The sequence below is a fragment of the Mauremys mutica genome, chromosome 2, assembly GCF_020497125.1.
Source record: "Mauremys mutica isolate MM-2020 ecotype Southern chromosome 2, ASM2049712v1, whole genome shotgun sequence".
NCBI classification, from domain to species: domain Eukaryota; kingdom Metazoa; phylum Chordata; order Testudines; family Geoemydidae; genus Mauremys; species Mauremys mutica.
In genome coordinates, this window is record NC_059073.1 from 247,933,741 (window position 1) to 248,510,456 (window position 576,716).

Sequence of the window (576,716 nt, forward strand, 5' to 3'; positions counted from 1 at the left end):
GCCAAGAATGCAAATGCTTTTTGGAGACTGCGGGGACTGTGGGATACCTGGAGTCCTCAGTCCCGCCTCCCTCCCTCCATGAGCGTCCATTTGATTCTTTGGCTTTCCATTATGCTTGTCACGCAGCACTGTGCTGAGTCCCTGCTGTGGCCTCTGTCTATCATTGCCTGGAGATTTTTTCAAATGCTTTGGCATTTCATCTTCTGTAATGGAGCTCTGATAGAACAGATTTGTCTCCCCATACAGCGATCAGATCCAGTATCTCCCGTACGGTCCATGCTGGAGCTCTTTTTGGATTTGGGACTGCATCACCACCCGTGCTCATCAGAGCTCCATACTGGGCAAACAGGAAATGAAATTCAAAAGTTCGCAGGGCTTTTCCTGTCAACCTGGCCAGTGCATCTGAGTTCAGATTGCTTTCCAGAGCAGTCACAATGGTGCACTGTGGGATACCGTCCGGAGGCCAATACCGTCGAATTGTGGCCACACTAACCCTAATCCGACATGGCAATACCGAGTTCAGCACTACTCCCCTCGTCGGGGAGGAGTACAGAAATCGGTTTAAAGAGCCCTTTATATCGATATAAAGGGCTTCGTTGTGTGGATGGGTGCAGGGTTAATTCGGTTTAACGCTGCTAAATTCGGTTTAAACGCGTAGTGTAGACCAGGCCTAACTCTGGGGTGGGAGGTGGCTACACTTATATCAAAGGTATAATGAAAACCATATGTCATATATCAATTTCTGCATACAGTATACACATATAGCATAATTATGGGTTGAAAAAAGCCCCACATTTAATCAAAAAAAATATAATTGCAAAATAGTGGTATTAAAGTTGTTTTTTAATATGAAACAGGAAGAGCCACTTGCTCTAATCCTTATTGAGGAATGCCACTGCTCTCTACTGAGGGAAGCTCAGAAATGGGGTCTATGACACTACACCCTAATTAAGACTTTTATTTAACTAAGATTACATTATGGTACCTCCTTAACTGGGCCCAATCCAGATGGGGATGTATTTGGTCACTTGGCAGCTCCGCTCAGTAGTTCACTTCAAAGACAATGTCTACAACTATCACAGCAATGTACCTCCTCTGGTGTTATACCTCCCACCATGAAAAATTTCACTGATGGCCTGGTGCTCTAACAAGGGATCAGTACATCAGTATAAAAGTAATGTTTGAGGTGAACACACCACGGTGTGGCCAGAAGGAAGGTACCAATGGGATCCGTTGTCATCTTCATCATTGGTAACCTACCTGGTTAGCCTAGTATATATAGAGAGTGACATATATCGGGAGTGGCCAGTATGGCAGTGACCAAATATCAATATATTTTTATGGTCAATTGGAGTGTAAGGTCACATTAAATTTTGTTACACACCACAGGCATTTATACCCACATCTTGATTGGGCAGGTGGTGCTTCCATCAGTCATCTAGTGTATGTATGGCACAGGCTTTAAACATATAGTAAGGCCCTAATTTATGTGATTGGGTTCATTAGCAATCACCCTATCAAGTGGGAGCCTGTAGCCCTGTGGGCCAGCTTACCTGTATTATATTCATTGCTTTGTTATTCTGTTTTATTATATTTAGTTGTAATGCAAGGAACCTACAGGCTTTTATCTTGTAAGATTTGGCTTTAGCAGATGGCATGAGGCTTGAGGCCTATAAACCTTTGGCACAGAGAAATTTAAGTAACTCATAAGTTATAGGGAACTGAAAGTAGCATGCAAGAGGGGGAATTTTGTCCAGAATACCAACATCAGCCACCCACAGAACATAGCTGACACCAGCATCTGGAAGGTTCCAGACAGAACGTCCGACCGCAAAGGCACCTTGACAACAAATTGACATGTATGCTAATAGGGTAACATCCTACATATACTAACCTATAGAAAACGGACACCTTAAGGGGAGGAAATACAAATAAGGACATCTATTGAATATGCATTGGACATGGCAGCGTCAGCGTAACCTACTATAAAAGTAACATCCAAGGGGCAGCAGAGGTAGAGAGATGTAGACCTTGGGATGGGTCAGAATGATGGGAAGATGAGCACAATGGCGGTGATGAGAAAGATAATGGTTGAGTATGTAAGATAATGGTTAAGTAGGTTAAGAAAGACAAGGGTGTGAGTATGGCCATCCAAATGTGCTTTCTGTACTATCTCTATCTGCCTTGTTGAGTTTAAATGTGTGTATAACTTTGCTAAATTATTAATAAATCATATATTTGTATAAATACACCTCTACCTCGATATAACGCTGTCCTCGGGAGCCAAAAAATCTTACTGCATTATAGCTGAAACCGCATTATATTGAACTTGCTTTGATCCACTGGAGTACGCAGCCTCCCCACCCAGAGCACTGCTTTCCGAATTCATGTTATATCGGGTCGCGTTATATTGAGGTAGAGGTGTATATATAAAGAGTTTCTATGGTGTGAGTGTTGAACCTGTGCACATCGGGGTTCCCAAATTATATGAAAATTTTACAATAATCTTACTGGGCCTGACCTTGGGACAAGAATCTGTTAATCCTCAAGTTACAATTATATATACCCAACTTTGGGTCAGCCTACAAAGGTGATCAGGAACAGTCAACGTGGATTCACCAAGGGCAAGTCATGCCTGACCAACCTGATTGCCTTCTATGATGAGATAACTGACTCTGTGGATATGGGGAAAGCAGTGGACGTGATATATCTTGACTTTAGCAAAGTTTTTGATACGGTCTCCCACAGTATTCTGGCCAGCAAGTTAAAAAAAGTATGGATTGGATTAATGGACTATAAGGCAGATAGAAAATTGGCTAGATTGTCGGGATCAAAGGGTAGTGATCAATGGCTCCATGTCTAGTTGGCAGTGGGTATCAAGTGGAGTACCCCAAGGGTTGGTCCTGGGGCCGGTTTTGTTCAACATCGTTATTAATGATCTGGATGATGGGATGGATTGCACCCTCAGCAAGTTTGCAGATGACACTAAGCTGCAGGGAGGGGTAGATACGCTGGAGGGTAGGGATAGGGTCCAGAGTGACCTAGACAAATTGGAGGATTGGGCCAAAAGAAATCCGATGAGTTCAACAATGACAAGTGCAGAGTCCTTCCAAGAATGAAGAATCCCAAACCTACAGGCTGGAGACCGACTGGTTAAGCATCAGTTCTGCAGAAAAGGACCTGGGGATTACAGTGGATGAGAAGCTGGATATGAGTCAGCAGTGTGTCCTTGTTGCCAAGATGGCTAATGGCATATTAGGCTGCATTAGTATGAGCATTGCCAGCATATCGAAGGAAGTGATTATTCCCCTCTATTCGGCACTGGTGAGGCCACATCTGGAGTATTGCATGCAGTTTTGGCCCCGCAACTACAGAAAGGATGTAGACAAATTGGAGAGTCCAGCGAAGGGCAATGAAAATTATCAGGGGGCTGGGGCACATGACTTACGAGGAGAGGCTGAGGAACTGGGCTTGTTTAGTCTGCAAAAGAGAAAAGTGAGGGAGGATTTGATAGCAGCCTTCAACTACCTGAAGGGGTGGGGGGGTTCCAAAGAGGATGAAGCTAGGCGGTTCTCAGTGGTGGCAGATCACAGAACAAAGAGCAATGGTCTCAAGTTGCAGTGGGGGAGGTCTAGGTTGGATATTAAGAAAAAATATGTCACTAGGAGGGTGGCGAAACACTGGAATGGGTTACCTAGGGAGGTGGTGGAATCTTCTTCCTTAGAGGTTTTTAAGATCAGGCTTGACAAGGCCCTGGCTGGGATGATTTAGTTGGGGATTGGTCCTGCTTTGAGCAGGGGGTTGGACTAGATGACCTCCTGAGGTCTCTTTCAAACTTAATATTCTATGATTCTATGAAAAGCTTAGTAGCTTACTTACTGTATATACTCATTCATAAGCCAATTTTTTTTAGTAAAAAAGGGAAGCACCAGAGACGGGGGTCGGCTTATGAATGGGTATAGAGAGGGAGAGGTGGGACACAGCCCCTCCCCCCAAAAGAGGGAGCAAGGAGAGACAGCACAGCCAGCAGAGCCAGAAGGGAAGAGATGGGGCCAGAGTCTCTCCACTTCTGGCCACGCTGCTCTCCCCCCAGCCTCCGAAGCAGCTGCAGCTCCAGGGCTGTCAGGCTGCAGCCGTGCAGCTTGGCCCCGTCCCCCAGAGCAGGCTGCAGCCATGCCACCTGGCCCGCTGGAGCACGCTGCGGCCATGCCGCCCAGCCCACTGGAACATGTTGCAGCCGCTCCGCCTGGTTTGGCCCGCTGGAGCAGGCTGCGGCCGTGCTGCCCAGCCTGCTGGAGCAGCTCCAGCCAGGTCAGAGACATCCTCCTCTGGCCCTCCCCAGATAAGGTGGGAAGGGATGGGATGGGGAGAGTGTGGGGGTCCTGGGCTAGGGATGGGGTCATGTGGGGGTGGTCACAGAGGTTACTCCACTGGCCCCCAGCTTCTCCCCCACAAAAAAAATTCCCCACCAGTTGCTGTCCCGGCCTGTCAGGGTAAGCCGCTGGCATGCCGGGACACTTTGTTTACATAGGTTTACCTCCATGCCTGCTGACACTCGAGGTAAACGAACCATCTCGGCTGCTAGCAGCTTATCCTGATGGCCCGGGAGCCAAAGTTTGGGGAACCCTGAATTATAGGGTTGTCTTATGAATGGGTCATAAAAATTTTCCATTTTTACTTATCCATCTTGCTGGGGTCGGCTTATAAACAAACCGGCTTATGATCGAGTATATATGGTAGATTGTAAGCTGTCGGGGCAGGGCACTTGTTTTTTCTGTGTCTGTTCAGCACCCAGCACAATGGGCTCCTAGTGCACGATTAAGCAGTCAAAAGCTTATTGAATCTTTTGTTGTTTTATAAACATGCTTGTTTACATGGGTATATACACTTATAAAAAAAGATAAATATCTAGTAAGCTGGATGCTACAAACCATTTTATAGTTCCATGAGAAATTATCTTTGAATTCCTCATTTTTATAACAACTTAATCAAGCTCATGATTAAAGCGGTAAAATAATAGTACCAAACTGAACGTACCTTTTGGTCTTTCACCAATCAACATTAGAGATATCTTTTGCTCATCAGCCATACCATCTGATCTGCCACTACTAAGCCAACAAAGTCTGCCACTGAAAAAGAGTTAATTACCTCACAAAACTGGCTAATTCCTGGGGTGTGGATCAGTAGAAGAAACTGTACAACCATCATCTCTAGAATTTCAGTTGTTGCAGCTGCCTTAGGGTAAAGGATGTTTCCTTATTTTAATCACTGCACATTTTAAATGAAGTTTAACTCTTACTCATTTTAATTATCAATTCATGCCCAATTATTATTATTTATTATTTGCATCTTGGTCATTGCCAGAAGCTGAGGGCGGTCCAAAGTAAGAGACCTAGTCAAAGAGCTTGCAATCAAATGAGGATATTATGTTTTAAAAGAAGCCCTCTGGATGGAGTTATAAAGGATAAAATGGTAATTACAGACCTGCGTATTAACTGGCTGCATAGGGAAGCAGCACAACCCAATTCCATGTTTTGCTCTTTATAAGCCAGAAGTTCTCAGTCTGTTCCTAGTTCTGCCACTGACTTGCTGTTCATCATGGGCACATGATCCCTGGAGGTAGAAAACTTGAGAGAGGAAGGTTGTAGCAGCGTGTGATGACTGTCAGCTCCCCTCCATCAAGAGCCCACAAGACAGCAGCACAGCCTGAAAAGTGTGGGGCAGTGGGGGAAGTAGGGCATGGCCAGGATGCCAGTGGGACTTCTATTGAACACCTGGTGAAAACTAAAGCTGCCCTCCTCTGGTAGAACCCTGAGGAAGGGCAGTGATGGAAACACATCCTGCCCTTCCTCTGGCAGTGACTCGCTAACCCATCCCCACAGAGTGCAGCAGACTTTGCTGGCAGAGGGCTAAATCATGCCTTTGCCATGAAACCCCAAGCAAAGGGCAGCATGCTGTGCTCTGTGTAGAGAGGTGTGGGAAGCAGACTGGCTTTCAAAGTCATACTCTGCTTCGTGGATTCCCCCTTTTTTTCATGTGAAAAGTTCTCAAAATAATTCCTAGAGTCTATCTTTTAGGAAAACATCCAATCTTGATTTAGTAATTGCTAATGATGGAGAATCAATGACCACTAGTAAATTGTTCCAATGGGTAATTAAAATCACTGTTAAAATGGACACCTTATTTCCAGCCTGAATTTGTCTATCTTCAATTTCCAGTCATTGGATCATGTTATACCTTTCACAGCTGGACTGAAGAGCCCATTATTAAATATTTTTGTTCCCTATGTAAGTACTTATAGACTTTAATCAAGTAACCCACTAGCCTTCTCTTTGAAAGCTAAATAGATGGAGCTCCTTGAGTCTATCACTATAAGGCCTGTTTTCTGATCCTTTAATCGATCTCATGGTTCTTCTCTGAACCCTCTCCAATTTATAAACATCCTTCTTAGTATGTGGACACCAGAACTGGGCACAGTATTCCAGTAGCAGTCAGATCAGTGCCAATACTGAGATAATATAGCCTCTTTATTCCTACTTGAGATTGCCTTGTTTATGCATCCAAGAATTGCATTAGCCCTTTTGGCCACATGTCACATTGGGATCTCATGTTCAGCTAATTATTCATCATGACTCTGAAATCTTTTTCAGAGTCACCACTTTCCAGAATTAAGTCCCCCATCATGTAAGTATGGCCTACACTCTTTGTCCCTAGATGTATACATTTACATTTGGCCGTATTAACAGGCATATTGTTTGTGCCTAGCTTACCATGTGATCCAGGTGCCACAGGATTCTTTGCTGCTTTATGTGATCCAGATCACTCTATATCAGTGATCTGTCCTCTTTGTTATCTAGACAGTTGACGGCTGGGAATCAATCTTAGTGAGCATTCCTGTTTAAGAATCCAAAGTTTAATAAATGAATTGTATATATCTAAAAGTCTGAGCCATGGGATATATTTTTGGAATGACATATCAGATATATGGCTTTTTCCCATTTTTACTGTAGTGTTTTGTGAATCCAGGGACTATTTTGCATCTGTCACTTGTGATATTATGAAGTTTGTTGTTTTTTTTTTTTAATCTTATACAATGTTTTTACTGATACATGATGTTCTAATTATTTTCTTAATACTCTTCTATCTGATTTTGTTTTGTACTAGTAAAATGATACCAGGGCCGGCTCCAGAGCCCAGCGGGGCAAGCACCCGCCTGGGGCGGCCCTTTCCCGGGGGGGCGGCAGGCTGGGCCGGCGGACCTGCCGCAGTCATGCCTGCGGGAGGTCCACCGGAGCCCCGGGAGCAGCGGACCTGCCGCAGGCATGACTGCGGAGGGGACGCTCGGCCGGCGGCTCCAGTGGACCTCCCGCAGGCATGACTGCGGACGGTTCGCTGGTCCCGCGGCTCGGCTGGACCTCCCGCAGGCATGCCTGCGGCAGCTCAACCAGAGCCGCCGGACCTGCGAACCGCCCGCAGCTGCGGGAGGTCCAGCCGAGCCGCGCGACCAGTGGACCCTCTGCAGTCATGCCCGCGGGAGGTCCGCTGCTCCCGCGGCTCGGGGGCGCCTCCCGGGCATGACTGCTTGGGGCGGCCAAATTTGTAGAGCCGCCCCTGAATGATACATTATAAAAACCTTTCTAAATAATTATTTCTTGTGTTGTAAATGTACAATATGATCAGGAATTATTAGTAATAAACCTGTCCCCCAAGGATAAGGTGATTGAAAATAAATGAAGTACATTGTACTGATTTTCACTACACATTTTTCAGGGGATGAATGTCCCTAACCATGGAATTGTTAATCACAAATTAACAATTTCCATCCCACCATCAACCTCAGCCTAGACCAATCCACACAAGCGGTCCATTTCCTAGACACTACTGTGCTAATAAACGATGGTCACATAAATACCACCCTATACCAGAAACCCACTGACCGCTATACTTACTTACATGCCTCCAGCTTCCATCCCGGTCACACCACACGATCCATTGTCTACAGCCAAGCTCTAAGATACAACCGTATTTGCTCCAATCCCTCAGACAGAGATAAACACCTACAAGATCTCTATCAAGCATTCTTAAAACTACAATACCCACCTGCTGAAGTGAAAAAACAGATTGACAGAGCCAGAAGGGTACCCAGAAGCCACCTACTTCAGAACAGGCCTAAAAAAGAAAATAACAGAACGCCACTAGCCATCACCTACAGCCCCCAACTAAAACCTCTCCAGCACATCATCAAAGATTTACAACCTATCCTTAAAGATGATCCCTCACTCTCACAGATCTTGGGAGACAGGCCAGTCCTCATTTATAGACAGCCTCCCAACCTGAAGCAAATACTCACCAGCAACCGCACACCATACAACATAAACACTAACCCAGGAACCTATCCTTGCAACAAAGCCCGATGCCAGCTTTGTCCACATATCCATTCAAGTGACACCATCATAGGACCTAATCACATCAGACACGCCATCAGGGGCTCGTATACCTGCACATCTACCAACGTGATATATGCCATCATGTGCCAGCAATGCCCCTCTGCCATGTACATTGGCCAAACCGGACAGTCTCTACGCAAAAGAATAAATGGACACAAATCTGACATCAGGAATCATAACATTCAAAAACCAGTGGGAGAACACTTCAACCTCTCTAACCACTCAGTGACAGACTTGAATTTTGCAACAAAAAAACTTCAAAAACAGACTCCAAAGAGAAACTGCTGAACTTGAATTAATATGCAAACTAGATACAATTAACTGTGGCCTAAACAGAGACTGGGAATGGTTGGGTCATTACACTAATTGAATCTATTTCCCTATGTTAAGTTCTCCTCACACCTTCTATGGGCCATCTTAATTATCACTTCAAAAAGTTTTTTTTTCCTCCTGCTGACGATAGCTCATCTCAATTGATTAGACTCTTCCTGTTGGTATGCATACTTCCACCTTTTCATGTTCTCTGTATGTATAAATATCTCCTGTCTGTGTGTTCCATTCTATGCATCCGAAGAAGTGAGCTGCAGCTCATGAAAGCTCATGCTAAAATAAATGTGTTAGTCTTTAAGGTGCCACAAGTACTCCTGTTCTTTTTGCGGATACAGACTAACATGGCTGCTACTCTGAAACCATTCTATATAAAGTTATAAGATCCCTCTGTATGGTGTTACCAAGGCATATTCCAAGTCTGGAAAGCCGCCAAACCAGTTCTTACAAGACAAAGGGCAAGCTGATGCCTCACCCAGTGTAAACAAGGTCAAATGGGCCATCTTCTGCTAAATGGCTATTCATTGGCAGGAAAAGGGACATGGGCAAAAAATCTACATCTTAAAAAGAAACAGTTTGGGCTTCCTGTCCACAAAAACTTTTTGTCTCCTGAACCTCAGCTGGAGATGCTTCTCAATTAAGGGAATCAACTATCAGAAGGGAAGGCAGACATCCCAAATCATTCTTCCCTTTCTCTCTGCCCATGGCACCTGAAGAACAAAGGAAGCAGCACTGGACTGGGGAAGGGATCCTGACTGAAAGAAGTTCTGCCAGTAGGACTGCTGAACGTGGTGAAAGAGACCTTGCTTTGAATTCACTCTAGTTTGTTAAGTTAGGCATTAGTTGCATTTTACTTTTATTATTCTTGTAACCAGTTCTGACTCTTATGACTCATTATTTATATTCACTTAAAATCTATCCTTTGTAGTTAATAAACTTGTTTATTGTTTTATCTAAACCAGTGTGTTTAAATTGAAGTGTTTGAGAAACTCCATTTACGATAACAGGATTTGTACATATCATTTTCTATTAATACAATGACAGACTTTATATGCGCTTGCATTGTCCAGGAGAAAGTTGGGCAGTACAAGACACACATTTCTGGGGAAAGTCTGAAATTGGGAGTTTGCTGGTGTCTCTCTGCAGTGTAATTCAAGAGTGGCTGACTACAGCACTCAGAAAATATAACTGGGAGTATTTTACATGCTGGAGGCTGTGTGAGAGCAGACCAGGTGTGGTTGCTCTCACAGCAAAGCAATGTAAAAGGCACCCCAGCTTAGAGAGCTGAGGGGACACCGCTATTCATTGGTCCAGATTGTTCCCTGGTATGTCACACATACCTGTTAGGTAAAAAGCAAGTCCTACTCACCTCTCCAGCACCCGAGTTAGTGCGGAGTTGGTATAAGGCTCAGAGATCTGTCAGAGACCAGACAACAATTCGTTGATCAACGGGCTCACACCATCCTTAGCTTAAGAGCCAAGCTTTGGAGTAAGTGTGGCAAGTTTATTAGGGGTAAGCATCAATGTTTATACACAGAAGTAAACAAAGTGATTAACAGATCATAATGGTCATGCATAATCAATCAAGATTCTACAGGACAAAACAGGTTAAAATGTAAATTGGAGAAGACAAAAGAGGGGATGGCTACTTATGGCTACTTATTGGGAGCGGAGGGGTCATGAGTAGTTCGCAGGTCAGAGTTTTTTGATTAAAAGTTTCAGACAGAGACATGAAGTCTGAGTTAAGTTTCAGTTCATAAAAAGTTCAGACTCAACATTCCTCCATTTGTAGCTTTGGGATAACTATTTACCAAATGCTACACCCTATTTTAAGGAGCCAAGGGCCGCTTGGCAATTTCAGCCTGGGCCAACTCGAAGAGAGTAAGGCCTTTGGCTGAAGTAGGAAAAGAATAAACTGACCCACAGGGTTTCTTAAAAGCTGACTCTGAAGGCTTGTGAGGGATCTACATATGGGATAAGTGGGATGCGCAAGGCTTGAAGCCAAGATTTTTACTAAAGGCGGTGCCATTAAAATACATGTTGCATTTACTTGTTCCCACAAAAGTTGACCCCTTTTCTTTAACAAAACACAGTGATCCTGTCTGATTGGTCACCCTGAGATATCTGTTAATTGGCACTCCTGTTTTGTCCCATGTAAGATTGTGTTGGACTGGATCTTTTACTCTAGCTGGTGGCATCCAAGTCATATTAGCAGTAGTCAGGGGAATGGGTGTGAAGGGGAGTCCCTGTTCTGCATTTACTGGAAATTGAGTACATACCCAGCAATTACTTCTATTTCCTAAAATACGAGTTTTAACCTCGTGGGAATATCTAATAAAAGCATTATCTTCATAAGCAGAAAATAAACTAAAAAGGCATGATAAAAAACATACAGAAACATACAGTTGTCAGAATAAAAGGTCCTCTCATTTTTTTGAGTCAATTTAAGTCTGATGTCTGAAAGAGGTAAGCTGGTCCACTGGTTAGAGGCAGTATCCTCAGTGGTGGCAAGAGCTGCTGGTTCGTCACTGTGGTCCACTACGGCTGGCTTGACGTGGGAGTGGTGAATCCAGGATTTGCGTCCTTCCAGGAACACTGCAGTCTGGGTTGTTAAAAGAACCTGGTGGGGTCCAGTAAACCTCGGCTGGAGGGCGTCGCCACGAACGAACTTTTTGGCCCAGACGAAGTCCCCTGGTTGGAACGGGTGGATCGCTTTCCAAAGGGTACGGAGGCGAGCCTGTAGGGAGAGAAACTGGCACGCGGTCATATGATCCCCTCCCAATAGTGAAACATCAGCACGTGGTAGCGCCCCGCCTTTGAAAGGGGGGTGTCCATAGAGCAGTTCAAAGGGGGATAATCCCAATACACGGGTTGGGCGAGTGCGAAGGTGAAACAGGACCAAGGGAAGTACCTGAGGCCACTTTAACCCTGTTTCCTGACAGTATTTAGCCAATGTAAGCTTAAGCTCCCTATTGTCAGAGGGCAAACCAAAACAAGAAGGTGCTTTTTCCCAAAAGCCTTTGGCATATGTGCAAAGTCAATTTGAAGATGTTGAAATGGAGCAGCAGGCGGAGGTTTTTTACCCTTAATTTTGTTAAGAGGCGGAGCAGGTTCATTACGCTGACGTGCTGCATGCTTTCACTATTGACAGGCAGTAGGGTTGAATGCCTGGAGCATACCAAAAGCGAGCGATGGTGTCCACAAGGGCGTGCGTGCCGTAGTGACCCCCCTTATCATGGTGCCAGCGAACTGCCACGGGGTATGTGGAGCGAGGGAGGCAGGCTCGGCCATCCGGCATAAGCCAGGTCCCTTTGACCAGAGTGGCTCCGAGGCTTTCCCACGACTGTAGTTCAGCAGCGGGTACCAGTACAGGGTAAAAGCATACTTGCTATCAGTAAAAATGGTAACGGTCTTACCAGCGGCCAACTGGCAAGCTCGGGCCAGGGCATAGAGTTCGGCGGCTTGGGCTCCCCAGTTGCCTGGCAGTGAGGCGGCCTCTTGAATGTCCCATTCAGAGGTGACTGCATAACCGGTGAAACGCTTGCCATCAACATAGAAGGAGCTTCCGTCCGAGAAGAGGATGCAATCAGGGTTGTCCAGTGGCACGTCAAACAGGTTGTTCCTTATCTGTAAGATGCTATGAACTACTTCCACACAGTCGTGCTGATCCTGGAGGACTGGCAGGTCAGGAAGCAAGGTAGCTGGATTAAGGGGCCCACACCGTTCAAAAATTAGGTTAGTGTCTTCTAGGAGTTCGGCCTCTAGCTGCTGCTGACGATGGGCCGAAAAGACTTGGGTCGTGCCCTTACGCAGAAGGGCTGACAAGGCATGAGAGGTCCAGACCGTGGTAAAATGACCCAGGGTCAGGCTCTTTGCCTTTGTGATCAGCAGGGCAGCTGCTGCCAGAGTCCGGGTGCAGGATGGGGTTCCCTGAGCGACAGGGTCGATCTGCTGGGAGTAAAAAGCAAGCGGGAAATGGTGGGGCCCGCTCAGCTGGGTAAGGACGCCACTAGCAATTCCGCCCCTCTCGTGGACAAAAAGGTGAAAGGGTTTGCTGTAATTGGGGGGGCGGAGAGACATGGAGGAGGCCACACTGTCCTTGAGTAACTGAAAGGCTTGGATCGTGTCTGGGGACCACTGCAAAGGGTCAGGAGCAAGGTTAGCAGTGAGTCGGTGGAGCGGTTTGCTCAACTCCCCGCAGGACGGCAACCAAGGGCGACAGAAGCCAATTAATCCTAAGAAACCTCGAAGTTGTTTCTTGGTGTTTGGCAGAGGGCAGTTTTGGATAGTCTTTATGCGGGCTGGGTCCATTTGTCTCCCCTCTGGGGTTAACAGGAAACCCAGATATCGAACCTTTTGTGAGACCCACTGAATCTTGTTAGGGTCTACCTTGTGGCCTCTGGTGTGTAGGTATAATAAAAGTGCCTTACCATCGATGCGGAGGGCGGCTTCTTTGCGGTTACCTAGTAGGATGTCATCTACGTATAGGACTAACGTGGATCCCTGCGGACTGGTGAAGCCTTCCAAGTCGTGGCGTAGGCATTGGCTGAAAATCGTGGGGCTGTCTCTGTAGCCTTGAGGAAGTCGTTGCCAGACATAACTTTGTCCCTCCCAGGTGAAACCAAAGAGATATTGAGAGTCTGGGTGCACAGGAATGCTGAAAAAGGCTGATTTTAAGTCAATAACAGTGAACCACTCAGCATCCCAGGGGATTTGGCTGATGATAGTAGCTGGATCAGGAACTACTGCATGAAGAGGGACCACATAGTTATTAATAACCCGTAGATCCTGTACAAAGCGCCAACGAATAGGGTCTCCGTCCTTTTTAGGAGGCTTTTTGACAGGCAGTATAGGGGTATTACAGGGAGTGCGCTGAGGGCGGACTAGCTTTTGTGCAATGAATCCCTCGACAATGGGGCGGATGCCTTCCCGGGCTTCCAGCGACAGGGGGTATTGGGGGACTGACGGGGGGGCTAAGGAGGGTTTCACTTGAATCCTTACTGGCTCTGCTGAAAGGAGCAGGCCAACGTCAGTGTCAGAAATTCCCCAGAGGGTTGAAGGCAAGTCAGTGAGGTCAGGGGAGAGAGAGGGGGGGGTTTCCCAATTACCCTGAGCTGGGGCCGAATCTCCTAACACTGTCATCAATAATCCTACCCCTTCAGGAGTGCAGGTTAAAGTAGCCTCAAGCTTACAGAGTAAATCCCGGCCCATCAAAGGGATCGGACAAGCTGGGGAAAAAAGAAAACGGTGAGAAAAACATTTATCAGCATAAATAACATTTAGAGGCAAAGTGAGTCCCAGAGACTGTGGATTGCCTTCCACCCCAGTTGCAGTTTTAACCTCAGAGGATAGCCAGGGAGAGGGGGCATGATTTAAAAGAGAGAAAGTAGCTCCAGTATCAATGAGGAAACAGACAGGCAGTCCCTGGACTGAAAGGGTTAGACGAGGCTCTTTGCTGGGAGGGGAGAAAGTGAGGAAAGAGCCGGCTAAAGACATTAAGGAAATAAGACCATCACATTGTTTGCCTTCGCCCCCGGGGTACCGTCATTGAGAAGGCTGAGTTCGCTGCAGCTGTTGTTGTTGCCCGTAGTTGATCCAGGCCTGAGGAACGGGCTGGGCTGGTGGTGCAGGAGTGTATTCGTCCCTGGTGTAAGTATCTGCGGATGCGACCGGACCCTCTGGGCGTCCCCAGGGGCATTCACGTTTAAAGTGACCGGGCTGTCCGCACTGAAAACAATTTCCTGATGGCTGGGGTTGCCAGGACCCTCTCCCCCGAGCACCCTGAGATCCCCTGCCACGGCCACGGCTTCTGCCTCGAATACCACCGCGAAAAGCTAAAGCCATCAACTTATATTCTTCCTTTTTCTCTTTCTTTTTACTACTTTCCCTTTCTTTCTCCCATGCAAAACTCCTTCCGAGGTGTGCCCCTCCAATTCCTCCTTATCCCTCTGCAGAGATTCCAATTTGGAGTCCTGCAGATTCCCCTCTGCGCTCTGGAGAGAGTCCCCTTGTGGAGGAATAGGGGCAGGTGCAGTGGGGACCAACTGACGAGTTAAAACACGCCGTGGTTTACACCCTTCATTGAAATAACATGGAGGGGGTTCACTCTCGGAAGAATACCTGACTGCCATAATTTTTAAAGATTTCCACAGCTCTGCTGCTGTGTCCCAACAAAACCAGTAACATAACTGTCCCGGATGGTCTTTTTCGATCTGGCTCCTTACTCCTCTTAAGGCAGCCTGTTCGAAAGAGCCATACGAAGGCCACCTCATCTCCGGGTCGGCCAATACCGCGGTATACCCAGTCCAATTCCTTACACACAGTGTGTACAACTTCCTCCTAGACATTCCTGTCTGTACTGGGAGTTTCCCTTCATTCCATAACTTATTTACAATCCCCAGCGGACTCTCAAGAGGCACGCTAGTCCCTTGACCCATGGTGTCTGACAGGAGCCCTCCAACTGGCGTTTATCCTGCTGTCCAGTACACAACCCCTCAATATTGAATTGGCTGGGAGAAATCTCCCGTGGCGCCTGCCAATTCGTATATGAGTGGTCTGACCACTGGACAGAGGCACCGCACCAGAAGGAATCCCGGACGAGCCCCCAAATTGTTAGGTAAAAAGCAAGTCCTACTCACCTCTCCAGCACCCGAGTTAGTGCGGAGTTGGTATAAGGCTCAGAGATCTGTCAGAGACCAGACAACAATTCGTTGATCAACGGGCTCACACCATCCTTAGCTTAAGAGCCAAGCTTTGGAGTAAGTGTGGCAAGTTTATTAGGGGTAAGCATCAATGTTTATACACAGAAGTAAACAAAGTGATTAACAGATCATAATGGTCATGCATAATCAATCAAGATTCTACAGGACAAAACAGGTTAAAATGTAAATTGGAGAAGACAAAAGAGGGGATGGCTACTTATGGCTACTTATTGGGAGGGGAGGGGTCATGAGTAGTTCGCAGGTCAGAGTTTTTTGATTAAAAGTTTCAGACAGAGACATGAAGTCTGAGTTAAGTTTCAGTTCATAAAAAGTTCAGACTCAACATACCCATCCCTTTCACTTATGAGCAGTTCTGTACTTCACCGTTTTTGTTGTTGTTGTTGCTTTTCTTTAAACATCCACTTCCAGAAATTGCTTTTATTAACTAATGTCCCAATCCTGCAAACATCTATACACTTTACTTCATGTCTCATGGTGATACAGTTACACCCATGTATTTGCAGGATTGGGACCTACAAGACTTGATCATGACTAATGAGGGAGTAAAATGTGCTGGGTTTATATGTGATGCAGTGTGCAGTACCTGGTACAATCCCTGCTTGACACACTATGGTTGGGATGGGGCACAGCAATGCTGTCTGGGGCATTTCCCCCTCCTGCTCACATAGTGGGGGACATAGTGGATCAGTTGAGATTCCCTTCTGTGTTGCTACCCATGAAATCAGTACACACTGCAGGGGTGTAAAGGGAGGATCTCGTGCACCTTTTGCCTGCAGTAGCTGGGCCATATTTTGGCCATAAACCCACACTTACTTAAGGGAATCATCTGAGTTTTTGGAGCTAGTGACTAAATAACTGAAAAAGATTCTAATATGATTTTATTTTTAATCTGTTTGATTGAGATACCACTACAGAGTGATTCATGTCTTTAGTATTCCTAGGTACTATAGATACATGCTTATCAGAATTGTTTGGAATATTAAATCCTATTAATCTGTTGATCAAAACATATATATGTAACCCTTCTGCCAGGTGGAGTCAGCACCAACAAGGGCCAAAAGCAATGTCTCGGGGTTTCTCTTAACAGCACAGAATAGAACTAGCTTGAGCCCCCACCCAGAAATCTCAGAAAACTGAACATCACCCCTGGGTAGTGGTACCTCTAAGAAGCCATACTTCCCTCATTTGCAAGCACTTAGGCAGTGTATAACAAAATAAAACTTATATTAAAAGGGGAAAAGGGGACCCAACATTAACACCACAGCCACAATTCAAAAGTATGTGACTACAGGCAAATATCCACCCCACAGTGCATTGGGCAGTGCCCTTTGCCTCAGTTTCTTGCCTTAAGACCAAAGCAGATTGTGAAGAACTTCAAAAAGATCTCACAAAACTAAGTGATTGGGCAACAAAATGGCAAATGAAATTTAATGTGGATAAATGTAAAGAAATGCACATTGGAAAAAATAACCCCAACTATACATACAATATGATGGGGGCTAATTTAGCTACAACGAGTAAGGAAAAAGATCTCGGAGTCATCGTGGATGGTTCTCTGAAGATGTCCATGCAGTGTGCAGAGGCAGTCAAAAAAGGAAACAGGATATTAGGAATCATTAAAAAAGGGATAGAGAATAAGACTGAGAATATATTATTGGCCTTATAGAAATCCATGGCACGCCCACATCTCGAATACTGCATACAGATGTGGTCTCCTCACCTCAAAAAAGATATTCTAGCACTAGAAAAGGTTAAGAAAAGGACAACTAAAATGATTAGGGGTTTGGAGAGGGTCCCATATGAGGAAAGATTAAAGAGGCTAGAACTCTTCAGCTTGGAAAAGAGGAGACTAAGGGGGGATATGATAGAGGTATATAAAATCATGAGTGATGTTGAGAAAGTGGATAAGGAAAAGTTATTTACTTATTCCCATAATAGAAGAACTAGGGGTCACCAAATGAAATTAATAGGCAGCAGGTTTAAAACAAATAAAAGGAAGTTCTTCTTCACGCAGCGCACAGTCAACTTGTGGAACTCCTTACCTGAGGAGGTTGTGAAGGCTAGGACTATAACAATGTTTAAAAGAGAACTGGATAAATTCATGGTGGCTAAGACCATAAATGGCTATTAGCCAGGATGGGTAAAGAATGGTGTCCCTAGCCTCTGTTCGGCAGAGGATGGAGATGGGTGGCAGGAGAGAGATCACTTGATCATTGCCTGTTAGGTTCACTCCCTCTGGGGCACCTGGCATTGGCCACTGTCGGTAGACAGATACTGGGCTAGATGGACCTTTGGTCTGACCCGGTATGGCCATTCTTATGTTCTTATGTTCTTGCGATGTGAAAATCTGACTAACAGATGTCCCTTAACATGCCGATGCCATCTCCCTCTGCTGCATGCCACTCACAGTTGGCTGTCCTTGGTTAGCAAAGACCCAAAGTTCAGAGGTGTGTTCATCTCCCATCTCTAGGGGTACATTGAGAAATGCCTCTGCTGCTCCCACCTCTCCAGCTTGCTCACTGCTGCCACCGTCTCTCTGCCGCCATTGGCCACCATTCTTTGCTGCTGCTGGATCACTTGATGATTACCTGTTCTGTTCATTCCCTCTGGGTCACCTGGCATTGGCCACTGTCGGAAGACAGGATACTGGGCTAGTATGACCCAGGATGGCTGTTCTTATATTCTTAACAAAATGTCTCAGATCACAATCTGAAGCAAAGATAATTTTGCTGAATTGCATAATGTTCCAGTAATCAAGATAATTTTGGAACTGATCTATTCTCAATTGACATTAGTAATAAGAGATGTAAGGACTATGCAAGTCTTATATATTTTCTTTTTTAAACATGTGTCCTTTCCATCCACTTCTCTGAATCACGGTATTCTAGTTGTAGTCTTCATCTTTTTATCAAATAACTTCTGAAGGATGCTACATATTGTATATAGATTATTGATTTAATATAGATTATTGATTTAATAACAGACTACTTCAACCTTCATCAGCATGTGTCATTGCCCAAACAGGCAAACACAGTGGGTTCTACCAACCCAGGCATTACAAGAGATAGATTATATTCTGTGACATGAACATCAATCCAGAGTAATTCACTGGAGTCAGAAGACTTACTTAGGATTTACAGTGGAGAAAATGAGATCAGAAACTGGTTTGACAATCATTTGAGTTCGAGTAAGAGATACAATTTGAATTATTTAAATAAATAATACAGTGCCATTTGTAAGCAAGAAATGTTTCTTGTTTGAGGTTCTTCCTACTATCTGGTCTGAGTCTGTTTCCCTTTAAGTCAATAGGAGAATTTCCATTGACTTTTGTGGGAGTTGGAATGGACACTATGACTCTGCACTCTAGCAAAGTAGTTTCAATGCATGGCATAAACACCTTCATTTGCAGAAGTTAGAGTAAATAGGCTCCACTAGAGACATGACTGAATGAACAAAGGTGCAACTTAGTAACTGAGTTGCTCAGCAGTTTCAAAGAAGCTGGCCATATGGTAGGTGACACTGTACCTCAGGGACACTGATGGAGTGATGTGTTCTTTGTCACAGGATTTTAAAATCACTGATGTCCCTTTCTAATTAGGGTGACCATCTGCTCTTCATTTGATGGAATATTCCATTTTAAAATATAGATTAGTGTGGAAAATTCATATGGTCAAGAAGAGAAGAACAAACATTTCTGTTAGGCAAAACATGTATAAGCTTTACAGAAAAATGGGTCAACAGTGTTCCTTTATTGCTCAGTGCTTCATTAATAGCTCTGTGTGGATTTTTATTACAGAAATAGAACAATCAAATAATAACGATATCACTTTGTTCTTTTGATGCTTTTCATCTGAGAATTTCAAAATGCATTACAAAGATTGGCAAATACAATTCCAGCCCTCTCATTTTTATATCAGCTTGTGAGGAAACAGATGTTGTCAGTAGCCTGCTAAGAGTCCCAAATTATAAAAAATATGTTTTTGTTTTAGGCATATTGTGGGGGTGGGAGAGGGAAGGGGGGAGGTTGATGGAAATTGGAATGAAACAGGCAGCATATATTAGAAGGCCTGAGAAAATATCTTTAGGTAGATTCTGACTAAATTAAATTTCATGTCTCAGCTGTATGCACCTAGAAGTCACTAACATGTAGCCTTGCACATATTCAGACATCTGGGGCAGTTTCAGATAAGCTATTGATTGTTTGTTACTTCTAGCCATGTTACAATCCAAAATGAAGGATTTTAAGGAAATATTTACTAAGCAAAGGAAAACATTCACAAATTATTGTTAAAATGTTAAAAACATCAAGTGCAATTCCTGTATATTTATTTTGGATCACATCTGGCAAAATGCATCACTGACTTGTCCAGTTCAGATAACTTAAAGGGACAATATAAATTTAAATATTAGTTCAGAAACTCAGATGGTGTAAACTAGCAAAGCTCTGTTGAAGTTAATGGTGCTACCGTTTACAATTGATGAGGACTATTTTAAAATAGTGTCTATTAAAACTGGTCAGATTGATTTGAATTTTGGTGAAAATTTTTCTCAACATCTTGAATTTTGAGGGGGGGAAATGGAAACAATAGATTTACAACTTCTCCCCAGTTTTTCAACCAACTACAAAGCCTGTCAAAATTTTTCAAATAGCAAAATGTTGATATTGTGAAACTTCAAAATTGTAAATGTTAACAGAAGAAATACAGTCCAGCTCTAATATCTATTTAGCATCTCTGCCCTAGGATAGCTGTTCTCTATACTTCACATATTTTTATTTTGTTCTAACTTGTAGCTTTGGGAGCTGCAAATCTCAGGCCAATGGATTTACACAGGGATGAATGTTGATAGTTACATAGTGTTTTGAACACTCTTGTAAACAGCCTGGGAGAACTGCTGCTTTCTGAAGTTTTCTGGTGCTTTTCCACAAAAAGACAAGCACCTCTGTTTCTAGAAAAGCCATGGAGCACAAAGAGACATTCAGACCAGAAACACCTCTTCCCTCTGTGATTGGAAGGAGGGGTAGCTGGGCAGGTGCCATTCTATAGTGAGGTTGCTATTTCAAGGAGCATCCCTACAAAATGTTATTGCCACAGTGACATGAGGGACTTAGTCTTTCTGTTAAAACGCTGGAGTGGGAATCAGGTGGTCTTGGTTCAATTCCTAGGTCTGCAATAGTCTTCCTGAGTGACCTTTGCTAAACCACTTGATCTTGGTGTGCCTAGGTTCCCTACATGTAAAAACTCTGTATGGAACCAAGAATAAAAATGTCTGAGTCCCACACGCATGCAGAGTGGCACATCAAAGGGTAATGCAAAGGGATGGAGGGGAATGCATCTGCTTTCCGACAGCTGATTTGCCATAGATGCTGAAATGAAGAGATTACAGGAGAATCTCAGCTTCCATTTTTTTAAAAGTAAATTTCTAGCCCTCATGGTTTCAGAAAAAAGCTGGCAAACATGGAGTGAACCAAATTGCCACCTAATCCGCGGGACCGGTGGACCTCCCGCAGGCAAGCCGTCGAAGGCTGCCTGACTGCCGCCCTGGCAGGGACCGGCAGGGCGCCCCCGCAGCTTGCTGCCCCAGGCACGTGCTTGGAGCACTGGTGCCTGGAGCTGCCACTGGACATAAGGCAGCTTACATCAACCTATTCCACACTAAAATGTAGCGCCTGCCGATGTAACTTGCCCACTACACCCACTTAACTCCACCTCGGTGAGAGGCGCAGCGCTTAGGTCAATGTAGTTAGGGCGAGGTGGTGTCAGTGTAGACACAGTGTTGCTTACACGGACTGCTGCTGCCTTTCAGAAGCCGTCCCATAATGCCCCACACTGACAGTTAAATGGGTGCCAGCACGCCTGGCGAGGACGCACATCGCCAACACCAGGAGCATAGTGTGCACGTGTAAAATCGATTCAATTACTGCAGTGGCTTGTACGTCGACCTAACCCAGGTGGAATTAATTCTGTAGCACAGACTTGCCCCAAGTTCCTGTGTGAATCTAGCCCAGGGTCTTTCTCCTGCGGCTGGTGTTCGCTAGGCTGGAGCCAGAAGTGTCCCCTGCCCCTTCTCTCCTGCTCGGGGAGTTTGTGTCTCTCCCGTTGCCAGCCCCGGCCAGGCTCCCGGGGCGCAGGGCGAGGCGGGGCGAGCGCGTGGCGGGAGGCGGAGTCCCTGCCCGCATTAGCGGCCCGGCCCGAGGCTCTCGCAGCCGGGACGGGACAATCAGCGGCCGGGGGCGGAGCTCGGAGCCCTCGCTCGAAGGCGGGCGCGCCCGGCCTGGTTCGTGAGGGGACACAGCCCGGCCTCCAGCGCAGCGCCATGGGGAAAGTGCTGCTGCTCGCCCTGGCCGGGATCCTGGCCGCCCTCCTCGGGGAGAGGCTAGTGGAGTTTCGGTAAGTGGCTCCAGCCCCGCCTCAGGGAGCTGGCCCGAGCCGGGGCACGTCGGGAGCGTGGTCCCCTGGGGAGACTGGCGAGCTCTGGGGAGCCCCGGGGTCTGCCCGGCGAGCTCGTGCTTTCCTTCCCTCGCGGGGGCGGGGTGTTTCAACAGCCCAGCGGTCGCCGCTTGAAATGGAACGGCCCCGGCTGGGGAAGCGAATTAGAAGTCACTCCGGTCTAGTGGGAGCTCATTGGTCCCGCACGTCCTTATCGCCCAGAGTTCTTGCCCTTCTGCACGGGGCTTGCAGAGCAGCAGTGCCACGAAGAGAAGGCTCGATTGTGCATTCCTCCCGTGCCCTCATCGGCTGGCAAAGCTTGCCCGCGGGCTTCAGGCTGAATGCAAAGCGGCGCAGGACGGAAGAGCCTGGCTTTGTGGAGCCTGGATCGCTGAGCAACCGAGATTACATCACAGTTTTAAAAAGTGGCTGTCTGTCTTCCCAGGGGATTGCAGTTCATCTCGTTGTCTAGCATGGCATGCAGCCTGCCCGTATAGAAATGCCACTGAATTTGTCGGAGGAAGGGAGAGGTTAATGTAAACTACCCTGTTATCCTCCAGATGCAATCGGAGCACTTGCTTTGTTTGCTTTTGCATTGGTCGTCGTCAGCCAGGCTTGAAACTAACTTCAGAAATATTCGCCCCAGATAAATCAGATTTACAGTAGGGTGATGTCGTAGCTGGATATGTCAAATCCTTTGCTAACCCGAGCTAATGGGGTCCGTGAAGTATGAACCTTAAGGGAATAGCTTTGTTTACTTCCTCTTCCAACAGAGGTCATAATGACTGAGGGTATGTTGACACACCGTCAAGATGGTAAATACAATTTCATCAATCAGTCATTTAAAAAAAATGTGTGTTGCGAAATAACTTAGATTGCAAAAATAAGGAACTTTTTTTTTTTAGCCAGAACTTGTGAATAAACAGCCACTAGCAAACCAGTTTGTGTACTATCTGGAACTGGAACCAATATACTTCCAGTAAGGGAACACGGCAATTTCAACTTTCAGAGGAGTTGTTTTGAGTAGTGAGATGAATACTAAACGAATCAAAGCTATTAAACCCTAGAAGTAGAGAATTCATATAGCAAAGGCTAGTAATACAATATTACAGAAGTAGCTTCTCTGGAAACATAACCATGTAACTTTAGTAGCTTTAGGCTAGAAAAGTGAATGTGAAATTACTTTGTTAGGTGACAGTGGAGTCATTACCCTGGTAATAATGAGTGATGTAAAAATATTTGCAAGAAATCAAAGGAACAACATATAAATGATTTAAATTTTAGATCTAACATTGTAGCTAATTACACAGAAACTTTTTACTACTTACTTTTGTACAGAGTAGAGTGCAGTACAAGTGTATTAAGAGAAGTATTGTGTTTTGAACGAAATTCAGTTCAGTGCTGGTTCTACCACTAGTCTGAGCACTAATTGGGAAATTTATTGGCAACAAAAAACTGCTGCTGTTATGCCTCACATTATAGGGATCTTGATAAAGTACTAGCATTCCCAGTTTATTTTTTGGGTGAGCTGTTTCAGAGCATAGTAAGTAGCAGGCCCCTGTCAAAAGCTGAATAAGCAGGATTGAAATAATATTGAAAACGGGTAAAATAAAGTTATATGCTAGAAACAGATCAAACTAAAAGCACTTTGTGAATATTCTATTTTTATTACTTTTTTTCTGATGTGTGCATGTGCTGCATTATAAGCCTGCTGTATTGCAACCTTGCTAATACAGCAGTACTGCCTGGTGACTGGAAATGTACAACTTCAGATAAGAGTTGAGTGCTGTCTAGTTTCCTCTAATATGTACTGGAAGGAGGAGATTGGAAAGTGAGATTTTTTTTCTTGATATCTCTCCACACCCATTTCCCACTCCAAAAGAAAATGAAAATTAAGAAGTTCTCTATAGCTTTGCTTCTGTTCACATTAATCCCTCGAGTTCTGGCACATTGTGGTCTGGTGATATGATAGTGAAAAGGGTCCTATCAATCTCTGTCTTTTTTCAAACACTTTTAACATAATTTCTAATATTCCTGGAGGTGAAAAGTGATTAATTTTGTATTAAATTGGTTTATGCGTCATTCTGTATTGCTAATATCTACAGCAATGGAGGCAGCTTATTCACATCCTATCTCTGCTGTGGGGTCTGAGGATAGTAAGAATTCACACTATTCATGGACTTTTGCCTCCACTCCTTAAAAGAACAATTCTTGATGTAGCTGAACTGCTGTATTTTCAGATGTGTGATTGTTAAAGGCATTGACACTCTACTTATTTTCCTCTTGTTCTTATTATGTTTTAGTTTAAAAAATTCATAATAATAAATAAGGTCCTGATCCAATGTCCATGGAAATAAATGCTAAAGCTTCCATTGACTTCTGGCAGATGATAACTTTCTCCTGAATGCTTGATGCAGAGTGTACTTCAAAAGCTTCTATTGCTTTGTATTTTTGTTGTTGTTTTTAAACCATTTTTGTATTCCTCAGATGTAGAAGAAATAGGTCTCAAGCAAGAAACTCTTTAAAAGCAGGAGAAACACTGTGCTGGTCACATGAGGATGTTCAGTGTCACATTTTTTGTGTTGCAGTGGTGGGGTAGGGGTTGGCTGGGAGTGTGTACAAACGTTATTTTTTTGAGACGTTTCCAAGTGAATTTCCTAAAGAGATGAGGATCAGTTTCTCAGTTATAAATTTTGAGATGTTGGTAGAAATGATAATATCCTTGAAGCCCAGGTGGCAAACTTCATGTGCCAGGCCATGTCAACACTAAAGTTTTGCCAGCATTTTTTCTAGTATACAGCTGTTGACATTAGTGTCGCAAGAACATGTGAAAGCTTTGCTGCCTTTGCTGATGCCATGTATCCTCCGTGCGAGAGATTGCGTCAGCAAAACCCACAGTGCAGGAAGGATATGCATCCACCACACCATCGTTTGTCTCATTTTCTTGTGGGGTGTTTTTGCAGTGCGTTGTGGGATACCAGCATTCTCAGGGAATTGTGGCAACTTGGGGTAACGTTGCCACAATTCTCTTTGTTCCATCACATAATCTTTTTTTCACACTGTTATTAAAATACCATCTGGTCTTCTCTTTGCTTTTCAATTTCTCTGCTATCTCGCTGGGAGAAGCATAGATGCTGAAGAGATCAGCGGAATTTTCATTGTTTTAGAGACTGAGTGAGTAATTCTTCTGTATTCTGAACTTCAACTAGCACCACTAGTAGTCCTACAGCAGCAAAAATGAGAATGACAGTCCCAGTTGCTTTAGGCATTCACTGACCAGTTACAAACAGTGGAGAAGTGCATCTGTACCTGTGAAATGAGAACCAAGTGGTGGGATTGGATAATGATGTAAATCTGGATGATCAGCAGTGGCCAGAGCACTTTTGGACACAGAAGGCCATGTTCCTGGAGGTGAGTGCCACGCTTCCCCAGTCCTCCAGTTCAGGGATACTAGAATGGGTGCTGCATTGAGAATGGAGACATGAGTGGTGATTGTGCTCTGGAGGCTTGCAATTCTGGGCTGCTATTAGTTAGTAGTCAATCACCTTGGTGTTGGAAAATCTATGGTATGGGGTGGGGGAAAATCCATTAAGTATATCCTGCTGCACAGGATTGTGCCTCTGGGCAATGTGCAGGAAATAATAGAGGAATTTGATGGAATGGGCTTCCCAAACAGGGGAGACGGGGCAATATATGGGACACACTTCCTGATTTTGCGCCTCCCACCAGCTTTCTTCTGAGTACATAAACAGAAAGGGGTACTTTTCTGTGTTCATGCAAGCATTGGTGGATCACGGGTGGACATTTCATTGGTGGATGCCTATCCTTCCTGCACTGTGGGTTTTGCTGACGCAATCTCTTGCACGGAGGATATATGGCATCAGCAAAGGCAGCAAAGCTTTCACATGTTCTAGCGACACTAATGTCAACAGCTGTATACTAGAAAAAATGCTGGCAAAACTTTAGTGTTGACATGGCCTGGCACATGAAGTTTGCCACCTGGGCTTCAAGGATATTATCATATCAATTAGCATTAACATTGGCTGATCAGGGAAGGAGCTTGACGCTCACATCTTCAAAAATACTGGACTATTTTTGAAAGTCACAATCAGGGACACTTTTCTCAGACTGGCGCATACATGTTGGTGGGGGTGAAATGCCAACAGTGATTCTCGGGGATCTCCCCTAGCCTTTGTTTCCTTGGCTGACGAAGCCCTGGATGGCAGCAAGGAAAGATTTAACTCCCACCTGAGCAGGTGCAGGATGACTGTTGAATGTGCGTTTGATTGAAAGGATGCTGGAAATGCCTCATGACTAGGTGTCACCGTTCTGGGCAACTGCACCTGTATTCCCCCTCCATGGTCTATCAAGGGCTACCACTCTAGGTAGGCTCCCAACTTATCAGCCATCTCCCCCCTGGGGCAGAGACTCGCATCTCTCACTTTCCTGACCAAGGTTTTTCCAGGCAGCTCTCTGCCTACGCTTTGATATTCCCAGCAAGCCAGGCTGCCTGAAAGGCCTGCTTCTGAGCTTTGCTTTCTCTCCAGAAGCTATAAGCAGTGTAGTTGCCAGCAGTTATAAGTTACCACACAGCCCTCTCTAACCATGTATGTTTATTCTGTAATGGTTTCACTTTAAGAGAAAACAATAGAAGTTACACACATGCTAATAAGTTTACTAGAGATCACCTCCCAACTCCAAGGAGGGCTCTGGTAAGAGTCAATTCTTCAAACCCCATTAAGGAGTTTTTCTGTGGCTACAAGTTCATAACAGCCTCAACTCAGAACTGGCCCACCCATGCATGGATTAGTCTTTAGTCTTTCCCTTCTACAGCTTGTGCCTTTGATCTTGAGACTCTGAGAACAGATTATCAGCAGACAATGGTCCTTTCCTCAGGGCATAGCTTCAAAAGATTGAGTTTTTGCGTAACTGGAAGTAGGGAATTTGTATTCACCTCCCTCTAGAGATTTCTCAGACAAACACTTGACACTGTTTGTCCCAAAATTCATTCTTATCTGGCCCATCCCATCTATCCCTAGAGAGATGACATGCAATCCCAGCCCACAGTAATACATCATCTTTGCATTTAATACAACAGATTCCAAAGACACTTACCCTTGAAAAACCTTATTAAGTTTATTACAGGAAATTGCCACATCTATCACTCTGTGCTTGTGTATGAATGTTAAATGATATGTAAACACTTGCTATGAGTCTGGAAATAGTGGTGCTGACTTGGGCAGTCACATGTTTTGCTTTGTAAGAAACAGTAAATAAAGCATGACTTTCACAAAACTCAGTTTTACTGTGCAGTTCTCAGTTGTCACTGGCACTGGGCAATATGGACAGGCATTGCTGCAGGCGATGCCGGTGCCTTGAGAGTGTAGGGGATGGATAGTCCCTGGAACGTAGAATTGTTCATGCAATACAATGGCTGCTGGGGTGGAAGTCGTTGGGCATTTCGCTCCATTATGTTTTGTAACAGCTGCGTCTGCGTGTAGAGCTGCATGATGTTTTTGTGCACATCTTGAGGCATCTCTTGGTCCTTCTCAATGCACCTCTAGGTCCTTCCTCCAGCATAAAGGGAATCCAGGGATTTACTTGAATCTCTATTCTCTCATGCATGGGGCTCTGAGTAATGGAGGAGCTCAGAGAACATGTCCTCCCTGGTCCTTTTTTCTTTCCTTCCTGGGCAAGGTCAGTCTTTCAGCAGGAGTCGAGGCTGCGCCTCTCAAGGATGCCCAAGCCAAGGCCACTGATAAATCTAACAACGTCTGTCTTGTTATTTAAAGACAGTACAGAAAGGAAAAGCAATGTGAAAAAAGCGTAGGGAGTTTTGAGACAAAGATTTACATAAAAATATGCAGAGGGTCGGGTTTGGTTCAGGACTGCTCAGCAGCTCCCAGCATAGTGAGTGCATAAGAGTGCTGTTCAAAGCCTGCCGCTGGGGGCGCAAGGACTGTTGAGTGTCCTGGGCAATAAGTGTAGGGATAGTGCAGTAAATATTGCTAACTTGATTACAGGCAGTGGTGATCATGGGTGATATCACTCCTAAGGCTGGCAAGGGCCCCCAGGGTAGACAGCTGCTCAAGGAGGCTTAAAGTCGCCGTAGCCCATATGCTGCCAGTTGGTGATGGTTCACAGAAGGTGTCCTAGTGTGACAGAAAGAACAAGACCACGCTTCCTAGAAATGGCCAGGAAACGAGTAAAGAGCATCTGCTCGAAAATACTTGGCGAGATTGTTCCAGAGACACAAGGTAAATTCATGCCCGTATCGTCCAAACCCCCCATGAGAGGAGAAGGTTCTTGCCATTGCCTACCTCTGCAAGCCAAAGCAAAATCACCCTCCCTGAGCCACCAGCACCATCTCTACCACTTCCTACCTCTGAATCAAAGCACAGCATACACGTTTTGAACAAAGACTCTAGGACTGGAAAACCAAAGCACTGCCATTCGCAATGTTTACATAAAAATCATGTACAGTAGAATCTGAGTTACAAACACCAGAGTTATGAACTGACCAGTGAACCACACACCTCTTTGGAACCAGAAGTACGCAATCAAGCAGCAGCAGAGACACACACACATGCGCGAATACAGCACTGTGTTAAATGCAAACTACTGGGGGGAAAAAGGGGAAAGTTTTTTTAAAAAAAAGATTTGATAAGGTAAGGAAATCGTTTCTGTGCTTATTTCATGTAAATTAAGATGGTTAAAAGCAGCATTTTTCTTCTGCCTAGTAAAGTTTCAAAGCTGTATTAAGTCAATGTTCAGTTGTAAACTTTTGAAAGAACAACCAAAACGTTTTGTTGAGAGTTACAAACATTTCAGTGTTACGAACAAACTCCATTCCCAAAGTTTGTAACTCTGAGGTTCTACCATAGTCTGCCTGACTAATTACTGAAGTGCTTGCAAGGTTTTTGACATTTTCTGATGCTCTGGTATCGCTTCAGAATATATCTGTTTAGGTTTGCATTTAATGGATTTATGGTGATGGATATTTTATCTTGCTACCAAAAGCTGCTGGCTACTAAATGGCTGCGATAGTTTCTTATTTTGCTGCCGGCACATTTTAAAAATAAACTGGCTCTGGCTACTTCAAAAGGGAATTCTTTTATTCTCTGACTGTGCACATTCGGCTGCCATTTTGAAAGGGAGTGGAGGTGATTTGGGGCCCACGAAGAAAGTAAAGAGAGAAAATTATGCTTTAATATAGTTCCCTGAGTTCCCTTACCTGTCCTTAATGGATTCTGTGTCTGGGTGGGGTCCATTAGTCTCCTGAAGAGCTGGCTCTCTGCGGGGTCTGTATCCTCCTCATCTCCCTTCCCAACACTCTTGTCATTGCTGCACTACTGGGGCTCCTTCCTCTGGGTCTCATGATGTGTCCACTCTTACTTACAGATTGCTGATGGGGTCCCTGCCAGAATTGCATAGAAGCAGCAAGTATTAGGGGCTAGCCCCAGCTCTTCTGTTGGCCTCCCTTCCCCATGACCCGGCATTTCTGCTCATCACCTTTTTCTACCCCAGCTTCAGCATCTTCTCTGTAATGGCGGAATAGACCTCTATATTCCTGCGGTTATTCCGCAGCTGGGCTTGCACCACACCTCCCCACAGGGCAAGGAAATCTAGGCCTTCTTTTCTAGACAAGACAGCAGTGCAAAGCTTACCTGTAGCTTTACATGGAGCCAGACCCCTATGCTTATAGAGGTAAGCTAGTAGGAGGAACACAGCGGGTAGTTTAAAGGACGTCAGGCTTCTGGTCACTGTGACCCCTGAACAACTGATTTTAGAATTGTGACCAGAGCGGTCATTCTCGGCGAGTCCTTGTGGGACTGTGGCTGAAGGAAAAGGTAATGCAGCAAAGAAATGTCTCAGATTCACTAGCTATTTGCAACGGTTTTCTTGAGCAGAAGGACAATGCGAAAATAGATTGTGGGGTATTATTGTACTGTATACAGCTCCCAGTAACTAGCTACATACCAAAGCCAGGCCTACACTACACAGTTATGCTGGTAACACTTGCCTTATTTTATCACATCTGTATGTGCACCCATGGGCAATTTTGAGTCCTACTGCTAACATCCTGATTCTCTGTCAGCCAAGTTAAACCACATCCCCAAATAGCATAAGGCCTCTATTGGCACGGTACCAGTGTCTTCATGGATGGAATAACAAGCCTACATATCAATTTCTTTGTTAAATTGACAAACTCATATAAGTTTACAGCGTCCGGCAGGCATAACTGGACACTGCAAGATGGAGGTTCCTAGGGTTGGGTCTGGGACCGGAGATATTGGCTAGTGTCATTCAATTGCACAACCCCAGGAGCAGGTTACATGCCAGAGGCTGTGCGTGAACAGCCCAGGAGTGGGGGTTCTCACAGCAGAGCAGGGTAAGGCTGGCTCCCAGAGTCAAGGACTGGAGTGACCTAGCAGATCACTGGTCCGGATAACACCAGGGGAATGTCACACCAGCCCACGCCCCAGAGCCTGCACCCACAGCTGGAGCCGTCACCCCCTGTGCCAGCACAGTGAAAATGAGTGAGGGTGGGGGAGAGCAAGAGACGGAGGGAGGGAGCATGGTGTGAGTGGAGGGCGGGGCCTTGTGGCGGGGGGTGGGGCAAGAGTGTTCAGTGTTTGGCAATCAGAAAGTTGGCAATGTTAATGCTAACTCAACTATGTGGCTGTCTTCTAGTGTCTTGAAATGATCCTGCAGTTAAATATATGCCTTGAGGTAGAAGTGCATTGCAGGCAGCTGTTGCTATAGCTCAGTGGTTTGAGCATTGGCCTGCTAAACCCAGTGTTGTGAGTTCAGTCCTTGAGGGGCAGTTTGGGGCAAAAACCTGCCTGGGGATTGGCCCTGCTTTGAGCAGAGGTTTGGACTATATGACCTCCTGAAGTCCCTTCCAACCCTGATATTCTATGGTCTTTGATTCTTGAAATTCCTGACTCTTGGTCACCTACATTCTCAGCTTTAATTGGAGGGGGGAAGGAGACAGAAATGTTAGTGCAATAATTTTCTTTAAAAAGAGAAACATTCTGAAACATTTATTTGACACTGTGCTCCTACTCCAAGACATTTGAATGTGGGGGTTGGAAACACACCCCTTGAAACACACCAGTCCCAGTAGGGTGCATTTCATTCAGTGTCAATCTGTTTCTTACAACGGGAGGTGGGGGTGGGGGAGAAATGAGAGATGAAGCTTTCTCACCACTAATATCCACCTGCCACCTGCTGACCAACGTTCTGAAACTAGTTTTAGGGAGATTTGTGGTGGGACAGGAGCATGTGACACTCACCTCCCTGAAGCTGCTGACTGTGCATGGTGGCCACAGCACCTTCTTGGAGGCCATCAACATCCCCCTCCTGCAGGAGAACATGAGTGAGACAGCTTGATTGGCCAGGGCATATCCGCAGCTGCGGGCTGCTTAGGGTTGCCAGTGGTCTGGTTTTTGACCAGGACGCCCAGGTGAAAAGGGACCCTGGCAGCTCCGGTCAACACTGCTGACTGGGCTCTTAAAAGTCCTTTTGGCAGCGCAGCAGGGCTGGCAGGCTCCCTGCCTGCCTGGCTCCAAGCAGCTCCTGGAAGTGGCAGCATGTTCGGCTCCTAGGCGCAGGGGTGGCCACGGGGGCTCTGCACACTGCTCCTGCCCTGAGCGCTGGCTCCGCAGGTCCCATGGCCAGGAAATGTGGCCAGTGGGAGCTGTAGGGGTGGTGCCTACGGGCGTGAGCAGCGCGCAGAACCCCCTCCCCGTCTGCTTAGGAGCTGGACATGCTGGCCACTTCGGGAGCCTTCTGAGGTGAGCGCTGCCCAGAGCCCGAATCCCCTCCCATGCTCCAACCTCCTACCCCAGGTCGGAACCCCCTCCTGCACCATGAACCCCTCATTTCTGCCTCCACCCCCTGTTGGAGCCCTCACCCTCTCCCACATTCCAACCCCTTGGCCCAGCCCGGTGAAAGTGAGGTGAGGGTGGGGGAGAGTGAGCGATAGAGAGAGAGGGGATGGAGTGAGTGGAGGCGGGGCCTCAGGGAAGGGGCGGAGCAGAAGTGGGGCCTCAGAAGGGGTGGGGCAGAGGGCGAGGCAAGGATGTTCAGTTTTGTGCGATTAGAAAGCTGACAACCCTACGGCTGCTGCTGGGGGCGGGGACTAGCTGCATGGGCTGCGCACACACACTGACGCCTAACAAATAGAACATGGAGTATATCTGTCCCTCCGCTTCCCCCTCCCAGCCTAAAGTAATAGACACCTGGAAAGGGTTTGGAGTGGCTGGAGCCGAGCAGGAGAGGCAGTATTGCTGTTGCAGGAGATAACATTATTAAATCAGGAGTTGGGAGGTTTTTTGCTTGTAAATGGGAATCTCCCTGGCGTACCAGGAGACTGGGTCAGTCTGTTCTACAGATACCGTGTTATTTCTTATCACTTGGCCTTTCGTCTGACATCTGGCCCACAGTGTCTGATGCTATAAGTATTGGGGAGGGGTAAGAGTAGCGGGAAGGGGGAGGTCAGAGACCACAGGAGGAAACAAAACAGTCGTAGACCAAACATGCTGTACCAAGAACAGTACCTCCTGTCATTCACCAACAGGGAGTGCTGCCCCTAAAAATACTTCGGCATTGGAAAACAATAGGAGTGATAGGGTAGGATGGAATTAACGGACCCCCAAAATAGTAATTGGACTGGGGGGAAAGAAGGTGACCCTTCTTTCTGAAATAGTGACTTAGTGCGTTAGGCCCTATGTGGGACCCTGGTATCTAGAGTATTGTAATTTAGGCATAAAGTGTAACTTTACAAAACCCATCTAGCTAGAGTTGCTTAACTTCTGGACATCAAAGTTTACAACAATTATTTTTAAAGTTATATTTGCTCAGTCTATACAGTGTTCCCAATGCTTTCCGTTTTATGCCACAATAATGGATGACTTTCTAAAGTCCCAGCTCCTGGAGTCATTGAGTTATGTGAGAATTTCAGATAACGGTACTTTTTAATGAAAGTGTCTAGCCATCATCATTTCAGAGAGAAGCTTGAAAACATGATGTGGGCGTACTCTAAAAGCTAACAAATAGGAGATTAACAAAAGCTCCAGAATTATTATTTATAAATATCCCATGATTGTGGGTGATTTTTTTTTTTTGAAATCTGACTCATGATTTTTGAATGTTTGGATCTGGCAGTTATACAGATTAATATATGAAGATCACTCTGATGCTTATTTTATATTTTAGCATTAGCATTTTACTGAGAAATGGCTGGTTCTATAGCTAAAGTAAAGGTAAGTGGGGACCTTTTGAGCATTAGCCTGTTGATAAATTGTATAGGCAATTGCTTGTCCACGCTTTGGTACATTATGAAATATATTCAAGAGACCATGTAACCAATGTCAGTCAGGTTTATTAATATGGTACAGAAAAAAAGTTCTGTACGATACCAGTCTCCAAAGAGCAGTCTCCTGCAGCGATGTTATATTCACCTTATGCAGAAAGTGTGCTCCCCAAGGTACACATTTCAGCTGGTATTATTTGTATGATTTTACAAGTTGCACATCCCTTTATACGTTACTAAAACCCAAACCATCAGTTTGTCCCAGTTCCCATGTTCCTTCCTTATCTTTGTTTTAGATACTCACATTCCAGTTACTGGTCCGTGAAGGTACCTCCCTAGCTTGTACTAAGACTTAGAATGAATGTATCTTGATTTTGACAAGTTTCCTATGTCCTTGTGCCAAATGCCTGCTTCAATAAGTGCAAGGCGTTATGGGATACTTAGCATAAGTGAAAAGGATTATGGTATAGATCAGTTTAAGCTGTATCAATGTTACAATATTTGTACTTACTGCATACTTGTGTATATGGTGCAGATAATACATAATATTATGAAATCTATTTATATGCTAGCCAGGATATATCAGTCAACACCGTTTCAGTTTGTAAAACTCTCTTTGATCTGTTACACTAAACTTCATTATTTCCTCTTGCAGACGTAAACTGAATGGCTCCAGAGAGCTGGAACCAGTGGAACTTCCCAACTGCCACCTTATTAAAGGAATTGGTATGTATGTGATAGGGCTAAGTACTTTGTATTGGGAGCTTTGCTTTGAAGTCAGCCACTAAAACCAGGTTTTAAAAAGCTGACTCTGGAAACAAAAATAATTGTGGCCTATAAATACTCCTTTTGCTATTGTGAATTTCCTGAACTCCAGTGGGGAAGAAAAGAGTTGGCAGACAGAAAATTCTGTTGTGAACAGCTGGATGTTCAGAATCGAAGGAAAGTTTCAGTTAGTACTGGGATGGGAGGCTGTATAAGTACATTGTCATTGTTGTTTGTCTTTTCATAACCTTTGTCACAGTACCATGAAGATGGAGAGATCAGCTAAAGTTCTGTTGCATATTTGAAATGCACACGGTGAGGTGTGGCCATGCTAGTGGGACACGCCTTCAGATGCCTATCTGCTGGTAATACATTTCCCACAGGAGCTTCTGCAAGTGTGAAGGTTTTCAGAGACAGCAACAGGCACAGAGTTAACTGGTGTGCTGATAAAAACAAGCTGGCAAAATGCTGGGCGGAGTTGGTAGTTTTAAGATCAGAGTCCAGTCAAAGAGGATGTGGAGAAATAGAAAAGGTGTTTAGTATATGAGACACATACAGCAGCACACTCCCCTTTCTCACGTTATGGTATCCCAAAGTTCAATGTATTGCATAATTTAACCTGAATATGCAAGTGAGCTATAACACTTGAAAGACAGAATGTCCATGCTTGTGACTAGCCACGTTAGGAAAAGGGGATTGCCATTACTTTCTCTGTAGGACATGCCTGAAAATACTAAGCACTGAAGCTATTTTTGTGCGTGTTTATTTGTGCAGACCTTAGCACTGTCCCATACAAATTAATTTTAATATGTGACCTGTTTATGAAGAAAACGAAAATGTAAATTTCTTCATCTCCTTTTCTTTATAGAAACAAATACAATATTTATGTGTAACTTAGCATGTCTGTATATCTTGGGGGATCAGCAGAACTTACGTTTGAAAGCATTTCATTCTTCTGAGTTGAGCCCATATTTGTTAGAGGAAGAGGCAGAATATTCATTTCCCTTGATAATATTTCATGTAAAAGGTATTCTTGAGTGATCCCTGTAAACTGATGTGTTCGCTACCATTTGGGAAAAGGAAATGGTTCTTTACCAAACCGTTTGCAAAATGTCAAGTATCAAGGGGTAGCTGTGTTAGTCTGTATCCACAAAAACAACAAGGAGTCCGATGGCACCGGACTCCTTGTTGCGTTTGCAAAATGCTCATTTTGTTCAGGAAAATAGAACTCTAAATGGCAAAAACAATTTGATTAACTTATGAACAAGATAATTAACTGTCCCTCACACACATCTTGGAGCCTGATATTTATATGAAGATTAGCTGAATGTTGACGCCCCTCTTTTGCTCAAAGACTGTGGTTGAGAAATACACAATGTTACAGCTATCCTCCTTACTCCTCTGTCATAACGTTCCCAATCCTAGCTGAGCATTTTGCTCAGGTGCATTCCTGTCATCTGCTGGTCCTCAGAGCAAAGTCAAAGCAAGGGAACAGACTCAGTGGCTCCAGCATATCAGTGGGTGACTGTTAATAGTAGCAGTATTCTTATAGCACCTACGAGCCAGAGTCATGGACCAGGACCCCGTTGTGGTAGACGTTGTATAAACAGAGAACAAACTAATAATGTCAAGAAGTTGCTGCAAGTTAAAAAGTCAGCATGTTGATATGAAATTGAAAATGTCACTCCAAAATTCACTTCACCAGATTGGGGTCCCAAATAATAGTCGAATGGCAGCACCAAGATAGTAGAGGTTGCATCACAACTTATGTTTAAAGATTGACCTTTCTAAGTCCTCTAAAATCAACATGCTTAGTTGGATTCCTTTGAAATGTGGTTTGTCTCAGGAGGGGGCAGCGCAGGGTTAGTGACCCAAAATTGGGCTAGGAGTTGTGGAGATATAAGTCCCCCAAAATATCCATTTTAAAAATAGTTTCTAGGTGGGTTCTTCTTGCACAGAGCCGGAGGTCAAACTATTGTTGTTACGTGGGTCAAAAAGGTCGCAATTTTTCAAGTTTTACTCAAGGTAGTGCACGGTGCCCACTGAATCTTTGGGGGACTGAAATTGGGAACAGTGTTTAAGAACATGTTCACTTCTTTACTTGCGTAGACAGCAGTCTGGAAGTATTACTAATTCCTACCAACAACATATTTCTCCTATTTAAAAATAACTCTAGGAAATTCAACGGCAAAAAATTACATTACCGCAGAGTTGAGGTTGGTTGGTGTGTGTGTCATCCCATTGTGAATGTTTAGTTGAGCAAAACTCACACTTCTGAAAAGCAGGAAATGAGCAGTTAAGGTTGCCTATGCAGTTTTAACTTTGCCCCTTTCAGCAGTGCCCCAATACACCCTGTTAACATACATACCTTTTACTCTGCCAACCATTTTCTTTTCCTTTTGTCCTTTAATAATGTTAGATGGCATTTCTGTGGGTGAGCGTGAATGGGCTGTAAAAAGAGGTGAAGAGCTTCTACATTTCAGCAGTAGTGAGGCCGGCAGAGTAAAGGTTTTGTGTTAATGGGGCATATTGGGACATTGCTGAAAGAGGGCAGAGTTAAGGTGGCATGGGCATGGGCAACCTAAACTCCGAGTTTCCTAGTTTTCAGACGTTTGAGTTTAGTTCAACTCAGCTTTCTGCAAGGAAATGACATACCACCAACCCCCTCAACTCTACATTAACATAGTTTTGCCATGGAATTCATAAAGGAAGCCAGGACATTGAAACACTTCTACCTATCTGAATAAAATTACTCACTCGTGTGTTTTTGTTGAACTCAGCCATGTAAGGTTGCGCATGTGTTTGCAGGATCTGTCCCACTGTAATTACATAAGAATATTTGCATGTGTATGTCAGTGTTTTTTCTTAAAATCCCCCAATCAAATGTTGTAATATCTGTATTAATCTGCAAAACTGGACTCTTGAGTGGGCATGTGATTAATTGACTATCTTGGCGCTGAATAAAGTAATCTTAAACTACTCATTTTGTACATGGGAGAATGGAGCAGCTCTTCCAGTCTATTGTCATTATGTTAAAAACCATTCACCAGTGCTAGTTTTCAAGTTACTGCAGGCTTGGTTTTGCTATCTAGGTCACTTTTGTTTGTTTTTCCACATAGAATTTCCCACTTCATGTTTTTAGACTCTTGTTCACTTTGCTTTCGAAGGCCAACTTAAAAAAAAAGTCAGAAACTAATCTTGGTGGGAGGATGGGGGGAGAAGGTTATTCTCTTAAAAAAAGCAAATGTCTTTCAAGTTGGCATAACTGCACACCTGAATTGCAAACTTCAGTCCATGGTGATCTTTTTAATAGTTAGAAATCTACATCCTGGGTGGGAAAAGGGTACATTCCACTTGTGTTTACAGTTGGGCAAAATCAGGAATTGTTATATAACTGACCCCTCCAATTTGTTTTGCTTTTATTTGACCCCTTCTTGGTGAATCCTTTTTTATTATTCACAAGAATGTTTGCAGAAAGAAGTTTCATGAAACACTCAAGTGAGTATTCACGTTGGAAGTGCTCTCATGACTACCCCAAATTCTCTTTTTGATTTCCCTCCTGTTCAAGAAAGTGCATCAGTCAATTAGTGAGCTGAAACTGTGTCATAAGTGGGCCAATTGTGCAGTATGAATATCAAATACTTGTAACTGACAGTTTGTGAATAACCCATAGGCTAACAAAGCTTAGTTTAAGCAATTCATTGAACAAGTGCAAATAGTGAACACATTGGTAAAAAATCGTGAGTTATTTGTGTGTATCACAAAGAGAAGAGTACATTTGAATAAGTGATCATCTGAGAATTGTTTACCTAGCTCTATTCATATTACTGCCTCTTAATTAAGAATTAATTGAAATAATTCTCTTAGGAGTTTCTCCTCATGAATCCTATTGCTTTGTCTAACTTGTGTACATTATCCTCAGAAACATGATGGAATTGCATTTCATATCCTCAGGCAGGTGAATTTGAAGTTTCATTTAATGTAGTATGGTGCAAGTACAAAATAATTCCATATCCTGACAGAAGAAGGAAAAAAGGACCTTTGTAGTAAATATTTCTAGGGTACTCATCACTGCAGGAAGTGACTGTGACAGTCTGGTCAGGGTTCAGGGGTGCAATCCAGGACCAGTGGGGGGTTGTCACTACTTACCCATAACTCTGGGAGCCTCACAATGCTCTGTTGCTGTAGCTCCCAACCTGGGCCACTTACAACAAGCCTAGAAGCATGTGGGTCACACCCTGAGCCTCTGTGTGCTTACATAGCCCTGGTTCAGCAGTTCCGATCCCAACAGCCTGTCTACAACCTCACTTTGGCTTCCACCAGCCTGGGTTACAACGAGCCGGATGATTCCAACACATTCCCAGTCCTGAATTTCCCCAAAATTGTGTGGCCTAAACCAGTATTTTTTAAAGTTTGTGTCGCCACCCAGTACTGGGTCGCAGTGTGTAAGTCACTGGGTCGCCTTGTTCAGCACCCAGGGACTCTAGCGGCTCTGGTCAGCACTGCCGATTGGGATCAGAGCCTGCACCCCCAGCCCAGAGCCCTGACCCTCTTCTGAACCTCTACCCCAGCCCTGAGCCCCCCCCAAACCTGGAGTGCCTCCTGCACCCAAACCCATCATCCCAGACCCCAGCCCAGAGCCTGCACCCCCAGACCTGACCTCTTTCCACACCCCAACCCCCTTCCCCAGCCCTGAGCCACCCCCAAAGCCGGAGCCCCTCCTGCACCCCAAACCCCTAATCCCCGACCCCAGCCCTGAGCACCCCCAAACCTGGAGCCCCTCATCCCCAGCTCCATTGGGTCGCAGGTATCAACAATTTTCTTCAACTGGGTCCCCAGAAAAAAAGTTTGAAAACCACTGCCCTAAAGTGTCTAGCCTTCTCCTGGACAGCTTTGAGAAATGTTTGTTGCACCTGTAAAGAGACAAACTGCATCACAGATTATTATCTAAACAGCGCACAGAGTTAGTTCATCATGAAAATAAATAAATGTATTAACAATAGGACTTAAGTGTTGCTAAGTAAAAGGAACAAAGTTAGAAAGTGTTACAAGCAAATAAAAGTGAAAACACCTCTAAAAGTACATGTCAAATGTAACAAGCTGCAGGCTTTGTTCAAAATGGTTTCTCTCACCAATCAATCATCTCCCAACTTGCCTCTTCTTCCGTCAGTACACTAAGAACGGCCATACTGGATCAGGCAAATGGTCCATCTTGCCCAATATCCTGTCTTCTAACAGTGGCCAGTGTCAGATGCTTCAGAGGGAATGAACAGAACAGGTAATCATCAAGTGATCCATCCCCTGTTGCCTATTCCCAGCTTCTGGCAAAGAGAGGCTAGGGACACTTCAGAGCATGGTTTTGCATCCCTGCCCATCCTGGCTAATAGCCGTTGATTGACCAATCCTTCATAAACTTACCTAGTTCTTTTTTGAACTCTGTTATAGTCTTGGCCTTCACAGCATCCTCTGGCAAAGAGTTCCACAGGTTGATTGTGCGTTGTGTGAAGAAATACTTACTTCCTTTTGGTTGTTTTAAATCTGCTGCCTCTTCATTTCATTTGGGGGCCCCTAGTTCTTGTGTCATGAGAATGAGTAATTAACATTTCCTAAGAACATAAGAATGGCCATACTGGGTCAGACCAAAGGTCCATCCAGCCCAGTATCCTGTCTTCCAACAGTGGCCAATGGCAGGTGCCCCAGAGGGAGTGAACCTAACAGGTAATGATCAAGTGATCTCTCTCCTGCAGTCCATCACCACCCTCTGACAAACAGAGGCTAGGGACACCATTCCTTACCCATCCTGGCTAGTAGCCATTAATGGACTTAACCTCTGTGAATTTATCCAGTTCTCTTTTAAACCCTGTTATAGTCCTAGCCTTCACAACCTCCTCAGGCAAGGAGTTCCACAAGTTAGTTAGTTACTTTCTCTATACCAGTCATGATTTTATAGACCTCTATCATATTCCTCCTTAGTCATCTCTTTTCTCAGCTGAAAAGTCCCAGTCTTTTCAATCTCTACTCATATGGAAGCTGTTCCGTACCCCTAATAATTTTTGTTTCCCTTTTCTGTACCTTTTCTAGTTCCAGTGTATCTTTTTTGAGATGGGGCAATCACATCTACATGCAGTATTCAACATGTGGGCATACCATGGATTTATCTAGAGGCAATATGATATTTTCTGTCTTATTATCTAACCCTTTCCTAATGATTCCCAACATTGTTAGCTTTTTTGACTGCTGCTGCACATTGAGTGGATGTTTTCAGAGAACTATCCACAATGACTCCAATATCTCTTTCTTGAGTGGTAACAGTTAATTTAGACTCCATCATTTTATATGTACAGTTGGGATTATGTTTTCCAATGTGCAATACTTTGCATTTATGAACATTTAGTTTCATCTGCCATTTTGTTGCCCAGTCACCCAGTTTTGTGAGATTCCTTTGTGACCCTTCACAGTCTGCTTTGGATTTAACTATCTTGAGTATCTGCAAATCTGGCCACCTCACTGTTTACCCCTTTTTCTAGATCATTTATGAATATGTTGAACTGTACTGGTCTCAGTACAGATCCCTGGCGGACACCACTATTTACCTTTCTCCATTCTGAAAACTGACCATTTGTTCCTACCCTTTGTTTACTCTCTTTTAACCAGTTACTGATCCATGAGAGGGCCTTCCCTCTTTTCCCATGATAGTTTACTTTGCTTAAGGGACCTTGTCAAAGGCTTTCTGAAAATCTAAGTACACTATATCCACTCGATCACCCTTGTCCACATGCTTGTTGACCCCCTCCAAGAATTCTAATAGATTGGTGAGGCATGATTTCCCCTTACAAAAACCGTGTAGACTCATCCCCAACAATAGTTCGTGGATTATTGTGTGTCTGATAATTCTGTTCTTGACTATAGTTTCAATCAATTTGCCTGGTACTGAAGTTAGGTTTACCAGCTTTTAATTGCCAGGATCGCCTCTGGAGTCTTCTTGTGGTGTTTTTTTTTTTAATTGTGTCACATTAGCTATCCTTCAGTCACCTGGTACAGAAGCTGATTTGAGTGATAGGTTACATACCACAGTTAGTTGTTTTGCAATTTCACATTTGAGTTCCTTCAGAACTCTTGTGTGAATACCATCTGGTCCTGGTGACTTCTTGTTGTTTACTTTATCAGTTTGTTCCAAAACCTCCTCTAATGACACTTCAGTCTGGGGCAGTTCCTCAGATTTGTCATCTAAAAAGAATGGCTCAGGTTTGGGAATCTCCCTCACATCCTCAACCGTGAAGACAGATGCAAAAAATTCATTTAGTTTCTCTGCAATGGCCTTATCTTCCCTGAGTTCTCCTTTAGGAGCTCAATTGTCCAGCGGCCGTACTGGTTGTTCAGCAGGCTTCCTGCTTCTGATGTACTTACAGATTTTTTAGCTGTTACTTTTTGAGTCTTGGGCTAGCTGTTCAAATTCTTTTTTGGCCTTCCTAATTATATTTTTACATTTTTTTTTTGCAATTTTTCTACAAAAGCACAAGGTGCTGTCTTCCTTTGTTGTCCCAGGTGGAAGACCTTTTCCTAGACAGATTGCTTACCTATATTCAGTTCCACAGACTTCAAACCCCATCCCCTTGGGTTGAAGGACGCCTTTTTCTCAGCTTTCAAGGGCTCTGTTCCCTTGTCGGTCTAGTGATGGTTGTCTAAAATGGCTTTCTGTCCTTGCTTCTATCTCCCAAAGTTCAGTGACCTTGTTTCAGGAGGCAGGAAGCCCTCCTGTGTGCTCAGCTTGCTGTGCCCAGTGGGAAGCTGACCTCACACTGTTCTTCCCTTCCTGTGGGCTTCCGATCTCCCGGTATGTTAAATGGGGCTTCCATTGTTTTGATTTGACCATGTTTTAATCTACGTAGGAGATTGGATGGGAACACTTCTTTCCTTTGTTCAGCCACACACATTCAAACATAATATCAGTGAGTATTCATAATTCCTCTTATAGTGTTAATACATGCCATTTACAAGTATATTAATCACCAGTGTGTTACAGGCATTCATAAAATCTTACATGATACACTAACATTGTATTCAGTCAGTTGATTAATTTGCTTAAGTGAGGTTTAGACCCCCTGTCTCTCTAGTTCAGAAAAGATTATTTTCCTTGCTGGGGTGTGGCGACACTGTCTCTTTTCCCAACTTGCTAGCTTGATAGCTTTGTTTATCTGACTTATGTAAATACATTCTCATTGTCCATGAGGACAGATCTACACTACAGACCTATATCGATTATAACTAGGTCACTCGGGGTGTGAAAAATCCATATCCCTGAGCGACATAGTTATACTGATCTAACATCCCGTATAAACAGCACTAAGTCTACAGGAGAGCTCTCCCATCGGCATAGTAGCGTCTTCACTAAAGCGCTAGAGCGGCACCTGTGTGACGCTGTACATGGAGATAGGCCCTCAAAGTACTTTGGAAGTAACTGCCTGATGAAGAAACCACATTCCTTTGTTTAGGGTGGGATAACTCCTGTCTGACTGGCAAACGCATTTTAAGAATTATGACTTCAGTTGTCCATAACTTGCGTCAGTTGCTTGCACCTACATTACACTATGGTATGAATAACGAGTGAGTTCTGAGCTTTCCAGTGACATGTTGAATGACCGTTTTTAGATCAGATTATAACAATAGTGAGTTGGGTTACACTGGGCTGGTCAGGGCAGCCCAAACTCACTGCTAGATATCTGGGTTTCCCTTACCCTCTGCCCTGGGACTGTTCTTAATGTGACAGTGACAAATACAGTAATAAATTGATAAAATAAACTTAATTTAGATTCAACAATGTAAAAGATGCACCAGCATACAAGTCTCTAACAAACTTCCAATGGCCTAAAACAGCATTAAAAAGAATATATAAATTTAACTCCAGACAGCTCCTTGCTCCCCCCATCCAGGATTGCACCCTCCAACGTCACCCCAGTGCCTATCAAATCTCATATTGAGATTATAGTTCATGCTGGGCAGCAAATGATTTTCCTATCCCACAAAAATGTTTGAGATTTCAAAATCTTCCCCCCACCCTGAAATATTGGGATGGAATGTCAAAATCTCAACAAAATTTTGCAAACTGGTGGAGAAAAAAAGTTAGTTCTGGTCAACTGTAATGTTTTGTTCTGATTCTGACCATTAAAATTTTTTTTTTTACTATAATTTAGGTAAAATTTTGAAACCAAAAGTAATCTCGGACTGGGAAAATTGAACTGTTTATTTTGAAATGAAACTGACGACTTTAAAATAAAAGAAATTGCTGAAATAGGCTGTTTCTTCTGAGAGACAAGGCGAGTGAGGTAATAGCTTTTATTTCTATTGATGAGAGAGACAAGCTTTCGAGCTTACGCAGAGCTCTTCTTCAGGTCTGGGAAACATACTCAGAGTGTCACAGCTATATACAAGATGGAACAGATCGTTAAGCATAAAGAGTCAATGAACAGTTTTGGTTTTGAGGATCTGGCATTGTCTGATGAAACATTTAGTTGAAAAATTCCCGACCAACTTTAATTACAGTAGTAGACTACACTCACATTTTCTCCTTTCTGGGTCTGTCTGTTTGTATTTACTGTGGCTTTTAAATATGAGTTTAGGACTGACACTGTCTACTTATTGCTTCCAAAACAAAGCTTCCATGTATGCTTTAATCATGGCTTGAGATAGTGAAGTCCTAAGCGAGAGAGACGCATCTTGCTGTATGTCTCCATCTCCACAATTGTCTTATCTGTGAAGATAACATCATCAATTGTCTGTCTAGCATTAATCCATCTTTTGGCTTGATGCTTGCATTTCTTTTTCTTCACATCTTGAATGGTCAGGCAGTGGTCAGAGGACTAAATGGAAGACTCATGATGACTGTACACCAAGGGTCGGCAACCTTTGTGAAGTGCTGTGTCAAGTCTTCATTTATTCACTCTAAGGCCTGGTCTACACTAGGATCTTAAATCGAATTTAGCAGCGTTAATTCGAACTAATCGCTCAACCGTCCACACCAGGAAGCCATTTAATTCGAACTAGGGGGCTCCTTAGTTCGAATTTGGTACTCCACCCCGACAGGTGGAGTAACGCTAAATTCGCACTTGCTAGCTCGAATTAGGCTAGGTGTGGATGCAAATCGAACTTAGTAGCTCCGGGAGCTATCCCACAGTGCACCACTCTGTTGACGCTCTGGACAGCAGTCCGAGCTTGGATGTTCTGAGCAGCCACACAGGAAATGACCCGGGAAAATTTGAAATCCTTTTCCTGTCTGGACAGTTAGAATCTCATTTCTTGCTTTGACATCGGGGCGAGCTCCGCAGCACCTGCAACGATGCAGAGCTCTCCAGCAGAGGAGTCATCCCAATGCAAGAATAGAAAGAGATCCCCAGCATGGACAGACCGGGAAGTCCAGGATCTGATCGCTGTGTGGGGCGAGGAGTCTGTGCTGTCGGAGCTGCGCTCCAACAAGCGTAATGCAAAGACCTTCGAGAAGGTCTCCCAAGCCATGACACAGAAAGGATACAGCCGGGATGCGATGCAGTGCCGCGTGAAAGTCAAGGACCTGAGGCAAGGCTATCAAAAAGTCAGAGCGGCAAACGGACGCTCCGGAGCACAGCCCCAGACATGCCGCTTCTACGAGGCACTGCATGCCATTCTCGGTGGGTCTGCCACCACTGTCCCACCAGTGACCGTGGACTCAGTGGATGGCATAGTGAGCCAGGACAGTTCCTACTCGATGTTCGCCAATGGGCAAGACGACGAAGGGTCCGTGGAGGAAGGCGCAGGCGACAGCGAACACAATGCCGCTTTCCCTGACAGCCAGGATCTGTTCCTCACCCTCACAGAGATCCCCTACCAACCCTCACCGGCCGTGAACCCGGACTCAGAGTCAGGGGAAGGATCAGGCGGTAAGTCGTATAAACAAGAAAATATTTATTTGCTCGAAAACATGTATACCAAAAATATAAATTCTATCTATAAATACTATATCTAAAAGTTTGTAAAGGGAAACTAAACGAACAGTAGGTCTACACAGATTGGGATGGAACAATAGTCCTCCATGGACAATTCCACAAATGCTTCAAACAGTTCCTCAAATACCCTCCGCAGGAGGTTTCGAGGAAGAGGTGCCTTATTTGGTCCTCCGGTGAAGCTCACTCTTCCACGCCACGACATCCTCAGATACAGGGGAACCATCGCCTCTACCAGCATGGCCGCGTAGGGTCCCGGTCGGTGAAGTGCTTCCCTTAACATCCTTTCTTTCTGCACTCGAGAGACACGCCTCAGGGTAATCTCGTTACTGAAGTGCTGCATCTAATTAGGGCAATTAGCGAATAGTTACTGTTCTTAATGGTTTACTTATACTTTGCATAACAAAGCCCCGCGCTTAGCAGCCACGTGCTGTAGGCCACACAGGAAAAGCATACATTGATCTTTCCCCTGCAGTGTCGGGAGTGGCTGCAAAAGGGTCATAGTATCTGATTTCCAGATTGCCTTTAGCACGACGGCACAGCTATCCGTTAACTGATAAGCATAATGTACTGTAAGGCTTACCAGGACTCTCTGCTAGAGGGATTCTGCTATCTCTCCCGACTTCTCCGCTCTCCTGTGCAATGGCGCAGCCAATCAGAGCGTAGGCCAAAATGTTGTGCTTCTCTGGAGACCACGTGACACTTGTTGTCCGGTACGGTCTTCTTCATAGAAATTGACTTGACGGTGTTCACTGTTCGCCAAAATGTATCTGTACAAGGAAATCACTAACTTTCCCCATCACACAGCTTCGGCTCCTTCCCGGACTGCCCCGGCATCCCCCTCGCAGAGACTGGCAATGATTAGACGGCGAAAGAAGAAGACTAGGGACGACATGTTCGCTGAACTGATGGCCTGCTCCCGAGCAGAGGCTGCAGCGCAGAAACACTGGAGGGAGACCCTATGTGAGCAGCATCGCACACTCATGGAACGTGAGGATAGGTGGCGGCAGGAAGACCAGCAGACCACCCAAATGCTGCTTGGTCTCATGAAGGAACAAACGGACACGCTTCGTCACCTTGTTGATGTCCTGCAGGACCGCAGGCTGGAGGACAGGGCCCCCCTGCAGTGTCTCTGCAATCGCCCTCCCCAGCCAAGAAGTCCTGGCCCCCCCTCACCCAAAAGTACAAGACGGAGGGGTGGTAGAGGCCGTGAGAACTGTCACTGAACCAGAGCAGAGCGGCCGTGTACCCCGCACTTCTCACGTTAGAAATTTGTAGAAGTGCTTCCCTTATAGGCTCAGCCAGTCCCAAATCCAAGGTTCATCCCCCCACTGTTTATTAGATTAATAAAAGATGTTTGCTGTTAATCACTGTTTCCGTCATGTCTTTCCTGTCAGAGGATTTTTCGGTGTATGGGGTGGACAGGGGTTTCATACTTGCACGGTATAGCCTACAGTACCAGGGTACAGACTTGGGGAAAGGATCAACTGCGGGGCACACACACACTGCAGTCAGTAGGCACCAGGGTCATTCTGTGTTGTGTATGCTGCCCCTGATCATTTCGTAATGTGTATGCTTGTCCAGGGTCCTAGTGCCTGCCACGCCATTACTGTGAAGGCAGGCTGCCCTTACGATGCACTTGCAACGGATCCACGAGCCTATCCGCTGCCCTGAGCCCCAACAAGAGCCCTCATCCACGGACAGATAGTCACCCTTCTCCCACACCCGTCACCCCTTCCCACGCAGAAACCCGCAGCCCACTGCCGTCATCCAAACCCCTATGCAAAGAAGGCACCACTCGCCCCTTCCTGCAAACCCTCCCCTTCATGCAGAACCACTGTCATCCGTCCCCCACCCCAGAGACCTATGTAGGAGCAGGAGGATGTCAGTCCTCTATGGAGGAAGCGGTCTGTACGTCAGTGCACACCGTGCCCAGCACAGTATGCGTCCATGTCTCAACACCAGAACAGAAATGCAAAGTAAAAGACAGATTTATTAATAATGAGTGTAACAATTAATTTGCTTAAAAACGTGCTTTGGAAGTGGGGGAAACTTGGAGAACGCGGCATGTAGCCGCAGATCCAAATCGACACAAACTGACACAGGCCCAGGGTCAGTTTCTCTTGAAAGCAAGTGGAGAGTCATAGGTTACCCTGGTCTCCGAGGAAACTTGCTTTCAAAGCCTCCCGGATACAGAGCGCTTCCCGCTGGGATATTCTCTCGGCACGGGTGTCTGGCTGAGCGTAAACTGCAGCCAGGCGATTTGCCTCAACCTCCCATCCGGACAAAAAGGCCTCGCCCTTGCTCTCACACAGATTGTGCAGCACACAGCATGCAGCAATAACTACGGGGATATTCTTTTCGCTGATGTCCGAGCGAGTGAGTAAGCTCCGCCATCTCCCCTTGAGACGTCCGAAAGCACACTCCACCACCATTCTGCACTTGCTCAGCCGGTAGTTGAAGAGTTCCTTCTCTCTGTCCAGGGCGCCTGTATAGGGCTTCATGAGCCAGGGCATTAGCGGGTAGGCTGGGTCCCCGAGGATCACTGTAGGCATCTGCACATCCCCAACCGTTATTTTGTGGTCCGGGAAGAAAGTACCTGCCTGGAGGAGTCTAAAGAGACCAGAGCTCCTGAACACACGCGCGTCATGAACCTTGCCCGCCCACCCGACGTTGATGTTGGTAAAACGTCCCCTATGGTCCACCAGTCCTTGCAGCACCATGGAAAAGTAGCCCTTTCGGTTAATGTAATCGCTGGCCTGGTGGGCCGGTGCCAGGATAGGGATGTGAGTCCCATCTATAGCCCCACCGCAGTTTGGGAATCCCATCGCGGCGAAGCCGTCTATGACAACCTGGACGTTTCCCAGGGTCACCACCTTTGAGAGCAGTTGCTCAACGATTGCGTGGGCTACTTGCATCACAGCAACCCCCACGGTAGATTTGCCCACGCCAAAGTGGTTCGCTACTGACCGGTAGCTGTCTGGCGTGGCAAGTTTCCAGAGGGCTATGGCCACTCGCTTCTGCACACTCAGGGCTGCTCGCATCCGGGTGTCCTGGCGCTTCAGGGCAGGGGACAGCAAGTCACACAGTTCAAGGAAAGTGCCCTTACGCATCCTGAAGTTTCGCAGCCACTCTGTGTCATCCCAGACCTGCAGCACTATGCGGTCCCACCAGTCCGTGCTTGTTTCCCGGGCCCAGAATCTCCGTTCCACAGCATGAACTTGACCCATTGCCACCATGATCTCCACTGCCCGGTGTACCCTGCTTTCTGAGAGGTCTGCGCCACTCTCCTCACCGCGCTGCCGGAGCCTCCTCGCCCGATTTCTCAGCAGCTGACTGTTGCAGAGGTGGACGATAAGGTGCGAGGAGTTGACAACAGCCATAAGTGCAGCGATGATCGCAGCGGGCTCCATGCTCGCAGTGCTGTGGCGTCCGCGCTGTCACTGACCAGAAAAGTGCGCGAACAGATTTCCCGCCGGCGCTTTCAGGGAGGGAGGGCGTTTGTGAGTGACGGTTGAATGATGACAGTTACCCAAAACCACCCTCGACACATTTTTCCCCCAGCAGGCATTGGGGGCTCTACCCAGCATTCCAATGGGCAGCAGGGACTGCGGGAACTGTGGGATAGCTTCCCACAGTGCACCGCTTCCAAAGTCGACGCTGGCCCCGTGAATGTGGACTCAGAAATTCGAATTAGTGTATTTAGTATGGATACACAAATTCGACTTCATAAGGTCGAATCCACAAATTCGAACTAAGTTGATTCGAAATAGTCTTGTAGTGTAGACAAGGCCTAATTTATGGTTTCGCGTGCCGGTAATACATTTTAACGTTTTTAGAAGGTCTCTTTCTATAAGTCTATAATATATAACTAAACTATTGTTGTATGTAAAGTAAACAAGGTTTTCAAAATGTTTAAGAAGCTTCACTTAAAATTAAATTAAAATGCTGATCTTACGCCGCCAGCCTGCTCAACTCGCTGCCAGCCTGGGGTTCTGTTCACCTTGGCCGGCAGTGGGCTGAGCGGGGCCTGCGGCCGGGACCCCAGACCTGGGGGCAGTTCAGGGGTCAGGCAGAGGGCTGGGGGTGTGGGGGGGGGGGTTCAGGGCAGAAGGCTGGGTGTGTGTGGGGGTTCAGGGGTCAGGGCAGAGGGATGGGGGCTGTGGGGGTGCAGGGCAGACGGCTGGGTGTGTGGGGAGGTTTGGGACAGTGGGGTGTGGGGCAGAAGGCTGGGTATGGGGAGGTTCAGGGGTCAGGGCAGAGGGCTGGAGGGTGTGGGGGGGTTCAGGGCAGAAGGCTGGGTGTGTGGAGAGGTTCAGGGGTCAGGGCAGAGGACAGTGGGGGTGTGGGGCAGAAGGCTATGTGTGTGGGGGGGTCAGGACAGAGGGCTGGGGGTATGGGGGGTGCAGGGCAGAAGGCTGTGGGGGGGTGCAGGGGTCAAGGAAGAGGGCTGAGGGTGCGGGGGTTGCAGGGCAGAAGGCTGGGTGTGGGGGGGGTTCAGGGGTCAGGGAAGAGGGCTGGGGGGATGCAGGGCAGAAGGCTGAGTGTGTGTGGGGGGTCAGGGCAGAGGGCTGGGGTGCTCGGCTCGTAGGGGTGCTCCCAGCCCCCTGCCCTGAGCAGCTCAGGGCAGGGGGCTGGAAGGGATATGCCCTGTTCCAACCCCTTCCCCAAGGCCCCGTCCCTACCTCTCTCTGCGTCCTCTACGGCAGGGGTCCCCAACCCCCGGGCCGCGGACCGGTACCGGTCCATGGCCTGTTAGGAACCGGGCCGCGAACCGAGCGCACAGCAGGACATGAGCGGTGAGTGCACAGCAGGACATGAGCGGCTAGGACATGAGCGGTGAGTGAGCTAGCAAAGCTTCATCTGTGTTTAGAGCTGCTCCCCGTCGCTCGCATTACTGCCTGAGCTCCGCCTTCTGTCAGATGTTAGATTCTCATAGGAGCGCGAACCCTACTGTAAACTGCGCATGCGATGGAGGGAGTTTTGCACTCCTTATGAGAATCTAATGCCTGATGATCTGAGGTGGAGCTGAGGCCATGATGCTAGCGTTGGGGAGCGGCTGCAAAAACAGATTACATTAGCAGAGGTTTCACTGCACAGAGACCATAATAAATCAATCGCTTGCAGACTAATATCAGAACCCTATCAGTGAGTGGCAAGTGACAATTAAGCTGCATCTGGTGGCAGGCTTTATAGTGGCAAGTGAGTTGATGTACTTCAATTGTACAGCTGCATCTGGTGGCAGGCTTTAAGTCAGAATCCGACACTTGTATTAGTCCGCACGTGGCCCGCCCATTATTTTATTTACCACTTCCGTCCGTGCCTCTTTCCCGCACAGTTTTGATAAGCCCACAAACTAACCCTGGCCAAAATGAGTAAAAAACAAACATCGCTGCAAAGCTTCTTTGAAAAGGGGGAAAGACCCAATGATGAGACAGCAGAAGACTCTAAGACGGCCAACAAAAAGAAAGCTGCATTTAAAAGAAAATACCAAGAGTCCTACTTAAATTACGGGTTCATTGCAACAGGTGACTCACATTCTCCACGCCCGCTTTGTATAATATGTGGCGACCGGCTATCCAACGAAGCCATGAAACCTTCAAAACTGCTTCGCCACATGGAGACCAAGCACCCTGCATTAAAAGACAAGCCTTTGGAGTTTTTCAAAAGAAAAAAATGTGAACACGAAGAACAGAAGCAATTACTGAAGGCCACCACTTCGTCAAATGTGTCTGCACTGAAAGCATCATTCTTAGTGGCTAACCGCATTGCTAAAGCTAAGAAGCCCTTTACTATTGGTGAAGAGTTGATCCTACCTGCTGCTAAGGACATTTGTCGTGAACTTTTAGGAGAGACTGTAGTTCAAAAGGTGGCACATGTTCCTCTTTCGGCTAGCACCATAACTAGACGAATTGATGAAATAGCAGAGGATATTGAGGCACAATTGTTAGAGAGGGTGAATGAGTCACCGTGGTACGCAATCCAGGTTGACGAGTCTACCGATGTTGACAACAAGGCAACAATGCTTGTTTTTGTGCGATATATTTTTCAGGAGGATGTGCATGAGGATATGTTATGTGCACTTTTGTTGCCAACCAACACCACAGCTGCAGAACTATTCAAGTCTTTGAATGATTACATGTCAGGAAAACTGAATTGGTCATTTTGTGTCTCCATATGCACGGATGGAGCAGCTGCCATGACTGGACGGCTTTCTGGTTTCACTACTCGGGTCAAGGAGGTCGCTTCTGAATGTGAGTCTACGCACTGTGTCGTCCATAGAGAAATGCTAGCTAGCCGAAAAATGTCATCTGAACTTAACAAAGTTTTGCAGGATGTGATAATTTTAATCAACCACATTAAAGTACATGCCCTTAACTCGCGTCTGTTCGCGCAGCTCTGTGAGGAAATGGACGCAGAGCACACACGTCTTCTCTTATACACAGAAGTGAGATGGCTTTCTAAAGGTAGATCACTGACCAGAGATTTTGAGTTACAAGAGCCGCTCTGGAGATTTCTTTTAGAAAAACAGTCACCATGGGCAGCACATTTCAGTGACACAGAATGGGTCATAAAACTTGCTTACTTGTGTGACATATTCAACCTGCTCAACGAACTCAATCTGTCACTTCAGGGGAGAACGACAACTGTGTTCAAGTTGGCAGATAAAGTGGCTGCATTCAAAGCCAAACTAGAATTATGGGGGCGACAAGTGAACATTGGGATTTTTGACATGTTTCAAACATTAGCAGAGATTTTGAAAGAGACTGAGCCAGGGCCTTCTTTTTCCCAGCTGGTGCATGATCACCTATCTCAGCTTTCAAAAGAGTTTGAGCATTGCTTCCCAACCACAAAAGACCCCCGAACTGGGAAGGAATGGATCCGCGACCCATTTGTGAATAAGCCAGGTGAATCGACTTTATCCGTGCTAGAAGAGGATCAACTGCTTGAGATCACAAATGACGGTGGCCTTAAAAGTATGTTTGAGATGACTTCAAATCTCCATACGTTCTGGATTAAAGTCAAGGCGGAATATCCTGAGATTTCCACAAAAGCACTGAAAAGCTGACTTCCATTTTCAACATCCTATCTTTGTGAAGCAGGGTTTTCTGCAGTGACAGCAACCAAAACGAGATTACGGAGTAGACTGGACATAAGCAACACACTTCGGGTGTCACTGTCTCCCATCACCCCCAGATGGGACCGTCTAGTTGCAGGAAAACAAGCTCAGGGCTCCCACTAATTCTGCATTATGGTCAGTTGTATAATTATTTCATTATATATTACAATAATAATAGAAATAAAAGTACAAAAATAAATGTAATGCGCTTGAATCGTCCCAAAACCATCCCACAGGTCTGCGGAAATTTTTTTTCTACAAAACCGGTCCCTGGTGCCAAAAAGGTTGGGGACCGCTGCTCTACGGAGCTTATGCACGCTGCCACTCTTCCCCCTCCCCCTTGCAAGGGCGATCAGCTGATCAGCGCAGGGAAGGAGAGGGGGAGGGACAGGAAAGCACAATGCTGGGGGAAGAAGTGGGGGAGGGGGAAGCTTGGCTGCTGCAAGACCAAGCTTCTGTCTTCTGCCCCCGCAGGGGAGAGCAGTGGGTGGGGGGCTGGGGGCCGGGACCGCAGCAGCGCGCTACTCAAAATCGGCTTGCGTGCCGTGTTTGGCACGTGTGCTGTAGGTTGCCGACCCCTGCTGTACACAGTTAACATACATGTACGGTGTCCCAAAATTTGCAGAATTAGTTTTGTGGTTTATCTAGCTTCTGCATCATGCCATCCATGGGATTTCTGGGTGGGTTTTATAATTGCTTGTTTATGGTGATATCAAACCTACCTTGGCTATGTAAATGCATTTTAGGTATTGTCTGCTAATTAACTTCCTCCATTATTTTTATAATTTCATCTTGTATTTCAATACATTGAGATCATAGTAAGACGGATGCTTTAGGTTAGTTTTCCACAACCAGTCTTTACTGTAGCTATGAAATTGAATATGCACTTGAAATATGGTTTGTGGGTGGTATCACACTCTAATTGCAATGTACATTTATGAGTGGATCTCTTCACGGGTCTTTCAGTGTAGTGGTGACTGCAGGTGCATGCAAAGGCTGGACCTATTGATGGGGTCTGCTCATTCTATAGACCAGCACAGTGATTTGATTGGCGCTGCGCTATCTCCGTGTATGCCCCAGTGATGGCTCCTAAAAACTGTGATCTCATATAGTGGGATTGATGCTTAGCAACTCTTGTTGGGAATCACTCTGAGGTCTTGCATGTGAATGTCATTTGTAGCTAGTGACAGCAATGCAGTAGGAATGCCAACTTCCTAATCACACAAAACCGAACACCTCGGCCCCATCCGTGCCCCACCCCTTCTCTGAGGCCCCGCCCCTGCTCGCTCCAGCCCACCTCCCTCCGTTGCTTGCTCTTCTCCACCCTCACTCACTTTCGCCAGGCTGGGGCAGGGGGTTGGGGTGCGGAAGGGGGTGTGGGCTCCTGCTGGGAGTGTGGGCTCTAGGGTGGGGCTGGGGATGAGGGGGTTGGGGTGTGGGAGGGGACTCCAGGCTGGGGCAGGGAGTTAGGGTACGGGAGAGGGGGTTGAGGGCTCTATCTGAGGATGGGGCTGGGGATGAGGGGTTTGGCGTACAGGAGGGGGCTTGGGGAAGGGGTTTGGGGTGCGGGGTCCTGGTGGTGCTTATTGCAGCTCCGAGGAAGTGGCCACCAGGTCCCTGAGGCCTCTAGCTGCAAGGGCGGCCAGGTGACTCTGTGTGGTGCACGCTGCCTTCATGCCCCACAGACGCTGCTCCCCACAGTTCCCATTGGTTGCAGTTTCCGGCCAATGGTAGCTGCGGAGCCGGCACGGGGGGGGGCAGCATGCAGAGCCTCGCAATGCCTGGCCACCCCAGCACCTAGGGGCCACAGGACCTGGTGGCCACTTCTGGGAGCAGCACGGAGCCAGGGCAGGTAGGGAGCCTGCCTTAGCACTGGGACCCCGCTGCACTGCCGACTGGACTTTTAACGGCCTGGTCGGTGGTGCTGACTGGAACCGCCAGGGTCCCTTTTCTACCGGGCGTTCCAGACACCTGGCAACCCTATTCAGGGTCATGGAAACAGCACACAGTATGGTGAGTATATGGGGGCACTTTTCAATCCCACTGGCTGTTAGGAGCTGGTGGCCCAGGTAACTTTTGGGATAGTATAGTAAACACTGCTCAACTTCTTATTACAGGAAGTAGGAGTCCTGGCAAATATATCGCTCATACAGGTTCCAAAGGCCCAGAAAAGGCAGCCACTTGAGATGGCTCATGGGTACCTGGGCCCATATACCACCAGCCCCATGTCCTCCCAGAGCTCATTGTGGCGTGTCCTACCATGGCAGAAGCAAAAAGGTAGTCCGGCTAGAAATGTGTGAGCAAAGCTCAAACACTTCCTGCTTGAAAAGTTCAGTGAAATTGTGCCAGAGAACAGGAAAGATGTCTGGGTCAAGACAAACTTGCATCACTGCAAGTAGAGGCAGGTCATGACTGCTGGCTAGCTTTGTGAGCCTGTCCAAGACAAGCCCCCTGAACCAGCCACAAAATGTTCTATCTCTTTCCTGAATCTGACCATAGCAAGTAATTTGTTTTGGACTCAAATATTGTTAGTGCGTTGTTTTTTTTCTGCCAAATCATGTAGTGTGAATGCTCAGATTCTGGCTTGCTTGCAAGCATTCTTTTGAAGGCTCAATGTGTTTAATTTGAATTTTCAAGTGTTGGTTCATGTAGCTTTCAATCACTGGAAGTATTTCGTTTTTTTTGTTCTGAATGCATTGAATATTAGTTGCATTTTGTAATTTTATTTGAATTATTTTGCCTGCAGAGGAATGTGCTTCGAATGCACCTAAGGTATATACAAGAGTATATATCCTGTTTTCTTTCTATTGATTTTTTTTTCTGTTGTACTGACATTGCATGCTCTTAAAATAAACAGGCTACTTTAAAACAGAATTCCTTTGCTCCCTGACCATGTGCAGTCAGCTGCCATTTTGGGAAGGGGAGGGCAGGAAAGGAAACGGGGACAACATTTCTCAAGCTATGGGGGAAACAAGTGCATTAATAAGGGCAGTAGATCACATCAATTAGAGCCCCTGTCCCTTTCCTCAGTGGGTTTTCTCTGGGTTCAGCTTGGTCTTGAAGAGGTCCTGGTTGTCTGTTGGTTCTGAATCCTCCATGGGCCCCATCCTCAACAAGCTCTTCCTCACTGTGCAAATCTAGGGTGCCTTATTCTGGGTGTCATGAGGTGTCTGCTGTCACTCACAGGTGGGATCCCCGCTCAGTATAGCATCTAGCTCTGCATAGTTGAGACAGGTCTGGGGGACAGAACCATATTTCTTTGCTGCCTGAGCAGCAGAGTTCAAAATTCCACCAGATCTGTCACTGTTGTGGAGACAGTGGCATTGTAGGCTTGTTTCTGGAGGAATGTTTGTGCTGATACACATAATATAGCGTCCACACAGACATTGTCCCAGTAGAAGAATACCAGTAGAGACTTCTGTCACTCAGGGAAGTGGTTTAACTTCACTGACAGAAGTTTGGGTATTGTCAGGACTCCAGTTTGAGTATAGATGCATGCAAGGTTGTGCCAACAGGAGGCAAGTTTTGTTGGTAAATATTCATAGTGTAGACAACTTCCTCAGTTGGCTGTACTCCAAAACTGACATCCCTCCTGCTGGGCTCTTGAACCTCCCAGGAAAGTTGTTCCATGCTGCAGGACAAACACTTAGCATCCGTGAGTCATTTCCACATTGTGGTGCATTTAGAATGATTTAAAAAAAAAGATAATTGATTATTTAAATTATTCAGTAAATGCAGTAATGTCAGTGAGGGTGCTGTAATGTCAGTGACTTTGAGGTGGTCCCAGGCAAACACAAGGGAGGAAATTGAATGATCTTAGTAGACACAATCCCCACAAAGAAAGTGTATGGAACAAAATAAAATATTGTGTATAACGGCATGGAAAGACTACATGAACTGGAAATAGGAACCCATTCAATTATGTATCACTGGGCAATTGCTTTCTGTTTCTTTAAATTTTTGCCTGCAGTTTCAGTTAGTATGCTGTTCTCCAGTCTCCTGTCCTAAATGATTGTGTAATGCTGCTATGGGCTGCTAAGCAATTACCACATTTCTTCCAAGCCGGAGGTGGCTGTATTTCAGCATCAGGCAAAGTAATTGCTGCACAGTCTGCAATGTGATTCCTGTAGAGATTTCTTTACAGATCCCAACCCTGCAGTGAGTTCTGTATGACCAGACCCCTGAATCTGCACAGAGCCCCACTAGGGTTGCCAACTTTCTACTCGCACAAAACCGAACACCCGCCCCCTGCCCTCCTCCTCTGAGGCCCCACCCCACCCCTGCCTTGCCCCTTCTCTGAGGCCCTGCCCACTGCTCACTCCATCCTCCCTCCCCCTGTTGCTTGCTCTCCTCACCCTCACTCACTCACTCATTTTCACTGGGCTGGGGTTGGGGGGCTGGGGTGGGTGAAGGGTGGGCTCTGGCTGGGGGGGTGGGCTCTGGTGTAGGGCCAGGGATGAGGGATTTGGAGTGCGGGAGGGGACTCTGGGCTGGGGCAGGGGCTTTGGGTGAAGGAGGGTGCTCTGGGCTGGGACCGAGGGGTTTGGAGGGTGGGAGGGCGATCAGGGCTGGAGTAGGAGGTTGGGGTACAGGAGGGGGTGAGGGGTGCAGGCTCTGGACAGCACTTATGTCATTTGGCTCCCAAAAGCAGTGGCATGTCCCCCCTCCGGCTCCTACGTGGAGGCGTGGCCAGGCAGCCCTATGCGCCGTCCCCTCTGCAGGCACCGCCCCCACAGCTTCCATTGGCCGCAGTTCCCGGTTAGTAGGAACTGTGGAGCGGTGCTTGGGTTGGGGGCAGCGTGTGGAGCCCCTTGGATGCCTAAGTCGAGGAGCCATAGTGGGGACATGCTGCTGTTTCCAGGAGCTGTGCAGAGCCACGCCAGGCAGGGAGCCTGCCTTAGCCCTGCTTGTGCCACTGACCGGACTTTGAATGGCCCGGCCAGCGGTGCTGACCAGAGCCACCAGGGTCCATTTTTGACCGGGCATTGCAGTCTAAAACTGGACACCTGGCAACCCTAGAGTGCAGTGTAACCAATTAACACACAGAACTGCAACAGAATGTCACACATACAGGTGTAAAGTTGGACATCTCAATTAATGTAGCACACCTATGGTGTTTGGTTAACCACCTGAAATCCCACTGAAGATTCAAAGTGTGAATGAGATCATGAAGAATATCTCAGTGGAGACTGCAAAACAAGAGAGCTGCATAAATTGCAGCAGGTTGGAAATGCAAAAGCTACGTAGTCCCATGACCCAAATGGAGTTCTTATCACAAAATATGGAATCCTGCCAATTCAGCAGCTTTTGTATTGTTAACCCAGAAGCTGGACAACCAGCTTCTTTGGGAAGCCATGGGAGCGATGATTTTCCTGTATTCAAGTGCCACATACATGTGACTGTTACAAAAGCTGCCACAACAAGGTGATCTATGAGAGAAAGCCAAAAAAGCTATTGGCTGTTTCCAAGAACCTTATTCAAGCAGGCATTGCTATGTTTTAAGGGGCAGTTTGCATGAATAAAACTAACTGGAACAAAAATTTGTGACTTTGTGTCAGCTCTGACATCAAACTAAACTTTGACCTATTCTTAACAAAAGTTTACTTGTAACATTGCATTCAGACATTTGGAGTATGTATTTTGCTGTTGACTGCAGACGGAAGAGCATTTTTTTAAATGCTTTAATACTGTAATAAAAGAATAAAATGAGTTTTATATTCTCAAATGTCCAGTATCAATGTCTGTGCGTTTTGTGTTCATACAGTTGTTGGGTGTTGATTCTGATGATTTTATCCTGTACATCAGGAACAGGACAATGCCTCCCGAACAGTGCCTTATAATGTATTCTATGAGAGATAGGCTATGGCTACATTAGCGCTTCAAAGCGCTGCCGCGGCAGCGCTCCCGCGGCAGCGCTTTGAAGCGCTAAGTGTAGTCAAAGCCCCAGCGCTGGGAGAAAGCTCTCCCAGCGCTGTCCGTACTCCAGCTCCCTGTGGGGAATAACGGACAGCGCTGGGAGCCGCGCTCCCAGCGCTGGGGCTTTGACTACACTGGCGCTTTGTAGCGCCGCAATTTGCAGCGCTGCAGAGGGTGTTTTTTCACACCCTGCTGCAGCGCTGCAAATTTGCAAGTGTAGCCATACCCTTAGATTATACACTACTCAGAGTTTCTCACAGTGAAGCTAAAGCATGGCGTGTGGTGAACTGCTCCCAGGTTTGCAACGAGAAGGGGAGATAATGAGTTGTGTTCACCTCAGGAGGGAATAGGTGTGGCTGAGTAGTTCTTCCGTGAGTGTCTGTCTGAGGATTGAACAGTGGTTAGAGCTGCACCAGAGAGGGAATTCTAGGGTTGTTTAGTTTTCCCTGGGAGGGAAGGTGTCCTGCATGTATCATTACTACTCTTAATAGGTATAGTTGCTTAATGATCCTAACTGTGAATCATGAACAGCAGGCAGTAATGGCGACTAAGGTATAATGGTAGCAGACTGCCCTAGCCACGAATGCTGTCTGTATCCTGACCCTACAAAAGGAAAAAGCAAAGCGATACTTCACCGAAGTATAGTACCATGTAATATTGATTGAGAAGGATCAAGTGCCCAATCTGTGCTGCTGTAGAGACACGTGCAAAGCTTTATGGCGAAAATGTAGGAAATGCCAAGTTGAGATCTCTAGGTGCTATAATAGCACAAATCATAAAGCCACCTGGTGCATGCACACAGAGCATCAGGTTTCAGAGTGGTAGCCATGTTAGTCTGTATCAGCAAAAACAATGAGGCATCCTTGTGGCACCTCAGAGACTAACAAATGTATTTGGGCATAAGCTTTCGTGGGCCAAAACCTGCTTCATCAGATGCATGCAGTGGAAAATACAGTAGGCAGGTACAAGTACACAGCACATGAAAAGATGGGAGTTGCCTTACCAAGTGGGGGGTCAGTGCTAACGAGGCCAATTCAATCAGGGTGGATGTGGCCTATTTCCAACAGTAGACAAGAACAGAGTTGACTGACAGGAGTGTTTCTTCCCTTCCCTCTCCCCTCCTTTATGCCTCTCTTGTTGTGTAAGGAGCATGTGACAGTGTTAAGAGCAGGATAGAAACAGTAGTGCGAATAGAACATATTGTGAACTTCACCCAGTGTGTATTTGTGTGAGTGTGTGCACATGTGTATATGCACATTGGGCTGGATCCAGTGGGCTGGGGCAGCTCCTTTGTATTGCTGATGTAGTGTAAAGCCAGTTTAATCAGCCTTTATGTAGGTGTGATACTGTGGTAAGAGGCCTGACATGGCCTCTTATGCACTGGAGCTGATGTTACAGGAGAAAACAGGGCATGGCAAGAGGTGTGTCTAACTAGGTTGCGTTAGCGACATTTTTGGACCCTGGTAGCTGTTGTAGCCTGGTGTAAATTTAGAGAAGCCTGAGGGGTGCTTTACCTTCTGACAAGAGGATCTGCCTACATAGTGAAGCTGTAGGATTGGGAGTGCAAAGATTAACTTCAAGTCCCCTTTACAGCACACCCCTGTTACGTGCTTTCTGCAGCTGGCTGTAGGTGAGGTTCTAATCTAATAAAGATGTGTGGTTTTCCTTTAGCATGTAGAGGATGGCTTCCTTCTATCAGTAAGTAAAGTCCATTCTTGGTCTAATCATGATTGGTGCATATCTTTGTCATCTATGCCCTTTTCCCCACCCTCCATGCTCTCTACAAACTTTATTTAATGAGTGGTAGAGGATTCCCCAAGCTCATAAATAGGATTGCCAAAATTTCATTACGATGTTGTCCTAAAAATATTAAGAATGGGGGTCTATATTGAAAAATAATTCAGTTACAGTCCTGTACCCTATTATCAGGGCCAGCTTTAGGCCTATTCCACCAATTCCCCCGAATCGGGCCCCGCGCCTAAGAGGGCCCCGCACCCAGTGAGAATCCCTTCCCTGGCTAGAAGCACCTTTTTAATGTTTACTCACCTGGCGGCGCTCTGGGTCTTCAGCACTTCGGCGGCGGGTCCTTCACTTGCTCTGGGTCTTCGGCGGCAGGTCCTTCAGTGCCTCTGATGACCTGGAGTGAGTGAAGGACCCGCCGCTGAAGTGCCGCCAAAGACTTGGAGCACTGCCCGGTGAGTACAAGCCCCGCGTGGGTTTTTTACGTGTTTTTTTTTTTTTTTTTAGTCATCCCTACCGGGGCCCCATCGAAACTGTTCAAATTGGGCCCCGCACCTCCTAAAGCCGGCCCTGCCTATTATATATGAAATATAAACATTACTCTGCCTGAACAGCTACAAAAAAGTATTAATACATTTTCCTCTTTCATGGGCGCATCGGTAGGAGAGTAACGAGTTTTTTCAGCTCATGCTGGTGCTCTATAGTGAGAAATACTCATAGCTGTCAGATTCCTCCTGTTTTATGTAACCTGATTTATAAAAGTATTCCTTGCTGTACCCTTGCAGTGAAATTCTGTATTTTGCTATAGAGAACATCTTACTTTTAAAATGCTGTGTTCTTAAATCTTGCCTCAGTTGGTGAAATGCAATAAAAGTAAATAAAATGCTATGTCGCCCACGGGCACCGCGTTGGGGACCCCTGACTTAGAGAAAGCACTGGTGCAATTTTTGTGAGGCCTGGAGTGGGTTTTATTTGCTGAATGCCTTATCCTTCAGGGATCAGACTAGATTATCACAATTGTCCCTTCTGGCTTTGTAATCTATGAATCTGTCATGGCTATCTGGGACATTTAGCATGTACTTAAACATGGACCTTACAGACATCATAACTATTTAATCTTGATTAAGACTAAAAATACTAAAAGTCCTTTCCTGCCATAGGTACAATTTGAGGACCTTTGTCTTTCACTTTGCAGTTAGAGCTGGTTAGATACCCAGAGTAAAAATTATTTGATCAATTAACAAGTTCTATTAAAAAGTGCATATATTCTACACCTCTTGGATAACATCATGAAGTTCTACTGCAACTTTCAAAGATTTCTCTGTCTTATTGACTCTGCTTAGTGCTATAAACCCCTATTATTGATGCAAACATTGACAGCTATGACATAACAATGGAGCATTATCTGGCTTTTGTTGGCTGTAGCGAAGCAGACCAATCCTCTAATGTAGCATTCACCACTGTTCATTCACCATATTTAACTGAAAACATGTTTCCCCTCCATGTGAGTGTGATAGGGTTTTGGTGGTTTGTTTCTGACCCTTGGCATTCTTTCATGCTGTGTAGAGATAGGTTTCAGAGTAGCAGCCGTGTTAGTCTGTATCCGCAAAAAGAATAGGAGTACTTGTGGCACCTTAGAGACTAACAAATTTATTTGAGCGTAAGCTTCTGTGGGCTACAGCTCACTTCAGTCTCTAAGTTGCCACAATTACTCCTGTTCTTTTTGTAGAGATAGGGTTTGTAATACGGAAAATCCTACAATGAAGTTCTGCAATGAAAGATAAATGGGAATAAGCTTCAGTGAGCTCTACTTCAAACACTGGAGAAACACCTTCAGCAAGGAAATTAAAAACACACCTCAATTCTCTTGCTAACAGTTAGTAAATAAAGCATCTTTTAAAGGCTTTTCCTGCTTCCCCCTCCGCCCCAGCTTTCCTACTCCTCATCTTTTTCTTGTGGTGTGACTTCCTTATGCCAAGTGAAGCTTCACCAGTGGTAGATGGGGATCTTAACTATCATGCCACCTAACTGTTCAGAGCAATAGCAACAATGAAAAACTTTCTGGAAAAAGGTCAAAGTAGACACAGGCCTGTAGGAGTGGGATAATCGATCTACATTTTAATAATTTCTTCTGTAAAAGAACTACTCCCTCTTGTGCACACATAGTGGATGAGGGAGGTTGTTTAGCAAGACCTGATCCAACAAATATTTGAATGGTACCCTCAGCTTTTCTTCTCTAACTAGAAGGTAGTTGAGAAATGATTGGCCAATATTTGATTTGTTGTGCAATCTCTTTAAGGTAGTAATGAACACTTTAGTGTGTAGATTTTCTCTAGTTTATCCGCTTCATAAACCTGTAATTTAATTTTCCGTTCCCAAACTTGGGAGAACTCCTTTGATTTTAGTGGAGATGAAATGCTCACAGCTCATGATACACTTGTTCACAAACCAGCATATTCTGCCAGCACAGTCTGTCTATGGTACTTGTATGGCCCCCACCACTGTAGTATTGGAGCACCTCACAACACCCCTGTGAGGTAAGGAAATGCCATTATCCCCATTTTTACAGCTGGGCAACTGAGCCACAGAGAGTAAGTGGCTTGGCCAGGATCACAGGTTGGTTGTGCCACAGCAGGAATGGAAAAGCCCTAGGTGTACTTTCTTGTCTGCTTTCTTGATGAGTCTGCAGAGGTTTTCCTCTTTAAGAAGGAAATACTTTCTGCAGGATCTTTAAGTTGTCACTTTAAAAACGTGTTAGAAATCTGTTTTGTGCTGGTCTCCTGAAAAATGGGAAAGGGTTCTGAGAGGAGCTATGAGAATGTGTGGTCTGGAAAAATACCCTTTACAATGAGACTAAAATAGTTCAGTTTCTTTAGTATATTGAAGAGAAGGCTGAGGAATGACTTAATCAAGGTCTTAAACTATCTACACAGGGAGAAGATCACTGACACTGGAGGATTCGTTATTCTAGCAGGCATAGATGTTATAATATCCAGTGGCTGGAAGTTGAAGCTGGCAAAGTAAAAATTGAAAATGAGACAAATTTTTAACAGTGAGGGCAGTTAACCACTGGAGCAGCTTGCGATGTGGTTGATGCTCCATCACTTGGAGTCTGAACATCAAGATTGGATGTCTGTCTTAATGAGATGTTCCAGGCCAACCACAAGTTATTGGGCTATTGGAACCGCTGGGTGAAATTCTATGGGCTCTGTTATGTAGGAGGTTGGACTAGATTATTGTGATGATTCTGGCCTTAAAATCTATGGTCTGCACTTGCAGTTAAACAGTGTTCATTGCTGGTTCCGCTGCTGATCTTATTGTCAGAAATGGATACATTTTCTAGTGTGGACTAGGGTTCAGGGTCAGAGGGGACTAGGTAGCTAGGGCAGAAGGGCACCTGGGGGGTCAACCTTTCAAACACAAAATTCAGTGGTGGATGGAGGAAGCACATGTCTGAGTTGTCAGACAAGCCTAGATCCTAGAGAGGGGGTAAACCTGAACACTAACTTGGAATTCGTGCACTGTTGTTATTTTCAATAGCTACTGAAGCTTCTGCTAATTCTTTAAACAAATGGTACGAGTAGCACAGTAGCTAAAAACGGTATCTATTTACTATCTCTTGAAAGTGGAATTATGTGAGAGAGAGCAAAGAATTGAGTAGTAAACACTTTCTGAATAAACCACTTCTCTGTCTGTCTTTGCAGAAAGAGGGGCAGAAGATATTTACATCCTTCCTGATGGTCTGGCTTTCATTAGTTCTGTAAGTATCTGAGCTCCCACCTCCCCACCCATGCAGGTGCTTGAGTACTAATTTATTATGCAAATTACAGGCTGAACATTTTCTGTGCTCACTGCTTCCTGGGAATAATGCAGACTTAAGTTAGCTCAAACTGCATTTCCTCCTACTTGGGCAAGTTCATTTCTTAACCTTGCAGTGTTGTTGTGGCTATTGTTAGACAACCTTTACCATTGGCACATGTGACTTTCCATGCTGCTGATGTATTGCCAACCCAAAGTGTTCAACATTTGAGTCAGCCTCCCCAAATCAGGAGATTGGCTTAAAAATCATGATTTTTTTTCTTAAATTAACTTTTGGATTCTTTTTGCTTACCTCCTGGTTATTGAGCCCTTAGGGTTCACATATTCAATCTTTTCTCCACAGCCATGAGGGCTAGGAACTGTGTTTTGCTACATGAATGCTGAGAGTCTCATTCATGTGATTCCAGCTACTATCACTATTAGAAAAACAACCAATATTGCAATACGTGTGATAGCATCTGTGTCGCCAACTTTTGCGATTTTGCCTAGAGGAACTGTACTGGGTAGTCTCCTTACCCACTCAGGTGCGCTTAACTGTGGCACTGCAGCTTTGTTTGCCCATATTTTGAAAACTTTTTGACCAGATAGCTTGGAGCAGTTCAGAGATTCCCTGTATGACCTTGCACAGTGGTGGTGTTACAAAGCTGCAGTCATCTGAGCTGTCTGAAAGCAATGATGCTGTGTCCTGAAGAAATGTTAAAGTGGGGGAACGTGGGACTGAGAGTTAGGAGCCAAAAGGGGTAGAGATGGGATGGATATAGGCCCTTAGAAGTCACTTGAGGTGGGAGAAGAATGGGGAGCAGGAGGCAGGAAAGCTGTGGTGAGAGGTGCTTGTTTTGAAAGGACCAGCACAGAGTGGCTGGGTGCATATTGCAAGTGGGGAATCTGCACTGTGGGAGTCAGCAGTGGGTATGCAGCATTGTCTTGGGATAACCAACCAGCACAGGGAAGGTAGATGCCTTTGGGGGGGGGCTAGCATCACAAGAAACAGGGGTGCTCAGACTGGCTCTGGGCAGAGCAGTAGTGGCTGGTGGCTATAGAGGGGAATTACCAGCACTGAATGAGAGTGCTGGAGCAGCACTGTGGATGCTGTGGCAGTTTGTGAGGTGGGGTGTTTAGAAAAACAGTGGGGAAGGGATGTCTCTGGGATGCAGCAAAATGAGGGAGCTTCTTTGTGGAAGAGTGTTGTAGCAACAGATGGATGTGGAGAGGCAGTAGCACTGTGAGACTATTCAGTGGTGATGGGGGCATCAGCAGTATATGGTGCAGAGGATGCACAAATGTGTCGGGGTGGGTGTGTTGCAACATGAGGAGGATGCAGGCAGAATAGTGAGAGTTAAGGAGAGATCAATTGATTAGGGAGAACGTGAAACAAAAAAAAAACAGGAAAGAGACAGATTAGTACGGTTGTTGCTATATCATGAGATATATCCACAAACCAAAACAGAGTTAGTCCCGGCAGCGTTGTTAGGATCCTCTTAACTTTCTTGTTGTGTTTACTTAATCTTAAAGGGTTTAAAATATCCAGGGTTAAAAAGCTTTGCTCCAGACAAGCCAGGTGAAATATTTCTGATGGATTTGAACGATGAAAACCCAAGAGCAGTAGAACTGAGAATCAGCCGCGGGTTTGATCTGGCATCATTTAACCCTCATGGGATCAGCGTGTACATAGACAAAGGTAAGAAGACTGTTAAATGAAGACAAGAAATCTTAACCTAGAGATTTATATTTATTATTTATTATAGTTAAAACCCTTTGCTATCTCTGTTACACTCCATGTTGCACCATCGGTAACCTGATACATGGGTGGGGAAAAAAAGTGTGATGCTCCAGCAGATATTTGTATATTAAAACAAAAGAGCTGGCTGTTTGAGGTTGTACATGGGTTTATATAATCTGACACACTCTATCTTCAAGATAGAAAAATGCCCCGTATATTGAATATAACTATGGAGAATGTGTATTTTTATGCATATTATGTGTGACTCAGTTTACTCACTCACTTTTATATTGTTGCTTACGCCTGCTTGGTCTCAAGGGATTAACTTTTTTCCAGAGAGCCTCATCAGGAGTGAAGGAATAAGCATTGAATTGAGTGGGCGGGGTCACATATTTATGCCTGGGTTGGCATGAATGAATTATAAACAAGTGGATAGAGCTACCTTGGAGCTCCAATGGAGAACAGCACCAGACCATTAACTTTTAATGACACCTGGTGTCTTGGAATATGGGTGTGTGATTACCTATCTGACCACAAACTGAACACTGGGAAGGGCAGCACACATGAAAACACCTTCACTGGAACTTGAAAAAAAGAACATAAGTGTTAAGGGGCTCGTAGAAGGAACTTGTCCTCCCCTTTGGAGAAGAGTATTCCAGTCTGGGACTGTTGGGCAGCTGCAGGCATGCTGTCTGTCTTCCAGGCCAGGGCAAAGAGGGACTCTCTTAACCAAGGAAGGAAAAGCTGCCAGGTTAGGGGAGAGTTGTGTGTTTTAGCCTTTTCTTTACCATTTTAACACGATGTCCCCGCACACTGGGTTCCTGCGGACTAATAAATGATGGCTTGTTTTGGAAAGGTTGTCTTCTGTCACTGCAAACACACTGGTTGTATAGTTCCCCAGAGGGGAAGTCTCCAACAGGCATTCAAGATCATTTGGACCTGTTGGAGGAGCAGGGCCAGCTTTAGGAAGTGCGGGGCCTGATTTGAATAGTTTTGACGGGGCCCCGGCAGGGATGACTCACCCGGGGGCGCTCCGGGTCTTTGGCGGCACTTTGGCGGCGGGTCCTTCACTCGCTCCAAGTCTTTGGTGGCACTGAAGGACTCGGAGTGAGTGAAAGACCCGCCGCCGAAGACCCGGAGCGCCGCCAGGTGAGTAAAAATTAAAAAGGCGCCTAAGTTAGACGCTCTTCTTTAGGGCGCGGGGCCCGATTCAGGGGAATCGGCCTAAAGCCGGCCCTGTGGACGAGCTCCGGTGGGAAACAGGTGCTGAAGCCAAGGACCCAGTCTTTGAGCTGTGGGGCTCCCTCTTGAGCAGAGGGTAGACCCATAAGGTATCACTAAGGTCACACTCCCAGAAAGACAGCAAAAGAGTTGGAGGCACAGCACGCCCTGTAACATCGCCGCCGTAACCAATTGCAGTATTTGAACGCTTTACAGCATGGGTGTTTAGTAAGGGGAGTAGGAGAATACAACTCATTGTATGGAAATATAATGCCTCCATCACTGTTCAGATACTGCAGTTCTGGTGCTATGAGCCTTAACTGAAACTTTGTTGTCTGGCATTTAGAGCCTGTGCACAATGAGCATTTCTCTTCTAGCTCACTGCACAGTAGTGGCCAAAAAGGGAGACTGGCTTGTGACTGAAATGAAGCTCTGGTTCTGCAGATTTTTGGTTCTGAATGACTGATAGAGACACACCATCCTCTAAAGGCTCTTTCTGTCAGTAGAAGGCCCTTCAGTCTATTGGCATCCTCCTCTACCACCTCACAAGGGTGTTGAGTGTAAATACATCAAAAGGTGTTTATATACTACAGCAGTGGAGGTAGATACATACCAGACACAGACATTTAAGCTGCTGTGTCATTTTTGTGAAACTCAACAATTTTTCCACATTCTTTCTTTAGATGACTCAGTGTATCTCTTCGTTGTGAATCATCCAGAATTCAAGAGCACAGTTGAGGTGTTTAAATTTGTAGAAGATGAAAATTCTCTTGTACACCTGAAAACTATCCGACACGAACTTCTGTCAAGGTACTCAATCCAAACCACAGCACCTGTTTCCATTTGGCTAATGGCTGTTTTAAAGCTTAATTTATATTCAAGGCAATGTAAACCTTAGAGGATCTTTCCATTTGATGTTTTCCCATTGCTTTCATCAGTACCTCACAGCTATATACTGCCAAGCTACTACACTTCTCGCCTGTCTCCTTTGTAAGTTAAGGCCTGGACCACAAAGGGACGTGGGTGCCTAAAAGCCCAGATTTAGGTGCCTGTGTCACAGTTTTAGGCACCACGGCAATCCATAACCCCTGCCTAAAGGCACAGGCACTTAAATTCACTTGGCACCTACATTTTTGCTGTAAAAGTCCCCTAAGCACCTAAGTTTCTGCACCTGGGCATGTGTACTGTTGCCTCAGGCATGCATTTGGATGCCTAAGCCACTCTGGCTGGGGGAAGATAGGTGGGGGAATGCCTATCGTGCCTGCAAGAGCCATTCCAGTAGGTGTGCTCAGGATACCTGTAAGTCTATACAAAACAAATGGGGGGCGGAAGAGAAGACAAACATCCCTTATAGCCATAGGCGTGTGCAGCACATTTCATTAGGGTGTGCACCCAGGGAATTTTATTTATATATTTTTTTAAAGGCGAACATCATAAAGGTTGGGGTGTGGGAGGGGGTGCCGTGTGCAGGAGAGGGCTCAGGGCAAGGGGTTGGGGTGCAGGCGGGGTGCGGGGTGCGGCAGGGGGCTCAGGGCAGGGAGTTGGGGTGCAGGAGGAGTGCGGGGTGCAGGCAGGGGGCTCAGGGCAGGGGGTTCGGGTGCAGGAGGGGTGTGGCAGGGGGCTCAGGACAGAGAGTTGGGGTGCAGGAGGGGTGCGGCAGGGGGCTCGGGACAGGGAGTTGCGGTGCAGGAGGGGTATGGGGTGCAGGCAGGGGGCTCAGGGCAGGGAGTTGGGGGGCGAGGTGCAGGAGGAGTGCAAGGTGCAGGCAAGGGGCTCAGGGCAGGGAGTTGGGGGGCAGGGTGCAGGAGGGGTTCGGGGTCTGGCCCAGCGCCGCTTACCTGCAGCGGCACGCCCCCTGCCTGCGTGCCCTGGCCCCACGCCGCTCACCACATCCCTGCGCAGCCCCTGGGGGCAGGCACAGGGCTCCGTGCACTGCCCTTGCCACACCTCTAGGTACCTCCCCCAAAGCTCCCATTGGCTGCTGTTCCCCGTTCCTGACCAATGGGAGCTGCAGGGGGTGGTGCCAGGATCAACGCACAGAGCCCCCTGCCCGCCGCAGGGATGTGGTGCCATTCCGGATGCTTCTGAGAGCGGCGCAGGGCCTGCAGCACCACGGGGGGCAGATCCCACGGCCCAGATCCAAAGCCCTGAGGGGCCGGATGTGGCCCACGGGCATTAGGGTGTGCCTGGGCACACCCCGTGCGCACGCCTATGCTTATAGCCTATTAGCCCAGTGGTTAGGGTTCCCACCTGAGATGTAGGAGATCCTCGTTCAATTCTTCCCACTACCTGATATGAGAGGATTTGAACAGGGGTCTCCCACCTCTCCAGTGAGTGCCCTAGCCGCTGGACAGCGTGATTTTTCACTCTGCCTCTGACCCTATCAGTATTTAATTAAAGTGGAACTGCTTCAACAAGAGAGATTGAGAGAGACCCACGTCGAAACGTCTCATAGTTCAGCGGCTAGGGCCCTCACCTCAGAGCTTTAACGCTTGTAGTGAAGACATACCCTAACTCACGTTTTGTGTATTTCAGTGATTTTCAAGGCACATATAAGCTAGGTGTTGCAATGCTGAGCACTACAATGCTAAGTCCCTTTGTGGATCTGGTCCTACATGACTTCATTCCATATTTGGGAGTAGAATGATACAAACCCTCCCAAACACTGAACCAACCCTGACCAGTGCGCTCAGGATGATAATGTCACACTGTCTGGACTGGATCATGAATGTGGGGTCCAGCCACAGGGCAAACAGTCAGGAAATAGGGCATAAGCACCACACTGGTTGTATGTTCTGTAATTAGATTTCACCAACCAAGTAACAAGTGTGAACTCCACAAGGGCTATAACAGCCTTACCATGGAGTCACAGACAGTGCCCTTGGGCTATCTTGCCGACCAGGCAAGCCTGCTTCAGTGATGGATGGTTCCTTCGACCAAAAATCACAACAATAATCAGATTGCTCCCATTCCCAGGGGACCAGTCATTTACCCTAAGTCAGTTGTACCCCACATCTCTCACCAAAGGAAACTCTTGTAGCCAGTCCTGTAATAAACTAACTAAAGATTTCTTAATTAGGAAAAGGAAATAAACAAGGTTAAAGCAGGTAATATATACGCAGAAATGAGTTAGTCTTAGATGACAGAAGGTAATAGAAACTTCTATAATAAGCAAACTCCATATGTCCTTTAGGGCTAACTCAGGCAACACAGCTGGGGGGGTCTTCTGCTTGTGCTTAGTGATTCTTGCCCCTTTAGAGTCCAAGCAGCAAAAAGAACCCTGTTTCTCCTTGTCAGGGATTTTTATCCCCTTCTCCCCAGAGTCCAAGCCGCTGGGAGGGAGGGGAAGAGAGAGAGGGTGAGGAGTGCAATTAACAGTCTTTGTTCTTTGATGTCTCACAATGGCTCATTTGGTTTCAAAGGCGGCCTGTAGGAAGCCAGCCTTTGCATTAGAGATGGCTTCTCTCCTGTTTGAGTTACACAGTTATAGATGTTTACAGTGCAAACACTCAATATAACTTTATACCCTGGGCTACAGATGTTATAAGTGAGATCAGTAGATGGACATCCAACAAGCATTTCATCAGGTCTAAACGTATTCTTAACAACTTAAGATCTAGGTCAGGGACTCTCAAACTGTGGGTCGCAAACCCATTTTAATGGGGTTGCCAGGGCTGGCATTAGACTTGCTGGGGTCTAGGGCTGAAGGTGAAGCCCAAACCCCACCACCTGGGGCCAAAGCCAAAGGGCTTCAGCCCTTGGTGGCAGGACTCAGGTTACAGGGCCCCCACTGGGGCTGAAGCCTTTGGACTTTAGCTTCCCCGCCCTGAGTGGTGGGGCTTGGGCTTTGGCTTTGCTGCCTCCACCCCCGCCCCCCGAGCTGGTGGGGCTCGGGTAGGTTCAGACTTTGATTCTACACTCCTGGAGTCGTGTAGTAATTTTTGTTGTCAGAAGGAGGTTGCGGTGCAATGAAGTTTGAAAACCCTATATCTAGGTTAACAATGCTAACACACAGGTGAGCCAGACTGGTTTCTACCTATGCATTTGTCAGTGTTCAGTGAGGCCTAGGAGCCTTGGCATGAGCTGGTATCCGGGTTACCAGTGCCTCAGATACCCCTTTAAGTTTGTTCAAAGGTGCATATGGCACCTCTCTCTCTTCTCTATTGTAATCCAGTTTCATACATAATTATAATTTTCACTATATGAACATGCCTCCAGATATTCTATTTAGAATCCTACATTATCAAACAGAAAACTTACCATAATTTCTTGTTGTGGTTTAGGAAATCTCTTTCATCTTCTCCTCCAGTCCATAGAATCATAGACTTTAAGGTCAGAAGGGACCATTATGATCATCTAGTCTGACCTCCTGCACAATGCAGGCCACAGAATCTCACCCACCCATTCCTGTATCAAACCTGTGTCTGAGCCATTGAAGTCCTCAAATCATGGTTTAAAGACTTCAAGATGCAGAGAAACTTCCAGCAATACAAGAACAATCATCCACAATGTTTCTTTAAAGAGAACTCTTAATCCTTGCCAAATTTAAATATAATCCCATAAAACTTTTCAGAACACTAATTCTCAAACCTTGGTATTTGTTCTCTCTATCTTCTCATTTCAGTGTGAATGATATTGTGGCTCTGGGACCTGATCATTTCTATGCTACTAATGACCACTATTTCTCTGACTCCATCTTGATGTTCTTGGAGTTGTTTTTGGGCTTGAGCTGGACAAATGTTGTCTACTACAGTCCGACAGAAGTTAAAGAGGTAGCCTCTGGGTTTTACTCAGCCAATGGAATTAACATTTCACCAGACAAAAAGTAAGTCTCTTTTATGTTTGATGGAACAAATGATGAAAAGAAACTCAGACAATATTCCTGACTTTTACATGCAAATATTTGCATGTGCAGATTGTGTGGTTAGACATCTAAATTGACTTGCGGGTGTATATTTGGTTAGTTGATTGGTAAATTACGGTTGTAATAAGTAATCTGAAGTGATTATATAACAGAAGATAAACTGTATGTTCCTCTGTTTTTTTAATTCAACTATTGAGGGTAATTTAGCCAATAATATCAAAAATTACTTTTTACACAAACTGATACTTACAATTTTTAAATGCTAGCATTGCTTGCAAGAATTAATTGATAAAATTCCTTCTAAAATTGTAATAAGGGCAACTGTTCATTTAACTTGTACAGACTACCATGTACTGGGAGCCTGTTTCAGAGTGTTAACCATTTATACAATTTGTGACTGGTATTTTTACAAAATATGTATTTATGACACTATTGATCAGAGTCAATACATTGTTGTTACATTAAAACACCTTGGAACACCATTAGTACTTCAGCCATTTATCTTGAGTTCAGTGTGTGATGGACAGCTTGGAATTTTTATAAATATTTCAAAATATCAGTTTAAACCAGGGATTAGCAACCTTTGGCACGCAGCCCATCAGGGAAAGCTGCTGGCGGGCCGGGATGGTTTGTTTACCTGCTGAGTCCGCAGGTTCGGCCGATTGCAGCTCCCAGTGGCTGTGGTTCACCGTTCCAGGCCAATGGGGGCTGTGGGAAGCAGTAGCCACTACATCTCTGGGCCTGCACCGCTTCCCGCAACCCCCATTGGCCTGGAACCCATGATTGGCCAAACCTACGGATGCTGCAGGTAAACAAACTGTCCCAGCCCGCCAGCGGATTTCCCTGATGGGCCGTGTGCCAGAGGTTGGCAATCCCTGGTTTAAAGCATCTGAAAATCAAGGCTTGCACATAAAGAATCAATTTACTTTTATCTCTGTGTAGATACCTTGTTAATTGACTCTTTCGTTTGAAGGTATGTTTATATTGCTGACCTGATGGCTCATCATGTCCATGTTATGGAAAAACATGCTAACTGGAGTCTAACTCAGTTGAAGGTAAGCGGTTTGCCACTTACAACAAGAGCCTAATCTATGTTTGAAATTTAGTGTGTGCCCTTTAGGGAGCCTAGATCTCTTTCAGTCATAGCCTGATTATGGGTAGAAAATGTGTTCATATACATGCAAACCAAAGTGCTGGGGGGCTGTGGTTGGCTCTTGTGGTACTGAGAGGAGAAGTGTTCCTGTGGAATTTCATGTGAGCAATTATTATTGTTCACTTCATCCTAATACCAGCAACCTTAAAATGAACCTTGAGTTTGGCACCAATCAAGTTCTCCTTTGGGGCGCTATCGACCTGTTGATGCAGTTAGTGTTCATTAATGCAGCCTGCAAGCAGAAAGCAGCTTTCAGAGCAGCAAGTAGTATCTGACTGGGAAACAGAGGGCAATTTACAGAACATAAATATTCCAATTCTCCTGCCTTGGGATTTGGCAATCTCCCTTTTTATGTCAATGAGAGTTACTTCACTACTGCCTAGAGATAACTGGGCCCATAGCATACCAGGCTGGTGTTATGAGATGGTGGCAACACATATGGTATGCTAGGGTAATCATGGCTTGTGGTTGCTGTGGCCTGTAGAACATGCTGTAGCACATTTCACACATCTGTATTAACTGAGGGGCTCCTGTGGTCAGTATTTCTGTAAATCACTCCAGATTGGTTACTGTTCCCTATTTAATAATAGGATCCAGGAGTTAACACACAAATTGGGTAAAATTCCAGATGATGAAATAATTCATTCTGCAGGCATTTAACAGTGACAATTCCAGATAGGAATTCAGATATTCTGATTTGGGGACTAATTCACCCTAGCTATTTCTAATGCCAGCTTTTTAACGTCTCTTCAGCCAATCATGTGTCTTTCCCTCCCCACACCTACACAAAGGATCATAGAAACATAGGGCTGGAAGGGACCTTAACAGATCATCTAGTCCACCCTGCTGAGGCAGGATTAACCCTTTAACTCTTCCATATTTTCAATTCCTTTCCTTTCCAGGGATTTCTTACTCAGACCCCAGATTCTGGAATTGGTTCTGCTGCATCCTGGTCCCCAGCAAAAATCCAGCGCAACCTCAGGGCTGCTCTGAAATACCAAGACTGTCAACACTCCTCCAGGGCCATTCCAGTAGCTGGGGATCAGCAGATGTAGAGATGTTCTATTCACACTCCATATACCAGGTGGAGAGTTGATGACTTAGTACCCGCTGCTATAGGCTTTCCCCCTAGGCTGGGGAAATTATCAAGGGGCTGATTACACCAGCTTTAAGGCTGCTTTATGCCACTGGAGCAGCACAACCCAGCCAAAGGGGAGCAAGGATCGAGCCCACTATGCAGATGATCTATTTTTAATATTGAATATTTGTACATGATGCCACTGGTATGCATGTCATTGTACGTAGATATTCAAAGACATTACCACTGCCCTGAGCAATTTATAAGGAAGAGGCCTTTGTTTGGATAGTTACATGGAAATGGGAACAGCTGCAGTTACACTGGATAAGATTATTTATGAATAAAATGGTTGTGGAAAGGATATAAACCCCTCTGGGCAGGTTTTTCCATGATTTCCCAATTTCAACTTCTTACACTTGGGTTTCACACTGAAGCATTGGGTGCCTGGCCACTGTTGGTGGCAGGATATTGGACAAGATGAACCATGGGTATGATCCAGTGTGGCAGCTGATAGCATCCCAGCAGATAACTTTCCCAAGGACAGCGTTCCTTTCCACATGATCTGGGTCTTCTCCTTGCTGACCCCAAGAGTCAGTCTCCCCTTTTCTTTTTTAATTCAGGTTGTCAGTCCTAGCTCGGAGGGACACTGCCAACTTTCATGCCTGTAATGCAGCATGCACACCTATATAAAAACATAAGGTTTGAAGGTGACTAGGGCTAATAATATGACCCTTCCTGCAGCTCTAGAAGCTGGAATGAGTTGCTGAAGCAAGTATGTAAGTATTTATAATGTGCCCATCACCCTCATATCTGGGCAGTACAGCAGACGGTGCATGTTGACAAAAGGTGTAGTGAGGGGAAAACTCTTATGGTGCTTTCAGTCCAAATTTTTGTAAGGCAAATATGCTGATTATAAATGAATAAAGAGAGGCCATAAATGAAGTTAGTGACTTTGACGTGTGTGTCACTGTGTTGTGTTCTCCCATGTTTGATAGGTGCTGGAATTGGACACGCTAGTCGATAATTTATTTGTTGAGCCTTACACTGGGGATATTTGGGGAGGATGTCATCCCAATGGCATGAAGCTACTCTTCTATGATCCTGAGAATCTTCCTGGTTCTGAGGTTAGTTTGACAGATTCTATTGGAAGGTTAGACCTTGTCTATACTGTAAAACTGTATTGCTTTAACTAGAACAATATAACTAAAGTGGTACAACTGCACCTCCCTCCCCTGAGTGTGGATGCAGTTATACAAGTATGAAAGTGTTTATACTGCTACAGATTATTCCATTATGGGAAGGAGAATAAGCTATTCTGGTGTAAGGTACCTTACTGGTATGACTATGCCCACACTAGAATAATTATTTCCATTAAAACAAACAAATTTACTCCCTCCCTCCATATTCCTAACCAAAATAGCTATACTAGTACAAAATCTGTGTGTAGACGAGACATTGGTGCGTCTTCTAAAACAAAATAGAAGAACAATGCAGGGCTTTAAAGGAATACTTCAGTCTGGTTTCTATGGAATAGTACTTGTATCTTATATTGATGACATAAGGTAGTAATGCTATCAGTCAGAAAAATCAGCTATTGATGCTAATTTCTGTAGCATTCAATGGCGCTGAATGGTGGGTGTAGGTAATGTAACACATCTGTATTAATGCTAATTGTTCAGAGCTGAAGGGGAGAAAAAAATCAGTTCTGTCATATGGAATCTTTAGCCATAATCCACAATAACCAGTGCTTTGAGGTTATGTGAATGCAAGTATTTTTTGTTAACATTCCTGAGTAAAACTAAATGCATCGGAATCAGGAAATAAGTTAAGCAGAAAGGCCCCTTTGGAAATTTCAGCTGGAGTTAAGCAACTGACTTCCAATGGGAGTCATGGGTGTAACTCATTTAGGTCCCTTAGAAAATCCCAGCTGAAGTACCCGATTTACCACTGTGTTACTCTGGTCCTAGGCTTGAGTAACTGCACTGATATCTGAGGAGCTATGCTAACATTAACTGGAGCAGCACAGAGAATAATTGGGCTCAGATAGTTCTTGTGTGGAGTGGGCACTACTTCAGCAGGTCACCTGAGAGAGCGTGTGGAGATGGTGCTCCCTCTGGAGTGTAGACTCGCCAAAGCTGTGATCCTCACCTCTGCCTTCCCAGGAACAGACAAGCAACATGCCATGCCTTGACTTGCTAAAAAAAGCTATGAACTCCATATTGATACCTCTTTAAATCTGTGTCATCTTGGTGTCTATCAGATAGTGGTAAAACTGACCAGATGCATGGCAGCTTACAGGACAGAGCAGAAAGTCTGATCTGACCAATGCCCCTGCACTGTCATGGCTACACTCCCACTTTCCCAACAAGTTATGTTCCACATGCTGCACAGTTGCAACCTCTCAGCCACCCTGACTGAAACAATCCCTCCAGCTGCTTGGACCTTGATCCTGAACCTGAGCTGACTTCACCCTGGATTCTGTGAACCACAAAGCAGGAGATGCTTCTTCAGGCAGGGTAATGGAAGGGCAGGACATATGTACAGTGAAGAAGACTGGGAAGGTGTGGGCTGTGGTCAGGAATAGTGCAAAGTAGATGGGGCTGGAAAAAGCCACAGCCTGCTTTGCTTTTTGACCTGCAAGATGGCAACTGCCAAGAGAGAGCAGCTCACAGCCATGGGAAAGGTGATACATGGCTGGGTAAGGTGGGATTTCCAAAAGGACTAAACTGAGGTAGGGCACTCAAGTTCCATGGACTGACTAGTGCTCCTAGGTCACTTCAGTGCTTTTGGAAAATCCCACCCCTTAGCTAACATTTCATATCAAAAGGAATTACCTGTGAACAACCTTTTCAGACTCCATTTCCCTCCTAACTAGTGGCTAGACTCCAAATTTACTTGAAGAGAATGAACTCCGAGTACTTGACTATTGTGAGCCTTGCCAGATAACATCTCTTAAAATGCCTCAGTGACCACCAGAAAAAAATCTCCATCTGATAGTTCAATCAATTCCAGGCTGCTTTCTCTGCAGCTGCAGTCTAATTAAATGTTGACGAATTACATGTTTGGTGCTAGCTCAGTTTAATTGTATTCGTAAAAGAAATATTGCCTGAGAATAGAAATAAGGACAAATTTAGCCTTGTTCTTTCTCATTTACTCTTTAGATTTTATAATGGCCCTTAGTGAGCTACTTTCTGCAATCCTTGCTTTACGTGATTTAACTGAGAGTATTCAGTTAAAATACCAATGGGAGTACTTGCACAGTATGATGCTACTTAGTGTGAATAAGAGTGGCTTTTTTGTATGCACTCTTGCTGCCATCATCAAGAAACTCTGAGCTCAGGGATCTGTTGACACTGAAATTGTAACTTTCATAGCAGTGGAACTTTCCACCTTCAAGTATTCTGCTACCTTAGACAATCATTGGAACATTGTGTCGGTTTTGGTGTCCACACTTCAAAAAGGATATTGACAAATTGGAAGGGGTTCAGAAAAGTGCACCAAGAATTAACCAAGGTCTGAAGAGAGACCAAAGAAGTCCCATCTATTTAGCTTAACAAAGAGAAGGTTAAGAGGTGACTTGATCACAGTCTAAAAGTACCTACGGAGGGAGAAGACTTCTGAATTAGGTTTTTTTTAAATCTAGAAGACGAAGGTATTGAGCAATCTAATGGCTGAAAGCTGAAGCTAGATAAATACAGACTAGAAATAATGTGCAAATTTTTAATAGTGAGGGTAAGTAGCTGTTGGAACAACTTACCTTGGGATGTGGTGGATTCTCTGTCACTTTAAATCAAGACTGGATAGCTTTCTGAATAGTATGCTCCAGTTGTAGGCTTAATGCAGGAATCATTTGGTGAAATTCTATGACCTGTGTTATGCGAGGGCACAGATCTTAAGGCCAGAAAGGACCATTATGATGATCTAGCCTATGAATTTAACTATTTAGCTTAAATTAATATACTATTTAAAAGGTCTTGTCTCTGCTGAACTCTTATCAGCTTCTATAAAAGTAGTACAACTTCTGTATTGACTGCACGTAATGCTTCCCTCTTCAGGTAATCCGGATCCAGAACATTCTTTCTGCAAAACCTACAGTGACCCAGGTGTATGCTGAGAATGGCTCAGTGCTTCAGGGAAGTTCAGTTGCTGCAGTGTATTCTGGGAAACTGCTCATAGGCACCGTGTTCCACAGAGCTCTTTACTGTGAACTATAGTTCACTCTGGATAGACTTTGTTGGGGGGAGGGTTCAGTTGCTTCTAAATTGCTAATTCCAAGCTACATTGCAATAAGAGTTATGACAATGTATCCCTAGCCTTCCTCGCCTCAAGGAACTAACGTCAGTTCTATTCAGTGGTGAATGGAAATGGATTTAAAGGTAAAAGAATGTGTGCGAGTGTGTGGGGATTAATGTGGAAGATCCCAGGCCAATAACAAACTGTGGATGTCAATTACAAATTCAACATTAAAAGAAAATGGCTGAAAATTAGTTGGTTCTTGGGTTGCCAACTGTGATCAGACTTCTGGGAGAGTTGAGTTGATGATCTGCCTACTGTGTAAAATAATGGAGGCAGTGTTGAATAAACACGTGGTTTGGATCAGTGACCCAAATACTTTGGCGGGGAGGAGGGGCTCCTTTTCACCCCTCCATCATTTTTCCCTAGGCTGTCAGAAATTATTTGAAACCCATGGGTTGCCTTCTCATGAACCTGTTCTCGGACATACTCTTGCCTGCATACAAGAATATTAGGTGCATGATTTAAATAACCCTTCAAAGAATGAGTTCAAAAATCTCTGCTTTCTGAAGAGGTCTGAAATTCCTTAACCAAACAGTGCCTTGGAGCCTGTAGTCTCCACGTACAGCCAGAGGAGCAGTGGTGAAAGCTGCACCACAGCGAAGGCCTTTAGCGCAGAGAGTGCAGTTCATACACTATGTGTTTAATTTCCATGCTGTGTGAAACTGCCACACTCATGGCAAAGGATTCTACCAGACAAACGATTGTAACGCCGTTTGCTAGAATGACACAGTCCACACTGTGTAATCATTGTATTGGTGAGGCTCGTATGATCTTTGTCTGCTAAAGCATTCTGCCACTGTTTCTCTGGCAAGAAGACAGGCAGTATAGTCTTGGAGAGTGAACTCAGGACTTAGAATCAGGGACAGCTGCATTCTAATCATACTTCTCCCATAGCAGAGCTGTGTTGCTGGGGACAGGTTACTTAACCACTCTCTCACCCTTTCTTCAGCTGTAGACTGGGGAGAGAGATGCCAAGGGCACAGAACAGTTATGAGGAATGATAGAAAATGTGAAAGCAGCATCACCTCAGTGCTAGCTCCCTGCAATGGGGGGGGACGCTGTACTGGATCGGGTAGAACACTGCTACAGGAGCAAGTATCGAGGCAACCTAACCTGAAGCTCTGGCTGTCGTACTCATCCTGTGGCTTAAACTCTAACTGTTCACTGCACTGGGAAGCAACTACCAGGAGCTCTGACTTGGGTCCTTTTTAATGATCCTCTATATAAAAAATCCACATACAATAGAAGGGTAGAATTCTAGCTGATGGTTAAAAAAGGCCCCGTGCATTATCAACCTAGGAATAGAGAACTGCTATTGGTTCCCTTTCCTATTGCTACCCCTGCCTCCATGTTCCGGTTAGACTCTGCTTGCTCCAAATCCTCTCTGTGCTGTCTGAGCCACCTTTCCAAACACGTCTGGCTCTAGCATCAGTGCTGCTAGTGGGGAGAGAGCACTGTGCTAAGTGAGCAACTCAGGTGTGGATGCTACCAGTGAGTTACAAGGTGATAACATGGTCAATTTCCTGTACCATGGTGGCTAGGTTGTTGTGACTGCGATCTAAGAATCTGCAATACTAGATAACTCTCTAATCGCAGCAGTTTGGCAGCAGCAACTGCAGTTGGATAGAGAATGTGTTGTTTTTACAGAAACAGAGAAGGGCCTGGTGGGGTCTGGCTCAAGGGGAATACAAAGCAACTGTATGGCCCCCTCACTGGCTGCTCTAGGGGTCATGCCAGCATGTGCAGAATCAGTCCTGCACCCCCCCTCCACTGATGAGCCCCACTCTAGTGGGGGTGGGGAGAGGCATGGCCAAGGCATTCCTGTGACCTGGCTACTTGCTCGCTGCTGTAACAGCCCCAGAGCTCATAGGGACCAGAGCACAGGTTAGGGCTGCCCCATCTGAACTGGAAGCTAACTAGAAGCCACGTGTGATTGCCTGCCAGTGTGGGGGCTAAGTCATGGCAGTGAAGAGCCTGGGTCTGGAACAGAGGGAGGTGCCTTGCATGTGGTGCGAACTGCACCTGCTCTGAGGAACTCTGCATCAGTACCAGCATGAAGCTAACCCCCGAATCCTAGAGAACGCACTGTATGCTCATTTGCCTTTATTTTAGGGGGAGCAAACTGGCTCGCCCAGCAGCTTCTCTCCCTGCAGCATTTGTTTAATATGAACAGTAGGGAAAGCACAGCTTCCTCCTCCCCCACTTTTTCCAAAGGACAAACTGGGCCCTTTTGGGGGAAGTACTAATAGAAAGTCACGTGTCTTCAAATATACTTAGTTCTGGAATATGCTCTAGTCTTGTGGTTAATTACTGTGTAAACAAAATTCTTATAAGGAAAAACATCACCTGACATAACATTTTGATCTTTACAATATCATGTTTCTGATGATTAATATAAATACAGATTTTTTTTAATCTGAAATTGTGGCATCATAATACTCAGTGGATCATTATAAACAATGTTTAGCTTTACTACTCCCTGTGCTTTTCCTAATTCATTAATTGATGTACAGTGTCAAAAATTTATTTGATTGTAAACCTGGTAAACCATGAATGTTCTCATCTTTATGAAAAGATATTACACCACAGAATTTTTATACAAAATGTGACCCATTTTACCTCTTATCCTTTAGATTAAATCTTCTTCAAATGTAAAATTATTTGGAATTGTTTTGTCCATTATCCCAATTTTTGGTTCTGGGAAAAATAAAGCCTGTATTGATCCTGGTTTTTATTTTAATTGTTGTTGTCTCTCTTCTTCATGGCTTTTATATTGAGCCCATAGCTGTGGTATATATGTTCTGCTGTCAGTCATGAACTAAGATGTAACAATGGAATGGGGAAAAATTAAATGACTAGCTACAGGCATTTTTTATATATATAATGTAGTAGTACCTCACATCACATCAAAAATCAGGCAAACACATTATCTTATGCTTACAATACTCTTTGTGTTGTCAGCACTGGGGCCCTGGGCTGCGCTGGCCATCTCATCTGGTCTGTCTTTTGTACAGGCACAAGACACGTGTCTGTCTGAACCCTGTAGGGTCCCAGTCACTAACAGTTTGCCCTGCTGTGAGGAGCACAGGGTGACCTGTAGCTCCTAAGTTTTCTAAGTTAGTGCTGTGTCCAACTGCCAGTGATTATCTTCAATATAGGCCCTGTTAGTGCTGTCTCAAAAAAGTTAGTATAGAATGACCTTTAAACCTCGCTTAATTATGCGGCAGAAAAACTGACGTTAAACACAACTCTACATGTAAAGTGATTTCTAGCAGAAATCTCTAGTCACAGGACCAAATGACTCAGCCACATTTCAAGCCTGACCTACCAATGGTTCAAGTCTGTTTTTTCTGCATGGCGTTTTTCCAGTTTCACTACTTGGCTGTGGCCTGGGCACACAGTCCTCTTATTTGCCTTCTACCCACATGCATTTGCTGTAAAGAACAACTAGAGCACATGAAACAACTTATGCAAAGCTACGGCTGCAATTTCACATACAGCTACTAAAATAAATGGAAGAGGAGGCAGACCAGGCTGTGCTTGTAGACAGTAAAACTCTTCTACACGACAACTCCTCCCTTGGGAGACTGAGGTCAGAAATTCCAAGTGATGGCTTTCTTTGATCCTCTTTTAAAGCCCCCCTACAGTCCAAGTGGTAGATTGTGGAACATACACTTTTCAACATAGCATAAGGTACCACTCACCAAACAGGACCAGCAGGAAATACTGATGAAAACTACACTGTGAGGCACCTATCTTCTACACAGTAGATAGGAGGCAGGCCATTGCTGGACTATGGAGTAAACTGCATAGAACCAGTTTGCGGTGAGGAGTGGCAGGGAGGATGGACAGATGCAACTGTGTTGAGAGTGTGAGTGGCGGGATGGGGGCAGGGTTGGAAGAGCGAGTTATACAATCTACCAATAAACAAGTACACCATTAGTACCTTATTGTTTAAAGGGTTAAAATGATCCTTTCACCCTCTTGCAGGTGGTGACCATGTTGTTGAAACATGACACTTGGTGACACCAGCTATTGGGAAACTTAGAGCCTGAACTCAGAACCTTTTCCACTGAGATTCAATGGTGACTATTTTGGTCTAGATACTGCCAGGAGTAACTCCACTGCAGTGATGGCCGTTACTTCAGCTATATACAGTTATTAAATGTGTGCTGAGCAGAACAGCACCATCAGGTGGTTTGAGAAATGCCCATTACAATTTTCAGTTTGGTGACGAGTGAATTGACATGATACTGTACATGCCTTACCAAAAGAGATACAGCTCTCTTTAAAAAGTTCTGCCATGGCTAGCCCCAATGATTTATGTTGCACTGAACTGCTAGCTAGTGGCCTATTTTCTAGGTCCACGTAGGAAGATCATATATCAGCACGTGTGTTACATTTCAACACTGCATTAAGAAAAATCAGCCATATAAGCCATGGTAGTATGGTTTTTAACAGAATTGTGATGCACTGAGAATGTCTTTACAATTTATGATTTCTGGTTGATTTTGTGAAGTTGTATTATGAAAAACGACTATATCATGAATAACTATGTGTATGTTGTTCTACCTTTGTCGACAGTCCTGTAGCTGGTACACACCCGACAGGGACAATGGAAAATACTTAAGGCTCCTACTAACAGTACTTAGACCTTGATATGCTAAAAAACAGCTGCATCCTTACAAACAAAGGCAGGTAGGTGACCAAGAGTTGTTTAAATAAGGGAACCCACTGGAACAGGGGGTGCCCATCAGGAAGCATCAGGCAAGAGAGAGCAAGGTCACACAAGCTGGGTAAGGGGCTTTGCAGGAGGGGAGAGCTCCCATCATGTACACCCTGCTTGCCTTCGTGGACACTGATGATCCCTAAGTACTCCCAAGAGAAGACTGAGCCAGGTGGACTTAGGAGCTCCATTTCTAAGGGGTAACAGTCAGCCTCAGGGCCCAGGAAATGTTGTGGAGAAGCCAAGGGAGAAACCACTGTTGCAGCCTGCCAAGGCTCCAAAGGTTTAAACCACCTATGGGGCATCCAAAGCACAGAGGCTTGGATTCCCTTCCCAGATGCCCAAGTGGGTGGCCCGAAAGGGGCACTCACTAGGACCTGCAATAAGAATCATGGAGTGTAATAAGATCCAACCTGAATCCTACACCATTTGTCCTGATCTTCCGGCTAACAAATGAGTTTAAAATGAACTTTAGACTTGCTGGGAAAAGAAGGGAAGAACAATTATGTGAAAGCCACCAAAAGCATAACTAAGTGCTCGCCTACAAGGAGAAATAGCCCAGAATAGCTAGCTTGCCATGTGGACACTTATTCTGCACTAAGAGTGCCTTTTTGTAGCTTAATCTTCTTTGGAATAGCTATTGTGCTTTAAAGTCACATCCCATCTTATTCTGCAATAGACAGACCCTAACACATGGCAGTAGTTGTCCAATCTGAGTAACAGTTTATTAATTCTGGAATGAATAACAGAGGCGCGAAGACTAAATAAAAATTCTTGTACCAAGTTTCAGTAGTTCTCTTTTTATTGCATTCGTTGTCTAACAATAATACTCATTGGCAAGAAATGTATTTACACTAACAAATTAATTTTAATCAAAGGTGATTGGGTTTTTTTTTTAACTCTGTAAGAAAACAAAGGGCCACCATGATGTTTTGCTTTGAATGCCTCCAAATAACCAAATGTAAAGGAATGTTGTTTTTGGAAACTCAACAATCCAGAGAAGTACATATTAACCAAGCACAAGAGAACAAGCTCAGACAGGGCACTACTGTCTCTTCCATGCAGATGATTAGACACCAAGATGTACAAATGAAAAGTCCAGGATTACATGCAATTCATACACATTTGACCTTAAAAAAATTCTGAAACACAACCATCTCCCTCGCTAAGATAAAAAGAAATAATAAAAAGCCAGTTTTTTACAGTGGCACACAGTGCATTTCTGTTTTTTAGCTGCCCAGTCTTTTAGCAATATGTATAACACCTGTTAGTTACCAGTGATTTATAAGTGCAACATCACTGAAAAATACAAAAGCAGTAGTTATGACAATAAATGCGTCAGGGAAAGCAAATATATTTTGGGGAGGTTCACTGTGCACTATGTCATCTCCATTTGAGGAGGCTTATTTGTTCCTTATTGTCTTTCGTGCCATGTGATTCTTGTTTCTTCTGGACACTCCATCAATATTGTGAGTCTTCCCGCATTTACACCGCTGTCTGCTCCCACTGTGGTCAATGGCAAAACTCACACTGAAAACAATAGCAGGATTAGGCCCCTTTTTTTGCTCAGTTTGGGGCTGATCCTGTAAAATGCTGAGCACCTTCCTCCAAAGCCAAACAGTGCTGAAAGCCCTTAACACCGCACAGGATTAAGCTGGATAAATTAGGAGATTTGTGCCTAATAAAGAGTCCCAACTTCCGAAAGAAACAAGCAGCACAAAGAGCTAAAGGCAAAACCTCCCAACAAGACATACACGTCCTTTTAGTCATTATTTACTGGCTATAAGAAAAGTCCCAGTCCCACTGCCAGGTAGCGAAAGAAGGCCTGTCTCAGGACCAGGAGGGAATCAGAGGGCTCAGTTTCATGACTGTGATATCACAGCTTTCAAATAGGACAGTTTTAAAATGTGCGAAAATGCAATAAAACATATACAGAGCTTTGATGAAAAGGACTGTGCAACATGCACCCGACGTATAGCTAATTGTGTGGTGACTGGATGAGTCACTTCTGACATCACAATCCTGCCCCATAATCAACTGCTCAAAGCTCTCCAATAGACATCTAAGCTAAGTTTACAAAATGTACAAAAAGTTTTTCTTCTTGTAATACTAATTCTATCCTGCCAAAAGAACACAAGGACAACATGCAGAGAAATGTACAGAGGAACAGTCTGTATATGGTTTTAATAAATTTTTTTGTTTAAAATCTTGTGATCCAGCAAGTATATAAAACATAACATGGAAACTGTGAGTGAGGCTAAAAACACATCGGAGTTATTATACAACTGGTACAAACTGCTAGAGCTTTGCTCTTATGATGTTATCAGAACCCTTGATGTGTGTCGTATGTGCATGTAGCCCTAAAACTCACAATTACCTACATATTAACTGCTACTAGTCTCTTCAATACAGTGTGTAAGTTTGTGTATGTTTACGTACACACAGAAATGCAAAAGTATTTGTTAAAAAGCAAACCATAAGCCCCATCACTTAATCATTTTCATTTCTAGAAATCATAATTTCTTTCATTATTCTGAATCATTGATAAAAAAAATGCTCTGTGAACTCTGCCCCTTTCATTTGAACTGTTAAAGACATCCAAGTTGCTCAAATATGTGCTGTCTTTTTCAACCAACTTTCTATTTTTCAGCTTTTGGGACCAAGTTACGGGTTTTCTGAGATTTGAAAGCTTACAAAACAAAAGCTATAAACCAGTTTGCCTGCTCTCTAGCTGAGGCACAGCACAGGACTAAGCAAGTGCTATTAAAAGGCTCAATCCTGCCCCCACTGAACTCAATGACAAAACTCCAGTGGGAACAGGATTAGGTCCCAAAACAACATTACTTTGCTTGTCTCCCTCTCAGACACAAAATTTTTCTACCCATTTGAAAACACTGCTAAGGAATTGACACATAAACCTTGTTTTTGAAAACGGTCCTTAAATCCCAGATCTGGCACCCTGTACAAATCACTCTTTAAGATACTTTTTAAAGAAACACGGCTATTGAAACACAAAACTTTCCTTCTGATTTTCAGTTCCATAGCACAGCATAGTAGACTAGAACAGTATATCCCAGCCCCACATACACAACATGATACTGCTGCCTATGCCTTCTTTGATTTCAACAGGAACACATCAGCAGATGAGCTTCTGTGGTGGGGCATCATTGCCTCTGGTTGCCTGTCACAACTGTGTGTGCTCTAAACAGCAATTGCTGATGAGTTAGAGATCACACAATTGCATGGATGGCAGCTGGTGCTTGTACGCACAGTGGACATGCTGAGACCTGAGGCTGCCAGATGATAAACATCCTGAATTCCCACTAACATCAATGGGAGTTGAGGACTGATGTGGCTTCTGGGAAATGCTGCTCTAGATCCTGTGAACATTCTTGCTTAGAAATGCAGCATTGTCTCAGCTCCATCATGGCACAATAAATGGTTACTGACACAAAAGCACCTACTCAAGCTGATATATAAACATAACCCAGCTCTGTACAGCTTTTGTTACTTTTTTGCTCCATTATTTAGTTTTACTCCATTAATTGTGATGGGCTTTATGTACATGAACATCATTAGCTCTGCTAAGGCAGGCAGATGAAATGCAGAAACCGGTGGACAATACTAATCGGCATTATGCAACATTAAATGGGCTGAGCTCCTCATTGCTTTGCACTTGGTGTAATCATTTACACGGGTACACAGTGGGAGTCCAACACCACCTAATCAGAATGACAGCTTTAGCACTCACTTGCCCAGATGCAAATGGCTCCACAAGGGACCAGGCAATGGGGAATGAGACCCATACATATTTGGCAGTTTGTACAGAACAAACCATGGCCTTTTGCTCCAGAATGGTTGCAATGCTACTGCTGGATTTCAGTCAAGACACTAGCTTTTCTGGGGCTAAGCTTATGAGAGCACCTTTGCATCTTCTATTTCCTACATCTTAAAAATCCCACTCTCTGCATCCTTCATTCACTCTTTCACAGTCTTTTCACAGCTAGAAGATGTGCATACGTACATAGACTAGGGCTGCCAAACCTATTGGCACTAGCAGATCCAGAACTCAGTTATCACATACAAAACAGGGTGAACGTTACCTAACCAGTTAGCTGTGAGTGCACCAGCACAGGAGAATAACTAACTGGGGTAGGGCTGGCATAGGCTGTATGGCTGGATTAGAGAGAATATGGCCAGAGTGTAGATGTGCTTCAGGGACACCAGGCTGCAGAATAGCCCTAGGAAGCTAACACACCTTACAGAATACCTGAGACTGCTTTAAATTACTCATTGGGACTGGTGACTGGATGTCCAGGGATCAGGAAGCCACAGAAGTAGCTTATTAGAGTCACATTTGTGGAAGATACCCTGCCAGCTAGGCTGGGAGCAGAAGATTCATCTATTCATTCAGTACAGGACATGTGTCCATTCTGTTCCTTCTTATGATAGCGGTAACACACTATTCTAAACTAGCATTGTTCTTAGGGGAAGCTTACAGTGAGGTGGTTAAAGGCATTCTGAGTTTTTAATTAGATATATAATGGGCAAATGCATATCATGTCTCAATATGGGAAAGAAAAATTGTGACAAACCTTTTATGGTTTTGTAGAAACCACTCAAACTGTATTGGTCACACCCCACTGTGATTGTGACATGACTGTGTGTGTGTCATACATCAATGACTATCTTTAATAAAAAGGAATCTTAAAAATATACCTTATCATAGAAGGAAGAGCAGAACTCAGATACTGCTTGGTCCACTTTGTTTTCATTAGTCACTTTGCATTTTATACTTTTATTTTTAACTGATTAAATCTATTTTTAAAGTTAGATTTTAAACTCAAATAATTACAAAAAGTTTAAATTCACCATTTAGCTCTAAAGTTTCTATAAAACAGTAAAAACAATAATTACTAGCACATAAATCAAATTAGCTATCTGCAGAATCAGAACCTGATTTACAACGAGGTTAACTAGACACTGCTCTAAACAGCAAGAATGAAAAATCAATGCATAACACACAGTAGTCTGCCTTGGGCTTTTAAGAAAACAAAGAACATAAATAGGAACACGCCCACAGTCTATTATGTACAACCACTTAAAACATTACCATCATGTAAACATAACTTAAGGAGAAAATAATTATCTAATGCATTAATCAACATTGTATTTAAAATAGTACATTTCCAGTTTCTTCCAGATAACTTTCTCTTACCTAAATATAACTTCATAAGCTCCTAAAATAACTGAGCATTAATTTCACCAGGTCGCCATGACACTGTAGTATAATTTGTCTCCTAGAAAGGAGATAGAAAGATTCAACTGAAGAGATGATTTCTCCCCACAATTATATTTCTCCACTAATGGCCTCTTTTTCTCTCTGGCAGCATTAGGAAACACCAAGACCTACCAGAAATATCAACGCTGTTTTAATAGAGTGTTCTTCACAGCAGTTTCATTACTTTATGTCTATAGATCAATGAAATATATACTAGAAACATGTAGAAAGTAGATTTGGAAACAAAAAGGAAGCCATTACTAAGTAGATTTGTCAGATTATTCGCACGGAATGAACTAAGTTACATCTATTTACAGAGCTTTCTACAGGTAAAAATACTATTATCATTCAAATGAAAATTTGACAAATGTTAGATAACATGAGCATAGCATCCCAGTAAAGACATTCCAGAACTCTGAGCTTCAGAAGAGCTAAAAAAAAAAAAGGTAAATGTCAAAATATACGATGGGGAAAAAATCCCTTTAAAAATCATTCAGCATGTGCAGTTAACTTTCAGTCTGCTGAAACTCCAAGTTTTTAATTTTGCATTAATAACTAACAAAACAAGAGTTAACTCCTGGCATGACGGACTACACAGAGATTAGTACTTATGTCAATACCTATGGAATGCATTGAAGGGAACGGATGTTGCTATAACCTATGAATGCTACTATACAGTAAGCATTGACTATAAAGCAATAATGTAATATCTTCGTCTTCCCATTATGTAAGCTTGTTCATTGTCGTCCTATTCATTTGGAGAAATAATGAAAATTTAAATAGAGGCTGCTGAGAGACTGTAATACCACACAGTGCCAGACTATACTGTTTGCTTCATTAATAGACATATCTCTATATGAGAAATCTCTGAAGTATGTAGCGCAACAGCCAATTTAAGCATTCCAAACATTCTGCAAAGTAAGCCTCAAGGCTGAATTTTTAGTGGGGGGTGTCCTCTGGACACTCTATTTAAAACAGGTAGTGCATGACAGCTTTGCATTTAGTAGCCTTCTTCCGTATTGTAGCCTATATTAGTTGGCCTTAATATTAGGAAATCTTGTTTTGATTTGAACAGCATTTTCTTTTCTTTTTTTTTTTTTTTTTAAAGTGCACTTCATTGAAAACTGAAAGCCTTTAGCAGGCTCCGATTTGGAGATCATTTCAGCAGACAGCAGTTGTGATTAGATCACAGCCCTGCAGGTCAGAGCACAAAGCTCGCTGCCCCCAGCGCTCAGTGGAGACGGAACCTGAAGCTGTGGTATTTTCCTTAAAAATACAACCCCCTCCAAACACCCATTTTTTTTCCAGAATCTGTTTAAAAAGGAAGCTTATAGCGTGTTACAGGAAAGTTTATCTGTATACCCCATGAGCACAATGACCAGTGTTCTCTACAGATCTAGCTGTTGTGCCAAGGTTAGAAAGTCAGCCTTGCTCAGATATTGGGAGGGTAAATGTTACCCTCAGAACCCCTTGTAAAGCAGCTTTACCTCCTTCTCGTATTAAATTACTGTACAGTTCACAAGCGTGTCAACCTCCCCTCTGTTGCCCAGAAAAGATAATGACTCTCCTGTCCTTAACTCCAGCATATAATTACAAATCACTGAACAACCGAGTTTGCAAAACAGTGGCATTTCAAGGTACTGATGCGAGCTGTAGCCTGTTCCAGCAGACAGAACTAAATATCAGAGTCAGTGAAAGAGTTGAGATTCCAGTTAGAAAGATGAGTCAATGGTAACAGATGTGGGAACAACTCCAGTTACCCAAAATCAAAAATCTCCACTGATCATTGCAATCTACCACAGGGATCCTGTTCAAAATGTGGTTGTGATGCAATGGACCACATCCCTCTTTGTCACACTGGTTACCAATGTGACCAAACACAAGCAGCCCAATACAAAATAGCAGTTTGAAAGGAAAACCCCTCAATGTTTCTCCAAAATAGGATACTTGGCCTGCAAATAACAACAATAACAAATAAAATAAAATAATGGTTTTGGATTGTTCAGCAGATCAAAAATAAGAGTGTGTATTGTAACTGCAGGAAAATGTAGCCAAACAATATAAACTTCCCTATTCATTCGATTTATAGCATCATATTTGTGTACATATTCCTGTGTAATGACCACAAGAAAATGGGAGGGGTACTGTAGACAACTTGAGTTTCTTTGCCTGAAGCATCTCCACATTAACTAACATAGTAGTAGTTCTGGCTCATCATTGCTCATTAGCGCCCTCTGTTGCATCTGATGAAGACTTGTCTAGTTTCTTTGACTTCCTTTGAAGCTGCTCTTGTTCTTTCTTCCTAAGCTTTTCCCTTTGCTTTTCCATTTTTTCTTGAGCTTTTCGAGCTCTCTCGATGGACACTTTCATTTCCTTTAGCTTTTTTTTAATGATTGCTCTGTCCTGGGAAGATGTCATACCAAGGGCCTAATATTAAAGAAAGAAAGAGAATTAAAGAATCCCATACAGTTTCATTTATATGGCCAAATTATGTAAATTAAATAATAACATAACTAAACTAGAAGACAGTGAAAACTTGAATTAAAGTCAGGTAGGAAACAGGAATTCAAGTTAATGCACTGAAAATAATACTTTGCCCTTCTATTGTATGTTGCCTTGCACATAAGGAAAGCAAAACATTTTATAGAATATTAATGATTCTGATCAACTGAGAAACACAGGCACACAGAGGTTAAGTGATTTGCCCAGCATCGGAGAAGTGTGTGGCAGAGCTAGGAACAGACCCCATATTTCCTGAGTCCCAGCCTTTGCTTTTGCCACGAGACCATTCTTTCCCCCATAAAAAATCCTGGAGATATAGAAAGGTTAAAACCCAAATTTTCAAATAGTTGGTAAATTTTGTGTGCCCAACTGAGACACTAAGGGCCTGAATTTCACATATGCTGAGCGCCTATGACGCCAGATTTTATTTATTTTATCAGCAATATGCTCATAATTTCATTGCAACAAATTAATGCACACTTTGTATATCAAAGCTTTTAAACTGTGTATCTAGTTCTAATATACTATCCATGGTCAACCCCTTCCCTGATATATATGAAAGACAAATGTGTGGTAGAAAGAGGCTGACAATGAAGCATATAAATGGACTGATGAAAAAAGGTAAAGCTGCATAAGACACTCTCTTCACCAGCAGTCCAATATTTAGGCTTGGAAGGATTTGATTTTTTTCAATCGGTAAATGTCAGTAAACGCTGATTTCACCATACACACACAAACTGGGGGAAAATATTTCCATTGGTAACAACAGAAATTAACAGACAAAAGTGAGAAAAACGCGGCTTGAGAACTTTTCAGAGGTTGATTTCAAAATATTCGAAGTAAATATCCTTAAATGTGCTGTTAACAATTTGTGTTTTAACAGTTATAAAGCTTTAACTTCTTGAATCTCAGTATAGACACTCTCATCAAATAATTACTATCTGACTCGCCCACCCATAAATTTCTTGCAACTGTGAGAATTGAAATCAATGCAAACTGGAAAAAAATGCTTGAGAATAAACAGATATTATTTGCTGAAAATTATAACAAAAGTTTGAATTCTGCCAAGGCTACAGATATTTTATCTCTACTTCTTCTGTGCTGATATTTAACATCCTACATGGCTCACATTTTTACAAAATGGAGTTGGATGAGAAATATGTGCATGCTAATACCACTTATGCATGCAATTATCTGAGCTGTGCATGCAGATGTGGGTACATTGTACACCCACATTTTTTGCAAAGCAAATGGGCCTCAATTTCTTTAAAAATGGGTCTAAATGATTCTAGTAATACTCTGGCCCTCTGTATCATGTCTATTATTATAGTCTGTCTTCATTCCATACACAGTCCTTTTTTGTACTCCTAAGGAATTCTCTTTTTCTCTAAGAATATCTCCAGTGACAATACACAACATTCAAAGTTTGTCCCCAAGATAGTCCATTACCTTAAGCTTACTCCCATCCAGCTGAAGGAGATGCTCTCCATTAATGTTTTGGGCGGTGAATTCAGAAACATACTGTTCAAAGTTGAGGCTCATTAACCAGTGGGAAACTTGCTGTATGCTCCATTCCTGGACAGCACGATTCTGACACTGACTGTGTTTAGGAGACTGTCCATCATCAAGGATCTGTGACAAAAATATGATGCATATAATTAAAAGGGCAAAACTGACTAGTAATGGCTTATTGCTGCACATACTTGCAACACTACAGTAGAGGTATTTGTATTATCTTCATTACAACACTTCAGTAGTGATACACCAATATATTACAACAGTATCTACCCAGATATCACATAGTGCAACAGAAATAGCTTGGTAATTTTAGTTTTCTGTATGCAGGCACAAGAAAGAGGAAGTCACAGACAATGACTGACTAGGGCTAGGCGGCACAACTCACAATGGGAAGATTCTCATCCCCTCTCCAGGTTTTAATCTTTTAACATGTCTTTGGACAGAATGTTTTTAAGGATATACTGGAATGTTGTGGTCTACCTTAAAGGAGCATTACAGTATGTTTGGAAAGTTTAAAATATGAAATTCAAAAAATTCCTTAAAAAAACCACTCCAAAATTCAAGATGATGATAATAAATAGCCAAAGTTATTGTCTATGGAAGACTATGAGACGACACATAGTCCCAGTACAGAACAGACAGTAAGCCATATCCTTGGCCCCTGAGTTGGCTGCTCTGTGCTGTGTGAAGGAAACAGCAGGAAAGCTGTGCTAAAGGAGACAGCTGGGGATTCCTGGGTGATGTGAAGCCGGCATAGCTCCTCCCCCCTGTGCCGCATGTGGGGTATGCTGGTGTTGAGCTGGAACACATGATGCTCTGATCAATCCTTGATCAGTGAAGCAGTTGCTATGGGACCGCTGCAGTTGGCGTAATTTAGAACAGTCTTTAGGCTGGTTTAAATTGCACTGGGGGCTGACTCAGCCCCCAGCAGGCCCCTGGATCAAGGATGGGGAAAGATGGCATAAACCCTAAACCCTAAGCTTTTGCCTACTCTGCACCAAGCATGAGCTCAGCACAGCGGAGGATCCAGTCCAGTGTACTTGTTCTGGAATCCAGCCCCGACAAAACACCTCAATAAACCACAAGGAATGTAATTTGCTATAAGCCCGAAAACTGCAGCAGGAAGGGTGAGGGTGACACCTGTGGGCTTGTGTTTGTGCTTTAACAGGGAGATTTGCTGCACAACAGAATAAGATCAAAAATGCAAATCTGCAAATGAGATGACAAATTGCCACGCCACGGTCACACAGTCCACCACAAAGAGCTCACTAGTATCTCACCTCATCATCAATCATATCCAGGCTCTGAGTGAGGGAGCAACAAAGAAATGGGAAAGAAAAGCATTATAGAAACAAAATACAGAACATGTAATAGCGTGCGAGAGAGTTCAGGCAAGGGCAGCACCGCGATTTGCAAACATCCGGTTATTGAAAAACAGAGTGCTGTTAAAACTATTTCCAAACCCAGAAAGGTTATGCTAAAAGCTTAACTACAACGCACACAATTTTCTAGTTAGGGCCTGTCCTGATCCTGCACCACTGGTCAATGGGAGCTTTGCCAATGACTACAACGGAAGCAGCAAAGACCCTCAATTTCTGGGGTATGAAGTGGAATAAGAATGTGTGTTCCTCCTCTCCCCTTGCTTATCATTCTTTTGCCTCACAAGTGGTTATGTCGTCTCCAGCAGGGAGGTCTGTGGGAGAGGTTCCTGGCAGTGCCAGTAATAACCCCAGATCTGTAGCAGTCAGCAGTGAATGGCTAAAGACTCATCCAAGCAGCATCCCCTACAACAAGGGCTGGGTAGGTATCCTCTGCAGCACTCACTGGACACACTGACTGATTCAGAAACTGCTATTTAGTATGCAGCAGAGAACAGAGAGACCATTATTTTATTTTATTTTTATAGGCCTGTTTATATTGGATATTGCAGAGACAGCAAAGTATTAGGAGAGAGGGCTTAAAAAGAAAAATGGAAGCATTTTCAAACTTATCATTTGGCGTACTGGATACAGAGTATTATCTACACTAAGATACATAGCACAATAAGAATTATGTGAAATAATAAGAAAGCAAAAATATTTAATAATGTAGGTTTTAGTGAAATGTACTGTCAAAAATAGAAAGATCATGTAGAATGAATGAGCCTAAATGAACAGATCTTTACAGTTTGCTATTCTCACATAGACCACTGCCCAGCAGTCTACTGTGGGCATAGAAAACATCTACTCTTAAACAGCAGCAATATTCCTACCATATTAAGTTGCGTCTATAGGACTTCTAGCCTCGTAGACTTAAATTTTGACAACTGTGGCGGTATGTAACAGTCAGCTCCTTTTAAACACATGCAGAGCAGGCATTAATATTAATCAGTAGTAATATATTAATAACAAACATAAGTGCCCTAAAATAATAGAAACAGATGTTTCAGAATTAAGCTCTCTAGAGCAAATTCTGGCATGTATCTCACATAAGAAAATATGGAGTTCACCATAACATTTACCGTGGATTACAGGTTCTGTGTTTATAAAAAGATAAAGATGCTCCTCTGCACCTCATCTGGGTTCACATGAGACCGAGACACGATCTGCTGCTCAGTGAGTCAGCAGTCCCCATCCTCCGCTAGTGTAAGTAACTGTAGCTCCGCAGAGGAGCTGGCCCAGTGCCGTTAGCAAGCTCGGTTTAGGACCCCATTTTCAAAACATAGCTTCTGTTTGTGACATGTAATTTTGGCACCCAATCCAATGGGCACAATTTTTGCACACTAGCACAAAAACAAAACAAGACAAACCTCTGGTCAAAAAACAGCACAGAATTTAGGTCAACTCTACTGTGCCTGCACAAACCAAGCACAAACTGAATGCAAGTGTGCATGATATAAAGTTTACATATTATAGACATGTGTAATAATGTGCAAAAACTGCACAGATGGGTGATTTTTTACTCATCACACACACGGAGGTTGGGTGGAGGCACCGCTGAAGTTTTGTCCTTAAAATTCAATCATAAATGGCTTCACCAGCTGGTCTGCCTATACCAGACCTCTACACCCGAGCTAGCCCACACTCCATATTCCCTCAAAGGCATCCCAGTTATATTTATTTTAACAAATGACATTAACAAACTGTGTATACTGGTCCCTTTGCATGTACTTAAATGTAAATATAGGAAAAATATACAGAAATGAAATGGTGGCAAAGGCATGGGATTTGGAGCAGAGCCCGGAGCTGGAATGCGGAGCAGCTCCGGAGCAGTGGAGCTGCAGGTTTTTGCCTAGAGCTAGAGCGGAGCCAGAGCACAGCTCCAATGCCCTGTTAGGAATCCAATCTTATTTTGTTATTTCCCTATTTTATTTCCTATATATACTGAAGTATGAAAAATACTGTAATAAAAGGCAAACCAGGAATCATATTATTCTTTTCCAATGAAGTTTTCTAGAAAAACTATCATCTGAATACTTATTAAGAAAAATCCTATTGGAGAAAGAAATTAACTCTTGCCCATTGTAAGAATGACAGAGACATACCTCATCTGATGATAATGCTAAGGAATGAGAGAAACCAGGGGTTTTCGGTTCTGCTCCTAAACCACTCAGATCAGCTGAGCTTGTGCTGCTGGGACTGAAGTCATCAGTGAATGTGAAATTCTGAGGACAAAAAGATGGGTCAAAGTCAACATAAGATCTTATACACACATCTTGTAGGAGACTTGCTTTTTCCCTCCAGGCTGGCATAGTTCAGGAGTGATTTCAATAATTTATTGAACCAATTATTATAAGGACGCCCAATCTTTATTACTGTTAATGATTTGTGAAATAATATGTGATATGTCTATTACTGTGGTATTAGAGAGACCAACACAGCTACAAAAACAGTGCAAACAACATATTACTGTGGTATGTACTTAAGAGACATTTTTGCCAGGTTAGTGTCTTAGTAACAAAGATGTCTGAGAGCAATTTCCAGGCTTCCACTTAGAGATGACACTCCCTGCCCCTTCTGAGGCTGCCAACTTCACTGCTTCTCATGGCTGATCAATAGCATTTGCAGTCTTCCAGAATGCCTGCCCTCCACACATTTGGGACAAACACAGCACATGCAGTTACACAATGGGTAGGAGAAAGGGTGGATTATGAGGGAGAAATGAAAGTCACTATTGAAAAGGCAAGAAAATCATCCTGTGAATCCATTTTGGATTGGGCCCTAAATAAACTCTTTGCCTAAACCTTTAGATAAGACAGAAGGTAAAGGAGACCTTCTGATGTTAGGTGCTGCTATTCACTGCAACAGTAACCACAAAATAGACATTTTCCTTAAAAATGAAATGACAAATATTATACTGTATAGCAAGGATGAGCAAAATATTACTCCATGATTCATATATATTCCTAGAAATTCATAAAAATCACCATTGGGGAACACAACAATTGGCAACAGATCTGCATTAGAGTTTGGAAAACAGTTCAATTTCAAAACAACAAAAATTAAGAAATTCCTGACGCGCCTGAGGGTCAATAAAAAACAAACAGATCCAGGCTCCACATCCTTGGTGTTAAAATCCAGAGACGAACGTGCAATAATGTAAAAAGTGTAAGTCAGTGCAAAGAAACAAACAACAAAAATACCCACACGTTTTTCAACTAGCTTGTTTAAAAAAATATGAAGAATATCAAGCCTTGACCTCCCCTTTTCTGCTGGAAGTCCCTCTGGAGAACTAGTGGGATAATGACATCACATGAAAGTTGGGTACACCCAACTATACTCTTTATCCCTTTGAAAATCCCCCTCCACACACACACACCCTGTGTCACTTTTATGTGCCCTATTTTTGCTTAATCCATAACAGGTAATTTCTCTCCGCATAATGGTAAGATTTTGTTTCCAGTCAGAGTTCTGCAATCTTGTAGGATCCTTTGTAGGCCCTAAGGAATGGTAAATGCCCTTGAAAACTTCGAAAATTGCTACTGCATATGTGAAAAATGAATGTCACTTGGAGTCTCACTCCTGAAAAGGAGGGTCAGAACCACTTCAGTTTCCTTTCCAGCCCAATATAAATAGTGATGTGCACAGGCTCTAACAAGGTATATTCTGCTAGAGAAATATTTCCCACAGATGAAAACAGATTAAACAACACAGGAAAGTTATGTACAATACATTTTAGGGCTATCATGCTGAAAGCTTTCGTGCACATAGAAAGGAATCACAGAAATATTTTAAATAATTCATGTTTTTAACTTCAAATATTTTCAGAAATGGAATTAAATCTGATATCCAACATGTGCAAAAGGCAGATTTGAAATTGTGGAAAAAAGGCAAATAACTAACAGTGAAGTTCGAAAGTGATCTCTTCCACCAACAAAAGCTGGTCCAATAGAAGCTATTACCTCACCCACCTTGTCTCTCTAATATCCTGGGACCGACAGGGTACAACAACACTGCAAACAGTGTACATTATTGACATTTCTTAGTTTGCAAACATCTCACTTTGAGAGGTTAAACGGCGTTAGATATTCCCTCCCCTTGACAATCAGTCCTGAAGAATGCAGTAAAATATCTGTAATTTAATACACAAATCTAGCATTTGTTCTGTGGATAAAAATGCTATTTTTCACTGGTGCCATTTGGTATGGTGCAGCACATCATACCTATCTTACTAGTAACATACATCGAAAGAGAGACGGAATAAAAAGGAATATACAATCTGGAATGGTAGTATTAAAAATGATGTGTTTTTACTGTACAATGAACACCATGCATTGTTTATTGCAGTATTACCACATTGGCTCTTTATTTCTCCTGAAGCATTGAGCTTCCCACATACTGGGAATACAGTAGTTTTTTGTTTTCTACCTTGGACTCTTTTTTAGCTGGACTTAGATTTTCAGAGGATGGTTCAGTTGAGCTGCTAGATGAAGGCAGGTTGCTGGAAGAATTGGATCCCCTGCCACTCTCTCCATACCATGTGAATGGTATGCTATAGGGGAGAGAGGAGGATCGCTCTGACATAGATGCATTGCTTGCTGAGCTCTCCAGCATCTCTCTAGTGGTCCTGTTTAAGAGAAAGGAGCCGGGATCTGTGTTAGGGTATAAAACTCAATAAACAAATTAATAATTATTTAAAATAACATAATTACAAAAAGAGTAATTACTTCTAAAAACATGGTTGAACACTAAAATAACTTGTAGGTATTGGCATTCTGAAAACATACCATTAGATAAAGGGAGAAAAGGGTAGTTTTTGAACTCAAGTTCTCTATAGGTAATATCACTATCCTGATATAAATTTTAAAGACTTTTCTATATTAAGTTTTTTTTAGGTAAGCCTAATCAAATGATGAGCTTGCCTTTTGCTAAAACAAAAATAGAATGAATGGAATGTCATCACTGAGGAAAAGCTAACAGTTATAAGAATAACAGGGTAAATTATTACCTATATTGTGTCCAAGTGTGTTAGGTGCTTTATGGACAAGCTATAAAGTCTTGGCCCCTGGCCCAAAGATTTTACATTCGAGAATCACTGAGGCTGCTGGGACCTAACTGAGGCCAGAATTTGGCTCATGAGTTTTGGCTATAATTTGAGATACCTTTTGAGCAGGATTTATGACAGCCTGTTTCAGAATTGAATGGTTCTATTGCTTTAAAATACATGTATTTAACTCTGCCCCCGGATCTCACTGCAAAAGTCTGTATTTAGTTGCACCAGCATAGGTGCTAGAACTTGGGGTGCAGGAGCACCCCCTGGCTTGAAGTGGTTTCCATCACAGAGAGGGCTTACAGTTTGGTTCAATAGCAATCAGCACTCCTACTATACAAATTGTTTCAGCACCCTTGGCCACCAATGTAAATCTGGCATAACTCCATTGGAATTAATGGAGTCCCCCTGAATTTTATAGTGGTGTCAGAGCAGGATTTTAGCCCTCTGTCTTTCTAATGCTTTTTATCTGTATATGGTGGGTATATTCGTAAGGCTGGGACACTTCAAAAGGCTCTTCTTTCATGCATACACATCGTTTTAGTTGGTTACCCTAACTTTAGAATAATACAATCTAGATCAAGAGGGCTTATTAGGGTTTCAGAGCAGGCACACGGAGCTAAGTATATTTTGTTGGGTGGAGACGTTTATTTGCTCTAATGAAATCTGGATGTAGTTATAATGATTGTACAAAACCTAGAGCCATATTTATTTTAAAATTTCAATTTCCAAATATCCCCATATATTAGCATGCTGCAGTATTTTTAAGAAGGGGAAGTAATACTTATCACTTCAAGCCTTCAAACTGATTTACAACCATTTACCTACTTATTAATCCTCAGCAGCTCTGTGAAGTAGGAAGTATTGCAACATTTTGCAGATAGAGAAACTGAGGTAATGAGAGGGTAAATGACCACCAAAGCAAGCTGGTGGTAGATGAGAACTGAACAGTGCCTAAGTGTTGTTTTTTCTGAGCGTACCATATCTCAAAGTACAGGCCATTAATACTAACTGAACTCTATTGCCAGCCCAGAGAAATGCTGGGCAAATGACCATGTACGTTTACAAAAACATGTAATGCAACTTCAGCTCGTAAAAAAAAGCAGCTTATTTAACTACAGTAAGCAGAAAATGATCAGCTGTTCTCCAGCTGGAGCAGACAAGCCTGATTGCTCTAGGCCAATGAGTAGCCACGTTTGGCATAAGGTCCACCCACAGCTGCAGAGCAGGAATCCCCCTCCCCAGTAAAGATGGCCATCCACACAGTGGAAGATCCATCAGACTCACTCCTGCTCCTCCCTTAAGCTTACCCCAGATCTTTCCTAAAATCTTGCTGTGCAGGGAAGAATAGAGGTGTTCTCTACATTGCTGGGCTTGATAACATGTAGGCTCATTCTGCTACATGGGCAGGAGAGCTCATGTTTCCCACCTGCATTGCAGAACTGAGGCAGTTCTGATTTATCTATGACCAGTGGTGGTCACAGAGGAGAGTACTATCAGTACAAATGCCAACAATGGCAAAATAGTGCATGAAGCATATATCTGACAAAATGATTAATTCTACATCAATCAGTCGCTCTAATGGGAACAAAGCATTATAATAGGATGTTGTCATGGGATCGGTCACTTGCGTTCAAAGAGCTTCTTCATCTTTGGATTCTAGGGAAAGCATCCTTCCCTAGAATCCAAAGATCTTGAGAAGCAAATTCTTTAGTATCAGAAGCAAAGGAAAGTACAAGCAGTCTTTAAAACGTTACACAGTGATAATAATGTTCCCGTTTACAGAGGCATAATGAGAGTTGTAAAAGCTCATGAATTTTGAGAGAGGCAATAACAATCTTTGCCTTCAACAACTGAATCCAAAAGCAGGCATATTCAGCAGTGAAAAATGAAAGGCTATTAGAAATGAATGATCAGGATTATATTTCACTATTTACTGATTCTCAGCCTGAATGCAGTTATTTTTTGTACATAATTCTACATTTGTAAGTTCAACTTTCATGATAAAGAGATTGCACTAAGGTATTTGTATTAGGTGAACTGAAAAAATATCTTTTCTTTTGTTTTTTTTACAGTGCAAATATTTGTAATAAAAAATAAATATAAAGTGAGCACTGTACACTCTGTATTCTGTGTTGTAATTGAAATCAATATATTTGAAAATGTAGAAAACATCCAAAAATATTTAAATAAACCGTATTATTTTGTTGTTTAACAGTACGATTAATCGTGATTCATTTTTTAATCGCTTGACAGCCCTAATATTTTATATAGGTATGTGTGTGTGAATTCTACTAATCTATGTGTGCCACTCCCATCGTTGTCAATGGGCGCATAGGCCTATCTTGGGCATTATGTGGCTCAATCTATTTTTAGAGTATGAGTACTTATTATTTTGCTGTTTGTTAAAATATTCTCCCATCAATGTCAGTTTCTCCTTAAAAACAACTGGCTATAACAGGGGTTCATGGAAGCTAATAAGAGCAGAATTTGGCCCCCGGGGTATAACTTTATTTTAGCAATACACACAGGAAAGGTGGACTATCAGTGGTTTCATCTCCTGGATAGCACAGTTTTGCCGAGGATTTTGGGATGAGACAGATAACATCTTTGTTGTTTTACCCATACCTGGTGCCACAGGCCACCCTAATGACTTCTCTCTCTTTCCATTTCTTGCCCTTGTGGGAACTCCTTCTCAAGGGAGCCCTATAACAAGATTAGAGACCATCAACAAATGTCATTTGAAACTTAGCTTTCCATTCCCTTCTAATAGTAATCTAGTTTTTAAATAAATAAATGCTTACCCAAGATCCACAAGCTTTCGCTTTATTTTTTCTGCCTGCCCCATAGTAGGGCTGGTTGCTCTTGATGATTGGGGACCTGTGTGACCACCTAGGATATCTTTATACATGAAAAAAATATACATTATTATTTTATCTGATAGTAAACAGTAACTCCAGAAGAGTTTGTGTACATGTGCATTTGTACATACATACACATTATATATCTATATAAATAGTGGGGCATGTCATTTAATTAGGTGCAGCTACAGAAATAACTTCCCTTCTTTGAGAAGAAGTGGTAAAAATGGTATAAGAAGTACCTCAATGAACTGCTTTGAAACTTGAGAGAAAGTACTGAGGGGAAAATGGGAGGTGGGGGGGACGACTTATTTGAACTGAGTTTTAATGTAATAATTTGTACTAAGGCAAGCCACACATAAGGCTAATAAGGAGAAATACGAAAAATGAGTCATTTTTAAACCCCTGGAGGATCTATCTAATCTCTATTTTTGCCAAGAACAAGCTTTTTTGGGAGTATACTTTACTGTCAAAGATGGCTGTTGAATATCAGTTCTGAAAGACTCCAGCAGCTTTGGAGAATTGGATAATTTTTATGACGGGAGTGCCAAGAGGTAATAAACTATTTTGTTTTCATGACTTGATCAAAGGAGACATTGTCATCTTGTAATCTAGTCAATTTGTAAAAATGAGTTTAAAATAGCTTCCATTTCTACACCTGCTCTGAGACCCTGTGGCAATCTCTGCCATTTTACAATCATATGTTTCCTCTCTCTGTCACTGTGATAACCCTAAAAAAACAAAAGGGGAAACAGATAACAGCCCCATACAGTCAAAACAGTAAAACTGACTATACAAAAGTGCTGAAAAATCCTTAAAGCAAACAAAATAAAACAGTTAAAAAATTTCAGACACAAATGTGGGTTTGACTGACCATGTTTAAGTGTTCCACAGGGAATGAAAGAAGATCAGTCATTCGTTTCCTTAGGTTTCTTCGTGTCTTTTACACTATAGTCTACCATCCTGATTCTGATCACATTTACATTGGTTCTACACTGGAACAACTCCATTGGCTTTCACTCCTGCTTTCACTGGGTAAATCAAGCCCTCAGAATTAAGAATAAATAAGCAAGCAAATGTAACCCATACCTGCTTGGTGTGGCAATCTGCTCCCTTCTAGTGGCAGCTAAACCAGCTCGACATTGATGAGACTGCTACAGCTTTGGCTAAGAGACATGTGTCTTTTAGCTCATGCAGTAGAGGCTCATGCGTTAAGATCCCAAGGTCCCAGGGTTTGATCCCGGCCAACGACGACCGGGGTCTGTTGACGTTATACAAGCAAAAAACAAAAACTATCACAAGCACAGCTTTGCCCTCTAAGTCCCCTAACCCTGCATGCTACCCATTCAAAGGGGCTTTTCAGAGGCACAGGGCTGCACTGGTATGAACAGCTTGCAGAATCACTAAGGGCTTCCTCAAAAATAGTTTGCTGCAGTGCAGCAACTAAGAAACAAATATTTTACACTAGAAATAACATTTTGGCATTTTTTGTTCATGAAATAAAAGCAATGCACAAGCGACCCATGAAGCATGATGTGGTAGGCCAAGAAATACAACACACTCTAAAAACAAGTTGTTTTCAGCAACCATGATTTATGTCTTATGTAAGGCATTCATGAAGATCTGACACCTGGCCTTATGCTGAAACAGAAAACAAGCATCAAATTTCCAAAAGGAGAGCCAAAGAATATACTCCTGGTGGAATTCTGTGCCACTGTGCATGTGCAGAATTCACGTCCCCTGAAGATTTTTGTCTCTGCAGAAAATAGATTCTGGACAGGTGCTGCAGTTACACCTTTTGCCCACCAGAGGCTGCTGTGGCACCAGATCAGAGGGCAGGAAGCTGTGGATAGGGAGAAGAAGAGGCTGCTTTCCTCACAGCACCCTGCCCACGAGACCAGGGGAGGGGAGGGGAGACAGGATATGGAGAGATGGACAGTGGGGGGGCACATGGGGGGTTCATAAGCAGGGTTGCCAACTTCCTAATCGCACAAAGCCGAACACCCTTACTCGCCTCTTCCCCGAGGCCCCAACCCTGTCCTGCCCCTTCTCCGTTCACTCCATCTCCCTCCCCCAATCACAGGCTCTCCCCTACCCTCACTCACTTTCACCAGGCTGGGGCAAGAGGTTGGAGTGTGGGTGAGGATCAGAGCTCCAGGATGGGGCTTGGGTGCAGGAGGGGGTGCAGGCTCTGGGGTGGGGCTGGAGATGAGGGGTTTGGGGTACAGGAGGGGGCTCTGGGCTGGGGCAGAGGGTTGGGGGGTGAGGGCTCTAGGAGGGAATTAGGGTATGGGAAAGGGTTCCGATTTTGGGGCAGGGGGTTGAGGGGCAGGGGAGGGTTTGGGGTGCAGGCTGCGGCCGGGTGGCGCTTACCTCAGGCGGCTCCCAGTCCACGGCACAGTGGGTCTATGGCAGGCTCCCTGCCTGCCCTGGCTCTGCGCAGCTCCCAGAAGTGGATGGCATGTCCCTACGGCCCCTAGGTGGAGGGGCCGGGGCCCTCTATGCGCTGTCCACAGGCACTGCCCCCACAGCTCCCATTGGCCACAGTTCCCAGCCAATAGGCACTGTGGACCCGGCGTTTGGGGGGTGGTGGTGCCACGCATGGAGCCCCCTGGCCGCCCCTGTACCTAGGGGCCACAGGGACGTGGTGGCTGCTTCTGGGAGCTGCACAGAGCCTGCCTTAGCCCCGCTGACCAGACTTGCAGTGGCCTGGTCAGCAGAGCTGCCAGGATCCCTTTTCGTTCCAGTCGAAAACTGGAAACATGGAAACCCTATTCAGAAGGGCTAGTGGGAGGGATGACAAACTGGGGGAGGGACACAGGAGCTAGTGGCGTGACAGCACTGAGCCAGGGGCTGTTAAGTGGGGGTGCAGGCCAAACGGGAATGGGGGTTCAGGGACACATGGAGATAAGGTGGCCGAGTGGGAGTATGGCCAACATGGGAAAAGAGGAGTGGCTGAATGGAGGTGCAGGGACATGGGGACGGAGGGGAGGAGTGGTATCTGAGTGAGGGTGCAGGGATATATGGGGATGGGGCAGGGATGTGCAGGGACACCCAGGGACAGGAGCAGATGTGCCTGACTGAATGGGAGAGGCTAGGAGTAAGCCAGGGTCTGCATGGGGGAGGGTCTCCTCCCCCCCAAAAAAAGTTCCATACTTCTCCCACCCACACCCAATAACCCTCCCAGTTCACTCCCAGGCTCCTTGCCAGCAATTATTTCCCTCTCTCTCAGTTCTTCCATTACCCCGACCCCCTGAAACCTTTCCACTGCTTCTGAGGGGTGTGGGAAATACAGTTCTGTATTGTAGTTTAAATGAATATGACTCAAAGTTCTGTATTAATACGCCTAGTAAGGAATCTATTTGTCAAAAAACATTTCCTGCATCTTTTTTGTTGTCTATATTGTTACAGACATACTTGCTAACAGGTATTTTGAAATAAATTACGAAAATAATTGAAACTAGCCTGATTATATTGTTATTTTGACAAATAAAATACGCAGAATTTTAAAATATTGGGAACGGAATTTTTAATTTTTTGGAGCAGAGTTCTCCCAGGAATAAAAGTGGTAGTACACAAAGTGGCAAAACACATGCAGAACTCTCTTGAGCAGCAATCCATCCTACAACAAAGGCTGATGAGACTACTATGCAATTTTTACCCCAGTGTACAGAAAGTATATTGTCTTAAGTTGTCTCTTTTGTCTTTATTGTGTATTCTTGTCATTTAACAGTTTTAAAACTTTTCAGATTCTCAGTGAAAAGATTGTGTTGTGTTTTCTTTAGCATTAGGAATTCCCAGACTACTCCCCTTATTTTATCACTGTTATTTAAAATCAGAATAAAATTGAACTGAATGAATCTACAATGTGTGTTGGGTTTGTGACAGGCACACAGGAAAGTGATAGAGTGAAAACACCAAAACACCAGCTACAAAACAAGATCAAATCCAGGTTGATATTCAGCATTCACTTTGGTTTGAAATTGTGTCCCGATTTTTAAATGTTTGTGCTATGTACAGAGAAGCCCAGTTTGTGCATTAGAATATCATCTATATCCATAACTCAAAGCAGAGAAACAAGCTGTGACAGAGGTTTTTTGTACATTTTCATTATTATAACAAAGAGCTTTGAGGATCTACCATGAAGAGAAGACAATGAAAAAAGAACAAGAGGAAGAAGAACAGAGCTGAAACAATTGGGGAGACGAACACTACAAAAGTGGTGAAACACATTTCATTTTTTTTTAAATAAAATGTTACTAACAACTGAAAAACAAACACGGCTCTTCTGGATTATATATGTTTTGGGGCCAGTCCTGTGAAACCTTATTTATTTCCATGGGACTCAATGAGACTATTTTGGTGAGTTAGGATCTGCAGATAAGGATTTACACTGGTAATAAATTAATTCTAGATTTTAGAAGGAACTGGTCTTTTGCTAATTTAGAGTATAAAAGAAATAGCCCCTTTTCACTCCATCACATTTGTGGAGCTTCCCTACCTGCCTCCGTTACCCTGACTTTCAATCTTGCTGCCTGGTCACCTTCTGAAAGTATTGCCCCCACAACAGATACAGTAAGGGCCTTGACACAGTTCTATCGATCTGGCACAATTTATTCTGTCAGTGCTTTCTGTGTATACTGAAAACGTGTCTCTTTCTGAGAAAATTAGATGTTTCAGAATAGTCTGCACTGGCACATTTTAACAACTTTCCACGTTATCCCTGCCAAAACTACCTGCCCTCCTCCTTGATAATAGGTTCATGAGGGCCTTGCATTCTGAAACTGTGAAATGGACAGCCTTCTGAATGGAGTACAGAAATGAACTGCCTACTTGTGCCATTGTCTGGCTGTCCCTAGCATCATGCAAGAGATATTATAAACTAACTAGTTTGCATATAAACAAATTGACTGAAAAGGATTAGATTGCATTCCATTATCTCCTAGTAAAATGTGCATGCCTGGATCATAATGCTGGAAGAACATAAGACTGGACACAATGGTCCATCTAGCCCAGTATTCTGTTTTCGGACAGTGGCTGATGCTAGATGCTTCAGAGGGAATGAACAGAATAGGGCAATTATCCAGTGATCCATCCACCGTTGTCCAGTCTCAGCATCTGGCAGTCAGAGGTTTAGGGACATCCAGAGAATGGGGTTGCATCCCTGACCATCTTGGCTAATAGACATTGATGGTCCTTTCCTCCATGAACTTATCTAACACTTTTTTGAACCCAGTTATATTTTTGTCCTTCACAACATCGCCTGGCAACAAGTTCCACAGGTTGACTGTGTGTTGTATGAAGAAATACTTCCTTTTGTTTTAAACCTACTGCCTATTAATTTAATCAGTTGGCCCCCTAGTACTTGTGTTACGTGAAGGGGCAAACAGCACTTCCTTATTCACTTCCTTGACACTATTCATGATTTTATAGGCCGCTATCATAACCTCCCTTAGTCGTCTCTTTTCCAAGCTGAACAGTTTGAGTCTTTTTAATCTCTCCTCCTATGGAATCATTCCATACCCCTAAACATTACCATTTTTAATACCTTTTCCAATTCTAATATATATTTTTTGAGATGGGGAGACCAGAACTGCACACAGTATTCAAGGTATGGGCATACCATGGATTTATATAGTGGTATTATAATATTTACTGTCTGATTATCTAACGCTTTCCTAACGGTTCCTAACATTCTGTTAGCTTTTTTGACCACCACTACACATTGAGCGGATGTTTTCAGAGAACTATCCACAATGATCCAAGATCTCTTTCTTGAGCGGTAACAGCTAATTTAGACCCCATCGTTTTGTATACATTGTTGGAATGATATTTTCCTATATGTATTACTTTTCATTTATCAATATTGAATTTCATCTGTCATTTTGTGTCCTAGCCACCCAGTTTTGTGAGATTGCTTTGTAGCTCTTTGCAGTCAGCTTTGGACTAAACTACCTTGAGTAATTTTGTATTGTTTGCAAACTTTGCCGCCTCACTGTTAACCTCTTTTTCCAGATCATTTACAAATATGTTGAACAGCACTGGTCCCAGAACAGATGCTTGGGGGACACCACTATTTACCTCTCTCCATTCTGAAAACTATTTATTCCTGTCCTTTGTTTCCTGTCTTTTAACCAGTTACTCATCCATGAGAGGACCTTCCCTCTTATCTCATATCTACTTACTTTGCTTAAGAGCTTTTGGTGAGGGATCTTGTCAAAGGCTTTCTGAAAGTTCAAGTATACTATGTTCACTGGATCACCTTTGTCCATATGTTTGCTGACCCCCTCAAAAAATTCTACGACATTGGTGAGGTATGATTTCCCTTTACAAAAGCCATGTTCACTCTTTCGTACTAAATCATGTTAATCTATGTGTCTGATAATTCTGTTTTTTACTATATTCCAACCAATTTGCCTGGTACTGAAATTAGGCTTACCAGCCTGTTATTGCCAGGACTGATTCTGGAATCGTTAAAAAAAATCCACGTTACATTAGCTCACCTCTAGTCATCTGGTGCAGAGGCGGATTTAAGTGGGTTACACACCACAGATAATAGTTCTCCAAATTCATATTTGTGTTCCTTCAGAACTTGTCACTAACTAGAATGCTACACAATATCCATACAGGTGTTTTATTAAACCAGTTATACACAAAAAATATATTTTTATAACATTAGATGAAAAACTATTAATATATTAGTTGTGTCTGACGAAGTGGGTACTCAGCCACAAAAGCTTATGCTCCAATACATCTGTTAGTCTATAAGGTGCCATAGGACTCTTTGTCGCTTTTTACAGATCCAGACTAACACGGCTACTAATATATTATTTGCTAATGATCAAACAATACTTTCATAGATTTAATAGATTTTAAGGCCAAAGGAAACCAATATGATAATTTAATCTGACCTTGTGAATAACATCCTGCACATTTTCAAATATCAAAAGACTACATGTTGGTCCAGGAAAATTAAGATTTCAATTTGTATATTTCCTTTATTGTTATAATTTGGGATGTTATTTCTCTGATAGCACAGTAGCAGAGAAATCTAAGCCAATTAAATAGTTATACATCTCTACCGCAATATAATGCGACCTGATATAACACAAATTCGGCTATATCGCAGTAAAGCAGTGCTCCGGGGGGGGGGGGGGGGGGGCTGCACACTCCGGCAGATCAAAGCAAGTTTGATATAATGTGGTTTCACCTATAACGCAGCAAGATTTTTTGGCTCCCGAGGACAGTGTTATATCGAGGTAGAGATGTACTACATTTTTCCTTGGTGGTAAAGGAGATATTTCTAAAAATACTGGGGCAAGTTTTCTGTGCTCATGATTCTATTTAAGTTATTGGAGATGTGCCGTTCACATCAGTGGTGTAATTGGCCCCTATGACTGAATGTCTCCTTGATAATCTGTTTTGATCATGTTGTTTGGCTTTTTAGTATTTTGTTTAATTTTTCTAATGTTTTAATCTTACTTTAACTGGGTATTGGTTGGCTGGTTTTTTAGTGCCTAGTAATTTTGAAGGGGGCTGCTTTGTAAACAAAAGCCCAGATTTTCAGCTACAGCCAAGCAGTACACAGTGTAATTCAGGGAAAGCAGTACTCTAACTCACATCCACAGCTAACAGCACCAAGGAGCTGATAGCGACGTCCAGGCCTAGCTCTTCCCAAAACCACACTTCCTACGCCAGCAGCAGTAGGGTAGGAGAAGTAACTTTACAGCACCAGAGGATCCGTCAGTAACCACATCTGCTGTCTTTAGAGTTGGGATGCTGATATTGCTGTAAAAAATGGTCACACCCCAAGAGAGAATCTAAGCTAGAACTATTCTAAAAAACTAAGGGTAGGTCTACACTTACCTGCCGGGTCGACGCGTAGAGTTCGACTTCTCGGAGTTCGAACTATCGCATCTAATCTAGACGCGACAGTTTGAACTCCGAACGCGCTCCCGTCGACTCTGGAACTCCACCACCGCGAACGGCGGTGGCGGAGTCGACGGGGGAGCCGCGGACTTCGATCCCGCGGCGTCTGGACGGGTGAGTAGTTCGAACTAAGGTAGTTCGAGTTCAGCTACGCTATTCCCGTAGCTGAACTTGCGTACCTTAGTTCGACGCCCCTCCCCCCCCCCCCCAGTGTAGACCAGGCCAAAGAAACTTTAAAATAATTTTGGAATGTAATCTCTCTCATTATGTTGTAACTGTTTAGAGCTATGGCTTTCCATAACACTTCAGACAAATACTTGAAAGGTGCCATGTTCATTAACCAGAGAATATAGAACTTTGCAATATTACAGGGTTAGTCATTAGCCACTTACATACACAGGAGTGTGCATGCACCCGTGACTACTCTCAGTCTTTAAAACAAAACCAGCTCAACCCACACCACAAACACAACAAGAGAATCTACTGTGTTTAGTTACTGGCCCATTTCCTGTACAATAAGAATTTTTAAGACTAGTTAATAATCAATTAAATGCTATTATAAAGCAGTCACTGGAACACTGGCTGACAAACACTTGAGGATATCGCTGTACTGGAGAACATATTAAATGCAAATGTTTCTGTCTGAAACTAACTTGTTCTACTTTGATTTTAACATACCGGTACTCATTGTACTCTGGTTACCCACAGAACACTGGGCTCTTCATATAATGTTCATAGTGGGAAAAGCATATCACCTCTGTATCAATTAAAATATAGATTAGTTCCAGGACCTACAATGGGGGAGGGGGCACTGAGTGGGCTTCAAATCCCCTTCTTACAATTAATGATATCATTAAACACATATAAAAAGACAATAGTGAGGAATGAAGGAGGGTTTACCATGCAAGGGTATATTCCACTAGATTTTGAGATCTAAAACCATCAGTTTCAGCCAAGTTCTCATCAAATGCAATTTTCACTGCGGTCATGCAGCACTTATGGTTTCACCAATGAACACATTTACACAGAACTACAGTTTTTTTTATCAGTCGACACATTGCACTCAAGCTTTGAATTTTACTCCAATGTATTAGCTATCCCACAGTTAGAGTACCATACACAGGGATATATAATAGGAATTTCTGGTGTCAAGGTCAGAATGATGATATTAGCGTTCACCTTTTCCAAACCCAGTATCTTGGTAAGAATCTGTTGGAGAGGGCCTTATTGTCTATCATATTATGATGGGGAAAAACTTGACTCCTAATAAAACAATGGCAAAATTTTTCAGCAGATCAACAAAACCAGAGTAAGTATTTATTTTTAGTTAATTTAATTCAGTGAGCGTCTTTTATGAAGATGTTAAAGGTCCCGACATAAGTCCTTATTGGACAGAATTCCCACTGACATTAATGCTAGTTTTGCTTCACTAATGATTAAGGAATGCCCAGATCTAAGTAAAGAGAGACATTATACGTTCAAATGCCTAAATCAGACACACTGGCACTACACTGAAGTTGGAAAAGGAGTAGTACTTTGTACTACACTGTAGTTTCAAACTGCAGCACAACCAAACTAATCTTTGAAACACCTGCGTGAGCTACATAAAAATGTACTGTATCATTATCCCTATTTTACATCTCAGGAAACCGAGTTAGAAAACTAATGATTTGGCTAAAGAGTCACAAGCAATAAGAAATATTGAGTTTAGAACAGAGGAGTTCCTGGTTTTTGGTCTCTTGCTTAACCCAGAAGACAACATAGCCTCTCATCTATTAACAAAACTACAACATCTATGCTATGCTCTTCTCCATATAACCTCCACCATGAAACACAGGTACCGATGTCCAACCCACAGATTTTGAGTTACTAACAGTTTTATTAAAGTGCCTCTCAGGATTTCAATATAAACACTGAAGAATGTTCTTAAGCACTAGTCCGGTATACTCTACTCAGGAAGTAGGTGGAGCTCACTGAAACATTTTGAATTTTGACAAATGTCTGAATTTTTTAAATTTCCAAATTAAAAAAACAACAAACATGGGATAAAAATTCCAAAATACTTCTGTGATTTCCCCCCTCCTTTTTTCAACCAGCTCAAGGGGAAAAAGAGGAAACAATTCTTGTCTTGACTTAATCTGTGTCCCTTCCACCTACCACCAAATGAAGAGAACTGCTATTTTCCGACTTCAAGGTGTCTACAGGGCCTGTTAGAGACTTAAGTGCTAATAAAACAAGAAGAGTGCACTGCATAAACGTAAGTGAGCAAAGTGACGCACTGACTCATTTGTAAAAAATAATTATACCTTCGTCTTGTAAAACATTCCTGTTGGTTGGGTGATGCAAAGGAGATGTTTCAGAACTGTGACTGGATTTTGAAGGAGAGGAAAGTGGAGTGTCTCCCCGAACATAATGGGAAAGCACACCTCCTTTGTGCTGCTGTCCTCCTTCTTGGTTTTCAGCTACGTTGTCAAATGAGAAGGCTGCACTGCTAGCCACTGGGGAGAGGGAGGAAGCACCAGAATCTGATGCTGGTGAGGATGCTCTCACACATATGGGCAGAGGTGATTTTGAAATGTGCATGAGACTACTGTAACTGTCTGAAGGCTGTGGGTATAAGAGATTATAAAGCAAGTTATGCCATTTAGCAACCAATCAGAGCAACATTTATTTTGAACATGCAATCCTTTCATTTAACAACAGTTTGTGGAGCCTTTATATTTTTAAGCAATGTTCTAGTAAGTCACACTGTTACCTTTTATATCACAGATAGGTGTTTCATACTAATAATTTGCTTACAGGTTCAAGAGTTAGGATCAGCAAAATCAAAGAGTAGATATTAAATTAACTGTCATTCACACAGAAAAATAAACAAATGCAGGATTTGAGTTCGCTTCTCCTCCCACATAAATTAAATGACCCGCTAAGCATAGTGCTCATTGTTAGTTCAAATGGGGAAAACAGTGAAGTGACCTTCATAACAACAGCATAATACATGAAAATAAGACAGGAATTCTGCTGTTCCTGTGACAAAAACAGATGTGCTGCCTCCAAGGCGACACGACTTGCACACTGTTCAGACTGTTATCCAGAATATGTTGGCCACAGATGAATACATTCTACCTACACTAAAATGAAAGGACGAAGATACAGGATGAAACAAATAACAAGAGTAATCTAGCACATCATCCTATGAATAAGAGAAAGGGAAGACCTTCTCACCTTTCGTTCAAGGCTGTCCTCTCCATCAGTTGAACTGATACTGTCATAGAGCCTTGTTCTAGTAGGTCTCTGCCGTTTGTTCCTTACTGAAAGCTGGGCTCGAGTTTTCAGTGCTTTGGAGTCCAGCCTCTCTGTTTCTGGGACTGCTTCATTGAAATCTACGGAAACAGGATTCAAAGATATTTAATAACATTCTTTGGATAAAATTAGCAATTTAACTCTTGTCAGATTACACACAGAGTCCTGATCTGCAAATGTATGTCCAAACGTGCATGCACTTTTACATGCCTTATTTGCAAGTGCAATCACTGAAACTGGCTGTACAAATTAACCATATGCATGTACAAAAAGCCAGGCACTTGCGTAAGCTATTAGCATATCTACAAATGCAATTTCAGTAACTGTGCATGGAAAATAGGCACAAAGTTGCACACACTGAAAAATTAGACCCAGTAAATCAGTGCAATATTTTGTAAAGTTATAACAATCAGTCATAACATAATATAACAGTCATAATACAAAACAATTAAACATCTCATGATGCCAAATACGTAAGTGATCCGTAAAGTGGTGTAAACTAGACCTACTTAGACTCCCTCATACCCACTCTATCCACATGCAAGGAAGTCCACATCATTGTAATTTACATAACTAAGAACAGGAAGAAGACGTATATTAAAGTAACCCTCACCCATCTTTAATGTACACCTTCTTCCAGCTCCTTGGCAAATAAATTACACCAATTTAGACTCACAGGGCCAAGTTATCTGTCCCTGGCCTGGTCCTTTTTAGCCCCCTGAGCACTGCAAAGGGCCGGAATTTGGCCACAGCTCATCTATTAATAATTTCTATGGCAAAGGGGAATTTTCAACTGGCATAGGAGCTTGGTTTGCCAATTGCTCACCCCAGCCACCTAAAGGTAGAGGAGCAGGATGATGACAGGGAGAAGCAGGCTGTATCTCTTCTCAACTATTTCAGCTCATAGCTTGCATATGATCATCGCTATTAGGGACCATTTCCAACTGATAGAATTTAGAGCAGCTTAGGGGCTGCTGTAACTTGAATCAGGGCCTCTGCAGCTTAAGAAAACCAGAACAGATGCTGTCCTGTGCCAAGCTGATCTTGGCTCAGGAAAGAAGCTGCTCCCTCATGTGTGGGTATAAACAGGCTAATGGTATCTGAGCATAAATGACATCTGTGTGAGTGTAAATGAGTCTAAGCTACATATAACTTATGAATTTGGCCCTTGTGTTTTTAAAAAAAACTCTAAGAAGGCATTTCTCCATGTTGCAAACCTTTCCAGGGATTCAGCCAATTGTGTGTGTGTGTATACACACAGTATATCTATGTATCTGTTCTATGAAATGAGGAATCTGATTGATCAGATTGTTTTTAAATTCCTGCTGGTATGCAATACAATTCTGAGAGTTGCAATTCATTAGTCAAATAAATAAAGGAAAGGAGGTGGCATGAGGAGGAATCCTGGTCTTTCTCTGGAGATTGAAGGAGTTTGGTTTCCAGGTTTATGTCTGACAATACAAAAATGGCTTATGCATTCCTATCCCCATCCGCTCTGTGAACAAAAGCATTTTCTTAATGGACCATTACCAACCTCAGCTGCTGCTTTATGCCTCCTTGCCCCCTTTAGAATTGCTCCTCTCATCATCACACTGGATCTTTCCCTGTCTTATTCAGAACTCTTTCAAACATCTGAAGCCTTCTAAAGCAAAAAAAAAAACAAAAACAAAAACCCAAGCCCCCCAACCAACCAACCAAAAAACCAAACCAAACCCACCAGCACTCTAGAACCAATGGTCCTAGCACAACGGGGATTTAGGGTTACTATAATACAAAAACAACCTCATCTTCACGTAAACCATGTGTCATTAGCTTCTCCTCAAATTACCGTTCTGTAGTAGGACTCTGGAGAAGGCAGTCTTCACTCTGATCATCCCTTTAGCACAACCTCCTTAGCCACTTACAGCTGTTTCTGACCTTTCCCACAGTAAAATGACTTCATACGGTCATCAAGCAAGTGAATGTGACAGCTTTGTGTGAAAACCTCAAGAGGTTCGAAATACAATTTCCATGCAAGAAAATGTCGAAGGCATTTCCTGAGCCTTGTCATGACAGCGCAAATAGGATGAAATTAATCAATCCATGAGGGCCTATGAAAGGCACTCTGCACCTTGGAAACATTGCTTTGGCCTCGTAGGATAGAGGCACAGATGAAAAGTTCATACCGGTGTTCCCATATGTGAGATGGAGGGGCATTTTGTGCCCATGCTGAAAAGCTGACAAAGGAGTTGCTGAAGGTGGGCCGTGAGAAGGACTCCTAGATCTGCCATTATGCTGACCAAGTGGCCCAAAACCCCCATGCAGGGTAGTACTTGTTGTCTGACCCCACAGAGAGGAACAGCTACCACAGAGGGCTGAATGCAGGTTGGGGAGGTGAACTCCGCCACCCTACCTACCTCTCTGTACAAAGCCTTAACACTTGGGATTTTTACAGGGAGGGGTGAATTTCACCAACAGTCCATATGAAGAGATTACAGACACATGATTATTAACATAGATAAAAAGAACTGGGTACCAGTACCCTCCCATCTCCCCCCTTCCCTTACACACATGTGCGTGCCTGCCTACCATGAAACTCTGTCAACCCAATTGTCAAATGGAAATAGAAGGCTTGCCCTTTTAGAACTTCTCTCTTCCCTCAACCATGGGCTGACCTACACCATAGCTGGAGCACATGCTCAAAAATAACATTTCACAAACAACAGAACAAGGAAACAGCTACATTTTCACAAAAGACAAACCTGGGCTCAAAGGTGATCTGCTCAAAAATGCCTTGTGAACAAAGGGCATTAGTCAGCTTAAACTTAAATACATGACTCTCTCAACAAATTGTGTTAACATAACTGCAGTATTTCTAGAAAGCTCTTTATCTTTCACTTGAAAGAGGCTTGAATATTTTGGCAAACTAAACATTTTGTGAAAGAGTAATAAGATGCAATCAATCTTTTAAAATTTGTTCTCTTATTGCATGCCAAGAAAGAAAATAAATTCCTTACAGTTTCAATTTTCCCTTTGCCTACTGATCTCTCAAACACAATCTGTATTAGAACCCACAAGCTTACTATACTTCTGTATGTACAATGCAAGAGTTGTGGTTTTGTCAATTACTGAGATGCCTTCTGGGTCAAGTTCCAAGTCTGCATAGCCAAGTTGGGGAACTTCCAAACTTGATCTGCTTATAAAGACAGACAATAACCACAGCATTCATAACACAGTAATTAAATGTATGTTTCTTGTACAACTAGATAGTAACCAGGTGGAAATCTTGGCTGGGATAAACTGGCTCCTATTCCAACCTCGGCCAATCAGAGATCAACAGAGGCCAAGTTGTGCAATTCCTGAACAAGACACAAATATTTTATATACACAGAACTCAGTATATTAGTCTTTATTGTGAAAAAAAAGAAAATTGAGCACCTGTATAGCTTGCAACTATTAAAGTATTGTGTGTGTATATGGACACGTGATGATTACCTATTCTGTTCATTCCCTCTGATGCATCTGGCATTGGCTAGTGTTGGAAGACAGGATAGTGGGCTAGATGGACCTTTGCAAATCCCGAGGTACTTAATTAATTTTTTCTACTCAGGCAGTCTCCTACTGAGATTGATAACAGTTTCTAATCTGACTAAGGACTTCAGGATTTGAGCTACAGTGAATTGCCTCAAAGCTTTTCAATAGATTTTCAGACTTCCCATACAGGGTTACATTACACTAACCTCCGGAAATACCAAAGTTATCAAGTGATCTCAAGTAGATTATCACCTCCTCATTTTCCTATGCTCTATTTGATTGAGCGGGAGAGATGTTATTGCTATCCCATGGGGAGGGGTAAAAAGCAATCCTTAGCACCAAGTCGCACTGAAGCTGTAACATTAAGCAAGGTCAGCCGTGTAACTCTTTGTGCATTTCTCTGAAATAAATCACATAGAGGGTTGGGTTCCTCCTCCTATTATAAGAAAACTTATAAAGCTAGTTGAAAATTTCACCTTCTACAAACACTGGAGTAATATGAAGCACTTACAGAGTCACATAGTCTTGGAAGTGATCATGATTTCCAGGGTATAAATGAAGGACATGACCCTGCAAACCCTGATTCATACAAGCAGTCCCATTGGCCTTGCCTACTCTAAAGAAATTTACTTTTGTATATGAACTTTTCTAACCCCCAGGAAAGCTTGTAAAACACCTCATACCAAAGTACTCCAACTATCTTTAGTTTGCTCTGAAAAACATTTTCATTAGACTCGCTTTCAAGTCTAAGGACCATTTCAACATGAACTGTTTTAGTGCTAGCATGGAGGGAAACAGCTCAACTAGCGCCTGCTGCAGTTCCTTAGCAGCTGGTTGTCTTTCAAAATCTCCCCAAATCCAGTGTTTCTGCAAGCTGTGTTAGGAAGGAGAGGTTACTTACCTGTACAGTAATTGGAGTTCTTCAAGCTGTTTTGTCCCTATGGATCCTCCACTTTATGTGTGTGCATGTCTATGTCCTTCTGATCAGAGATTTTTGCCAGCAATGTCCTCAGGAGAACACGTGTGCTCTATATCTCCATGTGCTCCAGACTGAGGGCATATAGGGAGAAGCAGATCACAGCCGCTCCAGTTCCTTCTCAACTCTGATGTCCAAGGATTCCAAAGCAAAGGGGAAAAGAGAGAGGGCAGCGGAGCACTCATAGAGACAAAACATCTCAAAGAACTCTAGTTGCTGTATAGGTAAGTAGTCTCTCCTTCTTTGCATTATTGTCCCTGTGGATCCTTCACTTCAAGTGAATCCCAAGCAGAGCCTCAATTATGGAGGACGGTGGTGAAGAGGCGGATTCAGTATATTCAGAGAATAGCCTTCCCCAAGGCTATATCTGCTCTGGAAGCATGAATGCATAGTGCCGAGAGAAGGTGTGCACAAATGACCAGGTAGCAGCTTTGGATGTGTCTGTGATGAGTATGCTCTTAAGTAGGGCTGTAGAGGGAGATGGTGCATGCATCCTGATACTGATTTAGATAGTCTTTGCCTAGAAACAGAGGCTCCCTTCAGTCTTTCTGCAAAGGCAACAAAAAAGCTAGAGGAGGTTCTAAGTGGTTTAATCCTGTCGAGATAGAAGGTAATGGCTCTTCTTACATCAAGAGTGTGGAGACTGGCTTATTCCCTGGAAGCATGAGGTTTGGGTAAATACTAATAATTGAATGTCTTGGTTGATGTGGAAGTCCAATGAGAACTTAGGTAGGAAGTGAAGATGGGGTCACTATATCACTTTGTCCTGGCAGAATATTATGTATGGCAGATCAGCCATAAGCATTCCATATTCCTCTATCCTGCTGACTGAAGTGATGGCTATGAGAAACGAGGTTTTGAAGGATAAATGGAGACGGGAACAACTCCCAGTGAGTACAAAGGGTGTTTTCCACAAGGCATCAAGAAGTAGAGTAAGGTCCCAAAGTAGGCAGGCTCTCTAACACTAAGGAAAAGATTGTTCCAGCCCTTGACGAGTGTCTCAGTGGTAGGATGAGCAATACCAAAAATACTGAAAATGCGTCCACTTCTGCAGGTAAGTCTTGTAGCAGGTTCCCTATTGTCCAACAGCACAGTCTGTAACTCAAGAAAACAGACTTTTTCCTAAGCCTCAGAGTATTGAGGAGCCAGACTTTGAGATGAAGTGAGGAGAGTCTGGAATGGGTTATGGTGCCCAATTCCTATGTCTGCTGTCAGAGAGAGATGAAAAGGTGACCGGAGAGACAGGTGAATCAGGTCCCTAAACCATACTTGGCTCAGCCAGGCCAGTGATATGAGAATGATTACTATCTTTTCTTGTCTTAATCTGATGAGGACCCTAAGAAGCAATGGTATTGGGGGATAGGCATATATCAGTGTTCAAGCCCAGGAACGAGGACAGCATTTGCTTTGAGCAGGGGGTTGGACTAGATGATCTCTTGTGGTCCCTTCCAACCCTAATAATTTATGATTCTATGACTTGTGACCATGTCCTCCTCTTGAACAGATGTGCCAGCATTTCATGATGGGTAGCATCACAAAGAGTTCTCTCCATGGAATGCCCCAGAAGAGAGAAATCTTTTGAACTACCAAAGCACTCAGCTACCATGTGTGGTCCAGGTAGAAATGTCTGCTCAAAGTGTCTGCTATGATGTTTTGCAGATCTAGTAGGTAAGCCAATGAGATGTTGACTTGGTCAGATATCAACCAATTCCAAAGTTTTATGGCTTCTGGATTTAAGGATTGGGATCTTCCTCTTCCTTGGCAGTATATACAGAATATGGCTGCTCTGTTGTCTGTCATTACCCTGACTGAATGACCTTTGATCTTGGGTAGGAAATGATGCCAAGTATACTGAAACTGCCCTGAGATCAAGCAGATTGATGTATAGTGATGACTCCTGGGGAATCCACTTGTCTTGCAATGTTAAGTCCTGGAAGTCAGCTCCCCAACTTAGCAGTTAGGCATCAGTAGCAACGATCTTTGTAAGGAGTTGACACAAGAATGGCGCTCCCACACAAACCTTGTGGGGGTCCTTCCACCAACTCAGAGAGTCAAAGACTCTCTGAGGGATGGATACTTGCATGGACAAACTGTGCTTGGTGGGAATATAAACAGTTCTAAGCCAGCTTTGGAGGCATCAAAAACGCTGACCGGCATGTGTCCTAAAAGTTGAAGAAAGACATTGTTCTGATTTGAGGGCTCTGCTGTTGTGTAGAGATGAAGTTGGACATCATGGGAAATCTGTCTGTGGGTAGGTATGCTCTCTAAGTTGTAGATTTCAGGGTGGCTTCAAATGAAGTTGATGCCCTGGACAGGTGTCCAGATTTTTTTGCACTGAGCCAAAGACCCAGAAAGTGGAAGAGAGCTAGGGCCTTGTTGGCTGCTAGCGAACGGTGTGGAAGGAATGACCCTTGAGGATCCAGTTATCCAGGTAGGGGAAATGACTATTCACACTTGTAGAAGATGAGCCACAATGACCAAGAAACCTTTGTGAAGACTCTCAGAGCAGTTGAAAGGCTGGAGAGAAGCACTCACTACAAACCATGAGTGTTACAATGACGAACCATAGAAAATGTCCGTGGAGCAAGATGCATAGCTATATGAGAGTGGGCACACTGGATGTTGAGGGCCACAAAATGCACAGACACGTGCAAACCTAAAGTGGAGCACCCCTACAGTCAAGAAGAGGAGGTTACTCACCTTGTGCAGTAACTGACGTTCTTCGAGATGAGTGTCCCTATGGGTACTCCACTTTAGGTGTTGGTGCGTCCCTGTGCCTTTGATCGGAGATTTCTGCAGCAGTACTCGTACCGGCCACGCATGCTCAGAGCCTGCCCCCCGCCCCCGTTCTGAGTATACCTCTAGTGAGCATGCGCGGCCAGTTCCCTCAGTTCCTTCTCTACAACGGAGGCTACCCCAACTCCGAAGTAGAGGGGAGGAGGGTGGGTAGTGGAGCACCCATCTCGAAGAACACTCATCTCGAAGAACGTCAGTTACTGCACAAGGTGAGTAACCTCCTCTTCTTCGAGAGAGATGTCCCTGTGGGTGCTCCACTTTAGGTGACTTCGAAGCAGTGTATCTCAAGGAGATAGGGACTTCGGATCTGGCAGGAATGCCATAGTTAATACTGCCCTGCCTAATCGAGTGTCAGAGAGAGGGCCCTGAGTAAGGGCATAGTGTTTGACAAATGTGTGCTCGGAGGACCAAGTGGCTGCTTTACAGATGTCAGTCAATGGCACTTTACGTAAGAAGGCTACAGAGGTAGATACAGATCTAGTGGAATGTGTTCTGATCAATGCTGGTGGTGTAACGTTTTTTATCTGATAGCAGAGTCGTATGCAATCGGAGATCCAGTTTGACAGTCTCTGGGGAGAGATAGGCATGCCTTTGGAGTGCTCCGCGATGGAGACAAAGAGCCTAGGAGAGTTTCTGAAGGGTTTGGTTCTGTCCAAATAGAAGGATAAGGCCCTGCACACATCAAGTGTGTGCATTGTGACTTTGAAGGAGTTTGCATGTGGTTTCGGAAAGAAAGTTGGTAGATGTATTGGTTCATTGATGTGAAATGAAGTGTGAACTTTTGGAAGGAATTTCGGGTGTAGGCGTAGAGTAACTTTGTCCTTGAAGAAGAGCGTATATGGTGGATCTGCCATAAGGGTTGCTATCTCTCCTACCCGTCTGGTGGAGGTAATCGCCACCAAAAAGGCCATTTTCATCGAGAGGTGCAAGAGGGAGCAGGTGGCTAAGGGCTCAAAGGGTTGATGAGTTAAACAGGACAATACTAGGTGAAGATCCCATGGAAGGGTAGGTGGCTTAATGTCTGGATATAAGGTTTGGAGTCCCTTCAGGAAACGCTTGGTGATGGGATGAGCAAAGACCGAGGTATTGTCAACTGTACCATGAAAGGTTGTGATGGCAGCTAAATGGACTCTGATGAAGCTGAAAGAAAGGCCGGATTGCTTAATGCTCAATAGGTAGTCGAGTATGCAGGGAAGAAGTGCCGAGGTAGGAGACAGTTGTTTAGTTGAACACCATTCTGTGAATCGTTTCCACTTTCGGAGATAGGTGGTATGGGTGGATTGTGTTCTGCTGTGTAGAAGCACCCTCTGAACTTGATCGGAACAGTCTAGTTCTCGTTGGGAGAACCATGCAGGTACCAGGCTTTGAGATGAAGCATGGATAGATTCGGGTGAAGAAGCCGGCCGTGTTGCTGTGATAAAAGGTTCGGGATGAGAGGCAGTGAGATCGGTGACATTCTGGTGAGGAAAGGGAACCACGGTTGTCTCGGCCATGAAGGTGCGATCAAGATCACCCTGGCAAGGTCCGTTCGTATCTTTGTGAGGACCCTGTTGAGCAATGGTATTGGGGGAAATGCACAAAGCAAGTCCCGGTGCCACAGGATCATGAATGCGTCTCCGAGGGAGTGTTTGCCCAGTCCCGCCCTGGAGCAAAAATTGAGGCATTTCGTGTTTTTCGCGGTTGCGAAGAGATCTATGGTTGGGTGACCCCAAGTGCAAAATATGTTGTAAATGATTCCCTCGTCTATCTCCCATTCTTGGTCTGAAGGAAAACGTCTGCTTAACTCGTCGGCAGTGGTGTTCATCACCCCTGGGAGATAAGCAGCTGATATGCGGATGTGGTTTGCAAGGCACCAATTCCAGAGTTTTATGGCCTCTGAGCAAAGAGAGTGGGAGCGAGCCCCTCTTTGTCTGTTTACGTAGAACATGCAGGCAATGTTGTCTGTCATTATGCGTACATGCTGATTCTTGATCAGTGGTAGGAAGTGGCGGCAGGCATTCCGTATAGCTCGAAGTTCTAGAACATTTATGTGCAGGGAGGTCTCGGAAGGAGACCATAGCCCGTGGACTGTTTGGTGAGAGATGTGGGCCCCCCAGCCAGTGAGAGGTGCATCGGTCGCCATTATCAGAGTTGGGGAAGTCTGGAGGACGGGGACTCCAGAACAGAGGTTGTAGGGGACTGTCCACCATAGGAGAGAGTCTTTGACTCGGTAGGGTATGGCCAGGTGTTTGTTTAGTGAGTGCACGTTTGGTTTGTAAACCGTGGCCAGCCAAGCTTGGAAGCACCTCATGTAGAGACGTGCATTCTGGACCACGAAGGTGCATGAGGCCATGTGCCCTAGTAGTTGGAGGCAGTCTCGGGCGTTGACCTGGGAGCTGTTGCGAAGTCTCGTAGCCAGTAGTTTTATGGTATTGAATCGGTCGGGTGGGAGAGATACCAGCCCGGTTGTGGAGTCGAGGCTCGCTCCTATAAACCCCAGGTGCTGGGTAGGACTTAATGTGGATTTGCTTCTGTTTATTTGAAGGCCCAGGGATTGGAAGCAATCGATGGTGAGTTGTGTGAAGCGGAGGGCCTCGTCGAATGTGGAGGCCTTCAGGAGGCAATTGTCGAGGTAAGGGAATATTATGACCCCTTTTTTCCTGAGGTAGACAGTGACTACCGCTAGGAGCTTGGAGAAAACTCGGGGGGCAGTGGAAAGGCCGAAGGGCAGAACTCTGTATTGGAAATGCATTGAGCCAACGGTAAAAGAAGGAAACGTCTGTGGGCCGGGTGGATAGTGACGTGAAAATAGGCATCTTGTAGGTCAAGGGCTGAAAACCAATCACCCTGCTCCAGGGCTGGAATTATGGTGGTGAGAGTAACCATCTTGAACTTTTGCTTTTTGATAAATTTGTTGAGGCCCCTGAGATCGAGGATCGGTCGCCATTCTCCAGTTTTCTTTTCTGCTAAGAAATAATGGGAGTAAAACCCTTTTCCCTTGTGGCATTCTGGCACGAGTTCGATAGCCCCCAGGTGAAGGAGATGTTGTACTTCTTGCTGGAGGTGTAGCTCGTGAGAGGGGTCCCTGAAGAGGGACGGGGAGGGTGGGTGGGTGGGAGGGAAGGAGAGGAAGGGGATAGAATACCCAGTTGTGATGACCTCTAGAACCCACTTGTCGGTGGTAATATTCTGCCATTGGTGCAAAAATGGCTGTAGGCGGTGTCCAAAGATAGTTGTAAGCTGTGCATACGCTGAAGTTGGGACGATGTTTACGAGACCCTCGACCAAAGGTTCAAACCTGCTTATTAGTTGGAGGAAGCTGGGGCATCCCGGAAGAATTGGGGCGACGCCTCTGGTATCTGGATCTCTGGTGTTGGTGTTGCTGTTGTTGATCCTGAGATCTTGGGAACTGCTGAGTATATGGGGGGTACCGTGGACAGTGGTAAGGTTGATATCTGTACTGTCGCCTTCTGGTTGTAGGGGTTTGGATGCCTAAGAATCGAAGAGTAGCCCTTGAGTCCTTCATTGAGTGAAGCACCTCATTCGTGGTGGAAGCAAAGAGTTTATCACCATCAAAAGGGAGATCCTCTATGGTGCTCTGAACCTCGCGGGGAAAGAGGGAAGAGGAGAGCCATGAACCTCGGCGCATGACCACCGCCGTAGCGGTGGACCTTGCTGCGGTATTGGCTGCATCCAGAGCTGCTTGAAGAGCCGTGCGTGATATGATTTGGCCCTCGGAAACTAAAGCTGTAAACTGTTGTTTTTTCTGGTCTGGAATGTGTTCAATAAAGTCCATCAACTTGTTATAGTTTCTATGGTCGTACTTTGCCAGAACTGCGGTATAATTGGCAATTCGAAATTGTAAGGTTGAAGAGGCATACACTTTGCGACCCAGCAGGTCTAAGCATTTGCCTTCCTTGTTGGCTGGGGTATGGCAGGAATACTGTTGTTTGTTCCTTTGATTGGCTGCGTCCACTACCAGTGAGTTTGGCGCAGGATGTGAGAAAAGGAATTCAGAGCCCTTAGAGGGAATGAAGTATTTACGGTCTGCTTGTTTGCAGGTAGGCTGGCTTGTGGCTGGAGCCTGCCAGATGGACTTAGCAGGTTCCAGAAGGGCTGGATTGATTGGTAATGCCAGTCCGGATGAAGAAGAGGGTTGCAGGATGTCCGTTAACTCATGTTGTTGGTCCGGTGGTACTTCTAGATTGATTCTAAGGTCGCTGGCAACCCTTTTAAAGAGGTCCTGGAATTTCGAAAAATCGTCTGAGGAAGTTAGAGCGGGGGAAGTAAAGCTTCTTCAGGCATTACTTCAGTTGGTACTGGGTCAGGAGCAGGAGTTAATTGATCCTGAGAATGGGAGGCTGCCGCCAAGTGAGTCATATCATCTGGACGTTCGCGTCTCGTCGAATTGGAATAGTGGGTGCGCTGCCGAGGGAAAGATGCCCATGGGGCCCAATACTGCCATGGTGGTGGGAAAGGCATAGGTGGAGCCATCCAGGGGTTAATGCACCAGGAGGCAGGGTCACGAGGATAGTCTGAAACAATTTTCCTGTGCCCGCGGTTGACAGGAATCCGAGGATGGAATTCTGATTGCATTGAAACATCACCCTGTAGTTCAGACTCCTCTTTCACTGGAGGAAGGCTGTTCGGATCCTGAATCATTGGTAAGGGAGAAGCAATCTTTAAGGAAGGGTGACTGCATCGTAGGTGACACTAAGAGGTCACTTGGCTGGGTAAACGGCAGCACTGAGGCAGCTGAAGGTGAAGGATGATAGAATTGCTGTGAGGGAACTGGGGCTTGCACCGGAGTTCTAAGTCTTGGCTCCGTGCCAAGTAGCGCTGTTAATGCCGGTGCTGGAGCCGATGCTGCACTATTAATAGCAGGCTGCAGTGCCTCAGGGGGGTCCTGGAATGTCGGCACCGCGTTCGTCGCGGTGCCGATAGGTGCCATAATCAAGGCAGGCAACTGAAAGCCTGTTGCCTCAGCACCGGAGCTTTGCGCTGCCGCCAAAAGCACAGGCAGGTTTAACGCGATGCCTGAGGAGCCCGGCTTGTTGAAAGTGCTCAGGCGGGGGAGCACCGGTAAGGAGACTGTGGATCTGACCGGAGAAGGTTTGTGTCTAAGGGCTTCTTTTGAACTTGACAGAAGGTGCCCTCATTTTGCTGTTTTCTTCTGCTTTTTAGCAGTGAGAGAGCTGTGTCGGTGAGCGGAAGCAGAGTCCGCGCCAGGGTCTGAGGCAGACCCTAAGGATTTTTGAAGCAAAATAAGTTTAAGTTTTAGCTCCCTGTCCTTTCTCGCTCTGGAGCTTCGTTTAGTGCAGTGAGCACATTTTTGGGGAATATGGGTCTCCCCCAAGCATTTTATGCACTGTGAATGTCCATCGGAGAGAGGGATAGCGTCTTTACAGGAGGAGCAGCGCTTAAAGCCTGTGGAGCCAGGCATGTCTGAAGCGGCTGAGAGAATTTTTTTTTTTTTAAACAGTAGAAAAAAGGGTAATACTAACTAACAACTAACTAACAAGAAACTGTCTAACTACAAGTTATTTTAGGATGAGGAAAGAAATTCTTTAAGGAGTCTGCTGAGCTCCGTCTCAAGCCGGGGACGGTAGATAAGGAACTGAGGGAACCGGCCGCGCATGCTCACTAGAGCTATACTCAGAGCGGGGGGGCAGGCTCTGAGCATGTGTGGCTGGTACGAGTACTGCTGCAGAAATCTCCGATCAAAGGCGCAGGGACGCACCGACACCTAAAGTGGAGCACACACAGGGACATCTCTCGAAGAAGAACTAGAAAAGCTATGCAACAGGTACCCAGAGAGAACTGCAAACCAAACAGTTTAGGACAGCAGACGGGGTGATGAGAGAAAAGTGAAAAACAAATCAGCATAGCTAGTTTAGACACACTGAACTGTTCACATTTATATCCTGCCAGCTCATTTATAAATAGTTCAGTTCTCTTGTTCAGTATACACTTCACTGACCATCAAAACAGAAAGTAAGATATCAGACTCTGTAATTTTTCTGGGATTTAAGGTCAAATTTAAGTATGCATCTTCTTTGACAGACGCATACTCTTCAAACTCCAGTGACTACTACACACACACGAAGGCAAAATAGAGGACAAATCTTGAGATCTTTATTCATGTTTACTCTTTCTTATTCAGGCAAAATTTCCACTAACATAATTGAGGGTTTTGTCAAAATTAGGGTGTGTAAGATCATGACCTGGAACCTACGGCTCAGGAAGAGTTTATCTATGACCAGCAAAGAAGATACTAAATATGTCACTGCCTAAACTGATTTAAAAATCACATTTAACATCATGTGAATTAATATGATACGTTAAGGTTTTGTTTTTCCACAACCTGATTTTCTAGTGAAGACAAGCCTCTGGAGTTTTTGCCTAAGAACTCAGTAAAAACTGAGCAAGTATCTCAGGATCTAGCCACATATTAAGAAGTACAGGATTATAATTCTGGCGATTAATCTGTATTTGTCACACTCATGGAATTATAGTTCTAAGTGCTAAAAACACAGAGTGTACCTCACCACGTGACTGTCACAAAGACTGCACAATACACTGCACATCACAGAATGCTGCTCTGGAGAAGCACTCACCAAAGACATCATCGGGATCTCCACCCTTAACAGCTCCTTCTGTGAATATGCACAGGGTGATTAGTTAATGAAACTAGACACAAGAGATGTGGTTTTCTTAAAAAGCTTACATATGAATGGCATTATTAAAAGTAGATCCTCCCTCAGAACATAAAGTTACCCTTAATACATGAGTATAGTCAGAAGAGAGACACGGATATGGAATTCATTGAGTGAAAAGAAATATAGAAGCCCACAAACACTTTTTATATATTTATTTAATTTACAATTGATTTTTTGTTTTTTATTGTCAAAACTGCAAACTCAGCCTGGAATCTGAAAATCATGCTGGGTTCTTTCTGCTTTTTTGCATTAGCACAAATAATATTCTGCAGTCAAAATTTAACTGTTTTGCAATAAAGATTGTACTTAGACTAACTCTGGGCACCTAAATCCACATCTATCCACCCAATAAGTTGTCTAACTATTCAGAAGTGGTGAGCACTACAGCTGATCATGAATTTTCTGCTGGAATGTTCTTTGTCTGTAAAATGCTTTTTTGCTTAGTATGGATAATTCTGCAGATGTGTCAATTTCAATGAAATGTCATTTAAAACAAAAAACCCAAAACATTTCAAAATAATGTTGAAAAGTTCCATTTCAGCATTTTCAGAATGGAACATGTCAATTTTGTTGTTTCAAAATGATTTTTTTGTTTAGAAATTCCTTTAACTTTATATTATAAAAAGCGAATTTTTAATGCTGTAGTTGGAACAAAACATTGCGATCAGTCCAAAACAAAACAAGTAAGTTTGTTTTACAGGAAAATTAAAATTCTTTGTTTTCGTTTTGTTCCAAATTCCCCTCCCCCCTTCAAAATGCAAATGTGGCATTTCCCATGAAAGGGAAAATTGGATTTCTGCTTAGCTCTACTAAGCAGCCATAGCTCCTATTCTTACCTACATAATTATTAAGCCCATAGATATGTGAGTGTTCAGCTCTTCTGAAAAGCATGCCAATTAATTGGGTGCCTAAATATGGAATCAGATGTCTAACTTTCTGTAACCAGTTTTGTTTGCAGTGCTGTAGCCATGTACCTTTCCAGTACCTGACAAAGAGCTCTGGGTAGCTCAAAAGCTTGTCTCTTTTACCAACAGAATTTGATCCAACCTCGGCAACCAAGTTGGAAAATTTTAGCTTTAGGGACTGGTACTAAGTTACCAGTGGTGGCAGGTGCTTTAGAACAGATTTCAGCTCTACATCTATGGCTGTATTGGCTCTGTAGTAATGACAGTTGTAGAGATTCATTTTTTGTCAGCAACATATGCAGCTGTGATGCAGACACACAGAGAGCAAGTATGATGAATACTTTTCAGAAGAGAACCTTTTTTACACAGCCAGTTTTCTCACCCAAACCACTTTTTAGACATATTTGTCAAGAGTTGCACTAAAAATATGACTGTAAATATCTGATGCAACATATATTGGGCTATCTGGGAGACATAAAAGTTCTTAAAAAACAACAAGGATTCCGGTGGCACCTTAAAGATTAACAGATTTATTTGGGCATAAGCTTTCGTGGATAAAAAGCCCACTTCTTCAAATGCACAAAAGCTTATGCCCAAATAAATCTGTTAGTCTTTAAGGTGCCACCGGACTCCTTGTTGTTTTTGGGGACACAGACTAACATGGCTACCCCCGATAATAAAAGTTCTTGTAATGATAAGTGCTGTTGTAAATTTCAGAGATTTCAGTGTTATAAATGCTTACTAGAAAGAAACATGCACAAACTCTGATTTATGGGAACAAATTCTGCAATGTAGCAGAACAGTTTTAGCAGGACAATATTGTTTTTCTTATATTAAACACAATAATTCAGATTGATTTGCTTGCAGAGAAATATTTAGTTTGTGTTCACACATGAAGCAATTGTTAAAATATCAATAAAATGTTCATAAGTCTGCCAAAAATCAACACGTCAGGTAACCTAATGCATTCTTCTATCCAAAGAGGATTTTTGTTTTAACTAGACTTCATTATTATTTAATATTCATATAGCAGCAGCTTCCTTCATTACACAAAAAGTTTCAGGTGCCCCTATGACTTTCGTAAAATCAAGATTTATCTGTATAATTAACCGTCAGTGGCTCTTAAATGACTATTTGATAAGGAACTTGCATTTCATTCACACATGGTTCAACCCAGCAAAAAGCTGAGCACCTACTGCAAGGATCCTGTGGGCATCAATAAAAATTGAGGGCACTCAGAATTTTGCAGGAACTGGTCCAGAATGCACTGCAACTGTTGGCTACTGTATGGTCTTGGGAAGCCAATACTAAGGGTTTTCATAGGATCATTTTTGTTTGGGTTGGTAATGACCTTTAGTGTGTCTTTAGCCCTTCTCACCTTCCTATCAGTCATTGCAGGATAGATTTAACTTCTTAAAGTCTGCATAATAGCATCATTAGCAAAGAGGCCTTGTCCATCTTCCCTGACAGCTTTCTCGACCACTTAACTATGCTTACGGTTAAAGTATTTTAATACTTAAATTTAACACACATTTCCTTTAATGCTGGTTAAGTCCCATTAATTTCTTGCTCAGTCCCTTGTTCATTGCTAAGAATTATTATTCCTTGTATTCTTACAACAGTTCTATGAGTTTGTAGAGAGTTATCGAGTCTACATCACCTCCAGACTGAATATGACCCATGTTTCTATATTTCCTCAGAGGTGTTAGCTGCAAGATTTTCTATCATTTCTGAACAGCCTTCACTTTTGTCTACTTATTTTTTTTATAAAGTGCTGCTCAAACATCGATGGAGAACTCAAACTGACTTCAATGGGCACTGAAATCCCAAATAAGGCCTAGTCAATATTCAGTAGAAAGGAGCAATTACCTCACTGGTTTCATTCTGGAGACTCTTGGTAATACTAGAGTGTGACACAATATTGGGCTTTCTGCTACTAATCTGTATTGTTTACTCATATAATTTATCATCTATTATAATTCTCATGCCATCCTTCTCTGTGGCACTAGTGCCTAGTCGGTCTCCTCCTATTCTATGTGCATTTGATTATTCCTTATTTATTGGGAAATGGGGATAAGTAACTTTATACTTTCCAGACACTTGTATCTTAATCATGTTGGGTTATAGAGGAGAAACCTGATAAATTGCAGGGAAGCTGTGACATTACAGCCATGAAATAAGATTTTTTTTAAGTGTGAAGAAAAGCATTGGACTATGACATATTAATCAATATGGAAATGATCAACAAAAACCTGTATGACAGTGGACTAAGTTACTTCCAATGCCACCTGCCCAGCACCCCAGGAATGAGCTATCTGTAACTACCTTAAAATAACTGTAAATTACAACAAATATTTTGTTCATTAGAGAAACAACATGGAGAAGGGCAAAGCTGGCATTTAGTGTATGACTAACAAAAACACATTTTTCTTATTAAAATCTTATGATGTTCTTTGAATATATAAAACACAAAACAGGAATACAGTTACTAAGGTCATATAAACACATTTTAGGGGTCTGATGACATCACAAACCATTTGAACTTCACTTCCATGGTTAAGATAATGTCCTGATATGTCAATGGAACTTTACAATTCTGATGCCTGTGTACTATCTTCCATTTGTGTACACACACACACACACACACACACACACACAGAGGTGAGTATATATACACTTATGTACATGCCTATTAGTATATAGTATAGATAAATATATTTAGTACCTGCATACAGACACATGCATATATACATATACACACAGCTCATTTGTTTATTCTTTGTACATACAAGAGATCCATTTATAAATAGACATTTTATTATATTTTTCTCATTTTGGCAATTTTGTTCCTGTTTGATCTTTAGTAGACTGGGTAATTAAAGACAGACATAGGACACAGGAAAAAACGACAGCCTTCCCCTACTTGGTTGACACAACACAAACACGGAATGAAACTTAAATGTTATAGGCAATCCCACTGAAAATTCACTGATGAATATTTAATGAATAAATAATGACCTCTGCTTGATTAACAGTCCTCCCTCACTTACACTTACTGATGAATATTCATTTTACAGCTGTTCTGTAGTGTTGCACTGCCACTAAATAATATTACATAAAGTGTTCACTATCAGATACTGCATTTTGGTGAAAATGACAGGATTATGATGATATTCATTTATTCTTTACTGTAAATTCTTAAGTCACAACTGTGATATTCATACACAGCAAACTGGATTAACAGGAGTTTAGGGCTGGTTCAAACAGACCTTGACTTAAGCCATCCAGGCAAGACACTTGCTCTACGTCTAGGCTCTCCACTGGATCTCCTCTGGAAACTTCTCCAAAAGACGTTTGCCTTTCAAAAATGTTGTTGTTATTGTTAACCTGGCTCCCATTTTGCTTCAACAGCCTGAAAACTTCAGCTTCCAAGTCTCTAATCTAAGAGAAATACATCCAATTATTAGCTAAAATGAATAACTATGCTTTTTTCAGACTATCAGACAGCATTGCCTTATTCTTCAGACACTTGAGTGAACATTACTCACGCGAGCTTGTAAGCCTTGAACCTCTGCAAGGTGCGCTTTCTCCAGTTCTTCTATTTTTTTTCGCTCAGCTTCCTGGCGTTTGATGAAGTCAAGTTCTCTTAAGGGAAAAAAAAATTTGCTGGTATCAAAGCAATCACAGATTCAAACACGAAATTAACAAATGTACTGGAACAATACACATTAATATACCCATTTGTTTAAAAGATAATCCTTAGCTAACAGGAGATTTGGTACAAATCCGATAATGGTAAACATGCAGCTGCAAGTAGGAGAAAACAACTGAACAGTTATTACCAACCCAAATGAATAAACTGTAATCATATTGTGGAAAACTAATTAAGGTAAAAATCCCACTTATTCAGACTGTCAACAACTGTGTTGAAACTGTCATAAACTAAATTAACCTTTTCATAATTTGTACTTATAAAGCATCATTAGTTCAAATTATGTTGCATTTTGCAGTTACAGTTGGGATGGAATCGCTCTGTTAGATATGAAAATGACTGTGTATCATCACTTAATTTACATCTCTAATGCATAAGGTACGAAACTAATTATCAAAAATTATAAGTAAATCTGTGAGGTAATTTAGGGTTTTGAGACAGTCAAAAATTATAGGTCAGATCCTCCACTGCTGTAACTCTGCGTAATACAACTGAGGCAAGTTCACACCAGCTGATGGTTTGGCCCTACTTCTAAGGTCTTGAAAAGCTGAGTCCATTAATGATCCAATGGCACCATTCACAAGAGGTGCCAGTTAGTTCTGGTAGACTAGCAAAATTCCACTGTGGCTAATGACATTTTGTCTACCTAAAATCCTCCTTGCTTTTTCAGTGGGACAGGGTATTCAATTCCTCTGCTAGGAGCTGTCTATTGTTGCTATACACTGTACTGTTAAAACAGCTGAGTTTCATTATAAAAATGAGTGATTTCAGTAGCAGATGATGCAATCCTCGTGTAAAATTTGTAAAATTCTTTGGAGAATGAAAAGTGTTGTATAAATGTAAGAAATTATTGCTCAGATGTCAGGAATGGGGGGCCAGGGGAAACTGCTTAGGTTCAGGGGTGGGCAAACTTTTTGGCCCAAGGGCCACATCTGGCTATGGAAATTGTATGGCAGGCCATGAATGCTCACAAAATTGGGGGTTAGGGTGAGAGAGGGGGTTAGGCCTCCGGCTTGGGGTGCGGACTCTAGGGTGGGGCCAGAAATGAGGAGATCAGGGCATTGGAGGGGGCTACGCTGGGGTTTGGGTTGGGGGGACATGGGGGTGAGGGCTCCAGGGTGCAGGAGGGGGATCAGGGCAGGGGTTTGGGGCACTGGAGGGAGTCAGGGGTGCAGGCTCCGGGTGGCGCTTACCTCAAGTAGCTCCCAGAAGCAGCGGCATGTCCCCACTCCGTCTCCTACACGAAGGGATGGCCAGGCGGCTCTGCGTGCTGTCCCACCTGCAGGTGCTGTCCCTGCAGCTCCCATCGGCCACGGTTCCCGGCCAATGGGAGCTGCGAGGTGGCGCTTGGGGCAGGGCCAGCGTGCAGAGCCCCCTGGCTGCCCCTACGCATAGGATCCAGAGGGGGGACATGTTGCTGCTTCCAGGAGCCGTGAGGAGCCATGGCACACATGGAGCAGGGCAAGCCCTGGCCCCCGCTCCCTGGTTGGAGTTCGAGGGCCAGATTAAAACATCTGAAGGGCCGGATGTGGCCTCTGGGCCTTAGTTTGCCCATCTCTGCTCTAGTTGGTTCAACTCAATTCAAACATTCTCAAGAGCCAGGAAGAAGAAAAACACAGTGTGAGAATGTCTCAACATGATTTGCTTCTTCATGTTGCATCAATACAAAACAATACTTAGTCAAACTGATGCAACATCATCATAACAAACTGCTGCAAATATGGCTCTCTAACATACCAAGGATGAATACTGCTAATTAATTAATTGTTAGTCATTTTAAAAATATGCACAATGATGACATTTTTCAGTAATAAAAAACCCAATGGTTTTGATGGCAGCAAAGTGAAAAATGTTGTTTACCTTATAGGCCTTTAACACTGGGTTTCATATTTCAAAAGAGATAATTATATGACATAAACATTCCCTATCTGGCCACTAATTCAATCTTTGGCCTGTAGCAGCCACTTACTTTTGCTGAAAGTCCTTGATCAATTTCTTTGCTTTGTTATATTTCTTCTCCAAAGCCTGATACTGGCTTTGAGTCTCTTTGAGGTGTTCATTCACAGTGTGACACAGGGTTTGGGCCTCAATCCAGTAGCTCTCTAGTTTCATCATCCTTTCCTTATTCTCCTCAATGTTCTGTTGGAGCTGGGTCTTCTCCCGTTCCCACCTCACTTTCTCATTCTCTGCAGCCTGTAGCTGGACACAGCAAATACAGTGGCTTGAGAGTAAAAAGCTGCATTAAAAATCAGTAATTCAAGATGCTTTGAAATACTGAGAGGCGCGAATAGCAGTGTATTAATGATTACAAAGGTTGTGCGTTACTAATGCAAAGAGCATTCCTGTACAATGAGAACATTATAATACATGTTTGACACAGAAGAATGAATAAATTTAAATTAATTTGAGTCTTTTGCTTCTGGCATCCATTGCAGCATCTATGCTCCTGTGGAATGTGGTACCATTTTTAAAATTCCAGCTTTCTAATGTTGGTGCATTCTGGTGGTGTGCCTGGGACATAGTGGAGCACTGGGAGTGTATTTTACCTCATGTATCTGAACCAGGTACATTAGAAAGCACTATGGACTAAGAAACTCAAGATGTTTTATTATTAGAATTACAAATTGTAACTTCTATATTTGATTTTACCACAAAGCTATTTAGAAAACAATGGAGGAAAAGCTAATTGTGTCTTATCTAGCTAACTGCCTTCTTTCTGAAATTAGAAAAACTCTTTTGAACTTGAAATTTATTGCATTAGTTTTCGTGCAATGATAATTTCTTAGTCATAATCAGTGTAATTTAGAAAGTTAAAAAGGGAGATTAGTATCTTAATACACTAAGGGTACGTCTACACTACAAGACTATTTCGAATCTACTTAACTCGAATTTGTGGAATCGACCTTATGAAGTCGAATTTGTGTATCCACACTAAGTACACTAATTCGACTGTCTGAGTCCACAGTAACGGGGCCAGCGTCGACTTTGGAAGCGGTGCACTGTGGGAAGCTATCCCACAGTTCCCGCAGTCCCCGCTGCCCATTGGAATGCTGGGTAGAGCCCCCAATGCCTGCTGGGGGAAAAAATGTGTCGAGGGTGGTTTTGGGTAACTGTCATCATTGAACCGTCAATCACGCCCTCCCTCCCTGAAAGCGCCGGCGGGAAATCTGTTCGCGCCCTTCTCTGGTCGGTTACAGCGCAGACGCCACAGCACTGCGAGCATGGAGCCCGCTGCGATCATCGCTGCACTTATGGCCGTTGTCAACTCCTCGCACCTTATCGTCCACCTCTTCCACAGTCAGCTGCTGAGAAATCGGGCGAGGAGGCTCCGTCAGCGCGGTGAGGACAGGAAGTCACAGAGTGGCGCAGACCTCTCACAAAGCAGGGTACGCCGCGCAGTGGAGATCATGGTGGCAATGGGTCAAGTTCATGGTGTGGAACGGCGATTCTGGGCCCGGGAAACAAGCACGGACTGGTGGGACCGCATAGTGCTGCAGGTCTGGGATGAATCACAGTGGCTGCGAAACTTCAGGATGCGTAAGGGCACTTTCCTTGAACTCTGTGACTTGCTGTCCCCTGCCCTGAAGCACCAGGACACCCGGATGCGAGCAGCCCTGACTGTGCAGAAGCGAGTGGCCATAGCCCTCTGGAAACTTGCAACGCCAGACAGCTACCGGTCAGTAGCGAACCACTTTGGCGTAGGCAAATCTACCGTAGGGCTTGCTGTGATTCAAGTAGCCCACGCAATCGTTGAGCAACTGCTCTCAAAGGTAGTGACTCTAGGAAACGTCCAGGTCGTCATAGATGGCTTCAGCGCGATGGGATTCCCAAACTGCGGTGGGGCTATAGATGGGACTCACATCCCTATCCTGGGACCGGCCCACCAGGCCAGCAAGTACATTAACCGAAAGGGCTACTTTTCTATGGTGCTGCAAGCACTGGTGGACCATAGGGGACGTTTTACCAACATCTACGTCGGGTGGCCGGGCAAGGTTCATGACGCGCGTGTGTTCAGGAACTCTGGTCTGTTTAAACGCCTCCAGGCAGGTAGTTTCTTCCCGGACCACAAAATAATGGTTGGGGATGTGCAGATGCCTACAGTGATCCTCGGGGACCCAGCCTACCCGCTAATGCCCTGGCTCATGAAGCCCTATACAGGCGCCTTGGACAGTGAGAAGGAACTCTTCAACTACCGGCTGAGCAAGCGCAGAATGGTGGTGGAGTGTGCTTTCGGACGTCTCAAGGGGAGATGGCGGAGCTTACTGACTCGCTTGGACCTCAGCGAAAAAAATATCCCCGTTGTTATTGCTGCTTGCTGTGTGCTCCACAATCTCTGTGAGAGCAAGGGGGAGACCTTTATGGCGGGATGGGAGGTTGAGGCAAATCGCCTGGCTGCTGATTACGCTCAGCCAGACAGCCGTGCCGATAGAAGATCCCAGCGGGAAGCGCTGTGCATCCGGGAGGCTTTGAAAGATAGGTTCCTCGGAGAGCAGGGTAACCTATGACTCTCCAGTTGATTTACAGAGAAGCTGAACCTGAGCCTGTTTCAGTGACTGTTGACTTCGATCTGCGGTTACATACCCCGTTCTCCAGGTTTCCCCCCTTCCAACCCACGTTTTTAAATAAATTTAATGGAACACTGATTATTAATAAAGTTTTCTTTAATTATGAATTCCTGTTCAAGGGTTGAAATATGGACGCAGACTGTGGTGGGTACGGTGTGCACTGATGTACAGACCGCTTCTACACTAGAGGAATGACAGGCTCCTGCTCCTACAGCGGTCTCTGGGGGGAGGACGGTTGCAGGTGGGTGTGCAGGAAGGGGTGGGTTTGCAGGAAGGGGTGAGGGGTGCCGTCTTTGGGACGGAGTTTGGATGCAGGCTCTGGGCTGGGGGTTGAGGCGTAGGAAGGGGTGAGGGGTGTGTGGGAAGGGTGAGTATGTATCCGTGGATGAGGGCTCTTGCTGGGGCTCAGGGCATCGGAGAGGCTCATGGCTAAGGTGGAAGGGCATGGTAAGGGCAGCCTGCCTTGCCATTTGTGGATGGCAGGCGCTAGGACCCTGGGGCAGCATACACCTCACAGACTGACCCGGGGCAGCATACACCTCACAGACTGACCCGGGGCAGCATACACCTCACAGACTGACCCTGGTGCCTAGTGACTGCAGTCTGTGTGTGTCCTGCTGTTGATCCTGCCCCCAAGTCTGTACCCTGGTAATGGAGGCTGTCCTATGCAATTAAAAAACCCCTCCCCCCCCCTTCACACAAAGTCTTCTGACAAGGAAAACGTGACGGAAACAGTGAATAACAACAAACTACTCTTAATATTCAACTACACAGTGGGGGGATGAAACTTGGATTTGGGACTGGGTGATCCAGGAAGGGAAGCACTTCTCAAAATTTATGGCATGAGAGCTGTTTGGTACATGAGCGCTCTGCTGGGGTGGAGTGACAGTTTTCACAGCCCCTAGCGCCCCTCCTTCTTGTGATTTTGGGTGAGGGGGGGACAGGACTTTGTGGCGGGGGAAGGCGGTTGCAGATACAGTTCAGGGGGGCTCTCTGCTCCTGCCTGCGGTCCTGCAGAACATCTACAAGGCGCCGGAGCGTGTCCGTTTGCTCCCTCATTAGCCCAAGCAGCGTTTGAGTCGCCTGCTGGTCTTCCTGCCGCCACCTGTCCTCCCGTTCGCTGTGTGAGTGCTGGTGCTGACATAGGGTCTCCCTCCACTGTCTCTGCTCGGCCGCCTCGGCTCTGGAGCAGGCCATCAGTTCCGAGAACATGTCGTCCCTAGTCTTTTTCTTTCGCCGCCAAATCTGCGCCAGCCTCTGTGAGGGGGATGCCGGGGCAGTTCGTGAAAGAGCCGCAGCTGTGTGATGGGAAAAAGGAAGTGATTTCCTTGAAAAGATACATGTTTGCGAACACTGAACACAGTCTAGTCAGTTTCTGTGAACAAGACCATACAGGGCACCTAGTCTCACGAGCTCTCAGGACAAGTTCGAGATTTCGGAATACGCTTTCATTGGCTGCGGTCTTGCACAGGAGATCGGACAAGCGGGGCGGTACAGCTGAATCCGTGTAGCAGCCAGGCCTGGTAAGCACTACACTATAGGCTGCTTAACAGTTAATGGATAGCTGTGCCCTCCCGCTGAAGGCAATCTGGAAAGCATAAAGTCTGACCCTGTTCCAGCCCCTCGCGGCTGTGCCCGGGAAAGATCACTGTATGCTTTTCCTCTGCGGCCTCCAACACGTGGCTGTTAAACGAAGGTCATTGCTATGCAAAGTAAAAGTCAAGCATTCACAATAGTAACAGTACACTAATTGCCCTAATTAGATGCAGCAGTCGCCGAACGAGATTACCCTGAGGCGGGTCACTCGGAGAGAGAGAGAGAGAGAGGATGCTGCTAGAATCCCTGCACAGACCAGGACCGTATGCTGCCATGCTGGTGGAGGCAATGATTCCGCTGTACATTAGGATGGCCTGGCGCGGAAGAGTGTGCTTCCACGGAGCACCAAATAAGGCACCTCTCCCCAGGAACCTCCTGCGGAGGCTTTTCGAGCTCCTGTACGAGAGCTTCGTGGAAGTGTCCCAGGAGGATTTCTGTTCCATCCCTATATGTGTGGACCTTCTTTTTATATAGTTTTATATGGAAAAGTTTTTATATAGTTTTTATATATTTTTTATTCCTGTTTTTTAAAAAATAAATGTTTCCATGTTTATAGCACTTACCGACTGATCCTTCCCCTGATTCTGAGTCCGGGTTAACGGCCGGGGAGGGTTGGTAGGGGAACTCTGTGAGGGTGATGAAGAGATCCTGGCTGTCGGGGAAAGCGGTATTGTAAGCGCTGTCGCCTGCGTCGTCCTCCACAAACCCTTCCTCATCTTCCCCATCGGCGAACATCGCCGAGGAACTGCCCGTCGACACTATCCCATACTCAGAGTCCACGGTCACTGGTGGGGCAGTGGTGGCAGACCCACCTAGAATGGCATGCAGTGCCTCGTAGAAGCGGCATGTCTGGGGCTGGGCTCCGGAGCGTCCGTTTGCCGCTCTGACTTTTTGGTAGCCTTGTCTCAGGTCCTTGATTTTCATGCGGCACTGCGTTGTATCCCGGCTGTATCCTCTGAGTGCCATGGCTTTGGAGACCTTCTCGTAGGTCTTTGCATTCCGTTTGTTGGAGCGCAGCTCCGAAAGCACAGACTCATCGCCCCACACAGCGATCAGATCCAGGACTTCCCGGTCTGTCCATGCTGGGGACCTCTTTCTATTCTGGGATTGGCCGGACTCCTCTGCTGGAGAGCTCTGCATCGTTGCAGGTGCTGCTGAGCTCGCCCCGATGTCCAAACAGGTCATCAGATTCAAAGTGCCCAGACAGGAAAAGGAATTCAAATTTTCCCGGGTCATTTCCTGTGTGGCTGGTCAGAGAATCCAAGCTTGGACTGCTGTCCAGAGTGTCAACAGAGTGGTGCACTGTGGGATAGCTCCTGGAGCTACTAAGTTCGATTTGCATCCACACATAGCCTAATTCGAGATAGCCATGTCGAATTTAGCGCTACTCCCCTCGTCGGGGTGGAGTACCGAATTCGAACTAAAGAGCCCTCTAGGTCGAATTAAACGGCTTCCTGGTGTGGACGGTTGAGCGGTTAATTCGAATTAACGCTGCTAAATTCGATTTAAAGTCCTAGTGTAGACCAGGCCTGAGAGATGTATTAGTTGAGCTAATATCAATTTTTAATTTGGAAGCTTTTTTTAATTAAAAAGACAAGTTCTAAACCCAATATTTCAACTAATTTTTAAAGCTGTTATAAGAATAGGAAAAATCTGGTTCTAGTTTATAAATCTTAAACTTAATTTATTTTATAAATTATCAAAGAGATGATATTGATAAAAAATGTCCATTATATTTATAGGGCTCTGTCTCGCAAGGGGCTGATCACACTGTCCACAATCCAGCCAAGCACTTAAGCATCTGATTAACTTTAAGGCTAAGCACATTGGTGGTCCCACTGAGTGAAATCTTAGACCCACTGAAGTGAATGAGAGTCTCTCTATTGGTCCAACAGTCAGGATTTTACCCAGTAAATTCAGAGTAGTTAATCCTTTTTCCATGTGATTTTGTATCTATGGAAGAAAAAGTGGTAGGTAAAATCTAGATATTATTTATTATTATTAAAACTAACTGCAGGCGTAAGTGCTTGGCTGGATCAGGGCCAGATTTCTCAGCACCTTGCAGATTAAAGTCCATACAATTTACAAAAAGCAAATAATGTTTTATGCACGGACTATTTACTTATCAACAGCAGTTAACTTGTACTGGCAAAGCTGTGCTGATATCATAAATGATGCACACACAAACAGAGTAACTTGTAGACTGGACATATTATTTTACTGGCAAAAAACCAACGAGTCCAGTGGCACTTTAAAGACTAACAGATTTATTTGGGCATAAGCTTTCATGGGTAAAAAACCATCCAGGCATCTGAAGAAGTGGGGTTTTTACCCACAAAAGCTTATACCCAAATAAATCTGTTAGTCTTTAAGGTGCCACCAGACTCCTCATTGTTTTTGTAGACACAGATTAACACAGCTACCCGTCTGTTACTTGTTTTACTGGCAGTTTAACCAAAAATAGCCATGGTTCTATTATAAAGGTCAGGGGAAAATGTGTGGCAAAGAAAAAGACAATGACTCCAATCCCACAACTGGATTTGCAGAGATGAATGCCTACATCCAGGACGCATTACAGGGAAAAGTCAATGGGGCTGTGCATGGGCACAAAGATGTACCCATGTGGGTGCAATTGCTGGATCAGAGTCTAAACTGGAAGGAGGGGAAGAAATTCTGGCTTTCTAAAATGAAAGAGAACAATGAGAGTTCACATAAAGTAAAATAAAATTACAATTGCCTTTTAACAGTAATCTTAGCAGATCTATTTGATAAACATTAAGCAAATTATATGATGGGTGTGGATGTTTATAAGAAAAAATCAGCTGAATCCTTTTTCAATTTTAAAAATTGCTCTTTTATCTTCCTTTTATTTTGTTCTGTAATGTACATAAAATGTTGTTATAAAACCTATTACTCAACAACTGAATCATTATCAAAAACTGAACTCCTCGTAAAGGTTGAATTGGTATTAAAAGACCAAATATCAGAAAACACATGTTCTGTATATTAATAAATTAAATCTAATTTCTAAGAGCCAATTGTGAGATAATTTTCTCCATGAAATCAACCAGCGTTTGCCTTTTATAACATGTTTTAAACTGCATGCAGTAGTTTCTCATGTATGCAAAAAGCAAATATTGTATCCAAAGAAATTAATAGTTAAAGGAAAGGAAAAAGCCAAAAGTCATAGGGGGAGAATAAAATAGTCTTCAGATCTCTACTGCTCAGAAAACTATTAAGAAGGCTACAATTAATGAATATAAATATAATTTACAGAATTGTTAAAGAAAATGAATTAGTACAGTATAAAAATAAAATCGGTCTTTTAGTCATTATGTTATCCTTCAAAATGCAGATTTAACAAAAACTAGATATTTTAGCAATTTCTCAATAGCTATGCTTTAGGTTTTACTGAAATGTCTACTGGAAGACTTACACCCAAACAAGCTTAATCTGAGTTTCATTCTTTCTTAGTAAGAACTTTTGTTTACATACAGATATGTGTCTTCCATCAGATAAAAGGGAAAAAAAATCAGCACGAATTAACTATGTATTGATCCTTACCTTTGTCTTCAGCTTTTGAATCTCAGCCTCTGTAACTGCATGTTTGATTTGCAACTAAAATTAAAAGCACAAAATAAACAAGTGAACTAAGAGACTAAGTGCTCCAATATTTTTAAAGCTTGTGCTGCCAGTTGAATACCTTATTACACAGCAGAAGGCCTAGAGAAGTGCTGCAGTGCAGTATATTGTAAATTAAAATGTCTAGCTTGCAAAATGACTCAGTCTGTGAAACCTAATTAAAGATAGAGTTCTGCCTAACCACTCATAATTTCAGATTAGGACACCCAATCTGTCTGGCAAAAAGAAACATCTTGCACTTAAAAAAAAAAGAGAGAGAGAGAGATGAAGATAGCTTTTATCTTGCTTGGTTTTGCTCTCCTCTGATTTGAATGTGAAAATGTCCCAGTGCACGCTGGAGTTCATAGAAAGTCCCATTGATTGGATTAAGCAGGCATGTCACAGAAATAAAATACAGAAACAGATGATTTAATAGCTCCAAATGACAGAGAAGCTTGCAGGGAGGATTCCATACATACAGGTACTGCATGCAAGGGGAGAGGAAAAAGTGGTGATTGTCTCATAGGTCTTGTTTCCATTGCAACAGTTAGCTTGAGTTACTCTGCTTGAGCTAGACTAATTTGAGTGAGGGCAGCCACACTGCAATACTACACTCGAGCTACACAAAGTGACTAGATTAGCATCTGATGAGCAGTGCTAATCTGAGCTATAACCTGTAGCTGAGTTCCCACTGCATTACTACCTTGAGCATCAGCAGCACTTGAGCATCAACCTATACCTGATGGACCATCTAGCTTTAGTTTAAAATGCCACTTAACTCAAACTAGATATTTCTATGTGCAGACTGGAGTCAGGTTAAGGTCAAAACTTGAATTACAGTTCAAGAAAACAGTGCAATGAAGACAAGCGCTCAGTCTATAGTTTATGCACATTGTAGTTTCACTGAACCATTTGTGACTGTGGGAGTCCTGTGGAGAGGGATTATTTATTTTAATATATATATATTTACATTTTCAAAAGAATGCCTATATTTACTGTGATACAGCATGGCCAGAAGGCAGCAGGAGAGTGTTACAAGGGAGCCTTATTCCCTGTAAGGGGAAGAAAGTTTGCTATAGATTAACTAGAACACCTGAAGCCAATTAGAGCACCTGAAGCCAATTAGAGTACCTGCAGTCAGTCACATGCTTCAGTCAGACAGTGTGGGAGTTGGAGCAGAAAGGATTGGTATTGGAGCAGAGAACAGTTTGAAGAATAAGCAGAGGAAAGTTTGGAGGAGTGCTGCAGTGGGCTAAGAAGTCCAAGACCCTAGGTAAGGGGCACCTGGCCTGTGCAGAGGGAGGGCAGGAAGCCCCCCTACAAGCTGAAGGGCAGGAGAGGGAAGTAGCCCAGGGGAAGGAACCGCCAGTTCAAGTGGTTCACCATTATCCTCAGGGCCCCTGGGCTGGGACCTGGAGTAGAGGGCGGGCCCAGGCCCCTCCCTCTCCACTCCCCTCCTCAAAGACACTAGTGGGGCAATTAATATTCCAATTCAGGGGCAAGAAATGGTGCCCTGAACCCACCCCCAAAGAAGAGAAAGTGCGAGACCCATCATAATAGTGCTGGCAATTTGCCACATTACCCAAATGCAACTTTACCCTAAGGTATCTTAACCTTTCTTATTAGGGTCCTACCAAATTCACGGCCATGAAAAATGCATCATGGACAGTGAAATCTGGTCTCCCCCGTGAAATCTGGTCTTTTGTGCGCTTTTACCCTATACTATACTGATCTCATAGGGAGAGAAGTGTTTCTCAAACTGGGAGTCCTGACCCAAAAGGGAGTTGAAGGGGGGTCATGGTATTGCCACCCTTACTTCTACACTGCCTTCAGAGCTGAGCAGCCAGAGAGCAGTAGCTGTTGGCTGGGTGCCCAGCTCTGAAGGCAGCGCCCCGCCAGCAGCAGCACAGAAATAAGGGTGTCAATACCATACCATGCCACCCTTATTTCTGGGCTGCTGCTGGCGGCAGCTCTGCCTTCAGAGTTGGGCTCCCAACCAGCAGCCGCTGCTTTCCAGCTGCCCGGCTCTGAAGGCAGAGCTGCCCCCAGCAGCAGCACAGAAGTAAGGGTAGCACAACTGCAACCCCTCCCCCGCAATACCTTGCAACCCCTCCCCCCAAGTCCTTTTTGGGTCAGGACCTCAACAATTACAACGCCATGAATGCCTGAAATCATGAAATTTACAATTTTTAAAATCCTATGAACGTGAAATTGACCAAATTGGCCAGCCTCTTTCTTTTGTATGAAAAACAGAGTGTGTCTGCTCCAAATGTGCAATGCATAATCTCTGCATAATGCTTAAATTTTCTGAGGATTTTCAAGTAAATTTTGTTAATTAATTTCCAAATTTAATCAAATCAAAACAAGGTTCAAAAGTATGTACATACTGAGAGTTTGGACACTATGTAATTATTTTAACAACAAAAAATTATGTTACTCAACACAACTGAAACTGTATGTTATTCACCACTACTGAAACCATGCTTAGCCATTGGACAACATAATTTACATTAGCCTCTTCCATTTTCTAACAGGATATGCAGGAGCCTTTTGGACCAGTTCAGGAGAGGTGCACAACACTGCCTTTCTGTCACATGCAGTAATGCTCCCTGCAGCTGAAAATAGGGACTAACACAGAGTATGGGCACTGGGTTTTCCTATCCCCAGGCCATTTGTGCTATGCTGGAGAAGATTAACTCTGGCAAAAGGAATGACTGCTCTCTTGGAGACCAGGATGTCTATAAAACAGGTCAAGCAGTTCAGGGCCAGAGCTCTTGAGCTGTCTGAATATATTTCAAAGTTAGGATCTGTGGCAAAAGCAACAGCTACGATGATCAATACCAGCATCTTCATGAAAGTGCCCAGATGGCTTAGGGGCTCCACTTTCACAACAAGGCACTGGCATGAAGATACTTTGCTTCATAAAAATAATAGCTGCTGCTTTGTTACAGATGTAACTCTACAAATACTGCCAGAGTATAAATCCCCACTCCTATCCCCCGCATTAGGCTCTAGCTTTGGCACATTACTAGAGATAAGTGACAATAGCGTTGGTGTGACTGTCCAGAACTGAGCAGAAAGAATAGTAGAAAGCAAATAAGGTCTGTATGTGGTGGTGGCGAGCTTGGTGAGCAGATGCTGGAAGGCAGACTTCTCTACTGGAGCAAAGATGAACTTCTGGAATATATGGAGGTTGTGATAATGGTCAGGTGTCTGTGTCTCCTGATGCAAGAGTAAAGGTATGTACAGTTAGGTGCCTTATTTTTCATTTCCTTATTTTGTGCTAAGTGTGTTATTGATAGATCAGCCTTAACTGACACACAATGTAGTGTTTTTGAATATTACTATAGATACTTCCTCCAACAAGAATTCCTCCTTTTTCAAGGCTAGGAGAGGAAAGTTTATGAGCCAGATCCTTGGATGGTATAAATCAGGATACCAGCTATGCAGATTTACACCAGCTGAGGATCTGGATCTATAATTTAAAAAAAGTTTTCCATTATTTGGTGACTCAAAACTTTTCCACACAATTAGATGACTCACCTTTATTTTATGATTAAAAAGGAAGAAAAAATATCCCAGGGAAGCTCTCCTGAGGGCTAAATGCTTACCCAATTGAGTTACAAAAAGCCAATACAGATGACTGTAAATTATATGCTGTCACCTGCCATTCCTGACTAGGTAAGACTAGCAGAGGGATCAGAATTTCTCTGCATGCACATTGGCCCCAGTTCTGCAATCAATGGAAGTTTCTTGCATAGAGGACTGCAGGAATGGGCCTAGGATGGAGAGGGAGGAAGCTGAGCTCTCGCCAATAGTACAGCTCTTTAATGTTCTTGCATATTCCATTTCCAATCTATGGCTTGGTGGCACGGCGGAAGACAGCATCCTGAGAAAGAGAGGATGAGTACAGGTGGCAAAGAGAATGCTTTTGTGCATACAGATATCTTTTCCACATCTTTTCTTTCATAAAATTACAACAAAGATTGGGAAGGCGTCAGATAAAACAGAAACAAGTGCCTTCCTAACTCCAATAGGAACATATAGCTTAGGCTAGTGGTTCACTTAATTCACTTCACCTGTGTAAAATCCAAGTAGTAAAACATTATATGGGGGAGATGTGGGGAGATGGGCTCAGGAGACAAACTCTATCTGTTAACTCTAGAGTGGGGTGCACAACCATCGTGCAGCTTCCAATGGCTGGACCAGCAGTCACAGCTGCTCCTTCACACTGGCACCAGTCCCCACATGGTGCTTAACCAGTGATCCTCACTGCCACAGTACCTCCAAAGAGCTTAAGTGGACCTTCCACCCTTCGATCACTAGATGTTGGAACTATATTGGGAAAGGAGGAATGTTTGGACTCTTCCTTATCTGGCCAGATAGGAGTGGAGGATTTGTAAGGGAGATGCTATGTTTAGTATCTACAAGATGCATCCATGATGTGTCCGACTTCTGAACTCCTTCACACCTGGGTCCCTACACTGCAAGACCTGGATCAGGCTGGTGATTGTGAGCGACTAGAAAAACAATTTCTCCTAAGGGTGAAGGAAGAACAGGAAAAATTAGAAGAGAGCCACCTCAAAAATATGTTGTTTGTACAAACACCAAACTTTACTTAGATCAGCTGTCTCACTACTTTGGGATAAGATGAGATGAAGGGGAGGATGGCTGTATTCGCCTATGTCCTTTCCAGAGGCAATGATGCAACGGAAGTTCATGATTTGATGCCGTGGGCCATCTGCTTGCAGCCCCCTCTCCATCCCTCCTACAAAAGCTCACAAGCAAGTGAACTATATTTAGACTATTATTAAAGAGACTTATATCAAACAAACAAACCCAAACTGTTGCATAAATTACAATCTGCTCAGATACAGATGGTTTTATCTGTTATTTTTATGCTTTCTCTTATTAAGTAAAAAATGAATACTGATCACTCAGGCAGATCATTGAATCAGCACATGGTACAGCAGATCCCACTGAGGTAGAAACAGAAGCAGAGACTTTTCTCACAAACATACCAATGTGTAGACTGGACATTTGGAATGTTTTTGTTTGGACAAAAGGAATTATGTTTTGCAATACAGATAGTAAATATATGTTTCTCTTTGACTGAAGGCAGAGATGTAATGGACATTTTAGTATATTTCTGTTGTAGCACTAAATAAGGGGCTAGGTAAATGGTTTGGCAAGCAAATCTGGATCTTAGATATATCATATGCATGTTCCTTGGGGGAACAGGGCATGCATGTTTCTTTCTATATTTTATACAATGCCATGTACATTATTGGAACATAAACATTATATCAGATTTTTATATATAGCACCATAAGTTTTTCTAGTGCTATACAGGATCGTTGTCAACAATGACACTTTATGTAAAGTATTTCATCCTCAAAAGTGCTTTATAAATATTAACTAATTTATCCTCACAATATAAATAGTAATGCCAATACTTTATCAAGAGACAAAAGGGTTTAAAGTGGTTTGTCTAAGACCACAGAGAGCCTGTTTGCATATCCAGTGTTACATTTTTGTATTGCAGGAAAGAAACTACCTAAAAAAGTCTCTCTTCAAGTTCATCCAAAGTTCAAAGCGTGCTTGGCTGTGTAACTCTGTTTTATTTTTGTCTACAAATATGCACAGGTTACATTAAAAAAATCCAAGAAAATATATGTATGTATTCCAGTTTCCTTACTAAAAGAAAAATGTGTAACAAAAGTATAAGGTTCCTAAATAAGAGACATGTCAAACTTATTTGAGCATATTTTTCATCTGCAACAGTTGAATTCAATTCAACTTATTAGGTCACACTGTTATGTTTGAAGATTATGTCCAAGCCACTATTTTTCAATACTGTCATATAGTTCCATGATACGAATAAAAAAGAATAGCTCCTCCCTACAGCCCCAGCAAACATCAGAGTGGGTGTGAATAACACCAGTAGCACATCTAATGTTGAATTAATTCAGGGCAAATGCCATTAAAAACATGAACTAACTCTAAGTCAACGAAACTTAGCTATATCCTGTTAAACGCAGACAGTGAACAAACAACAGGGCTGTGTTCATATTCTGCTTATAACTACGTGGGTTAGCAATCATAGATTCAGCTGTAATACAAGTAGGACTTACATGGTTACATTTCCTTCTCAAGCTCTCTTAAAGCCACCTGGATTTGCAGCTTCCCAACTCCCTGATTCTGATATCATCTACACTGGGGCTTTGAGTTAAGTAAAATAGTTCCAAAAATAGTTTTTAGCCAGTTTGGGCATATTCAAACACAGTGTAGCCCAGACTGGCTGGCCTAACTGTTTAACAGAGTTAATGGGAACTATGTTCAAGCACAGATTTAAGGGTAATTCGATAAAAGGCCCACAGAATGCCCACCACTGCTCTGCACTTTGGACAGCCTTTTACACAGTGAGAGCAAAATGGATGTAAACATTGACAGATCAGAATGGAAGTATTTTATAAGCACTGTGCGCTTATTTCAAACAGGTATCAATGACTACACAGGATGCAAGGTAGTGGAGAATCAGGCCACCGGTGTGGACAGAATTTAACACAGCAGCTCACCATTGTCTATAGCAGGGATCGGCAACCTTTGGCACGCGGCTCGCCAGGGTAGGCACCCTGGCTGGCAGGGCCGGTTTGTTTACCTGCTGCATCAGCAGGTTCAGCCGATCACGGCTCCCATTGGCTGCAGTTCGCTGCTCCAGGCCAATGGGGGCTGTGGGAAGCTGCGGGGGCCAAGGGATGTGCTGGCTGCGGCTTCCTGCAGCTCCCATTGGCCTGGAGCGGCGAACCGCGGCCAGTGGGAGCCACGATCAGCCGAACCTGCCGATGCGGCAGGTAAACAAACCATCCTGGCCCTCCAGGGTGCTCACCCTGGTGAGCCACATGCCAAAGGTTGCCGATCCCTGGTCTATAGTCTAGGATTTTAAAAATGGGGTCTTAAAACCAGCCATCACAATGAGGAGAGTCAATGTCAAAATGTGCCGAAAAACTCCTTCCAGAGAGAAACACTTATGAACAATAAGTATCTTAAGGCTGAAGAAGATACCAGCTGAGTGAGGAATGACACAGTGACTGGCTACCTTCTATGTCTAACTCCCAGTGCCAATCATATGTATTTATAGAAAATAAGAGAACTGGCTTTGGGAGGGCAGGAGAGACTGTTTCTTTTATATCTCCCCGCTGGCCCCATGAGGGTGCTGCCGCTCACCTCCCCCATGAGGCTCCGGCTGCTCTCACCCCTTCCATCTTCACCCTATTTAAAAAAGAAAAATTGACTTTATTGTCACGGTTCTTGGCCCAATTGCTCCAGCCACGTGGGAAGCACTAATTGCAACCGCACACGTCTTACATCCCCACTGACATCACACTTTGTGGAAGAGGAGGCACAAACCATACCGAGAACTCAGAACCTAAAATACACTGGCATTAGAGCCGATATGTCTGTCATGCTTTGTGAGTGATTCACTGACTGCAACTAACATCGCTGACCCAAGCCAGACTTAGTACTAGCAGGCGCCGTGCACGCCTCCTCCCCACCCAGCGCCATCAAAGCACCTCAACCCCAACCTGCAACGTGCCTGCTTCTCCAAAAAAGGAGCCTTTCTTAAACCAACTGCCAGACGTGTCGCACCGCAGTACACTTAAGAGTGGTTTTGTGCTGTAGGTAAAGAGAACTAAGAGAGTCCACTACATTCATTTTCACTGAAGGTTAGCTCATTTGTCTCTCAATGAACTCCAGATTCAAATCTTAAAGTAAACATTAGTTTAGAAAGACAATAAATCTGCCAGCAATGAACTAACTCACAGCTTCTTCTCCTAGCTGAAAAATTGCAAATAAAGTGCTGAGACATAAAAAGATTTTTTGCTGAAAATTTATCAAACTGTTCTAATAAGGAGCACTATTAATGATTCATGCTTTACAGAGCCTTTGTCAACACAACAGATATCTGGCAACAAATGTTAAAAACAACTGAGAAAATGGGCCTCACTTATTTCTAGCATGACTGCTTAAGCCATTTACAACTATTGATTATACAAATAAGCTGGAAATCAATTCTGTTATTCAAAGAGAAATCCAAATAATTGAAAAATGAGATTACTAGAACCCCAGAAATCTCACCGAGTTGTCCATCTTACCTCTTTGAATTTGTGAGCAAGCTTAGTGGTGTCCAGCTCGGTTGGGGAAAACATGTCGTCATTCTCAGGAAGATCAAACACTTCAATGGCCATGTCAGCTCCTGGAACGATAGGTCCCATGTCATCGTCTTCTTCATCCGTAGCATATTCTCCTGTCTTAATATTATGGAGTTAAAATATTTCAGTTATCCTCTTATTAGACATGGCTTGTTTGCACTGTAATTAAAAAGTTAAATCTATAACACCTGAACACTTCCATATGGCCACTGAGATTAGTAAGCGTGCACATACAGGATTCTGCATGCAACGAAGGTTATATTCTCTCAGATCTGGTACAAGCAGTTAGGAATCTCAGTGGTAAAAGTACAGCTCAATCCAGGGCCAGCTCTAGGTTTTTTGCTGCTCCAAGCAAAAAAAATTTTTGGCTGCCCCCCACCCCAGCCCTGGGCTCCCCCCCGCACTCCCCTGCTGCCCCAGCCCTGGGTTCTTCCCCCCCCAAACCCACACCCCCTGCCGCCCCAGCGCTGGGCTCCCACTTTCCCCCCTCACCAGTGCCCTTCCCTCCACCCCCCTGCCGCCCCAGCCTTGGGCTCTCCCCCCAACCTACACCCTCCTGCTGTCCCAGCCCTGTGTCACTGGTAACTCGCTCCCCGGACGGGTCATTCAGCAGGAATTTTGGATGTGCACAGAACACAGTCAGGATTGGTTCCCATATGGTTACAGAACTGCAGTAAGGTGGAACAATTTTCAGCTTGTGTGATTGGAGGATATCTGGATGCATATTATAAGACTGTCCTACATAAATGAGGAAAAGTTGAGGTGCCTTTATTATTCTTTTGTTCCGCTCTTTATTTCTATGGGAAATTTGCCAATGCAATATCACTGTCTTCCTTTTAAACAAAACAAAACAAAACAAAAAGGCAATGGCTGTTGAAAATAGTAATTCCAGTCCTAAAAACCACTGGGAAGCATTTCTTGCTCAATTTTATCCTACTTTTTCTACAGCAAGTTACAGTGGATCAGTATATTTGATTTGGGAGAAATGAAGTAACAGCTGCCCAAACTGAGTGTGAGCACTCCTGAATTTTGAGGGTGTTCAAATCTGGAAGGCAGGTGCTAGATTCCCTTTCTGAATATTGGCTACATCTGGAAAGGAAAAGTCAATTTCTGCTTCCATGGCTCAGAAGTGGAAATCCTCCTATATGCCTGGTACTGTATCTAAAGCTGCCCAGCTCCTCTAGCAGAGCCTCTCCTCTCTTACTTTTCATTTTAAATTATATGGGATCCACGTAACTCCCTTGCTAGGCTTCAGATAGAGAGGTTCACCATTTAGTCCACCCAATTCTTTCTTTGGGGGCTGCAAGGTGAGTCACACCAGTATCCCTAATGCAGTCTGGGGATGTCTTCTGAAGGGGACATCTGGGGCAAAGCCTTCTACTCCTCTTTTGGCACACTTGTTTCCCATTCACAGTGCCACCCCTTTCGACTTGCAGCATGGCTCAGCTACCTCTCTCCCTACCCCTCCCTTTCCTGTTGATAGCTGCCAAGGGATTGCTGGGAAATATAGTTATTTCCCTGCTCCAGGGCTGGTTCTATAGGCGGGGAGCTAGGCAAGGAACTACAGCTCCCAGGGTCCTCAGCTCCCATGCTGGATCCCCAGCTGCTCCATGGCTCCGCTTCTGCAGGGTTGTGAGAGGGGAGGAAGTGAGGGGAAGAAAAAAAAAAAGGATGGCCCAAATGCCGCCCCCTGCAAATGTGCCACCCCAAGCACCTGCTTGTTTTGCTGGTGCCTAGAACCGGCCCAGGCTCAATCAGGAAAACAAAAACATAGATACTGCAGCATTTTCAAAAAAGATCAGTCTGCCTTTAAAAAGCTGTAGTTTAGTGGCTCTCAATCTTTTTAGTTGCAAGACCCCCACCCCCTTCCATTTAACTAAGGTTTAGCTGGGAACCATTCTCATTTAGCAATATGGAAAGAACAGGGCCATGCTGACCCCTGGCATTTGTTTATAACACCACTGGAGATTGTGACCCTTAGGCTGACAAGCCACGGTGCATTTGAATATCCGGTGGTTTATTCATTATGTCTGAATTCATATAAGAAGCATAAGATCTGCATGGAAAAATACTTTTCTAAAAAAAATAATCAATGGGGGTGAAAAGCTGGCCCACTGTAGTCAATGGCCAAATTCCCATTAGCTTCAATGGGAACAGGATTTCACCCTGTATGAGCAACCTGATCTTGCTGGTTGTGAACAACAGCAGTGGGTGTTTCTTGGGTTGGTGAAATGTGGTTTGTGAAATAAGCGCTCTCGTACAGGATGGAGAGAATGTTTCTAGTTTTTCAGCAATCTTCAAACCATTTCACAACAAAGGGAAATACAATATAATGTTAACGGGAGAAGAAAAGGGCATATAATTGTTGCAAAACACTACCAAGAATTCTAAACTACGTAATATGGACAACTCCCCGTAAATTAGAATCTTAATTGACATCATGTAAAGGTTAATAATATCTGTGATGTGCTGTACGTACAATTATGCTGTTACGCCAGCTGGGACTGGCTGGTCAGAGAGCTAATCTGTTCTGTCCTATACTCCAGTGGGTGACAAAGGAGAGTGGTGTGTAAGATGTTATTCTGATCCTAGGCCATCCAGGTTTCCCCCACTCTGAAGGGCTCTTCAGGCAGCCAGTTAAAAAGGCATTCCAGCTGCTCTGCATTGCTAGACTGGAGGCCAGAATCAGGCTCTGAGAGTCAAGGTTCCCAAGTTCAATTACCATTTCTGTCACTGACTTGCTATGAAAACTTGGAAAAGTCATTTAACCTCCCACTGCACCTCAGCTTCCCCCATGTAAAAATGGGAATAATAATACTTACGCCACAGAAGTGTTGTGAGGTTTAATTAACGTCTGTAAAGTGCCGTCAGATCCTCAGGTGAAAGTGCACAGCATTTTTATCACCAATCTATTCTCATCAAGCTCGAAGTAATTGCTAGTCCCATTTTTTAACAACACATATTTTAAATACTGGGGGGAGATTTTCAAAGGCACAAACAGCATTTAAGCATCCAACTCTTACTGCCTTTCAATGGGACTTAGATACCTACCTGCCATTTGCACCTTTGCCAATCAACCCCATTATTTAAACAGTGCTAATAGCATGCTAGGTGTTTTATACACAAGTATAAACAATATTATTGGCAATGAATATATAATAAACATCACCACTTTTCATCTAAATAGCAAATCTCATAGGAAAGTTTAAGAGTTGTAGAAAAATTTCAATTTAAGACTACTACAGAGACGAGTAAAAAAAAATGAAAGTTGTAAAATATAGAATTTACTAGTATTCTTTCAGTAAAAAGAGGTATTAAAAAGAGAACTTATGTCATCCCCTTGGTAGGACCAATCCACACATATTAGTGTGGGTCAGTGAAATGTGAACATTACTCCTATGAGGCCTAATTCAGTATATCTGTCTGTGCATCTGTAATAGTGTTATACATATTATGTGTGTGTATGTATATCTATGCATATATATATACATATATATATATATACATACACACACACACACACACCATACAATATACATATATTTTACATACTTAGTATATTCTATACATATACATATTTTATATGTATTCAGTGCTGAAACAGGACCTTCAGAACAGTTACATATTCCTCCAGATTATTTTATTTATTTATCTTTCTTTTACTGCTTTCAGTGTTGTATCCTATATTCTTAGAGCTCACATGAGTAACACATTGAATTTAAGGAGACTACTAATATAAGCAAAATTACTCATATTCACATTTGCAGAATCAGGCTCGTAGATAGAACAGAACTTTACTTTCCACCAAATTCTGGCCTTTTCCATGTAACACCACATTTATTGTTTTCCTGTTTCTAATGATGCTGGAAATTAGCGTGGATTTATTGGTTTACTTTCTTGTTAGTGCACCAGTGTTATCAATGGAAACACCTGGCAAAGGAAACACATGGCACTTGCTCCAGCTCCCAAGTCTCTGGGCAGGGCTCCAACACAACTCTGGGATCAGTATTTGTTAGTGAAATTCTGTGGCAGATGCCAGTACAGTGAGTTTAAATGTTGTTTTAGTTAGGTCTTACTTTCAAACTTGCAATTTAAAAAATAGTATTTTTCATCTGTTGACTATAGGATGCTGAATTTAACTTTGTTTTTACATATACAGTCAGATTGTGAAGAATATTGTTAAATCAGATCATTCAACTTTTAAAGCAGGTGAATTTGGGGAGTCTAAAATACCCAAAGTCTCTTAAACCTAAGAAAACTACTATCCTTAGAATAAATATCAAAGGCTTAGATTTTTCCCCACTAGGTAGCCAGGTTGTCACTGTATTCTGATGTGAACTTGGTTTTCATTGAGTGGGAAAATTTATTTTGCTCTGGAGTTTTCAAATATGCTGGCACTGCATTGTATGTTAAGACACCATTTGAAATGAAACTTTCTGTTTCTATTCATACTGAGCTAGATCACAAACAAATTCAACTCGGGCAATGTCAATTTTGCAGCTGTCGTTCTTGGCAGCTGCCACAACTGACAGCTCCCTCACCTGGTGAACCTTCTTAGCTCACCGACCGGAAGTCTTCTTGTTGCCCCCCAACCCCTCCCTTTAGGGATGGCCCTCCCAGTATCCCATACCCTCCAAAATGCTCCCCTCTACTAGCCATGATCCCCACCAACATTAGCTGGTGTTAACTGGAAACATCCCTCTCGTCTCCACAGACAGCACTGGCTGAGCCTGAAATCTCTCCCTTCTGCCATACACCACATATTCCAAACCTTCCAGAGACACAGAGGTGTTAGGAGAAGAATAGAGAGCTGACAGGTAAGAAGCCATGAGGAACACAGCACAACTGCCATTTCCACTGAGAGGGACCAGGTTTGGGGATGTATTTCTGAAGACCTGTGATGGGCACGGCTAAATGGATGCAGAGATGGGACTCTCAGCCAGTGAACTGAAGCCTTGTCTATGCACCAGCTTACACCTATTTAGATACAGAGGCTTTTTTAAACTGATTTGCTAAACTGGCAAAAAAACATGTGGGGACGGTCTTCATTTGGTTTAAGAGTGGCTTATACCAATTTAGCTTAAGTTGATTCCTTCCTTACAGACTTACAGACCATTCTTAAATAGAAAGAAGAGTGTTTTTAAACTCATTTAAGTTAAGTTGGGGCAACAGTTTATTGTAGACAGGCTGCAGAGTTTCGCCAGATGATGGTGCGGTCAAAACTGACATTCACCCCCTCTGAACATATAGGTGTAAGGCAGCACTTGTTTAGACATAAAGGAAAATTTTACACCAACTGAGGTTGGTTTGTGTGCATCCACACAATCATTTCTGCTCCAGCTGATGCAAAACAATGGTTTGAAGCAAAAACACCTGAGTCCTCTAGTATAGACCAGGCCATAGGCTGGTATTTGAACGAAGTACAGAACCTGACAATGGCAGTGTAATACCATTTGTGACCGTGGGCCCATTCATGCCCTCTCTGAAATAAGTGGGAGTTTTGCTAATGAATTCAAAAAAGGCAGGATTGGACCCTTATAATTAATTAAATAATGCAAAAATTGTGTTTAAAAAAGTACAATTAAAGAATTAAAAAAGTATTAAAGAATACCTGATGTATATGTCATGAATATACACTGACGGATTAATAAAGTCTGCTGCCTGTTATGTCACATAAAACTACTACTATTAGGTTGTTCAGACCCGGTGTGAAGTTAATAAGCCATACATGAAAATGTAATTAGGGTAAAAGAAGCAGCAAAGCGCAGACAAAAGTTATTTGCTTCAAAATAACAAACCTTTTTATGATAACAATTGTTATTGTTACTGTAGTTGCCTGAGGCTCCTTGAAATTCTCTCTCAGTTTTCTAAAATGTTTGACAACAAAAAATAAAGAAGAATTCTTCTGTACGGTAGCCAAATGAGAAGTTATATTATGCACTCTGACGGCAAAAGTTCAGTTCATACTGTCTTCATGATGGCTGAAATTCTCCCCTATACAACTAGGTCAGCAAAAGGCCTATTCAACACTTAAGTTCTACAGACAACTAGGCACTTAAGTGGTATATCGGCCTTTTGCTAGCTCTCTATATCAGGGTGAATTTCATTTGACATTATTCATTCAATTTTGCTGTACACTGCAGCAGCTAATACCATAAAATCATCTTTAAAAACATGAATAGTAACTCTGTTGTATTTTTCCATCTTAAATGGAAAACATATTAATTCATATTGTTTAATAGCACAGATGATAGAGTGGCCTTGATTCTCTTCTCACATACACTGGGGGAAATCGGCACTAAATTTCCAATGAGCATAACTAACAGCAGACTCAGGCTTAATCTTTTGTTTATCTACAAGTCTCCAACAGTGATGAAATGGTACTTAATGGACTACGGACATAGTTTAATGCTACCTCTTCATCAATGTTTTCTGACAGCTTGCACTCAGCTCATCACGTGCAAGACACTTGATGTATACTGGCGTCGTGTCAACTACCACTTTCACAACATTTCTGGTTACTACAATTGGAAACACTGGATTTGTTTAACAATTTGTCCCCGTTTAAAAACAATCTTTTGGTATTTGGATATTAATACACATAACATAATAATATTTTGCTTCTTCATCTAAGTCATGTCATTTTCTAAACTGGTTCTTCATGTTACTTTGAACACTGATAAAATAAGGATAAAAACTGAAAATCTATTCAGATCATTGATGTAATAAAAAAAACTAATGATATTTTACTCATCTGTCAATAAAACACAAAAATACTTGTCCAAAGCAAGTGGGTGAGTAGAAATTTGCAAGGTTGTTACAGCACTTGCATATCATTCACCATGAAATACAGCTATTGCAAAGAAGGAATGTGACAGCTACTGTCCGGCTATACCAGAAGAACAAGAGACACTGGAAGTGGTTTAATTAGTGGAAGTGGTTTAATTGGTGCGCAACTTTATTAACAACTATCTGGGAGTACCCGGCAGACAAAAGTGTACAGTGCAGGTAGCTCCATGATCAATTCAATATCTACCCTGGGGTCTTCTGTCAGCTCCCTGTCCCCCCAGACCCCCAGCAACCCCTCTCCCGGGACCTTACCATCCCCTCCCTTGAATGAGGGAGAAGGTAGGCTATAAAGGAGGGGGGTTGGCTCCCTGCCATGCCAGTCATAGGAGCCCCAAACCCCCTTTTCTCTCCTTTAAAAAAAACCTCCTTTAAATCCTTTACCAAACTATTTATTTGATTACTATTCCATTCCCCACAGAATACCTGCACCGGACATCCATCCCACACTTACCTAATGAGTTGGGACATCATAGCCTAACTCCCATTCCATGCTCGCCCCAACTAAGCTCCCTGCCCCCAAATCCACTATAGGGATGACAAAAAAAACCTCACTCTGCCTTGGCCAATCTGGCAATGAGGGGAAAATTCCTCCCTAGTCCCCCCACTCCCCAGGAAGGAGTGGCTAGCGCAATGCCCATGGCAGATATTGATATTTCACCACTTTCAAGAATAAGAGGGTGGCTGCTGCACCGCTTGGTCCTGGTGAAAGAGGGCATTTCCCCTACATAATCTTCCCTCTCTTCCAGTTACCTGGGGATGAGTTAGTGTCCCCTTGATGACCCACTCTGCATCTGTAGCAACGTCTGTGCCTCTCTGTCCTTAAAGAGGTGTATCCCTTTGCCTGGCGAGCCAGACCACCCTCCCACCCCACTTAAGGTGCGGTGCGGTGATCATCTTCAATGATTCATGACAAAATGCAACAGGTGGATGGAATAAAACAGGCTTGGAAGGATTAGATTTTTTTTATCAGTAAATATCAGTAAACAGCGATTTCACCACACACACGTAAACCGACAACAAAATATTTCCATTAATAGTAACAGAAATCTATAGATAGGCAAAGTAAGAAAAATGCTGCTTGAAAGCTTATTAGAACTTGATTTAAGCATATCTATTTTGTATACCTTGACTTGGTATGTTGACAGTTTGTGTTTAAATGGTTATAAAGACTTAACTTTTTTAATCTTAACGTCTACTATCATTAAATAATTATTGCCTGACCCCTCAATTTCCAAAAACTGAAAATTTAAATCTATAAAAATAAAAAATGCTTAAAACCCGTAATTTTGCATATATATGAAAATTTAAATAGATTAAAAATAGAAAAAATACTTAAAAATAAACATCAATATTATCCATTGAAATTATAAAAAAATAAAAACCAAATTCTGCCAAGCCTAAATAAAACAAAAGGGAGGAGGGAAAGGACAATGACAAAACAATACTGAGATGAGGCAATTTTGCAGAACGTCCCACCTGAAAGAAGGCACCTCCAACAACACAGTATTTTCTAACACCTTTCTTGGGGCATTAGGTCAGAACTGACTCAAAGGAAACAGTGTCACCAACGGAATTACCAACACCAACTGTGACCCAGGGATCTCTTGGTGACAACTGGCAGAGGGCACTGGGGTATTTAAGGGCTACCAGGGATCCCCTGGGTCTGGTATCTACGTTCTAGTTCACTGAACAGTCATATAAGATCTATACTGAAAGCCTGTGTCACATTGGTCCTCATAATCACTGTGAAATATATGCACAGATAATGTAAGGAGTTATGTATATACACTGAAAATGATGTTCTTAAGGTTTGTGACTTGGAGCTGGTCACCAAAAGGTGAGAAACAGATTTCTTTCAGGCAACAGATGTTTATCATAGAATCATAGACTGGAAGGGACCTCAGTAGGTCATTTAGTTCAGTCCTCTGCACTCAAGGCAGGACTACATAATAACTAGACCATTCCTGACAGGTGTTTGTCTAACCTGTTCTTAAAAACCTCCAATGATGGAGATTCCACAACCTCCCTGGGCAATTTGTTCCAGTGCTTAACCACACTGACAGTTAGGATGTTTTTCCTAACATCCAATCTAAGCCTCCCTTGCTGCAGTTTAAGCCCATTGCTTTTTTGTCTTCTCATCAGAGGTAGGGAGAGGGGCATTTTAAGGGGCTAGGGAGAAATTAAGGGGATTGTATGGCTAAAGCCTGCTGGTGTCAAAATGAGTATCTATGTACATTGTGGGTGCTGGGAAATGTAAATATGAGGACTCTGAACATGCATTTCAGTAAAGGCTGTACATGGTATGGGTTAATCTGCATTCTAACTCATGGGGGTCCATCAGTTACCCAAAATGGAAAAAACAGATTAGATGGAAGTTTCAAAATAACACTTCTTACTAGTTCATTTAATGGAGGCTGGGGATGATAAAGAACAATTGCCCTCATGCATCTCTCTACAGAAACCCCAAAAAATTAATTACTGGAAGATAAAAAATAATCATTTTCCCAGAAAGAGAATAATGCTTCAGTGTATTAGCAAATCAACCTCCTTTCCTTAATATAGACACAGCAGACACCTCAACAAAAGAGCAATGCTTACAGAAGTGTCAATCAATTTGATGTTCACTCTCCTCGAACAAAAGGATTATTTTAAATACATGCTGAAAAACTTAGTAAGTGACCTGAAGAAGGACACATGCTAAAATCGGTAAAGAAACAATTAGAGTTGGTAGAGAGATAGATAGCAGTACCCAAGTGTCTCTTTGACTGACTGTATAGAAAATCTAGACCAAATCTGGCCCTGCGCTACTTAGCTGTTCCAATTTGGAGCAGAGGATTTAGGAATCTTGTCCTATGCAACAGCAGGACAAGTTTCCTACCAGGCATTCGTGAGATTCATAGTCATATACGCCAGCTATTGTGCTGGCTAGTGCATCACAGCCCCAGGTTGAAGCAGTCTTAAAGATCTATATTGATTAAAATACAGTGTGGGCATGGTTACATTTTTGAGCACCATAGGAATATATGTATTAGTAAAACAGGTGTATGTTTTTACAGGCATGGTACAATAGATTTAGCTTTCATATGACACTGCTTCCTCTCATCATTATCTCAAAGCACGTTAGAAAGAATTAACTGGAAATCAAAAAGGGAACATTATGAAGTAATGAATAGGAGGAATGCTAACAAGTATATTACCTCATCATCATCTGCATCATACTGTGCATAATGCTGTTCCAGGAGCTCTCTCTGGCGACGCTCTTGTTCTAGGGTCTGGCTAATCAACTGAGCAACCTCACTCACTTGTCCTGGCTTTTCTCGTCCAATTACAAACCTGCAGAAAACATTATTGAACAAGATTATTCTTCAGTCCTTTCTCAAGCTGTTTTTGATGTTTTTTAATTAATGGTGTACATTAACTGTGCAAAATATCTGATGTGGCTGTGACCATATGCAAAGCCCACTATGTAGACTATTCTTGCCAGAGAAGAAACAATATACACCAGACATGGTGTGACCAGGTACAGTACAGTACAGTACTGTGTTAAAAAAAACAACACCAACAACAATGCTCATGAAGTCTGGCTCCAAATTCCCCCTCCACAGAGTGTGAGCACCATGGATTTAGACCCAGAGCAGGGCAAATTTGTTACACACATCATCTACTCCTGAGGGAATTGTGCACCACTGCACAATGCAGAATTTACACAGAAATTAATGTTCTGCACAGAAATTACACAGAAATTAATGTTCTGCACAGAATTTCCTCCCCCCTGGCCCAGAAATGAGCTGCAGAGCTGCTGGCCACCACTAGGGGCACCTGAACCCTGCAGAGCCTGGGTCCCCAGCTTGCAAATAGAAGACACCGCTGAGGGAAAGGAGAAGGGAGCTGGAGGGCTCCCAACAGCTGCAGTTCCCGGCACCAGGGCCACCCAGAGGATTCAGGGGGCCAGGGGTCTTTGGTGGTGGGGGGCCCCCGCTGCCGAACTGCCGCTGAAGACTCGGCACTTCGGCAGTGGGTCCCAGAGCGGAAGGACCTCCCTCCGCAGAATTGCTGCCGAAGACCCGGAGCGGAAGAAGCTCTGGGGGCCCAGGCCCCGCGACAGTTTTCTGGGGCCCCCGGAGCGAGTGAAGGACCCCACTCCAGGGGTCTCAAAAAACTCTTGTGGGGGCCCCTGCGGGGCCTGGGGCAAATTGCCCCACTTGCCCCCCCCTCCCCGGGTGGGCCTGCCCAGCACACCCTAAAGGAAGGAGGCAGCATGCAGGAAACTCCACACAAGCCTGGGACCCAGCATCAGGCTGTTTCTCCCTCTGGATCCCTGGGCTCTGGGGGGCAGGGGATGTGTGAGAGTGGGATATGGGGGGAGGCATCCAGAAGGTAGGCTGTGGGAGGGGTCAGAGGGTGCAAGTGTCTGGGCTGGGGGGGGGGGTATCCCACAGCTGGGCTCAGGGGGAGGAAGTGCAAGTGTCTGAGCTGGGGTGCGCCCTGCAGCTGAGCTCGGAGTTGGGGGAGGAGGTGCGAATGTCTGGGCTGGGGAGCCCCATGGCTGGGCTCAGTGGGGGTGCAGTGTTTGGGCTGGGGGGACCCAGCAGCTAGGCTCTGGAGGGTAAGGGGTGCAGTGTTTGGGCTGGGGGGAACACAGCTGGGTTTTGGGAGGAGGTGGTGTGAGTGTCTGCGCTGGGGGGCGTGGCTAGGCAAGGAGGAAGGGGTGTGAGTGTCTGGTCTGGAGAGCACCAGGCAGCTGGGCTCTGGGGGTGGGGCGGGGCAGAGAAACAGGAACTGGGTTGTCATAGGGCTTTCTTTAACTCTCTACTCCTGGGGGAATTTATTTTGTATCTGTATTGTTACAGACATACGTAGAACCTCAGCATTATGAACACCAGAGTTACGAACTGACCAGTCAACCACACACTTCATTTGGAACCAGAATTACACAATCAAGCAGCAGAAGAGACGGGAAAAAAAAAAAAGAAGCAGCAAATACAGTATAGTACTGTGTTAAATGAAAACTACTAAAAAAAGAAAAGGGAAAGCAGCACTTTTCTTCTCCACAGTAAAGTTTCAAAGCTCTAGTAAGTCAATGTTCAGTGGTAAATTTTGAAAGAACAACCATAACTTTTTTGTTCAGAGTTATGAACATTTTAGAATTATGAACAACCTCCATTCCCAAAGTGTTCTTAACTCTGAGGTTCTAATGTAGTTGCTGACAGGTATTTTGAAATTACCAAAACAATTGAAACTGGCATTATTATATAGTGTTATTTTGACAAATAAAATATGCAGAATTTTAAAATATTGTGCACAAAATTTTTAATTTTTGGCACAGAATTCACAAAGGAGTAATCATCACTTCCAATTCAATAACTGCAGCACATTTCCTCCCACAGGCCTGCAAAAAAACAGTAGCATAGAGAGATTTCTGTGGGCTTATGAGGAGTGGAGTGTACTATAGAGCATCAGGCTGGTCTATCCTTCCCCACCTGCACTGCATTTCCTGCTTGTTATACGCACCTTTGTGGCCCCTAACCCACCCCCGCTAAAGTGGAGAATCGGTCTCCATGTTTTTGTCCAATCAGTTTGGCTTCTGGGTTTTCATCTTTTCCCATGGATACATCTATAGATGATACTTATGCTATTTTCTTAATTCAAAGTGCATTTAAGTTTTCCTGTTATTTCATGAAACTCTGTCACTACACTATTCTCCCAAAGTTTGTTATTGCTGCAGGTTCAAAACTTATTCTCTGTTCAAGTTTCCCTTGCTTTGGTTGAAACCCAGATCTAGTTTTCAGCAATTACATTTTAGGATGAGCTTTGGTTGGAACACAGATTTTTTTCCAGTACACTGGATGTACTGTAATTAGATGCTCAGTATATTACAGTAGTAAGGACAGATAATCGCACTATAATACCCATGTTATAAACAAGTGAGAGACACTTAGGAGTTTACATGAATCAAAGTTAGAAGAGTATGTTCTTAACATGCTAGAAAGAGGATTAGCTGCTTACAGCTGAAAAACATTATGCAGATCTGTAAAGCAAAGTCAGGCCACTGAGACATTCCATATGGTGATTTAGTTGTTTCCTAAACATTTGGGGCAAAAGATGAACATATATAAAACACTAGAAGGTGCATTATATTCTGTGTAAGAGGAAAAATTCGATTTGTATTAGATGGCACTGTGCATTCTTGAAAGTCATTTGGAATTTGGCATCTGTGTAAGACAAGGTCCCATGAGTGGATAAACCCAAGCCCATTCCCTATGCCAAGTAATCTGCTAGACCAGGGTGGATAAAAATAATTTAAAAAAAAAACAGATTTTTTTATTTAAATTTGATTTTTGTACTTAAATGAAATATAGCATTATTTAAAAAAAATAAACCTATTTAAAATTACTCTGAAATTGACAACTTATGTTAAGACCTACACTTATTATAATTAATAAATGCATAAAATAATATTAAACAGTACATATTTGATGCCAAGTTTTAAAGGAAGTCAACCCAATGAACTGGTGGAAATCACGGGCTAAACACCTGGATTCAGGATTTGTTGAAATGCTAAACCAGCTTTTGACAGCAGTAGTCTCTTTTGCAGGTGCAGAAAGAATATTTTCTTCATTTCAGTTTATTCAACTAGCTCAGTTCAATGACTAGTCCAGCCAAAGTTCAGAGACCAATTGGGAGTTGAGAAAGCAGGAAATCGTGTTTTCCTCTTCCAATCTATGAATGCAAACTAAGTGTGAGAGGGCAAGATCTGCAAGCTCTAAAATCTGGAAGGACATGATGATCAGAAACAATCAGTTCAATTCCTTAACTACAAGTCATACTTCCTTTCTTTAAGTGCAAAACATGTTTTGAAAAACCTTGTCTTCTGAAGTATCCAGTGATTTTAATGTACTTTTATTTAATTTTTTTTTTTTAAACGTAAAATATGTTTTGTGCATTTTAATCAAATTTGAATCTTCATCCAAATAGACTTTGATAAAAATCACAAGTATGTTTCAATTGGTACCAACTAATGAAAATCAACCTTTGTAAAGAAGTACAAATGCAATACACAATTAAAATTCATGATTTAAATTGAGGTTTCTTGCTTGCTGATTTAAATCATGCTTAAAACCAGTGATTTAAATCTCTTTGATTTAAAGCAATCTACCCATGAAGTCATAGACTAGCAAAAAGGAATACAATTTGGAGATATGCTGCACACACAGAAGCAAAGTAGCCAAGGATGACTTCCAAAGGGGAAAGAAAGGTGACTAAAATGACCCCATTTGAAATGATGAGTCCAAGCTGGAGACCAAAACAAACCATTCATAAAGAACATAGTTAGCTTTCTAATGTCAACAGGAAACACTGAAACAGAATACAAATCAGCATTTTAACCCTCATCAAACCAGCTCTCAAACTGGCACACTGATTCTGCTGTCACTAAATCTTGCACTGTGACCCAACCATGACAGAGGGATAAAGCACCTCCTTGTGGCCTCTCTGGCTATCCCTTTCACATAGTGAATAGCACCAAGCACAGCCTGGTCCTATCTCTTCTGATCTATAATTTTAGGGCCTACTACTACTCCAAATGAATAAAATGGCCAAACTCTCAGTCTTCAATGGAAGCAGCACTGGGTCCTTAACATGGTTGTTGTAAGTAAAGATGGAGAACATTCACGTTTGTCATGCATTAGTCTGTCCTCTGAAGCAACAAGTAAAGGGAGAATACAGCAAAAATTAATTCTGGTTTAAGCTAACTAACTTAAACAAGCTTTTATTAGATGGATATCACCAAGACACCTGTGAGAGATACACATGTGATAGTAATACCCATATAATAAACTGTGGACCCATGTAATACACAGCATTTATCATGCACCTCACAGCCCTCTGCCCCGTAATCCCCTTCCTTTGGGACCTAAAACTCCATAACAGCTTCACACAGCCATTACGTACATAATCCGAAGGCCTAGGATGTGCAATATGCAGTCCTGCACCAGCAGTAGGCTTAAAATCTGATATCTCATGACTTCTTGGGACTAAAAATGGGAGATTTTTCGCCATTGAAAAGGGGAGAATTTTATGTTTCCAACTGGAAAGTTCTTGCTTCTAGACCAGGAAGGGTCCTGAATAGGGTTTGCCAACTTTCTAATTGCATAAAACCAAACACCTGCTCCTTCTCTGAGGCCCCATCCCCCGCTCACTCCATCCCCCCTTCCTCTGTCACTCGCTCTTCCCCACCTTCACTTACTTGCTCATTTTTACCAGAGTGGGGCAGGGGATTGGGGAACAGGAGGGGGTGAGGGCTCTGGCTGGCGGTGCAGGCTCCAGGGTGGAGCTAGAAATGAGGGGTTCGTGAAGGAGGGGGCTCCGGGCTGGGGCAAGAGGTTGGGGTGCAGGTGTTGTTGTGGGGCAGGGGATGAGGGATTTGGGGTGCAGAAGGGGGCGCCAGGCTGTGGGTGTAACTGAGGGGTTTGGAGTGTGGGAGGGGGCTCCAGGCTCGGGCAGGGGGTTGGGGTATAGAAGGAGGTGAGGTGTGGGTGGAGGTGGTGGGTTCCAGGGTGGGGCCAGAAATGAGGCGTTCAGGGTATGGGAGAGGGCTCCAGGCTGGCGCAGGGGTGCAGGAAGAGGTGCAGGCTCTGGGAGGGATTTTGGGTGTGGGAGGGGGCTCCAGGCTGGGGCAGGGGATTGGGGTGTGGGAGGGGGTTTGGGCTTTGGGCAGCGCTCACCTCAGGCGGCTCCCCGGAAGTAGCAACGTGTCCCTTGGCTCCTAGGCGTCGGGGCATCCAGGCAGGTCTGCATGGTGTCTCCGCACACAGGTGCTGCCCCCACAACTCCCACTGGAGTTTGCCAGCCCTGCCAACTGGACTTTTTTAATGGCTCAGTCAGCTGTGCTGACTGGAACAGCCAGGGTCCCTTTTCGACTGGGCGTTCCGGTCAAAAACCAGACACCTAGCAACACTAGTCCTGAAATACTGGAGTTCAGTGTCCTGACATCTTTATGAAGGTAGGCTATTTTAGGTTATTGTTAGAGGTTTTAAAATATATTTTTCCTCTCCTTCCAAAGGCACTCATGGTTTATTGTTATATTATTTTCAGGCCTTGAAACAGACACCAAAATTAAGTCTGGTCAATGACACATAAAGGTCTTAGTGTATACATAAATAAAACCCTCACACAATGACATCAAAGCATCTACCAGGTGTTTTCCAAACAGAAATAGAGCAAGTATTCTACATTCCTACAATTTAAACAGGAGTTTAAGTGAGTTATCTGCTGCCATAGTCAGACTGATGATATGTTAGAAAATAAATATTTAGCAGTATTAAATGTTTTTTTCTTGAAATGATATTGTAAATTGCCAAAATACAGGTTCAGTTTTTAGTGACTACAGTTTTCAGAACACAAACTAAACTAAATAAGGATATTTTAGACCAGTTGCCTTGTTACATTCCCAGTTTTAAAATATATGCTTAAATGCAACAAAATAAAGACATTTCTATAACTGGTAAAAGGTCACAAAAAGAGAATAGAAAAACAATGAGGAGTAGCTTATGCCCAAATAAATCTGTTAGTCTTTCAGGTCCCACTGGACTCCTTGTTGTTTTTGTGGATACACAGTAACACGGCTACCCTTCTAGTACTTGACACCAAAAAGAGAATAAATATCACACTCTCTAATATACATGAAATAATGTTTTTGATGTATAAAGCTTTAATTATCAATAAATGCTTCTATGGAGGGAGAGTTTTTAAAATGTTTAATTAGATATTCAAACCTAGTCCAGTTCTAAATATGAAGATAGAAAATGTCATAACCAGAAGTGTTTAAATATGAAAAAAGAGGCAGAAGGTTGTGAATCACTGCCCAGAAAATTAGTCATTGAAGCATATTGTACATACTTAAATAAAAGTGACTAATTATATATTTTCCATCACTGGTTCACTAGGCACATGTATTTTAGAACAGGCAAGTTAAGTTTTAAGGGTCAAAAGTGTTATTAAATAGAAGAGAAATGTAAAATCTATGTGCCACATCATCTTTAAGAAGCTGTTTATACAGTAGCCCTGTTTCTGGATGTAAGATAAATAAAAGTTTAACCTTTTAAACTTCTTTGAGACTTCACGATCATGACAATTTTCTCTATTATAAAAACAGCAATTATACTTTATATTACTATAAAATATAATAAAACACAGCGGCAACATGAAATATTACTACAGACCATTGCTATATACTAAACATCTGGGCCATTTTTAAATGTGGCTACTTTCGTTGTTGTAAATTGTTTCTGATAGTCACAAAGAGCCATAACAGCACAAAGAGCATCGCAGCTGCCAAATGCATGGCATGAACTGACTTTGCTATCAACAGTGACCCATCTTACTCAATGACTAGATGTGAAACACTCTCTTAAAAGGCGTTGTTAAAATAAACAGGTCTGGAGCTAGAAATATAATTAATATTTGATTCTACCCTTGGACATGGGGAGATAGAAAATATGGGGGAATTAAAAATCCTTGAGGGCAAATCTTGAGGGTGAGATGAAAGATATATATAGGAGACAGGGCCAAAAATTCTACCCTAACTCCCATTGGGAAGACTCAGAGTGTGTAAAGTTAAGCATGTGCACAAGTCATTTCAGGATCAGGATTTCTGTTTGTAAAACAGGGTGAAATAAAGAGTCAATTTTATTTAAAACTACTCAGTAACCTACATCTAATTTATGAGCAGAACATTAGTATTTTCAGATTCATTTTGAGTTATTTTAGTTAAAAAAAAAAAAACTAAAAAAATAAAACCCTCCTGGGAGGTTAAGAAAGGATTCCACTGAATCTGGCAGCAATTCTCAGATTTCCTTTAGCCCAATGATACTTTTGAGCATACTTAATACCTTACTTTCCTGAACTTTTTCAACTTAAAGTACAGTGGTTCTGCAGTGGTTTGTACATTGAAATAATATGGAGAAAACCAGCTGATTTCAGTGAAGTGGCAAGGTTAGAAGAGAACAGAACTTAGCCCCCTGTTTCAGTCTGCCTCTTTGCAAACCTAGGAAGACAACATTGCCTCAGAACACATTTAAAACAATTTATAAACAAGCATGGCACATTTTACACCACTACGTGGCGTGAACCCTGTAGGAAGAGATACTTCTATTTAGTGGCAACAACATAACCTAGATCTAGTGACAGTCTTCCATGAATAAGATCAAGCTCTTTTAGAAAAGTCAACCTCAAACTACAGAGGTCAAAGTTTTAGCTTCTCTATGCAAATGAGCAAATTACCACATCCTAGTTCATGTACTTTCACACAAGAAACAATCTGAAAATGAAACAGTCACGAAGACCTAAAACAATTATATTATGAAACAACATTGAACTGATTTTTAAATAGGACTATGAGAAACTCAATTAAAAGTAGGATAAACTGGAAGTTAATTAACTTAGATTAGTTATTCTCATTTAAGAGTGTCTATTAGTGTCGGACCTGAGTGGTGAGTCAGCTATGTGTAAAAATGCTACAAAAGCAGATGTTAGGTTAGGCCTGGGAAATGCAATAGCCCATGATAAACAATTTCTTAAGCTTAAACACTGGTTTATCCCATGGTGGGCAAGGTCCTTCCCTTCCCATTATACCAGTCAGCATTCTGACATAATGCAGACACTGGTATTCCCTGAATACACAGTATGCAGCTGACCAATATTCTCTGAGGTATTCCTCAATTCTAAGGGTGGTAGCCAGCCACGGAAGACATGGCCTTATGTACACCCCCTATATGTATCTGAATGTAAACACCCTATGGAGATGAATACATTGTGAAACGATAGCTGTGAGATAGGTGAACTGCTCCATTCATGTCTGTGAGTGTTCCCATCCCCCCTCACCAGTGCTGGAGAACCTGTGATATGCATCAAGCATGCCTATTCTCAATACCCCACCTCAGTTTCAGCAATGTGTTCTTGTTGTATGCTCCCAGTATACCTGCTCTAAGCGCCGCACCCAGAGAGGCAGAGGTTTCAAACCCCTGTAGAGGGACAAGACCTGCCCCCCCATATCACTTGGGGAGGGCAAGGAAAGTGGCAAATATGCCCCTAGAAGGGGGAAGTCCCCCAAATCCCAGCTCACATGAGGGAGCCAAAAGGGGTTTCAGACCCCCTGTAGTGGTCCCCCAGATTGTGCCACACACAGAGGTGAGGGGTTCAGATGCCCCAGAAGAGCAACTCCCCCATACCCATGCTCACATGAAGAGGACACAGATGGAGGATGTGCCAGCTCACACCAAGGCTCCTAGGCCTCACTGAACACTGACAAATAAGTAGCTGGAAACCAGTCTGGCTCATCTGTGTGTTAGCATTGTTAAAATACTTGTTAAGTTTATAAGAATGTGTTTAGAGTTTGGACTTTATAAAATGATTGTGAGTTGCTGCATTCATTAATTTCACTTATAATATCTGTATTCCATGTCATAAGGTAATAGTTAAGTGTTAAGTGTTTGCTATGCAACTGGAAACCCCCAGAGCCAGGAGAGAAGCATTACCAAGTGTGAAATACTAGTTTATCACCAGAGTTGTCATCTCCTGTCCAACAAAAGAAGGCCTATAGACACCAAATGAACCATTGTGGAACATCAGTGGGCAAAAGACTTTGTTGATTTCTCTCCCCACACCCATGAAGAGGTGATGTGCACAAACCCTCATCCCTTCACAGTTTGAACTTTATGGGAAAGGAATAAAAATCCCTGACCAGAAAGAACTGTACCACTATGTTGCTTGGAGCTTAAGCCTGGTCTACACTAGGCGTTTAAATCGGTTTTAGGAGCGTAAAACCGATTTAACGCCAAAACCGTCCACACTAGGAGGCACCTTATATCGATTTTAATGGCTCTTTAAACCGGTTTCTGTACTCCTCCCTAACGAGAGGAGTAACGCTAGTATCGGTATTAACATATCGGATTAGGGTTAGTGTGGACACTGATCGACGGTATTGGCCTCCGGGAGCTATCCCACAGTGCACCAATGACCGCTCTGGACCGCAATCTGAACTCGGATGCAGTGGTCAGGTAAACAGGAAAAGCCCCGCGAACTTTTGAATATTTCCTGTTTGCCCAGCGTGGAGCTCCGATCAGCACGGGTGGCGATGCAGTCCAAAATCAAAATAAAAAAAAGAGCTCCCGCATGGACCATGCGGATGTGATCGCTGTAAGGGCAGGCAAATCCGTTCTATCCGTTCTATCAGCGCTCCGTTACAGAAGATGAAATTCAGAATCCTTTTTAAAAAATCTCCAGACAGACGCCATAGCAGGGACTCAGCGCACTGCAGCGTGACAAGCGTAACGGAAAGCCAAAGAATCAAATGGATGCGCATGGACTGGAGGACTGAAGCTATCCCACAGTTCCTGCAGCCTCCTAAAATTATTTGCATTCTTGGCTGAGCTCCAAATGCTTCTAGGGTCAAACACAGTGCCCGGGGGTCAGGGCATAGCTTGACAATCTACTCACCCACCCCCCACCCACCCCCAGAAGCGAAAGGTAAAACAATCCTCTGACTCTTTTACATGTCACCCTATCTTTACTGAATGCTGCAGATAGACGCGATAGTGCAGCACTCAACACCAACATCCTTGCTCCCCCCCCCGCCATGGGCGGCTGATGGTACAAAAGGATGGAAATCTATCTTCATCATCAGCATAAGCTGATCGTGCAAAAAGATGGAAATCCATCCTCATCATCAGCCTCAGCTGATGGTACAAAAGGACTGGTAACCATCCTCGTCATCAGCCTATTGGCCCTAATTTTTTCTGGTGGATGGATGGTGCAATATGGCTGGTAACCATCCTCATCATAGCAACAGGGGGCTGAGCTCCATCAGCCCCCACCCTTCATGTGTAAAGAAAAGATTCAGTTGCCCCTGGACTAGCAGTGGGATGCTGGGCTTCTCTCCTACACACTGCTTAATGTCCTGTCTGGACTATCATAGCAGCTGGAGGCTGCCTTCCACTCATTTCTCACTAACAAGTCAGTGTGTCTTATTCCTGCATTCTTTATTAATTCATCACACAAGTGGGGGGACAATGCTACGGTAGCCAAGAAAGGCTGGGGGAAGAACGGAATCAACAGGTGGGGTTGTTACAGGAGCACCCCCTGTGAATAGCATACAGATCATAATTTCTGCGGGCTCTGACACAGAGCAGGTGGTTCTCTAGCACACTTGCCTATATTAGGCAGCACTGATTCTATTTTTAGATACCAAAAAGGAGGGATTGACTCAGGGAGTCATTCCCAATTTTTGCTTTTGCGCCCCTGGCTGATCGGCCAGGGGCACTTATGACAGCAGCCAATGGTACAAAACGATGGAAGGTACAATATGGCTAGTAACCACTCTTGGCTTTTGCGCCCCTGGCTGATTGACCAGGGGCACTAGCAGCAAATGGTACAAAAGGACTGGTAGCCATGATCATCCTCAGTTCCAATTTATGGAAGGGTTTGGATGGTGCAATATGGCTAGTAACCATCTCTGCTGTCATGCAAAAGCAAAAGCATGCTTCTGTGTAGCGCTGCTGAATCGCCTGTGTGAGCGGCATCTAGTACACATACGGTGAGAGTCACAAACGGCAAAAAAAGCTCCATGATTGCCATGCTATGGCATCTGCCAGGGCAATCCAGGGGAAAAAGGCGTGAAATGCTTGTCTGCCGTTGCTTTCCCAGACGAAGGAGTGACTGACGACATTTACCCAGAACCACCCGCGACAATGATTTTTGCCCCATCAGGCACTGGGATCTCAACCCGGAAGTTCCAAGGGGCGGGGGAGGCTGCGGGAACTATGGGATAGCTAGGGAATAGCTACCCACAGTGCAACGCTCCAGAAATCGACGCTAGCCTCGGACCATGGACGCACACCACCGATTTAATGTGTTTAGTGTGGCCGCGCGCACTCGATTTTATAAAATCTGTTTTACAAAACCGGTTTATGCAAATTCGGAATAGTCCCGTAGTGTAGACGTACCCTTAGAGAAGGCAATATTTCTATGCATAAGCATGGGATCCCCAAGCTGCTTAGCTTGGGTTAGCCCTAAAAGACATATACAGTTTACATATTACAGCAGCTTATAATACTTTCTGAAACTTAAAATTGTAATTCTTCTCTGTGTGTATGTTTACCTGCTTTAACCTTATAAATAACTATCATTTCTTTTTCCTAGTTAATACATCTTTAATTAGTTTATTACAGGACTGGCTACAAGCTTTGTCTTTGGTGAGAGATCTCAGGTACAAATAACAAAGAGTAAGTGACTGGTTCTTTGGGACTGGGAGTAACCTAAATATTGTTGTGATTTTTGGTGTAAGGGACCATCTATCACAAAGGTAGGCTTGCCTGGGTGGCAAGATAGACTGGCATGCCCACAAGGACTGTCCGTAACTCCATGTTAAGGCTGTTATAGTGCTTGAGGAGTTCACACTTGATACTAGGTTGATGAAATCTAAGAACACACAGCCAGTCTGGGGTTTGTGTGCTGATTTGTAACAGTCGGGCACCAACCTTAGGGCTAAGTTCATGAACCACTCCAGATAGCATGATGGAAGGGACAGAGCCCCCTAGAGGGGGTGGGGTCCCCCAGAAACTGACACAAATAAAGGTAGGGAAAGAGGCTCAGCCCCCCTAAGATAGGCAGCCCCCCTGGTCCAGGCAGACACATGAAAGAGATATGTGGGGCCGACAGGTGCCTCTGCCCCTATTCTCTCTCAGTCCCCCTACGACTCACTCCCAAAACCCGCTTCCCAGTTGTCTCTCCCCTCCCATTCTTCTAAACTCCCACCCTCTCCTTCTCATCTGACCCCCACAAGCCTCTCCTACGTACACTCCCCCATTTTATCTCCTCCCCATGATCATCCTTCCCCTCACTGCAGTTCCAAACCCCTTTCCTCCTATTTCCACCTACTCTTCCACCCCAATCACCCTCCCCTTCCAGCAAGCATTTGCATGTGTAATTTACTGTCATTTCAAACATAGTTTAAGCACCTTCTAAATACAGTATGAGCACCTTCCTTTCTGCTTTAGTCAGACTACATTTCCCAATAATAAAGAAATCCTTTGACAGAGGATATATGCCCAGGGCTAGATGTGAACTCGCAGTGCTTAGGTAGTGCTCAAGTTTCATGCCTATAACATTCCCCTGGAGCAATTAAGTCCTGTGAGCTACAGCTGGCTTTCAACTCCCTTAGCCTCTCTCTCTCTGTGCACATGCAGTGTAATCAGTGTGGTGCATGAGCCTTAGAACTGATTGGTTCTCTAGACAGGCATATGCCTAACTTCTTCAAATAATGCTGTAATGCGATTTTCCTGAAAGGGCTAGTGGGTGGTAACCCTTGAATGTAACCCTGATGCAAGGATCTCAGCCCTGGTTTGAGTCCTATGTGTGCGCAAAAGAAGTTGGAAATTCATCCACCTTCAGAAAAGCTGGGTTTTCCCCCACGGGGTTGTAATTCAGGAAGCCTTTGGTCAAATGGTTCCAAATCTGGATTGCTACCCGAAGCCTGTGCCCTCATGAGGCATACCAAATTCCAAGTCAAGCTCAGTAACTGTGCAAATTTTAAAGTACTTAGAGGAGTCAGTCTTTTAAACAGGAAGGACATCCCAACCTTAACTATAGCAGAACTGGCCCTCCACTATACTGAATGGTATTGGTCTGACACTGCCCTTTATCCCATTCCCAGAAAGATGAGAGAAGGGTGACACTCAGTAAAACTGAAAGACAATATGCATTTCAAAAAAAAATCCCTCCAGTGTAAAATCAGACTGTGGAATTCACTAATGCAGGATATTAGCAAGCTAAATAGTTCCACAAGATTAAAGAGGACTTGACATTTACATGAGTTGAAATAACATTTGTAGTTAGACTTGCCATATTAAAGTTGAATGAATGGAGGATAGCTAATGTGATGCCAATTTTTAAAAAGGGCTCCAGAGGTGATCCTGGCAATTACAAGCTGGTAAGCCTAACTTCAGTACCAGGCAAACTGGTTGAAACTATAGTAAAGAACAGAATTGTCAGACACATAGATGAACATGATTTGTTGGGGAAGAGTCAACATGGCTTTTGTGAAGGGAAATCATGCCTCACCAATCTACTAGAATTCTTTGAGGGGGTCATGTGGACAAGCATGTGGAAAAGGGGAATCCACTGGATATAGTGTAGTTGGATTTTCAGAAAACCTTGGACAAGGTACCTCACCAAAGACTCTTAAACAAAGTAAGCAGTCATGGGATAAGAGGGAAGGTCCTCTCATGGATCAGTAACTGGTTAAAAGATAGGAAACAAAAGGTAAGAATAGATGGTCAGTTTTCAGAATGGAGAAAGGTAAATAGTGGTGTCCGCTAGGGGTCTGTACTGGGACCAGTACTATTCAACATATTCATAAATGATCTGCAAAGACGCATAAATAAAGAGGTGGCAAAATTTCCACGATACAAAACTACTCAAGATAGTTAAGTACAAAGCAGACCGCAAAGAGTTCCAAAGGGATCTCACAAAACTGGATGACTGGACAACAAAACAGCAAATGAAATTCAGCACTGATAAATGCAAAATAATGCACATTGGAAAACATAATCCCAACCATACATATAAAATGATGGCGTCTAAATTAGTTACCACCACTCAAGAAAAAGTTCTTGGGAGTCATTGTGGATAGTTCTCTGTATATATCCACTCAGTGTGCAGCAGCAGCCAAAAAAGCTAACATGGAATATTGGGAATCATTACGAAAGGGACAGATAATAAGACAGAAAATAGCATATTGCCTCTATATAAATCCATGGTACACCCACATCTTGAATACTGTGTGCAGATGTGGTTGCCCCATCTCTAAAAAGATATATTGGAATTGGAAAAGGTTCAGAAAAGGGCAACAAAAATGAATAGGGGTATGGAGCATCTGCCATATGAGGAGAGATTAATAAGACTGGGACTTTTCAGCTTGTAAAAGATACAACTAAGGGGGGATATGACATAGGTCTATAAAATCATGACTGGTGTGGAGAAAGTAAATAAGGACGTGCTATTTACTCCTTGTCATAACACAAGAACCAGGAGTCACCAAACGAAATTAATAAGCAGCAGGTTTAAAACAAAAGGAAGTATTTCTTCACACAATGCACAGTCAACCTGTGGAACTCTTTGCTAGAGGATGTTGATGATTACTGGTTCTGTTCATTCCCTCTGAAGCACCTGGCATTGGCCACTGTCGGAAGACAGGACTCTTGGCTAGATGGACCTTTGTTCTGACCCAGTATGGCCGTTCTTATGTTCTTACAAGGGCTACCAATTTTCATTCTTTAGGTCAGAAACTATCTGCCAGCTGGGATTAGGAAATAACTCCCCTTGCTCCCTTTCCCGCAGAGGGATAGCAGAGCACAGTGCTGGAACTAGGAGTGCTGGCTTGAAGTGGTTTACAATATAATGGCCCTCAGTACCACCACTATACAAATTGTACAGAGTACAGTTGGTGAATGTCTTCCTGTAAAGCATATAGGCTGCTGCCAGACATAGAATGCCAAACTGATTGAACTAATGGTCTTCTATTCTGGTATGGCAATTCTTCTGAATAGCATAACATTTAAAATAATAGAAACCCATCAGCTCCTTCAAGTTTTTATGTGATTTATTTTCTGGGTGTGAGGGGTTATCTTGAATTGGAACAGTTTAAAAAATAGACGCAATGGCTTTGTTTTCACCATCTCTTTACTATGTTAGTTACAGAAGGTTGGTTACATTTTTCTGGAAGCAATATTGAAGAATCTATTCTAGGTCACTAACCTCCATTGTCATGACTATTCAAAAATGTTTATAAAGTTCAAAGGGGGTAAAATCACTAAATATCAGCATTATACTAGCTTTCTGAAGAAGTAGTGACCAAATTATTGGTGAGAATTACGAATGTAGTTTCAATTTTACTCCTTTCATAAATGTCTTTCCACAGGATCTATCAAGTATAAGCCTCAATGCAAAGGCTAAAATGCATTTTGCTAGACAACTTGAAAAATGGCAGTGTTTAATGTTTTGGGCTGTAAGAGGAAGGAATGTTGGAGACACACAGAACTGTGTTCATGTGGCATTCCAGAGAGAACATGTGTACACACAGTATGGGCTGTATTCATGATGTGAAAAAAAAGCTGTGCTCATTAAAAGTTAGGTTGTTAGTTCACATGCTGTCACTTGGACAGCGCAGAGGCCACAAAGTGCTCATTAAAGCAATTATGTAAAATTAATTAAGTCAACACTGTAACATATATAGTAATTAAAGCAGAACTTTAATTCTATTACACAGTATGTGTGTGATCTCTCCCATCAGAGGTTGGTATGTGGATTTGCTACAGAGACATCTTTAATAGATAGCAAGGGAGTTCTACCTCCACATTTTCTCACCAATGTGTCTCCATTTGCAGTTTTGCATTGCTTCCCATCTCATTTCCTCCTGAAAAGGAGGGGGTTGTAGATCACTTGCACTGTGCATGGGGCACTAGTGATCCCTGGCAACATGAGAGGCTGAAGGTAGGAATCAGAAACAATATCGACTCCCTTTACCTGCACGGGACTCTCAGCACCCAACCTTTCCCCACCCCCCAAGTGACGTGAATCATTAATGGCAGCTGCTAAGGAAGTGATGATGCTCAAAATGCCAGCATGAAGCTTCCCTATACTTACAGCAGCCAGACACAAATAGCTGCGGAAAGGAGAGGAGTCCTGTCCTAGATGATCCTCGTAAGCTCTCTAAGGTCAGAGAGGGTATGTGGGACGGAGTGAAAGTGTGTCCACAAAAGAGAGGGAGGATGAGAGATTGTTCTGTAACCCTACTACTGTGTCATAGCAACTGAAACAGGAGACAGGTTCTGCCACGAAACAGATTTTTTTTTTCCTTTACAACACAGCCAGCGGACATGGCTTCTGCATACATAAAAGGGAATAAAAATGACAGCAAAATATGCAATCCTCTTTTATGAATAATGTTTTTAAGAGACCAATAATTGATCCAATCTACTCTATAAGCAAATGTTTATGTTTATGGTAGAGCCACACTTTCAAGCTGGTAGTAACCTTTGCCATCCTGAGATTCACCTTCAAAAGGCATTACACTAAGAGCGATGTTAGGGGAGGGTTTCAGGAATGTGTCTAGCTTTCAGTAATTAAAAGCAAATACAGTGCACTGAAGTAAGCAGAACATAAAACAATGCAACTTGCCAGGGCCTAACCAGTACTTGTGTGTGATGTCTATGTCACAGACTTCATGATGGAGCTTGGCAAATCTTCTCACTCTCCTGATCCCAAGCAGCCTGGCCAATAACATTTCACACATTTCTGAGCTTCCCTGTGAGATGGACAATGGAACCTTGGACGCAAATAGAATTGAGGAAACTGGAGGGTCCTTATCATACAGTTTTCTTAAATGAGGCAAAATCAGAAAGCGTGTTCTACCAAATTCTATCCCATCCCTTCTCCTCAGCAGATACCTGCATTAGTAGGAAGGGGTGCTAATGGCATAAGCTTTGTGTAAGTGTGCATGTATATTCCTATAAAATATTTTCATTGAAATATGTATATTATTTTTTAAAATCCTCTTATCCAGTTGTGACACTGATGTGTTCAGCCAGTCTGTCTGCAAAAACTCAGTATTTTAAGCTTAAAAATAGCAACAATGTAAAAACTCAAACCTGTAGGTCTGTAAGAGACCTCAGGAGGTCATCTAGTCCAAGCACCTGCTCAAAGCAGGACCAACATCAACTAAATCGTCCCAGCCAGAGCTTTGGCAAGCCAAGCCTTAAAAACCATTAAGGATGGAGATTCCACCACCTCCCTAGATAACCCATTCCAGTGCTTCACCACCCTCCTAGTGAAAAAGTTTTTCCCAATATCCAACTTAGACCTCCCCCACTGCAACTTGAGACCACTGCTTCTTGTTCTGTCATCTGCCACCACTGAGAACAGCCTAGCTCCATCCTCTTTGGAACCCCCCTTCAGATAGTTGAAGGTTGCTATCAAATCCCGCCCCCCCCCCACTCTTCTCTTCTGCAGACTAAATAAGCCCAGTTCACTCAGCCTCTCCTCATAAGTCATGTGCCCCAGCCCCGCAATCATTTCTGTTGCCCTCCGCTGAACTCTCTCCAATTTGTCCACATTCTTTCTGTAGTGGGGGGCTCAAAACTGGATGCAATACTCCAGATGTGGCCTCACCAGTGCCGAATAGAGGGGAATAATCACATTATTGTATTATGGTTCTTACAAGTATTTTACATTTTTGCATTATGAATTTACATCTTGTATTAAGAATTTTACTCAGTGAATTTTACAATATTTTCTAGCCTGTTCACCATTTTAATGACACTTGCAACAATCCCTTTTAACTAGCAGGAGCTAATCAAATGAATAAAACATTTGATAGCAAGGAGGTAGACAAACTATCTGATATGGGGATAAACCCAGAGCAAGTACTGGGGAAAGGGTGGCTCAGTGAATTAGTATTGCGATAGTATTGGTAATGATTCTCCTTGAGGTTTACATGTGACAATTATTTGGTGGCTTATGTGAACAATGGGTCAGAGCCTGGTTTAAATCCTTTGAAAGAAATCAAGTTTTACCAAATTACAGCAACTGAGGATCTGACCCTACCTGTGGTTTCAGTCCAAATCTTAATTATCACGTAGTCACATCACAAAAAATTAATATCATTTATACCATTGCTGGGAGTCCCAGCAGTGATGTCACAGGTTAAAAGGACACAGAGCCCTCTCCCTTTCCACTTTCTTGTATTGCTCCTACCTCAAGAAATTGATATTCCTAATGGAAGCAACTAGATAATTTGAAATGTTTAGTACCATGAGTGTATTCTTCTTCAAACGTATTTACTCACCTGACATTTCCTTTGGTGTTTCTGAGAACTGTTGCAGCAAAATTTTGTGTAACGCCAACCAGACTGATTCCATCCACTTCTACAATTTGGTCATTTACTTGGATCCTTTCAGAAAAACAAATAAAATCCCTAAATTACTCATCAAAACATAAAAGGAAGCAATAATTGTAGCTTTTTAAAAAGTGTTTTGAGTTTTATCAAAATAAAACAAACTGAGGTAAATACCATCCATACAACATTATGAAGCTTATTTGTGTGTGATATAGACCCCAATTCAGGAAAGGGCTGACTTCATTGGTATATAAGCACATGCTTAAATGCATTCCTGAAGTGGGGCAAAGCATGCTTTGCTATTTAATATTGCTGAGTTCTGGAAGCAACAGCAAGGAAAAAAATACAAAATTATGTCACTGCCTGTGTACAGATACCTCATAATTACAACTTTAGACAACCTTAGTATTATGAGTAATTACATTCCTCCATCCTCCATATCAGTAGTACTGTATGTCGTCACAGGTAAAACAAATTGCTGAATCTGAAACTTTACAAAACTAAACTCAGACCTGGTCTATACTTAAAAGTTAAAGTGACCTAGCTACATCACTCAGGATTGTATGCCGTAGTTAGGTCAACCTAGCCCAGAGGGTAGACACAGCTAAGCTGATGGAAGAATTTGTCCATAGACCTGTCCGTACCAACTCTAGGAGAGGTGGATTAACTACACTGAGGGGAAAACCTCTTCCACTGATGTAGGAAGTGTCAGCTACGGTACTACAGTGACACAGCTGAAGCATCAGAGCTATGTTGCTATAGTGGTTGTAGTGTAGACATACCTTGAGATACCTGAATAACTTACACATTGTACTTTTCTAAGCAATCTTGAAGAACAATGTAAACTGCAGTTTTAGTATTTCATGCTACTTGAAAACTGAGTATTCTTTAGAGCAAAAGAATATTTTAATAATCTATAATGCATCTAAAAGGCCACTGCTCAGTAGATTATGCCTAAACTTCAGATAGGGTAAATTAGTCTTTAAATTTACCTTTAAGAGGTCTGATCTTGCATCCCCTGGATACTAGAAATTCTCAATTACCTGAAAGGGAGTCTTGGGTGTACAAGGAATGAAGGATAAGGCCTTATATTGTTTTACCAAGGGAAGAATCTCCTAGATTTTAAACATCTATTTATAACACAATCTACTGCTCCATGTGACAAAGTTAAAAAAAATGAATTGCTACTCTTTTTGTTCTGGAATACACACAACATGCATCCCTAGGGCAGAGATAGCATCATCATTTATTAAAGGTACATGGAGGGAAGAGAGCCATATCAAATTCAGCTCTGCTAGAAACATACAAATTCCAACAGTTTTCCAAATAAAAAAGGATATAAAAAAAGTAAACTAAACGTATTTTCAAGCATCTGTATGTGAACTACTATATCAGATAACACAGATTTAAAAAAAACCCAACAGAAACAGAGCAGATGAAAACTTCTTGTTTTAAGTCAAGATATTTAAAAATTGCACTTTTTCCTGAGCATAAATACCTAATAATGGAAGTTTTCCATAGGACCTCAGAACCACATGCTCCAGGAATGCAAATTAGAAACTACATTTTGTGAAGGAGTACTAAAAATAATTTCACTCTCAGCTTTGGCATAACACCTCACATTTCTACATGCATTTTGAATAACATCTCCCAACTTTTTGGACTGTACTGCTGAGCATAAATGGCTCCTTGGAGCTACTTTGGTAGCTTCCAAGTTCATATTGTCACTGTGGACCAACTGTGGATCACTGGATTATTTCCCAGCTGGAGATAGCAAATTTTGAAAATATTGCTTTTGTGGAAGCCTACAAACTGCATCTTTGCAACCCCACTTGCCCCCCCTCTCCCCTTCAGAACCGTATGTCATTTTTACACATGTAACTGTTGCCGTTACATTGAACATACTTCAATAATATAAAAAGATTGACAGATTTTGAGAATCTTTTTGTCCATTAGCCCACTTTGGTTATTACTTCTCTCTGTATTTCTTTTCTTTGCTGCTTACTAATTTATTTCCATCTCTTATTTCTGTCTTCTTAATCCTCCAAATACATAATATGTGCCATCCAAAAGGACATTTCCTATATGATGCCAAGTAAGTATTCCTATATATACACATGTAAGACTAATCACGTTTATTTTCCAGTCATGTCTTATTCTATGTTTGGAAAGAATCCTTGACCCTGGAGACACTACCAAAATAAGCAATACTAATAAGATTTTCTATGTAATTGAGAACTGATTTGTCAAAAAGCCAGTCCACAAAGAAATTAATGTGCATTTTCGCTTGCTAAAACTGCTTTTGCAATTAACATGATTCCACATGCAAATCTGTTATTTGTGCACAAATCGCCTGTTTGTCAAATAGCTGGCCATTTGCAAGTGGAAATTCACAATTTGCACATGGAACTATACAGAAATTAGGCAAACGTGCTTACGTATATTAGCATCATTTTGTATCTGACCTTTTGAAACTCAGGCCTTAAATATGTAAAAATGGAATAGAAGTGCGAATAAAAAATGTAGAGGTAACATGTTAAATGTATGTTAAAATTACAGAATAAAATAATCAGAGTTCCTTTTCAGTAAATTGAATTCTTTCCTCTCTCTTTATCCATCTGGGATTTTGAAGATATAACTGTCAAGATGACTTTGTCAGGTTTGTATTGGATGGTGCACATAGGTCGTTGTCTTTACAAAATCAGCATTAAATGACAAAGGAGCAGGAGGAAAAATTCAGTCCTAAAATCTTTTTTTAAACAGCAGAATCAACAGCATCCTTTTTTCTAAATATTAAAGGAATTTTTATGATAGATATGAAGATGAAGGATGGCTATTAATTTACATCAGGTGCAATTAATTTCCAGACAGTTATTTTCAACCTCCTCCCCCCCCATTTCCTTCTTCCGCCATCCTGTTCCTGACTCACTTTTAGAGATGTGTTGAATAGCTTGGCACCAATCTGAATAACAACATGCTATTTCATGCGCGCGCGCGTGTGTGTGTGTGTGTGTGTGTGAGAGAGAGAGAGAACAAATTAAGTATCAAATGGGAGAAAGGTTTACGGGTGACAAAGACTTAAAAAGAAAAAGTTTAACAGCATTTTATAATGAATGAAATTGGTGGTTTCTCTATTATTTTCGAAGGGCCAGTTCTTCAAGTCTCACTTACAGGGAACAGCAGTTATTCACCCATATGAACTAATTTAAGTTGCTGGAATAACTTGCATAATTGCTACTCAGTATCAGAAAGGTTGCCAAATTAGGTCCTAAAAATGTGAATTCAAATTTTACAGAGATATAATTTAGTATATGTTTCAAGTTGTGAACTGTTACACATTCCTCAGCAGCTGTTCTCAGGTAAATTTATTATCAGAAAAATATTTTCAAATGACGCATCATCCACTACACCTGTCCTGTACTTGAACTGGGAGATTATTTATACAAAGTAGCCAGTTATCCTATCACATGTGATTGAATATCAAATACCAATACTCTGTTTGCCCACTGATTTCTTCACTTTTTATTACCTCTGTCTATCTACCATCCTATTCTTAATTTGGACTGGAGCTTACAACAAGCTCTCTGGTTAAATTGGCCAATGACATTTACCACAGAATGCCCTTTACGTGGCAACTACCCAACATCTGCTATGTCTAGAGCAGCATGAATTAAGACAGTGGTGCTCAGTCACTTGGAATTCCCACACTACAGGATTCTCATCTTCCCCGAGGGCAAGTAATACCCGGAGTAATCTGCTGACTTTTGCAGAAAAACATGGAAAATTTACTGCAGCTACTGAAGTACGATTCTTATCTAAAAATTACAATATTAGAAATCCCACCCCAATCTTTATTCAATTATTCTAGGATATTTGAGACATCCCTCAAAATATATTCATATTTATTGCTAAAAGATGGTCTTTTGATTATTATGCTTAATGATTACCATATAAGGATGAGGTTGAAAGAACCTCTAGAGCTGATGCACAATAGATGTTCCATATTCAGGGATAGGCTGCTCCATATTCAGAGAGCTATGTACACCTGTCTCAAATTAATGAAGTCTTTTGGAAAGAACATGAGAGAGTTCTTTCTCAGCTGCCTGAGCATTAGTCAATTGAGGACAAATATTAAAGGGGCCAAAGCAAAAATCTATTATGATCTCCCTGATGAGGGACCTACACCAACTTGTGCAGGCTGTGTTTGTCTGGAGTATAAACAGTCCTGAACCAGCCCCCAAAACATCAAAGGAGGAGCCTCATATGTGGTGTCACAAAGGTGCAAGCTGCCATACATCCAAGCAATTGAAGACGACTTCTTGTCAATGTCTGTGGGCTGCTTTGAATCTTTGAGATGAGATCTGCTAACATCGAGAATCTGTTGGAGGGAAGATAAGCCCTGGCTGATATAGTGTCTAAGGAGGCTCCTATGAACTCCACTCTTTGTACCAGGCTCAAAGTGAATTTCTCAATGTTGAGTGGCAATCCTAGCTTGCGGAACTGAGATCTCATCATCCTTATGGTGTCAAAAACCTCATTATAAGATTGGCCCTTGAGTAGCCAGTCATTGAGGTATAGAAAAATTATTATGCCCAGACATCGAAGGTAAGCTGCGACCACTGCCAGTACCTCAAGGAACACTCTTGGGGCAGGCAAGAAGGTCGAACGGGAACACTTGATACTGAAAGTGATCCTGATCTACTGAAAAACACAGGAACTGTTCATGAGCTGGGTGGATTTTTAGGGGGGAGATTTTTGATAGCCTATAGCCTAGTAACATGCCTAGACCACTGCCAGCAGCGGGAATACCAATTATTACGCTTATTGCTGAAAGCAGCTAAAAAGACAGCTACTGAAACCTTAGCACAACTAACAGGCCAGGAGGGGAGGGGAAAGTGAATGCCCACAAGGAGTAAGCATGGCCATGTGCCCTCCTGACTTGAGCTTCTCAAAATTGCTGAAGCATGAGGTTTTGCACGATGGGAAGTCTGGCAACATTTTAACTGTTGCTATGTGAAATACATCTGGTTAACCGATGGAAAATTCACTGGATGGAAAACTCCACACAACTTCTGCTCAGCAGGATTTTTTGTTTTTGTTTTTTATGAACAAGCTATGTAATTGGGTATAAAAGGGGGAAGAGGTCTGAGCTCGGTGAACATTTTAATACTTGGGACTCTTCGGACATTTCTGGGATCCCTCTCAAGTTCCCCTGCAAACAGAAGGGTGGCCACCAGAAGTCTACAGATATCCACTCGAGACCTCCTGAAGATCTTGCCTAAATACTAATCTGGGGTTTATTTGCAGTGCTCTCCTAACCTGTTGCGGACATATGTAAGTGATGGAGACTAAATAAAGTAAAAGCTTTCAGTAAAAGCACTTTTGTTTGCATCAACCATTTATCAACTGGATGTGCCACATCACCACTGATTTATTTCTTGACACCACCTTGCAAACAGTAAAGTTATCGAGAGCTGGAATGCGTGTGTGCAATCACTCAAAGAAGAATTTATAATACTGAAGATCACTCTGCACTAGTGATTTTCAAAAAGTGCATGTTAAGTGAGAAATGAGGAACTCAAGGGCACAAAACTGCACAGGAAAAACTAGGAAAATGTTGCTGAGGAACATTTTTTCATAGATACTGACCATCGAAAATTCTCTTTGAAGCCAATTTAGAAGCCTACCTTTAGGTACCCAGATTAGAACATTTGGGCAATAACAGTAACTCAAATTTCTAGTTATAAAATTACACACAACTTTTTGCCATATGCAAACAACCAGAAATTATTTTCTACAAAAATCAATATCCATAATAACCATTGCTGAGGAAGATTCCAAACACCGAATCTAGTTTACCTGCCATCTCTTTCGGCTGCCCCACCTTCTGTTACTGTTTTCACAAATATTCCCAGTTTTTCAAGGCCTGCATCTGCTCCAACTCCCATTCCAATAATACTGATGCCAAGTCCATCTTCATCTGTGGAAAAGACAAGTAAAAGCAGCAATACATGCTTGATTTTAAAGTAATTTGGCATTTAAAGAAGTACATTTGCGTACGGCTTTTGTTTTCTTTTGATTTTTTCATGTGATTAAACCCACTTTTAGTCATTTCCTTGGTGAGATCCTTAATTTTCTGCAGTTTTAATAATACACCAAAGATAGATAATATTGCATTTGCCATTTGGAAAAGGTTACTACAGTTAGGCAAGACGGCTAATGTTCCAGAGGAGAATGAAAAGTTAATATGAAAAATCATGTCAATTAACGTGTAAGGTGAACTACAGGAAACACATTCTTACAGAAATACAGAACTATTGTCCTCAAGCCGGTTCTTTAAATAATATTATTGAATATTTGTCAGTCTGAAGAGTCAAGAGATTTGCAACGGTTCCTCGAGAATTAAAGTTATGCCCTCTAAGCAAATGCAGCAATCCCTTTAAAGATTTGCACATCAGTTTAGAGAAATTGCAAGTAGTGCTCAGAATGCATACCTTTTTCTAGTTCCACTGGAAAAAGCTCCAGTTTTTCCACGCGCTTTTCAAGTTCATATTCAGCTGATGCAGCCACTGGGTCAACTTCATCATTTCTCCGGTCATAGTCTTCATTGGAGTATGTGTTGAAAACCTTTGAAAATATGCCAATATTGATCAACTATCCATTCCAGAAAAGACGGTTAACTTAAGAAAATAGCTGCTATATATACCCATTTTTATGGCTTTTTCTATTACATTGGTTGAAATGAGTTTTTAAGGCAATGTTCCCCTCCTCCACTCGAAGTTCAGGTTTTTAAATTAGCGCTTTTTTATTCATCAAACAGTCTGCTAAGGACTGAAAACCAATTCTGAATATAACTAACTCATTTTTACCATATGTGGTTAGAAATGCAGTACATGTTTTAGAAGGACTGAGTCATTCTACTCCTTTCAATAATTAAACACACAAACATATGGTTCCAATCAAACATTGCTCCATTTAAATAGTAAAGATCTCCAAATACTTATAAAAGTAGAGCACACAGGAACTACTTTGATTAACTGTAACTTGTATCTAATCTCAACTCTGATGTTTCTTCCCGAGGGTCGAATTTGCACACACAAAACCAAAGCTGAAGCGGACTACTGCTAATATGAAAAACCATTTACATATCAAATTAAAGATTATGCTGTACTTTTAAATTTTAAGATTACAGTATGGCATGATTATGGTACAATTAAGACTGATTTAACATTTCAATTCTATTATATGACATGTTTAATATCTATGTGTACGTGTATACACATACAAACTTTTCACATGCTACGGTAAGTGCAATATGTTTGTTGAATTTGTTTACCTGTCAGTCAATATAAATATTGATGGCTTTTAAGTTAATTAGGAATTACTGAGGCTTTCTGTAGAACTATAGAATCAGAAAGATGGAGATAGTTGTTCAGATTTTTGATCCTATGCTTTATTTAGACAATCCCTCTGTTCACTTAGTTGCCCCACTGTGGCAGTAGTGAAGAAATAGACAGTGCTGGAGATAAATATTGTATCTAAACTCTTCTGTCCTACATCTATTGTTGCATTTGTTACTTTAAACAAAGGAAACTCCACACCATACCCCCACCACACACACAATTGCACTCTCTCCCCTTTTCTGTCTTTACAAGTACTCAACAAGAGAAGGCAGAATTAGGTAGAAAAAGAATATTTATGATAAATATCAATTTGTGCACCAGATCAACACCAAAACAGAGAAGTCACAAGAAGCCTTCCCTGACTGCAACTCTGTTCAGATGCTAATCAGCCACTGCCACATGCAAGGACTGCTCAAGGCTATCACCCCATAAGAGGCAGGGAAAGCCAAAGGCAGGGCCGTGGCTAAACCCACCACGCTCTGACTCTGTAGCTGAGTTGTCCATTTAATGTCTAAAAATTCACATTCAACTTTTATGTTTGGATTCTTAATAGAAGTCAGAGAGATCAAATGTTAGAACAAAGGCTGCTCCTCATCAGACCTGATGGTAGAGAGATCTTTTACACACTACAAAAAACATTTGTGCAGCAAATATTATTAAATAATATTTAATAACAATGGCAGGAACTGCTTTAAAAATGTCATTGAGTGATACAACTTTTAAACTTTAGCTCCTGAAGAACACGTAAAAGAAAATGACTGTAGCTTAAATGGTACTGTTAGTGGAATCTGTGTTGTTCCCACCTAGCAATTTATCAGCTGAGAGAGCAACATAATTGACTCCACTTCTTCTAAAACTAGATGCACTCCATGATTATTTTTTTAATTACACAACTGGAAAAAAAATCTCCCCATCTCCCCTCCCTCCCCCTCATTTATTATATCTTTTTTATTTCTTTGGCATACATTCCTCAATTCAACTTTATAACATTTCTGAACTAAGAACAAGAACATAAGAACGGCCATACTGGGTCAGTATCCATCTTGCCTGGAATCCTGTCTTCTGACAGTGGCCAATGCCAGGTGCCCCAGAGGGAATGAACAGAACAGGCAATCATCAAGTGATCCATCCCCTGTCTCTCATTCCCAGCTTCTGGCAACCAGAGGCTTGGGACACCATCCTGGCTAATAGCCATTGATGGACCTATCCTCCATGAATTTATCTAGTTCTTTTTTGAACCCTGTTATAGTCTTGGGTCTCACAACATCCTCTGGCAAGGAGTTCCACACGTTGACTGTGCACTGTGTGAAAAAATACTTCCTTCTGTTTTAAATCCACTGCCTATTAATTTCATTGAGTGACCCCTAGTTCTGGTGTTATGAGAAGGAGTAAATAACACTTACTTACTTACTTTCTCCACATCAGTCATGATTTTATAGCCCTCAATCATATCCTCTCCTAGTCGTCTTTTTTCCAAGCTGAAAAGTGCCAGTCTTATTTAATTTCTCCTCATATGGCAGATACTCCATACCCCTAAATCATTTTAATTAGCCTTTTCTGAACCTTTTCCAATTCCAACATCTTTTTTGAGATGGGGCGACCACATCTGCATGCAGTATTCAAGATGTGGGTGTACTATGGATTTATATAGAGGCAATATGACATTTTCTGTCTTTGGAAATACTGACTGAAAAGAAGTAAAAATAATAAGACTGCAACAATTAAACCCATACTGCAGTCTAGAATGCCTTCTTTGCGTAACAAATCTCCATAATCACGTCAGAGATGGCTTTCCGGCTTGTAGGCACATTGAATTTCAGATGGTGTCTTGGCACATTTTTGCTTTGGATTTAAGCCTAGAGTTCACATGCTTCCTCGAAGAATCTAAACTCATCACATGTTTTCTTGGCAGAACAATCCATCGCCTTCATATTAGTAGGACCGTCAAGAAAACCTTACAATACCACTAGAACCATGAAGAAAGCAGTCATCGCTCTAAGTATTGATGCTACTGTCCAAAGTAATAAAATCTTCTCTGCAGTGCTGGGGAAGCAACTTAGTCAGTACCGCATTAATTCCCCTAAAATAGTAGCTATATTAAGATTATTGTAAGGAAACCAGTAGTACAATACTATGTTACTAGTAGCACAGAAATTGTGATAAGGTCCTCATGCTCTTTGGAGCGACTCACAACCGTGAGTGCCTGCTTCTGGGCAGATGGTCAGAAAACAGGACGGACACCCTGGTGGTATGTTCTATAATTAGATTTCACCAAGACAATAACAAATGTGAACTCTTGGATTACAATACCAGTCTTACCATGGAGTCACAGACAGTCTCCTCAGATGCTCCAGTCTATCTTGCCACTCAGACAAACTGGATTTTGTGGTAAAAGTTCACTTATACCAGTGGTTCTCAACCTTTTTTCTGAGGCCCCCCTCAACATACTATAAAAACTCCAGGGCCCAGTGGGGGTGTGGGACCCTCAGGGCAGGGGCCTTGGACATAGGCGTAGTTTGACTTCTATTTTTGGGAGGCAGGGGCCAGCAGGACTCGAGCCACCTCCACATGGCGGGGTCGGGGGAGGGAGCACCACCTCCACTCCCTGACTCACCTCAGCAGGCCACCCAGCCTGTCTGGGTTGGGGGGGAGGGGGCACAGGCATGGGGGTAGCTCAGGGTGCAGGGAGGGGGTAGCTGGGGCTGTGTGCAGGCACGGAGGTAGCTGGGGCTGTGTGCACACAGGGGTGGCTGTGGGTACAGGGAGAGGCTAGCTAGGGGCTGTGTGTGGGCAGGGAGGTAGCTCAGGGTGCAGGCAGGGAGTAGTCAGGGGCCGTGTGCAGGCTTGGGAGTAGCTCAGAGGGCAGGGAGAATATAGCTCAGGGTGCAGGGAGAGTAGCTATGGGCTGTGTGCCAGGAGGGCTCCCCTGCGGTCCCTGTTCCACGAGGGCTCTGCTAGCCATGGAGCCAGGTCTCCCCACCCTGGCAGCTCTTACCGGCTGCAAGAGCAAAGGGGGCTGGGAACTGAGGAGCAGCTTCAACCCAGGGCACCAGCGGAAGAGGAGGGAACACTGCCACTGCCTGGTCCATGACACAACCCAGAGCAGCAGCTGCCCCCGACTGTCCAGCTCTGACTTACTGCCTCCGACCTGGCCAGGGGGTGGGGAGAGGAGATGCGGGGGGAGGTGTGGAGCTACCCCCAGGACTGCCATGCTCTTGTGGTGCAGTTTGGGAGAGGGGGGGTGTTGATGGGGAGAGGGGGTTCAGCCCCGCACCTCCCAGCTTCAGCCCCTTGGGGGACACTAGGGCTTGGGCTCTGGGTTTAAGCCCTGTGGCCCCCTTGAAAGGGTTCACGGACACCAAGTGGGCTGCAGACCCCCGGCTGAGAATTGCTGACTTACACCAAAAATCACACCACCACATCAGGTTGCTCCCAGGCCCAAGAGACCAGTCACTTACCCCAGAGCAATTGGTACTTTAGATCTTACACCAGTTTCCTGCTTTCCTCTAAATCCCCTTCCAATCCATTTTATCTAATAACCATACCCCATCCATAATGAGTACCTGCACGGGACACCCGTCACAAGGAGGCATCCTCAATTATTTTGGCTGAGAGAGAGATTTTATGAAACTGTTTTGGGTATAAATACTCCCTCTCCCCCGTCACCTGGAAGAGCAATGCCCCCCACCTGAACCAGCCACTTCCTGTTCCTCCTTACTCCATCCAGGTAAACTTTCTATTTCTTCCTTCTCTGCTGCCAACTGGAGAGGCAGCTCCTTACAGAGGCAAAAACTTCTTTTCTTGTGGCCTGCCAGATAAGGACCCACCACATACAGTGTTCTTTCAAAAGGCCCTGAATGATCAATTAATTTCTCCTACTGAAACTACAGTACATCCAAAGGATGAAATTTCTAGATACAACAAAAAGTAAATAGTAGGTTTCTATCTTTACATTAAACCATTTCAGGCTATAACAGCTTGGCTTGCAAGTTCTGAAAAGATTAATTTTCTTGGGAAGAAATCTTTTGCATAAGGCATCTTTAGTAACTGGTAGATTTGCAAAGGGTTTTTAAAGGTGAGAAATGCCTCTTTGATCTGGACAGGCTTTAAAAAGGAGTTCCTTAACTGCAGTAAGAATCTCTCTGTCTTGTAAAGGCTGTCGAAAGAATGATTAGCTTTTCAAGTGGTCTATTTCAAGTTCTAATTAATGAAAGTTAAATAGTATTTTATGCATCAGTGAATTCTTTTTTGAATATTTTATCTTATAAGCTTCTTTTTCTAGGAAAATGTCATTTTAAACATTTTAACGTTTTGTAAGTTTATTACATAAATATATGATTTTCATTGTTAAATAATATTAACAATGACATTATTAATAGAGCACGCTCAATATTGTTTCAAAGTTCACGTCTTCCCAGATGTGGATTCTGATGGCTGTTAAATTGGGAGAGTATGGGAATTCACCCTAAAATAAACTTTGCAACCTCACTTTCAGAAAATTATGTTGTATTTTCCTACATTATTTTATGTTATGAAAATTATGTTGTATTTATGTTGTGGTTCTCAAAATGGGCTTGAACAGATGGATAAGGAGAATCACACAGGCTCCTTTCCCTATAGTCAGCATTCAGCCAGAGGATGACCTATGGGATTCCAATCTGTATGCAGTGTAAAGAAAGACCTCCTGACTCAGCCCCATTTATCTTTGTGTTCTGAGATGTATGACTCACAGCCAGTATCGTGATTGTATCTCTGACACTAAGGAGAGTCACATGTCTGAGAACACATCATCACACAACAGGCAAAGAGATCCTGCCACGGTAGAATGTGTGGGGATTTCACAGCACCAACCCTGATATAACGCCCCCTACAATTAAATCAGTGCATTTGTTGTGTTCTCTGGGAGGTTCTGTGGACACTTTGCTGTTCTTAGAAATAAAGGTCCTGATTCTGATCTCAGTTAATAAATTCTATGATCAGAAGGGAACCACTAGGATCACCTACTTTGGTGTCCTGCATACACAGGCTGGAGAATTTCCCAGACACTGAAGTAATGCTTCTTGAAAGAGATGACCCATTCAGCACAAAATGATCCTGGTGAACTGACTATTGATGCAATCCATAGAGCTGAAAAGAAGCTTAAGGGAAATAAGGTGGCAGGAGTCTGTAAAATTCCTGGAGAACTGTTAAAAAGCTCTGGACCAGCTATTCTTTTTTGTCTTTAGGTAAACATAATCTGGAGAACAGTCAGTCTCTTACAACTGGCAAAGACAACATTATTTTACCACTTAGCAAGTATAAAGGCAGCAAATAAGACTGTTGTAACTACTGTGATATTACTCTTCTGTCTGTCTTGGGAATGCAAGTACTCCATTCACATTGCATTTGTAGATATCATGGCTGCATTTGACTCTGTTGACTGGGAATCACTTTGGCTGATCTTAAAGCTGAGAGGCATCCCTGACCAGCCCTGTTTAATGTTCTATCTTCTATATGATGACGCCTCAAAATGCATTCTTGTAAATGAGAAAAGAACCGGCTTCTTCTGAATTAAGTTGGGTGTTTGACAAAGACGCATTGCCATCCCAGAACCCTTCAATGCTGTTGTAGACACTCTCTTTAACCAGACACTAAGTTAGTTTAGACATAAACCTTGATGAAAAGAACCTCACCTACTGTTAATTTTCTTTTCATTCATGAACAAGCTCATCAAGAAGATAGTCAAAGGCCAACTACAGGCTCACCTAATTTAAGTTAACATCCTAGACCCAGCACAATTTGGATTCAGGAGAGGACATGGAACTGAAACCACTTCAGTAGCATTGATGGATGATCACCTGCTCTCAATGGATAGAAGGCAGACCTCCATTCTCATCCTCCTGCACCTCTCTGCAGCACTGAATACTGGTAACCTTAAGATACTGCTGCTTCACCTCACCTGAGACAGGTAGCGGAGATCCAGGGTAATGCCCTAAAAAGATTTGAGCCCTTGCTGGAAGAACACACCCAATGAGTAGTGATGGGACACTGCACCTCCACACTACACCCCTCACTCACGTAGTCCAATAAGGATCAATTCTCTCTCCAATCCTTTTCAACATCTATATGCATCCAATAGGTGAACTGGTCAGATGACATGGACTGCAAGTCTCAGCAAATACAGCTGACACACAGTTCTACCTATTTGTTGCCACATCTGACCATACCACTACAATCAAAACAGTGCAGTGCTTGATGAGATCAGCTCATGGATGAAGAACAACTAGCTGAAGTTGAACCTAAGCAAAACAAAGGTTATGTGGCGGGTAGAGGAAAACACTTCATAGAATTTCCAGCCATTGTGCAGTCTCCTCTGGCTGAAGGTACATACCCACAATTAGTCAATTCAGTCCAGAGCCTCGGAGTGCTGCTGGATTCCTCACTGACACTAAACTTTCACATAGTGGCATGCATGAGTAACATTTTCTGCCATTTCTGGCTGGCTAGGAGATCCTGTCCCCTCCTAAACCACTGGCCTCAGTTATGCATACCTTTGTCACCTCTCTTTCAGGCATTGCCTCTGATAATGTAGCCTAGTGGTTGGAGCATGGATTACAGCTAGGTATAGGGTGGGGCCTGGGCCAAGGGTGGTCCCGGAATCGGGATCCAGGTACAGGCCAGGATCAAACAAAGATCAGAGGCCACAGACAAATCAGAGTCAGAACTGTAGCCAGAGTCCAGGTGCAGGCCAGAGGTCAAAGCTGGGTCGTCAGAGTTCAAAAAAAAAGCAAGTTGCTACCAATGTCAGAGTCCAGATACGTGCCAAAAATAAAAAACGGTCAGTCAGAATCTGGGAGTTTAGCGGGGATCAGGAGGCAGAGACAGGGCTGGATCAGTCTGGTGATGAGGCTGGAGTGAGGTTAGTGCAGGCTCAAGCAAGGCTGGGGCAGGAGCAAGCTGAGGAGCAGGAGAAGGAACTGGCTGGGAGTCGCTGGAGTCTGGTGCACTGCGAGGCAGGAGTAGGGTTCCTGGAGGGTAGCACTGTTGCGCAGAGTCAGACTGATCTGCAACTCTGCTGAGGATGTGGAAATATCTGAGCCTAAACAAAGGTATGTGGTACCGCCCCTTTGAATGTGTCTCCACAGTAAACTGAGGGGCATTGGAAATTCATTTACATAAAAGGTAAACAAAAGCCATCAAGCTAACAAGGAGAGGAGATCGCCACTCAGCTATCAGCAGTGGGGGTGGAACCAGCATGTAGTCTTCACCAGACCACATGGCATTTTCTTCCCAAAAGGAACTTTATCTGAAAATAGAATTAAAAGATATACTGGCCTATAAAGAGAGGGGGAGTGAACCCCTAAGTTATCCTTCACCTGAAGAGACAAAGGGTATGTCTACACTACGAAATTAGGTCGATTTAATAGAAGTCGATTTTTTTAGAATCGATTTGATACAGTCGATTGTGTGTGTCCCCACTAAGCACATTAAGTCAGTGGTGTGCATCCACAGTACTGAGGCTAGCGTCGACTTTCGGAGCGTTGCACTGTGGGTAGCTATCCCACAGTTCCCGCAGTCTCTGCCGCCCACTGAAATTCTGGGTTGAGTTTTCAATGCCTTATGGGGCAAAAATACTGTCGCAGGTGGTTCTGGGTACATGTTGTCAGGCCTCCCTCCATGAAAGCAACGGCAAAAAATCATTTCTTGCCTTTTTTCCTGGGTTACCTGTGCGGACGAAATACCACGGCAAGCATGGAGCCTGCTCAGCTCACTGTCACCATGTGTCTCCTGGGTGCTGCTGGCAGACGCGGTACTGCAGTGCTACACAGCAGCATCCTCTTGCCTTGCCTTGCAGATGGTGCAATACGACTGCTAGCCATCGTCGTCATCCCGTAGGTGCTCCTGGCCGACCTTGGTTAGGTTGGTCGGGGGCGCCTGGACAGACATGGGTGCTTCTGGCCGGCCTTTGTGAGGTCGGTCGGGGACGCCTGGACAAAAATGGGAATGACTCCAGGTCATTCTCTTCTTTAAGTTTTGTCTAACAGAGATTCAGTCCTGCCTGGAATATCATGCCAGCTGGAGGCTTCTGCCTCAGGCTGCTCTCCCAGTCAGCAGCACCGCGCGGTCGCACCTATCCCAGCCTATCCCTTGTTCCAATGGCTCATGAAGCCTGGACAGTAGTAAGGAGCAGTTCAACTATAGGCGGAGCAAGTGCATAATGGTGGTAGAATGTGCCTTTGGACATTTAAAAGCTCCTTGATGAAAACCCGCCCCCTTGGTTCACTCTACTTCCCTGTAAGCCAACTGCCCTCCCATCCCCCCTTTGATCTCTGCTTGCAGAGGCAATAAAGCCATTGTTGTTTCAAATTCATGCATTCTTTATTGATTCGTCACACAAATGGGGGGATAACTGCCAAGGTAGCCCGGGAGGGGTGGGGGAGGACGGAAGCACAGGAGTGGAGTAGTTGTAGGGACACCCCCTAGAATGGCATGCAGCTCATCATAGAAGCGGCATGTCTGGGGCTCTGACCCGGAGCGGCCGTTTGCCTCTCTGGTTCTTTGGTAGGCTTCACATGGTACTGCTGCAGGTCCCTGTTATAACCTCTGTCCTTCATGCCCTTGGAAATTTTTTCAAATATTCCGGCATTTCGTCTTTTGGAACGGAGTTCGGCTAGCACAGATTCATCTCCCCATACAGCCATCAGATGCATTACCTCCCGTTCGGTCCATGCTGGAGCTCTTTTGCAATTCTGGGACACCATGGTCACCTGTGCTGATGAGCTCTGCATGGTCACCTGTGCTCAAAAGTTCATGGGGCTTTTCCTGTCTACCTGGCCGGTGCATCTGAGTTTAGAGTGCTGTCCAGAGCGGTCACAATGGAGCATTCTGGGATAGCTCCCGGAGGCCAATACCGTCGAACTGCGTCCACACTACCCCAAATTCGACCCAGCAGGGTCGTTTTCAGCACTAATCCCCTTGTCAGGGAGGAGTACAGAAATCGCTTTTAAGAGACCTTTAAGTTCACAAAAATGGCTTCGTCATGTGGACGGATGCAGGGTTAAATCAATCTAACGCTGCTAAATTCGACCTAAACTCATAGTGTAAACCAGGGCAAAGAAACAGAACACTAAGTTCTGTGAAGGGACCTGCCCAGAGAGTCTGGTCAGCCATGCTGGAAATGACTTGGTGAGAAATATTTCTTCAAATAAGAGACTTAAATCAGGTTTTAGTCTTAGATGTGTATTTTTACTTGTAACCCTTTCTATTTTTATTCCTTATATTTGGTATCATTTAAGCCTATGTCTTTTTGTTTAATAAACTTGTTTTACTATAAACCAATTCATGCTGTGATTGAAATAAGAGTATTTATCAAACCCCTGTTTAATTAATGAACTGCAGTTTATCGTTTCTTTAAAGGAGCAGCAAATTTAATAACATCTGTGAGCATTCCACCACAGATCAGACAGCTTTGGAGAAATTCGGAAATGGGGTCACCCTGCAGAAAGTAATTGGCCAGTGGAAGCCAAGGTGTGACGTGCATGCTTGTATGCTGGCTGTTGGTGTCACGGCTGAGTGCCATCGCAGGATACCATTCAAGACAACCGAAGTTGCAGGGCAGGGCAGGCAGTGACACAACTGTTTACTGGTCTGGATTGAACCCCAAAGTTTCAAAGTCTCCTCAGTAACACTGGTTTCTATAAACACATCATAGAAATGTAGCGGTGGAATGGACCTGCAGAGGTCATCTAATCCATCCTCCCATGGTAAGGCAGAGTTAAATTCACCCAGAATGAATCATCCCTGATGGGTGTTTGTCTAATCTGTTCTTAAAAACTTCCAGTCAAACCTCTTATCCACTCCCTACACTGGCTTCCCACAGAATATCAAATCAAGTTGACTATCTTATCTTCAAGGCACCCGATGGCCTGGGCCCAGAGTATCTAAAAGATTGCCTAAAGCTCTGGCACAGTGGTGCCCACAACTATACACACATTACATACAGTGCATGCCATTGGAACTGGTGAGAAGCAGCAGCGCTGGCTGCCCCAAAGCCCACTCAGGTTTGGCCCCGCCAGCACTCCACCACGGTTGGGGGACCGCGAGGCCAAATCTGACTGGTGCTGTGACCCCCGTGCACCAGGGCACAATGATATTCACTAGATTTTGGTTTCGCCCACCCAGTCATGATGCGGGACCAACAGGGCCAAAGCTGAGTGGGCAGTGGGGCAGCCAGCACTGCTCTTCCTCACCACTGCCTTTTGGGCTGGCTCCTAAACCAGAGGTCCTTTCCAGGGGCCTGCCCAGCCTCACCCTACTTCCAGAAGCCCATGTCCCTTTTGAGGGATCGGGAATAAGTAACACTGCACCTGAGCAAGCCAGGCTGGCAGGCAGGGACTGAGCATGGTGCAGACTCAGTGAGTGAGGCATGGGGCCACTGGCTGCAGGGGGTTGGCTCCACAGGGACTGATGGTGCGTACCATAGGAAAAATTCCTGCAGGCACCCCTGCTCTGGCACAATGGAACTCTCAATAATAGAGCTTGTCTGTGCAAAACAACATTTTCTTGGGGGCCAGCCCAAGACCGTAGAGTATGAACTCCCCCAGGAACTAAGGACCATCACAAACTTCATCACCTTCCCTTCTGAGTGCAGTGCACATTTCTTTGACCTTGCCTTATCTAACATAAACACATGGCAACATTTGTATAGATACATGTCTAAAAAAATTCCAGAACAAAAACATTACTTTGCACAAATTTCTTCCCCTGGAAAGAAGATGAGAAAACAAACACGTGACAGATACTAATCACATTGCTTAATGCACTGCTGGAAGGCATACATATACCAGAGTGATGAGCACAGTATAAGAACATATGGAGGAGAGAAAGAATGAGAAAAAAGAAAGGAGAAAGAGAAGGCGTGGTATTCTCCTGCTGCCAGTGACTATCAGGTCTGGTTCTGCCCCCAAGCTGCATCAGATCTCTGGACCTTAGCACAAATAATTCATTCCACTGATATTAATGAAACCATATCCAAGAGAGTCTGTTTCTTTTTTTCCCTTAAGGTGTTTTACAAATTTTAAATTGTGTATACATTAAAAGCTCATAATTGTCAAAAGATGCCTTAGGTGAAATCCAAGATAAACCACCCATCTCTGTTAAACACATGACTTAAACTCACTTTGTCACTATCACTACAAAGACATTTATGCTCAAAACAAACAGCAATCTCTCCACAGACTTGCAGAACTGAAGTAAAGAGAAATGTGTTAACATTTACTATTCGGTAACATTAAAGTATTTGCCACTCATTAGAATTAATAAAATTACAGGACTTATTTGAATTAGGAGACATTTCAGGACTGATTCTCTTTTCCTCCACGGGCAACTTGTTTAATTACCTAATTCACAAAGGAAAATTTCCACAACTGCTTCCAGCAAATTCCTGTTCCCGTGACATGAATGTTCCCACTGCTCTCTTGCCAATTTCAGTAATTTATCCTGGTCTCCAACATCAGTTAATGTGACAATACAGATGCCAGCAATTTTCTCAGTCCCACATACTTCCTTGACAAAATCCTGTAACATCTCTTGATGTAGATGTGTGTTTAGCAGAGATGACAGTGTGGGTCTTAAATGAAAATGTCTGCACCTTCCACTTCAGTAGAAAGACCAATCATCTATATTCTTCTATCTCAGTATTTTTCTTGGTAGTCTCAAATTTGCTGTCTATGTTCTAGACATTTTTAATCACATCTTTGGTGAAGCTTCATGTAACCTTAGAGTGTTTTTAAAAATGCTTATTTCTATGAAGCACTTTTAGTAGAATCCATAGGGTTAGTTCCCCAATATTCAAGTGGAGGCCACTCAATCTGTACTCTTCCTATTGCTACAGAAGCAGAATTTGGGTAATGATTTGTCCATATAGCCTTCTCCTGTCAGAAGCATATATACATCACTTCTAGTGGGCTTTGTGGACAACTGCTGGAGACTTCAGTTAGCAGCTATTCATCATGAACAACAACATGAGGAGAGACACACTTTCATCATTTTCTGTTGCCTTCCTCTGCTCCTAACACTTGGCATGAGATATTTACTTGCAGTTACATCTGGGGACAGGGCACCATGTCCACCAGATCTAGCTCTTGCCAGCTGCAGGTGTCATTTCTGGTGCGTACAGGCTACACACATGCTGAAAGCTTCATAAAGCGCAGTATGTATAGGTGCTGACCACAGCCATTTGCAGTAGGAGAAGTGTGTTTTAGGGGTGTTTTTCTTCTCTCATGTAGGGAGGAAGACTGGTTTGGGGTAGGACTCATTCTGGGGTAAGCAGCATGTGCTGAAGGATACTGCTCTCTCTCATGCTCTCTTTTTATTTATATTTCTAGCATACTCCTCCTGTTCCCATCTCTGCTGCCTGTAACCTGAGCCAGACAGGGGTGAAGATCATGGGCTTGTGGAGACACAAGCGTTGAGAAAAGCATGGCTTCTCAATATTTATCCATAGCAGAGGGCTGCAGAAAAACTGTTGATGTTGGGAATTCTTTGATGAGATCAGGAAGCAGGGTAACGGTGTTCTGGGTGAACTGTATGGGATACTGAAGAAATGGACACATGCCTGCTGTTCTCTGCTTAACTGTCTGGCATGCTTCTGTTCCTTCAGTGGCCCCCATCTTAAAGTGGCGTGCAGAAATTCTCAGCACTTAGATGCTTTAAACAGATGGTTTTTGATTTACATATTCTATTTATATAAACCAGATTCTGTTCCCACCCTGTGTGCTCACACAAGGGACTACGGGGGTGTATTCCCTTGTCATGGCTAGTCATATCCTGGGCAAAGGGAGAAGTCTCTATAGAACCACTACCACCTCTCCCACATTGGTGGATGGAGTCAAGGCAATACCCACTCCCATGCAAACTTGTCAGGGAACACGTATAGGAGTAGTGCAGGATACATCCTCACTGGACCATAGGGAAGCCAAAAGTCAGATTGCTTCCCAGGCTGTTCTTGAGCAGCACAACAACGTGCTGCCCTACACAAAAGAGTTTACAATTTAGCCTTTTCGTTGAAGGAAACAAAATTATTGACAGGCAGCAATGCATGAAAGTAAAGAGAGTGATACATAAAGATGTGGCCTCGTGTATTACTCCTAAGAACTTATTTTACTTGATCATCATTTTGCTGATTTTTATAACATTAGAGACACACAAACCCCAACATTATTTTCTAACCTAATTATCTTCAGAAATAATGGCCTAAAATTATTTTCTATGAACAGAGATTAAAATGTCTTGTAAGTACAGAATTTTAATATTAGCACTATATCCAACCTTGTCCCTTAAGAACTAGAAATAAAACTTTTAAAGTAATAGGAATCTTTGGAAAAGCACGGGAGGACATTTCTCTGTTGGAGGCATCCTATAATATTTTTATTACGTAATATAAAGGGGTTAAAATGAAATGATAAGTGATTCTGAGTTTTCTTCATCCATTTTATCTTGGACTCTTTTCCCATTTGTTCTGGAAGCATTCAAGGTATTTTAAAAGCACATCCAATAATTCAGTGTCTTGCATAAAAGCAGATGGATTCAGAGTAACTGTCTTTCTCCAAAGTCAGTTCTTATTTGATTTGGTGAATCAGCCAACACAGACTGAGAGTGTATTATTGATGACTTCACTGGAAAGAAGACCAGATAACCTTTAATTTCACCTGTAATTTATACATAATGTAGTTTCCACTGGTTCAGTAATGTTTTGAACCCTCTTCTATTTCCTTCATGACAGGTAGGCCATTGCCCCCAAAATAACAGTCTCCTTGAAATGGAAACTTTCCAGCTGCAGTCATACATAACCATCTGCTAGCTACACTCACAATTACTCCCAGGCAACACTCCTCTTTCACAGAGTCAGGAACATAAGTTCTCTGTAAAGCAAAGAGCACCAGAGTAATATTTTTAATACAGAATTCCACAGACCAAAACCAACTGAGGTGACGTTAGCAATTGCATTGTCAATAACATGCATTTAAAGAAATAAGAAACAGAATCCTGTAGCTACAGCATGAATTATATTCACTCTCATGTAAGGCAAACACTGATGAAAAAGGGTTTCTTGTATAATCTGTGTCCACATTTTTTTAATGAAAGAGACTGCAGTGATGGGATGTAGAGCTTTCTCTACTACATCACCCATTCAAGGGCCTGATCCAACACCCACTGAAATAAATGGAAGTCTTTAAATGGATTTCATTGGGCTTGGGATCAAGTCCTAAAATCCTGGCCAGGTCAGCCGAAACCAGATAAATGCTTATAGATAGATGCTTGATAGTGTATGTGAAGAGAGTTTGGTAGTCTCAGTAGAGTTCAAAGTGAAGCAATGTCTACCATCACAAAACCCTCCATCACCTTGTTAGTGTTCTCAGTCTAGTTTGGGGACTGAATGAGCAATGAGGATTGAACAATCCTCTTTTCCCCCTGAAGTGGGCCCTCAAGTACACAGTTTGGGCATGTCTGTCAAGGGAAACTTGCATAGATGCTGCCTATTCTGTGCATAGACGGCTGACTTCAGGTTCCAAAGATGCCACTCAGCACCTTTCATGAGCAGTGCAATTTACATAAAACATTGGTTTTCTTTTCTGCATAGATCACAAACTAAGACATCTCAAAATGCTGCTCATGACAAATCTAGCCCTAAGTCAATATAAGAGATATGTGAGGAAATTTTCCTGTGGCTATCTGAAAAAAAACAGGAGCACTACACTCAAGATGGAAAATGTTTTGCTATTCAAGCACAGGAAATTCAATATAGTTTCTCTATTACATCTATCCATCATCCATACTTCTAGGGAACCCATTCCTACAGTTTCTGACCACTACATATATCCATGTTGGAAGGTAAGCAAAAAATTGCATTAGCAAATTCTTCCATAAAAACTACTTAATCTGAGGAAGTGGCAAAATGAGAAACTTGATCCCTTCTTTGGAACGTTCACCCTGGCTCAGAGTTAAAAATGCTCTTCTGATACTCAAGTGCTGCTCTCTTGGGAATTAGAATTTGCCCAGTTATTAAAACTGCTGAGTTTGTGGTTTTTATCTTAGTAACTGAAGAAAACAGCAGAGTGTGTGGAAACTTAGACTTGGCAAAGAGGCTACCCCTTTCCTCCCCCCACAAAGCCTCAGGAAATCTAGAAGTGAGCTGTTGAACAACTATTTTAATTAATGCCACATTTCCATATACCACCCCAAAAGCAAAATTCTACTCAATGTGCAACAGAAATGAAGGAGCAATTCCAATTGCTCAACTAACAGACATCTCCCCCATGTCTTTATCACACACATTCCATATTACAACTCTCTAGTGTTATAGGACTATTCTAAACTTAGGGTCTGACTTTCAGAAGTGTTGAGCACCTCCATTTCCCATGGGAGGGATAACAATCACCTTAGTACTGGAACTGGGACTTTCTGACAATCATATATACATGGTTAAACTTTTTTCTGCATCTACTGGTTAATTACAATTGTGGGAAGGGGAAGGTCTTGTAATTTTTTTTTATTTTTCCTCTTTTTTATTTTAAATGCATTATTACTGAAAAATAGTAAAATGCTTAGACTGGATGTTTATGATAGAAATATATGTAGGAATATGTACACTGCATTGTATCGGTTGGAAATTCTGGTAACGCTGTACCAGTATCACTAAAAGTATTTCTTTTATATTAATGGTGCTACTGAATCAACTCCATCATCGGTTTTGAAGAGGTGTTTTCAGTTTTGTCTATTTCAAATGCAACTTTTCCTCTATCTTGAGCTGACCTGTTTTTAATCCTATCTTTCATTATTGTAAACTACTGACTAAATATTTGCTTTGCAATTCTGATAAGACTTTTACCACCTATTTTTACTTCGTATTCCAAACTTTGGGCCTTTGTTCAATATTTATTTAAGGAAAATTTCATGTATTTTGGTCATAGCATGTAGAGAGCTATGTGTAAAACATTCAGAGAAACATGGCTACGGGTACGTCCAGACTACCCACCGTATCGGCGGGTAGCGATCGATTTATCGGGGATCGATATATCACGTCTCATCTAGACGTGATATATTTATCCCCGAACAGGCTCCCCGTCAACTCCGGAACTCCACCGGAGCAAGCGGCAGTAACGGAGTCAATGGGGGAGCCACGGACGTCGATCCCGTGCCGTGAGGACGGGAGGTAAGTCGGAATAAGATACTTCGACTTCAGCTACGGTATTCCCGTAGCTGAAGTTGCATATCTTACATCGACACCCTCCCTCTAGTGTAGACCAGGCCTATGTCTCCAGTGCAGTTGGAGGTGCAAACTAGCTAGCATGGGTATGTCTATTTGACCTGCAATAACATTTCCAATTGCAGTGCTGACATATTCAATAAGTCACATTCCTGGCAGAACATAAAATAAAAAAACAATTGATTGTTCAAAACAACGGTCCCCAGAAAATGAAGGTATAAAGCATGCTGTTCTTCAGCAAGCCTCTAGCAATGTCAAACTCTTATGCCAGTCTTTTTTCTAAATCTAATATTTCCTTTAGGCTCCCAGAATTTGGAGACTAAGTAGACATGTGATACAACCTACTCCATAAAATGCAAGCACAGGGTAGCTTTTCCCCCTATTACTGACATTTTCTGACACTGAATCAGATTTAAAAATTTTATTACAGCTAATGTTAAAATTATATAAATCACAGGTTGAGAAAAGAGTGCCTGTATATCTGGGTATAGTGCTTAGAATATCCACACTATGAAGTTTGTTTTTAAAAGCCATATGGTACATCTAGTACATAATCAGCAATAACCCAAATTTAGGTGAATAAATTTAAGAATATAGTTTAGATATTAGCATACAAGTATTCAGATACATCACTCATGAAAAGTTGTACAGAGATTTGGTTGTGGAAAGCAAAATATATCAATGAATGAAAATTGTCCCTCAGTAATTGAGAATATAGGGTAGGTTCTCCATTTAGAAAAAACAATCAGGGAAGTATTTCAGTTACTTTCCCCACTGCGCTTCTCGACTTCTAAACTTAGTCTTAGCCAAAAGGCAATCATCAAAGAAATCCAGCCATAAAGAGTAAGTATACACAGCAAATACTAGTAAACATTCATGTGATACAATTCTTTCAAAACCAATACTTGTTCATTTATAGACGCATCAGAATTCTATATAATGATGGGACACTCCTTATAATTCACAAATGGCTGCAAATATCTTTTATTTTAGGTAGTTATGATTGTGCTTTAATACATGCTGCACTGGTATTTAATACATGGTAATATCCATAAAAGTCTCAGAATATATTTCCTGTTTATTTTTACAATAGTAGAATACACTACAGGCTCTTCTAATAGTTCAAATGCTTCAGACACTGAAGAAAGCCACTGCAAAATAATATATGCATTTCTTGCCAAAATGATAAAAATTCATATAATTCATATATATCTTTGAATATATTAAGTATTAAAGGCTCGACTATATTAGATCAGATTTTATTTGCACTGTGTCTCCAAAATTCATGGCTGCATCTGTGAATATATTTAATTTCTGGGAGGGAAAAGCATTGCTGTAGAAATATCAAAATTCATACCACACCTGAAGCTCTTATGTAATAGTTAAAATATGAACTAATGTATAGAAATATCAAAAATATTAATATCAAGTGCAGCTGTAAATGCCTTTATCACTGTTTCAGCAAGCCCTGCTGTTGTCAGGGTAACAGACTAGTATGCTAGAGTGTTTATTTTTAAACTAAGAAACATCAAAGTAACCCTGCAGAGGAAAAAAACATTTTGTAATAAACTGATTTGGCAAATTAATTAGCATAGAGAACAGTATTAACTAGATTGTCCTGGACCTAGTACTTTACTGTCTGAACAAATTTGAACAGATGGGATGATGTAAGGCAAAATTTCTAATTTATTTAATTAATCTCTTATTTCTGAATTGCTACAATATTTTCCCCATGTCCTCACATCATTTGCAATTGCCATCATAAGTTATGGTGCTATCTTTCTTCTGCCTAGAAGAGTGAGACGCATGGTTTAGCCAAGACTGATATCAATGCGTCCCCATGCACCAATTAGTACAGAGCACTACATTCCATTCTAACATTTCCCTGACAGAAATCAACTCCCTCTCCACACTTACAGAAATCAATTGTGATATCTCCTCATATAGTTCAAAACAGAATTAAACCCCACAGACCATTTCAATATTTTGTTTCTATACAAGCTGGATCAATACAAAAAGAAATGTAAAATTAATTTTGTATTGTGCTTGTATCACATTTAGCCTTTGCTTTCTTTGACTATTCTAGCAGATAACTTGGTTGTCAGCAAATGTCAAAGAAATAGTCAATTTTAAAACAAATATTCGAGAATACTCACAGAATGAATTGTTATTTTTTAAATATGAGTTAATTCTAAATAATTACACTAATCTAGTCAGGAAGCAGAAATATATTATGTGACCTATTGTGATCTGTATGATTGAAATATGACCATTTATAACAATGATATTGCCACTGTTACACAATTGCAACAAAACGTGTACAAAGTACATCACATAAAGTGTCAACGAAAAAGTAATGATTTGCTAAGTATGATAATCACGTTTAAATCCATCCATCATCATTGTATCTGAAGTTATGAATATTGGCAATGTATCTATATCTTAAATGTGTTGTTCCTGAGGTAACAGCCATGAGGTAATTTATGTCCAGTCTGGCCAGCACCTTGTGGTCAACACAATGGACTATTCAAGTTTGATGACCCATTAAAGGACACGTCACTCTAATAACGGGCCATAGATGAAGCTCCTCCCACCCAGTGAGCCTTACTATGGATGCAGCAGAGAGTAATGGCTGCCCCAGTGAGTCAGCAAGACACGTAAGGGCATGTGACTTGCTCATGTGACTCTAGACTCCATCTTGTGCCAGCAATTTTTCACAAACTGTGCTGTGAGTTTTGGTTTGTGACAGTAAAATTCCAAACACATGGCAGAGGGTATAAAAGACCTTTGATTCATCTCCATGTTGCCTCTTTCCTGCTCTGATTCTCTGGACTGTGGGCTTACAATTGAAAGGAAAATATTTGAACTATGGACTGAGGACCTTCCAATCTTTTAGAAGTTTCCAGAGACTTTACAAGCCAGCAGTCTATAACATCACTGCTACAAACCTGATATAAGAACATTGCAATTACTGTATGTATAAGATCTATTAACTATTTTAACTCTCTTCTTCTTTCCTCATAAATAAACCTTTAAAATTTAGTTACTAAAGAACTGGCAGCAGTGTGATTATTGGATAAGATCTGAGTTATATATATTGACTTGGCTATGTGTCTGATCTCTTGAGATCAGAAAAACCCGTTGTTTGATGAAATTAGGATGTAAAAGTTTAACTGGTTAACTGATAAGCTTGAGGCTTATCGGTTTCTGTTAACAATTAAACTCCACCCGGGGTCCCTGCTGCCAGCCCCCGGCTGAGGCTCTGCTGCCACCCACGTGTGGCATCCCGATATGCCTGGCTGCCGCCACGCGCCCAGGGCTCTGCTGCCGCCCTGCACAGAAGCCTGGCTGTGGGGCCAGCAGCCAAGACCCCAGGTGTGGGGCCAGCAGTGGGGATCCCTGGGTATGGAACGGCAGGGGAGCCCCACCTAAAATTTGGGGGTACTGCAGCACCCCCTGCACTCATAGTTCCTCGGTTATACATTTAACCATGTAACCGATATAATTTTAATCGGTTACACGGTTATTGTCTTTACACTTTATTTACATCCCTAGATTAAATTGGTTTTCAATAACCACTTATCATAAAGTCCAGTGTCTGGGTGGTGAGATAAGGGCTGGGATGACTAAGGAGACTGCATTTTTGACTTCTCGTTAACAAGTCTGGTCTGACAGAAGTTTACTTTTGTTACTGACTTGGTATAATCTAATGACAGAATTACCACCAGTTTGAGGTGGATCTGGTATTCTTGGCTGTGAACCACTGAGGCACACATCTATGTGTTAACTCAAAAATAAATCAAAACAACTTTGAATTTTATATACTGAATACAATGAGTTGCTTGTGAACTATTTATAAACCAAGAATTATTGAGCAAATAGTTTTGAACAAAACCATTTGAGAAAACTTTATCACAGACAATTCACTAGAAAAAGGCAAAATCAGTTGAACTATTAGAAGTTATCCAACCAGATCTCTTTTTTTAAAATGTGCTTCTTAAAACACATTTACAGTATATTCTGTAAGTTGGACAAACATTAACACTATTACGTTATTGGGAATGCCAGCTAAGCCTTTACCAAAACTCTAAAGAAGATGATAGGCAGTATTTGGAAACAGTTTGATTTGGGAACTCAATAGTTTAAGAGATTGATCTTTTCAAATCTACATTTCTGGTCCAAATCTTGCACAGGTTGTTAGTGACAGAATGTCATTATCATTTTGTGAGCTGTTCTTAGACTTCTCTAATATTCAATGGTGTCAGCCCTAGTGAATTTCACATTTGGCAATAATTAGCACCCCTGTTGGAAGTCTTTACCAACAGGGCAAAGATTAAACGGGCCAAAGAGAATGATCTATTGTTCGACTATTCCCAGAAAAAGGACAGGAGCCCCTGGATATGGTTTAATCAGATGGCAATTTTTCTATTAGATATCTGAGACTATCCGGTAGATAACAGTGTCATGTGCAGGCAATTCCACAATCATTTCAATATCTACCCACGGTTTCCATCCCCCCACCACCCCCTTTTATCCATCCTAGTCCTCAGCCAACCCACTACTGGGAATTTACCATCCCCACCTCGAATGAGGGTTAAGGCTATAAAGGAACGGGGGGTGGCTCCCTGCCATGCCAGTCATAGTAGCCCTGAATCACCTCCATTTCCTCTTTTAGCAAACATCTCTTTTAAGTCCTTTACCAAGCCATTTATCCGGTCACTGTATCCCTTGCCTATGGAGTACCTGCACTGGACGTCTGCCCCACACTTATGTAATGAGCTACGACATCATAGCCTAACTCCTGTCCCTACTCACCATAATAAAGCCCCCCCTAAACTCCCTGTGGGGAAGGTGAAAAAAACCCACTCCACCTTTGCCTATCTGGGGGTGAAGGAAAAATTCTTGCCTAGTCCCCTGAGAAAGGAGCGGCTAGCGTGATGCCCACAGCGAGTCCCAATCAAACCTGGTATTTTGCCACTTCCAATGGGTGGCAGGTTGCATGCTGCTCCACATGGTCCAGGGAAAAGTAACTTCTCCTTCCAGCTTGCCCTTTTTCAACTCTCCTGCCCTTCCGGGCCCTGCGGGATGGGTTTGCAGCAGCGTATGCACCTTTCTCTCACCCCCCTACTCCACCCTTAAAGCAATAAACCCCTTCCCTGGCAAGCCAGACAATCTCCGCTCCCCTTCCCCGGCTTAAGGTGTGATCCCGTTACTCTCCCACCACAAGAAGTGCTGATCTCTTCATATCAGGATTGAGACACATCAAGTAAAGATACTTGCACTGCCATACCCTGTGATGTACATAACCTATGAATAAAAGGAGGATTTCTGATTCTTTAAAGTTTTCAAATTCACACTTTCTATAACCACTGATTACACTTTAAAATACTTTAAAGTAGGATAAATTTAACTACAAATTTTAAAAGAAAAAAGAATTATTTTTTTTTTAACCACAGCTTATTTATCGAGCACTGTTGGTAATTAAGGCTAGGCTAACACAAGAATATTTTAATGATTCACAAAGACTATTCCTTTGAAATATGTGAAAATCATCCTATGTTATGTTTTATTGTGAGAGAACTCATGCTGAGTGAAATTCTCTCTCATGCAGAAGACCAGGATGTGGGCTATGTATCACTTAAGAACTAATGAAACCATCAAGATAGGGCTTAACTGGGCCTTAAACGTGGGTCAGTCATTGGGCTGGCCTTCTGCATGGGGTGAATGTCATCCTCCAGCTATATTTGGCACATAATATAAACGAGTTATCACCTGGTCTCACAAACAAATTATACTTTTGTACTCTGACTAATATGTTTATGGTTAAAAGGGAACAAAAATCTTTGAAATCTTACAGCTATGTTCACATTAGTGTTAGCATGTTTTGATGTAAAAAAGGCCAGTTAATTTAGTGAAACTGTTGTGTTCCATTTTCACCAACAATCAGCCATTTAGCATGTTAGTATCCCCATTTGTATATGAAAATGAACAGACAAATGCTAAGAGGATTAAAAGGAAAAGCTTTTGTAACACCGTGAAAGATCTGTTGTATTTTGTAAACATCTTTCAAATGTAAAATGTAATGTAGCATTCTCAGTGCCAGATCACTACCCACTTACTGCACAGTGTAGATTTAACTTTCCCTTAATTGCACCTGCAGGCAGAATTCATTGTGGCTGACTGTACTTTTTCTAATGATGGTTTCACATTCTCACTCTTTTTTTTTTAGCACAATGAATTGCATCCTAGTAAGATGTAAAGCTATCTAGAGTAAGCAAAAGAATGTTTATCTGTTAAGCTTCATACCAGTGTATTACATTACAGTTAATCACAGCAATGCTTCACAAATCACACGGCTTTCCATTGCCAGAGAAATTTAGCCTTCTGCTGCCTCCTAATATGGTATGCAGGGCAACAGAGATTGTGAAACAAGCCAAAAGCAGGGTTTTATCTGGGTGGGCTGCATAACTGGTTCTGAAACACCAGCTGTAAATATAATTCAAAAAACTGTTTTGACCAGCTAGCTAAACAGAAGGTTTCAGATGTGTGTGTACATTGTAGCTGTATGAATAGACAAAGAAAAATATGATCTGGCTAAACCAGTATTTAAAAAATAGTAATGACTGATGCAGTTGTAAATGATAACGATAATGCAGATGGGTGGGGATTCAGGAAAATAAATTCCATATGCCTAGAGTTAACAGTATCTTTCCATATTTTGAAACTTTATTTTCTTTGAGAGCACACATGTAAGGCCTGATACTACTCCCACTGAAATCAACAGCAAAATCCCTGCTGACTCCAGTGGAAATAGAATTGGGCCCATCAACCGATCTTATTTTCTGACCTGCTACTGGTCCCCTTGTACAGTGATGTGAATATAAGAAGCTATATAAGTCTTTGATAGCATGAAGTCTCTACACAATTCTAATTCAATATACATGTTGTTTTATCCACCTTTTGTTTACATCCATGGTCCACAAAGAAAACTGTGTTCCATACACATCAACACTTCTAGGCTGAAGGTGAAACTTTGGAGAGCCAGAGGTAAAGCATTCTCAGAGTTGGGTCCCCCAGACTCTGAAATACCCTGCCAGAAGAAATCAAAATGAACCCTCATTTAACTGTTTTCAGAGCCCAATGAAACATTTTCTCAGCAACCTACCCACTACAATGAAGGTGACAGAGAGCAGAAGAGAAAATATGAGAAAAGAAAGAAAACATAGCAGTTAAGTAAGCATCTGAACTTTAAAATGGCAAGAGCACAGCCTTCCATTTCAAATAATATTTGTGGGTTTTGTACTGTATATTTGGCACTTTCCACATATATAACAGAGATCAGTCCCCTACACAGTGTTTTTCAAACTGTGGGTTGTGACTCACTACTGGGTCGCGGCATGTAAGGCACTGGGTCGCCTTACTCTGGTCAGCACTGCCAACCAGGACGTTAAAAGTCCCATTGTCGGTGCTGCCCAGCAAGGCAGGCTAGTGCCTATCTTTTCTGACACCGCGCTGTGCCCCAGAAGGGGCCAGCAGCGGGTCCAGCTCCTAGGCAGTAGGGACACAGGGTTCCATGCACTGCCCCAGCCCCGAGCACTGGCTCTGCACTCCAATGGGAACTGGGGGAGGGTGCCTGCAGGCAAGAGTCATGCGGAGCTGCTTGTGCACCTCCGCCTAGGAGCCAGACCTCTGCTGGCCGCTTCCAGGGCGCAGCACGGTCCGCAGTGTCAGGACAGGCAGGAAGCCTGCCTCTGCACCCCGGCTGCACTGCTGACCGGGAGCTGCTGGAGTTAAGTCCACACCCCAGCCCCCCACACCAAGCAGCTGCCCCAGCCCTGAGCCCCTCCAAACCTGGAACCTCTTCCTGCACCCCAACCTCCTCATCCCTGGCCCCAGCCCAGAGCCATGACCCCCTCCTGCACTCCAACCCCCTGCCCCAGCCCAAAGCCCCCTCCCATACTCTGAACTCCTCATTCCCGGCTCCATCCCGCAGCCCTCACCCCCGCACCCTAAAATCTCTGCCCCAGCCATGAGCCCCTCCCAGACCCCAAATCCCTCATCCCCAACTCTGTTGGGTCGCAGGCGTCAACAATTTTCTTCAACTGGGTCCCTAGAAAAGTTTGAAAACCACAGCCCTACACATACCTGAAATGATGTATTAAAATCTCAGTGGTTCTCAACCTATTTATCATTGTGGGCCGCATATGCAGCTATGTGTTATGTGGGCCACATCCATACACTGTATATATTATTATAGATCTACAAAAGAATAAGCTTTAGAATTTGTTCTATGACCACAATATGATTCAAATCGACATACTACTTTTCATTTCAACACTGGCAAATGTCTACCAAGAGAATTTTAAATTAGCAAAATAAGTCAAAACATTAACTGTTCAAATTAATTCACTGTAAAGGTGGCATGGCATGCTGAATTGCCACCCTCACTTCCGTGCTGCTGCCGGCGGCACAGCTGGGCTGAGCGCCTGGAGAGCACAGCTGTGGAGCCGACCTGCAAAGATGTCGCCATCTGCTGGTTGGTAGGAACTTCAGCCCAATTGTCTAGAGTCTAGACTGGTATAGAAGACTGAGGAAAGAAAGCTTTATTTGACATTTGCAAAAATCTGCACTTGTTGGACTACAAAAAGACCTCTCAGCCCGAGGCTGGTTAGGGTGGAAATTCTGAACATTTAGCAAAGTATGCTTTAGTTGTTTCACTAGCTTAAGTAGATGACTATGTACAATGGAGTATATAATGTTGTTGTACACAGTTACAGAATTCTGGTTGCAAACACCTGCTCATTTCTATTAAATGTAGAACAGAAACTGTTTAACGTGAACTGGGCACATTCCAGGTAACACATTAAAAGGGACAATCTGTGTATGACATGTTATAAACCCAACGTAGTGAGATTTTCAATAGGCTTCATATGGTTTCAATAGTTACTCTAATCCAAAACATTCAGTAACAAGAATATACTTAAAGAGACTTCCCCCACCAATTTTATATTTGAATATTTATGATGTAAATTAGTGTTTATTGTCACAGAAGTAATAGAACAACAATTATAATTAACAAGAGAGCGAGCAAGAAAGAGAAAAATGAACTGACTTTTTTTAAAAAAAACCATCTTTCCCATGCCAATGTCTCTTTCATTCCATTTCTCTCTGTCATTTGCTGCTGCTTCCATTTGTTCTATGGTGTTGAGACAAACTATTCTGCCCTCCCCGCTAAGGGTTTATAGTTTGTGACTCTTGCTTAAAGTAAAATGCAATGAGTTAGTCACTGGTATAGTAACCACACAGAGGAAGCCACCAATTAATTTTGACAAACTTTTGCTACCGCAAACTTAATTTGTTTAGCTATCGCTACTATTTCTTAAAATTTCTAAGTCAGAAAACTGTGTCTTAAAAACAAACATGACCTCTCAGCCCCAGTTACATAATAATTTTTCTTTAACAGACAGCTGTTATGTTACTGTGTTTTGGTTGTGGTTTCAAGGCATCCTGTCAAGGCTAAAAGGCCGATATTTTTAAAGCTAACTGTAAGCAGAAAAAAACAAAACTTTGAAAGAAATTCAAGCCTTTTTTACACAATGTAAGATAGTAAAACTAAAAGGCACACAGCCATTTAAAATAACCCTTTACAAGTCTCCTTTAACTCAAGAGAAAATTAAAGCTACCAGCTACTGCTGGATTATATGTGAAAAAAATGATTGGTACATAGCATTTGTAATTCATGCTGCTATATGCAAATACGTAAACTAATTTTGAATTAATTAATACATTGTTCTGGATGGAGGAGACAGGAGAAATTCACTGTGGGAAAATGAAGATTTGTGGGTGAGGTCAAAAAAATCTGCCTGAATGGTAAAACTTTAACCTGCAAGTTATCTGTTAAAGACTCTCAGACTTTAAGAATACCAGAATAAAAGAGAGAAAGGACTTTTTACTTATAAATAAAATATTTGTAAATCGGTATGAAACCTGTCTAAAACAAAAAGTCTGTCCTATTCCAGTGATACACAAGGGGAATGTTCATGGGTAATTCTCATTAATGCTGACTGGAATTACATGTGTAAATTCCCTTAATTAAGAATAGATGTGGTATTTAAAGGTTATTGGCAGCAACTTCAGCCTAATATTTACATATTAAAGAAAAGATGTATACAATTTATGAGGAGAAATGTTTTCAGGAATCTAAAAAGTAAATTTAAATGAAAAGTGTTTAAATGTAAACATTTTCTGCAGTGTGTATGATGCGAGATCATGGGGTTAGTCATATGTATAAAGGAATTCATGTGCATAAGTGTTTGCAGGGGCAGTGATTTTCAAACTGTGGGTCATGACCTACTATGGGTCACGGCATGTAAGGCACTGGGTTGCCTTGCTCTGGTCAACACTGCTGACCGGGACGTTAAAAGTCCAGTCAGCCATGCTGCCCAGCTAAGGCAGGCTAGTGCCTACTTTTTCCGACACCGCGCTGTGCCCCAGAAGCGGCCAGCAGCAGATCCGGCTTCTAGGCAGTGGGGCCAAGGGACTCCGCGCACTGCCCCCATCCTGAGCAACCGGCCAATGGGAACTGGAGGAGGGGGGGTTGCCTGCAGGCAAAAGTTGTGCAGAGCTGCTTGCTAGGAGCGGAACCCGCTGCTGGCTGCTTCTGGGACGCAGCACGGTCCACGATGCCAGGACAGGCGGGAAGACTGCTTCTGCACCCCCGTTGCACCACTGACTGCAAGCTACCGGAGGTAAGTTTGCACCTCAGCCCTGCACCCCAATCCCCTGCCCCAGCCCTGAGTCCCCCCAAATCTGGAACCCCTTCATGCACCCCAAACTACTCATCCCCACCCCCAAGCCTGCACCCCCCAGTCCAGAGCCCTGACCCCCTCCCACACCCCAGTCCCCTGCCCCAGCCCAGAGCCCCCTCCCACTCCCTGAACCCCTCATCCCCAGCTTCATTGGGTCGCAGGCATCAACAATTTTCTTCAACTGGATCCCCGGAAAAAAAGTTTGAAAACCACTGTTCAAGGGCATACGGGTCTGCTGCCCACACAGATCTGATTGGAGAATAAGGGCCTATGGAAAGTTACAAAGAGTCCTGTGGCACCTTATAGACTAACAGATGTATTAGAGCATAAGCTTTCGTGGGTGAATACCCACTTCGTCAGACGTAAAGCTTATGCTCCAATACATCGCTACCTCAATATAACGCCACCCGATATAACATGAATTTGGATATAACGCGGTAAAGCAGTGCTCCGGGGGAGCGGGGCTGCGCACTCCGGTGGATCAAAGCAAGTTCAATATAGCACGGTTTCACCTATAACACGGTAAGATTTTTTGGCTCCCAAGGACAGCGCTATATCAGGGTAGAGGTGTACTTCTGTTAGTCTATAAGGTGCCACAGGACTCTGTCGCTTTTTACAGATCCAGACTAACATGGCTACCCCTCTGATATGGAAGGTTAGTTCATTTTACTAATCCAAGTTCTTACCTTTTATTGAATTCCTTGGCAAAAAGCGGGAAATGCAAAGAAGAATTTTACTGATCACTGTTGTATATCTATCATCAGCAAACAACATCCCTGGCACTTATTCCAAAACAATATTTAAGATTTGCACAGGCCTTTGATATTTAGCCTTGGTGAAGGCGGTAGAGGTTGAGGGTTACTATTATTACTATACCTTTAGCAGTCTAATCTAGGTAGGGGTTAATTTGTAGATATGCTGCCCCAGGAGCACATCAGGGAAGAAACTGTGACTCAGAGTCATAATTCCTTCCTGGTACTCTACAGAGGAATTAAGCTTCTACTGATTAACCTAAGCAGCGGATTATGTTCCCAACCGAAGGCAGTTGTGCTGGCTAACATACCAGGGGGCATGGTTGAAGGTTCAGTCACTTCCTGGAAGAGGACACAGCAGGCCCAGTAAGTCTGCTTTGCCCCACTGTGCTGGGACCAGCTGGGAACCTAGTGACTGCACAGAAGAGTAAAGGGGGGAGGGGTTGCCTTCTGCTCTCTTATTCTCAAGCACACAGGATAAGGGACAATCTCGCTCTTTTATTTCATTAGCACCCAAAGGCCTCAAACACGATTAGGGCCCCCACTGCTCTGGGCACTGTACAAACACATGGTAAGGGACAGTCGCCCAAGCAGCTTACAATCTAAAAAGACAAGCAGCATACAAAGGATTGGAGGAAACAGGAGCAGTTAAACATACATAGGTATTTAAAATCAGAACACTATACTGTATAATCTGTGGACTACAAACTAATTTTACCCAATTTTATTAAATGATATTTCTCCCACTATGGCATATATCAACAGTACAATTTTGTTTTGGGATATGATACATAAGAGTTTATAAGGATTTGGTAATTTTATAACAATGACACTGCCAATATTTTGAAACTTAAAATCAATTGTTGTTGCCTATTTAGCATAAAAGGTAGAAAACATTTTGCTAAATCAAGTCCTAAAAGTTATTCTGCTTTATCTGATTGTGGAGGCCTCATAAAAAACTACCTTAAGGGTAATCTTACTTTACCTCTATTTAGCTTGCAAGCCCGTCCATCTTTCTTAAAGGGCAGCTGTCAAAATCTGTTTCATATTCTAGCTTTCAAAATGGAGCATCTCTACTATTTTTCATGGTTTAATTTTAATTTGATTACTGTTAAATCTCTTAACATAATTCATCATCAAAGGCACAATAAAAACGTAGGCAGAGTTGTTATGCCCTTATCCCCTAAACAATCTGATTTCACTTCAAGGACTACCTAACAGCAAAGGGATTTATGCACAAGCCTGAATTTTCTCTCTTTTTATTTAGGAAAAGACTTTTGTTTCTTTCATCCACCCAACAGACTTTAAGAGTTACATTTTCAAAACCAGATGCCTGCAAGATATGTGCACAGATGCAAAAAACCAGGTATTATTATCATGCTTGCAAATGATAGGAATCATTTAGGAATGATTAGGAATACAAAAAGTGGTCCTTTGGAATACAAAAAGTGGTCCTTCATGCTCAAGATTAGTACTTATCCAAATGCATATTATTTTTGTCGCCATATTTTACTGTCCAAGGTTAGATTAATTCCTGATTTATGTTGGCTTCTTCCAATATAAACCATAACTATGGACACCCAGCAGCAGACAGACTTCCATTGTGGAGCTCAAGCAATTGAAACAATGGGTGGAGCTGGCTATGGAGGGCATGTAGCAAGGGCAGCCAAAGGATGCTAAATTGAGTACATCTTCACTGCAACCTGTACCAACAGTGCTCCTATGGAGTCCACAGCTGGAATTATTATTAATATGCCCATGGTAGTTCCTACAGTACAGATCTAATGGTGGCTTTTTTTTGGCACGGGAGTGGGGGGGTACTGTTTGAGGTCTTCAAGTGAGAAGGGGCCCCCTCCAACAGCTGGACAATGGAAAAGCTCCAGTCTCACCCATTTCCCCCTTATGCTCAGAGTTCCCCGCAATATTATTCTCTTATTGCCATAGATCATAATCAAGCACAAGTCTGTACCTCTGCCAATGGAGCATTTGGGTGACTGAGTAACAGTGAAACTGGAAAAAAAACAGGAGTACTTGTGGCACCTTAAAGACTAACAAATTTATTTTAGCATGAGCTTTCGTGAGCTAAAGCCTTCATATCTGCATAACCGCAAAAGCTAATTTTGGCCAGAGAGTCTGTAGTAGCAACATTTACTATAGAGCTATGTGAAGCTTCTTCCTCTAAAAGCAAAAACACAATTTCAAAAGCCCTTTGCTGCCTTTAATTCAAGCAAACAGACTTAAAATGTGTCTCAAGAGATACTAGAAAGGTGAAAAATGACAAGAAAGTGCAGCTAAATTAGTTGGGTAGGCAGAAAATCTAATATAAACTAAGATTAGAATTTAGCCTGACAGATATTTCACAATACTTTCCACACTATGCCACATATATACACAAAATGACTGGTTTTTACAGGTAACATATTTAAATGTTATTTCCAAAATAAATTAAACAGTAAACACTGTGTGATCAATTATCCTAGACTGCCTTTACACTCCTATCAAGGACTAGATTTTACTCCCAGGTGCACATCAGGGAGGAAGGGTGTAAGGCAGGGGTCCGGCCCGTGGGGGCATCTTAATGCGCCCGCGTCCTGGCCCCCGGGAAAGCACCCGCCGAAATGCCGCAGCGGCATTTTGGCAGGGACGCCTCTCGATGACGTCACTTGTCGATGGCAAGCGACGTCATCGAGAGGCGTCACCACTGAAATTCGGCGGCATTTCGGCGGGTGCTCCATCGCTGCAGTAGTCCTTTGGCTGGCGCCCGCCAGCCAAAAAGTTTGGGGACCACTGGGTAAGGAATCTTCCCAACAACCTTATGTAGCTTACAGAAAGGCCAGATACAGTTGCAGTCCATATGCTCAAGGAAGCCCAAGGACTTCTCGCTTTATTCATCCAGGGAGACATGGCTTCCCACAGGGGCTTGTGTACATAGAGTGAAGTAGGATGGCAGTATACCATAAAGGAGAATATTAGCAAATAAACTTCCTTTGCATATCAAGGGATCAGCCTCAGGAAGCTATGCCTCCTAGTGCTCCCTGGGGAAGTGCAACTCTGCATTGCCCCTAACCACTGGTCTGTGCCTTCCAATGCTTATGGAAATCAAACAGTAATTTTGTACTTCTGAACAATTATAAATATAAAACAAACTTAACCTCGGCAAACATTCAGAGAAATACTGTTCTATTTTAATTTGATCCTATTATCAAATACATTCTCTTAACTAAAATATTGTGACAATCACACAATATGCAAATCACATGCTGCTTTCAAAATGTTTAAATTTCACACTCTGTAATAGGCATGTAACAAAAAACAAGTAATCCATTATGTTAAAAGACAATTAATAACTTGGATACAAATCCCTATTGAAGGCATTGTTATGAATGATTAAACAGTCAAGCGGATGACACTATCTGAAAGCCCAGATTTGAAAAGTTAGAAGCCTCAGTTTCACTCAAGTTTACAACAATAATTTTGTCTGACTCACAAAGAAAAGCTTCAGCGCCAGAACAACCAGACATTACAATCTAATCACATTCAGCTGAATGAGAAACACAGAATCTTAGATGTGAACGTCAATTTCTAATTTAAATAACACAATCAATTACTTTTATAGTCTCCATTTTTTCCAAAGAATGAAATTAGGAGGCATACAACTTTATTACTTGTTTAATGTTCCTCTGCTTCAAATTGAGCTGCAATAAAAGTTTGTTCTGTTTTATTATGCATTAACATCATGGATTATATCAGCACTGATCTTGGAATAGTTTGCTTCTACTGGAAAAACCAGTGGAGGGACCACAAAATGCAAACTGATTTTTGCAGGTATCACCAAAATGGTGGGTTTTTAAAAACTTCTCTATTGATAATACTAGATTGATATTTTAGAAAAAAATAGGTATTTATAGCCTATTCTACCATCAGATTATAGCAACATGAAAATAAATTCATTCTGGGGGCTAAACTACTTAATATTTCTCCTTTCTATCCATGAAAGGTCAGAGTGGGAAGTTACTCACCCTGTGCAGTGGCTGAGGTTCTTCGAGATGAGTGTCCCTGTGGATGCTCCACTCCAGGTGTTGGTGCATCCCTGCACACGCAGAACCTGCCCCCCGCCTCTCCCCCGCTCTGAGTGTACCTTAATAGTACGCGTGTGCGAGTGGTCTCCTCAGTTCCTTCTCTACAACAGAGGCTACCCCAACTCCAAAGTAGAAGGGAGGAGGGTAGGTAGTGGAGCACCCACAGGGACACTCATCTCGAAGAACGTCAGCTACTGCACAGGTGAGTAACCTCCTCTTCAAGAGAGAGATGTCTCTGTGGGTACTCCACTCTAGGTGACTGAAAAGCAGTGTGTCTCAAGGAAGTAGGGACTTTGGCTTTGGTAAGAATGAGGTAGATAATACAGCTCTGCCTAACCATGTATCAGAGAGAAGGCCTTGAGTAAGGGCATAACGCTTAAAAAATGTGTGTTCAGAAGTCCAAGTGGCCGCTTTACAGATGTCAGCCAGAGGAACTTTGAGTAGAAAAGCCACGGAGGTAGCCACAGATCTAGTGGAGTGAGTTCTGACGCCAGCTGGAGGCGTAACTTTCATTTGATAGCACAGTCGGATACTCTCAGAAATCCAGTTTGAAAGTCTCTGGGTAGAAATAGGTGTCCCTTTGGAGCGCTCCGCAATAGAGACAAAGAGTCTAAAAGAGTTCCTAAAGGGCGTGGTTCTATCCAAATAGAAGGACAAAGCCCTGTGTACAACTAACAGTTACAGGGGCAGCAACCTATGGCACGCATGCCAAAGGTGGCACGCAAGCTGATTTTCAGTGGCACTCACACTGCCTGGGTTCTGGCCACCGGTCCGGGGGGCTCTGCATTTTAATTTAATTTTAAATGAAGCTTCTTAAACATTTTGAAAACCTTATTTACTTTACATACAATAGTTTAGTTATATATTATAGACTTATAGAAAGAGACTTTCAAAAAACATTAAAATGTATTACCGGCACATGAAACCTTAAATTAGAGTGAATAAATGAAGACTCAGCACACCACTTCTGAAAGGTTGTCGACCCCTGATCTAACATATGCATTGTGGATTCAAAAGAGTTTGTATGTGATTTAGGAAATAAGGTTGGTAGGTGTATTGGCTCATTGATGTGGAATGACGAATGCACGTGTCATAAACAGATAGTTAAGGGTTAATGTCTCTTTTACCTGTAAAGGGTTAAGAAGCTCAGTAAACCTGGCTGACACCTGACCAGAGGACCAATAAGGGGACAAAATACTTTCAAATCTTGGTGGAGGGAAGTCTTTTGTTTGTGCTCTTTGTTTTGGGGGTTGTTTGCTCTTGGAACTAAGAGGGACCAGACATTAATCCAGGCTCTCCAAATCTTTCTGAATTAGTCTCTCATGTTTCAAACTTGTAAGTAATAGCCAGGCAAGGCGTGTTAGTCTTATTTTTGTTTTCTCAACTTGTAAATGTTCCTTTTTGCTGAGAGGATTTTACCTCTGTTTGCTGTAACTTTGAACCTAAGGCTAGAGGGGATTCCTCTGGGCTATATGAATTTGATTGCCCTGTAAAGTATTTTCCATCCTGATTTTACAGAGATAATTTTTACCTTTCTTTCTTTAATTAAAAGCTTTCTTTTTAAGAACCTGATTGATTTTTTCCTTGTGTTAAGATCCAAGGGAATTGGATCTGGACTCACCAGGAATTGGTGGGGGAAGGGAGGGGGGATGGTGAAATTCTCCTTGTGTTAAGATCCAAGGGAATTGGATCTGGACTCACCAGGAATTGGTGGGGGAAGGGAGGGGGGATGGTTAAATTCTCCTTGTGTTAAGATCCAAGGGGTTGGATCGGTGTTCACCAGGAACTTGGTGAAAAAGCCTCTCAAGGCTGCCCAGGGAAGGGAAGGTTTTGGGGGGACAGAAAGTGATCCAGACACTAAAATTTCTGAATGGTGGCAGTGTTACCAAATCTAAGCTAATAATTAAGCTTAGAAGTGTCCATGCAGGTCCCCACATCTGTACCCTAAAGTTCAGAGTGGGGGAGGAACCTTGACAGCACATTTGGAAGAAATTTGGGGTGTAGTCGGAGGGTAACCTTGTCCTTAAAAAACAGTGGTTAGTGGGTCCGTCATGAGAGCTGCTATTTCTCCTGCGTAATCTGGTGGAGGTGATTGCCACCAAGAATGCTGTTTTCATAGAGAGGTGTAAGAGGGAGCAAGTGGCTAGGGGCTCGAATGGTTGTTGAGTTTAAAAGGATGATACTAAGTGAAGGTCCCACAGAGGGGTAGGAGGTTTAATATCCAGGTATAGGGATTTGTGCCCTTTGCAAAAACGCTTGGTGATTGGATGAGCAAAAACAGAGGTATCGTCAATCTTGTCATGAAAAGTTGTAATAGCAGCTAAATGGACTTTGATGGAGCTAAAAGAAAGGCCAGATTGCTTAAGGTCTAATAGGTAGTCAAGTATGGGCGGAAGAGGTGCAGAAGTAGGAGGAAGTTGTTTAGTTGAGCACCATTGTGTGAATCGATTCCACTTTCTGAGATAGGTGACATGAATTGACATTCTGCTATGTAGGAGCACTCTTTGAACCTGCTCAGAGCATGCTAGTTTGTTTTCGGAGAACCATGTAGGAACTAAGCTTTGAGGTGAAGCATGGACAGGTTGGGGTGAAGAAATCGACCGTGTTGCTGCGATAGGAGGTTTGGAGTGAGGGGCAACGAAATCGGTGGACGAATTGACATTCTGGTGAGGAATGGATAGCCTGGCTATCTGGGCCACGATGGGACAATCAGAATTCCCATGGCACGATCCGTTCGTATCTTTGTCAGAACTCTGTGGGGTATTGGGGGAACCGGTATTGGGGGAAAAGCATACATTAAGTGTTGAGCCTATGAGATCAGGAACGCATCTCCTAGGGCAGAGGTCGGTAACCTTTCAGAAGTGGTGTGCCGAGTCTTCATTTATTCACTTTAATTTAAGGTTTCGCGGGCCGGTAATACATTTTAATGTTTTTTAGGTTTCTCTCTCTAAGTCTATATATAATATAACTAAACTACTGTTGTAGGTAAAGTAAACAAGGTTTTCAAAATGTTTAAGAAGCTTCATTTAAAATTAAATTAAAATGCTGATCGTAAGCCGCTGGCCTGCTCAGCCCACTCCTGGCCTGGGGTTCCGTTCACCTAGGCCGGCAGCAGGCTGAGCAGGGCCTGCGGCTGGAACCCCAGGTTGGCAGCGGGCTGAGTGGGGCAGGCGGCTGGGACCTCAGCTGGCAAGGGGCTGGCAGCCAGAACCCCAGACCGGCAGCGGGCTGAGCGGGGCCAGCAGCCAGAACCCCAGACCGGCGGCGGGCTGAGCGGAGTCGGCAGCCAGAACCCCAGACCGGCGGCGGGCCGAGCGGGGCCGGCAGCCAGAACCCCAGACCGGCAGTGGGCCGAGCAAGGCTGTCAGCCAGAACCCCAGACCGGCAGTGGGCCGAGCGGGGCCGGCAGCCAGAACCCCAGACCGGCAGTGGGCCGAGCGGGGCCGGCAGCCAGAACCCCAGACCGGCAGTGGGCCGAGCGGGGCCGGCAGCCAGAACCCCAGACCGGCAGTGGACCGAGCGGGGCCGGCAGCCAGAACCCCAGACCGGCAGTGGACCGAGCGGGGCCGGCAGCCAGAACCCCAGACCGGCAGTGGACCGAGCGGGGCCGGCAGCCAGAACCCCAGACCGGCAGTGGGCCGAGCGGGGCCGGCAGCCAGAACCCCAGACCGGCAGTGGACCGAGCGGGGCCGGCAGCCAGAACCCCAGACCGGCAGTGGACCGAGCGGGGCCGGCAGCCAGAACCCCAGACCGGCGGTGGGCCGAGCGGGGCCGTCAGCCAGAACCCCAGACCGGCGGTGGACCGAGCGGGGCCGGCAGCCAGAACCCCAGACCGGCAGTGGACCGAGCGGGGCCGGCAGCCAGAACCCCAGACCGGCAGTGGACCGAGCGGGGCCGGCAGCCAGAACCCCAGACCGGCGGTGGGCCGAGCGGGGCCGTCAGCCAGAACCCCAGACCGGCGGTGGGCCGAGCGGGGCCGGCAGCCAGAACCCCAGACCGGCGGTGGGCCGAGCAGGGCCGTCAGCCAGAACCCCAGACCGGCGGTGGGCCGAGCAGGGCCGTCAGCCAGAACCCCAGACCGGCGGTGGGCCGAGCAGGGCCGGCAGCCAGAACCCCAGACCGGCGGCGGGCCGAGCTGCTCAGCCTGCTGCCAGTCTGGGGTTCCGTCCACTGGCTTCTGCCTGCCAGAGTCCCGGCTGCCGGCCCCACTCAGCCCACTGCCAGCCTAGGGTTCTGGCTGCCGGCCCCTTGCCAGTTGGGGTCCCAGGCGTCAGCCTCGCTCAGACCGCTGCCAGCCTGGGGTCCCGACCCTGCTCACATACAGTGGGTACCTACCTTCTCCCTGGTTCTGGCCCATTCTCTTCCTCTCTCTGCCCTGAGCTGAGGGTGCACTGAGCACAGGGCTGAGGATGAAGGAGCAGGCTGGGGGTTGGGGTGTAGGGTCTGGCCAGGAGCTAGAATGAGGGAGGGGGCTCAGGGTTGGGGCAAGAGGTTTGGGTGTGGAGCGCTTACCTGGGCAGCTCCCATTTGGTGCAAGGGGTGCAGGTGGGAATGGGGGGGGGTGCAGGAGTTCCCATTTGGTGCTCAGGGTGGGGATGTGGGGGGTGCAAGGGGGGTGCAGGGGTCAGGGCAGAGGGCTGGGGGTGTGTGAGGGGGTACAGGAGACAAGGCATGGGGTGTGAGGCGGCTGGGTATGTATGGAGGACGCAGGAATCTGGGATGGGGTTGTGGGGGGGATGCAGGGGGCTAGAGTGCAAGGGGGATGCAGGTGTCAGGGCAGAGGGTTGGGGGAGCGGGGGCTGGGATCAGGGGGGTGCTCCCAGCTCCCTGCCCTGAACAGCTCACGGCAGGAGGCTGGAGGGATACGCCCCGCTCCTACCTCCCTTCCGCAAGGCCCCGCTCCTGCCTCCCTTCCCCGCCTCCTTACCAATGTACATGGCAGAGGGGCATGCAAACCAAACCAGACAGTCTCCACGCAAAAGAATAAATGGACACAAATCTGAGATTAGGAATCATAACATTCAAAAAGCAGCGGGAGAACACTTCAACCTCTCTAACCACTCAGTGACAGACTTGAAGGTGGCAGTTTTGCAACAAAAAAACTTCAAAAACAGACTCCAAAGAGAGACTGCTGAACTCGAATTAATATGCAAATTAGATACAATTAACTCAGGCCTAAACAGAGACTGGGAATGGTTGGGTCATTACACTAATTGAATCTATTTCCCTATGTTAAGTTCTCCTCACACCTTCTATGGGCCATCTTAATTATCACTTCAAAAAGTTTTTTTTTTTCCTCCTGCTGACGATAGCTCATCTCAATTGATTAGACTCTTCCTGTTGGTATGCATACTTCCACCTTTTCATGTTCTCTATATGTATAAATATCTCATGTCTGTGTGTTCCATTCTATGCATCCGAAGAAGTGAGCTGTAGCGCACGAAAACTTATACTGAAATAAATTTGTTAGTCTCTAAGGTGCCACAAGTACTCCTGTTCTTATAATTGTCTCAGATTCAGAACCAACCATGAATAGTTCAGTCTTTCCTCTATGCAGTTTGGGCCTTTGATCTTGGCCTCATGGAATAGCTGATCAGCCAACAATGGCTCACTCCTCAGAGGTAGCTTCAAAAGGCTGGATTTTTGCATAACTGCAGGTGGAGAATATACATCACCTCCACCTAACTATTCCCCAGGAAAACCACTTCACACTTTTTGTTCTAAAAGTCCATTCTTCTCTGGCACATTGTTCAGTATAGTCCTTTGATCCCCGAATTTCACGTGTCACATCTCCCCCCTTGAGAAGTTACATACAATCCCAGCCCACCATCATACATAAACCATTTATTTAATACAATGAACCCCAAAGATACTTGAACTTCGTTCATTAAGGTCTCCCAAGCATATGCAGGAAATTGACGTATCTGTCACACCCATCACTGCAGAGGAATCTTTAACTGAAACAAAAATGCTTTTTAAAATTAGGCTTCCTAAACTCACTCACACACTTTTATTTAAAAAATCACAACTTGCACTGTGTGCCTAATTAAGTTGACAGTATGCTGTTGGAAAATGATTCAAGTGGGCTTTTTTTTTTTTTTAGCATGAGTAGATTAGATCACATAAGTGTAGTCTTACCTGACTAATCCATGCCTATCTCCAGGCAGATACGAGGCAGAACCAGACCAATCAGCTCTTCTGCTGAGGACTAAACCCTTTACTACTTGGATCCTTGCCATGTTGGAATATGCTCTAAATTCTAACAATGCTACTAAATGTTAGATAGTGAATAACTTTTCCCCTTTATGAACTCACGTAGCACAGCATTTAAAGAGAACTATTCCGAGCAGGAACACAATCTGATTCTGTAACACACACTATCCAGAAAGTTTGCCAGTCAGTCTGCTTGGAGACAATATTTTCTCTCTATTTTATCAATGTCTGCCAATCCTAATGTTGGTTTAAAGAGAATTGGATGCCAACAAAGGATAATTTACTGAATAATAAAAAATATATTCACATTTCTTCCTATGAGTCATGGCCTTTTAAAACCCATGATGTAGCTATTGATCTGGTTAAATGTGCCCTAATGGATTAAGGAATTACTCCCTTAGTTTTGTAAACACCAAGGGTGCCCACTTTAAGGTATCCAAATATAAATGTTTTATAAGCTTTCTTCCTTTTGACCTTGAAGTGGCAGAGAACAAATAGAGAGATGGTTTTCAGAAAGGATTTTGTTTCTTTGAAAAAAGTTTTGATTGCTCTTTGAGCATCAAGAGTGTACTCACTTCTTTTCCTTTGGAAGTTCATTATTTTAAGGATATTAAAAAGCCTTTGAAAGAGGGTGTTTTACTTAGGAATAAAGGCCAAGTTTAATCTTTAATACTTAATGAAAGATGCAGTATTAAAGACTCTATGGACAGAACCCCTAGTACCAATATTATATCATCTCGAAAAGGCTACTTTAATAGAAAGATAATTGAAGAAAATCAGGACATGGGAGGAGGAGATTTGAGAAGTCATTGAGGCACACAATGCAATATTGGGTTTGAGGATGTACCCTATAATGGGCAGTGAACTGTCCTATCCACCTACTGAAATAAAGGCTGCCCTTGTTGGTTTTCAACTGCTGTTCACCAAACATTCCTTCCTAATCCATGGTGTGTTTGCAAAGCTGGACATGCACAAATCCATGGGTCCAGATCTAATGCATCCCAGGGTGCTGAAGGAATTGGCTCATGTGATTGCAGAGCTATTGGCCATTATCTTTGAAAACTTGTGGTGAGCAGGGGATGTCCCGGACAATTGGAAAAAGGCAAATATAGTGCCCATCTTTAAAAAAGAGAAGAAGGAGAATCTGGGGAATACAGACCAGGCAGTCTCACCTCAGTCCATGGAAAAATCAGATGGCTGGTCCTCAAGGAAACCATTTTGAAGCAGTTGGAGGAGAGGAAAAGTGATCAGGAACAGTCAACATGGATTCACCAAGGGCAAGTCATGCCTGACCAACCTGATTGTCTTCTATGATGAGATAACTGGCTCTGTGGATATGGGGAAAGCAATGGATGTGATATACCTTGACTTTAGCAAAGCATTTGATGCCAGCAAGTTAAAAAAGTATGGATTGGAAGAATGGACTATAAGGTGGATAAAAGGCTGGCTAGATTGTCGGGCTCAATGGATAGTGATCAACGGCTTGAGATCTAGTTGGCAGCTGGTATCAAGCGGAGTGCCCCAGGAGTCGGTCCTGGGCCAGTTTTGTTCAACATCTTTATTAATGATCTGGATGATGGGATGGGTTGCGCCCTCAGCAAGTTCACAGATTACAGTAAACTGGGGGGAGAGATAGATACGCTGAAGGGTAGGGATAGGGTCCAGCGTGACCTAGACAAATTGGAGGATTGGGCCAAAAGAAATCTGATGAGGTTCAACAAGGACAAGTGCAGAGTCTTTCACTTAGGATGGAAGAATCCCATGCACTGCTACAGGCTGGGGACCGACTGGCTAAGCATCAGTTCTGCAGAAAAGGACCTGGGGATTACAGTGGATGAGAAGCTGGATATGAGTCAACAGTGTAACTTTGTTGCCAAGAAGGCTAACAGCATATTGGGGTCTATTAGTAGGAACACTGCCAGCAGATTGAGGGATGTGATTATTCCCCTCTATTCGGCACTGGTGAGGACACATCTGGAGTATTGCGTCCAGTTTTGGGCCCCCCACTACATAAAGGATGTGAACAAATTGGAGAGAGTCCAGTGGAGGGCAATGAAAATGTTCACAGAGCTGGGGCACATGACTTACAAGGAGAGGCTGAGGGAGCTGGGCTTACTTAGTCTGCAGAAGGGAAGAGTGAGGGGGGATTTGATAGCAGCCTTCAACTACCTGAAGGGGGGTTCCAAAGAAGATGGAGCTTGGCTGTTCTCAGTAGTGGCAGATGAGAGAATAAGGAGCAATGGTCTCAAGTTGCAGTGGGGAAGGTCTAGGTTGGATATTAGGAAACACTATTTCACTAGGAGGGTGGTGAAGCACTGGAATGGGTTACCTACGGATGTGGTGTAATGGCCATCCTTGGAGGTTTTTAAGGTCTGTCTTGACAAAGCCCTGGTTGGGATGATTTAGTTGATGTTGGTCTTGCTTTGAGCAGGGGGTTGGACTAGATGACCTCCTGAGGTCTCTTCCAACCCTAATCTTCTATGATATAAAGGACATAGGACTCCTCATGGGAAAAGCCTACTGGGGAAGGTTGCAGTAGTGTATGGTGTAATAGGGTGGAACTAACAAAGACTGAAAAGTGGGTGACAATGGCTGGCAAAGGGACGTTGCTAGGAAGTATGGGGGATGTGCTGAATTAACACAAATCTGGGAAGACTCCATCAAAACTCCTCTGAGGCACCCGCTAGAACAGGGGTAGGCAACCTATGTCATGCGTGCCAAAGGCAGCACGCAAGCTGATTTTTAGTGGCACTCACAATGCCCGGGTCCTGGCCACCAGTCCGGTGGGGCTCTGCATTTAATTTTAAATTAAGCTTCTTAAGCATTTTAAAACCCTTATTTACTTTACATACAACAATAGGTTAGTTATATATTCTAGACTTATAGAAAGAGACCTTCTAAAAATGTTAAAATGTATTACTGGCATGCAAAAGCTTGAATTAGAGTGCATAAATGAAGACTCAGCACACTACTTCTGAAAGGCTGCCAACCCCTGCACTAGAAACTAAATCTGCCTGTTTGCCAGAAGAAACACCAAAACACAGTGAAAGCACAGCCTGGCCCCCTTTTAGGAAGAACTGCCTCTGAAACACATCACTCTTTGAGGTGCAGTGACTCTGGTCGACTGTGTAAACTTTACTTTTTCCACTTCTTAGACTGTACGGTAATAACACTCTAAGTCAAGTTCACATAAACCTATTGATAAATAACGCCAGCACCTGGCCATTTAAAGATGCAGGTACGTAGTTTAAAATGAGAGATCTGGCCAAACCGTTTGTTGCTCAGTCCTGCCACCTGCCCCACCCACATAAAGGGACCAGAAAGTGTAAAAATTCTCCTGAAATTATGACCAACTCCTAATTCTACAGTTTATTTTAAATGTTTGAATGAAGAGAATGGTTAACAGGACTGGGCAATTGTCCTTTTTGTATGAACATAGATAAGAAAAAAAGTAAATTGTTTTATAAACAACTATGTAATTTCCTCCTGCGTTGTTTGCCACAAGGAACATTTCATTGTCCTTTTGATCTCTTAACTCTCCTTGTTAGTTATAAATTTTTGTAGCACAAATCAAAATACATTTTCCCCATTTTAAAAACAGAACTTTTTTTAGGTTAGCTGGATAATCAGAACAGAACTTGTACTTTTAGGTTAGCTGGATAATCTTCCTTTTAATCACTCGAAAAATCTGCATACAGCACACAGTCCATTGAAACCTGGATTTATATCTTAAAACACTGATTTTTCTGCTCTGTTCTTTTGCTTTTATTTCTCCCCAGACACGGGAACATTACATACATCTGTGTGACAAAATCCCTAAAAGAGGAGTTTGGAAAGCAGCCAATACAAGTGTTCTGAACTTTGAAAGAACCATTTAAAATGTATGGTACTGTCTCTCAAAACCATTTGAAAATATGTGTATAATCGTTCCGAAAGAACATCTAAAGCAGTGGCTCTCAAACTTTTGTACTGGTGACCCCTTTCACATAGCAAGCCTCTGAGTGCAACCCCCCTTATAAATTAAAAACACTTTTTAATATATTTAACACTATTATAAATGCTGGATACAAAGCAAGGTTTGGGGTGGAAGTTGACAGTTCGCGACCCTCCATGTAATAACCTCGCGACCCTGTTTGAGAACCCCTGATCTAAAGCCTTGTGCTGAACACATACAATACATACAACATTAAGTCATTATTTTTCTTGACTATGTAACTTTCTGAATTATTTTTGAGACTAAGCAGCAAACAGCTCTATCACAATGTCAGGTACAAGCTAACCTCCACGAGTGGCTCATGTAGTAAAATTACAGACATTGGCCAGCAAGCTATCATAGGGTATGGTTACACTTGCAGCTGTACAGCGCTGCCGCGGGAGCGCTCCCGTGGCAGCGCTTTGAAGTGCGAGTGTGGTCGCAGCGCCAGCGCTGGGAGAGAGCTCTCCCAGCGCTGCAGGTACTCCAGCTCCCTGTGGGGATTAGCTTACAGTGCTGGGAGCCGCGCTCCCAGCGCTGGGGCACTGTTTACACTGGCGCGTTACAGCGCTGTAACTTGCTGCGCTCAGGGGGGTGTTTTTTCACACCCCTGAGCGAGAAAGTTGCAGCGCTGTAAAGCACCAGTGTAGCCAAGGCCATAGTGTTTTGGTTCCCCACATGCTGCTTCACTAATTCTGTGGTTCAAGTAGCTTTGGAAGACATATTTCAGCTAATGGCTAGTTATCAAGAATTCAATTTCATAAATTGAATCTTCTTGCTGTACCCCAAACAAGACACTGAGACTCAATTTGTATTATGCAAATTATTTTATAGAAATAAATGTCCCAATGTAATAAGATCAATTCATTGTGGTTTTTTCCAGCTAAGTTTTCAAAGACAGGTTTTTTGGTTTTTTCAAATGATTAAACATGGCTTTATTACAGAAACATTTTCTATTAAGGATATAAAACACTTGTCTAGTTCTAATAATGGAAAAATTTAGATATAATTGTAGACATCCTTTTACACACTTTTCTAAAATATAACATCAGATAAGAATAATCCAAAGAGTTTATTGCAATATTAAGTCATAGCTGCAAGATTAAGTTAGAGAGTGTAAATAATACAACTGCTATTAAAAAACTCATCGAGGGCATCAAATATTAGTTAATCCTATTATCCCCTAATGAACTGATTAGTTTACTTGGTATGTTAAAAATGCCAGCGGATCTTTTTTAGCTCAGGAATGAGGCTCCTACACTAAAGAGGTTTATTTCTTCATGATTTCTGCTAATGTCTAGATCAGAAAATGTGACTATGATTTTATGTCAAGGATTTATCTCTATGACATTTCCTCAATGTAGTTACATTTTGTTTAGAAAGTGGAAGAAGCAAAAATAACATGCTACAAGCTAAATGTAAAAGAAAAAAATCTATAGCTGTAGCACAATGCCTCTGTCCAACCTGCCATCAGCATGCAGAACAGCCACACAGAACATGGCCTGCTGATCCCTAGGATAAACCACAAATGTTTGACTCCTGGAACAAACTTTATTCTAGACATTCCATATGAGGCCTGTGGCAAGTGGATTGGTGCAGTTCATAGGAACACAGGAATGGCCACACTGGATCAGACCCATAGTACTGTTATGCCGTGAGATACCAGTGACTGCATGAATTACAAACTTCTTTGAAACTGGGTGTGAACACACCCTTCAATTAACATAACTGTTAGGATGAGTTAATCAGAAGTCCCCTTCTTCCATCCAAGATGGGGAGGGTAAAGAGGGGAAATTGGGTAAGGTGTTGGTTTAAGTGGCTTGCAAGTGTAAGCTAAGAACCTCCTCCTTTTGTTCTTGGTATAGCCTTCATTTGAAGAAGCAGGAGTTCATGCATTCCTTGTAAATAAACAATCCTGCATGAAAGAAATACCAGACACTCTTAAAATTCCTACTTTTAATTGGAACATCCACAGGGCCCTGAACTTTGACTAGCCACTGGGGTCAAAAAGGGGCAACAGTACATAGATGTTGAAGAATATGCACCCCTTCCCCCCACGCTCCGCATGAAGCCCTCATCCTATTCCATAATAGCTGGAGACACAGTTAAACCCTGATGAATGAGGCCTTACATTCCTTCCAAAGCTTTTCTTAGCCCTAAGTATTTTAACTCTGGATATCCTTGTTATTAACAGAAACATTCAATCCCTCTGACTCTTGCTTATGAATCAGCAGGCCACGCTCTTGCTCCCAGGCCCATCCACACAGTCTCCTTTACGCTCCTGCAAAGCAGACTGCCGAAAGGCAAGCTCCAACACTTCAGATGCCCATCTGTCCCCAACCCTTCAAAACCACAAATGGAAACACAGCAATTCTACTACTATGTTCTGGACTTCCACAGAATGGACCCATGATGTTCGGTTAGAATATGAATAGAATATATGGGTATGAGAATTTTTCCCTAAATTAATTAATTTTAGCCATCTGTCCAATACTGATCTCCAGTATTACAGGTGTGCCTCCATCACACCTTTTGAGATATGGAATTGCTTGAACTGCAGAGGAAACAAGATCATTAGTCTTGTGTATCTGGCAGAACAACTGTGCATGCTGGAAGCCAGCTTGAAAAATGTAGGCCCAAGACTCAGTTAATAAAGCACCTGTAACAAAACAAAAAGCTACATAACTGAACACAGCACAAGATTCTTCCACAACTTTCTCCCTCTATGGCAGTTTCTCATCAAATGTAGATGCAAAAATGACTACTGCTCATTTTAGAAACTTCACAACCTTCATCTCTTCCATATATATTTTCTATTACAACAAGCTGACTGACAATAGCTTCCATCACTATTGTGCATTTTACCCTCAGCTATAAGGAATATGTAGGAGTTGTGCCAACTCCTGTTTTCCCAAATAAAGCAAGTAAAAAGTCAGCATTGTCCAACCACAATTAGTTTTGTAAGAACACAAGCTTGAGGAGTTAATTCATCCATCAGTTAATGGTTCAACTAATTCACCCATTTGTTGCCTCTTGTAATGTGTTTGGAACACATTGTTCTTTTACCTTCTGTTTGTAAAATGGCCAGCACAATGAGGCCTTGATCCTGACTGGGTCTGGTAAGACCTTCTGTAATACAAATCATAAATACATTAAAATAAAATAATAACAACAACAACAACAAATAGTTGCACCTAGTCATAATAAAACAAAATGTTCTACTTTAGTCTGCAGTCCATGCTTGGGGAACCACTATCTGTGGTTCTTGGTTGTAGTTTTAAGAGAACTGCCTCTTCTCCTTGTTTCTATATCCTATGTCATATAAAAGACAGCTAAAATATATTAAATATTTTCCTAAAATGTAAGCAACTGCTGTATTTGTCATCAAGATACCATACGATCATGGATGGAAGGGGAACTGGTCCACATATTTGTGAATGAAAAAAAAATCTACAACCTACTGAACAGACTTCTGAACTGGGAGCACTCTAGGCAAGTCTTCCAGGGCTTACAAAAATCAGGCATGCCTCCACTGGAGATGCCCCAGATAAAGGGTAGCCAAGATTTGTTTAATCAGTATTAGGAGGTTAATTCTTCTTATCAGCCTGTGTTGGAAAAGCCTGACTCTTCCTCAGAGAAAATTTCCATCTCCACTTCCAAGAAATCTGAGTCTTTATAAAAGACTGCTCCCCATTTTGAGCTTCAAGGTGATATATTATATGAATATCCTCATAGTCAGTAAATGGCAGGCTGTATAAAAAAAATTGCCAGACCAGTATCTACACTATTCGTGGCCATCAGGACGACTCCAGATTCAGCTTGTTGTGAGCATGTCCCTTCTCCTCCTTCCCCATTCTGCTTCCCAGTTGCAACAACATTTATCATTCCAGGTTCCTGTATGTTCAAAAGTTCTTCCAGGCATAGGTGGCAGGTAGAATAGGCCAGGGGAGGCTAAGCCTCCCCTGTGGCACAGCCACCAACCTGCTGCCTCTGACAGCACGGATGCCTGGGTCATGGTGGCCCCGCCTGTGCTACACCCCCAACACCCTCTCCCGCTTTCCCTCATGGCCCCACCTGCTCTCTGCCTCTTCCCGTCCCTCCTCTGCCGACGCCCCCACCAGCCGTCACTTCTTACTAAGTTCCTCCTCTCCTCCCCCAAGAGGTCCCCACCGCCTGCCACTCGCTGAGTCCCTCCCCCTCCATCCCTCTTCCTTGGGGGAGAGCAGTGGGTGGGGCCACGATCTGGTGCTTGGGCCAGCCTCCCCAAATGCCAGAACCATGCGCCGCGCATGCTTCCAGGCAATCTGGACAGAAAGAGGCCTCAGTGCTGACTTGCAACTATCCCCACAATCGCAGCACATACAGGTGCAAATCACCTTCCCATTGAATACACAGATACAGAAGGGCAACCAGCAGGCACAAGAACAGAAAAACTGCTGAAGCTGGTAGAACAAGAAAAGACAGGAGACAACAGTACAGAGACATGAGAAATTTTAGTTTGTACTGACTTCGCTAGTGCTTTTTCTGTAGCCTGTTGTAAAACTAGGCAAATATCTAGATGAGTTGATGTCCCTGCCGGAAAACCTCTGCATACCCCCAGGGGTATGCATACCCCTGGTTGAGACCTACTGCTTTACCTGATTTCCCTCCCCGATGCACACTCCTGTAGCTAAGGAGTAGGAGCTGGTGGCTATGTGACTCTCTGCCACACAATAGCACCTTAGTACTGGTATCAGCCTAAGGCCAGTGAGCTAAAACGGTGGTGAGGCAAGGAAGAGAACAAGCATGAACTGCCAATTACACCTCTACCCCGATATAACGCTGTCCTCGGGAGCCAAAAAATCTTACTGCATTATAGGTGAAACCGCGTTATATCAAACTTGCTTTGATCTGCCTGAGTGCACAGCCCCGCCCTCCCGGAGCACTGCTTTACCGCGTTATATCTGAATTTGTGATATACCGGTATCAGGTCGCATTATATTGGGGTAGAGGTGTATTAGGCAAACTACTCTCCCGAGGGCTTTCAGTGCTGTGTCAGTGAAAACAAAATTCAGAAGCAAGCAATGGAGGAGGAAACATGCTAGGATCCACAGAGTAATCTGCAGGAGTTCTTTCTCCCACTAGAGAATGGAATCTGGTTGCCAAAAAACCCTTTACTATGTAGGGGGCAATGACAGCACCAGATGTCTCCACCTGCAGGAAGGAAACCTGTATTATTCACCCTTTGGACTGGCAAAGAACTATAAAAATGATTTTACGATGAAAATGATTGCCCTATCACAAAACAATTACAGCTTTGCTTCAGGATCAAATTAGAGGAAAAGAAGAGTAATGATGGTGGAAATCTTTATTTAGATATTTGTCTTCTTTAATAATTAGCAAACACAGCAAGTGAAACAGTAGAACTCCTAAAAAGTGTAAGTAATTTATTTGAACATGTGGTATATTTTAGCGTTTTCTGCAGTATAAAGCCCGTGCTTAAAACATTATGTAACATCACCATTTAGGAATTTATTCATAGCTTGGCTATTCACATAATCCAAATTCTGATCCTCTGCTCAAAGGCCAAGACCAAGTAGGGCTAACATGCAGGACCAACAGGAAGACAAAACTCTCCCCCTTAACCTGGTAGCTGAGCATGGACTGTGTCCTTTACATGGGACTTTTGGGCAATGGATCCAGGTAATTTGCAGGAGGTAGTATTTGGCCCTATTTGTTTACTGCTGAACGCATGTTATTTCATTAAAGAGTTGTAAATACATGTGACAGCTTTCTAAACTGCGTATTACCTAAAAAGCTGTGAAAAATTAAAACGTGATTTCTACTATTTATATAAATTACTGCGAGTCTACTAAAAAATAAAATTCAAGAACACAACAAACATACTGTACACAATGTTTGTCCAGGTGGTTGATGCAAAAGGCTGATTACAGCAGTATTTGGACTTCTTGAAGCAAGAAAGACTGAATTTTTATCCCATAATTCACTGCAATATAAGCAGATGTTAAAAAATACACACCTGTATTTAACACCATATGTGTTTGGTCAAAGGATACACTATATCAGGAAAGGATTACCATCCCCTCCCTCCACCTGATTAGCATTTAAATGGCTTAGCAACATGGTTCTGTTTCAAAAGTTCAATATTAAATATAATGTACCTATGCATCTTTCACTGTACCTCCTTACATATGACAGGAATCTATAGATGGCCAAAACCTGGATGATTTGTTAATCCAGCTATAAAACACAACTAAGAAAGAAATTGATAATCTTTTTGTGAGATACTTTGGAGAAGATTAACAGATGGTTCTATTGCAAGAACACTAAAGACCAAAAGTTCAACAAAACAAGTGCTTTGATATTACTGTGTTGCTTTTATTTCTTATATCAAACACCTTGATGCTTCTCATCTATTCATCAACGATAAAACAATATAAAATGCAAGTGTATTGGCACTGTTTTCCTATGACAATCTCATTAAGAAGCAAGATACCAAATTAGTTTCTTGGGCATAGTTCGACTTGCTACTTAGGTTAGACATATGCAATGAATGTATGTGTTTTATGTGCATTTGGCTAATGCTACTCACACTAGGTCATAAACACTCCTTAAATTCACAGATTTCACACATCCAACCAAAGGGAAAATTAAGGCCATAGTTGTCATAGCTGTACAGTGCAAGGAAAGACTGAGGTGGTCTCATCATTATAGATACAGATTTCCCACTTACTTGAATTAATAAACCACCCCCTTTTAACACCTAGCTGCCCTGAATAACAGAGGTCAGTTCAATTTCTGAGTGATGGAAAGCCTTCTTCCTCTTCCCTTACGACCCCATGAAAATGCACACTGTTTTACTGGTCCACAGAAATAACTGTGACCTTTACAACAAAGCATTGCTCTACTACTACAATCATCAGTTGAACACCGTTGACTTTAAGGGCCAGAATTTCATCCAAAGCTGGTAAATTGTTTCCATAACGTCATCTCCTGTCACCATTGATGTCATCTCTTCCAGCATGAGAGAAAAGAAATGCTACCTTTGGATTGCTTCTCTTAATTACTCAGAAAACCAGTTATAGGTAGAAAAAGACAAAAGTAGTATCACCTCAGTCAGGGGTGAATAAGGTATGTGGCACTGGTTAGTGGCTATAGATAGCAAGGGGAATTTCCTTACAAAAAGGGACTTTTCCTCAGAGATTTGATAACACTCAGGAAGAATGATAAAATATCACTGGGTACTGAAGCGGAGACAGCAGCAGTACAGTGTGTCACTTTCAGGGGGGTTAAAATAGACTGAGTGCTTTCTCTAGTTCTAAGCTGACAATGAAGAACCTTTGAAAGACTGTCCCATTTCAGAAGTATCTTGCAGACAATCTATTCCGCCCACATTTGAGGTGAAAGCACAGGCAGCCTTTCAAACACTTTTTAAAATTGTCAGGGTAAAAAGATTTCATTGCTGAAATATCAGTAAGGTGCATTCACCTCCTTCACATACAGCTGACCTGAGAGTTGGCACAGCACTTCAGTTCTTCAATATAACTCTCTGAAGCTTTTTCACCTTCTACTTCTAAGAGAAAATCACCCCTTGCATGGTGCCAGGTGAAGCAATACATTTAAAACTGGATGCAGAGTGCATAAAGTGCCAGAGTGGATTCTTAAAAGCCCCACACTCTCCCTTTGAATCAGCTGATACTTACAGCCAGAACTGTTCTCATGAGCCATTTTTGTCACGCCAAAAGCATAACATTCTTTGTCAAGAAACAGTCCCTGAGCACACACAAAACTGCAAAAAGCTGAAGCAGAGGCGGATTAAGATTAATTGGGGTCCTGGGCACAAAGAGCATTTGGACCCCCCACACCTTGAGTGCCTGGGATGCCAGAATTGGAGGGGCGGGGGAGGGGCATAGCCCCACACACTTTTAAAAGTGGGAGGCCATGTCTGTCCACTGTTTAACATGGGCATAGTAGCCTCAAGCTGACATGGGGCGGCAGTGACATGTGCACAGTTTAGTGAGGCTTGGACCCCCAAACTGCAAACCTCAGGCAAGAGGCACCAGGAGGAGCGGTGCCGCACATGCTTGCTACCTGGGGCACAAAGCCCAGGCAGCAGCGGGGACAGCCTGTCACCAGGAGCAGGAGAGACCCAGCAGGTATTGTCTGGCAGCAGCAGGACCCAGTGGGGGCGGCCTGGAAGCGGGAGATGGGTGCAGACACTGAGCAAGCCCGGGTGGAGTGTGGAGGTTGATGAGGCTAGGCCATTATCAGCGGGAGCTGCGCCAGAGGAGCCCTCCCTGCCTGCTCCTCACTGCCTGTGGCCTTCCCGGGGCTCCCCGCCTCCTCTCAGCCAGAGCAGGACCTCCTCTCCCCACACAGGTTTGCCAACCTTCTATTTGCACAAAACCGAACACTCTTGCTCTGCCCCCGTCTCTTGTCCAAGGCCCCACCCCCACTCACTCCGCCTCCCTCCCCCCCCATCGCTCGCTCTCCCCCACCCTCACTCACTCTATCATTTTCACAGGGGTGGGGCAGTGCGTTGGGATGTGGGAGGGGGTGAGGGCTCTGGCTGGAGGTGCAGGCTCTGGCGCGGGGCTGGAGATGAGGGAATTGGGCTGCAGGAGGGGGCTTCAGGCTGGGGGGTGGGGTCAAGGGGTTTGGAGTGTGGGAGGGGGATCTGGGATTGGGCAGGGTTTGGGGTGTGGGACAGGCTCTGGGCTGGGGTGCGGGTTCAGGGGTGGGGCCAGAAATGAGGGGCTGAGGGTGCGGGACGGTGCTCCTAGCTGGGGTAGAGGATTGGGTGCAGGAGGGGGTGAAGGCTCCAGGTGGGGGTGCAGGCTCTGGGGTGGGGCTGAGGATGAGGGGCATGGGGTACAGGAGGGGGCTTCAGTCTGGGGCCAAGGGGTTCAGATTGCAGGAGGGGCTCTGGGCTGGGCACAGGATTGGAGTGCAGGAGGGGTGCAGGCTCCAGGAGGGAGTTTGAGTGCAGGACGGGGCTCAGGACTGGGACAGGGACACGGAGGAGGTGCAGGGTGTAGACCCCGGGCAGCACTTATCTCAGTCGGCTCCCAAGAAGCTGCCAGCATCTCCCTCTGATTCCTAGGCGCAGGGGCTGTAAGGTGTCTCCGCACGCTACCCCTGCCTGCGGGTGCCGCCCCCGCAGCTCCCATTGGCTGCAGTTCCGGCCAATGGGAGCTGCGGAGCCGACACTCAGGGCCGAGGCAGCACACAGAGCCTCTGTGGCCACCCCTGCACCTAGAATTCAGACGGAGATGCTGGCAGCTTTCCTGGAGCTGCCCAGTACCTTGCCTGGCCTGCTGCAGACAGCCAACCGGACTTTTAACCACCCAGTCAGCAGTGCTAACCAGAGCAGCCAGGTTACCTTTTCAACCAGGCATTCTGGCCATAAACCGGATGCCTGGCAACCCGATCCCCACAGAGCATGTCTTCAGGCCCTGGGTAGGGGAAAGGAGGCCAGACCAGAGCCCCAGCCCCCTCCCCTGGGTCCCACTGGCGGCGGCATGCTGAGGGGGCACGGACACAGCCAGAGGCTGCTCTCACGTACCCCAGCCCCTGCCCAGGGCAGATGGAGGGTCCGAGGCAGCTCTTACCACTTCCTGGCTCCGGCTTCTGGCCTGGCCAAGGGGCGGGTCCTCAGGGAAAGAGGAGGAGCACGGTGCGGGGCTGTGGCAGCCATCATGCCAAACAGAGTGCAATGAAATTTCAGGGAGTGTAAATCAGATTCCGTTCCACTAGTTTAACATCAGAAGCATTTTAGCACTCAATACAAAATATTCTATATGCATAATATTCTTTATATTGCTGAACTATTTTTAACACAGAGTAAAAGCAGGTCTACAATCTCGTTGGATTTCCTACATCAGGTGTCATAAACTATGGCACTTCTCAGCAATATGATCACCATCAGGGGTTTGAAGTGCATTTTTAGAATGTCAGATTTGGGCAGGTTTCCCAAGGATGGCTGGAACAACTTGTGTCACTTTTAGAAAAGGGTTTTGAGAGCAGTAGATCTATCTAGCTCTGTTTTAAAAAAAACACAAACTCCACCTCCAATGCCAAAACTTTGATTTAGCTATGAGTAGCTGACAATGCTGAACAAGACTTGTTCTCGTCTAAACTGACTGCAAATTCATGGTCAGCATTGTGTTAATTAACTCAACTGTTCAATGTCATGTTTTAACATAAAACAATTTTGTAGTGAAGACAAGTCCTGAGATGGAGGTCTAAATGGAGAGGAAAAGTGTCAATTCCCTTCTTTTAGCAGAATAACATCTTGTCTACACTGCAGGGGTAAGTCTACCTAAGTTACATAACTCCAGCTATGTGAACAACTTAGATCGACTTACTGTGGTGTCTACACCGCACTGCGTCAACAGTAGATGCTCTCCCATCGACTTATCTTATGTTTCTCATTCCAGTGGAGTACCGGAGTCGATGATCTGTGGTTGATTTAGCGGGTCTTCACTAGATCCGCTAAATCAACCCCCTCCACACTTACTGGGGACAGCCGAGTCAATCCTCAGTAAGTGTGGACATGCCCTAAGAGACTGCCAACAGGGGATTAGAGACAGGTGAACTGTCCAGACTCATCTCTGAAGAGGGATGGAGGGAATAGGCAGGATCTCTGTGTTAGGACCAACTTCAGTGCTTTCCTACTTAATGGGTTGCCATCATCAGTCCTCCATCCTCAAAACAGCTTTCCCTCCCAATATAGCCCTTCCTGACACTTCCCATTGGAGTTCCACCCTATCCTCTTCTATTTGTGATGGTACTCACTTGCAGACACTTGGAAGATGCTTCCATTTCTGTACCACCCACCTTCTCAGGAGAAAGACAGCCTCAGGAGTTACTACTTCCTCTACTAATGACATAACTGTACTAGCAGCAGAGGGCAAGACTGCCACATAAAAGAGGAGCAGCATTTATAGGCCTAAAACGCAGAGGCATACATCATTTACAAGAAAAGAAACTAAACGAAAAGATCAACATTGGGCTATTATTTCCTATCACCTTCACTTTACTACAAGAGCATGGGTCAGCCAAAAAATCACCCTAGGCGCACACTAATCTTCAACAAAACCTAGTAGCATAGGATAAAGCAAAAGCTAAGCATATGCAATATACTAAGCAGAAACAGGAGATGCTCTAAAAATTAAATCTGAACTGTGTATTGCCAGTAAACTAAAGCTGTCTTCTGGTACATTATTAAATGTTTCCAAGCGTCTGAAGGCCTCTTTTTTACCCCATACAATAGTCTACTGTAATTGTCACATGGTAATCAGATCTGTTGAGTATGCAGGAAACTTGCTCCTTTTCAAAACATTATGCCACTTACAAAGCTTTTTATTCATTAGACAGATTAATAGCTGTACTTTGAACTCTCTTGCCTCCACTACAAGTCTCTCCCTGTCTCTAAGAGTGTGACAAGGGATTCAGAAATCCTCCTAGGAAAAAAGAGAAAACTCAACAGAAAGGTCCATTTTTGAAAAGAAATTCCCACGTGAAGATTCACATCTTCATAAAATAAAATCCCCCTTTAACATGGGATTACAATAGTTCATATTATGTCAAAATGAAATTAGAGTTAGATGACACTAAGGGGCAGGGAGTTCTAGTGATAGATAATCTCTTCCTTTCCTAGCTCTTTCCCCTTCAAGAGCAGAGAAGATCCAGATCATTCAGTTTTTCAGCTTAGTAAAGCTCAAGTAAAGTGAAATATTTAGATACTATTTGAAACGTATTACACAAATCCCTAAGGAAGATAGGTAAGTAAATTTCTTGTTGCATGATAAGAGTAGATCCTTACTGTAAGTTAATACAACAAGAAAATAACAAAGAAAATATTATACAATGTGGACACAAAATCAGGATGTCTCTTTTCGAGGGTGGTCATTAATTGCAACATGGCTGAGTTACTGATGGTGTGAACAAAAATCATGTATTAAAATTTCCCTACTTTTATGCATGTCTTGGACCATAATGTTACATGACCTTTATTTCTCTTTCTAATTAAAAATAAAACTTAAACATATTGGAAGAAACACAAATTGTACACATCCACTGATCCAAATGTGTAATTGTGCAGATAGGCACATATGTTCACTTGCACATGTACATATGGTAAATATGAAGGGGCTACATTTTTAAAGGTATTTAGGCACCTAACTCCCATTGAAATCACTGGGAGCACCTAAACACCTTCAAAATAATGGACCTACGTGCACACTTAAATCAATAAGAAAAATGACACTGTGGATGTGCAATATGCTATTTTTACTCTTTCATAACCTCTTCATTTGCCAAAAATTACCAAAGCGCATATTCTTAAATTTGAACATTGAGAACAACCATTTTAACTGACTATCCATTAAAAAGTATCTGAAAATATTCTTGAAGTGTGAAACAAACTTATTCGATTTTAAGTTCACTATATATTTTAACACATTTTAAAAAATATATATATCTGAAAGGTTAAAATTTCCAGGAACCTTTTCAAACCTGAAAATGGAAGCTTACTGCAGAATGTAATACTTACTGTTGACATTTATTTAGCTGATCGGCCTAGCTTATGGACCAAATTTTATAGTCTTTATCCAGGCAAAAGTGACATTGACTTTAGGATTTAACACTATATTTTTTATTGCATTTTAGGATGTTTGTGCTTAGTCTTGTAAGATTTGGTAACATTAGCAAGTATTGAGACATACATGTAGCACATTCACATTAAATTCTTATATTATTTCACTTGAGTTATGTCAAGTGAAAGAAAACCAAACATTCTTTATTTTTGTGAATTTCTGTCTCATCACTCTCATTGCTGCATAAGTCAGAACCAACTGCTATCTGTGATTTATGAGGTGACATCCAATTAAAATACCTTGAATGCTGTTTACTTCTGTTCTTTTTGAGTATTAATTTTTTAGACTCAGGACTAGTCATTGTCCCTTGAGAAAGGGAGGAGATACAATATGGTCTTTTCTTTGGCTTTCAACGGTTCAACCAACCATAGAATGGTTTGTTGTCAGGTTGACACAATATATCAATTTGTGCTTCTTCAATACTTTTGCAAGAACATACCTGACTTTGAAAATAGCATTTTAAAAAGACTTTATAAATTTATACAGTGTATATACTTATCAATTGTTTCACTTTTTGTTGTAACAATCAAATTAACTCCTTTCTGTTTCCTTATCCTGTCACAAACTCGGCTTCATTATATGTGGCACGATTAACACACTGAATATAATTTTTTTTTACCTTATGTGCCATATTTTCAATTTTGTGCTTTCAGTTTTGCACTTGTATTCATTTGCTCAAAAAAACATTTTCAGGTGCAAATGATAGAATTTCAGTTTCTGTCTACCTGGTTTGATCTACAAATCAGCTAGGCATTTGAATTCTATTTGTACTTGCAAATGATTGAGTAGGCATAAATTTAAAGAATGGATAGCTGCCCCTTTTGAAAATATGAAGCTGGTGTAAGTGGGCACAGTCCCGCTGACATCAAAGGAGCTATGACAACATATACCAGCTGAAGATCTGGTCCGTGGCCTTTAATTTCCCCCAAAGTCTGCACCAAGTATGTCTAAGAAGTTCACTGTTTTGAAGCAGCAAAGAGTCCTGTGGCACCTTATAGACGAACAGACATTTTGGAGCATTAGCTTTCGTGGGTGAATACCCACTTCGTCGGATGCATGTCGACTCTTTGCTGCTATTACAGATCCAGACTAACACGGCTACCCCTCTGATACTTGACTGTTTTGAAGAAATACTCAGGAAATTTAACTGAATTCAACAAGGGCCTCTCCTGCATTCCTTTCTCAGATCTCAATCCCATTGGAAGCCACTGATTTTGAACTGAGATTTTGGCCTAAAAACTATAGGACTCTTGTCACTTAATAATTCGCAGATGTTGTGTACCACCACTTTTAGTCTATTATATTCAACTCTTGGGAATTTACTACACCTCTACCTCAATATAACACTGTCCTCGGGAGCCAAAAAATCTTACCACATTATAGGTGAAACTGCATTATATCGAACTTGCTTTGATCCGCTGGAGTGCGCAGCCCCGCCCCCAGAGCACTGCTTTACCGCGTTATATCAGAATTCATGTTATATCGGGTAGCATTATATCGGGGTAGAGGTGTATATAATTTTTCTGGTGCATTCAGACAAGTGGCCTAGGCTTCACTAGTCACTATTCCATGTAGAGGTAACACAGCAGCAATTTTGTAGTTATGAGTAGGCAGATGCGAACTTTTATTTCCACCATTTTAGTTTAAGTTTTGGGTTTTTTTTCAAATGTTGGATCATTACATCCAACCAGTGACCAACACATTTCAGAATTGTGATTACTATTTTATAAAGATTTAATTTTAGTTTGGTTAGTAAGGTGGAGTGGGGAACCTGCAAAGGTTCTGAGTTTTGGGAATGGGTTTGTTACCATTGTAAGGAGGTGGAGAATTCCCTTTGAAAACCAGAAGGCAGGAAGAGAATAGGTCTGTCAATTATGTTGTCTTCTGAGAACCAGGGGGGTTTGATCCAGCTCACACTCAAGTCTATGGGAGGCTGGCCATTGATCTGAGTGGGAATTATATTGGGTCCTTACTATGGATTTTCTCCCTTCATGAGTTTGGAGGAAGTGAGGTGGATCCACCAAATTTCCTTTACATCTATGCCCTGCTGGTGTACAGGGGGGAGGTTAAGAGCAGGGCAGATTAAAGTAATTTCTTTATTGATATTTCAAAACAGAAGAAGATTTAAAAGGAAACTTAAGATATAGCAAACTACTAGTAATCTTGTAAACAGTGTTATCATCCCCTCAAATACATTACCTAAGTATCGTACTGTGAGGGTACGTCTACACTACGGGACTATTCCGAATTTGCATAAACCGGTTTTGTAAAACAGATTTTATAAAATCGAGTGAGCGCGGCCACACTAAACACATTAAATCGGTGGTGTGCGTCCATGGTCCGAGGCTAGCGTCGATTTCTGGAGCGTTGCACTGTGGGTAGCTATCCCGTAGCTATCCCATAGTTCCCGCAGCCTCCCCCGCCCCTTGGCATTTCCGGGTTGAGATCCCAGTGCCTGATGGGGCAAAAATCATTGTCGCGGGTGGTTCTGGGTACAGCCTCACCCCTCCCTCCCTGAGCAGCAGACAACCGTTTCGCGCCTTTTTTGCTTGGTGAACTGTGCAGACGCCATAGCACAGCAAGCATGGACCCTGCTCAGCTCAATACCGCAATCGTGAATGTTTTAAACACCTCGCGCACTCTCGTGCAGTCTATGGTGAACCAGGACCTTCAATCCGAGGCGAGGAGGAGACGGATACGGCAGCGCGGCGATGACAGTGATGAGGACGTTGACACAGAATTCTCTCAAACCGCGGGCCCCTGCGCTTTGGAGATCCTGATGGTAATGGGGCAGATTCTATCCATTGAACGCCGATTTTGGGCCCGGGAAACAAGCACTGACTGGTGGGACCGCATTGTGTTGCAGGTGTGGGACGATTCCCAATGGCTGCGAAACTTTCTCATGCGTAAGGGCACTTTCATGGAACTTTGTGACTTGCTTGCCCCTGCCCTGAAACGCCATAATACCAAGATGAGAGCAGCCCTCACAGTAGAGAAGCGAGTGGCGATAGCCCTGTGGAAGCTTGCAACGCCAGACAGCTACCGGTCAGTCGGGAATCAATTTGGAGTTGGAAAATCTACTGTGGGGGCTGCTGTGATGCAAGTAGCCAAAGCAATCACTAAGCTGCTGCTACGAAAGGTTGTGACTCTGGGAAACGTGCAGGCCATAGTGGATGGCTTTGCTGCACTGGGATTCCCTAACTGTGGGGGGGCGATAGATGGAACCCATATCCCTATCTTGGCACCGCAGCGCCAGGGCACCCAGTACGTAAACCGGAAGGGGTACTTTTCAATGGTGCTGCAAGCACTGGTAGATCACAAGGGACGTTTCACAAACATCCACGTGGGATGGCTGGGAAGGGTTCATGACGCTCGCATCTTCAGGAACACTACTCTGTTTAAACGGCTCCAGCAAGGGAATTACTTCCCAGACCAGAAAATAACAGTTGGGGATGTTGAAATGCCTGTCGTTATCCTGGGGGACCCAGCCTACCCCTTGATGCCATGGCTCATGAAGCCATACACAGGCAGCCTGGACAGTGGTCAGGATCTGTTCAATTACAGGCTGAGCAAGTGCAGAATGGTGGTGGAATGTGCATTTGGCCGTTTAAAGGCGCGCTGGCGGACATTACTGACTCGCTCAGACCTCAGCCAAACCAATGTCCCCTATATTATTACTGCTTGCTGTATTCTCCACAATCTCTGTGAGAGTAAGGGGGAGACCTTTATGGCGGGGTGGGAGGCTGAGGCAAATCACCTGGCCGCTGATTACGCGCAGCCAGACACCAGGGAGATTAGAAGAGCACACCAGGAAGCGGTGCGCATCAGAGAAGCTTTGAAAACGAGCTTCATCAATGGCCAGGGTACAGTGTGACTGCTGTGTTTGTTGATGAACACCCAACCCCCTTGATTGACTCAGTCCCTGTAAGCAACTCCCCCTCCCCCTTCGAGTACAGCTTACTTATGCAAATAAAGTCACTCTCATTTAAAAAGCATGAATTCTTTATTGATTCATTATAAAAAGAGAGAGAGAAGTAAGGGTGTGGTTTGGGAGGAGGATAGGAGGGATGGAGAAGGCCATTAAAAAAATTCACAGTAACGACATCCTTCTGGTTGGGCTGTCCACGGGGGTGGAGTGGGTGGGTGCACGGAGCCTCCCCCCACGCGTTCTTACACGTCTGGGTGAGGAGGATGTGGAACATGGTGAGGGTTGAGGGTGGTTATACAGGGGCTGCAGCGGCACTCTGTGATCCTGCTGCCGTTCCTGAAGCTCCACAAGATGCTGGAGCATGTCAGTTTGATCACGCAGCAGCCCCAGAGTTGCATCCCGCCACCGCTGATCTTCCTGCCGCCACCGCTGATTTTCCTGCCGGTCTTCCTGCCGCCACCTCTCATCTCGGTTGTCCCTCCTGTCCTCACGTTCATCCCTCCTGTCCTCACGTTCACTGGCCTCTTTCCTGTAATTTGATACCACGTCCTTCCACTCATTCAGATGAGCTCTTTCATTGCGTGTAACTTCCATAATATCCGAGAACATCTCATCTCGCGTCTTCTTTTTCCTCCGCCTTATCTGTGCTAGCCTTTGGGATGGAGGAGGGATGGTTGAAAAATTTGCAGCTGCATGAGGGAGATAAATATTTAGAAAGATACATTTTACAGAACAATGGTTATACTCTTTCACAGTGAACAGCACTATTCACCTAGCACATGTGATTTCCCTACAAGGTCGCATTTTTCATCTTAATAGTGAGTGCTTGCAGCTCTGGAGTTACAGATCTCACAGACACAGGTCCAGGCATCAGAATTCAGCTTGCATGCGGCCATGGTAAGCCACTGTCTTTCGGCTTCTGTAGTGATTTACCCCCTCCCCCCCCCAACGCATGGCTAATACCACGCTAGCTCCCTGCTAATCAACAACCTTCCCACCCCCGCCCCACCCACTGCGTGGCTGGTAGCTTGGGGAAGATCGCCGGTGACCAAACACAGAAAAGATCATCGGCATTTCACTCCTCCCCTCCCCCCGCTTCGCTACGTGCAGGAAAGTTTTTTTTTTAAGCTGCTGCAGTCCACGAACCCAGTAGAAAAATGGCCACCCCCCTTACTTAAATTCCTGATTTTTAACCAGGTTATCCTGAACGATATCACTTTGCTGAGGATAACAGAACAAGATAAAGAGCGGATGCTTCTTGAATGCCAGCAGTCACCGGGACCATACGCTGCTATGCTTTGCCACGCAATGATACCTGATTACTTGCTACATGCATGGCATGGTAAAGTGTCCTACCATGGTGGGCGGAACAAGGCTGCCTTGCCCAGAAACCTTCTACAAAGGCTTCTGGAGTACCTACAGGAACGCTTCATCGAGATGTCCCTGGAGGATTTCCTCTCAATCCCCGGACATGTTAACAAACTTTTCTAAGTAACTATACTGTCTGCGAATGCATCCCAAGTCCTCAGGGCAAATCAATCATTAAAAAAGGCTTGCTTAAAAAACAATGTTTGCTATTTGCAAAGGTACACTCACCAGAGCTCCCTTCCATGGCGTCATTGTCTGGGATAGTGGCTTGTGAGGGCTGGGAGGACGGTAATTCCGTCAGGGTGATAAAAAGCTCCTGGCTGCTGGGGCTCACGGAGTGCTGTGTGCTCTCTGCTAGGTCTTCCTCCTCTTCTTCATCTTCATCTTCCCCGTCTGCATAATCCTCAGCCATGGCAGAGATTACAACCCCACCTCGGAATCCACGATCAGGGGTGGGGTACTTGTGGCGCAGCCCCCTAAAATTGCATGCAGCTCAGCATAGAAGCGGCATGTTTTTCGACCTGCCCCGGATCTTCCGTTTGCTTCTTTGGTTTTCTGGTAGGCTTGTCTGAGCTCCTTAACTTTCACTCTGCACTGCACTGAGTCCCTGCTGTGGCCTTTATCCGTCATAGCCTTAGAAATTCTTTCAAATACTTTTTCATTTCGTCTTTTGGAACGCAGTTCTGTTAGCACTGAATCCTCTCCCCAGATAGCGATCAGATCCAGTACCTCCCGTGCAGTCCATGCTGGGGCTCTTTTACGATTCTCAGGAGACTGCATTGTTAACTGTGCTGATGAGCTGTGCGTGGTCACCTGTGCTCTCCATGCTGGGGAAGCAGGAAATGAATTTCAAAACTTCGCGGGGCTTTTCCTGTCTACCTGGCCAGTGCATCCGAGTTCAGAATGCTGTCCAGAGCGGTCACTGGTGCACTGTGGGATACCGCCCGGAGGCCAATACCGTCGATCAGCGGCCATACTAACCCTAATCCGATATGGTAATACCGATACTAGCATTACTCCTCTCGTTAGGGAGGAGTACAGAAACCGGTTTAAAGAGCCATTAAAATCGATATAAGGTGCCTCCTAGTGTGGACGGTTGTGGCGTTAAATCGGTTTTACGCTCCTAAAACCGATTTAAACGCCTAGTGTAGACCAGGCTTGAGTTTCAGTTTATGGGGGGTGGGGGTGGGAGAGAATCAAATAAATGGTGGTTTTATATTTAGCTGAAAATTCTGGTATAACCCAGAGGTCAAACATGTATTGAGTTGAGAAAAGTCTGCTGTTCTTGCAACATATTTTCAGCACTGCTGTATTGGATTTTAAACGATGTCATAGCTGTCAATAAGATATATTTTCTCTCTCCTCTTTGTCTCTCACTACCTCTCCTATGATACAGTTTCTTGCTCTTCCAGTCTATGTATACCTTGTGCTCCCCTCTTCAAAGGCACCACCAGGAGAACTGGTGTGTCACGGCACATGCTGTGTTTCAGCACAGTGCCTCTTTTCCAGTGGTGTCATTATGAGCAATGAGAGAGTTTTCATGGCTGCAGGGTTAGCTGCACTTCTATCCTCTTCGTGGTCTCTGTGAGTGCATCCTCTCAGGTGTTCAGCTTCATGCCTCTACCTGTCAAAGGGTGGAGTAGAATCACATGATTCTCCAACTCTTAGACCGGCCCTTGGGCCACCGTACCCTGTGTACCAACTGTTCTCAGCCAATAGGTCCCACTGGGTTCAGCACCTGCGGTCATTGCCTTCAGGAGTCTGGGACCAGTGGTAAATAGGGGGATCGTCCTGATATTTGGGTGGTTATCCCACGTCCCAACCGATCTTTGGTCGGGACGCAATTTGTCCCGATATTTCGCTCCTCCAGCAGCACTGGTTTGCTGTTGGTTTTTTGCTCCGCCGGCAGACCCCCTCCCCCACATATTTTCTTCATCTCATCTGGCCACCCTAGTAGTAAATAAAGTGACCAGACAGCCTTTTTAAACTAAACTAATGTTTAATGTTAACAGTAGGAACAAATCATAACATAAGAGGAAAAGAATTTTAAAACAACAAACACCCTACATGCATGTAGGGATGACCCAAGTAATTATAGGCCTGTCAGTCTGACATCGATCCCAGGCAAGATAATGGAGGAACTGATACAGGACTTGATTAATAAAGAATTAAAGCAGAGTAAGATAAGTAATGCCAATCAACATGGATTCATGAAAAACAGATCCTGTCAAACTAATTTGATTTTTTTTAATGAAATTACAAGTTTGGTTGATAAGGGTACTAGTGTTGATGTAATACACTTCTGTAAGAATTTACTTAAGGTCCTGCATGACATTTTGATTTAAAAACTTGAACGATATGGCCACCGCTTCCAGCAACTCCCTTTGGCCCGGAGCAGCGATCCGTGGCCAGTGGAAGCCGCGATCCGTGGCCAGACCTGCGGACGGGGCAGGTAAACACATCGGCCCGGCCCGCCACGGGCTTTCCCTACAGAAGCGGCGACCCCTGTTTGAGAAACCTTGATATAAATTAACATGGCACACATGAAATGGATTAAAAGCTAGCTAGCTGATAGATCTCAAAATGTAATTGTAAAGGGAAATTATCAATGAATGGGTGTGTTTTTAGTGAGGTCCCACAGCGATCAGTTCTTAGCCCTACGCTATTTAACATTTTTATTACTGACATAAATGAAAACGAAATCACCACTGATGAAGTGTGCAGCTCCACTACTACCATAAGAATGACTAGGAGTTGGAGGTTCTAGTCTGGATTCCCTGCATTTCCTTCCTAGTATCAGCCATGTTGAAAAGTTACTCAAAAAAAGGACATGCCAAAGAAGGGCATGGTCTGCAACAGAGGCAGATAAAAAAAGAACGAGGAAGCGGTGAAGAACAGTTATTCAATAACAAAATTATTTATGACACAGCAAAATGACTCAGGAGCCTAATTCATAAGCAAGTGTGGTTATGTCATCAAGCAACACAAAATACAAACATCACAAAGGAAAATAATAAGTTGTCAGTGAGCGATGTCATTAGATTACAGCAATCATGTTAGTATTACTGAGCCTAGAACGTAGAATTACAAAATACTCATCAAGATGACCTTAATTCTGTTAAAAAAAATTATTATTTGGGATTTGGATGCTATTTTAGCCCAGTGATAAAATGAGTTCTATCACAGAGTCTATGAAGTGCTAACAGAACACAGACAATTTCATATTTTCTTTATTAAGTTAGTGAAATCCAAACAAATGAAACAATTTTACAGCTATAAAACAGCTAAATCAATTCTAATTTAAAGAGGATGTGACATTGAATTTGCAGGTCCCCATTAAATTTTACTTTCAAGCTCTCGCAAACATGGTTTTGGAGGTGAATGAATGATTCTATATTTCCCCAAACAGACAAATATTTTTCATATTTTAAAAAGATTAAATGAAGGTGATTAACACTGAGAAAATGACCAATGGCCTTCATTGTCTCATCATATATAAAATTTCCTATAATCTAATTATACTACTCATTGAACTGTTATTTCCGGTATCCTATTGATTATTCAAATCTCATTTTCAAAGCAAATCAGAATTTGGTAATGGCAACTACAATTCTAACATATAATGACCTTTTTGTGATGCTTCTTCTACATGTTGTTTTTATTCTTGCTCTGGTGCTTTTCAGAGAACAGGGTTATCTGCCACATTGAAAACAAATCAATAGCTGCATCATTCCCTCCTCTTCCTTCATGGTTTTGTTAAATTCCTATGTCTCATTTAAAGAGCTATATAGAAAACATGCAAAAGGCAGCTGCAGTCTGAGCCAGCACATGGTTGGCTAGACATAATGTAAAACATGCTGAACAAAATTATCTTAATATCTGTGTTTATATTAACATACTTTCAACCTCTTGGGAGATTGAAGAAGAGGCGCAAACCTGCTGGAGTAGCCCTAAAGCTATTAGCAAAAAAATTCTTAGTTATAGAAACCGATGCACAAGTCCCCCTTGGGAGGAATATCTTATTGACTCAGAATCTTCATCACAGCTTATAAACCCATGATTTTACTTGCACGGGTGCTCATCTATAGCTTGATTTCATTATCTTTAGCTAACCATGATTTCAGTGGCGCTGAAACATTTTTAATAGTGGGAGTGCTGAAAGCCAGCTCTCTTACCTCTGTCCGTGTCCGCCCTCCCCCTCCCCAGAGCTGGGGCCAGGAGCAGGGTCGTGTCTCCAGGAGGTGGGGACCCGGACAGCGGTAAGGGGGCCAAGGCTGGGGCCATAGCTGGGGGTGGGCACAGGGCTGGCGGCCAGGACTCTCGACGCGGGGCCTGTAGGGCCAGAAGCGGAGGCACGGGGCCGGTGACCAGGTCCCACGGGTGTGGGACAGGAAGCCTGCATGTGGGGCCAGAAGTGGAAGCACGGGGCCAGCAGACAGGACTCACGGGTGCAGGGCCAGATGCAGAGGTGTGAGGCTGGCAGCCGGGACCCCCGGGCGTGGGGCTGGGAGCGGAGCCCTGCATAAAACCTGGAGGTGCTGCAGCACCCCCCACACTGCTAGTTCCCGTGCCTATGCATGATTTACCCTTTCTGTAGCATTTTATTTTATTTTTTTCTTTACTGCTTGTTCATGTCAGTTGTGGGGTTGATTATTTTAAATAACAAACAGAGCTATGCTAGTAAATCTTTTAAGTGTAAACCAGATCTTAGAATGCTATCTCCCTGACCAGAGACTATATTTATTTTTGTCTTGTATAGTATCAAGCACATCCTCTGAGATTAGATAACAACACAGGAGTTCTAATGATGGTTTGGAGTCCATGATGCACTTATCCCAGATCTTGTGCTGATTTGGATTTAAAGGTCTAAAGTTAGGTGGAGTTACCTTATTTCATATAATTAATACCTTCTAAAACTCAATACAAGGCAAAGCAAAGGAACTTTAGCACAAGCTAAACTTTCCAAGGTAAAGTCTATGCTCTCCCCATCTCTAATCAAAGTTTCAGTGTTGCAGGAGAGAAAGGGAGGTGGTGTTAATTTCCTTTATTTACTGATCATTCAAAAGATTAAAAAACAGAATATAGATTTTCAACTATGTGGTCTATGCCTTTTAAAATAATGTCTTGACATGGAACAGAACTTCACCAATAAGGTAATATTATTTTTGTTTGTTTTCTAACCTTGAGTCAGGTGATTCATCCCTCCCCTGTCACTTCCCAAATCTGATTCAGCCTCTCTCAAAGCAACCCTTCTCCTCTGGGATTGAGGAAAAGTATAGTTTCTGATTTAATAAACTTTCCTTCTCATTATGTTCTTGCATCTCTGCCTCTCCTCTGTTCCTCTCTTCTTTTATCTGCTTTTCTATTTCTTCTGTTGTCTGATGTCCTTTCTTGTCCTCCCCTTTCTCTCGTCTCACCTCATGCTCTTGCAACTCTTCTCCACTGCTTTGCCATTTCCCCGTTCTCTTTATACATCATATATGTCCCACTCCCATAAGCACTAGTTAAATCTCTTTGCGCAAACAGTGCTAACCTAAGACGAAAGGCACCACAGAAGCACGAAGTACAACAATTACTATATAACCTCATTACAATGACGAAGGATCTCATTGAATAGTCTTCAGTTGCTTCCCACACACTGCCAATGATGGTACCAAAGCTCACAAACCACTAAAACTGGCGGTCAACAAGCATTTTCTTTCCATCCAGCACCAGAACTGTGCATCATTTTACTGGCACTGGGGGTCACGCAACAATACACCCAACCATCCCACACATAGAAAGTGCTTACAAGCATTAACTCCCCAAGTCTGACACATCAGCAAATCTGCACTATGGGTCTAAACACAAGGGGACAACTGCTCCATGAAGCAACAAGCTCACACCCTAGTCAAGCTCATGTCTCCTGAGCAAACAGCACTGAGTAGGTGAACCTTAGGGGAACAGATTTCAGCAATTAGACTGCAGTCCCTGGCTATAGGAGTCTGGCAGCCATACCTACTGGTTTCTTCCAAGAGATAAGAGGCAAACGCTAATCCATTCAGCCAGTAACTCAAGGTGGGATGCAGAGTCCATCACTACACTAAAGACAGCCAAAGTTTTCTGTTCCAAGGATGCAAGACATAAGCCCCAAGCTAAGTCATGTTACCTATAGAAAATGACTAAACAGACAGGAACAGCTGCTTATTAAAACAAAATTACTCAGTTGTTTTTCATGTATAAATTTTCTCAGAATACTCAGTACCACTAGTGAATATTATGGATTGATGTGTTAAGAAAGTTTCATTTAGAAAAATAAAAAAACTGTTTGAGTTATTAAAGAAGAGGAAAGCACCAGAAGGCAACTTCTACTCCACAGAGATCAGTAACAACCAGCTGTTCTTCCCTCAAATGGTTGTCAATGTCTAGAGGGAGACTTTAACCAGGGACTGTTTCTTTGACTATTGATGTAAACGTAGTTGTCCTTTCCTAATGCACAGCTGTCCGGATGTGCTGAACATTCACTGGAACCGCTCACTCTTTTGTCCCTTTAATGGGCATGGAGGTTGATGACCATTCTAAAAATTGTATCAAACTATGAAAGACGTGTATTGTTTTTTCTAAGTTAAAAATTATTCTGTATTAATTTGTATTGTTAAGGCCTGAATCAAAGCCCACTGAAGACATAAAGTCTTTCCATTGACTTCAATGAACGTTTAACATGACCATTCAGAACAAATAAGACTTTTTGTATTTTGTATTTCTATAGTGTTCTGATAACATAACTGATGAGCCAATTTCTATCTACATAGGGTTTTTCTTTAAAAAAACAAAAAAACAAACAAAAGCTGCAACCTGAAGGGAATTCTTACAATTGACTTTTACCAATGTCTAAAACCAAGGGTTTGAAGTGGGAAAACTGACATAACTTTAATTAGGGTAGCACAAATGGAGTTCTGACAATATCTCAGTCCTTCAGCAAAGTTTTTATTCACATGTGCTACTTAAATATTTTTTTCAGTGTCCAATGTTTCCAAATGCCCTTCAGACTGTGTATTCTAATTTTAGACAACACAAAGTCATAAGAGAGGAGTTTTCAAATCTGTAAACTGCTACTGAATACTTATGACTATGTCTCCAGACTGGTCGCAGTAATGGACTTCTGACCCATTTAAAGGTTTTTTTTGCTTTGGCTATAAAAACCTGAAGCACAAAATATTTTTCCCCCTCACTTGACAACCAAAGAAGTGTTTTTTGTCAAGCAATAATGGATGACAAGTGATCTAAATTTCAAAAGATAAACATTTAACATCTCATTACAATTTTAGAGTATTTTTCTTGATTTTAATAGCCCTTAAGCATCAAACTATCCTACCTAATGTACTGAGCTGGAAAGATTAAATAAAAAGAAACAGATTTTTTTCAAAATGTTTATACAACTTTTAAAAAAGAAGGGTTACTAGCACTACAGTAACTCAGGTTGTCAATCAGTGAAGATCTCACTGTAGGTGCACATGAACGTCATCTGCATGAGGTGCATGTTTTTTGTTTTGTTTTGTTTTGAACAACAATGTAAATTAGGGCTGCATACACACATTGTGCTCCTGTGTGAGGGCATACAGAGCAGAGTGGCTGCAACCCTCTCTCAATTCCCTTGCAATTCAAAGCCAGTGATAGCGGAGAACTTTGAAAGTGGGGATTGAGGGCAGGTCATGAGACACACTGACAACAGCATCACAAAGAACTACAATTACTGCAGAATAAGTAACCATTCATTGTTCTCCAAGTATATGCCAGTGTGGAACGTACAGACTGTATGTGGCTGGCAAGCAGTACCTCCTCTGGAACCAGGTGGGATGATATGCATGACTGGAATGTTAAAATAAATGTTTATAACCTATTTAGCTAGGGTGACCAGATGTCCAGTTTTCGACTGGAATGCCTGGTCAAAAAGGGACCCTGGAGGCTCTGGTCAGCACAATGGACCAGGCCATTAAAAGTCCGGTCGGCATTGCTGCGGAGGTAAGGCAGGCTAGTCCCTACCTGTCTTGGGGCACCGCGGTGCACCCTGGAAGTGGCCACCAGGTCCAGCTCCCAGATGGGGAGGTCCACGGGGGTCCATGCGCTGGCCCCGCCCCATGCACCGAGCTTGGGGGGGGGGGCAGTGCCTACAGGCGAGAGCAGCATGTGCCGTGGTGCCTCCTGCCCACCCCCCCCAGGAGCCGGACCAGCTGGCCACTTCTAGGGCGCAGCACAGAGACAGACAGCCTGCCTTAGCCCCCCCGCTGCACCACTGACCAGGAGCCACCTAAGGTAAGCCCACACCCCAACCATCTGCCCCAGCCCTGAGCCCCCATCTGCACCCCAAACCCCTCCTCCCCAGCCCCACCGCAGAGCCCACACCCCCAGCCCAGAGCCTGTACCACTCCTGCACACCAACCCCCAGTCCTGAGTCCCTCCCAAACCCAGAGCCCCTCCCATACTCCACAGCCCAGAGCCTTCTCCCCCTGTATATCTCAACCCCCTACCCCAGCCCAGAGCCCTCTCCCAGACCCTGAACCCCTCATTTTTGGAAGGCATTTTACTTGGTACCTGTGAGGGACAAGTTCTTATACCAGCCAGGAAGTGGGATAGTCAAGTCTTCTGAATGAATCTTTATGACATGAATACCATATGAATATCTTCAAAGATTTTATAGATATAATTCCATTCTAAGGTATGTATGCACACACAATATTAAAATAATATGGTTTAGAGAGGATGCCTGTGCGCTAACTTTTCAAAGTGGATGTTAGCACTCCAAATGAGGCCTTACCATTCCCAAGCAAAGTGGAACTGTTTCACTTGTTTCACACAGTACTCCTTCTAATATTATCCAATAAGGCATTTGCCTCTTTTCTGAGATCACCATATATTTTAATTTAATCAATTTATAATCCACTATAATCCACAAATGTTTTTCTATAATGTATTCTGCCACCTGTCCTTTCACCAGTTGCATTACTACTTACTCCTATATATTAATCAATTTACATTTCTTTTTATTAAGTCTAATTTTATTGGTTGTGGCCAATGTCTCCAATTTAATCAAGACATTTCATCCTCCACATGAAATATTTCTGGCAATACAACCAATCAAACTCCACAAGAACAAATAGCATATATATAAGAAAAAACATTTCAGCACTTGCACCTTCATATATTTCTAATATCTGGAAATTTGAATAGAGATAATATTCCATCATTTAATTTATTAGATAAAAATGTAAGTAACACTATATGGTGATGATTAATTTCCTGCATACGCTTTCAGATCATTTTCAGCATTAGTTCTAATGTACTTGAACTCCTTCGTGCATGTGTGGGTGCTGAAAAGGCCTAAGTTTGTCTCACACAGAAGCTTTTCTTGAAGGTTTTCAATCTCACCAGAAAGTTTAGAGTACTAGACGCTAATATCGAGTAGAATAAGATGTAAATCCACAGTGTCATTTGAGTCTTTAGTTTATTTGGAAAAATATTTCATAATCAGCGAGAGTCACCCACTCTTGCCTCCCTTGCATCCACACCCTGTTAAATTGTTCCTTATTTTCAAAGCACAAACCTCACAAAATCAAGAATAGGGTAACATTATCAGTAGAAAACCAATGCTAGAAAAAAATCTATCAAAAATTAGAAAAGCCAGGCAAGGGACAGAGATCCAGTGCAAGATATAATCTTAATATTCTTTTCTAGAGCTGGTCAGAAAAATTTCAAAACAAAAAACAAAAAAATTGTCTTAAGAGTTTTATTTCATTTGAAATACTTTGCAGAAATGTTCTGATTTTTCAACAAAAATTGAAAATGTTGGGTATGTCTACACTATAGCTGGGAGGGTTTCTCCCAGTGTGGGAAGATAGCCACACACTAGCTCTCCTCACAGCAGCACACTAAAAACAACAGCGTGGCCGCAGCAGCACAGACAGCAGCGAGCTCAGGCTAGTCACCCAAGTACAAACCTACCCAGTCCTTTGGGTATCTACATGGGCAGCTAACCCAAGCCACCACCCAATGCCACTGTGACCACACTGCCATTTTTTAGCATACTAACTCGAGCAGAGCAAGCACGCGTCGGCCTATCTGCCCCTGGGTAGCATGCTCCCAGCTGCAGTGTTGGCGTACCTTTTCATAGGGGGAGGAGAGAAAACAGGACATTTCAAAGGGAAAACATTTTCTGTCAGAATTCTCATTTTGGAAAAAAAGACCATTTTTCTTCAAAAACATTTTTGAACAAGAAAATTCAGCCAGCTCTATTCTTTTCCCCACTTTGCCTATTGATATGCACTTGCAAAAGAAAAGCCGTTTTCCTAATGGGATAAAAGAGAAATAATAGCCAAACTGGGTTTCTAATTGGTTAAAGGATGGTATGTACTATGAGTATTTCTGCTATTTGAATTATATCTCCTACAAGAACTATACTACATTTTTTTTAATCCTGGAAAAATTCAGCTGTGAACTTCTATTTATTATACATGACAGCAAATAAGCTCTCCTCCCCCTTCTTTTGAACTCTAGAAAGTATGCAGTACTCAAACCCAGGAACAACTTTTACAGCCAGGACTTCAGGGTGACATTGATAATTACAAGTCCCAGAATATGTCGTAATTACATAACTTTCTCAACATCAAAAAAAAACCACCCACATAACCTTCAAATAACAAAAACAGAGTCAAACTTTCTCACGTATTTTATGGTTAATGTTTAATACAGTCCATTTTATTCTATCAAATCTAGTGATGACACATGGAAACTATAAACTCATGCAAGTTGAAGAGTTCAGTACAGAGAAACCAGTCATCTGAAAGAAAATACGGCCTTCCAAGTCCACCCATAATCCAATTATTTTTCCCACCAATGTCAGCAACAATGAGCTTGCTTTCCAGAAAGAGCCTGTTTGTGAACCCTTTTCTCTGCAAAGTAAATGTCCAGCCTTATAGAGGACCATTTTGCTTCTTATCAGTACTACAGAAGCTAACACTGAAAGAGTCTTCTCTACTTAGCTCATTTCCAAGACGCTTTTGTACAAATGGGCTTCCATTCTTGGAAAAAACCTGTGGGCTAGTTGACTTTGCTGAGACCCCAACCTGAGAGATTGGCTTCTTTTCAGCCTACTACAAGGAGATGTTTTCATCCTAAAGCAAGCCATAGTGGATTTTGACTTCTCAGTGCAATAATCAACAGTACTCCTGAAGTCTATGAAAACTGAGAACCTTTTTGAAAGAGAAAATTCTTGCCACTATTTACCACAAGACCCTCTCTTGGAAACCATCAACAAAACATTTATTTCAGTTTCCTCTTCAGGATTGTTTCTAAATCCCCGAAGGGCTTCTTAAGGGTCAGAAAAGAGCATGTTAACACTTTACCTAAGAATACTGCCATCTAATTATCTTCAATAGAATCTTTCGAGCTTTAAAATGTAATAGTCTTGTGGAACTCTGGGGCCTCCATCTGAGTCTAATTAATATTTCAATTAAATATTTCATCAAAAATTGATTTTTGATTACCACCTCCCTTCAAAAATATTTGCTAGAAATTGTATAGCTGTTCAAAATTTTGTGACATTTTGGGAAAAAAATGTCCACATTCCTTTTTATTATTTTTTCAACCAATTTTAAGGAGCAGTTCACCATCACTATGCAAATAAATGTTGCTCAGACACACATGGAATTCTTCATTTTCCCCCTTTTCCACCACTACTGAACAGAAGCTCATTTTCTCCCTCAGAGAATTAACCATCCTTCACAAACCAGGGCACATTTGTGGGGGGTTGATGAGCTACTGACAGGTCAAGTCATATGAGCTTGGCTCTCTGAAAAAGCTCTGTAAGACACTACAGGAGAGAAAAAAGCAAGATCTCAGACACAAACAATTTACTTGGAAGACTTATCTTGTAAGGGGATAAAGCTGTGTGTCTGACGGTAGCCCTGTTTGAAGTTCTTAACCCAATGCTATTTAGAGCTGTACATCTAGCTCTGAGACCATCTGAAGAGGTCCTTTTCTTATCCTAATAGCCAATGATTCATTCATCATAAGTGGTGTAGGGTTCAGCATGTAATTTGCTTCATTTTTATCTCATTTATTTAATTTTACACTTAGGTTTTCAGGAAACTTTCTTCTTCAGAGCTGTTTTCTATTATCATCTCTATCAGAGTCAGGAGAACAACTAGAATTAGACTGAAAGGAGGGACCAGAGGTTGCCAAACATCATTTTTGGCAAATGGTAGTTGCTGCCGCCTGCAGGGAACATGAGGAACTACAACCAATTTATCCTTATCCTTCTTTCTGCACTTCCAGTGTAACAAGAACTTCAGCCATATTATAGTTCAGAAGTCTCTGATGATAATGCAGTTCAAAAGTTAAAGAAATAGTAGATAAAGGAAAATCCTCAGCAATAAACATTCAATCATATGAAGAGTAATTTTGTTTAACTCTTCCAAGGAATGAGCAATAGTCAGGAAAAAATAAATGCACTTACTATAATAGAAATCTTAAGATTAAATATACCCCATAATTTCTCTCAAATACAGACACATGTTAAGAAATCCAATTTAATATATACATATGTAGCATTCTTTAAAAAAATAAAAGAATGTGGCTGAATTTTACCTAATAAAATCCTAAAAATAAATAAAGTCAGGAATATTATGCAAACAAGTAATTTCTACCCTGCTCTTTCTGCCACCTCAACAATTTAATACTCTTGTACAGCAAGCTTCTGAAACACATATACATGCCACACCAATGGATCTCAAACCTGACAGGATAGACTATCTCCAGTTGTGAAAGAGGAGGTCAGTCTCTACATGGCTGATTTAATTCTTGACTTCTATGCTGAGGTTGATAAAAGTGCCAGTTACTACCAATGTGGTGGCTTTGGTTTCTGAGCACCCATTTCATATAAGCTGCAGACCAGTTATCAAATTAGAGCTGTACACAAACTACCTGGGTCTTATCAAATACACTTTGCGCTTCCTCCAAAATTTTATTAAGATGCAGGGTTAAATGCAGTCTTGACAGCAACCAGCTGATTTCATGATCTCGCATCCCACACCTCAGTATTAGGATGAACAGGAAACATGGCAATGAGTAATAATTGAATAATAAGCTCCCAAACCCCTCTTTAAGCCTAATACAACATATTTAACATTCACTAAAAATCACTGATGCATGAGACTGTAGATACAACTTTCTAGAACCATTATTTTATTCAGGTATTATTTCTTATTAATCATAGAATATCAGGATTGGAAGGGACCTCAGGAGATCATCTAGTCGAACCACCTACTCAAAGCAGGACCAATCCCCAACTAAATCATCCCAGCCAGGGCTTTGTCAAGCCTGACCTTAAAAACCTCTAAGGAAGGAGATTCCACCACCTCCCTAGGTAACCCATTCCAGTGCTTCACCACACTCCTAGTGAACAAGTTTTTCCTAATATCCAACTTAAACCACCCCTACTGCAACTTGAGACCATTACTCCTTGTTCTGTCATCTGCCACCACTGAGAACAGTCTAGATCCATCTTCTTTGGAACCTCCCCTTCAGGTAGTTGAAAGCAGCTATCAAATCCCCCCTCATTCTTCTTTTCTGCAGACTAAATAATCCCAGTTCCCTCAGCCTCTCCTCATAAATCATGTGCATTTTTGTTGCCCTTCACTGGACTTTTTCCAATTTTTCCACATCCTTCTTGTAGTGTGGGGCCAAAACTGGACACATTAGTATTGCAGTTGCACTGCAGAGCCCCAGTCATAGGCCAGGACCCAATGTGCCAAGTGTTGTATAAACACACAAAAAAGATGGTCGCTACCCCAAAGAGCTTATCCTCGTCATCTACAATCCCTTATCTCCTCAGCTGAAGAAAGAGGGATCCCCTCTGATCTCACACTGAGAAGATTCAGGAGTAGCTCCTTTTACTTCAGTGGAGCTACACCATTTTTTTCACTAGAGACACATCAAACTTGAACCCAGCTGATGTGTATGGATGAGAGAAATATTGCTAAATTTACCCAATTCATATATGTTTTATGAAGAACACAGAAATGGCCATACTGGGTCAGACCAAAGGTTCATCTAGCCCAGTATCCTATCTTCCGACAGTGGCCAATGCCAGATGACCCAGAAGGAATGAACAGAACAGGTAATCATCAAGTAATCCATCCCCTGTCACCCATTCCCACCTTCTGGCAAAGAAATGCTAGGAACACCATCCCTGCCCATCCTAATAGCCTATCCTCCATGAATTTATTTATTTCTTTTTTTTTAAACCATGTTATAGTCTTTGCCTTCACAACATCCTCTGGCAAGGAGTTCCTCAGGTTGACTGTGCATTGTGTGAAAAAACACTTCCTTTTGTTTGTTTTAAACCTGCTGCCTATTAATTTCATTTGGTGGCCCCTAGTTCTTGTGTTACGAGATGGAGTAAATAACACTTCCTTATTTACTTTCTCTGGAAGGAGCAAGGCCTTGGGCAGAAGGGGCAGGGTTGGGGGAGTCAGCCTCTCCCAGCCAGCCCTTCAGCACTGCCCAGTCCGTGCTGCCTGGGGCTCTGGCAGCAATTTAAGGGGCCTGGGGCTCTGGCCACTGCTGTGGTGGCAGCAGCGGAGTCAGGGAGCCCCAGGCCCTTTTAAATCATCGGGCCCATAATGGTGGCCACGTCTTACCGGTACTCTGTATCAGCCCATTTTCACCTCCATTACCCATACCATTGGAAACTTTGACGGGATTAGTATAGGCTCTGCTGTGGGTCTACAGCTGTGGGAGGAAAGCCATTTTATTGAAGGAGGCATTTGTTATTGCCTTCTTTGGCGCTTTTAGAGTGAGTGAACTGGTGCCGATGACAGCTGCAGACAGGTCCCAGGATACAACAGACATGAAAGTATCTGCAGGAATGGTGTCCCTGCACTTAAGGTACTTAAAACAGACCAGAAGGGAAAGGAGGTTTACGTGGTGTTGAAGGAATATGCAAATGGGCACTTGTGCCCCATAAAGGCAAGAAGAGCCTTGCCAAAAATCCAGAGTCTGCAGCCAGGACTGCTGTTCATACACGGTGATGGCAGCTGCCTGACAAGGTACCCATTCAGCATGGTACTGAGAAAATCCTTCCGCTACCGCGGTTTTGACCCACCAAAATTTGCTATTCATCTTTCAGGATCGAGCCAGCAACATTAGCAGCTGTAGGGGATTTTCACCCATAGCAGGTGCAGGCAATAGGGTGTTACAGGACCTTCAGCTGCACCATGAAAAAGATGGCAGGGAACATCAAAACATAACTAACCCAATGTGCTTATTTGTTCCAGAAGCTACGCAGAGCCTATGCAATATCTGGATTTGTGGGTACTCTATAGTGCATTAGACCCACAAGAGGCCAGCAAGGATGGCAGCTGGATCTCAGCTGGGCTTCGGGCCAAAGCAGTTTGCATCTGTGGTTTGGCAGAAGAAGGATTCATCGGGATCAGCTCATGCCACTTCTGCACTCAGTGACAAGCAATGCGCACCCACCTCACGTCCTGGTTATTCACCTTAGGGAGAATGATCTTGGGGGTGCACAGGAGTTAACTTAAGGGACAGAATCCAGAGGGATGTTAGCTTAATTAGGCAATCCTGGCCAGACGTGAGATATGGTCAGACATGTTCACAAAGTGGGTCCGTCTGGGAGCTACAGACCTAGCCCACATGGACAAGGCTAGAAAGACACTGAAGAGAAGTCACCATGATATTCCTGGACACAAGGGTTCAGTGATACAGCATAGGGACATCCATTACAATCAGCCGGAAGTTTTCAGGGATGATGGTGTACATTTTTCAGATGGAAGTGCTGACATATGGCTATAGGATGTGAAGGAATTGATTGGAAAGGAATTGTGATACCAGGAAGTGTGGTTGGGTGTGGGCAGTGAATAAGCTAGTCGCTGGCACTCTCTGTGGCTGGTTTCCAGTTAAGAGAATAAAATGAATGGTTCCCAGAGATAAAAGACATGGGATTTTGATAATGGGCTTTTGGCTCAAATGATAGAGTGATACCTTGTGGCCTTCACTGGCCAAAATCCCCACCTTGCTGCACCCACTCAAGAGAGCCTATCCTACATTATGGGTTATATGGTAAGGAGCTCTGTAACCCTGGCACCAGTTAGAGGTTATATGGTAAAGAGCCATGTAACTCCTGCCCTGGAACCAATTAAATGCTTGGTATAGGAGAGTATGGGTGATGAGCATGTAGCGCCCCTCCCTGGTGTTAAAGTTTAATAAAAGTTGTGGCGTGATATTTAATTCCATACATGTGTCTGTCTTCATTTTGCCACTGTGTCCACATCAATTGCATTTATCCCATACAAGTTTCAATTTATTCTCTTCTCATCGCAGATAAGTAACTACCAGTAGCACATCAAGTGGAGAATATACTCTAGCAGGTTTAATATAAACAATTCTATACAAATTTTGGATAAAAGGAAAGTTTAGAACCAGAAGGGAATAAAAAGTATTTGAACTCAAACCAATCCAGTTTTAAGACTCAAATAAGGGTTCTCAATAAAACATGTTTTTTTTTAAACACACTAACACTATGAAAATCCCCTAAGTCTCTATTATTCTTGTACTTTTGAACGAAAGAATCTTTTGTCACTAGCAGTCAAAAGTTAATATGGGAAAAAAACTTCACTCCACATCTGTACTAATATGTCAATTCTGTAATACTGCCAGCTTCTGATCTCATGGAGGCTCTCACTTATTGCAATCTGCTGCAGCAGTCTCTTTCTTTTTCTCCCTCGGCCCAGCACAATTTCTTGTTTTGTTTTGTTCTTTAAGTCCTGTACAAGAAATTTTACACTGAAACATGCATACACATTGCATTCTTTGTTATAACAATTTGCAAATATTCAAGGCATAACAGCATGAATAATAAAAATTGTTGCAGCTTTAACAAACCTTTGTCTTTTCATTTAAAAAAAAAAGACTCGTACTGAAATTGTATTCCTCTATGCCATTTGAATTCCTGCATTTAGAAATTACATTTTCTCATTATACAAGTACATAACTTTACTGTGTAGGCTGCAAATCTGGTGGGAAAAAACATTTTTTAGAAATGTTGAGTACTCTCCTATTATCATTTTGTGGCAAGTTTGCCACCTACATTAAAACCCACAGATACTGAAAGTCAAAAAAGACCTGTGTTAATATACCAGCTTGGCTCCAGAAGAACAGTTACTCCTTTTGTATTTAATTCAATGGCATTTTCGTCACTCTCAGACTTCCACAATTGAAACTGCAAAGAACCTTGTGTTTAATTGTATTTACTCATGGTATATTTAAATCCATAGGCTACAAAAACACAACTTTTATAATTTTTTAGTTCTTATGTGCATTGCACTTTGGAATATAAAAAGTGTTATATAAGTGCTAAGCTGTAGTGCTAATTTTAGTCAAAAACTAGTGCTTAAATATATTTAAGTATTGTTTGAATTTTTTATAACTAGGTACGATATGTGTCAATCAAATTCTGAAATCTTCCACCAGAAAGTGGGACATATTAAATTATTTAAAATAATGTTGTTTTCTTCTCTTTAAAGAAAAAGATTATAAATACACAAAATAATTTTACAATAAAAATTTGAAATGGAAAACAATTTTGTTTTAACTGATAGTAATTTCATTTTGTGCCTAATCTGCTTGCTTTACTCACAATAAACATCCAATTTGTCTTATGTGACTAAGGCAAGAAGAATCTGATCCTTCATATATAATCAAAACTGGTCAAAATAGGACATACTAACTAATGCAGCAAGTACAACTGACATCTTTGGGACTTTCACTGTATAAATTACTCCAGCAAACACCTATTCAGTAGGGAACAGCTAAGCCACCTCTTCAAGACAATTATAAATGTGAAAGGTTTAATTAAGTTTTTTAAAACTAAAGAATGAGAAATTAACTTGCGTAACTGTACTAGCTGTTACTTGCAATTTCAGTTATTCTACTAGGCTATCATTTTTAAATGACCAGACAGGTTTTACTGACAGATACCAAGAAATGGTAAAGACATACGGTTATATTCTTCATTTCATGTGCATGCATACCTCCCATTACCACAAAAAGAGGTTATAAGCACATATAGAGGGGAGATGTTAATTCCAAGAGCATTTGTGAGATATCAAGCCTATCCTGTCCCATAGGAAGGATGGAAATCTTTTCCTACTATTAAAAATATTTGGGGGGGGGAAGAGAGGACTGTTATTTAAGCCTTTTATTAAAGAGTCATACAGATGATCAGATCTAGCAACCTCCTCTAGACCTATGTGCTAACTAGATACTACTGACAGGTTATGATTCAGGAAGCCCCAGTAAAAAAAGAAAATTCTATCTTATGATCCAGTATTGGCCATATTAATTGTCCCTTCTCTTGCTCATACATCCAGACTAGATGCAGGTCAACTGCCCTTAATTGAACTATGCATAGTTATATTCTTGTCTTTGCATCACTGTTTTTCCTATAATCTATATTTTGTATTTTCCACTTTCTCCATCATTCCAAAGCTCAGAACTAAGCTTTTAAGAGGTATCCACACACCAGCATGTCTATAAAATATCTCAGTACTTTACAATCATCCCTATTCTGTTTTCATAGGTTTAATTTCTGAAAAATTAATAAAATGTTATTCAAATCCTGTGCAGCCCCCAAAGCACCGTGAATGTAAGTAGCTTACCATTGTTAAATAGATTATCATGGTCCAGTCTGCATTAAGGAAAGTCTCACTGAGGTGGCTACATAAGTACCTCTAAGGGGAACAGAAATTTGATAATGGGCTCTTCAATCTAGCAGACAAAGGTATAACAAGACCAATGGCTGAAAACTGAAGCTAGACAAATTCAGACCACAAACAATGTGTCAATTTTAATAGCCAATTTTAACCTTTGGAACAACTTACCAAATAGTTGTGGTAGATTCTCCATCCCTGGAAATTTTTATATCAAGACTGGATGTTTTTCTAAAAGATATGCTCCATTCGAACAGTTTTAATTCAGGGAAGTCCTATGGCCTGTGTTATATAGGAAGTCAGATGAGATGATCATAATTGTTCATTCTGGGCTTCCATTTTATGAATCTATGAATGTAGTTGCTCCACTGCAATCCCCTAATGTAGTCACATTGCATCAACACAAAGTAGGGTTTACACTGGTATGTTACCAGGTAAAATTGCATCAGCATCAACCCTGCTTTGCACTGGTGCAGCAAATCTACATTAGGGATTTACATCAATGTAACTTTGACTAGTTACACAGGTGCAAATTTTCTTAATATAGACAGGGCCTGTAACCGCTAGAACTCACAATTAAGCATTCTGACACTGGCTTAACTGGAAACATCCCACATCTAGGCATAGCAGTAGTAAAGGCATGACATCTTTGGATGGAATCTTAAAGAGAAGTCCCTTATGCCCATCTGGTGGGTGTGCATGTAAAAGTTAAAGAGTCCCTTGTGAGGTTTCAAAAAGAGAGGAGGATAAACTTGCTGGAATGGCCAACATTCATTCTCTCAGTAAATAAACTCAAAATCAGACTAGGAATGGACATGATAAAACACTTCAAATACAGGTCAGGGTTTTCAGAAGTGGCTCTCTGATTTTAGTGCCTCAGTTTTTGAGTCCATAACTCAAGACACCTAGGGCCTGATTTTCAGAACAGCTGAACCTACAACTCCAGATGAGATATGGCTGCTCAGTATTTCTGAAAAATCAAACCTTTGGTCCAGCCGTCATCCTCTCTCTCTCCCCCTTCCTTCTCACTAGCTCCATCTCTTCTTCCTGGCTACCCTCACCCAGCCACAGTTCCTACCAACTCTGCCTACTTATCTTTCCCTCTCCACTCAGACCTCCTTCCTCCTTTTGCCAGCAAAAATACAGGTCCTACATCTCCATCCTCCTGCTCACTGCTGCCATTTGTCTCATCTCTGGCTCCTCCCTTCATTCTTTGCCTCTCCACCTCCCACACTTTTCTTGCCACCTCTACCATTCCTAATCTCATGCCCATACATTGCTTTCCCCCCTCCCTCCTCTTGCTGTCTCTGGAATGCCCACTCCATCTCCAGAAAGATCACAGCCATCCCCAACTCTTCATTTCTCATTCCCTACAGCTCTTGGCTGACCTGAATCCCTTCATTGGACACGGCCTCTGCAGCTGCCCTCTCTTATAGAGGCCTCTCTCTCTCTCACACTCCACGCCATGGATCAGAACATGAGGAAAAGGTGTTTGGGCTTCTCTCCCATTCCTGCCACTTCCAACCCATCCCTCATCCCCTTCTCACTGTTTCTTCTCATTTGAACAACTGTGCATCTGACTCTCCTCTCCTCTTCAATGTTGCTGTCATCTACTGCCCGTCCCTCTCCTCTCCATCAGCCTTCCCCTCTGATGTTGACTCCCAGCTCTCACTCTCTTCCTCGTCTAACAATTTGACCTGACGCCCTGGTTTAACTCCCCAGCCCATCAAAAGAGCCATTCACTCAACTTGGTCTTCACCAAGCCCTGCCCTCTCTCTGATTCTCTGTGAGTTCTCCCTCCATCGCCTGGTCTCTTTCAGAATTGCCCATCAGTGTCCCCCACCTCCTGCTCTGTCACTCGGCCTGTCTCCAGGCCATCAGCACTGATTACTTTTCGTCTGCTATCAGCCCTTTCCTCCCTGCTGCTCTTCCCTTTCTTCCACTGATATGGTTGGTGATTCTCTCCATGCTTCATTCTCCTCCACTCTTAATTTTTTGTCCCCCTTTCCCATCACAAAGTTTGCCCTGCCAACCCCCATCCCTGACTCTCCACAACATCCACTTCCTCTGCTCCTGTTCTTGTGCTACAGTGTCTCTGGAGAAAATCCTCTGACCAGGCTGACTTCCTCCACTATAAATCATTCTCTCCTTCTTTGATTCTGCCATCTTCTTTGCTAAACAACTCTACTTCCGCAATTTAATTGAATCCCCCACTCACAATCCCAGGTGCCTTTCTGGCACCTTTGATTCATTCCACAAACCCTCCCCTCCCCTGCTTCCAATTCTCTCTCTGCAAGGATCTCACTGATTTCTTCTAAGAAAAAACTGATAAAATACAATGCGACCTCTCCACTCCCCTTAGCATGCCTTCTCTTCCCACTTCCCCGCCTATATCTCTCCTTTCCTTTTCCTCTGTCACAGATGCTGAGATTTCTCACTTGCTTTCCTCCTCTCACCCCTCCACTTGCCCCATGAACCCACCCCATTTTCTGATCTCCCTTGGACACACTCTCATTCCCTCCCTTATTCTTCTCCTCTAACCCTTCACTCTCTCTGGCTTTTACCTCAGAATATAAACGTGTTTTAGTCTCTCCCATCTTAAAATACTCCAGCCTCGACCACATTTGCCTCTCCATCTCCCACGCCATTTCCCTTTCATCTCTAAGTTTATTGTAGATGCTGTTCACAAACACTTTTTGGAGTTCCTCTCCTTCAATTCCATCCTAGACCCTCTCCAATTCAGCCTCTGCTCCTTGCACTCCACTAAAACTGCTCTTGCCAAAGGTTGTATTGACCTCTTCTTAGCCATATCTCAGAACCAGTATCCATCCTTATCCTCCTTGACCTGTCAGCTGTCTTTGACACAATAAATCATGCTCTTCTTCTTGAAATATTGTCCTCCCTTGGCTTCTGTGTCTGCCTTCTCCTGGTTCTCCTCCTACCTCACCAATCGCTCCTTCAGCGTCTCCTTTGGAAGATCCTTCTCATCCACCCTACAACTTTCTGTTGGGGTTCCACAGGTTCTGCCGTTCGTTTCTCTTATCCTGCTTCCCCTTACCTCTAGGTAATCTCATCTGAAAACACAAATTCAACTACCATCTCTATGCAGACAACCCACTCGCCTGCCTCCAGACCTCTCTCCTTCTGCCCAATAGAAAATTACAGCCTGTCTCTCTGACAGTTTGTGGATGCCTAGTCATCAACTAAATTCAAAATGGCTAAAAGAGAGGCTATTAATCCATGCCCTTCCCCCCACTGGAAGCCCTTCTCACTGCCTCTTTTTTCAGTCACAATGGACAATCTCTCTATCCGGCCTGACACTGAAGTCCATAACCTGGGCATTATCTTCAACTCAGGCTTCTCTCTAGTTCCTCACATCCACACTACATCTAAACCATGCAGATGCCTTGTGCCTAACATTTGTAAGATATGACTTTTCCTATCCATCAACCACAGTGGGGTCCTGATCTTTGACTAGGGGTCCTAGGCACTATACAAATAATAATAAATCAGAGGCCAGTACCAAAAATGTTGACAATAAAATAAAACATGATTTTTGATTGAAAGACCAAATGAAAGAATAGAGGTCAGTAGCTCAGTGGTTTGAGCATTGGCCTGCTAAACCCAGGGTTGTGAGTTCAATCCTTGAGGGATCCACTTAGGAATCTGGGGCAAAAATTGGTCCTGCTAGTGAAGGCAGGGGGCTGGACTCGATGACCTTTCAAGGTCCCTTCCAGTTCTAGGAGATTGGTATATCTCCAATTATTACCTATTACCTAAGATGAGAAAAGGGTTAAAACTTTAAGAAAAAATTCTGTCACATGATCAAAATGCTACGTGTGATAGACTGGTTTTAGGATCTTTCTATTAACCTAAAAGGCTTTACACAGACTGGATCTTCTGTCTAGAACCTGGCAATTACAGGCAAGTAAGTCTAACTTCAATACCAGGAAATCTGGTTGAAACTACAGTAAACAGGATTATCAGACACAGAGATGAACATGATTTTTTGGGGGAAGAGTCAATGCAACTTTTGTAAAGGGAACTCATGCCTCACCAATCTACTAGAATTATTTGAGGGGTCAACAAACATGTGGACAAGGGTGATCCAGTGGATATAGTATACTTGGATTTTCAGAAAGCCTTTGACAAGGTCCCTCATCAAAGGGTCTTGAACAAAGTAAGCAGTCATGGGAAAAGAGGGAAGGTCTTCTCATGGATTAAAAGAAAGGAAACAAAGGGTAGGAATAAACGGTCAGTTTTCACATTGGAGAGATAAATACAGGTGTCCCCCAGGGACCTGTGCTGGAACCAGTGCTGTTCAACATATTCATAAATGATCTGGAAAAAGGGTACACAGTGAGGTGGCAAAGTTTGCAGACTATACAAAATTACTCAAGATAGTTAAGTCCAAAGAGACTGCGAAGAGCTACAAACGTATCTCACAAAAGTGGGTGACTGAGCAACAAAATGGCAGATGAAATACACACTATAAAACATAATCTCAACTATTAATACAAAATGATGGAATCTAAATTAGTTGTTACCACTCAAGAAAGAGATCTTGGCATCATTGTGGATAGTTGACTGAAAACACTTGATCAACACGCAGTGGCAGTAAAAAAAGCTAACAATATTGGGAATCATTTGGAAATGGATAGATAATAAGATAGAAAATATCATAATGCCGCTATATAAACCCATGGTATATGCCCACAACTAGAATACTGCACGCAGTTCTGGTCACCGCATCTCAAAAAAGATGTATTAGAAATGGAAAAAGTACAGCGGGAGGCAACAAAAATTATTAGAGGTATGGAACAGCTTCCATATGAGAGATTAAAAAATCTGGGACTATTCATCTTAGAAAAGGGAAGACTAAAGGGAAGATATGAACTGTGTGGAGAAAGTGAATAAAGAAGTGTTATTTACCCCTTCACATAACAGAAGAACCAGGGGGTCACCCAATGAAATTAATACAAAGCGAGTTTAAAACAAACAAAAGTACAGTTGAACCCTGTTATGTCGCCGGCCTAGGGGTTTGCCAAAAAGCATCGAGATAACCGATGATCGAGATAAACCCCTATCCACCCCTCCACCCCTGAACTCCCCTGCCCTCTCTCCAACACCCCCTCCCTGCCCCCTTACCGCGGTGCCTGCACGTGGCTGGATCCGGCGAAGCGGGACGGGGAAGCGGGGCCGGGCGGCCGTGGACGGGGACCCGGAGCCGGGCAGCCTAAAAAGCGGGACCCGGTAAGCGGGCCGGGCGGCAGGTGAAGCAGGACCGGGTAAGCGGGGCCGGGCGGGCGGCAGGCGAAGCGGGGACCGGGTAAGCGGGGCCGGGCGGGCGGCAGGCGAAGCGGGGACCGGGTAAGCGGGGCCGGGCGGGCGGACGGCAGGCGAAGCGGGGACCGGGTAAGCGGGGCCGGGCGGGCGGACGGCAGGCGAAGCGGGGACCGGGTAAGCGGGGCCGGGCGGGCGGGCGGCAGGCGAAGCGGGGACCGGGTAAGCGGGGCCGGGCGGGCGGGCAGGGACCGGGGAAGCGGGGCCAGGCAGGGACCGGGGAAGCGGGGCCGGGCGGGCGGGGACCGGGGAAGCAGGGCCGGGCGGGCGGGGACCGGGGAAGCAGGGCCGGGCGGGCGGGGACCGGGGAAGCGGGGACCGGCGAAGCGGGGCCGGGCGGGCGGCGAAGCGGGGACCGGGGAAGCAGGGCCGGGCGGACGGGTATGCGGGGAACCGCGGGGCTGGGGACGCGGGGCTGGGGAGCCGGGGAGCAGGCGGCCGGGGACATGGGGAGCCGGGCGGCCAGGGACGCGGGGAGCCGGGCGTCTGGGGAACAGCGCGGCTGGGGAGCCGGGGAGCGGGCGGCTGGGGACACGGTGGGTTGGGGACGCGGGGAGCCGGGCGGCTGGGGAACCCCGCGGCTGGGGAGCCGGGGCCAGGGCAGGAGTCGCGTGGCCGGGGAGGGATGCGGCAGGAGCCGGGCAGGGCCGCCGCCGGAGTTACAGTCGAACCCATTTATCTCGACCTCGGTTAGTGGCAAATTCGGCGCTCTTCTGTGCTCGAGATATTAGGGTTCGGCGAGATTAAAGAATCGACATAACCGATGAGAAACCGATAAGACAAAGAGGGAGTTTGGCGGTTCCACTTCTAAAACGTCGACTTAATAGGATTGGCAAGTTAACCGAGGTCGAGATAAATGGGTTCGACTGTAAATACTTCTTCACACAACGCACAGTCAACCTGTGGAAATTGCTGCCCGGGGATGTTGTGAAGGCCGAAACTATAACTGGATTCAAAAAAGAATTTGATACGTTCAGGGAGGTTATGACCATCAACAACTATTTGCCAAGATGGTCAGGGATACAACTCCATGCTTTGGGTGCCTCTAGGCCTCTGACTGCCAGATACTGGGACTTGATAACAAGGGATGGATCATTTGAGGACCACCCAGTTCAGTTAATTCTCTCTGAAGCAGCTGGCACTGGCCACTGTCAGAAGACAGGATATTGAGCTAGATGGATTGTTGGTCTGACTCAGAATTCTCATTCTTATGTGCTGTATATGTTCAGTATCTGATCACCTGGAGGTTTTCCCATAATGTCAAAAACAGGAAGAATGTCTTTGTCAAGTATTTATATTGGATATAAAATATTCTACCAGTAGTCAACAAACTGGCAGCATTGAAGCTTTTATGATACATTTAAAAACATTTTTTTTTGTTAACAAAGCCCTTTGGTAAGAATTTAGATGCTCTGTTTTATCTTCTGTAAAATGTATAATTTCTTCACTTTATGTTTAATGTATACTTTATGTCTGATCTATTTTAATATAGTAACAAAAAGTTTACATTAAATCTGGGTATTTTAGTTCATTTACTTTACTGCAGTGAAGTACTGGCTAGTATTTTGTCTGGTATACAGAGCAGTTTTGTAGGCTGCCCAGGTTAATGTTTTCAGTCAGTAAACTTCGGCAAGTCAATAAATGTTGACATGATTTGACTAGAACTGGCATCTAGATCAAGGTCAGGAATTGCAAGGGTGAGCTCACATTCATGCTGTCACAGTCTTTAAGTAAATGTTCCATTTTGTTGCTTGGTTAGCTGTGCTGAACTCACTTTCTCCTCACCAAAATTCCAGGACCAACCCGTGACTTCCATCGATGCAAGGCTAGAAATATTTAAGGATATTTCTTACAAATCTGCCCTTTTAGAATTTCTCTAATCATGTACATTTATTGTACAATATGACCATGTGTTATATTGAGACTAAGATGAAGTGTTATAAAGGGATTTGCAGAGACAAAATTGAAGGCTAAGGCATAGATGGCTAACTCTAAACACTTCTCATCCCCCAGGCAGAATGTCAGATTTAAGATACAACCAGGAGAGGAGAATCAGAACATCTTAGTATTCCAAAACCAAGGTAAACTGATCATTCAGCATTGCAGCCTTGCTAAATCTATAGATTTTCAGATCCTTCTACAGATTTGTAGGGAATTCCTCATCTGACTAGCTGTCCTTCTCTATTGCACCACCTCACCTCCTGGAGGAAGGAGCAGACAATCAAACCTGCTACACATGGGGAGGGGGGCACAACCCTCATCATGCACAGCAGGAAGAGCTTTGCCTAATTCCAGACTGGGACACTTCCTTGTGCTGACACAGCTGGCTAGGAAGCAGGTGCTCCTCCCAGTTCTGTGGTCAACTCATTCTCAAACACCCTACATACTCACATTCCATCTGCTGCTTCCCCCAGGCCAAGGGAGGATGAAGAGATTGCTGGCAATGCCCCTCCACCCCGCCATCTTGGCCTCAGGGAGCTCAAAATCCTGCCACCGCTGCCCACTCCCCAGTTTGGGACAAGGAGAACAAACAGTCTCTCAGTTCTTTATGCCCCTGTCCTGAGCTTCTAAAAGTGAGAAATGGAGGGAGAAAAAGAATATTGAAATGCTGAGAGATAGAGGTGAAGAATGAAATGCTGAGTACTGGGGCGGAGACTGAATATCAACAGTGAGTGGCTGAGCCACTTTCCCGTGCTCTCTATCCCTTTTTCTAGGTCTCTTGCCATAGTTATGGAAATGTGATAGACTTAAGGATATTTACAATCTTTTCCATTTTTCTTTGATGATGTTGGCAGGTATGACTATGTTCAACAGATTAAAAACCTGGAAGTCAGGTGTCCATGTATGAACAGAACCCATGATGACTAACCACAACAACAGTTAGGGAAATCTCATACTATGAAGTTTAAAGGCAATTTTGTTTTGACAGTTTAATTTGCCTCATCTCAAACTGAAGCCTTGTAGAGCACCAGTCAGGATGAACAATAAGGAGTAATACACGAAATCACTATGCAAATTAATGGTAATATTACATTGCTTCTGTCCATTTTATTATAAAAAGTATTAATGTAGGGCCATAAAGGTATATGCTACTTCAGAAACATAGTAAGACATGTTTCTAGTCCTGAAGAGCACACAATTAAAGTTAGAAAAAGCAAGCAAAAAAGTCAAACTATACGACAGCAGATCAGATAAGGGAAAGTATAGAGATGACAGTTCATAAGAAGAAGATAGAAAAGGTATCTGGAAGAAGGAGAGTTTTGAAGAAGGCTCTAAAGGTTTGAGGGTGTTTGCTTTTTTAAAATAGATATTTGAGTAGTTGCTCAGGAAGATACATCAGCTACTTCGTGCTCCTTGCTTTTCCTGATTCAGAGAAATTATAGACAATCAGGCTTTAATTATGGTGTTTAGGTTTCCCCCAGCTTTCTTCTATATGGGTAGATTTTAATAATTGCTTCCACCTTACTCACTAAGTTTCTTACATTTCCCAGAATTTGGTTCTCTGGAATCCAACATCTCACATTCCATAAACCCATTTCTACTCTGAGTTTAAATACTACAGCTCATGGTCAGGCGTACAAAGGTTTCCTGTTATTTCTGCACTTCCTCTCTACTGGCATGTAGGTCCAAGATAGCTTCTTCTCTGATTGAAGTCTCTTGGTAGTCCCTCTGAGAATTACATCAATGCACATTAAGCAGTGGGGACCCTTGTTGGGCTTGGCAGACTCAAAGGTGGCTAGACAGCAGAAGGTGTGGTGCCCTTTTAAGGATGACCTGAAAGCCAGCGAGGTACCTGTAACATGGAGGCATCCCCATTCCAGGTCAGCATGTGGACACTGACCCATCCCCACCAGGTGACTGAAAGAGAGGGGGACTATTTATGCTCATGTCTGGGCAGTGAAAGCCCTCTTTTAATGGAGTGTCATGGTGGAGGGACCAATAGATACTCAAGGCTGATTTAAAGATCCACTCGGATGCTTTGGGAGGTTTTGGAGTATTTTTCCACGGCAGGTGGTATGCCCAGAAATGGCCCTCCACCTGGATACAAAAGGGATAATGAAGAATAAAACATTTTATGATTCCTTCCTCCCCAATTTTGGAATGGAATTTGCTAATAAATAGATGGGTTTCTGGTGTGACAACATAGCGGTTGTATAATCGCCAGTCCTTCAGATCACAGAAGGTTACGAAGCTGGGGAGAGTGTTTGTACTACGTTTAAGCCTTAACATCATTTTCTCTTCCAAACATGTGTCCAGGATTGATAATGATATAGCAGATTAACTGTCTCATTTTCAAATGGACATATTTCAGGAGCTGGCACCAGGAGCCAGCAGGGAACCCAAACGGATGCTGCTAACAGTATGGAACCTTGGCATATGATAGCTGTCACTGTAATGCATAAACTGGTGGCTTCGCAAACATGTTGGAGCTATGAGAGAAGTTTTCATGATTTTGTGCAATTTCATGAGCTGGAGAGCCTGTCGCTGAAATGGCTGATTACAGAGGATTGGGTGCTGCAGTGCATGGTGTCATTAACCACCCAGCGACTGGAGTCATCAACCATTTACACTCACTTATCAGCCTTTATGTTTGCCAGTAGGCTGAATGGTTACCCAGATCCATGTAGTGGGTTTTTAGTTTGGTGATTTCTAGCAGGGTGGTCTCGAAGCACCAGTCAAAGGGTGGAAACATATTGTCCTATAATTTCCAATATGCTAAGGGATCTGGTGCAGATCCTAGAGGCCACATGTCATTGTCAGCAAGAGAGGATCTTGTTCAGGGCTACATTCCTGGTAGTGTTTTTTGGAGCTTTTAGGATCAGTAAGCTAGTACCCAGGTCCTGTAGGGATTCTTCTGGAAGGGCATTGGAATTAAGGGATATGCACTGGGAGGGGCGATTAATGATATCAATCTTGTGGAGGTCAAAGCTAGATCAAGGAGGCCAGGGTGAAGCCCGGTCTGCACTGCGCAGGATCTGACGGCATACAAGGCAGTCAGGCAAAGAAGGGATGGGTCCTCTCTTGAAACACAGGGATTAGAGTCCCCTCACAACACATCAGTTTGTTACATTGTTAAGATGGGGACTGACAAGGCTGGGGACTCCAGCACATGAATTTGGTTCCCCCTCATTCAGGATCAGGACGGCACAGCAGTGGCAGAACTCCATCTGCGGGCCGGGCCAATTCAGGCAACTGGGCATTAGCATTCTGAAGCACATAGAACATACATGAGACCCCAGTTGGGGAATAAGTGTTAATTTTCCTTTGTGCTTGCATTCCAGATGCTTGCAGACAGGCAGGCTTCTGGTTTGTCTGGAGGTTCGCCACTGGGCTTTGGGGGTGAAGCAATCCTGCGTTGGCATGGGAGGAGGGGAATATTCTGGGACCAGCTGATGCCCATTTTGTACACAATGATGTATATCAGATACACTTGTGGTTCACCTAATAGGAAAATTAATTGGGAATCTGTAAAGGAGTGGAATTAATGCTCAGAGCTAAGGATTCAGCCTGATCCTAGAACTCTGTCCAATTTTTACTCTTGGGAATTTTACAACGCAGGGTGTGGCGGGGAGCTCTGAAGACCCGACAAGTCAATAAGGCTAGGAGATTTGTGAATAGGGAGGTGGCCAAATTCATAGGTGGCATAGGGGGTTGGTAATTTCTCATCCAGGCATAGCATACAGGGCACCAGAGCTATTCAGAGGGGATAAGGTCCACTTATCAGACTTGGGAGCGGATATGCTTTTGGCCAATATTAAAATTGGGTATCAGTAGATATCAGAGAGCCCAGGTAGGAATGGGAGGAGGCAACCAAGCTAATTGCTGGTACCTCCTTGTGGCAGATGTCCAGTGCAGGTATGCTGTAGGGAATAGATATGGTGATCAGATTAAATGGATTGGAAAAGGATTTAAAGGAGGTTTTCTTTAAAGGAGCAGAAACTTTTTGGGACTCCTCTGACGGATATGGTAGTGAGTCAACCCCTCCCCGCTTCTTTATAGCCTCCACTTAACCCTCATTTGAGGGTGGGGGTGGAGAGGTCCCAGCAGTGAGTTGGCTGGGGATCAAGATGGATAAGGGGGAGGGATGCCACCAGCTCCCCACCTATATGAAAAATATTATGGAATTACCCACACTTACAATTTTATCTGCCAGGTACTCCCAGAGATTTAGGAATAAAGTTGTAGCCTAATTAAACCACATCCAGTGTCTCCTGTCCTTCCAGCATAATCGGACAATGTGCGTTTGTCTGCATGCGTTACTCACAAGACAGGAATAATTACATTCCTCCCCTGGATACAGGAAATATAATGGTTCTGTCACAATAGTTAATCGAGAGCCTCATTTTCACTTCTCTCTAGGTCTGATGGTCTGTAAAAAAAATGCCCACTATTTTCATTCCTTATATCAATATTCAAAGAATTTCATCATCACATTCTTCATTGCTGAAACACAGCTCACTGGCATTACCATATAATCAACATAAATCACTATACTTCCTTCTCCAGAATTTTCATTCACTGAAAAGGACAACGTTCCTTTAAAGTAACGGAACAAGGGTCAAGTGATAATGAGGCATTATTATTATTATTATGAATTCTGAAATACAGAGTAAGACATTGACGAACTGACAAATCCAACAGAACCTATTATGTAGAAAATCTAGTCTTTTTCTGATGAGTCATTTTCATTTATGTCAACGCTACTAAAGAAAACTTCAGATTTGTTGGATTATAAAATTGAGAGAGACATTTAAAAAAAAAAAATGACCTGCAGTTCTAATGAGTTCTTTTACAGTCAGTGATGAATGAGGCCAACAGTATACAAGACCTTCACTCACATTTATGAGAAACAATTTTTGTTAGTAAAAAGATACTATGAGTTACTTGAGCTAAAAACAAACTAATTTCAGAGTGTGAAAGTAAGATTATGCTCAGTTTACACAGTTTACCAATCAAAGAAAAAAAATAAAAAAAGATCATTCTGTCCTGCTAATGCCTGAATTCTAGAGCTGGGTTTGTCTATAATGGTGATTCTTTGTCCAGCAAGGCTGTAAAAAATTTACAGCAGAGAAAAGTTCATACTCAAGCTGCTACAGGAAGCTAAGTGCTGTATCAGAATAAAAACAACAAATGATACTGTTGAGATGGCAACAGAGCTCATTTCTGCCCATTTTATGGTCCCTTTAGGCTGCCAGAGCAACGAAAAATGCTCACAATATAATAGAGAATTTGACACAGAATCTTCAGGCAAGTTTTGAACAAGGAAAGGCATGGAACTTGGGGTGCTGGAATCTGGAAATCATTCCATATAGGGGGCGATGAGGAAGAAAGCAGAAAGATATGAGTGGGAACAGAAAATGAGAGAGAGTAAAGGGGATGAGGCAAACATGATACAATACCATCTATTCTAGTACACAGGCCAGGTGGAGTTGTGCAAGGCCTAGAGGAGAGCTTGTGGCATGTACAGGCATTTGAAAGAACTCAAGAGAGCAGTCTGTGTAGCCTGATCAACAGGTGAGGGAAATAATGTTAGCAGCTGCATTTGGATGGACTGCAGGGGAGTGTGAGCAGGTGATGTTCCAACTTTACTCCAAATTAAGTATACGCATGCTGTATAAGCCAAAGTCCCCATGCTGGGCTTTGTCTTTACTGGTAATTCAAACAGCAACAGGATACACAAGCCTAAGCCTAAGCTTTCTCTCCAAGACTGCCTGTTCCTAGACAGTCCTAGTCTCTGCTTCTGTATGCTTCTAACCAGAGAATCAAGCCCATTTCATAGTCTGTGAGTTCTTCAGGACACAGATCATCCATTCTTAAATGTCTGAAAAGTGACCCAGAAAACTGGAGGTGCTATTATAAACAAACAAACAAACACCAAAAGCATGCCACACCCGTCACAAAAAGTGAACAGAATCTACTCAGCAGCTTTGGGCAGACCTGTTAACAGGACTGGCCAACAGAAGAGCCTTGGACCCTTGAGCATGACCATAGACACTGCCACCCTGTTCCCATGAGTGTTGGGGGAACAAGGGAGGAGGAGGTAGTCAACGCAGGACACAGTCATGGTGTAGACTAGTATTTTAGCTGTTGAGTCAGAAAGGAACATTGAGATATTTTGTGATAATTAACCTTGTGAAAGGAGATTTAATATCATTGACTGCCTTACTAAGTACTATTATGCAGTACAGTTGGTCAGAAAATGGGGTTCGGTTCACAGAACAACTGACAAAAGTTAAAGAAATTTCAGGGGCCAGGTTCTGTGGCTGGACGACTTTAATCTCCCCTCTTGCTGACCATTGCAGTGCATCATGGAAGTCACATGGCTGTGGTGCATCGTCAGAGATGTAGTCCAGCTGGGGACTCTGGCCCAGAAAGGAGAATGGGAACATAAAGCACCGCAGAGGCTCAAGGGAATGCAGTTTAATGTCAAAGCAAGCCAAAACTTTTCAATATGAGTAATGTTGAAACATTTGACATTTTAAATCAAAATGTAACATTCTAACATTTCCAAATTAAAAGTTTTAGCTGAAAGTTGGGATCGTCTCCCTCTCAAATTAAAGAGCAAATTTTCAGGTGACTGTCTTTTTAATAAATAGCTGAAATTTTTCACAGAACAGATACCTTTTGTGAAAAAAATTAGTTTAGTTAGAAGTCCAATGTATTTGTGATCAGCCCTAATGTGCAAACACATTACTCCACAAAAGTTCAAGGTAAATCAATTGTTTCTTTACTACATAAAAGTAAGCCAATATTTGTTTTCAAAAATAATGTTTCCAGGATAGACTTATTTAAAAAGATCAACACTCTCCTGTTTTAAAATTAGAATTAGGGTCACATTTTATAACTAGACAAAAGTTAAGGTTGGCCAAAAAGGACCCAGATGTCAAGCAGAAGACATGCTTTAAGCAACAGCATCTGGCTGCTTTACAGACTTCACAGGCAATTTTACTGACAGTTCCAAAACTGCCTCTAGGTCTGTCACATCATTAGATTGTTAATGGGTTGTCTAAACATGTCCTTCCTTTCTGGATGTCCCAGCACTTTGATTTACCTTTGGCTGTATGGAATTTTCACCCTCTTTTAAAACTCTAAAAGCAAGGATCAATAATGAACCTTTACTATATTTTTTAATGTAACTTATGTTTTCCTGACCTTTCCAATATCTACGCTTCACGTTTTCAATGAAAAGCCATGTTCGTTCTTCATACCCATTCATAATTCTGTGCCTAAGCTATTCACATACAGAAAACATCATAAACAGGATTAAAACAAATGCAAATTCATGCTAAACCCAAACTTATAAATTCTGCAGAAAAAACAGGTCATCCTTTCTTTAGTTGTTTTTGCAGGGCTCAAATAATTTATACAAAACTGCATAACATCATGAAAAGGAAGGAAGTAAAAGATTTGTGACAATTCTCAAGATAATTATTGCAAAACATGATATTTTCTTGTTTCCTTTTCAAAAAAATCTTTGTCCAAGTCTTAGAACACGCATATATAAAGACTTATTTGGCTCTTTTGGTGTTTGTACTGACTACTGCTACTATTTACTAGCATATATAAACGTGAGAACACTGAGATGTTCTCACTATGGTTAGAAAAAGGTGTGTGTAAATATATTACGTAAACACTATGGTCAAGTTGCAAAGTCTGGCACTCAACATTTAGAAAATGCCTATGCAACCTTAATTTGCCCCCCCTTGAGCATACACATGAGTCTTTAATTACATAGTCACATATTTCTTTTCTCCCACAAGATCCCTGCCTCATTCAGCAAACATGAGGGATGGTGCCCAGGGAATGAGAGCAATCCATTGTTTCTTTTTAGTCTCATCATTCAACGTGTGGCCCAGCCCTTATTTACAATAAATTAGCAATTCTCCAAACTGAAATGGCTAACAATCTGAAGATCAGTGAGTGTCTCAACAGTGCTTTTTTCTACTGTGCTTGCATTCAGAATAGAAACGCAGATGAATAATCTGGTTTAGGACATTGAGATTTCTAATTAAAAATGGACATAAATCATTCTGATGAGCCTCAGAGAGTCTACTTTCCCTTCTACTAGTAAATATGTGAATAATTTGTCATCCTCTGAAGGACAAATGACTTCCTTTCCTTGCTAGTGAGATTCTTAAGTTTCTTCTTCTATTATTCAGACTTGTCTGTCACCTGAGTGGATCAGTTGTGACTGAGCAATTTAGAGTGGAGAGCTGGTCACTTTTATTTTGCTAGCCACTTTCATTTCACATTAGCCCAGACATCCAGAAGATCAAGCAAGCAGAAATATTCAGACTCCTACTTGTCCTCTGAAGCAGTTACCTTGTACTTCTGTCTGCTTGGACCACTACTTCCACATCAAATCCTAGGGTCCTTAAATCAGTTCAGTTATCTGAATGCATGTGACAGAAACGGAGCCTAAAAGTCAGTACGGCCCTGATGCAGCTTGCTTACAGAATGAGGGGGTTAGCTATGCAAAAAAAAAAACATACATACATACACACACACACACACACACACACACAGAAATACAGTAGAACCTCAGAGTTATAAGCACCAGAGTTACAAACTGATCGGTCAACCACATGCCTCATTTGGAACCAGAAGTATGCAATCAGCCAGCAGCAGACACACACATACACACACAAAAAGGCAAATACAGTACGGTACTGTTAAACGCAAACTACCGAAAAAAGGGGGAAGCAGCATTTTTCTTCTGCATAGTAAAGTTTCAAAGTTGTATAAGTATCAGAGGGGTAGCCGTGTTAGTCTGGTTCTGTAGAAGCAGCAAAGAATCCTGTGGCACCTTATAGACTAACAGACGTTTTGCAGCATGAGCTTTCGTGGGTGAATACCCACTTCTTCGGATGCATCCGAAGAAGTGGGTATTCACCCACGAAAGCTCATGCTGCAAAACGTCTGTTAGTCTATAAGGTGCCACAGGATTCAAAAATATATAAGTCAATGCTCAGTTGTAAACTTTTGAAAGAACAACCATAACATATTGTTCAGAGTTATGAACATTTCAGAGTTATGAACAACCTCCATTCCCGAGGTGTTGTAACTCTGAGGTTCTACTGTAGCCTGCTATACTTGACTTTACTTGCACTGTACAGCTGGTGCATATTTGTCACTTCTATTTCTAACATGTTAGAAAAATCCAGAGCTCTTCTGTGGTAATCTGCCAAACTGAGGTGGAAAACTTAATGCTTGCAAATTGATAACCCTTCTTTCTCATTTGTTTAATCCTACACATATGCAAAAGCTACAGTAGGATAATTCAGTAACCAGTCTGTTGTGTTGGCAGTAATAAAAAAGTTGGTATCCATTTTCAAGGATGAAATGTAAAATGCTGTCACAAATATTCTGCAATACTGTTTATTGTTAAAAAAAAAGTCTTAAGAGAAGGGCATATTCTTAGGGTCAGATCCTCCCCAGGTATATATTGGCATAGCTTCATTAACTTTTTGCAGATACAGACTAACACAGCTACAACTCTGAAATCTGTGGGTTAAGATTCTCTTGTGAAGTTAAGAACAGGACGGAAAGTGCATGTGGTGCCAACCACAATCACTTGCTTTGCGATGTATCTCTACAAGAAATTCATGAATTCATGAAACATCAGGGTCATCGCACTCGGGAATGGCTCGTCTGGTTTTTCAGCGGTGTTCTGTGGGATTCCACATTGCCTAGAATCTGGCACTAAGCAAAGGTCGTTGCCTTGCTGAAACCTGGGAAACCCACACTTGCCTTCGAGCTACAGACCAATTTCACTTCTAAGCATCTGCTTTAACATGCTTGAGTGTCTGATTTTGCAAAGAAGGTCACCATCTGTGGAAGGCATGCTGGCACCAGCGATGGTAGTACATGCGATCAAGTGCTGGCACTTACAGCTTTCATCGAAAATGGATTCCAAGATCAGCTGAAGACTGGTTCAATTTTCCTTGACCTAACAGAGGCAGACAATACAGTTTGGCACATGGGCCTTTTGGTGAAATTGTTTACAACTCTGCCAAGTTGGTTAGTATGTGCAATGGCTCTGTTTTTGAGAAATCGCCATTTCCATATGCATATTGGTGAAAAAACAAATACTTGGAGGCACCAGAAGAATGGCTTCCCACACGTACCAGTATTATCTCTAGGGTTATTCATCTTATATTTGAATGACCTACCATGTACTGGGTCTCACAAGTTTGTTTATGCATATACCTCAACACAAAATCATACTCCTTTGACATACTTGAAAGTGTTTGGAACACAGTTATGGCATCTGGCCGATTATTGTCGTCGGTGGCACCTGATACCAAGTGGAAGTAAGACTGTGTCAAGTGTCTTCCACTTACATCATGAACAAATGGGCAGAGAGCTGAACATAGTTCTCAATAGTCAGCGAATAAAACATGATTCACACCTGGTTTTTCTAGGCATCACACTGGACAGAAGTCTAACATATCATGACCATCTTACAAAGACAGTGACTAAGGTCAAAACACAGAACAACCAGCTACGAAAACTGTCCGGAATGACATGGGGTGCCAATGCCCAAACATTACGCACTTCAGACTTGGCACTCTGTTACTCAGTGGCAGAGTACTGTGTGCTAATATATGGGCTCACTTGTCTCACACAAAGATAATCGATGTACAATTTAATTCCACCATGCGTATTATTTCAGGCACACTTAAATCTACTCCTCTACAATGGTTACCAGTTCTCTGCAATGTTGCTCCGCTCAATGTTTACAGAGAAAAAAGCATAGCAAAGCTCATGATGAAATTGCATAATATGCCACATATTCCATTAATTAAAGACTTGTTTAATCTGCCACATGGTTGTCTGCCCTCACGTCACCCATTATGGATAGGTTTACCAGGTGAGGGATTTACTGTACAGGATGCATGGCGAGCTTCATGGTCTGCAGAGAAAGTGACAAATAATTACCTTGTGTTGGACCCTACTCAGTGTCAGTCTGGAGGCAATGCTTATCTCCCCCCTCCCACACACACAGTTCCTTATATCTCCTTGTCAAGTGCTGGAAATGGGCCATTTTCATTACCGCTACAAACAGTTATTTTTCTCTCCTGCTGACAACAGCTCACCTTAACTGATCACTCTCCTTATAATGTGTATGGTAACACCCATTGTTTCATGTTCCCTGTATGTATGTATGTATATATCTTCCTTCTGTATTTTCCACTACATGCATCTGATGAAGTGAGCTGTAGCCCACGAAAGCTTATGCTACAATAAAGTTGTTAGTCTCTAAGGTGCCACAAGTACTCCTGTTCTTTTAACCCACAGAAATTCTCTGTGGGAGCCTAAGTCTACATCTTGGGTCCTTACCATTCTTTAGTATCTCAGCAAGGAATCATAAGTAGATATATAAGGTAATGAAATCTGCATTTCATTATAATGCTCTTGTTCTCTATTCTCTAAAAGCATTTATTTCTCCTAAAGGTTTTTTTTCTTTGTCTGTTTAAAAAAAAATCACAACGCTAAGAGACTAGAAATATTCTGCCTCTAGATAAACCTCAGAGTTTACCACTTTGTTACCAGAGGTTTGGAATGCACAGATCTAACAACTCTTGAAAGCCTACACAAGCCTAGGGAGGTTTTTCAATGGTGTAAATGTGTCCCAAAGAGACATAAGCAGATGCCCATGCAACATCAATGGGGAGAAATGTATGTAATAATAGCAATCAACGTGTTAGCAATGCATAGCAATGCATCCAATGAAGTGGGTATTCACCAACGAAAGCTCATGCTCCAATACGTCTGTTAGTCTATAAGGTGCCACAGGACTCTTTGCTGCTTTTAGAGATCCAGACTAACATGGCTATCCCTCTGATACTTGACAGCAATCAACTGTTTACTGTGCCATTATAAATAGAATAACACGTACAACATTTTATTGAACACCTACAACTGATTCCTTAAAATGAATTTAAAGTATTTGAATCATACTTTAAATATCATTAAGGTACTTGTCCATAAGCTGGGAAATGCTCTAAGATGCTAAAATATAGATAATTTTTGCACAGAGTGTCTGGACATTATCCTCTTTGATAGCATATCAGGGTCTTGGAAGCAGGGGTTAAGAGAGAATGAGTGTGTGCTGTTTTGTTTTTAACGTGAATATTTTATTTTTCAGGTAATGTCATTACACGAGTAAAGAAATTCATACTGAAAATAAGAAAATCTGTTTTGGTTTTCGAAGTAATATAATAAAATGACTCAGCTGATGTGTCATTTTTCTAGATTGTATAGATGAAACAATGTAATTAAATTATTCTTGAGATCATTAAAATAAACTATTTTAAACACGAGCGAGACAAGCCAGTGTTTGAGTACTGTGCTCAAATGATCATCACTAAAAATTGGGACTTACACGAAAAGAAAACAATAGAAATAGTTTAGTGGATGGAAGTATTGTTACAGGCAGGGACAGGAAGAATGAATGGGAAGGGGATGGAAAGCGATGAAGATCACTAACAACGAAAGAAGAGAAAACCAAAAGGGAAAACAAAGAACCAAATGCAAAAATGACAGACGTGTTTTATCATATCACAAACACTGCAAAATTTCTGACAAAAAGCACTGCCTTCAGAATAGTCAACAGTGGAATCAGGAACCCATACAAGTAAACAAAAGATGAATCACATGACCCACTGCAAAACTGGGGCAATACTCTTGCTCTTGTGTGTTCAATCTCTATTTTTGTCACTCTATTTTTGTTCCACTTTGAAACACTGATGATGATGTTTTAAAGAAAGTCACACCGGTGAACTGGTGGAAGTCACTTAAGCACTTGGATTCAGAGACTGTTGAAGTGATAATCTCACTTTTAACAGCAGTCGCTTCTGCTGCTGGTGTAGAAAGAATATTTTCTTCCTTTGGACTAATTCATTCCAAATTGAGAAATTGTTTGGGACCTGAAAAAGCAGGAAAGCTTGTTTTTCTTTTCCAGATTATGAACAAACAGGAAAATGAAGGTGAAGACGACTGAGTTAGCTGCAGAAGCCAGTATTTTATGTTTCTCATGTTGACCTGGCTGACATGGTCGATTTAATTTTTGGTTTTTTTTTTAAATATTTCATTTAACTATTTGTTAAAAACAATTTTAACAAAACAAACCTGATTTTAAAAAACTTGAAGGTTTAACTAAATTCAAAAATTCATATGCTTGTTTTGTTAAAATATTATATGTTTTCTGTTGAAGAAAAAAATCCAGAATACATAACGTTGTTGTTTTAGTTAAATAAAACAATTTAAATGTCTGTCTGGTGATGTTCTCCTCCTAATACAGCATGGCAAGAAAATCCTCCAAATATTAATGATTAACCTGTGAACAGGAGATAGTTCACCTCCCAATGACTTCATAAATATCTGCTTCAATTACCTTTGGCAAATGAAATAACCAATCAATCATGCATTTTCTGATATAGCTGTAAAACTAATCTGAAAAGTTTTCAAAATAAGTCACTTTTAAACTGCATAGTGTGTACCTTCTAAAAATGAAACCTACATCTATCTCTGAGATTTAAATCAAATCCGCCCTGATTTCTTCACTAATTAATTTTACACAATGTTGAATGGGATATCTTAGAACAGTGTGGTTGCCAACATTTTGGCTTTATCAAGTCATTCAACATAATTCCGAAAAGCCATACAGCTATAAGAAAAGTACTTTGTACAAAAAGGATCAAATGCTATACGGAAAAAAGGTAGAGTGTGGAGAACAACAAATAAACACACTAGGTCAGATTCTTCATTCCTCGTGTACCCCAAACTTCCACTGAACTCAATGAAAATTTAATGTAAATTGTTGGGCATGAGCGGAGCTAGTGAATCATCTGCACTGTTGCAGCATGACTGGGGCTGGTGAATCATTAACATATGGGTAGGTGGGAAGAACCTTTTATGAAGGGATATGGTGATACCAGAAACATTTGTACATCAGATGACAGGGCATCCATCCTGTGGAAAGTCCTATACTTGGTGGGGTTGAAGTTCAGCTCTGCAGCAAGGAAGCTGCAGAGGCATAAGCTACACAAAATCGAAACTCAACTTTTGAAGTCTAACAGTAAATTCTGCAAGAGTGGAACTTCAGTCAATGAATCCTAGGAGACATAAGCAGCCTTCACTTTAGCAGGTAAAGTGTTATGTTACTGTACCAATTTAAATATCACCAAATACAAGAGCTTTTACATTTGCACCTTTTGATATTTTTATACACCTAGATACACACACACAGCATATTAATTTCAGAAAAGTATCATTAACATTTAAATTGTTTATATAAACAATGTGATTGACTCAGTATAATAAATAAAGTATAAAATGTTATTGTGATATTAACTGAAGCAAGCACAAAATTACGTGGAAATAAGGCCAAAATTAAATTACTGGCTTCAAACAAAGACATCTAGGCATTGTTCACTTTTTGCCTCTCATGCTGACACTAATTAAAACAAACTATAAAAGATCCCAGTAGTTTCGGGGATTCTGGTATGTATGTGATCAGACACGCATGCAGACAATGGAAGAAACACAAATAGGAAAGTGTGCAACCTGAAAAAAATGAATTATGAACAAATTTTAAACGAAGAAAACAAAGACAGAAGACATCCGTTTGAAAAACAACCCACCAAAGGGACAGAAAGAAAGAAAAAAGGAGGTTGAAAAATGTAAATGCCTAGGAAATAAAAGGAAAATGACAAATGATGAAGTAAATATAAACTGAAGATTATGTGATATATTTTAAACTGATTCAGTTATATGCAATGAAATGTGACCTGCTGATTTAAATTTCTTTAGTTTCTCTTTGCAGTGAGGAACTATAGCAGTTAGGGTCTCAGACCTGAAGTTCTCCAACAAAAACCGGTATTTTAAAAGTTTATCAGATCTTGGAAAGAAAAGTGTATAGGCTCCTGAGCAAATCCTAGTATCCAAACTACTAGCTTAGGCCCCAGTTCTGTAAATTCCCATGTTACTCCTGAAGGCATTCTGTGCCAAAAAAATAAAAATTCTGCTCACAATTTAAAATTTTGCAAGTTTTATTTGTCAATAGAAAATGCAGAGGCTTCAGCATGGCAGTGGGGAGCACAGGTCACTGGCCGTACAAAGGTGGGAAATCACCCTGCAGCCTCTCCACTCCTTGGAGATACGGACTCAGTGTTGAAGCTGCACCTGACCCTGACACATCACAAGACCTGGGCCCCAGGTGTGGGGCAGGCAAGCTCAACCAGGCAGGATCCAAGTGTGGAGGGGCTCAGTGTGGGGGGATCCAGGCGTGTGGTCAGAGGATTCTGTGTAGGACAATCTGGGTGCAGGCAGCGAAGTGGGGGGGTCTAGGTGTGGGGGATCTGGATGCACAGAGGCTCGTTGGGGGGGGCAGTTCCAGGTGCAGGGACAATGGGACTCTGCAGGGGCTTCCAGGTAAAAGTGGTTGGGGCTCAGTGGAGGGGTCAGGGTGTGGGGGTCTCAGCAGAGGGGTCTGGGTGCTGGGGAAGTGGGGTTTGGTGGGTGGGGGTCTGGATATAGCTAGTTGGGGGTCAGTGGTGTGGGGGTCTGGATGTGGGGGCCTAGGATGGTGCAGGGGGGTGGGGCTCATCAGGGTGGGGGTTTGACTACAGGGAACTCAGTGGGGGGGTCATCTGGGTGCAGGCGTGGGGGTCCAGAGGCAGGGGGTCTAGGTGCAGGAGGGCTCCAAATGCAGTGGTTGAGATTCAGGTATGGAGTGAGGTATGGTTCAAGCAGGGGTGGGTTTCAGGTACGGAGGACTATGGGGGTTCTGGGTGTACGGTGTGAGGCTTGGTGGGGGGTCTGGGTATGGGACGTCCAGATGTACAGGGGTTGGGCGGATGGGGGAGCAGCTCCCCATATAGTGACCCTCCCCCCGCAGCTGGGGAGCGATGGGGGCAGGAAGCAAGGGAGGATGCTGAGCTACCTGCAGCTGGGGGAGGTTTCTGGGGGTGGGTCTGACACATAGGCACCGACTCTGTGGGTGCTCCGGAGCTGGAGCACTCACGGGGAAAAGTTAGCGGGTGCTCTGCACCCACCAGCAGCCAAGTTCCCCCCTCCTCGCCTCCTTCTCCCCCCGCAAGCGCACCACATCCCCACTCCTCCCACTCCCTCCCACCCAGCGCTTCCCATCCTCCCACCGCCTAACAGCTGTTTGGCAGCGCTTACGACTTTCCGGGAGGGAGGGGGAGGAGCAGGGATGCAGCGCACTAAGAGGATGAGGCGGAGAAGAGGTGGGGCAGGGGCGGGGACTTTGGGGAAGAAGTGGAATGGAGGCGGGGCAGGGGAGCCAGAGGCGGGGAACGATCAAGCACCCACTGGGCAGAGGGGAATTTGGCGCCTATGGGTCTGATACATCTAGGGTGACCAGACAGCAAATGTGAAAAATCGGGACGGGGGTCGGGGGTAATAGGAGCCTATATAAGAAAAAGACCCAAAAATCGGGACTGTCCCTATAAAATCAGGACATCTGATCACCCTAGACCCATCCCCAGCCACTCCTTGCAGGGGAAGAGGAAGTCCTGTCTTCTCCTGCCTCCAGCCCAGCTAGGACTAGCAGCTGATCCTGGCTCAGGGTAGGAGCCACTGGCTGGGGTGTCCCCAGCCCTGCAGTGATTTACCTCGCTGCTGGCTGCTCCAGATGTCTGAAATGATGTACCTGCATAGCTAGAGAGTGGTACATGACTGCTCTTGCAGCTTCCCTTTGCTTCTGTCAGAAAGTCATTTTTCTGTGGGAAAGCAAAGAAATCTGCTTGGGACACGAATTCTGCGCATGTGCAGTGGCACAGAATTCCGCCACGAGTACCATGTGGAGTCCCACTGACTGGAGGTCAGAATGGAATTCAGTGGAACCCTGCAGGAATAAGCCCAAGTGGGACAGGGCAATTTGCAGGAATAGAGCCATAGTAAACATTTTTTGCATACTCTTGTAGCCAATCATTTTATTTAATCATTTAATAGAGGATTTATTGTTGTGATTAAGAATAATCAATTTATGAGTGTACGTGTATATTAGTTATATAAGCCAAGTAAGACTGTAAGCAAGGCCTACAGGCTGAGGCCCGTTAGATTTCAACTTAGCTATACAGGATACATCTATGCAGCAACTAGACATCTGTGGCTGCCTGTGCCAGCTGGCTCAGGCTGCGGGGCTGTTTCATTGCAGTGTAGATTTCAGGCTCAAGTTGCAGCCCAAGCTCTGCGACCCTCCCACCTCGCAGGGTCCAAGAGCCTGGGCTCCACCCCAAGCACAGATGTCTACACAGCAATGAAACAGCCCTGCAACCCGAGTCCCGCAAGCCCAAGTCAGCTGGCACTGGCCAGCCACAAGTGTCTAGGTACTGTGATGCACCCAACTCTACGATATCTTTGGGTATGTGAATAGGAGTATAGCATTGGCTATTGCATGGACTCTCTCAGGTTTTGTATATGTATGTGTGATTGTAACTTAACTTATAATACAGACAAAATTACTTATTTCTAACTATGGTCATTGTATTTGTTCTTCATGTCTCTCCAAACCTAAGAAAATCCCTCAGGGTGACTCTCACCCCACTGACCTTAAAATTATAGCAACATAGGAGACGGACTCACTCACGAGGCTGTGGTTTAACACAGACCAATATAAATAAAGGCTACCCTCTCCTGCAGTATTTCTTGTTAGGCAAAGCAACAGTATATTATCTGCCTATGTAATATCACTGAATCTGATTCTGTGCACAAATAAAAAGAATGCCATATTACTAGAATAAAATCCTCGTATTCCTATTTTTATATGCAGAGAGAATTTCAGCTACTTATTTGTAAACATTTGTTTGTGCTTTAGCTATCTAATACCTTCATTCAAACAGTGCTAATTAACATATTCATTTACAGAATGATTATTGGGCACATTTTTATTATTTTGCAGTAATTAGTGTCTGCAATTTATATTTCAGTGTACTTTATATAGCATTATTCACTTTGACTACAAAGCTTAGCAGGGCTTATCCTTACAAATCAGATCAAGTTCTTCTAAGCAATTAATTAATTCATAGATTAGTTGTACAGTACCAGTAAGTGTCTTTACATATCAACAAGATAACCTTGAATAAAGACAAAATATGGGCAGATCCAAACACACAATCTTATGTAATATACTCCAAGTGCTAGTAATAAGAACAATCACATTACAAATTAAAGTATTTAGAAACTGGGAATAAAATATTTATTAGCTATCACAGAAAAGAATTCCTTTTTAGTTTGGCTAAAAGAAAATTGAAAAAAGGATATGGATCATACTATGTCTACAATAGATAACTGTGTTTCTCAGGCTTTCCACAGTTCCCATTATGCTTCTCTGGTCAAGAAGCACATCAAGAGGATATTATTTTACACTGGGCCGAAGTCAGCCCCAAATGGCCGTATAGGGGTTATGTAGATATCTTTGATATACTGTACATCAGTCACTTCCCAAATGACTGGAAGTCAACAGGACAAATCTCTTTCTTCAATGGGAGATGCTGCAGCAGATGCACAGTAGAACCTCAGAGTTATGAACACCTTGGGAATGAAGGTTGTTCATAACTCTGAAATGCTCGTAACTTTGAACAAAACATAATGGTGGTTCTTTCAAAAGTTTACAACTGAAGCGAACATTGACTTAATACAGCTTTGAAACTTTACTATGCAAAATAAAAATGCTGCTTACCCCTTTTTTAAAAAAAGTAGTTTACATTTAACACAGTACTGTACTGTATTTGGGGGTTTTGTTTTGTTTTTTTTTAAATTGTCTCTGCTGCTGGCTGATTGCCTACTTCTGGTTCCAAATGAAGTGTGTGGTTGACTGGTCAGTTTGTAACTCTGGTGTTCGTAACTCCAAGGTTCTACTGTATAGTGCTTCTAGTATGGGCTACTGATCAGAACTCGGGAGTAGGACTTAGGCCTCTTTATTTCTGTTCCAGACTCTGCTACTGATTTGCTCAGGCACCATGGAACAAAAGTCACTTAACATCTCTGTCTCAGCGTTCCCCTGTGTAAAATAGACATAATAATACATGCCTGCCTACCTGTGTCCCACCCCAATTACAGAGAAGCAATCTTTGTTTTTTCAAGATGTTAAGATTCTTATCTAGGCCAGATTCTGCCACTGGATCTGAACAGGTCAAACCCTGTTCACGCACAGAGCTGCACTGAAGGATGTGTGCAGGTGCAAGGGTCAGTCCATCAGAATTCAGCTGACGGATCAGAACCTTAAACAGTAAATTCTTCGGGGAAAGGGTCTTGTCTCCAAACAATCTGGGAACTACATAAATAGAAATAATAGTTATAACCTACAGCTGTCTGTGAAATGCTTTGATAGCATCAAATAAAGGTGTTACATAAAACAGGAAAGTATTTATTATATTATATCCTTGCATTAATGTTTGTATGTGAGGAAGGGCAATTCAAGCAATTACATAAATAATTCTATAGAAACATCATAATAGTATGAAACTTCAATGCCTAAAAGAAAGTTTAAATTGCTGTAGGCACTCTGTTGCTGCAAGGAATATAAATTTAATAGAAATTCCATACTGTCAGCATTTACCATTTGGGTAAGGAGGGGTTATTAATTTGATTGGTTGAGTAATTTTAAAGTAATATTTCAAAAAAAACCAAGACAGTTTCTTAATAATTAAATCTCCACTGCTTCCTGGCTGTCAAAGTGGCTTAACATCAAGAAAAGGAATAAGGTCTCAGCAATTGGGGGATATCATGATTTGTTTCCTACTTCGCTAAGCCTACGATTATAAAACATGACACCCAAAAGTTTTCAAATAACTATCCAACTACCTGGGGGTTGGCGCCATGAAGAAACTTAGTACCCCCATTATAAAGAATAGGAGGTTATAAAGATGTTATAAAAAGATTTCCAGTTTCCCACTTCTTCTCTACATACATTTCAAGATTAAATTATTCCCCAGATACTTGCTCATGGCAAACCCCTTAGTTTCAATGAGAATCACATGTGAGTAGAATTCTGCCCTAAATGCATCACCCTCTTCTCAGTTTCTTGAAGCTTCATTTTACCAGTACTATAAGGCTGGTGAAATGACTCGCATATCTGTTTATAAGTACTGGAGAACAGAAAAGGTTTTCTCTATCCTGAATCTAGACAATGAAAAAGAGTAATCTTGTGCTTAAGGAAATTCCAGCAGGTCTGGGTTCAATTCCTGACTTTATCACACACTTCCTGTGTAGCCCTGAACAACTCAGTCTCCATGCCTCTATAAAAAGGGGACAGTACTTTCCTTTTGCACCAGGGTATTGTGGGATAAAATCACTAATGTCATGAGATGTCCAGACACCAACAGAAATGCAATTTGATTTAGTGGAAAGGGGCTGGACCGGGAGCTGGAACACCTGTGTTTTATTACCAGATCAGTCACTGACCTGCTGCGTGATTTTGGATGAGTCATTCCACCTCTTGGTGTCTCAGTTTCTCCTCACACCTTTTCTCTGTCTTGTCTATTTAGACTACAGTATAGTCTCTGAGTGGGAGGAACTTACTTTTACCTGCAGTGACTAGCACAATGGCATACTCTGATCTCACTTGAGGCCTCATGGCACCTCCAAAACAAAAATAAGTAATAATTACTGAGATAAATGCCATAAGTACCTAGACCTTTGGATTAAACTAGCCTAATTTGTTCATCTATTTTTGATTTATCCATGATTTCCTGAATATCGTTTCTGTTCCATGCTCATGTTTGTAAATGGTAATATAAATAAATCTTCGTGTTTGTCACCCAACAAGTGTTTCTTATAAATAAAGATATAAAAGGAGACATGGTTTGATTTCAGGACACACAACATTATTGTTGCCCCTTTTTGACACCAGAAGCTAATCAAGTTTCGGATCCCTGGGGATGTTCTAGTCAGAAGTAGAAATTGATGATGTCTGGTACTTGCTTTGATGCAGTCTTGTTTATACACAAGGAACGTATAAAGTCCTGCTTCTCAAAACACAGGAGAAACCAAGAACAAAATGAGTAGTTCCTTAGCTTACAGTCCCATGCCTCTTTAGCCAACACCGGACTCAAAAGCTCACTCTCTCTAGCTTTTACCAAGGTCATGCTGTGCTCAAAGGATATCACTTAACTTTCTTGCTTTTTCCTCTCTGCTTCTCTCTCTCTCTCTTCTGTGTTCTCTGCCCACAAGAGCATTGGCAATTCAAAATAAGACTGCCAGGAGGGTGTAACAGCCCCACACATCCAAGATCCCTGTTTAAAGGTCTTAATTTTTCTGAATAGTAAGGTTTATTATATTTGAATAGTAAAATATCTCCATGCCCAAATGTCTTCTTTAACTCTCAGTGCTCCTAGCCATACAACCATGTGCTCATGTAATGCCACCATATTCAAAAACAGATTAGCAGTGGATATGACTAAAATTCAATCTTGGCCAAATTATTACCAGTCACCCTGTACAAACTGTACAACATGGCCCAACAAGCACTATAGCTCCTCCTTCCCAGGTGTCTGATGCCTCAGCAAAATCAGATGGCAAAGGGTACAAGTATGAGGAAAACTGCCAGGAATCACCTGACATTACTGAAGTCTGCTCTCATATCCAGTAAGGAGGTAAATGGTCAAGAGCGAAAGAGAGCGAGAGGGCAAAGAAAAGAGAAGGAACAGAGACAGGAAGAGATGCGGAGAGAAGAACAATAAACAAAACAAAAAAGAGAATGTGCAAGACTTTTGTTCTTCTTGAAACTATGCATTTCATATGTGGTCGTTTGAGACACTTTTTATTAATATACCTTTTTTAAAAAATTCCAATTTTGCCATTGGAGAAGTTGCATTTACTCACCTGGGATGCTTGAGGTGGTTTTACTCCCTAAAACACTGACATCTTAAATTAATATTTGGATGTGGTTTACCCTTGCTCATTAATGGAAGTGTAGACAACCTACAGTTAAGTACAAGTCTTACTTCCACTGGTCAGATTTGAAAAATTCACTCACTTTTGAAAACATCTATTGATTTGACTGATATTCCCAAAATGATGCTGGAACCAGTAATAGCTCTAAAAATGAAATATCCATTTTAAGTGTGACCACTATACTTATTAAAAGCTATTTAGCCATAGAGCTAATGAAAGAACAAAAAGATATGCACGAGTAATTAGCATGACCAGGCAGAAAACTTTAATATTACAGCACAATTATTATATGACAAGATGGCATTTGTTAAATAACAATTGCTACAACTAGCTGATGATAAAAAGAGTGAACATTTTTTCTTCATATGATAAAATTATTTTCTCCTATCAGGTTCTGTCTGCCATACTCTGTCTCCAGGCAAATGAGACTAACCACATTGGGCCAGATTTTCAAAGGTATTTTAGGCACTTAAAGACGTAGGTAGGAATCCTGTGGGATTTCTAAAAGCATGTAGGCACCTAACTCCCCATTGAATTCATATATGCAATGTGAATAAAACAATGGTAATTAAATCTCAGTGTGGGCCTTTCTTCATACTATCCCTGTCTGTTAATTCAACCCTCAGATTTAAACAGCAGTGAATTATTCCTCCGTGAACCATTTTCTAATTATACATATTTACATACGAAACATATCCTTTATTGGTCTATAGCAGAACAGCTGATCTGGTCAGATGTTTTAATGTATTTAAGAAGAGTTACACTTTCAGATCCAAAAGCCTCAAAGGTACGTATAAACTCTGTCACATAGCAATCAGCCTTTTAGATGCGTTCTTTCGTCTGGCTGCTGAGTAGTAGAGAACAAAGGGAGTTCTTTTGATACAAATGTTGATGGTCTTCTGTGAAAAGTGTTCCCTTCCTTACCCTTTGGATTTTAAGGAACTGGCCAGAAAAATCTCCATTTATTATTAACAGAACACCAAAAATGTGCCTGCACTTTATAGACAAATAAAAATGTGTGACTTTGCCTCAAAGAACTTACAAGCTATGTTATACAGGCTGGTTCACATTGCAGGGCAGGGAGAAATAGGAGAACAAAAGTGTTTTATGTATTTATAAGATTTATAACACAGAAAAAAGAGCCTACTCAACATTCTAGAGTTAAAGCAATAACATCACACATTTTATTTGATTAGTAGAGTGTGTCCTGAGGGTTTGAGAAAAAGAATTAAGATACAGTTATTATTAACTAGGGTTAATAGTCCACCAGAAAGAAGGGTATAATACTTAGGGCAGATGTAGAGTTTTAACATTGTTACCTATGAGCTCTGTGTTCTTGGGGAACCAGGGCGCAGTATCCAGCCTTTCTGACTCATGAAGGGCCCACCCTCCCCGCAGCCTGTGCTCGAACCAAAACCAATCAGCAGAAAGACTTACAAAACGCAAGGAAAAGGCAGTGGAAGACACACCTAAACGCCTCCTGACAAGGGTGACAGCATTAAGGCAACTCCCCTAGCCTCATTTGCATCGAAGATGGGGCAGGGAGGCTTCTCCATTAGCATACAGAATTGAGAACAGAGATTCCAAGGCAAGAGCCGCACTGAACTCTGGGACCAGAAAAGCAGGGAAGCACTGCGTGATGGGGGATCTCTGCTCCAGATGTTAATGAACCCGCCTGCACACACCCAGCTCAGTAGTTATCAGACCAATTCTAGTAATAAATCCTTTATTGGTAACCCAAATATGGAAGCTGCCTAATTGCATTGTGAGCTCCCTCGACGGAACACCGCCCATAGCCAGGAATGATCAGTTCCTATCGTCTAGCCTGAACAAAACAACTCTGGTCTACTCCCTTGAGCCATCAGTTTATCCATAAACAAATCTAGTGTTCTCCCTTGAACCATTGTTGTTTCCCTACAAAAAAAATCCCTACACACACTCAAGTAAATGCTCTGATATATAATAATAATAATAAGAGATATACCAATCTCCTAGAACTAGAAGGGACCTTGAAAGGTCATTGAGTCCAGCCCCCTGCCTTCACTAGCAGGACCAATTTTTGCCCCAGATCCCTAAGTGGCCCCCTCAAGGATTGAACTCACAACCCTGGGTTTAGCAGGCCAATGCTCAAACCACTGAGCTATCCCTCCCCCCAATAAGAGTGCTGATGCCTGGATCCAAAATCTGCATCAGTTCCATTGGGACTTCATCTTCTCCTGACTGATCATGCTGGGGGCTCTGCCTGTCTCCAGCACTCCGGACCCTCAGCTACCACCACCACCACCTAGGACCCCCGTTCGATTCAAGCTTCCCGGTGTGGTGAGAACCCAACTCCCTCACCCCCCCCGTTTTTTTTCCTACTCTAGGTATAGCTTTCTAACCCTGACTTGTGAGATCAGGTATAGTTTTCTAAACCTGACTTTTGAAATGAAATTTAAGCTAGATTTAATATTGTAACTGTTTTGTTTGTTTGGCACTCCTTGCATGGTTATTACCTGGCAATAAATAACTTTTATGGTTAAGCTGGTTACTTCCCACCCTCCCTTCCTCTCTCTTGTGTTTTTGGCTTCCTCTGCAGCAACGCTTCTCTTACCTAAGCTAAAGATCCCTGCAGCACCACAAAATTCGATGGGGTTTGCTCATCAAGTGGGTTGCTAGCAGAACAACTGTAACATGAAAGTGGGGCTAGGGATGTGCTGAACCTGTGGCATAGGAGGGTGACAGCTTAGAAGTGCTGCTCAACCCAGCCTGCTGAGTCCAGGGACATATAAGGAGTCAGCTTGGGAGTGCTGATTGACCCAGTCCTCTCAGACACACTCTGATTCTGGGGCTGGAGGAACCCAGCCTTGGGGAACCTAGGTCCTGCAGGATAGCTCCATTGGGAGGGAACTTGTAGAAGGGAGAAGTAGAGCTCCGTATGAGAACACAAGTGACACAAGCAGTACATTGACAGAATTACAGAACCCTCCCACCCCAGAAAAGTAACCCTAATAAATGAGCGTACCCCAAAGTAATGGGCAAATCTGGTAACAACATCCAACTATCGTAAAGCATAGAGCATAACTAAAGTTAGAAAGGAGGATAAGTATCATTATTTCATTTTATATATTGAGAACCTGAGGCGCACAGATGGAAAAGATTGAGGCACAGTAAACCACATCAGGAAGAGGCGCCATGTACTAGATGCTGCACGGATAATATCTTGAGATCTATGAAAGAACCAGGGAAGAGCAGGCTGACCACTTCCTACCGACTTGGTTGGTTTCTTAGCTTTGCCTTAATTTTGTCATCCAATTTTGAGAGCATGCCTCCTCAAGTGCCATAAAGAAGAGAGAAAACATCCTCATCCAAATTCCCAAGGAAAAGCCAAGGAAACCTAATTAAGTAAGTTGCCAATTTTGCTGGTTACTTGAGGTAAAATAGTGGAGTCACTATATTATTGTAAAGCATGGCAGAATTTGATCCAAAGAGGTGGGGGTTAGCCAGGGGTGAAAATATCTGAAAGGACTTATCGGTACGCCGGAGTCCTGAGTGGGAGCATGGCCTCAACCGGAAGAGGTGGGGCCTTTACAGATGTAAAGGCTCTGGGGCTCTGGCTGTGGCTAGGAGACCCAGGGCTTTTAAATCACCCCGGAGCTCCCAGCTGCAGAGGCGGGTGGGAGCCCCGGGGCTCAGGGGCAAAATAAAGGGCCCGGGCTCAGGCCACCATGGAGCTCCGGGCCCTTTAAAGCACTGTCCGAGCCCTGCTGCCGGAGCTCCAGCAGTGATTTAAAGGGCCCGGGGCTCCCCACAGCGGCTGGAGCACTGGGCCCTGTACATTCCTGTCCAAGCCCGGCAGCTGGGCTCCAGTGGTGATTTAAAAGGCCCGGTGCTCCGGCCGCTGTGGGTAGCCCCGGGCCCTTTAAAGCACCGCCCAAGCTCCGCTGCCAGAGCTCTGGCAGTGATTTAAAGGGCCCGGGGCTCCCCGCAGCGTCCGGAGCACCAGGCCCTTTACATTCCTGGCCAAGCCTGGCAGCCGCACTCCGGTGGTGATTTAAAGGGCCAGAGGCTTCGGCTGCTGTGGAGAGCCCCGGGCCCTTTAAAGCGCCGCCCGAGCCCCGCTGTCGGAGCTCTGGCAGTGGCACTTTAAAGGGCCTGGGGCTTCCCGCAGCGGCCGGAGTTCCGGGCCCTTTAAATCACCGCCGGGGAAGCCAGTCCAGTCTGGCACTGCGTACCAGCTCTTGCCAGTACGCCATACTGGACCGTACCGGCTTACTTTCACCTCTGAGGTTAGTCCCGAGCCAAAGAGGGATCAGGCTGGTTCTAGCCCCCTGTCAAACTGGCAACAGAATGCATTCCTGGGAGAAACAGTAGGCATGGATAAATTGGAGAAATGATTAACTGGAAATCGCATGTAAATATTTACATTGTTCACAAACTAATTTATCCCCCAAAGTGAGACATCTTGTTTGACAGAAATTAATTTGATGAGCAGTCTTATAAGAGACTTATAAAAGAAACTGAGTTACAAATTTTGCCATTAGATTCCAACTAAAGGAAACACGATAAATTATATAAGTTTTACCTGAAGTGTTCTCACCATGTAAAATAGCTAACTTGTGATACTGAATGGAGTTTAGGGAACAGCCAATTTCAATTAAACAAATATCCAAAGAAAAAATCTTACAAGTAAGCCATTAACAACAAATAAAATTACCTTCCATTTGAATAGTCTAGCCAATTCACCTTTTGCCACATGAATATTCACATTTTTATCTCAGTAAATAAATATTGTCATATCAAAGATAGAAAATACAGTAAATATTAGACAGAACTAAAACAGCTACAGTTTGCCCCTGAGGCCAGGGGCTGGACCTTGGACTGCAGTTGGCTGCTGAGGTGAGGGGCTGGACTAAGGACCATCAGCCCCCCCAGAAGAGGGGAGGGAGAAAGTGGAGTGGGGCACAGCTGGAGGGCCGTGCTCAGCAGAGGATGCTGCGGTCTGGGGAGCGACATGGGTCCAAAGAGTGGAGACAGCAGTGACGGAGGTGTGACACCACTAGCTGAAGGTGGACAGGAAGGGCCGAGAGCTAATTCCTGGGATGCCAGCAAGAGGCGCCACAGTGGTAAGTTGCGCCCCGTTACAAGCATTATGGACCCTGGTGCAGGCCAGCAGCCCAAGTATGTACTCAGGTCCCTGGAAGTCTTCGACAGGGGAAGCTAGCTTGCGCTGAAGCATGCAACATGTCCTCACTACCACTGTTTACTGCATGAGCTAGATTAACGCTAGCACAGGTATCCCTGACTGCATTGCAATCACCCCTTCATTTGCAATGTGGAATATTCATAGAAAATCATGACAAAATGAAAACGGGAGTTAAAGACCGATAATGCCATACCAAAATCTCAGTGAAAAGCTTATTAAAAACTAGTCAGGTTATATTTAGCCAGTCGTTTTCAATTTCTGAAAACTGAAAAATGAAACCAAATTCTATATATTTACAGTACCATTCAATCTTTTAACTGCTTTCTTCAAGAGATGCATATGCATAAAAACAATATTGAAAAATTTAGTGATAAAGAATTCTGTAATCACAAATTCATATACTGCCATTTCTTTAAAAAAGAAAAAAAAAGGACCTCTGGCTTTTTGTTTTTATAGCACATATATGAATGCCAAAAAGCAGAGTTAGAGGACAAGACAATAAAGAATAAAAATTAGAAAGATGTCCTGGGTCATCACTGGAAACAGAGACTGGCAAGTGCCCAGAATCAATACAGGGAAAAAACTGCAGGAGAAGGCAACCAGTGACTGCTTTTTTTAAAAAGCTACATGTACACCACTTACTTTAGATAAGGTCAAGCCAAAATAGCAAGTAAAGGACTCAACTGCATATTTAAAGGAAATCTTCAACGACTTTCAGTGCAATGCTACTGATGCAATGCCATACAAGTGCTAAAGAAAACAGCCACTGCAATTCCTAAATGCTTAAAATGCAACAGCAATGTGTTATATCTGTAATACGTTATTAAAGCTAAGATCATTGGGCAAATGGTCAGCTTTCTGTACAGTTATGTGAGACACTAGAACAGGAGTGGCCAAACTGTGACTCGTGAACCACATAAGGCTCTTTTACCATTAAAGTGCTGTTCACAGAGCCCTCCCGTGCTCCATCTACCAGACTGTGGGGAGCTCGGGACCTCTGCCTTGCAGTGGGGTAGAGGCTCCCGTCCAGTGGGGAGGAGGGTCTCGGGGCTTTAGCCCCGCTGTGCATACCTGCCGAGACTTCAGCAGGAGTGGGGCTGAAGCCCCGAACCCCATCAGGCGCCTCCCAGTGGACTGAAGCCCCAAACCCCAGCCGGCACCTCCCATGGAGCTGAAGTCCCAAGCTCCGACAGATGTGCCCCGGTTCTCGAACTTTTGAAGATTGCTGTATGTGGCTCAGAGGGTCAGTAAGTTTGGCCACCTCTGCACTACAATTTGACCTGATCTACTGCTCTGTAGGTCCACGTAGGCTAAATGTTCTTTCTAGGCAGCATCTTTACTTTCAATAGGAACAAAACAACTCATGCCGCTCTGCCAGTGACTTCAGGCCAAACTCAGAAAGATTTCGTAGACTGGTAGAAGGTAAATCCAGCCTTTCACAGGTGGTAAATGTTAAGCCATGCCCTTGAAAACCCCACATCACAACAGAGGTTCCCCTAAGGGCTTAAAGAGGGACAGACAACCCTTTGCCATGAAAACAGAAAATTGTATGCATAGTCTTAACAAACCTATTTTACCACATCAACTTTTGAGTCAAAAGAACACATGAAGAGAGTTTTTTCCCCTAAACTTCTTGTTGTCTTTCATTTTAATCCTTTTATGCAAAGCACTATTAAACTTTTAACTTGTTAATCATCTCTCAAGTGTATTATGAATTGCTGTTAGTCATCTTTCGAAATAGAAATTGGCCCTTCTAACAGCAGTTCTTAAGCTATATGCAATTAACAGCGTGCCTGTTTTATATCATTATTGGAAAGAAGTCCACAGATAAAATGAGACTGTAAGCAATTTGGTACATTATATAGAGTGATTATTTTTAAAATTTGCAATGTAGTACAGTACAATGTAAAATTATGATAAAATTTGAGTTGGGTATTTCAGCATGTGATTTCAACCTGATGTTCAGCGTCCTAACTGTAACTCTCATTAGTATTACAGAAAAAATTTAAGTGATGGGAATACATATTAACCTATTTAGGCCATAGCTAAATTTAAAAGGCAAGATTCATTTTGCCTCCATTGTAAATGAACTTGGCCACCCAATAAACTTTATCTTTTCCATAGGTTGTTTTGTATTTTATCTATCACCTGGGTTATTGATATTTAATTGCTCAGCTCTACTAGGATAGATTTTTCCAGGCCCTTCTATTTTTGCACTGCTGAAATGTTATATTTAAATATGGGTCAAATTTGTATGCTCTAGAACAATCTTAACACATTAAAAATAAAAACTTCAAACACCTCTTTTAGATAGCTATTTTGATTATATTAACAGCAGGAAATAGCAGTTTGGCTGGGTTTTCCTAACAGGAAACCTATTAAAAGTATACTCTCAAGGCTAAAATTAGACCTACTAGCTTTGTTATAGATCATAGTTGCACACGTGTGTGTGAAAGTCATACGATCCCAGCTATATATTTAGGGCTTGGCTACACTTGCAAGTTCCAGCGCTGCAATTACACCCTGTCCACACTTGCAGGGCACAACCAGCGCTGCAACTCCCTGGCTGCAGCGCTGGCCGTACACCCAGGTCTGCTTGGGGTATAAGGGTTGCAGCGCTGGTTCTGCAGCGCTGGTCATCAAGTGTGGACACTCACCAGCGCTGTTATTGGCCTCCAGGGTATAAGGAGTATCCCAGAATGCTTTTAACTAAATTATTCCCTTTGTTTTGTTATGCAGCCTCTCTTTGTTTTGTTGTCAATTCGAGCTCCGGGCTCCGTGCACCTGGAGCTGCTTCAAACATAGCTCCTGTTTGCTGTCATTAATCTGTAACTACTGTCAACAATGAAATGAGATAACCCCCTGCAGGGGTTGAGTGTTTGCTTTGCTTGAGAGAAACGGGGGAAGGGGCAGAGGGGGGAAAGGGAGTATGTTGGATGCAGGCTGTTTGCAGTTAACAGTAAGGGGGTGGGAAAATTCTGATTTTGCACAGTGTCGGTTCCAAAAATCCACTCTCTCTTCCCCCCCCCCCGGTCCCTGTCACACTGCCCCACACCCCCCTCTTTTGAAAAGCACGTTGCTGCCACTTGAATGCTGGGATAGCTGCCCATAATTCATCACTCCCAACAGCGCTGCAAATGCTGCAAATGTGGCCACACTGCAGCGCTGGTAGCTGTGAGTGTGGCCACACACCAGCGCTGGCCCTGCACAGCTGGACGACCAGCGCTGCAACTACCAGCGCTGCAGATTTGTAAGTGTAGCCATACCCTTAAGGTGTAATTCTGACCTGAGATGGCAAAGCTTCCATTATATCAATAGGGCCAGGATTTCACACCTATATTTTTCTTGTGAAGTGGCAGAATAATGAACTTTTTATAGATGCATGAAGTACACAGAAAATGCAAATGCAGTATCATATCCACTTGCTAGAATGCAGCAGGCAAGTGAACAGGTTTGTTTAACCTGCCACACTGTTGCCCTGTATTTACTTTTGAAAAGTTCCTCAAGAGATTAATTTTAATTAAAGCTAAAATTCAGCCACTGAAAAACAAGTAAAAAAATTAGGCTCCTCCTGCATTTAATTAATTTTTGAGAAGTTTTATGCTTTATGACAACTGATCAACTACAACCCAGCTTCTCAAAAATTAATTAAATGCAGGAGGAGCCTAATTTTTTTACTTGTTTTTCAGTAAAAATAAAATACCGAACTCTAACAGATAAAAGAAACATCCTTAATATGCTAAGCTTCTTACTAAAAGATACGTTTATTTGACTCTCCCTTTCCTCTATTAAAAATAATTCAATCTATGTTTGTAGAGTTCTGCTTTAAAAGTTATACATGCTTAAATAGGGCACATAATTACAAGTATGAAATATTTCATGAAATTGTTATGCTAATTTTGGATCTGTAAAATAAAGTGTTCTTGGAACAATCAAAATTCAGTAGCAGATATCACTTAGTGTGTTTTACACAGGAAAAAATGGAAATAATTGTTTTTATTTTAAAGGTGCCATTTAACCACGTACATTTGTACCCGTTGCTGGCATCCATCATCATCAACATGTCATTTTTCTAATACAAACCATGCCTTACTGGTCAAGGCTCAGCATGTTGAAAGGAAAGGCACTTGCATTCAAATGGTTCTAAGAGGAAAGTCAGCTATCTCAGGCCTACACCCATTAGAGCTGCAGTCTCCTTATAGCAGAAAAAAAATGGACAAAAAAGGCCATTAATCCAGGTTAGTGACATTGTTCTCTCATGCATGATTGGGGTAATCAACTATGAAAACTTAAGGATGCATTTTTAAAGACTGCCCGTTTGTAAAAAGGCGATACAACTAATACCTCAGAAAGGAGGGTTAGGTAAAGAGTGGAAACCATGAAAAGTAAGACTGTCGATTAATCGCAGTTAACTCATGTGATTAACCCCAAAAAAGTAATTGCAATTTGAAAAAAAAAAAAAGAATCATGATTAATCGCAGTTTTAATTTCACGGTTAAACAATAGAATACTAATTGAAATGTATTAACTATTTTTGGTTGTTTTTCTACATTTTCAAATATATTGATTTCAATTACAACACAGAATATAAAGTTTACAGTGCTCACTTTATATTTTTATTACAAATATTTGCACTGTAGAAATTATAAAAGAAATAGTATTTTGCAATTCACCTCATAGAAGTACTGTAGTGCAATCTTTATCACGAAAGTGCAATTTATAAACTTAAGATTTTTGTTGTTGTTACATAACTGCACTAAAAAAAATAATGTAAAATTTTAGAGCCTACAAGTCCACGCAGTTCTACTTCTTGTTCAGCCAATCACTAAGACAAACAAGTTTGTTTACATTTATGGGAGATAATGCTACCAGCTTCTTATTTATCATGTCACCTGAAAGTGAAAACAGGCATTCCCATGGCACTTTTGTAGCCAGCATTGAAAGGTATTTACATGCCAGATATGCTGAACATTCGTATGCCCCTTCATGCTTCAGCCACCCTTCCAGAGAACATGCTTCCATGCTGATGACACTCATTAAAAAATGTGTTAATTTTGTGACTGAACTCCTTAGGGGAGAATTGTATGTCTCCTGCTCTGTGCTGAACTCGCATTCTGCCATATATTTCATGTTCTAGCAGTCTCGGATGATGATCCAGCATGTTGTTCATTTTAAAGACACTTTCACTGCAGATTTGATAAAACGCAAAGAAGGTACTAATGTGAGATTTCTAAAGATAGCTACAGTACTCGGCCCAAGGTTTAAGAATCTGAAGTGCCTTCCAAAATCTGAGAGTGAAAAGGTGTGGCACATGCATTCAGAAGTCTTATAAAAAGCAACATCCCGATGCAGAAACTACAGAACCACCAAAAAAGAAAATCAACCTTCTGTTGGTAGCATCTGACTCAAATGATGAAAATGAACATGCGTTGGTCTGCACCGCTTTGCATCATTATTGAGCAGAACCCATCATCAGCACAGATGCATGACCTCAGGAATGGTGGCTGAAGCATGAAGGAACATATGAATCTTCAGCACATCTGGCATGTAAATATCTTGCATCTGACTGGCTATAGCAGTGCCACGTGAATGCCTGTTCTCACTTTCAGATGACATTATAAACAAGAAGCAGGCAGCATTATCTCCTGTACATGAGAGTGTAACCCCTTTGAGGTTTAGAGAGCATGGCCCCTTTAAATCTCTTTCCCAAGGGGGAGGGGGAGAGTAAGAAAAAAAGAGGGAAACTCCAGGGGGCAGGCGCTGGAGCTCCAGGGAGGGAGTGAGGCAGCCAGCAGGCCCTGGAGAAGGAAGCAGGGAGAACCTGCCTGAGGCGGACAGGCCCCATCGGGGACAGCCCAGGACAGGAGCCAGGAGGAGCCCTGTGCCGGGGGGAATCGCCCGAGAAGGACAGGCCGGAGCTGGACCCAGTATCACAGCTGCCCAGAGCTGCCTGGGGCTGTGACTACTGGGGTTTGCTTGTGACTCTGCACTGGGAACAAGGAGGGAGGTTGTAGCTAGTTAAGTGGGGAGGTGGTCGCTCTGTGGGGCTTTGCAGAGAGCGGCAGAAGAGGGCACTGGAGGGGTTTGCTGGGGAGAGTTCACTGGCGCCGAAGATGACCAGGAGCACCCAAGACTCACCACCAGACTGGAACTTTGCTCAGGCCTCCTGAACTCTGTGTGCAGACACACTGCTCAGTGTCTGCCCTGTCAGACTGTGCTACCACTGGGCCTGTGGGGCCTTGGTTTGGATGCAGCCCTGTTTTACTGCTCCCCCTATATCTCTCCTTGTTGTATTTCTCCTCTCATCCCTCTGTCAATAAATATCTCCCTTGTTCTATCCATTGCACTTTTCCTGTGGGGGGGGGGTGTTCACCCCGGGAGGGGTTGGAACAGGTGCCCCTGAGGTGGAAGGGATTTCTCCTGCTGCATTCCTGCGCGCGCTGTCTCTTGGCCAGAGCTGCCTGCAGAGCAGACTCCATCTTGGCCACGAGGGCGCTAAAGTTACATAAACAAACTGGTTAGTCTGAGAGATTGTCTGAACAAGAAGTAGGACTGAGTGGTCTTGTAGGCTCTAAAGTTTTACATGGTTTTATTTTTGAATGTAGTTTTTGTGCATAATTATACATCTGTACATTCAACTTTCACAATAAAGAGACTGCACTACAGTACTTGTATTAAGTGAATTGAAAAATACTCTTATTTTTACAATGCAAATATTTATAATAAAAAAGTGAGCATTGTGCACTTTGAATTCCTTTTTGAAATTTATTGATTTCAATTTCAACATGTGGAAAACATCCAAAAATATTTAAATAAATGGTATTCTGTTATTGTTTAACAGTACGATTAATCGCAATTAATTTTTTTAATCACTTGACAGCCCTAATAAAAAGCCATGAAGCCTGTTAATCTCCTGCACTCAGATGCCACAAAGTTCCAAAGAAAATGGGAATAAGCATACTCTCTCTACCTTTATTTTGTATCTAAGCTTCCTAAACTATTACATAAATTACTTAGCTAGTTTTCAGTAGCGCCCTTTCAGTGAAATCACTTCTCTATTGTGTTGGGCCTTGTAAATAATGAAAATAAATGTTGTATATATCATTCTCTTTGCAACTGTTTAAAGGAGAGACATTATCTCACCCACATTGTCTTTTATTGGATCAGCTTCTGAAGCTGAAAGAGACAAGCTTTCAAGTTTACACAGAGCTCTTCTTCAGATCTGAGAAGGGTACTCAGTGCCTTCTAAAGACTAGTTACCAACACTCATCTATTATCGGCAGATCTTTTCTCTCTTACCAATGTGGAGATATCAGGTGAATGTTTGAATCCCAGCAGCTACAGGCTCCTTCTTAAAATTGTTGACAAGCTGATACGTTTGCACTGTTGTGGTGTAACTTTGGAATGTCTGTTTATGACACTCTGAGAACCTTAATAGTGAGCCTGTATTGGCTGTGGGCTTAGTGACTTGGAGGGGAGTCTGTGACAGTGGCCTTTTAGAACACGCAGATGCTATTGCCTTTCTATATGCAACATTAGCAGTACATTTGAAATGTAGTCATCTTGACAAGTAAAAAAAGTATTGGAAGTACATGGAATCTGGTCTGAATATTAAAAGATCCCCTTTGGACTTACAGCATCATCTCATACAACAAGAAATTATTCACTGGACATATTGGCCATTGTGGTAAATGACAACAGAAGAGGGGAACATGAAATAACTCCTGATGTGCTTAGCCTAAAGGAACTTACTGCATGTGCTAGGATATCATCCAAAATTTCATAGGTTTTGTTCTCCGAGCCAAATTCTGCATGCACAACTCACATTGACTTTATACCATGGAAAAGATCTAAATGACCTGAACAATCTCTATACCAGTGGGTGGAATAAACATCCACTATAAATTAAACAATTCAAGAGGTGGGACACAGAACAATCATTCCATGTATCCCATGCTCTATGAAAAAAATTCAGTATTATTTGAAATATAGCATTCCAGAGCAAATTCCGTCCTAAAAACACTCAGCAGACATTATACCAGAAGATATGGAGTTCTGCTCTCCTAAAGGTACACAAATATAACTGGATTTAAAAAAAAAAAAAAAGATTACACTAATATATATAGGAGTTAAGTTCACCCAGCAAAATTCTCCTCTGAGATATATGAATTCCACATGCAGATTTTCGTCCAGTGACTGTGTATAAGTCCATACATGAAAAAAATTAAAAAGACTATGCACAAACATTCTAAATAGAATCTTTTCCGGTCTGTGATGGGGTATATAAACCCCACACTGGGCAACAAGGGGGAAAGGAGCTGCTCTGGCCTCAGCCAGCCCTGCCCTGCAAGAGGTGCACAGACTGGAGGAGGAGTTAAAACGGAGCAGAAGGTAAGAGAAAGGACCTTTACCTTGCAGCTCCCAAGAAAAGGGCTGAGGGAAGACAGGATCTCTCTCCATCAACTACTTGCCTGAAGGTCCCTCCTTGAGGAAAGGAAGGACCTGCTTCTGTTATACCCTGAGAGGGCATTTCCTCCTCTTACCTATTAACTCAGTTTATTTGTGTTGCTGCCCCGTGGTTTGTTTATGGACGACCCCTGAAAGGGAGAGACTTGTAACTGACTGACTGGAGGGCTAATGCCCAAGCGGAGGCAGCCACTGCCCCAAGAGGCAGAGAGCTACCACACCATGCCCAGATGCAAAGAGGTGCCAAGCAGTGAGCTCACATTCCTCACAGCCTCCTGTGATAGACTGCAAACTCTGGATAATAGCAGGTGGTAGGAAATGGCCCAGGGAGGGCAGGTTTAAAGGGCTCCTCAGGTGTCAGACCCTTCTGTCACTCTCACAGGGCCTTGGGCTGGAGCTTAGTGAAGTGGGAGGGCCCAGGCTCCCCTACCACTCCCTAAGCCCTAACCACTATGCAACACTCCCCACAAGTGAAGACCATCTCACAATCCAAAGCTGCAGTTTGCTCTGGAATGCTATATTCCCCAATCATTCTTTACTTATTTTCATCCTTTGTCAGAGAACATTCAGTGTCTGAATACCAGAAACTTAGATTTACAGGAAGATGATTGTTCTAGTAACCCATGAACATAAAAAAATAATAATACTGCCAAGATGAGGAGCCTAATTCTCATTCACATCAGTTTTACACTAGTGTAACTCAGAGAAGAATCAGACGCAGAAGTTTATTACCCCCTCCCCTTCCTACCAGAATAAGGGGCCTGGGTTTAGATAATTTAGATCAGTGGTGCCCAAAGTTTTCCTGTCCCGCCCCCCTCACCAGTAATGGAATCTGTCTGTGCCCCCACCCCTCCATTACTGCACAGCCAGGGCTTCCTCAGCAGAGGAGCTTGGGCTGAAGGTGGAGCTGGGAACAGAACTGGGAATGGAGAAGGAGCTGGGGTTAGAGGCGGAGCTCAGCTGGGGGGGTGGAGCAGGGGGCGGAGTGGAGCTGCAGCTGAGGTCAGCTGGGATGAGGACAGAGTGGGGTTAGGGGGTGCTTCCTCCCCATCCCCCCATGGGGGCTGGCCCAAGCTCCACTGCACCCTCCGAACACTCCTCTATCATCCCCCTGCCCCCAAGGAGCATGTCCCACAATTTGGGGACCACTGATTTAGACCTTGCCAATTCTGCATGGACTGATCTCTAATGGAATATTTGATTATTACTTACATCACATGCAATAATATGCTACCCTTCCTAATGCTGTTATGCTGAGGTCTGGGCAATCACAACACCTCACTGAAGCTGTTGGGTGTAAGAGCCATCTTCTATTCAGGGTAAATAAGGGAATAATTACAAGCCCCTTTATTCACTGATAGTTGAAATAATGGAAAATCACAGCCCAAGGATCAGCACACATGCAAGCCTAGGCAATGGCTGAGCCATGCAGTCCCCGGCAGTTTCATGTGGGTCTGATTACAAATACAGGGCAGGGTATTGAAAAGACTGCAGCTGTGTGTCTGGAAGAGAAGCAGCAAAAACATCACAGAAGCACAGAGAAAAGACAGCAAGCAAACACCAGACATAATCAGAGAAGCATTTGTAGCTGACCCTGAGAAAAAGCTGAGAGCGTGCACTTTTGGGCAGTGCGCTGCTGGAAAGAGGCTTGGATCTGTGAGCAAAAAAACTGACTCCTGCTGTTTGATGCCTGCTGTGTTCAGGGAAACAGGACTTTGTACTCTTCATAAATAAACAGGATTGCATCAAAGAAATACCTGGCTATCATCAATTTCTCCTCCTAACAACCCACAAGATCCGAATAATGGCTAACCATTTGGGTCAGAAGGGTAACAATACTATTTAAAATGTGCAACCTTGTTTTATGTAATAAAATAAAAAATATTTTAACTCCCCTAACATTCTCCATCCAAGCATCTCAAACTGTTTTGCAAACATTGATAAATGGAGCTTAACCACACACCTGTGAGGTTTATAACTATTTGCTCCATTTTACAGAAGGAAATAACCAAGGCAGAGGATCAGTGACTTGCTCAAGATTACACGAGAAATCTGTGACAAGCCTTAGAACATCTGATTCCTAGTCTCATGCCTTAAGACCATTCTTCCACCAGTGGAGTGAATCAGAGAGGAGTCAAATCAAAACAAAGGGCAATACGCTCATTGATTTCAAAAGCTTAAGATTTGACCTATACTCTACACCAGCGGAAGGCAACCTATGGCACGCGTGCCAAAGGCAGCACACAAGCTTATTTTCAGTGGCACTCACACTGCCCGGGTCCTGGCCACCGGGCCGGGGGGGGCTCTGCATTTTAATTTAATTTTAAATGAAGCTTCTTAAACATTTTAAAAACCTTATTTACTTTACATGCAACAATAGTTTAGTTATATATTATAGACTTACAGAAAGAGACCTTCTAAAAACATTAAAATGTATTACTGGCACGCAAAACCATAATTAGAGTGAATAAATGAAAACTCGGCACACCACTTCTGAAAGGTTGCCGACCCCTGCTCTACACCTTCATTTTCCCTTGAGCATTCTGAAGTGTGTGGTTCAGCAACATGTGGATTAGAAAGGTTCTACTGTATTCATTTAACATCTAACACTTCCTCTTGATCTCCCAGTGAGTTCTGTCTTGTGTGTTTAAGACATTTCTGCAAAAACACACGACAGGACTACTCAAGTATGTAAGGTAAGGCAAATGAGTAGGCACTAGCAGGAGGGGGCCTAAGATTGAAACCACTTGGGGGCAAGCCGTTTTAATTTGTGTCCTCTACAGCACCAACTACACCATCAACACTTAAATAATCTAGGGACCGAGTGGCTAGGCAGCAGTTCTGCAGAAAAGGACCTAGGGGTTACAGTGGACGAGAAGCTGGATATGAGTCAACAGTGTGCCCTTGTTGCCAAGAAGGCTAACAGCATTTTGGGCTGTATAAGTAGGAGCATTGCAAGCAGATCGAGGGATGTGATCATTCCCCTCTATTCGACATTGGTAAGGCCTCATCTGGAGTACTGTGTCCAGTTTTGGGCACCACATTACAAGAAGGATGTGGAAAAATTGGAAAGAGTCCAGCGGAGGGCAACAAAAGTGATTGGGGGCTGGAGCACATGACTTATGAGGAGAGGCTGAGGGAACTGGGATTGCTTAGTCTGCAGAAGAGAAGAATGAGGGGAGATTTGATAGCTGCTTTCAACTACCTGAAAGGGGGTTCCAAAGAGGATGGATCTAGACTGTTCTCAGTGGTAGCAGATGACAGAACAAGGAGTTGTCTCAAGTTGCAGTGGGGGAAGTTTAGGTTGGATATTAGGAAAAACTTTTTCACTCAGAGAGTGGTGAAGCACTGGAATGGGTTACCTAGGGAGGTGGTGGAATCTCCTTCCTTAGAGGTTTTTAAGGTCAGGCTTGACAAAGCCCTGGCTGGGATGATTTAGCTGTGAATTGGTCCTGCTTTGAGCAGGGGGTTGGACTAGATGAACTCCTGAGGTCCCTTCCAACCCTGATATTCTATGATTCTATGATAATCTCTAAATACTATACTAAGGGCTATTCCACACAGCACCGCAGTGTGAAATAGAGGGATGTGAATTACAGAGTACTCCACAATTCACACCCCTCAAGTTCGCACTGTGGCACAGTGTAGACAAGTCTAAGTAAACATGGGATCAGGCAACCAAATATTTTCCTCTTCCATACTATGATTTGTGAATGTTTTAATCCTCATGTAGTAAATAGCAAATTAACTTACAAGTGAAAATGTTTTACAGAGCAAAGATTTGTAAAGCAATTTACAACATCATATTATATTTCAGATTCTTTCCCCACCCTACCCCCGCCAATTTATATTTCTAGATATGTTCTTGTGAGGTAAACAGTGAATAAGAAATACAAATAGTATTTCCATTAACAGAAAGATTTGCACTGAAAGTGTACTCCTTGAGCTGATTTTTTAAGATGAAGTTTACTACCATCCAATTTATGAGAAATTGGAAGAACATTATTTTATCACATTGTACTATAGTCTAATCACAACATTTCTTGTAAAACATCTTCTCAGAGATTCTATCAAAATCCTGTAAATCAGGTCTCTTGAAGAAGGTACTATTTGAACAAGTCCCTTCTAATAGGAAAATAGGATATATTACTCATTCATTTTGTCAGGCAGTGAGGGAGAGTATAAGGTGAGAACGCGATTGAACACATCCTCCCATTCTGGAGAAATATCAGTAGAAGAGGAAAGTCACTTACAACCCCATCTCACACACAGGGGCGGCTCCAGGCACCAGCACGCCAAGTGCGTGCCTGGGGTGGCAAGCCACGGGGGGCGCTCTGCCGGTCGCTGCGAGGGCGGCAGGAAGGTTGCCTTCGGCGGCTTGCCTGCAGAGGGTCCGCTGGTCCCGCGGACCTCCCGCAGGTGTGCCGCCGAATCCGCGGGACCGGGGACCTCCTGCAGGCAAGCCGCCAAAGGCAGCCTGCCTGCCGTGCTTGCAGCGGCAAAATACCTAGAGCCACCCTTGCTCACACACACAAGTGTACAGCTCTGTCAGCAGATCTTCCAACATGATTACATGGTATGGAAACTTCCTGGAAGATGGGACAACATAGACTGAGGATTTGTGGGAAATTTAGGACTAAATTCCATGTTTCTCAGTTACCAGACCATTATCCCCTTAGCAGAACAGTCATTTCACATACTATGCTGCCCTGGCTCTCATACTGTGGCTGCATATTGCTATCCCAAGAACATGGATTGGGTTTTTTTTTAAATTAATTACTATTATTATTATTAATTATTTAAAAAGGTATAGTGACAGACTGACAATATCCTGGATAAACTTTATGGAATTAAGATAAACTTTACTGAATTAAGTTAAACCTTACTGAATTATGTTTAATACCTTTGGGGTTCATTGTATTCAGAATGCAACTGTGTATGTTTTATTTTGGAATTGTATGTAACTTCTCCAGAAGGAGGGGGATGATAATGTAATACCTCCAGTTATGAGCCCTTTGGAGCCGCCCCCTGGAGAAGTCCGCAGATACTAGTTCAAAGCAGGTTCCCCAGGGACCAACAAACAAAAAGGGGTTTTAGATAAATAGACCGGTTTTAAACAGGCTCCTGGCCTTCTTCCTGACCCAGCAAATGGACAGGACCCTGGTCCACAGAGGGCCACAATCCTTAGAGAAGGATTGGAAGGACTGGGCCTACTTAGGCCCCATAAGACTGGGTGCTTATTCTGAGATGAAGCTGGGATCATATTGAAAGCACAAGGAAACTCCGTGAGTGGGCTTTTGAAGGACTGCTCCTGCCAGCACCCCTATTAGTGTTGGGGGTGATCTCTGGTAACCTTATCACATGTGTAACTTCTTGTATTGTTTTTAATGATTTCTCTGTAGTGCTTTTACCTTCAGAATAAAAGAAACTTGCATAGGAAGTACTGTGTGGTACCTTATAATGGTGGACAATTACTCTGTTATTAATCTCTGAAGAGAAAGTAAACAGGCCTGCTTAGGCAGAGTCCCTTGCTGAGATACCACTGTACAGTCAGGGGACTGTGCAGCCTAGAAATACCCTGGTCAGAAGGAGCGAGTTGTTTCACCACTGAAGAAAGGTGATGGCCAGGGGAGCCTGAATCTTAGAGTGGGTGCCCTTGCTGAACCACAGAGGGGGAATACAGGTGCAGTTGCCCTGAACTGTGACATGAGTTACTTGAGGAAGAAAAGTATTAGAGGGGTAGCCGTGTTAGTCTGCATCTGTAAAAACCGACAAAGAGTCCTGTGGCACCTTATAGACTAACAGAAGTATTGGAGCATAAGCTTTCGTGGGTGAATACCCACTTCGTCAGGACATGCGTCTGATGAAGTGGGTATTCACCCACGAAAGCTTATGCTCCAATACTTCTGTTAGTCTATAAGGTGCCACAGGACTCTTTGTCGCTTGAGGAAGAAAAATCAAAATGGATAAAAGGAAAATGAAGGAGAGAGACTGAGAAAGAAAAAGAAATGAAAACAGATGAAGAGACAGAGGGCCTAATACTGTCTTTAATGGTCACAAGCAGGGCTTCAAAAACCCACTAGCCCATGATGAGTAGGAAATAGGATTTTTTCCCATATGAGTGCCATCACCTTCTGTAGAATCTCATCTTCTCCATCCACAGAAAAAGTCTCTAGCGCTCATGGTTATGTAGATAACCTTAAAAATGTGAACAGTGTTTAACTAGTGCACTAATAGCTTCCCGAATCTGCAGCGACAGCTCCAGTGCCATTGCTCCTCAGGGTCCCAGGAGTCATTGCTGGGGGGTGGAGGGGAGTCCCAGTCACTGCTCCACAGAGCATTCTGGGGAGGTTTGGCTGCCTTCACTGCTAGGGTGGTCGAGGGTACCTGACTGCCATGGTTAGGAGCAGAGCACTGGTGGGGGTGCCACTCCCATCCATTGTAACAGGATTAACAGGAGGAGGGGGAGGCAACGCAATACACTGATTAACTGGAGAGTACGTTTTAAATGATCTATAATATACCTATAGCAGGGGAGACAATGAAAGGCTGATGAGAGGGCAAAATGGGTACAATTGTACCAGGTGCCTGAGCTCAGGGGGTCCCCAAAATGTCTATAGCTTAGGTAGGGCCCCAGCAACCATGATGTAATGGGGCCTCAAATTTCTCTCGACGGCCTGGGAGGCATTTAGTGGGAGGGAGAACCACCAATAGGAGGCCAGGGATCAACATGGAGGAGACAGGATGGGAGAGGATGTGGCTCAGGAGGGGCCCTGGCCATTAGTATTTCTGCTTCGAAAGTAGGCCTAGTCCTTTAGCTCAGTGGTTCTCAACCAGGAGTATGTGTACCCCTGGGAGTACGTAGAGGTCTTCCAGGGGGTATATCAACAGGCTACATGCATAGCACTAGTGAAGTCAGTACAAACTAAAATTTCATGCAGACAATGACTTGTTTATATTATTCTATATGCTATACACTGAAATGTAAAGTACAATATTTATATTCCAATTGATTTAGTTTATAATTATGTGGTAAAAATGAGAAAGTAAGCAATTTTTCAGTAATAGTGTGCTGAGACACTTTTGTATTTTTATGTCTGGTTTTGTAAGCAAGTAGCTTTTAAGTGAGGTGAAACTTGGGGGTACACGAGACAAATCTGACTCCTGAAAGGGGTATAGAAGTCAGGAAAGGTTGAGAGCCACTGCTTTAGCTAGAAAGTGTTGGATTTGTTTTTCAAGTCCTGGCCTAAAAGTCTGCTCAGTTTGGGCACCATTATGTAACTGGATACTCTCGAAAGGATGTAGCAGTGCATGCGCCACATACGGGCAAGGTCAATGCATTGCACAGCTCCTGCTCCTTTCTGTGGGAAAAACACTTGTATGTAACTTGTTTTCTTTGTGCCGGAAATTCGTCAGGACAGGGACCATGTCTTTAGGTGCACTGACAACACCTAACACAATGAATCTCCAAACTTGCCTGAAGCCACTAAGTGCAACTGCAATATAAATACTAAAGACTGTCAACATGTGTATGTCTTGGATAGCACCACACATACCTCAAATTTCAGCCCAGCCTCAAACTTTCCCCATAAATCCTGCCCGGTTGGGAACATAGGGCCAGAACCTTCAGTCCCTTAAAGCTGGGGGGGGGGGTTGTTTTGTTTTTAAACAAAGTTTGAGCCATGCAAAGCAGCCTTAACTAGCCTTCCCCAACCAGGAGGCTAACACAGGTGATGTGACTGTGGTATACCAAACACCCAGCAATCCACAATGGCTGAAACGGCCTTTCGAAGCTAAATATCCCTGAAGCTAGTAATTTTCACCTGGGACCAGAATGGCAGCCACACAGTTCCAAGATTGGAGGAATGCTTTGTGCAGCTCAGGATTTGAGACATAGCATGCACAGTGCATTTAACTGTACTGGCCCGGTAAACTACTAGCACACTCTTGTGCACCATGGCAGAATTTCCTTTGGCCTCACACATTGTACGTGCTACTCTTTGCAGCTGGTTTCTGACTGTTTGCTGGGGTTTTTTCTGCTTTGCAGATGGACAGCATTTAGTCCTTACTATTTAAATTAGTGACATTTTACCTATTGATTTTACTTCCTATATTACATCATTTCCCAAAGTGTGGGGCACGTGCCACTGGGGTGCGACAGACCGGCTAGGAAGCCATAAACAATTGGTCCTCGTTTTTTTAAAGTATATTTATAAGAAGTCTCTTGCTGCTATGGTTTCAAAATTCTTGAAACAGTGACCCAAGTATACCTAATTTGACAACGTGAACTTGCTGAGACCATGAATGCCAATAAGGATAGTTTACAATATTGGCCTTTAAAGTATTTAGTTGCTCATCACAACATGAAGGAAAGGAGAGGAAGTATCACACGGTGAAGTTTCACACTATTTACTGTCAGTGACCTCTCATTTGGGGTAGTCTTTTAACACCACATTTCAGGACTGTGGATGGGATTGGTTTCAGTCTCCTGAAGAGAAGCACAGCTTTTACAAGTTTGGGAAACACTATTAAATTTAATTACATTTTCCTGAAAGCTTACCTCAAATCAGTTGCATTGGGAGGAGGATGGTGTTAGCAAGGATTACAAGAGGGTGTTAATGAGTATCAAATCAAATTAATGCTGGCTTTGGACATCAGCTAGTTTATATGCTCCACTCCTACACAAAAATGCCTGGAGTAGAACAATATTTAAATTGTCATTACACAGACTGAGCTACTAGAGTATTATCTGTATTTTAAAGATGTGTAAAATAATGCACAGAGCGATTACATGCCTTACACCCAAGTTCACAAAGCAATCATTGACACAATATAGAGCTCAAGGGTACACCCATTCTATGGAGACTATGCATAGCGTAGATGCAGTCTACACCAACAGAAAGGGTTTTTCTGTTGGTGTAGAAACACTACCTCCCCAAACAACGTTAGCTACATCAACAGAAGCACTATTCTGCTGACACAGCTGCATCTACGCTGGATGTTATGTCAGCATAGTTTTTTCACATCCCTGACTGATGTAGCTATGCCAATATTACTCTCAAGTGTAGATCAAACCTTGTGACCTACCCACAGACCATACTTCTTTCTCAAATGTATACAAAAAGTTTGTTGTTGAACAGCTGCTGTCTCCTTTACTGGTCTCCTTATTGGTCCATAGGACCAGCAGGGATGTGAAGCAGGCACAGGATGGGGACAGCAAATGCAGTGGAAGCTAGAGAATCACAAGTTTCCATGTCACCTGCAGAGAAGGATTCTCCTTCCACCTTCCCCTCTAACGCGCACTTACCAGCCATGGCAACATGTCCAGACTGTGACCTTCTGTCACTGCTGGCTAGCCCCAGGCTGTGCTCTTTGACATCTCTGGGGATGTCTACACTGCAATTAAAAACCTGTGCCTGGCCCGCACCACCTGACTCAGGCTTGTAGGACTCAGCCTGTTCCACTGCAGTGTCGACTTTTGGGCTTGGCCTGGAGCCTGAGTCTAGAACCCTGCAAGGTGGGATGGGCCCAAAGCTCGGGCTGCAGCCTGAACCCAGACATCTATACCACAATGAATAGCCCCACAGCCTGAGCATACTCTGAGGGAATTACAGTGTGTGCTACAGGGAAGAAGGGAAAGTAATCAAGCAGCATTTATTTTCAAAAACGTTTACTGCAATTCTTGCTCTTAGTGAAAAACCTTCCCACAGATTCACTTCCTTTTTTCACATGGCCAAGAGGCTGCACAATTTTTTGCAGATAGGACAAAAAACTACACAGGGTTCTCTCAAACCATTTTCTCCTCCACTTTTTCTCCCACTGCAGCTTTTTCCACAATTTTCCCTCCTCTCTGCAGTAGGAGATGCTCAGGGCCAAAATAATTAAAACAGTGTTCCTTTCCTTTTGAGTGGCAGAAGTTGTCAGGGAATGTTTTATAGTAACAACATTGGTGATCATATTAGTAATAAAAACTGACATATTGGAACAAAGTTTTTAAGGACAACCTGGCCCAATTCTGCTCCCACTACAGGAGTTTTGCTACTGAATTTCAATGGTCTATGCCCTATTTCTTCAAGGTTAAATCAAATTTTTCCCTTGCTAATTACAACTCATAACAGAGAGTAGAAATTTCTGGTCATTGAAAACGACTAGCAAAGCTCCACTTTCTCAGATACCCCACTAGAGCACACATGGATAGTATCACCAATGGTGAAATTTAAGGGCGCTTATAGATGTGAGAAAATAGAGATCAAATATAAAAGAGAAAAAACAAAGGATAAAAAGGTTTTTTTTTTTTTTCAAATATCAATGTCCCTTTTATCACTTACACATATGGCTTTTGAGGATTTGTTTTCCTGATGGGCAGTCACCATTACATCGAAATATATAATACTACTTGAACATAACTGAAATAAAACTTCTCTTTACATTGGGTATATGTATTGTTAAGAGTTCAGATAACGAGAATATTTTTTAAGCAATCATGCTGCTTTGCTCAACTGTAGGAGACACTTATTCAGGACCACAGAGGGTTTTATAGCTCACTACTGTTAGGAATGGAAAGAATCTAAAGAAAAAAAATTTGACCAGTTTAAAAATATAAAAATTTAGCCTGTGTTAGCTTTGAACATGTCCCTTTGTTACTTTTGCTAAATGATTATCTGATTCAGGATAACTTTGATTTGAGGAATACCATTTCCATAATTTGTAGATTTTCCAGGAAACTAAAAGAGTCTTGCCTTTTAGAACTGCCTGGGGATGTCAGTAAAGAAAGCTTCCCAAAAGCCTTTGTAGTAGATTACACTCTCTACATCATTTCTAATAAGACTGGAATAGAAGGGGTTAGCTAAATTATGTGAATGATCTATAGGGCCATATATAAACTCTTGGATTTGCGTGTTGAGATTTTTGCTCAAAGAATTAAATGCAAACTAGGTATTTGCAAAGCATATCCCAATATTATGTCTTTTACTATTTTGTTTTTAATTAAAGTGACCTTAATTCATGGAATGAGGAATACGAAATAAAGTTCTCTCTTACATATACAAGGTCAGATTTTGCTTGCTTCATTCACAAGTAGTTTCCATAATATCAACATGCTTGACAGGGACATTGCTGATTTAGAACTCATACACTGTAAACAAGTTTCTTTTAACCACATTACGAAACCCTTTCAATTATAAAAGGTGAAATAATTTAAAAAATCCAGTTTTGTTTCTATTTATGTTCTTGTTTACTTTGTGCTTCTCTTGCAACTCAGATAAAAATCAATGAAGTCAGTTTTACTTTCAGATTCTTGATGCTGCAATGTTCAGGTTTCAACCATGGTAGGGAAATGTTTATTTGTTTAGAACAAATGATCGCACTGGAACTTTTAAAACAAAATTATGGAAACATTTCTATTGGTCTTATAAATGCTTACTTCTATACACTTCAGTTTGGGGAAAATTTTAAAACAATTACTAACATTTCACTGAATTCCATGTTTATTGTCACATAGTGATTTCTAGATCAAATTTGCTCAGTCCACAAATAAAGAAAAGACTATTTTTCTACCTGACAGGCTTGCAAATGTATCCAAGGGTGTGAAAAATCAAGATGTGTTTTTCCTGACTCCTGCATCACCAATAATATAAATTCGCTGCATCACCACCAATAATACAAATTCTTCCCAAATATATATCACAGTTGCCAACTTTCATGTGCTAAATAAGCACTCTGACTTTCACAATAAGCCAAAAATCAAGCTAATCCTGTTTCAAAACAAGCCAATATCTAAGAACCCCAACACTCTATGTGGCGAGATCCCCCCGGCATGCAGTCTCAGACTGTGATGGGCCCACTGTGCACCCCATCTCTCTCCCCTCCGTGTCCCCGCTTGCCCTCCCTTGCCACTGCTTGCGGAGAGCCGATCAAAAAAAAAAAAAAAAAACGAAGCAACAAGCCACAAGCCAAACATGCAACAAGCCAAATACTAGCCAACAAGCAACTCACAAGCTAATTAAGCCAAAAACAAGCCCAATTTCTGTTTGTTTGTTTTTCATGGGTTTGGCATGTCTGATCCATATCTGTTTAATCTTATTGCTTTCAATGGGATTCAAAGTTCTAATTGCAGAGCCAAATTCTGCCCTCAGTTACAGCTGTTCAACCCCTTCACTCCAATTGAACACTGTCTTCCTTTTTATGTAGTCATTTACACCAGTGAAAAGTGGTCTTAAAATGCTCGCTTTCTAATTTGGTAGTGTTTAGCATTCACTCTGCATAGCTATAAATGACTATACAAGGGGGAAGGCAGTGGAGAATCAGGCACATCTTCAATGGCATTGAATAGGTGTAACAGTGGATAGAGTTTGGTCCTGTAACTGGAATTTAGTTAACCGTGTTGATTAAGTATCAGCTAGAATAGAATCCAGCTCACTCACGTGTAGCTGGATCCACAGGGATGGGACATGTTGCAAAAATGTTTCTTTTTGACACTAAATTAAGTCGTTGTAGTCTCAGAATACAGAGAAGAAGTAGATGAGTCAAACCAGATGGAATCATTTTTACAGTGTCACTTTTCAGAAAATCTTATTTTTCTCCTACTCTGCCCCAGCCCAGTATTTGGCTCTTTAAAGACTGTCAGGTGTGCCAAATACCTTAGTGTTTTTCAGTGTGGATAAGTGTCCATTGGTAACTACACTGAGATTATCAAATGCACTTCACTCGCAACCTATGAGTAATTCAACTCTGATTCTGAGAGGTAAAATGCTGTTGTAACAAATCATTGTGCCCCTACTCTTTCCCCAACTTAAAACACTTGAAGCAGTTCACATTCTTAGATGTTATTTTTAACAATGTTTTTACATCAAGTATATTTCAGTGGATTGACCTTTAAATTACCTCTAGTATATGTCAATGCACATAAGATACTAAAGCACCTATATCAGAGGTGAGCAAACTACGGCCCGCGGGACCGTGCTGCCCAACCCTTGAGCTCCCGGCCGGGGAGGCTAGCCCCGGCCACTCCCCTGCTGTCCCCCCTCCCCCGCATCCATGCTGCCGTGAGGGCAGCGCTCTGGGCGGTGGGATTACGTGCTCCTGCTGAGCAGAGCAGCAGCGTGTCAGCTCTGGCTGGGTGGCGCGGCTGCCAGACATGCTGCTCTGAGCTGCATGATAAGGGGGCTGAGGCGGGGGGGGTTGGATAAGAGGCAGGGGATCCCGGGGGGCAGTCAGGGGACAGGGAGCAGAGCGCAGTTGGATGGGGCGGAGGTTCTGGGGGGCAGTCAGGGGGCCAGGAGGGGTTGGATAAGCATGGGAGTCCCAGGGGGCCTATCAGGGGGCAGGGGTGTGGATAGGGGTCAGGGGATGGGGAACACAGGGGGTTGGATAGGCGTGGGGTCCCGGGGGGCCTGTTAAGGGGTGGGGGTGTGGATAGGGGTCAGAGCACTCAGGGGACTAGGTGCAGGGGGGTTGGAGGGGGGTGGGGTCCCGGGGGCGATTGGGGCGGGGATTCCTGGGAGGGGGCAGTCAGGAGACAAGGAGCGGGGGGGGTTGGATGGGTCAGAGGTTCTGAGGGGGGCAGTCGGGGGGCAGGAAGTGGGAAGGGGCGGATAGAGGGCAGGAGCCAGGCTGTTTGGGGAGGCACAGCCTTCCCTACCCAGCCCTCCATACAGTTTTGCAACCCCAATGTGTCCCTCAGGCCAAAAAGTTTGCCCACCCCAACCTTTACTAATACCTACTTTACTGAAGTAGGTATTAGTATGAAGCATGAAGAAAGACTGTTGAAGAAGCTAGCAACTAAAGGTTACTGATGCAGATGAAGAAGACTAATGATCCAATACTAGTGGATCACAGTTGCTGTTCAACAGCACATTATATTTCATACCATACAGTATTTCACTCCAGAACTTTAATTCTTCACAGATGTTCTTTAAAGTGAGAGCAGCTGTTTGGAATGCAGAAGTTATTTTTAAATTTCAAAAATAATGTAAATATGATGGTCACCATATAGATGCCTTTTATATTTCACCATGCTATTTATATATTTATGAAGTCCTATACATCAGAATGTGTATGTTTCAGTTACAAAGCCTCACAAACCTGAAACTCATTCTCAATTTCTGCTGGTTTAATCAACCATAAAGTAGACTAGGAAATGAGACAGGGCCATCAGAACTCAGCTCCCTTTAAATCATTTGAAATTATGCTCACTTGCCAGCTACAACAAAAAAAGGTCTCAAGGACCTCCGCAATCTTTTCAGAATCAGATGCAGCTGTCAAAATCTACCCTGAACAAAGTTAAGCTCAAATAAGAATCAAAGTTTGGGGGGAGGAAATTACCTTAATTGGAGCACTGCTAAACTTAATTTTTCTGTTTGCTGGGATTTCATCTTCAGCTGGCAATCCAATAACTTCAGCATATTCCATATCAGGTTCATAATAGTTGTTTTCATCACTGTCGTCTTGATCATCCTGTTCTGTTCCTGTCTCTCCCCAGTCAGAATTATACCTTGATCGCACCCTGTAGACATTATAGTCAGAGTGCATATATACATGTGAACTCTGAAAGTTATTCAAGTCTTCCTGGACTTCCTTTCCACTGGCATCATCATAGTGGGATTCAGTAGCATCTGAAGCTACATCTGCTGCAAAATCACCACCTGCTACCAAGTTTCTTGGTATCTCTGCAGCTCCAGTGCCAACACAGGCGCTCTCTGCATTTTGTGAATGTTCTTTTTGTTGTAAAGAAACTTCTGTATCTATTTTTTCCTTAGTCCTGGTACAGGATTCTTCACGCTTTTCGCTGTTAATGCTGGCCAATTCTTGTTTAGTTGCTGCACAAACATCAACAGGATCATAACTTGCTTCCTTATTCTTCCTTATTTCTTCATTTGCTTTTGATGCTGGCAAAGTGCTATTAGAAGCTTCTTCTCTTATTGTTGAAGACGTACTGTTTTGCTGAATGATCTCAGCAGATACTGAACTTGTAGTTTGTTTGGCTGGTGAAGACCAGGCATTAGCATCTTTTAAGGGACTGAATCCATCAAGGTTGGCAACAGTGGAGGACAGATTTGCAACAGTAGACGACAGGTTTAGTGGGTAGTGACCAGTTACAGAGTATTCTTCATTGTTTTCTGACTTTTCTAAAACGATTACAGTATGTGAATCAGTGTTTTCAAACACTGCACTGAGCTGACTCACTGTTGGAGAGACGGTCTCTGTCCTTGAGCTAAGACTGTCCAATGAATCAGTACTGCCTCTATTAGACTTAGAGCTACACCACTCATCTTGGAGTTCATTGGAAACTACTCGCTCTTTCTTTGGGGAATAGCGATTGGAATGTCCCATTTCATGAACATTTCGCTCAAACATCTTTCGAGTTTCAGTAAACTTGGAATAGGAAGGACCATCGTGCACAGTATCAAATCTACTAATCCTTTCTGAAACTGAAGACTCTAGTTTTACAACTGAGCCATCTGCCTTCTCCACAAATTCTTTGGGCCTAATTCTTCTTTGAGGAGACAGGGGACCACTTTTCCCTCTGGTTTTAGGGGTAACTCCAGTGCTCTCACTGGGCTCCATGCCCATCTGCATAAATAAGTTTTTAATCCTGTTGACGTTTGAGCCATATTTCCTCCCCCTGCTCTGCTGAGAGGCCTCGCCTTCATCTTTTGTTTTTTGGTCTCCATCTGATTTAGGTTTGTCAAAGGTGCTTTTTAGTGCCTGGAACTCAGTTCTGTAAGCATTCCTGTGAGGAGAGGCACTTCGGAGGGTTGACCTTTCTCCTGAAGACTCTGTTTTCATCATGTTTACTTCAGAGTGCAAAACCAATGTACATAGTGACTGATATACCACTCTCAGTCTTCTGTTATTAGTGAGATTCTGGTTGAGAAGAAAGTGCCTCTCAGGTGGCACTGGTCTCCATCAGGGCCATATTCAGTAGGTATTCTGACAGATACTATCTAAATATGTGCAAGCAACCATGACACCAAACAAAGTGGCAAGACTGATGGCTTCCCAGAACAAATGTAGATTTAACCTGCAACAGAAAGTACAACTTTTTGAATCGAGTCATGCATTTGTATTTCTTCAAATCTAAATCAATTACTTCAGTTTTAAAGTTATTTGATATAACTGATATTTAGAAATAAAAATTACAAAACAAATGCAGGGATTCATCCTTCACACAGCATCATTACCAAAACACACACATGTATTAAAATTCTAAAGCAGACTCAATTTGCTAAAGATTCAACAATTAGACAGTCTGAAAAAGTTTGAATGCTCACATAAAAGTAAATTTCCTTCCAAGTACTAATTAACATGCCACTATGAGACAATGAAACATGGCAGTTTTGTGATGTTCAGATGTATGCTATGAACATATTACAACATAAACAAATTTGTCTAGGTGAAACACAAAATTACAAAGAATAAAATTACAAGGAAAATAATGTCACTAGTGTTTCATTGCAGTCAAACTTTTTGACTGGAGATGGTAAAGGACAAAGTAAACAGAACTAAAATCTCTGTGTTATTTATGTCTGGGCACGAAATACTTCATGCAAACGTGATGACTGTGTTTCCCTGAGCTGTTAACATTTGCAGTTCCACCTAGGTTGTCTCTGAACTACACAACAGTATGCTTTGAATGGTGTTTCTATGCAGAGACCAATGATTCAACAATGAAACAACATTTCAAAAGAATTAGAAAAATTGCACCCAAAGGTATCATTCTGTGTTGAAAATAGTGATGTGAAATTTAATAAGACTTGCCCCTTTCCACTTGCTGTATTATTTTAGCATGACAAAGAGCATGGAAGCATCTAGTGAACTGCAAAAAATGGAGCTACAGGCTAAATCTCTCAATCTTCCAGGTCACATCTGTGCATCCACCGAGTTGCCACACCAAAAAAGGCTGTGTTTTAAATATAATAAACTGCATGGAAAGTTACATGATTCAACATGATGAATTTAGAGATTCTTAGTTGAGGGGAGGGAGGAGACTCTGAGTGGTGTTTAAGGTAAAGGATGAGAAATCAGTCTGATTCCAGCCTGAACATTAGCCCGGAGAATTGCAGGAGAACAACACATGACTAATCGAGAGCAAAATATCTCTCATTAGCAGCCTTCTGTTTCCTTGTCTTTCTTCTAGGCTATAACTTATTGCTGCAAGCTCCAAATGCAATGCATGAGGGCTGCTGTGCTCCTCACTAATAGGGAGGAATGCTATAACACTGCAGTCACACCTAGCATTTTAGAGCAGGAAGATTACGGATTAAGTACCTTACACATTTATTCGCCAGTCTTTAAGCCTAAGAGGTTACTTTAGACTAAGCAATATTATGTGGCTATTAATGCACAATCCCTTCATCACCTTCCTGAAAGAGAACACACTCTGAGATCACCTCCAAACTCAAGCCCAACTAGCCATGCACAAGCAGCAGAGGGTTGCACACAGCTGTGGCTCAACTGCTGTGCGGGGTGCTGGAACAATTTGTACAGTGGGGGTGCCGAGAGCCATTGAACCAAACTGTAAACCCGTATATGATGGCAATCACTTCAAACCAGCGGGTGCAGCAGCAGCATCTCTGCTACTGTGGATCATCAATTTTTTTTAAAAAATCAACAATTATGGAGAAGGGGGTGTCTGTAGCAGTTTTTTCTTAGACACCGATCATTTCCCTTTGCCTCCCCCTTTACAGACTCCAGCCGATGTTTCCAACGATTATAAGAAAAAGAAAGGCTAACTTAAGGTAAAAGGATCCTGTCTGGCGTCACAGCAATCCCCTCTGAAAGGGGAAGTGCTGCGAAGAACCGGTTTCTCCGGACTGAAAGGCGAGAAGATCCCACACCAGCGTTGGCCCAAGAACCACCTTGCGTAGGAGCAGCAGCCCTGGCAATCATGGCAGGGAGCAAAGCTCGGTGGCCATAAACCCCCCTGGCTCTGGCTACAGCGTATAAGGAAACAAAAGCCCTCGGGCACATCTCCCCTTGTCGCGCACACAAGCTGCACCCGAGTCCTAACTTCAGCCCCTGCTCCCCGGTGCGCGCACGGCCCCTTACCCGGGAGAGGAGCTGCACGCCGGGCTGGGCTCCTTCCACCTCCCGCGGCTCCCTGCGCGCTCAGAGCTGCGGCTCCGCCAACCCCCGGCTCCGGCGCGGCTGCCGCCCCCAGCCTGCCAGCGGGCAGCAGCCTCCGACTCCGCTACTCAGCGCCATTGCAGGCAGCGGCGGCTGGGGCAGCGACACGCTCCGCGCACAGGGAGCTGGGGGGAGGAGAGCGCTCCCGCGCCGCACCCGGTGCCCGCCCCGCGGCTCCCCGGGGGCCGGGCGTGCGGAACGTCTGCCCCGCGCGCGGGGGTGCGCTGCCAGCAGCCGCCGCCGAGCGGAGGCCGAGCGCGGGCGGCGGATGACAGGTGCCTCACCTCCGCGGCGGGCTGCAATGGTTTGTTCCGCGGGGGGGGGGCCAGCCACGCTGCCGCTGCAGTCCGGCCGCACAGCGAGCCCGCTACACCGGCCGCTGACCCTGCTGGGCCCCCGGGGGCGCCTCCTCCCGCCCGGCGCGCCGCATCGGGCCCCGCGATCGGCAGACTCCCCCCCCGGGCAGGTCACTTCCTCCCCCTGCGCGCGGGGGGGGCGAGTCCCTCAGCCGTAGCCATGGCACGAGGGCCCGCGCGCAGCGCTGCGGCCCGGCCCGGCCCCGCAGACTGGCCGGGGCGCGGGAACCCACCAGCCCGTCACAGGACAGCGAGCGCAGCCGCGGGCCGCTCTCCCTCTCGGGGCTTCACTGGGGGGCAGAGCCCGAGGAGTTCAGAGCCGGTGGCGAGGGACAGAGAGGCACTTGCATGGTGCACCTGCTGTGGGCTCCTGGCGGCTCAGCCTCCCCCGCTCCGGGACTCCCCCGCTGGCTCTGGGATCCCTTGGAAAAGGGGCCCCGCCGGCTGCAGGTGAGAATGATGCTCCCTCCTTACCCCTCCGTCGGTGCAGACAGGCAGCGTCATCCGCGGGCCAGACCGAAACCAGCGGGCTTCTTTTGAGGAAGAGCGAAGCTGCACTTGAGCCTCAATTCTGCAATAAGCGCCAGGGGAGAATTCATTGCAAGATCAAGACCTTGGACTTCCCCGCCCCCAGTTAATTTCTTTAAGTCAAGTGGTCTTTGCACAACGTGCAAACAATTAAATAGTGAAAAAGATAATAAAAAACTGGAGTTACAATATATGCTCATTCATCCCCTTAAATTTCAGCAAATGTATTTTTTGCTGGATTGAACAGTTAGGGCTACACTAGTTTCCTGGTTTAGACTCAGAGCACACAAGCAGCTCAGCCACTACTGGCATTAGGTAAATATTGCTAGTGCTCCAGCATTCCCCACAATAATTTCCAGGTTTTGAAGTGATGATAAGAAAAATTCCAGAGTAGGAGAGATCCAGCAACCTCCTAAAGTAGTTTGGGAAACTGGCACTCCAGAAGGTAATGATTTTTACATCATATAGCAACTCACATATAGAGTTCATTGATTTAATTGCTTAAGTGTCCAGGAGATAGCTTGAGGATGTGTATGATTAAAAAAATGAAAAAACAAAAATACTACATGTACTTCCAGTCACTTGTGTCCTGATTCCATAAAGATTTAGGTAAGTGTGTAACTTTAAACACAAGTCATCCCATTTTTTGGGGGGGACTAAGGAAAGTATGTAAAGTTACACACTTGGTTAAATGTTTACAGGCTTAGAGCTTTGGTTATCTAGTGAGTATCAAATATACTCAATTCAAAATCTCTCTGTTTCTGTGACGTTCATTATCCTACGCATAAATATTGATGAGAAAACAAGTCCCTTTCAAGATTGATTGCCTATATGATAGTGTTCCTTCTTTTTCAAAGTTATTTTAACAAGCTGACATAGTAAGGGACAGAAATAGAAATGAATTTAATAGAATTGGGATTCTTTTCCCAAACTCAAATTGTGCTTTTCCAGAAAATGTTTGCCCTTTGTTTGGGAAAAGAAAGTTTCAGCAATCCAAGTCAATTCACTGGAAAAGTTACTAATATTTAGGGATAAATAATTCCCACCTTTTCATAAGCCTGCAGCATCTAGCACCATGGGGTCGTGATCCATGACTAAGTCTCCTTGGCCAGTGGATCTCAACCAGGGGTACACAGAGGTCTTCCAAGAGGTACATCAATTCATCTAGATATTTGCCTAGTTTTACAACAGGCTACATACAAAGCACGAGCGAAGTCAGTACAAACTAAAATTGCATATAGTCAGTGACTTGTTTATACTGCTCTATATACTATACACTGAAACATAGGTACAATATTTATATTCCAATTGATTTATTTTATAAACATATAGCAAAATGGGAATGTAAGCAATTTTTCAGTAATAGTGTGCTGTGACATTTTTGTATTTTTATGTCTGATTTTGTAAGCAAGTAGGTTTTAAGTGAGGTTTAATGTGGGGATATGCAAGACAAATCAGACTCCTAAAAAGAGTACAGTAGTCTGGAAAGGTTGAAAGCTACTGCCCTAGGCCCCGGAAACCATCAAAACACTCAGTGTACTGCTATGTGGGAGTACAGGCACTTAAAAACAGCTAGACTGCTATGTGCAGAGACCACTGCCTATCGTGCTGACCAATATAGATAGTCTAATTATTTATGGGCACTCCCTCATCTGTCAATATCAATATGTTGTCTTTTGGCAGTACCATCTCAAGTGAGGTTCCCTGGATCAAGACACAACAAATAGAATAGGAAAGGCAAGCCAGGCCTTTGGAAGACGTCATCATAGAGTACTCAACCAGCCCACAATCAAACAGTCAATAAAACTGATGATATCCAATGCAGCAATAGCATTCCTTTCATTTGGATGTGAAACAGGATAGTTTATCACAGACACGTTAAGCAACTTGAAAATTTTCACATGCACTGTCCCCTCTCAGTTCTGAAGGTCCACTAGTGAGACAAAGTCTCAAATATTAACATCCTTGAAAGCGCAAAAACAACCAGCATCAAGGCAATGATCATCAAAGCTCATCCGAGATGAACAAGTCATGTTATCAGAATGGGTGATTATACATGCCTGAAAAAGTTTTCTGGGGTGAGCTGAAATTTGGAACATGCAGGAGAAGTTATCAACGAAAAACTCTTCAAAGACACCATTAAGCAGAATCTCACCTCATGTATCATAAATATTGATAACTTCAAAGACATAGTCAAGGACAGACCTGAATGGAGATCAACTATCTCCATTCTATCAGACTTGAAAAACTATCAGACTTGAAAAATTGATTGAAAAAAGGCCAAGTGTCATTCCAAGTCTTCAGCTGGAGCCTGCACATTCCTGTGTGACATCTGTTCACAGTCTTGCTCCTCACAGATAGTATTATGTAGCCACATGAGGATACATGCAATGCCTTCATGTCCTTGTAAGATATAGATAGACAGCCAGGTAGATAATTTATGAGCTTCTTGGAGCAAGGACTGTCTTTTTGTTCTGTGTTTGTACAGCACCTAGCACAATGAGATCCTGGTCCATGACTAGGTCTCCTACATACTGCAGCGGGGTAGACAATTATTTTTTGTCAAGGTCCAAATTTTGTGGTTAAGGTATAGTCAAGGTCCAGACTCCAGAGAAAATAATTTTAAAAAATAATAAGTAAATAAAAGATTTAAAGTCTGTTCAAAAGCATCTGGCAGTCCGGATTTGGCCTGTGGTCCACGTGACTACCCCTGCACTAGAATAATACAAATAATAAAGTCACACAGGGAAATTCTGTGCTCCCTGAACACTGCTATGCCAGAGTTCTCTTTCTAGCAGCATGCAGGGATAGGGTATGACAGGTGGATCTGCGTACTAAAAAGACCAAGTGACTGAAGATCAAGTCTAGGGAGCATGCCACAAACACTACTACAATTCAGAGGAGCCATGGAATAACTTCTTCCCAGCCTGCTGAGTCAAAGATTCAAACCCCCATGTAAGTCCCCAGTGCAAAACCTAAAAAGGCCATAGTTCATCTTTAAATAGATATTTAAAAACTGAAAAACTGCACGTTCCTCATCAGATTCTAAACATCTGAACGTAAATCAAATTTTGGCCTAATTAAACTGCTTGACAGTGCCATTGTAAATATCAGTATCAATTTAGAGAAAGGGAGAGTTCATAAGAATGGCCATACTGGGTCAGACCAAAGGTCCATCCAGCCCAGTATCCTGTCTACCGACAGTGGCCAATGCCAGGTGCCCCAGGTAATGATCAAGTGATCTCTCTCCTGCCATCCATCTCCACCCTCTGACAAACAGAGTCTAGGGACACCATTCCTTAGACATCCTGGCTAATAGCCATTAATGGATGTAACCTCCATGAATTTATCCGGTTCTCTTTTAAAAGCTGTTATACTCCTAGCCTTCACAACCTCCTCAGGTAAGGAGTTCCACAAGTTGACTGTGCGCTGTGTGAAGAAGAACTTCCTTTTATTTGTTTTAATCCTGCTGCCCATTAATTTCATTTGGTGAACCCTAGTTCTTGTATTATGGGAATAAGTAAATAACTTTTCCTTATCTACTTTCTCGATATATATATAAGGGCAATAATATATTCTCCTTATTCTCTATTCCCTTTTTAATGATTCCTAACATCCTGGGTGCTTTTTTGACCGCCTCTGCACACTGCGTGGACATCTTCAGAGAACTATCCACGATGACTCCAAGATCCTTTTCCTGATTCGTTGTAGCTAAATTAGCCCCCATCATATTATAGTTGGAGTTATTTTTTCCAATGTGCAATAAAACCACAAAGAATGGTTAGAAAACCACTTAACCTCCATAGAGAGTATTGCGTTAAAAAAACTGGAAGTCTCCTTTATGTGGACCCAACAGAGTGTAGTGATGAATAGAAACTTTAAACAGAAATGTAAATGTCTTATTTACTTTGTGAATACAAAACAAGCATGCAGAGCAGCTAGAAAACAATTTAGCATGTAAGAGAGTGATATCCATGGGAGATTTGACATTCATATTTTATGGTACTGAGAACTAAAATGAGTAAACACCTTAACAGGAGATGAAACATGATTGAAGTGAGTTAAAATCTTAAGGAGATTAAATATTGTATTTCATTTTAAATGTTGTACCTGTTACCTACGCATCCACTGTTATAAACATCAAAATCAGAATTTTTTCTAATTGGATTTTTGCATATAAAACTTTGGGTTCTATTCATGACTGTAGGTAACTTTTTTATATGATGTAAATAATATATCAGAGTAACATTACATTACTCTGCCAAGTAGGTTTACCAAACTGTATAGCATACTTCCACACAGGGGCGGCTCTAGGCACCAGCAAAACAAGCTGGTGCCTAGGGCAGCAAAATGTAGGGGGCGTTCCCTGTCGCCGGGGGGGGGGGGGGGGCGGCAGGCTGGGCCGGCGGACCGGCCGCAGCCATGCCTGCGGGAGGTCCACCGGGGCCCCGGGAGGACCGGACCTGCCGCAGGCATGACTGCGGAGGGGACGCTCGGCCGGCGGCTCCAGTGGACCTCCCGCAGGCGTGACTGCGGACGGTTCGCTGGTCCCGCGGCTCGGCTGGACCTCCCGCAGGCATGCCTGCGGCAGCTCAACCGGAGCCGCCGGACCAGCGAACCGCCCGCAGCTGCGGGAGGTCCAGCCGAGCTGCGCGACTAGCGGACCCTCCGCAGTCATGCCCACGGGAGGTCCGCTGCTCTCGCGGCTCCGGGGCGCCTCCCGCGCATGACTGCTTGGGGCGGCCAAAAACGTAGAGCCGCCCCTGCTTCCACAGAGTGCATCTTGAAAGGTTCAGTAGTAAATCAAAGGGATCGCATTTCTTACACACTGATGAGATGAGCACAAAAAGCCTGGAACTTCCACATGGAGAGAGGGAGAGGTTTGTGTTTGTGTTGCACCCTTTAAACAAACAGCATGCAACTGGAGATCTGATTTTCAGAGTGCTGGTGGTAAGCACTTTGGGTGGGATTCATGGAAGTACTTAGGTGCCTAAACCCCAGACTTACATGCTTAAGTCCCATTTTTAGGCACCTAAGTCCCACTCTGTGATTCACAAAACTCTCGCCAAATCCTGTAGGTGCTAAACTCTCTCAATGCCTACGTTTTTCAAAGTAAAAATTCCCTAGGCACCAAAGTTTTTGCCTTTGGGCATGTGCACTGCTGCCTTCTTCTAGGCATCCAGATGCCTATCTCCCACTTAAGCCCCAGAGCGATTCATGAAGCAGGGGAAGATAGTCATTCAGCTACCTAATTCACCCAAGAGTGCAGATTCAGTGTGCATCCGCTGAATGCACATAACACATCAGGCCCCATTCAAAAGCCAGGAGGAGGTGACGGTGCCACCACTTTCCACGTTACAACTGTTAGCCCAGTGGTTAGAGCTCTCAACTGGGAAGTGGAAGACCCAACTTCATTTCACAGCTGTTGCACTGTGGATACTGAAAGAATAGTTGGAGCAGAGGAACTTGACCCAGGGTCTCCTGCTTCCCCCCCCCCTTCCCCAGATGGATGCCCTAACTACTGGACTGTATAGTTATTCCTTCTTTATTTGGCCCTATGACTCTTTCATTATTTATCCGCAGTGGAAGATCTTCAACAGGAGAGAACCCCATATCAGACTATCCCATAGTTTAGTGGTTAGAGCACTCAGAGATGGGAGACTCTTATTCAAATCCCTTTTACCATTCTGGCAGAGGAGGGAATTGTATCAGGGTGTCCCACAACCCAACTGAGTGCTCTAACCACTGGGCTAAAAGTTATTGGTAGGGGAAGATAGGGCAGAGGCACCACCATCCCCTCTTCCTGTGGCCGTTTTGTGTGGAGCCAGGCTGTCATCTAACACATTTGCAGAAGAAACTAAATAGGCCCCAAGCCAGGAGAGGGTTTTCTGTTTGAAGATCACTCGCAGTCCCTGCAGCCTGGACTTAGGCTGCTATCTCAGAGAAAGGGACAGGGCTTATCACAAGGGCACCTCCCACAGGTTAGCTTAGGCAAGGAGCTACCTAGCTTGCTGGCTTTTGTGGATCACATTCTAAGGCACCTGTCTCTCTCCATTCATTGTATAGGGATCCTGAGTGCGTAACCCAGCTCTGTGGATCACTGTAGCGGGGTGGTCACCCGTTCCTCCCCTGAAGGGCTTGAAATCAGCCCTGGGAGAGGGCTGAGACAACGAGGGCTGCTGGGAAGCTCAGGGTGCCTAGAGTGAGGTGGGGCTGGGGAGCTCCAGGCTGGCAACTTCTCCAGACTACAGGGCCTTGTCCAAGGCCCCATAGAGGCAATGGGTTGCAGAGAGAGGTAGCAGGTCCAGACCCAACCTTGCCTGTGATGAATGGCTGACACTGCAGTCTGCCTCAGGGCTGGGGGGCAAGTTGGTGACTGGCAGTAGCCTATGACTGAGGCAAGGTAGGGTTAGGGGGTGGGGGTTCCCCTGGGTGGGGAGACCCTGAGACTGGGGGGGTATTGCCAGGGGGAAGCACCCCAAACACAAGGGGTACCAAGTCCTGGGAGGGATATGGGGGCTAGTGGCAGTGGGACACCGGCCTGCAGAGGGTGCTCCAGAGGCTTGAAGAGCTAATTCCCTGGACAACCAGCAGGAGATGCCAGAGGAGTGAGTCACGCATTGCTACAATCACAATATCATCTGTAATTTTCTAGGTTCCTAAAAGTTAAGTGCCCTGATAGTAAGCATTGCAACATGTAGGTTCATTCATGGATTTCACCCTTACGGTGTCTCAAGTTAGGCACCCAAAGTCACTGGTTTCTTTTGAAAATCTTGGCCTACATCTGGATTTACACAGTACCTATATTACAGCTACATGTACAATACATTTTGTGTTGCTTTTAATAAAATGTCACTGTATGAAAGATAAGACCTGCAACTATGAGTGCAACCATGCACTCAACTATGTAAATCAAGAAAAATAAGGTCCTTTAATTCTTAGTATTACTATGGCAACCCATTTGTTTGATTGGAAGGTGTTTTTATGCTCCATTAAAGCATGGCTGACATTGCTCTAAATTTCTGAGAAATATTAAAATGCTGCACAGACAAGACAAGGGGCCACTTTCTGCTCTCATTGACACCAGTGTCAATCCAGAGTATCTTCACTAAAGCTAATGGAGTTACTCCAGATTTACACTGACTGAAGTGAGAGCAGAATTTCCTGTATAATGGGGTCTAGTTCTCCTTTCACTTACATCAGTGTAATTCTATTAACTTCAATCAAATTGCTCTTGATTTTTTCAGGTGTCGGAAAAATCAGGCCCAGTAAATTGAATTTGACAGTGTCTCTTCAACCTTTTATCAGTGACTGTCCTTCTAACCAGTTTGGATTCAAGGTGCCAAGGCTGATTTATCATTTTCCATGTACTGTAGGGTATAAATGAATTGCATTTGCTTTTAAACATTACTGTTTGGTGTCATGGATACATTGTTTTGAGTGAATTCAGTGGCTTTAAAATGATGTTGAATGACTGATTTTTAAGAGTCCAAGTGTCTTTTTTTTTTTTTTAAATCTGCAGAACAGCGGGGTGGAGGATATAGAAGTGAAGGGAACCCAGTTCTGCTTTCTCCCTCCTGTTTAATGTATCCCAACCCTTGGAGGATCACATCTATGCTTAAAAAGGTAGTTAAATTTCCATGCATGTTCGGATCCTTGACTAGGACAGTCTTCTACCTGGCTACCCCACAGAAGCACTAACAAGAAAGAGACTCTCTTTCGCTATGCAGATCTGCACAGCATAAAACAGAATTTAGTCTTGTTAACATTGAAATATGTTTGATAATGAATTAATATGAATTGCTATTATGTAAACTAGTACAAATAAAGAGACTCTGTTTGAACAGGGCCTTCATTGTTTGTCAGGCTAGGAAGATTCAAACTAGTGATCATTCTTTACCAACCTAGCGCAAGACTAAAATAAACAAGAGGAAGAAGGGTTGCCAACTCATTTGTTTCAAACACCAAGAATCCATGATGCTCAAGATGAAGGCTCATTAGTATCATTCACTTGGAGTATGGTTGTAGTATAGAAGGTTGTATTAATTTCATTTAGGACAAGTTAAACTACTTGACAGCTCTGGAACAATGTCAAAGAGGCCTTTAGGTTGCAGTTTTCTAAAAAAAAGAACTGCCTCTAATGATAATGAAACTACATAAGAGGCCTAGATCATGCTAATATTTGACTGGCTACAAAGAATAGTAATTGAAAGAAGGTTATTACAATAAGGATATTATATTAAATTCAAGAATATTTTACTAATGTACAGCTAGTCTGAGATAGCAAAGGGAATTTGTATAGTACAAAGGAAAATTACTGTATATATGTTACAGATTACACACAAAGCTATATTAAAAGAATGTTAATTAGGTTGCAAAGACAAACACTTGAAAGTTAGGAAATCTTAGAATTAAGGTTGCTGCTGCATCTTTAATTCTACCCCATTATGTGTCCATCCTGTGCACCTCATGAGACTAGGGTTTTGTGGAGGGGAGAAGTAGTATCTATACTATAATGCACACATACAAGGGGGAAGAATTAAGGTTGCAGGAGCAAGCATAAGTCTGGTACTTCCTAATTTTTGAGTGTTAGACTTTGCAAATTAAATGACATTCTTGTACCATAGCTTTTTGAGCATAATTTCCTAGGATTTGTTTTTGTTAAAAAGGTAAAAACAAATTTTGACTCCCTTGTAACCATGCATCATCAGCAGGGTTCGAACACCCTGTGCCTTCAGCACAAATTTCTACCCCTGGAGCTACAGGACTAACCACATCAATAAGCAGCAGGAGATGGCTGGAGTGGAGGAGCACTTAATTCTGGAGGGGGTTATTAGAGGGCACCAAGCCTTGCTTTCTCTCCCCTATCTTCTCCCTCTCATGCCAGGCAGTGAGAATGAAGGAGCTAGGCCTCTGATACAACATGCTTGGCTGGGGGTGGGGAGAGACAGAGACCCAAACCAACTCACCCTCTACAGCACTCCCAGTGCAATGCTTGCCATGTGACTATTTAGGATATTTGTATTTGATTATTTTGGCCTGCTGCCAAAAGAATTGATTAGGCATACAAGTGAGAGAGAAGAAAAATGGCAATTTTCAAAATGTGTATCAGAGTAAAACCTAGATGGAATTTCATGGGACAAAGAAAGGACACTCTTTACCAAAGGGTATTCCTCTTGCCATATTTCAAAAGCCCACCGCAAATAATACAGGTGTTAGAGCTTCTCCAAAACAAGGTCTCAAGGTCAGAATGGAACCTGAATATAGAGGTCACGACTCACTACCAGATTGCCAATGGAATATGGGATGGGATAAAATTTTCATCAGCATGAACTTTATTTGGCTGGTTTACTCACAAATGGCAAAGCTATGAGTGAGTTATTAACAAGCGTCAGTCATATATACTATAGATGTCACACTATGGAAAAGTTTAAATCAGAGAGAATTTTAAATATAGTTATTGGGATTGTTTCTTGTATCCACTTACTTGTGAAGGCAGGTGCCTCAGTTACCAAGAGTCCAACTGTCTAAGGTTCAACAGGAGCCATTCAATTGAAACTTCTAAAAACAATGTAAAAGGATTTCTGTATCTAAGACTGCCACTGCTTTAAAATCCAATCTTTCATGCTGGACCCCAAACAGAGCTGGAAATATCCCCTTCATAATAGCATATAACTCCTGTTCTACCCCTGCAAAGAAATAAGACCTCAAGAGTTTAAAGCTATCCCTCAAACTGGAATGTTGATATTGCGGCAAGCTCCATATTTGGGAAAGAAGGAAATATTTTTTTTTCTGGCAGATTGATTTGTTTTTTAAATGGCAGCCATTCAGTTGATTTGAGGATGTTAGAACAAGTGCCAGAGATCTGGATTAGTAGGCAGAGGGTAAGTAAGGTGGTTAAAGGTGAATGATAAGTTTATCACAAACCTTTTCAATTTATCACATATACTTACATGGTGTATATTTCTCACAAAAGTGCTGTAAAGGAGAGAGAGATTTAGGGTGAGAACAATTATGAATTACTTCCTCTCTGTCAAGTCCAAACAGCTCAAGTTTGTTAAAGAAGAATAAAATCAAATTGCTACTCTAATATAGTATAAACATGGAAGTTAGCAGATTAACTATTATGCAATCTCTATGTAATATATAAACAAAAGGGAGGAAAAGTACCTTTCACAAACTGAAGGTGAAGTTCAACTGAGGTAAAGATGGCATTGTGTGGTGGAGAGGATGTGTACGAAAAAAGCCCAGGAAAAAAAAGTCAATTGTAGGTCAAACAGTTTTATTAAGTACTAAAAGATTGCCTGCCTGCAAATTGGAGCTGCGAGGGGTGCTTTGAGAATAAAAATAAATGGACCGCCTGAGCTACAGACTGTTGGACAGTAAGAGAGAGACTCCTGGGGGAAAGTGTGTGCAGAATTCATGTCTCCCTGCAGATTTTTATTTCTCCTCAGAAAATATATTCTGCTGGAGAGGCACTGCTGTTACACCTTTTGCCCACAAGGGGCTGCTGTGGTGCCAGAACAGAGGGCAGCCAGCTCATGGCTGGAGCAGCTAGCCACAGATAGGGAGGAGGAGAGGCTGCTTTCCACACAGCAGCCTGCCCATGTGGCTAGATGAGGAGACACGGGATATGGGAGGATACAGAGCGGGACACATGGGGCTGCTGGGTGTCACATAAACCAGGATTCAGAAAGACTAGTTGGAGGAACAAACTGGAGTGGGCACAGGCGCTAGTAGGGTGATAGCATTGAGCCAGGGGTGAATGGGAGTGGGGATGCAGGGTCACATGGGGGGTGGCTAATTGGGGGTGCAGGGCCACATGAGGATGCAAGGAGAGGTTGGCTGAGTGGGGATGCAGGGACATATGGGAATGGAGGAGGATGGTGCAGGACCACATGTGGATCTGGGGGAGGGGTGACTGAGGGGGAGTGCAGGGCCACATGGAGATGGAGGGGAGAGGGTGCAGGGACACATAAGAACAGGGGGAGAGTGTGACATTCTATACCTTGGGGGAGTGTCCTGGAACCCCCATATTCCTCATTTTTATATAATTGTGATCTTACATATAAAGTGTGCCTTGTAAGGTATCAGGGGAAAGGTTATGATCTGCTTAAAGTAATTTCTCTATCCATATATGTGTATCATTAATGCGTGTGAAGTTATGAGAATTGTGTTGTATGGTGGTCACTGAAAAAATGCTGGAAGTTGGGGAATCGGCCAGATATTAGCTCCCCTGAGGCAATAGCAAGGAAAGTAGCCAACACCCGGGGGGGGTGTTAATCAAACCCAGCAAATGGGCTGCACCTGCATCCCATCACAGAAGGGTGTGGCTGAGGGGGGGTGCAGGGACACATGGGGTTGGGGGAGAGGGGTTCGGGGACAGGAGCAGATGTGCCTGCCTGAATGGGAGACGCTAGGGGTCAGCCAGAGTATGCATGGGGGATGCTCCCTAACAATCCCTCCCCCACACCCCCCCCAAAATTGTTCTATACTTCTCCCACTTATATCCAGCATCCCTCCTGGTTCATTCCCAGGCTCCATCCCCGCAACTACTTCCCTCTCCCTCAGGTCCTCTCTTATACCTGTCACCCCCTTTGCACTGCTTCTGAGGGGTGCGGGAAATACAGTTCTGCATTGTAGTTTAAATGAATTATTACTCAGAGTTCTGTATTAATATGTCTAGAAAGGAATCTATTTGTCAAAATACATTTCCTGAATCCTTTTTGTCATCTATATTGTTACAGACATACTTTCTGAAAGATTTTGAAATATATTATCAAAATAATTGAAACTGGTGTGATTATATTGTTATTTTGACAAATAAAATGTGCAGAATTTTAAAATATTTTGTGCAGCATTTTTATTTTCTTGCCAGAGAATTCTCCCAGGAGTAGATAGATCAATGAAGCATGGCTAGCATTGCATGGCACCTCTCAGGCAGGGGAGTGCTAGTGTGCTGTCGGTTGCCAAGCACAGCAGTAACAGGCAAAAGACCTTTTTTTGTTTTGTGGGGTGAAAGCGCCTACTGGGCGTGCAGGCTTAGAAGGCTATGGCATCCATTGTTTTTAAACAAGTGTATACAGTGAGTGCAGAGACTCATTTTACCAGATTGGAGGAGGTCTTGTTTCTCCTGTTATCCCACAGCATAAACCAAGATGTAAATGGATATGGATGATAGCACTAGGTAGCAGTAAGTCATGCTACTGCCAGCAGTGCAGCCATGGTGCCATCCAAGTAATCAGGAGATTTAAACATAGTGCACACAAAAAGAGTAGTTAGAAACAAAGGGGAGGTTTAATAGAGTCTAAATTCACTAGTGGCATTACTGGTCAATGCAAGGTGTTCTATGTAGTGTATAAAGAGCCCTGTATAGGACATCCTAAACATAGTAGGCAGGAATATATTTATCTATTACCTCACTACTATTTTATCAGTTCTGCCAAGCTTAAGTGCAGCCTTCTGTTTTTAATTTGATCATTTTATACCAGAGTCCACACAACTGCATAACTACCAAGTCCCAGCCTGATGTCTGAGGGAGATTTGTGCACCAGATGAAGGAGTTTGTATGGGATGGGAGATTTTGGGATTTTGTTTATCCACTTTTCCTGTCTTTCCCCTTTTCTTTCTTGGTCCTTTCAAACCTGTCTTGTTTTCCCAGTTCCACATATCCTTCCAGTCCTGCTGATGTGGTGTGAGTTTTGCATACCTTCAAACTGCCAGCCTGCTCCTCTCCTTCAGTAAAAGCAGTCATTGGCATATTTCACCACCAGAATCAGATGCAGAGAGTGCTCAGAAGTTAAATGGGAGTGATCCAGATCAGCATTTGGTTCCCAAATCTGGTCATGCAATTCAGAAGTCAGAGAGGGAGAGAAATGGACTGAGCAGGTAATGGTGAACTGGTAAGAGAATAGAAGAGGACAGCTTTGAAATAGGAGAACTTTCCTAAAGTAAAGACACTCCTTCAGGTGAAAGTCTTGATAGGCCTATATCTGTACATTAAAACACAGACTCGGCCTGGATGGGGACAGTGAACATGTGCACATTCTAGGCTTGCTCTAATTAAAACAGCATTTAACACTATATTTATATTTCATAGATTTTGTTGTTTGTTAAACATTGTTTCCTTCAAATATTCTGAATGTTAGACTTTGATATGAATGTTAGGACAGAGCACATCTGTAACAAGGAGAGAAGAGTTTGCATCTCTGAGTTAATCATATTGAGCATGAGAAGAACAGAACTGACACAGCTGTCATCTGAAAGAAGAAAAACTCATCTCATATAAGAAAACACACTGGGTCAAATCCTGTAGTCCTTGTTAAAGTGAAACTCACCTTGACTCAGGGCACCAAATTCTGCTCATTTATATTGGTGCAAAACTATTGACATCGTCGAGTTATTCTAGAGTTTCATTGGATTCACTGCAGTGCCTGACCCATATTTTTTAGTATTGCATTTTGTTAAATTAGAATTGTGAATCTGTCTTGCTAAAATTGAAAACATCCACACACATTCATGGCTGAAATGGGAAAAAACTGTCACCCAGCTGTAAACAGCCCTAGACTATTTGAATGTTAATGTAAATACTATACTACACCTCTACCCTGATATAACGTGACCCGATATAATACAAATTCAGATTAACGCGGTAGAGCAGCGCACGGGGGGGGGCGGGGCTGCACTGCGCGCTCCAGCGTGTCTGACTCTGACACGCTGCTCTGAGTGGCGTGTTAAGGGTGCCAGGCTGGGGCCGAGGGGTTGGATAAGGGGCAGAGGATCTCAGGGGGTGGTCAGGGGACAGGGAGCGGGGGCGGGGGGTTGGATGGTTCGGAAGTTCTGGGGGCAGGGTGGTCAGGGGATGGGGGAAGGGGCATTGGATAGGGCATGGGAGTCCTGGGGGTGATTAGGGACGGGGGGGTCTCTGGAGGGGGCAGTCAGGGACAAGGACCGGAGGGGGTTGGATGGGTCAGGGGTTCTGAGGGGTCAGTCAGGGGGCGGGAAGTAGGTGGGGGTCAGATAAGGGGCAGGGCCAGGCTGTTTGGGGAGGCACAGGATACTGCATACACCGTGTTAGTTCTAACAAAAATGATTTGCTATTAATAACGGAAATGCTTGAGGTCAAAGCAAGTTCAATATAATGCGGTTTCACCTATAATGCAGTACGATTTTTTGGCTCCCGACGACGGCGTTATATCAGGGTAGAGGTGTACCACCAGGGAGAGGGAGAAACGCTGATAAAATATGCATAGCGGTGTCAAGGAGGCTTAGACTCTCTTTTGATTGCTGTCTGGAGCCTTCCCCATTACTCTCAAATTTCTACTACAGAGAAATATGTTTAACTCAAACACTTCTCTTACCACCTTCTCTGAGGCTGATTAATGGAGTGGTTAAAATAAGAAAATCAGTGGGTATCCAGTAGGACTACATCTGAGAGTGGCTAAATGCATGGTCAATTAACTCTTTGCAGAATAAAATGGAGCATAGCAAGCATCAACTTGAAATCCAGCTGGAACTTATATCTGTCACTGTTGGCTCGTGGAAGGTCATTGGGCCTGCTCGGCTCCGTTGCTACAGACTCTACACCCAGTTCTGAAATGAAAACTCTCTTCTCCTGTGCCCAAAGTGTGCATGGTTATTCATAACACCTGAATTTCTTCAAAAAAGGTGAAGACAGACACTCCTCCCACCGTGATCACCAGGAAGTAATCTTGGAAATTTTGGGTCTGATTCTGCTCGTCTGTGAAGTCAGAGGCTTGCCATTGTCTTCCATTATTATTACGACACCAAAAAAGTATGCTAGGTGTTTTATAGAACAGATAATAAGACATAGCCACAGGTAAGGAAAGCAGGAAAGGAGCCTTAAGGACTGAAGATTTAATTAAAAAAAGAAAATAGTTTGGGGATCAGAAGTAGGGTGACCAGATGTCCTGATTTTATAGGGACAGTCACTATATTTGGGCCTTTGTCTTATATAGGCACCTATTACTCCCCACTGCCTGTCCCGATTTTTCACACTTGCTGTCTGGTCACCCTAATCAGAAGGCTCCCACAACTCATCGAGGTATTGGGCTCTTAGGTCACTTAAAAAAAAATCTGATCCATCGGCCAGGCCCAGATACTCTCATTCATAGCCACAAAGCAGATTTTATAACACTAGCACTAGAGTTAGCAGTTGCAAACTACACAGCCATGGATAAAGAACTTGAATGTTCTAAGAAATAAAAGAAACACATTACTCAAAACGATACATGTCCCATGCCTATGGCCAGTATTTGTTCATATCATGTTTCAGGATAATCCTGTTTTATTCAATTTTTTCAAAATGAAATGGACAAAATAATTCTGTAAATGTTTCAAACCAACACTTTCTAACACCACAAATGTTTTGTGCTTTGGGCCATGCTACATTGATATGTACACACACACTTACACTGTTTGATAGCTGGTTTTGCACATTAAAACAAAACAAAGATCTGCAATAGGAAATTAGTGCTAGTGCTAATATTCAGATTCATATTGCTTAGACGAGTCATTGCCCTGTAAGCAAATAACTGAGTCAAGTATATACCAGAATCTTCAGTGAAGATTTCAGACGGTTCCTCTTTCAGCTTGTTGAAGGGGAAATGGAGACTATCTCAGGCCTAGATCAGCAGTTTCTCAGTCTTGGGGCCAAGCCAATGTGGGTGGCTGCTGGGTAGCAGCAAAGGCTCCACAAACATACAAAAAAGTATATCTTGCTTTATAGTAGGTGGCTGTTAGAACTCTCCCCTCATCCTTCCACTGCTCAGTTGTGCTAGTCACAGCCAATAGCAAATGCTTCAGGGAAAAAGTGCCTACTACCATATGCTTCATGGGGTGCTGGCTAGTCCTTCTGTGCACTGGTGTGGAAAGAGGTAGAGCTAAGGCACAGCCTCCTATGCATCCCACTTGGGGATGCTGTGTTCCTGCAGAGGAGAAGGAAAGAAGCAGTCCCTGTGCTCCCCAAAGTACATGGACTGTAGTTTTGTCTGGCCATACAAGAGATAAGAATCCTTGTATTCTTCTTTCATCCCTTTCTGAGCATCCACAGAAGAGTTAGGTAGGATCTGACCCATTAATGGTTTTATTAAAACACGTTAAAAGAACATGGACCAAATTCTGCTCTCAGTAACATTGCTAAATTTGGAGTAATTCAACTGTAAGTTATGCACCGCAGTCTGGTGTAAGACACAGCTGTGTTACAGCAAGCAGAATTTGGCCGCACTTACTGGGCCAGGTCTTCAATTAGAGTAAATCAGCATAGCTCCACTGTCTCCAGTGACACTGTACCAAGTTACACCAGCTGATCATCTGGTCCTGTCTTTATTTCCTAGGGGTTTGACTCTGCTCCTGTTGAAGCTGATGGCAAAACGCCCATTGTTTTCAGTGGGTGCAGGAGCAGGTTCTATGACAGATTAACTGGTACTAGACTAGAATATTATCCCAAAAGCCATTTATCTCTAATGTACAGAATCGCCACATTTTTTTAACTCTGCTCCCTTTTTGGGGTGTTTTTCTTCACAAACTCACCATCCTGCTGTTTTCCCTTCTCTCTAACCAACTGTCCTGCCAACTGCCCTGGAACCTTCTGGGCCAACATTCCTTTCCTCTTATAAAAAGGGACTCAAACAAGTTTAATCTCTGAGAACACTTATTCAAATGAGGAACCTACATGCTGTATCTCTTTTCAGATATTTTTCTTACTTACTGGTGCTCATATAAAATCATGAAAGTTATGAGTTTGATGTACTATACACATTGAGAGATGTAGGAAATATAGATATTAGGGCTGTCAATTAATTACAGTTAGCACACACGATTAACTCAAAAAATTAATTGTGATTTAAAAAATTAATCGCAGTTTTAATCGCACTGTTAAACAATAGAATACCAATTGAAATTTATTATATATTTTGGATGTTTTTCTACATTTTCAACAATATTGATTTCAATTACAACACAGAATACAAAGTGTATAGTACTCACTTTATATTATTTTTATTACAAGTATTTGCACCGTAAAAATGATAATAGTATTTTTCAATTCACCTCATACAAGTACTGTAGTGCAATCTCTTTATCATGAAAACGCAACTTATGAATGTTGATTTTTTTTGTTACATAACTGCACTCAAAAACAAAACAATGTAAAACTTTAGCACCTACAAATCCACTCAGTCCTACTTCTTATTCAGCTAACCACTAAGAGAAACAAGTTTGTTTACATTTACGGGAGATAATTCTGCCCGCTTCTTATTTACATTGTCACCTGAAAGTGAGAACAGACGTTCGCATGGCACTTTTGTAGCCAGCATTGCAAGGTATTTACGTGCCAGATGCGCTAAAGATTCATATGTCCCTTCATGCTTCAACCACCATTCCAGAGGACGTGTCCATGCTCATGATGGGTTCTGCTCGATAATAATCTAAAGCAGTGCAGACCAACGCATGTTCATTTTCATCATCTGAGTCAGATGCCACCAGCAGAAGGTTGATTTTCTTTTATTTTTACAGTGCAAATATTTATAATAAAAAATAAATATAAAGTGAGCACTGTACACTTTGTATTCTGTGTTGTCATTGAAATCAATATATTTGAAAATATTTATATAAATAGTATTTTTTACTGTTTACCAGCATGATTAATCATGACAGGGCCACCCAGAGGATTCGGGGGCCTGGGGCAAAGCAATTTCAGAGACCCCTTCCATAAAAAAAAGTTGCAATATTATAGAATACTATATTCTCGTGGGGGCCCCTGTGGGGCCCAGGGCAAATTGCCCCACTTGCCTCCCCCACCCGGGGAAGCCCTGGGAAAAATAAACATTTAAAAACCTTCCGCATCTCAGCACAAACCCAGTTTTGAGAAAACTTCTTTTCAAGTCACCTTTACAAGGTATCACTGCTTCTCAGCATCAGCTAGTGCTAAAAGGCACTAAAGCTCATTAAAAGGGTTGGACAAATATTTTCCGTCAAAACGTTTTTTGGATCAAAAACTAGGGGTTTTTAAAAAGCAGAAAAAAAATCACGGACAATGTCTGCTTTCCTTCAAAATGTGTTGTGTTTTTTTTAATTGAAAAGCTGAAATTGGTCTGCCAAAACCTGAACATGGTTTGGGGTTTCAGAAATGTGTGGCCAAATATTTGCTGCTTGCTGTGTTTATTTAAAGAAACAATAAAAAAATTCTGCTTAAAAAAAAATCTAAAACTTTTGAACCACCTCAGCTTGTGACCAAACACCTGAGCCCATCCAGTCAGAGATTTTTCCAGGTTTCTGATACTCTGCTGGCTTCCTTGACTCATATCTGACTCCATAACTTTGGGTTCACTTAGCTTAGAACATAAGAACCCATACTGGGTCAGACCAAAGGTCCATCCAGCCCAGTATCCTGTCTACTGACAGTGGACAATGCCAAGTGCCCCAGAGGGAGTGAACCTAACAGGAAATGATCAAGTGATCTCTCTCCTGCCATTCATCTCCACCCTGTGACAAACAGAGGCTAGGGACACCATTCCTTACTCATCCTGGCTAATAATGGACTTAACCTCCATGAATGTATCTGTTTCCTAGAGACTGGCTGCATGAGGTCCCTCACAAACTGGAGACGGTTACTGTGGGTTTGTCTTTAGTATAGCTTATGTACATACTCCACGAACTGAGCATTTGAGCTTGTTCCAGACTGTGGGTCGAGACCCCTCAGGGGATCACGAGGTTATTACTGGGGTCGCGAGCTGTCAGCCTCCACCTCAAACCCCGCTTTGCCTCCAGCATTTATAATAGTGTTAAATATATAAAAAAGTGGTTTTAATTTATAAGGGGGGGGGGTCACACTCAAAGATTTGCTATGTGAAAGGGGTCACCAGTACAAAAGTTTGAAAACACTGAATTAACCCTCTGGAGCCTCGGGGAATGCAGGGGAGGGGGGGGGGTCTCCCTTGGTAGGGTTGGGAAGGAGGTAGGTGGTGTAGGATATTGCTCTTCTCCTGTGATCCCTTCCCCATGGAAAAGATAACAGCTTGGCTCTTTGTGTTAAATAGCTGTCTGCAAGCCTCAAACTGCTGAATGAGTTTTAGGGTAGGGAAGGCAGTGCCTCCCCAAACAGCCTGGCCCTGCCCCCTATCCGACCCCTACCCACTTCCTGCCCCCTGCCTGCCCCCCTCAGAATCCCCGACCCATCCTGCTCCTTGTCCCCTCACTACCACCCTCGAGACCCCCTCCTCAACCACCACCCCGGGACCCCACCCCCGACCAACCCCCCCCATTCCCTGTCTCCTGACTGTCTCGACCTCTATTCCCCCCTCTGAGAACTGACAGACCCCCAGAATGCCCACTATACACCCCCGTTCCCCATCCCCTGACCACCACCCCCGAACCTCTGCCCCCTCCCTGTCCCCCGACTGTCCCCAAGACCCCCTGCCCCTTACCCAACCCCCCCGGCCTCGGCCCCCTGCCATGCTGCTTACCCCTGCCTCCCCCTCCCCAACCACCACCCTGGGACCCCACCGTCCACCAACCCCTCCTGTTCCCTGACTGTCCCGACCCCCCACTGAGTCCTGACAGACCCCCAGAATGCCCATGATCCAACCCCCATTTCCTGTCCCCTGACCGCCTCCCCCAAACCTCTGCCCCCTCCCTGTGCCCTGACTGTCCCCGGGACTCCCTGCCCCTTATCCAACCCCCCTGGCCACGGCCCCCTGCCATGCTGCTTACCCCTGCCTCCCCCCTCTCCTGGAGCCTCAGCGTGCCACATCCAGGAGTGGCCCTAGACAGCGCTGCAGCAGCGTCACTCCAGCGGGGCCCCGAAGCTCGCAGCCCCACCCCCTTACCATGCGGCTCTGAGTGGGGCGGAGCTCAGGCCCCGCTGGAGCCACCCCGCTTTAGCTTTGTCCAGGGTCGTTCCTGTACACGGCATGCTGAGGCGCCGGGGGATGGGGGAAGGTGAAGGCGGGGCCGAGGCCAGAGCATTCTCTTGGGGGCCTGAGGCAAGTTGCCCCACTTGCTTTCCCGCCCCCCACCGGGCAGCCCTGAATCATGATACATTTTTTTAATTGTGCAAAAATTGTGATTAAATTTTTAATCATTTGACAGCCATTTATATATATATATATATACACACACACACATATACACACACACACAGAAAATGAAAAACAATCATTTTCATGCAGAAACACTGGCTTCATAAAATAAATGGGTTATCATAAGTACTGGGGCAAACCACCATTTTATTCCACCATGATTAAATCTCAAGATAGTAAAAGTCATTAAACTCTCATTCAAAACTAAGTGTCTGTTTTCTCTCTCACCTCGCCGAGGCTTTCAGTTTTACTTTCTACAGACATAACGTCTCCTGAAATACATATTTTGTTACTAAAGATTACTTAATGGTCACAGACAGTGCCATTTCCTGCCAAACTCTATATCATCCAAATCAAAGGCATATCTGAATGACACAAATTATCTCATCCTGGCATATGTAGCTGGAAGAGGGAGAGGGAAATGTACCTTTGATCCTTTACACAAAGTTTTTCCTTTGCTTTATGTGAAATTTTCTCCCTGCCAGAGATATCCGACAATGTCACCACGACAATTAGATTTTCCTCCCTCTACCATTCATTAGGATCAGACATCCCTTTAAAAGATTAACTCATTTCAAATTCCATGTCCAAATTCAGTATAATGGGGTAAGGTTTTCAATGTATGTTGTAATATCTAGTGTCCCTTGTTGTGGGGCGGCACCTCCTCCTGGTCGTCCAAGGAATTAGCTCTTTCCAGCCCAGAGCACCCTCTGCAGGCCGGTGTCTCGCCTGCCGCTGGCCCCATGTCCTTCCCAGACCCTGGTGCCCTTTGCCCAGGGGTTCTGCCCACCGCAGTACCCCCTCACTCTGGAGTCCCCAACCCCCATCCCCACCTTGCCTCATTGGCTACTACCAGTCTCCATCTGGCCCTCGCTCACTGGGGCAGACTGCAGTCTGTAAACCACTCATCATCAGCAAGGAGGGTTGGACCAGCTGCCTCTGCCTATTCCTGGGCTGCCCCTCTACAGCCCTAATACCCTTTTGTGGGCCCTTAACTCGTCCAGCAGCCTGGGGCTTTGCTAGGCTGGAGCTCCCCAGCTCCCTCTGCCCTTCCCCAGCACTTCTCCACCCTGGGTACCCTCCTCAGCTTCCCAGGCAACCAGGTCCTTCTCTCTCAGAAGCAAGAAAGAGTGTGTATCTCAGTCTCTGGCCCTCAGCCCTCTTATAGGGCCAGCTGTGGCCTGATTGGGGCGTTGCCTTACCTGTGGCTGCTTCCCCCAATCAGCCTAGCATTTCTCCACCACAGCCCTCTCCAGGGCTTCTTTAACCCCCTCAGGGCAGGAGCAGGGTGACCACCCCACTACATCCCTTTATCTTCAGGGACTTTCAAGATTCTTTACAGTTCCCTCCCTAATCTGATTCTCTAAATTTTTAACAACTCCTGATTTAAATATATATATATATATAACCATATAGTAACACAAAATAAGCCTAAACAAAGATGACCAAGAACCAAACATTTAATATTTGAGAGAGCAAGCAAATATGAATAGAAGATTATTAATGATCATAGTTTGATTTGATACCTTTCTTTCTTCAAAGAGATTCTTAATTTCTAGTTGACTGAGAGCCAAATTCTTGCCCCACAGAGAAAAACATCGTAATTTTGCCTTTAAGTGGGAATTGCATACCTATTAACTGAAACTAGAATTTGCCTCTGAGGCTAAGTGTACTGGTGGCAAAAACTCCAGTAATAAAGCTACATCATGCAAGCTGCACTAGTGCAAACCCCAGTTTAAATAGTGCATCTGTGCGAACCATGACTAGCACCAGTGCAATTTACCCTGGTTTCAAATGGGGATAAACTTGGTGAAAGTTTTGGTTTACAATGATGCACTGAGTTTGCACTAGGGCATTTCTTCTCCTCCCCTGGTGGGGTGGGACGCGGGAGGGAAGGGGTTCACAACCAGATGTGACCACACAGCCAGGGCCGGTGCACGGATATTTTGCGCCCTAGGTGAAACTTCCACCTTGCATGACCCCGCTTCCCCCGGAGCACCGCTTATTATAAACTTTCAGAAATGAATACTGCATAATGTGGCATTGTTCATTAGAATTAATACACGTTTGGCTTGAAAATTTATTAATTTCATTATTTAGTCTACATATTTAATGAAAATAAAATGACCGTGGGTCTCCTGCACGTGGCTAGAGTTCCTTCTGCCTCTCCCTCCATGGATCTGGAAAGGGCTGTTTTGGGGATCAGAGCACAGAGCTGGGAGTCACTATCTGTCTTCTATTCTCCACCCTGGCACCAACTCACTGGATGACTTCAGGCAAGTTACTTCCCCATTCTGGGCTTCAGCTCCCCCCAGTGCTAAGGTGTAAAATGGTTCTGTGCTCCTCAGCTGGAAAGTGCAAGGCAGGCGGGAGGAGGTGTCTGAAGGCCTGTCTTCCCCACAGGTGTGAGGCGAGGACAGAGTTCCAGCCTCCGTCATGACTGTCCTGGTTGCTTTACTCTGCCCTGTGCCAATCGCTGCTGAAGCCCCTTACTGAGAGACCTCTGGCCCAGGGCAGAGGTGTTAGTGTCATTCTGGGCCTGATTTTCAGAGATGCTGAGCACCTGCAGTTCCCCCAATGTCTGTGGGAACTCCAGGGTTCTCAGTACTTCTGAAACTCAGGGCAATTTATTTCAAATGCTGGGCCAGGACTGAGCCTGCAAAAGCAGGTCCATATACACCCTTCAATCCACAGCAGATCTCCCATCAATAACAATACAAGCAATCAGAAGAATGATGAGGGGCAGTTGGCCCAATGCTTGGAGTGGGGAGGATATGGCCCTAATGTGGTCACTAAACTTCTACCTAGTAAAGTTACTGGTGCATCTCTTGTCATTCAGTGGGAGAACAAAAATCTCTTGGGTACTGCAGCCTGCCCAGGGTTCAGCTGCACGTAACCTGAGTTGCTTGCACACTTGCAGTGGTTGTGCACCACGCAACTGGTCATCCATGTTACATGAAAATCTGGCTCTGACAGTGTCATAATTAGACTTAACAGTTACTGCCGCATTTCCTAGAGGTGTTGTCCTAGGCTGACTGCAGACTCAGGCAGACAGAACTGTGTCAGCTAGACACCCATCACCTTTGGAAGATTTTCCTTGTAGCCATAAGGCTCAAGACAGCCATGTTTCTTCACTGAAAACTTGCAGTGTGCTGCCCCTGGATCCCAGATTAATACCTTGAGTGGGCAGGTGCAGAGCTCAGAGCTTGAAGGCCTCTGGTCTAATGGTCTGAGCCAGCGCAGATCTAGGAGCCTTGATCTCCTGTGTTCAAAGCAGGACTCCGACAATGACTCCCTGGGTGACCTTGGGAAAGTCACATCCCTGTTCTCTGCCTCAGTTTCCCCCAAAATGGGGCTCTATTTACCTGCTCCACAGGGCTGCAGGGATGGATGGGAATGAAGCCTTGGAGGGTGGCACGTGCTGAGGACAGTTACACTTTTGCAACTCTTTAACCCTGTATCCTCTGGCAGGGCCATGATCCACCCCTGCAGGTGGACCGGTGGCCACGGTCACCTCTTCCTTCCCCCCTCTGCAGCACCCAAGAGATTTTTGTTCTCCCACTGAATGACAGCAGATGCACCAGTAACTTTACTAGGTAGAAGTTAGGGACCACATTAGGGCCATATCCTCCCCACTCCAAGCATTGGGCCAACTGCCCCTCATCTTTCTTCTGATTGCTTGTATTGTTATTGATGGGAGATCTGCTGTGGATTGAAGGGTGTATATGGACCTGCCTTTGCAGGCTCAGTCCTGGCCCAGCATTTGAAATAAATTGCCCTGAGATTCAGAAGTACTGAGAACCCTGGAGTTCCCACAGACATTGGGGGAACTGCAGGTGCTCAGCATCTCTGAAAATCAGGCCCAGAATGGGGGGCGCGGGCAGGCAGTAATGTGGGGTGCGGCAGAGGGAGGCGCCAAGGCCCGCGGTTGCAGAGGACGCCTTCAGAGATAGGTCCTAACGTGGCTGCAAGCGGCCCGTCCCCCCCAAATTTAAAAAAAAAATTGGGGCACTACTTTTTGGCGCCCCCAAATCTTGGCGCCCTAGACGGCCACCTAGTTCACCTAGTGGTTACACCCGCCCTGCACACAGCCCTTTCCATATGGCTCAGTGACTATAAGGGTGTAGTATGGAAAGAAGGAGAACCCCTACGCCAATGGTTTGGTCCAAAGCAGCTACACTGACATAGTGACACTGCTAGCTTAAAACCCAGTGTAAGACAAGGTCAGAATCTATGGCCTTGTCTTACACTGATAAGAAAGTTACACTTAAGTTTAAATTGGTTTAAAAATCACATCAATCTTAAGTTAATTAGACCAATGCACAGCCTTTTGTAGGATACTTTTATTTTGTTAACCAAAATAAGCCACTTGTAAACTTGAAATAAGAGTATCCTACACAGGACTTTGCACCAGCGTAACTAAATCAGTTTAACTCACATCTTAAGTTTAAATGGAACTCTCTTGTGTAGGTAAAACCCCTCCCTTGGTGAATGACCTCAGGGGTGTATCACTGACATTAATCACATCAGGAGTTATAGTTCATGGCACAGAGAACATTTTTCATAAATGTATCACATGTAGGATAAAGTCACACCAGTGTGTCATGGGTGAGCTAACCCTCTCCCACTGAGTAAGAAAGATTTGGCCACCCTGTGATGAAATCTCAAGTGCATTAGTTCAATCCTTTGTTGTACTGTGTTCTGCCAGGTGTATAGAAATTGCAACCCTCTCCAATACTTGTTTATCTAGTTTTAGTTTTCACTATTTTCACTTATCTTTTTGTTGCCTCTTCATTCAGACCTTTTAAATGGGAAGCAATCCCTGATACTCTTCTCCAAAAGAGTAAGGTTTGCTTGAATGTTGTGATTCATGAGAGATAGTCTCCAGCATCTCTCTAATAGAGTCACCTTTTACTGAATCTGCAGTCAGAGATAACATACAGGGCTCACAAAAAAGCATAGAAGAGAGATTGGCAACAATGGCTTAAAGATATTGGCCTTCTTGGGCTTGTTCTCTTACTTTATGACAATGAACAAATCAGTCTACTTGCCAAAAGATGTGGGAAAACAAGGGGCCAATTTCTTTGTTGGCATAACTCCGGTGAAGTCAATGGAGAACCTGCCCCCCGGTCCTCACTCCAAAAAGCTTACAAATCTAGATAAGTATGATACACGGGAGAACAGTGTAGACACTGGGAGATACTGCTGAGCATTCACCATAGACTACATGACAGAAGTAGATCTTTAGGAGAGATATGAAGGAGGAAAGGGAGGGATCATGGTACAAGAAAGTGGGGAGCTATTCTAAATGGCAGAGGCAGCATGTAAGAAGGTGTAAGGAAACAAAGGCAACACTCATCTAGCAACTTGAAGGCGGATGAAAGATGGGTCCCCAGGTGACACCTGAAATCAGTTGCCACTTGTATAATTAGTTTATGTCAGATGAACATTCCAACTGGTGTAGTTCTTAAGAAGAATTGGGAACTTGCCACCATTTACCTGTGCTGGGCACTCCCTGGGTTTGCTTCACTGACTCCCCTCCCTGCTTTTGCATTTACATGTGGGATTTCTTTACAACCTCTAATTGCTCAACTTGTTTTTCAGCTGAAAAGTAGATTACAGGTAGTAACCCCCACACACACCTAACTTTAAGCTCCTCCCTATGTTCATCCCCATAAAATTAGTAAACAGATAACAAGCTTCATCTTTTAAAATGCTATAATTGATTGTGTATACAGCCTTCTATTTTTCTATTTGTGTTTGTCATATAAAACCAAAACATTACACAAAAATCCAAATAATTGTTTGCAATTCTAGACACTAGAACACATGGGAAAATTTGGGGATAAAAGGGTTTTACAAGAACCTATTTTAAAAACAATTTCCTCAGCTATTTACCTGCTAAATTTACCTGAGTTCTGGGTTGTGTTTCTCTCGTACCAGCTGGTGCCGTCACTCAATTATAAAGCCCTGTAAGCAATGCAGCTCCTTGGTCAGCTTTAGATGATTATTAAGACATCAGCATTTGTAGGACAATTGGAACTTTTTAGTGAAGTCCTGGGGACAACTCTGTTTTCCTTTCTCCTACGTGGGCGGGGAAGGAGGAGAAATGGCCTTTCCCCACAGATACTGAGGATCTGAAAGGTTCTTCTATCCTTCCTCTTCCATGATCCCTCAGTGAGAATGCTTTAGAGGAAACTCCATGAATTTCCTCTCTCTCTGAGAGGAAATGCATCCGACGAAGTGGGTATTCACCCACGAAAGCTCATGCTCCAAAACGTCTGTTAGTCTATAAGGTGCCACAGGACTCTTTGCTGCTTTTACAGATCCAGACTAACACGGCTACCCCTCTGATACTTTCTCTCTGACTCCCTTCCCTGGGTTTTCTATGTGTAAGGACAATATGACCAAGAATTATAATAGGAAGCAGGGCCATATCCTGTTTGCTTTAGTCAGAAGAGTGTCATCATTGACTTCAATGAGGATTTGGCCCATGTCATTTAACTTCAGGTTCTGACTCTTTAATCATTGCCCTCTCTCATGGGGTTGCTGTGGTAAACCAACCCTTTACGTATGTGGTATTTGGTAATGCTAGGTTTACCAAACTTGGATGCAAGTGTTTAAGGTACTTCAGCTGCTGAGTCTCATAAACTCTAGCACCTATTAATCCCAATAAACACTCTGTTAATGGCCTCCAAATACTACTTTCAACCTTCCCTATCCGTCTCCCTAACCTACTCCTCACCAACTGTCCTCCTAATTACCACAGAACCTTCCCCATTTCAGCTGAATTACAAATACTCAGCAGATTTATCACAATATTCTCCCCTTTCTTTGATATCACCTAGAGAACCAAAAGCAGTGGAGAATAGGTTGTTTTTATCCTTTAACTCAGATAATATGTATCTTTCAGCATCCTTCCAGCCTTTCTCCGAAATCACAATAGGCTCCAGAGCCTTCCATTAAACATTAGAGAAGTAAATCTTTGCCCAGTAGTAAAAAGCAGAGATTATTATTTGTCTGTTTCAAGACTCATCATCACACAGTCTTTAGTTCCCATGGAAACCATCTCCAGTGAATTTTGAGCAGGGATGTGTGAACAGCTGAAGCATTAACAATAATGGAGAGAATGAAGTTTGCACACGGGAAACTCTCAAAGTCTTTTTAAATTCTGAATTTTTTTTTTTTACCTAACTCTTAGAAGTGAAATTCTGCATTAGTTTCATGTTTACCAACCCAAAGGAAACATAGATGGAAACATTTTCACCCCGGTGTATTTAATATATGACTTTTTAAAAAGTTTGAATTTAATAAATGCAAGTTTGTTTTCTTTGAACAGGGGCCAATTAATAAATTTATTATTCTCATGTGAATGCAATAATAAAGATAGGTGATTTTATATAGCTGAGATATTTTTGAGAATCTAAATGCATGGACAAAATTCTGCCCTCAGAGATACATATGTAGCTTCCATTGCAACAGGTGATGCCATATAGTTCCTGGTATAACTCTGGTGAAATCAATGGAGTTACATCAAAGATGAATTTGGCCCATCAGTTTTAATGGGAGTTACACATACATATGTGAGGGCAGAATTTAACTTGCTTACTTGAAGGAATCATTAAGAAACAGCAGTGGTTTTGTTATAAGAATACTGTTAAACACGTATAAAACTATTACAGAGCTCTTATTGGTATTTAATTGCATCTAATTACGTTCTGATCATATTAATGCACGATGAGAAAGCAGTAGCTTCTGTTAATGCAGCATAGCCCTCCCTTCCCCCCCAGCTTTGGCCAGGCCGCTTCTCGACTCCGCGGTGGACCCTGAAGCCAGGAAAGGGGCCCACAATAGGCTGCATGACCTTATTAGGGCATAGCTTATATATATTTGGATTTTAGTAAAGAACTGATAGTGTTTCATGAAATCTTACTCTTGAAATTAATTTAAATTATCCTTAATAGGAAAAATTATAATGTGGATTGAGATTTGAGAGCCATCTGAATGATTAAAATAAGTGGTAATAATGACCAACAATGATGTGCAGGTGTGGTTGTCAGATGAAGTACCGCAGAATCATGGTTAGTATTGGTTTCATTTAATATCTTCATTAATGATTTGGCAGTGGACCAGGATGAAGAATGGTCAAGTGGTTAAGGCACTAGTCTAGAACTTACCAGGCCAGAGGCGCTGGGACAATTTTTATAGAGGAAGTGCTGATGCCATAGAAGCAAACTGAAAACCCTGTATATGATGGAAACCACTTCAAGCCAGGGAGTGCTGCTGCACCCCCAGCACCCCTAGATGCAGCACCTAAGTACCAGGCTCAAATTCAATTCCTTGTTCTGCCACAGTCTTCCTGTATGAGCTTGGGGAAGTCACTTAGTTTGTCTGTGCCTTAGTTCCCCATCTGCAAAATGCAGATAACAGCACTTTCCTGCCTCACAGGGAAGTTGTGAGGGTAAATATATATTAAAGATTGTGAGGTGCTCACATACTAGGGTAATGGGGGTATAGCTAAACCTGGCATTCGTACATCTGTAACTTTAGATAGACAGATAGCAAATACAAACAAGGAGAGAGAAATAATATAAAGAGGGCATAGAATGATTACAGCATTGGGAGGAAAATTTAAAAAAAAAAGATTTAACTTAGAAAAAGAGCAAGCTGAGGGTTAGGATTGTAACATTACCATCTGCCTGCCTGAGTAAGGGGCAGTGTGTAGCTGGGCCATCACAGGAACAGACAGGGATTCTAGTTTTGCAAAAGAGAAAAAGGAGGGAGAGTTGGCCAGTAGCAATTGCTTACTCCTCCACACTAGTGTAGATCTGCTTACTGGTGAAGTTGGAGACAGCAAGACTAAATCACTCTCATCATAAGGCAGCTATTTTCTTGTCTCCACCTGCTGGACGGAAAGAGCTGAGGAGAATTTGGAAAAACTGAATGAACAGATAAGAAATTACCTTTCAATAGTTTATTTGCAGTACTTTGTCATGAATTTTGAGAAGAAATTAGAGCAACAAGGGCAGAGACAGGGGCAGCATAAAATAAGGCGGGGGAAATATTTCGATTTTCTTTAGAGCTATGAGGATGGTGGAAATTCTGTTTTGTAAAGGATCAAGTGTTTGAAGTTCACTTTTATCCAAATTGGAACAAAACCTGAATATTTCAAAATTATTCACTAAAGAAAATTCATTGAAGATCAGAATGTTTCATTTTGACAAAATCAAAACACTTTGATTTTGACTCTTTAAAAACTGTATAATATATAATGTAATGCCACGTAGAGTCAAAACAAAAAGTTATTTCAAAATAAAAAGTTGTTTTGTTCCCAAAACGTTGTTATGAAGTGGGAATGTTCTTGATGTGTTATGTGAATGCTGAGTGGGGAGTATTGACCTGGGAAGGTTGCAGGGGAGTTTTGCCGGAACTGCCTGCATTGGGGAAAGCAGGATACCTGAGCATGTAACCTGAGAACCCAAGAGGGGGGTTGGAGGCCAGGTAACACCTCTGCCCGGGACACAGGACAAAGGACACAAAGGCTGGGGGAGGAGCCAGGGAGAGGCTGAGTGAGAGGCTGGAGGGAGTTTCAGTTTGGAGCTGGCTGGGAAATGGAGAGGGGCGCCCCGACGGGGCTTGGGCTTCCCAATGGGGTTGTGGCCTCCCTGGGGGCCCCAGATGGACCTAACTAAAGGGGGTCCTGTTGTCTGTACCGGCAAAACCTGTTTTGGACTGTGTTCCTGTCATCTAAATAAACTACCTGTTTTACTGGCTGGCTAAGAGTCATGGTAAATCGCAGGAAGCCGGGGGTAGTCTCCCCCCACACTCCATGACAAATGTCAAAACAGAACACTTTGACATTGTTTTTACCCAGTCCAAAACAAAATTTTGGTGAAATGACAACATTTCGCAAAGAGTTTTGATTTCAATGGAACTGCATTTTTGGAGAAAATGATTCTGTCAGAGATTTCCTGAGCAGTTCTATTCACCATCTTTAAGTAAAAGCTACCCTTGAGCAGGGCCACCGGGGGGGGGGGGGAGAGGGGAAAGTGGGGCAATTTGCCCCAGGCCCCGGGCCCCACAGGGGCCCCCATAAGAGTTTTTTGGGGCCCCTGGAGCAGGGTCCTTCACTCACTCCAGGGTCCCTGGAAAACTCGTGGGGCCAGGGTCCCCGGAGCTTCTTCCGCTCTGGGTCTTTGGCAGCAGGGGGTCCTTCTGCCCCGGGGCGGAAGGACCCCCCCACCGCCGAATTATCGCCGAAGCGGGACCCGCTGCCGAAGTGCTGGGTCTTTGGCGGTAATTTGGCAGTGGGGGGCCCCCGCCACGGGTCTTCGGGGCACTTCGGCAGCAGGTCCCAGAGCGGAAGGACCCCCCGCCGCCGAGTTACTGCCAAAGTGGGGGCCCCCCATCGCCGAAGACCCCAGGCCCCCTGAATCCTCTGGGCAGCCCTGCCCTTGAGAAGCAAGAACAAAGGAGAAAACAGTTACAAAAGATATAAAGGGACTAATCCAGAAAATGGGAAGTATTCAGTAGAAGAGCAAAAGAGGGGCTGGTACAATAGAGTGTTATTATTACAATATTACAATTACAATTATTACAACGGAGTGTAACAAGAGTAGACTGACAATGTGAGCATGTGCTCTGGAGTGAAGAAAAATGCACAGATATTAATTCTGAAAATTATCAGAAATGTGTGGGATTTTAAAAATGGTAACATTTACCACTTAAAGAACATTACTTTAAGATGAACAAAAAAAGTAGTCTATAAATAGAACTTAAATAATTCAATAAACTAAGAGTAACTTATAATTTTAATTAAAAATAATTGAACAGTTGCCCTTCCATGAGTTAGGTAGTGGCAGCTTATCATTGCCTGGTATGACCAAACTACAGCACACCCTTTATATATTTACATCTCTTTGGAACAGATTGATTGTGATGGCTTGCTGTTGTAGATGACAGAAGTCACAGACTGAATCCTAGAGGTAGCAGATGCAAGGTTCCCTCCCCCATCATTAAATCTGGAAAATTGTCCAATTTTGCTATAGATAAAATCCCTAGTTTATACGTAGAGAAGAGTGGAAGGAGGACTGATTGCAGAACATGAAAAATTAGATCATTTGCTGAAAGACAGAAATCCCTAGTGTGCCTAAAATCTTTATACTCTACATTTCTAAGATTTGTACGGCTGTTCAAAAGAAAGTCTAATCTGGAAGCATAATGTTGCCACCTTTTGGAAGATCATGTGAAGTGTGCAGCTCTAGTGCAGTGTGATTTCATGAGGTCAGGAGAGAGTGGTGGCATGTAAACATTAATGGGTGTATTGAATGTGTAAGTGCAAGTGTATATTGAGACAGACAAGAGTTACAAATATTGCAAACTGTGTGTTTATTTGGAAGTACTTCATCCAATAATTGCATGAGACTATAAGAGATGTTGTTATAATCATTGTGTATATATAGCTGCACATATACATAAACGTATTTGGTGTGCCAGTACCAGAATTGCTCTTCTAGAATTGTTATGGGACTTGATCCTGCTCCTTAACTTCAGCTGGAGCAGGCCCTTAGTTTACTGTTATATTAGCATTTGCATTCAAATAAAGATATTACATGAAAACCACAGGAGCCCTTGTGGTCAAATCAGATGAATACGTATTTGGACAAATCTGAGAACTCTTTTTTACTCAATAAAATATAATAGGCTTGCATTGCACATTTAATCTTTGAACAAATTTCAGATGCTGTTAAAAAGATATCAACAGGTTAAAAGTTACATAGCATTCAATCCAGAACCCATCGAGTCCAGGAGAGTCTTTTCACTAACTTAATGGACTTTGGATCAGATCCATAGGCTTTAAAAACAGCTTCTTATGTTATGGAAATAATTTTAAGACACAATTAACTTTTTGCATTTCTCTCAGCTTGGACAGAGAAAAGATATAATGAGTTATGCCTTTGTTACTAGCTAACATCAGAGTCTCATAAACTACCATACTACTTGGTCATAGTCATAATGCTTTGCCTTGGACAATTTTTTTTTATTGCTCTTAGGTCTGGTGAAAAAATTTTTCATGGAACGTAGAGCAATATAACAGTCTTCAACAAGCACAGGATTAGGCTCCAGTCAAACTTAGCCAAACATTTGGGAAGTGTCCCTTAGGATAATAAGATAAACCAGAAAAATCTCTAATGAGTACAAAGAAATAAATAAGAAGTTCATCACCAAACTTTCAGCACTTAAAATGATAAAAGAAATGATCATCTCAGAGAAGCCAACTTTTCTAAGATGTAAGCAGAAGCAAAATTATTAGTGGGAAAATAGCCATGGGAAGAGATTTTACTGTCTGTGTAGGTATATTAAAATAAAACATGTTTAAATAAACATGAGGCTAAAATAGAATTTATTACCTTGCATACTCAAGGTAACCCAAAGAACTTAAACAATGAGTTAGATGTTGGAAATTAAGTCAATTTGAATGTGTAAGTGCAAACAGCAGCTATTATTACATAATAAAAATAATACTTTGCACTTATTAATAAGTGTAAACCCTGTTTTATTGAGGGAAGGAATATTGGCTGTGATACCATTGCTATCTCATACTCTCCACAAAAAAATGCCACAAGATTTTTAACTTTCACCTAGATAGTTCCAGATGATCTGAAGGGACTTAGATTATGTCATCTGAAGGACACTGCATCTAACAGAGCCATACATAGCCCCTTTTTGGTATTGAACTTCAATGCCAATACTAGCTATGAGTGGAAGTCCTGATATAACCTGAACCCAGTCAGGTGTCATTGACACACATACTGGCCAATTGTACCTAATTAGTTCCAAAGTTAATTATATTCTGCAAAAATTTGGTATCCCCTCACTTTTAGTGTTGAAAATTATTTACATCAGAAACAAAGAATCAAAAATTTGAGGTTACAGAAAGAATAATTGACATCCAAGGATTGAATTCCTCAGCATTTTAACATTCCTGAATGAGTATGTGTGTGTGTGTTTTTCAGACCTTATTTCAGGTCTTTGGCAGGGCCGGCTTTAGGCCGATTCCCCAGAACTGGGCCCCGCGCCTTAGTCGCCTTTTTAATTTTTAAAAAATTTTTACTCACCCAGTGGCGCTCTGGATCTTCGGCGACACTTCGGCAGCAGGGGGGGTCTTTCACTCGCTCCGGGCCTTCAGTGGCGGGGGGGGGGGGGTCTATGGAAGACCCAGAGTGAGGGAAGCACCCCCCTGCCACCGAAGTGCCGCCGAAGACCCGGACCACCGCCGGATATTCGAATCGGGCCCCACAGTTCCTAAAGCCGGCCCTGGTCTTTGGCATACATTATCACCAATTTGAGCCTTGTCAGATTGACACAGAATCAGGCTCACACTTTTAGCTTAACTAGTACACGTTTTGTATGTAGAGAAAGCTCAATGCAAAGTAACTCATATCAAATACAAGGAAAACAGCTTTTTATAGTATCCTTAAAGCTACTTCTCTAACTTTCCTGTGCAGCTTCCCAACTCTGATTTAAAAGACCAGTAGACATGCTGTCATACAGCTTCGTATTTAAAGAAGTGCACACAAACCCTCACACACCCATGAAAGCATTATTGTAGAGAATTTATGTGAATGAATTCTGTAAACTAAAAGTACATGGCAAAGCAGGGAGAAATTCCACCCCAAGGTCCCACATTACGTTTTAAAAAATCCAATTAGATATAGCATAATCCATGTATAAGTCACATGTTTAAAAGGCATGCTTATTTGAGGGGCATAACTAGCTCCAAACAGAACAATTTCTAATGGCATTTCTTTCAATTAATAATAGTATATTGTACTTACATACACCTTCCATCTGAGGATCTCAACGTGCTTTGTAAGCTTTACCTGATTAAGCCTCACAGCATTCTTCAGGACAGGAAGTATTATTTCGTATAAATCTTTCACCTTTATAGTATGGGAAAACTTCTGCAGCAAGAAGTTATAAATTACTTTAGTCAGATTTTCTGTAGTTATAAATAAAAGCGGCTTGATTAAAATCTCTCTACATTTATATTTAGATACCTAGCTCAGTTCACGTTTCTTTAAGTGATTAAATACAGCTAAATGCTCTACTTTAGGTATCAAGTCAGAAAATTTTGACTTAAGTGATATTCCCAAAATCACATAGGAAATGTTTTTGTAGAGCTGGGAGAGAGCCAAGATCTCATAACCTCCCCAGTCATAGGCTTTAGTCACAAGATGTCTTTTTCTTCTCTGGCATGGTATTTTGGCATTTATTTTATCTATTTTCAAGGAACTCTAGATCAGAGAGGAATGTGTATTTATTGTGGGGGTGTTATTTAAGTGGGTCAGTACAAAACAAACAATGCTTTCTGTGGCTGTTAAAATGAAGCTGTTAGTGGAAGATGTATGCACAATACATTCCATCTAGTTAAGATATCCATCCAATATGAAATCAACCAAACCAGAATGACTTTTTACACTAGTAAGCAGATTTTATCTTAGAGGGCCAAAAATGTTAAAACTCCACAAATACAATTGAGAGATGAAAGATGAAAGATTTGGATAGTTCTAGCAAATACTCTTATAGGCAGCAACCATTGTTCAGACGCATGTGTTTGTGTAAGTTACTTAGTCTGAAGGAATAATGGATAGATGTTATGATAAAGAAACAACCTAACATTATACCTTAAGAACCAAGATATTGATGTTAGTGATAAACACAGCTCAATTATCAATATCCTGCCTTTTCAGTTATAGCTTGGGTAACCCCGTTAACAGTGAGGAACTGGTCTTTTCTGTTGTGACTAGTTGTTCAAAGTTGTGTGACGCACTACACAATTTTCAGCTAATATAGAGCAGGAGAATGAGAGAGAGAACTTTGGTCCTTTGTTGTGAAAGCCAGTCATGCAGAGTGGGAACAAGCATTTACTATTCTGTGATGACTGCCAAAAGACTTACTCGCTTACTTACTGACGTACAAAAGCCTGACCAGAGATTGGAAATATTTTCAGCAATGGATGCTGCAGCGTGTCTGCAAGCTTCAATAGGCACAGCACAAAATTGCTTTGTGGACAGTTGTAGTGCTTATCTCCAGGACCTTCTGAAAGAGATAAAACTAGTTTTATGAGGTTTCTACCCAACTACATTTACAGGAACTTAATGAACATTACACTCACCAGTTTTGTGTTGTTTTTTGAGGGGTGGGTGGAAAATATCATATGGCCTGGTTCTGCCAGCCTTGCCCACATTCAGTAGAACCTTATTTGGAAGGAGCGTCATAGAGTCTACTGGGACTGCTTGCTAAGTAAGCTACTACTCCATTTGACTAAATGTCAGGCATTCAGGGTCAAATCTGGTCTCAGTTACACTTATGCAAATCCAGAGCAACTTCACTGGAGTTACACCAATCAGCAAGAGCAGCTGAGATTGTTACAAAAGTCACATTATGGAAAAAAATCTACATCCCTCCTCAAAACATCACTTTATCAAACCAACAACTTTACTAAAATGTTTCAAGAAAGATGATATTCAAAGAAGGAGGTCAAGTATCAGAGGGGTAGCCGTGTTAGTCTGGTTCTGTAGAAGCAGCAAAGAATCCTGTGGCACCTTATAGACTAACAGAAGTTTTGCAGCATGAGCTTTCGTGGGTGAATACCCACTTCTTCGGATGCAAGCAGTGGAAATTTCCAGGGACAGGTGTGTATATATAAGCAAGCAAGAAGCAAGCTAGAGATAACGAGGTTAGATCAATCAGGGAGGATGGGGCCCTGTTCCAGCAGCTGAGGTGTGAAAACCAAGGGAGGAGAAACTGGTTCTGTAATTGGCAAGCCATTCACAGTCTTTGTTTAGTCCTAAGCTGATGGTGTTAAATTTGCAGATGAACTGGAGCTCAGCAGTTTCTCTTTGAAGGCTGGTCCTAAAGTTTTTTTGTTGTAGGATGGCCACCTTAAAATCTGCTGTTGTGTGGCCAGGGAGGTTGAAGTGTTCTCCTACAGGTTTTTGTATATTGCCATTCCTAATGTCTGATTTGTGTCCATTTATCCTTTTCCTTAGAGACTGTCCAGTTTGGCCGATGTACATAGCAGAGGGGGCATTGCTGGCATATGATGGCATATATTACATTGGTGGACGTGCAGGTGAATGAACCGGTGATGGTGTGGCTGATCTGGTTAGGTCCTGTGATGGTGTTGCTGGTGTAGATATGTGGGCAGAGTTGGCATCGAGGTTTGTTGCATGGGTTGGTTCCTGAACTAGAGTTACTATGGTGCGGTGTGCAGTTGTTGGTGAGAATATGCTTCAGGTTGGCAGGTTGTCTGTGGGCGAGGACTGGCCTGCCACCCAAGGCCTGTGAAAGTGTGGGATCATTGTCCAGGATGGGTTGTAGATCCCTGATGATGCGTTGGAGGGGTTTGAGCTGGGGACTGTATGTGATGGCCAGTGGAGTCCTGTTGGTTTCTTTCTTGGGTTTGTCTTGCAGAAGGAGGTTTCTGGGTACACATCTGGCTCTGAAGAAGGAGGTGGTAGAATTCTTCCACTCACTGTTGTCCCCAGACATTCTATGAAGGAACAAACAATTTTATCCATATCTGTTTTCTTTTAATTTAACTATAAAGGAATGTAAAATCAGACCTGATGAAGGAGATGGAGAATTCCACTCAAGGAAATCAAGTTACTTCTGAAGAAGGTTTATAAGAGATGCCACTGCTGTAAAATGGCATCAACTTCATAAACTAATATACCACTGGAAGAGATTACAAGAAATTGGAAGTGTATTACTGATGGCCGATATGCTCAGACAGCTAGCTGACTTTAAGCTACATCTACACTACCAGAGGCAGACCAGTCCTCGCTTACAGACAGCCCCCCAACCTGAGGCAAATACTCACCAGCAACCACATACCACATGACAGAAACACCAACCTCTGCAACAAATCGTGTTGCCAACTTTGTCCACATATCTACTCAAGTGATACCATCACAGGACCTAACCACATCAGCCACACCATAAGGGGCTCATTCACTTGCACATACACTAATGTGATATATTCCATCATGTGCCAGCAATGCCCCTCTGCCATGTACACTGATCAAACCGGACAGTCTCTATGCAAAAAAATAATGGATACAAAGCAGACGTCAAGAATTATAACATTCAAAAACCAGTGGGAGAGCATTTTGACATCCCTGGACACTTGATTTCAGACTTAAAAGTGGCCAGACTTCAATGCAGAACTGGAATTCATTTGCAAACTTGACACCATCATATTAGGCCTAAATAAAGACTGGGAATGGCTGGGTCACTACAAGAAGTAATCTCCCATCAATTGTTGAGTATGGGCCATCCACCCTGATGGAACTGGCATCATTAGCACTACAAAACGTAATTTTTACTCTGGTGACATTCACACCTTCTTGTCAACTGTTGGGAATTGCACACATCCACCCTGATTGAATCATTGACCCCTCCACACTTGGTAAGGCAACTCCCATCTTTTCTTGTGCTGTATATTTATGCCTGCCTACTGTATCTTTCACTCCATTCATCTGAAGAAGTGGGTCATAGCCCATGAAAGTTTATGCTCTAATAAATGTGTTAGTCTTTAAGGGGCCACGAGACTCCTCGTTGTTTTTACTACCAGCTAAGGGTTCAGTCTACATTTACGCTATGAGCCAAGGATTCCCAGAATGTATAGACATACTTGTGCTAGCTTTTATTTGAGTTAGCATGCTAAAAATATCAGTGTAGCTGGTGGGGGGTGGGGGGGGGAGAGGGAGCATGGGTAGCGGCAGCACCAGCTAGTCATGCTAAGTACATACACACAGGGTTCAAGTAGATTTGTATTCAGCCCCATGCCTGTGCTACCATGGCTACACTACATTTTTAGCATGCTAGCTCAAATGAAAGCCAGCATATATATGTCTACGCAAGCTGGGACTCACACCCTTTACTTGGCATTATATTGCCAACCTTCCAAAAATCATTTAAATTATATTGAAAAATAAATGCAGGAACTGAAATGTTTTCTGGTGTGTATTTTACATGCTGCTGAAATAGTCAAGGATGGTATTTCATAGGTTTGTTAAGAGGCATTACAGGTCAGAAGGTACAATCTTATGTGATTAAGCGTGTGCCTCAAAAACAAGTTCTGCTGCATTTAGGGGATAGTGTATTCCCTATTTTAACAGTGTTAAGGTAGCTCTAGTTTTGGGTCTAACCTTTTTAACAATCTCTAACTGCACATGTAAGAGGTGCTAGATAATTGCCACCCACCAGTCAACACCTTTTCTTAAACAAGAAAGGTTCACCAGCAGGTATAGCTCAGTGGTTTGAGCATTGGCCTGCTAAACCCAGGGGCCACTTAGGGATCTGAGGCAAAATCAGTACTTGGTCCTGCTAGTGAAGGCAGGGGGCTAGACTTGATGACCTTTCAGGGGCCCTTCCAGTTCTATGAGATAGGTATCTCTCCATATTAATTAATAACTGTGTGTGTGTATGTGTGTAAGACAGCTGGAGTGCTCCAAAACCAAGGAAATCATTTACTTGTGATACACACTAGCTTAAACATTAGAATCTCTAGTAAGTATGTTCAGCTCCTCTGTTCTATCACCTCAGGCTTGTCTATAAGTCACAGCAGCCCTCCCTGATTTAATAGCACCTTTCTCTGCTTTTACAACTCCACCATCCCCATTTCCCAGCACACAACATCTATAATTTTCTTGTCCATTCTCGCCTCCTACCACATCCAGGCTGTTGCGAAATCCTGTTGCTTCTTCCATTACAACATCTCTAAAATCAATCTTTCCTCCTAATTCCTGTGGCTAAAACCTTTGTCTATGTTCTTAGTCATCTTTCTTGTAGACTACTGCCACCTCCCCTTTGCTGCCTTTCCTAATTCCCAATTGGCACCTCTGCAGTCAGTGCAAAAATAGCCTCCCCTCCTGTGTAGACCACATCAGCCCTTATTTGAATCACTTCCCCACTTTTTCCTCCCCTCAACTTTAAACTACTACTTCTCACTTTCACAACTCCACCCTTCTGACATCTCTGATCTCTTTCTACAACTCCAGTAATTCTACTTCACAGCTGATTGCTTCCTTTGCATCCATACTGCCTCCTATGCCCTTCCTACCCTAGCGCAGCAAATATTTACCCTCTCCTTTTTCAAATTCCACTTCAAAACATATTGCTACATGCACATTGCCATTTTTAAATATGTCCTTCTAGGAAGCATTCTTCACTGAAGAAAAGATTCTTTAGTGGTACTGCTATTTTGCATTGGAATTAACGTATGTGCAGAGAGCTTTCATAAAGCCTATGTGCAGTTAAGCCTCAAAATAGGGCTTAATTGAGATTGAAATGCTGAATAGCCTTTGTTCTGGTCCTCAACACAATGGAAAATTGTCCCCTCAGTATGCTATGTATCTAATTTGCTGTGTATTTGTAGGTCTTCCTAGATAGTAAGCTCCTTGGGACAGAGGCTTTGTCTACTTCTTACCATCCACAGTGCTGAACACACGGTCCTTACTCAGCAGATAATTATATTAATAATTCTGGATCCTCTCTATTCTCCATGAATATAATGCAGGACACTTCACCTTCCATTTAAAAATCAACCTGTGGAGAGAAAGTTGAAGTCTATAAACCTATGATTTAGCTAAGCAAGACCAATCATTAGCTTGCCCTGTGGCAATAATTCTGGCAATCTAGAGCACGAGAAGCATGGTTCACAGATTTATATGTTCACAATTTGATTCAGCTCACCACAGGGTCCAATCCTGCAGTCCCTTTATAGGCAAAAATCCCACTGAAGTTAATGGCTATTTTGTTTAGGTAAAAACTACTGTCTAGAGTCCCTTAGACTGAGGGCTCTATTGTTTATAGAATTTACTGTAAATCCAAACTAAGCCCAAGGCTGATCTTCTTGTGCCTTAATTAAGTTTGTTGTTTTAAAACTAAGCTGTTAGTGAACTATCCTACAACAAAAATACTGCATCTTAAATTTCAAAGATAGTGGGCCCAAACTTGCCATTACTGAAGGCAGTGGCTTTTCTATACATGCCCCACTGTAGCAGAGAACTGTTTTAGTGCAGAGTTTTCTGGGAGGCAGTATTGTTTAGTGGATAGGGCACCAGAGTGGGAGTCAGAAGACTGGTATTCTATTCTGAGCACTGCCAATTACTTATTATGTAACCTTGGGCAAGTCTAGTCACTTCATCAGTCGCTGCCTCCGTTTCCCCTCCCACCTTATGTCTGTCATGTCATGCATATACTGCAACGTAAGCCCAGGGTCAGCTGTGATTAGCACACCAAAACCACCAGTAATAAACCAGTGCTAAAACCATTAATAAAACAAAGTGCATATACCAAACATTGAACAGTACCAACAGTGAAAGCAATGCCAACAAATCAATCCCCAAATGTCGTGTGTTCCCTGGCCCTCATTTCCCTATCCTTTCAGATTTAGCATGCATTTGGCACCATTGCACAGGGGGTGGAGGCCTGCAAGGTGGTGGAGGACTGCATCAGGGTAGATTTGCCCCATCCAGCTAGATAAGATGCCCAATGATGGAATTATCCAGTGTTCCTGGTAAGTAGCCTCTCAAACAGGTCTTTCTGCTGCACTCTATCTTTCTCCCTCAGCCGATGTTCCTACTCCAGAAACTGCACTGCAAGCCTTCTCTCCCATGCTGCAATTCTGTCCTCTAGCTTGGCAGCCTGTCTGTGCCTTTCCATTTGCTGTGAATCCTTCTCCCTTTGGTATTGCTCCTGCTTGTTGGCCTGCCCAGAATGTCCACCATAAAGTCATCACTGAAATGCATCCGCTTGGACCAGTCTGTGAAAGTTCTGAATCCCAGGGATCTGCTGGAGTGTGCCCACACTGCTGAGATGGAAGGATAAAGAGGTGGAAGGGGTTAATAGTAGATATCAGACAGGGCATTATTGTCTCACAACATCAAAATAGGTTCCTTGCATCTGTGGGCAAAACTGCCTTGTGGAATCTCAAGGCCAAAAAAGTGATACTTTGTAAAACAGCTTCAATATATTCTGAGAGAATGCTTCAGTTCCCAGAAGCTCCATGGACACAACTGAGTTAATCACAGTGAAAAGAGTGCTCAAACTCTGGTAAGTAACATTTACTTTCGATTTTTGTTTTAAAATTGCAGACCAACTGGGCCTTTTTTGGAGGGGACGCAGGACTTATTACCTAAGCTTTCCCTATCCTTTCACACATTCCACATTCCAGAGAACATAACACATTCTAGAGATTTCTGAATGGCAAAAGGGCATTTTATTCCAAGCTGCCAATGAAAAGCCACAGAGTTTTTCAAACTTTAAACTACTACTTCTCACTTTCACAACTCCACCCTTCTGACATCTCTGATCTGATCTCTGGTGGCTGAGCAGCACATGTATGAGTGGAGTGGGCTGATAAGCCCAGAGGTGAGCCTGGAAAATATGCCTGTCCCTGAAATTTGACTATTTATCTGGAGTTCCTAGAAAGAGAAAAGTTTGCAGCTATTATCTCCTGGGATTGGATCAAAATTAATGGGAGAAAATCAACAGGGTGCTGCTTCAGCATCCAGATGGATTACTGCCTCCCTACAGCTCCCCAGAGCTTCTGATGCAGGATACTGATCCCAGGCTTACATTGCAGTATAGACATACCCTAATAGACTGTAAACTCTTCGGGACAGGAACAGTTTTTAGTACATTTGTACAGTGCCTCGTACAATGGGTCCTCAATCTCAGGTGAGGCCTGAAGGTGCTATGGTAGTACACTAAAACACCAACCTGTAGATAGGCAGAGCACCACCACGAAATCAACAAGTGCCCTGACACACAGTGACAAGAGCAGCATATAAACTGAGATTAGATGGAACATTGTAGGGATCGACCTATTCTCTCTTCAATACAGCTCTACTGGACTGGGGAGCAAGCACAAAACTGAAAGACAGACTCAAATTGGGGCCTCTTACACCCAAATGCATGGTAAAGGTACTTGGCAATATTTGATTGCTCTCTGTATATTCCTGTAAATAGATATAGATAAGATACAAGTAGCTTGTACCCAAGAATATGTAGCATAATTCCTAGGTCTTGCAGGACCAATATATATTGTAGTTGTCCATGGCAAATAGACTCCCCCAGCTATGCTTTATAATATTGTTTTTAGAGTTTGTGGGTTCTCTGATTGGAAAGCTGTAACTTTTTATTTAAACCTCTCCAGGCATTACCTTTCCCTGTGCTTCCAGAACATTCTGTTGGAGGCATATCATTATTTTACTGCCAGCATTTGTTTTCTTTCTGTTACAAAAAGCTCTTTATTAATAAGATAAATAGAACTGTCATCTGCAGAACTATACATAACTGTATAGCTACTTTTTTTTCTTTGACTGCCTGTAATTGGCTAAACACAGAAATAATTAGAGGCTGGTGATATTTTATTTTCCACATGATGTTATGATTCTGCACAAAAAAAAAGCAGTGACATATTACATAAGAAATACACTAACTCTTAGGGAAAGAAAGTAGTAATTTTTTATGTTGAGTGCTTGTTGTATTTAAAAACAACAACAAAGTGCAAGATAGCTGGTTATGGCACCTCACCTCATCCCTTCCTTCAGCCCATCCAGACTGCAGCTGCAAACACCCATCAGCCTCACCTAATGCTCCAACTATTGCCTGCCCTTCCTCAGATTCCTTCACTGCCTTCATCTCACTTTCTACACAGGATGTAAAATTCTTGTCCTAATCTTCAAAAACCTGCAATATTTGATCTTCTCTACTCTCATGCCTTTTATCCCCGCCTTGTTCTCTTAGCTCTACCCACAGAGAGCTGCCCCCTTAGCATCCTCCCATTTTCCTCTCCAAGCCGTTTTCTCCTGTGGCTGGAACACTTCCCCTGACCCAGTATATCCTGACTCAGTGTACAATGTTTCCCTCTTCAATAGCATTTAAAATAAAATTAAAAATATAAACATCCCATGCTTCTGCAAGGCCTAAACACCATAACCTTCCCCTCGTAGAAAATATGTTTATTTTCACATCTGTGGAGGGAGACAATACAGTGGAGGAAGGATGAAAAACAAACCAACTAAATTAACCCTCAAAGCATGTTCCTCGCCTACCAGCACTACAATTCCATTATTTTATTGCCATAGGCACTGGACATTTTCCCCTTATGTCTACACTGCTGTGTAAGACCAGGGTTCAAACTCAGGCTCAAGCATAACTCTCCTTCTGTTTACACACAGATTACATTAACCCAGGACTCAGACCCAGGACCCCATGGGAGTGAAGGGACCAAGCGTAAGTCAAGCTGGGACCCAGAATTCAAGCCCTATTACTTTCCAGCCTAGACACAGCCCCACTGGACTCATGCTCTGGGAGTCCTCCAGAAGTATCCCACAATCTCACAGGCCAACTTACTTTGTCCTCTGGACTGTCCAGTTTGGTGGCTAGTCTATTTTATCCACACCGCACCACAAACAAAGGGTTAGAGCGGACACATTTTGGAACGGTGCTAGGAAGTCTGCAATATGGGTGGTTAGACTCGGGCCCATTATAAAGCAGTGTAGATGCTGGAGCTCCAGGTTAGGACCCAGAGTTCAAGAATTCCTAACCTGCAGTTACAAATGAATGTAGATGCTCAAGCCATAGGTTAACAAACCCAGGGTCTGCTAACTCGAGTTCAACTAACCCAGGGCTTACAGTGCAGTGTAGACATACCCTATGTGGTATTAAAATTACAAAGCAAACTCCTCAGGGTAGGAGCATGACTACAGCACAACTTTTATAGTTCAATCAACAAAGGTCCTACATAATTATTATTTGGTAGTGTGAAAGCAGTGTGGTCAGATTTTCCTGCAACTGAATTCTTACAGTGAGAGCACTCTGGGACTTTAAAATTTTAGATGCTGTAGTCCCCCAAACCCCCACGCCCAGCATGGCTTCCACATGGTACCGGCTCCTGTATCTCTGGTCCACCCACCCACATTCTGTGTGTGTTCACTCTAGCCCTTACCCTTGCTCAGGGTGCCCTCATCTTCTGCCTCTTTAATGTAAAAGGGAAAAATTCACCCAGTTGCAGAAGTCCAACATTAGTCCTAAAACAAGTCCCCTTTAGACCTATTTTGAAAGCTGCAGTGAGACTTGAATGGTGCTTAGGCCTCAGGCAGAACTTCTGCCCAGGGATGAATTTCACCCTCCAGGCTAATCCCTATCCCTGCAGTATGCAAAGTCCACTTTCTGCCTTTCCCTGCTGGAGGAACATGGTTGCCCAGCAGCAGCTATTGAGGAAGACTGAAGTGTAGAGATTAGCTGTGAATTTAATTTTTTTTAAAAAAGAAAGAAGCCAGAATGCGGGGAAGCATTCCCTCCCACCCACCCACCCACCCAGGATCAGGATCAGGATCAGGCTCCTTTGGGGCGGGGGCTTTCAACTGTCAACAGTAAATCTCAAGACTTTGTCTCTGTAAGAAGGGACTCCATCAGAGTGAGGAGTAGAGAGAGGAGGGGAAGGACCCACTGTTTTGCATTCTTCCGCCTCTCCCAAAAAAAGGCTTGAGGGAATTGAAAGGTTTGGAGCCACCAACATGCCTTTTTCACTGAGCTTTCTTCACCTTCTGCCTGAGATGAATTCTTGAGATTAATAGGTCCCTATTGCCAATTGAAACCCACATGCCAAAACAGCCAATTGGTGGGGGAAAAAATGCTTTCCTCTCATCCTTTACTGGAAGGTGTGCTGTGCAGGATTCTCTATGTGAGGGAACAATAAAGGCGTAGATAATCACCATTTCTCTGAACAATTGATATGTTTCCATAGAACTACGGGCTGGGAAGTTACTGTGTCTCACTATATCTGGAAATTACAGTTTGAAATACTGCAACACAATACTGCATCTGGTGGTTACTGCAAGGTTTGTCATTAACTAGAAGGGGAAGCAGAAGAACAGTACCTTGTTTTTTTATAACTGTAGTTTTTATGAGACATTGAGCATAATACAATGCATACATTACTGAGAAGACAGAAAATGAACCAATAATTCAGAACATATTGCTATTCCTTTAGTACTCCCACGGGGGAAAAGAACATCAGACAGTGGAGACAATGTTCTACGCACAGTGATGCAAGTATGAATGTTATCCAACTTTAATTCTATAATTATTCTCTTATTTCATGTTTGATTATATTTTGTGCAAGGAAGCTAAACATTTGATTGGTTTTGTAAGTTTCTCTGTTTCTTTTTTGTTTTAATTTTTTAAAAATCAGTTACAACCTTTGGAGTACCTGCCAAATGATTTTTCCATCTCCAAGATCAATTGTCACAGACAGCAACTTTGATAACAGAAAATGCACCACCGACAGTAGAGATAATCAGTTTAACATATTGATAATCTTTTTTTTTTTCCAAATAGAAAGAGTGTGGGGAAGAGGACTGTAGCCAGTTCCTTTCTTATTTTAAACTTGCTGCTTTCGCTTCTATGTGCAAGCAGCTCCCATCCAGCTATAGCCCTGTGTTTATTATTTCTGTTTTATTTTTCAACTACAGGGTGGTTGATGCTAACTGCAGTAGACAGTATATTGGTAGCAATACAGAAATCCTTTCAAGACAAAAATTAAAAAAACAAAACAGAAACTCACACAAATGCTATTTAAAAAGAGGATCTATTTGTCCAGTAAGAGTTATAGATCTGCAAAACTCACATCTTAAAATAAGTACTTCTGTGCCTATATCCTATCTGATTTATCAGTCAGGGGCATGTTGAGGTGAGTTAGATGGATCCAGTCTGGCTCCCCTGGAGCAACAATGGGAGCATTTAAAAAAACAAAAACAGGAAACACTGCTTTGAAAACTCTTTATAAATGAGGTCAGCTCATCACCATCAAACACCTTTTCAGCAAGCACCAAAGCATCTTTTGAAAATTACAGGAAACCCATGTTCATTCCACCCACCCCCTACACAAAGGCAGCCTTTGATTGGGGTAGATATTGAACAAAATTTAGTAGAAGAGGCTAGCATTGGGCTGCTCTTCATTAACATGCTATAAAAAAAGGCAAGCACAATTCACATGACAAATGTTCATATTCTATTTTAACTGATTGCACTGCTAGTATAATATAAAGTTGTTGACAAAGAATAGCATCTAAATTCCTCCCCAGAAATGGCTGCTTTTCAGTGATAAAGAAGAACCACTCACCCTTGTAGTTTCTAAAAAGCATAGGGTTCCACTGAGGAAAGGCATGTAGAGTTTTATGTGTTGCTTTAGCAGTAAAAATATAACACAGGAGAGAAGACAACAAAATCTGACAAAATAATGAATGGCTGATACAATCAGACTTCCCTGGTCTTTAGATATTTCATTCTTGTGCATCTGGATGTGATTTGGCTGCACAGTATTCTTTAAAAAAAAAATCCAAGTGGATAGTCATAGGTCAGCCTGTGAAATAGATTTTACTTTGTGGTATATCTGAATGTAGAATTCAGTTGTGGGTATGGGAATTATCTTGTATAATTCACAACATACATGACACATCAGAAAAAGTGATATCCTGGCAATGAATCATTTTGAAAAAAAAAATTGTTCTACATTTTAAGAAAGTCAACAAGTGGCTGAAACCATCAGATACCTCTGAACAGCTACTTTTCCAAGATGTAAAATAGAGAAATTTGAACTTAGACTGGGTAGTGACCCTGTAGTTTGGAGTTCTGGTGTATCATAAGAAACCAGAGTTCAATTTACCTGCAGCTTCTCTCAATGTTTAGGAGTAGGTCTTCACTGCAGAGCTAGCCCGGGCTAACCTAGCCTGGGGTAGTTTTGCACAGGTGGAGCTTCCTCACTGCAAAGCACTACCCATGCAACTGTGTCCAGAGTGGTGCTGTACTAGACGGTGTTCTGGGATGGATTTCTGGTGGGATATCCCATGATGTTTAACAATGCACTAAACTGGGCTGCTGTATGAATTCATTTGCAGGACTTGCTCTCTGTCTCTCATAGCATGGAGCTGCTGTCTGTGGCAGTGACATGAGAACAGTACTTTATGTAAATGCAGACAGCTCTGAGGGTGAAAGCAAACAGTATTTGGCAGCAAGAACTTTTAATGGGAATGTTACTAAGGAATTCAGTCTACAAACAACAAAGTGATTTGTAGCCCACCTGATTGGCTTCTCTACCTCCTTTTGTTTCCTGTCCACTAAACATAAAAATGTCATTTTGGGTACATGTCCCCAAGTTATTTGCCTTACTGATATCACACCACAGCTTTACTAGAAGGCAGGTGGCAGCTTCTGGCAAACTGACAAAATGGGAGGAGAATATCTTGGATGGCATCTCTGTTCAGTGCTATGGAAGTGCAGGAAAAATGGAGCAGGCAAACATGGGGTAAAAATGAAATGCAGAAGAAGGGAGGAGTTAAACAAGAAAGTACAGCCAAGGTGAAATAATGGAATGGGGCTGGACGACTAACATCACCAAGTTTGATTAGCCTGCATTCTCACTACAAAGGAGGTGGGTTGATCGAGAATTGACTATCATACCTTAAGACACAGCTGCCAGAGAAACCACTACAGTACTTAGTTGTTTTATGATACCAACGGACTTGAAAGGGAAGTCCCTCACAAAAGAGAAGATCTGTGGAATAATATCCAGAAATTCATTGTTGCCCTGAGATGCCCCCAGGGAGGGAAACCCATACACAGATAGAAAGGTTGGTGTTGGTCCTGTGTTGGTCACATGAGCCAAGCTTTTGAAGAAAGAAAAAAGTTAGAAAAGAAGAGCTAATGTTTGTATCTGAAACACTGCAGAAACTGTTCAAAAATAGTTCAGCCATCTGAAACTGACCTCTGTAATACAGCCAGTGTAACTGAGATGTAGGGTGATTGGCTACATAAGTGCTGGCTCAGCAAATTAAAGTTGCCTGTGGGCCATTTTAACTTACAGTGTGTTAATTTTTTTTCCAAGAATTTTTTTTAAGTGCTTGTTTACACCACTTCCATCTTTGGATATATACAGCGTCCTTTTCCTGACCACATGATAAGTTTTCCAAGACAGATGCCAAATTCTAGAGAAAAATGCTACATTACATAACTCAAGCTTTTGTGCTCCACTTCTCCATGCCAAATTACATAAAAACAGAGATATGCGGACTAAATCAGCTCAAGAGGACTCAATAATAATCTGTGTTTCTAAAATTAAAATTTGTTAGATAGTTTCAACTGATTTCTTCCTTGTAATAAATACTATTAAGTGAGTGCTTAATATGTCCCCTTCATTGCATTTTACTAGTAAAATTAAAGCTGTTTTAACGTATGCTGACAAACTATTTTTAAAAGAGAAATTTGGCCAAAAAATTAATATGCTTTTGTATAGCACTGCTGCACAGATAAGATGCAGTTAATTAGGGTAGAGTGTACAGGATTAGCACTAAAAAGTACTGCACTTATGATTTATCACATTGATAAGCTGAGAAGTTTTGAATGTCAGCAGTTAGCAGTGAAGCTCAAGGGGCAGAGGAAGTCCTGGGAGTGTAATGAAAGTTTTATTGCAAGCTGCTCTAGACTTTTATTAAATAAAACGGTAATGTGTAACAAGGGTGATGGTAATTCTATTTTACAATCATATATAATAAAACACACTATCACAGGGGTTGCAACTTTCCTTGGAACCATACACAGATACAAAAATCTTTTCAAACATGCGGCTTGTCTTCACTACCGGGGTAAGTCGACCTAAGTTACGCTACTCCAGCTACGTGAATAACATAGCTGGAGTCAATGTAGCTTAGGTCGACTAACTCCAGTGTCTTAACTGTGCTGAGTTGACAGGAGATGCTCTCTGGTCGACTTTCCTTACTGTTCTTGGAGAGCTGGAGTAGCAGGGTCGATCAGAGATCACTCTGCCATTGATTTAGCGGGTCTTCACTAGACCCGCTAAATTGATCCCTGCTGCATTGATTGCAGTAGCATTGATCTCCTCATAGTGGAGACCAACCCATGATGGATGCCTCAAAGTTAGGATCCTAAAGTAAGAGTGAGCTGACCTTCAGAGCTGCTGAATGCCTGTAGTTCCCAGTGTAGTCAATAGGCATCTATGGTTGAAAAGTTTGACTTCAGTCTCAAGTGTAGTGAAGATACAAACAGATTTATTAGGTTAGATCTCATGCATCAAAGATCCATGATAGTGGGCCTAGAGAAGAGAGTAACTTTTCAAACATGGCCGTAGAATAAATTCTATAAGTCATCTTAATTTTAAACTATTAGCCCTAGGACAACCAAGATTGTTGTGGTTTTGGCACTAACAAAAAAAACCCAAACAAATTAAAAAACAAAAAACAAAACAACCCCCCCCCCGTGTATCTATTCTAGTTCAAGAGTATTTTTATTCCTTCTTGGCAGTGTTTGAGAACTGAACTCAGTTCTTTCTAAAGGAATCCACGGAGCTACCTCTAGACCATAGGCCAAATCCCATAAGCACCACTTGTTTATAGCAATTCCTTTTTCTGTCCCAACACTAAAGTACTGGTGTTGCACACCTCTGTACCCTTCTGGATCTATAGCCTGTTATATGTTGTATCTAGAGCATTAACAAAAAGAGACATAAAAGAAGTGCATTTCTGACTGTCAGCAAGAGGTTGTGTAACAGCAGGGCTAGAAAACTGCTTGAGGTAAAGTGCTTAGAAGGAAAAGATCTCCCACTGGAACTGTGTCCAGAGTGGCAATTCCACATTGGACACTCGTATACCGGTGTCAGCTAAACTACAGAAGCATGAATATTAAACAGTTTCACCCAAAATCTATACACTTGCTAGCTCAGGTGGGGTGGGAAAAGTGACAGGAGTCTCTCATTTCTAGATGCAGGTTTGACTCTAGACACAATGGTTAAGGGAGGGAAAGTGTTGCCATGTGATTGCTTGTGTAAAATGAGTCTGTGGTTCAATTCAGTTCTTGTTGCGGGTATGGCCATATCTGAAAAGCTACCATCAAATCACAGTTGGCAACCTTGGCTTTTAACAGGGAGGACAAGGTTTGAATGGGCATGGTGACTAACCTTTTCTATCTAGAAAGCAGTCCATTCAGATCAAGGTTGAGGTTACTGATTGGGCGGTGTAGGAAAGCTTTCACTTTTCTGCTCACACTGCGCTCTTCTATGAATAGAGGACATTAGCTTCCAGTGGCATCACACAAGATATCATCAATTTACCCTCCCTGGTATACAATAAGCAGAATTGGCAAGCGTCCCAATCAGGAGTAACAATAGGTATAGCACCCACTTATGTAAGGCCCATTATATACATTTGTTCTGCAACTGAAGTTGCTTTAATTGGCAGCACGACTACATATTGATCACAGCTGTGGTCAGCATAAGGGGCTGAAAGTGCATTTTCAGTAATACACAATAAAGTCCCAAGATAAATAAAAAGAGTGACGAATGATATAGAGAACATTAGTCATCCTAATTCAGAACTAAGTGTTTTTCTTTACTCCTTCAGTACCTTGCTATTCTGTTGTTTGTCATCCCATGACAAGATAGGAGTGACCAGCTGACAATTGGAAAGGCATGACTTCCTACAATATTGCCTTGACTAATGTCGGGTAAGAACAAAGGGTATGGATCTAGATTTAGATGCAAAGAAATGCTCTGTAAATCTCACTAGGTATTGATCTGCATTTTATGGCCAAAATACCTTTTGAAATCTGGCTTGTAGGTACTACAGGGGCAATGCTGACTCCCCCATACTGGAGGATTAAACTCCAGAGAAGCAGAGTTTAGAAAACCCAACAAAAATTAATGACCAAAAGTTGTAGAAATCAAGTTTTCTTTAAAATACAGGCTGAGTCTCTGCATCCTTTAATAAAAAATTTACAAACAGAAAACTATAGTTAGATTGTAGAACATACAGTCAAAAGGTTAGATCATCAACACCATCAGATTATATGGAGGAAACAAAAAGATTTTAATCCTAGTCCTGACAATTACCACCAAGATTGTCTATGACTCTATGTCAAGGGGGAAGAACTCCATAGTCTTATTTTATGAGTGCAGACAGGATTGATGACATCATTTGACTTTACCCCATGCTTCCTGACACTATGGGAGTCCAGTTATTGAACAAAAAACCTTTTCTCTATGCAAACATGACTCTGTCAGATACTGATAATAGATCTACAGTTGTTGTAAAAATGACCAGTATTGAATTTATGATAAGTTCTGCTCATATTCTCTATCTAATAAGTCCATCATTAAAATGTATGTCAATTACCATTTCAATATTTTTGTCTTCTGAAAAATAACGTATACACATGCACAGTTTGCTAGCACATGCAATTTTCTGATAAACCACAACAACCTTGAATTCATTTTTAGTAGGCAGTGAGCCAGATATGATAAAATATTGGGTCTTCATGTTATTTGTGTTGAACCTTTAGATTGCCTTAAAAATAATGCAAATGACAAGTAAACAGAGCCTCAGCATTGCCTTGGAGCCCTGTCATGTCCATGTGAGTTGCCCACGTTAGAATCTGCAAAATAAGTACCTTCTGGAATGACATTGCATTTACTGAGTAGAGCTGACAAGCTAAAGACTGAATCAAAATGACCTTGTTCTGATCGAAGATCCTGCTTACTGAGAAGTTTGAAGCCTTACAGTGTCAAAGCAAAACACTGAAATTGTGCATTCTTATGTTGCCAATTCATATGGGTGATGTGATGTTTGAGATTTCTGAATTGTACTACACTGTTACAAACGATTCCCCAAAGAAAGTAAAGCAGTTCAAGCTGCAGTTTTACAACAAATTAAGAAGATAAAGTTGTACAAGATAACACAACAGTAGACGATAATTTTTTACCAGGTCGGAAACATTGTTACCAAGTATTTCAAAAGGTTGCCAAGAGATTTCAGTGACTTTCAAATGGTTTAAACCAGTAGAGGACAACTTCATTTTACAAACTTAATAAATAAGAGTAGATTTTTCAAAAGTGCTGGATTGGCCTAACTCTGCTTCTATTCAACTCAATAGTAAAATATTGCTGCTGATATGAATGGGACCAGTTATGACAACACTGTGCACTTTTGATAATTCCACCCTAAACACAGAATAAAATAAATTTATAGGGCTAGATACACAGATACATATGGGGATGGAAGCAAGGACTCTTCACTCCTTCCTTTATTATTATTAGTTTTGTGTGTGCATATGTCTTGTGGAATGGGCTGGCTGATTTTGCAGCACCAGTGCTTAGGGCAGCACAGAGGCTGCTAAAATGTTGTCCCCCACTGGGAGAAATTGGCAAGGCTGGCCCAGGACCAAATGGCACCCCAGGCAAGGAGCGTCTTCGGCACCTCCCTCCATTTTTTAAACTTTTGAATTCCTAATTTTTATTGCATTTGTAACCCATTTCACAACTTTGATGCATGATTTGCATCCTTGATTTATCCCTGTCATATAAGAAGATAAATTTGCATGCTCAGATCTGTAAATCTGTATTTATTCATGCCATATATAAGCAAATAAAAAATTAATTTCCTCTTATCTTATAGAAACTTTAAAATTTTAAGAATAACTGAAATGTACTAACATGAAGAAATTGAACTGTGCACCAACACTGGGTGGAGCAGTACTAAATAGAGCTACAGTAGGTGACAGTCTTAGAACATTAACCCTAGTCTTTTAGTTCAAAAGGTCGCTTTTCTCGCCTTTGCCCTTGTGAAATGAAGCAAAGCATTAGAGAGATCCAAAGACTGGCCAATGGCATTTTCAAGCGATAAAATAACAAGCAATGTCAGTCCCTCATTGGCCGTTGTCAATTGAAGATAGGTTTTAATAAGCCTGAGCTTCAAAAAGCTGCTTTCACCATTCGTGATTGTGACCAGCATCATAGGCAGACTCCTCAAAGCTATCCACACATTATGGAAAGCGTCCTTCAGTTCTGCATCATGAATGAATGGCGAACTTGGAGTGGAGCGTGCTTCCCGTGTGGCAAAATGTGACAGATGTTGTCCTTCGACATAGAGGTCTTTATCATTGACATCCAAACATTCCCCATGTGTCAGCGTCCAGTGAAGGTCTGTACGATTGTTCAAGAGTGTTTTCCTGTCCACCAGCAGCTTACTAAGGTCATACAAAACCCACCAGATCTTTTGTGGTGCTTCATTTGTCCAAACCTTTCTTCGATGGACACTCGAGCAGTGTTAATGAGCAAGCAAAAAAACTCCTCTTGAATTTTATTTCTGAGCTTCCCATTACCTCATCTCTGCCTTCGTAACCAAAGTGTCTCTTCTTCCGATGAATATGAGTTTCCTTGAAGACAGGCTCAACTCCTAAGTTTTCCACCATTTCTTTGGCAGCAATGATAGCATCTTCAAATCTACTGTCTCTCTAGGCCACAATGAAATCAAGGCAGCTTCTCATCAAAGTAGTAGTGGTCATGATGTCTATTAACTATGTTTGTAATGCTTTGCTTACAATGTTTACTGGGAACAAAATATCATGCCAAACCACAACTGAGACCAGAAATTTGAAGTCAGTGATTTGGTTTGACAGGCTTTGCCCCTCGTGTTGAATTCCGGCTGTGACGGGCTGGATCACAGAAATCCCCCTGGGAGCTGCCATCTGATGTGCCAAGACTACTTCTGCCCCTGCTTTCCTGCCCTGTCAGCTTAGGACTTCAGTGCCCTGCCTGGTTTGAGCCAGACTCGCTAGCCTGCTGCAAACCCAGACCCAGGTCTGAATCATGTCCCCTAACAGCTGTAGGCTTACCTGAAAGCACCTTACAGAAGTGTTTTTGTATTTAACACTCAGATGCCCAACTCCCAGTGGGGTCTAAACCCAAATAAATCCGTTTTACCCTGTATAAAGCTTATACAGGGTAAACTCATAAATTGTTCGCCCTCTATAACACTGATAGAGAGATATGCACAGCCGTTTGCCCACCCAGGTATTAACACATACTCTGGATTAATTAATAAGTAAAAAGTGATTTTATTAAATACAGAAAGTAGGATTTAAGTGGTTCCAGGTAGTAACAGACAGAACAAAGTAAGTCACCAAGCAAAATAAAATAAAACATGCAAATCTAAGTCTAATCAAACTGAATACAAATAATCTCACCATCAGAGATGCTTCAGTAAGTTTTTTCCTCAGATTAGACACCTTCCAGGCCTGGGCACAATTCTTTCCCCTGGTACAGCTCTTGTTCCAGCTCAGGTGGTAGGTAGGAGATTCTTCATGATGGCTCCTCTTCCCTTTTGTTCTGTTCCACCCATTTATATATCTTTTGCATAAGGCGGGAATCGTTTGTCCCTCTGGGTTCCCCCCGACCCCCTTCTCAATGGAAAAGCACTAGGTTAAAGATGGATTCCAGTTCAGGTGACATGATCACATGTCACTGTAAGACCCCAAACCTTCATTCCTCCCAGCCTGACTTACAGGAAGGCTTGCCTGCAGACAGAGCCATCCACAGTCAATTGTCCTGGTTGATGAGAGCCATCAAAATTCCAAACCACCATTAATGGCCCACATTTTGCATAATTACCATAGGCCCCCAGAGCTATATTTCATATTTCTAGTTTCAGATACAAGAGTGATACATTTATACAAATAGGATGACCACACTCAGTAGATTGTAAGCTTTGTAATGATACTTTACAAGAGACCTTTTGCATGAAGCATATTCGAGTTACATTATATTAACTCATTAGCATATTTTTATAAAATCATATAGACTGCAACGTCACACCGGCATTGGCTTTATTCAACTGTGCCAGTTCCATCAGGCATCATAAGCCTCAGTTGTTTGGTATCTCACTGGTTTTATGCTGTCACTTAGCGGCTTCATGGTCAGATTTGTAACACTATCTGTGTGGATCTTCCACCTGATAGTTGATACTGAAAACAGGATGCATATCTTTTGCAGAACTCTGAAGAGAGATACAGATGCTCCCCGACTTACGCAAGCGTTCTGCTCTGGAACGCCTTGCGTAACGTGAATTTTGCATAAGTTGGAAACATATACCCGACCATTATGCAACCCCCCCCCCCCCCCAAAAACCAAACCCCCTCCTATTTCTAGCTTATGAAACTTTTTCCGTAAGTGCAGATTTGCATAAGTCACGTTTGTGTAACCCAGGGAGCATCTGTACTGAGTCTAAAGATGACACTGTGTCTAACACAACCAGATTGAGGGAATGGCAGTCAAAAGGCACAAAGAAAGCTCTTGGATTCAGCACAAAGATCTTTTCCTGGACACCACTGTTTCTTCCCTTCACGTTCATGCTGTTGTTCTAGCCTTGGCTGTGGCAGTCCTGAAGCTTTGTTTTATTCTCATTCAAAACGTTCATTAACAGTTCTGTTAGGCCGTTTCCAGTAGAGTCATTCACAGATTGGAAACAAACAAACTGTTCCTTTACTTGGATACAGCCATCCTTGTTATCAACAAATCTTACTGTAAATGACATCTTTTTACTGTGACTAATGTTGGGAGTGCAGCAATACTGCGGCCTAGTACTTCACTTTGCCAAGTCGCATCAATATGTTATCAAGCACCTTCCTTTCCATAAGGTCAATCAATTTGTTTTGAATTGTTTTGCTGCAGTAATGGTCCATAGCTTCCTTGTGAACTACTTGACATAGGTACTCACATTGATACAAGAGATTTTTCAGCAGCTCTGTTCTGTGTAAGAAATACAGCACTAAGAGTGCTGTGCTGCCAGTGCTAGCTGAAGCAAGAGGAAATCAGAATTAAGCTTAAGATGTAAACAGGGTCTGAATGAACTCTCCCCTGACAGCTAGTTGGGGAGGGGGAGAGACTTCAGGAGCAAACTGTATTTACATGAACACATCTACTGTGCATAGGTATCTAGCAGACAGGAGCTGTGTAGCTCCAGGTGATCAACTTTGGCTGGTGTTGGGTAACAAATCACTTTTTGAACTGAATGCAGAGGTAGTGAAATGTTGTTACCAATGTTGTTGTCTTTACTGTCTGAGTAAAGGGGAGCAGAACTGTGCTTAACCTGTCTCAAATGAGGTCACCCTCAGCTGAAAGGACCTTGTTCTTGTTAAGCCAGGGGCTCAAATGCCAGACCCCTGTGAAAGCAGAGAGGGGTGAGGACAGGTGTCTCAGCCAGGAGGTATGGACCGTCCCTGAAGGTCTCCAGTCTGGTTTAACCTGTTCCTCCCCACTGTTCAAAGACAGAGCTAAATAGGTATCATTAGGAGCCTTTAGTTATTTTAAGTGCTGAAATCACTTCTGGTGGGACATGTTTCTGCCCAGTCTGCTGAGAGCTAAAAATCACTAAGAGCTGACAATCACAAAGGGACTGACCTACAGAGATTACAGCAGAGAGGCAGGTGGTAGCAGAAGGTGACCAGCAGGAGCGGCCAGTGAAAGTGGCAAGGGAGTGGCTGGTGAAAGTGGTGAGCAGTCAGCCAGTGGGAAGCAGTGAAGAATAGCAGCTGGCAGGACAGCCAGGCAGTGAGGAACAGCAGCTGGTGGGGCGGCCAACCAGAGCAAGTGCTCAGATGGTGGAGCAAGCCCAGAGACTTCTTTCCTGGATGGGAAGTGAACTCACACAGATGTACTTCTGAACCCTGGGTCCTCACTGACCCAGGACAACAACTGTGAGTGGGGTGTGGTGAGGGAGCAGAAAAGGGCACAGTAAAGGAACTTTTGGTTGTAGAACTCAAGAACATCAGGTAGAACACTCTGACCCATACACTGTAGGATGGGCGTCTTGCTCACAGTTTTATGTTTATGATTCCTGCATGCAGCATTTTCCCTAATTAATGTTGGGTGACGTCTCTCCTTTCATTAAAAGATTCTTTTCTATACTCAGACTCTGTGCTTGTGAGTGGGGAAGTATTACCTCTCATCGATGCCCAGAGGTGGTGTGTAATTTTCCCAGGTTACTGGCTGGGGGCTCGTGCTGGTTCTGTGTTGTATTGTTGAAAAGGAATCCCTAGATATTGAACCTGGCCCTGGTTGCTGCCAGCTCCACCTGGCAGAAGGGTTACAAAAATAATAAAAAATAGAGTGGTGACAGTGAATCATAGTGTTAGGGTATACTTAAATATGGATAGTTGTTTATAATTATAGAAGTTTAATAATTATTAAAGATATTTTTGGGTGGTTATGACTAGCAATAACAAGATGGCAGTCGCAAGCAGTCACATTCAGAGAAATTCAAAATGGAGGTCTGGGAACAATTTGGCCAATAGCAAGTAGGTAGGCTGAGGTGAGATAAAGGTCGCTCCAAAACCTGAAGGGCGTGGTCAGGCAGGCAAGATACAGGTCTTCAATCAAGTCCAGCTTCTCAGGCCCCAGCTTTGATTGACAGGTAAAGACCTTGAAGCTGATTAATTATTTCTCCAATACATATAATTATCAGCTAATCAGAATAGGCCAAAAGCTGTGTATAAGATAGAGAGCTGACAGGCTTTAGTCATCTTGTGTCTGCGTCAGCGAGAATTTGTTGGAATCTGCAAGCAAGTGAAAAGGTGCCAATGCGAAAGAGCAAAATCACTAAAAAAGAAAGAACAGAATCACTGGCAGGCAGCAAAACAGACAGATCAGAAGGAACTTTTTCAGAGGGAGAGAAAGCTACAGGAAAAGTAAGCATGGTGATTTCAATAATAAACTGAATGAATGGGTGTGTCTGAGATAATAAAGCTGGATGATTGTGTATGTATGTTTCGTTGTTATATGTATAGTCTTTAATGTTTAAAAACTTGCTGTCAGCATCCTATGTGTGACTGGCCATCACATATACAATGTAACCACTTAAAGCTATTTTCCAATTGTAGGATATTGCAATTTTGGGTACGGTACTTTAATGTGCATCTGTGCTAATACAATTTTATGCCTTTAAGAAAATGTGTGGCTTTATGTTTTAGATTTGCTGTGTTTTAATAATATTATTATGTTTTAGATTCATTAGGAAATACTGTGTTAAATAAAGAATATTTTTGTTTTCAAAGAATAATGCCTGAGTGGCAATCCTTTGAGAGGAAGGCTGTACCTGTGTTCTTCCAAGGGTCAACAGAGCGAGTCTGTTCTGGGAGTCCTCCAAAGGTCAGAAACCAAACCCTCTAGGACAGGGCAGCCCCTTTTACCTACCAAATTAAATAAATTAATAGACTGAATTATTGAGGTAGGCAGGCCATTGCGGAGTGCCTAAAGTCTACTTTTGGGGGTAATAATGCAGGACATTGTCATATTTCCCAAGGAGCTCTACCAAACCAAGCAAATTACTGTTATATCAATGAACAACTTATCTGACAAGCCCCAGAAAGAGATCAGATGCTCGAGCATGTACCTCCAATGCTGGGTGTACATTTATAATGTGCTGGTTTTCTGCACATATTCCTTTATTCAGCTTGATCTTGGATTCCACCTTCATCCATTTGGAGTAGGCCGTAATAGCTGGATGACCTTTCATGTTGCTTCAGAGCATCAGCTAAATTATGCTAGTAATTGTACCATGAATGCGCAAGCAACAATTTGGCATTTTTGTCAAATAATTTGCAACAAAAACAGAACACTTTGTCAGTTGATTTTGAGTAAGCTAGCCAACGCCGATTCAGTTTCTCATCATTCTCGAGCACCCTTTCACAATGTGACTTTTAGAAGTGTCACTTCTACTAATTTACTGGAAACGTCATATCCTCAATTTTTGCCTGGCCCATTCAAAATTGTACAATCAATATTGGCAGAGTTTAGGATGGCTGGACATAAAGCAGGATCTGAGGTATTGATTTGTAGTGTACAGTTTTTCTCACTGCAGTTTCTGTCATCATGCAAGGCTGATTCTTCTTTATCTTTTCTCTCCTTTTCATGTAAACCAGATTTTTCTTTGTCATTACTCTCCTTTTCATGTGAGCTGCATTCTTCTTTATCAAGCAACGAGTCCTGTGGCACCTTAAAGACTAACAGATGTATTGGAGCATAAGCTTTCGTGGGTGAATACCCACTTCGTCAGACACATGTAATGGAAATTTCCAGAGGCAGGTATAACTATGTTATTGTCACTCTCCTTTACATCACCAGGAAAACTAGACGATTCTCCATCACTTTTCTCACATTTCCATTCCTTATCGTCAGTTAAATCTGCTAATTCCTTAGTAATAGGACTTCCACCATTTTTATGCTTCCCTCCTCAATTTCTTCAGCACTGGGACAATTGCTACTGCCAAAAGCGGGGTCTATGTTGTTCTGTTTCAGATATTTTCCCATCAAATTTGCCTCTTTGTATGTGGTGGAATGATCCCGCTATTGTGGGGAACCTTCCTGGCTTGTACACTACCCCGGTGAAATGGGCTAGTGAAAGGATCTGAGTCCTTGCTCCCACTTCCTTTACCCAGAGGCCTGCCTGACCTCAAGGGCTCCCCTTCCACTCTCCTGTGTGGCAGAGTCCTCATAACCCCAACAAGGCTGAGGCCAGGATTCCTGGGGGGCTCGACCCCCAACCTTGTTGTGTTCACTTAGGGCAGGGGCTAGGGGTCCCCACTCTGGAATGCTCTCTGTGCACTAGATGCTTTCCTGACCCACTAACCATTACATTCAGTTGAAAGCATATACAATTAATTCAACAGCAATCAATTAAAAAATATAAGGAAAAAAATGGGAAAGATTAAAGGAAACACACAACCCTGCTCTGTGGCACAGAGACATCACAACCAGCATCTCTGGAATATAAGTGTAAGCAGGGGAATGGTCCTGCTATTGTGGGGAACTTTCCTGCCTTCTGCACTACCCCGGTGAAATGGGCTAGTGGAAGGATCTGAGTCCTCGCTCCCACTTCCTTTACCCAGAGGCCTCCCTGCCCTTGAGGACTCCCCTTGCACTCTTCTGTCTGGCAGAGTCCTTGTAACCCCAACAAGGCTGGGCCCAGGATTCCTGGGGGGCTTGACCCCCAACCTTGCTGTGGTCATCTAGATCAGGGACTAGTGTGTCCCCACTCCGGGGTATTCTCTCTGCACTGGATGCTTTCCTGACCCACTGATCATTACATACGATTTACAGCATTACAGTTTATTTAATTAACAATTAGTTTAAAAAGGAATAAGGAAAAATGGGAAAGACTGAAGGAAACACATCACCAGGCTCTGTGGCAGGGAACATCACAAACAGTGTCTCTGGAATGTAAGGGCAGTTCACAGTCTGTTTCTTGTAGGTCCCAGGCCTCCTTCTCAGGCCCTGGCTGTGCTGCAGCCAGGGGCGGCTCCAGGCCCCAGCACGCCAAGCGCACTGCCGGTCGCCGGGAGGGCAGCAGGCGGCTCCGGTGGACCTCCCGCAGACGTGCCTGCGGAGGGTCCGCTGGTCCCGCGGCTTCGGTGGAGCATCCGCAGCCAGAGCCGCGGGACCAGCGGACCCTCCGCAGGCACGTCTGCAGGAGGTCCACCGGAGCCACGGGACCGGCAACCGCCCCCCGCTGCGGTGCTGCCGTGTTTGGGGCGGTGAAATGGCTAGAGCCGCCCCTGGCTGCAGGGATGCTGTGGGTCGGACACTTGCTCTGGCGATGGCCACAAGCTCTCAAGCTCTGGGTGGCAGGACCCTTCTTCCCAGCATCGCCCCCACCCTGTCAGGGTTACAATCCCTCTCCAAGTCTAGCCTGCAGAGCCTCTTGGCTGAGGCGTCTCCCTGTGCTGGGCCCATTGCCCAGGGTCCCCCTTGCTTTCCCCAGCTGCTCACTGCACCTGGCTCCGGACTGCTCCACTCTGCCTCAGCACGGCTGCTGCTGCTGCTCTGCCTCCAGCTACCTGGGCTGCTTTTTTGGCCCCTCTGGCTCTGGTTGCTGCAGCTCAGCTCCCAGGGCAGGTCTGCTCTCTCTGGGCTGTGCTCTGGCTTTGGGGCTGCAGCTCTGCTCCCAGCAGCTTAGCTTGGGCCCCTGCTCTCTTCTTAGCTTGGCCCCACTCTGTCTGACCCAGGCAATTCCAGCTCACATGGAGGACAGGACACCCCTGGCCTCCTGACTCCTTGATTAGCCTGCCCATCCTATCAATCAGGCTGACCTGGAGCACTGGCCTCTCCCCATTGCCCCTGGGGACTGTCAGTCTCAGGGTCCTGATTTCCCATCGACCCTTCCCCTTTCTTCTGGTACTGAGAACTAGCCAACCAAAACACACCCTCTGAGTTTTAGTAAGGGGACAATAGTCCCCTTACACCTTGCTGCAAACTAGATTGCAATTGAGCTTTTTGCTTACTGTACTGACCTCCTGAAGGCTTCTTCAGGGGCATCTTTTATTTTCTATGGGTGAAAACAGACAGTATTAGGGAGAGGAAAATGTATGTTCTGCAGTCTTAGGCCTGGTCTACACTGGGGGTGAGGCTCGATCTAAGATACGCAACTTCAGCTACGAGTATAGCGTAGCTGAAGTCGACGTATCTTAGATCGACTTACCTTCCATCCACATGGCGCGGGATCGATGGCCACAGCTACCCCGTCGACTCCGCTTCCGCCTCTCACCCTGGTGGAGTTCCGGAGTCGATGGCAGAGCGTTCGGGGATCGATTTATCGTGTCTAGAAGAGACGCGATAAATCGATCCCTGATAGATCCGGCGGGTAGTGTGGACGTACCCTTAAAAAGTCATTAAACATTATGTGTTAAGCATAGCAAAAGAAGTAACAGTATTTATTTTATACTGTTGCATAGATAAGGGTTCGATAGATATCTCTGGCATCTCATTAAATATGTCTTTTGTTAGTCGCTACTTACATTCTTCAAGTTTTAAAACACAAGTACACTTTCACAATTACACAATAAAACAAGGTTAGCAATATTGCAGCTGGGCTCTCACTTCAGTTCAGTTCATTCTTATGTAACCCTTCTGCCGGGCCGAAACGATAGCAGCAAGGGCCGGGTTCAATACATAGGGGTCCCTTCCCCACAACATAATGCAAAACCAGCTCGAGCCCCCACCCAGTGACCTGGGAAAATCTTACACACACCCCTGGGCGCCTCGAGGAGGCAATACTTCCCCTCTCGCAAGCACAGACTCTTGGTGTAGCAGAAAAGGTTTAATTACATGAGATAAACAACAAGCATTAAACTGAGAAAATACCTCAACTAGAGTTCATAGGTCAAACCGTGAGCAAAGACCCACCCCAGCAAATTGGGCCGTGTCCTTCTCTCGGGGCCCTTGAGTCCAGCAACCCCCAAATCACCCACAGTCCCAAAAGTCCCACAATCCAAAAGTCTCTGTCCCGGGTCAGTGCAGCCCCAGAGTTCAAGAGTCTCTCTGCAGAGGTCCCCCTCCCCAGCCTGGGTAGAAAGGGGCACCTTACGTGGGTTCGGGGCCAACTGCCCTGCCTCTTCGTGGGGTTCGGCTTCCACTAGTCGTCCCCGCGAACAGCTCAGCTCCGCTTGCTCTGTGGGCTGCTCCGCTCTGCCAGCTGCTCTGGCCCACCAGCTGTCCTGTGAGCCACTCTAGCCGTCCTCGCGAGCTGCTTGGCTCCACTCACCCAGTGGCTGCACAAACTGCTCCACTCCGCTCTGCCAGCTGCTCTGCTCCACGATATTGCTTCAGGCTCCCCCACTCATAAGCACAGTACTCAGTGCTCTCAGCTCAGCAAGTCCAGCTCTTCAGTGATTTCAGCTCTTAGTGATTCCAGCTCATAGTAGGGGAGCACCAGTGCCAGTGAGTTCAGCTCAGTAACCTGTATCTAGATTCTTAAGGGAATCAAAAATTAACTCTGACATTCCACCGTGGAGAGAGGCACCGGTGGGACTGGTGCTTCTGGCTCACACAAGTAGCCTGCACCACTCAGTACAGATATCTGTCCCCAGCCTCTCTCTTTTCAATGGGTTTTGGAACCCATGTACCCCATCTAGCAAGCGCTATCCAGCTGACAATGAAACCCCCCATCACAAGACAATTTTGTAGTTCCCCATTTACCCAATCAGGGTGACAACATTTCATTCCTCCTGCCCCAATAACAACGAAATTGGGGCTCCCACAGCTGTGAAAATAACCATCCCATGCTGCTTTGCGGTATGCTAAGTGGGGTGGGAGTGCCCATGCAAATAACCGAAATACCAATGCAACACTTTAAACTTCTTTCCGCACTCCCCATAATTTACCACCAGATGTCAGGGTGGGGCTCATCCTGACTCTGCTTACACTTACATCTCACTGACTGATTGGCGACACCCTGCCCCTTATATACCCACAGGGGCATGGCTGACAACATTCTATGAGATTCAAGGAAAATGTAGTTCTCCGAAAGACTGGAAGGTTCCACGAGATTCTACAAAACATTCTAGGTGGTTAGTGAAAAAGTAATCCACATATGGAATACCTGAAACATGTTACTTCAAAACATTCTATATTCCCATTTGTCACTAACAACAAAAACAGCACCCTGAGCCCAGCACACCCACCTCAGTCCAGCATCCTAGGCGGTCGCCTGCCCCTAAATCCAGCCCTGGCAACTTTCAGGAAAGGGAAGAGGAGTAATTGAACCATGACTATGGCCTTGGTTACACTTGCAAGTTAGAATGCATTAAATCAGCCCTGGGTGCCCTAACTCCTGAGGCGTCCACACTGGGAAGGCACGTAGAGTGCCCGGACTCTGCAGCTGGAGTGCCCCTGGTAATCCATCTCCACAAGAAGCAAAAAGCTTGCTACACCCCAGCTGGAGTGCCACAGTGCCAGTGTGGATCCCCTGGTCTATTAATGCACTCTGATCGGCCTCCATGAATTGTCCCACAATGCCTGTTCTAGCCACTCTGGTCATCACTTTGAACTCCACTGCTCTGCCCTCAGGTGACCAACCATCATATCCCCCCTTTAAATTCTCTAGGAATTTTGAAATTCCCCTTCCTGTTTGCTCAGCAAGGTGTGGCGTGCTCTCAATGCATCTTTCCAGGTGACCATGCCTCCACGTGCCAGGCAATTCCCAGTATGGAGCAATGGTGAGGTGCTGGACCTCATCAGTGTTTGGGGGGAGGGAGCTGTCCAGTCCCAGCTGCTCTCCAGCTGTAGGAATTATGATATCTACGGGCAGATATCAAGGGCCATGATGGAAAGGGGCCATGACCAGGACGCAGTGCAGTGCAGGAGCTGTGGAATGCCTACCACAAAGCGCGGGAGCTGCCCCACACAAAGCTGCGCTGGTGCTGCCCCCACGACCTGCCGTTTCTACAAAGAGCTGGACGTGATACTTGGGGGTGACCCCACCTCTATTCCGAAGAGCACCATGGACACTTAAGAGCCCAGAGTACAACAAGGCAGGAGAAGGAAAGCGAGAGCAAGGGTGATGAGGAGGAGGGGAGCCCAAAGCCAGAGGGTGGCCCGGCATCCCTAGATGCATGCAGCCAGGAGCTGTTTTCAAGCCAGGAGGAAGGTAGCCAGTTGCAGTGGATGGTGCTTGGGGAAGAACAAACAGCAGAGGAAGTGCCCAGGAAGTGGCTTTTATTTTGGGAAGATAGTCATTCGGTGCGGGCTCTTGGGGCGAGGAGGGTTGCAGAAAGAAGGGTTAGTAGCTATCCCTCCACCTAGGCGCTAGAAGAAGAAACTGGCAGCTTCCCAGGAGCCAGGCATGAAGCCTGCCTGTGTCACCAACAGGACTTTTAATGGCAAGGTCGGCAGTGCTGACCGGAGCTGCCAGGGTCCCTTTTCGACTGGAAAACCAGACACCTAGCAACCCTAAGCTGAACCCAGCCGGGTTCCCAAATCCATCTGCACCCTGCTGCAGTGGCATGGAGGGGCTGCAGGCCAAGGCAAACCCTGCTCACTCTGTGCCAGTGCAGCAGTGTATGGAAGGAGTAAGTTCAGGCTCCACCTCAGGGTTAAGTATAGGCCAGAGCCTGCGTGGCCGGGGGCACTTGTGACTTAAACGCGGGGGGGGGGGCTCCCCACCAGGCTCCTCTGAGGGCTCTTTCTGCCCCTCCCCCAATTCCCTGAGAGGCCTCCCCACACACGTCGCGAGCTCGGCCTGCGCGCGCCCTCGCGGCTCAGGGGCGCGCATAGGCTCGTTCCCAGCCTGAGGGGAGCCCGGCTCCTCCCAGCATGCCCCGCGGTGGCGGCCGCCCGGCGCTGCTTGGAGACCGTCACTAGGGGCGGGGGGATGCCGCTGGCTGGTGTCAGGCGGCGGCGCTGCACGGAGCGAGCGGGCGGGCGGAGGATGCACCAGCAGCAGCGGCGGCGGCTGGAGGAGCGAGGAGCCATGCAGCGCTGGACGCCGGGGCCCCGGCCGCAGAGCAGGCGGAGCGGGGGCGCCCTCACCACCCTCCTGCTGACAGGTTGGTCGCAGCGGCTCCTTCACTGCATCGAACAGGCGCGGCCCCGTTGTACCCCCCTGAGCCCCTCGCCGGCCACCCCTGAACCCCCGGCTGCGGGCCCCTCGATCCCGCTTTGTTCCCTGCGCCCCCCCCCCCAGCAGCAGCAGCTCCTCTTTTAAACCTCCCACCTTCCCTTCAAGTAGCGGCCCCCATAGTCCCCTCTCCGCCAGCAGCTGCGGCCCCTCTAGCCCTGCCTTGCCCTCCAGCAGCCGCAGCGATGGGAGCCTTATTACTCCCCCCCGCGCCCCTTTCGGTCCCCAGCAGCGTCCCGTGGCCCTAGCCACTGCGATGATCATCAGCTCATTACGGTAAACAGGAGTCTCTGCAGCAAAGCCAGTCTCAGAGCCCCGGTGTCAGAGCATCGCCCAGTCAGCCTCTGTAGGATTGACACTGACGCTATAAAACAGCAGCCTGACGCTATAAAAATCTACCGGAATGCTAGCGGTGATGTGATGTGATGGCCACCTTCCATGTACTATATTGCTGGTTAGCCCCTCCCCATCCCAACCACTGCTTAGCTACACCCGGAGAAACATGCCCATTTTAGGAGTAGTCCTCACTTTACATATAACGTACATGGGAGCGAGGTACCCCTCATGCCACAGTAATGACTATGGTATGCATGGCTCCATAGATTAACAGACTGTAGGTCATCAGTCAAGAACAAGAGATGTGATGCATGAAGTGAATCCGATGGCATAGTCATTTAAAAGAGATCCCTCTACTCAATTCAGGTAGTGAGCATATGTCTGGTTTTACTGAAGGCTACAAAGATTATGTTTTCCCTCACCTCTCATGACCTCATAGGATTTGCAGACACTTCTCCTAGCTCTGTCTGAAGCAACATGCATGTTTCTCGCATTGTGCAAATAATTACATACAAGAAAGACTTAAGAATATTATAGTAACAGCAGTGTCAACCACTCAGAAGTTAGAGTGCCAGAATTAAGATTGTATAGGAAACTTTTATTCTGCTCCCTTCTGCATATGTTTATGACAGTCTTTATCACATGATCATACTATTTTCAGAGTCCTGCCACAAAAAGCATTATCTCTTCAAGCAGGGGCATTTCTTATAAAGGAAAGTGTTAGGCCACCGTATCAAAAGGAGTGCAGCCACTCCCACAAACTTCATCATTAGGGTACCAGGATTTTGCAGTGAAAAAGAGTATATAGATGTTTGGTAGGGTGGTTTTATCACATAGTTTCTCTGTCACTTTGTTGTGATCAAAAGTTAATTTCCATTTAATTCTCTCAAACTACTAACCAGTGGCATTTGGGATCACTTACCTTAAATATGATAAGTAAGGTCACCACATGTATTAAAATATTTAAAAAAATGGAAGTAATGTGAAATTTTTTGGGTTGGAGTCTAACAAGTGTTTTGGGTTTTGATTCATATGTTTGTGGTTAATCCACCAATGTAATGCAAGGTGGGGATCATACCAGTTCTATGTAGCAAGCATAGATATGTGAAACAGCTCCCCACTCGAGAGAGCAGAAGCATGCTTTCCACTGCCCCCCTCCCCAACCCCACCTCAATGCTAGGATTAGATTATCAGTAAAAGGAGGAGCTAGGCCAATCTCTACAGCCATACATTTTCAGCAGTTTTAACTGGATAGATACAGAAAGTGAAAAAAAAAAGTTAATGGTTTTTGGAAGATTAGTTGTTCATTTCTGGTGCTCACTGTGAGAGACCTCAGGTTACTTACATCTACATTACAGATGAATGGGCTCAGTGTGCAGGATAAGTGGTGTAGTCTATGAAGGGTAACTTCAGAAGGGATAAATCACACAATTAAAATAATGGATTAGCATTTGTTTTTAAATCTAGTACTTTTAAAGGTTTTTATGAGTTTCTGGAATGGGAATATGGAAAAACTAACCCATTCGAGGCTTTACAGCCTTGCTTTTTTTCAAAGGGTCTGACAGTGTCTCAGTGGTTTGAGCATTGGCTTGTTAAACCCAAGGGTTGTGAGTTCAATCCTTGAGGGGGCCATTTAGGGATCTGGGGCAAAAATCTGTCTGGGGATTGATCCTGCTTTGAGGGGGTTGGACTAGATGACCTCCTGAGGTCCCGTCTAACCCTGATGTTCTATGTAACCCATGTGACAAAGGTATAGGATCAGGGGCAGCTCCAGGCACTAGCACGCCAAGCGCGTGCCTGGGGCGGCAAGCCTTGGGGGGGCACTCTGCCGGTCACCCCGAGGGCGGCAGGCAGGTTGCCTTCGGCGGCATGCCTGCGGAGGATCAGCTGGTCCTGCGGCTTCGGCGGACCTCCCACAGGCATGCAGCTGAATCCGCGGGACTGGGGACCTCCCGCAGGCAAGCCGCCGAAGGCAGCCTGCCTGCCGTGCTTGGGGTGGCAAAATACCTAGAGCCGCCCCTGTCTAGGATACAGTTGTGGATAACTATGTGTGGTTTAAAAGACTGCATCACAATAAGAGCTGTATCTTAGCATGCAGTTGACATTTATTTACATTATATCAAACTTCTGTAATATTGTATTTATTGAAGTATTAGTTTCATTTACTTGTTTCTTCAACTTTATAAAAATGGGTGGCCAAACTGGCTCATGAGCCACATACAGCTCTTTTACAGTGAAAGTGTGGCTTGTGGAGCTCCCCCTTGCCCCCTATTCTTCACCTTCCAGACTGGGGCAGGGGGAGCTCAGGGGCTTCTGCCCTGCAGGGAGGGGGTACTCAGGGCTTCAACCCCATGGCAGCACCTGCCTGGGCTTGGAGCTTCAGCAAGAGCAGGGCTGAAGCCCTGAGCCCCAGCGGGCACACCCAGCTCTCAAACTTCTGAAGATTATTGTATGTGGCTCGGAGGATCAGTTAGTTTGGCCACCCCTATTATAAAATATAGCTATAGATGTCACCCTATGCTCTGAGTTCACACATAAAACACAGAACTGCTCAGAAGGTAAGCATCCCATACCTCTCCCTCTTTAATAGCTTAAAGGAACTTTCCTGAACCTGAAAGATTAATAAATCTGGCCTCCAGTGACCACTACTCCATGGAATGGGGCGTAAGTTCAAAACAGAAGACCCTAAGTTATCAATGAGATTTTACCGTAGGAGTCTTTGCTGATCTCAACAATGGTAGCATGTCACAGAGGGTTTGTCCTCAGATAACCAGGGCTTATCTCATTCAGGGTTATATATTTGAAGATATTCACTTAATTCTGAATTCTTACTTGCACATCAATCAGGATTTTGGAAGCAATTCAACATCTCCTAATACACCGAAGCATTCTTTTATTTTTAAATTGCTCTTAACCTGTGCATGCAACATCTACTGATACTGGTAGATGGTCTGCATGTTGATTAAGGGCACTGCTTGAAGTGTTGTCTTCTGCAAGTTTGGCTACCGTATTTATCGGCGTATAACACGCACAGGCGTATAACACGCACCTTCATTTTAAGGGGGAAATTTCAGGAAAAAAACTTAAATTTCAAATAAAGGACTTTGAAGCAAAATAAGGGTAGCTCAGAACTTGTTTTATTAATATTATTACCACTTATAAGGTAAATAAGGTTCGCGGGGAGGGGGGCTCGGGCCGGGCCGCTCGGGAGGGGGACGGGGGCTCGGGCCGGGTCGGGCCACGCCGCTCGGGAGGGGGGCGGGGGCTCGGGCCGCTCGGACGGGGGGCGGGGGGACGGGATCTCGGGCCTCGGGAGGGGGTCGGGGACTAAGGCCGCTCGGGGGCTCGGGCCGGGCCGGGCCGCGCCGCTCGGGAGGGGGGCGGGGGGGCTAGGGCGGTGCTCCGCGGGTTAGGGCCGCTCGGGGGGGGGGGGGGGGGCGGGGGGGGGGTCTCGGGCCGCTCGGGAGGGGGGCGGGGGCTAAGGCGGCTCTGGCCGGGCCGCTCGGGAGGGGGGCGGGGGCTAGGGCCAGGGCCGCTCGGGGGAGGGAGGGAGGACGGGGTCTCGGGCCGCTCTGGAGGGGCGCGGGGGCTAAGGCAGCTCGGGCCGGGCCGCTCGGGAGGGGGCTAGGGCCGGGCCGCGCCGCTCGGGAGGTGGGGGCTCGCGCAGGCCGGGGCTCGGGGCTCAGGCCCCGCCGCTGGGGGGGGGGAGAGGGCGGGGGCTCGGGCCGCTGGGGGGGGGGCTAGGGCCGCGCTGCTCGGGAGTGGGGCAGGGGCTAGGGCGCCGCTCCGCGCCGCTGGGGGGGGGGCGGCGCTTTTCTTTTCTGCCTGGGGCGGCAGAAATCCTAGAGCCGGCCCTGTTAAGGTTATATCGGCGTATAACACGCACACATCATTTGCCCCCTATTTTCAGGGGAAAAAAGTGCGTGTTATACGCCGATAAATACGGGTAATTAAGATTTTACTCTTGCCTCTAGTTGTAGCATTTGATCTGCAATAGCACAAGTCCAGGCTCATTTCCTTTTTCCTTCATGATGTATAAATAACAAAGGTTTAAAAAAGTTTATTTCAGAAATAAAGGTTTTATTAACCTTGGGAAAAAAAACAGGTTGACTAGAAGTTATATCATTTGTGAGACTAAAAGGCGAAAGGGTATGGGATTTTTAGTTACTGTTTCAAGGAGTTTTTTTGACGACATTTAATTCCACTGTCTAATGAACTTTGAGATTCAGAATCCTTGATTTCTTCATTTGAGATATGAGAGTTAATGATGACCATCTGTGACCTCTTCCCCTGCCCTTGGAAGTTCTCCAGCAAAGGCAGGGAAGATAAGACTTGACATTCCTGATATTGTGGTAGAACATGCTTTAAAAATGTTTATTATTTCAAAGAACTACTAATTCAATAATTGCTGTTAAAACTAGAGTTCATTTCAAGTCATGATTTCAGACATGGGGAAAAGAGTTTACTAGAGTCTGAGATAAAGACCTCTACATTATCCCAAGATTAAGCCTCATACTTGATTTCTCTTTGAAATTTTTTATACATCAGTCATATTGCCTTTAGAGTCAGATTAAGGGAATATGGAGCTGTAGGCACATATCCCCTTGTGGCTGTTCTCTTGTCCCCACTCCACAGCCCTGCCATTCCCCGACCCCCTCTATTTGGAGTGGTAGTGCAGGGGCTTCCTCCCCTCTAGTAGAGGCAGGGATAATAATATGAGTGCCTCAAGAACAGCAGACAGGGTCTCTTCCCCCTTTGCAGAGGCAGCAGGAGAAACATTAGACCCCCAGTACTTACTCCAGAAGCTAGGGGCATATCTGCTTATGAAACTGGGCTACACCCACTGCACTTGTCTCTTCCTGCCACAGAATGATTACTAGAATAATGTTTGCAGGACCACACAAGCAGTGGACTGGGTCTTGGCAATAACACCCACTGAAAAGAATGGAGTAGTTCGTACTCTCTGAGCTACTGTTTCTGTCCATCTGTAGATTCAGACATCACTGCATCAATTACTTTGTTTTCTTTTTTCAGTGTTTTCTTTGCACCATGAGGGCTAGAAATTTATTTGTTTAAGTAGGAGTTCAGATTCTTACATGCATAACTTAAGGAGGAGCAGCCCTAAGCAGCTAGTGCTCATGCCTTAATCCATATTGTCCTTCCTGCTGACATAACTCATCATCATCAAAAAGAAATATAAGGCTTGTATATTAATGAGATAAGTAGACACAGAAGGGTGAGTCTTTACGATAGTCATCTGATTGGTGTGACCTCAATTATGGAATACAGTTTGTTTGTTTGTTTGTATGGTGGCATAATTTAGAAGGAAAAAATTACAGACTATTTTGGATACTTGAAAGGTGGATTTACAGTTTCTAATCAAACTGAAAAGTGTCATCATATAGTTATACAACTCTTTCCCCTCAGATACTTGAAGAAAGTATAGAGTCTGGACATTAGAAATCTTGGTATAGATCTCTAAAACTCCTTAGTTACATTTTCTTGAATTTGTTTTTTATCCTGTAGATTTGTCTTTTCCTCCCAGTTTAGATAACTTTACAAAGTTGCTATTTTAATTCAGTCTCATAATAATAAGTAACCTTTGTAGTACAGAAAGAAATATTAATATTTTAGAAGCAGATGTAGAAACTAAAGAACCAGTAACAGATATCCTCCCCCAACCCCAAGCCCCTTAAGCCAGTTGAATGGTTTCTCATAAAGCATTAGATAAAGGGGGGAGTGACGAGGATTGGAGAAAACCTCCTTTTAGCAACCTCAGTTTTACCTGGGAGCCCCTTAAGCAAAAGATAATTTAAGGTTATCATAAGTTTTCCATTTCTTTATTTGTACAGTTGACAATATTTACTGTATTGTACCCAGTTACTTGTGCTTGTGTGTGGTTTTTCACATCGCAGCAGGGAAGAGAAAATACACATTTACAGTAGTAGTAAAATGTGATCATAAAAACCACACATCATGGTAGAGGAGGTAGGCCAGATGTAGTACCAGAAAGTGGCTAACTTTTTAAAAAAATTAGGTAGACTTCAAGTTGACAGTGAACATTTAAAAGCTATTAGTAGGTTGTAATTAAACTTCAGACATTCTTATTTGCTTTTATCATGGGCTAGGCATTCCCTTTCTGGTAGTACAAAATTATAAAATAAATAAACTCTTAAATTCTCTCTTTTCCAGGGTATAATCAAAGTCCAAATAAACAGCCTTACCTTTGTAAGACATAAACCAACTCCCAAAAATAACATCCTCTTCTTTGGGGAGAATCGCTATCTTAAAAACACAGCATTTAATTCTTTCCTTCTAATCTGAACATGTCTTGTGTTTTCCTTTGTTTATAAATAACAGCTGTGCCAGGTAGGTGCATGAGGTCCAGCTGCATCTACTCTTTAGCCACTTAACCATTTCCTGTTTGACTCCACAACCCTGCAGAGTTACCATGGACACAATATAGATATGCAGAATGTAATGTGGCAAACCCAGGCCAAATGGCTACAAAGGGGGGGGGGTAGGAATTAGTCCCAGGGGGGTTAAAAGGCTTCTCCCTATCCATTGAGGAGAGGCAGCTGTGAGACATTAGGTTCAGCTGGAACAAGGGTTACCAGGGAACTAATTTGGTTCAGCTGGCCCCAATTGCTGGTGACCTTTTTAAACCCTCCCTGGCAGGGAAACAGGGGGGGAGTGAGAGAAGCAGAGAAGCTGCCAGCAAATAGGTGCAGCAAGGCTCTGCCCTCTTCCAGCAAGGAAGACTGCACTCTGTCCCCAGAAGGGGAGAAAAACAGCAAGGGGCTGACTGAGAGGAGGATCAGCCAGACCCTGCGTGACTGGGAAGGTTTTTACTTTGCCCAAGCCTGTGTCCCCAAGGCAAAAAGGGACTGAGCCAGCTGGGGAGAAGCAGGTACTTTGCCACACGTGGTGTCAGGAGTGGGATGTGTTAGTGAGTGTGGCTCTGTGGCAAGCCACCTCAGGGCAAGGTAAATCACAAAAAAAAATAATAATAATTAATTTAAAAAAAATTAATTAAAAAAAAAAATGGAGGACGTTGTGAAGGCGCTGTTACAGGCCACTGCAGCCCAGCAAGAGGCTACCAGGATACAGGCGGCGGCCCAGCAAGAGGCAGTACGTGTCCAACAGGAGACCAACCAGCTGCTGATGAACCAGGCGGCCCAAGATCGAGCCACCCTGAATGAAGTAGTGGACCAGCTGAAAGCCCTGGCCATGCTGACGCACGGGGCCCAGGGGACCCGGCTGCTATGGGCTAGCAACTATTTACAGAAGATGACTACAGATGATGATATAGAGGCATATCTCCTCGCATTCGAGAGGACGGCACTGCGGGAGGCCTGGCCCCAAGACCAGTGGGCAGGCCTCCTGGCCCCATTCCTGTGTGGGGAGGCCCAGAAGGCCTTCTTTGACTTGACCACAGACGCAGCTATGGATTACCCCCAGCTGAAGGCGGAAATCCTGGCGAGGACAGGCGTGACGCCGGCCATGAGGGCCCAGCGCTTCTATGAGTGGAAATACCAGGACGACAAAGCACCAAGGTCCCAGCTATTTGACCTGATACACCTCGCCCGGAAGTGGCTCCGCCCTGAGACCCATGGGCCAGAGAAGGTAGTGGAAATCCTGGTATTGGACAGGTACATGAAGGGGTTGCCGCCAGACATACGAGGGTGGGTCTGCCAAAATGATCCCTCCTCTTGTGATGAACTAGTTGCTCTCGTAGAGAGACACTTGGCAGCCCAAGAACTTTTTCGGACCACCGAGGAAGGGAGGCGCCAGAATCGGAGACCAGTCTCTGTGCCGAGGCCCCGGTTTGCCCTAACGCCAGGCCGGACAATGGAGAGGAGGAAGGAGGCGGGAGAGCAGCCGGCAGTCCCGGAGAGGCTGGAGGACTGGGGGAGAAAGACTCGGGGGATAAATCCCAGCAGCCTGAAAAATAGGGGGCTGCCCCAAGCGGGGTACCGATGCTATGCCTGTGGCGAATTGGGGCATATTGCTGCCCAATGCCCAAATCTAGGAGAGCCTATGCAGTGTGAACTGGGAGATATAAGGGGACTATGTGATCTAATAAGTCTGGTTGGGGTTGCGATGGTCCCGCATAGATACACTAGGCCTGTTAAGATGAACGGTATAGAGACCACGGCATTAATTGACTCGGGAAGTGCAGTCACATTAGTCTCGGGGAAGCTGGTCAGGCAGGACCAACTATCCCAGGCCAAACGTTCGGGAATATCCTGTGTGCATGGGGATGTCAACTATTATCCAACCATCCCCGTAAGCATAGAAGTTCTCGGAAATCCCACTAAGTTGACAGTGGGAGTAGTTCTGAAACTCCCGTACCCTGTCCTTATCGGACGAGATTTCCCGGGGTTTGATGGCCTACTCCCCGGGGACGAGGTAGAAGAAAATAATGACCCTGGGACCCAAGGCGTGGTCCAGATAGATGACCCTTCCCCAGCCTTCCATGAGTTTAGCCAGGATTTGTTCTCCCCGCCGGGGAAGCCCAGGAAGACTTGGAGGGAACGGAGGGCGGATAAAAGGAGGGGGACGAGGATCCTGACCCGGTACCAGAAGTCTACGCTGGCAGGGGAAAGAAGGGGCTCGGCTGACAGCGGGACTGGGTCGGCCATCCAAAACCCTATCGTTGGGCCTGGTTCCCCAGGGGCTGTCCCCGAGGAGACGGAGGTAGACCCCCCAGAATTTGGTCAAATGGGGACCGCACGCGGGAATTTTGGTCAGGATCAGGCCAATGATCCCATATACCACAATATTCACAAGGAAGTAGTCGAGGTAAATGGGGTCCCAGTGGAGGGGAGAGTTAAGGGCCCAGGGCCATATTACATGATTAAGGAAGATCTGCTATATAGAGTAGTCCGGGTCCAAGACCAAGTTATAGAACAACTCTTGGTCCCCCGAAAGCATCAGAGGGCGGTAATGGATCTGGCCCACAGTCATCTGTTTGGGGCCCATCTAGGGGTAGATAGACCCTTGATCGGATCCTACAGAGGTTTTTTTGGCCTGGCATTTATGCGGCCGTCCGGCGATATTGTACCTCCTGTCCGGAATGCCAAATACATGGGCCCCAACCATACTTAAGGGCCCCTTTGGTACCTCTGACAATTATCGAGGTTCCATTTGAGCGAATAGCTATGGACATTGTAGGGCCATTGGAGAAGTCAGCCCGGGGCCATCAGTACATTCTGGTAGTGATAGATTATGCCACCCGGTACCCCGAGGCCGTACCCCTACGGAATACCATGTCCAAGACCATAGCCAAAGAATTGGTCCAAATTTTTTCCAGAGTAGGAATACCTAAGGTGATCCTGACAGACCAAGGGAGCCCCTTTGTGTCTAAACTGATGAAGGACCTATGTACCATGCTCCATATACGGACCCTTAGAACGTCGGTCTACCATCCCCAGACCGACGGCCTTGTTGAACGTTTTAATAGGACATTGAAAAACATGTTACGGAAAGTGATTAGTCGTGACGGGAAAGACTGGGATGCCCTCCTGCCTTATGTCCTGTTTGCTGTACGGGAGGTTCCTCAGGCTTCCACTGGATTCTCCCCCTTCGAGCTGTTATATGGTCGCCACCCCAGGGGCATACTGGACCTGGCTAAAGAAGACTGGGAAGAACAGCCGAACCTGGGGAGAAACGTTGTGGAACATGTGCTGGAGATGAAAGACAGAATAGCCCGAGTTGCCCCCCTTGTGCGCGAACACATGGAGAAGGCCCAAGGGGCACAACGGACGTACTACAATCGTCAAGCGAGGACCCGGAAGTTCCAGGTAGGGGACCGGGTGATGGTGCTCATACCCACAGCGGAGAGCAAGCTCCTGGCCAGGTGGCAGGGGCCATATGAGGTAATAGAGGCTATAGGAGAAGTCGACTATAAGGTCCGACAGCCAGGTCGCCGGAAGCTGGAGCAGATCTACCATATAAATCTGTTGAAACCGTGGCAGGATAGAGAAACGCCGGTGGTTGCGCTGGGGGCACCATCCCCTACAAGCAACCAGCCCGACCTGGTGGGAATATCCTCGGAGTTGACTCCGGAACAACGGTCAGAAGTGATCAACCTGATAGAACGCAACCAGGATGTGTTCTCAGAAAAACCAGGCAGGACGACTGAGGTTCACCATCACATCTTCACAGAGCCCGGGGTGAAGGTGAACATCAAGCCATACCGGATCCCGGAGGCCAAGAGAGAAGAGATTAGGAGAGAGGTCAGGAAGATGCTGGCCTTAGGAGTCATCGAAGAATCTCATAGTCAATGGTCCAGTCCCGTGGTTTTAGTGCCTAAGCCGGACGGCAGTACGAGGTTCTGCAATGACTTCCGCAAGCTGAATGAGGTGTCCCGATTCGACGCATACCCTATACCCAGGATAGACGAGCTGATTGACCGATTGGGAAAGGCACGGTTTATGTCTACCCTTGACCTTACCAAGGGCTATTGGCAGATCCCCCTGGCCAAGGCCGACAAGGAGAAGACGGCCTTTGCAACTCCAGAAGGACTATATCAGTACACTGTTCTCCCCTTTGGGTTGCATGGGGCTCCCGCTACCTTCCAATGGCTAATGGACAAACTGTTACGACCCCACGGAAAGTACGCGGCAGCCTATCTCGATGACGTCATTATCTATAGCCCCGACTGGGAGACGCACATGGAGAAGGTGGAGGCAGTCCTGGACACCCTGAGGAAGGCAGGACTGACTGCAAATCCGTCCAAATGTTCACTCGGGTTAGCTGAGGCCAAGTACCTGGGGTATGTAGTGGGGAGGGGCGTGGTGAAGCCCCAACTCAACAAGTTGGAAGCTATACAGAAGTGGCCCCGACCACTCCGGAAAAAACAGGTCAGAGCGTTCCTGGGACTAGTGGGGTACTATAGGCGGTTCATTCCCCACTTCGCCACCAGGGCATGCCCATTAACAGACCTAACCAAAGCTCGGGGCCCAGACATAGTAAAATGGTCTGCTGCAGCAGAAGCCGCTTTTGCCGATCTGAGGACGGCCCTTTGCACAGACCCCGTACTAGTAGCTCCGGACTGGGGGAAGGAGTTTATCCTACAAACGGATGCCTCGGAAGTAGGGCTGGGGGCGGTGCTTTCACAAATGGTTGGAGATGACGAACACCCCATCCTCTTCCTCAGTAGGAAGCTCCTACCTAGGGAACGGAAATACGCCATAGTGGAGAAGGAATGCCTGGCAGTAAAGTGGGCCATAGAAAGCCTCCGCTACTATCTACTTGGGCGGCGGTTTACCCTGGTGACGGACCATGCCCCTTTGCAGTGGATGCACCAAAACAAGGACAAAAATGCGAGGGTAACAAGATGGTTTCTGTCGCTTCAACCCTTTCACTTCAAAGTACGACATAGGTCTGGAACCCAACATGGCAATGCAGATGGCCTGTCAAGGGTGCACTGCTTTCCGACCCAAGTAGCCCAACCCCGTAGTGTTGAGCGGGGGGGGGGATATGTGGCAAACCCAGGCCAAATGGCTACAAAGGGGGGGGGTAGGAATTAGTCCCAGGGGGGTTAAAAGGCTTCTCCCTATCCATTGAGGAGAGGCAGCTGTGAGACATTAGGTTCAGCTGGAACAAGGGTTACCAGGGAACTAATTTGGTTCAGCTGGCCCCAATTGCTGGTGACCTTTTTAAACCCTCCCTGGCAGGGAAACAGGGGGGGAGTGAGAGAAGCAGAGAAGCTGCCAGCAAATAGGTGCAGCAAGGCTCTGCCCTCTTCCAGCAAGGAAGACTGCACTCTGTCCCCAGAAGGGGAGAAAAACAGCAAGGGGCTGACTGAGAGGAGGATCAGCCAGACCCTGCGTGACTGGGAAGGTTTTTACTTTGCCCAAGCCTGTGTCCCCAAGGCAAAAAGGGACTGAGCCAGCTGGGGAGAAGCAGGTACTTTGCCACAGTAAATATAAATTGTTCTGAAATGAATGTAATTATAATATTTTTATGTAATATCAAGTGAGGTATTTGAAGTACCAGTGAGGTTGGATAGTATATATACCATGCCCCATTTGAGGTTTTAACAATTTTAAGGTGGTATGATTTATTTTAATAATAAAATTAAATGCTCAGGAAAGGTCTGGAGGTACTGTCTTTGAAATGATGTGTTCCAGGTTCATTTAGCCATTGGCTTCTTTACTGAGACTTATCAAATGTGTAATGGTGGTTCTGTGAATTGAATATCCACACACAAGAAACTGCAACTAGTGAAACTACTTATTGGCCACTGAACAGCTTTCCAGTTCTGTCAACTTTTGGTCATCACCATCTTGGCTGGATTTGAACAAATGGCGTAGATGTGAAATGTTTTTATCTTATTTCAAAGTCCTTGGAGACATCCAGTTTCCTTATAATGAAATAAGGGGAGTGAGAGTTAGTGGAGTACTGTAAGTCAAAGTGTGTCAAGAAGAGAATAACAACAATTTTAAAAAATACACTAATTATGCAGAAATTTCAATGTCTTGACATTGATTGCTTCTGTTGACTTTACTGTGTTTTTATTTAGTCCTTTAAATCCATTACCATCTTCCAAATTTGAAAATTCTTTGCTTGTTTCTAGTCTAAGGGCTGTTGTAATATAGATCAGCTGGTGATAGTGCCAAGGGGCCATGACGATCTGGGGATTGTTGTCACACAGCCTGCCCTGGCCATGCCCTCCCTCTCCCCACCTCTGACTATGTCAGGGATTCTAGAGTATGTGATGGGCAGGAGCCAGTTACAGTGTTTTTTATCAGTGGGAGATTAGTGGATTGTGGGGCCCTGGGCCAGAGCAAGTGGGGGCCCCTCCTCACCCCTTCTGCCTGCAGTTGCATTCCTCCCTGGCACTCCTGCTGGGGAAATGGGGTCAGGGCATGGGGGCTTGTCCTGCCCTGCCTGCCCAGTGCTTCTTTCCCCACACCCTAGCCCCCCTCTCTGACAGGAGCAACATGTGGGCGGACAGAGTGGGGAAAGCCCCCGTGCCCCAAACTCGCACCCCGGCAGGAGCACCAGGTGGATGGAGCACGGCAGGCTCCCGCGCCCTGACCCCGCTCCTCGGCAGGAGCGCCAAGCAGAGTGGGTCGGGGCGTGGGGGTGCCCATTTTTCCATTTTTCCTTGCGTCTGACGAAGTGGGTATTCACCTACGAAAGCTCATGCTCCAATACTTCTGTTAGTCTATAAGGTGCCACAGGACTCTGTCGCATTTTTCCAGGGGCTGCCCAATTGGCTGGGGCCCTTGAGCACGGGCCCTGTTGGCCCAGTGGCTAATCTGTGATTGTTTTTTATGCCTGCGTGGAAGATCTGACCAGCTTCCTTTCCCTTTTCACTATTAGGATGTATTAGCTAAGACATTTTAAAACTCTAGTGTAGCCAGCACAAGTAGAATTTGAATGTTAGCACATTTTTATCCTAGTGTGGCCCACCTGCCCCTCCCATCCTGGACTTTATTCTGATTCTTCGCTGATGTGACTAGAATCTACCATTCCCTTCTCCCCTTGTCCCATCCAACCTGCTGCTGCTTTCCATTGAGCTGCTGGAGAGAAGGGAGAAAAAGTCATGTGCCAGAAGAGGTTTTGTTTTAAATAAATAAAGGGGCATTTAATGTTTGGGGTTCAGCCCTCCTAGCCTATTTATTATCAGTTATCCCTACTGCCACCTTTGGGTCCCAGGCAAGAAGCTACAGCTTGATATTATCTTTAAAAATCAGACAAAGGCAGTTTAACTTCATTTCAGAAGATTAATGCTTGTCCTTACCCCCAAACTGAATACATGCAAGGTTGTTGATTATAACCTACCCATTTCCCATCATATGACATTCTTCAACTTCTTTAAGACATCCTTTTAGTTAATGGGCTGTTTTAAAAAAAAAAAAAAATCAGTGGTAAACAAAACGTTGATTTTGTTATCATTCTGAACTAAATGGCCTTGCTGGTAGAATTTACATTGATTTTAAGATAAGTGTTTCATACATTTAGAACAACAACAAACATTCCAATAATAATATATTGTGGTAAACTCTCTAAATCACACACACATTTATATTAACTGTCACAGTAAACACTTTGAAATATAGCCTTTATATTTAAAATTCCTTGCTTACTTGCATAAACATAATCCTCTATTGAACAATGTATTTGAATTTGTTTTATGAGAACTTTAAAACAAATATATTACACATGGCACATTATTACACTGGATGTGATGTGGAGCACATTTAGGCCCATAATGATTCACATGGTCTTTGGAGAAATCTAAATTGCTTTGTCTTCTGCAAATTGTTAGCCAATTAATAGTGTAGTATTACCGTGAACTGAGTGTGACTTGTTGTTCAACCTCTTATGCCTTGTTTACATTGCACTTTACCGGTATAGGTATACCAGTACATTATACTGGCAAAGCACTTGTAGTTCGGATGCAGTTTGTACTGGCAAAGCTGCACCTTTACCAGTATAGTTTTTTCTAAACCCTCATCTCCAGAGTGAAACCAACTATGCTGCTAAAAGTACAGTTTTTCAGTATAACTGCATTTGCACATGCACATTTGCTGGTATTGCTGTGTTGGTCATAGATCACATACCATCACACCCTGTCTGACATAGGTAGGCTGGCAGAAGTGTAGACTTGGCCTTATTTGGAGATAGCATGCAAAAATGGTGACTGCCAGCATCATCTATTTTATTTATTTCTGTTTCTACACTCCGAAGAAAAGTTGAAAACAAAAGCTGGCTTTAAAAGAATCTGATCCCAGCTAATGGCATTTGATCTGTGGGAGTCTGTTAATCTGACATTAATTCTTTTTTTGTTTGCATTTATTTTATTTTGAAAAGCTTTTTTGTTAAGCTCTGCTGAAGGGATAAATGGAACAATTAACTGGAAGACTAAGCAACCCAACAGTTATATTATCAGCAGAATAAGGGCTGCTGAAAAGAATGGTGAGTTTAGGTTGTACATTTAAATCCCATTGTGGGTTCAGTCAACATCTGCTTTCAATATTACCTTTGCTTTTTCAGTGAATGTTTATTAATAAAATGACATCTCAAGGTAAGTAATTTTGAAAAACAATCTTATAGTTCTTTAATCTTCTAAACTGTCAGGATTCTGTATGTCTTTATGTTTAGTTTCCCTCGTGTTTTTTATGTTGCCTGTGGCTTTGCTTAAAATAATGGCTGTGTGTATAACCTAATATTGCATATATTCTTCTCACTGCTGGTTGCTTAAAAACATCTTTGCAGTGTGCTTAATGCAATAACTTGTTATAACTATTAAAATAATTCATTCCATATTTATATGTAGAAAAAAACAATTGTTATTACTTATCTGTAGGAATACACATAAAATATTGCAGCTGAATTTTACTGAGACCAAAGGTTATCTGAGAAAATGCCAGTAACTTTTCATGCATCATATAGCTAGGTGAAGGATCTGGATCTCCCTAGACCTCTAGCTATGGCCAGGATCACCCTTACCCAGGGAATCTGGAAAAGGAGCTCTGGAGGAAGAAACTTCTATATGGATTCCCTTCTGGAGATCCCCCCACTTTCGCTGTTGAGAAGAATGGGTTCCCCCCTCCCCACACACACACATGCAGAATAGACTGCAGGTCTGTCACCAAACCTGGTTGATCCTCTGATATCCATGAGAGAGCAGGGTCATCCACACTGAGATCCTGGTCCTCTCTGCTAGCTCTGGCCTCTGACAGCTCACAGCCTCTAGGCTCTCTGACAGTGCAGCTCCAGTGGGATGATTTCCTGGCTATGCCTGTCCCCAGGATCTATGGGGAAGGAAAAAGAAACACTACTCATAAGAGGTCATACAGTCTGAGTCAGTATTATTTTCCCAGGGGAATCCTTACGGGGCCAGAGAAAGACAATTTGTTTCCTCTCCCCTCTGTTCCCAGCCTACTTATCCCCCAGGCCTGTGCAGCTTCCAACCCTTCCCAGCATGTACCTCCCAGGATTCACAGAAAGGCCTTCATGGAGTCAGGGGGGAAAGGAGGAGCAAAAACAGTGTAGTGAAGGTAGATGATGCCCCCTACATGCCTTGAGAGCATCTAATCTGGGACCATATATTCTGTATGACTTTTAGTAAGAAATTAAATATCCTTTGGTAGCAGACACAGAATGCTTCCACAGTAGCCCAAAACTTTCCCCTTCCATGAGGTGGAGTCACACAAAAACTGTCGAAAAATATTCAGAATATTTGGCAATCTGGCTCACGGAAATGACACTGGGAGTCAGTGAGAATGTTCAGTTAAATCTTCTGCCAATTTAGGACAGTTGCACATTTTTCTCCATAATCGGTCAGTCATAGAAGATTGTTAAAAGGCTGCACAGCCTGAAGATAGCAAACTATCCATAAATGAGATATATTCTTATCAGCTGGAGAGGAAGAGCAAGTGGCATATTGGACCGATGATTCACTTGCCACTTCCTTTCTCATTTTGAAGAAACATCACGGGGAGGGAGAGGAAAAGCTGTGGAGAACTTTCCAAATACCAGTCTCCAGAGTTGTGTTATTACAATTCATATGTGGTTATAAGATAAATATATGTAAGATCAAAATTCATCCTGTACAATTGTTGGTGCCATTAGGCATAGCCCTAGATAACTCAGGAGGGTAAAAAAACCACAGTATTAATGAAGCCTTTCTGTACTAGGCCTGAAATGGACCAAAGTTATTTTATGCTTGTCCAGAGTCCCTCCATATTAAACTCTAGTTGAATTCCCAAGTTAGAAGTGAGAATGGAATGTGTAACTGCTCCTTATCAGTACAACACGGACAGCAGGAGATAGTAAAAAGAGGCCCTACTTGTGTTTAGTTTAGAAAGAGGGGAGACAAGGTAATAAATCCAGGAGTAAACCAACCTAACAGCCTTGAAAAGTTACGAGATAAATTGTTTGCTGTCAAGGATGATTTAACCTGTTTGATGTAATTGCCGGCTATACAATATGCCTATTATATGGGAGGGGACTAGAAGGTAGAAGGGGGGTGAGTGGGCAATGGGGGTAATGAGGATGCCTTGTTGAAGTCATGTATAAGAAGAGACACACAGCTTGCATCTGTGTGCAGGATTTGAGATTGTAATATCTCCCTTTGCACCTTACTTGGGCTCAAATAAACTTTTTCTGCATTCTCCACCCTGGTGTGATAATTAGTGCGACGCACACCGGGCAATGAACCACTGTTTGCTGCCTCAGGCCTTTTGGGCCGGCAACACAATGAATAGAATATATCATTCAAAGTACACTGAATTATACATAAGTAAGAAGGATGGTTTCGTGGATTAGGTACTGGACTAGGACTCGGGAGACCTAATGGAATCAATTCCCAGCTCAGCCACAGGCTTTGAGTGGCTGTGTGGGCATGTTATTCAATATATAAAATTGTCAGCCCTTTAGGGTTGTTCTGGAGTCTCCAGGATTTAAAGATTAATCTTCAATGCAAGATTGTCATGTGATGAAACCTCTAGGAATACGTCCAACCAAAATTGGCAACCCCATCAATGTGCCTTGTGCCTCTGTTGCCCATCTCTAAAATGGAGATATTTCTGTACCTTACATGGGTGCTGTGAGGATAAAATCCATTAATGAGTATGAAGCTTAAATAATATAGTAGTGAGGGCATAAATAAGTAGATTGATATGTTAAAATACTAGGGACCAATTAGTGGAACTGGGATTAGAAACTAGGGTTAAAGACTGCAAATAGGAAAATTTAGGGGGTTTATTTTCTCAAAATATTTTAGAGCTTGCCCTTTAAAGGCAGGGGATTATTGATTAAAAAGAAGGGGAAGTGGGATTAATGTGTCTTTTCTTTTGTGGATGTATGTGCTCAATTACGTTAGCATTAATGAAGCTAATATACACCTCTACCTCGATATAACGCTGTCCTTGGGAGCCAAAAAATCTTACTGCATTATAGGTGAAACCGTGTTATATTGAACTTGCTTTGATCCACTGGAGTGTGCAGCCCCACCTCCCCAGAGCACTGCTTTACCGTGTTATATAGGGTGGCATTATATCAAGGTAGCAGTGTATATCTAGAGGGTAGAACTCTACCTTTCAAGGTTCCATAGACTATCAGGGTTGGAAGGGACCTCAGGAGGTCATCTGGACTGATCCCAAATTAAATCCTCAAAGGGCCCCCTCAAGAGTTGAACTCACAACCCTCGGTTTAGCAGGTCAATGCTCAAACCACTGAGCTATTCCTCCCTGTTTTTTAAAAGATGTTTGCTAACACAGTTTTAACACTGTTTTAAACAGGACTTCAACCTAATGTAGAAAGAGCAACTACTGCTTAAATGTGTTAGTTGGTTTTGGTTAACCCGAGACCCGCCCTGGGTAACGGTATTAATAATAATAAATGATTATATTAGAATAATTACAATAATACTATAAACTAACTCACAGGGCTATTGTCAGGGTTAACCAATGTCTGTAACATGCTTTGTAAACTTAAAGCATTGTAGCACTGGTAGGCAACTTTTAAAAAGATGACTTTATACTAGGTGCTAATTAGTGTTAAAAACATTAATTCAAACACATCAGTGAACATTTTAAAACACCACTAATTTTTTCAGTAAAGAGAAACCCTAGCTTCCATTCCAGCTGTGGCCAAATTCTAAAGCTGCTTTTAGGATGTTCAACATGGTAAAATCATTTCTAGGATTAATTTGTTCCTCTGAAGCTTAGTTTTAACTGTCCACCAACATCATCATTTTACATCCTCAGTGGTACACTTACCTCAACAACAGAATATATCCCATTACGAGGAGCACCCATTGTAGTGTATGTGACAATATCCAGTAAACTGCCTATGTAAGACATAAGACATGTCTGAGAAATAATTTTTCTGGAGAAATTCCCCACTGTAGTCTCTCTTATTAATTCTTCTAAGTATTCCTTATGGAGAAAGTTTACCTTACCTTTTCATTGATTCTCCTTTTTGAAACTGATCTTTGCTGTAGTATTTAAGTCTCTCAAGGTATAAAGCAAAGCATCTGGAACAGAAAAATAGATTATTTTTTTCTTTAGGTTTCATCAAGTCAGCATATTTTTCTTACCTTTTCTGTTCTGTAAATAATCTTATTAATATTACAAATTACTTTTTCAGATTTTCTTGATAGATACTATTTCTCATATAATTCTATTTCCTTGATCTATTTATAGTTCATTTGCAAAAGCAAGTGCAGACTTTACTGGGTCACTAAGGCAAGATGGTGGGTGTGCTTATGAACTTTAATTAAATGCAGCAAATTGTTCTAGGTTAATTTAATTAAATGAAACCTGCTTTAAATATATTAACAATAACTGGTTTATTAATACAGATTTTTTTCATAAAATGTATTTACATTTCAAGACCATTTGAATTTCTTACTGATAAAATTATTATAAGGTGTGGCTGTTTAGTATAATCTAATAAAAGCAGAATTCACAATGGGCAAAGGCAACTGTGATAACCAGGATTAATACATACATATAATCAGAAAAAGATTGATTCTGGAGCTCAGTAATATATGTGGCACTTGAAGCTATTAATCTTAGAAAACCAGGCTCAGAATATCTGGTGCAAGGAATAGAATGTTTCTTACTAATTGTTGTTCAGCAATGTTTTGTGAGCAAACATCATGCAATAAGTTTGTCCTAAAGAAAAACTGAAAAAAGAAATCTTGCCTCAGTTGGGTGTTATCAGCAATAAGGGCTTGATACTGGCAGTGGGTTGAGGTAGTGCTACCATGTGGATGGGGATCCACAACAGTACTGAGCACACTGTGGTGATCTGCCAATGCAGGTCCCCAGCTGTGCCCAGAGCAGAGAGTTAAGCACACATGGCCACCATGTAACAGAGATGGTCTACACACACTGAGTACTGGGGAGGGCAGAAGGGGCATGGTGATGGATGGAGTTGTGGCATGGTGCCACACCCTGTGAAAAATGGGTGATCTAGGTGACAACAAGGGAGTTCAGAGTGGGGCCCCCCACCAAATTTCCCTGTGCCTATTAGCTGCAAGTCCCACAGACAGGGACTTATAGAGACCTGGCAGCTTCACCATGAGCACCATGGCCCCAAACACATGTAGCTCTGCTGGAGAAGGAGCATGTCTGAAGGCTGTTAGCCAGCTGGAGGACATGGATTCCCTTTTGCTTACATTATTCTGTTCTTTAAAATAGTGGATATATTTTAGAAAGCTCGAGAGGCTATTTATGATAGTAAATATAACTCACTTTTAACACACAGTAATACAGTAAATATTGAGACATTTGACATTGAGCCTGTCTTTATATATTTATAATGGGAATTAACACAAAGTTTGGAAGATGCCAAAGAACAGAGTTATTAAATCAAAGATAGCAAACTGGAAACAGCAAATTTCAAGCATATCTTGTTTAGCGAATGCTTAAAAGAAAAAGGTTCACTAAAATTTGTTTCAAAAGACCATGCATCTTGAAACTAAATATTACATTAGCAGATCTGCTATTTTTACACACTCTTCCATAGCACCTATCAGAAAGGCATGTTGATATTCATTATCAAATAAACTCTATGCTTGGGGGTCTACATTCTTGGGGGCAGACTCTTAGCTGGCTACATTCTATTCAGTGTAGTTATGACAATTTATGAGCTGAGGGTCACCTCTTTAAATATAAAGTGGAGTTTATTTTAAGTTTGGTGAAGATGGCATTACATCCTAATGAATCCCAAATTATCAAGGAGATAATTAGAAAAAAGTCTTTTAGTGTCTGACACTTTTCTTTATCCTTTTTTTATGCATTTAATAATTTATGACATCAGTCTAGGAGTTGCAGATATTCTGTCCAGCCCACTCACCATATTTTGCAGCCTGGCTCATGGGAATGACAACTGGGGACTCAATGAGCAAGTTCATTTTCATCCCCTGATAGCTTAGGACAAATGCACATTCTTCTCCAGATTCAAGCAGTTGTAGAAGGTTTTTTGGTGATTTATAATTATGCCAACCATCTGAAATGCTACTTGACACAATGTATTTCAAAGCTTACCCCTGAAAAGGGCACTGAGCGGATCTCATTTTGATTACCATCAAAGCTGTTTTTCATGAGAACAAGTTGTTAGTTCTCTAAAACAAGGGCTCCCACAATTGTAAATCCTGCAGCTGAACAATTTGAGTAAAACATGGAAGGATCCAGATGTGCACAATGTGAATTTGTGTGAATTGCATATCATCCCCATCCAACTCCATTCTTGTGTTGTGTGTGCACAGGGGCGGCTTTAGCTTTTTTCCCGCCCCAAGCATGGCAGGCTGCCTTCGGTGGCTTGCCTGCGGGAGGTCCCCGGTCCCGCGGATTTGGTGTACCTGCTGCTGAATTGCTGCCAAATCCGTGGGACCGGCAGACCTCCCGCAGGCAAGCCGCTGAAGGCTGCCTGACTGCCACCCTCGCAGGGACCGGTAGGGCGCCCCCTGCGCCTTGCCGCCCCCGGTACACGCCGCTGTGTGTGCAATCTGATTTTTCCAATGTTTGGGAAAATCTTCATTGGGGTTTCACACATTAAAAGCAGTTGTTTCTAAAAGAGTTCAAGTTTATAATTTAAATGGAGAAATAAACATTGATTGGAATTTTATCTGAGTCCCTTTTTATGTTTGGTGTGAATGATCCTAGTAAGTATAAACTTGTAAAATTCTAGTTTGACAGAATGTGAATCTTCTTCACTTATGGGAAGATGAGGTGTTACACCAATGTATTACGTTATTGTTTAGATTAGTGCCATATATAAAACTAAGCAATTTTATATCACACACATAGGGCCTGATTTTAAAATTGGGCTCCCATTTTGAGCCTGCAAATAATGGCAAATAAAAATGATGATATGTCTATTTTTATCTGAATACCTGGTTTTGCTGTACCTGCAAAATTGTAGGTGAAAAATGTGAGGGTAGATGGAGACTCCTTTAAAATTTGACTTCTGAAGTTTACCTTGAGCAACAGAAAGAAATAAAAATTCACATTATGTCTGTGTCAAATATAACTGTATATACATAGTTTATATACACTTTTGGTAGTAATATGTCTTTTTAGAACATGAGATGTAATCAGAAGACAGAAGCACTCAATTTTTGTAGTAAATATTACATATTTTAAAAAATGTCACTGAGGAATTATGACATTTTTATTTTACCCTTGGTGTGTGGTGTGATTAATATAATTCATTCTACCCTCAATTTGTGCACAGAACTACCATAGATGTCCGTGGGAGTCTTGCATGCAGAACAGTGGAAGAATATTACCCTATGTTCTGAGGCTATTGATAGTGTACAAATACAGAATAACAAAGAACAAGGAAAAATTACAATAAGGTATAATAATGAAGTTCTTGCTTGCATACACAAACAGCCTTCATCAGGATGTATTTGACTAAATATTCATATTTAATTACGTTACAAACAAGTTATTAAGCCTGTATTGGCTACTTTGTTCCTTCTGTTCCTTATTTTTGTTGTTAAAAATATGGGGGAAATTTGATTATACACTCATATGTTTTTATTGATATATGGAATATCACAAATAAACAAGTTTCCAAAAATACTCATTGGCTTCTTCATTATCTATCATTATTATTATTATAATAAAAGTAAGTATGTGATTAGCATTTGAAATATTAAAAATTGTCTAATTTTGTTTACTGGAATCTTGTACAGGACTTGGAGGATACATAATGGGCAAAGAGAGGATTTGTTTTGTATTGTATTCTTAAACCCACACAACCTTTTAAAAACTTATTAACAGGTATCTAATGCTTGTTGCTTTCCTTTCCCTAGAAATGAAAATTTCCATATAATGCATGCTGTATTGTCTAGAGCATGTCTCACTTTTTACTTTTCTGTCTCTTATCTTCCCTTCTGCTTTTCAGTGTACACGATTCTCTCTAAGGTGCACTCTGATCGGAATGTCTATCCTTCTGCTGGAGTTCTTTTTGTTCATGTTTTGGAGAGAGAATACTTTAAGGGGGAGTTTCCTCCTTATCCAAAGCCTGGTATGGGATGCTTAGATCTTATGTGTTATAGAAAAATATCATTTTTACTTTTAAATTCAAGATCTCAAATGTATCTAGAATTCTTTGTGGTACAGTATTGAACATATATCACTTCAAAACTTTTAACTTTGGTTGACTCTTCTATACTGGTAAAGTAAGTGGATCATTTCAAGGTTTTAAATCTTAAGGTTTATGAACTACAGGTATGCATTGCAGTGCATGTTGAGAAGCCCAGTTATGGTCTTTGAAATGTTCAGTAATGCATCTTATGAATCTAAAATTAGAATCTGGCACTTTTCTTTGCTATACCATTAAATATGTAGTTGTACAAGCTTAATTTTAATTTTAAAAAGATTGAGTCATATGGTGATTTTTGTAAAAAATGCCCCATTTGAGATTGTATCAGTTTCTTACAAAATAAATAGTGATATTAACAATTTGTGTCAAAAAGCATCTTATACATTTTATAAAATTACTTTAAATACACAAGGAACATTTAAAATAAAAATTTTAAATGTCTTTAGCCTAGAGCAGTGATGATTATTTTCTTTCAAAGAAAATGAAAGCTTCCTTGGTTTCAATCCTATTTTGTTTCTACATGCAGTTACTTTTTTAAATTGTAAAGCAGTCTTTTGTCATAGAAAGGGCTATATTTTCATAAGAATAATGTTTTGACTTACATCCATGAAGTAAAACCAAAGGAAGATCATTAGCAAGATAGAAAACATAGGTTTGAATTCATCTAAAAAAACTATATGAAGATAAAGGACATTTTTCCCCACTTTGCTTATAAATTATTTAGCTTCCTAGAAGCAAGTAAAATTGAAAAGTTCTACTTCATTGACAATCTTTTTAATTTTGATTTTGGAACATGGTGCCTTGAAACCACATTGGGGAAAAATAGCATTTGTTTGAATGTCATATGTTTAAAATATTCTTGAGGAAAAAAATGACTTAATTTGTTTTTATTTTCTTTAATCTTCTTCTCTAAAGGTGGATGTCTTGACAGACCCTTACTTTTGAGTTTGTGCTCCATGTGAGTGACTGCTGGAGCTACATAGTTTTACTGCCAGCCAATAATATGGTGAAATGTGCCTATCTCGTGCCCAATTTGTCCCCTCCTGAGATAACAGCTTAGGGATGTAAATGGAAGGAATTTGAAAGTCCTTTCCTAATTTCAGATTGTCTCTAGAACACTGCTATCTCAGTTCCATGTCTGAGGCATGTTACACAGATGCTGTCTGAATCTCTCACTTGTACAATTGTGACCTCATGATCCACTGAAATTGCCCCACCTGTAGGCATCATGAATACCACATTGATCATCAAGGCCCAACATTTGCAATATAGTCCTTGTTTAAAGCTATTGTGTATGACAAATCTGCTCTGCCAGATACTTAGCATCATAGAGCCTTTCCTGGAGAAAGATTTTGAAACAAGCCACATCTCAGACTGCTGATATATTAAAATTAACTTTGAGGAACAAACTGTGAAATGGGGTAATTTATGATGAACCCTAGCGACTGTAGCACCCTGGTAACATTATTCCCAGAGAAGTGATGTTGGGAGGGCTTTCTGTGTTGCCATGGTAACATGTTTGACTGATGTCTTAGCATATTGCTGTAGTATCGTGGTTGATTCTCAATTTCCCCTGACACCCTGAGGTTTCATTGATTTTTGAATTTGATTTGTGTTTAACTCTCCAATTAAAATGAAGACCATCCATCATCTGGGTTATGAAAGTCTGAATAAGAAGTCCAAATCATACACTTTCTTTGTCCAGTCTCCCACTGTTGCTTCCTGGGTCTCTCTTCTTGAGAGTCTGCACAATCTTTTTCTGATGTTTCTCATTCTAGGTTACAGATTCTCTTCCTGAATGTCTGTGAAAACTCTCACTCCATTCATGTAGTGAAGTGAATGGGAAGTTCTTCCTGCTCTCTACTAGCAGCTGTACTTGGGCTGAAAAGGAAACAAGTGCCTGGTTCAAACCCCAATTCCCCATGTTCCCTTCCCCGAGGCTTCTTCCTTCACTTCCTTCCACTTGTTCTTTGCCCTTCCCAACATCACCTAATAAAACAGTCTTAAACATCGAGCTTCCTCTTCTGGCATTTCTTCTCCAGCCATCCAGTTCTGTAAGGGCAGGTCTACACTGGGGGGGGGGGGGGGGGGAAATCGATCTAAGATACGCAACTTCAGCTACGTGAATAGCGTAGCTGAAGTCGAAGTATCTTAGATCGAATTACTTACCGTCCTCACGGCGCGGGATCGACGTCCGCGGCTCCCCATTTCGACTCCGCTACCGCCGTTCGCGTTGGTGGAGTTCCGGAGTCGACAGGAGCGTGTTCGGGGATTGATATATCGTGTCTAGATGAGACGCGATATATCGATCCCCGAGAAATCGATTGCTACCCGCCGATCCGGCCGGTAGTGAAGACGTACCCTAAGTGGTACTTTTGATGGCCACTGTCCAGGGTCCTTCCAAGATACTTCCTGTCCACAGCTCTTACTCATTATCTGCATTCTCTGGCTGTGCGAAAAAAGAGCTGCTTATTTACCCTATTCCCAACATCCCTTGCCTGGAGTTTCAAAGTTTCATTCGCTTTAGGAACTACAGATCACAACATTCCTGGGGTCTGTGCTGAAATCAGGAGCAGGACAGTGTTAAATCAGGAGCCTACCCTTAAAGGGCCAGCACACCATATTTAAGTGTTATTTTACCAGTTAAAAATTGTCTCAGAGAAATCTTGTTGTCCTTCTGTCTTTTTGGCTATCACAAATTTCTTAAAACAAAATCCTTTCCCTCTTCTGTCCTGTGGCGCAAGCTAGTTGGCAACACGATTGCCTCTTTCCAATCTTCTGATCTAGGGGTAAATTTGGAAGAGTTTCTCTAAAGCAAATCTGTTGCTCAGTTGTCATTGTTGAGGACCAGTGTGTCTTGACACAACCACACATGTTAAGGTGCGGAAAAAAAACAGTCTCTCTCTTACAGTAAGGTCCTCAGAGGTAGACATTGTCTCTAGAGCCTTTAAAAAATTAAAGGTTTTTGTTGCTTGGAAATACTGGGCTTTGGATCCTTTTGCTTCTGTTGGTAGGGAGGCTGGATGATTTGGTGTTCTGGGAAACACAGGCCCCTGTGAAGCCAGGACCTAGCAATTGATGGGTGGAAGCAGAAGGGGTCATTAGAGCGCTAAAAAAGTACAAGTACTCTACTCTGCTGTTGGCTATACATTTCAAATATGGGATTCCTGTCAATTACACATGCTGAGGCATGGACTCAGGAGTGTGGGTCTCTCAAACTGCACTTTTTGATAATAAAAAATTACAGTTTTATTATTTCCCCATGGAACTGCAATGATGTGTTACAAAACATTATAGTAATTGTGTTTATATGACAAAACTGAACTCAAAATTATTTAATGGAAACGTCAGAAACAAGGTGCATAAAGTTCATTTTTTGAAAACTTTCTAATATTGTGTATCTTATCTAGGTGAGATAAGTAATGATCCTATAACATTTAACACCAACTTAATGGGTTACCCTGACAGACCTGGATGGCTACGCTACATTCAGAGGACACCATACAGTGATGGAGTGCTGTATGGATCACCAACTATAGAAAATGTGGGCAAACCAACCATCATTGAGGTACTTCCTTGAAAAGCATCAGAAGGTTTTATTTCATTTTAAAATCTTTATCACAATGTAAAATAGTGGGCAAAATAACTTCATAAACAATCAAATGAAGAACGTCTAAATATTTAACTTTGCACTTCTCATCCCTAGAAATATACCACTTCTCTTTCTCTTCAGTGCAGACAAATACAGTTGTTAAATCAATAAACAGATTTTTTATTTATTTTTTATCACTCAGTGGTAAATTAATCAGGTTTACTTTTGTAACTAACACCAAAACATTTTCCTATTCTAATCTAATTACTAATGCTGACAAAAACCACTATTTATTGTATCTACATCACTAATATGAATGTGATTCTAAAATTTTAAAAGTACTAATTATATAGTGAACAGCAGTTGAAAGACAAAAACTGTATGATTCTCAGTCATGCCTTTGGTCCCACACCACAGATTAGGAAGTCAATGCGGCAACTTTGCAGCTCACAACATTATGAAAAAATTGCTAAATTAACTTGCCAGTTCCACCAGTTTTGCTTGGACAGCCATATATTTGTGTCAAACTCTTGATTAATCGCTTCTCTTGATTTTATTATTTTATTATTCTTCTCCAAAGATAAAACTGTAAACACCAGCCTAGGTTCTGATCCTACAAACAGTTCCACACATGGTTAATTTTATGTACACGTGTGATGTTCCCTGGTGTTATCTGGACCCCAATCCTTGACTCTGGGAGCCAGCCTTACCCTGCTCTGCTGTAAGAACCCCCACTCCTGGGCTGTTCACGCTCAGCCTCTGGCATGTAAGCTGCTTCTTGGATTGTGCAATCGAATAACACTAGCCAATATCTCCAGTCCCAGACACAACCCTAGGAACCTCCGTCTTGCAGTGTCAAGTTACGCCCGCTGGATGCTGCAAGCTTATATGAGTTCGTCAATTTAACAAAGAAATTGATGTGTACCAGGCTTGTTATCCCAAGGAGAGTCTCTGACATGCTTCAAACCAAATGCACTGCTTCAGGTAGAATAAACAAACAGATTTATTAACTATAAAAATAGATTTAAGTGATTATAAGTCAAAGCATAACAAATTGGATTTGGTAAAATGAAATAAAAGAAAAACTCATTCTAAGCTGATCTTAATACTTTCAGTGCTCTTACAAACTTAGATGCTTCTCACCACAGGCTGGCTGGTTGCTCTTCAGCCAGGCTCTCTCCTTTGATCAGTGCTTCAGTCGCTTGGTGTGGTGTCTGTAGATGTAGGTGGAAGAGAGAGGAAGAGCATGGCAAACGTCTCTCCCTTATATCATGTTCTTTCTTCCCTCTTGGCTTTGCCCCTCCCCCTTCAGAGTCAAGTGAGCATTACATTATCACAGTCCCCAACTGGCCAAAGGAAGGGGGGGTGACTCACTCGCGAGTCCAACATATCCTTTTGTTGCTGCCTAGGCCAGCATCCTTCATTCCTGTGAGGCTGGACTGGGTTTGTACCGTACGTGCCCTGATGAGGTGTGAACTGCCTCTCTGCTTTTGGAGAGTTTTTGCCTGGGCTTATTTTAAGCCATGAGGATACATTTTCAGCCTCATAACTAAGTACATAACATTATAATCTATAACATTACTGTAACAACAATGCTCAGTGCATCATGAGCCTTCTGAAGACACCCGACATGACAAACTTTGTATTGGATACCATACGATCATTTTACAAGGATGAACATGTGGGTGCTGGGTTAGTCCAATTCATTTCAGTGGCACTAATCACATGCATAACATTAACCACGTGCAGAACAGTCTGCAGGATCAGAACCCTGGAAAGAAACTATTTTTAAAATTGTTCTTTTTTGAAATGGTGTCTGTTTCCAAACCTGCATCAGGATCTGCGAGGGTGGATTCTTGCTGCTATATAAAATACCATTGAAGTCAGTGTGACTTTGCACAGGTACAAAGATCTTTGCACAGATGCATTAGCAAATCCCAGTATAGGACTAAAGATTCTACATGGGGACAGAAATATGCTAGTGATACGAATGCATGATTGGGGCCTACATTTGACACATCAAAATGTAGATATATATTTTATATGGCTTAGGTTTAAAATAGGTTACTTGTTACCAAAGCTTAAGAACATAAGAACGGCCATACTGGATCAGACCAAAGGTCCATCAAGCCCAGTATCCTGTTCTCTGACAGTGGCCAATGACAGGTGCCCCAAAGGGAATAAACAGACAGGTTATCATCAAGTGATCCATGCCCTGTCACCCAATCCCAGCTTCTGGGAAACGGAGGCTAGGGACACCATTCCTGCCCATCCTGGCTAATAGCCATTGATGGACCTCTTTTCCATGAATCTATCTAGCTCCCTTTTGAACCCTGTTATAGTATTGGCCTTCACAACACCCTCTGGCAAGGAGTTCTAGAGGTTGACAGTGTGCTGCGTGAAAAAATACTTGTTTGTTTTAAACCTGCTACCTATTAATTTCATTTGGTGGCCACTTGTTCTTGTAGTATGAGAAGGAGTAAATAACACTTCCTTATTTACTTTCTCTATACCACTCATGATTTTATAGACCTCTGTCATATCCCCTAGCATATCATACCTCTATCCTATCATATCTTAGTCGCCTCTTTTCCAAGCTGAAAAGTTCCAGTCTTATTAATCTCTCCTCATATGGAAGCCGTTCTGTTCCCCTAATCATTTTTGTTGCCCTTTTCTGAACCTTTTCTAATTCCAATATAGCTTTTTTGAGATGGGGCGACCACATCTGCATGCAGTATTCAAGGTGTGGGCGTACCATGGATTTCTATAGAGGCAATATGATATTTTCTGTCTTATTATCTATCCCTTTCTTGATGATTCCCATCATTGTATATGTATACTTAGGATTATGTTTTCCAATGTGCATTACTTTGCATTTATCAACATAAAATTTCATCTGCCATTTTGTTGCCCAGTCACCCAGTTTTGTGAGATCCTTTTGTAGCTCTTTGCAGTCTGCCTGGGACGTAACTATCTTGAGTAGTTTTGTATCATCTACAAATTTTGCCACCTCACTGTTTACCCCCTTTTCCAGATTGTTTATGAATATGTTAAATAGGACTGGGCCCAGTACAGATTTTGTTTTATTTGATTTACTCCCTAGTAAATAGGTGAATGGTTTTTTGCATCTTTTATAGGCGTTTTAAATATATAGTTTGTGATGTAGCTGTAATTAAGTGATTTATCTATCTTTTGGATTTATTGTTAAACTGAAATTACAAATAAAAAAAGGAAAGAATGCCACTCTAAATAATAGTGCTTCAGTTATTGTTAGTTTTTCAGCAGATTTAATTTTGCAGTGCTAAATTAATTTGTTAAAAATTCTCAAATTAGAGATTAATTTTCTGTTTTTGTTAACATTTCTTTTACATAGAGTACACTATATTTTACAATTTAAGCTTTATTCTCTTCACTTACATAAATTTGCCTGTAATCGATATGTCAGACCACTATCCTCTCCTCATTCCAATCCCTTTCAAGACCCACTTTTACTGGGACACCTTCAAGAAGTGAGTTAGTCATTTATTGGTTTATTTTTAACTAATGTGCTCCACTATGTTATTCCTACCCTTTCCTGAGAGACTGCAGAATTTCATTCATGTAACCACTATCCTGCCCTCCACCTTCTGATATTTTGTTACCTCCCTTTGTTGAATCATGTCAAGCTAGATTGTCAGATCTTTTGGGCAGGGACCATCTATTTCTATTTGTGTTATGAGACACCTGTATTTTTGAGGGTAATGAGCGGGGAAAGAAAGGAGAGGGAAAAATACACAATTCTGATAGACCATATTCCAAAATTCGTATGTGTTCAGTCATGGTATAACTTTCCAACACAGTCAAAGAATAATCACTGGGGACCGTTTGGCCATCAGATGAATACCGCAGGTCCTTCATGCATTTAAAAGGTACCTTTCTGTGTACTTGTACATAATTATATCAGACATATTTTTCCAAAAATAAGGAGCATATACTCTGTATCTCCCAATAGCTTTCAACCCACCTAAAGATAAAGACTCTGGCATTCTTATTATTTGTATTGTGGTTGTGCCTAAAAGCCCCAGTCATGGATCAAGGTCCCATTGTGCTAGGCACTACAAATATACAACTAAAAGATGGTCACCGTCCCAAAGACCTTACAATGTTTTTTCCTATAAATATCACCAGTTAGGTTAAGGAGCTAAGAATGAATAGAAACCTTACAGCCTTCAGGACAAAACATAAAATCCATCTCTACTCTTTGACTTTATCATACTTAGGTCAATAAAAGAAGAAAAAAATACAGAAAAAACCCCAAACAAACTGCTCCCTCTTATTCCTGAAATGGAGCTGAGAGAGAAAAGAATACAGGACTAGGGAAGGCCAACCACTTGTATGTAAATACGTTATCCATGTCATATCTGAGAATATTAGTGCAACATAAATAACTAGATAGATTAGTGTGAAAATCCCAGTAAGATGTTTTTATTTAATATAGTGCTCCATCAAATATAGGCCTCCTCATTCATTTATCTTTCATGTTTCTATATTTATAGTCCATAGAGGTTATTTTTTTAGTATTCAAAAATAAAAATAATTACCATTTATACTCGTTCATAGCCCGTTCGTTTATAAGCCGACCCCCCAAGATGGATAAGTAAAAATATCAAAAACTGTTCTGACCCTTTTATAAACCGACCCTATATTTCAGGGGTTGGAAAACTTTGTCTCCCAGCCTGTCAGGGTAAGCCGCTGGTGGGCGGGTCCAGTTTGTTTACCTACCGCGTCCACAGGTTCGGCCGATTGCGGGACTGGTGAACCGCGGCCACAGGGAACTGAGGGGCTCCATGCCTGCGGACACTCCAGGTAAACAAAATGACAATGTATTAGATATTCAATTCCATAGAGCAGGGATTGGCAACCTTTGGCACGCGGCTCGCCAGGGTAAGCACCCTGGCAGGCCGGGCTGGTTTGTTTGTCTGCCTGCCATGTCCGCAGGTTCGGCCGATCACAGCTCCCACTGGGCGCAGTTCACTGCTCCATGCCAATGGGGGTGGCGGGAAGCGGTGGCCAGCACATCCCTTGGCCCACGCCGCTTCCTGCAGCCCTTATTGGCCTGGAACAGCGAACCGCAGCCAATGGGACCCGCAATTGGCCGTACCTGCGGATGCGGCAGGTAAATAAACCAGCCCGGCCTGCCAGGGTGCTTACCGTGGTGAGCTGCATGCCAAAGTTTGCCGATCCCTGCCATAGAGTTTAAAATCATCAAATTTCAGTGTAGATCCGTTTATAAGCTGACCCCCAATCTTTGATGCGTCACTTTTTTACCAAAAATATTTGGCTTATGAACGAGTCTATACAGTACATATATTAATGGATATTTTTAATGTAAGAAAAACAATACTTTTCATAGAATATCAGAGTTGGAAGGGACCTTGGGAGGCTCTCTCAAAGTAGGACCAATCCCCAGACAGATTTTTTGCCCCAGATCCCTAAGTGGCCTCCTCAAGGATTGAACTTACAGCCCTGGGTTTAGCAAGCCAATGCTCATACCACTGAGCTATCCCTCCCCCCAATTTCTTTGCTGAATTCATTAATTTTGGTTTTCATATTTGTACTACCATTTTGGTGTCATCTGTTTTTATTCTAGATCACTGCTTATAACAGGCGCACCTTTGAGACTGCAAGACATAACTTGATTATTAATATAATGTCAGCAGAAGGTATGTACAGAAGAGATTTTGCAGCACTCTAGATTGTATAAGTGATACATTATTAAGATTACATGATTTTTAAGATGACAAAATACTGTCAAACATTAAGCAGCGTTTCAACTAAAAGCATGAGTGGTGAGGAGGAGGTAAGGGAAACTTCCCTGTCCTGATTCATCCTGTTTGTTATTTTTTGCTAAACCATTTTTACCAGGGCTGATTTATGCCCAGTTCTTAAAAATTCTTCTGAAGAGCCAACTTTTTTGCTTTTGGAACCAAATTGTACCAAACTGTATATTTTCTACACCTACACCACATACAAGGGATATATCTCTTCAAAGTATTTGTTTTGAAACCAATAGTAGTGAGAGCTGTATTTGAGAAGTGCATCAAGCCTTTGAAGTTAAAGGATAAAGAAACATGCAGGGATGTCAGCATTATTTTGCATTTTAATGAAAGATATATCTAACTGGAGGATTAGACTTTTAAAGTATAGAATGAAAAATGCAAAGTTAGGGACACTGGGCCAAATTAAGAAGTGACATAATCAAGTACTGCTCCACTGAGGTAATTTGAGTTGTACAATTTTGTCATCAGCAATCTTGGATTTTGAAATGGAGGCAGGGAGGCCCAATATGCTTTTTTAATGTCTTTATGAAAGACAATGAATTTCATAATATCAAATGCTTTATACAAACAGTGACCTTCAAGAATCAGGTTGCCTTGCAAAACAGCTAGTTGCATGTTCTATCAACTGTCATTGAAAAAAATCCTCCAAATAAATAGAATGAGCTAAATTCTAATTTCATTTATATTGGTGAAAATCTTGAGCAGCTCTGAAGTCTATGGAACTGCTCCAGATCTACAGTGTTGTTAAGTCCAGAATCTGGTTCACTGGGCCACATTCAGCAGAAATGTAGACGATAGTGCAGGTTAGTCAAAAAAGGAGCATAAGTGGTAAAGAAATGTAATTTGCATTGATTTGGTATTCAATGGGTAGGCAAAACAAGTGTCATACAGAAAAGAGATTGTCACAAGTGTAGCACATAACAGGAAGTTTTATGATAAGGTAAAGGGCTGCATTCTCTTCCACACTTTTCCTGTTATATACTCTAGTCAGCACCCCCTGCAAATAAAAATCCTTACCTACTGCTGCTTTTTCTGGGAGCAGCTTCTCTACAGTCTTTTAGTTTATTATGTAAACACATTGGATATATTCTCTCCTATTCCACATATAGAACTCCTATTCTTGTCACTGGCAGTGTAATACTTACATTGAGTAGAGAATATGTCCCATTTTTTTCTTTTTCCTTTTCAAATTGTCATAGGGAGCATTTTGGCCTCAATCCAGCAATGCATTTAAGCACATACTTAATTTTATGCACATGGTTAGTTCCATTAACTATGGAACTGCTCATATGCTTAACTTTAAGCATGTGCATAAGTGCATTGCTGAATCAGAGCTGTAATGCTCATGGCCCTGCAATACCAAGCCTTCATCCCCTAGATTTTAAAAGCAACACATAGGCTTTTAACTTTGATACGCCTCTTGAATTTACTACTTATTTTATTGCTAAATCCCTACAACATATAGAGGCCAATAGCTGATGTATCACCAGAGGAAGAAAATCCCTCCAAATGCATTTAGGTAATTGTGAAATGATTCACTACAGTTAAATCATAATGCTGAATGTGTGACAATCACTTCCACTGTTATAGACAGATGTCATAAAAACTCAGAAAGAAAACTGGTATGTAATCACAAAGCATCTATTCTAAAAGTAGCAAAAGAAACAAGGAAAAATGTCAGGGAACAATTTTTTGCATACATTTTTTCTCCTCAAATTTTCTCCAGTGTGAACATCCCTTTCATCTTCATAATGTTACTATGTTGATTTGTACAATATATGCTGTCATGCTTAACTAATAACATCTGTTGTATCATGAAAGATTGTGACAGTCCCGTTTTACTAAATTTAAAAGCTAGTGCAAAACAATAAATAACCAAGTGAAAAAATCAAATAGCATCTCCAAGAAGAGTGTAAAGGATTTAAAAATGAAGCATCTTGATATTCATTTACGAAAACCTGTGTCCTTCAATACAGTTTGTAACCAGATTGCAGTATGTAACAATGTAAGTAAAATATTCAGTAGTCTATAAAATCAGAAAACAAGATATAAATACATGTAATTTGAGTTAATGAGACCCATAAAATGAAAATTCCTCTGGGTTTTCTTTAATATTTGAAAGAAGGCTTTTTAATTTTATCAGAGTTCTGACCACTACTCCTGGCCTCCTCTGAGTTCTTTTAGAATATCTATCTATGAGGAAAAAATGAAATGTGCATATTGAATTTGAGTGTGCACAGGATGCAAATGCACAGTACCACAAAAATAGTTGCACATAAAACTGCAGCACTCAGGTGCAGCAGACAATGTTCTGTGGTAACTTTTACATTTAAAAAAGTAGATGTTTCAGGTTAACCAAGTTGCAAACAAGTCACAGTTCAAAACTGAAAACAATACAAATCACCTTAAAAATACCACCACTGATCTGTCTTAAAATTAGAGCTGGCAAACTTTTTCAGGCAAATTGAATTTTCACTGAATAATCTGTTTTGGTCAACCTGAATCTATGAATTTGACACTAATAATTTTGACCATTCACAAAACAACCAGAGGAGGAGGAGGTGAAGGTTATGGTGGTGATGCTGCTGCATCTGCTACTGCCCTTATAATATTTAGCTCAGTGGTTAGGGCACTCACCTGGGATATGGGAGATAGAGGTTTGAATTCCTGCTATGAAATATACCTGATATGGAATTTCTCAATCAACTGAAAAGTCAGAAAAAAAATCAGGTTTGACCAAACTGATTTTTTTTCAACATATATTTCAGAACTGTCATCCAACTGAAAAATCAGTTATTTGCCCAGCTCTCTGTAAAATTTAGCAGACCATTCTAATTGTGGGTGTGGACAGTTTGTGCATTTTGAATTTACTGATTACTTAGACAGGAGGAAACTAAAGTGAGACCTACAATATAGTCTGTCATCACCTTCAGTTTGAACATGGAGTTGTGGCCTATTGCATTTACAGGTTCCAGCCTACAATATTTCATCTTGAATGAATAATCTTATGTCACTCAGGTCAGTGTATGAAGCAATTCAGGCTGGGACTTGTAATCATTGCAGGCCACTCCTCTTTGCCCAAGAGTAGGGTAGCTGCAATTTTCTTCATTTAATGCAGATTAAGTGTTGTCTTCAGGGGGCAGATCCTGTGCAGATGTAAATTGTCATAACTTCATTTAAGTCACAGCACTATTATAATTTACTCAGATGAGGATCAGCCCTCAGGTTATTTGCAGGTTGCCAATAGCTCCATCAATAGGGCAAAGCTTGAGTGCTTCTTTAAAAAATAGTTGGTGTTGTTATAAATAAACATAGTTTGATAATTAAACAAGAGTGGCAAGATCAGAATATAACTTGGTATTATAAAAGGATTTTAGGAAGGTGCCTCCTCAGTCTTCTTTAATAAGTCAGTAGTGCAGTACTCAACCACTATTTTAGATCTTTTGTAATAAAGACATAACTCTTTTCCTTCACAACTAGATTTTCCTTTACCATATCAAGCGGAGTTCTTCATAAAGAACATGAATGTAGAAGAAATGTTAGCAAGTGAGGTTCTTGGAGATTTTCTTGGAGCAGTGAAAAATGTTTGGCAACCAGAGCGTTTGAATGCTATAAACATCACCTCAGCTCTAGACAGGGGAGGCAGAGTTCCACTTCCTATTAATGATATGAAAGAGGGGTAAGCACATGTATATATATCTAATCTGTTTATAAGTCTTTAGCACTCAAAATAAGTGTCACTCAAGTGTTTAATGTTCCTTTCAGGCATTCAAGACTTTTTGGAAGTTTCTTTTTAAAGAACAAACTTTTGGAAATTGTTATTAGATATTAAAAATACATACGTGCCCAGAGGCCCCAGATGAGGGGATCAAGGTCTTTTGATGTTAGGTGCTGGGAATTTACAGTCAAAGAAACATTAGCTCCCTGCTTACAAAACAGGTGGAAGGAAATAAGACTCTTAATCTACAATTCCAGCCTTATATCTCTGTAACTGCAGAGCCTAATTTTGATTCATGACTCTGAAGTTCTACAACATAGACCTCACAAAACTTAAAATTAGCTCAGCTGCATTCTGTTTCAAACATCACAGGGACATTTAAAGCTACATCTTCCAATACTATAGCTCTTAAATTTAGAGTTCACTGATTAATATTGCTTGTGAAGGGGCTCATTCCTTTGCATTAGATGTTTTAGGAAAGTTTTTAAAAAAAAATATACACAGAAGAACTTACAGGAGAAATACGCCTTGAGCAAATTTTTCTTTTTTTAATGTTTTTTTGATTGAGAGGCTTCTTGAAGTCTGTCACTACAGTTGAACAGCAGCTAAAGAAAATCTGGCAGCTTCCTCATCTTGTGTTAGCCACACCAGTGTATATAAGGCCTGGTCTACACTATGCGTTTAAACCGATTTTAGCAGCGTTAAACCGATTTAACGCTGCACCCGTCCACACAACGAGGCCCTTTATATCGATATAAAGGGCTCTTTAAACCAGTTTCTGTACTCCTCCCCGATGAGAGGAGTAGCGCTGAAATCGGTGTTACCATATCGGATTAGGGTTAGTGTGGCCGCAAATCGACGGTATTGGCCTCCGGGCGGTATCCCACAGTGCACCATTGTGACTGCTCTGGACAGCAATCTGAACTCGGATGCACTGGCCAGGTAGACAGGAAAAGCCCCGCGAACTTTTGAATTTCATTTCCTGTTTTCCCAGCGTGGAGCTCTGATCAGCACGGGTGGCAATGCAGTCCCAAATCCAAAAAGAGCTCCAGCATGGACCGTACGGGAGATACTGGATCTGATCGCTGTATGGGGAGGCAAATCTGTTCTATCACAGCTCCGTTACAGAAGACGAAATGACAAAGCACTTGAAAAAATCTCCAGAGGCCACAGCAGGGACTCAGCACAGTGCTGCGTGACAAGCGTAATGGAAAGCCAAAGAATCAAATGGACACTCATGGAGGGAAGGAGGGGGGACTGAGGACTCCAGCTATCCCACAGTCCCTGCAGTCTCCGAAAAGCATTTGCATTCTTGGCTGGGCTCCAAGTGCCTGAAGGGTCAAAAACATTTTCCCGGGTGTTTCAGGGTATATGTCGTCAATTTACACCCTTCACCCCCCCCCCCCCAAAAGAAAAGGGAAAAAATAGTTTCTCGCCTTTTTTCAATGTCACCCTATGTCTACTGCATGCTGCTGGTAGACAGGGTGCTGGAGAGCTAAACAGCAGCATCCTCTCCCCCGTGGCAGATGGTACAGTGCAGTAGGACTGGTATCTGTTCTCGTCATCAGCCCGTGAGTGCTCCTGGCTGGCCTCAGGTGAAGCTGGCCAGGGGCGCCTGGGTAAAAATAGGAATGATTCCCGGTCATTCCCAGTAGATGGTACAGAACGGCTGATAACTGTCCTCATCATAGCAACTGGGGGCTGAGCTTCATCAGCCCCCTCGCTTTCATGTGTAAAGAAAAGCTTCTGTACTGCTTGGACTATCATAGCAGCGGAATGCTGGGCTCCTCTCCCCCGCACCGTTTAATGTCCTGCCTGTATTCTCATAGGAGCGGGATGCTGGGCTCCTCTCCCCCACACCGCTTAATGTCCTGCCTGGACTATCATAGCAGCTGGAGGCTGCCTTCCCCTCATTTTATCTCACTAACAAGTCACTGTTTCTTATTCCTGCATTCTTTATTACTTCATGACACAAATGGGGGGGACACTGCCATGGTAGCCCAGGAAGGTTGGGGAAGGAGGGAAGCAACGGGTGGGGTTGTTGCAGGGGCACCCCCCGTGAATGGCATGCAGCTCATCATTTCTGCGGGGTCTGACACGGAGCAGCTGTGCTCTCAGGTTCTCTGATACACTGGTTCTCTAGTACACTAGCCCCATATTCTAGGCAGGACTGATTCTATTTTTAAGATACCATAAAGGAGTGATTGACTCGGGGAGTCATTCCCATTTTTGTCTTTGCGCCCCCCGGCTGACCTCAGCCAGGGGCACCCATGACAGCAGCAGACAGTACAGAACGACAGATAACCGTCATCTCATTGCCAATTTACAATGGCAGCAAATGGTACAGAACGACTGATAACCGTCTCTGCTATCATGCAAAAGCAAATGAATGCTGCTGTGTAGCGCTGCTGTATCGCCTCTGTCAGCGGCATCCAGTACACATACGGTGACAGTGACAAAAGGCAAAACAGGCTCCATGGTTGCCATGCTATGGCGTCTGCTAGGGCAATCCAGGGAAAAAGGGCGCAAAATGATTGTCTGCCGTTGCTTTCCCGGAGGAAGGAATGACTGACGACATTTACCCAGAACCACCCGCGACAATGATTTTTTGCCCCATCAGGCACTGGGATCTCAACCCAGAATTCCAAGGGGGCGGGGACTGTGGGATAGCTACGGAATAGCTACCCACAGTGCAACGCTCCAGAAATCGACGCTAGCCTCGGACCATGGACGCACACTGCCGAATTAATGTGCTTAGTGTGGCCGCGTGCACTCGACTTTATACAATCTGTTTTACAAAACCGGTTTATGTAAAATCGGAATAATCCCGTAGTGTAGACGTACCCTAAGATGCTACATAGAGTTTCATCTGTGGTGTTTTTGAGTATTGCTCAGACTGTGCTCTGTGTACTCCCTGGCAAACTGAACCTAAATTCTGCTTCAAGGTCCCTGGATTCTGTGACTTTCTGGTGCAGCAGATTATATTCTGTAACAGTTTCATTTATTCATTTCAATTGAGATAAGTATGAAAATGAATAATAGTATCAGTACAGTAGCCCTTGTTTTATTTACTTTGACACTAAAATCAGTTTGTTTTGTCCCATACTCTGCTTTCAGTATGTTGTAAAAATTTGTATTGACAGTGAATAACTGTCTTGTGGAATTTGTTGAGAGAAGCTGGATGTTTTGGCAAGTTGGCATCAATAATAAATTAATAAATTGCAGTTGTAATTTAAAGCATTTGCAAATACCTTTTACAGTTTACACGTGGGAAGAAGTGCTGCTGTCCATGAATTTTCAAGAATGCTATGCTGAGCAAAATTTTCTCTTACATGAAATGGAACTATTTTAACAGAACTTCCTGAAGTACTTTATTAATGATTTATTGCTGTTTTTACCTCAAAATTCTGAACTTTGAGCTTCGTAACTTTTTTTTTAAAAATGAAAATGGACTATTGCTAGTTATAATCACACAGTACACTCAAGCTATAGTAGGAATGTAATAGGTAGCTAGAGAAACAGTTTGGTCCCAGTTCATTGGGCCTACATTGGAAAAAGTGATGTCATAGCCTATAAAACACAACTAGCTGTTTTAGAAATGAACTATTGTGATCATTGGAATGCAGAGGACTAGACTGTGTTCATTAAATATTTATTTATTAATGGATATCCTGATGACACTTTGTCACACATCTTTTTCTGCAGTGTCTATGTTATGGTTGGTGCAGATGTTCCGTTCTCCTCATGCTTACGAGAAGTGGAAAATCCACAAAATCAGCTGAGATGCAGCCAAGAAATGGAACCTGTAATAACTTGTGATAAAAAATTTCGTACTCAGTTCAGTATTGATTGGTGTAAAATCTCTTTGGTGAGTCACTTTGTGATAAGATAAGAAGTGATGTGTTTGTAAATGCACTACTTAGAGCTGAACATAGTGTGGTCAAGTATTTTGCAAGCCTCATCAAACAACTCTGCCAAATGCACCTCACTTGTGACTGATCACACATAACTCTTCCTTCAGCAGAGACTGCTAGAATGTGGAGGGATTTTGCTATGTGGCTAGAAGTGTATTATAGTGCAGGCAATACTAAAACCACCAAATTCAGTTTCCTTTGTGGTGACTTAGGTAGGATTTGAACCCATAAATGAATGCCTGGTTCATTAATTCACTGCACTAATATGCCTAGATCTAATTTATTAACCTAAAAAAAATTAACATCAGTTACTGACATACTGAGTTGAGTAATTTAGCAATGTTTATCCTTGAATCACCATTTGTGGTGTTCTAGCCATTCCTTCAGCCACCTACTGGCTAGGCTGTCGGGGCACTGGACGCCCAATCAGCATAGCGCACTGCAGCCCAGAACCCCTGAGCTCAAGCAATCCGCCAGCCTCCACCTCCCAGTTAGCTGGGATTAAAGGCATGCACCACCACACTCGGTTGCAATGTTTATAAATTGTTAAAAACGTCTTCTGAACATAAACATCTCACATTAAATAAGAGGCAGAAAATGAAAATAAGATGAACTACTGGAGCCAAATGAAACTGGAAAATTTTCCTCAGGTTTATCAAGTAAAGGAGAAATATTAAGGAAAAAATAGGACTACTGTTCGCCAGGGAAGGAGAATAATTCTGATAAGGGCTGAATTTTTAAAATGGTTAGTTTTTCTCAGTTTTAAACAAAAAGCAAAGAAATTGAGGAATGGGAAGAATGTAGTGCAAACAATGTTAAACAAAGATGGTTAGGGAATGTTCAGTAAAACCCGTATCTCAGTAGGGCCAAATGAGATGTATGCAGAAATTTTAAAAGAGCTAGCAGAGTAAGCTGAATCACCTGGTAATACTTAACACATTGCATTTCTTATCTTAATTGCATTTACAAATATTAATTTATCTTTACATGCTCTTCAGAGTTATGTTAATAAGCATTATCCCCATTTCACAAATGAGGAAACTGAAGAAAAGAGGTGAAATGTCTTACCAGAATTTTTTGGAGAGGTTATCAGAATGGGGATTTTAAAACGTAAACACACCTAATTACCTGTCCATGTGCAGTCCAGTAGATCACCCATCCTCTGTCTTTCAATACATTTTGAATCGGAAAAGTTGCCTAAAAACTGTAAAAATGACAATTATTGCAAAAAGGAGGATCCATAAGATATCCATTGTTTCTGGTGTCAATTGCTGAAAAAATTAGCATAAATTAGGGATGTCTGTAGAAAGGTGTCTAATAACAGACCAGTTCAGGCCTGACGAGTTGCTGACACAGGGTAGTGAACCAGAAGTGAGCCTGTGTGTCACAACATAGTCTAACACCTTCCATTATAGAGATTCTTGCAGTTTTTTTAAAAGAAGCTCTGACACCTCCATTGTTTGCAACAGGCCTTTGAAATTCTGCTGGGACAAAGTCAGGGGCTATAGATGTGCCTTTTGCTTGTTGAATGAAATTTTGTTCAGGTTTGAAAATTTTACAGTTAATAACTCAGTCATTTCCCTTCTGTTGCTTGCACTGATCAGGAATTTTTTGGCAGCCTGCCACAATAACAACTGAATATGAACATTCTAAGGCCAGTGCTGTTTCCAGCACCGCCTCATCACACTGTGTACTGAGAACATCTGGTAGCTGCCAGAGCAGCTCCCACAACAGCAAGTGGAGTGAAGGAGAAAGTGGATTCAGACTTCCCTCTGTCTGACCACACACCTCTCAGCATTGAAAACATAGCTCCACCCATCTGCCTCCCTCCGGAGCTCCACATGGGGGAGGCATTCCCAAAAGTTTGGGAGAGGGCTAGGCTTCCTGTAACCACTCTTCCCAACCCAGCTCACGGTGCCAATACATTTTCTTCTCCCTAGAATAAAAAATTGTTCTTTTGCTCAGTGCTGAAGGTTCAGGGTTCAAACCTTGGTGAAGATGCATGAGGGAAGGGGTATTACAGTTGCATGAAATAGAATTAGTATTTTGCTTTTCTCCTTTTAAAAAAGAAACCTAGGAAATTATATTAAGAAAAACCTATATTAAAACAACATTTATATTGCAAAGTCAAGTATTCAAGTGAGGTGTTTGTGCATTATGATAAAAGTATTTAAATGCTCACATACTATTTTTTCCACTTGACCTGTTTCACACAACACACAGATTGGCTGCACGAGGAGGCAGAATTAAAATTTCACAGGAAGCCATAAATCTAGCATTTCCTAATGTTTAAGTGCTGACTTTACAATCTAAATAATGTTCTTTTAGCAATTATTGAGGTGTTTTTTTAATGTAACTATAAATAAGTTGTTGTTTGGGTTTCAATCAATTATAAATTGTAAAGCTGCACCAGAAGCAAATTTAACTTATTCAAATTAAACTGAAAATGCCCAGTTCTTCTGCACCTGGGGCAAGCAGACATGTGGCTCCAGTTTTCAAGATTACACCTTTGCCCTCTTAAAATATGGCTCAGGACAGTTTACTGTACCACTCTTTACTCTTTGGACAGAGTGGTCTGTCTCCCTCCACTGGTCCTGGACTCCTTGCAGTGGTGGACACTCCTAGAGAATGTTTGTCATGGAGTTTCCTTCATCTGGCCCTTATCAACCAGTTCTGTTGTCACAGATGCCTCCCTGATGGGCTGGGAAGCATATCCGGGGTCACTGTATGTTCAAGGTCTGTGTTCAGAGCAGGAGTCCTTACTGCATATCAACTTACCGGAGCTTCTGACCATCTATGGTGCATGTCATGCTTTTCTGAACTGTATCAAGGGCTCAGTGGTTCGTTCACATACTTATAATAACACCGCAATGTATTATGTGAACAGGCAAAGGGGAGCACACTCCAGGATGCTCTGCCAAGGGGCAATCAGGTTGTGGTAGTTCTTCATCGAGGAGAGTATCACTCCGATTGCTGACCACTTGCCCAGGGTCCAGAATCATCTCACAGACCATCTCAGCAGGAATTTTTCCCTGAGTCACGAGCGGTCTCTGAAGACTAGTGTGCTCCGGGCCGTCTTTGCAGCTTAGGGCACTCCGATGATCAACCTGTTTGTTACGAGCAACATCAGGAAATGTCATCTGTTCTGCTCTCAAGAGGGCCTCAGACTGGACTCCCTGTCTGACATCATCTGTCTTGGCTGCAGTCAGCACGTCTGTATGCTTTTCCCTCAATCCCAGTCATCCCACAGGTCATCCTCAAGCTGAAGGCAGATCGGACCAAGCTCATTCTGATTGATCCAGTGTGACTGAGGCAGTGCTGTTTCTCTGGCGTTCTAGCACTGTCAGTTCAGCCTCCCACATCCTGTCCTCTCTATCCAAACCTACTCACACAGAATCATGGTCACACTTTAAATCCCATGCTCAGCTCCTTGCATCTCGTGGTATGTCTGCTTCATGGCTAACTAAGGAGGAATTGTGGTGTTCCATGGCTGTTCAAAAAGGTCCTACTCAATGGTAGAAAGCCCTCTACCAAATGGCCTATTCATAGAGCCTTGCAAATCCACGGATATCTGCTTTGCATCCATAGATGCGGATATCTGTGGATCATTTTTGCGGATCGGATGTGGATACAAATTTTGTATCCATGCAGGGCTCCACCTATTCGGCAAAATGGAATCAGTTTTCGGTGTGGTTGTTGGCCTGCAGCATTTAACCAATGCTGCCTTCTATTCAGGACAATTTTGAGTACTTGCTGCACTTTCAGTCATTGGGCCTTGTGCATAGCTCATTGAGAGTACATCAGGCAGCAATATCAGCGTTTTGTCCCCCTATTCAGGGAAGATCAGTCTTCTTCAGTGCCACAGTAGCAAGATTCTTAAAAAAAGGACTTCTTTATCTCCATCCTTCGGTCTGAGAGCTGATTCCTCTGTGACACCTTAACACGGTCCTTGCAGTTTTAATGAGACCTTAGTTTGAGCCCCTGGTATCTTGTCCCTTTCTGCGTTTGTGTCAGAAGACTGCATTCCTGTTAGTGATAACATCTGCAAGGAGAGTCTGTGAGTTGCAGGCTCTGATGGCAGAACCTTTATGCATGCAATTCTCTACGGATAAAGTGACTTTACAATCACACCCTGAAAATTTTGTCTAAAGGGGTTTCTTGGTTTCATTTGAACCAGGTGGTATATTTACCAGTGTTCTTTCCTAAGCCATTTTCATCTCCAGAGGAGCAGCACGTTCATACATTAGATGTCAGGTGATGTTTGGCCTTCTGTCTGGACAGGACTAAACAGTTTCATGCTTTGCCTATGTGTGTCATATGCAGATCATATGAAGGTGCAAGAGGTCTCTTCACAAACTCTCTCTGAGTGGATATCCTCCTGTATCAAGACTGCATATGAAATGGCTTCAGTGGATGAGCGTGCAAGCTGCATCAATAGCTGGGGTGAATCTGCTTGTGAATCACCGACGCTGAATATACAGCTGCATCTACTTGAAGAAGAAAAACAAACAGTTACTTACTGTAAATGTGGTTCTTCAAGATGTGATGCAGATGTGTACCCCATGATTGATTCTCTGTCTCCACTGCATTGGAGTCTAGTCTTTGGGCACTTGGTGCCAAGGATCTGAGGGGGGTCAGGACAGTGCTGCCTCATATAGCCAGGGGAGGGATCATGAGTACGAATACCGCCCCTCTATGGGTAGTGCTAGAGACAATTCTCTGGCTCCAGTGCACTGGGTGCACACACACCTAAGTGGAATACATGGCTCCATCACATCTCAAAGAACCAGTTACTGCAAGTAACCATTTCTTGTCCTCTGAGATGAATCTGTACATCCCCGGCAAGCACATATTGCTGAATGCAATGGCTAGTGCTAGTGGCAGAGAGGCAGGAGCAGACTATGCCCCCCTCAGGGTCATGATTCCATTCAGTACTGTATCCAGCTCACTTCCTTTGAACACCAACTAGAGGGCAAAGAAACAGGTAGAAGAGACTTCCTACAACCTTTTTCCAGTCATTCATAACTCATTCATGCAACAGAGGGCAGGGTTTACTTTTTAGTATTTAAGAAATGTGCTTAATATAGAAATGTATTTGTTAAGAAATAAATCAATAGCCAATAATCAGATTACTGTAATACAAAAGTAGGTATTTTGAATTTATTTTATCAAATAACAAAAATTAGTGTTGTTTGGTAAAATAAATTCAAAGGACATATTTTTATATTACTATAATCTGATATTTGCTATTGATCTATTTCTTAATAAATACATTTATATATATAAATAAAATAATGCAGAATGAGAATGAGTTAGTCAAAGTGTTACTTACAATATATCTGAAGATCAGCATAATTTCTTTAATTCGGTGGAACCAGAACTTTGAATAGATCCTCTAACTTCATTTATATGACTGATCAAAAATGTTTATCTTGTGCTATGGCAATGTTTAGAATGAGTCTTCAAAAGTGCTTTTAAAATATCTGTTTTTTAGTGATGTCATAGATTCTTTGGAGATAAATGGTCTTCTAGTCAACAATTTTTTTAAATTACTGTTTTCATTTGTACAACTATTCAGCTACTGAATAAATATTTTAGTAATCTTTTTAAAATTTGTCTTTTTAAGTTTTAATTTGTCACTTTATGCTGGTCTTCTAAATCATCCAATAATTGATAAGGCTATATTTCATCTAATGAAATGAATGAGTCTGTTGTTACCTAGATTTAAATGAATAAAAGAAACAGTCACCTTATGTATTAATTATATTCTGAAGTCTACTAGTTCATATATGTTATTATATAGGATAATTTTATTTTATATTGAGATTGAATAGGCACAAGCACAACCAGGGCATATAATTAAGTTCAAAATCCCTTATTGTGAAGTTAATACTAAATAATTTAGCTTTACTATTATACAGTAATTGATTACATTAATTTCCCTCCCCCTTTATTAGGGTTTGAAAGTGCTACATTGCTTCTTTCTTCTACTTTCTAGTGACTACAGTACACTTTGGGAGTGTGAGTGGGATGAATAATTGAACAGAAGCAGGATAAATATTACCTAATCAAAAACAGGAAAACTGGATATCTGAGGGAACTAATAATGGGATCTATACACCCTTTCTGCTTTATGTTACAAGAAGAGAAGAGTGAATAATGAGTTTCTTTGGTCAATGGCAAGTCCAAAAAAAAAAAATTCAGCTTGAACCGAAAATGAAATTTTGAAATTTTCAGCCAATCAAAAAGTAAAAAAAAAAAAAAATTGTCAGTGTTTCTTTTTATATTTTATTTCTTTTTAGAATCAAAGGAAAATTTGAAATTAGGTGTTCCCTCCCTCCCCCCCAAAATAAACAATTTGATTTATATTGACACTAATTTGAAAAATGTTTTGGTGTCACTGAATCAAGTTTTGGCTGTAAAATTTCCATAGCTCTAGTTAAAAGTACAAAAGCTTGCCCTGGTTGATATTGACTAAAAAATGGTTATTTGGTACCTTTCTGACTTCGATAATTTTTCAGAGAGTTTATTGTATGCTCATTGACCTCTGCTGTTATTTGGTAGCTATGCAGTGACTTAAATAAAATTAATTATCAGAGGGGTAGCCGTGTTAGTCTGGATCTGTAAAAGCAGCAAAGAATCCTGTGGCACCTTATAGACTAACAGACGTTTTGCAGCATGAGCTTTCGTGGGTGAATACCCACTTCGTCGGATGCAAGTAGTGGAAATTTCCAGGGGCAGGTATATATATGCAAGCAAGAAGCAAGCTAGAGATAACGAGGTTAGTTCAATCAGGGAGGATGAGGCTCTGTTCTAGCAGTTGAGGTGTGAAAACCAAGGGAGGAGAAACTGGTTCTGTAGTTGGCAAGCCATTCACAGTCTTTGTTTAATCCTGAGCTGACGGTGTCAAATTTGCAGATGAACTGAAGCTCAGAAGTTTCTCTTTGAAGTCTGGTCCTGAAGTTTTTTTTTGCTGCAGGATGGCCACCTTAAGATCTGCTATTGTGTGGCCAGGGAGGTTGAAGTGTTGTCCTACAGGTTTTTGTATATTGCCATTCCTAATATCTGATTTGTGTCCATTTATCCTTTTCCTTAGAGACTGTCCAGTTTGGCCAATGTACATAGCAGAGAAATTGGAAATTTCCACTACTTGCATCCGAAGAAGTGGGTATTCACCCACGAAAGCTCATGCTGCAAAACGTCTGTTAGTCTATAAGGTGCCACAGGATTCTTTGCTGCTTTTACATAAAATTAATTGGTGGTATCAGTCTAGTTCACGTAACAAATTGTCACCATTTTGAGGTAGTCACAGCAGAGGTCAATGAGCATTTTCTGTGATTTGGTCTTTAACATGAATTAAGACAATGGAATACCTTCCATGAAGAAGTCTTTGGAAAAATAAATGGAGTTGTGAGATTTCATATAATTTGAAAGGCTGTGTTGTGTAGTGTTGCTTTTTCTGATTTATGATTGGTTAAAAATTCTTTTCGTTTTCTACATACATTTGTTAATTGGTTATGTAATTGTCTTTTTTTTGGTGTGTGTATCAGGTTGATAAAACAAAACAAGTTTCCACCTATCAGGATGTGATCCGAGGAGAGGGAATATTACCTGATGGTGGAGAATATAAACCACCGCCTGATACACTGAAAAACAGAGACTATTACTCGGATTTTCTAATTACACTGGCAGTGCCCTCAGCAGTAGCACTGGTGCTTTTTCTAATACTTGCTTATATCATGTGCTGCCGACGGGAAGGAGTGTGAGTACTTTAAAACACTAATTAGTAATTGTAAATTTTTCTGAGATTGTAATCCACATGAAAGAATTCCGTAGAAGAATATCATTCAGTCCATAAAAATACTTTTTAAACAGACCAGCAGAAATATTTAATATATATTGTACTGTTTTCCATCTAAACATGCATTAAAATTATTGATAATCTCCAAGAGAATGGATTTAGGGACTGTAGTTCTATTCAAAATGGTTAAATTGTCTGTGCACAAAAAAAATAAAATAAAAATAAAGGACCCACCAATTCAGGACAATTATTTAATTTGACTAAAATTTTTATTCACTGAACATTAAAATTAAAGACCCTAACACTAGTAAAATAAATATTGCCAGGGACCTAAATTGAATTTAGGGTTATAAAAGCCAAACATATGAAACAAAAGCAGCAAGTAACGTAGTTTCTTCCATCTCTTACATGTACCCTGATTTCATTTTGTCATAGAATTTATTTTAGCCAGAAGCCTTTTCCTTAACTTGCATTTTCATTCACTTGTGTGTGGGTGAGGTTGTCTGTCTGTCTGTCATCAGTATCAACAGCTCTATATGTGTGCTCATCCAGTTCTTATCATTAACCTGGTGGCAAATGCTACCAACTTGATTTGGTGGTAACTGTGTCAACATTTCCACGTCATGTACTTTTTCCATCAGCAAATAGATTTAATGTTCCAACTATCAATGCTATTATTTAATTCATAAATTTTGTTTTGTTTTTAGGGAAAAGAGAAACATGCAAACACCAGAGTAAGTGTCTTCTTTCCTGTTATTTTTCTTTCTCATTTAATTTTCATTTATCAGTAGCTTGTCATGCTTCATACATGTGTCATGCTCTTCTCTCACTCTCCTTGATTCACAGTCTAATTCATATATGTGAAAGCTGCTATAAAACAGAGAGGTGTGGCAAGGCTAGCAGGTCAGAATAAAAAGGGTTTGTAATTAATAAAGATCAGTTTAACGTACAATCTTATAGAGTAATAATATTATTATGTAATTAATGTTCATGCATATGTGACTCCCAATCTACATTTTTACAAGGCAATGGACAGATGAAAGAACTTTCATGAAAGGTATCCTGTGCCTACATAATATTCTGCCATAAAAATCGAAGCTTCTGTGAGTATTTAGGAATCCACCACAAGAAACAACAATATAAAAGTTACCAAAACTTTTATTTTTACAGCAGGAATATTAACATTATATTGCATAGTCTAAAATATTTTAGAAAAATACTTCTTCACACAGCAGTCTGATAGAACAATTCTTGCTTTCAAAATTAAATAACAAATATTTGTTTTATACTGAAGCTCTACTATAATTGTTCTACTGATAGTCTATAGTATGCATCAAAGTCCTTGTATTTTAAAGAAAAATGATTTTAAATGGTTTTACAAAACTATCCATATTCTTAGAACCCTTTTTAAGAAAAATATTTATTTTATTTCCTTTTAACATAGCATCCAGTTGGTCCACCACAGTGCTATACAGAAATCCACCAAAGAGCTTCGTGAGATGTCCAAAAATAGAGAGATAGCATGGCCTCTTTCAACACTTCCTGTGTTTCACCCAGTTACTGGTGAGATTGTACCACCTCTTCACACAGACAGCTATGATAATACTAGCATGCCACTAATGCAAACACAGCAGTAAGTATCAATTTAGATCTTTACTGCCTATAATGATTATGCTATACAATTTAGTTCTGGAAACCAATGTTATTTCTCTGAATGAATTAATTTACTATGTAACTCCATAGTTAAATTTGCTTTGAAATTTGCATTTAAAGCAGAAATGAAATCTTAGTTTCACTCAGATGAACCAACAGAACTATGCAGATATATCAGCTACTTCCATTGCTGTCAGCACCCCTCCTAGACTAGAGGAAAAACATCACTGAAAACCAGAAATGATCATTTCCATTCTTCAAAACTTAGCTTGTCAAAAAATTTAATCTTGCTCTGTCCCTGATGCTCCTGTGGTGTTCTGGACATATCTCTGCTGAGTCAAGGTGGAAGGTTGGACTATGGGAAAGAGATGAGGCTGTAGAAAGAGTGACTAGGTATGTGAGGCAGTAGCCTGAAAATGGGGCTTGGAGGATCAGAGTTTATAACCTGATTCACTGAGGCAACAATGCTGGGGGAGGCAGGTTCCCCTTCACAAAGGCACTGGCATATCATAGGCTTCCCACAGCATGACTGCCTGGGTCCGTTGGAGAGTAAAAGCAGTAATACTGAGGGAGCTCTTTAAGTAGTGATACCTTGATGCAGAAACACTACATTCCCTCAGCCCTCTTACACAGTTTTGTTCCCCCACCAAAAATCTTTTCACCCCCACATATCCCCAGTCACTACCTTTGCTCCCATTCTTCCTTAATCAACCTCTTTGCTCCTCAGATGTTCTGACGCTTCTTCCAAATCCTCATAATGCACCATACAGCAGCTCTATAGGAAACCAAGGAAAGGTGAAGGGCCATGAAGCAGTGGGATGAGGATGCAGGGAAATGAATAGGGAATATAGGGATACACAGCAGGGGCATGTTGGGAGAGGATTGGAGAATAGTGGGACTTAAAGCTGCAAGAACCACTGATCACAGGAATGGGGAAAAAGCAGTATAAGTTGTTAAGAGTATAGCTGCTCCTTCCAAAAAGCCCCTCCTAGCTCAAGTCTGCTGTTTTCCCTGTGCTCTCCACTATAACCTTGTTACCCCCTCTTCCCCATGTGCCTCTTTCCCCATATCCTCATTCACATGCATATCCTGAGGCCCCCTACAGCTCCATATATGCTCACAAATTTCTTCCAAGTTGCTCCTCCACAATGTTGCTTTCCCAGGCCTCCACCTTGAGCCACCCCTAAACCCCCCCCAGCTCTGTGAGGACCAGAAATACAGGAGGGAGAACATATTGTGGAGGGGACAGTGGGAACAGGTTTTTACCGGTTGACATTGGTGAGGGCAAGTCTGCAGGTTTTAGCCCAGGAAATGGGGCTGTGAAATACCCCCACCAAAAAGTTTAGTCAGTTTTGGTTTAAGATTACCAGTCTGCATATTCCATCACTGCAAACGGTAAAAAGCAAAGAAATAAGCTGGCAGTTAAGTCATTTAGTAGTCCATCAACACTCCATTCTAGAGCTGGCCAGAAAATTCTCATGAAAAATTTCACATTTTTGGGGTGGAAAAAAACCCATCCCAAATTGGGACAAAAATTTAATGGGAAGGGAGTTCCAGAAAAATTCTGTTTCAAGAGAACCAAAACAGAATCATTAGGCTTGCTGGCTACAAGCAGGGAAGGCACTTGTAAGTGAAACTGAGCTGTCATTTTAATTTTCTGTCAGGAATTTTTTTTGGCAAAAAATTGATTATGCAAAAAGGGCATTGTCTGTTGAAAAATTCCTGATCAACACTACTTCACTCGTCAATTCCCCTTCTTAACCTATATTTACCTCTCCTCCAGCATCCTCAGTCCAAATATTTCTACCATTAAATTTTGTAAGATGATAAGCAGTGTTGCCAACTCTTGCAAATATGGTGTGTTTCTTAAAGCCCTACCTGTGGGAAGCATGTGAATAGGTGAGCATCTCACCTTTAGTTTTTACTTAAAATGTGTAGGCCTTATGGTTGCAAAGAGAAACTTGAAAACATTATCTAAGTGAACCCTAATTGCTCAAAAACCAGTAGCTAAGTAAATATTGGGTTCTTTTTGTTTTATAAAAAACAGGATTGTTTTGGGGCCTGACTCATAATTGTAAATGCTTGGCAATACTATGATATTAGAAATAGAACACTGCAATAATTAGAGAAAATCTATTTTTTCTCTAGTTCTCCAAAGAAAATATTAATGTTTACATTAGAACTATTTTTGTTGACCTTTCAAATTTCCTTGAGTGTTGGAAATCTCAGTAATAATATTGCGCTAGTGCAGGAAAACCAGAAAGTGAAATTGAAGTTTCACTATCCAAACTGAATGAAATACAAAAAGTAAATAAAACAACACAAATGATAATAAAAATAATCTTACAATTAGTAACACAAAGAGCTTTTTAAAAATTGTGTATTATTTATCTCAACAGTGGCTATTTACTGTCATTGTATTAGAGTATACATTTTCATTTTAAAGAATTATATGTAGCAGATTAGGGCCAGAGTAAGGACTACCTCTGATTCGTATTTCATATAGGACACATAGTTCTTAACTGAATGTCACTTTAGTAATGTCATCTTGTTTCATATCTAGACTGTATAAATATTAAGACATATTTTGGATACCAACATCATAATAGTGGATTAAACAGATGGGATTAAAATTCTCTCCAGAGTTATTCAGGCAACATTGTTGCACTCGTCTCAACCTGTACTTTTAAATCAATATCTCAGTAAAAATAATTAGAGAATATGAAATAAATTGGTTTAGAAAAATGTTTTTCTGCTTTCCTCTGCTCTGCTCAAACATGCTTACTCCAGCCCTTTGCAGTCATTTTCTGTTGTTTTTCCTCTGAAGTCAATGGAAACAAATAAAAAAATAGCCATTACTATTGAATTTTCACAAAAACATTTTCCCATGCGCCCTCTGCTGGCTCATCAGCAGGAATTAATTGAGCAAGAAGCATTCCTATTTGTGCTTTTAAATAAATAATTTTTGTTTTTTTTTCTGTAATTAATGGACTTAAACATCAAATTCACCTTCACTGATTGGCTTCTGTTTCAGTTATAAAGATGTAATGGAGAATAGGACAAAATTAGTAGGGAACATACAGTAACAAGCTGCTAATGCCTAAATGTGGGGTAGAAATCTAATGTGAAGGACCTTTGGGGGTCTACCCAGAGACCCACCCATTTGTCTGCTGACACTTAAACAGAAAAGAAAATTACACAGAAAGCAGAGAAAATTACAGTCTAAGCCAAATTTTTCTACTTCTATTATATTGTCCGCTACGGGGGGGCGGGACTGTAAAAAAATCTCAGGACAACCTCAGAGCTTCATCGCACACATGGCTTCCACCCTGAGGAATTACGAACGAGAAGTTCAGTTCCGCTCACACACCTAACGGCCAAATGAACAGAGCAGAAAAACATCAGTAACCGGTTAAACAAAACAAAGCCAAAGCTAAATAATGCACCAAAACCAAATAGTGTTTCCGTATTCTATATCAAGTTTTAAAGCTTCATTAAAAATAATAAAACAACAATGGAGAGTATTGGGAAAGCTCCCACCTCACACAAAAAAAAACATGAATGCCCCAAGCCTTAAACCACTTTAATACTCACACATGTCTCACTGGGAAGTTAAGCTTTGCAAATATAATTCCAATTCCGCAATCTGTACTGCCTTCGGTTTGCCCGTCTCTATGTTCCACAAGTGCAAAGCAGTTTTCCTTTGCACTTAGCATAGTCCGCACTGATTTTCGACCTTGAACACAAAACAACTTCTCCTATCTCTGGGTGAAGCCGAATTTCAAATTAACCCGTTCCTAGACAAATTGCTCACACCGTGTCAGAGGCTTTTCTTTGGTGATTAAAAGCTCCTCTTAGATATATGATCTTATCTCGATTGAAGGTGCCTTCTAATGGACATTGTTTAAATGAATTTTTCACGCATGTACAGATTCCAATCATTTAAATACCTGCAGATTTTAGGACCATAATGTACGTACATGTAATATGCTGGGGCACCCTTAGGGGGTAAGGTGGAATATTTAGACTGTCAGTAGCCCACACGGAAGGGAAAGGGGAGGGAAGATGGGTTCACACACCCCTAGACCCAGGCAGCTTCCTCGCCGGACTATGCCAGGCTGAGTCAGCCCACCGTGGGTCGGATCTCCTAAAGATCCACTAGTTACTGGGCTAGCCCGGTAACAGCCACTCACACTGGTGTACACACACACACACCAAGGCCTCTTTTTCTTCCTTTTTTTTTTTAACTTTTTTTTTTTTTTTTTTTAACCTTTTTATCTCTTTTTTTTTTATTTTAACCATGATGCATCTTTACCTGGTCCGGACCAATACCATGAGGCGGTATGACAACCCCTCTTGAGGCGGTAAAAACCCCTCAGCACCGGTGCATTCTAATGCATTTACCTGTGCATTTACCTTATGCATTACCTTATGCATTTACCTTGGCCAACTCAGCAGTTCCCAGTACTGCTATAAACTAACCTTATTGGGGCCTCTCCCCAATACCACTTTGCATCTGATCCTGCTGCACAGTCAATAAGTTCAGATGGCGTGAGCCCAACAGAGACAGACGTCCTCACGGAAAGTCCTCCTCCGATACCCCAATAGAGATTTCAAAAGGTCTCATACCTCTCATGTGGCGCCATGGGGTTCGAAGGGGAATGATCCGTAGTAGCCGTCTGTGGGTCCGTGGGCGTTGCCATCCCGGACGAGCCCCCAAATTGTCGAAGAAAAACTAAGTTCTCGCTTTTATTGTTTGGGTGCAGCAAAATCAAATTCTTTAATTTCTCCAGTAATTACCATGGAGGGAGAGAGTGCCATAGGACACAGGGTCACCCCAGTCCTGGACAGGTCTCTCAACTGGTAAACAATCACAGCAAGCCTTTATACCTTTTACAGACAATTTCTAACAATAATACAGACAGTAAAAAGCAACAACTACATTTTGTTTATACATAGCAAAAAGGCTTATCTTATTTGTCTCAATCCTAGAAAAAGCAAGCCTGCATTTTGGTTAGTGATTGCAAGGTCGTAATAACTTTGTACACAGTTCCTGTCCTGTCGCCTCGCACTATCTTTGCTCCTACAAGTCTTACGTCATTAAGGTTACAGTATGGCCTGACTCTTGCTAACTAACATTCATTAAGATCTCTTCAAATCCTTGTTAATTATTTACTGGCTTCCACAGACACAATAACATTGTTAATGCAGGAAACAAAATATGATGGAGTTAATTTCTTCAGCACACGTAACATTCAGTAAACCTCTAGTTTAAAATTAGGGCTGCCCCCCATGATTTTTTAAAAGGTATGTTATATATTTCCAAATCTGAGAGCATTATAAACAAAGGCAAAGAAACTGCTTATCTTATCTTTATGTGGGGGAAAATCAATCCAAGAAAGAATCTGCCATTAATAAGGAAGATGCTGGAGATGAGAAGAATGTGTATGCCCAGCTAGTCCGTCCTCCTGCCAAAAGGAGGTTGTTTCTTAAAGTGCTTTCATCAGTCTTTATGGACCAAATTGTGATATCTTTATTCAAGTTGTGTAGTAGCTTACTCCTCTAATTGATTTTGGTGTGACTGCTCACCAAATAAGGTAATCAATCGGAATAAGGTTATCAGAATCTGACCCTAAATGTCTGTAGCCTGATTTGGGGAGGGTTAGTAGGGACAGTGGAATTTATCCACTTAATTTAGTTGTATTTAATAATTAATTTTCTAATTAATTAGTAATGTTAATAATAATTGACAGATATTAATAATATGGGTATGGCTCGCCAATATGTGTGATCAGAAGATAAAAGTTCGTCTTGAATCAGGCTTCACAGAATTTAATACAAGGAGATTGGAGTATAACAGGAAATTTAGACAGGGACAGAGTTTAGTCAAACAAGACCTTTTATTTAAAATCAATAAAACAAGAAGTAAATGTAAAATGTTAAAAGCAGTATGAGATTACAAAGTTACAAAATATCACAGTTCTTTAAGAGATATGATATGATATTACACAGTTCTAAATACACTTTGCAGCAATAGCACTCAGAAGATTTCACACCTTTGCTAGAGGAAGTTACCAAGAGACTGGCTATAAATTAAACCCTTCTTAGCATAGATGCTTTAGAGGTGAAGTAGAAATTAAGAATTATTTCATACTTACAGCTGTGAAAGGACAGAACACTACGACTTATCAGTAGTTGACAGCTTTCGTAGGTGTAGGCAGGGTGAGGCGATGGAGAATAGAAGGATGGGTGTATCGCCTGCCTAATGGTGGATTATCACACCTTTTATAGGGAGAAATCCTTCCTCCTATGCCCAAATTTGTCTTTCCCCCATGGAAAGGTGAGGGTACCTGTTTTCATTGGCTGACCTTTTGTGTGCGTACTAATGACAGCTATATAGTAGCTTGCGGGTGTACGTGTTACATTTGTGGGCAGAAAAACTCTCCTTTTGCACCTAACTAGGTGAAAGGTTAGCAGATATTCAAAAAGTCCCTAGACAATTTGCGTAGGTTTGTCTCCTATTATTACTTTTCTGAGTAAGGGTCTTAAAGGTTGCTTTCAGCATCACAGAGGAAATAGGCCAGGATGTCTGGTCTAGAAGTTTCTAGGTATCTTCATTACAGCTTATTGCAAATTCTATTAATCTATGCAGCCTACACACTTTTATCAAAAAGACATTTTATACAGACCAACAGATTAATCCTCAGGGCTACAGTCTCATGTAATGGGGAATCATGCACCTTTCTTGGGCATTTATTCCACAGTCTCACACATCTCTGTTTGATAATTTTTCCTACCATGTAGCTATTGATCCAGTTATTTTACTTATATCCCCATTTACCACTCTAACCACTCTCCCTTGTTCAGACTTAAATATTTTTAGATAGCAATGCTATCCCCCATCTATTTAGTTCCTTTCCTTTTTCCTCATTATTCAATGCCTCTGCAGCCCCCTAATTTTACTTATTGCTTTTCTCTGGCCTGGTCTACACTAGGATGGGGGGTCGAACTAAGGTATGCGACTTCAGCTCCGCGAATAGTGTAGCTGAAGTCGAACTACCTTAGTTCGAAGTACTCACCCGTCCAGACGCCACGGGATCAAAGTCCGCGGCCCCCCCGTAGACTCCGCCACCGCCGTTCGCGGTGGTGGAGTTCCAGAGTCGACGGGAGCGCGTTCGGAGTTCGAACTATCGCGTCTAGATTAGACGCGATAGTTCGAACTCCGAGAAGTCGAACGCTACGCGTCGACCCGGCAGGTAAGTATAGACCTACCCTCTGATATCCCTCCCACTTATCTGTCTTTTGGTATTGAGGTACTGAGAACTAAACAGCATTTTAGGTGTACTTCTACAATGCAATGGGAATTGAAGGTTGTCCATTCCCCACATTATTGAGTCTACTAAGAGGGACTATCATGTCCCTGCTCCATGACATAGCTCCCTTCCATGAAAGCACTTTCTGTCTCTAGGGAATATTATTATTTATATTATGGTAATGCCCACAGCCCATAATCAGGATTGTAGCCCATTTGTTCCAGATATAAACACATGCTGAGGAAAAGTGAAAATGCAAGAGGCCATTATCAGGCTGTGCTATCCTTGCAGTCAAATAGCAAATTTAAAACCGTGTGTCTTTTTTACAATTGTTATCCCCTGCCCCACATGAGTTAATAATTTTTCAAATTGATTCTTACTTTGTGACCACATTTCTGACCTTTTTAGATTTCTTTGTATCTCTCAGTCTTCATGATGTTCACCTCACAATTTGACATATCTCACTGACGAACATCTCCCCATCTAGCTCCTTGTTACAAGGACTATATCTCTCCCTATAGATTTGTACAACACTAGCATATTTTAGTTGTTATTGTAATAAAATGAATACTAGTGACAATACTAAGGGGCCAATCCTGCAATTCACTGCTCTGCCCTCTTGAAACCCTGATGGCTTCAATGAGGGCTCTTTGCAGATGCAGCAGCATGCCTGTATATAGTGAATTATAGGAGCAGAACCAAAGTCAGTATCATCTTCAACATGATAGTCTCTTTACTTCCTCTTCCAGATAATGTATTGTTATCTCTTTTGATCCAGGCAGTTAGTCCATTTTCAGGGTCTGGTGCATTGTTTCCATCTGGTGGAGAAATTGATAATGGAATCAGATATTTCTTTGATGCAATCTTGTTTATTTACAAAAAGTGTACACTAAATCCCATTTCCCTGAACACAGTAGGAACCAAACAACAGGAGGTAGTTTCTTTGCTTACAGTTCCAGGCCTGCCTTTCCAGCCAGCACTCTGCTCAAAAATCTCTCTCTCCTTTTTCTCTCAGGATAATGCTTCCAGTGCTTCTGTGGCTTCTTCTGGTGGTAGACACAAACACCGTCACCAAACAATACCCAGCCACACACCCCTCACTTGTTTGCATTCATTCTGCGCAAAACCCCTCCATCCACATAGCTCAGATTCTCTGACTGCCTTATTTGTGGCCTGTGTTTTGGATGGTGGCGCCTATTGTTTCAGCTATTTTGCTTTAATAAGGAGCTTAACTGTTTCTTACATTTATCCTTGAATGAAGGGAGTCTCTCATAGCCCTCAGCTTCAATGAGGTTTCATTCTCTGTCATAAGCATTATATATGGAAACAAGAACTACACTTTTAATTACTCTAAATTAGTAAAACAAGCAATGTGGATGCTTTGTACAAATTTAATTTACATCTGAAATGTATTTATAAAATTGGATACAAATAAAGAATGTAGCAAAGATGGAGGTTGTAACATTGTCATGCTGTCCTATATTTCTGAGTGAAGGTTGCTGTGGTTTTCCCATAAAACTTAATATTGTATATGATAAATATCAATTGAATACGTACATTCTTGGTAGTTACATTGAGAATGTTGTTTTATTTTTTACTACAGTGAGGGGAAGTTCCTTCAAGTTCCTACACAACGTATTTTCTAGAAGAGACTATGTCTGGAATACAATGTTGTCACAGCATAATGGGCTCCTGCTGATAGATGAACGCTAAAGAGAAACCAAGGCTTTGCCTCAGTGTTTATTTTTAAAGCAGGAAGCATTGATCCTTTCACAATATTCTATTACCAAAACAGTTAATTCCCATTATACTAAGTGACTGATGGAAATGTTTATAGTGACTGATGGATTTTGTGCAGTGAACTTATTCTACCATTATTGGAAAACTGTATCCCTATTTGCTTTTTGATATAGTCAGTCAGAAAACAGCTCATCTGTTAAAAAAAAAATCTTTTAAGATACTGTATTTTGTATGTAAGATGGTTTCTGCCACCTAAGTTTCTGTCTTGTAGTTTTACAATTAGGCATGCAGAAATTGTGTGGATTTCATTTAGTATACTGAAAATATTAATCGCAAACATATGCGGCATGTCCTATGCTAGACATACCCTAGCTTCTGCTGACAAACTGAGTGTTCTCACTTCCCTATCTGGCAGAAAATGTGGCTGCTTACAATAGACCTCAATTAACAGACCAATTAGGCTTTGCATAGTTTGTCCAGGCTTATGTGGCCTTTCCTGTATTTCAAAGGGCAGCTTCTTCTGCACATAAAGTAGCAAGTTGTTAAATTAAAACATATTTAGTTCCATATTTTGATAAGCACTATCTGTATCATTCCATTTGCTTTTCTAACTAGTATAAGCAGAAATTTATTTATGCCCCATATGTTGTGTTAGAGGCAACTCCTTAAAAATGGCTATCTGTGAGAGGATACTTCCCTGCCTAACTTTATGCACCTAGACCTTGGTCTTTCAAATGCTTATGCACGTGTTTAATTTTACTCAGATGAATAGTTGCTTTGACTTCAGTGGGATTATTCATGTGAGTAAAGTTAAGCATGTGTATTGGTGTTTTCATGACTGGGGTTTTGGTGTTACCCTAAATTTTAGATGCCAATTATGTTACCTACAAATTTGCGTGGGGCTCTTAGCGCCTTGAGCACAAGCCTGCCAATTATGTTAGCCTACAGTAGCACTTCTAATTTAACAAAAGGGTAACAAGTGGCCAGGGTGTTACCAGGGGGCCTGTCTCCTACCTGCAGGGGGCCCCCTAGAACACGGATACAGCCGTCTGCTCAAGGATTGACCCACACAAGTAGAAATTCTTCAAAAACAAAAGATTTATTTATTTAACAGAAATAAAAAGAATAAAGAGTTTAATAAAGCAAGAAAAGATACATAGGACTTAGTAAAACAATAGAATTACATTTAAGAATTATACAATAAAGCAGTGCAACAAAATAAAATACACAGGATACACAGGAGACTTAGTCTATGCAGCATTTACAATATAATAGGCATATTGGGACCCTGCATACACAAAGGCTTTAGTCTTAGTGTTAAAATCTAATACTGTACTTAATACAATGTAGTATACGCGGCCTCTATATACACATATGAGAAACCATTATCATATTCACAGATTAAAAAGAAAACATTTACTAAACACTAACTTTACTACTTAACACTAAACATTTAACATCTAACATTTAATATCTAATAATTTAATATTTAACATCCTGTGAGTGGTGATCAGCCAGTTGCAAGATGGGTGGAGGAGATCTCATTCAGAAGCACAGGCATCCAGCTTTATTCACAGACATGCCCAAACACCCTATAACAAGAGATGGTAAAATCAGACTTACGCTTTATCTTCTTAATTCCCTCTGACTCGTCTCAGGGGCCCTTCTGCTCTGTCAGTATCTGGAGATGATGTTGTCAGCACCTGGAGATGATGGTTGCTGCTGCTGCAGGTGTAGCGGCAGCTGTTGGCTGTTGCTGCAGGCAGTTGCTGCTGATTGCACTGCTATAAAAGTCGTTGCCAGGCCTTTAGAATTCTGCTGCTGTTTTTCTGGGTAACTGTTTTCCGGAATCTTCTTAAGATGCTGCTGCAGTTGTCTTAGCTGCTGCTGTTCTGGTTGCTGCTTGAGGCTTCTGATCTTCACAACCTCTCAAACCCCCACACTTCCAGCCTGCTAGCTGTTGGCCTTATATACTAGTTGCTCTCTCAAGGTCAGCTCATCTCAGCTAATCAGGTTCTAGCTTTTCTAGCTCCTCCCCATTATGTCATACCTATTTTTAGATACAGAGCTCCTCCTCCTGACATCATCTTGGGTAGAGCTCCTTCCCCTGAGTTGCTGGAAACTTCTGGAATTTTCCACTCTCTAAATTTAAACTATGTCATCCCTGTCACCGCCATTTTGTCTGCCATGTTGAATTCTCTGTTTTTACACTACTTTCTACTTATATAAAGCCTAAATCTTATAACTAATTACGGTTTTATGCAAATCAAAGTGGCCTGATACTGTCACCACCTTAATTATGTAAATTGGGAGAAGTGAATTTTACAGTGTTTTTAAACCCCCTCTGAGGTTTTTTCCTCTGTCAAGGTGCTTCAAGGTTTTTCAAAACAGCTACAAGCAAAATTTCTTGTTACAGTGGAACCAAGGATAAATGCTTTTTTTCCCTCCTTTTAGTTATAAATGAAATAAATAAATGCAGCTTTAATTTCTCCACCTGCACTCTGACCACTAATCCACATCTGCTAAGACTACTTCTAACAAGGGCTGTCAAGAGATTAAAAAAATTAATCATGATTAATCATGCTGTTAAACAATAATAGAATACCATTTATTTAAATGTTTTTGGATGTTTTCTACCAATTACAACACAAAATACAACATTTGCTGTGCTCAGTTTATATTTATTTTTGATAAATATTTGCACTGTAAAAAACTAAATAATTTTTAAATTCCCCTATTGCAAGTACCATAGTGCAATCTCTTTATCATGAAAGTTGAATTTACAAATGTAGAATTATGTAAAAAAAAACTATTCAAAAATAAAACAATGTCCACTCAGTCCTACTTCTTGTTCAGCCAGTTGCTCAGAGAAACAAGTTTGTTTGTTTATGTTTTCAGGAGATAATGCTACTCGCTTCTTGTTTACAATGTCACCTGAAAGTGAGAACAGACATTCATATGGCACTGTTGTAGCCAGCGTCACAAGAAATTTACGTGCCAAATGCTCTAAAAATTCATATGTCCCTTCATGCTTCAACCACCATTCCAGAGGACATGCATCCATGCTGATGACAGGTTCTGCTCGATGACAATCCAAAGCAGTGTGGACTGACGCATGTTCATTTTCATCATCTGAGTCAGATGCCACCAGCAGAAGATTGATTTTCTTTTTTGGTGGTTCAGGTTCTGTAGTTTCCGCATCAGAGTGTTGCTCTTTTAAGACTTCTGAAAGCATGTTCCACACCTAGTCCCACTCAGATTTTGGAAGGCACTTCAGATTCTTAAACTTTGAGTCAGATGCTTTAGCTATCTTTAGAAATCTCACATTGGTACCGTCTTTGCATTTTGTCAAATCTGCAGTGAAAGTGTTCTTAAAACGAACAACATGTGCTGGGTAATCATCCGAGACTGCTATAACATGAAATATATGGCAGAATGCGGGTAAAACAGAGCAGGAGGCATACAATTCTCTCCCAAAGAGTTCAGTCACAAATTTAACTAATGCATTTTTTTTTAATGAGCATCATCAGCATGGAAGCATGTCCTCTGGAATGGTGGCCGAAGCATGAAGGGGCATATGAATGTTTAGCACATCTGGCATGTAAATACATTGCAATGCCAGCTACAAAAGTTCGAACGCCTTCTTCTCACTTACAGGTGACATTGTAAATAATAAGCAGGCAGCATTATCTCCCATAAATGTAAACAAACTTGTTTGTCTTTGCAATTGGCTGAACAAGGAGGAGGACTGAGTGGACTTGTAGGCTCTGAAGTTTTACATTGGTTCGTTTTTGAGTGCAGTTATGTAACAAAAAAAAATCTACCTTTGTAAATTGTGCATTTGTGATAAAGAGATTGCACTACAGCACTTGTATGAGGTGAATTGAAAAATACTATTTCTTTTGTTTATCATTTTTAGAGTGCACATATTAGTAATCAAAACTAATAATATAAAGTGAGCTCTTTACACTTTGTATTCTGTGTTGTAATTGAAATCAATATATTTGAAAATATAGAAAAACATCCAAAAATATTTAATACATTTCATATGGTATTCTATTTCTTAACAATGCGATTAAAACTGTGATTCTTTTTTTTGAGTTAATTGCATGAGTTAACTGTGATTAATTGACAGCCCTACTACTTCTAACATTCAAAACCTCCTCAAATAGCCACTTAAAAAAAATCCAAAAAGTGTTTCTCTTTTCTTCCAAAATAAGAAATTTACCTTTATAGTTATACTGGTCTATCTTTACATTTCTGTATTTCAAGTATCTACATTTTTAGAATTAAGCTTGCTTCACCTTCCTTCTGTTGTGCTACATTTTTCACTTAGTAATTTATTATTTGAACATGAGAATCATACTACTATGCTTTAGCAATAATCTAGTTCCTTGCTCATGTTGAACTGCTTAGCCTTTTGGCCACTTGGTTTATCCACTTGGGGAAAACTAGGTTATTGCCTCATAGAAGGATGAAGCATGTACAGTTTAAATACCATGACTGTATTCATAGATGTGCACTGTACATTATATATAGATGTTTTAAAGATGTTAAATTGTTATTTTTAGGAACCTGCCACATCAGACTCAGATTCCACAGCAGCAAACTGCAGGTCAGTATTAAAAAAAATGCTGAAAGATCAGGTGATAATGGGGAGCAATCAGCACCCAATACTTACTCAACCTTTGGCCTGTGGAAACAATTTTGAAATGTTATAAGATGTTGCAAAATTATAGTTCCAGTTTTCATGGAGAAATCACTGGAAATGTTTGGCAGGGGGCATCTTGAGAGTAGGCAGAAAGGTTACAATGCAAGTGGGACTAGTAACACAGATCCAGTGAAGTTAAAACAGAGATCTTCTTACATAGACTAGCCTCTCTCACCCCAACAGCTAGCCACATCTAATTTCTTCTCGCTACTGTCAAGGACAGTGAGTGATAAAGTAGCACTTTAATCTTGCTTTTACCAGATATAACCAATGGAGATCGGGGAATTTCTATGCAGAACAATTAAATCCATGGTGTAGATTTCCATTGGTCTTAGTGAATGAATTCCATCTGCCTAGAGCGCAAAAATGTGAGGCATCAGCTGCTTATCTTCAATTTGCATCTCTGATTTGAGAAAGAAATCTACATTTGTAGGAAAGAGGATAAGAATCATACCAGGAAAATACAGTGGCCAAAATGGGTGGGTTATTCAGTGGGTATGCTAGGGATAACCAAGTCTGAGATTGCTCATGGGAAGGAAAATATCCACAACAGCAGAAACAAGAGTTATACGTATCATGATGTGTGTACACCTCTTAGACAAAGGTTTGTCTTATATGTAAGAAACCCTCGTTTGGTGTTTTCATTCAAAATCCTTCTTCTTCATCATTACTGCTTTCGTGGATTAAAGGAGAATTTCGTATGACAACATTTCAAAGATTTGAGGCAAGTATATAATAGATGTTTATGCCCTTGTGTTTTTTAGTTATCTAAGAATTAAAAACACATGTATAAAATTTGATAATTCTGCACAATATCATTAAATGGTTTTAATTATGTTTTCAGATAATTTTAAGAAAGTGGTAGGTGGCACAGTGGTTCTCTGTCCTGAGGCTTATGGTTTAAATTTAGTGAAGCTCATCCCACAGAGAAAAGTGTGGTTTGGTCAGTTGTAAAAAAACCAAACACAATTCAGCCTTAAAAAAAGATTATTTTCCACTCAAAAGAAACCAAGTTTTAGACAAGGTCAGATTGAAGTGCATAATTCTAGACAGAAAACACTTGCAGAGCATTCACTGTTCTTTTTGAGAGCATTTGAAAATATGTCCCCCTTGTTCAATATTTGTGTTACTAGAAACAATACAGTGTTGCCATTTCACTGAAACTTAGTGGCAGATATTCTTTCCATAAACTGTTTTGGAATTACGGAAGTGCTGGCTACAGCAAATAGAAGGAATAGAAATAGTTACTGAAGTTGCTATTCTTACTGAGGATGTCAGTGTTCAAGGAGAAATTGGACTACCTGAAGCATCCATGTCCTCTGCACCTAGAAGCTCATAGCACTCTACTTGGCAACTTCTGCCTCATAATTTAGATCTCTGGCAATTGGGGTAAAATTTCTGTGAAATATTAGTAAATTGTTAATAAATGTGAATGGTGGTGAAAATCCCAGTTTTTGCTCATTTGAATGGAAACAAAAGAGAATCAGCGGCAGAAGAGGACAATATAATGGGAATGTAATCTGCCATCATGTGGCCTAGCTTATCTGATCAGAAAGGTGTTTCATTTTGCAATTCAGGTTTGAGGTTGTTGACTAGCTGTTATATGACCCTTCTTTCCCTTTCCCTCAGATAAGAAGTGCTTGTTCTGACATCCCCAAAGTTAGCTCTCACATGACTGTCTATTTGGGCCAGATGTTCTGGTGTGTTCCATCCTGTCCCTTTTAGGGAAATAGCCCCATCAGGCTAGCTACAAGTTTTCCTATTGTGGAAGAACTGTCAGCTCATGTACCTAGCTCCTCTGCCACATCCTCCATCCAGCCCCACCATAGAGGCCACACTGGGGAGCAGGGCAGAGCTCAGTGCACTTCAGCTATCCCCAGCTTTTGTATGGTCCCTTAGGGATTGTTGCCAGGTGGCATAGGTTAGAACACACCGCAAGGATTACACTACTTGGCATCAGTGCATATCTACCCGGAGAACCAGGAAATTGTAAGAGGCATCTCCTCCCTGCTACACGGAGCTGTAACTAGGCCCAGCAGATTTCTGGGATCATGACTTTTTCCCATTGGGATTTCAGTCAGCCCTGCACTGAACAAACAAAACAAAAACAAAAACAACAAGGGAAGCACAGGACTTTAAATACATGCTCAGTGCAAACAAAGGCATGAAATACAAAGCAGCACATTTGCCCCCTACCTCATAACAAAAACAGATATAAAAATACATTGTGCAAGCCTCCTTATGGTTAATCCTACCCGTTTATCTTTTTTTCTGTAATACACTATTTTTAGTAAAACTACCCCATCTCTACCCAACAGTAAATAATGTTCTAGAAAAAGTGTAAAAACCCTTTCAAAATGTATTTTCCGTAACTTTGCATTGTCATAGCTATGTTGATCCCAGGATATTAGAGAGACAAGGTGGGTGAGGTAATATCTTTTATTGGACCAACTTTTGTCTCTTTCACCTAAAAGAGATTACTTTTCCCATAACCGTGAGCTCAGCTCACTTTATACCAACTTTCAGGTTGTTGCATTGTTGGAGAGGTAGCCAGTTTATATAAACCAAAATGAACTGTACAAAAATGTTCTTTGTAGCAGTTAGAGGTGCCCCAGAGATTAAATACCCCCATTTTCTACACAGTTTGTAAAAAGGGGCTTTAGGTAGGTTCTTCAGCATAGAGCCCAACATTCCCTCTACGTTTTCTTTGTTCTCAGTGAGCAACAAACTTCACTCAGCACTGTATTTTTGTCCTTGGGCAAGCTTACATTTAAAAAAAATTAAAATCTTCAGACATCATATTGCATTGAAAAGTGGAAGGTATTTTTAGTGACACTTCAATAATACACATACATATGGGGGACACAGGCATACATACAAGTGGTTTCAGTACCTATTAGCTTTCAAAAGTTTGAGTGTTAAAAAACACACAAAGAAACCCAGGAGAATCAAGCTTTTAGAGTGCCCCTGCCTCCCCTACCATGCTTCTTACCCCTCCCTGCTAGCTTGAGGCTTCTTTGGAGGAAGGGATTTAGAGTCTTTGCTTCTCTGCCCCCTGCCCCTTGCCACACTTCCAGGGACCTTGGGAGGGAGTTGTCATCACAGCCCAGAGTACATGAAACACACACACCTCTACCTCAGCAGCAGTGGCACAGCCCTTCCCCCTCCAGCGCACCACAGCTCTTTACCAGGCGAGGCTGCCAGGGGCTCATTTCAGTACTGGAACGAACCAGCGTCTGTGGCCCAAGACAGGGCCGTGAACAGGCTTCCCATCCTCCCTTCCACACCCTACCTAAACAGCACCCCTGGGCTATGCCACACTCCCTAATCCCCCGCCTCCTTATCCCTCCCTGCCAGCTCATGGCTTCCTGCAGCCTTGAGAGGAGCTGCTGAGAGTTTCAGCTAGAGGGCAGAGTGGGACCCACGTGCCAGCCATGCTCCTGTCAGAGACCCTGCTCACCACTGCTCCTCTTCCTACTCCTCCTCCCTGCTGGCCCCTGGCACCACAAGAAGCTGCTATGGGTTCTGCCAGGTTGAGGTCCTGAGTTCCAGCTGCTCTCCCAGCCATGTGAGATGCATGGTAGGTACCAGGTTGCTCCACAGATGCGCAGCTTAAAGGGAACATTGACGGGGACCCTATCCATCTGTGTTTGTCCAGCACCTAGTGCCACAATCCAACGGGCTTCTGGGTACCACCACAATACAACTAATACATAATTATTGGTGTATTTTGCATTACTTGTGAATACTTTTTCCAAAATACTTTTGTTTTATGAACATGGGGTGAGAAGGTTTGCGATTAGTAAGGCCACAAAGAATTTGCAGAGCAGTGAGTAGACTCAAATCCTTGTCTGTGGTGTGTACATTAATTGCTATATATTACACCCAGCACAATGCTACCTACAAGATAAGTACACCTCCGCAACTGTGGTTACTTTCCTCTATAGGCTGGGACAGGCAGCACTCAGCATGGGGCATGGTTGGTTAGTTATACCATCACTTTTCCATGCATGTGGGTGAGTTGGAGCATACATCACTTCTTTCATCTCCAGTTCAAGCACTGTTTGGGCCAAGCTCACAATAGTGGAAAAAACAACCCCTTCTCTTGCATTGGTCAGTCCCTTTCCTTCCATTTCCACTCATTTTATTGGATGACAGTTGAACCTCCTTCTATGGTCTGGTTGTACAGGGAAAAGTTGCACCCCATGATGTAATGCAAGTACTTCCCTGACATTATGGCACATGGCAGTTGCAAGATATCTTCTAACTGGAAATCGATCACCTGCATTAGCAGAAGGATGGATTTTTAGTATGTTGTTGACTTTCAGTAGGACTTAGGAACTTGAAATTTTTACCCAGCATCATTATCAAATTAGTGTAACTATATTTCACTATTTTCAAATGGAATTTTTACACATACAAAACATTTACAGGCCAGGAAAGTTACAGAAATAGTTTTCCTTTTTGCTTTAAGAGTTAAGAAATTTAATTTCTATCAAAAATATTTCAACTGTTCAACAAAATATAAATAACTGAGCCCTTGATTTTGAAAGGCTCACTGGACAGCACTAATTAGTATTTAATGAGAGGGAGGAGAGAATATGACTAGTAAAGGACAGTTAGCTGTTCTGTAACTGGCGTTCTTCGAGATGTGTTGCTCAGGTGTATTCCACAGTAGGTATGCGTGCTCGCCACATGCACCGGTGCCGGAAGTTTTTCCGTTAGCGGTACCCATAGTGGGGGAGTACCCCTGCGACCCCTAGAGTAGCGCCTCTATATCGCACTATAAGGGGAGCTGGGCACTCCCCCCACCCTCAGTTCCTGCTTGCCAGACAACTCCAACAGAGGGGAAGGAGGGCAGGATGTGGAATACACCTGAGCACACATCTCGAAGAACGCCAGTTATGGAACAGGTAAAGAACGGTTACTCACCTGTAGTAACTGTTGTTCTTCGAGATGTGTTGCTCCAATCCATTCATCTCGAAGAACAACAGTTACTACAGGTGAGTAACCGTTCTTTCTTCTTCGAGTGATTGCTCCAATGCATTCCAGTTAGGTGATTCCCAAGCCTTACCTAGGCGGTGGGGTCGGAGTGAGACGTGGCGGAATGCAATACCGCAGAGCCGAAGGCTGCATCGTCTCTAGATTGCTGCACCAACGCGTAGTGGGAGGCGAAGGTGTGGACCGAAGACCAGGTGGCCGCTCTGCAGATGTCCTGGATGGGGACATGGCTCAGGAAGGCGGCTGACGAGGCGTGCGCCCTTGTAGAGTGAGCGGTGAGTCGGCATGGTGTCACGTGAGCCAGCTCGTAGCCTGACCTGATGCATTGAGTCACCCAGGAGGAAATGCGCTGGGTAGAGACCGGCTCGCCCTTCATGCGATCAGCGACTGCGACGAAGAGTTGGGTGGAACGCCGAAAGGACCTTGTCCGGTCGATGTAAAACGCCAGCGCCCGACGGACGTCGAGAGTGTGGAGCTGTTGCTCCCGGGGCGAAGCATGGGGCTTCGGAAAGAAAACCGGGAGAAAGACGTCCTGATTAAGGTGGAAGGCCGAGACCACCTTTGGTAGGAAGGCCGGGTGAGGACGAAGCTGCACCTTATCAGCGTGAAAGACGGTGTAGGGGGGGCCCACCGTCAACGCTCGGAGCTCCGAGACTCTCCTTGCCGATGTTATGGCAACCAGGAATGCCGTTTTATAGGAGAGGTAGAGGAGAGAACACGTGGCCATAGGCTCGAATGGCGGACACATGAGCCTGGCCAGGACGAGGTTCAAGTCCCAGGTCGGGGCAGGGCGACGTACTGGCGGGTACAAGCGGTCGAGGCCCTTTAGGAAGCGGGAGACCATCGGATTGGAAAAGATGGTTCGACCCTCGACCGACGGACGAAAGGCGGACAGTGATGCGAGGTGGACCCGCAAGGAGGAAACCGCCAGACCCTGTTCCTTAAGGTACCATAGGTAATCTAGGATGGTAGGGACAGGTACCACGAATGGGTTGAGCCCTTGCTGGTCACACCAGAGCGCGAACCTCTTCCATTTTGCCATGTAGGTGGTACGAGTGGAAGGCTTTCTGCTTTCAAGCAGGACTTGCTGCACCGCCGCCGAACAGCCCCTCTCTGCGTGGGTCAACCACGCAGGTACCAGGCTGTAAGATGGAGGGACTGCAGGTTCGGATGGTGGAGTTTGCCGAAGTCCTGCGTGATGAGGTCCGGCCACAATGGGAGGGTGATGGGCTCCCGAACGGAGAGCTCGAGCAGCAGGGTGTACCAATGCTGCCTCGGCCAGGCTGGAGCCACGAGTATCATGTTGGCTCGATCCCTCCGAAGCTTCTGGAGCACTCTGTGCACGAGTGGAAACGGAGGGAAGGCATAGAGGAGGTGAGTCTGCCACGGATACAGGAAAGCGTCCGACAGAGAGCCCGGCGAGTGCCCCCGGAACGAGCAGAACTGGAGACACTTCCTGTTCGCCTTGGAGGCGAAGAGGTCGACCCGGGGAAACCCCCACCTCTGGAAGATCGTGTGAGCGATGTCGGGACGGAGGGACCACTCGTGGGAGAGAAACGACCTGCTGAGATGGTCGGCCAGCGTGTTCTGCACTCCCGGAAGAAAGGACGCTTCCAGGTGAATGGAGTGGGCCACACAGAATTCCCACAGGAGGATCGCTTCCCTGCAGAGGGGTGACGAGCGGGCTCCGCCCTGCTTGTTCACGTAGAACATTGCTGTTGTGTTGTCCGTGAATACTGTCACACAGCGGCCTTGCAGCTTGGTCCGAAAGGTGTGACATGCAAAACGGATTGCTCGGAGCTCGCGGACATTGATGTGGAGTGTGAGCTCGCTTGCTGACCAGAGGCCTTGAGTGTGGAGGCCTCCCAGGTGAGCCCCCCATCCGAGCGCAGAGGCGTCCGTGGTCAACGTTGCCGATGGCCGAGGAGGGTGGAACGGGACTCCGGCGCACACGACCTCCGGGTCGAGCCACCAGCGGAGGGAGTCGAGAGCCGTCCTGTTGACTGTGACCACCATGTCGATGGCGTCGTGATGCGGGCGGTACACCGTCGCGAGCCAGGACTGAAACGGACGAAGGTGAAGTCGTGCGTACGCGGTGACGTATGTACACGATGCCATGTGGCCCAGGAGGCGGAGGCATGACCGCACCGTCGTGGTCGGGAAATTGACGAGGTCTCGGATGATGGAGACCATCGTCTGGTGTCGAGCGCGAGGGAGACAGGCTCTGGCCATCGTGGAGTCGAGGACCGCCCCAATGAATTCGACTCGCTGCGTCGGAATCAAAGTTGACTTCTCGGTGTTGACAAGAAGACCGAGGCGCCGAAAGAGAGCCAGGACCTCTATTATCTGAGTCTCCACGAGCTGCCTGGACAGACCGCGAATCAGCCAGTCGTCCAGGTACGGGTATACGTGTATCTGGTTCCGTCTCAGTGCTGCGGCGACGACCGCCATGCATTTGGTGAATACTCTGGGGGCGGTCGAAAGGCCGAATGGCAACACGGCGAATTGGTAGTGGGCGTCGTTGGCCACAAACCGAAGGTAGCGCCGATGAGGGGGGTAGATAGCGACATGGAAGTAGGCATCCTTCATGTCGAGGGCCGCAAACCAGTCTCCCGGATCCAGGGAGGGAATGATGGTCCCCAAGGTGACCATGCGAAACTTGGGCTTGAGTAGGTATCTGTTCAGCCCGCGAAGGTCCAGGATAGGACGTAGCCCGCCTTTTGCCTTGGGGATGAGGAAATACCTGGAGTAAAATCCCCTGCCTCGCCTGGAGGGAGGCACCTCCTCTACGGCACCCACGCTCAACAGAGTCTGGACCTCTTGTAGGAGGACTTGCTCGTGAGAGGGGTCCCTGAAGAGGGACAGGGAAGGTGGGTGGGAAGGAGGGGGCGAAACAAACTGAAGACGGTATCCCGAGTGGACCGTGCTGAGCACCCAGCCGTCCGACGTTACTCGGGACCACTCCAAGAAAAAACGGGAGAGGCGGTTGTGAAATAAACGAGGAGGATCCGTAGGGGAGAGTGATGTGCAGCCCTCGTGCGTCCCATCAAAAGGGTTGCTTTGCCGCCTGTGGGGCTTTGGAAGCGGCCTGGCCCCGGTTTCGGCGGTTGCCCGACGGGCGACGGCGATTTTGGGCCGGTCGCCGAGCCGGGTAGGGTCGGTACCGCGACTGATAGCGGGAGGGCTGCAGGCGGAAAGGTCTACGCTGCGTAACCGGCGTATGCATCCCGAGTGTCCGGATCGCCACCCGGCCGTCCTTGAGCGACTGGATCCGCGAATCCGTCTTCTCCGAAAACAACCCCTTGGTGTCAAAGGGCAAATCCTGGAGAGTAAACTGGACTTCTGGAGGCAGGGTGGAAGATTGGAGCCAGGCGATGCGCCGCATCGTGACCCCTGTTGCTAAGGTCCGTGCCCCTGAGTCCGCCGCGTCGAGGCCGGCTGTAATGGAGGAGCGAGAGGACCGCCTCCCTTCCTCCAACATTGTGGTGAAGTCCTGGCGGGATGTTGACGGCAGGAGGTCAGTGAACTTGGCCAGGGACGTGAGTATGTCGAACACGTATCTGGCCAGGAGGACCTGTTGGTTACCGATCCTCATCTGCAGGCCCCCTGCAGAATAGACCTTTCGGCCGAGAAGGTCCATCCGCCGTGCCTCTTTCGCCTTTGGGGCAGCGGCCGGCTGGCCGTTACGCTCCCTATCATTAACGGACTGTACCACCAGGGAGTCCGGAGTTGGATGCACGTACAAGTACTCATAGCCCGAGGGAGGGACTGAGTACTTCCTTTCCACTCCCCTGGCTGTGGGAGGCACGGAAGCGGGCGTTTGCCAAATGGTGGTGGCGTTCCGTTGGACCGTGCGCACAAAAGGTAACGCAACCCGGAGTGGCACGTCTGACCCCACCACGATTGTGATGGGGTCCTCGTCCTCTTTTACCTCCTCTATAGGGAGGTCCATAGCCGTCGCCACACGGCGGAGTAAGTCTTGATGCGCCTTCGCATCAACGGGGGGTGGCTCCCTTGATGCCGCACCGGCCACCGCCTCATCGGGAGAGGATGAGGAGGATAACTCCTGAACGACCTCAGCCGAAGAGGGGTCCACTGCGTGGTGGGCTGGGGGTTCGGAGGGGCACTCTGGCACCACCGGAACGGCTGGCGGTGGGGATGGCGGTGGTCGAGATATCGACGCCTCTGGGACTCTGCGGTGGGCCCCTGGAGGCCTCGGCGGAGCAGGCATAGCGTCCGACTCATATTGTGCCCATGGGACCCAAAAACCCCACTGCTGGGCCCCGCTAGGCTGGGCTGGTGGCGTTGGAGGCGGGAGCCCATAGGCTTCTGCGCCGGAGGCGACCGACTCAGGGCGGGAAGGCCAGGGAGGTGCCAAAGAGGGTCCAGGGCACACTGCCGGGGGATGCTCTTCCCCTCGGCGCTGGGAAGGACCTCGCTCGACGGTCTTCACGGTGCCGGGAGCTCGACCGGTGCCGGGAGCTCGACCGGTGCCGGGAGCTCGACCGGTGCCGGGAGCTGCGCCGGTGCCGGGGGCTGGTCCGGTGCCGGGAGCTCGACCGGGAGTAAGATCTCCGATGCCGAGACCGACCATGGTCACCGCGGTGCCGGGAGCTCGACCGGTGTCGGGAGCTCGACCGAGAGTGCGAACTGCGACGCCTGGAGCGACCGCGGGAGTATCGGTGCCGGGAACGGTGCCGAGACTGAGACCGGCGGTGCCTAGCTGGTGGCGACCTCGATCTGGTGCGACGTCGGGAGTGCGACCGGTACCGCGAAACGGAGCGGTACCGGGACTTCGACCGACGAGGAGACTGCGATCGGTGCCGCGATGGGGTGCGGTGCCGGGAGCGCGATCGGCGGGACGGCAAGCAGTCGACGGTGCGGGAGCGAGACCGGGACCGTGACCGACGTCCACGCCTTGATTCCATGGAGGGTGGCCGGACCATTGCCGCCGGTTTTCCTCTGGAGACGACAGCCCGCGCTGGCGGTGCCGGGGGCCGGAGGCCTGGAGCCTCTATGAGCTGTATCACCTCTCGCGCAGAGGCGAACGTCTCCGGCGTCGACGGCCGCCGAGGCTCGACCACGGACGGCACCGGGGAGCGAGGCGGCGCCGGACTCGACGGCCCTTGCGGCACCGGAGTCACAGGTGCAATGCACTGTTTGTGCAGAGGCACCACAGGGGCTGCAGGCTGCGGAGTCGCCTTGGCGGAGTCCTGCACGCGCGCCTGAGCCAAAGCCTTCGCCAGTCTTTGTTTCCTGGCGGGCGAGAGCGAGCGGTGCCGAGTCTTCGCAGCCGCTTTCTTCGCCGGCGGTGCCGCAGTCGGTGCCGGCGGTGTGTCCTGCACGGGAGGAGGCCGCGGAGGCGGCGCGGGCGGTGCCGGTGGTTGGAGGGACTCCTCCATGAGGATCTGTTTTAAGCGGCTATCTCGATCCTTGCGGGTCCGCGGCTTGAATTTCAAACAGATCTGGCACTTGTCAGTTCGGTGCCCTTCGCCTAAGCAGCGGAGACACGCGTCGTGCGGGTCTCCTACGGGCATCGGTTTCTGGCACCCCGTGCAGGGCTTAAAGCCCGGCGCTTTGGGCATGAGCCCGCACCGGCTAAGGCAAAAAAGGGGGACCCCCCCCTTTTTTTAGCCTATCTAACCAACACTAACTATGCTAACTTAACAACTATAACTAACTATGCTAACTATGTACAACAATGAACTAGAGAAAGCTAGGGACGTGAAGAGCTATCAAGCACTCCACAGTTCCAACTGCCGTCACGGGCGGTAAGAAGGAACTGAGGAGCGGACGGGCCGGCTGGGGTATATATTTAGCGCCATGGCGGCGCCACTCCAGGGGGCGCCAGCCGGCCCGCCGGGGTTGCTAGGGAAAAAGTTCCGGAGAAGCCGTGCACGCACGGCGCGCACACCTAACTGGAATGCATTGGAGCAATCACTCGAAGAAGAACTATCCTTTCTTCTTTGAATGATTGCTCATGTGTATTCCACAATAGGTGACTCCAAACTATATCTGATGGAGGTGGGTTTCTGGGACGGAGTACTGCCCTACCAAACCCAGCGTCATCTCGTGTTTGGGAGACGATCATGTAGTGCGAGGAAAAGGTGTGGACAGAGGACCACGTGGCAGCCCTACAAATATCCTGAATGGGGACATGAGCTACATAGGCGACTGACGAGGCCTGAGCTTTTGTAGAATGCGCTTTCATGATAGGCGGCTGTGGAATCCCTGCCAGGTCGTAACACGTGCGTATGCACGAGGTGATCCAGTGGAAAATTTGTTGGGTAGAAACCGGTTTCCCCCTCATGTGTTCAGCAGATGCAACAAAAAGCTGCGGGGATTTCCGGAATAGCCTGGTTTGGTCTAGGTAAAAGGCCAGCGACCTATACACATCCAGCATGTGCAGGCGTCATTCCTCACTAGAGGAATGGCAGCTAAGTGTACCCTGACCAAGGTGGGAGCTAGCCCCTGGGTCCTAAGGGACAGGAGGTAGTCGCAAATGAGTTGGAGCAATGCAGATGATGGGGAAGTACCCCTTTCTGTCGCTCACCTAGTGAACCTATACCATTTGGCTAGGTAGGTTCGTCGTGTGTCAGGCAGGTGAAAAGCCCTCAGAGAGATAGTGTTGGCTATGCAACATTCCCATAGGTCCAGGGCATCCTGGCACAAGGCCAAGGAACGTGTGCCCCCTTGCCTGTTTATGTAATACATCACAGCCATATTGTCCATGAGGACTCCGACCGTCTTTCCCTGTAGGTGTGGGTTGAACGCTATGCATGCATGTTTATGTGCAGGGACAATTCTGAGGTTGACCATCTGCCCTGGGTTTGGAAGCTCCCTGTATGGGCTCCCCACCCCAGCTCCAAGGCATCTGTCACCAGAACTAGCGAGGGAGGGGTCTTTCAGAAGGGAATCCCTTGTAACATGTTGCTCAGGAGGGACCACCATTGCAGGGCGACTACTATGGTGGGAGGTAACGTGACCACCTTGTCCAGGTCGTCCTTGGCCTGGGAATATTGGGAGGCCAGCCAGAGTTGGAGGGGCCTCATTCTGAGTCTGGCATGTCGGACCCCAGAGGTGCATGCTGCCATGTGGCCCAATATTTGAAGGCATACCCTTGCCATCATCATGGGGAAGGCCGTGACTGAAGCTATGAGACTTTTGAGTGTCTCGAACCTGTCCCAGGGGAGAGAGGCTGTGGCCACCACTGAGTCTAGCAGCACCCCTATGAAGTGTATGCGCTGAACTGGCACTAACGTGGACTTGTCCTCGTTCACCAGTAGGCCTAAACTCTTGCAAGTGGCCAGCAGAAATTTCATCTGGGCCTGCACCTGGGACCGGGACTTGCCCTTGAGCAGCCAGTCATCCAGGTATGGGAAAATTTGTAGCCCGTTCCTCCTGAGATAGGTTGCCACTACCACCATGCATTTGGTAAAAACCCTGGAGGCCATGGAGAGGCCAAAGCGAAGGACCGTAAACTGGTAGTGAGTCCTGCCCTACCCGGAAGTGGAGGAAGCGCCTGTGACCCTCGAAAATATGGATGTGGAAATACGCATCCTGGAGGTCCAGGGCTGCGAACCAATCTCCTAGGTCTAGGGATGGAATAATAGAGGCCGGGGAAACCATACGGAACTTGTAACGGACCATAAATTGTTGAGGTTCCGCAGGGTGAGGATGGGCCTGAGGCCGCCTTTTGCCTTCGGAATCAGGAAACACTGGGAGTAAAACCCTTTGCCCTGGAATTCCCGAGGTACCTTCTCCTCTGCGCCCAGTGTGAGGAGACACATCACCTCCTGGTTTAGAAGGAGGGTGTGCTCCGGATCCCTGGGGGTGAAGGGTGGTGGAGAGGGGGCGAAGCGAACTGCGACATGTAGCCCTTGGAAATGGTGCTGAGGACCCACTGCTCTGATGTTATAATGGACCATTGCACTTGGAGGCAGATAAGCGGTTGCCAACTACAAACTTTATTAACTGGAGGGCTTGCCTGGCAACAGGCCTAGTGACCCCCCGCAAAGAGTCAAAAGTGCCTCTTCCCCTGCCTCTTGCCCTTTGAGGGGCCAGGTCACGGGGCTGAGCAGGACTGGTGCTGGGACTGGCGTCTCTGCTCCCTTGGCCTCTGAGGCAGAGGCTCATATCTGCCTCTAGCTGAAGGGGCCGAGGCTTGTGGCCTGGGTTTGTCCTGGCGGGACATATAGGTCCAGAGTTTGCAGGGTGGTGCAGGAGTCTTTCATCCCATAAAGACTGACATCTGTCTGATCCACAAACAGGGCCTTCCCATCGAAGGGCAGGTCCTGCATGAGGGACTGGGACTCCGCGGACAGCCCCGACAGCGAGAGCCATGAGGCCCTATGCATGGAGATGGCTGAGGCCATCGAACGGGCTGCTGTATCTGCCGCGTCCGAAGCCGCTTGAAGAGCTGCTTTCGCCACTGCCACTCCTTCATCGACCAAAGCTCTGAACTCCCTCTTGTCCCTTTCCTGGAGAAAGGGTTCAAACTTCGGCAGGGAGCCCCACAAATTAAAATCATACCAGCTCAGCAGGGCTTGGTGATTTGCCACCCTGAGCTGGAAGCTGGCTGATGAATAAACCTTCCTGCCGAAGGTATCCAGTCTCCTAGCGTCTTTATCCTTGGGGGTGGGAGCAGGTTGACCATGCCTCTCCCGGTGGTTTATGGACTCCACCACCAGAGAGTTGGGTGCCGGGTGAGAGTACAAGTATTCATGCCCCTTTGCTGGCACAAAGTACTTTTTCTCTGCCTTTTTAGAAATGGGTGTCAAGGAGGCCGGGGTTTGCCAAAGCAAAGTTGATATGTTGGCCACCCCCTCGTGGAGAGGCAAGACCACATGGCCTGGTGCTGAGAAGGACAACACATTGAACAAGGTGTCCGACGATTCCTCCATCTCCTCAGCCTGAAGCTGGAGGTTCGAAGCCACCCGCCTAAGGAGCTCTTGGTGAGCCTTGAAATCTTCCTGCAGGGCGGGTGGTGGCACCGCTATGGATTCCTCCAGTGCCGGTGATGGGACTGGCTCTGCCCCCAAGATGTCGGGCGGTACCAGTGGTTCAACCCCCAGGTCCGAGTCTGGGTGCGGTGCCACTGGTTTGATACCAGTTGACTTTTCCTGGTGCCGAGGCGGGGACGTAGAGTGTATCTGTGATGCTCCAGCCACTGAATGGGGTCTCACCGGTGCAGGTACTTGGGGCCACGGTGCCCACCGATACCACTGCCCTTGCCAAGGCACACCTTACCACTGACCCGCTTGGGGACCGAGTGGAGCCGCTTGATCGTGGGGGGCGGCGCGGCCCGGGGATAGGCGGCTGGGTGCCAAAGCTGCTGAGGAATGCACAGTGCCATACGAGCGTCAGGAGCGTCCACGGCCGTGTCAGTGCCGACCTTGAGATTTAGACCTCAACGACAAAGAAGTGTACCTGCTGGAGGTGCCACTTCTAGATTCCCCCCGGTGATCATGACTATGACGCCTGGGTGCTGATGATGGTTGAGGAGCCTTCCGAGCATGATGTCTATCGGAGCGAATACTCGAGTCTGAGTGTCGGTGCCGATGGCATCGGGACCTGCTCCTATAGCTTTGGTGGGAAGAGGAGCGTCGACATCTCGTCTCGGTGCCTGCAACCTCTGTGGGTAGTGGAGGACCCTCGAGACTCCCTCTCAGGCGAATCGGCCAACGGAGTGGAAGTCTGGTGCGGGCTCCGGGTTGGCCCCTCGGAACGGATAGGTACCTCATCCTCAGAGCAGGGCTATGTTGGACCAGGGAGGGTTGGTGAGCTCCCAGCGGTGGCCTCCCTCGGGATAGGGGGTCCGTCTCAGGCGGCGCGCCAAGCACCGGAAGGGCGAGGATGTCACGTGCTGCCTGTGCTGCCTCCGGCGTCGACGGCATTCTTACTGCAGGAGAGGCACATGCAGACGGGACCGGACTACTCCGCTCAACGCAAATCAGAGGTCTGGTTCCCGAGGGGGATCGTGGACTGCCCAGCACGGGTCCTTCTCTCGGCGCCACTGAGTCTTCCCTTGCTTCTTGGCGGGGGAGTGGTGCCGACTGGTGGATGAAGCCTTGCTCCGTACCAATGATGCGGTGCCTGGTGCTGAGTCAGGTCAGCGTCCCAGGGCCAATGCCGACTCCATTAGCAGGGCCCGGAGTCGTATCTCTCTTTAACGCTTCGTTCGAGGTTTGAACGATCTGCAAATTTTACAACGCTCGCTCACGTGAGTCTCAACCAGACAGCGAAGACACAGAGTGTGGGTCGCTCCTGGGCATGGAACTGTGACAGGAGTTGCACAACTTGAAGCCTGGGCCACAGGGCATGCCCCGAGCAGGCAACTAACTAGAATAATAATCTATGAGAAGAGTTGTACTACTAAGGCTAGAAGCGCTACAGCAGAGCTGGAGCACGAAGTTCCGACTACCTTCACTGGCGGCAAGAAGGAACTGAGGGTGGGGGGAGTGCACAGCTCTCCTTATAGCATGATATAAAGGCACCATTCTAGGGGTTGCAGTGGTGCTCCCCCACTACGGGTACTGCTAAGGGAAAAACTTCCGGCACTGGTGCACGTGGTGAGCATGCACACCTACTGTGGAATACACCTGAGCAATCACTCGAAGAACTGTCCTTTTTCACCAACTATTTGAATACCCACTAAAAAATTTTTCCACTGTATGTGTTAGCTCATGAGGACTTCTAAAAGTATGACAACTAGACTAATTTTTGCTGACACTGATGTACTTTCAACAGAGGGTGGGATTGGGCCAAGATAAAAACAATTGAGGAGAGAAAACTAGGGCTGTCAAGCGATTAAAAAAATTAATTGTGATTAAGCACACTGTTAAACAATAATAGAATACCATTTAAATATTTTTGGATGTTTTCTACGTTTTAAAATATATTGATTTCAATTTCAACACAGAATACAAAGTGTACAGTGCTCACTTTATTTTTTATGATAAATACTTGAATTGTAAAAATAAAATAGTATTTTAAAATTCACTTAATACAAGTACTGTAGTGCAATTTCTTTATCATGAAAGTTGAACTTACAAATGTAGAATTATGCACAAAAAATAACTGCATTCAAAAATACAAATAATGTCAAACTTTAGAGCCTACAAGTCTACTCGGTCCTACTTCTTGTTCAGCCAATTGCTCAGACAAAACAAGTTTGTTTATATGTGCAGGAGACAATGCTGTCCCTCTACTAAAAAGTTCTTTGGTCTAGGAGATGGAAAGTATCTTCAAAGTGAGTGGATTAAATTACTCTCTGTGGATTTCAGATAACAAAAAAGAGTTGTTATTCACATCTACCATACTTGCTTAGTCCAAACGAGCTAAAAGTTTAGACAGTCCTGTCTAAATACCGGAATTCTAAACAGAGAGACATGTATAGATTTGGATTAAGGTTTGGAAAAATCTGAGAAAAAAAAAAGTCTGAAGTTGTCATACTTTACATCAAACATGGACAGTTGAGTGGCCATGGGCTTGAGTTGCTGACAGTTCTAATGCATACTTTGAGTTCTTGAGACTTAGGGAAAGGATACATAATTCCTATTTATAATGGTGACAATATAGTTCTGTATTCTAAGAGGAGCTGTAACCATTAATGGATTGTATACATTCTTATTTATTTACAGGTAAATGGTATCCCTGAAGAAAGAAAATTGACAGAAGCAATGAATTTGTAATCAGATAATGCAGTAATCATGTCTTATTTCCTTATTTGTGCAAATAATGCATGCGCTTTTCTGGTGTACAGTGTGCATGCCCACAGTATTAAGTACTTCAGTGCCAGATTGTACAATCATTTCCATTTAACTAGTGTATTGTATCTTTTTTGTACTTTGGACATTTTTGACAATTTGTAAAACACCGATAACTTTTTATATTTGTTACATTAAGAAAACGATCTTTAAAATAAACATAATAAATATCAAACTTTTTTCTCGCTGTCTTTATGATCAACTGAGAATTCTAAAGAAAAAAAGTGAGTTATTTCAAAGTAACAGCCAGATTCCAATATTTTTAGAGTCATTTCTATAGAATTTTTTTTAAAATGTTTGATTTAGAAAGAATTGATCTAGGAAATAGTGGAAAAATTAGCTCAAAAAATCAATGGATCTCTGCTAAGCAAGAAAGTCCTTAGCATTACCATTTGGGGAAGATGTGCTGACATTTTTTTGGTAGGATGGCACACTTGCCTTACCAGCATCACATCTTTGCGAATCTGAAATATAATCATTTCTGACATTTCTAAAGCACCTCCCACATGTGATGAGTTATTCCTTCTCACTTTCATACTGGAGCAAAACTGAAGTTTGTGGGATATATTGAGGCTTTATTAAATCTAAAGTAGTATTTTTATTATTTAGACACTTAGATATTCTAGTGAAAAGTACAATTATAAAAACCTAGATATCTGTTTTAAAGGGGCTAAAAACATTGAAAAATTGGTTTCCACTACTCTACAATACTTTATCAGTACACAGGCTTTGCAGGACAAAGTATTCAACAATCTGGCCATCCATTAATCCATGCATTTTAGAACATAGATAATAGATCACAGCATGCAGAAATCCATTTCTTTAAACAAACCATATTTAGTTCATGTTGTGCCAAAATTTAAGTATTTTTCTCTTGTATGTATGTATGTTTTTTAACAAAAAAATTAATCTTTTTGGTGATGTATTTTCTAATGTAACTGTAGTTTAAAGCATAAATAGCTGTGATATTTTCAGTGTGCTGTCTTTTAAAAATAATTTTAAAAAAAATCTTAAAATTGACAGAATACCAATACACAATACAACTCAGAGTAACTCAGTCTCTCAAATAATATTTCTGGTACTTAGTATTTCTCTCTAATATTAATTTGCTTTACCTGGTAAAATGTAATGACTTAGAGGCATTCATCCATGCAACAAGGTACTTTTAAAAATCTGTGGGTTTGTTAAAAGGATCTAAATTTATGTCTCTGTGCATATAAATATATATTTACAAGAATATCTTTCTAATCTCCTATGACATTTCTATAATCTCCGTTCAAATATGGTTGACACAAACCTTCAAAACTCCTGCCATCATCTGGCAAAGGGGTCAACATAACGGATCCCCATTGAATTGGCAGGATCATGACGCTGGGGCTGATACTCTGCTTTTAACTCATATTTGTGCTTTGTTTTTGCAGGATCTGTATTTTTGTTTTCCTGTTACACAAGTTAAGGCTAGTGTTTCAACTTTAATAGGACACTTTGAACTTGAGGTACAAAACTATACATGCTTTAAAGCTATCATCATCAGACAGCCTTTTGATTCTGAGCATCTATATTTCTTTAGTCTATAAGTACAAATTGTAAATAGCCTGCTGAGCTGGTGTGACAGGTCCAAAACCCAGTGTATTAGTGGCATCTGCCGCTTTGTGGGAAAATTGTAACAAGGCTTGAGAACTCAAACTGGTGAGCTCTGGATGGCACCCCCCTGCCAAATGCTGGGCCACTGGATAGATCTCATGAAGAATGCACCAGTTCCATAATCTGACAGTTTTGGCACATACATGGAAAGAACAAGGACCACCGTGTTTGTTCACATAATACATAGTTGTTGTATTGTCCATTGCTACCTGAACAACCTTCCCTTTTGTATGAGGAAGTAAAGATCTGAGGGCCAAATGAATGGCTTAATTCCAAACATTTACATGCAAGCTCTTTTCTTGAAAAGCCCAGTGACCCCAGAGTGTAAACCAACTTAAATGGGCCCCCCTTCCACTATTGGCTGCACCTGACATTATTGTGAGCAATGGCAAGGGGGGATTGAAGAGGATACCTCTGAGAACATTTAATCTGTCTGTCCACTGCTGTAGTGAATTTAGAACATCTTGTGGCGTGGTGACAAATGTTTGAAGACTATCCTGATTGGGTGTTTAGACTCGAGACATCTAATGCTGCATCACTCTCATTCTGAGACAAGCAAAGGGAGGAGTTATGTAAGTGATAGCTGCCATCAAACCCATGAAACCCAGGAAGACGTTCATTTTCTAAAATTGGCAGGTTTGAATTGGCAAAACCACTTGCTCAATTTTTAGAAACCTGTTCTCCGGAAGAAAAGCTTTCCATGCTACTGAGTCCAATATAGAACCTATACAATTTTTTTGAGTTTATTTCATTTTTTTTTACATTGAGAAGCAGACTCAGATCCAAAAAGAGGGAGATTGTAAACATGCTCTGAAGTAACAGATCCTTGAGTTCAGCAGCTTTTAGCAACCAATTGTCCAAATATGGGTAAGCAAAAATACCCTGTTTTCTTAGATGTGCTGTTATCACAGAAAGGCACTTTGAAAAGACTCTTGGTGCTGTGGACAGCCAAATGGGAGCACCTTGTACTGGAAATGGCATCCCTCCACCATTAAATGCAGATATTTTCTACGACTGTGTTGGACAGAGATATGAAAATAAGTATCCTTTAAATAGAGAGTGGAGAACTAATCCATAACTGTAAGCGAGGGAGTTACAGAAACCAGAGTTAATATACGTTCGGACGTTCCGGTTTTGTATCTCTTCAGTTTTCTTAAATCTAAAACATCTTAGATCCTGTACCAGGAAGTATCTTGAATAGAACACCTGACCCCACAGAAGTTTTGGTACCTCCTTGACAGCTCCTATCTGGAGCAGCTTGTGTTCTTCTGTATGTAGAATAACCTCATGGAGAAGGTTCCCTGAAAAGAGGAGGGGAATTGAACTGAATAGTATAGCCTCTCTCTATTTCTAGTACCCATAAGTCCAATGTAATCAGCCTCCATCTATTGATGAATTGCCTGTCCCCAAGTAAAAGGATGGATGAATTCTTGCTGATTGAGCCATAACTCTCGATCCTCACATCAAAGTTGAGGCATGGTGTTCAAGGAAGATGAAGAAGGGGAGCAGATCTGTTCAACTTATACCTGGATCTGAAAGACCTCTTTTTAGGCTGGGTCTGGAATGAAGATGGAAGTTTCTGTTGCAGTTGCTGATGTCTCTGATTTGAGGAAAAAATAAGCAGATGACTGAGGGTAATATTGCCTCCGATATCAAAAAGGAGTAGAAGATTTATTTCTGATCCAGGGATAATGATAAAGAGAAGGAGCAATGGATCTTGTTTCCTTTAATTTTTCCACAATGTATCAGTCCTATTGTTGAAAAGACTCCCTTCTGTGGGGAGATCTTCCACCTTGATTCTAGTGTCCACAGCCAGAGAAGAGAAAAGCAGCCAAGCATGCTTCCTCAAGGTAACTGAAAATACCAGTGCTCTGGGGGAAGAGTCTGAAGCATCAAACAATGCTGAGGACATGCTTTGCAACACTTGGTTCTTCTGTCAAAATAGCATTAACCAGCCTTCTTTTATCATCTGGCAAATCTTGGACAAAGAAATCAAACCTTTGCCACAGGTGGAATTGGTAAGTGGACCTTTATTGCCTAGTAATTAGCCACTCTAATTCCCAGAGAAGGTGGTAACAACGTTTCTCCCAAGTGTATCAATTTTCCATCCCTCTCTCTCAGCAGGAGTGGAGTGAGGTTGGCCAGACCTAAACCTGTTACTGGCAGTAGCCACAATCAACAAATTTGGCAGAGGATGTGTCAAAAAGAAATAAAATCCCTCATGGGGAATCTGATGCAGTTTGCTTTCTTGGAAATAAGATGACAGGAAGCAGAATTTCATCAAACAGTCTCAACATGCTGCAAAATATGTCTAGGATAGGGAGCAACATCTTATTTGTGGAGGTAGCTCCAATAATGTCAAATACTGGATGGGAGGCTTCCCTTCACAGCTAACTTAGATAAGTTCAAGGTGGCTTCCGTGCAGTCTACATGATCACGGATTTGACCCCAGGTGCCTGGTTTAGCCCACCCTGAAATGTCAGGACAGGCTGCAAAAAGGAGAGCAGATTCCCCCAAAACTGGTGGTTAACACAGTAGTTAGGTTCACCAACCAGTCATAAACTGTGCTGCTGATTGCCCACAAGGGTTATCAAAGGGGAAAAAAAGTAATTATTCACAGTCCCCTTTATTGCATTCCAGTCTCTGGCTCCCAATCAAATAGGCCAGTAAAGTGAGAAGTTACTTAAAACTCTATTCACTATACAAAAAGTTCTTCTGATCTCCAAAGGGCCAGCCACATTACCAGATCAATACTAGTTTGGATCTTAGCCAAAATACCCACACTGCCAGCAAATCCTTTAGTTTGTAAAACTAAGGTTTTATTATAAAAGAAAAAAGAGAGTTGTTATATGGTCAAAGCAATCGGATACATACATATCAGATTCTTAGCTGCATTGGTAAGTTTGCTGGCTTCTAAAGTCTCTCTGGAAAGCTTGGATGGGTCTATCAGTCCTTTGTTCAAAGTTTCAGGTTTATAGAGAAATTCCTCCAGAGATGAGAAGCAGAATTGAAGACAAAATGGAGGTGATGCAACTGCCTTTTTATATCTTTTTCCATGTGGCTTTTACATCTTTTGTCCCAAACAAAAGCTCACAGCACATGGGCATGGAAAGTACTTAGAGTCCCCGGTCCATAGGCATATCCCTACATGTCCTGGAGATTCATAGGCATAGCTCCTGGCTTCTTTCAATAGGTTAATTGTACAGCTGATTACCTTTGATGGGCCACCAAGCAGACTGGATAGTGCTGATGCCAATCTGTCTGGGGGTGTCACCCAGATACATAGCACAAGTTTGAGATATTAATATACCACACATATTTATAACTCACAATACAAAAATGATACATAAATATAAACAAGCTTAGCATATTTAGCAAATCATACCCTTTCCACTGATACCTTACATGGCATATCTGGTATAAGATTCATTGCCAATTTGTAATATTGGCATTGATAATATTATAAATGGTCACCCATATTCCATAAAGCATCACAATGGAATTACAAAGCAACCCCAGCAGGAGAGGAAGCAGAAGCTACATTCACATGCTCATTAGGTGACAAATCAAGATCAAAGTCAGTATCCATTTGTTCCTGCTCAAAAAGGGGATCTATCTCCTCATCCTCTTTTTCAGAAATCATTTAGCAGGCACAATTGTCTGAACTGCAAATGGATGTGGAGAAACTGGATATAGGGACGTTGAACCACAAGATCCTTATGAACTGAAAGGAGGTGTTTCCTCCAATAAGGAGGATGATCCAAAAACTTCTGTGGTGGAACCCAACAGGGCCTTGAAGACCAGTTTTGCCAGTCTTTCCAGTAGCTGGAATCCAAAAACATACCCACAGGAGGAGGAGCAAAAGGATAAAGCGGCATTACCTTGGATGAATCAGGTTTCTTAGTTCTTCCTCTAAAGGAGTATCCAATCTTGAAACTGCCGTGGACCACAAGGGAGACAGCAACAGAACCATAGAGTGAAGAGAGTGTAATGGTGAGAAATATCTGCCTGGAGATACCATAGGGGAATCTTAGCAGCAGATTGCAGAATTAAAGAAGACCGTCTTCTTCATTGCTAACTTCCTATCAGTCGGGTCATAGGAATGGTCAGACGCAGGAAGGTGCACATCAGGCACCTCTGTTAGCATCCTTTTCAGATCCAACGATGGTCCCAGAATAGGAGAGGAGGACAGAACCAGTGCCACAGGCCTGGAGAGTTCCAGAAAAATACTCAGCTCCACAACTCTGGACTTTGAAGTGGAACACAACTGATTTGGATTTCAAAGTCAGAACCATAGAGGCTATGTCAGAATTGGATAGATCCGATAAGTCAGGTATGAGATCTGGCACTGCTAACAGTTGCAGTCTTCTCCTTCAGTCACTTCCTTTCAGAACTGAAATGGCTTTAGGTTCCTTAACAGGCAGTTGGCCCTTTTCTACCAACTGTGCCCCAAAGTCTTGACAGCTTGAACTGAAAGATCAGGAGCCATCAGGAGCCATTAACAAAGATCCTGATGACTTGGAACCCTTAGACAACTTAGCTTTGCTGGAGGAAGCCATCAGCGCTGAAATAAGCCTCTTGGTCTTTGAATCTGATGACCCTCTGGAATCAGATGGTCTAGCAGCAAGAGCTTCTTTAAGCAGAAGCACCTGTAGTCTGGTCTGCCTGTCCATGCATGCTCTGGGTGTGAAAGTCCAACAAACAGAACTCCTAGGAGGATGCCTTCTCCCAGGCACGTAAGGCATCTAATACATTAATCTGATGCTGGAAGACAGGTGGGCATGCAGCATATCTCTGGAGCGAGCCTGGAGTCTGCGTCAGCACCCAGATAAAAATTTACTGTGCTGTTGTACTCACCTCACTCCTCTATGGCTGTGAGACATGGATGCTGTACTGATGCCACATCCAACAGCTGCAGAGCTTCCACTTTCACTGCTTAAGATCTATTTGCAACATTAACTGACAGGACCGGATCTCCAACACGAAAGTCTTTGAAGCGCCAAATCCCTGGCATTAAGAGCATGCTCATCAGGGCTCAACTTCGCTAGGGCAGACACGTGGTCCACATGGAGATTTCCTGTATATGGAAAGTGCTGCTCTACCGCCAACTCAGCACAGGAACCCACTCAGTGTTGACCCATCCTCAGGTATAAAGACACCATGAAGGCCAATCTCAAAGCATGCAAACATTAAAATCTGAGAACTCGTTACACTGGACAGACCCAGACAGAGATTTGTGCTATGAGTCTCTATCCGCTTTTGAGAAGTGGCATGTGAGGTCTCCGCAGAAGAGAGCACGTCAGAAGGCCAACACCTCAAACCATCTATGTTGTCTTATTGTTGTTGGCCTGTTGGAAGACTATGTTGGTAATAGTGAGATTGAACTTGGCCCACTGGGAAAGAAGTAGTTGGCTGTTGGAGTTTGACTGTCCAATGCTGTGATGGCCTAGCACCCTGCTCCATGTGTCAGAGTCGGCTCTCACACGAGCATTAAAGTCTCCAAGGACAATAAGTTTGTCCTGGTATGGCACCTGTTTAATGGCCTTGCTGAGGTCTTCATAAAAAGCTTCCTTGACCGCATCTGTACGAGTCACTGTCAGCACATAGACAATGATAATGGTGGCGTACTGGTCTCTAGACAAGTTTAGGAGGAGCAGTATAAGTTGGTGTAATGGTCCCTCGCTCTCCCGTGGGGAGGGAAGCCACTCAGTCCGGTCCTGTCTGGCCAGGACCAGAGTCTGCAGGACAGCCAAGTGCCCATAATAGGGCTGGGTGACCAATAGTCACAGTCAGGCTTTAGCTTGGGTTTGGGCGGCTCAAGCTGTCAATCCTTAAACAGAGTCTATAACTGAGCTGGGGGCCTGGGCTTGAGGAGGGTCAGGCGGCCAGCAACGAAACAGTCTCAGGGCTGGTTTTAGCCTGGGTGGAGCTCAGGCAGCCAGCAAAGCAAACAGTCTATAAAGGAGCTGGTAAGGGAGACTCCTCCTTCAGGGCTAGAGCTTCCTTGCACAGTGTAGGGAGTCAGCCACCCTACACTTGTTTTGGCTTGTCCTTGTCATTCCAGTAGTAAGTGTAGCCTGCTCCCACAGGGTGGGATTCATCAGCAAGTCTGATTTCAATGCGGGAATGATGTATTATATATCTTCAGTGTTTTGGCAATAGAGGCTATTCTTTGTTCTGGTCTTTGGTCATTATCAAAAAGAGTTCTGACATTGACATTTGGGTCATGTAATCTGTGAATCTTTATTTTATTTTGACTGCTAAGTTGGGTGACCAGACAGGAGCAGTAGCCAGATAGATAGCGAAAGGGAAGGTTGTGTTTAAGGTTCCTTTTCAGTCCCCTTTTCCCTGGATTGGGGAGAACAGCGCTGTGCCTAAAAAGTCCTGCTTCTGTAACCTCAGGAGAATATGAACTCCGAGCTCTGTATCTGCTGTTCTGCAGAGAACAAACTTTGCCCTAAGGCCGCCTATGTGTAGAGTTGTGACTAAGGACCGCCAGTGGCATTCTCTGCCTGTCCCAGTCACCACTTCCCTATTGCCCCAGGACTCTGGTAAGTTGATTGGGTTGAATTAGTTAAATGAGTTGATGGCTGAATAATGTACTCCTTTTCCAATAATATGGAGGACTGTCAATGGACTTCTAACTGCACTTGGGCTTCTGTGATAAATTTTCAATACATATAGTGTCGACACAACTGTTACATGGCACAGATTTAATGACTCAAACTTTCTAATTTCCAATTTGGTATGAAACTAAATTGAAATATATTAATAGATCTTGTGAAATTAGTCTGTTTTGTTTCTATACTGAAAGTTTCTTTTTTCTATTGCTTGTTGAATATTATCAGTTCAACTGAAATAAAGAAATACATTTAGATATAGGAACAAGAAAGCACTGATTATACATAATAGCACTGGGAAATGTAAGTGAATTCCCAAGATTATTACATATCTGTTGTCAGTTGAAGATCATAAATAACAAGTCTATAACAAATGAACTTTATATAGTCTGAAAAGGGTCTGATGATGTTAATGGTTTGGTATCAGCACACCTCTTCACTGTCCTTTTTGTAAAAAGCATCATTCATTTTAGACAAGTTTATCCCATCTCACATGAACCCAATATTTCATTATTTACACATTGCAGATGGATTACAAATATGGACTCACAAAACTGTAGCTAAATAAAAAAAATTATATTATATAAATTGAACACCACATTGGGGATAGTTAAAAGTGTTAGCATGTAAATTCACAGTCCTATTTTGACCATATGATTAAGATCCAAGACAGAAGAACTGAAACTCAATTGTATCATTACAATAAGGTTGAAGTGCAGCAACTTAAATGAACAGAGGGTTTTAAGGGTTTTCTTTTTTAGATATGTGAAACATCTGTTTCTGCAATAAATACAGCAGGTAAATACTTAATTTACCTACAGGATTTTGGTTACTGTTTTTATTGGGTCATGATGCCTACATCGATTCCAGTGCTATGGTAATTGCTATGGCCAACAATGGATCTCAAAGAAGGTAATGATGCCTGATGTCATAGGTTCAAAGAAACTGAGCTGATCCTGCTGGGTTTTTTTCTTTGAGTGGAAGAGATGCCCTGGTCGATATTGCAATTAACTGATATAGTTACCTTCCCATTCTAATACAATTAGTTTCAGAAGGAGTTGCCTGGCTCTGCCATCCTGATATGAAGAATATTCTTTTATGCTTTCATTCTGCATTTCATGTTTTTAGCTTCTAAACTACCACACACTTGGAAGAGAAATGCTGGGAACTGAGATAAGGGGCCTGCATCCCCTGTGTGTTGTGGATCCATGCTCTGCTGGAGTTGCTTTTGTACAGCCATAGAAGGAGATTTGAGGGGTGGGCCTAGTGGATTTACACCAATTCATCAGTTAGGCCTAAAGTTGCCAGGTGTCCAGTTTTTGACTGGAACACCTGGTCGAAAAGGCACCCTTGCAGCTCCAGTCAGTACCACTGATTAGGCTGTTAAAAGTGTTATTGGCAGCGCAGGCAGGCTCCCTAACTGGCTCTGCATGGCTCCCAGAAGCGGCTGGCATGTCCCACCAGCTCCTAAGCGTAGGGGCAGCCACGAGGGCTCTGCGCATTGCCCCCTCCCCGAGCGCCAGTTCCACAGCTCATGGTGGCCAGGAACCATGACCAAAGGGAGCTGCGGGGGCGTGCCTGCAGGTGGGGCAGCACATGCTGTGCAGAGCCCCTTGGCTATACCTGTGCTAGGAGCTGGACGGACATGCCGGTCGCCTCCTGGGAGCCGCCTGAGGTAAGCGCCACCCAGAGCCTGCACCCCTCCGCACCTCCTGCATCCCAACCCCCTACCTCAGCCTTGAGCCCCCTCCTCCACACCCTCCCACACGCCAACCCTCTGCCCCAGCCCAGAGTTCCCTCCCGCACCTTGAACCCCACACACCCAGTGCAGAGCCCGTACCACCTCCCACACCCCAACCCCCTGCTTCAGCTGGAGCCCCCTCCTGCCCCCCACACCCCCACCCCCTGCCCCAGCCTGCTGAAAATGAGTGAGTGAGGGTGGGAGAGAGCAAGTGGCAGAGTGACAGGGGATGGAGTGAGTGGGGAATGAGGCCTCAGAGAAGGGCCGGGGCAGGGCAAGGGTGTTTTGGTTTTCTATGATTAGAAAGTTGGCAACCCTAGCTAGGCCTCGGCACACGTGAGGGTTGCTGAATCCCTGAGGCTACAGTAGTGACAATGGAGCAGCCACAGTGTCATACTTTGGCTTGCTGCGGAGGATTCCTTCTCTCTCCACCTCACCTTGTAACCATATACACAGCCTGTTACTTCTGCTGTTTGTGAGGGTGAACATTTTCCCTTAGAAAAGGATTAGGTGAATTAATAGTGGGTAGGGAATTACTTTGGAGGTGCCCTATAACTGAACCTCTGACTTTGGCTAGGCATACTAACAAGTTACCACCGATCTAGGTTTAAACAATAAGAAAAATATAACGAAGAGCCCCTGAGTGATGCTCCTTGCAGTACAAAAATAAGCATCCACAGCACATTTATTTAATGTTTAAATTACTTCATATTTTCACATAACCTTAAAAGAAAATATATTTCTCCCACATACAGTAATAGCAAACAAGTGCACTATTTCAAACATTAAAAATAATCTTTAACCAAATCTGTACAACAGATAAATAAAAATGATATCTACAATACTTAGTTTGTGAAGAAGAAAACCAAAAAATTCCCCCAAAACTCACTTTTTCTTACTTCTAACAATGGCACAGATGTAGGTTGTACATCCTGTCCATAGCAACTATCTTGACAGTGCTCAGCTATACCATGTCTTTCAATAAATCAGCTGTACTGATCAGTGGCTAAGGATGACTTTCCAAACACTGGAAATAATGTCCAAAAGAAAACATAACTGACAAAATGTTGAGTACCTTTCCTCAAGCTTGTTAATAAAACTAGTTGACATACTCAAGGTTGTTGAATTAATGCACTAAGAGTTTATTCTTGAAACCTGTATTATCTTTTATCGTGCTATCTTCCTCTCATTGCTGGCTCCATCATTCTTACAGAAATTGTTTTCTTTACTGGAACAAAATTTTGCAGCTATTCTTTCACTGTCAGGAAAGTTTTCCTACAGACATAGGTGGCTTTGCAAGTTCGGACTCCACAGTTCAACTGAGATAACATCAGAAAATACATAAATATCAGACCACTTACTGTATAAATTAAGATTCATATAGTTTATCACTACATATAATTGCACATATGCTGAGAAAACAATGTCGTATTCATTCTCTGTCCAAAAGGAGGACAGAATGAAGATGCACATGAACCTCCAAGCATTACGTAACCCAAACTCACAAAAACCTGTGAAGACTATTATGGTTCAACGGAACGAAGTATCACCGTACTTCCATTGAATTTGCAGAATTTAAAATTACAACCTATCAGTTCTAATTTGAAGTGCTATTTCTTTCAGTTCTATATTGTATGCAAAAGAAGGTTACATGATAAAGAAAAAGCCTTTGATTCTGAGTTTGAATCACAGCAACAAAGGAAAGATACTGCTAAATAGGAAGGAAGAATTGGCTCTTCTGAACAATGAACCTCAACCTTATTTCATTGTTATTTTAAAAAGGGACCCATTGTCCGCAGCTTGCCAGACTGCTAGTCAACCAATCTTTCCCATGCAGGCTTGCTTTCCACGCACGATCTGGGGGTTCTGAGGTTGTTGTGCCCCTGCTATGCCCTTCTCTGTAAGATCTGAATACAGTAGATGTATGACTGGAAAAGGGTGGGAATTTCCCCAACTTTTTAATATTCAGCTGAAATATTGCTTATCATTGTTTTTTCAGTGGGGCTGTATTAATATTGTGAACTACAGAGAGTTTGAAAGAGCAATAATTGGAAAATGCTGATGAAAAACCAAGCATACTTGTAGAAAATTCAAAATAAAATTACTTATGCATTCTTAACAAATCCCACATTTCCAGAACTGAAAAATATTTCCTGAAACTGCCTTCAGGGGAAAAAAAAATACAAAACACCTATGACATACTGTGTAAACCTGGCTAGAATGTTACATGGAATCACTTTAAATTGAGGGGGTTTGTTCAATGCATAAAGGGTTTCATATACTACATACTAGCTACACCCAAAACACTGATCCCTAAACAATGAGTTAACACTTAGTTTAGAAAAATGACCCTGATTACCAGTAAGATAACTTCATTTTAAAATTAGCAAAAAATGACCATTAGCTAAAGATCATACATCAGGTCTGCTTTGTTGTTACAAAAAGTTTCTTGAGGAGAACAATTAAAGCATGTCTCTTGTATACTGTAGTATGCTAGTAAATATCCACGAGTTAGGTGTATCAAGGTAAAGTTAATTCAGTAATTTCCAAATTATGCTGCCAAGCCACCCATTTCTCTTCTTCATGTTACATTTAAACAGATATGTAAACAGAAATATATATCCAGTAGAAAAAAAGACTTGTTTTTCCACATGCAATTCTGTACAGTGCATTCTTGTTTCTCAGGTTCCTTTGAGAAGGATATTTCCACACAAAATATGTACATTTCCATTATATACACATTCAATAGACTTCATTTAGATGTCCTGCTGCTGAGCACTGTACAAGTTTTTTGTATCTCCAGTTAAATATTTTTCTTCAGGCAGACACAAAGTAAGCCTGAAGTAAGTTTTAAGGACTTCTTGAAGTTAATGCCTTGATTGATCTTGAATTGCTGCCAAAAAGAGGAGTCCAGAAAAAAACCCAGCTATACATAGCAGCCTTCTAAGCAGAGTCGCATTATCTTTAGGAACAACCATCTGTGCTAGATCGTTAGTGATCTGAAAAATTTCATGTGCCACACACACAAATATAAAAGTGCTGACAATTATGTTGAGCATTGGATTTCCAGGAATGAGCACCAAGATCCCCTTTGTATCTGCTGCCAGCCAGATGTGGTATTGGCAGATGAACAGCTAGAAGGAAAAGAGATTCAGTTTACAAATTTAAATATAAATAAGAATATAATCATTACTACTACATTAGCTGATTCAGGACTTACTCCTGTTAAAAGTGTAAACAGTGAAGTTGCAAAGTTTGCAGATGATACAAAATATCTTAAGATAGGTAAGGCCAAAGCAGACTGCGAAGAGCTACAAAGCAATCTCACCCAACTGGGTGACCGGGCAAGACAATGGCAGATGAAATTCAGTGTTGATAAATGCAAAGTACTGCACACTGGAGAACATAATCCCAACCATACATACAAAATGATGGAATCTAAATTAGCTGTTACTACTCAACAAAGAGATCTTGAGTCTCTGTGGATAATTCTCTGAAAACATCTGCTCAATGTGCAATGGCTGTAAAAAAGCTAAGCAAGTGTTAGGTATCATTAAGAGAGAGATAGAAAGTAAGATAGGCAATATCACAACGCCACTATATAAATCCCTGGAATACCCACACCTTGAATACTGCATGCAGTTCTGGTTGGAAAAAGATCAGTGAAGGGCAATCAAAATGATTAAGGGTATGAAGCAGCTTCCATCTGAGGAGAGATTAAGAAGACTGGGACTGTTCATCTTAGAAAGCGATAACTAAGGGGAGATATGATAGAGGGCTATAAAATCATGAATGGTTTGGAGAAAGTGAATTAATAAGTGTTTTACCCCTTCACATAACACAAGAACCAGGGGTCATCCAATGAAATTAATTTGCAGCAGATTTAAAACAAATGAAGTACTTCTTACAGTCATTCTGTAGAACTTGTTGCCAAAGAATGCTGTGAAGGCCAAAAGTATAACTCGGCTAAAAAAAGGATTAGATAAGTCAATGGAGGATAGGTCCAAGGATGGCTATTAGCCAAGATGATCAGGGATGTAATCAAATGCTTTGGATATTCCTAAACCTCTGACTGTCAAAAGCTGGGACTGGATGACAGGGAATGGATCACTCAACCATCCTGTTCTGTTCATTCCCTCTGAAGTATCTGGCACTGGCCACTGTCGGAAGACAGGATAGTGGGGTAGATGGACCATTGGTCTGACCTGGTAAGGCCATTCTTACATTCTTATGAGTATCAACTAAATATAAGGTGGGACAGATTATTAAGCATAAGGGGTTAAAACATGATGTAAGAAACCACTGAAAATGAAGTGGGAAATTAACACCTCTGCAGTCATAGGACATGGGATGGTTAGTAGGTTACAAATTATTGGGAACTTAAATTCTAACTCTGATAGACATTAAGGGCAAGTCTTCACTGGCAACGTTAAAGTGCTGCCACGAATTGTGGCATATTGCTGAGAAAGAGCTCTCCCAGGGCTCTAAAAAACCCCACCTCCACAAGGAGCATTTCTCTTAGTGCTGGTGCACTGTCTATACTGGTATGTTACAGCGCTGAAACTTGCAGCACTCAGGGGGGTGGTTTTTCACACCCCTGAGCGAGAAAGTTGCCGCGCTGTAAAGTGCCAGTGTAGACAAGCCCTAAAAATCATAGTCTCAGAGACACTGGTTTATGGCTCATTACAACAATTTGTAACCTACAACCCTCCTTTGACGTATGACTGAAGAGGTATTGACTGCCCACTTCATTGTAAGTGGTTTCTTGCAACATGTTAAATGCTTACACTTAACAATGTGTCCCTAGTATTTAGCTGTGATACTCTGGTTACCTTTGCCAGACCTAAAGAAGAGCTCTGTGAAGCTCAAAAATTTGTCTCTTCCACCAACAGAAGCCAATCCACTAAGAGATATTACCTCATCCATCTTGTCTCTCTCAATGAAGAATATCAACAGCCACAGTTGGATATTTTTGGTTCATTTGCTTTGATATGTTTTTACTATTTATTCAGATACACTACAATGTACATTATAAACCCACCATTTATAGATTCCTAAAATGAACACCCTATTATTGCATTTGTGATCACTCTACTTACCTCTAAAGAAATTCTGCCAAACCAGGCAAAAAATGAACTGTATACAGAACGGGCATATCCAGGAATGTTCCTGATGAGGATGAAAGCTAAAATCTAAACAGAGATTATGCACTATAGCTAAGTAGGAAAACTAATGTAATCAAATATTTTTGCTATATATGCACATATTAAAAACTTAAAAAATACATACAGTATATATGTAATATAAGCATGTGCATAAATGTTTGCAGGATCAGCGCTACACTATATGCAATAGGACTTCAGAGTACGAACACCTCAGGAACGGAGGTCGTTTGAACTCTGAACAAAATGTTATGATTGTTCTTTTAAAAGTTTACAACTGAACATTGACTTAATACAGCTTAGAAACTTTACTATGCAGAAGAAAAATGCTGCCCCTCCCCCCTTTTAGTAGTTTACATTTAACACAGTACTGTATTATATTTGCTTTTTTTTTGGTCTCTGCTGCTGCTGAGTGTATTTCTGGTTCCAAATGAGGTATGGGGTTGCCTCGTCAGTTTGTAACTCTGAGATTCTACTGTATATGAATTAGTATTCAGGTATGGTGTACAGCCATGAATGCGTATTTTAATTTTTATATATAAAGATATCTATATTTATTTTACACGAGGATATATATGTAGTGCATATATGTGTGTGTGTGTGTGTGTATATATATATATATATATATATATATACACACACACACACACAAACATATATACCCTTGTGTAAAATAGATATATAGATATCTTTATATATAAAAATTACAATACATATTCCTATATCTATCTATATCTATCTCAGTATATTAGTATGTAAATAAATTGTACACACATACTGATATAGCTACACTCTTACATTTATACACAGAACAGAATGAAAATGTGGTGTCACAATATGTAAATAAAATGCTAAATTTTAAACTTTATATTACACAGGTCAAAGAAAAATAACCAGCAATGTAACAAGTCTTTTTTCACATTCATACATGAAAATAATGTTAATCAACTGATGTTAAGTGCTAAGAAATCAGAGACAGACTATATATATATTTTTTAATAGAATCTAGATTCTGGCACTAAAGAAAAGGAGCATAATTACCTGCACTACAGAAACAGAAGGATGCAGTTCATTGCACTCAGTTTTGTTTTTACAGCTACTAGCCCAGATAGAGTAGGTCTACAAGATATAAATATACATATCAGTCTGTTTGATGACTGTGCTTAAGAGATTTTAAAATGTTACAACAGGATAAAACATATTAAAATATGTTAAAACAGCAGCAGTGTGGTGTGGGGAGAGAGGAGTCAATTCTTTACACTTTCTAGTTAGTTATGCATTTCTTAAACAGTTTTGCAGCTGATGAATGCAGTAATCATTTGGACTCGAAAATACAAAAAACCCCACTGCTGACAATTTTGTTAATCACACTTAGACATTAGGTCATTTTTTGACTGTTTATACAGGCCATCTACCACTCTATTCTTACTAAGATCATCCAAGATATTTAACTGGAGAAGCTGTAATATTTAAATCTACAATAGACTTTTTTTTTTTTAAAACGAGTCCATTGAAGGTTTAGGATGGGTAGTAGCTATTTATAAAATATAGCTGAAATAAACTTCTGCAACCCAAGACCATCTCTTATGAAATGTCCACTCATTGCTACACAGGAACTTCTCCAGAAAGCTGATCATCCTCAGGATGACTGTTTTAAATTTACAACATTTCAGTTCATATTGTGGACTTACCAAAAAGCAAACTACAGAAATAAATAGTAAACCATTTGAAATTTTGTTGGAGAAGAGAGGCTCTCCTTTCCCTTCCGAAAGCAGCTGACGCTTTTGTAATGCCAGATAAATAAAAGCGAACATCATCCCGTGAAAGACTACCTGCAAAAGAAAAACAGGGTAACTACTTACTCGTGGCATTTAATAACACAGGTAAAAACACCAAGGTAACAGGGTTGTTAAGATACTTGGTCTAGGATGTTACTCCAAACTCCTCCATTAACATCAGGCTGTGGTTCAGAGTGCTGCCGCCGCTGCCTGTTTTACATTTTTTGGTGTTCTGGCACTTTAGCACATCCCCAGAATGCAAGGTATGCTTCACAAACTGCAACATTTGTGAGATTTGGAGTTTTGTTAAGTATACAGCTCTCCACGGGGCATGCAAAAAATGTAAGCAGTTATTAAAATTGGCAGCAGAGGGAGAAGGTGTATCTTTGATTGGTCCCAGACCACCCACAATGGGGAGCAGAAAGAAGAATTTGAAGATTGCTGCACCCAACCACAGCAGGCAAGACAATGCCTTCCGGAAGAGGTCAGAGGAAAAATATGCTCTGGTCTCACATCCTTCCACTACCCTAACAAGATACAGGATTGAACAGGCAGAAATTTCTCTCTCTCTGCCAGCAAACCACACTGTGGGGGAAGAGGAATGCCTTCTCGAAAAGCTATTTTAAAACACAGTATTTAAAATATATTTATAAACAATAAGATAAAAATAGCATCTCTACATAAAAGGTGAAAAATTCTAGATCAAGACGTTCTGATTTTAGCAGCACAGAATATTCAAAAGGAACACTCCCATGGAAATGGCAACAAAGAGTCCTGTGGCACCTTATAGACTAACAAATGTATTGGAGCGTGAGCTTTTGTGTGTCTGATGAAGTGGGTATTCACCCACGAAAGCTTATGCTCCAATACGTCTGTTAGTCTATAAGGTGCCACAGGACTCTTTGTTGCTTTTCACAGATCCAGACTAACACGGCTACCCCTCTGATACTTGATCCCATGGAAAGGTCATTAATTTATAAATTATGTTGTTTATATAATTAAAGTTTCTTTCGAGGTTCCTTTAGGTTTTTAAAAAAATATTTACCATTTACAATTTCAATTTCCTGCAGAATTTAGCCTTGAAGTGCCAAAGAAGTCAGTTGTCTCCCAGCAAAATTTAAGTCTGGGACAAGACAGAATATGCCGAGCTCTGAGTATGGACACTTTATAGGCTCAGCATATAAACAAGTCAGCTTCCATCTTTTCTGCATGGCTTTGACAAATACTTGAAGTAAAAGTGGATGCTCCCTGGCCCTACAACAAACCATTGCCTGGAACTTCAAATTTATTTTTTCCATGGGAAGAGGGAGAAGTAGATTATAAAAGTTAAAATATGTTCAGGAATACTTCTTAAAACACAAGACCACAATTAATTTATGAAAGGATTACATACATAGCGGTCTAGCTTCCACCTAAACCACCATTCATAGACATTTCCATTCAGCTCAAAACATGTGGACAATGGCCAAAGAGAAAAAATCTTCTCAAATACACCCTGCAAAATACAAACATGGCAAGAATGTTAACATTGACTTCAACCCCATTTAATAAATTTAATTCATTTCATTAAATTTTAATACCATCGTACCAGTACTAAATCAGTTTAATTGGCCTCACCTAAAAATAAAGTCAACAGGACTTGTGCACACACTGCCCTCTCAGGATAAGGCCCAGAATACTTATGTCAGTTAATGTTGGTTTAATAGTTCAATTTTCACATCAATTAATTTTAAAGCAGGTAGGACATTTGTCTACATTGCCTGTGTCATGTTCTACTATGTACAGGCCAGAGCCTGAAACAAATTCCTTCCTTAAAAAAAGAAAACTCTGAAATGAGTGCAGATAAATTTTTGAACGACAAAACACTACAGATGTACAGTTAAGCTGCAGCATACTTCCCATTCCCTACATTTAATTTAAACACTGCATATTCTCAGATATGGAAGAAGTAAAAATGTGTTGTTTGTTTCATATTATCTAATTGAATGAACCTATTTTAATACAAGTGTTAGATATACACATCTGATACTCACTAGACAATATCCCCAAATTGTTGCCTGACCCCCTCTCCCTTAAACACAAATTGGAAACACACACCTTGTTATTCTGTGTGCCTCTGACTGTATCATGATATACTGTACAGTATTTCCTAATCCTCCCTCCCTATCTGTAGTCAGTGCAGTTCTCAGCAGACAGAAGGAATAAATTCATGGTCTCCTTCTCAGAGATCACTGTTCATACCCCTCCATGAATTAGCTTGCAGAAAGTGTTCCTCCAACTGTAGGGAAGAAGGCGGCCAGTCTACCACTCCTACAGGAGATTAAAATCTTTACTAATGACTAGAAGTGGTTGAAAAGGAACAGAATTACCTGAAACTATTCCTGAATTTCTTTTATTTTTCTGATCAACTTAAAGGGTAGTTGAAGTTTTCTGAAAATTCCAAGTTTCAACTAAAAAATGTGTTAAACATTTCCCCCACATTTTTCAATCAGCTGTACCAGTGAATAATCTTGTTTCAGTCATTCTGAGGAGCTGGAGTTTTAAGATTATTCCAACGTTATTGGGCCCTATTATAAATGTGTCAGAAGTAGGCCATATTGTGTTAGATTGCAAGCTCTTTGGAGAAGAGACTGTAATTTTGTTCTGTGTTTCCATAGAACCTAGCTCAGTGGGATCCTGGTCCATGACTTATGTGCTCTGTTAATACAAATAAATTATAATTTGAATATTTCTGCAGATAGATGTTATTCCCTATGCACCATGACCGAAGTGCTCTGAAAGGCATCTGACATATCCCTCAAATTTCCCATTGATAAAAGCATCTACCATCTTTCCTCTCACCACTCGATTTTGCACTGTGGGCTTAAATGGAGACAATAAGTTATGTGTTGGGAGACGTAAATGAAAGCTTTACAGAAAACTTCAGTACTAATACTAATGCGAATTGGTGTTTTTTGTTTTTGTTTACGTAGTAAGGGGCAAATTCTGCCCTTCATTCTGTACCCTGTACATGATACAGTACGTGGTAAGTCATGCATTTGGCATGAAATTCACAATGATACAGAAGATCGACACAAAGCCTATGCACTACTCACGTGCCACTTAAATCTTCAACAATAGATCTTAAGTGGTACGTAAACCTTGTCCTGGAAATCTGCATAGGCATGAATTTCACCCATGAGAGACTGACATCCTCCAAACAGTGCAGACCTTCCTGTTTCTAAAGTTTTCAATAGACAAATGGCAGCAAAATTAGGCCTTCCAGGTAGGATCAAGGGAGTTGGGGAAAAACCCTAACAGAAGTTATATACGTCGGTGTCATTTTTCCAATGACTTCTGTGCCACATTTGCTTGGTTTCTATGTCAAAGTGAGATCTGTCTTTTTAAATTTACATTTTTATCTGTTTTCAATCATAGGAAATGTAGTGAAGAAAAATGAAATCTTTCTAACTCCTGGTACTACAGCTCAACCTAGCATCTGAAAGTCAAACTGTTCTTTGATTTGTACATCACTCATCACTGACAAAATTTCTGGCATCAGGACAATTTTGTTGAGATGCATGAGAAAACAGAATGCAACTTGCTCTTCTGCAACTATACTGGCCATAAGCACTAACAGCACAACCTTCCCCCAACCCCCAATAAATTAGCCAGACAGGCCCTGAAAGATAAATATAAAGCTGATCTCTCAATTTACATAACATTGTAGGAAACAGGGGCGGCACTAGACATTTTGCCGCCCCAAGCATGGAGGGTCCTCTGGTCCCGGGACCAGCGGACCCTCGGCAGGCAAGCCACCAAAGGCAGCCTGCCTGCCGCCCTCCCGGCGCCGGCAGAGTGCCCCCCGCGGCTTGCCACCCCAGGCACGCGCTTGGAGCGCTGGTGCCTGGAGCCGCCCCTGGTAGGAAAGAACAATGAATTTTAAAAGTGTTGTGAGAAACAAACAAAAAGTAGGAAACTGAAAATTCCAACTTCCCAGATAAAATAGATATGAAAAGGAGGCATTTAAATATTCAATTTTTTCCCCCATACTCTCCTATATAGTAACAGAAAACTGGTCATAATGTTCTCTTCAGAGTGGCTTTCCAAACATTTGTAAACATTGACTCCATCTCCCCTTGTAAGTATTCTCACACTTCTTATCAAACTGTCTGTACTGGGCTATCTTGATTATCACTTCAAAAGTTTTTTTCTCTTACTTAATTGGCCTTTCAGAGTTGGTAAGACAACTCTCACCTTTTCATGCTCTCTGTATGTGTGTATATATCTCCTCAATATATGTTCCATTCTATGCATCCGAAGAAGTGGGCTGTAGCCCACAAAAGCTTATGCTCAAATAAATTTGTTAGTCTCTAAGGTGCCACAAATACTCCTATTCTTTTTCCAAACTGAATACACAGGCTACTAGTAATTCTCTAAGGATACAATAAGTATAATTTACAAACCTGAGAATTTGCTAGAAAATATATACATGCAAGTAAGGAAATTAGTTTCAGCAGTAAGCCAAAGTGCCAGAAGCAGTTCCCTGTGGGAGAATTGAAAAATCAATGAGTATCTGGCTCTTATTTTTCAAAACAAAAACAAATGATACATTTAATAAGAAGTCAGTAGCTGTGTCACACAGATATCCTTTATAATTTAATATGTATATTGTCCAGGTATTTGCCAGTCACAGTTTGCCATTATCTAAACATTTTAATTTGGTGATTTTGCTTTCTTTCATATAAAGTAAAATCCACACCATGAACATTCACAATCATAAATTCACACATTATTCTATCCTCAGATGCACAAGTACAACCCCTTCTGGCTTGAATGAGACTGATGTGCACATATCCAAGGGCACACTTTAACCCTACAAACGCATTAAAGGAGTGAGGTACTATGAGGCATATCTAATTTTGCTCCTCGTAAGCTGAACTGGTCAGTTGAGGAGCTGTATCTTGCCAAGGCTAGCCAAAAGGAACAGCTCCCTCCGGCTGCTGGTTGACACAGTTTTGATCCCACAACTCAGCTGTGCAGCGGAGAATGGCTCTCACTCCTGCTTCAAAGATTGGAAGCAGGCAACAGGCACAGAGCTGAAAGAAAGTGGTCATTGAAAGGAGCTTTCAGGAAGTAGTGCTGTGAGGTCCACAATGGGACTTCTGTTGCACAGTGCACATGAGGAAGGAGGAGCTGTTGTAAGACAAATATCAGGGTGCTACATGTAATCTCGTGAGCTGGTTGTCAGTGCTTTAAAATTAACAGTAAACATTCTGCACATCGTGTCAAAGTACAGGCCAATTACCAGTTCTGCAGTGTGTATTCCAGATACACGTTTAAAGTGCTCCACTATCAAAAATGGAATCTACACAATTGGAATATTACACCATTAATATGTGAGGGAAGAAGTTACTCACCTTGTGCAGTAACTATGGTTCTTTGAGATGTGTCCCCCTATGGGTGCTCCAATGTAGGTATATGTGTGTCCCTGTACTTCTGATCAGAGATCTTTGGTAGCAGTGTCCGTTTGGCCTGCACGTGCTCTCTCTCCTTGTGTTCTGCTTCGAGGCTAATTAATGCTGCGCAGGCCAACCACCCTCACTTCCTTTTCTACCGCAGAGTCCCCATCAAGAACTCCAAAGTAGAGGAGAGGAGGGCGGGTTCCGGAGCACCAAAAGTGGGACACACCTCAAAGAACCATCGTTCCTGCACAAGGTGAGTAACTACTACTTCTTCAAGCAGTGTCCCTATGGGTGCTCCACTGTAGGTGACTCCCGAGCAGTATTCCTAATGGGAGGTTCGGGCCTCGAAGTTAAGTCTGTTATGGATAATACTGCTGCGCTGAAGCTAGCATCAGAAGAAGAGTCCCCAATAATCATACAGTATTCTGCGAAGGTATGTACAGACACCAAGGTGGATGCTCTGCAGATTTCTGAGATAGGGACATTCTTGAAGAAAGCGACAGAGGAAGAAACGGACCTCATGTTGCGTGTGAGAATTCCAGATGGAGACATTATGTTGCGAACATGATAGCAGAGCTTAATATAGTTCGAGACTCACTTAGAGAGCCTCTGGGGCGATACTGCTGTGCATTTAGACCTTTCCGCAATGGAAAGGAAGAGCTTGGGAGATTTCCTAAAAGTCTTCATCCTGTCCAGGTAGAAGGCCAGAACTCTCCTAACATTTAGCATGTGGACTATGGCCTCTCTGTTCTAACAGTGAGGCTTAGGATAAGAGGTTGGGAGATTAATTGGTCAGTTCATGTGAACAAAATGAGGAATAAACTTTGAGTGTGGTCTGAGAATAACCTTGTTGTGAAAGAATTCTGTAAAGGGCAGTGCGTCATAAGTGCATCTATTTCCCCTATTCTCCTAGCTGACGTGATGGCCACGAGAAATGCGGTTTCATTGACAGGTATGTAAGTGAACAAGTGGCTATAGGTTCAAGGCTCTTTAAAACTAGATTTAGGTCCCATGTTGGAGTGGGGCATCTGGTCTGGGGAAAAAGGTTTGTTATGCCCTTGAGGAACTCTTTGTGGTTGGGAGTGAGAAAACTCTTGTGGATGTAAAGTCACTATGGCTGCCAGGTGTACCTTGAGCAAACTGAGGGATAGCCTTGTCTTCTTAAGAGCCAGTATGTAATCTAACACCACAGGGAGAGCAGCATGTCAGGATAATTTGCCTGGAATCACAGCAAACCTGAAACCTGGACCGCTTCTGCAGGTAAGTATGATGGGTAGCCGATTACCGACTGTCTAGTAACACTTTCTGTATCTCCCCAGAGAAGGTACTCTCTATGTGCTGGAACCAAGAAAGAGCCAAGCCTTGAACCGGAGTATCCGCAGGTTGGAATGGAGAGTATCTCGTTTGTTCTGTGAGAGGAGTAAATAGTGGGTTGGAGAGAGATGGGTGGACGCATCACCAGCTGTGACAGGTACGAATACCACGTCTGTCCTGGCCAGATGGGAGTAAAAAGTAGAATGTTTGCTTTTTCCCTTTTTATTTTCAACAGGACCTTCACCATCAGAGGGAACAGGGGAAAGGCATAAAGATGACCCTCATCCCATAGAAGAAGGAAACGTCCCCTAATGAGTGCTGTCCAAGGCCAATCCTGAAGCAACAGTATGGGCATTTCCTGTTCAGGTAAGTAGTGAACAAGTGTATTGATGGTGTCCCCCATTGATTGAATATGCTCTGAAGTACTGCTGGGTTCAGTTCCCACTCGTGGTTGTATGAGAACATGTAATTGTGACTGTCCGCTGTTGTGTTCTGCACTCCTAGTAGGTAGGCTATTGATATTAGAACATTGTGGCAAATGCACCAGTTCCATAGCTTTAGTACTTCTGTGCAGAGAGAGGCTGATCTGGCGCCTCCCTGATGATTTATGTAGTACATGCATGCAATGTTATTGGTCATGACCTTTGTGTGTGGACTTTTGATCAGTGGGAGAAAGTAAGCGCAAGCATTCCTGACTGCCCTGAGTTTGAAGAGTTGATGTGGAGAGTTCTCTCTGTGGGTGACCATTTGCCCTGAGTTCTGAGGTTGTTGAGGTGTGCACCTCAACCCATGAGGGATGTGTCCATAGCGAGAATTGATGTCAGGGAAGGGGAGGAGAGGCTGAGTGAACAGGACCCACAGGCAAACGTTTCCTGCATCTTTTCACCAATCCAGGAAGTGTTTGACCCTGGAAGGCATCCTGTCTCTCTGTGGCCTGTAAACCGAGCTGGACCATGTCTGCAGACACCTCATGTGCAGTCTGGCATGAGATATTATGAACATACCGGCAGCTATGTGCCCCAGAAGCAGGAAGCAATGTCTGGCAGAACTCTGAAGGCTTGCTTGAACTGTCTCTATAAGCATGGACAGGCTGTGAAATCTGTGTTGTGGGAAGAGCGCTCTCACTTGCAGTCAAGGTCAGCTCCCATAAACTCCAGGAGTTGTACCGGAGTTAAGGTCAATGTTTGGATGTTGATTTGCAGGCCCAGGTTGTGAATACATCCACAGTTCTGTGGGTGGCACGTAGAACTTTTTCAAAGAAGTGGACCCTCAGGAGGCAGTTGTCCAAGTATGGGTAGATCATGATCTCCTGGGTATGTAGGTGAGCTGCCACTACAGAAAGGATCTTGGACAATACTCTGGGAGCCCAGGAGAGGCCAAAGAGGAGCACGCTGTACTAGTCCTGACTCAGAGTAAATCTGAGATATCATTCCTACCATCTCACATATGATTCATGGAAATACACGTCTTGGTGGTCCAGGGCTGAGAACCAATCTCCCTATTCCAGAGATAGAATAATCGCTGCTAATGTGACCATCTTGGATTTTTGGGCCTTGAAGTATTTGTTCAGTGCCTTGAGGTCCAGTATGGGTCTCCAACCTCCCTTTTTCTTGGGGATCAGGAAATAGAGAGTAAAACCCTCTGGCATGGAGATGTAGATGGACAGGTTCTATGGCTCCTAGGTGGAGGAGATGATCTATCTCCTGTTGCAACAATCTCTCATGAGAAGGGTCCCTGAAGAGGGATGGGGAAGGGGGATGGAGATGGAGTGGATTGAATACCCATTGGAAATAGCCTCCAAAACCCATCTGTCAGATGTCATGTGTTCCCAGTTGTGGTGGAACAAAACAAGGCAACATCCAAAGGAATGCAACGGGTTGGGAAGTGGCAGCTGATTTTGAAGGGAGTGGCCTCAAACAGGATGTCAAAACTGATGTTCTGAAGTGACACACTGTGATGTTGAAGATTGAGGGCCTGTCTATGTCTCTGGAATTTGGATTTCTTTCTCTGTGGCTTTTAGTAGTGTTGTGGTGGGAACTGTGGTGCACGCAGTTTGCAAGAAGACTGAGGACTAAATTTTCTCTTTTGTCTGGTTGTATAGCTCTCCAGTGACTGAAGTTTGGCTCTGGAATCCCCAAGTGTGTGGAGCGATGCATTGGTCTTCTCAGCAGACAACTCAGAGCCATGGAAGGAGAGGTCTTCAATAGTTGTTTGCACCTTCTTTGGGAAACCTGAAAGCTGCAACTACTAAGCTCTTTGCATCACAACTGCTGTTGAGATGGACTGGGTCACTGTATCAGCTGCATCAAGCACTGCCTGGAGTGCTGTTTTGACCACCAACTGCCCTTCATTGATAATGGCTCGGAATTGTTCCCATTATGATTCAGTGAGATGGTCAATAAAGAGGTTAAGTTTGGTATAGTTCATGTAATCATATTTTGCTGTTAAGGCCTGGTAGTTTGCAATTCTAAATTGCAGAGTAGCAGCTGAGTAGGCCTTTCATCCAGATAAGTCCAGATGCTTCCAATCCCTATCATAAGGGGTGGACTTTGAATGCTGTTGCCGGCCACGGGAGTTCACTGCATCTATCACAATGGAATTAGGGGGAGGGTGGGGAAAAAGAAATTCTGTATCCCTGGTGTTGCCTTGAATTTAAGGGATGTGTATACCCCAGAATGTAATCAAGTTAATTGGAGCCATATTATGTGCATTCAGCCACCCTGAATTAATGAAATATAACACCACATAGTTAAGGGTTAATTTGAAGACAGGCTTTTAGAAGCAAGGTCATCTCTAGCTGGCAGTTTCTGCTAATCAGAATAAAAAAAGGGAATAGACAAGTAAACAACTAAAACTAAAAATCTTAATAAAAAAGTCTAAATGCCTCTATTATTAAAAATTTATTAAGAATTAAAAAAAAGTAAAAAATCATCAGAACCTATGTTTTATAAGAATTAGTTACAAAAAATTAGCTAATAATTTTAAAGCAATCCTCAAAAGCCATCTTAAAAAACATTTTTCCTGACACCCTTTCTCCCCGATGGATAAACAGCTGGCCAAAGCAAGCTTGCCATTATTTACTTAATACCATTTCAAATATTAAATATCTAAAATGTTCTAAATCTGTTGCTTATGTTTATATGTGCTTATATCTAATAAACTGCCATTTTAAAGAAAGCACGTTTACTTGCATAAATCTTATCAAACAAAATTGTTGTGTTCCCATTATTTTATTTTAGGCAGCATTAGGAATAAATTAAGTTGCCCCTGTTAAAAGTTCTAAAGACCCCAGATAACACTGGGAGGTACATAATACATTTTTTATCATCCCATTTGACTGTTGGTGTGGCCAATGCTGGTGTCTGCCATATAAGCTTAGCTGGGTCCAAAAGCACCTTGTTGATAGGTTTCAGAGTAGCAGCCGTGTTAGTCTGTATCCGCAAAAAGAACAGGAGTATTTGTGGCACCTTAAAGACTAACAAATTTATTTTAGCATGAGCTTTCGTGAGCTGCAGCTCACTTCTTCGGATGCATAGAATGGAACACACAGACAGGAGAAATTTATACATACAGAGAACATGAAAAGGTGGAAGTATGCATACCAACAGGAAGAGTCTAATCAATTGAGATGAGCTATCGTCAGCAGGAGGAAAAAAACTTTTTGAAGTGATAATTAAGATGGCCCATAGAAGGTGTGAGGAGAACTTAACATAGGGAAATAGATTCAATTAGTGTACTTGAAAATTGAATCTATTTCCCTATGTTAAGTTCTCCTCACACCTTCTATGGGCCATCTTAATTATCACTTCAAAAAGTTTTTTTCCTCCTGCTGAGGATAGCTCATCTCAGACTCTTCCTGTTGGTATGCATACTTCCACCTTTTCATGTTCTCTGTATGTATAAATTTCTCCTGTCTGTGTGTTCCATTCTATGCATCCGAAGAAGTGAGCTGCAGCTCACGAAAGCTCATGCTAAAATAAATTTGTTAGTCTTTAAGGTGCCACAAATACTCCTGTTCTTCTTGTTGATAGGGAGCATTATTCTGGAGGAGGAGGAGGAGGTATGTAAAATATTCAGCAACTTATGGTGAGTGTCTTTTACCTCCTTGAGAAATATCTGCAAGGTATCTGCCATCCTCTTCAGCCTTGTCTACATCTACACTACACAGTTTTATCAACAAAAGTGAGGTTACAAAAACACAAACTAGCTAAGAACGAATTTCTAAAGAGTAAAGTATCCGTGAACGGACTCCTAATTGCTCTGTCTCTAGCCAGGGATGGTTGAGAAGGAACTGAGGGTGGTTCGCCCATTCAGAGCTAATTAGCCTCAAGGCAATGCATGAGGAGGAGAGAGCGCATGTACATGCTGAACGAACACTGCTACCAAAGATCTCCAATCAGAAGTGTAGGGATGCACATACATCTACAGTGGAGCGACACCACAGTGACATTACTCAAAGAAGAAGGGATGGGGATCTATGTTGTGATAGTACATAGTCTTTACTCTCCAGGTCACTGGTTCTAATCTAGGTGAGGTAAATGATCTCCAAAACCAGTTACCGCATGACAACTGTTCACTGAGCTAGAGTATGTGAAACAAGCTGGTGGTCTCACTTCAACTTTCTAAAGAACAAACATCCACATTAAAGAAATAATGCATTTAGCACCACCTTGACAATCTCAGCAAAGGGGTCATACACTGTAGCAGCAAGGAGTCCCCTACTAGGTAAGAGATAACAAAATTGGCCCCTCAAGAAGAGGGTTGAGGTACATTGACAGCACAGACTAGGGGAAGTTTGCAATACTATTGCTCATGCTGTCCATTTTTTGCGAACAAAGTATTTTTCTAGAATACGAACTTTAATTTGTAAGGTAGAAAATACACTATGCCATTCCCTCTCAAAGTTTTTTAAATAAAAGGGAAAACCATAGATAACATTAAAACTCTGAGTTCAATGAATACAGGTATAGCAATCTAAGAGCAAGCTCATGTGAGGTTTTTAGCCTGCATTCAGCAATTGTTTGTTTCTTGCAGTGTTCACCAAACAATTTTCAAAACCTCAGAAATATAATTCATATTCCAACAAATTTAAGCAAGGATACAGTTCAACAAACACTTGATGTGTTCTGTTGAGAACTACAGCAAGTGAAAACACTCTCTCCAAGTTTGGTGGACAGTGGTTTAACATATTTACAATTTACTTCTACATTATTCACATATCCACATAAAGACAAACACACTGGCTATCAAGTTTGGTATATGATTGTAACTGTGTACATTATCATGTTAACACCTTTACAGTAAAAGGAAAAACGAAATTTATTTTACCGTTTGCTTTCTTCTGGACTATCTGAGGCCATAAGGCTAATGTAGCATAGATGATCATAAACCAGACAGTGACTAGTGGAACAAAGTAGTAAAATTGGTACGGTCGATCCATCACTATACATAACACCACAACCAGGAAATTGAGACGAAATAAAACCTGTGGATAGTTGGGAGGAGCAGGAAGAGAGAAGAGTTTTTTTCATTTAGGATTACCATCAAACTGGGTTTTTCTTTAACACTATACAAATTATATAGATATTATGCATATCAATTTAAACACCTACAATATTACCTTTCTTGAAATTTGAATGGCTGTCTCAATAAGCAGTTTGAACTTTAGCAAAGAAGTAGAGCTGAATGGTTGTAGTTTGTTGTTTGAACCAAGATACCATTTGACAGCAACATGGTGAGCCAGTCACATATTTTAAAAATGTATAGTGTACTCCCTCACATTAACTGGACAAAAAACCTCTACAACACAATGTATTGGAACAATTGATTGTTATGAACAACAGTGGACTTTGAGATATCCTTTCATTTTGAAAAGAGAATAATTAATAGATCTGGTAGTAGACCTGGCAGAGGTGATAGCTAGGGGGGTGAGACCTAAATGGACATTCCTGGACCAGACCATGGAGGGGACAGGGTTAAAAGTGCAGTTACTCTGAAGCTGTGACAGAGCCTAATAAGCATTCATTTGAGTGAAGCAGCCATTCCACCATCCTTTAGGGGAGCATGAGTGATCTCAACTAAAACACCCAATACTTTTTTATTTTACTAATGACGAGGGAGGTCATGAGTCCAACAGGCATACAACAGCTTAAAGCTTTTAGAATTTAATTGAATGAAAATGGCTGTAGTTCAAACCAGAGATGACAGTAGTTTATGCCATCCAAAGCAAGACCTGCAGTCTTGGAAGCAGGCAATCCAATGTGCTGGAGTGCTGAATTCAATTGCTCTTATCCACAGAGAAAGAAAAACTCCTTAAGACATAAAGGCCCATTGGTGACAACTGGCAAAGGCTTCATACTGTTCTTTACAAACAACAACTGTCTCAGACCCCACAAACTCACTACACCTAATACACCACCTTCATGGTAATTATCCATAAATACTAGCATGTGAGGTCTCTACTACAAGTTTGTAATGTACCAATACTCATTAATAATTGAGAGATCTGTGCATGGGCGTGTGTCACTCAGTACCCCAAAGCAACACTTTGGCACCCCCATATTTACCATGGATATAATTATATGTTTTATACAAAGTATGCCTTGTGATGTATTATCAGTTGAACATTAATATCCTGTTAGATTGTATGTGCTATAATTGTATGGGAAGTTATGAAGTTTTACTATGTGTGTTACTGTAATAAGTTGTAAGGTTGGGAACACTCACAACCAGCCCTTCGGGTTCAACAATGGAGCAGCCAGACACGGATAAAGGCCCATCAAGGGGAATACACATTCACAAGGACTACCCTGGGAATTGTATACATTAGAGACCTCTCAGAGAGAGCACCTACACAATGGAGACTGTTTCATAGCAAAAGATCTTTGAAGCAAGCTGGAGGAACTTATAAAGGAGGAGAAGTGACATCATCATTTGGCCTCTCTCTCCCCCCCAACACCAGGAAACACATCTGGAGAACAAAGTCTGATCTGGGGAGGTGGTCCCAGGCTGGAAAGGAGAATCCTCGTTTGTGTATTAAGGAACTATACCATCAGGGTGAGACACTGCTTGATTTAAATCCTGTCTAGTTTATGGAACTCAGATTGTGATTTAATGTTTTATTTCTTAGTTAACCAAATTTGATCTATATTGCTTACTACTTACAATCACTTAAAATCTACCTTTCTGTAGTTAATAAATCTGTTTTATATTTTGCCTTAAACAGTGGGTTTTGCTTGAAATGCATGGGAAATCTGCTCAGGAACAAGGGCTGGTACATGTCCTCTCCACGCTGAGGGAGGGGTGGACTGGGTAATAAACTTGCACTGGTCAGGCTTCTGACCAAGACAAGTTAGTACAACTCTGGGGTCCTGGTCTGGAGAGCTGTGGGGATCACTGGAGCCTCTCTATTGTTGATTCACGACTAGCTGGCAAAAGCGTTCATGTAACTCAGCAGGGTGTGTACCTGCCTGTGGATGTCTGTGTAAATGCAGTTCCTGGAGGGCTTGCAGCTTGTCACAGCATCACAGTGTGACAGGGATCCCAGGTTGGTGAGACAGAGGCCGAGGGCTCAGTGGTACCCCATTTCCAAGTTGCACCCCGGGAAACCCATCACAGGGTCATATTTAAGAAATAATATAACAAATTATTCCCAAATTATTTGGAGTGAAAATGAGTCCACAGGAAATATGTCTGGGTGATCACCTTCCCAAGCTAGCTGATTATGTAATGTATTGCTCGACAGTGTATCTTTGCACCAATATAGACAAGTCAATGGAAAACCATACAAGACTCACTATAAACACTGAAACCACTTGGAAGTGAAAAGGAACAGTATGACAGTGCGGGGATTGCCCTGTCTGTGAATAAAGACAAAAAACGTATTTGGAATATCTCAGAGTGGAGCCATTCACTGAGGAGGTAAAGTGAGGGAGCTTCATGAAAGACTGAGTCCTAGCTCCTTGGGGCTACCAAGTGCTGCCAAAGACTGAACTTTAATAGTTACCTTTCCTATCTAATAATGAGTGTAGGCCCCAGTTTGCATTTTACAATTTTATTTTATATGCAACCATTCTATTTGAATTTTATTCTTAAATAAATCTTATTTTGGTTTACTATAACCAAACTCAAGTGATGTGTGTGACACAGGAGTGTTGGTCTAAGGTAAAACTGTTAAATTGGGGTACACTCTTCCTTTGGGAAGAGAGGATCTGGGATTTCTGTGGGTATCTAGTGATCAGGGACTGGATACCATAGGGGGACACTCTGAAGGGACCCAGGGCCTGGGGTACATCTATTGTCAGCCTACAGGGCTGGTATAGCCCAAAGGAGAGTACTTGAGTGGCTGATGGACCGTTTGTGTGAGGGAGCTAACACTCAGCTTTCACAGGAAAGACTTCCTCACACAGGAGGGAGGTGGCAACATGGTGGCTGACAGCCCTGGCTGCCATAAGAAGCATCACACTCTTCACAGTGAGAAAAAATTGATTTTGTTTCCAGGCGGTAGTATCCTGGATTCACCAAATATTTATCTATTTGTATAAGATCAACAGAAAAATGTTCTAGTGGTATGTAAAATAGAATATCCACATTAAACAGACAAGATGGGAGGATAGGTTGGGGAAAGAAAGATCCAAAATGGATAATTTAGATAAAGTTGGTTTCAGTCTTGCCTTTTCATAATATTACACTGGTTTATGTTCATCACTATTTATTGTGCCCAATTTCTGATGAAAATATTAAGAATGATTATTTTTCACCTCAGCCACATTCTAATGGGTTACCAGCCTTCTCTCTAAAATTTTTCATTATGTTTGTATTAGATAAACTAGATTGATCAGACTATATTAAATGGACTAGATGAGAGAGAGAGAATGATCAGTTTGTTATGAATATCAACCAAAATAATTTTAATCTCAGATAATTTAGCGAGCAGAGAGAGATCTGAACTTGGAAATATTTTTATATAAAATCAGTGAAAGATTTATTCTTACCTGACACACTCTATACAATCCAAAGTCTCCTTTGATCCAAAAGTATGAAAAATGCCCATAACCTGTTTGGAACAGATATGCAGCAACCAGAACCCGAACGTGCATATACACAGGCAAAAACTGTTGAGAAAAATAATTTACCCTTTTACAGAGGGCCACAGAAGCGCTCTCTCTCTCTTTTTTTAAACACTATTAATTGTAAGTAAGATCAGGGACAAGAGGAGAAAGTTCTTCTGTATTTTAGGCTTGTTGTGTTTCTGTTTCATAAAACTGTGCCACTGTAAACCAAAGGAAAGAAATGTTATGACCTACTTACTACTACTTAAAGCAACTCTCTTTTGACCTGGCCTCTCTCAAATTGTAAAATCTGAATAAACTTCTTACAACTGTATCAACAGCTCTACTTTCTTGTGGGTCTATAACTGGATTAAAAGGGAAAAAAGTGTTATTGAACGTTTGCCTTTAACAGTTTCAACTCCTAAAACACACAAAAGCTGTCTCCAGCAAGTTTTTGTAACTAAGTTAATACCGTCTTCCATAATGAGAAAATAATTCCCCTTCACTGCATATATGGGGGGGGGGGGGCGGGGGGTGTAGGGGGGAGACACAAAAAACCCAAAAAACAGCATAGCCCCATTGATATCTTCACTTATTGAAGGAAATGATATAAATGAGGCCTCACAAAAATTATGTTTTTGAAATTAAAGGTTAAATGAGGAGCATAACGTGAACTGTTTATGATACTCAAATCTAATAAATGCTTGGATATTTTAACTTCTGTATCCTGGCGGTAAATGGCAGCAGCTTATTTTTCCTTTAAAGCATTGAATCCAAATCACATTACTTTTAACAAAAAATAATTCAATTCAAATCACTTACAGTGCTTGCTCCAGAGATATGATAAATCAAAATAACAAGCTGCATCCAGCCTTTCCATTCATCTGTCTGCTCTCTATTTAACATCTTAGTCTATGCAAAACAAAACAAGAATGTTGCTATTCCAACAAGTACAACGAACATCTACAAAATGAGGAGAAAAAGTTCAAAACAATAAACCAGTTTATGGGCGGTTGGGTCTAAGAAGAAAAACTTCTACACTAATGACATTATATTAAGTTCACTGTGTATTAGATGTTGCCCCATAAATCAAAGCTCATCTACTAGTCTGAACTAGGATTTGACTCTGATGCCTTGTGGCCAGTTGATGGATGAACCCTACCAGCAGCTGCACCCACAAAAATGCTTTACCCACTTGCAAAAACATCCTTTTGCACCTAATTACCAGTTTGTGTACAATTAATGAATTACCATATGCAACTCTATATTTTGTGAGAGCATCAGCGATATCTTTCTGAAAATTTGATCTGTAATATTTTAGTGAATAAAAATGAATTAAATTACAATCCTGAACTGGGAAATGACACCAGCATGATCTTTACCTCTTTGGTGTTTTCGGTATAAAATACCCCTAAAACCAGGATGTAGATGATTGGTATGAAGAAAGATGAATGTGTATAAAATTTGTTTTCCTTCATGAATAGATTTGCTCTGTCACACAGATAGAAATAGGCCATGATTAGACCCAGCTTGAAGAAGGAGTGTAACAGTGTCTCTAGAGTAGAAACAGGAGATGTATTGGTGACAGGTTTTTTCTCCTCTCCACTTTCCATATCGGTGCATGGCTTGTTTTTTCGATGATTATTACGATAAATAAAACTGAGAATTAAATATCCAATAATGGACAAAGCAAAAAAGCAAAAAGCTAGCTTCTGTATCAGAGTGAGAGGAGGCTGAGGCTGGCAACAGGAACCATCAATGGGCTTCAGAATCTTATTGCAGTAGACGTTCATAAGAATCATTGCACTCTGTCAAAGAAACAAGTAACTAGCTATCAAACATTCTCAGCATAGGAGATTTTTTTCAAATATATTTACTAATATTTCGCATTAGTAGAGAGGCATTTTCCCCTATCATTTTATATTTAAGCACTTCATATATGTGCACACAGCTAGTTATACACAAATTCCAGGATTAAAATAACCCATATTAACAGATCTGAGTCAATATTTTTAAGAGTCCTCATGTAAACAAACAGCTTTAATTTTTATTATTGATTTTGAAAAAGCAACAAGAACCAAAGTCACAGGCGGGAGCACAACCCAAATAAGTAGACCTGGGAAGGTCTGCTATGGAGGGTGTGGAAATGTAATACTTCTACCTCAAACTGCGGAATGGCAGCAAAACTGCTTTGCAAACATTACTGCAGACTCAGTGTTGCAGTAACCCATACAGCTTGCCAGCTGACCTGGATCCAATAACCCGCCTTCTGCCTATCTATTAGCCCACCCCCACAACCACAAACTTCCTCCATGTTGTGCTGCAGGGAGCCTTTACAGATATTTATATGGGATGATGATTCCCTGAAAGGGTTCCCCACATACCCCCAGCCTCTGCCATAGCAGAATTACTACTAATATGTTGAGGATCCTGCACACTCACAAAAGGTGAGATTTAGGATTTAGCCCTGAGAACAGCTCTCCAAAAAGTTGTGATTGTCATTCATTCATGCAGAGGAAAGCAACAAATTTGCAGCTTGGATTCCTCAGGATGTGAAAGATCAAGTGATGGTCTCAATAGTGTTTAACATATAGGAGAAACTACGTTTTTTAAACAGCTACGTAGTTCTTACAAAATGGCAAGTAGCATCTTGTAAAATTTGTTTGCACGATCCCAAAAAATACCCTTCGTCTGCTGGGGTCTTGCAAACAATATCCTGGAAAACTCTTGCGTGTCATTTTTAAGACTACAATCATCAAGGGACACCAAAGTTCATACTATCTGCCATTATGAGTACAACATGTTCAATTAAAATCTTGCTCCATTATTAATTTTTTGTTATGTTGACTAACAATGAAAGTACTCACTGTTTCTCTGCTTGATTCTGGGAGATGCAGGCCATCTGAAGACTGCATGATAGTTTCTTCTGCTATGAGTTTAGAAACGCTGAACACTTTAACTTTAGCTTTGGAATTTCTGGAGCTGCTGTTCAGAATACTGATTGCAGCTTCATTGTAAGCATCTATTTTCTCATTAGTGATCATTTTCCTACTGTCACTCAACATATCTTCATAAACAGGATCTGAATTTAAAAGAATGTTAAGCTTTATTAAAATAATCAATCATCGTAACTCGAATTCTATAGACTATATTCATCCTAAAAGATTAATGATAATTTTTCAGTGCTACGCTGGATGGTAAAATTAACGTTTTACCATTTGTATTACAATCCTTGTTTTTTATGAGGTTTAAGACTGTAATCTTCAACCTGGCGTGCAAGAATTTAGTTTGGGAGCAAGTTTTCCTAAAACCTCTCAGAACATGTATTTAGTTATCTAGTAAAGAACAGATTTTCTCTTCTCAAATGCTCCTGCACATTTCAATGAACCCACATCAATACTAGTTTGGGATTATATATTTTTTTTAAGTCTAACTCTGCTTGTTCAGAATTCATAATGTTGAATATGTCAATTGAACATTAAAATGGGCACATCAGCCATCCAATACAGTTAAGGTTACATAAGTGTTTACATTCTAATCTAAAAATCCAGAAACATCAAAATTAAAACAGGATTAGCTACCTTAATTCTGTCCCCTCATATTCATTACATCACAATCTTTAAATTCATGATCAAACACTAGTTCTCAAATAATTCAATATATCACACTATTTTTCCTATAACCTTAAAAACACATTAAAACACTTATATTTTTCATACCTCTATACTTGTGCTATTTTCATAGTCCAGTTTACCTTTAATGACATTCAATTTTTATACATGTTCTCCAAGTATATATTTTAACTTAACATATCACTTTTTTCCAATCAGCAGCACAGATGGATGGAGTTCAGGATATGAGGCACTTAACTGAACTAATGTAGATGGCCTCTGTATTTCTGCATAATTTTCACTATTACTTTATGACATGAAACTGTAAAATGTTGCGCAAGAATTAGTTATTTCGTATTCCTCCTAGGGGAATTCTCCACCAAAAAATTAAAAATTCTGCAACAAAAAATTAACAATTTTGTGTACAATAGTTTAAAAATCTGCAGAATTCTGAATATTTTATTTGTCAAAATAACAATATAATCACACCAGTTTCAATTATTTTTGGTCATTTATTTCAAAATACGTGTCAGCAAGTATATCTGTAACAATACAGATAACAAAAAAAGATGCAGGAAATGTTTTTTGACAAATAGATTCCTTACTAGGCGTATTAATACAGAATTCTGAGTAATAATTCATTTAAACTACAATACAGGACTATATTTCCTACATCCCTCAGAAGCAGTGCAAAGGCTTGGGGGAGTCAGGGATAACAAAGGAGCAGAGGGAGGGGGAAATAAATTGCTGGGAAGGAGCGTGGATGTGAATTTGGAAGGTTGTTGGGTATGGGTGGGAAAAGTTTGGAACAGGTTTTTTGGGGGGCGAGCGGGGAGGGATTGTTAGGGATCTTCCCTTATGCAGGCTCTGGCTAACCCCTAGCCTCTCCCAGTCAGGCATATCTGTTCCTGTCCCTTTGTGTCCCTGTACCCCCATGTGTCCTTGCACACCCCCGTCCCATGTGTCCCTCCACCCCCACTCAGACACCCCCTCCCCAACCCTATGTGCCTCTGTACCCCCTCCCTCATGTGTCTCTGTGCTCCCACTCAACCACTCCCCTGTCACTGTACCCCTCCCCGATGTGTCTCTGTGCCCTCACTCAGCCACCCTCTGTCACTATGTAGCTCAGCACCCTCTCCCCCATCACCATGTGGCCCTGCACTTTCCTCCCGTGGGCCTGTGTCTCCACTCCCCCATTCAGCCCCTGCCCCAGTCTGTCCTCCCCAATTAGCCCTTATGAGCTCCTCTCTGACCCCCAGCATGCCACACCATCTGTCTCCCCATAGCCCCTCTCTCCTGTCCTGACCTGGCCTGACAGCTGCTGTGAAGAAGGCAGGCTCTTTGTCTTCACTAGCTGGCTAGGAGCTGCTGCTGTGTTCTATTGCCACAGCGCCCTCTGGTGGGCAAAAGGCAGAACCACAGAAGTTATTTTCTGCTGGGAGCTGCTGCTGTTCTTGCGCCACAGCACCCTCTGGTGGGCAAAAGGCAGAACTGCAGCAACAATTCAGCAGAAGCTTCTTTCTGCGCAAAAAATTAAAAATATGCACGGCTCATTAACTATGTGCATGCAGTAGCACAGAATTCCCCCAGGAGTAGTTTCATACTAATGACTTTAATGGATTGATGTACAGAATAATACAGAACACTATCACATGCCCCACATGTGTATCTGAGGGCTTAATCCTGCAAAACACAGATGTGCACAGTGCTTCCTACCATGGGCAGTCCATCCCATGATGGCTAGGGGGCTAATTAGAGTAGTAAGCACTACATTAATAAGTATGCACAAAATAAGGTCATAAAGTTGTAGAATATATATTGCATATATTGTATTATTTGAGAAATTGTATGTGATCATATAATTAAAAACGAATACAATACACAAAAGGTGAAAGAGTTGAGACTGCATGTGTAACCTGAACTTTGGCAAAACTTGACTTGTAAACCATTAACTAAGCAAGCTTAACCTTTTCTTAAATTTCTCTGCTTTTTTTTTTTATTTAAGTTAAAATTCAGTTATTAAAGTTAGAAAATATTTTACACCACCAGTCTATTTGATGTATGTAATTAACTGTAGTCATGGTTGCTTTTTGGGTGTGGGTATGCCCAGCCTCAGTGCTCCTCTTTGGAAAATGTATCTCTTTCTGGCTAACAGCTAACTCCATAACATAAAAAAACTTGAAAGGAACATTTCTCTTAAGCTTTATCGTGGGTTGTATAAGTCAAACAATTTGAAGAAGTTTTATTACAGGAATCTTTCAACAAGAAGTCAGTGTTTAGGGGGGATTAAGATTTTTTTTTTCCCCAGGAAGAAGAAATCAACTGCTTATGTCTAGATATAACTGTCAACACATGTAATTTCAGACAGCTCTAACTCATGAAGGTAGGAACAGGTCAAACACATGGAATGTACAGTCAAGAGGAAATGGGTGAAATCTAGCATACCAATATTGACAAAGATCCAAGTCTTCCAGATTTTATATCAAAATTTTCTGAATATTTATGCACATACTAGACTACTTATGAACAACCTCGGGGCAAAGCAAGGCAGTGAAAGATGGTTTAGTCCTCCACAGCCTGCAAAATTGATTCAAATCAGACGATTACTGCACAAATTATAGTTATCTACTGTATTTTACCTTGTAAGACCCAGTATACATCACTACTCTCTGCTAATTTTTCCAAAAGAGGCGCTATTGAAGTGATATTGATTTTATATTGCGTGAGGGCTTCATTGCTGCCATTGTGAATCTTGATAGACCACTAGAAGATTAAATAAAAAAAATTCAGATTCTTTATTTCTAAAGTATATACAATCATAAAACTTTACTGATTCCACTCCATCATTAGCAGCTATTTTCAATACTATTCTAGAGCCTGTTTATTTCTTAAATATTTTAATAATTTTTATAGCATTAAAAACATTTGTTGGTTTGACAGGCTAGGCGCATAAGAGAAGAATGAACTATTATCATAAAGAGTACAAAGATATACGTTGCAACTGTTTAACATAAGGGTGGCATTTGTCTGCTCAAAAATTGTTCTGATACAAATTTGATTAGAAACTCAATGACTTGATGGAATAGTATTAAGGTAGCAGTAACATATAGAGACAAGATTTAGGGTCAAATCCTGTAGACTTTATTCAAGCAAAACTCTCATTGACTTGAAGCAGAGGTTTGTATGAGCAAAGCCTACAGGGTTTTAAGTTTGTTAGTGTATTCATTCATTTAATGGACAGTTTCGGAAAAAGAAAGTACCTGAAAAACAGTACTATACACCTCTACCCCAATATAACACGAATTTGGATATAACGCAGTAAAGCAGCGCTCTGGGGGGGCAGGGCTGCGCGCTCCAGCGGATCAAAGCAAGTTCGATACAACGCGATTTCACCTATAACGCGGTAAGATTTTTTGGCTTCCGAGGACAGCGTTATATCGGGGTAGAGGTGTACCAGAAACAGCTATGAAGATTTGTGGTGGTATCTATTTAAGTACGGTGAAGGGGAACATTTATGTATCCAAGTGCGTCCCAAATATTAAGAAATTACAACAACAAATCTTTCTCTGTCTTCCTTCCCAGCCTGTAATAGAAATAGCTTAGGAAATTCTTTAAATTATTGTTCTGTGTGTGTTTGTGTTGACATTACAGAAGGAATGCAGAGCCAAAAACATGAGTTTTGTATTAGCCTGAACATGGTGAGGCCTGTAGCCATTGTAATGTTTTGTGGGAATGAATTACATGATCTAGGTCCATTTCCTATGAAAGGTCTTTCTTCCACACACTCAAGACTGTTCCAGCGGGTCAACCATTTCATTATTTCAGTGGAAAGTAGCTATTGTGAGAGGTCATAATCTTGGAGCGAGAAACAAATTATTCAGAAGCTATGCCCAATCCGATAGAGAACCTGAATATCAAAACAGATACTTTTGCTAAACCCAAGAAGGGGCACAGTATTCTGGCCAGAAATGGGAATTTCTGCTACCATCAGTACTTCAGCATCAAATAATGCTGAGGAATCCCATGGACCCAAAGGCGGCAGAACAACTTAATGTGAGGGCAGACATGCTTGGTAGTGGCGAGGGGGCATAGGCAGCAGAAATAGGAAAGTGCTTCAGAAACCTATGAGTATTACTTCAGTCTTGTACAAGTTCAACTTTGACCAACTTGAAGATGGTGTTGTTTAATATGAGATAAAGGACAGAGAACTGAGTGTCATCTGTGTATTGCTGGCTCATTTTTCTCTTTCATATCCACAAAGGCAAAGTTCGAAGTCAAAGGTGATGCCCTTGATTGCAGTTAGCTAGAAGGGGGCATTTTGGTACTGGACTATCTATAAGCAGTAGTCAGGGAACAATAGTTGTGCTTCACTGGTTCTTCTAGTTCTTGACTGGGTAGAGTTTTCTTTTAAATACATTTTGGAACTTGATTTTCAGGAGTAGACTATGGTGGTGATTTTTTTCATCTTATATCAGGGAGTTTTCATTTCTATGTGGGGTAGGACACGGTGCAATCAGGACTGGGGGCTATTCTTGAGTTTCTCATGTTAGTGCCCAGCCCTAGGCCATGCCTACAATACAGGTGCTATAAAGGCTCACCTACCGCACTGTAGCTATGCTGTTTCAGTACTGCAGCATAACTGTTTCCTAAAATGATGGAAGGGGTTCTTCCGTTGCTGTAGCTAATCCATCTCCCCAAGCAGCAGTAACTAGGTCAATGGAAGCTTTCTTCCCTGGTTGCTTCTACACCAGGGATTAGGTCAGCCCAGCCATGGTTCTCAGGGGTGTGATTTTTTTCACACCCCTGAGCAACACAGTTATGTCAATCTAAATTTTAAGTGTAGACCAGGCCTTACTATTTGTCTGGGGTATTGGTGTCTGTGTGTGAAAGAGAGATTTCTAAGAAAACTTATGAGAAACAAAAAGCACAGAGTTCAGACAGGAGTTTTAGGCTATCATCTGTGTGGATGCTGAAGTCTCCCAAGATGGTGTGGTGTGATGCTGGCAGACCAGGTACTAGCTCATGTCAAGACCCCCAGGCCTCACTGAACATTGACAAATGCATAGCTGGAAACCAGTCTGGCTCATCTGTGTGTTAATATTATTAAAACAGGTATTAGATTTATAAAAATGTATTTAGATTGTATGAAATTCTTGGAAGTTGTTGCATGCATTAATCTCACACATAATATCTATGTCCCATGTTATAAGGTAATATTTAGGTGTTTGCTCTGAAACTATAAAGCCCCACAGTCAGGAGAGATGCATTAACATGTATGAAATATTCGTTTACCACAAGAGGTGTCATCTCTTGCCCAATGAAACAAGGCCCATAGACATCAGCAAGCTATTGTGCAACATCAGGGGACAAAAGACTTTGATGATTGCTCCCCCCACACCCATGAAGAGGAGACAGTGCACAAACACTCATCCCATCAGCTTGAGTTTTGGGGAGAAGGGAATAAAAATCCCAGTCAAGAAGAAATTGTTCTCCCTGTGCTGCTTGAACTCTGAAGGGCAAAGACTTCTAAGCATAAGCAAGGGCCCCCAAACTGTTTAGCCTGGGTTAGCCCTAAAGGACATATAGAGCTTGCATATTACAACAGCTTCTATCGTCTTCTGAAACTAAGGACTATAACTCGTGAGAGAGTGTGTGTGTGTGTGTGTGTGTGTGTGTGTGTGTATACCTGCTTTAATTTTGTAAATAACTCATTTATTTTCCTTAGTTAATAAATCTTGTTAGTTTATTATAGCATTGGCTACACACATTGTTTTTGGTTTGAGCTCTGAGATGCGACTGACTTAAGGAAAGTGACCGGTCATTTGGGCCTCGGAGTAGCCTGAATATCATTTTGATTTTTGGTGTAAGGCACCATCTGTCACAAAGGAAGGCTTGCCTGGGGTGGTAAAATAGACTGGAGTGCCAAGGGGACTGTCTGTGACTGTTATAGTTTTTGAGGAGTTCATGCTTGATACTTACTTAGCTGGTGAAATTTAAGCATAGAATCACAATCAGTTTGGGGTTTGTGCCCTGCTTTGTAACAGTCGGCCTTGATGCTGGTATTCACATTTGTGAGCCACTCCAGACAGCTGACAGATGGCTCTTGTGAACTTCTTGACTACACCAGACTACATGTATATATCACCTCTTCTTGGAAACTTTTGGTGTCCAGAGGTTTACAGATTAGCAGGACTCCTAGACAGGTATTGTCTCCAAATTCACAGATCAAAGAGCAGCACTCAAAAGATTTTGTTTCCAGTGTACTACTCCTGAATTTGAGCCAGGGTGGACCGATTTAAACCAAACTGTTTAAACTGACAAATTTAATCATGATTTAAACCTGCAAACAGGAAACCTTGATTGAAACTGATGATTTAAATCATGTTTTGCATTTGTACTTTTCAGTTATTTTCCTAAAGAAAGGCTGATTCTTCTTAGTTGGCAATCATTAAAACATGGTGAATTGCAACTAAGTATAGCCTCTACATTAATTTGAGGTATTTTTGCTAACCGGGATGATGTCATTAAAGGTGGCAGATGAAGACTACTCCATTTCCTGAAGTGGTGCTGATACCTGGCATTGGGGGAAGGGCCCTACTCTTCTTCCTACTGGAAGTGGGGAGAGAATGAGGATTAGTCTACACTACCAAGTAAAATGATGTAACTTACGTTGCTCAGGGGTGTGAAAACGCCACCCCCTGAGTGACACAAGTTACAGTGACCTAAGCACTGTACATACCCGCACTATGTCGGTGGCAGACACTCTCCCATCGGCATAGTGCGTCTTCACCAGATGCACTATAGTGGCGCAGCTGCATCAGTGCTGCTGTGATAATGTAGCACTCTAGTGTAGACTTGCCCTGAGGTTCAGATTCCTGAATCAGGATGTCAAAACTCACAGTCTCAGGAACCACAGATACTTAGGTGGCTCCTGGCAGCAGAAGGGGGTATTCAACCAGTTGACAGAGCATAGAAGAGTTTAAATTAAGTAAGAAGAATGGATTCCTGGAAGGAAAACCTTGCAGACAGGACCATTATCAAGGTCAATATTTTTTTGAAAACAATATTCATTAAAAATTTGATATTCAGTTGGCCAAATTATTAATAAAAATATTTAAATCGTTTATGAAGTACCTGGGCTATCTTCTCATAGGATTTGTTCTACATTTCATCCATGCATCAAGCCAAAACACAATCTTTAACAATGAAATGGTAAGCAAATATTACTGTACACCATACATCTATATCCAAATATTACTCTGATATTTTTAAAAGTATTGGTTATAACAAGAACAAGACAATTGGAATAGAAGATTGACAATCAGTGTATGTTTTCCCTTTTGAAATTAAAAGTAACTACTTCCTCTTGTCACGTTTCTAGAAGCATACATATTCTCCTGTAAATTCTCACCAGAATGCCTACTGCATGAAAAGCTTACCGTAGCAGCGCCTGCTACAATTACATGAGGTTTTCCAATAGAACCCTAAAACACAAAGTAAAAGAGAGATTAGTCTTCTAAATATCTTCACAAATCACTAAAAGCTATTATTCAATTTATTGCACAAGTTATTTAACACCTGTGCCTCAATTTTATCACATCTCAGCTGTCTTGTGAGGCTAAAGAATTTGTAAAGCAGTGAGATCCTCAGATGTAAGGTTCAGTGTAAGTGAAAAGTATCATTATGTTTCCATATGTTCAAAATCATTTATTGAGTTAGGCAATATTTAAGTTTTCTCTTTAAAAGCTATCCAGGCATCTACTCATAAGATGCTACGCATTGCTAAATCACACAAACATGCATTATAGCAGCTGAAATAAATATTCTAGACATATTTATTGTTATGAAGTGGCCAATGACTGAAGATATATGTCCATAAAAAAAAAAGAAATTTGTCTAAATAATTAAGTGATAATCATGTTATTATTTGTAATATTGTTGTGCCTAAGAGTCCTATATATGGACAGGACCCCACTATGCAAGGTGCTGTACTAACACAGAACAAAGACAATTCCTGCCCCCAAAGCGTTTACAATCTAAATTTAACACAAGAGACAGGAGGAGGCGGGGGGGGGCGGAGTTAACAAGAAAACAATGAGACAATATTAGTCAGCATGATGGGTAGTGGTCTCTGCACACCAGCAGCCTAACTGCTGTCAACCGTTTTGTAGTCATCATGGAAAAGGATAATTTTAAAGAAGGTTTTGAAGGCGGATAGAGAGGTAGCTTCACAGATGTTTACAGGGAATTCCTCCCAAACTTGAGGGGCAGCATGGGAAAAAGCACAGAGATGTTTGTTTGAAAATTTAACAAGTGGGAGTGGAGACTGGCATAATGAGCCATCATAGAATCATCAAAGGAAGAAACCCAGAAATGGCAACTATTCTTTAGTAAGAGTCAATTTGTGAACAACTTGACTAATTATCAAGAGATACACAAGTTCAAGTTGTTATACTTGTTAAGTATAGTAATTTGTTAACCAGCAATTTTAAAGAACACCTGACATGCTGGATAGCATAGAAACAAGAATCATATTAGACAGTAAGTGTAACTAGTGCATAATTATAAGATCCAATGCACCCCTCCAAGTTTGCAAGAGTTCACCAGATATTACAGAGCTGTGGGATTCTTTGGAGACTTTCATTTGAGCTCTAAACTTTTGAGTCCACATTGTGAATTTTTGCAGTTTGGGTTAGCTCGTACTGTGTGAATACATCCTGTTGATATAATAGATGTAACACTATATCTTTTTAGAGCTCTTAGTGTACAACTTGATCTTAATTTTTTAAATTATTATTCTCCTTTATCTACATTCAGAACTTGTACACAATATGAGTTCAGCACATGGAACAATAGGAGACTAGGTCCCTCAATCTGTTGGTATTTTCTAATATATTTTTAGAACACACCTCAGTCCAAGATTTGATACGTTGCTTCATAGAGCCATTAACTTCTGGATACCACAGGAAATCCTGTAAAAAGAATATATTAATACCTGTAAGTAAATTTAAGAGTAGCTCATCATTCAGAAAATGCATGTGTATATCAACTGCAAGCAATGCACTTGGAAAATTACACTGGTCCAAATTTTGGTTCATTTCATGGACCAATCATAGATGAAAGATCTTATATCTTAATCAGCCAGGAACAAAGGGTAAAATAAATGGGAGTTTTGTCATTTACTTCAGTGGAGCCAAGATTTCACACAGAATCTAAGCCTTTGGGGGAAAGGATATCTAAGTGGTTTGAGCATTAGCCTGCTAAACCCAGGGTTGTGAGTTCAATCCTTGAGGGGGCCACTTAGGGATCTGAGGTAAAATCAGATAGGGTATCTCCATTAATTTCTATTTATTTTATTTAAACCAGTTGGAAGCAGAGTCTCAGTTTTCCAATAATATCAAGGACAGAAACAAATGTTTTAAGGTTTACAAAGGATCACATCAGTGTATTCTAGTTAACTTTTAGCTTCATTCTCTACATCTTTTAGCAACAGCTATCTTGCAAATCTCTGAACTAGAAAACCAATTTTCTGAAAGCTTAATATTCCAGATTTCAAACTATGTTGAGTCCTAACATTTGGCACTAGCATTTCGCATTACCGGCTTCTAAAAACAGAGCAGAGGGAAACAAAAAGAGCTAATGACTTGCACTTTATTAAAATCATTCTCCTTAATAAAAATAAAATCTCTCAATTAATTCCAAAAGATTTATGTAAAACTTTATTTGTACTTCAGCTAATGTTATTCCCTCTCTATTTAAGGCCCAAGCTGCTACTGACATCATAAGTAGTTTCTGCTTCCACATTCAAGAGGTACTACAGTCTCCTAAAAAGTACAGTGGAGACAGTGTCATATCTAAGGGAAAATATAAGACAAAGAACTGTAAGAAAATGTTATAATGAAGGCAGAAAGACTGGTCTAACACACAGTTCTCCTCTCCAGAATACAACACCGACCATCCTTTTAAAATCATAGCTCCCTCCAAAGACCTAAGTAATCCACTCAACATGCACTCTCTCGATGAATTATATGGAAAGGAGTAGGAAGAAAGTAACGAGGTCTTTGCGGGAGGAAGACCACACTCCCAGACCACTGGGGATGGGGAAGGAGAACAGAGTTCTCCTCAAAACCTACCCACAAAGAAAGAGAGAGTGTTTTTTTTAAAAAACCTTCTACACTGGTGATACATTTGGCTCACTCTGTTACTGCAATCAAAGTGGACCCAGGGCAGAGAATTGGTTGGGGTGGCACAAGCTCATCTGCATTTACCACATTCCTTGCTCCAAGTATCACAAGCTACGTCCATTGGAAGGGCCAATTATGAGATCTGATGAGAGGACTAATATTGCATGTCACTATTATTGAGTCCAAAGCTCCTGTAAGATAATGGAAATGATTGGGGAAAACACATACACCTCAAAGGACCTTACTCAGATTTCACTAAACTTTAAGATACAAATCTTCAAGGGGGGGGGCCCCCGCGGGGGAAAGAGTCCGATCATAAATGGTGCTGAGCACCTGCAATCCTGATTTTGACTTCTGTTTAATTTGTGACTGATCAGTATCTCTGAAAAGAGGACCTTAATTGTTTTCACCAGAAGTATAGGGGGAGCATATAAAATTATACATTGATTATTATAGCTTGGGGCTTATTACCACAAAAAACTTACCACTTTAATTGATGCAGATTTATCTTCAAAAAGAATGTTTCCATGCTGCCAAAATAAAAAACAAGTTAAACTTGTTCTACTGGAAGGTAGTGTATGTTCAAATACTGATCCTTCTCATCTCTAGAGCCCTGCAAATCTGCGGATATCCGTGGACCATTTTTGCGGATTGGGTGCAGATACAAGTTTTGTATCCACACAGGGCTCTATTCATCTCCCATCTAAGGCCTCATCTACACTAAAAAGTGTCTGCTGGTACAGCTCCTAGAGGAGACAGTTTATACCAGAAAAATAGTTCTTTTGTCTGTACAGCTTATACCACTTCCTGGAGGAAATAAAATATACTAGCAAAAGTTGTTTTTTGTTGCTGGCGTAACTGATTTTTTCATGCTTCTAACTGATATAGCTATGCTGGCAAAACTTTGAAATGTATCTCAGGCATATGGTGCTATGTTCCCCTAGCAGCTCCTGGGAACATCATAGCTTTCTATTACCAAATGATTCAAAAAGTCTGAACTCTTTCCTTTCTAGACATCACTATTTTCCTTAATATTCCTCTCAAAGGGCTGAAATAGAAACAAAAACATTTTCCTCTCACAGTTCCCTGGTCTATACCAATAGCATGCCTACTTTCCTGCTCCCCTGGTACTCTAACAGCTGAACCAATTTTGCTCAAAGTTTCCAGAAAAAAAATAAAATCACCACAGGCAGAAATCAAGCCTGGAATATGTAATTCATAACATATTGACTGAAAACAGGAGATTAGAATGGAATAAGTTAGGCATCCTTAATTACAGTAGACACAAATACTCCTTTAACATTAAACTGAGTTATATTATTTCAGCTTAAATCCCTGAAACAAAGAGGACAAGTACACTTTCCCTCCACAAACTGAGCTGAGGTACTGTAGACAAATATACCCATTCTTTCTCCATAAGCCAGTGATTCCCCCTATTCAGCAATCCTGAAACTTCAGATATCTTCCAATGTCTATTAAGTGCACTGTTACCCCATCAGTTTCATAAGCATTTGACACAAAGGTCTTCCAGCTCAGAACTAACCTAACTACTCCTCCCCACCAAACTCTCATAATTGCCAAACTACTCCCCACCTCTGGCAAGTTATCTAACACCAACCCCCAGGCTAGGAAAACTCCTGTTATCCAATCAGCCAAACATCTGGTTTTGACAAGTGAAATTTAATTACATACTGCCTGCTAGACAGACCGCTAAAGTGCATTTAAATACCCTGGTTGTATTAAATAATTGACAAGTGTGATAAATGAAGGGGAGGGGTGAGCTCTCTTTTATGGACACCCAGCCAGCCAGCAGCTATAAAATCCCTCTTAGTAGCTGTTCTCTAATTGCTCTACCTGTAAAGGGTTAAAAAGTCTCATTGCTATGCATAGGTAAAAGGAAGTGAGTGGACACCTAGCCAAAAGAGCCAATGGGAAGGCTAGAACTTTCTAAAATTGAAAAACGACTCCCCTTTGTGGGTCTGTGGTTGTTCTCCAGGAAAAGGCAGACAGGGCTGCAGTTATGCTGTAAGAAGCTTGGGATCAGGTATGAAAAATCCTCAGTATCATACCTGGCAACTACTCATTTGAACCCCAGGTATGTAAGTAGATCAGGAAATGTCTAGGAAGACACAATTAGGTTTCTCTATTTTTATTTATTTATGGCTTAGGGTTAGCCCAGAGGAGTCCACAAGTGTTTTTCTTTTGCTTGTAACCTTTAAGCTGGACCTCAAGAAAGCTATTCTTGATGCTTAATCCTTGTAGGGGTTTTTTTTTTTTTTAAATCTAGCAAAAACCTAAATTCCCAGATGTATTTTCTTTCTTTCTTTTTTTTTTAATTAATAAAGTTTACCTTTTTTAAGAACAGAAGTGGATTTTTGTGTCTTAAGAGGTTTGTGCACATGTTGTTTAATTAGCTGGTGGCAACAGCTGATTTCCTTTTTCCCCCTCTCTCAGCTCTTCCCCAGAAGGGTGGGGGGGTGAAAGGGTTTGAGGGTACCCCACAGGAAGGAATTCCCAAGTGCGCCTTCCTGGCGTTTCAAAGGGATTCTGCACTTGGGTGGTGGCAGCATCTACCACTCCAAGGTCAGAGAAAAGCTGTAACCTTGGAAGTTTAATATCAGCCTGGAGTGGTAAGTATTAATTTTTAGAGTCCTTGAGGGCCCCAACCTTCTGCACTCCAAGTGCCAGAGTGGGGAATCAGCCTTGACAACAAGTCTGACCTGAAGCTGAATACAAACCCTGAACAGCAGACGAAGTTAATGATTTTGCTGTCTGATAGACTATAGTGATATAGTCTATCTCTGGCTCCACTTAGCAAGCTGTGCTTCACTTATCTTCAGAAAATGAACACACAACTGTATTTCAGTGCCATTTACAAGAAAGGCAAGGCAGAAAGCTATTTTTAATTTCAGCCCCAATCAGACTTGTATATCAGTCAATGCATCCAGGACTTCAGTGCAGATTAAATCAGCAATTAACCTTTCAAGAAATGACTTACAACAAGACTTGAATTAATATTGGCTAAAAGAACAAAACAAAACACTGGCATAGATCAGATTGGGCTCCCTCTACTGGTGGCTCATCAGCTTGCTATGAGGAGACCCTGCCATTGGTTCCCTGGGTGTTTTAAGCCTCTGAAGTCTGAACAAAGCCCACTGTCCCTGTCTTTGGGTCCCTAGGGACATCTCTGGAGCACAGATCTTCTGTCTAGGCTGCAACCATATGGCCCAGCTTCCTAGCCCCTCTGGTCTCACTGCTGACTCCTCAGCTCCCCCCGCCCCCCAAGCTTAAACATACTCTTTCCCAGAACTCCAAAGGTGTAAGCATTCTAGTTTCCCCCTCTTCAAAGGGCCACATGGTAGGTGTAACATATAACACAGATACAAACATGTTATTGCTCTTTACTTAAGCATGACAAATACATAGAGGATATAGATCATATAGAAAACACCACACATCCTGAACACAATGCCCCACACTGTAGCTCACTCTTCCCTTGGAGGGCCATCTATGTTCAGATAGGTAGATGGACAGGAGGAACCTGTCTCAACCTCATCCAGTTCTTGCAGCTGTCTCCCGCATCTTAAATTGGTGAAAGATTAACAAAGAACTCCCAACAGAGCAGCTTTTGTAACCTTCCAGTCCCTCTGTCAGGTGACCTCCTGATCAGCCTCCTCAGGTGACCAGAGCCCAATACCAGATGACTTTGTTACCAAGTGACCCCCTCCTCATCTAGCCAATTCTTGGGGTAGACATTATCTTACTGTCTAGGATGTTTGTACTTGAATAGAGGATCATACCAATTTAACAACTGTCTATTGTTAATCCTGCATCACTATGCCTTGGCATTTCAGTCCATAAAATGTAATATGGAGGTAAAGAGATCATTGAGAAGGCACCTTGTCCCACATTCAAAACAGAGTTTGCAGCTTGGTACATATATATAGAGAGAGTTCATAATCTCACAGAGAATTCATAAATTCCACAGATTTCCAAGTCATCACACACTGTGACAGCCATCTTTTCTCATCAGAAAAACACATCTCACTTAGTTGCCATTGGACAAGCCACCTTAGTTGAATAGCCTAGGAAAGAAAACTATCATCTGCTGAACCCTCCCTCTGCAAACTTCCCACTTCACTTCTCAGGATGCCAAACATTCCTGTTATCACCCTCTGACAATTGCTTGGACCCAATCTCCCTATCGAGTGCTTGATTTGTTTCTCTGCAGAACTATGCCACATGGTTCCCTTTCCTGAATGTTAGGATAGCAAGTAGTATTATTTCCCAACAAATGCCCATTGCAGACATCAAAGTCCTTAGAAAAAACCCAGTTTCTGGTGTTTTCAACCTGGAAATTAAGTAAAGTTTTAACAGTTAAGTGACAAATTGGCAGGGAAAAAGACAGTCTTACCTTGTTTCCTTCTTCCTTGACTTGAGGATTTATGAGTTTTACAAAAGAATAAAACAACTGGCGAATTCTGGAATCTCCTATAAATGCAATATGTTTGTCTAGGAGGCAGTTTTTTGCTTCACTGCAGAAAGAAACAGCATTACAAAATTAACATATTACATTATTTAAGGAATCAATTTAATGAAGGAAATTGATAATTCCTTAAAGGAAATCTTGAATGTTATACAGAAAATTCTAAACATTACATCTAACTCTAAAGAAGGGTAAATTGTTTGGTTTTTTAAAAATACTGAATGCATTACATATAACAAGGGATAGGTATGAAATAAAGAGCCACCCTGATTATTTGATTACACAAATTACTGTAGGCATGAAAGGACTCTCTTTACCATTGGGTGGTGCTGAAAAAAATAAAGACTGAGAAGTTGTATAACTTTATTAAATAACAGAATAATTTTGAGTGATAAAGGTATCTGTCACGGTTTCTATATTAAGTGAATGAAGAGAAAAGTGATAGGTACTTTTATTTCTCAACATTATTTAGTACATTTTCTTATTAAAAAATTCTAAAAAAGGAATATACATTAACTATTTGGGATATTATAACCAAGAATCGTATTTTACCTTTAAATCACAATTTGAAACCATATATAAAACATGTGATGCACCTTGAACTATCTTTAAATTCTTCATAATAAACAAAATGTGCAGTATAAATTATTACTACCACTCTTATCTATTTATATTTAGTAGCACGATCCTATTATGCTAAGCACTCTAGACACATAATGAAAAGAATATCTGCCACAAAGGACTTACACTGAGGGTCCTTTTCTGATCTCTGATAAATTATGTATTTCACTATAACCCATTTAAAAACAATCAGATGCAAGCATCAAGACAGTCAAAAGAGAAGACTGCAGTCCAGTAAACAGATTTCTTACTACCTTCCCCTGTAGAGAATAGAATAAAAATAAAAGAATATAAGGTGATATCCTTACCTATTTTTATATTTATGCATCATACAACTGTGGGGCTGCCATACTTTTTCCCCAAGAAATCTCCCACTGGAGAGAAGATATTCACATGTATCATCGCCTTAAAAAAATTACATTAGAATTAGAATCCAACTACAAAATGTATCATGCAATATCTTAACCATCAACTACTTTATTTTTTAAAAAAAATATTTGGACCACAAAAAGATAAGAAATCATTAGCACTAACTAGAGCCAAGTATACTGTAAGGAGGTCCCGCACAAACTTCTCCATGTAATTTTGCCATTTATTGCCTCTCGCTTCTATCTGAAAACATTCCTCTGTCCGCAGCCAGATGGTGATGATTACATAATTTCTACTAAGGAGCAGGTTGTGAAGTGAACTAGATTAATACTTGGGCCTCCAGAGTTAAAAGAACAGAGCATCAATCTACTGCGCCACCTATCATCCTACAATTATAACAACATAAGGTGAAGTGATTAACATACTAGTACTCTAATGTAATGCTCTTCTGTAAAGATTTAGCATATACTTTGAGCATTTTATATAGAATCTAAGTCTAAAAATGAAATGTGCAGGATTATCTGTTCGTATCTGCTTGCTTAAAATGTAATTACCACCTTAAAGCAGGTGGAATTATATCTCAGTGTTTCAGCAGAAAGAGGTTTACATAGGAATTCTCCGTAGCCTCCGATTCTGCACTGCAGTCAGCTCCTTCAGTCTAAAAGTTGCAAACTAAGGGTCAGATACAGAGATGGTGATTTTTGTTCTTCAAGCTCAAGTAAATTAACATCTTAGGTATGAAACCAATAAATAAGGCCTCTTTAAAATTGTTATGAATACCTGGGCCTGAAGAAAAGGGAAAGATTTTGCTGCTGTTGCCAAGATATTTTTCCAATGAATCAATATTGAAAAAGTTACAAGTAGTTCTGAAATTTCTCTCCAAAAAGAAAAAATAAATGATATTCATGGACACTAGACCTTCATCCAGAATGATTCCAAAGTGCTTTACAAACTATTTAGGAATCATTGGTTTATAGTCAGTCCTCTATTGGGTAAAATGTACCCGCTGTTTAGCGGTTCACAGCAACATTACACCCTAGAAAAATGTAGTTATCTGAACTGAAATTTGTTCTGGACATCAGGATTAGCCATTTTAGTCTTGAGAAGACTACTATGAGATTTTTGGTTATCACTAGCCTAAACCTCAATTGTGCATCTCATCCAAAAGCGGACACCACCTGTAGTGTCTCAAACACTGACTCAAGGAGAAGGCTACCTAATGAATCACCACCATTTCATGAAGAACCTAGGATTTCTTTGGAGGTGTTCTATGTACTGACCCAGCCAAATCCTGCTTAGCTTGAAAAGTATGACGAGATCGCAGCCTCTGCAGTAACTAACAAAATTCTCACATATGTACACCACACTTTGTTCTAATAGCTTAAACCTTAGACTTGGGTTCACAGTATGGAAAAATCATATAGAATTTTTATGTGGAGAGCAGAGTTTCGGGAAAGCAAACTGAACACTAGTTTCTTATAGCATGGCACTAGAGAGAAGAAAACTAGAGGGAATATTTATTTCAGTAATTTTCTATAACTAAGTTACAGGAAAACCTGTAGGAAAGAGATACGGTGTGCTGAAATTGCTTAATATGATCTTAAACACAGATCACTTGAGGATCTGCACTGAGACAAGAGACAGTGGAAGAGGAAGGGAAAAATAAGCACACTGAATAAAGAAAGGCTATTTTCTTGTCAGAGTATTTTACTCCGATAGCAGCAGATTCACATGGCGATGATGTAGCTGTGGTGGCATACAGAATGGACCCATTTTCTTTTCCTCCCCTAATTTTCATTCGACAGAATTGCTCGAGGTTTGTTTTTAATTTGATGTAACTCCCCCAACCTGTATCTTCAGTTTTCTAAGTACAACTTTGAGACAACAACTCATTGGTCCCAATATAGGGTAGCGTTGCAGAATAGCTGCATGTATTTCAGTGTTGGGTGAATATATATTAATAAAAAAAATAATAAATAATTAAAATGGATAGTGTATATATAAGGAGTCTAACTTACATCCCTCCACCCCAAAAATACAGTAGGATTTTCACAGAATAGCTCTTCTACCTCAAAAATGAATAGTTAAGGCATGCAGTCAAATGATGACTCATGCTATACATTTCTTCTCTGGTGCTATGCAAGTTACATCTCCCACCCAATCTAAACTATGCCCCCTTTTGTTCTGAAATAGTATACTGCTGGATATTCTTCAGAAAAATAATATGCCACTTAAAATAATATTAAAACTAAAATTAAAAAAATAAACTTTTGCATTATATTTCCTGGTTGTTGAAGACTTGAGATATTTTCAACCTTACCAGTCTTCTAATTTAAAAAAAAAAAAGTGTTTTTAAATTTAGTATTAATGATACTCTTGATATATGTATAAATATGTAAAGGTTATATGACATACAAATTGTAAAAAAACATATTTAAGATGCAGAATAATAAAGGAATACAAAAGGACAGCGAAACCTTTTGATTGAACAAAAACATTTATTAAATTACATTGATTAACTAATAAAATTCTCAGTGTATGCACTCTCACATTAGTACAGCCATGACAAAATAAGTGAATTCCTATGAAAGTTTTAAATTATCAAATTTAAATTATAAAATTTAAAGTATCAAAGAAAAAGCTCATATGAGCGAATTCAGATACAAATGGAAGATTATTTCCTTGTACCATGAGTTCAAATCATAAGCTCCCACATACCTATTTAATATTGTAAATAGGTAACAAAATGAATTCATGTCTACTTGCTTTAGATGGGGAAATCACATACATGTCACATAATAGCTCAGTCCCAAACATTTTGCTATATACTCTGTCATGAATATCACAGTATTTCCTGCAAAATGTGAAATCTACAAATGTCACTAATATGTTTTTTTTGCAGTGTAGTTGTAGTAATGTTGGTCCCAGAATAAGAGAGAAAGAGGGAGAAAAAGAAAAGGTTGGTGATGTAATATTGTTTATTGGACCAATTTATTCTATTGGTGGAAGGGACACGCTTTTGAGCTTCACAGGGCTCTCCTTCAGACCTCAGGTGTTTCCAGGAGCCTTCTTATGTGGGGAGTGAAGAACCACAGATGATGTGACTCCCTGCCTTATATAGCTTTTGCATATGGCAGGAACCCTTTGTTCCAAAGCTTGGTTCCCAGACCAGTCTGTGGAAAAATACTGACATCCCAAGATGGAGTCCAGCATCATGTGGCCTGGTCACATGTCCTTATAGAATCTGAGGGCTTGGCTACACTTACAAATTTGCAGCGCTGCAGCAGGGTGTGAAAACACACCCTCTCCAGCGCTGCAAATTGCGGCGCTGTAAAGCGCCAGTGTGGTCAAAGCCCCAGCGCTGGGAGCGCGGCTCCCAGCGCTGTCCGTTATTCCCCACAGGGAGGTGGAGTACGGACAGCGCTGGGAGAGCTCTCTCCCAGCGCTGGCGCTTTGACTACACTTAGCGCTTCAAAGCGCTGCCGCGGCAGCGCTTTGAAGTGTAAGTGTAGCCAAAGCCATAGTAGCCATCACCCAGGGGCTGTCTGTAGCCTTCTCAGGAAGGCTCACCAGGTGGGAGATAAACTTCTCCTATGGCCTATTGTTCTCCCTAATGGCTCATTGCCCTGAATAGGCCCTTCACAACCACCTATCTAGACTGAAAGCATCTGTCTAGTGGGCGCTACCCAGGTGTAACTACATTTGAAATACATATACACAATCAATATTCATAACTTCAGATACAAAAATGATACATGCATAGATAGAATAATCATATTAAGCTAATCATAACTTTTCCAATGACACCTCACATGACTTATCTTGCATGCTATAACCATATCATATCATCACTATAAAGAATATGGGGTGCAGTGGCACACCATTTTTTAAACTGATTATGGTGTCCAGGAAGTTGATGCTGCTGTGGGTATGTTCTAGAGAGTCTGAGAGAGGGGTTGTAGTTGTTTAAAATTTGTGGTGGAAATCTGTAAGGGAGCTTAGGTCATCCGTCCAAAGGATGAAAATATCGTCTATGTATCTCAAGTATATCATTGGTTCTGTGGTGTATTTTTCCATAAATTCTTCCTCAAGGTGGCCCCAGAAGAGACTGACATATTGGGGAGCCATCCTAATATCCATGGTTGTTCCCATAATTTGGGCAAAGCATTTGTTGTTAAATGTGAAGTTGTTGTGGCAGAGGATGAAATGGATGAGTTTGGCAATGTTTAAGGTGGATTTCAGAGCACTGTACATTGCAATTAACATAAATATTCCTACAAAGAATTGAACTTTGTAGACACTGAAAACTAATGGGAGATACATCATGAATACATAAAAAAACAATTGTCCAAGCTTTTCTGCTTTTGTATTACTAAATGTGTGCATCTTTCCCACCCTGCTCTAAACACAGTCCACAAACGCACACACACTTCATAGCATTTGGTTTTATTAAACAGAAATTTAAACACAAGGTAAAAAGTTTGACTCATATCTTCTTTCAAGGCGTGGCTGCTCCTAAGGTTCCTATAGTTTATCAGATGTAGGTGGTTAGGATAACAAACCACCTGCACCACTGATTCAGTAAAACTCAACATCCCCCAGCAGAGTGCATTCACAGATAAATGCATGAGCTTGTTACATTGAGGAATCCAGCCAGAAATCCTTGCTGTCATGATCCACCTGATTTACACCTAGTTTAGTGGTATGTATCTTAATTCTGTATTGCCTGGTTTTCAGAGGTTTGAATGCAGCTGAACTCAACATTCTATTATTTTTATTTATTATTTGTATTAACATAGCACCTAGAAGCCCTAGTCTTGGACCAGGGCCTCATTCTGCTAGGCACTGTACAAATACAGAACAAAAAGATAGAATGTAAGCTTTTTAGGCAAGGGACTAAGTATGAGACAAGAGACAACAGATGGATACATATAGGCAGATGAGTAAAAGGACACGAGACAATATCTAGTTAACATGACAGACAGTGGTCCCAGGACACTGGCACCCTAACCAGTGTCGTGTTTTTTGTAGGCATCATGGCAAAGGAGAGTTCTGAGAAGGTTTTGGAAGGAGAATAATGAATTAGTTGTGCAGATATTTATGGGGAGTACTTCCCAAGCGTGAGGAATAGCATGGGAGAAAGCACAGAGGCATTTATTTGGAAATGTAACCAAGCGTCTGATGTAGGCTGGCAGAATGGGCCCAGAAAAACATGAGACAGATTGACAACATTAACTCTCCATAAAAAAAGATTTGGGGCAGTTAATAATGCATGTTAAACAAAAAAAAAAACCTCAACACTTCCATGTTCCACAGATCAGCCATTTCCATTCACTGACTCTCTCTCCTGGGCAATGATTAAACTGGTCACAGAAGGCACTGAATGGATGTTTGTACTTTCAGTGAGTCCCTGTATCATCTGTTCATCCCTCATCTCTCTGCTGGTATAGCCCGGTCCTCCCTCCCCAACCCTCCTCCCTATGGAGGGGTAGGCATCAGTGGAGGCCCTACTGACTGAGGAATTGGACAGAGGATGCAGAAACAGTGCAAAAACTAAGAGTCAGTGGGGCATGTTTTAAAGTGGAAACAGAAATGCAGGGTATGGATATGGGTGGTTTATGCTAGTTAAAGTAGTTTAGGGGTATGCTGGACCCTTGTGCCACAGTGCAACCCTAAAGGATGAAGCATGGCAACGGGCAAGAGCTCTCCCAACCTCCCATACTCCCTGCACTGCCCCAATACTCCATATTCCTTAGATTTGCGCGCACACATACAAAAAAAAGATATAAAAATCTAAAAATGTTATGAGCAACTCATGTTAACCGATGCACAACATCCCTAACCCCTTGAAAAATAACCCAACTAGCTTTTCTTTGTTCACAATCACTCCTATTGTTCAGGAAACAGCCAAAGACCAAAATGACATATCCTAAGTGCTTATTAGCCTTCCATCTTCCTCTATTTAATTAATGCTAGTTTCCTTCACAGTATGTACTTCTACTTTAGAGCACTTACAAACGTTGTCTCTAAAACCAGAAACTTTGGTCTAGGGGCAAAATTTCCAAAAACAGCCCCAGCAGAATGCAGGAAGAAAGCAGTTAACGTGCATAACACAATTTTTTTTGAAAACTGCTGAGGGTAGGGCTGAAACTGAGAATGTTTGCATATGGCTCAGGCTCAATGACCGGAGCATGTCACCTTGAGCTACCCAATTACTATGACAACAGAGCCCTAGCTTCAACAGAAGCCTAGACTTGCTACAGTGCTGAGATAAATCCTGAGCATGTAAGATCAGTTCAGGGAAGATAAGATCCATAGTTTGAGCTCCAGGTGTTGACAAGTAAATGTTTTAAGAACCAAGTGATTTTGTAAACATTTGATGGGGGGAGGAGGAGAAGGAGGGACAGTATTTGTGCAATCCCTTGCTCAAATGACTCCAAATTTGGACCACTACCCCTGCCTCACAACCCCAAAATGAACAACAATTTTTAAGGCAATTGAGCCAGCACCTGGATTTTAGGACATGTCTACACTGCAATCAGGAAGTATGATTGCAGCATGCGTGGGCATAAGCAGACTAGCTCACTAAGGGTATGTCTACATTACGAAATTTGGTCGATTGAATAGAAGTCGATTTTTTAGAAATCGATATGATACAGTCGATTGTGTGTGTCCCCACGAAGCGCATTAAGTCGGCGGGGTGTGTGCACAGTACCGAGGCTAGCGTCGACTTTCGGAGCATTGCACAGTGGTAGCTATCCCACAGTTCCCGCAGTCTCCGCCGCCCATTGGAATTCTAGGTTGAGCTCCCAGTGCCCGATGGGGCAAAAAACATGTCGTCAGGGCCTCCTCTCTCCCTCCCTCCCTCTGTAAAAGCAACGGCAAAAAATTGTTTCTCACCTTTTTTCCTGGGTTACCTGTGCAGACGACATACCACAGCAAGCATGGAGCCCGCTCAGCTCACTGTCACGGTATGTCTCCTGGGTGCTGCTGGGAGATGTGGTACTGCAGTGCTACACAGTAGCATCCCCTTGCCTTGCCTTACAGATGGCAGATGGTGCAATATGACTGCTAGCCGTCGTCGTAGTCCCATGGGTGCTCCTGGCCGACCTCAGGTAGGTTGGTCGAGGGCACCTGGGCAGACATGGGTGCTCCTGGCTGGCCTCAGTGAGGTCAGTCGGGGGGTGCATGGACAAAAATGGGAATGACTCCAGGTCATTCTCTTAAGTTTTCTCTAATGGAGATTCAGTCCTGCCTGGAATATCATGCCAGCGGGAGGCTTCTGCCTCAGGCTGCTCTCCCAGTTGGCAGCACCACGCGGTCGCACCTACCCCAACCTACCCCTTGCTCCCATGCTTCATGAAGCCTGAACAGTAGTAAGGAGCAGTTCAACTATAGGCTGAGCAAGTGCAGAATGGTGGTAGAATGTGCCTTTGGACCTTTAAAAGCTCGTTGGCGCAGTTTACTGACTCAGTTAGACCTCAGCAAAACCAATATTCCCATCATTATTACTGCTTGCTGTGTGCTCCACAATATCTGTGAGAGTAAGGGGGAGACGTTTATGGTGGGGTGGAAGGTTGACGCAAATCGCCTGGCCGTTGATTACATGGTGGTTAGAAGAGGACAGCAGGGTGCACTGCGCATCAGAGAAGCTTTGAAAACCAGTTTAGTGACTGGCCAGGCTACCGTGTGAAAGTTCTGTTTGTTTCTCCTTGATGAAAACCCGCCCCGCTGGTTCACTCTACCTTCCCTGTAAGCAAACTGCCCTGCCCTCCCCTCCCTCCTTTGATCTCCGCTTGCAGAGGCAATAAAGTCATTGTTGTTTCAAATTCATGCATTCTTTATTAATTTGTCACACAAATGGGGGGATAACTGCCAAGGTTATGAGGGGTAGAGGAGGACGGAAGCACAGGGGTCGGGTTGTTGTAGGGGCACCCCGTAGAATGGAATTCAGCTCATCATAGAAGCGGCATGTCTGGGGCTCTGGTTCTTTTGTAGGCTTGCCTGAGCTCCTTAAGTTTCACATGGCACTGCTGCGGGTCCCTGTTATAACCTCTGTCCTTCATGCCCTTGGAGATTTTTTCAAATATTCTGGCATTTCGTCTTTTGGAACCGAGTTCGGATAGCACAGATTCGTCTCCCCATACAGCGATCAGATCTCGTACCTCCCGTTCAGTCCATGCTGGAGCTCTTTTGCGATTCTGGGACTCCATGGTCACCTGTGCTGATGAGCTCTGCATGGTCTCCTGTGCTGATCGATTCGCTATGCTGGCCAAACAGGAAATGAAATTCAAAAGTTCGCAGGGCTTTTCCTGTCTACCTGGCCAGTACATCTGAGCTGAGAGTGCTGTCCAGAGCAGTCACAGTGGAGCACTCTGGGATGGCTCCCGGAGGCCAATACCATCGAATTGCGTCCACACTACCCCAAATTCGACCCAGCAGGGTTGATTTCAGCACTAATTCCCTTGTCGGGGAGGAGTACAGAAATTGATTTTAAGAGCCCTTTAAGTCGACAAAAATGGCTTCATCATGTGGATGAGTGCAGGGTTAAATCGATCTAACGCTGCTAAATTCGACCTAAACTCATAGTGTAGACCAGGGTTAAGAAAAGACGGTTACTCACCGTTGTAATTGTTGTTCTTCGAGATGTGTTGCTCCTATCCATTCCAGTTAGGTGTGTGCGTGCCGCGTGCACGTTCGTCGGAAGATTTTTACCCTAGCAACACTCGGTGGGTCGGCTGGGCGCCCCCTGGAGTGGCGCCGCTATGGCGCAGGATATATGCCCCTGCCGACCCATCCGCTCCTCAGTTCCTTCTTGCCGGCTACTCCGACAGTGGGGAAGGAGGGTGGGTCTGGAATGGATAGGAGCAACACATCTCGAAGAACAACAGTTACAACGGTGAGTAACCGTCTTTTCTTCTTCGAGTGATTGCTCCTGTGCATTCCAGTTAGGTGATTCCCAAGCCTTACGTAGGCGGTGGGGTCGGAGTTAGATGTTGCAGAATGCAAAACTGCTGAGCCAAAGGCTGCATCATCTCTGGACTCTTGGGCCAATGAGGCAAAGGTGTGGACTGAGGACCAGGTAGTTGAACGACACATCCCCTGAAAGGGTATGTGAGCCAGGAAGGCAGCAGAGAAGCCTGAGCCCTGGTGGAATGTGCCGTAAGGTGGCTCTATGGATCATGGGCCAAAACACAGGTGGTGCGGATGCACGACGTCATTGAAGATGAAATCCTCTAGGAGGAGACAGGTATGCCCTTCGTCCGGTATGCCAGTACGACGAAGATTTGGGGGCGTTACGGAAGGGCTTTGTCCGCTCAATATAGATTGCGGATGCCCTACGGACGTCAAGGGAGGGCAATTGTTGCTCTCCTTGCGATGAGTGTGGCTTCGGAAAGAAGACCGGAAGGAAGATATCCTGGTTGATATGAGAGGCTAACACCACCTTTAGGGAGGAAGGCCGGACGTGGTCACAACTGCCCTTGTCCTTGAGAAACACGGTATACCGTGGGTCCATCGTGAGAGCCTGAAGCTCGGAGACTCGTCTGACCGATGGAAAGGCTACAAGGAAAAACTGTCTTCCAGGACAGGTATGTCAGTGAGCATGTTGTCAGTGGCTCGAATGGGGCAATCATAAACTGGTTAGAACCAGGTTGAAGACCCAGGTTTTGGCAGGGGCCAACTGGGGGGGGGTATAACGCCCCAAGACCTTGAGGAACCTAAAAACCACAAGGTGTAAGAATACGGAGTGTCCACTCTCCGCTGGGTGGAAGGGAGAGATGGCTGCCAAGGGTACCCTTAATGAGGACCGCGTCAGGTGCTGCTGTTTGACAGACCAGAGGTAGTCCAAGACGGACTGGATCAGGACCTCGGCGGGAGAAACATTGTGCGTTTCGTAGCAGCAGGAGAAACGCTTCCACTCTGCCAGATACGTTAACCGAGTGGAAGATTTCCTACCACCCAGGAGAATCCTGTAGAGCCGAGGCAGAACAATGCAACTGGGATCGGTTTAGCCACGCAGCAGCCATGCTGTGAGGTGCAGGGATTACAAGTCTGGGTGGTGAAGCTTGCCGTGATCCCGCATTATGAGGTCTGGGCAAAGAGGCAGGGAAATAGGGTTGGCTACTGACAGGGGTAGCAACCTGGTGTACCAGTGCTGCCTGGGTTACGCTGGAGCGATCATGATCAGGTGCGCTCTGTCCCTGCGGAGTTTTAGCAGGACCCTGTGGACCAGCGGGAATGGTGGAAAGCGTACAGCCGATGGCTCATCCATGGCATCAGAAACACCTCCAAGATCGAGCCCGGGGAGAGGCCTTGGAATGAGGAGACTTCTCTCTCTTTTCGTTCTCGCGAGAGCGAAGAGGGCTATGTGGGGAAAGTCCCACTTCCGAAAAACGGAATGGATAATGTCCGGAGGAAACGACCACTTGTGAGACAGGAAGGATCTGCTGAGGCGATCCGCCAGCTGAAACGCCTGGTATACAAGGCAGACTGCTCTCAGCTCTCGGACACTGATGTGTAAGGCCAGCTCTTGAGCCGACCGAAGGCTGTGAGTGCGAAACTGACCCAGGTGAGCACCCAGCCGAGAGATGGGGTGTCTGTCATGAGGGACCCCGAGGAGTGAATGGAACAGCATCCCTGGATACACCAGGGAGGGCGCTGACTCCCGGTCGAGGGAGCCTAGGATGCTCAGGGGGAACGAGAAGACCATGAGAATGCCATCTCTGCCCGGGTGGTACACCAAGGTGAGCCACAATTGAAGTGGACAGAAGCGAAGCCTGGCATGTTTGGAAACAAACGTGCAGACAGCCATGTGACTCAGGAAACCTAGGCAAGTGCGAGCCAAAGTTGTCGGGAAGGTCCGTAGACCGTGTACAATTGTTACCATCGCCTGCAACCGAGGCTGAGGTAAGCAGGCTCTGGCGAGACTGGAGTCCAGGATGGCCCCAATGAATTCTATTCCCTGTGTGGGAATCAGAGTGGATTTTTCTATTGATCATCAGGCCTAGACACAGGAATAGGTCCGTGTCGATGCCCACATGACTGGTAACTTGGGCCTGGTGGTCCCTATGGAAACGACGGTAGGCCTGAAACCGGGGGTACCTTCTCTGTGGAAGAGAAATGGCGACGTGAAAATACGCGCCTTTCATATCGAGGGCGGCATACCAGTCTCCGGGATCCAAGGATGGGATGACGGTCCCCATGGGTACCATGCGGAACTTATCTGCATCGTGAACTTGTTGAGTCCCACAGATCTAGGATAGGCCTGAGACCTCCCTTCGCCTAAGGGATTAGGTTTCGTCCTTAGGTACCTCCTGTATAGCTCCGATGAAGAGGAGCGTCAGCACCTCTTACAAGAGGAATCGCTCACGAGAGGGGTCCCTACTCCTTTGGGGTCCTGATTGATGCCTACGACTGCGTAAGCGACGCCTGCTGGCAAAGTCCTGGCTTTGTCTAGGCGCAGGGTAAGAGCGGTGAGGCTGGGGACGGAAGGGTCGGCGCTGAAGCACCGGCGTGTGCATGCCGAGAGAGAGCGGAAAGTGACCCTGTTGCCCTTTAGGCTTTGCAGCCTAGGGCCAGTTTTTTCAGAGAACAGGCCTTTGCCATTGAAGGGCAAGTCCTGTATAGTGTGCAGCAGCTGCGAGGGAAGGCTCGATAACTGGAGCCATGAAATATGCCTCGTGGCAACACCTGAGGCCAGAGTCGTGGCAGCGGAGTCAGCTGCATCCAACGAGGCCTGGAGGGAAGCTCTCGCTAGCGACTTCCTTTGTTCCAGGAGGGCATCGAACTCTTGACGGGAGTTCTGAAGAACCGACTCTGTAAATTTGCCCACCGCCACCCATAGTAGCGGCTAAGCAGGGCTTGCTAGTTTGCTACACAAAGTTGCAGGGCTCCCACCGAGTACATCTTATGGCCCAGTAAGACCATTAGGCTAGCCTCCTTGGATTTAGGGGCTGGTGCCTGCTGGCCATGGCGTTCCGTCCCATTGAGGGACTGGACGACAATGGAGCGGGGGGGGAGATGTACATATAGGTACTCGTACCCCCTGGAGGATACCATGTACTTGCATTTCGATCAGAAGAGGGCCCGAGGAGTATGTTCCTGCCCCCGCCTCATCTGGGGAGGAGGAAGAAGAAAGGCCAGGTACAAGCGGGTCCTGTGTGGGCTCGTGCTCCTGGACGACCTCCTGAACCGGTGGGATCTGGGAGCCCGGTGGCTGAACCGGGCCCTGCTCTGTACCGTTCGGAGGGGGACGGCTAATTGTCTCCTCTGGCACCCAGAGCTCCGACGGAACGGAGCGAGACGGGACCACCGGTACGCCTCTGGCGTGGTAGTACGCCCAAGTGACTAGAATGACCACTGATAGGGCTCCTGGAAGACTCTGGAGGGCACATCGGAAAACAGAGTACTGCGCATATGAAGTGTCCGCACGAGGCAACACTGATGCGTGGCTGGATGGCCCTGGAGGAGCTGAAAAGCCCTTGGTAGAGTCTCCCTCGCTAACCGACCTCGCTTGACGCGGCACCGGGGATCGGTACTGGGAGACATACCGGTACCGAGAACGGGACCTGCCACCGGAGCTGTGCTGGGCGGTCGACCGAGAGCGCGAGGCTCGATGTTCAGGAGTGGCTACGGGAGTCCCGGTGCCTAGGGCGGTGCCGGGAGCTGGATAGGTGCTGAGTGTACCGGGCCGGCGAACGGGACGCCGACCGGTGCCGTGAGCACTACTGGTACCGAAATGGAGAACAGTGCCGAGACTGTGAGCGGCGTCGGGACCTCGATCGGTGACGGGACCGAGAACGTCTGCGGGACCGCGATCGTGAGCGGTGCCACTCTGCGGTGCCGATGCAGGGTGGCGTGAGCAAGACAGGCTCGCCGATAGACAATATAACCCTCACCGGCGGTGCCGGGGGTTAAACCAGCGCAGGCTCTGCCCTTGCCATCAACTCCCTCGCTGTGGAAATGTTTCCGGCGTGGAGGGAATAGTGAGCTCGACCACAGTTCGCACCGGAGAGCGTTCAGGTGCTGGACTCGACGGCTCTTGCGTGGCCGGAGTCTACGATGCTGATACTGTCGGTGCCGCAGCAGGTACCGGTGGCGAGCAGTGCGACGTAGTAGAGCGCTCGGGCTGCGGAGCAGGCGGCTCGGACGCAGCGTCATAGCGAGCGTGACCACGGTTCGTACCGGGGAGCTGTCCAGCACCGGACTCGACAGCTCTTGCCTGGCCGGAGTTAATGGTGCGGATATTGTCGGTGCCGCGGCAGACATCGGTGCCGGGCGATCCGACTGAGCATAGCGCTCGGCTGCGGAGCAGGCGGCTCAGACGCAGCTTCATAGCCAGCTCGACCACGGTCCGAACCGGGGAGCTGTCCAGCACCGGACTCGACAGCTCTTGCCTGGCCGGAGTTAATGGTGCGGATATTGTCGGTGCCGCGGCAGACATCGGTGCCGGGCGATCCGACTGAGCATAGCGCTCGGCTGCGGAGCAGGCGGCTCGGACGCAGCTTCATAGCCAGCTCGACCACGGTCCGTACCGGGGAGCTTTCCAGCACCGGACTCAACGGCTCTTGCCTGGCCGGAGTTAATGGTGCGGATATTGTCGGTGCCGCGGCAGACATCGGTGCCGGGTGATCCGACTGAGCATAGCGCTCGGCTGCGGAGCAGGCGGCTCGGACGCAGCAAGGATATTGTGCCTCTTCCTCCTCCAGGAGAGGGATCCATGCCGAGTGGACGGCGGAGCCAGCGACGGCCGGTGCCGAGAGGCCTTGGCGGTACCGGCAATCCGGTTCCGAGGGAGCGCTCCTTGAAGATTAACCAGCGCTCGGCGCCGAGAGCGGAGGAGCAAGAGCTGCCTCCCTCAGGAGCTGTTTGAGACGAAAGTCCCGCTCCCCTTTGTTATCGGATTAAAGGCCTCACAAATGCGGCACTTATCTGTGAGGTGGGATTCCTCGAGGCACTTAGGAGAGGATCTCTTGTCGGCATCGGCTTGTGGCCGGCCGAGCATTATAAAACCCTGTGGACCGGGCATCGGACCCGGCACCGGGTGAGGGGAAGGGGATAAACCCCGAACCCCTGTGAAATAAATAAATACACTATACTATACTACAAACAATAAAGTTAACTACAACTAGAAACATCTGAACTATTTACTTAACGAGAGAAACTACGAGTAGCTAGGGAAGTGGAGGTCAGCTAAGCCGCGCTCCACTGTTCCAACGACCGACACAGGCGGTAAGAAGGAACTGAGGAGCGGATGGGTCGGCAGGGGTATATATCCTGCGCCATAGTGGCGCCACTCCAGGGGGCGCCCAGCCGACCCACCGAGTGTTGCTAGGGTAAAAATCTTCCGACGAACGTGCACGCGGCATGCACACACCTAACTGGAATGCATAGGAGCAATCACTCGAAGAAGAACAGCAGTGTAGCCACAACAGCACAAGCAGCAGCATGGGTTATCCCCCTGAGTACACACCCAGGGTCCCAGGTGGAATTAGACTTGAATGGCTAGACTACTGCTATTTTTAGTGAGTAAACTAGATCATGACTAGGTCGCCTATGTCTATACATGCTACGATCACACCTTCTGACTGCAGAGTAGACCTACCTATAAAGCACTGAAAGTAGTCTTTAAAACAGTAGGCAATTCTGAGGCCAGGTCTACACTACAAACTTACATTGGTGTCATTACATTACTCAGGGGTGTGAAAAATCCACACCCGAGTGACCTAGTTATATTGACATAATCCCCACTGTAGACAGTGCTGTGTTGGCAGGAGAGCTCCTCCTGTTGACACAGCTGTCGCCTCTGGCAGAGGTGGATTAACTATGCCAACAAGAGAAGGTCTCCCACTGGCATAGTAGAGTCTTCACTAAAGCACTACAGCAGCACAGCTGCAGCTTTTTAAGTGTAGACCTGCCCTGAGACTTAACTATAACAAAGCTGAGACTCCACTATTATTATGTGCAACTATAACAATCTCCGCTCTCATACACTTACCATGCATCACCAATAGGATGAATCTCAAATATTTAATATTCATCAATCCCAAGAGTACATACATACAAATAATTATCCTTTTAACACAGGGATAATTTCAGACCATGGGATTACACCTTCAACATACACTACCAACAACTGGGTTTGAATGTTTTAGCTCCTTAGGTCAGCAAGACAGAATGTTCCACAGGATCACTAGAAGTGTTCCCAACATCTGATGTCTATTTTCTATCATTAGACATAAGAACTTCTGTTAACATGTAACAATAGGAGATCTTTTGGAGAGATGGGAGAGTTTGAAGTGGGGGAGGAGGGGAGAGTGACAAATGAAGAAGCAAAAAGTGACATATTAGTGAAGGAAAGGGTATGAATAGGGTAGAAAAGGAAAGAACATGGATCAAAATGAGGAGATAAAATAAGCAGAGTCAGACAACCATAAATTGTGTCTCCAAGAAAAGTCAATATAGGCATTAGCGAGCAACAACAGAAGACGGATGAATCACTTGACTAACAAAACAAACGAGCCATGAAACTTTCTTTAAAAAAAACAACTACCCTATCTCTGACCATTATTGAGAACAATTCCTTTTATGTGATGAGAAGAACCCTAAAAAGTGCCCCAGTATACCTAAAACGTAGGACGTTATTATTCTTTGTTCCCCTCATATTTTATTTGAAATAGCAAAAATAAATTAAGTTTAATATTCATGAAATGTCATGAGCATGCATACTGTAGTAATTGATAGAGAACATAATTTAATTCTATTTTGTTAGTTATTCCCTCTATATATCGTTCTACTGAATTCATGGAATAACAGTCTCCATCCAATGACAAAAACAACACAATCTCATAATAAACAAACTCTGAATCTGAATGAACAAAGCATCTTCCTTATTTTCAGATATATGAATTACAATAGTGATAAATATTTTGTTAAATGTAAAATAACTTTAAGTAGTACTTAACTGCAGAATATTTGGTGATCCATTTAATAAAGAAAAAATGCAAAATTATAAATAAAAACCTATCCCCAATAGGATTTCAACACCATAGCTTTGACATATATATTACTAAGACGACAAAATACACAATACTAATGCTAAGATTTGTGACATTTTCTAAACAATTAGGCAAGTGAATACTCTGGAGAATGTATAGATAGGTTAAAGCTAGTTTTCATACAATTTTGCATAAAGATAGTTTCTATATCAAAACTTATAACTAAGTTCTGTGTATCCACATCTCTCATCATTAGCAGTTAATTTGAAAGCTGTATCAAATTTTAGTTTGTCTCTTTATAAGCAGGAAAGCTTCCCTTGCCTTCATGTACAGGCCACAGTCCTGCACTTACATGATCATTTTTACACTAGTGGATAGTCCCACTGAATTTAATAGGATTACTTAGGGCACGTCTTCACTGGCTATGTTAAAGTGCTGCCGCAGCTTGTGTAGTTGCGGCATAGAGCTCCACAAGGAGTGTAGTGCAGCTCCCAGCGCTGGTGCACTGTCTACACTGGCACTTTACAGCGCTGAAACTTGCAGCGCTCAGAGGTATGTTTTTTCACACCCCTGAGCAAGAAAGTTGCAGTGCTGTAAAGTGCCAATGTAGACAAGCCCTTACATCTGTAAAATTACTCCCATGTGCAGTTGCAGGATTAGGGCCAAAATTAGCCAATAAAACCTACAATTTCCCATCATTCTCCTACTAACTTTTCTTCCAAACATGCAATAAGAGCTATTTTACCATGTTTCAATAGAAAACAAAATCTAATAAAAAACATTTAGCAAGTATAACATCTCCTCAGTCAAAAGCAGAAAAAGACCATTGAGGCAATAAAAGCTAAAGCAAACATTTACACAAATGCTTTACTCACGTGAGTAGTCACATGTTTCTGCAGACTAAGGCAGTGGTTCTTAACCAAGGGTACGCATATCCGTGGTGGTACACAGAAGTCTTCTAGGGGTTACATCAACTATCTAGACATTTGTCTAGTTTTACAACAGGTTGCACAAAAAGCACTAGCAAAGTCAGTACAAACTAAAATTTCATACAGACAATGGCTTTTTATATTGCTCTATATACTATACACTTAAATGTAAGTACAATATTTATATTCCAATTGATATATTTTATAATTCTATGGTAAACCTGAGAAAGTAAGCAATTTTTTAGTAATAGTGTGCTGTGATACTTATATATGTCTGATTTTGCAAACAAATAGTGTTTAAGTGGGGTGAAACTTGGGGTACACAAGACAAATCAGACTCCTGAAAGGGGTACAGTAGTCTGGAAAGATTGAGAGCCACTGGACTAAGGGACATGGATGAAAGGACAGGTTAGCCACCAACGAATTACATAGTATCCAATTACTAGTCAAAAAACACTAAAATTATACTAACCTCCATTCCCCTGAACATGATATTGTTTAGTAGTAGTGATCATTATACATTATAATTTCCCCCATCTTCATATGTCTTTACCCATTTTTAGGATTGCTCACTTTTTCATATGCTTTTCTAGTGACTGGCTATTGCCTTTCCGCTCTAATGCTCCCTGTTTGAACAGTCCACAATACTAGTCTTTACCACCACAGGGAAAAAGTATGTTATTGACTAATTGTCTCCAGGTGTAGCACTGCATATTTGACTAAGCAAATCATAAAGGTTTTTGTCCCTTATCTAAAGGATCAGGTAATGACCATTACTTGTTTAGGAAACAAGCCTCAACATACAAAAAGTCTGAGGCTGTGGCTACACTTAGCGCTTCAAAGCGCTGCCGCGGCAGCGCTTTGAAGCGCTAAGTGTAGTCAAAGCGCCAGCGCTGGGAGAGAGCTCTCCCAGCACTGTCCGTACTCCACCTCCCTGTGGGGAATAACGTACAGGGGCTTTGACCACACTGGCGCTTTGCAGCGCCGCAATTTGCAGCGCTGGAGAGGGTGTGTTTTCACACCCTGCTGCAGCGCTGCAAATTTGTAAGTGTAGCCAAGCCCCGAGCTGACAATCTAGTCCAGGGGTGGGCAAACTATGGCCCGCGGGCCACATCCGGCCTGCGGAACTGTCCTGCCTGGCCCCCAAGCTCCTGGCCCAGGAGGCTAGCCCTGGCCCCTCCCCTGCTGTTCTCCCTCCCCCGCAGCCTCAGCTCGCTCACTCTGCTGCCAGCGCAATGCTCTAGGAGGCGGGGCTGTGAGCTCCTGGGGCAGCGCAGCTGCAGAGCCTGGCCTGACCCGGTGCTTTGTGCTGTGTGGCGGCGGCAGCGTGGCCTGGCTCCATCCGGGAGGCGCGGCTGTAGTGCCACCAGCCACCAGTGCTCCAGGCAGCGCAGTAAGGGGGCAGGGGAGTTGGATAGAGGGCAGGGGAGTTCGGGGTGGTGGTCAGGGGGCGGGAGTGTGGATGGTGGTCAGGGGGGAAACAGGGGGTTGAATGGGGGCAGAAGTCCTGGGGGGCAGTCAGGAAGGAGGGGGGGGGGTTGGATGGGGCAGGGGTCCCCAGGGGAGGCCATCAGGAAAGAGAGGAGAGGTTGGATGGGGCAGTGGGAGTCCGGGGGGGGCATATAGGAGGTGGGGGCTGGGCCACGACCCCCTCCCCTAACCGGCCCTCCATACAATTTACGAAACCCGATGCGGCCCTCCGGCCAAAAGTTTGCCCACCCCTGATTTAGTCCTATACTCTTTTAAGTACATAATTAATTTAAAAGTTTGGGTTTTTTTAAGTAGCATAGAAGAGGAATAAAACACTTTTTTTGGCTGTGGCAAAATTATTAATGCACAATCTTCTGATTTCTCTCAAAAAACACATGCAATCTTCTTAACCTTTTAAGGTTTTATATGATCAACAGTGCTTGGTGTTATCTAACAAACTCATATCCAATCCTGTGACAGCGTTTTCTCTTCCTCAGACAGTTTCAATTTCACTTTATGTGAAAACTTGAGAAATTAGCGAAGAGTGATTGTGACGCTGCACTCTATATGATTTTATAAAAATATGCTAATGAGTGTGAATATAATGTAACTGGAATATGCTTCATGCAAAAGGTCTCTTGTAAGGTATCATTACAACGCTTATAATCTACTGAGTGTGGTCATCCTATTTGTATAAATGTATCACTCTTGTATCTGAAACTAGAAATATGAAACATAACTCTGAGGTCCTACTGTAGTTATGCAAAGTGTGGGCCATTAATGGTGGTTTGGAATCTTTATGGCTCCCATTAACCAGGACAATTGTCTATAGATGGCTCTGTTTTACTTGTAAGTCTTCCTGTATACGTGTGTGCTGGCAAGTGTGTAATGAAGTCTTACAGTAACATGTTATGTCACCTGAACTGGAATCCATCTTTAACCTGGTGTTTTTCCATTTAGAAGGAGGGGTGGGAACCCAGAGAGGGACAAAGGATTCTTGCCTTATGCAAAAGATATATAAGTGGGTGGAAGAGAACAAAGGGCGTGGCCATCAAGAGAAATCCCCTATCTACCACCTGAGCTGGAACAAGGGCTGTACCTGGGGAAAGGATTGTTCCCAGACTAGGAAGGGATCCAATCTCTGAAAAACTTATTGAAACATCTCTGAGGGTGAGATTTTATCTGTATTTAGTTTTACTACTGTATTAGGCATAGACTTGCAGGTTTTATTTTATTTTACTTGGTAATTCACTTTGTTCTGTCTGCTATTACTTGGAATCACTTAAATCTTACTTTCTGTATTTAATAAAATCACTTTTACTTATTAATTAACCCAGAGTATGTATTAATACCTGGGGGGGGGGGGAAACAGCTGTGCATATCCCTCTATCATTGTTATAGAGGGTGAACAATTTATTAGTTTACCCTGTATAAGCTTTAAGGGTAAAACAGATTTATTTGGGCCCCATTGGGAGTTGAGCATCTGAGTGTTAAAGGCAGGAACACTTCTTAAGTGGCTTTCAGTTAAGTCTGCAGCTTTGGGGCATGTGGTTCAGACCCTGGGTCTGTGTTGGAGCAGACTGGTGTGTCTGGCTCAAGACAGGGCGCTGGAGTCCCAAGCGGGCAGGGAAAGCAGGGGCAGAAGTAGTCTTGGCACATCAATTGACAGCCCCAAGGGGGTTTCTGTGATCCAACCCAACACAGTGATTATTCATCAACTTTGGAAAACAGCAGACATTTTGCTGGTTTTGATTTATACACAGACACCCTCCCCATACCCTATCCCTACCCCGCCTCTACCCACACAGGGGTATTCATTACATTCCTTGATATCTCTGAAACAGACTGAGCCTATATGGAAAAATGTGGATGTGTACTACACCGTTAGAATAGTTTCATTGGCAGTACAAGAGTGAAAGTGGTAGCATAATAGGACACAAGCACTTTTACCATTCTTAGCTAACTGTGCACTGAGTTCAATTTTCACATGTCCAATTTTCCTACTGTAGACAAGGCCTACTGCGCTGTACTGTGGATAAAGTTCCTACTTTACCCACAGGACTGTGCAGCAGGATTGTGTGTGTAAACTAGAAATAGGTGATGAGATCCCTTTAAATTTTTCATTGCTGTTTATGGAATATGCTGGATTTGCAACACTGGAACTGAAATGTTCTAATTATCCACTGAACAGGCACCAGTGCAAGTTTCTCTGTATTGTCCTACCAAAATATCTCAACCTTAAAATGGGTCATTTCAAATGATAAAGAAACTGACCTATGTTTGTACTCTCTCATCCCTTGGCTCTTCCACTAAAAAAAATAAAAAATCTACCTATCTAGTTGTGATGTTATCTGATTAAAATACGACCATGTAGATCATTGTTGCTACCACTGTTATATAATTGCAACAAATCTTGTACAAAGTATGTCAAGTAAGTGTCTATGGAAAGATTATGATTTGCTGAATATGATTGTGCTATTTGTATGCATGTATTATTTTTGTATCTGAAGTTATTAATATTAATTATGTATCTATTTCAAATGTTTGTTCCTGTGGTAACACCCACAAGGTATTTAGACTGCACATCTTGAAGAGACTATTCAAGTTAAATGACCCATCAAGGAACACTGAACTCACAATGCACCACGGAAGACGTCCATCCACCTGATGGACTTTCACGTTAATGTTATGACTAGAGTATGGGTAATAGCCTTGACTAAGCGAAGCATGCATGGACATGTGACTTGCCTATCTGACTCCAAACACCATATTGTTACCTGTAATTGTCCACAAAGTAGAACAATGGGTTCCCTTTCACTTGGCAGAAGCTATAAAAGGCCCTGGAAACATCTCCATTTTGTCCTCCTCAAACCTCTGGACTATGGATTTGTACTAATGGGAGCATTCTAACCAAGGGACTGAGGACCTTCCAATGATTTGGAAGCAACCAGAGACAAGCCAGCAGTTTATTTCATCACTGCTACAAGCCTGATCCAAGAACTTTGCATTTATTGAATGTATTTGATTCCATTAACCAATTTTAACTCTCACCTCTCTTGTTTTATAAATAAACCTTTAGATACTAGATACTAAAGGATTGGCAACAGTATGATTATTGGGTAAATATCTGAGTTATATATTGACCTGGGTACGCGGCTGGTCCTTTGGGATCAGAAGAACCCTTTTGTTTGATTAAATTGGTTTTAAAGAACCACTCATCATTAAGTCTAGGTGTCTGGGTGTTGAATCCATGACTGGAATACCAAAGGAGGCTGCATTTCTGACTTCTTGTTAGCCAGTGTAGTGAGACAGAAGTTTACTTTTGTTGCTGGATTGGTATATCTCGTGGAAGAATTACCACCATTTTTGGAGCATCTGCCCTTTTTCCAGCAGCTTGTCCTGAATTTGGTATTCTCAATTGTGACCCATGGAGACACAGTGACACTAGTATCTTATTTGCTTTAATCAAACAGGGCATTTGTGACAGTGATTTTTGGGTTTAGGTCAATTGTTCACATGGAACAAGGGCATATATCAAACAATTAACATTTTACACCATTATTACTATTTCAATCAAGGACCTGATTTTTTTCCAAGCCAAAATAATTATACTGATATTGTGGATGCACATATACAGGTCTGAAAGTAGTTATACAGTATAGGGTATTCCCCTTCCAGTAAGGGAACAAACAATATTGGTATAAGTACTGTATTTTTACTGATGTACAACTGCATCCACTGGAAGGGGGACTGTACCACTTAAACTATACTAGTATAGTTAAAGCAGTACAACGTGTGTGCTTACACAAAGTTGTTGACTTTGGGTCCCAACCAGTGGCCTAGAGGTGACCACCACCACACGTAACTGTAAATCCCTTGCAACCCTAGCAACCTATGCAGGTTTTGTAAGAGGGGGAGAAGAAATGTGCAAAGTGGTTGAGACCAAGGCACATTTCTGTTGACTGTGTAGTCCAATCAGAACAAAGCCAGGGGCTGGTGCCATCCTCCATTTTAAATAGCATCCATGGGAGTTCGGATTCATTCCCTGTCCTCCAAAACTTGTTCCCCTCCTTCCCAAGCCTCCCAGTACTGGCTCAGCCAGGGCTGTCTATTTTCACTCCCCCGCCTCTTAACTGTTTGCACTGGAGCATCCTAGACTGCCAGGTCCTCAGGGCAGGGACCTGACTAAACACACCAGCGAATTTCAATTACCTCCTGCCAGCCCCTCCCTGGGCCAAAGGTGTCCCCGTCGTGTGCTGCCCTATTAGGTGTCCCTAACAGTCCGTGTGAACAGCTCGGCTCCGATAACAAGTAACCGGGGGGGGGGGGGGGGGAAGGGAAGGGGAGGAGGGAGAGTAGGAAGATGATGCTCAACTATGGTGAAGTTTAGGAGCCACCCCCGTCCCCATCCCTCAAAGCGGTGCCAGTGTAACGGCACAAATAGCTCTCTCTCCCAATTCCCTACTTCGGGTGCACTGAGCATGCTCACCTGAACTGAGCATGCCCAGTAACCTTCGCTGTTGTCACTGCCCTCTCTCTGCCCTTACTTCTACTTATGATTTGCTGCCTCCTCTTTGGAGGGGTTTAAAAGGATTAAGGGGGGCAAATCGCAGCGGGGAGGGGCTGTCAGGGTCTGAGCAGGGGCAGAAATTTACTGGCCAGGGGGATCAAGCTACTGTAGGTAGCGTCAGAAGAGGGACTGAAGGGGAAAAATCGGGGGTGGGGGGTGGTAGCCGGGATTAAGCCCGGGGGTGGGGGGGATGCTGCCAGACCCTGTGGGGGGACAAACCCCCGTTTAGGGAGGGGGAGAGTGGGGAACAGTGACCCCGTGGGATGAGCCACCTGCTGTGCTCGCAAATCTAGGGATGTGGGGGGTGCAGAGGCTTTTTTTGTTCTCCTCACAGGACGCTGCATGTCAGCCCTGGAGCAGAGGGCAGGTTCCTGGGGCTGGGTTCTTAAAGGCACAGGCAGCCCAATTCCTAGACTGTCAATGCTTAGACACCACAGCGCCTCTCTAGCTTATACAAGTGCTGTGGGCTACGTTACTGCTCCAGCCAGGAGGCTGAATGCTGTGAAATATTGTACAGACACTCCCTCCCTCAAACTCTGCCTCTCACATTCTAAATATGTAAAAGAGTCTTCTATCAGTCTCTATGTCTATATGAAATCACTGAAGCTCCTCTCTCTTCTATAACGTGCTAAGCTGATAACTCCCTCCCAGAGCCCACATGTCTGCACCCCTCCTGTACCCCAATCCCCTGCCCCAGGTCAGAGCCTGCACCCCTCACTCAAACTCCCCACAGCCTGCAACCCTCCTGCACCCCAACTCCATCCCAGAGCCTGCACTGCAAAAAGAGCCGGATTAACCTTTTGTGGGCCCGGTGCTAAACATATTTGTGGGCCCCCATGCTGGAAATGGGGACATGGGGCAGGGGAGCAGAACCCTCAGAGCGAGGGGCTGGCCAGGGGCAATGGGAGATGGGTCATGGCACAGCAGGGACTGCCCCGCTCCACCCAGCCCAGTATAAGGGCACTGTTTACAAACCGGGAGCTGCCAGACACACACTGGCCAGCCCGGCCCTGCGCTGCCATCGTGCTTCTTCCCCTTGGGGGCGGGCCCATGCTGCACCATACTACCCCCCTGCCCAGCACCCCTCTGACTCCCTACGCCCAGTGCCACACCACCCAGGGACAGTACTTGGTCCTGCTAGTGAAGGCAGGGGACTGGACTCAAGGTCCCTTCCAGTTCTATGAGATAGGTATTTAGACTCAGACTTTAAGATCAGAAGTGACCATTATGATCATCTAATCTGACCTCCTGCACAATGCAGGCCACAGAATCTCACTCACCCACTCCTGTAACAAACCCCTAACCTATGTCTGAGTTATTGAAGTCCTCAAATTGTGGTTTAAGGCCCTCAAGGTGCAGAGAATCCTCCAGCAAGTGACCCGTGCCCCACGCTGCAGAGGAAGGCGAAAAACCTCCAGGACCTCTGCCAATCTGCCCTGGAGGAAAATTCCTTCCCGACCCCAAATATGGTGATCAGTTAAACACTGAGCGTGTGAGCAAGACTCACCAGCCAGCACCCAGGAAAGTATTCTCTGTAGTAACTCAGATCCCAACCCATCTAACATCCCATCACATACCACTGGGCATACTTACCTGCTGATAATCAAAGATCAATTAATTGCCAAAATTAGGCTATCCCATCATACCACCCCTTCCATAAGCTTTGTCTTGAAGCCAGATATGTCTTTTGCCCCCACTACTCCCCTTGGAAGGCTATTCCAGAACTTCACTCCTCTAATGGTTAGAAACCTTAGTCTAATTTCAAGTCTTAACTTCCTAGTGTCCAGTTTATATCCATTTGTTCTTGTGTCCACATTGGTACTAAGATTAAATAATTCCTATTCCTCCCTCCGACATTTATCCCTCTGATATATTTGTAAAGAGCAATCATATCTCCCCTCAGCCTTCTTTTGGTTAGGCTAAACAAGCCAAGCTCTTTGAGTTTCCTTTCATAAGACAGGTTTTCCATTCCTCGGATCATTCTAGTAGCCCTTCTCTGTACCTGTTCCAGTTTGAATTCATCCTTCTTAAACATGGGAGACCAGAACTGCACACAGTATTCCAGATGAGGTCTCACCAGTGCCTTGTATAACGGTCCTAACACCTCCTTATCTTTACTGGAAATACCTCGCCTAATGCATCCCAAGACCGCATTAGCTTTTTTAATTACCATATCACATTGGCGGCTCATAGTCATCCTGTGATCAGCCAATACTCCGAGGTCCTTCTCCTCTTCTGTTACTTCCAACCGATGTGTCCCCAATTTATAACCAAAATTCTTGTTATTAATCCCTACATGCATGACCTTGCACTTTTCACTATTAAATTTCATCCTATTACTATTACTCCAGTTCACAAGGTCATCCAGATCTTCCTGTATGACATCCTGGTCCTTCTCTGTGTTAGCAATACCTCCCAGCTTTGTGTCATCCGCAAATTTTATTAGCACATTCCCACTTTTTGTGCCAAGGTCAGTAATAAAAAGATTAAATAAGACTGGTCCCAAAACTGATCCCTGAGGAACTCCACTAGTAACTTCCTTCTAGCCTGACAGTTCACCTTTCAGTATGACCCACTGTAGTCTCCCCTTTAACCAGTTCCTTATCTACCTTTCAATTTTCATATTGATCCCCATCTTTTCCAATTTAACTAATAACGCCCCATGTGGAACCGTATCAAATGCCTTACTGAAATCGAAGTAAATTAGGTCCACTGCATTTCCTTTGTCTAAAAAATCTGTTACCTTCTCAAAGAAGATCAGGTTGGTTTGGCTCGATCTACCTTTTGTAAAACCATGTTGTATTTTGTCCCAATTACCACTGACCTCAATGTCCTTAACTACTTTTTCCATGTTATTAAATATTATATTAATTATTCATTTGTTTTTTTATAAACTGCTGTTGGTCACCATCAGTGTTGCTATAAAATTATTTTTCGGTATCTTCATACTAACAAAGAAACACACAACTACTTGTTTCCAAAACAAAATATTAAAAGATGGGCTATTCCTGTTGCTAATTACACATAAAAGTAGTGGCAAATACCCAAAGGAACATTCCTTAACACAAGTCTATATGTAAGTTTATGGTGTAACTTATTTACTTTCAGTTTAACCTGTATATCTGTGAAAGACTGAGAATAGAACGTAGCTTCACCAGCCCATACTACCCACAAACCAATGGCTTGGCTGAAAACGCTAATAAATCCATAAAAAGGTAAGTGAATGGGTGGGAATATTACAGTACTAATGGCAAGTAGAGTGTGCTATGCAAGAAGATGAAACTCACAAAAAAATCTTCAAAAGCAATGTGTTACATGGAAAGTCTTTTTCATTATGTATAACACCTTTTTGATTATGTATGATCTGTTTCAGTTAAGACCGCACGTGTGACTTTCTTTTTTAAAAAAAAGCAAAAAAACAATGAGCATTTGTTACAGAGCATTGCAGAAGATGGTTGATGACAATGGGAGTAAATGGGATCAATTACTTGATCTCATTTTGTTTTCTTTGTGAACTAAAGTACACGCAACAACAAAAATTTCACCCTTTTGACTAATGTTTTGTGCTGACCCAGTGTTTCCAGAAGAAGTCTCAGAGAATTACACGGTAAGTGTATGTTATTACCAGCAGCTTTCATGTACACATGGCATTCAGTGTGTCTTCATTTTACAAATACAACCCTTTCTCCATTTGTTTGCAAAGATCCCAGATATGAATACATTCGGGGAAGATTTCTGAGAAGAGTTCAGCATAAATATGAAATCGAGACATGATGCTGACATTACACTGGCCCTAAGTAACATTTCTAAAGCACAAGAAAAACAACAAAGACATTATGCTAAAAGAAAGAATTCTAAATATGGGGAAATAACATTCGATGTTGGGGACTCTGTTCTGTTACCTAACGCTAGAAAGAGAACAAGAAAAGGAGGAGTACTGGAACCTAGCTATCAGGGCCCATACCCTCAACAGTCCTAATTTTGTAAGAGAGTAAAATTACAAACCATCTTGGGGAAATGGTTAGGAACCGTGTACAGTATCGTACACTTAAAAACATTTAAAGAGCCACCAACATTAGCTGCTGAAAGCACATCAGAGGGAAAAATGGGAACTGAAATGGCAGTTGGTGACACTGAACCAGAAACACCCACAGAAGAGATTAGAAAAGTGGATGGCACTGTATCTCACGATAGCACAGTGAAACAAATCAGATATTAGGAATGGCAATATTCAAAAACCTGTAGGAGAACACTTCAACCTCCCTGGCCACACAATAGCAGATCTTAAGGTGGCCATTCTGCAGCAAAAAAAAAAAAACTTCAGGACCAGACTTCAAAGAGAAACTTCTGAGCTTCAGTTCATCTGCAAATTTGACACCGTCAGCTCAGGATTAAACAAAGACTATGAATGGCTTGCCAACTACAGAACCAGTTTCTCCTCCCTTGGTTTTCACACCTCAACTGCTAGAACAGAGCCTCATCCTCCCTGATTGAACTAACCTCGTTATCTCTAGCTTGCTTCTTGCTTGCATATATATACCTGCCCCTGGAAATTTCCACTACTTGCATCCGACGAAGTGGGTATTCACCCACGAAAGCTCATGCTCCAAAACGTCTGTTAGTCTATAAGGTGCCACAGGATTCTTTGCCTGTTTCAAACAATGATACAAGTGATGCTGATGACAATTTTGATGACATGCTTATGGAGGAGGAGGAAGACAAGCAATGGATTCTGAAAGGTAACTGGTTACTGCATTTTTCTTAAACAGATTAACATACTTCATAAATGGAACTATGTTAAAGGTTTTCATGTACAAAGTGGCTGCATTCACAGTAGTAAAATAGAGAAAAAGGAAACTATATTACCACGCATGTAGTAGTCAAAATTGTAATGACCGGCAAACACACAGAGAGACTGCAGGCCAAAGTGAGAAACATAAAATTGTATGGCTCTTCATTTCATTGCCTGAAACTGAGAAACTGGATAAGTGATGAGGTACATTTAAGTACCACTAAACATGTATTTGTTAACAGGACTGATTAATCAAATATTATTGAAATTGTGCCTTTTCTTTCATCATATGTTGTAGGTTATTGATGTATATTTGAGCTGTGTGACTGAGAAAGCAGGTGGAAAGGTAGGCTACTTACTGTGATGGTACATGAAAGTATACATTGATTCAATAAGTAAACAATCACGTGACTATGTGGCACAACATATTTAAGTCCAAATACCCTTGAAATATCAACGTAAACCTGAAATTGCAACATTTCAGTGTATTTACTGCTGCCAAACATTTACTGAAATGTATTTGGAGGTGCATATCGGACATACAATACTTGACTAAATGAGGGCCACATTAGTTTTGCCATACAGTTAATTAAACACAAGTATGCAAACAGCTTAGTCAGTTTTTACATTAAGTAAGACAGAGCACATTGATTACAAATCTTTTTGTTTTTACAGGACTCTCTTACATATCTGATTTGTAACACTAAGGATCCCTTGCATGTTTGTCTATATTAAATTCATTATGTTCTTGATGTGCCAGAATTATTAATGCATTAATAACTTTGTTGACTGTCAACAAGTACAAGCCATCTCATCAGTAGTTTCCACTGTCATTCTCTCAGGCAGAGCGTCACAAATGAAAGTGGAGGTAAATGCTAACACACTTTCATACATAGCATGAGCAAAGCACAATTTCATTCAGTGAGTTAAACACAGTGTGAAACAGCAAACACAATGCTATGTTTGATGTGGAGGAATACTCTAATACATGTAATAAAATTGGGAAATACAGTATAATGTACATTTCATGGTTTGCTTCATTGGAAACTATAATTGCATTTCTAATTTTTTTTTTAATAAATACAGAGTGAATTACTTCAAAATGATACATTATTGCTTCCTTACCACACACCAGGTCATTGGGTTCTTGCTGTAAGATGTTTTGTATTGTACTTCTGGATTATGGGCAATAAATGTGGTATTAAATAAGAGATTTGTAACAACTATGGTAACAGTGATATAATTTCCCGTGTTGCCAGTTTTCAGTGAGTTCAGTGCATGCAAAGGAAAGTGGAATGTGAATGTTAAAAAATAAAATGCTACTGTCAAGTTACGTTGTTAATGTAACTTGGAAGAATACATTCTGTAATGAATTGATCAATTATTTCACAATATGCTTTTCTCACGTGTTACTGAGACATTACAAACGATAATATGTTAATTGCATAATGATTTTTGATAAATTATAAAAAATTTTAAATAATCACATTACCAGTATAATTTGTAAATATATTTACACTCACAGATAGCCTTGATGGAAAAAAAGGAATTGTTAATAATTGACCCCTTCTGTGATGAGATATGAAAGAACATGCCTGAGGAATTGGAAGTGATTTACTAGATACACCTCTACCCTGATATAACGCGACCCGATATAACATGAAGTCGGATATAACGCGGTAAAGCAGCACTCCAGGGGGGGAGGGGCTGCACGCTCCGGCGGATCAAACAAATTCGATATAACACAGTTTCACCTATAATGCAGTAAGATTTTTTGGCTCCCAAGGACAGCGTTATATCGGGGTAGAGGTGTACTTACTTTTACAGTGGACATGAAATGTTCTGTTGTAACAATAGTGAGACTAATATCTTCCCGTTAGCTACAAATAAAAATTGAAACAGCATGTATTTGTACTGAATATGTTTAGTAATGGACTTTGAGTGAACTTGTGTGATTTGACTCTGGGGAACAACTTCACAGAATGTGGACATGAAACAGTAGCATGTTGCATGATTGAGAATGTATCAACATGGAGGAAGCCAGTGAAAAAAATTAAAGTGGCCACTCTGGTATTACCTTGGGCTACTCACACGCAAAATGTAACAGCATGCCTCAATCATCAAATACATCAACTGCGCACATTAGCTAGGAGGGAGGGAATTGTGAGTTTTTTTGACCAAAAACCCCATCCCTCCTGATTCGCAAACATACCTGGACCAGTGACAGGTGCATGGGGCAGCCAAGTCCTTGCAAATAAGCAAGGAGGAAACCAGTGAAAAAAATAAAAGGGGCCACTCTAGTATCAGCTTGGGCTCATGGGCATGCTCCGTACCCCCAAAACCTTACCTCCCTTTTCACGTACTCACATGCAAAATGTAACAGCACACCTCCATCACCCAATAAATCAGTTTGGCACATTAGCAAGAAGGAAGCAAATCGTGATGGTTTTCGACAAAAAAAACCCATCCCTCCTGATTCGCAACCCTGCCCAGGCGGTAGCAAGTCCTGAGAAGTAGCCAAGATGGTCACGCTAGCGTGGCAGAAATTGCACCTAGTTGCAAAAGGGGGGAGGGTTGCTATTTGTGTCGTCACACCTGCCGCTTCGTGCGACACCAGCTTGCGGGCATCAGCCGCGGGGCACCCGGCCACCCTGCCCGGGCCCCGGAGCGCCCGTCTGCGCAGGGGGGCTCGGGTCCGTTCCGCGGCTGGTGCCGGGAGCGCAGAGCCTTACGCCGGGGGCAGCAGCCGGGTGCCCCTGCAAGGCAGGAGCGACCCACAGGGGCTGGCGGCGGGTCCCGGCTCCCCCCCGCGGACCTTAACCCGGCTCCCCAGTGTCCCGGAGCTCCCCCCCCCGCGAGGCTCCCGGCGCCGGGTCCTCCCCTCACCTCGGTAGCGGCGGAAGGCGGCGTGGCAGGCGGCGAGCAGCAGGACGGCGCCCAGCGCCAGCGCCTTGGCGCTCCTCACGCTGAAGTAGTGGTTGATCTCCCGCTTGCCCAAGGTGTAGGCCAGGGCCGCCATCTTGGCTCCTCCATGACAACAGCGTGCGATGGAGCGGGCGGGCGCAGCGGGGCAGCACTGGGTCTCCGGCGGCGGCGAAGGCGAGAGGAGTCTCCGCTGCTGCCGCCGGCGCCAGCAGCGCCGCGGAGCGGTGCCCGACACCCCCGCGGACGGCGAGAGGACGCCCCTCGCCCAGCCCAGCGGCTCCGCCCTTTGCCTCTGGCAGCGCCGCTGAACTGCAGCCAGCAGCGGCCCGTCCCTTCCTTCCCCGCCCCGCGCTGCGCCGCCTGTTGCCTCCGCCCTGGCAGCGGGGCCCTGCAGCTGCTCCGGGGCACGGGGCGGGGCCCGGCGCTCCGGAGCGGGCTGGCGTGTGGCTGCTGCTGCTGGCTGGTGACAGTGTTCCTGGGCTGATGTTACAACCCGACCCCTCGCCCGGGGCTCGGTGGTGGCCAAACGGCGCTTCCTGCCCGCCACACCTGCCCAGCAGCGAGGCAGGCACCGCACCTGGGATTGGGGGTCGCTAACATCTTCTGCCTTGTGGCAGGCACGCTGGGGCGCAGCTACTGAAGCCCTTCAGGGACCCTGAGGAGTCGCTCATAGTGTCATAGAGATTAAGGCCAGAAGGGATCATCAGATCATTTAGTCTGACCCCCCTCACAGGGCACCAACACCACCCAGCATCCACACAATAAACGCAGCAACTGAAATGAGACCAAAGCATTACCAAGGTGCATGAGTGTCCTCCCTGGCCCCCCACGATTAAGTGAGATATACCCAGATAATCCTGGTTAGTGACCCACACCTACATGCTGCAGAGAAAGGTATAAAAAACCCACGGTCACTGCCAATCTGACTTAGGGGAAAATGTCTTCCTGACCCCACATATGACAATCATTTAGACCCTGAGCATGTGAGCAAGAACCAGCCAGCACCTGAGAGAGAGAAAATGCTCATTGCCTCCTCAGAGCCCTGGTTGCCCATGTCCCATCTCATCTCCAGCCACAGTCATCCCTGATGCATCAAGGGAAGGACAGCAAAAAACACCTCTCAGAAAACACAGGGAGGGATGAGGGGGTAGGGGGACAAATCTGTTCCTGACCCCTGCTGGTGGCTGGCTGAAACCCTGAAGTATGACCTTTTAGGAACATAAGATGTTAGTCATGGACACACACTAGGATATCCCCTTGTGCAAGTGGGGCCAGTGAGGGGTTATGGCACTACCTACTTCCCTGCAACGTCAGGTTCCTCATGCTGGAGCACCTAACCTGGGCTGGCCCCCTCCCAAATAGCATGTCCACCACACCCTGAGCATCTGCAGATAGCTGCAGCCAGAGGTGACTTCCACCATGCCTGGTTACCAGGTGCAGGGTGCTCCCAACACACTCTCAGTCCTAATTTGCCCCCCCAGAAAACCGCGTGTTCTGCAGTGAGCAGTGCTCTCCTGGGCAGTTCATGTAGTTTAGGTCCATTGTCCCTGTAAGGGACCAATATTCAGCTGTTTTCTGCTTTAATTGAAGTTACCCAAAGTTGAATGGCGTAGTCTGATTAAAGACTAAAATAAGTTTATTTAACTACAAAGAGATTTTAAGTCAGTACAAGTGCAAAGCATTAAAGTTAAAAAATGATTATGAGAGAAAAAGATCAAATGTTTTCTAGTCCTATCACTTAAACTAAACTTGGTTCAAGATAAAATTCCTACCACATACTCACAGCGATAGGGCTGACCAAATTTCAGGTCAGTATCTCTCCCAAAGTCAAGTAGCTGCTTCCTTTGTTTTCTTAGGGGGAGATACCTTGGAGTGTTTTTGCTACTCACTTTATAAGCTAGTCTCCCTTTCAAATACATTTTCCTGAGAAGTAAACAAAGAGGTTCCTGGTGGAAGAGTTTCCACCTTTCTTGCTAAAATACTGATGTTTGTTCTTGCCCCACTTCCTTGCCAAAGAATGGCCATTTGACACGTGATTGTTCATCCAACTTTGATGACAGCTGGCTAGAGGAATCAGCTTGTCCTTTGTCTTTCAGAAACTGGTTTATCCAGACTTGTCTGGTAAACACATTTCAGACCTAATCTTAGCTTATGTTTATACCTTTACATAAAACATTGCTAAAAACATTTCACCATGATATTATTGACCAGTGAGTTACTAGTTTTCAAATGATACTTCATAAAGCATATTTTGTACAAAACTTACTAGAATACTGTGTAGGATGTGAATACAGGGGTGCTTTCAGTCACGCACACACACGCACACTCAATAAACAGAGCAAGGATCATTTCCTCACCTACTATCAATTAATTTTGCTGAAATTCATAAACAGATGTAAAGACACAGATAGCTAAAAATAAAAATTGAAACTAAGAGGTGTGTGTGGCCTAAGTGGCATTGGTTAATTTTAGGCTTGGCAGATTAGATTTTTGTCAGTAAGTGTTGCTTTCACCCTATGCACACAAACTGATAAAAAAAAATTTCCATTGATAACAATCAAAATTTACAGATAGGCACAATAAGAAAAATGCTGCTTGAGAACTCAGAGTTTGATTTAAAGATATTTACTTTGTATCTTGTGACATAGGATGTTGGCAATTTGTGGGATGGGAGCTGCGGGAGCAGAGCTGCCTGGCCATGCCTCTGTCTACGAGCCGGACATTCTGGCTGTTTCCAGGGGTAAGTACTGCCCAGAGCCCCCATCCCCTCTTGTACCCTGACCCTCTGTCTCAGCCCTGAGCCCCTTCCCACACCCACACTCCTGCTGCTCCTGCGGGGGAGGGGCACGGTGGCACGAGACTGCCCCAGCAGCGGCTGATGCAGAAGTCCCGGAAAGTAATGGAATCTGTGACCTCTGAGACAGACTCGCAGCCTTAGTCATCATCAATAACAATATGGGCTTTCACACATACCCAAGGCAGGCAATTAGAAATTAACTACAGGCCTGAAAGCATTGCTTAGTTTTGGAAAAACCTAACTTCTCTCTTTAAAGAGGTCTCCAAGCAAATTTATGTTTCTGGGACCCCAGAAATCAAAATCTTATTACTAGAAAATGCAGAATGGTGTAATGCAGTTTAACTATCTTGACTTGCGTGTTGGGTATGAATTCAATGGAAAGGGATAGACAATGTTGAATAATGTGAAAGAATAATGGCTTGTACTTATGCTGGATCAAAGTCTATAGCTAAGACAGCTGAAACGTTTCCCTCTGAGGAGGTAAGTGTCATTATGTATAAAGTCAAGGATAGTTGTCTTTCAGTAAATTGCCTATTGCAGTGTGAGATGGTTACAAAGCTCAAAGGGGAGCAGCTATTTCATTACTAGCCAGCAGTTCTCAGAAATCGGACATTGTTCACATTTGTTAAAACACAGAAACAAGTGCCTTCCTCAGTAGCAGCTTCCTCTATTTGCTTAACTCTAGAGAGGGGGTTAGATCCTCCTCTGGTGTAAATATACCTACTTCCATTGACTTCAATAGTGCTACAGTGATTTACACCAGCTGAGGATCTGGTCAATGTGTTTTGGAATATTTTAGAGAGCTTACCTGTTCAGTATTGCTAAAAGCATCAGTAACAATAGTAGGCCATTATAAACCTTGTTCCGAAGGCCACTGATGCATACTCTTCGGACTCTAATCACTCACACTCTAACAAGACTTAACAATATTCTGGGAACTTGGCTCTCTGTCCCCTCATTGGCAGCCACCAGCTCCCTTTAGGCACTCTTTGGGTTTGGGAAAAAGGAGGAATTGAAATCCCTGTGTCCTTACCAGAGGCACAGTCTAACGCCCGCTGAATGGGAATATTTCCATGGGCTTCAGTGGGAGTTGGATTGAGATCCAGATACTGAAGCAATTACTCTACTTGTAACTCCTCTGAAATAAAGAGAGATCACAGTCCTTTTCTCTGATATGTCTCAGCTTAACAGTCTCAACAGCTAATTCCAGTTATCTTAATTGAAATCAGATAACACTGTCATTGTGTAGATAACAGAGAGAAAGGCAGAAAATAAAGATTTCAGAGTGGTAGCCCTGTTAGTCTGTATCAGCAAAAAGAACGAGGAGTACTTGTGGCACCTTAGAGATTAACAAATTTATTTAGGCATAAACTTTCATGGGCTAAAACCCACTTCATTGGATGCATGCAGTGGAAAATGCAGTAGGAAGATATATATATACACAGAGAACATGAAAAAAATCGGTGTTGCCTTACCAACTATAACAAGACTAATCAATTAAGATGGGCTATTCTCAGCAGGAGAAAAAAAAACTTTTGTAGTGATAATAAGGATGGCCCAATTCCAACAGTTGACAAGAAGGTGTCAGTAACAGGAGGGGGAAAATTAGCTTGGATTTTCTAAGGCCCCCTGCACTTCCTTGAACTCAAAGACTTTACAGATTGTCTTTGTCCAGGTCTGTCAAAGAACCGTTATTCTGACAATCTATTAATTGTCTGACCAGGTAATATGTTCAGCCTCAATGAGCTTTCGGGATCATCACTACTATACAGGTCTACTTTAAACAAAATGTTACTCTTGCTCTGACTATTAACATGGCATCTCAGAGTGTTCTTTTAGATAAGCAGTTGCCAAAGTGTGGGCCATGAAGCACTTTTTGGTGGTCGGTACAGAGCTAAGTTATGTAATTCATGCTCCTCCCTCTTGTCTCCAACTGTTTCTGCAGATGCCAGGCTTTCAAAGAAGAGCAGAATACTTAAAAAAAAGATCTGGAAACAAGGCATATAAAACAGTCTCCCTGCCTCTACATTAAATTAATACTACCACATCAAAAAAAATTTAAAAGGGAGGAGGAGAAGCAATCTCATTGAACAGGAGGCACTATTAGGAGTTGTCAACGGGAGAGGAACATCGTAGGCAGAAGGGAATCAGGTGGCACATCAAGGGCAGCAGGGAAGAAGAGAACTCAGTGTCAGTAAAATATGTACAATAAGAGAAAGTCACTAGGTAGCAGAAAGACATAAATGGGAATGGACAAGATCAGAATGAATGGAAGAGCAAAGAGAGACAGTATGATTAATTTTCTTCAAAATGGATAAAATATGTAGGAACTTTACACTTCTTAAGCACTATGGGGGTAGGAAAACTGCCCCGGATCATAGAGCGGCTGAAGTGGTTCCCCCCCCCACATCTGGTCAGGAGACGCACTGATTATGCGCCGACCAGGTGATTACCACTGGAACACGCTATGCATAAAGCACCAATTAGGAGAAAGGGCAAGAAGTTGGACTGAGTTTGTACATGCGCATGATATGATGATTTATGTAACCAATTATAATAAAAGGACATGGAAAACCCCCGTTCGGGTGCTCCACCGGAACAGATTGACTGACTTGGCTTCATTATTGCTACATCTGGTGACCCCGACGTGATCCCCCCTGCTCACCGGCTGGAGTAGCCTTCGGTGCACCGAACCTCGCTGGAAAGCCCCGTTTCGTGAGTATGGCGGGGGAACTGTCAGCTCCGCAGAAAGTTCATGCGAAAGAGCTGCAGGCTATCATACGACAGGCTGGCGGGCCAGTCTCCCTGGGTCAGTTAGAACAGCTACTTGTTGAAATCGATCGCCAATGTCCCTGGTACCCGGATCACGGGTCACTGTCGGTAGATGATTGGATAAAGATAGGGGCGACACTGCACGCGGAACCTCGAGCCGCGGTGCAGTGGCTCCTGCTTTGGCAGCAATGTAAGGAGGCTCTGGAGACAATCGGGGTTGGAGCGTCATCCAGGGCTATCCTTCTCACCCCCGCGCCTTCGGCCCCTCCTCCTTACCCTCGGATCTTGCCCCCTAAGCCGCCTGAGGCGGTACCCGAATGCCATGATGCATGTCCGGGTGCAGATGGCTCTTCACGGCCGATTTTTCGGCTGTCCCCTTTTCAGGCAATGATACAGAGGGAAAAGGAGAAGGGAGAACTGAGCGGCGAGGAGATGGGGGAATTATTAGCTGCGTTCCCAGTGACACACCGTCCTGGCAACGCAGCGGGAGAGGCTGAGGTGGAGATCACAGCCCTCCCCTATTCCGTTCTCTGAGAGGCGAGACGGGCGGTTACTGAGTCGGGATTGAAATCCACCTTCACCCGAGGCATGTTAGAAGGGATTGCAAATGGATATAGCATGCTCCCCCAAGATTGGAAGGATCTTTGTAGGATGCTTTTAAGCCCCGTGCAGTATGTTATTTGGGATAGTGAATTTCAACAGGAAGCATTACAACAGGGGCGGGCATCGGGGGGGGCCAATACCAGGACGCAACAGCAGTCCAATAAACCAAGGTCTATTTGTCCCTGATGTAAGAAGGGTTACCACTGGGCAAACCAATGCCGTAGCAATCCCCCGCTCAATGCCCAACCTCCGGGAAACGGGGCAACGGGCGATCCCCCAGCCCTGGCCCAAAGGTGGGAGGAGGTACCGCCTATGATACCCCGGCGGCCACCCTAGGAAGTGCGGGAATTGATTTGTTGTTGCCCCATGCATCCCCCTGGATTGGGAGGCCGATTTGCAAGCCGCGCTATCTCAATATGGTCTTTGTGTTGCACCAGAAAAGGTTCAGCGGGTGCCACCATTTTTATATTTGGGGCACAAAATGTTGCAAACCTATGCTACCCCGGTGTTGCCCGAATTGTGTATCCCAAACCCATGTACCTACGTGAAGTTGCAACAACTCCTTGGTACCATTAATTGGATCCGCCCATATTATAATATCCCCACCTCTCTGCTGTCCCCATTGTTTTCTTTGTTGTCCCTGAGCCGGCAGCCTAGCGATCTGATATCGCTGACGCAGCCCGCCGAGCAAGCGTTGCAAGAACTCAATCGACGCCTTGCTTCCGTGTGGGTAGATAGACAAGTTCTTGGCCAAGCGCCCCAGTATGCCATCATGCCGACCTTGAGCCAGCCCACTGCCACTATTTATCAAATGAATCAAGCCACCGGGAAGGTTCATATTTTGGAATGGATAACATTGGCTCACACCCCACCAAAAACGTTATCCCCCTATTGGGACCAAATTGCGAGTATCATTACCAAAGGGCGCTCCCGCTGTTTGGTCTTGTTTGGTCAAGACCCCGAAACCATCACGATACCACTCCCTCTAAAAGAGATGGAGCAGTATATTGCCTTAACGCCCTCACTGCAAATGGCCCTTGGGGGCTTCGTGGGGGTGCTTCAGTACCATGGGCCCAAGGACCCCCGGTTAACCGCCTCCCCTCATATTTCCCTTTGCCTTCGCCCTGTTCTGGCCTCCCAACCCCTTCAGGATGCCACGACGGTGTTTACAGACGGTGGGACAACCTATGGGGTATTAGCCTGGCAGGACATGGGAAAATGGAGAACATAATATACTTTACCCCAAGTGTCCGCGCAGCGCGCCGAAGTAGCCGCTGTGATCCTTGCGCTTCGAACCTTTCCGGATGTCCCCATTAATATTATTACGGACAGCCTTTATGTGCACGACCTTGTGCAACACCTGCCTGGGGCCTATGTCACTCCCGCTATTGATAGCGACCTCATGGCCTTATTTATAACCCTGCAATTGACTCTTTGTAGTCGTTGTCAGTTGTTGTATATTGCCCATATACGCAGTCACCAGCCACTTCCTGGATTTTTAGTGGAGGGTAACCGGGTCACCGACTCAGTGGCGAAACTCAGTCCCTCCCCTCTCCAGTTAACTCCCGTCTTTTTGGATCCCATTGATAGTCATGCATTTTTTCATCAAAATGCTAAATCCTTAGCGAAGCATTTTATGATCCCTCTAATTCAGGCCCAACGTATTGTCCAAACCTGTAATCATTGTGCAAGTCTTCATCATTATCCCGAACTGGGTGTTAATCCCCGCGGCCTTCAATCCAGCCAAATTTGGCAAATGGATGTCACGCTTTATCCCCCTTTTTCTCCTTGGAAATATTTACATGTCACCATTGATACCTACTCTCATTATATTTGGGCCACCCCCCAACGGGGCGAACAAGCCAAACATGTAATCAATCACGTTCTTGCTGCGGTGGCCGTTATGGGCCGCCCCCGACAGATAAAAACCGATAACGGCCCGCCTACATTTCTCACAGGTTTGCGGATTTTTGCACGCAGTGGCAAATTAACCACGTTTTTGGTATTCCGTATAATTCCACTGGTCAAGCCATTGTGGAACGAACCAATCGTACACTTAAAGAGTATGTAAAAAAGCAAGACAAAAAAGTGGGGGATGATGGGCCATCCCTGGGCGCCAAGCAAAATCAATTAGCGATAGTATTGTTTACCCTAAATACTTTAAATATTTTTCAAAATTTTACAGCCACTGAACGACATTTTAAGACGGAAACCCCGCTCCCACGCCCATCTGTCAAATATAGGCAGAGCCCGGACCCTAATTGGTATGGCCCCGTTCCATTGATAATCTGGGGACGGGGGCATGCCGCTGTGCTTACTCCCACAGGTCCGTTGTGGGTCCCTGCCAAAAACGTGCGACCGTGGCACGATGACGTGGCATCAAAGCCTCAAGAACCCGATACCCAACTTCAATCTGAACCTAACCGAGACCTTTCCAGCGTGCCGAGCCACGAAGACAGCACCGAAGGTTACCTGGGGGCAGGTGAAGCGGCTGGCGCAGCAGGCTCAGCAAACGCTGGAGAATAACAAGGCCGAGCCTACCCCCGAAAATTTTACTGCTGCTATCTTTGCCTGTTTGACCGCTAATTCTTTTACCACATTGTTGTGTTGTTTTTGTGTGTTATCGGTTAGGGCCGAACCCGAATTGCATAGCCGCATGCGTTATAATATATGGGTTCGACTTGCGGTCCTTGCCAATCAATCTTCCTTTTGTTTACAGCAGGCCCCTGAGATGCATGGCCTGTTGGGCACCTGCCTGATCCCAGTATGTAAGGCGCCGGGCAGTGCTGCAAATGCAACGGGGATGTCTAATTTTATAAATGCCACCAAGATTCAATATTCTTCTATGAGCCTATGGGGTCAGGCCACTTATGTGAAACCCGCGAGTGCCTTGTCCCTCTTCACCCCATGGGTAGCCAATCACGCCAATTTTACCTGTGTACGGATGGTTAATTGCACACATCACAAGCCCCCAAAAGGATGTTTGCGGGTGGGTACCCCGGAATGGAACTGTACACATTTTCAAAATGTGTCCAGCAATTACGGGCACATTTTGTTACCAGAGGGTTGGTTTTTTATGTGTGGTCAGAGGACCTTTAATTATATTCCGGCCAACATCTCAGAAGCTCAATGTTGCCTGAGCAGGCTCACATTGATACTCCCCACAAGGTCAATGTTGAATGGCTCCCAAACTAATGAGACCCGTACCCGACGCCGGCGAAGCTCAACTCCCATGAGGTCAGAATGTAATGCTAATGTCGGCCTTTTCAGTCGGGCTGAGTACATCTCTCTGGCTGTCTCCTTGGTGGGTCTCCCTGCATTGGGAGTAGCCAATCACCAACAGCTTAGTCGATTGGCATGTGCCTTAGCGAAAAATATTAATTATACATCTGCCGCCTTGGCCTTGCTGAATCAAGAACAGGAGGAGCTTCGCAATGCCATATTAGATAATCGAGCGACAATTGATTACCTGCTATTGCTCAGCCATATGGGTTGTGAAGAGGTATATGGCATGTGTTGTTTTAATCTAACAGACAATTCTAAACGGATTCAAGCATATATAGATAACCTCCAAGAATTGGCACAACACATCCAGCAGGACAGGAACCCATCATGGTGGGATGACCTTTGAGCGTGGCTGCCATCCATGGGATGGGTCCGAACTGTTCTGCAATATGCTCTGATTGTCATCGCCTGCTTGATTGGTCTTTGTTGCTTTGCTCAGTGTATTCCTAATATAATCAGAATGTGTTTTACACCCTGTCGGCGCAAACCCCTGCCTACACCCCAAGCCGTCATGTATGCATATAAAATCATGAAACATGCGGACCAGGCACGGGTCGAAAAAACAGAAAAGGAGGGGATGTAGGAACTTTACACTTCTTAAGCACTATGGGGGTAGGAAAACCGCCCCCGATCATAGAGCGGCTGAAGTGGTTCCCCCCCCCACATCCGGTCAGGAGACGCACTGATTATGCGCCGACCAGGTGATTACCACTGGAACACGCTATGCATAAAGCACCAATTAGGAGAAAGGGCAAGAAGTTGGACTGAGTTTGTACATGCGCATGATATGATGATTTATGTAACCAATTATAATAAAAGGACGTGGAAAACCCCCGTTCGGGCGCTCCCCCGGAACAGATTGACTGACTTGGCTTCATTATTGCTACAAAAATACATGCGAGATTAGACACTATTTTAGCATGCACCCTGGATGTCTCAGCACCTATGTCCAATGTCACAGCTAGTTCCTCCTATTCCTTGAGGGCCTGATCTCGCCCCTCAATTAAGTCTATAACAAGATTTCCTTTGATTTCAAATATAACCCTCAGCATAGGTGGATATTCATGTTGGCTCCTCCAGTCCACATTTTCCTGTTCCTCAAATCTTGCCTATATGAGAAAGTTGCACCAGTTTAACTTAAATAATTTTAAAACTTATTTAGTGAAAACAATAAGATTCTTCTTTAGACACTTATTTCAGAGAAGGTGTGGCTCATTTCTATTTAGTTTAAGTCTGTTCTTAATTGAATTTAGATAACTGAAATAATCACTGTTAAACTGAACTAAGAACTTCTCCACAAGGGTTTGAATCAATTTAACTCCACTGGTTTAAAATCAAGCGTCTAGGAGCAACTTTCTCATGCAGACAAGACCTAAATTTATAAACAGCAGTCAAATTAGAGAACTTAGAAGACATTTATTCTTATTTCTAATACTTAACAAGATTAGACAATTAAAAAGACCACTAGGGAGTAATTAAATAGTTGTAGAACTATATAGTAGTTGGTATTTTTTAATAAAAGGAAAAATATTTACATACAGGAAAGTCATTTTAAAAGAGCTCATATACAAAAGGTGTTTAATGGTTCTGAGCTGAACATGTTTCTATAAAAAAAAAAACTTTAACACAGTCTCTCCTGTTGTTTGAGTGTCTGCTTGGATGATGATAGGGAAACCACAAAGCTCACTTTTTTGTTATTGACAAGTAGTTTTAGGAAGGTGATATATTGATTAAAACTTCAACTTTTCATAAAGCTCTTCAGGCCATTTCAGCTCTTCCTCAAACTCACTCCCAGTAAGAACACACCTTGCATTTGGTGCCATTGGTGCCCAGCTTTAAATCAGCCATCTGAGATGGTTACTCAGCAAAAGGAATGATTCATAGCAGTCACATGTTGCTTTGGAAAGGCTGTGAGAACCTCTTTTCAGGTTCTGCAACACCCCGCAGAAAACTTTCTTGCAATAATCTCGCTAGGAATCTTTAAAAAATGAAACCATTTAAAGACATACTAGTTGATATCAGGCTGGAATGTTGAATATCTTTATCTTGAGTCACGTGCATAAGGGCTTGGATTTTCAGAGGACCTTATGGGAATGGGGGTTGAGTACTTGATTCCTTTTAGGCCCCTTTGGAAACCCCAGCCAAGATTGTTTGCCCTCTTGTCTGTGGGATTATGCGCTTTCATGAAGCTGCAATTAGTTTTGGGGAGACTTAACATATATATTGGTTTAGTAAACTAAGTGTCACAGCTGGTAAATGCTGGTAAAATTGGTATAAAAAAAGTGCACTACAAATTAGTTTCTATTACAGTGACTATGAATAAGAATGAAACCCTAAAAATACAGCTTCTCATTTCTATTTTAAAAAGAAAAAAGAATAATTTTTACTTAACTCATTTTCAGAAAAGCCTGTTGGAGCATCTGTGGTCTTTGATGGTAAAAGCCAAAAATATCATTCTAGAATTTGATAGTAATATTTCCCACAGTGTATAAATATAATACAGCAGTCAGTTGGTAATGAGCACATAGATTCATAGATTCCAAGGCCAGAAGGGTTCACTGTGATCATCTAATCTGACCTCCTGAATAACAGGCTGTAGCACTTCCCCAAAATAACAGTTTTTATTTATTAATATTTTCTGTTTTCAGTCAGTTTATAAAAATGTAGCAAGCACCTGTACCAGTTTCATTTCTATAAATAGACAGATTTATCAGAATCTATGTCAACCCTCTGAATGCACTAGATCTGAACTGCCTTTCTCCACGACCCACTGCACACATACCTATTCTGCTTCCAACCTTAAAAAACTCTGAGAATAGAACCTGCCTTGAGATATACCCTAAAGACCAATATCTTCAGGCTGTCATACCAAGGGGGTAGTGAGTTGTCTAGCACCCAGCACCCTCCCTTTTAAAGTGATTGGTTATTAGCTCCACAAACTTTGTTGATTTTAGCTACCGCAGCATTCCACAAGAAGAGAGGCAATGCTCTGAGGTTTTCAGCCAGAACTTATTCATGCACAATCTGCATCACTGGCCTCAAAAACCATCTTCCCTCCAATTATTTTTTCTTTATGCAAACAAAATTCAAAGTCTGTCACAGGGCATAGCAGGCCCCCCCTTGGTTCTGCCTCGGCTCTGCGCCTAAAAACACGGAGAGACCTTCAAGTTCAGCAGTCTCTGGTTCAGTTTATTTACAGGGTGCAATTCCACCATCTTCTCACCATATACAGTATGGGGGTTTCAGTTTGAAGGACTTCCCAGCTTCTGCAGCCAGGAAAGAAAAGAGATCCCACTCTCCTTCCACTCTCTGGTTTCCCCCTTTCTGTCTGCCTCCCTTAATTGGAGCTGGTGTGACAGAGGGCTGGTGCAGCAGTTCGTGCCCAGAACCCTGTCACAATGTCAGGGTACGTCTACACTACGGGATTATTCCGAATTTGCATAAACTGGTTTTGTAAAACAGAATTTATAAAATCGGGTGGAGCGCGGCCATACTAAGCACATTAAATCGGTGGTGTGCGTCCATGGTCCGTGGCTAGCGTCGATTTCTGGAGCGTTGCACTGTGGGTAGCTATTCCCTAGCTATCCCATAGTTCCCGCAGCCTCCCCCGCCCCTTGGAACTTCCGGGTTGAGATCCCAGTGCCTGATGGGGCAAAAATCATTGTCGCGGGTGGTTCTGAGTAAATGTCGTCAGTCACTCCTTCGTCTGGGAAAGCAACGGCAGACAAGCATTTCGCGCCTTTTTCCCCTGGATTGCCCTGGCAGATGCCATAGCATGGCAATCATGGAGCTTTTTTTGCCGTTTGTGACTCTCACCGTATGTGTACTAGATGCCGCTCACAGAGGCGATTCAGCAGCGCTACACAGAAGCATGCTTTTGCTTTTGCATGACAGCAGAGATGGTTACTAGCCATATTGCACCATCCAAACCCTTCCATAAATTGGAACTGAGGATGATCATGGCTACCAGTCCTTTTGTACCATTTGCTGCTAGTGCCCCTGGTCAATCAGCCAGGGGCGCAAAAGCCAAGAGTGGTTACTAGCCATATTGCACCTTCCATCGTTTTGTACCATTGGCTGCTGTCATAAGTGCCCCTGGCCGATCAGCCAGGGGCGCAAAAGCAAAAATTGGGAATGACTCCCTGAGTCAATCCCTCCTTTTTGGTATCTAAAAATAGAATCAGTGCTGCCTAATATAGGCAAGTGTGCTAGAGAACCACCTGCTCTGTGTCAGAGCCCGCAGAAATTATTATCTGTATGCTATTCACAGGGGGTGCTCCTGTAACAACCCCACCTGTTGATTCCGTTCTTCCCCCAGCCTTTCTTGGCTACCGTAGCATTGTCCCCCCACTTGTGTGATGAATTAATAAAGAATGCAGGAATAAGACACACTGACTTGTTAGTGAGAAATGAGTGGAAGGCAGCCTCCAGCTGCTATGATAGTCCAGACAGGACATTAAGCAGTGTGTAGGAGAGAAGCCCAGCATCCCACTGCTAGTCCAGGGGCAACTGAATCTTTTCTTTACACATGAAGGGTGGGGGCTGATGGAGCTCAGCCCCCTGTTGCTATGATGAGGATGGTTACCAGCCATATTGCACCATCCATCCACCAGAAAAAATTAGGGCCAATAGGCTGATGACGAGGACGGTTACCAGTCCTTTTGTACCATCAGCTTATGCTGATGATGAAGATGGATTTCCATCCTTTTGTACCATCAGCCGCCCATGGCGGGGGGGGGGAGCAAGGATGTTGGTGTTGAGTGCTGCACTATCGCGTCTATCTGCAGCATTCAGTAAAGATAGGGTGACATGTAAAAGAGTCAGAGGATTGTTTTACCTTTCGCTTCTGGGGGGGGGGGGGGGGTGGGTGAGTAGATTGCCAAGCTATGCCCTGACCCGCGGGCACTGTGTTTGACCCTAGAAGCATTTGGAGCTCAGCCAAGAATGCAAATAATTTTAGGAGGCTGCAGGAACTGTGGGATAGCTTCAGTCCTCCAGTCCATGCGCATCCATTTGATTCTTTGGCTTTCCGTTACGCTTGTCACGCTGCAGTGCGCTGAGTCCCTGCTATGGCGTCTGTCTGGAGATTTTTAAAAAAGGATTCTGAATTTCATCTTCTGTAACGGAGCGCTGATAGAACGGATAGAACGGATTTGCCTGCCCTTACAGCGATCACATCCGCATGGTCCATGCGGGAGCTCTTTTTTTTATTTTGATTTCAGACTGCATCGCCACCCGTGCTGATCGGAGCTCCATGCTGGGCAAACAGGAAATATTCAAAAGTTCGCGGGGCTTTTCCTGTTTACCTGACCACTGCATCCGAGTTCAGATTGCGGTCCAGAGCGGTCACTGGTGCACTGTGGGATAGCTCCCGGAGGCCAATACCGTCGATCAGCGTCCACACTAACCCTAATCCGATATGTTAATACCGATACTAGCGTTACTCCTCTCGTTAGGGAGGAGTACAGAAACCGGTTTAAAGAGCCATTAAAATCGATATAAGGTGCCTCCTAGTGTGGACGGTTTTGGCGTTAAATCGGTTTTACGCTCCTAAAACCGATTTAAACGCCTAGTGTAGACCAGGCCTCACAAATGACACTCTTGAGGACACTTTTGATTCAAGTGGCAACATCTACTGTAGATGAGCACCAAACAGAATTTTTAACCAGAATTTAAGGCCAACACTGATCATAGGTTTTTTAATTTCAGTTGAATCTTCCCATTTGTATACATTTTAATGCTTTAGAAATGCCACAAATACTGCAGGAGAAAACGGCATATAAAAGTGCCTGGACTGGCAGCTCAGAACACTCGAGTTTCGCATTGCAGCTTTCTAGCAGTATTCTATTTAAAATCTTTTCCTTTGCCATCCTCAAATGCTACTGATTTGTTTTGACAATATTTCAGGCAGTGAAATTGTGTGCTTGTAAAATTGACTTCTATTCACTGCAGAACTTGTCATTCAAACATAAAGATCAAAATGACAAAGCAGGGCAAACATATGGGACAAAAACCAGAATGGAAAAAAACAAGAAGAATTATAGGATGGTTTCTTTATGACTGAAGGCACACATATCTTTATAACATTTCTTGTAATCTCAGATTTTTTCACCCAAGTGATGTTTATGCATTTGGACTTATGATTCAGTGTATAATTATATCTAATTAAAACATGTAGAAAAACATAGCCAAGTCAGAAGTGGAAGAAGTCAACTTTATAAAGATATGCTATCTACAGAGGGTCAATTTAAAGTTATGGCCAAATGAAAAGTGAGATTTAATGTAATCACATGACTCCACGAGCTGGAGCATTAACAAAAACTACCAAACATTGTAAGACATGGTAGTTGGCAACACTGGCTCCACAACACATGAAGCTCTTGAGTTTGTGGAATTTTAAGAAACAGAATCAATGTACTAGTAGGTAAAACAGAATCAGTGCCCAGTAGGTAAAACATATAAGCTTTGTGCAGCTCTGTAAAATACCTGCTTCGTGTTTAGTTAATGTTAACCTAACTTTTTTTTTTGCACTTCAGAATAACTTCATTTACTGTTTAGATATCTGGTAAATAACATTCAAATGTAGTTTGGCACAACAATTCACATCTTTATTTTATGGATCCAAGTGTCCATATCATGTTCCTAGTTCTTTATGGAAAAGTCCTCTAATAGGATGAAAGCAAAGGGGTTCTACAAAAATTAATCAAATCCTTTTGGGTTCGATACTTGAATCTGAATGACTTTTGTGGGGGAAGAGGAGAGGATGGGAGCAAAGGTGACTTTGCTACTTTTATGGATCTCCAGTCCTGAGGCCAATGCAGTTTAGGGCTATTCTGTGACTCCCAGATGACCATTTTGATGAATGAAGACTACTGGAGCATAGGGGTGCTTTGTCCATACACCTTACTTCCCACTATGGCACCTAACAGTTGGGGTTATTAGACTTGGATGGGGTTAGTATGGAGCCACTCTTTTTCACTTTGGGATTCCCCTTACACAAAAGAAACCCCACATAGCCAGTGAAGTTAGCTTTGCAGCTCATTTGTGTATCCTAGTAGGGCCAAGGCTCTGCCTCACAAAATTTAATATAGATTAGTTTTTTTAGAGGGTTGATTTAGCCAGGCTATAGAATTCTATAGCTGGGATATCATTAGAATCTATAATTTCATAAAGTATTGTATAAAAAAGGTTATCGTATAGGACTTTTCCAAATGGGCCCAGAAAGCCAGCAGCTGGACTACTTTCAACACAAATATCCAACTCAGCTGAGTTTGATAAAAAGTCAGCAAACACCTGTAACAGCTGCCACCTCCTGGTGGGGAGAGACATTTTTAATTGGTCGGTTTTTAATTGAGCTGTTACCAAATCAGGCCAGGGTCATGGAAAGGTTCATGGAGGTTTGAGAATAGACCTCAGTGGAGCATATATGTTAGCATGGCAAACATGAGAAATCTGTGGGGTTCACCAAAAATTGGGTAAAATATAGTAGTTTCAGCAGAGTTTGAGTGTTTGAATTTGTTCATACCTGGAACTTCAAGTCAGGGCCGGCTCCAGGTACCAGCATTCCAAGCAGGTGCTTGGGGCGGCAATCTGCAAGGGGCGGCAGTCCGTGTGTTTTTGCCCCCAAGCAGTGCGCCGAATTGCCGCCGTGGACGGCGGGGGCAGCCCGTGTGCCGTTAGGGCGGCACGCGCGTTTCCGTGGTGGCGGCAATTTGGCGTCAGCTTCTGTCTTCAGCCGGAAGACAGAAGCTGCGCCACTGTGGACAGCTGAACATAGAAACTGCCGCTGAATTGCTGCCGCTGCGGAAACGCACATGCCGCCCTAACGGCACATGGACTGCCCCCGCTGTCCACGGCGGCAATTCGGCGCGCTGCTTGGGGTAGCGAAAACAGTAGAGCTGGCCCTGCTTCAAGTGAATCACAAAGTCTAGGAATCCATGAGATGAGAAATAGAGAAAAGGCCTGAGCCTGGAAGCCCACTGTTACTGTGCTTAGAACTGCCATTAACATCAATGGGAGATTCATATAGAATCATAGAAATGCAAGGCTGGAATGGTCCTCATGAGATTATCGAGTTCAGCCACCTGTGCTGAGGCAGAACCAAGTATACCTAAACTTAAACCTCCAAAGACAGATCCCACAACCTCCCTTATAAGCTATTCTAGGGTTTAACTATCTTTATAGTCAGAAAGGGTTTAATATCTAACTATAAAAGGGAACACACCACCAATGCTACTTAGTGAACAGGGGTGCAGCAGGTTGTCTCCCTCCCTAACATCCAGGGCCGGCTCTACAGTTTTCGCCGCCCCAAGCAGCGCGCCGTATTGCCGCCGCGGGCGGCGGGGGCAGTCCGTGTACCCTTAGGGCGGCAGGCGCGTTTCCGTGGCGGAGGCAATTTGGCAGCAGCTTCTATGTTTAGCTGAAGCTGCCGCGGACAGCTAAATATAGAAGCTGCTGCCGAATTGCTGCCACTGTGGAAATGTGCCTGCTGCCCTAACGACACACGGACTGCCCCCACTGTCCGCGACGGCAATTTGGCGCGCTGCTTGGGGGCAAAACAACAGGGACTGCTGCCCCTTGCAGAATGCTGCCCCAAGCACCAGCTTGGAATGCTGGTGCCTGGAGCCAGCCCTGCTAACATCCCCCCTTTTCAGTTACAATTCTGGTCCCTTCTTTTGTGACTCAGCCCTCCAGCCAGGACAAATGTTCCAGTCCACACCTTTTGGCATACACCAACTCTACACAACAGTTTAGAACAGGAAGTAAATAAAGCCATGTCTAGTAGTGAAAAACTTGGTTGGCTGAAGTCCCTTCCTAATTTGATACTGTCACAGAGAAGTCTTTCAGCACCTCCAAGGGCTTCAGGGCTGTTGTGTATTTGGTTGTCATGGTTTTTGTTCCTATGGCAACTGAGTTAGATTATTAGGGGATAGCCCAGCCAACTTCGGCCGGTTGGGTGAGCTCTGTGTCTGTAAATAAAATGGTAGTTTTGTTAGCTGTCTGCTGTCTGACCTCAAGTGATTTCTTCCTAAACCGGCTGCCCCCAAGGATATAACAAGTGGCGACGAGGATGGGATTCCGGTGCTGCTCCAGTAACAAAAGGAAGTAAAAGTCAAGGTAAAGAACAAACAAACGAAAAAAAAACTGCTTGTTTGCACTGACTGTGAAAGTAAAACTAAAAATCATGGCTACTCTGACCAGGCCACTGAAACCTTTTAATAAAAATATAGAGCAGTGGCATGTGTATACTGAGCGTTTTAAGCTTTTTGTTATTGCAAATAACATTACAAAAGCAAAAAAGGTGCCAATATTCTTAAGTGTTGTATGGGCTAAAACCTCCTCCCTGCTACGCAGCTTACTACACCCTCTTAAGCCTGAGACTAAATCTTACAGTAACATTGTGAAAATCCCGGGGTCCCTTTTTTTCCACCACCACTGAGATCACAGATGTTAGAACAGCTACATTCCAGTCACTGTGGAATAGTGCGCATAAAGGAAATTGCACAAAGCTATTTTTGGTGGCCTGGATTGGACAGTGCTATTAAAGAAAAGGCAAAAGCTTGTATGTCATGTCAGGGTGTGATGAATGCACCCCAGTGGGCACCCCTACACCCATGGGACTGGCCTGAAAACCCGTGGCAACGTATTCACGTTGACTTCGCTGGCCCCCTTGAAGGAAACATGTTCTTGGTGGCAGTAGATGCCCATTCTAAATGGCCAAAAGTCTCTATAATGCAGTCCACTACTGCAGAAAGTACTATCCAAAAACTAGAAGGACTCTTTAGTCATTTTGGTCTGCCAAAACAATTTGTGAGCGACAACGGACCGCAGTTCGTCTCTCAGGAGTTTCAAAATTTTATAAAGGCAAAGGGGATACACCACATCACGTCAGCACCATATCATCCATCCACCAACAGATTAGCTGAAAGATTTGTGCAGACAATTAAACACACTTTGAAATCAGCAAATCCATTCAAAAGTGTCTGGATACCTTCTTACTTTTCCTACAGAAACACACCTCATGCTACGACCCAGGCATCCCCGGCCTTTCTAATGATGGGACGACAGCTGCACACTTGCTTTGATCTGCTGAAACCTTCTGAACCCCGACAAATTGTGCAACATCAGCAGCAATATCAAGTCATCAGATGGGCACCCAGAGCAAAAGACCGAACCTTTAGCCCGGGACAGCCAGTTTTGGCTCGGAATTATACTTCCAGAGCTAAATGGGTCCCTGCCACAATCATCACTCAAACAGGACCTGTTTCCTACACAGTCCAGACTGCAGAAAATCTTACCTGGCGGCGACATGTAGATCAGCTGTTGCCAGGTCATGCCAGTCCTCAGGACACATCTGCAGTTAAGTGGTCTGACTTCACCTCTTCTGGTGAGACACCGAATCACGAATCACCTGTTCCTGACTGTTCTCCTCCATTACTGCCGGTGGCTGAGATACCCCTTTGCCCAGCACGAGCTGATACCATCTCCTCACCTGTTCGTGCTGCGGACCCTGAGCCCATGGTGCTTTCAGGTGCAACAACACCAGAAGTTCACCGTAATCCACCTAAAGACAGAAGGCCTCCTCATCGGCTGGATCTTTAGCTAGGGTGAACCCACGATTATGGGGCAAAATAATCTCCAGGGTTTAGCCGGGAAAGGAGGCAGTCTACCCTCCTTCTCTAGTCTAGTGTGTGTTTTATTTAGGGGATGTTCTTATTAGGGGGGGAGGAATATGTTGTGTATTTGGTTGTCATGGTTTTTGTTCCTATGGCAACTGAGTTAGATTATTAGGGGATAGCCCAGCCAGCTTCGGCTGGTTGGGTGAGCTCTGTGTCTGTAAATAAAATGGTAGTTTTGTTAGCTGTCTGCTGTCTGGCCTCAAGTGATTTCTTCCTAAACCGGCTGCCCCCCAGGATATAACAAGGGCTTTCATCTTATGTTAGGGGACTTTGGTCTGGGCCCTTGAACATTCAGGGTATGTCTACACAGCAAAGGAAAACCCAGACTTGGGCTCATGGGGCTCAGCCTTGCGCTGGAGTCCAGGCTCTAGGACCCTCCCACCTCATAGGGTCCTAGAGCCCAGAAGTCTACACAGCACTGAAACAGCCCCACAACCTGAGCCCTGTGAGCCTGAGTCAGCTGGCAGGGGCCAGCCGTGGGTTTTTCTTTGCTGCACAGACATACACGCTGGGTCTTCCCCAGCTGGATTCTCCACCCAGGCAAAGGCTCCCATTATTATCAGACCTTCTGGAGTTGGCAGAGGAGCCTAGTCCCACTCTCTCCACCAGGCTCCAATCCAGAGCCCAATAGTGGACAGCTAAGTCCTGCACTTTGGGGTGGTAAGCAACTGCCTCCCTGGATCACTTCCTACCTAAGACCCCTTTTTCTCCCACGGGGTAAATTAAAGAACCACAAATAAAGTTTCTGACCATCACAATCAGTCACCAGTCTCTCCTTTGCAGTTTTTATCTGTGTTGCCAAGTCTCAGGCAACAAGAGCACTTACACAGTACTTTCCCAGAACAGAGGCCCACTTCCCCCCGCCCTGCTACTTCCTCTGAGCAGCTCTGCTTCCCTTTTTAAACTGTCTCCAGCTTGTGCAGGTTTTGCAGGTGTGGCTGCTAGAGCCCAGAGCTGCTCCTTAACTCCAGGGGCGGCTCCGGACCCCAGCACGCCAAGCGCGTGCTTGGGGTGGCACGCCGCGGGGGGTGCTCTGCCAGTCGCCGGGAGGGTGGCAGGCGGCTCCGGTGGACCTCCCGCAGGCGTGCCTGTGGAGGGTTCGGTGGCTGCGTGCGACCAGCGCACCCTCCGCAGGCACGCCTGCGGGAGGTCCACCGGAGCCGCAGGACCAGCGACCGGCAGAGCGCCCCCCGCGGCGTGCCGCCCTGCTTGGGGTGGTGAAATGTCTAGAGCCGCCCCTGCTTAACTCCTTGTCTTCCAGTGTGGGGTTTGTATGCCCCGTCACACTAACCTAAATCTCCCTTGCTGCAGATTGAGCCAGTTGCTTCTCATCCTACCTTGAGTGGACAAGTGGAACAATTGATCACTGTTCTCTTTATAACAGCTCTTCAGATATCTGAAGACTGTTAACAGGTACCCCCTCGTTATACATATCAGGGTTTGCTGGATCAGACCCACAATGATTTGCTTGGATGTTTGTAAATAAAAAACACCCATTTGCCATAACTCTAGTTTAAAGAGAGTTTCTAATACTTGTGCTGTTACCTGCTCCACAACGCTGTTACAGCATGTGTTGTCAACTTCAAATAAGATGGGGGTTGTTGCATGACAGCATCCTACATGTTAGCTGAATAGATGTTTGCAGTACCTGCAGCAAACTATTTCTTCTAAAAGAGCTGACCTACTGCAGAATTAGTATTTGTGATATTCTTGGCTACAAGTAACTCAGAAGACTGAGGATACAGTCAGGCATCTAGTAGTCTTGACAGTAAAAAATGGTTCATCTGACTTTAAGCAAAGGGGGAAGGGATAGCTCAGTGGTTTGAGGCATTGGCCTGCTAAATCTAGGGTTGTAAACTCTAATCCTTGAGAGGGCCATTAGGGTTCTAGGGTAAAAAAAAAAGTGGGGGATTGGTCCTGCTTCAAGCAGGGGGTTGGACTAGATGGCCTCCTGAGGTCTCTTCCAACCCTGATATCCTATGAAAGCTACATA

The 576,716-nt window shown here is 43.2% G+C and overlaps 4 protein-coding genes and 2 long non-coding RNA genes across 22 annotated transcripts; 3 read left to right on the forward strand and 3 right to left on the reverse strand.

Annotated features, from left to right (window-relative positions):
• Nucleotides 1–21,693: 21,693 nt before the first annotated feature.
• Nucleotides 21,694–80,649, forward strand: LOC123363800 (serum paraoxonase/arylesterase 2-like). The gene is made up of 9 exons (XM_045005197.1): nt 21,694–21,885; nt 33,900–33,970; nt 63,463–63,518; nt 65,090–65,255; nt 67,202–67,328; nt 71,143–71,343; nt 72,356–72,437; nt 74,609–74,737; nt 77,669–80,649. The coding sequence occupies exons 1-9, from the start codon at nt 21,812–21,814 to the stop codon at nt 77,825–77,827; spliced, it is 1,065 nt and encodes a 354-aa protein (XP_044861132.1). The 5' UTR covers nt 21,694–21,811; the 3' UTR covers nt 77,828–80,649.
• A 7,403-nt stretch (nt 80,650–88,052) lies between these two features.
• Nucleotides 88,053–342,609, reverse strand: PPP1R9A (protein phosphatase 1 regulatory subunit 9A). Of its 9 annotated transcripts, XM_045004332.1 has the most exons (23): nt 342,561–342,609; nt 338,719–338,848; nt 325,956–326,052; nt 321,322–323,020; nt 184,382–184,514; nt 183,747–183,867; nt 177,837–177,941; nt 159,136–159,271; nt 149,033–149,188; nt 148,104–148,148; nt 140,820–140,873; nt 133,064–133,293; nt 130,931–131,027; nt 130,652–130,823; nt 126,376–126,414; nt 112,417–112,574; nt 111,501–111,801; nt 101,209–101,305; nt 101,033–101,110; nt 97,783–97,981; nt 95,460–95,579; nt 91,868–92,050; nt 88,053–90,343 (listed from the first exon to the last, which is right to left on the reverse strand). In XM_045004332.1, exons 4-23 carry the CDS (start codon nt 322,786–322,788, stop codon nt 90,131–90,133), a joined length of 4,104 nt encoding a protein of 1,367 aa, XP_044860267.1. In that variant the 5' UTR covers nt 322,789–323,020; nt 325,956–326,052; nt 338,719–338,848; nt 342,561–342,609; the 3' UTR covers nt 88,053–90,130. The 9 variants fall into 9 exon arrangements, with proteins under 9 accessions (XP_044860267.1, XP_044860271.1, XP_044860270.1 ...); XM_045004336.1 differs by lacking the exon at nt 148,104–148,148; XM_045004335.1 differs by lacking the exon at nt 126,376–126,414.
• A 48,609-nt stretch (nt 342,610–391,218) lies between these two features.
• On the forward strand, nt 391,219–498,616 carry SGCE (sarcoglycan epsilon). 9 transcript variants are annotated; one of them, XM_045008216.1, is made up of 13 exons: nt 391,219–391,351; nt 413,971–414,094; nt 414,649–414,771; nt 418,260–418,417; nt 424,071–424,143; nt 427,741–427,939; nt 431,684–431,846; nt 439,443–439,654; nt 440,401–440,427; nt 441,138–441,326; nt 454,971–455,014; nt 455,800–455,834; nt 471,754–472,039. In XM_045008216.1, the coding sequence occupies exons 4-13, from the start codon at nt 418,301–418,303 to the stop codon at nt 471,802–471,804; spliced, it is 1,110 nt and encodes a 369-aa protein (XP_044864151.1). In that variant the 5' UTR covers nt 391,219–391,351; nt 413,971–414,094; nt 414,649–414,771; nt 418,260–418,300; the 3' UTR covers nt 471,805–472,039. The 9 variants fall into 9 exon arrangements, 7 of the variants coding, with proteins under 7 accessions (XP_044864151.1, XP_044864146.1, XP_044864149.1 ...); XR_006577566.1 differs by lacking the exons at nt 413,971–414,094; nt 455,800–455,834; nt 471,754–472,039 and adding exons at nt 494,426–495,739; nt 495,818–495,948; nt 497,684–498,616 and having other exon boundaries at nt 391,333–391,351; XM_045008215.1 differs by lacking the exon at nt 391,219–391,351 and adding an exon at nt 406,477–406,695.
• On the reverse strand, nt 448,626–452,800 carry LOC123365403. Its single transcript, XR_006577568.1, has 3 exons — nt 452,023–452,800; nt 449,611–449,705; nt 448,626–449,477 (listed from the first exon to the last, which is right to left on the reverse strand). It is a non-coding gene; the product is annotated as an uncharacterized LOC123365403 (long non-coding RNA).
• On the reverse strand, nt 482,549–554,869 carry CASD1 (CAS1 domain containing 1). The gene is made up of 18 exons (XM_045008209.1): nt 554,549–554,869; nt 523,843–523,939; nt 522,842–522,962; nt 518,913–518,957; nt 517,153–517,215; nt 515,683–515,727; nt 510,883–511,006; nt 507,500–507,714; nt 506,015–506,440; nt 505,455–505,544; nt 504,576–504,695; nt 500,911–501,067; nt 493,270–493,349; nt 490,218–490,319; nt 488,738–488,878; nt 488,088–488,165; nt 486,984–487,076; nt 482,549–485,018 (listed from the first exon to the last, which is right to left on the reverse strand). Exons 1-18 carry the CDS (start codon nt 554,679–554,681, stop codon nt 484,752–484,754), a joined length of 2,397 nt encoding a protein of 798 aa, XP_044864144.1. The 5' UTR covers nt 554,682–554,869; the 3' UTR covers nt 482,549–484,751.
• On the forward strand, nt 554,274–559,962 carry LOC123365402. Its single transcript, XR_006577567.1, has 3 exons — nt 554,274–554,633; nt 557,236–557,327; nt 559,330–559,962. It is a non-coding gene; the product is annotated as an uncharacterized LOC123365402 (long non-coding RNA).
• The last annotated feature ends 16,754 nt before the right edge of the window (nt 559,963–576,716 follow it).

What these genes read in the sequence shown, in the direction of transcription:
- PPP1R9A (XM_045004332.1), bottom strand. Translation starts at nt 322,788, where the DNA reads ATGATGAAAACAGAGTCTTCAGGAGAAAGGTCAACCCTCCGAAGTGCC. An exon ending in TTGCTCACAAATTCAAAGAG is followed by an intron (nt 148,149 to 149,032) that starts GTAAGATGGACA and finishes TTTTTTAAATAG; the next exon opens with GGTGAAGATGGAAGGGGTGA. An exon ending in TGGATGGGAGTAAGCTTAAG is followed by an intron (nt 90,344 to 91,867) that starts GTAATGGACTAT and finishes CTTTAATATTAG; the next exon opens with GCCCTTGGTATGACATCTTC.
- SGCE (XM_045008211.1), top strand. Translation starts at nt 391,234, where the DNA reads ATGCACCAGCAGCAGCGGCGGCGGCTGGAGGAGCGAGGAGCCATGCAG. An exon ending in CCACTAATGCAAACACAGCA is followed by an intron (nt 441,327 to 454,970) that starts GTAAGTATCAAT and finishes TGTTATTTTTAG; the next exon opens with GAACCTGCCACATCAGACTC. An exon ending in TCCACAGCAGCAAACTGCAG is followed by an intron (nt 455,015 to 455,799) that starts GTCAGTATTAAA and finishes CGTGGATTAAAG; the next exon opens with GAGAATTTCGTATGACAACA.
- LOC123363800 (XM_045005197.1), top strand. Translation starts at nt 21,812, where the DNA reads ATGGGGAAAGTGCTGCTGCTCGCCCTGGCCGGGATCCTGGCCGCCCTC. An exon ending in CAGCGTGTACATAGACAAAG is followed by an intron (nt 65,256 to 67,201) that starts GTAAGAAGACTG and finishes TTCTTTCTTTAG; the next exon opens with ATGACTCAGTGTATCTCTTC. An exon ending in AACATTTCACCAGACAAAAA is followed by an intron (nt 71,344 to 72,355) that starts GTAAGTCTCTTT and finishes TTTCGTTTGAAG; the next exon opens with GTATGTTTATATTGCTGACC.
- CASD1 (XM_045008209.1), bottom strand. Translation starts at nt 554,681, where the DNA reads ATGGCGGCCCTGGCCTACACCTTGGGCAAGCGGGAGATCAACCACTAC. An exon ending in TCAAGGAAGAAGGAAACAAG is followed by an intron (nt 518,958 to 522,841) that starts GTAAGACTGTCT and finishes TTATTTTGGCAG; the next exon opens with CATGGAAACATTCTTTTTGA. An exon ending in TTTCTGTAGTTTGCTTTTTG is followed by an intron (nt 488,166 to 488,737) that starts GTAAGTCCACAA and finishes TATATCTTGTAG; the next exon opens with ACCTACTCTATCTGGGCTAG.